We start from the raw sequence: 415,411 nt of genomic DNA, 5'->3' as shown, positions 1-415,411 counted from the left end.
AACTTCAATATGCTAATGTGCTGTACGTGGTGACCGCCAAGGGAAAGAAACACAGTACAGTGTTACCCAAACTTTTTTGCCTTCAGAATCCTATTAAGGGAGCATCTTGTAGGACCAGTGACCTAAGGAATAAAGAGGCTTTGGGAAATAGGATGCCCTAAATCTGTGCTTCTCTGCCTTGAATTGAAAACCTAAAACAGGTTCCTTCTTTCCCTCTTCTGCTGGAATAAAAGATCTACTTTGCTTCCACCCAAGTAGGCTAGAGACTCTTGCTCGAGTGCAAAGTACGTTTGCTGCGCTGTGAAGCTGTGTTCTGCCTTTACAGTCGACCTTCTCACAAAGCCGAGCTGATTGAAACAGAAGTGAGCTCTTGTCCATTACACCCTACCAAGATGCAAATATTTAGCTTGTTCAATTTGCAATTCTAACTCATGCAAATATGGTCTTTCCTAAGACAACTGAGATGGAGGACGCCAGACTCCTTCTGACCTAGCTCGTCTTCTGTTCCTAATTAATACTTTCAGATTTCTGCCTTCCATTTAACTGGGGGCCCTGGACATCCTCTTTCACTCAGTTTAGAGAGGAGAACCACTTAGCGTCAACCAAGCATTCATCTGGGTTGAAGCCAGTGGATTAAGCCAGGCGCCATGCTGAGGTCTGTGCTCTCCAGGGGTTGGGAGTTCATATTCGGAAATGTGGTCATAAATAGAACTCCCACTGGCTGGGGAGGTGCTTTGCAAAAGCGAATGTCTCTTCTGAACTCTTGCAAAAGTCTTCTTGTCATTTCACTTGCCTAAAATAAAGAGCCAAAGGCTGAGAATATTCGTCTGAACTGAAAGTCATGTCCCCGGGAGCTCCTAAAGGCTGGCAGCCACCTGGGGACTGCCTAAACGGAAGGGGGACAGCTGGTGTCCACCTGGGGACTGCCTAAACAGAAGGGGGCCTGGGCTTCACTGTGTGAAGCCCCTGGTGAGGACCTCCGTGGGAGAGGCCCGGTGCTGAGGGCCCCGAAGGCGCCATGGAGAGATGCTGACTTGTGCCCATTGGTTCTGGGGAGACGGCCTGGGGATCAGGGTTACCTCAAGATGACTAGGGGCGGGGGGAGGTTGTTTTCTTTCGTGGAAATAAAGACCAACCAAGCGAGGATAAGCAAAGGCTATTTATTCAGAGTTTGCTGTGGCGAGGAGTCAGCCACCATCACCTGTGTTTGGCAGAGACTCAGGGCAGAGAGAGGAGTGGGAAAGCTTCATGATGGAGAAAAGGGATGGGCTCAGGTGTGCCCTGAGGGAGGCTATGGGCACGAGAAGCTGGAGGCAGCCAATTAGAAACTTGGCATCCATGTGATTGTCTGGGGGTGCGTGTCGCTTTCTCTGTTTGGTCCTAAGTTGGAAGCAGGGACAAAGATTAGGGAAGCTGTCATTCATTAGTCAAGTCCTCGCCGTTTGGGGCCGATTGTTCCAGATGTTATTGTTTGGCTTCCTGGATTGTTCCAGACATGGTGGCCTGACTTCCTGTAACTCTGACTGCGAGTAGGCTGGCTTCCTAGGATGGTTCCTGTACATTGTAGGTCAGAGTTTTCATATATAGTCTGGCCATTGTCCACTTGTATATTCAATTGCTCAGTTTAAATAAGCAAATTTCCAATTTTCCTGAATATTATCATCATAAGAATGAACCTACGCCCAGTGAACAATGGGTTAATTGACATAATAAGAATATCTTACAATTGTGTGCTCTTAAATACACAAGAAGTTACAAATGCTGTCAAGTCAACGTGCATCTTGCCTCAGTGTCTAATTTGACCTTGCCAAAGTGGGAAGGGCATGCCGAATGATAGGCACATTCGGAGACAATCCTGAAGGGAAAACATTTTAGAAGCCACTAGAAGTAACATGAGAAAGATAATTACAAAATACTCTGTAGATCATATTCTAGGTACGATAACATTTTATCACAAACCTCATTTTCATTTTATTGCCTTGTTTGCCCCCAAGGAACACAGAAACAGTCCCTGCAGTGCTCGTGGTGAGTTCTCGAAATCTTCGAATTTTCCGTGCCAGAGTTGGAACAATGCTTCTCTTCACTAATAGAAATTAATTCAGGAAAAGCCTGCTCAGCCAGTCACAGGGCGTGCTGTTAGTTACCAGGTCACTTGCTTTTGAAATGTTTAAAGAGGGATTCGCCCACCTCTAGATAGTAAATACCATTCTGAGGAGGAAAATGGATTCTGAATCCCACTGCAGGGAGGGAGGGGAGGTGGCATAGCAGCTTAGAGAGAGCTTAGAGCACCTGAATGTTAGCGCCAGCGTGTTCTCAGAAATTCGCGGAGCATCTAATTCCCCACCGATCCAGTCACCATACCTGTGACTCTCTCTGTAGAAGGGATGGTAAGGATGACATATAAAGGGCGACGTTATCAGAGCTCTGACTTCTCAGTCTTCCCATTGCAGTAATTCAGCCCCGCCACGTCCTGCTGCTGGATTAACACGATCCTCTCCACCCCTGCCCGTGTGTGTTCTGTTGTTTGGGCATTGTCCCCTTCATGGTACCCTCTTTATGAGAACAATACTTTCAGCAAGGGTCGAATTCAGTGGCCTGCTGGTACATGCTGAACCAGCTGTCCAGAAACAAAGTCCTGAATGCATAAATATACAGACATAAGCGTTATAAATTATCACAAAATAAAGGCTGTGAAGCACACCATTACAAATAACGGAATATGCAATATTCTTTGTTACGACTCCAAATAGCCAATTGATTCTCACAGAATGCTATTGTTGATTTTTGCCAGACGCTTGGGTCCACAGCCAATCTATAGATGCAATTGACAAACGAGTATAATTCCAACATGAATGTTGATTGACATTTTCATTTACCTTTATGAACAAGACAATAGTGAAACGACCAAGACGTATGTTCAGTGAAATGTCAGAACTTTACTCGTACATTAATGACGTGAACAGTTTCTCTGCTGAGTTGGGTAATAGTTTTTGAATAATGGAAGAAAACTTCCTCAATTTTTTATGCTACTCACAATATAATGGCTACAGACATGATACACTCTTCAACTTAAACTGCATTGTTGACGTTATCTCCATCACTTTCTTAAGTCTAGAGCCTGGACTTAAGACAATAAACAAAACTAAATCAGCCCCCGATTGTTGGCTTTTGCTGAATTCCGTGGTGGAAATCTTCCCAAGAGAACCAATTTCAAGCCACCAACGTAGTGTCACCGAATGAGGAGTTGGAAAGTGATGTGCAGTGAGGAGCGATTGAATGTTCAGTGATGACTGAGTTTAGCAATCAGCTCTCGAGATGCCTGGAAATTTATCCATCAGCCGTCGTGAGCTAAGTACCGGCCAACTCCAGCACATCACTGGTTGCGTGTGTTGTTTTCGGAACACAGAAGAAGCCCAGCGTCAGACTGGGTGACACCATGGGGATGGTTTCATCCAGGGCAGCGATAGGCTTCACCCAGAGTTACTCAGCTGGTGGGTTCAGAACATAGAATTTTTATTGTTCTTCCATTAATTCAGCCAATATTTATGGAACATCTACTACATACCAGTCAGTAAGATGCCTGTTGAGCCAGGTGATCCCATGGGGAATCCAGCAGGCACAGCCCTCCCTCACGGGGTGCACGGTCCCCACTAGTTCCCTGTCTATCAGATTCTGCTGAATCCCTTCTATCCCAGGTCGACTCACGCTCTCCGATCAGGGCCTCATGTTCTGGAGCCCAGAGGAATGGCTTACAGTTGCGCCAGACAGCAAGGAGCCAGCCTTGACCGCTCCCTCTCCTTCCTTTTCCGTTGCAATTCACCACCAATCCTGTCCGTTTCTCCTCTTACCCGAGCTCTCAGGCCCTCCCACTGCTCTCCACTTCTGCTGCCTGGAGCAGGCACAAACCATCATCATCTCTCACCTTGACTTCTTCAGGAGCCTCCTAACTTCCTGCTCCCTCTTCCCCGAGTTGTCTCTCCACTCAGCAAACAGGGTGATTCTTTTTTAATAAAAACCCTGTGTTTATATCATTCCTCGCCTTAAAACCCTTAAACGGCAGTTGAGAACTGTCGTGAGAGGCATCACCTCTGGATCCAGCCTGCGTGGGTGTGTTGCTCACCAGCTCGTGACTTGGTACAAGATTATGTAGCAGCGCTGTGTCTGTTGCCCCATCTGCAGAATGAGGATGATGTAACACCCATTGAATAGGGCATTTTTGAGGATTAAATGATGAGCATTTATGAAGTGCTTGGAACACTGCTTCATCTTTATCATCATCATCATCATCATTATTAGGATAAAGACCAAACCCCTTACCTGCTCCTGGCTACTCTTCCAGCCTCAGCTATCAACACTTGCCCCACTGCTCTGTGTTCCCGAAACCCAGTCCCTCTCTGCAAGGTCCTCACCACACTGGCCCTTGCCCAAACTCATCTCACTGCCCGCCATGCCTCCCCTCACCCACCTTTAACTCAATTCATCCCCCAGAGCTCCTTCAAGATCACGTCTTCAGTGAAGCCTTCCCTCAACCCAGTCTAGATCAAGTCTTTTGTTACATTTCTTTGGAGCATGTGTTCCACTGGACTCACACATTCATTAGGATACGTATATAACAGTTCACGTGCCATATACACTGTGGGCTCCCTGAGAGTTCCCAGTGCCTTATGTAGTGCCTGTAATATGGTAGGTGCTCTGTATATATAAAATCTCTGCAATGAATAGGGCTTATCTAAGACCCATCTGAGAGCCCATTCATCACAGGCAATGCCTCATTCAGCCAAATTCCAGTATGAGTTAGAAAGTTTGGCTGTATGCCTGGATTTGACTAATGATGGCATTTGGCATCAACTCTTCACCCTATTACTCTCATTTCCCAAAACTTCCAAGGGCCCTGCTTAGCTTCTGCCAAGTGCTCAGCATGGATGGGAAAGAGCCAGGATGATATCAAGACTTTGGGGGCCTTGTCAACGTATTTGACCCTATAGAGTTGCTAGCTGTTGAGCAATCTCGACTTCCCAAGGCCATTCCTAGAGATTCCAGTGTGTAAGTAGTTATCACAAACACTCCTGAACACCCAGTGGATACAGGAGGTCATAGCAGCTGCTTCCGACGAGAGACTGAACTGGAGAGGGGGTCAGCTTCCCAAAGGAGAACTTGAAAACCATGGAAGTTCACCTTGCTAAGATCGAGCAACTCTTCCCTTGTGGGTGCCTGACATCGTGGCTGCAACATATTTTGTTGTGTGTTTTAAGTCCTTATCTATTAGAGAAACATACTAAAGTATTGAGGTGAAGTGTTATCTGGGATTTGCTTTAAACTCTCCCAACAAGAATGGCAAAATGTTGGGTGAGGGGTGATGGCTGTGTGGACAGGAAGTGAGTGAAGGGATTCATTAGACTAGAGTCTATTTTTGAGTGTGTGTGAAAATTTCCATAACCAAAGTTTTTAAATAGCCTCAAACTATATAAATCAAAAATTGATAAAATATAGGAATTCATTGGCCAATTCACCACTGTGGTGGGAGCTTACAACACACTTCTTTCAATTATAGATAGATCTAACAATCAAAAGCTTAATTTCATGGGAATAAACTTTGGCATTCAACAACTAGAGAATTCAAAATATTTGGAAACACACATGGACCATTTATAAAAATTGATCATATACTTAAAAAAAGCCATAAAGCAAGTATCAACAAAGTTCAAAGACTCTGTACCACATAGACTATGTTTTTGGAACACAATGCAATGAAGGTATAAATCAATAATAAAAAGACAAAACTCTAAATATTTGAAAGCTTGAAATGCATTCTGAATAACCCATAGGTCAAAGAAGAAGTGCCTGGTAATGAATGAAAACTTGTGAAATGCCATGAAAGCAGTACTTGGAGATAAATTTATAGCTGTAAATGCTTGTTTTTACCTGAAAATTAGTGAGCAAATCCACATCGTCAGACATTGGAAAAGTAACAGCAAAAAGGTTTTTTAAAAAAGGAAACAGATAAAGATAAGAACAGAATTTTATGAACATAAAATCCAAAAATATGTTTAAGAAGGTTTATGATGTCCAAATCAGTTCTTGGAGGGAGTGACGTCAGCATCATGGCAGAGTGAGCTCTTCCCTTAGCCTCTCCCTGATAAGACACAATGAAAAGGACATTCATAAGTCAACAGAGGACATTCACACAACACAGTAGACGTCTGAGAGACCCACGCAGCCACACGTCTCAAGGTGGGGGTGCTGGACCCCCCAGGAGGCAGTGGAAGGAGGTAAGCAGATCTCCTCTCCCTCCCACAGTGGCAGCAGGAGGTGACCTAGGGGGTGGGACCTCACAAGGCAGCTGGCGCACAACCCTGAGAGGAGAAGGGGGAAAAGGAAGCTGTCTGCAGGATCGCTTTTACTCTCAGAGCTGCCTCCCAGCCTGCAGGAACGTTCCACACTGAGGCAGCTAGGCAACTGTGGGGGCATTCCCACCAAACCAAGCTTCCCAGGCAGGCTGACAGGGAGTGCAGAGTGGCATTTATATACTCTAATAACAAACTAACATAAAGAGAGCTCAAGAATACAATCTCACTTACAATCACAATGAAGAGAATAGAATACCTAGAAGTAAATTTAACCAAGGAGGTGAAAGACCTATACACTGAAAACTATAAGACATTATTGAAAGAAATCAATGATGACATAAAGAAATGGAATGATATTCCATGCACATGGATTGGAAGAATAAACATAATTGAAATGTCCATACTACTAAAGCAATCTACAGATTCAAAGCAGTCAGAATCCCAATGACATCCTTCATGAAAATAGAACAAAGAATCCTAAAACTCATATGAGGCAGCAAAAGCCCTAAAAGCTAGAGCAATCCTGAGAAAAAGGAGCAAAGCTGGAGACATCACAATCCCTGACTTCAAAATATACTGCAAAGCTACAGTAATCAAAACAGCATGGTACTGGTACAAAAACAGACACACAGACCAATGGAACAGAATTGAAAGCCCAGAAATAAAACCACACATCTGTGGACAGCTAATCTTTGACAAAGGAGCCAAGAACATACAATGGAGAAAAGAAAGTCTCTTCAACAAAAGGTATTGGGAAATTGGACAGCCACATGCAAAAGAATGAAAGTGGACCATTGTCTTTGGGTATACATAAAAATTAACTCCAAATGGATTAAAGACTTGAAGGTAAGACGTGAAACCATAAAACTCTTAGAAGAAAATGCAGGCAAATATAGTCAAAGAGTACACTCTTTAACTCTTTGAATGGAAAGATGTGTTATATATACACAATGGAATCGATGTGTATATACCAATGGAATACTACTAAGCCATAAATGGAATACTACTAAGCCATAAAAAAAGACAAAAGTGTCCCATTTGCAACAACATGGATGGACCTTGAGGATATTATGTTAAGTGAAATAAGCCAGATAGAGAAAGACAAACACTGCATGATTTCACTCATCTGTGGAAGGTAAACTATCACATGGACGAAGAGAACAGATGATGGTTACCAGAGGGGAAGCAGGGTTGGGGGTGGACGCAAGGGGTAAAAGGGCACATCTATGTGGTAACTGACAAATAATAATGTACAACTGAAACTTCACAATGTTATAAACCATTATGACCTCAATAAAATAATTTAAAATTTTTTTCTTGGAAAAGATTGATGAATTTTACAAAATATCTGGCATGATGTATGAAGAAAAAATAGGATAAATCAATGGTATTGAAAATGAAAATTGGACATAACTTCAGATAGAGATTTTTAAAAGCTAAGAGAATAAGAATACTATGAACAATTATATGCCATTAGATTTGAAAACTTAGAAATGTAACCATTAGTAAAAAATCTTGCTACAAAAAAAATACCAAGCTGATTGTGGTAAGTGCCATCAACTCTCAGGTAACTTTTCCCTCCACTCTTATACAAACACTTCCAGAACATTTTCTTTAAACAAGAGCAAACACTTCTCCCCCACCGTGAGGCTGATACATTGATACCCAAACAAGACAAGGACCAAATCAAAAAGGAAAATTCCAGGCCATCTCTTTTAAGAAATGCCTGGCACATTTTCATTTCGTTTTTCTTTCTCCTTCCCTCTAAAAATTGGTATTTCAACAGACAAATTTCATAGCAGCCAACATTTAATCACTTAAGCGCAAATTTCCTTGTTTGGATTAACTCAGAAAAACTTAGGCAGACCAGTCTAACGCTTAAGATTAGTCTCAAGGTCCCGTTTATTTCGCCTACCTAAATTATTCTTGGTTTAGCATTTTTCACGCTATTCTTGGTTTCAAGCAAAAGGAGAAACAAGTTAAAACAAGTAAAAACAAGTTAAACTAACCAATTTTGGTTGTCAGTTACCCTCTGCTTCTATCCTGCCTGGACTGTCTGGATGGGCTAGCGTCCCTTCCCAGAGCAGGAGTGGCTTGGAGGGGACCTGGCTCAAGCGAGTGGAGTAAAATGCCTCTTAATTGAGTAAAAAGGGCATAACTGCTTTACGAGCCCAAATACCAACTCCCAGAACACTTCCTTGCCATTAGAAAGTGCCAGACCCATAAGTCTCAATAAATATTTGTTGAATAAATGCAGTACAAGGCAGATTTATTTCTTATTTATTCTCTCCTCTGGGGAAAATTAATTCATAAGTAAAGTCTGTATTTCTGAAAAATAGTTAGATAACACACATTTCTGGGGAGGAAAAAAATGCTTAGCTACGTTATATAGTAAGATACCTTGATGAACTCATAATTTAATAAAAACCAAAAAAAGAGAGGGAGAAGGGAAATTTAAACCTGTTAAATGAAAATGCTTCTTACTGTTTTCTAGGAATAATCTAGAAATCCATTTTCTATTGCATCAGAAACAAAAACCACAGGATGTTAAGCATTCTTGCTTAGAACGCCAGTGCACAATAATGTCAAATTAAACAGCTATACATTAACTAGTCTAAATTAAATGAAAAATCAGTCTTCAATTGCATGCCTAGAACTTTATGGATGAGAAGGTATCAAGGAGGCAGGTAAGCCCCAAGTACAAATGCTGTGGTTGACGTTATGAACTGACTCTCCATCCATAATGTCAAGATAAGTGGGTAGGAATGAACGGCTAAAATAAAATGTATGTCTGGAATTAAATTTTGATGTGTCACTGCCAGCAGAGATATAACACAAATGAATCAGTGAGCTAAGTTATGTATGACTTGGAGAACTGAGAAGAATGTTTTCTCCTGAGTCTTGTTTCCTGCCATGAAATAATTGGCCCCTCATTTATTGGCGTGAAATAGAGATTGGGCATAGAGCTAATCATCGGAAACAAGCCCATTCTATTAGGTTGATGTGAATGAAAGTCATTTTTGAGGGTCAAAATGACTGACTATTGGCAAATCTGCCTGGTTCAATATAATACACCCCTGAGCTATTGATCTGAATGTGAGCCATGTGGCATTGTGTGTGGCTTATCTGAAAGTGGCGTTTAGCTGTCTTCACATCTAGAAGAGCATTGAGCTGTGGACAGGGAGGCCCCAGCAGAAAGGAGCTGAAGAACCAGACAACACAGAGCACAATGTGACCAGAGCACAAACGACCACAAAAACCCAGTTAGTAATGGCTACAAAGGCCAAACACAGGGTTCAAAAGCCAAGATGTACAAAATAAGTAGAAGAGAAAGAAGCAAAAAGAGATCCAGGTGAAAGAAAACAAAAGGATTTTTTAAAAATGAACAGGAAGGAAGGGCAGATGGAGGCAGCCACAGAGGGTGGAGAGCCCCAGCCCCACCACAGTGATGAGAAGAAACAGCTGAGACGGACGCGAGAGGCCAACTCCAACAACTCTGGGGGCTGGGGCAAGTGGCGGACACATCCCTTACTGTCTTGATGCCACACTAATTGTCCAATTGCTCGTAGATATATGGGGACATTTGGTGACTATACAAGCTAAGCCTGCCCCCTTCAGTGGCCTCTGGGGGCAGGACATGTCTCACTGATGCCCTGTGGTAATAGCTGGGGGCTAAAATGAGGCTGAAGTGACCCAGACCAGGCAGAGGGCAGAGCTCTAGTTGGCCACATATGGCTTCCACTCCTCCTCTGGGGAAAGCAAAGGGCAGAAGCACAGGAACACTGCCAACCCTACAAGAGCAAATGGACCGCTCTCCAATCCTGGAAAATGGTGAGAACAGGAACACATCTCTCAATACATCGTCTACTATGACATTCCGTATCATAAAGATAAATAGTCAAGTCTTTTAGATTGTCTACCAAAGGCATAGATCCCTGCCTCACCATGGCAGAGGATGGCACTAGAGCACCAGGCCACGCTGCCTGACAGGGGTCTCCTAAGAGGATCGGAAGCACAGTTCTGTCTCTGTGGTGCAGCTCACAGATGCTGCCCACCTGCAGCATCCAAACCAAAGTCACCATCATCCCCAACAACTGACACTGCACGATCAGTCACCCAAGCCGGATAACAGAATCGCCCACGATATCTCCTCCTTTCCCACCCAGTTCCAGTCTTGTAAAGTCCACCTTCTAAATGTCTTCCACACCACTATCCACTGTGTTCCATCACCACTTCTTGCCTGGACCACTCTAACAGCCTCCTAACTCACCTCCTTGCCCCTGTTCTGCCCTCCTGCTCCCCAGAAACTTTCTTTCTCAAACTCATTTAATCCAGCCACTCTCTTGTCCGAGGTTCTAAAATGGCTCCCACTGCATTCAGGACAAAGCCCAAACTCCTTATCATGGTTTAGGCCCCCCATGGGTCCTCTGCCTACTTGACTACACTCATCTCTTGCCACTCTGTAACAGACCCTGCATCCACCCGTGCTGAATTATTGCTGATTTCTGAACACATTGCTCTCACATGAGCTGTGTCTGTACATACTCTTCCCTTCTTGGAATTTCTCCTCCCCTTATCCACTCAGTGAATTCTTCATTCCTGGTTTCTCAACACAGGCATCACCTCCTCTGTGAAGTCTGTCTAGATTCACATACCCTGGACTCACCTTCACTATAGACTTAGTCACGTCACTTGGATCCATTTACATGTGTCTCCTCCACCAGACTATGAATCCCTAGTGGGCTGGAACTGATTCTTACTGGATTTTGAATTTCTAGTACCTCATATTGTCTGGAACAAATGAGCACTTAATGTTTATCAAGATTAAAATGAAATTAAAGTGCTCAGTTCTGCCTCAATATTCAATTGAAAAATCAAGACTGATCTTTTATCCAATGTTATTTGTGCAGCTGCCCGTGGATTCCAATGAGTCGCCTGGGCGTTTCAATGTGAGAGATGGCGTTCGTGGTGATGGCTGATGAGAAACGATCAGCAAACCATGAAGTCAGGGAGCTTCACGTACTTTACATGATTCAGTTCTGAGCCCAGAATCTCCCTTGGCAAAGTGGTGATGTCAGAGTGTCTTGTTCTGCTGACTAACAACCATCTCAGCCGATGGCGCCCATGAATCAGTCTTTGAGCCTCAGCTGTAAAGAACAGATTGGCTAGAGAGCGCTTAAGTTAAACTTCAGTGGGAGGATATTTTTATTCCTCTCGATCTTTCTAAATTGTTCCTTACGAACAACCAGTCAAAGCATAGCTAGACGAAGGCTATTTTCTGTCATCTTTGCATGCTGTCAGTGAAAGATCATCTGGGGACCACACACTTACCTCGGAACGCTGCCCTTTCCTGCAACAAGGAAACCACAGAGCTCCTCTGAGAGCTACGAAAGTGATGGCAATTCCTTTACCACCTCCTTGCCCACCAGTGTCTCTCAGTGATTGGATCCCCAAACCAGAGAGCTCGTCCTTCTGCAAAACATGATTAGGTAAAACTTCCCTGAGGAGTTTGTCATCACAAAGCGCCATTGTTAATTTCATCATAAGACACATGGTGCCATTTTCCTGTTGCTTGTTGCTGAAACTGTGCTAAAATGAAATGTAACAGAAACTTTAGGGGAAACTTGGCTTTGCCAGAGGTGTCTGGTGATGGTGAAGAAGAATGTGAAGCCTGATGGGGCCTAGATATGCCTCGAGCGCTTTTCGGAAAGAGTGGAGTATTAGCAATATGTTAACCATCCTGCAGCGGGAGTCAGGGAGACGGGGTCTAATCGCAGCTCTGCCACCGACTGTGCTCTCGTATGAGCCACTTAATCCTGTTGGGCCTCAACTTCCTCATCCTGCAGTGTTGATCTTGTATTCTATTCGATGGCTTGTAAGCCTTTCTTCAAATGCTCCAGCACAGATTCATGAAAGGGGACAATAGCTCTACTGTGGCCCCAGTGCTGTCCTGGCTCAGCTAGCACCCTTCCCTCTGAGCTGAATCTACTCCTGGGGCTGGAAAAGGGGGCAGGATTTTATTCTTTTAAATCGTATGTACTCTCTACCATCAAGCAGCAAACCTCATGGGTCCACTGACACCGGAGGAACATTCTGTGAGCAGGGTATGCTGAATATTCTCTTTGGACCCCTCCCCAGATCCATGTGCGCCCCTTCTCTGTCTAGTTCTGTGTCCCAGGAGGCTGGCATCTATGAACTGCAACACCCAACTCCCTTGCTCCCTGGATTGCTGTCAGGTTTGGTCAATGGAAGGCACTGGCATGAGATTGGCAGGCCAGAGGGCATGAATACTGCTGTTGATGAATGCATATGCATGACTATCACTATCTGTTCCAACTGTAACAAGACTCTAGAACTTTTAGCCGCACTTGTCCTCAGTCATAGGGTATATCTTCAATGGATTGTGTGATGCTACATGAAATCAGGGAAATGGAACCATTTCTTAATGGAGCTACAATACGTCAATCTCCAAACACAACTGGTCTTTAATGGGGTGCCTCAGTAGAGGCTGTAACCTATGTTGGGTGAAAGTAAATTCACTGAAGTCAGACACATTTGGGATTAAATATCACTCCTGTTACTTGCTGTGGAATTAAGAGCAGATACTCAACGCCTCTAAGCTTCAATTATTTCAAAATGGCAGTAAGAGTAGTAGCCACTTGTGATGGTTAATTTTATGTGTCAACTTGACTGGCCACGGGGTATCCAGATTAAACACTATTTCTGGGTGAGTCTGTGAGAGTGTTTCTGGATGAGATTAGCATTTGAATCGGTGGACTCAGTAAAGTAGATTATCCTCCCCAGTGTGGGTGGGCATCATTTAATCCACTGAGGGCTTGAATAGGACAGAAGTTGGAGGAAGGAGGAATTTTCCCCTTTTTTCAGCCTCCCTGCTCAAGTTGGGGCATCTCATCTTCTCTGGACCTCAATTTAGCACTTAGACCATTGGCTTTCCTGGTTCTTAAGCTTTAGACACAGAGTGGAAGTATACCACCAGCTTTCTTGGTCTCCAGTTTGCAGAGCAGATCATGGGACTTCTCAGCCTCCTTAATCATGTAAGCCAATTCCTCATAATAAATCTCCTTATATGTTTATATATCCTATTGGTTCCTATTGGTTCTGTTTCTCTGGAGAACCTGACTAACACACCACCTCATAAAACTGTTGTGATTACTGAATAAAACAATATCATCTGTGCTCATTACAGTGCCTAGCACATAGTATGTGCTCAATAAAATAGGCCTATTATTGTGGTTATTGATAATAAAACTACCATTAATAATGCATCCAGGGAGTATCTCAGTTAATCGCCAGAAAACTTACTGTGCGATTTCTTTGAGGAGCTGAGAAAGAAGAGCACATTTGGCTGTTTGTAATTCAGCAATAATAAATTACACCAACCATATTCATTGCCCTTCCCATCTCATCTTCTAGTTAGATTTCCTTATGACCTTGCTTTACTTTATCCCTCTCAGAGGATGAAAATGATCTGAAGAGTATTTTTGATTAGAGGATTCTCTGCAAAGGCCCTTACACTCCCAGAAGGAGCACTGCCCTTTAAAGCTAATCAACAAAAATCAAGCCAGTGACCACAGGGAAGTCTGCACAGAACATAAATATGTGTCACTCTGAGGTCTCTTATGATCTCATATTTCAAAAGGACAGTGATGCAAAGGTTTAATTTTAAGTGGTATTTCTTCTCTTTTGCTACCAACATCTTTTAAAGATACATCAAAATTGTAAAGATTTACAAACTGTATATTCACTTCATTTTCATTTAGATGAACGAGGTATTTCATTTAGACAATGTGTACAAGTTGCTGGTCTCAAATATTTTTCAAAACCTCATTAACATGACTTTGATTTTTAATTGAACGTTGGGGCAGAAGTGGGGCACTTGAATTTTATTTTGATCTTAATAAACATTAAATCCTCATATGTCTCAGACAGTATTAGGTACTGAAAATTCAAAATTGAGTAAGAATCAGCCCCTGCCTTCCAGGAGTTCCTAGTCTAGTGGGAAAGACACATGTGTGATCAGATCCCAAGGATGTGGTTAAGTCTAGAAGTCTACCCTGTCAGTATGCTAGGATGTTTCCACCAGGTTTAACCAAATCAGAAAAGGAGCCCACTAGCTTTCTAAGGGTCTTTAAGGCAGCATTTATGTTTTATTGATGGTCTTATGATAACTCGTTAGTCTGCATCCCTGGCTGAGACCTATTGTCTCATGTCCCCAACCCAAACATGAGGCTTGAGTATTATTTAGGTGGAAAGAAAGCATGGACATACTCTTACAAGCCACCATGCTCACTCAGCTTCCTGGAGTGGCCTGGAGTTCACTGTAATCATATTAAAAGGTAGATATTAATAAAATGCCTAGCCAATTGACTTTCTGTATGCCTATAAACTAATTTTCATTGGTATTTGCATAAATCCTTTTAGTGTCTCCTATTCCTGGCTGGATGTCTGTTTGCAGATAAAGTTCAAGGAGTGTTATATTATTCAGCTAATTGGCAGTGTTTATTGAACACCTGCTTTGGGGCCCAAAGATGAAGGGGCAGCCTTGTTGGTAGAACAAGTGGTTACCTATTTTGTGTCACTTGAGAGGCATTAACAGGAAGCTCCCTCTGCTACAAAAAAGAGCCTCCTTTCCAATGCATTTTAAACCAGGAACATTGCCCTAAATTCCACCATTAGAGATTCATTATTTTGGTTTAGCAGGCATGTTCTTTAAATGTCAATTCCAGGTTGAAGCTGGTTGATAAGCACACAGGGTCCATTAACTCTCCTCTCTCTATGTTTGAAATTTTCCATGATAAACATTCTTTTTAATGTTTACACTCTTTTTGACCTAGTAACTTCCTTTCTGATCCTAAGGGTATAATCTGAAATTCAAAGATTTGTGCACGAAGATGTTTATTGCAGCATTATTTATAACAAAAGCACCAAAACAACTAAGCGGCCAAGAATAGGGGGACAATTAAGTGGATTATAGTCCTTCACTGAGCTAGCACACTATACAACATTAAAAACTATATTTAAGAAGGGTGTGTATAATGGTGTGTCACTTATATTCATAAGTGAAAAAGCAGGATCTCAAATAATTTAAATGATATGGTTCCAATCATGTAATATGTTAAGGATTGAGGGAAAACAGAGTTCTAGGAGATAACAGCAAGCCCTGGCTGTGACATTTGGAAAGTAATACGTATGCTGTTTCTATGCTAGATTATACAGAAAGATGCGCAAGGACCAGGGACGGAATGAATGAGGCCACTTAGACACACGCTGCCCTAGCTTGAGGGTGAGATGTATTTTTTTTGTTCTGTCTTATTCTTAAAAGAGAAATTGAATAAGTGGAGTGGCAAGTGAGAGTTGACCAGCCTGGTGACATCCATATTAATTATAAAGAGACTGGATAGGGGCGGTACTAATAATTATTTGAATGGAAATGACCAATTCTAAACCTGCCATGTCCTGGCTGTAGAGAAGATGGTTTCGGCTATCACGTTAGCAATGAGGGGCTGGGTATTAATGTTGGCATAGAGAGTTTCTCTAATAAACCAGTCAGTATGGTTTGAGTTTGTGCTTTTCCTAAGACATGGAGACATCCCAGCCAATCACTAAAGACACTTGGGCAGTAATTTAATGTATTACACGTATGACAAGAAAGATATTTTAAAATGTTAGCAGTTATCGCTCAGTTATAGAAGTAGGGATGATTTTCATTCTCTTGCCTAAGCTCCTTTGTGGTGTGTAAGTTTCTGTGATGCTTTCTCATCAGTAATCTCGGGGGTGGGGGGCAATATATGTAAATACCCCTGGGAGAGTCAGCCCATTAGTGAGCACTTACTATGGACCAGGCATTGTATTAAGAGCTCTCAGAATCCTCTGTACAAACCCATGAGGCAGCCAGCATGGTCAGCCCCATTTTAGACACAAAAGCAACTGAAATTTAGAGATATTAAGTATTTAGCATTAGCTCACATTACTAAAAAAGTGGTAGAGACACATCTTTCTGATTAAAACCTGTGCCCTTAGCCACGCCTGAACGAACATGCTTTCTTTCTCCCAGGTAGATAAGAGCATGACTGTAAGGTAATGGTCCTTTTGGTGGGTGAAAAACCAGAAGGGATAATTTGAGGGCATTCAGTCAATGTGTTAAGTACCTATCCGAGCTGGGCACCAGAATCACGTTATGAATAAGACATGGCCAAGATGAAGGTGGACTGTTGAACACACATCACTTTTGCTAAAACCCCCATAAAACAACAGTAAAGAGATTTTTTTAAAAATTCATAAACCCGGGGTGGGACCAAGATGGCAGAGTGAGTGGTCATCTTTGTCTCTCCCCTGTCGAATCCACAACTAATTGGACATTCACCGATTAGCAAAGGATATCCAGATAGCATATCAAGATGCCTAAGAGTCTCATGCTACTATATATCAGAAGGCAGACGGACTCCCCCCCGGGAGGAGGTGGAAATAGGTGAAAACTCTCCAACCCCCGACCCCCAACCCCCGGACAGCTTAGTTCCTGCAGGAGGCTCTCTTCCAGCGGACTCCCCCATAGCATCGCCACACACCAAGGGCGGGAGTGTGCACTCACCAGCGGAGTGATGGTGGAAACAGGTGACAACAGCCCTACCCAAGCCCCCTGCAATTACACCTAAGCCCAGGGGGAATCCCCAGGGTCCTGCACCCACCAGCAGGGAAGGCCTCTGCTCACCATTAGCAGGGAGGCCTCACCCAGAATCCAGAACAAAGGGAAGCTCCTGGTGGGCAGATTCCCTGGCATGGCACCAGACCGCAAGCTGCTGCTGGGCCCATGGTTTCTGGCACACGGGTCGGTGCAGGGGGCACCCGGACTTCCTGTGGAAGTGCTTGAGGACAGGGTTGGAGCTCCAGTGCCCGGCTCTGCAGCTCGGGGGGAGGCTCCAGGGTCCCGCACCCCCCCGGCAGGGAAAGCCTCTGCTCGCCATTAGCTGGGAGGCCCCGCCCAGAATCCAGAACAAAAGGAAGCTCCCAGCGGGTGGATTCCCCAGCACTGCACCAGACCGCCAGCTGCTGCTGGGCCCACGGTCTCCGGCACATGGGTTGGTGCAGGGGGTGCCCAGACTTCTCATGGACACACTTGGGTACTGGGTGGAGCTCCAACACCTGGATCTGCGGCCTGGGGGGATGCTCCAGGGTCCCGCACCGCCCCCCCCCCAGCAGGGAGGGCCTCTGCTCCCCATTGGCAGGGAGGCCCTGCCCAGCATTCGGAACACCTGGAAGCTCCCTAGAGCAGAATTCCCCACAAGTCAGCAGCTTACAAGCCACCGCCAGGCCCACGGATTCTGGCCGTGTCCCAGATGAGGCAAGGGGCTCCCAGAGATCCCGTGAGAGTGGAGTGGGGCAGAGTGGAGCTCCAGTGAAATGGCTATGTAGTCCAGGGGGAACTCCAGGTTCCTACAGCAGCCTCAGCGAAAGCCTCTGCACAGCACTAGTGGAGAGGTCCCGACTGGCAATCGCAAGGCGGGAAGGCCCTGGGGCAAAAGTAGCACAGCTAGGTGAGCTAACGACAGACTGCAGAAGATACCCATAGCTCTGCTGGGACCTATAGTGGACAAGTGTGATCTTGTGGGCTCTGTTAGGGACAAAGCGGCGATTATAGGTGATCCTGCTCCTGGCTACTTGGAAAGCCCACAACACCGCTGCAGACCACAAGGAGGGAGCGCGTCTAAGTGGGCTGAAACAGTAGGCACCAGCAGCCTGAGGCCCCCTTGCGATTGCCCCCACAACTGACGAGGGACCCCACAGGACCACTGTGACTACGAGGAGGGGTCCAGGTCCAGTCAGTAACAGCTGACAGGGTTCCTGGTTGGTGCAGTCTAAACAGCTGCCCCCCCACACACACCAGTCGCAACAAGTGGAAGCAGTGACTAAACGCTATCTCTATGCGGAAGCACAAATCCACTGCATCAAGCAGTATGAAAAAATATATTAAATCTCCAGAACAGAAGAAAAATAAGCACCCAGAAAACAATTCCAAAGACAATGAAATCTATAACCTAAATGATGATGATTTCAAAACTGCCATTATTAAAAAGCTCAACGAGTTAAAAGAGAATTCAGATAGACAACTCAATGAGTTCAGGAGCTATGTCACAAAAGAGCTTGACACTATAAAGAAGAACAATTAGAAATACTGGAGATGAAGAACACGATGGAGGAGATTAAGAAAAATCTGGACTCTCTGAACAGTAGGGTCGATAATATGGAGGACAGAATTAGCAATTTGGAGGATAGGAATATAGCAATGCTGCAGACAGAGGAGGAGAGAGAACTAAGACTGAAAAGAAATGAAGAAACTCTCCGAGAATTATCCGACTCAATTAGGAGATGCAATATAAGGATTATAGGTATACCAGAGGGAGAAGAGAAGGAGAAAGGGGCAGAAGGCCTGATCAAAGAAATAATAGCTGAGAACTTTCCAAACTTGGGAAGAGAGATGGAACTTCGTGTGACAGAAGCCAATAGATCTCCAAACTTTATTAACACAAGAAGACCAACCCCAAGGCATATAGTAGTGAAACTAGCAAAAGTCAACGACAAAGACAAAATACTAAGGGCAGCCAGGCAGAAGAAAATAACTTACAAAGGAAACCCCATAAGGCTATCAGCAGATTTCTCAGGAGAGACCTTACAGGCTAGAAGAGATTGGAATGAAATATTCAAAACTCTGAAGGACAAAAACCTGCAGCCAAGAATACTCTACCCAGTGAAAATATCCTTCAAATACGATGGAGAAATAAAAACTTTCCCAAATAAACAAAAGTTAAGAGAGTTCATCACCACAAAACCTCCTCTTCAAGAAATGCTCAGGAAGAACCTCATTCCTGAAAAATCAACAAAAGGAAAGGGGTTACAAAATCCAGAACAAAGGAGAAAAGCAGAAGGACAATAACACAAAGTAACAGCTCTCCATCAGGACAAAATGCAAAAGAACCGGAATACAAGTGATAAAATGGCAATGGTAGGCTCCCATGTTTCAATAATCACTCTAAATGTGAATGGATTGAACTCTCCAATCAAAAGGCACAGAGTGGCAGGATGGATCAAAGAACAAGATCCAACAATATGCTGCCTCCAGGAAACACACCTCAGCCCCAAAAACAAACACAGACTCAAAGTGAAGGGATGGAAGACAATACTCCAAGCTAATAATGAACAAAAGAAAGCAGGTGTTGCCATACTTATATCAGACAAAGTAGACTTCAAAGCAAAACAGATAAAGAAAGCCAAAGAGGGCCAGTATATAATGATAAAAGGGATGCTCCACCAAGATGACATAACACTTATAAATATATATGCTCCTAACACAGGAGCACCAAAATTCGTAAAGAAACTATTAACAAAACTAAAAGGAGACATCAACAGCAATATAATAATAGTAGGGGACCTAAACACCCCATTAACACCAATGGACGGATCATCCAGACAGAAAATCAACAAGGAAATTATAGAATTAAATGAAAAATTAAGTCAGATGGACCTAATAGATATATATAGGACACTTCATCCAAAAACAGCAGGTTACACATTCTTCTCAAGTGCACATGGAACATTCTCAAGGATATACCATATCTTGCGAAACAAAGCAAGCATCAATAAGTTCAAGAGGGTTGAAATAATATCAAGCATCTTTTCCGATCATAATGCTATGAAACTAGAAATCAACTAGAAGAATAAAGCTGGGAAAGGGCCAAAAATGTGGAGACTAAACAACATGCTACTGAACAAACAATGGATTATTGAAGAAATTAAAGAAGAAATCAAATATTATCTGGAGACAAATGAAAATGAAAACACACATTACCAAATGATTTGGGACGAAGCAAAGGCAGTCCTAAGAGGGCAATTCATTGCAATACAGGCTCACCTCAATAAGCAAGAAAAATCTTACATAAACAACCTCAAATGACACCTAACAGAATTAGAAAAAGAAGAACAAACAAAGCCCAAAGTCAGTAGAAGGAGGGAAATAATAAAAATTAGAGCAGAAATAAATGATATTGAAACAAAAAAGACAGTAGAAAGGATCAATGAAGCAAAGAGTTGGTTCTTCGAAAAAATTAACAAAATTGACAAACCCTTAGCCAGACTCACTAAAAAAAAAAGAGAGAAGTCTCAAATAAATAAAATTAGAAACGAGAGAGGAGAAATCACAACAGATACCAAAGAAATACAAAGGATCATAAGAGAATACTATGAAAAACTATATGCCAACAAATTGAACAACCTAGAAGAAATGGATAAATTCCTAGACTCATACAACCTACCGAAACTGAATCAGGAAGAAATAAAGAATCTGAATAGACCAATCACAAGTAAAGAAATAGAAACAGTAATCAAAAACCTCCCCAAAAATAAGAGTCCAGGACCAGACGGCTTCTCTGGAGAATTCTACCAAACATTCAAAGAAGACTTAATACCTATTCTCCTCAAGCTGTTCCAGAAAATAGAGGAAGATGGAGCACTCCCTAATACATTCTATGAAGCCAACATCACCCTGATCCCCAAACCTGACAAGGACAACACAAAGAAGGAAAACTACAGGCCAATATCACTGATGAACATAGATGCAAAAATCCTCAACAAAATTTTGGCAAACTGAATACAGCAATATATCAAAAAGACTATACACCATGATCAAGTGGGATTTATACCAGGGACACAGGGATGGTTCAACATCTGCAAGTCAATCAACGTGATTCACTACATTAACAAAACGAGAAAAAAAAACACATGATCATCTCAATAGATGCAGAGAAACCATTCAACAAGATCCAACATCCATTTATGATAAAAACCCTCAATAAAATAGGTATAGAAGGAAAGTACCTCAACATAATTAATAAAGGCCATATATGACAAACCCACAGCCAACATCATACTCAATGGACAAAAACTGAAACCCATCCCTCTCAGAACAGGAACAAGACAAGGGTGCCCACTTTCACCACTCTTATTCAACATAGTACTGGAGGTTTTGGCCAGAGCAATTCGGCAGGAAAAAGAAATAAAAGGAATCCAAATAGGCAACGAAGAAGTAAAACTCTTGCTGTTTGCAGACGACATGATCTTATATATAGAAAACCCCAAAGAATCCATAGAAAAACTATTAGAAACAGTCGACAACTACAGCAAAGTTGCAGGGTATAAAATCAACACACATAAATCAGTAGCATTTCTATATGCTAACAATGAACTAACAGAAAAAGATCTCAAGAACTCAATCCCATTCACAATCGCAACAAAAAGAATAAAATACCTTGGGATAAATTTAACCAAGGAAGTGAAAGATCTATACAACGAAAACTACAAGACCTTCTTGAAAGAAATTGACGACGACATAAAGAGATGGAAAGACATTCCATGCACATGGATTGGAAGAATAAACATAGTTAAAATGTCCATACTTCCTAAAGCAATCTACAGATTCAATGCTATCCCAATCAGAATTCCAATGTCATTCTTTACAGAAATTGAACAAAGAATCCTAAAATTCCTATGGGGCAACAAAAGACCCTGAATTGCTAAAGCAATCCTGAGAAAGAAGAACAAAGCTGGAGGCATCACAATCCCTGACGTCAAAACATACTACAAAGCTACAGTAATCAAAACAGCATGGTACTGGTACAAAAACAGATGCACAGATCAATGGAACAGAATTGAAAGCCCAGAAATAAAACCACACATCTATGGACAGCTAATCTTTGACAAAGGAGCTGAGGGCCTACAATGGAGGAAAGAAAGTCTCTTCAACAAATGGTGCTGGGAAAACTGGACAGCCACATGTAAAAGAATGAAAATCAACCATTCTTTTTCACCATTTACTAAAATAAACTCAAAATGGATCAAAGACCTAAAGATTAGGTCTGAAACAATAAGTCTTCTGGAAGAGAATATAGGCAGTACACTCTTTGACATCAGCTTCAAAAGAATCTTTTCGGACACCATAACCCCTCACATGAGGGAAACAATAGAAAGAATAAACAAATGGGACTTCATCAGACTAAAGAGCTTCTTCAAGGCAAGGGAAAACAGGATTGAAACAAAAAAACAGCCCACTAATTGGGAAAAAATATTCATAAGTTATTTATCTGACAAAGGGTTAATCTCCATAATATACAAAGAACTCACACAACTCAACAATAAAAAACCAAACAACCCAATTACAAAATGGGCAGGGGACATGAACAGACATTTCTCCAAAGAAGATACACGGATGGCCAATAGACACATGAAAAGATGCTTATCATCACTAATCATCAGGGAAATGCAAATCAAAACTACACTAAGCTATCACTTTACACCTGTTAGAGTGGCAAAAATATCCAAAACCAAGAGTGACAAATGTTGGAGAGGCTGTGGAGAAAAGGGACCCCTCATACACTGTTGGTGGGAATGCAAACTGGTGCAGCCACTATGGAAAACAGTATGGAGATTCCTCAAAAAGTTAAGAATAGAAATACCCTATGACCCAATACATATATATATTGAATAAACATATATACATGAATATATATATGAATATATATAATTTCCATAATCTATATACTTAAAATTGTGCACTTTATGTATGTTACACCTCAATTTAAAAAAAGAGGCTTGATTGAAAGTCTGAGAAGCAGTAAACTTTCCAAATCTTTTCCCATTCTGTGCAAGTAGACAAATTCCATTCCCTAACACTGGCAGGAAGCTAGAGGTTGATTCCCAGGGACTGTAAAATAGAGGGTATCTGGACTGGGACAACTGGCCACAATCATGGGCAGGGAAGCTGTGCTGAAAACAGGGTATAGAAGATCATCTTTGAAAATGGCCCCAAACCATCCCACTCCTCCCTCTGTGGGCATGATGCTACTGCCATCATGTTGAGTCTGTAGAATCTGGGCCGGGCCTATACTGCTTCAACCTATAGGATGCAGGAAGTGACATCCTGGGACTTCCAAGCACTGGCATTAAAAAGGCCTGTCAGCATTCACTATCTCCTTCTGAGAACCTACTGCCATGCTGTGAGGAAGCCCAAGCAGCTGCATGGAGAGGCCGACATGGAAGAGAGTTGGGCCCTTCTCCCAACAGTCCAGCTGACCTCCCAGCACCAAACTGCCAGTCATGTGAGTGAGCCATCATGGAACTGGATCGTCCTCTGGGTGAGCCATCCCAGCTGATGTCACAGAGAACAAACATAAGCTGTCCTTGCTAAGCCTAGCTCAAACTGCAGCATTGTGAGTAAATACATGATTGTCATTTTAAGCTGCTAAGTTTCACAGCACAGCAAGAGATAGTTGCTGTTCCTCAGCAAATCAGGAGTTCAGGAGTTCCTCAAGGAAGTAGCTCAGCCATATTACGTACAACAGAGCCCTCTTCCTACACACACTCACACACACACACACACACAAACACAGAGCTTTTGAACATTTTAGCGTTCCACTCTTAAATAGGAGCATTCAACCAAATCATAGGATAGATGATGAAAACTTCTAATATAAAAGATAGAGATGCAAACAAATGTAAAAAGCAACTTGGAGAAAATATTATAAAGGAAGAAAGAAACATTTCTTAACTATCATCAATATCCTCAGAGAGAAAGAGAGAGATGATATTGCTTTCATGAAACAAGAGCAGGATGTTCTCTAAGAAGGAACGTTCAGTGAACTAATCAAGGCTCTTGGAAACTAAAAGTCATCATAGTAGAAATGAAAATCTTAATAGAAAGATTGGAAGATAATGTTGAATAAAAGTAAATAGACAAAAAATGTGAAAACTAATAAAGAAATTAGAGAACCAGTTCAAGATGACCAACTTCCAACTAATAGAAGTTCAAGGAAGAAACAACAGACAAAACAGAGAGGAGGACATTATCCAGGAAACAAGTCAAGAAAACTTGTCCAAATTGAAATACTCAAATTGCCAGGGAAAAAAATCGTTCCTAAAGTCCAGTTGAATGGATAAGAACAATCCCACATAATCTTGAAATGTCATCACACCATGCACAAAATGAAGCTCCTACATGCTTCTAGAGAGGAAAAAATTGATCTATACAAAAAGGATCAGGATTTATAATGGCTTAAGACTTCTAAACAGCAACACTAGAATCTAAGAGACAATGGAGAGATGCCTTCAAAATTTAAAGGGAAAATTATTTCCAACCTAGAGTTCTCTTTCTAGCCACACTATCAAGAAAGTGTAAGGGTAAAAGAATTACATTTTCCTACATTTAACACCTCAAAAAACTTGCATCCCATGCACCCTTTCTCAGAAGGCTCCTAGAAGATGTGTTCCACCAATAAAGAGTGAGCTATGGGATCCAAACAGAACAGAAGGGAGAGAGTCCCCAAAATGATGGTGTGGAGATCGCTTAGATTTCTCAGGCAGCCATGCACCAGGCATCGGACAACCCATCCACAGCTGGTCAGAAGGCCAAGAGGAGCCTTTACAAAGATGAAACTGATAGAATGCATCATGTGCCTGAATATCTTAAGAGAGGAATTACACGATTGATGTGGGGCCTGAGGTTGAATGAATGATCAATACACAGAAAACTAAGCCATAAAAAAGACATTAATTCTACAGGAAATAAAATGTACAGAAAAGATCAAGTAATTATAGTATACTATATGGCTCGGCTGTGCATAACATTTACAGAGTCATTATACATGTATATGCATATGTGTACAAGTAACATTTTATCTAGCATTTCTAGCTCTTTGTGGTGAAAGAGGTAACAAAGTAGATTAGTACCTACAATGCTGGAGCCAGAAGACCTGCACTGTCCTCTAGAGGCTACTGTAGTTCAAAGGGAAAAAAAGTCTAGGCTGGAGAAGCTAGGGAAGGCTTCCCAGAGGACTTTTAAGTGTTCTGGGGTATCTTTGAGATTGGTTAACATTTTCCCTAACGATAAGCCCTCTGTAGCCAATTATAAAATATTTGAAATATGGCACAGGCTGGTCTCACAGTCTGTATCTTGTTTTAGAAAACAAATCTGTATTTGTGTTTTCTGAATGATCTCATCTTAGCATGTCTCTCTCTGCACTTTGTTTTGGGTGTAGCCAGTTCCAAGTGCCAATTTTTGTCCTCCTGAGATGAGTAGATACAAATGTGCACGTTAATGAATTAGTGCTAAAACCTAACTGCACAGTGGAGGATGAGCAGAAGTTATGGGAATATTTGCAAAGCCTGACAGGAGAGCTTGACTAGCGGACAAAAAGTTGCTTCAGAATGTAAAGGGAGGGAGGAAATAAAATATACCATAAAAATAAAGAGCAAGGCAGAGTGGGTGACATTAGAGCGTAGCTAAAACATGGGAATTCTGAGAATGTCTAAACGTGAGTGATCGTTAGACTCACCTGGGGAACTTAGAAAAAATACAGCTTTCTGGGACCCATATTCTATAATTTAGATTCAATAGTGTAAGTTGAGCTCCCAAAACGTATAATTTGTAAAAGGTTCCAGCATCGCATACAAGATCAGTCTTGCACGGAAACCTGACCTGGCTTTAGGTGGAAACGCACCGACATCACCCAGAACAACTGTTTCTGCACTTACTATCAGAAAAATTCACAAGAGGAGACGACACTATCTTTGGCTAAGTAGTCCCACGGAGGATGTGTTGATTTGTGAGTTTTTCTTTTGCACTCTAGTGATGAGCTTTGTAGAGGATGAGAAACTGCCTTGCCCGGAATTTCTTTCTTTCTTTCTTTTTGTGTGTGTATGTGGGAAGAGACATCTCATTCGGGCACATTCCTTTATCTTGAAAAAATAATATTTATTATGGTATAACCATAATGGGCTCTGTTTTAAATGTTTTTGCATTAGGCCAAGTGTAACCCTAAAAGGAAGGGGGGGGGGGGCAGGGGGCGGTTGGAGAAGCATCCAGGGAGCTGTCCGTGGTGCTGAACGAAGGAGCCGCCTCCAAGCCTTGGACCTTCCCAGCAAGAAGGGGCTCTCGGGTCCGTCCTGCATTTTCCTTTCTGCTGTCACCTCCAGTTTCTTCTCTTCCCCAGGACGAGCAGGATCGAGAGTGGCCCTTTATACTTTTTCCTGGGCAGCAGATGACCTTCTGTTGGATTCCCCCGCTCGTCTCCCTCTCCCTGGGCGGCCGCAGATGCGCCCGGCCCCTTCCCCCACTTAGGCCCCTTCGGCGGGGCGGGGCCAGGACCCCATCCCCCTTCTCGCGCCCTCCCCGGGCCAGCTTCCCGCATCCCCGCGTCGACGCGGCGGCGCCCTGAGCGCGCCCGCCGGCCCCACCTCCCTCCGCGCCCCCTCCCCAGCTCCCAGCCACCTGCTCCTCCTCCTCTCGGTCCCGCCCAGCGCGCCGGCAGCCCCCGATCGGGAGCCGGGAGGAGAGAGCGGGCGAAGGCAGCAGCACAAAGGGCGGAGCGGCGGAGCAGGGGACGCGGGCCCGGCTCCGGAGGGCGGCGGCGTCTGGCGCGGGCGGGCGGGCGCGGGCATGGACGCCGAGTACCCTGCCTTCGAGCCCCCGCTCTGCAGCGAGCTCAAGCACCTGTGCAAGCGGCTCCAGGAGGCGTACCGGGACCTGAAGGAGGACCTCACGCCTTTCAAAGATGACCGCTACTACAGGTAGGGCGGAGCGGGCCGCGCGGAGCGGGGCGCATATCCGGCCTTCAGCCGCCCCCCCCCCGTCCCGGACCCCCGCTGCGTTCCCCGGCGTGGCGGGCTCCCGCTCCTCGGCCGCCCCCTGTTCCTGGCGGGCGCGGAGGCTGGGGAGGGATGGGAAACGCGGAGAGGGTTGCAGATCCCCGGGTTCTGGCTGCGGCGCTCGCATCCTGGGGGTCAAGGGCAGATCGGGGAGCCGGGGTGAAGAGCTGTTTTCCATTGCCTAGAAACCTGAGCCGCGATTCTCAAATCCCGAGAAAGGGACCCATGGGCACGGTCCCTGCTTCGCTCCTCCCTCTTTCCCTTCTTTTGCTGTCATTCTCCCCGCCCTCCTCCTCCGCAAGCCTACCGCCACCGCGGTCTTGACTCAGGCCTCTCTGAGTCCCGGTTTGGGGAGACAATCAGTTCCCCCCAAGCGCCTGCTAGGAGGGTTCTCCTTGGCCTCTCCTCTGAGTTACTCAGGCCCCTGGGCTTTGGTGGAAATCTTTGAGGCTGGGGTGCTGCTGAGGGTTAAGGCAGGTGGCCTCAGGGCTGAGCGTGGCACCTTGGTGAAGATGCTGTGGGAAGCCATGTATCAGCACTCCCAAGGAGCTGTTGGTTTTGGCTTGTCTCTGTTCATCTCTGTCGCCCTCTCCTGTAGCCAAGGTGAGAGCAGTGGGGACCTCTGGGCACCTGCCACTTCCTCCCTGTGCTTTGCGGTTCTGAGAGGGAATTATGTCCGTTGCCCATGGCTGGACCTAGCTGATGTGTTGTGGTTTAAAGAAAGGACCCTGTCAGCAGCCAGAGACTGGAGCTGGATTGATTTTATTACCAACCAGCTCTGTGAGCCTGAGAAAGTTACCTGCTAACTCTGCACTTCACGCTCTCTCATCTGTAAAATGGGAAGCTTGGGCCAGAAGGTTTCTGAAAGTCGAGAACTCTCATAACCATTTACCCACTTCTAGGCTTAAGGATGGCAGGTGTATTGCGCGGCTATCTTTGAAGGGGTGGTAGTCATTTTTGTACAGCCCGCCCTGTGCTACGGGTCATATATGCATGGTCAGAAGAACATGTATCACATTTATCATCAAATCTTTTCAAAAGTCCAATGGCTTCTCAGGGGCTAATTAGCAGTATATTGCTGAACAATGTATTGGTCACAATTACTGAGTGGAAAAGCCCATTTAAAAAAAAAGTAATCCCAAGATGACATGATGTTGCTTTTGGAATAGCCTCACAATCTATTTAATGCAGCCCCCGGAAGACCTGACAGTATAGTAAAAAACAACCCACAGATAGTTTCAAATCATTATTTTTGGTATATATTCCAATCTCTTTTGCCACTAATTTCCCCCCTCACTCTCGTTGGTTTTTTTTTTCCCCTCCATATTTTGTTTTCTTGGGAATGTTTCTTTGGCAAAACAGCTAGTGAATAGGGAAATGGTCTTAATTCAGGCAGCAGAGAAGAGAGCAACGTCGCTGTTCTCTTAACCGCATCTGAGTAGCCACATCACTGGTTAATCCACAATTGGATTATCCTTTATTCACTCACCCATTTATTCAGCTTAATAGTTAACTGAGCATCTCCTATGTTGCTGCTGTTCTAGATGTTGAGGATACAGTGGTGAGCAAGACAGACAGGACCCCTGCTGTCATGGGGCTTGTAGGTAATAAATAAGTGGTTGCATAGTGCAATGGGTATTAGGATGATAATAAACTGACACGATAAAGAGTGGGGGGTGCTATTTCAGAGAAGGCGGTCAGGCAAGGCTCTTTGAGAAGGTGACATTTGACTGTGAACTGAAGAATGTGTTGCTCACTAGACAATGAGCTGGGGAGGAAAGTTCCGGAAGAGGAAGGTCAAGTGCAAAGTCCCAGAGGCTGTAAAGACATGGTGTGTTCAAGGAACAGACAGAAGACCAGCATGTTTGGAGCAAAGTGGTCAGAAAGATAGAGAAGGCCCAGTCATATAGGGCCTTGAAGGCCAGACTGAGGAATATGGATTTCATTAGAATTCCAACGTGAAGCCACTGGAGGGTTTTAAGTGGGGAAAGTAACATGAGCCCTTTGACGGCCTGTCCTACAGCAAGCATTTGAGTCTTTGCTGCAGGTGTAACTTCATCTGTTGAGCTGGATCCTGAAGACAAATTCACCACGGTTGGAAGGGGACAGTAATGAATTCTGTCCCCCTGCCACGAGAACAAGTTGACTGCAGAATGCTTTACAGTATTGTGTGTTGGCAGAGCAGTTAGGCTGAATCACAAAGACTATTTTAGAGTGAGGAGGTTTTAGGTCACTGAACTATCTTCCACTGTTCCATTGAATTTTCATATCAATGGGTTGTACCTTTACAAAACTAGGTGAAATACTCTTGGGTTTCGAAGTTGGGAAGCTGATAGTTACAGCTCCTGCATCTGCCTAGCTGGGAGATAAACTTGCTACTATAATTTGTGCTCCCACTCTTCTCACCATCTTCATTTCCTCATTAACGATTTCTGACTAAAAGGCACCAATCCTTTTTTCCATGGAGGACTGGGGACTCGCCTCTTGTTGCCGACAGTTTCCTCATAACAGGCCCAGCAAGGAGACAGCTGCTAATGCTCCATTTTCAAAAGATGGTTGGCCCTTCCGTTAGCTGGCATGGCTATTTGCATATTAGCCACGTAATTTGGCATCAATGAAAAACAGCAGCTATGTGATCAAAGGACTCAGTCATTTTCACAAAATGAGAGATGGCAGTTGTACTGCATAGTAGGAAAGGGGGAGCCAGCATGAGGTAAATGGAAAGCAGTAGGCTGGGCATTTGAAATCCTAGGTTCTTGTCCCAATGCTACCCTTTGCTAGCTGCCTTGCCTTGGGGAAATCATCAAATTTCACTGGTGATCAGTTTCCACATCAGAAAAATGAGGCAAGGATGTTGTGAGGCTCACATGCTTTATGAAGATAACGCTAAAGATGCTTTCCGATACAGATGCAGAAAAACCAAAGCAACCAGCCTAAACAGTAAGGTAATGGATTGAGTTGTTGATCCAGCAGCTTAATGATGTCATCAAGTTCTTTCTTTGTAACTGAGTAGCAACTAGCTGCTAATAATCATTTGGGCTGTTGCTTCTCATTCACATTCATGGGGAGAACTGGCTGGCTTTCTATAGCTCTGTCTAAAAGAGAAGGAATAACTTGAATTCCACAGCAAAACTCCTTGAATCTTCTCTATACCCCCACCAAAATGGAAACCATGAAGAAGACAGATGTGTGTTGGCAAGGACATGGAACTTTCATCCACTGCAGGTGGGAGGGTAAATTGGTGCAAACATTGTGAAAAGCTGTTTGGCAGTATCTACTAAAGTTGAACATACACATTCCATTTGGCCCAGCAATTCCTCTTCAGTATAAACCCTACAGAAATGTAGACATTGGTCCAGCAAAAGACAGGGACTAATGTGTTCATAGCAGTACAACTTGCAATACTCCTAAACTGGAAACCAGCCAAATACTCATCAACAGTAGAATGGATAAATTTGGCTTATTCCATAACAGAATATTACACAGCAATAAAACTAAACAACTACACACAACAATAAAATGAGTCTCACACACACACATAATGTGAACAAAAGAAGCCAGACACAAGGAGGCCATCCTTTTTGATTCCACTTATATACAAAAATATAAAATTGACAAGATGACTCTACACTGTTAGAAGTCAGGAGAGTGGTTCCCCTTGAGGGGACAGTGACTGGAAGGGGGCAGAAGAGGGTTTTCTGGGTATTGGTAATATTTTGCTTCTTGATTTGGGCTCTGGTTACACAGGTATATTCAGTTTGTAAACATTTATCAAGCTGTGCTCATGATGTGTACACTTCTCTGAGGATGTATTATGCTTCAATAGAAAGCTGAAAAGAAAACCAACTCCTGTGTCTCATTGATGAGACCCGGGCCCTTGCCCTTGTTTGAGCACAGACAGTCAAGAGGATGGAATTAGACTTGGGCAGCTCAGAGAGCCCCAGGAGCTGAGGGTGGAGCCAATTTCCCCTAAGCCATAGGTCTTCAAGGGAGGAGGGGTAAACAGCTGAACCAAATTGGGGTTCTGTTAGGAAGAAGATGTGGAGAATGGATGCCTGGTGGGCAATTAACTATGTCCGTGGCATAAATGGTAAAGAGCTAAAGAAATGTGAAGGACAACAGAAATGTTCTTTCAAAGCTCAGTTCTTGGAGAATTTGTGGTTGGCCATTTTGCTGATCCATCCTTTGTTTCTCGTGTTATTACTTTACCTCTGTAAAATATAGAAGCAATCAAGTTGGACTTGAGTTTTCTTGGCCAGTGAAGTGATGTCCAGGGGTGTCCTCATCCAAGAGCCTTCTGGAAGCAACATTTCAGCGCCTCAGTGAATTCATAGAGCCCTGGGGCTGGCCCTCAGTCTTGCTGGCTTACTTTAGCCAGCACATTGAGAGAAGAACCTTTGAGTGAAGTGAAGTCTTCACATTTACCAAGCTCTGGACTAATGGAGAGAGTCAGAATACCATTTTAGTTAATTGGCTGATGCAGACCCATGAGAACACAGATAATGGTGGGCCTGGCAGCAGAGCCAGGGGAATTAGGTTCTCAATGCTGGCCACACATCAGAATTACCTGGGGGAGCTTTTAAAAATACAGATGCCCAGGCCCCACCCTCAAGGATTCTGATTTAATTGGCCTGGGCTGATTCTCAGCCAGGATGGAGCACCCGTGAGGGGTGAGCAGAATGTTTCAGAGCATCATGCTGAGAGAGCCTGCTGCATCCATCTCCTCAATGGGATGGATATGCCATGGGCACAGAAGTATTGGAAGTCATTAGTCAAGGCTCCCTCCCCGCTACGCAAAGCTGAATGGCCACTGCAGTGGTCACCTTGGCTAGTTTTCCCTTTTCTACCCTTCTAGGCTGATTAACCTCCCTTTTGGGATTAATACATCTGTCATGTTATGGTCAGGTTTAAAGGTCTGAGAACCATTTTTTCTATTTAAGGCAAACGTGCATATCTCTACCATGACCCATCTGTACTAATTTTAATGTTACTGTGTCAAAGGGCTAATGTTTCTCTTTGTTTGCAAGTTATTAGAGACAATGTACTGTAACTACGGTTGTGTGTCACTTAACGATGGGGACACGTTCTGAGAAATGCGTTGTTAGGCGGTTTTGTCTTTGTGCCAACATCGTAGAGTATACTTACACAAACCTGGATGGTACAGCCTACTACACACCTAGGCTGTATGGTTCGCATCTTGTGGGACCACCATCGTATATGCGCTCCATCGTTGATCGAACCATCATTATGGGGCACATGACTGTATTGAGTACTAACATCTCTGTCTGTCTTTTGTTTCCTTTTTGGTGGGAGGAAACAATGCGTGTCCCTGATGAGACTGTGATTTTAGAACCAGCTTCTCTATCTCTTATCATTTCAAAGTTGGAAAAATAATTTTATTAAGCTTAAATGCTTGAGAATGTAGACTTAGGTACAAATCTGGCTCAGTAGGGGAGGCTGGTTTTCTACTGGGGGCAAGATAAAGGCTCCGGATGGGCCATGGACCAAGGGCCTGAGCAAACACATGTGTGAGGGTGATGGTGGATGCCAGGACAGGTCAGTTAACCCCAGATGGATCCACGTCTTCATACAATCTCCCAGAGCAGCCCCTCCGCCTCCTGACTCCTCAGTGCTCGCCTCTCCCATCCTCTGGGATCTTCCTCCATCAATTATCCCCCCTCGTTCTCATGTCTCAGTCTTTCCCTCGATTCAGACTTCTTCCCTTCTGCTTACAACTCTTTGTCCAAACTTCCCTCAGCCCAGCCTCCTTTGGGAGCGACCACATCATCTTCAACATATGTTGGTCTGGCTTCTTCCCCCACCACGTTGTCATTAAATGAGTTAAAGATGGTCCCTGCATAGGAGCTTCCGTATTGCCTACTTCTTATTAGCTCAAAGCCCACTGGCGCCAAACTCAAATTACTACACATCCAATTGCTTTAAATATAGCCCAACTAATTTTAGCCCGCTTTGCATACCCATGAAACTGCATCCAACACCTGCTAGCCATAGGTAAGACCAGCCCTGTGGCTATAAAGGACCCCAAACTGCTGCTGCTTTTGGGAGCTCTCTGTCCCAGAGACTCCCCACCTGCCTGCTGAGCCACATCGCCTGGACATGTAAGCCCCCTCTCCGGTTCGAGTTCCCTTGCCCACTTCCCCTTCTGGGTGGTGGCCCTGAACATGTCTCTGGAGGGTCTCCTGCTCTAGGCAACTCCCACCCCCCTGTATGCAAAAGCTTCTTGTGCAACACTGCCACCTCATGGTCCTGTCTTTTCTTTGCTCAGCCTCACAGCCCTCAAACTTGCCACACATGTCCTGGAGCCGCTCTTGCCCAGGTCACTGGCCACCTCTCAGCATCAAATCCAGTGGCCCCTTTCAGGCCCCTGCACTGAGTGATCCTGAAGGATTAGGCCCTGGAGCTGGGACTCTCTCCTGGAGCTCTTTGGCGCTCCTGGGGCTCCAGTGATGCTCTTCTCTCCGGTTCTCCTCCCACTTCCTCGTCCTCTACATGGTTTCAAAGCCTCTTAGGCAGAGTCTCTTCCTGTTTATTGTTTGAACTTAATTGGACCCTACATTTTCCCAAAGTCACAGTGCAGTGATGGACACCAGTACACATCCCTGGCAACAGTCCTTGGGAACACTGTTATTCAGTGCTTCAAACCACCTGCTGTGGGGGTTACACCTACTACGAATCACCCCTTATTTCCTCCATGCAGTATTGTGGTGTGAATTGAGAAAAGTTGTATCGTGTGAACCAGACACCGGCAGCTCTCATCGCCTGTCTGGCAGCCTTCCAGGTCCAAAGGAGATGGGGAGCATAGGTTCCCAGAGGCCGGAGGTCGAGTTGGATCTTTGTCACCCCTGAAACCCCCAGTTAGGGCATCAGGACCTGCCCCTTGTCTTTGCACAACTTGTGAGAATTCCTGTTCTTTTGTCCTTGGGATTGTGTCTTGATGTCAGCTCAGATGGAAGGACATTTGGGGGTGTTTCTCCATCAGCTATATGATCCACAAAATAGAATACTCCTGGGATTCAAAATTGAAGTCCCAGGCCAAATCTTTTAACCTCTGTTGTATTGGTCACTGTGAGGGGAAGACAGTGTGGCACCTGCTCTCGGCATCTCACCGCGAGTCAGAGGAAGATCCGAAGCTTGGGGAGGCTTCTGACATCCTTATCTGGCCCTGGAAGGACGTGGATGTTCTGTTTCTCTGCAGTGAGGCCCCGGGTGGGAATGGAGGTGTGCGTCATTTCCAAAAGACCGAGTCGCCTTCCTCTGCCTCTGCCTGTGAGCCGTCACTGGTGGGGTCTGAGTGTGCCTTCCGGTTTTCAGTGTTTCAATTTTTGTAGTTAAGGCTTGAGCTTTGTTTCTCTTTCCTTGGCCCTGGGCTGCCACAGGCATGTTCCAGAGGACGGCATGGTGACTTACAGAGGGTCTAAAGCAGGGGTTCTAGGGAGATTTCTTGACACAGGGCAAAGACCACATATTGAGTTATGAATGGCACTAAAGATGGGATCCATGGTTTATACAACATGAAGACTCATCTCTGCATTCTTTAGGTATGAGACTTATTTTGGGGGGATCATGGGATCTGAGAATACGCAAGGTAGAGGGTGTTTTCAATGTCTGTACTTTACAAGGAACCCCTATTTAGAATATATGAAGAAACATATATTCACCACCACCACCACATCGCAAAATATCCAAGAATGGGCAAAACATCAGAACAGAAAGTTTACAGATTAGGAAACCCAAAAGGCATATGAGGAGATGCTCCAGGAAACAGGGAAATGCTAATGAAAGCGTTAAAACTAAGAGACGAGATTGACAGTTCAGTAAACACTGCATTGGATGCTCTGCTTTTAAGCTTCACCAGGATTCTGGCTGATACCTGATGCAGGAAGGCCCAGGGCCGTGTCCCAGAGTGGGAATCGGTGACCCAGTGGCACCAACCTCCGTCTCTCCTCGGCCAGCCTTGGGTGATGCCCTCCCACCATCACATCAGCGCCATTTTGTTCCTCTCACTCTGGTGCTCTGCACCCTGATTATGGATTTCCAAACACACCGGGTACCTTTTCAGCTGTAGAGCTAAGACCCCCTTTTTTAAGTGTTGGACAAATGATTCCTTTCTAGAGTCCAGCTTTCCACCAGGTGCTTTGAGTACAATCCCAAGAGGCCTGGGAGAGGGCCAGTTTGCTGGGTGGCATGAGGCCTCACCCCTGTGTTGTGTACTTGTATGCACCATGTCACTTTCTTAGCTGGGACTTCTCTGCTCAACAGCTGTCTACTCTGTCCCCATCACTGAGGCATGATGAAGGCATAATTAGGCCAGGCTTGAAACAAACCTCCCCAGGGGAGTGGTAGCCTTCTTGGACCCACAACACCCACCAGACCCATTTCACGGTGCTTTGTTTCATTCATCATTTGTTGTTTCCAGGTGGCACAACTCTGTGCTTGCAGGACGTCCAAAATACCTTGAACTGGCTGCTGGCATCTGTATTGCATCTGGAATTCAAACAACAAAGGTGCTATACACTTATCAGAGCTCTTCTTGGTGGCTCACCCAAGCTTAATTATTTTTATGTGGACCTTAATGTGAGCAGAGCTGTGTCCCCCTCGGCAGAGTTGTTTAGTTCTCTTTTCTTCAAAGCTCTATCTTGCTCTGAATCAAGAGGAAAAGATAAAGATATTCATTTCCTGGAGAGCAGAGCGGGTATAAGCACCCCATCGATTCTCCAGGGCCCCGGTCGTCCCTGGGCTGCAGCAATGGCTCAGCTCTTGCAGCAGAAAGAGCATCATCTGCCAGATGAGGACAGGCCTCCGAGCTGGGGCAGGACGTCCGAAGCTTGAAGCGCGCCTCATCCCTGAAATATGCAAGCTGGGGATCCAGATGCGTTTCCTAGTGCCATCGCAACACAGTGCCACACACTGGGGGCTTCAACAACAGACATTTTTTCCCTCACAGTTCCGGAAACCAGCATTCTGAGATCAAGGTGTTGGCAGATTGGTTTCTTCTGAGGCTGTGAGGGAAGGGTCTGTTCCAGGCCTCTCTCTTAGCTTCTGGTGGCCTCAGATGTCCCTTGCCTTGTAGATGGCCATCCATCTTCTCCATCTCCCAGTGTGCCTACCACATCTCTCTCCCTCCCTGCCCAATGTTTCCTTGAGTGTGCGATTTAGGACACACTTAGAAAATCAGGATCAAACCCCTTGTTCTATACGTGCAAAGCCAAAGCAGAGGATTTCTTTAGCCCAGTGACCCACCCACCTGCAGCTGGACAGCCCCATCACGTGTCTGGAACTGGCCCCGTCTGCATTTATCCTAACTTGGCTGTTTACGGCAAACTGTGGCCCTAATTTGAGCAGCTTGGTTTGTTTTGTAGGAAGTGGCTTGGGTGGAGGCCTGGTTCCCGGGTGAAGCAGAGCTCTGAAGGTGACAGGCAGGCCCTGTGGTGAGCCATGTCCCCTTGTGCATTGCACACAGGATTAGGGGGACGTGGACAGGTGGGGGCGTTGTCCTGCCCGTTCTGTCTCCTAGAGGATGAGGGAACCAAATTGAACCTGGACAAAATGCCATAATGTGGAGACAGCTGTGCTCTTTCAATTCTTTTTAATACACTCACATGGCTGGGAAAGTGCCCTTCTGCTGTATTCATGGGGCAGTGCATCTAACAAATTACGTTCATGTTCAACCATCAAGCCTGGGAGCACTTGAAGTTGGGGTGATGTTCCCATGTGGAAATGTTTACCACTTTCCCCTGGGTTGTCTGTCTAGTATTTCTGACGTGTAACCCCATGCTCTGGGGGAAAGAGAGCCCTCAGTTTCGGATTCAGGCCAACAAAGATTACTTACAAGTCAATTTGGAAAGGGCAAGTGCCTACTGCCCAGTGGGGACTGATCTAGGAGCACCGGACCTGCCATTCTTCTAACGGCAGCCCATACTCAGCTTCCTGTGGGGCAAAATGCAAAATCAAACCCCATTCCTTCAGGTTGCAATAGGAATGATGACTTCGCTGTAGTTCTCATTGTTGAGAGCAATGTCAGGGACACTTAGGGGCATGAATTGTCACTTTATAGAGATATAGTATGATAGCACTTAGGACTATTGGTGGCAAGTATTAATTTCAGTCCAAAAAGAAGGAATTTATTCCAGAGATACAGGGATAATTTATAGAATCAAAGGGCAAAAATGCAACTGAACCTCAGGAAGGAGCTGGAACTGAATCAGCATAGATTCTGTGGGTCTATCTTTTTAACCTCTCTTACCATGTCCAAAACCACTGGTTATCAAATTTCCTGCACATTAGAATCCCTTTGGGGACCTTTAAAAGTGGCTGATGCCTAAGTCCTACTGAAGATTCGGATTTAACTGGTTGGGGTTCAGCCTGGGCAATGGGACTTCTTTAATTTCCCCAAGTGATTCTAACTTGAGCAAATTTTGGGACCTGTTGTCCTAAATTGAGCTGCTCCTCTGACCTTTTGTCTCAGCTTCCAGGGAGCCCTCAATCTTTGATCAACACCAATATTCTCTTCTTTGTGCTTATGCCACTCATTTGCAGGAGGAAATCACCACCAGGCAGGCGTTAATGGGAGTCACCAGATGAGATCAGGGACCTCAGCTGGGGCCTTAATGAAGTCCTAAAATCCTGCTAGGTTTTCCCAGGCTGCTCATTTCCCCAGTCTTTGCCATGATTTCAAACCTTCTCCACCTCTTTGTACTGGATCCAGTTGACAGGTCCCCCGAGATCCACTGGGCCCTGCCCATATCCACCCACCCCCACCCCCACTGTCACCTGGGCCTTGCTTCCCACCTGAACTGTCCTGGTGAAGGTTCACGTAGTTTCCAGACTCTGCTGCCTCTGCCCCACAGACCAGGGAGCCCCCCGTGCTGACTGATAAGGGCAGCTAGTTTGCCCCACACCCACTGGACTGGGGCCCGCAGGCCCGGGCTCCCCATGGCTGCTTGAAGGGGCCAGGGACCATAACCTGGATTTGCAGGTCAGACTCTGACCTGTGGGAGACAGACGGCAGCAGAGAGCCAACAGATGGTTTCCAGACACCCTCATTTCCCTCCGTCTCTCTGGAGCTATCCTGCAAGACTGAGCAAGCAGCTGTGTTGGTCGGGAAGCTGTGGGCAGCTTGCACGGCCTTGAATTTCCTCTTCTGAGTCCCTGCCACGCTTCATTCTCTCTCTTTCCTCTTTCCAAGATTGTACTTGCTCCCCATAAAGTTTACATGGAGACTTTCGCCTTAGGTTCTGTTTTTGAGGGACCCAAGCTCAGACAGTCTATAAACGTTAAGACAACTTTGCTCAGTTAACTCAGAGAAAAAATATGAGCCGGAGATAAGGTGACCAACAGTCCTGGTTTGCCTGGGATGCAGGGGTCCTGGGACATAGGACTTTCAGTACTAAATCTAGGAAAGTCTCAGGAAAACTGGACCAGCTGGTCACACTCACCAGAAGGCAGGAGTGTGCCCAACTTCTCCCTTCCAAATGATACACCCATGGTCCCCGCAGCCTCCTTCCCTGGCCTGCCATGGGAAGGCGCTCCCCCATTCTCTAAACGATGGGAGAACACACGGTATATTACCAGTCGTCTAACAAGGCCGGTTGTCATTCGTTCAATACACATGTGTTGGATGTCCTCTGGACCAGGCTGGGTGCCAGGCCCTGGAAAGCTGAGGACAAAGGCCAGCATAGTGAAATCAGAAGGGTGGTGGAGGAATGGTACTGCCGAAATGCTGGGAATAAAATGAAAGACATGTTTCCGTCTCATAAATTGGGACTGATGCTTAAAAACTCCTAAACTTCCACAGGCAGAGAAGGTGAAGGGTATCGGTATGCTGGGCACTAATTCCTGGTGAGTGGAAGCACCGCAGCCTGTGAGTAAGGGATGTGAGAGCCAGGGATGGGCACGGGCAGGGCGCTTCTGCTTCTACGCACTGGGCGTCGTTGCAGATACCAACAGGTACCAAGGAAAGAGAGGGTATTTGTTTTAATGGTGCTAAGAGGCTAGAATGAGATAATATACATAAACTCCTTACCATGGTAGTAAACTTAACAGTGATTCTGAAAGTTCTGTGAATAGTTATCTTACCCTTGGAGATGAAGAAAGGAGAGGAAGCAAATATTATGTTGCAAGCCCATGGCAGCTAGTCTCCAAAGATGGTACCCAAAGAACCATTCCTCCCAGGATTCAAGCTCTTTTCTTGTCCGTTGCCCATGGATCTGGGCTGGCTCCAGCTCTTTGTTTGCCAACGGAACGTGGTGGTAGTGATGGTAAATGACCCCTGAGCTAGGTCGTAAGAAGCCCTGCAGCTTCTGCTTTGGTGTCTTAGAGCAGCATTTTAGAAGAAACCAGCTACCACGTTTGAAGTCTGACTTCCCTGAGACCTATGAGGAAGCCCAAGCTAGCCATATGGAGAAGCCACATAGAGAAGACTGCCTGGCCAGCCCCCAGCTTTCTAGCCGTCCCAGCTCAGGCACCAGACATGCAAGTGAAGATGCTGTTTCGGATGTCCAGCAGTCAAGCCTTCAGATGACTGAAGCCCCAGAGGTCATCTCACTGCATTCACAAAGGAGACCCCCAGCAAGAAGTGCCCAACTGAGCTCAGTCAACACACAGAACCAGGAGAGATGATAAACTGTTGTTTCAAGCCATTGTAGTAGGTACCATCTAAAATGGCTCCCAACAATCCCCACCTCCTGGTATTCACACCCTTGCATGATCTCCACCCTGTCAGTGTTGGATGGACTGGTGGCTTGCTTCTAAAGAACAGAATAGAGCAAAAGTGAGGGGATGTTGCTTGTGACCTTGAATTATAATAGATCGTGACTTTCATCTTGCTCTCATGCTCTCTGGTTCTTCTCACTTGCTCACCAGATAAAGCAAAGCTACCATGTTGTAAGCTGTCCTATGGAGAGCCCCATGTGGCAAGGAACTGAGAGTAGCCTCTGGCCAACAGCCCATGAGGAACTGGATCCTGCCAACAGCCAAGTGCGTGAGCTTGGAGGCAGATCCTTGCCCAGTCGAGCCTTGAGATAACTTCAGCCCCAGCTGACACCTTGACTGCAGCCTATGAGACACTCTGAGCCAAAGGAGCCAGTTAACTGTGCTTGGATTCCCGACCCACAAAAACTGCAAGATAATAAATACTGTTGTTTCAAGTCACAAAATTCTGGGGTAAATTGTTATCTAGTAATAGATAACTAAAACAGCTACTATATGTTAGGGTAGTTTCTTATTCCACAATAAATAATGGGAACAAGCACAATGATAAGAAAGCAAAAACAACAGCCTCCTATTGTCAATAACTACTGAGCTGAGTTTCCTGGTATTGCTAAACTTGATAAGCAAGATGAAGCATTTGAATCAATAAGAGACCCTTGCTTCTAATGGTCTGTTCTTAGAAGGAAAGAAGACGGTGAGAAGTAAGCTCCCATGTTTGATGCAGCAAGTGGGCCAGAAGGCTTGTTGAAGGAAGGAAGGCCAGAGGCAAGTGAGCCTTCCTTCAAATGATGGGACGGGGAAGGCAGACAGTGAGAGAACTGAGCCACGGATGGGAGTACCTTAGTTCATGCTCTGCTTATTGGAGAGCGGAGGAGCCAGCTGAAGATGGGTGTCCAGGGGCTGTGAAAACCCAGGCCAAGGGATGTCACTAACGTCAACTGTCATCAACTGCAATCAGGCTTACGGGGAAGTCCAGACTGAGATTTTCCTGCCTTGGAACGAAGAACAGGCAATTAGAGTTGTTAGTACTGATTCCTCTATTCTCTGCACTGAATATATAAGTCAATTTTCCTTTTAAAGAAATCTTCTATTTAGGGGTGTTATGGATAGAATGTTTGCATCCTCCCCAAATTCATATGTTGGAGCCCTCACCTTCGGTGTGGCTGTATTGGGAGTAAAAAACTAACTAAGGTTAAAGGGGAGGAGATCACAAGAGTATAACTACAAAACGCGAGATGAATGTCAGTCATTAAATTAGGAAGGGAGTTTGAGTCCCTTGGAACAGACTGTTGACTTCCTAGGGTATCAAGACACTTGCAGACGAGCCTCTTGAGTTGTCGCTGTCAACTGTGAAACATAGTGGTGAGTGGGAGTCAGCAAACTACAGACTGGGGGACTTGACGTTGGTCCTGTTCTAGAAGGAAGTTGTTTAAAAGGATAGTTTGTTGGCCCTTAGAAAATGAAATGACTGTTAGGTATGAATAGGAGTTCTTCTAAGAATAGGTGGTGTCGGACCAATCTTATTTCTGACATCATGATCCTTTTTGAAACAAGGTTGGTTGCAAATATGTACACACTCACACACACATCAAATTTCCAATCCAATGGGATTACTGGGGAATGCTGTGGACATAGTATATCTGGATTTTAGAAGGCTTTTTAATAAGAACAAAGTTGATAAATGTGGGCTGAGTGCCTCTGAGGTTAGAGAGACTACAGCTGGCGGCCCATTTGCACCCGGCCTCTGCTGGTCACCATGTCCCTGTCACATTCCACAATGCTTGGGACATCAAATGGAAGAGCATGGGCTTGGGTTAGGTGGTCATGAGTTCTTACCAGTCATCCCTGAGAAAATCACTCAACCTCTTTAGGCCTCAGTTTCCTGTCTGTAAAATGAGGATTGCGACCATTGATGAGTCATCAAGTTGTTAAGAGAGTTCCTTGGCTCAGGCCTTAGACTTTGCAGATGCTCAGTAAATGCTAGTTATTCTCACTGGACGGCATGACCCTGAGCCCAGAGCCGAATAAGTGTCATGAGAGTGGAATACTGGGCCGAATGGGTCGATGCTGCCAAAATATGAACTCATTCTCAGGCTGGTGCAGCCCTCACCTGAAATGTGTTCCATTCTGAAAGAGGAAGCTTGCCAAACAGGAGCATGCTCTGAGGAGGGGAGCCGGGAGGGGGACTGGAGGAGTGTCACATGAGGGATGGCTGACGGACCAGACAAGCCTTCTCAGAGCCCCAGAATATGTGGGGTCCCTCTCCCTTCGTCACATACACGGTCACAGCACCTTCCATGTCCTTTTCCATCACAGTTGTAACTATGCCGTTATTCGGTTAGTATTTGTTTGCTGGCGGTGTCCCTCACTGGAAGGTCGGTCCCAGGAGGACAGGGACTTGTCCGCGTATTCACGTCATGTTTCCACAGTTGAGAAGAGCGCCTAGCGTGCACTGAACACTCAGTTAATGTTGGAAGAACAAATAAGTGAGAAAAAGTGATCTAAGAGACACTGGACAGCAGCCCAAGGGAGAAATTACCAGGAGGCAGTTTGGGCCTCAAAGATGTGAACTCTTTTTAAAACCTGGAGTCATAGGATAACAGCTAGGGCTCCGTGGGGGCGTCTCAGGAGAGGCCAGGCAGCTGGCACCTCCTCGGAGCAGGCATTTCTGCACCAGGTAAGCCCACTTCAGATCGGAGGTAAAAACTGGCTGCCTTGGGGCAAATGTAGCTGGCAAATGTGTTTTGTTTAGTCCTCTCGGAGTTTAAAATATTTTTCGAGTTAGTTTCCAGCATTTCAGAATCAGAATGTATCCCATAAAAAATCATATTTGACGTCAGACTCTTTCAAAGCGTTGAGTGGCAGCTGCCCATTTAGACGATGCACACTGTCTAGTCCACAGTACCCACCTGACCTACGTCCCTGTCACCCACCTGTGCCCGCAGGCACTGGGGCTTATGTTTCTTGTTCTTGTGGTCATGAAGAGCCCTTTGCCTCCAAGTGTCTACGGAAAGAATTCAAGAAATAATCTTTTGTTATCATTCCTTTAAGAGCTGCGGTTTAGGATGCAGAGTGCTAATGGAATTTCTTGTTGTAATTGTTTGGTATTCAGGCTGTTGCTTTGCCTGGCATCCTCGCTTCCTTCCCACTTCCCAACCTCCCGCTCCCCCTGGAGATCAGTCCAAACATCACGGCATTCTCTCTCCTACTCCCCCCAACCCCTCCCCAGGTGAGTTAGGCGCCCTTCCTCAGTGCCAGTGTAGCAATCTGTGCTGGTCACATTTGGTTTTGGTAACATATTTTGTAAGTTTGCTGAGGGCGGAAACTGTATCTTATTCATGTTAGTATCTTCCCCCCAATACCAAGCTTGTTGACAGCTTAGTGACGAATGAGGATACACTAGGAAGGAAGCTTGAGTCTTTTATTTTCCTCATTCATATTGACTTTAAACCCACAGCAGCGTGGGGAGAGGGGACCTTTTGACCAATGCTCCAAAGAGAATCTCGGAGACATCCAAACCGTGGCTCTCATCTGTTCTTGATTACAGAAATGTAGAACTGTGAGCCAAGGTCCTAAATCAAGAAAGCGCTTTTGGTCAGCTGATCCCTTCACGCTGTCTGGAAACAATTTCAACAGCCATGGGCCCCTGACATTTGCTCCTGTTGCAGCACCTTGGCAGACCCAGGAGGCACCATCAGTTACATCTTCAGCTCTGTGGGATGCTGGATGTGGGATCTATACCAGCATCCTCCCTGAGGGACAGTGCTTGTACCAAGGATGGAGAATCTGCACAGCATGGTAGCTGGAGTTTAGAAAAGGTTTGGGGGAGAAGCTACCAGAAAAAGCCAGGAAAGCTCTCCTGTCATCACTCAGCCGTGTCAGAGGTTTGCCCCGGCTTTTAACCTCTTTGAGGTCACAAACCTCTTTGGGAATATGGAAGGTTGTAGATCCTACCCCCAGAAAAATGCAGACACCCAGAGTGTCTTTCAGACAACTGCAGGGCATTCATGGACTCCCACGGTCCATTCTTATGCCCTGGTTAAGACACCCTGGAAGCAGGGGGGTGAATGAATTAATGTGCTGTCTCCTCAGCTAGGGACAAGGGGTAAAGAGTGTAGTCATTCATTCATTCATTCATTCATCCACTCTATTGTGAACCCTTGACTAAGCCCCAAGTTCAGGGCCGGCCTCTGTGCTCGCGGGGTGCAGGGGAGGTAGATGCGCTGCTGCGCCTCCTTCCACGGGGCCTGGCTGTGCGCTGTCTCCTGCTCCCAGATTGCCCGCACCGCACGCCCCGCCCCCGGCTGGTCGTCCCCATCCCCGGCCTGTCGTGGAGGGCGGGGGGGGGGGGGTCCCCTCACTTCGCTCTTGCACCGCCTTCCCCGGCCACGCACCTCCCACCTCCCCTGGGCGCGCCCCACTTTCACCCGGGCCGACAGTACCCCCAACTCGGGCCATGCGCCCCGTCCACTGTCCGCGCGCCACCCCCGTCGCCCATGCGCCCACACTCCGGCCCCTCCCCTGGCCACCTGACCCCCTTCCCCCCGGCCGCCTGTCCTCGCTTCACCCCTGCCGTGCGCCACCGCCTCGCCCGTGCGCTCCACCCCGGCCCCTCCTGCGGCCGCGGCCCGGCTTCCCCCGTCGCGCGCCCCCCGGCCGGGGCCCCTCGGGCCGCTTCCGCGCACGTGACGCGGCCGCGCGTGCTCGGACGAGGCCAGGGGCTCCGGCTGCGGCTCCGGCTCCGGCAGCGGCTCCGGCTGCGGCTCCGGCTGCGGCTGCGGCGGCTGCTGTGCGGCACCGGGCGGGCTCGGGGCGCAGGCCGGGCCGAGGGCCGGCCGCCGCGATGGAACCGTGAGTGCTGGCCCGGCGGGCGGGGCGGGGGTCCCCGGGCGCGTGGCCGGAGTCGGGAGCCCCCGGCGGGGGCCGGCCACGTGGAGCTCGGGGGCCGCGGGAGGAGCGCCGCCGGGGCTTCGTGGGGGCTCCTGGCGCAGGGCTCCGAGCCACCGGCTGGAGGGAGCAGCGGAGACGGGGTCGGGGTTCCGGGACCGGCCTCGGCCAGAGCGCGCCCGGGGAGGGCCCTTCGAGGCCGGCTCTGGCCCTGCTGCTTAGGGGAACCGAGTGACCCCCGTCCCTCCCCAGGGCAGCCTCATTGGGATGGCCTGTCCTTTCCGGAGCCTCCTCGCCGCCTTCCTTCTGGCGGCCCAGCCTCCCCTGGAAAGGCGGTGGCCCCTGCCCCGGGCGGTGGCCCTATTCATCAAAGCGCCCAGAGCGCCCCGCTCTGCGTTTTGCGAGGGGGCCCAGCTCCGGGGAAAGTGAGATGCTTTCCTAGGGCTTTTTGATGATGTTGGCACGTTGGGAGGCAGCCACAGCCTCTTCAGATCTCTGGGAGGCCCAGTTTATGAGTTACAATCTGCTGACTTTGGGCCCTTCTCCCTCTGTGAAGTTCAGGGGTTTTAATGAGGAAAAACCTGTCCAGGGCCCCATAGACGCTGTCCCTAAAGCTTGCTTTTGACGCAAGAGTGTCACCTGGGTGTCCTCCAGGGGCCATCCGGAAAAGAAGGAGAGAGAATTAGAAAGAAGTTTAGCTCTTGGGTTGCAGTCCCGGAGGAGTGCCTGGCGTCTCTGCTGCGTGGAGCAGCGGCTGTGACAGGTTTGGAGGGCAGGTTCCCACAATTGTAGGCAGCCTTACGACGGTACCGTGTGAGTGTCTCTGTGTCTTTGGGGTTTTAGAGGCAGAAAAGGTTTGCAGTGGACCTCTGCTGATTTCCCTGAGGACAGAGGGAAGTAAGGTCCGGAGGTGGTGCCTGAAAGCAAACACAAATGATGTGAGGAGAGTTTTTTCCTCCTTCCTCGGGAGGTTCTGGCTTTGGTTAATCACTTTAGTACAGCATAGAAAACCAGACTAGTGTAAAATGTCAGTCCGAGATCGATGTTTTAAAGGTCTTTCTTTTGATTAAACCCCAGGCAGAGATGGGTGAGCAGTTGCCTCTCACCCATCAAGTGACACGATTCCTTTGTGGTGTGTGTGAATAGCACCTTTGGAATACTTTGCGAAGGTGCCTTTTGGAGTTGTGCCAAGTTGTGACCCTGTAGCAGAGTGACAGTCAGCATGTTTTAGGAGTTTCCCCGTGTTGTCCCTTTGACTCAGACTAGAGAGGCAGAGTTTGAAGTTGGTGTGGGCGTGAGCCCGGACTTCAGTCCGGTCTCCTGCGGGAGTCCTGTGCTGCCTGTTACACGACGGGGAACTAGACCACGCGGGGGCTATTAACTAAAGGAGGATTTGCAAAACCACAGTTCGAATGAAGGATTTTAGTGGAGCATTCGAGTTTCTCCCGCTGCAGAGCTGTAGGCAGCACGGATGGTCTCCTGGAAGCGGGGCTGCAGGCTCTGCTGAGCAAGGGGCTGGGGTGGTGGGTTGTGGTGACCTGGACGTCAGCCCCCACATCGTCCAGCGTTCGGAATGGCACGGACCTAGAAATCGGAAAAAGTCTTTGGCAGCGTATAAAAATCCTACAAGAAAACAAGCCTGACTATCTAAAGTGTGTACAAGACTTAGGTGCCTGGTCAAAGTGCTCTTGTTGGCAGGTGTGAGAGAGGGTCTCACGGTGGGAAAGGTAAGAAGTGACAGGAGCAGGGAGAGACGCCAGGGAAAGAGTGGGGTGGGGAAGACTGGAAGAGAAGAGAGGGGTCTGGGGGAGCGGTGGCACTGGTTGGGGTGGGGGTCAGTGTGGGCTCTGTCGCCCTGCAGATCCTGGCCTTGTGACCTCACTGCTCACATGAGGCCCAGCCTCCTCTTTTTAAAAGGGCCATTTAAAAATTGCCATCAAAACCTGTCAGAGTATGGACTTCTCAGTTCTTAAAGCTTTATGCGTCAGTTTCCTGCTGACTCCATTCGTTTTCTGGTAATGCTGGGGAAGGGAGAGAAGCCAGGAGTTCGGGAGGAGAGGACGGTGCCGGGCGGGTCTCAGTCGCTAATGGGACTTCCTGTTTGAGCTGAGGGCTACCCCTGGTTGAGGGTGCCCAGGTTCCTTTGTTGCTTTGCTGTCACTGTAGCATTGCTCTGCAAACTTAAATCAGGTTGGCATTTTGTGTGTGTCTTGCTGGTTCACCCATCTTTTAAAGAGTGTATTTTACGTGTCAGTTTCCTCCAGGAGCATGTAAGTGTAGAAGTGTATTAGTTCGACTCCTCTTCTGCCAGCAGTGAAGGGGTGGCACCGACAAATTAACATAGTGGAGCCTTGCTATGGTGTCTGCGTCCTGGTCCTTGAGGGGACACCAGGCCCGGGTCAGTACCCTATTCCTGCAACCAGAGTCATTTAGGATTGTGTCTCTTAGAATTTTTTTTTTTCCTGAACCAAAATGATCTATGTACCAGGTACTGTTGTAAGTGCTTGATATGCGTCATTTCATGTAATCCTCACAGCCGCCCTCCCCATAGGGAAGTTTCTTTTATCGTTCCCATTTCACAGATGAGGGAACTGAGGTGCGGAGAAGTCAAGTGAGTTTCCCAAGGTCACAGCTTCTAAGTCGCACAGCTGAGACTGAAGCCCAGGTAGTCGGCTCCGGAGCCCACACTCCTGATGTACAGTAGTCCCCCCTTCTCCGGGGGGAATGCGTTCCAAGACCCCCAGGGGATGCCTGAAATCACAGACAGTACTGAGCCCTATGTATGCTATGTTTTTTCCTGTACGTAGATACCCAAGATAAAGTTTAATTTGTAGATCAGGCACAGTCAGAGATTAACAACAGTAACTAATAATAAAGTTGGCTTTGGGGCCTTTATTAAGTAAAGTAAGGGTTACGTGAGCACAAGCCCTGTGACACGGCGACACTTGATCTGATAACCGGGATGGCTGCTGAGTAACCGACGGGCTGGTAGGTGTCCAGCGTGGATCCTCTGGACAAAGGGCTGGAGCAGGACGGTGCAAGATTTCGTGACGCTGCTCAGAACAGCATGCAGTTTAAAACTTATGGGTTATTTCTGGAATTTTCCATGTAATATTTTCGGACCACAGTTGACCGTGGGTAACTGGAAGCGTGGAAAGTGAAACCTTGGGTAAGGGGGCACTACTGGGTACTCTGCTGCCTCTCAGTAGCAGCTGGCGATGATGGGCGCTTAGCACGGGCTTTCGTGTCACAACTCCCTTCACTGTCCCAGCAACCGTAGGTGGTGGGGTCCCTCAGTTTCCTGAATTTTACAGGAACCAGGGTCCCAAGAAGTAAAGTGTCTTGCCCCGGGTCAGCCTGCTGGTCAGGGCTGGAGGGGCCTTCCAGCCCAGACAGACAGCCTCCAGAGCCCCAGTTCATAACCACTGGGCTACACAGCCTGGAGCTGGGTGGGGGTGCTGCCTGAGCTGACCAGTGTGTGGCCTGCTTCCCTGTTCTGTTTGCCCTGGGAAGGGTGTTCGATGACCCAGCCAACACGGTCGTGGGGGTGAGTCACTGGGCTTGCGGCCTGGCGGGGATCCAGGTGAATTCATGGTTCTTTGAGGAGCTTAGAACATTGTTCATTAAAATGCGTTAGGAGCTTGTTGGGCTTTGAGTGCTTGCGCAGTGGCCTTTTTTTCTTTTTTTTTTTTTAAGGGAGATTGGTCCTGAGTTAACATCTGTGCCCATCTTCCTCTACGTATATGTGGGACGCCTGCCACAGCATGGCTTGATGGGCGGTGCCATGTCCACACCTGGGATCCGAACAGGTGAACCTCAGGCCGAGGAAGCGGAACATGAGAACTAAACTGCTGCTCCACCCAGCCGGCCCCTACACAGTGGCTTTTTTGAAGTGCTGAAGATAAATTATTTGTAATGTATTTAAGTTGGCTGATTGAAATGTCAGAGTTCTTCTGTTCTTCCCCTCAGAGTGTCTTCTCAAAACCCACTAAATGGTAGGTTATTTAAAAAGGAAAGATTTTGGTGAGGGGTTGAAGAGTGAGTGTGATGGGCCTCTTTTCCCCCCTGACCTTGTGGGTACAGATCCCACCTCCACCTCCTGCTGACCAGGACCTCAGAGTGTGTCCTGCCCCAGCCTCTGTTTTCCCCTGTGTGAAATGGGCTGATCGCCCCAGGCTCCTGGGGAGCCTCCTGGCCTGTACCAAGCAGGTGCTTAGGGAACGCGAAGTCCTCCTGCCCTGCTGTCAGTTGGGTTCTGAGCTGGAGTGGGAGATTGCACAGTGGGTCTTCAGAGATATTGGTGGATGTAAACTGAGATTCTTTTAAAAAGAAAAAGTACGGGCCAGCCCGGTGCCACAGCAGTTTAGTTTGCACGTTCTGCTTCGGTGGCCCAGGGTTCACTGGTTCGGATCCTGGGTCTGGACCTACACACCGCTTGTCAAGCCATGCTGTGGCAGACCTCCCACATATAAAGTAGAGGAAGATGGGCACAGATGTTAGCTCAGGGCCAGTCTTCCTCAGCAAAAAGAGGAGGATTGGCAGCAGATGTTAGCTTAGGGCTAATCTTCCTTAAAAAAAAAAAAGAAAGAAAAAGTAGAGGGAGAGAAAAACACAGCTATTACTCCTGAGAAGTACCTTGGTTGAGCTCGTCCTGCCTATTCACACTGTTCTGAGCACGTCCTTATTCGCTGATGCCCGTCCACAGTCCTGTGGGTGTTGTGCTGTGTCTGACTCCCAGATGAGGAGACAGACCCTGCGTGGTCCTTGGCTTGCCTGCCGTCGTCTGCCCAGGAAGTGGGGGAGCCGGGATCTGAACCTGCCCGACAGGCACCAGGCCGGTGCCCTGGCCACGGGAGAAGAGATGATTTTTATACAGCTTATGAGAAAAAGAAAGTCTCAGTGAAAATGTGAGAATGGACCGAGAGATTGAAGGTCCCTTTCCACTGCCCAGATTCTCATTTTTTCATTCGGAAGTGGGAAATCCGGGTATGAGTCGAACAAGGGGCAAAATTTGTAATTCTGGAATATTTTCTGTCTTGTCCACGTACTGTATTTGTGACTCCATGACACGAGATAAGTACATGTCAATAGAAACCCGTCGGTCTCCTGGACACCGTTGTCTCCTGCTCCACCGCGAGTGTGGGTATCCCTGGGGTCCTGGGAGGGGCAGAGGCTGTTGGTGCTGGGTTTTCTTCCATCTCTGCCCCATTGCTTAAAGACAGCGCCCCGAGGTGTTTTCTCGCCTTCCTTGCCTGCTCACATTTGTCCATTTCCTGGTCCTTCTGCTTCAGGCCCATGAGGAGTCAGGCACAGGGAGGGCGGCCTCCCCGCTTCTCCTTCCAGGGCTGTGTGAGGAACTCTTGTGAGGCCTGCGTGGAGGGAGAAGTGCTTAGTGGGAAAAGTGGTGTTGGCTCCAGTGGCCCTGGAGAGGAAGGGCATCCCGCTGAGGTATGTGGCCTGGACTGTGCCCACAGAAGGCACTTGCTGAGAGGACAAAGGCCAGAGCCACAGAAAACGTTAAAGGGCAATGGTGGGAGAAAAAGGTTAAATGTGCAGTTCAGTGGTCGAGAATTGATCATAGCAGGAAGATACGAGAACATGGAGGAAAGCAGAGTCAGACCAGGGAAGTGGGCGCAGGAATGGAAGGAGGCAGTAGTTCTTGTGCACCTGCCGTCGTAAGGCACAGAGGGGAGCGTGGAAATGTGTGAACAGTCGTCACCCGCGATGAGATCTGGAAACGGGCGTGTGCCTCCTGACCTGCAGTCGAGGAGACATTGCTTCCTCAGGGTGGTTGGGGTGGCTTCATGGGAGGCAGGCCCACAGCTGAGGACTACGGGAGGGCAAGGATGCAGTGACTCGGGGAGTAGGCAGGGCAGCGCCCAGTGACAGGGCTGCTTGGTGACTCTCACGTTCTGAAAGGACAGGTGCAGGTGGCTGAGCTAGGAGGCTTCCATGCCTGCGTGACTGGCTATCTTGAGTTTCATTTTTAATCTTGGTCTGTTTTGGGGGTATGTGTATTGATGGGAAGCATTTGATGCTAATAGAGTATCTCATGAGAAAGGACTTAAAGCACAAGAGTGTCCAGAAGACCAGGTCGGCATGTCCAGGGTTATTCGACGGCTCTGGGTGCCTGTGACCTAGATGGTTTCCGTCTCTCGGCTCTCTGTCCTGGGCTATTGGCGGTGTCCACCCTCTTAGGTGTGGTGTGGCTTCAGTCACTCGGGCAGTTATGTCCACTGAGGTCAGAGAGGGTTTTCTTCTCATCCATCTCTTCGTTAGGCAGGAAATCCTTTTCTAGCAGCGCCTGGCTGAGTTCCCTCAGGTTCTGCACCCTAGTTGGGAGGAAAGCTGGGAGGGCGAGGGTCTGGCATTTTCAGCCTCTGTTACAGGAGCCTGGTCTGGTGGGCAGGGGATCAGGGTGGGAGGGCGGCAGGAATGGCCCTGACAGACAGCACGTGTGCTTCTGTCCCACCCCCAAGAAAATCCCTTTGTCTCCCGTGGCTCCTGTGCCTTCTTTGGAGTGAAGTGGGGGTGATACTGGAACAGTTGTGTCAAAACAAACAAGCAAACACCCATCCACGTGTGACAGGCATGCCAGTGACAGCTGGTTGTGAAGTGTTTGGCTGTCACTCTGAGTGACAGGGAAGTCACTGGAGAGTTTTGAACTGAGAACGAATGCACTGGCTTTCATGGGAGTGGCTAGAGGGAGAGCAGAGCGTGGGATGCTGAGGGTGGAAGCTGGAGTAGGGAGGCTACTGCAGTCCAGGGAAAGAGGGCAGAGGCTCCATCGGAGAAGTGAGAAGGGTTGAGTCTCCATGTATATATATATTTCTTTTTAAAGCTTCAGTGTGTGGTTGTGTATCCTGGCTATTAGTTTAGTTCTCTATGTGAGCCACTGCCACAGTATGACAACTGACAGACACGTGGTGTGGTTCCACTACCGGGAAATGCACCGGGGCCGTGGTGGTGAGAGTGCCATATCTTAACCATGAGACCACGAGGGCTGGCTCTGGTCTCCATATATTTTGGAGGCCTTGTTGATGGATCCTATGTGGGGAGTGAGGAGAAGACAGATGTCAAAGGTGACTCCCCGGTTGTCGGCCTGAGAACCCAGAAGGTTGGGAAATGGTTATGAATATGCATAATGAAGGGAAGGCAGGGTTTATAGTGATTTGGATTATGGCTGCAATTTTTTGGGTTGGCTTTCCATTAAGGTGTTTTTAGTTTCTCTAGGAATTATTTCCGTGATATTTTAAATCACCCATGAAATAGAGATTAATTTAGAAGGGACCTGGAGAGTCCAAGGTGATGCTAAGGGAACAGTCTGTTCCATTGCATTTGAAAGGTCTTCCGAGGACCTGGGGGCTCCAACTGGGCCAGAATTTTAGAGTGTGTATTAGATGCCTGAGTGTGAAAAGATATATGGACCTGGAGAGAAGGCTGGTATATGGGTCCCATCAAGAAAAGAAAACAGGAGAGACACTCATTGTGAACTGGCAAGATGTTGTAGGAAGACATCTTGCCCTGGTTATTCAGAGAGATTTCATCAGCTGCTGTGCTTGACTTGGCCAGGGTGTATGGAGCAACGGGGAGCCCTTTCCTGCCCCCTACCATCTCACCACCAGCTTGAGGGAACCACATGAACACTTTTGAGATAACTGATGAAAGTCGAGCTGAGTAGGTGTTTTCTGAATGCCTCCCATGTGCCGAGCCTGGTGTCCATGCAGATAGATCGGTACCTTGTCTTTGGGCACTCAGCTGTGTAGTGCAGACCACATCCATTGTCGTGGTTTAAAAACATGGGCGGCGTGATGGAGAAGTGAGGGAAAGCTTCATGGAGGGGGTGGGACGTACAGGTGACCCTGAGTGCTGGGTCAGATTTAGATGGTTTGGTGGGGAGAAGAGAGAGCATTTCATATCAGGAGAGCAGTGCGGGAATGGGCTGGTGTGGGGTCTGGCTTGACTGTGTTGGGAAGCGTTACAGAATTTAAGCACTAGAGTCTGATGCTTGGGTTTGAATGCTGCGTCTGCCACTTAGTACCTTTGTGATCTGGGGCAAGTTATCTACTTTTCAAAGCCTGAGCTTTCTCGTCTGTGAGATGGGGGCACTAGTGGTACCTACCTCAGAAGGTAGTTGTGATGACTAAGGGAGGCAGTAACTCATGTAGGATATGTACAGGGTTGGATTTGGGGGGACCTTGAAAGCTGTAAAGGAGGAGTTTGAATTTGATCAAGTGGCTCTGGGGAGCCACATGGGCTTTCTGTGCAGGGGTAGCATGTTAAAAGTTCTGTACCACCCCCAGAGGAAGATGCGTCTGGAAGGCTGCTGCCTACTTGTGGTGGGAGTTACTGAGGGCTTGGACCGCGGGACTGGCGTTCTGAGATGAAGAGAAGTTAGGACGCAGGGCATCACCTCTTCCTGGCTGGCGGGATGGGTGGGATGCATGAGAGATGGGCGTCATTCATCAGTGATGACTTCATGGACGGGCATCATTCATCAATGATGACACCATTCATCAGTGACTCCAAGACTTCAGGATCGGGGCTGGAGAAAGGGTAGAGGCAGGAAGGGGGCAGTGAGAAGCAGTCTTTCATTTACGTTATTTTATTTTTTAATGGGTTCAATTTTAAACCTATCGACTGTAACGTGATGTGAAAGACATTCTAAGTGAAAATGTCTCGGGAGACCCTGTTTTGGAGGGAGTCAGGGCGGGCAAGAGGTTGGGGATGGTTCCTGGAGGCAGGAAGGACTGGTGAAAAGGAAGCAGGAGCTCCCCAGTATTGGAAAGCCTGTATAGTGTGGGGTCTTGAATCTGGCTGGAGAGCTGCCGGAGGAGGACGGGTGACAGTAGAGGGGCAGATGGGGGATGGGTTAAGGCCTCTGGGTCCGAGACCTCTCAGTGGCTGGCTGTGTATATTTTCTACTTCACAGTCTTGCCTCTGAGCCTTTACACAACTATTCCTCCTGTTGATGACCAAGGCTTTCTGCTCACCAAGACTTGCCCGGGCTTTGGTTAGTGTAGGTTCACTGAATTGTTAGAAACACGCTGGCATTTCAGCCAGGAGGTGAAATGGGAAGTAGGCAGAGAAATCACCGTGCGCCGGGTTCAGGGCGGGAAGCAGGCTGGGAGGCAGCTGGGAGTGTGAGGTGTGAAATCCCGAGCTCACCTCACGCCGTGGCCCGGACTCCTGGCTGCTGCCTCTTCCATGTCAAAGTTTTGTTGTTTTGATCAACAGTGTAGATGTGCGATTTGTCTGGAATAGGGTGATGTTCCTGAGGTTTCAGAAGTCTCTAGTTTGGCGGTGAACTGTTTCAGAGCTCTTAGACACTGAGAGCAGGACGAACCGTGGAGAGGAGGGCGGCATCACGTCTCTGTGCTGTCCCACGACCCATGACACCCTGTGGCTGGAGAGGGTCTGCGGACCAGACCTCCCAGAGCGAGGATGCTCAGAGAGGTTACCGTCTGCCAGGGGCCTCGAGACAGAGCGGAAGGGGGCTCCTTGCCCACCCTGTTCCTGCAGGCCCAGGTCCGCGAGGGTGGCCTTTTCTCAAGCAGGGGACTGAGTTTCCTTTCTCTGTGTCTTTTTCCCATCGAGGTGAGTGAGGCTTGATTGTTGAACTAGGAAATCTTCTAATAAATTGGATTTAGGTGGATGTTTTAAGGAAGGGGAAACAATGGATGTTATCACGCCCTCCGAGGAGAATTGGATGCTGCCCTGGGCGGGTTGTATGCTGCAGAAATTTGATCTTGTGCCGTCGTTCCCTTTCTTAAGTCTCTTTTTCAGTGTTCCTGCTCGCCTGCCAAATAACTGTGCTTTATAATAAACCATTGGTAATGTGTTTTACCAGTAATATGTTTTAAAAATCAAAATTTTAAGTATTCTTATTCTTATTCTGTTTTTCTTGCTTCCAAGAAGCACTTCTGTGCTCCTGCGTCTGCTGGGGAGCCCTTGGTGCCCCAGGCCCTCCATACCAGGCCCGCTCCTGGGGTGGGTGGCAGCAGAATGGGGCGCCGTGGATGACTTTGTGCAATGTTTTTAAGCAACTTCAGATTCACAGAAGAATGGCAAAGATGGTGCAGTGTTTCTGCGCAGCCTTGCCCAGCTTCCCCTCGTGTTCGCGTCTTGGAGCCACGGCCCGTTCGTCGGAGCTGAGAGGCAGCGTTGGTACAGTACTGTTAACTGCAGACTTTACTTGTGTTCCACAGCATCGAGGCGTTTGGCTTGTGTAATGTTTTTTCAGGGTGACAGTGCCCTGTGCAGCTGTGTAGAAATCTTCCCTTCTGCAGAGTGTATGAAACAGGGCATGCAAAACAGCCACATAACAGCCTCCACGCCTGGGGATCACAGAGGAGTGACCAAGGAGGCCTTGTCTTGTGCCAGCCCTGCCTTCCACAGGGCTTCCCCCAGGAGGGAGTCCCGGAGGTGGGTCCCTCAGCTCCTTCCTGCTTCCCAGAGTGTCCTTCCTGGGGAGGGGCAGCTACCACCAAGGGGCAGAGCTAGGACGTCTCAGGCAAGTGTCCTGCCATCTCTGAACCTCAGATTCCCCTTGTGCAGATCAAAGGTGTAGGGCTTCCTCCGTGAGGTAGTGTCTGGCTCTAATATTTTAAGGCTCTCAGGCCTCTTATACAATCTTTTGGGTCTAAAACCTGAGTTGGGATCAGGCCACTTGATCCACCAGCTCTCGCTTCTCACACACGGCAGGGTCCGTGGTTCAGCGGCTGGACTCGAGTCCCAGAGGAGAGGATGGAGGTGCTCGTTCCTTCCGCTCCTCGCTGGCCTGTCCTTCAGGGAGCACGGGCCTGGAGGTTCACCCACCGAGGGCCTGCCAGGTCCTGCTGGTGAGAGACAGCTGGGTATCAGCAAAGCCACGTCAGGGCCGCGGCGGCTGGGGGGCCCCACCCTTGCCCTGTGTGCGATAGCGCCAACTGCTTTCCTGCTCAGGAGCTGGAATCTTCCGCCGTGTAAGGGAGAGCTTGTGTGTGCACACATCCCGTGTGAGCTTCATACCACAGAGCAAATAACCTTTCCCTCTGTTTCTGGCTCGGAGCCTGTTTCTCCCCCTGGGTGTGTGTGTGTGTGTGTGTGAGTGTGTGAGTGAGTGTGTGTTGCCTCCTGTTCGTGAGGCATGAGAAATTCCTTCCTGCTATCTCAGCTGCCAGACCAGGAAATGTGAGGGGGATAAAAAGAACGTGGAAAGCAAAGCAAACCAAAACCCCCACTCGCTCTCATCTCTGGGTTTCTGGGTCTTTCTTCAGGTTGTAGGGTAGGGGTCAGCCACCGCGGGCTAACCTGGCCGGCCCCCTCTCTGTAGGAGGGTTGAACGTTTATGTTGTGTCTTGGACTGCTGACAGAGCAGCGTCGAGGATGTGTGACAGACTGTGTGGCCCGCAGGGCCTCAAACACGTATCATCTGGTCCTTTGTAGATCTGTCTTTTGTTTGCTGGCCTCTGAGGTGGGGAGTTGTGAAAGAGAAGTGATCTCGAGCCCGCTGCCGTTTTGTTCTGACCAGAGGAGAGAGTAGGGATGCCCAGGAGGGGCCCTGATGGGGGAGGGGAGGATGGATCCTTGAATGGGTTTTCAGATCGGTGTGAGGCACGGGAAACCGCGGGCAGCTTGCTTCGTTGCATCAAAACCTGACTCTGGGCTGGGCGTCACAATGACGGGGTGATGCAAGTGAGGGGTCTTAGACTGTGAGGGTCCCTGGACAGGAAAAATAAAACTGTGGGCTAGCGGGAAGAGTGGATAGAAGAATGTGATGCTGGTGGCACCTGGAGTTCGCAGGCTGGGCCTGATGGTGACAGCGAACAGTGAAAGCTGTGTGTGTGCGCATGTGAGTGGGGCAGCGTCCTCCATGCACCTGGGCTCTGCTCTGGCAGCTGGAGGTGGGATGTGTGTGGAGGGGGCCCGGCCACCACTGATGTGGTGTGCTGAAATGTGTCCTAAGGGGGCGTGGAAGCCACCACGTGCTTCCCGCCATCAGGAGAGGTTTCACTGGCCCTGTGCAGACCAGGGTGGCAGGGGCCCTCTCCACCAAGCGCTTGACCCAGAACATACCAGAATGTCATCCCCACCGCCGTGGTCACTGAGCCCATTGGGACTGTTTTGTCAGAATAGGTCCGCGTCGGAAACGAGGGCTGGCAGGTGGGGAGGGGTGGCCCAGTGTGGCCTGTGTGCGGTGGTGGTCTGGGGACCGAGCCCTCTGCCTGCCGGCCCCTCACCCACGGGCTTCTGCTCCGCAGGCTGGCGCCCATGCGGCTGTACACGCTCTCCAAGCGCCACTTCGTCCTCGTGTTCGTTGTCTTCTTCATCTGCTTTGGCCTGACCGTCTTCGTCGGGATCAGAGGTAAGGTGCAGTTTTTGATCATTTTATCGTTTACGGTGACCTTGGTGCAGCACTTCTCAGCCAGGCCCAGCCATACCCACTTGCTCTCACCTGCCAAGGGCCCCGTCGTGGAGGGTGAAGCCCCGCTTCTCTCTGAACCCACTGGGCGGAGGGGTCCCCCTGGTCCTGCCCCGCACGGCAGCTAGGGCCTGAGTTCAGCTTGACAGCACCAGGAAGCCTTATATTGGACATCAAATATTTCTGGAGAGTCTTCTGTGCACCAGGACCAAGCCTGGGTGCTGGGGAATCCAGACATGCTGGCTGATGGGGGAGACGGGCCATCTAAATGGTTCAGGTGCAGTGAAAGGTGGGGACGGTGTGAGATAGCCGTGAGCATGGGGCTGGGGTGGCCGCAGAGGAGCGGGGAGGCCGCCCTGGTGACGCCCGAGCTCTTGGCAGGAGGGAGCCTGCAGGTCAGCTTTTGCCCTGTCTTTGGGGCGCCAGGTGCCCTGCGGGTCCACAGCACGCAGTTCGAGGGGAAGAGCCATGCCATAACGATTTCAGCTTTGAAAATGCCTTTGAAATTGTCCAGTCCCACCCCCTTTCTCGCAGACAGAAAACTGAGAACCTGAGAAATGAGCTGTGTTTTTAAGAGTCCCAGAACCCCGTCTCTTCGGTCCTCTCCCAAGGGGCCAGAGACCAGGAACCTGACTTAGGCTGTTCCTTCTTTTCCTCGTAAAGACCTTTTTCAGTGAGGGTGGTTCCTGGTAGGTGTTTATTTAATAGAGGCACTTAACATTACCGTGCAAATGACAGTTAGGCTTAACCTGTCCCAGAGGCGTTTGTGCCTCAAAAGGCTAGTTTCTTAACCTACACTGAAACCTGGGTTGGTGAATGGACTGAGGAAGCTGGGGGAGAGTGCCGCTATTCGGGTGCTCTTTGCCTGATGATGGTGAAGATGAGATGGTGACAACAGCAACCGCAGCCAGCCTCTTCTCTTCCTTCCTCGGAAGTCACCAAGGAGTAACAGTTACGTTAATCACAGCACAAGACATCTCCATTATCTGACTTGATTTTTACAACTGTCCTTTAAGATTGGGGGTGGGGGGGTGGGGGGAATTAATAGGCTCATGGTCTCCAGTCCCAACAGGACCTTAGCCAACCCTTGTTTCTTTAAGCCACTGTCTGTCTCAAACGGCCATGATTACCTTCAGCCTTCTCCATCCTTGCAGAAATGAAAAGTGATGCACCAAGGCTGAGATCAGAAAAACAATGTCAGGATTCCCACATCCCTTTCCTTCTTCCCATAGAGTACTGGTGTTAGTCAGTTCTCCGGAGAAACAGACCAACAGGATGTGTGTATATATATATATGGAACTGAACCAATAGGATAGTAGGGAGGGATTGTAGGGAATTGGCTCACAATCCTCTTTATTGTAGGGAATTGGCTCACACAATTATGGAGGCTGAGAAGTCCCAGAGTCTGCATTCGGCAGCTGGAGACCCGGGAGAGCCCGTGGTGTAGTTCCAGGCCGAGTCCCAAGGCCTGAGAAGCAGCAGAGCTTGGGGTCTGAGTTCCAGTCTGAGTCCAGGTGTGAAGGCAGGAGAAAAGCCATGTTACAGCCCGAAGACGGGCAGGCAAATAGAGCAAATTCTCCCTTACTCAACCTTTTGACTGTCTTCAGGCCTTCAGCAAATTGGATGAGGCCCACCCGTGCCAGGGAGGGCAGTTTGCTTTCCTCCTCTGTCCGTTCAGTGTTCATCTTGTCCAGAAGCGCCCTTACACACGCTGGGAATAATATTGAATAATAGTGTTCAAATGTCTGGGCACCGTGTGGCCAGAGACTCACCACTCCATCCCCAGAAGAGGAGGTGGAGTCTTTGAGGGGTGTTTACTCTCCTCTTTGGTGTCCTATAATTTAAATACTATGATATAAAATTAACAATACTTAGGAACTGTGATATAAAGTCAATACATCTTATGTTACTTGATAAGGGAATAAGAGAAGGAAGAAAACAAAGATATTTGCTTAGAATGTATATTTATATGTATGTATGTACACACTCATGCAAACATATTCGTGACAAAATAAGGAAGAAATGCTCATGACAATTACAGTCCTCGTGTCTATAACTGGTCACATGGTCGTAGCTGGTACTTATAACTGCCTTCTTCCACTACCCATCCCATATTCCCTTCGCCTTTAGCAAGCACTTCAGCTGGTCGTGGTTCTTTACTGGGTGGGGTCACCCTAACCTTCATTCTTGAAGGATCTGAGCCATTCATAGTCCTGCCTGGATTGGGATGTAGTTTTGCATTGGCCGTAATCTCAGGACATGGAAATACTAAGAGAGACCCTAAAGGATCTCCTATAATCCAGACATGCTCTCCCTTGCTTCCACTGTGGGGTCGCACTCCAGTTTCCCCTGTAGTCAGGATCACTCACCCCAGCCAGCACAGTCACTCCCTGCTTTGCCGGTTGATTCAGAGGCATGAGGAGCCCAAGGTGGCCGGGCGACAGCCTTGACTTCCGGTTCAGTGGAATCATTGTTGTATCTCCTGGTGGAAGCATTCCTCCCTTTGGAACTAAGACTTCTAGGCCAGCAGAGCGTCAGGGCACGGGGGCAGGAAGCAATGTTTTGCTACTGGATCACTAGGGGTAGTAGTGTGGTGCCACTCCCATTTCCACCCTTGATTCCTGGATCCACGAATCCTGGCCGTGGGAGAAACAGCACCATACGTAGGACACTGATTCAAAGCACATACAGCTTCGTAGAAAACCCTGCCGCAGGCCTGCAAGGTGTTGCCACCTTCAAGAGGCCATTTCACATTCTGTCAACCAGCTGCTTCAGGATGATGGGGAACATGGTAAGAGCAGTGAATTCTGGGAACATGGGCCCATTGCAGCACTTCTTTTGCTATGAACTGAGTGCCTCGATCAGAAGCAATGCTGTGTGGACACCAAAAATCAGTATATAATCGCACATCTGGCTATTTCTCTTTCCAAGCCAGTGAACGACCAGGTGCACTGCTTCAAGTCCTGCCCAATTTGAGAGTTTCCTGTTACCATGACCTTCAGGGATGCCCCAGGCAGGGGCTGTAGTGCTGCGGCTGTCCGCTCCCGGGTGGTCAGCTCTTCCTCTGTCAGCTGATCATGGGGACTGCCCGTGAGGCCGTCGGTGCAGGCTGGGAGGAGAAGGTGTAGCAGGAGGGGGGACCGGGGGCATTTGGGCCACTTCTTCACGTGACTCACTTGTGCCTTCGGGCCTGCTGGGCCAGGCCCGCATCCACCACTTCCACTTGGTGATGGAGTGCTGCTGTGCACGCGCAGCTTTACGGCTTGATGGGTCAGGTGATGCCCAGGTTGTGATGGCAGCTCAGGTCACGTGGTAACTTGATGCCCAGGGTTAAGCGCTCCGTCTCTGAGGAGGCCCAGTAGGAGGCCAGAGCCGTTTCTCAAAAGGAGAGTAGTTATCTGTGGGGGGCAGGGCTTTGCTCCAGGATGCCAAGGGCCTGTGTTGCGATTCACCTGTGGGGCCCGGCAGAGGCTCCCAACAGCGTCCCTTTCTGCCCTGACACTTCGGGCACCAGTGGATCTGCTGGGTCCACGGCCCGCGTGACAGAGGAGCTCGCACGGCAGCCTGGTTCTGTCGTGGAGCCTCCTCTCGTCCTGGGCCCCACTCAGAACCAGCGGCTTTTTCGGTCTCTAGGTAAATGGGCCAGAGTATCACACCCAGATGAGGAATATGTTGCCTCCAGAATGCAAAGGGGCCCATTAGGCGTCATGCCTCTGTTTTGGTTGTAGGAAGGGTCAGATGCAACAACTCATCCTTCACCTTGGAGGGGATAGCACTACAGGGCCCACACCACTGGACCCCTAGAAATTTCACTGAGTTAGGAGGCCCCTAAATTTTAGTGAGATCTATTTCCTGCCCTCTCATGTGCAAATGTCTTACCAGTAAGTCTAGAGTAGTGGTGACTTCTGGCTCACTGGGTCCAGTCAGCATAATGTCGTCAGTGTCGTGGACTCGTGTGATCGCTTGTGGAAGGCAAAGGTGATCAAGAGCCCTGCGAGCTAAATCATGACACAGAACTGGAGAGGCGCTAGGCTCCTGAGGCGGGACAGTGAAGGCGTATTGCTGGCCTTGCCGGCTGAAAGCACACTGCTTCTGGTGGGCCTTATTGAGAAGGGTGGAGAAGAAGACATTTGCCAGATCGGCAGCTGCCCATCAGGTACTAGAGGCTGTGTGAATTTGCTCACGCGGTGAAACCTCATCTGGTCCAGCAGCTGCAGTTGGAGTCAACACTTACTTGGTTAAACTTATCATAATCCACTGTCATTCTCCAAGATGCGTCTGTCTTCTGCACAGGCCAAATAGGCGAGTTAAATGGGGATGTGGTGGGAATCTTTCATGTCCTTAATGTGACACTAATGTTGGCAGTCCCTCCAGGAATGCAGCATTGCTTTTGGTTTGCGATTTTCCTAGGTAGAAGCAGTTCTAGTGGCTTCTGCTTGACCTTTCCCACCATAACAGCCCTCACTCCACAAGTCAGGGAACCAATGTGGGGATTCTGTCAGCGACCGAGTATGCCTATTCCAGATATGTGTTCTGGAGCTGGGGAATTAATCATACGATGGATTCAGGGACCCACTAGGTTCACTGTGAGAAGGGCCCAAGCTAAAACTCCGTTGATCTCCTGACCTCCATAAGCCCCTATCTGACTGGTGGACCACAGTGATGCTTTGGGTCTCCTGAAATTAGTGTCACTTAGAGCCAGTGTCCAGTAGTCCCCGAAATGTCTGATTGTTTCCTTTCCTCACTGTATAGTTACGCTCATAAAAGGCCATAGGTCTCTTTGGGGAAGGCTGGGGGAATGATTAACAGTATAAATTTTTGGCAGTGTACCAGGGTGCTTTCTTACAGGGACCCCATGTCCCCTTCATTCGATGGGTTTTGGGTCTGTAAACTGGCTCACACCTAGAAACGGATCAAGAGGCTATGACTGTGTTTTTATGATTCAGGTTGGACTTTTGTTCACGTGACCTAGCACTCTTCTCTGTATACACATCAAGTGAGGATTAGTAGGCTTCCTGTGTATTTCACTTCTAGGAGCACCGTGATCGACTAGCCAGTGCCCTAGGTCTCATGTCACACTGTTCTGTTCCTCCTTTGACTTTGCTGTTCCTTTCGGTAACCACACCCACCTTGCCTTGGCGGTTGAGTGGGACCACTGGGCCTGCCATCCTGGGTTCCACTCACTCCCATTGCATTTTGGTTTCCCAATTCATTGACCACAGTTCCCACGGTAAGGTCTGGCCTACAAAGAGGGGCAACTGTAGAGCTCTTTAAAGATGCTGGGGCTCCCCTCACAAATTTATTTCTCAGAGTAGTAGTGAAGGTATGTCTTATGGGCTCTCCCAAAGGTCTTAAGTGACAAATCACCCCAACATCCCAATCTCCCTGGGCCTCTGCATCCCTTCCTCTACATTAAACCGAGGCAGGTGCAGCATTTCTGATGCACTCACGAGGGGCCACCTTTTGGTCCATGTTTTAGTCAACCCACCAGTCAAGCTGTTGGAATCCTTCCTAACTCCGCGAGCTACAACACTCAGTGCAGAATCTCTGCTTAGTGAGCCCATATCCATGGATTCGGCCTGATCCAACTTTATGTTCCTTCGACCATTATCCCACAGCCTTCGTCTCCATTCCCACACGTGCTCCCAGATTTCTTTCTGTGTAAATCAGAAACCTCAAGTGGTTCTTCAGGAGTGTAGTGTGCCCCCTCATGGGTCACACTGGGTACCTCCCCTCTAGGGGCCTGTGGGAACTTGAGTCTGGCTATAGTTCTGGAAGCAAAGAGCGGTGATGAAGGTGGGTCCTGAGCAGAATCAGCACTGTCTTGGATGGCAGCTGCCTCAGGGGGGGCCGTTGCTATTTGCTTAGGCAGCGCAGGGTTAATCCCTCAGACAGAGGTGGAGAGGCCTCCTCCAGAAGGAAGAGACAAGGGAAACTCATCAGAGTTTAGGGGCTCAGTGTCCCCAGCTTCGTCAGGATCTTCCCGCACATCCCCACCCCAACTTAAAGGACCCCGTTCTTTCCCACTCAGTGCCCTCACTCCACAGGGAGGCACTGTGCAGGCTGCAGGGTCAGCGTGCCTCATGATCCAGCCAGTTGCAGCTTGAGGTTCTGGTTTGATTTTCGGCAGCCCCGGCCCTGGGGCTGTCAGAGGTAAAGGTCTCCTTCAGGGCAAACATAGAAGCTTTCCCGCCATTTCTGGGCGCCTGAGCTGGGAATTCAAATTCCTGAGCTCATCCTTTTCTTTCACCGCTTTGTCAGTGACTTTAGGAGTAACCAGCCAACCTCATTATATTCGTTAGTTTTCCAAAAGTGTTCTAAAGTATCATAAACAGAGTCACTTAGCGCCTTGCTTCTGATAAATGGTTGGTAAGGAGTATCCAGTGGAGATGTTTTGCATATTTTCATGGCCTGTCAGTACTCTCCTTACTACAGGACATAAGAGTCATTAGCTTCTTTAAATCTAATCAGATTAGAGAGACAATTCCAGAAACCCCAGAACCAATTCAGAAAACTCATCCTTAACATTCTGTTCCTCTAGAACCACTCTTGGTGCCAGAATCTGTGTTAGTCAGGGGTCTCCAGAGGAACTGAACCAACAGGAGATACCTAGCTATATCTCTGTTTATCTCTCTCTATTTAGAGAGAGAGAGGTTTATTTATTATGAGGAACTGGCTCATGCGATGACAGAGGCTGAGAAGTCCCGTGCTCTGCATTTGGCAGCCCGGAGACACAAGAGCTGATGGTGTTAGGTCCAGTTAAGTCTGAAAACAGGCAAAGACTGATGTCCCAGTTTGAAGACAGAGAGGGAGCCCAGGCACCGGGCACAAATCCTCCCTCACTCAGCCTCGTTTGCTCTGGTCAGGCCTCCGATGATTTGGATGAGACTGACCCACTGTTTACTTCGTCTGCTGGTTGAGATGGTGATCTCGTCCCCCCTCACAGACACGCCCAGAATACCGGTCAACCAGGTATCTAGGCATCTGGGCCCAGGCAAGCTGACACATGAGATCACCCTCATGGATCCTTGGCTCCCGCTCACTGTAAGAATATTAGGATCTCAGAGTTAAGAGTTCCTTAGGGACCACTGGGTTCATCATCCTCATTTTGCAAATGAGAAAATTGAGATCCAGAAAGCCAAGTCAGCCGAGACTGGAGTGTAGATTTTTCTGGCTCCCAGTTCTTAATTCTTTCTGAGAAACCAGACTGCCTTGCTCCCTGGGATAAGAGAGCACTGAGATTGTGACTCTGTTTATAATAAGCCTCCCTGTGGGCACGAACCTCCTTCCGACTTGGAGACATCCCCCTCTCAGCGTTCACGAACGCAGCCCGAGCCGTGTTACCACCTTGGCTGGCGAGCATCCTCGTGTGTCTCCTCCTTAAACAGAGGATCGTTGGTGGCAGGCTGCGCCAGGTCCCTGAGGCAGCCCAGACGACTGACGTCACGAGCTGGGAGCGATAGGTTTTAGGACAAGTCCTGCTCCACGGTAGATTAAAATCAGAGTCACAGTATTTCCTTTGACTACTTCTTGTAAGAATTATGCTGTGAGAATCTATGAAGACTGTATATCTGTTATTTCAGGAAAAGCCTTGAGTATATGTTAGTATGTATTATGCTTCTTTCTCTCCCCTACTTAATAAATATTTTTGGAAGATTGGGTTAATTGGATGAATAGATGTGTCTTAATTTTGTAGCAGAAATCTTTATACTTTCCAGAATATATAGACAATGTCTGCATCATCAATGTTTTCTTTGATCCGTGCCCTGCAGAGGGAGCCCTTGCCGAGAGCAGAGGAGAGGTTTCTGCACACACAGACCCCATGGAAATTGTGTGCATTGTGTGGCAGTCATAGTGGGCTCCCCTCCGTTGGGAAGTCAGTAGAATGGATATTGTGTGTCTGTGTACGTTTGTATGTTTTACTGAAATACATAAAACTTCTAAAGACAGACAAGGAAAATAAGACCACCTCCATTAAATGTATGAGTCTTTCTTGGCATTTGAAAAAAAAGTGAATGAATTCATTATCAATATAGATAAAACCTGCTTTTTTCCTTCTCTGTTACACTTTAGGGCCCAAAGTGATCCAGACCTCTGCAGCTAATTTTTCACTAAGTAACAGCAAAACGGTAAGACTGGGTCTAAGTGGCGGCTGGTGGGGATCATAAACTTTCCGGTCACTAAGAAATGGTCCCGCTCAGAGGGTCTTGAGGTGGACTTCAGGCAAAGTGCATTTCTAACTCCACTGTCAGCCCTGGGCCTTGGGTTCTTGTTGCTAAAATGGGCTTCTCTGCTGTAATAAATACCTCGGTTCTGAGAAGGGATGGTGGGTTTAGCTCTTAGGAAGCGGCAATTCGTTTCCACACGGTGGTTATTTCGTCCTGATTCCTCACGTCTGCAAGTCTTATTAGATTCTAAGTTCTAACAGCAGTCGCTTAGGTATCTAACCCTTCTTGTTCTATTTGCCCAAGTGGACACGTGGTCTCCATGTCAGGTTTCTAACAGAAACAGTTCTTTCTAATCATTGTTTGGTATTACTTGCACGAACACGGTTTAAATGAAAAACGCTCTTTTCTTTTCTTTTTTTTTAATGTGCCTTGATTCTTCACCATCTTTAGAGAAAAAAAGATGCTTCCAATCAGAGCATTTTGGTATTCTTTAGTAAATACTAACTTGTGAGAGCCCAAACAATGAAACCCTTTTATTTTCCTGTGCATCAGACATAATGTCTTTATCTATAAACTGGACACAATTGTCCTACATTCTCATGAATGCACAACATGTGCAGTTTAAATCTGATTCTTTGGCCCCAAATATCTTGTCCTCGTCTCCATTCTCTTAGCTCTCTGCGAGTTTCTTCCCCTACCCCCTGTTTTCAAAAAGGCAAAGGGAGAAAAATCTCCTAAAACTTGCACCTTTTAATTCTTCTTTTCACTCTTTCCGGTTTGGAGGGGCCTCTGTTTAGCTTATTTGCCCATTTTCTTTGCATTTATTTATTTTCTTCAACTCTCGCACTGAGGCTCTGATTTGAAGAGGTGCGACCATCAGCTTTCCTGACCGTACTTCGGTTTTTAAAAATTTCTGTCTCTCAGGATGTAAGTCTTTTTTTGACACTGAAAATAGCAGCCGTCCCACAGAACTGACTTGCTTCCAAGAGATCATCCTCACTTCTGAAAGACTGTAGCTTGTCCCGACATCCTTCATTCCTGGGTGGCTTTGAGGCAAGTCTTGGGTCGCAGGAGTTCCATTGAGGCTGCAGAGTATTAAAGCACAGAACCACCCATTTACATTCAGAGACTATGCAGTCAAATAACGCTTTTCTTCGGAACTGTGGGTGAGCTCCTTAAACAACCTTCTCTGCTGTTGTCCCACTGCTGTTCCACACCCATGTTCTCTTTGTCAACAGACCCTGCAGAAGTATCATTGGCAACATGGTCCCCTCTAAATTTTTCTCGCCAGGGGTGTTAAGACTTTCCTAAAGCTGAAAATAGCAGATGCCAAACAGCGAAGTGTCTGGCGTATTGGTACTGAAGGATGGTTCTTGAGACACATTATCTTGTAAATATGAAAATATTTCCTTTCTTGGCCTTTATTATCTTATTAAATGTGTCATCTGTGCTTTTTTTTTTTTAAAGATTTTTTTTTTCCTTTTCCTCCCCAAAGCCCCCCGGTACATGGTTGTATATTTTTTAGTTATGGGTCCTTCTAGTTGTGGCATGTGGGACATCGCCTCAGCGTGGCCTGATGAGTGGTGCCATGTCCCCGCCCAGGATCCAAGCTAGTGAAACCCTGGGCCGCCAAAGCGGAGCGCACGAACTTGACCACTTGGCCACGGGGCCGGCCCCTCATCATATGTGCTTTTAATTTTTTCTCCAAGAGGATTTTTTTCTTGGTATTTAAGTATCTGTATTATCTGAAGGTCCAGGTGGTAGAAGCCGTCTGCTTAGAGGTTTTCATGAGAGACAGAAGTGAAAGTCCTTTCTTTTTCTGGAAGGCAGAATTTCACTTATGTCGTCAAAGGGAAAACTACATGTTGTTTCTATCGTAGCAATAATGTTCAAACCAAGTTTGCTAAATGTAAATTTGGTATGTTAAGGTGAGGTATTTGGTAGACTTGATGAAAATTACTCAACTTTTCTTTCTTTTGCCTCAGCTAAAGCCAATTCAGATACTTTCAAATCCACTGTCTACATATAATCAGCAGCTCTGGCTGACGTGCGTTGTTGAGTTGGAGCAATCAAAAGGTATGAAGCCTGACATCGTGGAATGATTTTTCTTTGTACCATGCACCGTATTTTAAAGGTTGAAAGAGGTTTAAAAATCTTTGAACAGTGCTCAAGGGTGATATACGAGAGTGTTCATTGTTCTTCATAATGGAACAAATGGAAGCCCCTTAAATGTCCTCCAGTGTCCTGCGGAGTAAGATACGATGCAGCCCTCAGGGAGTACTGGTCTGCCCTCAGGGAGTACCGGTCAGGCCTCAGGGAGTACCGGTCAGCCCTCAGGGAGTACCGGTCAGGCCTCAGGGAGCACCGGTCAGTGCTCAGGGAGTACCGGTCAGGCCTCAGGGAGTACCGGTCAGCGCTCAGGGAGTACCGGTCAGACCTCAGGGAGTACCGGTCAGCCCTCAGGGAGCACCGGTCAGCGCTCAGGGAGCACCGATCAGGCCTCAGGGAGCACCGGTCAGCCCTCAGGGAGTACCGATCAGCCCTCAGGGAGCACCGGTCAGCCCTCAGGGAGTACCGGTCAGCGCTCAGGGAGTACCGGTCAGCACTCAGGGAGCACCGGTCAGCACTCAGGGAGTACAACTCAGAACTCAGGGAGTACCAGTCAGTGCTCAGGGTGCATCGGTCAGCCCTCAGGGAGTACCGGTCAGGCCTCAGGGAGCACCGGTCAGTGGTCAGGGAGTACCGGTCAGGCCTCAGGGAGTACCGGTCAGCGCTCAGGGAGTACCGGTCAGCGCTCAGGGAGTACCAGTCAGCCCTCAGGGAGCACCGGTCAGCCCTCAGGGAGTACCGGTCAGTGCTCAGGGAGTACCTGTCAGTGCTCAGGGAGTACCGGTCAGGCCTCAGGGAGTACCTGTCAGCGCTCAGGGAGTACCGGTCAGGCCTCAGGGAGTACCGGTCAGCCCTCAGGGAGTACCGGTCAGGCCTCAGGGAGCACCGGTCAGTGCTCAGGGAGTACCGGTCAGCGCTCAGGGAGTACCGGTCAGACCTCAGGGAGTACCGGTCAGCCATCAGGGAGCACCGGTCAGCGCTCAGGGAGCACCGATCAGGCCTCAGGGAGCACCGGTCAGCCCTCAGGGAGCACCGATCAGCCCTCAGGGAGCACCGGTCAGCCCTCAGGGAGTACCGGTCAGCGCTCAGGGAGTACCGGTCAGCGCTCAGGGAGCACCGGTCAGCACTCAGGGAGCACCGATCAGGCCTCAGGGAGCACCGGTCAGCCCTCAGGGAGCACCGATCAGCCCTCAGGGAGCACCGGTCAGCCCTCAGGGAGTACCGGTCAGCGCTCAGGGAGTACCGGTCAGCACTCAGGGAGCACCGGTCAGCACTCAGGGAGTACCACTCAGAACTCAGGGAGTACCAGTCAGTGCTCAGGGTGCATCGGTCAGCCCTCAGGGAGTACCGGTCAGGCCTCAGGGAGCACCGGTCAGTGGTCAGGGAGTACCGGTCAGCGCTCAGGGAGCACCGATCAGGCCTCAGGGAGCACCGGTCAGCCCTCAGGGAGCACCGATCAGCCCTCAGGGAGCACCGGTCAGCCCTCAGGGAGTACCGGTCAGCGCTCAGGGAGTACCGGTCAGCACTCAGGGAGCACCGGTCAGCACTCAGGGAGTACCACTCAGAACTCAGGGAGTACCAGTCAGTGCTCAGGGTGCATCGGTCAGCCCTCAGGGAGTACCGGTCAGGCCTCAGGGAGCACCGGTCAGTGGTCAGGGAGTACCGGTCAGACCTCAGGGAGTACCGGTCAGCCCTCAGGGAGCACCGGTCAGCGCTCAGGGAGCACCGATCAGGCCTCAGGGAGCACGGGTCAGCCCTCAGGGAGTACCGATCAGCCCTCAGGGAGCACCGGTCAGCCCTCAGGGAGTACCGGTCAGCGCTCAGGGAGTACCGGTCAGCACTCAGGGAGCACTGGTCAGCGCTCAGGGAGTACCAGTCAGAACTCAGGGAGTACCAGTCAGTGCTCAGGGTGCATCGGTCAGCCCTCAGGGAGTACCGGTCAGGCCTCAGGGAGCACTGGTCAGCACTCAGCGTACCAGTCAGCACTCGGAGTACTGGTCAATGCTCAGCAAATACTGGTCAGCCCTCAGGGAGTACCGGTCAGGCCTCAGGGAGACCAGTCAGCCCTCAGGGAGTACCGGTCAGCACTCAGGGAGACCAGTCTGCCCTCAGGGAGTACCGGTCAGCACTCAGGGAGTACCAGTCAGGCCTCAGGGAGTACCAGTCAGCGCTCGGAGTACTGGTCCACCCTCGGCAAATACTGGTCAGCACTCAGCGAGTACTGGTCAGTGCTCAGTGAGTACTGCTCAGTGCTCAGCGAGTACTGGTCAGTGCCAGGCATCCTGGTCAGCTCAGTGGCTGCACAGTGTCTGCGCTGCAGCTGCAGCCTTTTCATTGGGGTTCTGGGAGAACATTAAGACCTGATGCCCTAAGGCAATGGTTCTGCTCCCCAAGGGCAGTTGACAATGTCTAGAAACATTGTAGCATTTTGATTGTCACAACTGGGGAGGGGGGGTGCTACCAGCATCTAGTGGGTGGAGGCCAGCGATACTGCTAAACACCCTACAAAGTGCAGGACAGACCCCTCAATGAGAATTATCTGGCCTCAAAACACCAGTGGTGCGAGGCTGAGATACCGAAAGCATACCCAGTTTACAGTGAGTCAGCTCTGTCCTCCAAAGATGGCACAGTGTGCACTGTCCCAGGGACAGTGGAGAAGGCAGGCTCTCACAGTGGGTTCTGTGTTCTGTGATTCCGATGAGGCACTTTGATCAAGAAAGAATTTGAAAAGATAACCCTATGACCACAGTAGGTTAAATGAAAAAAATGCGTATTACATAAATATTAACCCCTTTCCATAACATTTTTAAAAGCATAAATAAATTTGATATCACTGTGTATTTGTATGTCTAGAAAATGGTTTGGAAGGGCAGACACAAACACGTTAATTATGGCTCTTTCTAGGTGGTGGGATTATAAGTGTTTAATGCCATCTTTGTATTTTTTGTTCTTTAATTTTTTTAACAATGAGCATATAATCAGGAAAAAATACATATAATCAGAAAAAATAAGAAGTCTATTTGGTATAAAGTTAAATTAAAAATTTATGTAGGGAATTTAAAAATACAGTTTCGTTAACCATGAAGTATTTATCCTTTTGTGAAATGAAACTGATGGATCTGAAACATGGGTTTTTACACAGGCCACCCGAGGAATGGGAAGTAGAACCTCGTAGAAAGGCACGGCTTTGCTGGCAAATGTGAGGTTCTTAAATATGCTGAGGCTGGTGTGGTTGAAGACCCTCCCGGGCCGGCACAAAGCCAAGCAGGCACCTTTGTGGGTGTGGCATGCCTGACGTGGTCCGTGACGCTGAGTTTCTTTCTTTTATAGAAACATCTATTCAGACGCCCTTTCCCATGACTGTCAAAGTGGATGGTGTATCACCCGGCGGGACCACGAGGTTCATCCATAACAAAGTTCACAACCGGACGAGGACCCTCACGTGTGCAGGGGTGAGTGCGTTTGCGTGGTCCACGATTATTCAGCATGCTGCGCTGTTACAGGTTTGCTTTCTCGAGTAAACAAATTGAGTTGTACCAATGATGGCATGGAAAACTCACTTAACTTTACACACTGATGGCCTTGTAGATGCTTATAAACTTACACGTGTACATGCACACACACACGTACACGCTCACACGTGCACACATAATACACACACACACACCATGATACCTGTTCTCCTGTTCGTGTAACTTACTGCCTGGCATGTCCACAGATGACTGGTGATGGGCCCCTGTCACAGGAAGCTCTGCCACTGTTCCACGGTCATTCTCGATCGCTGGGGCTTGCTGCTGTTTGCATGCGTGTGACGAACACTCTGATCCGTTGGCGGGGGCTGAGACCCAGGCCCCTTGGGAAGACTGGCCTCCTCTTTTGAGTGTCTGCCTCAGGGTGCAGTGTGTGGCTGTGGGACAGGAAACCGGGGGGCCCAAAGTGGGAAAGGAGGCCTCCCTGTTGACTGTGTCGGCACTGTGTTCTGTCAGAATCCAAAGACTCAGACCCAGCCCCCTGCTCCAGCGAGGAGGTGGTGTCAGGACTCCATGGTGGCGTGGGGACCGTGGGGAGCATCAGAAAAGAGCATGCATTTGGTTATGGGATTAGAAAGTGGTTTCCTGCTAGACCTCACGCCGGGTCCTTTCCATACCACATCTCATTCAGTCCTCTCAGCCGGCCCAGGGAGCAGGAGCTGTTGTTAGAGCCTGTATAAACTGGAAGAAACTGAGGCTGAGAGAGGTCAGAACACCTGCCCGAGGTGACACTGGTAGTGAGCGAAGGGGCCAGGATTTCAGCCTGTGCTCTTTTATTCCTACATTTGTGGCCTTAATACCCACGCACACCACCTCATTAATAATAGTTAAATACTAGGCCTCTATCCTGGTGAGAAAGAGTTCAGATAAGGAAGGATGCCTGTTGAGTGGCAGGCCACTGGCTGTGGTCCCTCTCTGTTGATGGCTTCTAGAAGATTCTGAAAAGGGTCAGAACCATAGCCTGAAGGGGCCTGGGTTGTCGGAGAGGTGTGCTCACAGTGCCGTCTGCTCCCCCAGCTCAGCAGCGGCTCTGGCCTGCTGGGTCCGGCAGGTGGACCTGGCTGGGTAGTGCCTTAGGGAAGCACCAGGAGTAACCGGACTCTCGTTCTGCCTCCTCCCTTTATCACCTCTGTGAGCAGGGCTGGCCGGTTTCTGAAATGCCTTTTCCTCGTCCTTCAGGTGGGGGTTATGCCTCCCCTGCCTGTCTGCGGAAAGTGGCGAGGATCAAGTTGAGTACCGTACGTGAGAGCGTGCAGTGTTTGTGTGCACCACACCTGTGTACAGTAGGTCTCCATTACTGCTGCTGGATAAACCAGAGGGACGACAGGTGCAGGGGTCTGGAAGGACCACTGCCCAAGCAGCAGCCTCTCCTCCATCCCCAGGCAGACTGGGCCTGGAGTCCAGCCTCAGCAGTAGTTCAGCCCCTGGCATTGCTGTTTCTCGGACTGAGAGGTGATGCACAGGTCGTCAGTGACTTTATTCGAGGGGTGGTGTGACTGATCTTTCTGGTTTGCCTGGGACCAGGGGGTTTCCAGGACACGGGACTCTCCGTTTTAGAATGGGGAAAGACTCAGGCTGACTGGGACGGGTTGGTTGCCCCCCTGGAGCCTGTGCTGTGAGTAGAGCCAGACTGTCCAGAGGCTGCTCGTCTGCACTGGTGCTTCTTGGAAGCACCCGCCATGCTGCGCACCTTGGCAGTGGCCCTTCGCGCATCGCTGCGTTTTCTCTCCTCTTCTGCTGGTGGCCCTACGTCAGTTGACACTGTGTCACTTCCAGGGATTTCTCTCTTCTGTTCTCTCTCTGCTCAAGTCTTTCCCTAACCCCTCAAGGGACATCGCCCTGATGTAAATTTTTGTCTTACAGAGATACTGACCACCCTTTGATATTACCTTTTTTTTTGATGTAAAGAAAGCACATTGTCGCCATTAGGCAGCAAGGTTGCCTGCACCTTACAGGTGAGGAGGCTGTGGTCCCCTCTCTCAGTGATGTTCAGAGGGGCATCGTGACCAGTGTCAGAACTGTGGCTTGAACTTGGGATCCCCAAATCCTCAGGTGGTTTCACTGTGGGTTTTTTTAAACTTGAAGATATATACAGCCTGAGATACAGCTCTTTTGTTAATTAAAACATCCCTTAAAAATCCAGATTCTTAACCTGGAAGAAGTGCTTCTCTTTGCAGCACAAACCTATTTACTCATGTAAACCTGTTCCCTCCTGATCGTGCCAAGGCCTTAGCTGCCCCCCTCAACGTGTCACCCTATGACCCGACTATCGGAGACAAAAGAAGCATTTGGTTTGGTTGAGACCGAGGGCCCCACTCTTGCGTGCCCTGGGGGCAGGAGGCCACTACACATGAGGGAAGCTGATAGAGTGGAAGAGAAACCGCAGCTCAGCTGTGATAAAAATAGCAACTGGCTTGTGCTGCAGATGTGGGCGAGCCGGGCCTGTGGTCGTGGACAGCTCCCGTCCCCTCTGAGCCCATCGCTGTGGGCTTCAGTGCAGGCCCGGCAGTGCCAGGTGGCCAGAGGGTTTGAGAGATTTTGACTCCTACCTTCCTGTTGCCGCGCACACTTCCCACTTCCCTGCCTTCTTTCCTGTCCCGTAGGTGAGCAACGCCCTCCCCGCCCAGCGCCCTATCTTTTTAAGGCTTCTTGTGTAATACCCAGATTTGTTTTCCTCCCTGGCCTCAGGCATTCCTGCCTTGGGAAGCCTTTCATCAGTGGCAGGACTGACTCTGCCCTGCTCAGAGCCACACTTCTCCCAAGTACAGGGGGAGGGCGAGTGGTCTCTCTAGGGAATGACAGGCTAATAGGAGAGAAAGAAAATATGTAATTCACTCTGAATGTCATTACAGCAGTGGCAGGAGTGGGCCACTTAGCTTACATTCCCCCCATGCCCTCCCGTATTCGTGGAAATGTCAGGTGTGCATCGCATCGTTAACTTTTTATGCGGGTGATGTATTATTTGGAATCATCCAAAGCAGAAAGATTCTAATGATTGTAAATCGCATATTATTTGTTTCTAAAAATATCCATTTTTTCTAAGAACTGTTCTTTCTAAGAACTGTTTTTGGCCGACATCTGAATTTTTCTGGGCTTCTGGCGAGTTCCCTGGGGATGATCAATTCTGATCGTCTGTTGTTGAAATGTGTTCCTTCGTGGGTCACTTGGTGGGCGGGTGAGTCTTGCTTGCTTTAAAGACACGAATCTTCCTTGTGTGTTTGCAGAAATGTGCAGAAATTATCGTGGCTCACCTTGGCTACTTGAATTACACTCAGTATACAGTGACTGTGGGATTTGAACACCTGAACCTGCCCATCAAGGAGATGAACTTTATAGTAAGTATACCACCTGACCTCACATGTTTTCATGGCTCATTTGTTTAGCTCCCGTTCTTTTGTGGAAGGACCGAAATAAATCACAGCTTTGAAGTCTTGTCATTTTGGACAGTGGGAGATGTGTACAGTTTTTAAAAGCTGTAGGAAAAGCAGTTTCTTAAGTATGTGGGACCAAGAGAAGCTTAAAAAAACAGCAGGAAGTTGGTAGTTTAGTGGTGTGCTGAGATTGAGAACAGAGAGGGGAGAGTAGCCTTCAGGGGGAAGGTGATTAAGAAGTTACCAGGTGCACCCCTTCTCCAGTCCCTGCACGTGGTCTTTAGGCCCTGCCAGAACCTCTGGTGAGGGGTGGGCACCACTCTTCTGTGGCGAGCCCCCAGATGCACAGCTCTAATTCTTAGATTTTCCTGACTCGTGTCCAGCTGGAATCAGCCTCCTTGTTCCTTCCACTCATCGGGAGTCAGAATACTCAGCACAGTGACTAGGAATGTGGGTTTCAGACTGGACAGACAGAGGAGCTGGGTTCAGATCCTGGCGCCATCGTTTATAGTTTCACATTGTTGCTTCCGTTTCCTTATCATGAAATATCTCATAAAGCTATTAAATGAAGGTGCTAATGGGTCCCTTTTTCACAATAACACTTCATTGAGATATAATTCACATCCCATAAAAGAAACCTGCTAGTAGTCATTTCCCATTTCTCCCTCCCCCGCCCCAGGCCACCACTAATCTGCCTTCTCTTGCTATGGATTTGCCTATTATGGACATTTCCTATGAATGGCATCATACAGTATGTCATCTTTTGTGAATGACTTCTTTCACTGAGCATAGTGTTTTCTACATTCTTCTAGTCTGTTGTGGGTTTTGGTTCTTCCTTCCTTTTTTGCTGAATCATATTTCATTGGACGGGTGTACTACATTGTGTGTATCCATCCGTCAGCTGATGAGCATTCAGGTTGTTTCATTTTTCAGCTGTCGCGAATAATGCTGCTGAGAACATTTGTGCACAGGTTTTTATTTGCACCAGCGGGTACCCTTCACTAAGACATTATGGGGTGTAGACACTCTCTTGTGTGCCTCACATGCCCCGTCCCGTCCACTCACCTCTGTGGTGGCGCCTGCCGCCTCCCTTCTCCTGGGAGGCTCTGGTCGGCTGGAGCTGGGATCGTGCACAGTACCTGCTCATTGTCCGGCGCTCAACAACTGGCAGCTGTTGTTACATACATACTGTTTTTGCTTCATGTTCTGTCTCTAGACTCCCCAAAATGAGTTTTATTCTTTATCCACCTGATCACGCTACAGATGCTTGTAGATGGCTGTCTCCTCCCCTCCGAGGCTTTCCCTTTCCTTCACTCCCCTGGGGCTTTGCCTTCTGTACCCCTTGGCTCCAGGTTTCCTTCCCGCGGCTGCCCCAGTCAGCCTGGCCGAGGGGCGGGTGCTCCCCATGTGGAAGGTGCAGGTGGCCCTCCAGGCGTTGCTGGGGCCCAGACAGCTGCCTCCTCTGGAGCCTCATCACCCGTCGGCTTATGTTCCGCCAGCTGGTAAAGACCCCTTGGATTATTCTCCGAAACTGCCATGAAGTCTGGGCTTCTTCATTCTCTGCTTCTGGGGTTGGTTTCTAACAGTTCTCACACGTTGCTCAGACGTCACACTTCACTCTTGGGTTTCCCCTCGGTGGTTTTGGCTTCTTGCTCCAGCCTCTCTGGATCTTTTGAGCTTGAATCTGGATTCTGTTCTTTGTTGTGTGAGCGACTTCCTAGTGCTCTGTCCTCAGTAAATCTGATCAGCGTTCTGCCTGAGTCCTCAAGTTCGTGATACATAGTTTGAAGCCAGACGAGGTCTGAGACACGTGCCCTAGGTGAGGCGCACTTTGATCTCGTCCTGCGCTTACCATCTGCGCTTTAGACTTTGCTATTTCGGCATCAATAAGAAAGAAAAGAGTGCCACGTTTCTCAAACAAGGGACCTGCCCTTTCCGTTGTCTTTATCGGGAACACCGTCCCCTAGAACCCATTTGTCAAAGTTCTCAGCAGGTTTCCCTGTGGACTTTAACCTCACCCCGGCTCTGTTACAATAGTTTGGGTCACTGTTTTATTGGTTTTGATCATGGTTCTCTCCTTCCATCTTTGACAGCTGTTTACATTTCCTCTTAAACTTATTCCTAAATAATTTGGTGGGTATTTCAGATAAACTTGGTACATGTCACTCCGCCATTGTTAATGGAAGGCAGCTGCTGTGATGTGCTCTTACCGGAGGGCTCACCAAGGCAGTCACCATCAGAACAGCTCACCTCGAGTTATGCCAGTGGCTAGTTTCCCTTTGGGTGGCACTCTTCAACATCTGGAAAGCTAACACGTAAGACCCTTGGGATTTGCAAGGGATGTCACATAAGATTTTTCTACGTTTTTGGTACATTCTTATATTTATCCAGCAGAGTGCCTGGCAACAGTTAGGACTGTAATAAATATTTATTGGTTGAACTGAAGAATAACACCATAACTCTTCACAAGTTAAGAAATTCAGATGGCCAACAGACTTAAGAAATGATGTTCATCCTTGCTGTAAACCAAATAATTGGAGAATACAAGAAGGAGTTTTTTTTTTTTAAACCTACCACTCTGGCAAATAGGAAAAAACACCAACAAGAAAAATACCGTGTAGGGTTGGTGAAATGCAAGTTCTCTCCTCCAGGTTGATGGGGGTTCAAACTGATTGTTGTTGGCAGTTTGGGGGCAGTTTGGCAATGTATCAAAACCTCTATGTACATGTTCTTTTTGACCTAATAATTCTACTTCTAGGAATTTATTCTAAAGAAATAATTGGAAATGTACACAAAGGTTTATGTTCAAACATGTTCCTCATAGCAGGAAGTTGGGAGTGATCTATGTGTCAGCAGTAGAGTTCTAGTTAAATGAATAAATTAGTTCCTCTGTAGCTGTTAAAATAATAAACTGGTCACAAAATGGGATAGATAGCACAAACCACATACTGATTAAAAAAATGCATGAGTTAAAAGTGTTCACAAAAATTTTATATTATGGAAAACTGTCTGGAAGGCTATCTCTGGGTGGTGGGCTTAATGTTTAATTTCTTCTTTTTTTCCTCTATTTTTGATAATGAGCTTTTATTACCTTTATAATCAGACGAGAAAATTATTTTTAAAAAAACAGCTCCAGCTCCTAAGACAACTGATATTTGAGAGAGCAAGTCCAAGTCACACTCTAGCTGTTCACTCTGAGCAGCTCAGTTTTCGAAGAGCTATCTCAGAAAAATTACAATCTAATTTTATGTCTGCAGCTTGTATAAAGATGCAGTAAGAAATTAGAGAGCCTTATGCAAAGTGTTTCCATAGCTTTTATAAAATTGCTGTTGAAGACAGTATCAGTTACGTTGTGACCTCTGACCCTCCAAACAGAATTTCTTTTGACTATTTGTTATCATGCCTTTTGTTAAAGAATGAAAGCTATAAACTCATTATGTTTCTCTTTTGGTATTAGCTGCTAGAAATTTCAGAAATAAGTTGTAGGTTGAATTGTAGTAATTACTAACATCCTGGTATAGTTTTTTGGCATAATTATTTACCCTCTTTCTTTATAATTTTACCTTTTAAAAAACTTTAAAAAATTGTTTCTATCTTATCTGGCTTTTTGTTGTAAGCTACCTTCATTCCCTTTTGTAAACAAAGTGTAATGAATGAAATATGTCGTAACAGTATTTTAGTGTTACTGTAACACTCCCACCAGAATGGCTAAAATGGGAGACAGAAAAATGCCAAAGTCGGCAGGGATGTGGCACAACCAGAGCTCTGGCACCCGGCTGGTGAAAGTGTAAATTGGTGCAACACATATATTGATTGAAAGACCTGCATTTAAATGTTCGTGTCATGCAGCACAATTCTTAATAGCTGCAAACTGTAAACTCCCCATCGGCAGTAGAATGGATACACCGATTGTCGTTTGTTCCTATAGTGGAATGTTATGCAGCAATGAGAATGAACGATTACAGCTACATGCAACATTAGGGGTGACTTTCCCAAGCATAATGTTGAATGAAATAAGCGAAATACAAAATAGTACGTAGTGTAGGATTCCATTTATGTGAATTATAAAAACAGGCAAAACGAATCTGTGCTGTTCAGTCAGGATTCGTGTTGGTCTTGGGTAGGTTAGCGACTCAAGGGCACATCAAGGGAGGGGCTTCTGGGGTCAGAATACAGTTTACAGTATTGTGTTCAGTTTGTGACGATTCATTGAGCTGTATACCTGGGATATGTACACAATTTTTTGTAGGTATATTATCTTTCAGTAAAAACTTAACAGAATATGTAGTGTACTTTAAAAATCAGAGCTCATCGGGATGCTGGCTGTGTAACCACGTACATTTCTTTAGACAGTTCTTGCTGCTTTGACAGAATTTGACTGAGAGTTTCCATTCCTTTTGGTTAGCATTTCCTTGGAAATCTTTGGCGTTTGGAGTTTGAGTGCTGGGTTCTCTCGCCGTGTGTGCTGGTGCTCTGGGCTCTTCTGCAAGAGCTCGGGGCCACACGGTCACCTTCCCCTGGGCTCCACCGTTTCTCCCACTAGCCAGCTCCTCCTTGTCCATGAACATCAAGTTCAGGGTGAAAATTACCCCACTTGGTCCCCAACCTCCTGAGAAAGAATTGTCATGAGGACAGGCCCAGCGTGTTCCGATGGTCTGTTTTTAGCAGACCGTGTCTGTGCTTAGCAGACGTCTGCATAGCTGATGCTCCTTTTCCTGTCTCGGCCTGCGTGCAGGCTTTACGTTCTGTCTGGCGTTGTTGCTGATGCTACAACCGCTTAATTGGAGAAGTTCGGTTTCTCTCCTCTGGTCCTCAATCCCATATTCTATGAACATTTGGTTCATTGATTTATACTTACATGTATATCTTTTTGAAGTCACGTGCAAACTTTCCATCTCTTCCTCTTTTCTCAACTCTTATTCCTTGGATTGCATCTTGCCCACATCCCATTGCCATGGTCCAGTCAAGACTACAGGGCTTGTAGGTACTTAGGAGATATTGCTCATCTCCTATGTTTTTGAAAAAGTTTGTTTCATTGGCCATGCTCTGCGTTTGCCATGGGGCATAGACTTTAGACACCAGGCAGATTGCTTTCCTTCATTTTTCTGTCATTTTCTCCTGAGCTTTATGAGCACCTTCTGTACACATCACATCAGCTTCCTGTGTCCTCAGGGCCAATCTGGACATTTTTCTCTCTAATTAAATGCTCTTTAAGTAGATTCTTGAGTGACGCTCTCTAGCCAGCTCTTCATGTCTCATTTCCTCTTGTTTCTTCCTAAGCCGTGACCTTTCACTGGGGGCTGAGATTAAAACAACAGCCCATGTCCCAGAGTCCTTCAGTTTTCTCTGCAGTGGACACTTGGGGTTTCCCTGTGAACCGAGAGGACTGGCAGCAGGTGTGCGTTAAGAAGTCCTGACGGGCTTCCTGGATCGCACTTGATAACGTGGGTCTCATAGGACAAATTGCAATAGTGTATGTTAGGCTTTTTATCTCCAAATATTTCTGTGTAAGACCTTTCAATGTTTTTCAAGTCTTGGAAACCCAGGCTGTGAATCTGAGCGTGGGGCCCTAATTCCAGGCGTTGCCTGGGGTGGCACTGATCTGAGGACCCTGTACTCTGAAAAACCCCCACTTGTGTGTGTTCTTGTGGCTTCCCTATTCAGAGGACTCTCTGAGAGTGTCATCAAATATTTGTTCTCTGCCCCCAAGTTCGTCAGCTCCTGGAGGCAATTTTACTGATCCTATTTTTTTTAAGTTCTGTCGTCTCATGTCTGCACAGGATTAGACATATTTGCTTGCATGTAACCAAAGTTGGTGCTCAACAAATGTTGAATGGAGGAACTGGACCAAAAACCTGTAGATTCTAACTGGGGAGAAAAGATCGAGGGTATGAAATGAGCACTTGTTCCAAAGGTCAGTTCACGGTGTGGCAGGGTGAGCCAAGTCTCTGAAAGGACAAAGGCGGCTTTGTGACTCCAAGGAACCTTGACACAGAAGCCTGTAAACAGATTGATAGGTCTTAAGATTTCAAAGTAAATGTCTAGAGCCGGAGTGCTCCCTGGGATTTTACTCTAAGTTTCTTTTACTTTTTAATTTAAAATATGCATTTTGATGCTTAAAAATAAGTGCAAAAACAAAAACCCCTAATTCTGTAGAATTAGGTCCGTACAGTGGCTGCCACCTAATCATGGTGCCGGTGCAGGCACCGGCCAGCTATTTGATAGAATCCCTGTGACCTTTCTCCTCCTGGCCCTGGCATCATTGGATCCACGGTGACTGGAGGGCCACTGTCTGCAGTGGAGGGGCCAGGGCCCTGCTCTCTGAGCTTTGTGCGTCCTTCTTGGGCTTGCTCAGGGGAAGAAGAGAGACTTTTCAAGCCCTTGGCACAAAGGAACGCCAGGTGGAGCTGTGAGGCTGGTCTAGCCTCAGAGGACCACAAAGGTGATTCTTCTGAGCTGCTGCGAACAGCGGCAGCCCCCCAGAGAGACATCCTATGTGGAAATGGTTTCCTCGGATCAGGAAGGACAGGGGAAGGTGTGACAGGAGGAAAGTGAGGCTGGACGGCACGTGGCAGGTTCTGAGTGCCCACTGTGCGTCAGGTCAGCTCCTGCTCGGATCCAGTCCTGAAAGCCAGAACGTAGTATTACCTTTCTTCTCCTTCTCAACTCATCTTTCTGCATCTCTCTCCTTTTAGTTCATACTTTAGAACTGAAATGCATGTTTTAGGTTTAGCTATATTTGTTGAATAAAGCATTGTTTTCTAGGGCTAATTTATGAAGTGGGTGAGCTGCTTGTTTGCACAGCTCTGACAGAATCTTAAGGCAGAATCCTCCCTCCTTCAGGGGTGTCCATGGTTCTTTTTTTTCTTGAGTTGCAGTCCCTTAAGGGTAAAAAAATACATACTTCCTCCAGTGTTACTTTAAACATATTTTGTGAGTTTTTTCCTGATGGAAACACTTTTTTCTCTTCTTGATTATGCCTTAGAATCTGGTTTTTCAACTAAGGTATGTATTATACTTTTTTCTCTTTGAGTATTGTGTTCACGTCAATACCCCCCCAATCAGTGCTCATAATCTCTACCCTGATTATTTGTAAATGATGCAATTGTAAAATGTAAGCACTGTAGCAATAATCACAATAGTTGTATTGTGTTTTGGATTTATAAGTGCAGCTGCTCTTTACTGAACTCTTGCCATTTGCCAGACACTGTGCTAAATTTCTTATATGCATCATCTTATTTAAATGTCATGGTAATTCTCCAAAGTAGGTAAGAGTAACCCCATCTCATGGCAGAGAAATCCAAGGTTTAGTAAGATTAAGTAAGATGCCCAACTAGGAGATGGAAGGGCTGGCATTCGAACCTGAGTCTCTGACTTCAAAATTCATATGCCCTTGAGGCAGCCCTGATGGCCTAGTGGTTAGAGTTGGGCACACTCTGCTTCAGTGACCTGGGTTGGGTTCCCAGGTGCAGAACCACACCACCTGTCTGTCAGTAGCCATGCTGTGGCAGCAGCTCACATAGAAGAACTAGAAGGACTTAAAACTAGAATATACAAGCATGTACTGGGGCTTTGGGGAGGAAAAACAAAAATTCATATGCCCTTAATCACTAGGATCTCTACTTTCCTATTAATTTCGATTATTCATTGTTGGTTTTTGTTTGTTAGCTTTTTTGAAGTATAATTGACATACAGGGATGTGCATGGATTTAAAATATAAAATTTGATCCATTTTGACATGTGTATATACCTGGGAAACCATCCCCACAATCAAGGTAACAAGCATGCCCATCACCCCTAAAAGTTTCCTCATGCCCCTCCTCCTGGTACCTTCTCATCCCCAGGCCCCCACTGATCTGCTTTCATTACAGACTCCTTTGTATTTTTTAGAATTTTGTATAAATGCCATCATACAATATGTTTGAGTTCTTTCACTCAGCATAATTCTTTTGAGATTGATTGATGGTGTTGGGAGCATCAATAATTCATTCCTTTTTGTTGCTGAGTAATATTCCACTATGTGGATATAGCAGAAATTGTTTATCCCTTCACCTGTTGATGGACGTTTGGATTGTCTCCAGTTTAGGGCTGTCATAGAGAAAGGTGCTGTGAACATCTGTGTACACGTCTTTGTATAGACACGTGCTTATATTTTTCTCAGGTAAATACCTAGGAATGGGGTGGCTGGCTCATATGCTGGGGATGTGTTTAGCTGTTTCAGAAACTGACGGACTGTTTTCCAAGCTGGTGATACTGTTTTGCATTCCCATCAGCAGTGTCTGAGAGTTCCAGTTGCTCCACATTCTTGTCACCACTTGGTTGGTCAGTGTTTTTAATTTTGGCCACTCTGATAGAGGTGTGCTGGTATTGCATTGTGGTTTTAATTTGCAAAACTTTGGAAGTGTCTTCTGGCTGGCATTTTCTGACAAGAAATCTGCTCTCATCCTCATCTTTGTCTTCGGTAATTACGCTCCTCCCCTCCTACCCCCATTACCATCACTTTTAAGATTTTTCTCTTTTACTTATTTAAACAATTCAAGTATGGTGTGCCTTGTTCTCTTCTTTATATTTCTTGTGCTTAGCATTCATTTGAGCTTCTTGGATTTGCAAGTTTGTAGTTTTCATCAAATTTGGAAACATTTTGGCCATTATTTCTTCAAATATTCTTTCTCTCCTCCTGCCCCGTTCCCTCACAGAAATTCAAGGACTCCAAACACACGTCTGTTTGGCCACTGGACGTTGTGTCATAGCTTCCTGATGCTCGCTTGATTTTTCCCTCCGTTTCATTTTAGATCATTTCTATTGCTGTCTTCACGTTCCCTGATGTCTGCAACGTCTGCTCTGCTGTTGGTCATTTCCCAGCTCTCCACTTCATATATTCACTCTTTCCTCTGGCTTCTCCTTATCTGCTAGTTCCATCATCTGTGATGTCTGGGTCAGTTTCAGTTGATTAGTTTTTCCCTCATTATGATTCATATTTTCTTGCTTTTTTACGTGTCTGGTATCTTTGATTCAGTGCCAGGCGTTATTGGTTGTTAGATTCTGTGTTCTTATGAATGTTCTCGAGCTTTGTTCTGGGATGTTGTAGTTGCTTGGCCACAGAGTGATCTTTCCAGGCCTTGCTTTTAAACTTCGCTAGGTGGGACCAAAGTGGCATCGGGTCTACAGCAGATTTTTTCCCCCAGCTGAGTGAAAGCATTCAGAGTGCACTCTCCAATACCCCTTTGATGGTGCATTTTTTCTCTCTGCTGTGGGAGCAGGCACTGCTGCTGGCCCTCTGTGCGTGCCAGTGATCCTTTTAGGGATTTCCCCCCGGCCCTGGGTGCTTACTCACACGCATGCTCTGGTCAGCGTTCAGGTGAAGACAGGAGGGGTTGACGGTGGCAGGTGTCCAGAGCTCTCTCTGTACAGCTCTCAGTGCTCTGTCCTGTGAATCGTGGCCTGTGTACTGTTTCCCTGGACACTTGGCAGTTATGTTCACGTCTCAGGGAGACCACTGGGCTCAACTTGGGTTCCCCCCATGGCTTGGGGCAACCAGAGGAGGGTGCAGCTCTTTCCCATCAGCCAGAGATTCTTGTCTTTCATTGCCTCGTGTCCAGCATCTTAAACCGTATGTGTGTGTATGTATTTTTTTAATGTTTCGGGCAAGTAAGGTAAATCCCGTGTCTGCAACTCGGTCCGTTCTGAAGTGCATTTTTTAAGTGGCTCAGATGATTTTAATTCAATGCATTAAAGTGATAGGGCTCTTGGCCGAGTGCAGGGCAGTGTCCTGGGGTGTGTGGCCGAGGTTGGAAGGGCCGCCTTTTGCCTCCATCAGTACGTGGTGCCTGCATCCTCGGCTGTTGGGTATACACTTGATGTGAACGAAACTACCCAGCAGCATGAGAACTGACAACTGTAATTGTACTGTACTTTTTTGGTTTCAGATTAATATTTATATGTCTCACTTAATCTTTTTTTTAGAACATCCTACCTACTCACATTTTTGCATCTTTTAAAAATCTGTTTCTTCTAGTGGAAAGCATGGCTTCTTCTAATAAAGAGTTTGACAGTATTAATTTTTTTTGTATGAGACTTAAAAGCCAATTGCGCGTATCATGATTATAGAATAATTTATGTGCCAGATCCATCAGTAGTGGAACCCTATTTAAAACTGTTTTCAACTCTTGGTAATTAAGATTTTCAAAGTCTGTGTTCTTTAATATAAAAATAAAATATACTAAGTGCGAAAATTTTAGAACATGTAAGAAAATATAAGGAAAAAGAACATTTTAAATTATGTGTGGTCTTACATTTAGCGATAACTCTTATTAATAATCTGGTGTACTTCCTCTTAGATGCATTTTTGTTTCCAAATTGTTTTCCCGCTTTCCATTTTAGTGGAAGACTTATGACCCTGCATTTTCCCAGTTGGAAATTTGGTTCCGGTTTGTCTTCGTGGTGCTCACCTTCATTGTCACTGTGAGTACCATTCACCTGGCAGACCACGTGAGGACACTGACAAGGGCAAAGCTAGTTTATGAATCGTGGTTATCTACGTGCAAACCACATGGGAGATTTATCAGAACTCTGAGACGCTCCATCCAGTGGGCCACCCTGATATTACCAAATGTTGTGTGTGTCTGCTAGGATGCTTCCGTGCAAAAGGAAGCATGTGGTATGTTTCAGTAAGGACTTCCGTGGAGTGTGATACCGGTCACTGGCTGTTTAGTCACTTCTCATCAGTGTGCAACGACAAATGCCATTTATCCTGTGGAAGGGCTTCTGCCTTGTGCGAGCGGCCTTGAGTGCAAATAAAGCACATCCTCGGGTTTTTACGTTGGGACAGTCATGCCAGACCTCCCGTCTTTGGGTTTTTCAGGAGTAAGGCCAGAGATGAGTGGGTTTGGAGGAGCAGGCTTTTGGCTCATTTGGGATCCAAGTCCAGCGTCCACAGGGACACTGTGACTTTGGGGTACCCTTAGAGTACATGTGATCTCGCAGAGGCCCAGTCGGTGGAGTGGAAATTGATAAATTGTAGGGAGAGGCACTGTGCCTCCCTTAGTGACTTGCTGCCATCTGAAGGGTAGTATTCTGCCCACATCAGCTGCTGGCCTGTACTGATGCAGAGGGTGACATTTAGTACATAGGTCCACTCTCCACTCCAGTCCCCACCCAAGGAACACCTGGTGCTTCACAGACTAACCGTGTACAGGACACAGGCTCACGGGGGACGTGGGAGGAAAGTGCAGATGTGGTGACCTGGACCTGGTGCGGTGGAGGGCAGGACACGGCCCCTAGAATATGCAGGGTGCCCAGGGTTGTAGTCTCCGGCCACGCCCAGGGCTCCCCCGTGTGAACTTACTAAGGAGCAGCACCCCCGGAGGCGGTGGGAGGGGTGGGTGCTCTTTCCTTCTGTGGAGGGTTGATGGCCGTTACATTCCTTGTCCCCTCCTGCCCTGGTGGGAGCAGCTTGTGCCCTTCCTCTCCGTGGCCTCTTTGCGGCCATTTACCCTCTCATCTCAGTTGTCACTGAGGGTCTCAGGAGTCGGTTCAGCAAGGGCTTAACTCCGAGGTCTTGGCTGGCACCTAGACCATCGGTTGTGGAAGACGTCACACGATGCTAAGCCGGCTGTAAGCCAGGACGGTCACGGGGCTGCTCTGGTTTGCAGTGCCTGTTTGCACACTCCCTCCGGAAGTTTTCCATGAGAGACTGGGGCATCGAGCAGAAGTGGATGTCCATTCTTTTGCCTCTGCTGCTGCTTTACAACGGTAGGTGCCATTTTTATTTTGGAGCTTTCCCCTTTAAAATTTAAACCTGGAGGGCATCCTAGAGGTGGCCTGGCCTCACAAGAGCCCAGTGACCCCAAAGGAGCAGGTGGTAGCGCCCCTAGCTGCGGCGTGAGCGATGCTGCCCCAGGACGCAGTGGGGGCCCGGCAGCCTTCACAAATAAGTGAGTGACTAGTCGCTGTGGTAGTTAGAGGCTGGAAGGGCTCCAGGCACAGGCGTCTTGGAACTTGGCTGAAGGTGGCAAACGCTGCCGTCTGTTCCTCCCTCCTGCGCCAGAAAGCGTTTGCCTCCAGAGCGGCCGCGTGGATCCCCAGGCCCGCGGGGAGGAGCGGATGGCAGGAGCAGACGGCGCTCCATAGTGATCGCTGGAGCAATCTGTTCATGGGCTTTTAGGTTTTTTGAAAAACAAAACAGCCTTTAGTTCAGCACCTTCCCTTTGGCTCTGGCTGGGGAGAGAGTGACTGTGAGTTCTGCCCTCAGGCGGGGGCCGGTGCCCTTTGCTGGCCCCTGGCAGCCCGCCTCCATCAGGCTTTTCTGCCTTTCGTGTTCCAGATCCCTTCTTCCCCCTCTCCTTTCTGGTGAACAGCTGGCTCCCAGGGATGCTGGACGATCTCTTCCAATCTGTCTTCCTGTGTGCCCTGCTGCTCTTCTGGCTGTGTGTATACCACGGGATACGGGTCCAGGTGAGCCATCAGCTCCCAGCACTGCCGGACGGAGTCGGAGACTCAGTCCTCTCTTCCATACTCTGGTGGTGATCCTTACGATGAACTTGGCCTTGAGAACCTGTATTCAGCCTCAGAGTCAACAGAAGAATGCACGCTATGTAGAAAGGCTTTGAGTGTCTGTGATCCAGTGTGGTCTCTTAGGGGTTAATCATTTGCTAGAATTACTACCTTCTTTATTTCTTACCTTTTTTTTGCTTTTTAGGGAGAAAGGAAGTGTTTGACTTTCTATATGCCCAAATTCTTCATCGTTGGACTGTTGTGGCTGGCCTCTGTTACACTAGGAATATGGCAGACGTGAGTAATTTTATTGTGTATGGAACTTTGGTTGTGGAGAGCATTGACCAAGGGGCACAGATCCAGAGTGTGACTGTATTTTGTGAACTCATCCGGAAAGGAATCCGTCACCAGTGTTTCAAGACTTGGTCGTGTGACCTGAACTCAAGATTTGTGTTTGCTTGAGTGGCCTGTAGACGTATGCCTGATTCTTCTAGTCTAAGATGGAGAATGAAAAAGACCACGTTGTTTTAGATTCCTCATTTGGGGAGGTAAAGACTTCCTTTCTACAAATGATGCTCAGATCGCCTCCTGGCTCCCTACTGTCCACCAGATGTGTGGTTTCTCCGTGGTCTCGTGTCTGTAAACTTGCCCATCCTCACACCTGCCCCAAGGTTTATCGTTATTCTCATTTTGTCCTTGTATGAAATGGTAGCACCACGGAAGCCTAATGCAGTGACAGCCTGATTCCCCCGAATAGGATTTTCTGCAGAAACGAGTTCCATTTCAGGCGTATGATTTTGGCACCTGGCACATCTCATTTCATGGCCCAGTAATGACAGGACTTAGCTCTCATCTTCTCCACTTCCCTCTGCCTGCCTTCCTGTCATCTCAGCTCCCCAGTTTCACTTTAAAATGAACTTCATAGAAGTTTATATCTGCTGTTACTGCTTTCTCTGTGCACTGGTGTATTTCCTCGTGCCCATGCATGCAACTGAAATGGTACCCAGAAAACAGCTCTTAAAATCGCAAGGAAAATGGCATAGGGATTTTCATAATTAAAAATACTGCCTTCACAATGCTGTTGACTGGACAAAGAGTTAAGTTAGTAGCATTGTGTGTATTTTCAATGTGAAACTTAGGATTTCTCATAAATTCAGGATTACTTTTTAAAAATCCTTATTGTTGGTCATCAAGTAGTTTATAAGTTTTTTAAAAAGCCAAGTGAGAGAAAGTATCAAATACAAAGTGAACTTGTTATTAATCTCTGATTTTTGGTAACATCATGTTGTAGAGTCAATGAACTGCACGACCCAATGTACCAGTATCGAGTTGACACAGGAAATTTTCAGGTGAGGATTGTCAATGAAGCCGGAGGATTTTTTTTTAATGTTGTTTAAAAAAATTACTGAATTTTATAACTTGTGCTGTTGATATGAGCTTGCTGACTGGCTATTTGGGAAGGGCTATAGAAAGTTCATGGTTAGAAAATTTGGAAAAAATGTGTTTGAGTAGTATGAAAATTAAACTTTTAAAAACTATGTTGGCACTCCCAGTCCTTGGTTTATGGTTGACGGGCACAGAGGGTGTGTCAAATTTGAGAAACATTGTAGAACAATTAGGAAAACATTTTCATTCATTTTATTCTCTAAAGTAGCAGGGAGGTTTCCAGAGAGTGAATGGTGTGGCCAGGGCCATCTTCATGGGCTGTGAGCCCACAGCCACAGGGCCTGGAGGTTGGGGTGATGCTCTGCTGTTGCCATCCTGAAGTTCTTTGTACTTTTTTTTTTTTTTTTTTGGTGAGGAAGATTGGCCCTGAGCTAACATCTGTGCCAATCTTCCTCTTTTTGCTTGAGGAAGATTGTCACTGAGCTAACATCTGTGCCTGTCTTCCTCTACTTTGTATGTGGGACGCTGCCACAGTGTGGCTTGAGGAGTGGTGTGTAACTCCACACCCGGGATCCAAGCCTGCAAACCCCAGGCTGCTGAAGCAGAGGGCGTGAACTTAACCACTGTGTCACTAGGCTGGCTCCTCTTTGTACTTTTTGAACAAGGGGTCCAGCATTTTTATTTTACCCAGAGGCCCGCAAATGACAGTCAGTCCTGAGGGTGGCTTTCTCTTGAAAGGCTTTCCTGTGAGCTGATAAATCAGTGGTTCTCTGTGGGAATGGCCTCTGAGGAAGAGGGAAGTTTGGTGAATGATGATGTGTTGCAAAGAAGGTTAACTGGTGTTGACACTGTGTGAGCTCCTGTCTCCACCGAAGCCAGTAGAGGGGACCGCCAGCCTTTCCATTGCATTACTGATAAGTTTGAGGAGCTTTGAAGGTCACTGGATATGTGCCTGAAGAACGACATGCCATGACCTCTGTCCTCATAGAATGTATGACCTTGTGCGGGAGCAGAGGCTTAGAAAATAAAGACAGTGTCCCCGAGTGTGTGGTGTCCTGCCAGATGTGTCCTTACGGACAGCAGGCCCAAGCTACTGGGGGGAGGTGGGTCTCTATTTGCCTTTTGTCCTTTTTAATTGTCATTTAATTAGCCTTAATTAAGGCTAATTGAATTTATAAATAATAATGCTTTTTTATTTTACAAATAAACTTATAATGCTTCAGTAAGTTTTTGGGGGAGGGGCTGCACCTTGAGCCGAGAGGAATCAGGAGGAATTCTGGGCCAGCAAGAGAGACACTGTCCCAGAGTTGGGTGGGGACGGCCGCGAGGAGGAGGCGATCGGCGTCTGCCGGGCAGGGAGACCAATTCAGGGCAGACCCCCGGGCTGTGCTTGAGAAGGAAGTCTGGACGCCCTGGCAGGCCCCGGCCACGCTGTGTGAGGGGCAGGGCCAGTGAAGGAAGGGAGAGGAAGGACAGCTCCAACACCCTCCCCGGGCAGGGGCTGCAGACCCTGGTGACAGATGGCCTCTGAGCTACTGGGTGAGCATAACTCCCAGGCTTAGATAAAATAGTACAGATTCATGCTAATCTACCGTTATTGGAGCTTTGTCTAGTACAGTCCCCTCGTTTCACGTGAGGAAACTGAGGGGCGGCGAAGGGACCCCTGGGCCACACCGGGGAGCAGCAGAGCAGAACCTCAGGGCCAGTAGGGGGCTAGTGGGCAGGCTCCCCAGCCAGCCTCGGGGTGGGACCTGGTCCCGATGGCAGCCTCCTCCCTCCCTAGTCCTCTCTTCTTCATCTGCAAGATGGGGAGGATCGGGGAACCCTCCCTGAAGAATCGTTGTGAGGACCGAGTTAGGGATGTGGAGCTGGGCACAGCGCCAGCACCTGCCAGGACTTGGGCAAGGCGGCTGCCCTCTGTCCCCTTCCAGGCCGTCGGGGAAGCCAGCCGCTGGGGGCTCGGGAGTGGTCGCAGCCTCTGGGAAGAACAGACAGAGTCTGTTACTAAAGGAGACACTGGAAATCAGAGACTCTGAGGAAGCTGAGACCCACGAGTGATGCCGTGAAATCCCTTCCTTTTACAGAGGAGAAAATAAAGCCCAGACTAAAGTTAGGGTTCCCCGTTTCCTGACTGGCAGTCCTGGCTCCGTCCTTTGTCCCCAGAGGGGGATTCCGGCTCTGAGAGGAAAGGGCAGGGATGGGAAGATGGGATGGGGAAGGCGTGCTCCATGGAGGGGAGCCTAGAACTCTAGCGGAAGGTTCTAGTAGGAGAGGGCACATCGCTCATCCTGTGGAGCCTCGTCTCCGTCAGCCCGACTTCCCTGTCCTGCTTCTAACCTCGGAAGAAAGTTCTCGTTCCTCCTGTAACAAAATCACAGAGCGGTGTCATTTTAGACCTGACGCCTTCTAGATGATCCAGTTCAATCCCCGAATTCCACAGATAAGGAAATCGAGATCCAGGAGAGTTGACCTTGCCCGAGGGTGTCTCAGGATCCAGTCCTGGATTCTTCCTTTGACACGTGCCAGGGTCTTCTGAGGCAGGGCAGGGCGCCGAGCCCTCACCCCAGGAGATGGACGAGTAGTAGCCACTGCTGTTTATTGAGCGCCTGTGACTGTGCTGGGAGCTTTACACGTGTCGTGGAGGTGTTGGGGTCCTTGCTCATGTGACTCGGCAGAGTCCGAGCGGTGGGCGTGTTCCTGTTCTGTTTTGTAGAGTGACCCTCGGGGTCCTGGGTCTCTGTATAAATGTGTGGCTTTCCTGTGTACGGTGCCATTGGGAGGAGAAGCGGCACCGAGTGCCTGTTCTGACTCCAGCGCTGGTCTTATTTTGTTCCAGGGAATGAAGATTTTCTTCATGGTGGTGGCAGCTGTGTATATCTTATATCTGTTGTTCCTGATCGTGCGGGCCTGTTCAGAGCTGCGCCACATGCCTTACGTAGGTAAGCGCCACTTCCCAGACTGCCCGGTGCCTGGTGGGTCAGGGGGTGACGTCACCTGGCAGGAGGGGTGGCTGGAGTCCACCAGGCAAGTGGCCTGACCTGGAGGGGGAAGACCCAGAGAAGTGTCTTGTTCCCACAGGCTGGGGACCAGTGCCTGTGGTCCTGGGGACCCTCAGCAGGGCTGATGGGTAGTTCTGGGCCGTTTGGACAGTGCCTCAGGCCAGCACTGGAGAGAAGCTTGTGGACTGGAAGCCAGCCAGGGCCCCGGGGCCAGTGTGGCTGTTGGAACTGCCTGGATCCTTCCAGAATCGCACCTTGCGGAGGAGCCAGCTGGGGTGGTTTTCTGAGGCCTTGAGTCAGGACAAGTCACCTGATCTGTCACAACCAAATAATAATGGCCATGGCCTTGCTGGGGACCCTCCTGGGCTCTGGGGAGGTGGCGCGGCATTTCTCCTGGGCTTCAGGTGGACACAGGTTTAAAGTCCGGAGGGAAGAGAGTTTTTGTCGAGGGGGTTTTGCTTTATTTTTGTCTTTATGTTTAAGGTCTCTGAGATGATTAACAGGGGCATTCATTTCTTTTCCAGATCTCAGGTTAAAATTTTTGACTGCGTTGACTTTTGTAGTGCTTGTCATTAGGTAAGAAGACTTTGTTTCTTTTTTTAAAAATTACTTTACTGAGGTCATAATGGTTTATAACATGGTGTAATTTCAGGTGTACGTTATTTATCTTATTTGTCAGTTTCTGCATAGACTGCCTCGTGCTCACCCCCAGCAGTCTAGCTTTTATCCGTCACCATATACCTATGAGCCTCTTTACCCTTTCACCCTCCCCCCAGCCCCTTCCCCTCTGGTAAGCGCTAATCTGTTCTTTGTCCGTGTGCTTATCTTCCGCGTATGAGTGAGATCATGCAGTGCTTGTCTTTCTGTGTCTGGTTTCTTTCACTGAACATCATACCCTCAAGGGCCATCCATGTTGTTGCACGTTTTGTCTTTGTTTATGGCTGAGGAGGAAACTTCATTTCTCGAAAGAAGCAAAACTGTGACTTTTTATTTTACTTTCATGAGTATCTTTTCTCGCCTTTTACGGAGTGAATTTTAGGGTCCTTCCAGCCAAATACGTTCATGAGGGCTCTGAGGCAGGGCGGGGCCCTCGGTGTGTCCCTGGCGAGAGCACCCATCTTGTCGTGCGTGCCCCGAGGTGGGGAGCCTGGACTAATGCTCACCCCCCCCCCCCCCCCCCCAACCGGCGCTGGCTGAGCTGCCTGCCCGCTCTGTGTGCCGCGTAGGTGTGGCAGAGTCAGACGCTCAGAGAGTTAGGACCCTGTGCCATGCACCATGCTCCTGGTCCTCCCGATGCTCCCAGGACAGGACTGTGGGCAGGAGCTCCTTTTGTTTGAACTCAGTACGACAGACGTCATTGAGCAGCGCCCACTGGTGACTGGTGAGATCGGTGCCAGGCCAGAGGGGCAGGAGATGCTGTGCGCCGGCGAGGCCGTGCCCGAGGCCTCCCCCAGGCAGGCCAGGGCCATGCTGCGACAGCCACAGGCTCCAGGGCGGCCGGGGTGTGCTGGCCTGGTGATCACGGAGCGGAGCGTGCCCGGGAAGTTGTTTCTTTGAGTGAATTCCAGATAATTGTTTGGTTGTTGATGGTTTGTCTCTTTTTCCTAAAATCAAAATCCGGAGGGAAAAAAATTCTAGTTATCTGCACTTCTTTTTGGGTTGTTGAGATGGCAAGTAAATGGCTGTCAGCCTTCTTCCTTGGTGGGAGCCATACGGGGACTCTGAGTGGCTGGCTCTCCAAGTCTGCTGGGGGCTCCCAGCCTCGTGGAGTGGGAAGACCCCTCTCGGCAGCATCCAGGCCCAGCCACCACCCTCCAGGAGTCGCATGCATTACTTACCGGAGTGTGTGGCTCAGGTGGACCTGGAAGGGAGCCTGAGTTTATTCAGCAACTAAATTCACCTGAAAATAGCAGCACGTGTGTGTATGACCTAGTCTCTCTTCAGCGCTTGGCATCCAGGTTGTCTCTGTAACTTCTCTCACACTCCCTCACACACACTCTCACACCCACACACTCTCTCCCTCACACACACACACACACACACACACCCCCCTCACACATCCTCACCCTCACACTATCCCATCCACAGGTTGGGAGCCACTGTCTACCAGCAGTGACCTCTGTATGGTCTGTCTTGGAAGGTGTTATGCTTCTGTGATCTTTCTCTACTTACGTTTCAAGGGGATCGCTTATTTACCCGACAGCTATTTCCTGAGTGCCTGCACTGGTAAAGGGCAGACAGCTTCCTCCCCATGCTGGCATGTACATTCCAAGGGAGGATGCGGTGACCACAGTAAATAAATAGCCTAAGTGCCATAATGGAAATACAATAGATGTGACGATGGCAGGAGGGAAGTGGCCACTTTAGATGAGGCTGGGTAGGGGACATCTCTTTAAGGAGGTGATGTTTGTCCTGAGGCCTGAAGGAGGAGCCCTGAAAATACGTGGGGCTGGCCCCCCAGGCCGCGGGGACAGCAGATGACTGAAGAACAGGGACATGGCAGGAGGAGAGGGTGTGAGGGAGGCGGCCTCGGAGAGGTCAGGTCGGGCCCTCGGGCCACCGTGAGGAGTCGGGGCCGTATTCTCAGTGATGGGAGCCCCGTGTTTAAGCTGAGAGGGGATGGGATCTGACTTCCATCTGTCTGAATCAGTCAGCGGGCTGTGCTGGGAGAATGGAGCACAGGGAGGGGAGAGGAAGGCCGGGTGCCCATCGGAGGCCGTGGGCGGCTCGGGGAGCCGTGGTGGCTGTGGAGCGCGTGCTGTCAGAGGCCTCTGTTGTCCGATGTAGCAGCAGGCAGGTGTCTGAACAGGGGAGTCACGTGCCAAGGAGGGGAAATAGGATGGAGAAGCAGACTTTGCTCAGGGCAGTTGGTACCCTGCTGTAGGAGATGCTCCTGACAGCATGGACTCGGAGCGAGAGAGGGAGGAGCGGGTGCCGAGGGGGCACTGCAAGACCCCTGAGTGGAGACGGTGACGTGGTCGAGGTCAGTTACCAGATTCTGTCCCAGTAACTGGTCTTCCTGGATCTGAGACCAAAACCCCAGCAACGGGGGTTGTGTGTGTGCGAGCCTGCGTACAAGTTCCCATGCAGAAATAACAGTGACTAGGCTGTGTTAATGGGTGACTATAACAAGCTATAGGAAGCTAGTGCTATTTCTTGCTATATTTTTACATGTTGTTCTCCCCGTTCTTTTCCAGCATCGTCATCCTTTATTTAAGGTTCGGAGCACAAGTATTACAGGACAATTTTGTAGCTGAACTGTCAACTCACTACCAGAATTATATCCTTTCAACTGGAAGACGTCAGGCTTCAGGGAGGCCCTCTACAGGGAGTGGGGAGCGTTTTAGGTCTGTGAACATCAGGGAGGCAGGTCACCTCCTCATGGCCTGTGCTGCAGAGCCCCTGGGGGCCCCGCGCCTGTCTGCGGGGCTGTGCTCACACTGGCCCACCGCGGCCCTGGGAAGCGTCGTTCCTCTGTCGGCAGCGGCTCAGCCTCGTAGGTGAAGCAGTCCCCAAGGTCAGTTACAGGTGGATTCAGGCCCAGGGACCCAGCGTCTGCAGCTGCTCTCCAGCCCCCACCCCGCTCCTTTCTCCTCACTGGGAGGTGGGGACGGTCAAGGAATCCAGTTTCGGTTCCAGGTCCGGACCTCATGTGGGTCTGGGGTTGGCCGTTTCTCCCTGCAGAGCACTGTGGAGAGCCCGAGGCCCGATCGGAGGGTCCTCCCTCCCCCAGTGACGTCTCTTAGCGTCACCCAGATGCATCGAGCCGCAGTGTCCCCAGGGTTGTATGATCGGGGTGGTTGAAGCTGTGTCCCCAGGAGGGGCTCATACAGCAGCGGCACGTCCCTCCATCCCCGCGTGTGCCTGAGGCCGTGGGGCAGGCTGGTGCCTGCGGGTCAGCTCCTCTTTCAGACGCGTGATCGGACCGGGCTGTGCCTCCCGCTGCCCCTGTCAGTGATGGCACCCATCAGGGGACGCTTCGTGGTTAATCCTTCACATCTTGGCTTATTTCCTTGGGGCCTCTTACATCCTTAGAATTAATGCACTGTTTTTCAAATCTTTGTCACTGAATTTCCCACTAAGCTTTTATCACATTCTCAAAGGGGTCTGTAATCTGGAAAAGGTTAAGGACGACTGGTTTGAGTAGTGGTTCGAGTCCCTCATTTCATTCTTGATTTGCCCATATGTACGTGGCCTTCCAGCCCTTTGCGTGTAACTTGACACGTCAGGTCCTGCCACCTCCAGAGGTTTCCATGGAGAGAGTCCGGTTCACCTTATCATCACGGGTGACCTTGGGAGGTTATTGTAAGCTCTGGCTGTGGGCTTGCACTGGGCGTCCTATTGTCTTAGGATCCCCGAGGGACTAGCTGGTGGTTAGCAGTAGAAAGGACTAGTGGTGGTGAGAAGGGGTGGCCAGATTGAAAGCAGACACTGACTGGTAGGTCCAAATACATAGTGTTCCGGGATTGCTTATTTCCTTGACTGGTATCACCAGCTGAATTCTTATCTTTCTATGGCTTGTTGAACTTTTACCTCTACACTTTGGCCTTTGTGTATTCTCCATCGAGGAACGCCCTATATGGTAAGCCACCCTGGGGTCCGGGGTGCTGGCCAGATAGAAGTTCAGGACCCTCTCCCCGGGGTTCCCACTGGTGCTGGGCGCCATAATTCACAGTGCCTTCTCTTTAGCAGTGAGAGAAGAGGTCAGTTTACCTGGTGAGCTCTGAGTTTTGGTCAGAATACAGCACATGTTGTGTTGTTACAGCACAAGAGGAAAGAGTTTATCTTGTTAGGGGGTCCCAGCACAAGCATCATGCCCATCGGCCACGTGAAATTAAGTCTGTTGACTACTAGTGCCCTGACTATTCAAAAGAAAGCCAAATGTACAATCCTGCCCCCACAAAACCAAAACAAAACAGCCCCGTGGCACAGGGAATGCAGAGGAGGGCTTCTGGAACCTGGGTGGGGCATGGAGCATTTCAGGACCACCACCTGACTTGTTTGTTGCGCGAACTCTCCAGCACCTTCATGAACAGGGTCTCATCTGAGCTTCCCAGCAGCTTTAGGATAAAGTTACTCCCAGCCACAGGGGAAGACCCTTAGACGGAGGGGCTTGCTGCAGGCCCACGGACGGGAGGGAGCCAGCAGGCAGCCCCGGTGGCCTGGGCTGTTTTTCGGTCCTGCTCCCTGTGTGGACTCAGAAGAAAGGCCCTGGGCGACAGCTGCCACGTGCCTGCTCTTTCCTCCAGCTGCTCCCACTCCGTCTTCACAGCAGCCTGCGAAGTGGAGATGCTGCCCCTGGCTTGTAGATGAGAAAACGCTCAGCAGATGAAATACTTGTTCGGGTCACACAGATAATAAATGACGGAAGCTGTGATTAGAATCCAGCTCTTTCTGACTCCTGTCCTTGTTCTCGGACAGCATCCTGCCTCTCCAGGCTAATAACAGAAAAAATGCTTTTGCTGGTTTTCAGAGTCCCAGCTGAAAGACAATCCTGCGTTCTCCATGCTGAACGACTCCGACGATGACGTGATCTATGGGTAAGTCACTGGCCCTTCTGAAGGCTGTCCCATGGGGAGCATTCAGCCTGGTTTGGCATGTTTACTGAACAGGTTGTTTAGTCTTTCTAAAATTATTTTCAAGGTATTATAACATGTCTCTCACCTGGGAGTGTCCCATGAGGGCCTGGTGTTGTTCCCATTATTCCGGCTTAGGTTGGGTGGTATTCCTTTTGGCTGAACGCCCGCAGGGAGTGATCACAGGAAGAACAGTTCTGTCGGAATGATGCCGCTGCTGAGTGGGGGGATGAAGGAGCGGGCAGTATCTGCTGAGTGGGGGGATGAGGGAGCGGGCAGTATCAGTTGGCGATAGAGGCTGAGAGAGCAAAGCTATGAAGCGTGTTCTTGTTAGAAAGGCGTGAGCACGTGGAAGAGAAGAATAAATAAAGAGCCGTCACTAGCTGAGTGGTATCAGAGGTCTCTCTTGTAACAGGAGTGACTATGAAGAAATGCCCCTGCAGAACGGCCAGGCCATCCGGGCGCAGTACAAGGAGGGGTCTGAAAGCGACTGAGCCCCCGGCGGGTCAGCGAGACGTCGTCGGGGAGCCTGGCGGTCTCCTGCAGCCACCACTCCCTGGCCTTCCCTGGACCTGCCTGTGTTCAGACATGTCTTATAAGCGGAGATTTCCTGGTCCTTATTTGTTTACATATTTTTGAAAGGAAAACCAAAAGTGAGGACAAATTTAAACATCGGGCCCAATTTATTGTTAGAGTGGCTGCATTTATTTGAGAAGAGGTGCTGACAAAAAGTTCAGACAGCCAAATCCTTTTTCGAAGATTTCAGACAGGAGCGAGCTTGTTCTTAGTGGTGAGGAGGCAGTGACTCCTGTTTTTAGTAGAGAGAATTATGTACTTTAAAAAAAAAGTAATTTACTAACTCCAAGTTCATGGCAAGCCCTTAGGAATAAGGTCGGAAGCATGGGATCATTCCTCTTCTTTCTTCCTTGCCCCGTGGGACGGTTTTTTTGACCCTTTAAACTCAAAGGGAAGCCTGTCTGTGTGGCTGCCTCACGAGGGCAGTCCTTCCCCACTGAGTGGCCCCAGCTCTGGGTCACCGGGCATCTTAAGTGACTGTTGACTGTCGTGTGAAACATGTAAGTGATGGCTCATCAGGGAAATGACGGGTGGGCAGGCTCCAGCACGTCACTGCTGCCAACGCAGAGCTGGTGCGCTGGAGCTCCATCAGGTTCAGAAGAAAAGGGTAAGGTCATCGACGAGCTGCTGGCTCGAGGGAGAGGCCTTGCTGCCATAGTTTTCCAAGGGCCTGTGTGCGTGCATGTGAGCATGTGTGTGCACGTGTGTGTACAGACATGAAAATGACTGGATGCCCCTGTGGTTGGGGTGGGGAGGAGGGTATCCATCGCAATTCCAGTAAGTAGTAGTTTCTGCACCTCTGATAAGGATGACACCCTGTAGAGCTTTATTATTTTTTTAATAAAAGCTACACAAATGATTGATATAACATTATAGATTCTTTATTGCCAAAAAGCTTTTCAGTTTCACATTTGGAAACTAGATTTTAGATGGCTTGGGGAAGAACGCCGTTGAGTAGAAGGGGACGTGTTGGGAGTCGCCCCTGCCCTCTGTGTCGCACACAGTAGTCCGTGAGCAGATGACTTGCTCGTGGAAGAGGAAAGTTGTCTGGAGCTGCTCAGTCTGTGGCGTCCTCGAAGGCCCTGGAGAGTTTCCAGTTCGTTTTTGTTGAAGACAGAGTATAGAAAGAAGTCTGGCAGAGAGGTCTCCTCTGCTTTAACTTTGGTGTGCACGATAATGTCTTTCTTGAACAGTTACTGTATGGTCACTGTCGACGTGTCCTGATTTCTGCCATCTCGGCAGGTGCCGAGGTATAGGACCTGACTGTCCCAGTGTGCAAACAGCACCCACGTTTCTTCATCTATGCATTCACTCTCAAATGACCATTCATAGGTAAAAATTACCTTCCACTTTGGCTAGTGCTGGGACCTTCTAGAGGTTCACGAGACTATTCACTATGACTTCATATCTCTTTTTGATTTAAACTTTAATGATAACGTACCTTTAATATGAATTCCATTTATATTTGTTTTTAAAACCTTGTAAATATGAATGTTTGAATTAAAACAACTGTATTGTTGCAAGGGTAATTCAAGTTTACATGGTTTTTACATTTGTAATGGTGTGATTGCTTTTTTTTGATTCTATGTCCTCAGAAGTATTGAAACAAATTTTCTGTTACCAAATTTTCAACTTTTATTAAGACTAACTATAAGTAATTTTATGTAAATTGATTAAAACTTACTTGTGTTGATTAATGTATTCTAGTATGTGATACAGTTTACAAGTTTTAATCATTCTAATTGTCCATGGTTTGGAATGCTCTTATTTATCAGTAAATGTAAAATATTTGAGGCATTTAGTCATACACATTAGAACTTTTTAAACTTGCCTTTGTCCTCTAGTGTAATCATAAACTATGACTGCTATCTTCACTGATGCACCATGGCATCAAGGCAATGAAATGAAAAGTATGGGAGGATTTCTTTGCTTTTTGTAATTAAGTTGGAGATAAGTAAAACAATTACGTAAGTACCTACTTTAGGGGAAAATGTTTTTTTATTAAATCATGCATTTTCAGTTTCTCTTCTCTGGTGTATCGTATATATCAACTTATTACATACTCCATGTAAAATTTTGCTTAAAGTACATAGCATTTAGCATGTATCATATGTGTCATAGGTATTAGTTAAGACACTAAAGTCTGCGGGAAACTTTAGACAGTAGCAAGAAAATTGGTTTTTTTCTTCGAGGGTATTAAAGTTTTGCAAACTTAAATGATCAATTCAAAGGGCTGACTTTAGTTCTTCCGTGATAATGGCTTGAATAACATCATCTTGGACTAATTTTTATACTGGTCCAGTCTAGGGGAACCTGGAAGATGACCACAGGATTTCAGTTTCCCTAGGGAGAGCTTCATTATCCATGTGGATAATAGGTCTGCTTGATTTATTATTAAATCATTACGGCAGTGAACGGACGCAGTTTTCTCTCTCTTCGCCCCATTTGAGAGGCTGGAGAAGGGGAGACATGAACTATATTTAAGGTTTGTAAGGTTGTTCAATTACTGTACATAATTACAGATTGCAAGAAAAGCTTAGATTGTGTAAACCCAGCCCACTAAATGGGCAGGTTACAAGATGAATGTCACCAGCCTTGAGTATTTCATGAACTATTTACTGAAGGTACGGTTATGTTAAATAGGTTATAATGTGGTAACTTACTTTCACAGGGAAAAACACAGAAGCTCAGAGAAGGGATGATTCAAAGGGACATCTAGTGAAGACTAGGCTTAAAACACTAAAGTATATTTAGGTATTTTGAGGATTTGAGAAACTGGTTGCCTTAGAGGTTAGACTTTTGAAAAAAAAGATACAAATCTTTTCCCCAGGCCAAAGGGAAGTGGCTTTAGTCTGTGACATCTTATCCTGTTTATCTTGATTTGACTTTAGATAGCCTGGTAACTATAATACCATACTATGAAACAGAAGGATTTTCTGCTACTGAAAACTGCCTTTTACAAAACGCCTGTAAATATTTGTAAAATAAAACAACTCTAAGCTCAAAAGGAAAGCTGTACATATGTATTAGATCTTGGGGCTGTCAGTGAGCACAGTAATGTCGATGATAGAATGATCATCAATCAAAAGTGAATAAATGCTTATTTATGGCAAACTTACACTTTGGGAATGGCTTCATTCTGAGACTGCCTTTCTGGTACATGTCAATAAATATTTAATATTCCATCCTCCTATATATATCTGGATTTGCTTGCTCTCTGCGTGTGGTGTTATTCCAGCCATTCTAACACGAGTGCTTCAATAAAGGGCTTTAGGGACGAGCGCTGGCTTCTCATTTCAGCAGGTGGACACACAGGGGTCTCTTTATCACGGTGGCCTGGGGATGAGCACTGAGGACGAGGTCACCAGACCAGAGTTTGGGGCCCATATCTTCACTTACTTGGCTCTTGGATATGACTTTTAATCAGTCAGACAACCTCCAAACACATTTTCTGATTGATTGAGAAATAATTGTTATGAATACAAAATGAATGATGTGAAAGCAGCCTGTCAGCCCTAAAGTGCTAAAACTTCTTTTTGGTGATTGCTACTAAAAAACAGAGAATGTGGGAGTAGCTGTAGTGTTGCAGATTTGTGCCATGCGTGAGAGTTAGAGCTCTCTGGCTAACAGGAATATAAATCGGCTTGCCCACGTCCCACCCGCCAAGCTCTAGAAGAGGGAAACCTAAGACTGAAGGCTGGGTGCCCTTTCTGACTAGAAATCTAATCAGGACACAGCAAGCCAGCAGGATCCTGGTCCCATGAATGAAATTAGCAAATCACTGTACTGAAGAGGACCAAAGCCTTTTCCTTTTTCACAGTTTTATAGATTCCAAAGCTACTACCTAAATATGAAGAATTCATTTGTGACACTATTTAAGACCATCAAGAAAAACACAAACTTTAAGTTGGAATAATTTATTATTCTAACAAAAGTACAAAGTATGGAAAATTAGTGTGTTTGAATCATTTCAGAGTAGAGAAAGTTTCACACCAACAGATTTCAGTTTTTAGCACCTTTGAAAAGAAACATTCAGTTAAGACAAGTGGCGTGCAGGCCTGTGCCTGTGGTGGCTGAGTCCTCTGAGTAGGGTGTGTAGTTCGTACAACAGTGCGGCCACTCGGTTCTTCTCTGCATTTTGAGAGTGCCACAAAAAACACACTTAGAGAGAATGAGAAAGGTGTTCACTGAATTCATGGCTGGTGGTTAGAAGATGGAAGAGAAAAGCTGACAAAAGGAGATCACGGCTGGACGAGGTCAAATCGAGAGCCCGAAGGCGCTGACGATGCAGTACATGCTCTTGTTCTCCCACCGCACGGTGCAGCTGCCTGCGGGACGAGGGAGGCGGGCGGGCATTGGACATCAAGAAAGCAGGGGACCCGAGCTTCCCCTTTCTCCAACTAAGGCCAAAACACTCAAGTACTTGCCTGTTTATGGTACACAAATGAAGAAAGGTGGCAAGTCTTTTCCTATGAGTGTATTAAAAGGTGACTCAAATAAACATGCATTCAGACATGCAACATGCAAGCACAGAGTTCATAAAGGCTGCTCTGACTCATCCAGATCTCAGCAGGGCCTTGGGGGAAACACCCACGACCAGGCTCCACAAGACAACAGACACCTACCGTCAGTAGAGCTGTCCCAGAAGCAAGAACTCGCCGTGTGTAATCCCGCTCCATTCTTCTGCATAATTACACAGGTCACTGCGATTACAACAAACTTTTATTAGAGAAATCTACTTGGCAACACCAATTTCTTTCTGCCCACTTGTAGCATATGTATGAAGATCGTGTGGTTGACGTTCATACTACAAATGACAGGGGTAGACTGTCTGGTCCCACGACACTGACAAGCCCACACTTCCTTTCCTACACCGCACTTGTTCTAAAAGCAGCTGATCTGAAAGGCTGTGGAGTCTGTGCCATGCCTGCAGCTGGGCCAGCAGCCAAACAGGCCAGGTGGGCGGTCACCTCCACAGGTGACCCACTCCTCCTGGGAACTCTGACGTTAGGCACACACTGCCACACTCGCTCTCTCCTGCTCTGGACGGCCTCTGATCAGGAAAGCACCACCACCACCATATACAAGAACAGAAATCCATTACCAATGTATTTAAACGGTTTTCCCAGCTTGGTAAGTTGGCTCAAAGTCTGTTCCACCACATTTGTGGTCCACTGATTGACTTTGCTGTGCTGGTAGGCGTTGCCACCGATTGCACTTTCTATCGCCTAGAAAACAGAGCACATAGGGGTCACTGTAGGCAGACACACCCAGCACCGTCCAGGCAGCCCTGAAAGGCAATCACCCTGACAACTGCTGAATACAATTTATATGCACTGCAGGCTTATTTGTCTCCAGGACTCCTCCGCAAACGCACCTTTTGTTTCACAGTGTACATTTCATTCAAGTCAGTTTCATAGTGTTTTTAAAGATCCATAATCACATAGGCTCTGTCATATTTCTCAAACACTTTGCCTGGATGCAGTGTCCACTGTTGCTTTGAGTACCTGGAGATGAGCAACACACTTTTCTCCTGAGACTAGAAAATATTTCACTCTGCCTGCTCCTTTCTTCAAAGCAGAGTAGATGTGGGAATCTTTATCAGCCGTCTGTACAATGGACAATGTACAAAACTGTCCAGATAATCATGTATTCAAAAAATACTTCCTTTATCCAACACTGCCTGGGAATATGTTACCACTTAGTGCATTTCTCAGATAACTAAAGAACAACTCTGTATATTCCAAAATTTATTTAAGTTTGTGATGGATTTTTTTCTCTATTATAAAATTCCTGGTCCTCTCTTTCTGTGTGGTGTTCTGGGGAGGGTTCAGCTGTGTGCTCAAGGTTACTCAGGTCTGTAATGCTCCCTGCCCCTACTCTCGTTGAAGTTTATAGTCAGGACAGTCTCTTTTATGATTTTCTGGGCCTCTTATGCTGATGCAAGTGTGCCCGCTTCTAAACAGCTTTCTTCTTTACCTCTTTTTAACTTGCTGTGCTGGAAACCAGAAAACTGAGTTTTTATGACAGCTTTGATCTAAAATGAAAACATTCAGTGAAGGCCAACTTCTGTCCTCAGACATGCAGAGAAAACTAGTCCTGGGATCTGAGTTGTGCACCTTGGTGATAGATGGGTCTACCGCCTGAGGCTTACGCCCAGCGACCTTGCTTTTGAGGAACAAAGAGCTACCTACGGTCACACGCTGATTTCTGCCTGTAGACATTCCTTTTTATCCCAGGACTTAAGAGTTCACATTCAACACTTGTCATTTGGTATCCTGTTCCCTCTACCCATTATCACAGCTCGTTTGCATCCTCTGCCATGTCCTGCTCCCCTCCCCAGCTCAGGGCATAAAATGGGGCTGGTGGGGGAGGGTGGGGGAGGGGGACAGAAGCTCCCAGTTTACAGGGACCAGGGTATTACTAGATCTGGGGATTGTCAAAGAAGGGGGAGCTCCACTCAAGCTCGACCTCGAACTCCGGCAACTCTGCACACACACTCTGAAATTCACTGTTTTTCAGGGAGGGAGGAAAACCTCCTCCAATTTTGGACCCACCTAAATCTACTAGTACCCAGTACTTAAAATAGCTCGAGTGCAGAATTAACTTACTGCCAGGGGCAAAAACGCTGTCGAGGCTGGTGAGACAAGTGACAGTAACACCTCAACACCTGCCATGTCACTTCATGCCTCCATAGGGGCTGGAAATTCAATTGTCCTTGCTGCCTGGTAACCAAGTCAAAGGTAAGGCAGACAACTAGCAACGCTGAAGGGGCCTTTCTAACAAACCAACTCCACTTCTCCCAGCTCCAGCGTCATTCCCCACCTTCCTGCTCCCCACTGGTTCCATAGGAAACACTATATTTAGTAGAAAAACTGTGAGAAGCAAACTGTTATAGATCCTGCAAAGGAACCAGAAAATCCTGCCTGATGGTGAATGATGCATACGGTAGAACAAAGTCATTTTGCTTTTTGATGTTGTTCACAAAAATAGCTTGCGATTCTTCATCACTCTGGCATTAGTCAGTAATTTGCGTTTAACAATACTTTGCATTAGTGTCAATTCTAAGTGACATACATAACCTCAAATGGTAAAGATCATCTAGTGACTTCCTCCTAGCCAGTGGCTCCCCTTCCTGGGCCCCATCTCCCCGGGGAAGGGATGCTGACCAGGAACCCCCTTCTGGCCTCGCTCCGGCCCCAGCTCCCCCAGCCCTCTGCCTAGTCCAGTGACACCGCCCCCTTTCAGTCCCTCAAACACGCCCCCCACGCTCCCCCCACAGCCTGCGCACGTGATCCACGGCCTGGGACGGGTGCCCCCCATTTCGCTGAGTGAACCCTACTGCTCCTCATTCTCCAGATTCCAGCTCTGAAGGGGCCCTGCACTCGCTAGGTGGGCCGAAGCCCCCACAGCGCACACACTGGCATTGGCCACACGGAACGATTTGATGTCCGTCTGCCCCTGCCCCATACAGTAAACTCTTTGAGGGGCAGCCCCCTGCAGGCCCCCTCAATATATATTTTTTGAACAAATGAAGGACAAATATGCTTTTCTGTCTCCCATTCTCATCATCTAAGCGAGGTACCACAGTCAATAACGCTAAAGTGGGTAGTTTCGGAATGCAAGAAAAATGAAGAAAGGAGTAAGCCCCAACGGGAGCACCAGCTCTTGAGTAACCAGAAGTTGTTCAGTTTCTTTTATACTCACTCTTTCTTCATTAAACACTGGGATATTTATGTGTATACTATGAGTCTTTTATGCTAAAAGGTTATAGAATCGAGCTTTAGTAACATTCAATAATAATGCTAGTATAAAAAATTTGCTGATTTAAAATCTATAATTTACATAATATGGGAGTAATTCTTATCTAGATATTCACTGAAGTAAAACCTGTTATTTGAAATGCCCAAACACACAGGCTCAGTTGAAACAATTCCAAGACAGTATTTAAAACACATTATTTTCACTCATATAAGCCATTAACCAAACATTTAAAAAGTACTTCTCCTCTTACCTCTTTTACAATGTTGCTCACTTCATCTACCACAAAAGCCGTCTGTAAGGAAGAAAATCAGTTAAGTTCGATCGATTTCAAAGATCCATTTCCATGCGTTGATTAATGCAAATTTAGGTAATGATCCTAAATTTAATCGTGCCATGATCCAAAAGACTGACTTCACTTTAAACCAGAATTCCGTCTCTCAACCAGCTGCTAGGATCATTAACAAACACAGCAGCTTCATGCATTACTTGACTTTGGTGGAAATTAACCGACGCTTTCCCTGATGGAAACTGATGAGGAGGCTTGAAATTTTGTTTTGTTTTTTTACCACCATTAGTGGTAAAAGTTACAACGATTACACTATTTCCTGATAATTATTTTTCTTTCTCAATGCTGTCCTACTTCAGGACTACACAGCCAGCTGCTTGCACAACTGTCCACCAGGGAGTCAGGATGAGCTGGGGGTGGGCTGCCAGCCGTGACCTAGCGCCAGCAATTTATAAATGGTCTTTTTTTTCTTTCTACATATGGTACATTTGAATGGGTACAAGGTTCCGTCTGAGTCCTGGGAACAGTCCTTAGCTGTAGACATGACGCCCCGCCCCCCGTCAGTATGCATCCTGGAGGAATAAAGGCAGAGGGCCCTGCTCTGGGCAGCAAGTCCTCCCTGCGGGGCGGCTGACCACGGCAGCCCTGTTCTAGCGATGCGCCTTTCCTTCCAGGAGGATCCCGAGGCGACTGCCTGAAGCCCTCTCACTTGCTGTACGCAGAAGTCAGCCTTGGAGACGAAGCCAACTCACTTTGGTAACCAAAGTTTGCCTTATCTTCGAGAATAAATCATTCCTGGACTCCAGTGATCCTAAACCATACAGGAAAGTGCCTGTATAACTTTCCATGGGGTTAAAGAGAATAGGGTGAGGGCATTTGAATGGACTTTGAGTTGAAAGTAGAGAAGTTGTACAGAATCCATAGGGCAGTTCAACGTCTACAGAGAAGATGAACAAGGAGTTGAGAAGAGAGTTACAAAGGCCCCGGTATCTATATGAAGTCAGAGGATGTGCGGAAAAGGCTTGGTTCAGAGGCTGTCAGTAGGACTGGCAGGGACAATTCAGTAAATACCTAAGGCACACCTGCTAGAAAGAAGAGAGTCCTGGTGTCAAGCACTCAGGGCTTTATCTCCTATAGAATGCTGGCCACCACAGCCCTTCTCTTCACAGATGTGCACCAGAGATCTGGCATAAGGAAGTCACTGAGCCACCGCATTGGCGCGCACCAGAACTAGGACGCAGAGTATCACAATGCCAGGATTAAGGGCTTTCTCCTACACTGTCGTTTCCTTTTTTAAAGTTTTACTCAATATTCCTATAATACAAGCCATTTTCCAGTATCACATTAGTTAATAGTTTACAGGGAAAAGCTCCTGTCTACTTTCAATAGCTAAAAAGAAAATAGTTGACAGTGGCTGCTCCTGAACCATGTCTTCTCATAATTATTCACTTGGTTGCCACCAGCTTCCAAACACTAAAGATGATACTGCCATAGAAAGTGTCCGCTAGTTAGGAAATCAGATCAAAACTGAAACTATAGAATCGGTCCTTAAGCCTTAGATATTTTTCCTCAAAACATTCCTGCTTAAACAATTTCAAAAATTGCAAAGTAGCAAACCTTACAAAATTTATCTACAGTTTTTATTTTGGACAGACTGCAGAATACATAGGACTCAATCTATTTGAATTTCAACAAGAATAATTATTTAGCAAGAAATAAAAGGGCAACTATTCTTCTACAGTAGCAGCACCCACCCGCTGTAGTCCCTGAATGCCTGTTAGCTGGAAGGAAAGCCCCTCTAACAGCACACCGTTACAATGAACGTCTCCTGCTTGGCAAATCGTTATATGCTTTACCCTGCTTCTTCACTGTGGCAATAAGAGATTATTTTTTTCCCACACATATGAGCTGTCCTACTGGCACCTCAAACAAGCTGAAATGAAATATAAGTGATGGTGGCCACGGTGGACCGGCCTGGAGAACACGGTGCAGAGCGGAAGACAAAGGCGGAGTCTCCTCCTGTGCACGTCTACATCAAATCCGTGATGGACAGGACCTGAGAGAGGTGCCTGGAGGTGCGTGTCACGCGTGCATGTCACTCTGGGTTCCCGGGTTAAAACATCAGGCAGCAGACGCACGAGCGGCCTTGGGTCTTCCCCACCCCAGGACGCGGAGCATCTTTTCCGGGGTGGGGGTCTGCATCCCGGAAGAAAGGGGGCGGGGCCCGGGCGGGGCAGGGATGCTCCCGGCGCGGCCGCAGGAGGAGGACGTCCGGGCTGCGGAGCCCCACCCGGAGGACGACAGGACCACGCCCCGCCCGCGCCCCACCCCCTGGCAGGGACACGGAGCCCGGGGAGGCCAGGCCGGGGTCACCGCCGAGCGCTGGGCAGCCTGCGCCGGGCCCGGCCGCCGCCCTCGTCCAGACGCGGCCCGGGGGCCCACACACGCCCCTGGCTGCCGCCGTCCACCCGCGCCCGCGGCTTCCGGCCTCCACCCTCCCCAGCGCCGCGCCGGCCGTTACCTCCTCCCCAGCCTGGTAGTCTTCCATCTTTCCTCCTGCGCGTCGCCACCGCCTCCCTGAGCAGAGCGCACTGCGCAGGCGCGCTCGGGCCCCGCCCCGCGCCGGCCCCGCCCCCGGATCGCCCGGCCCCGCCCACCTCGAGGGCCCCGCCCCCCGGGTCGCCCCGCCCTTCCCTGGCGCGTTCGGGACCCGCCGGGGACTCAGAACTAACACCTCCTCCCGTCTTCCTGGAGGTGGCGGTTTCCGTGGTAGCCCGGTCGCTCCCTAAACCGCCGCAACGAAAACGAAGCACGTATACAAAGCCCAGTCCAGGAGGGGAAGTGTCGTCCGGGCCCCTCCCTCCAGCTTGTACTGTGTGCGTTAATTTGAGCACTCGGACGGGCTCGGACACCTGGTAACAAACTGTAAAGTGATTTCTGAACGTGATGGGCAGGGTGAGACTCGTTACAGTCCCCCTGCAGGTCTAGGCTGAGGAAACTAGCTCTCTGAACGAAACCTTCCTTTTGGGAGGTAAAATGAGAATTTTTCCTTTAGCACCGTTAAAAATAAACCATTTGGGGTGGAAAATTTTGTAAAATGCTGCACACTCCCCGGCTGCCTTACCAGAATGACCTACACTTAACGTGTCTTTATGAAAATAAGCAATGGCACTGGGCTCCGGTACCGCGCCTTCCAGGAAGGGCGGAGGTATGTGCACCTTCCCGCCTGGACTCTGAGGCTAAGGTCTTTGACTTTGGGGGCTGCTTCTTCTGGTTTGACCACACCCTTGAAGTCAGAGTGTCACTTCTTACCTCTCCAAAGCCCAGTTGCTAAAACCCACTTCCCAGCCCCTGAGAAGGGGCGACCACAAGCCCAGGGGCTTGGTCGAATTAGGCTGCTGAGCCCACATTCACTCCATCAGCAACCCTTGTTGTTTCTATTCTTCAGAGTCTAAGTTCCATCCAGGCCAAATCCATTTATTCACTGATGTATCTCCCGCCCCTTCAGTTGTCCCTGGCGCACAGTAGGCACACAATAAAAATGTATGAATGGATGAGTGATTTCCCCAGGCGTTAGTTCTGCCTCATACCCAGCTGCGGAGAATTGGGGCGTGGAGGAGGATGCAGTCGGAGGCAAGAGGGCTGGCGAGAGCAGTACGGAGCCGTGAAACCCCCAAGGCTGCTCTGCCCCGACGCCTGACCAGAGCAAGGAGCCCTGCTGCGTGGGGACTGCTTGCTCTCCCACACCTGGCCTCTGGTCCTTGGAGTCTGAATCTCATTTACCTTTGGAGTTTTGTTCCCTTCCTGTTGTCTGGCTTCAACTCACCCGTTCCAGCATTTCAGTCGTGCGCCTCAGTCCACATGGGATTCTGATCCTGACGTTTCTTATTTTGTTTTCCTGACATTCCTAGTTTCACCTGGGATCCCGTTTTAGGTGTCCTTCTACAACACATGACCCCGCCTGCCTGTGTCCAGGCTGTCAGTTGCACCACACTCCTGAGCCAAACAGGGGTCTTTTCACTCCCTTCTAATTTTCTTCTGCTGCTCTGGGGTGGACCTGCAGGCCCACTAGCTGAATCTCTTAAAATTATGTGCAAAGCGAGAGTAACCAGGTTCTAGGGCCAGCCCGGTGGTGTAGTGGGTAAGTTTGCACACTCTGCTTTGACAGCCTGGGGTTCACTGCTTCAGATCCTGGGCAGGGACCTAGCACCGCTCATCAAGCCATGCTGTGGCAGCATCCCACATAGAAGAACTAGGAGGACTTACAACTAGGATATACAACTATGAACTGGGGCTTTGGGGAGAGAAAAAAAAAAAGGAAGATAGGCAACAGATGTTAGCTCAGGGCCAATCTTCCTCACCAAAAATTTTAAAAAAAGAAAAAAGAGTAACTAAGTTCTGAGTGAACATCTGCAACTGAAGAGTATGAGGTTTGGGGCATCTTTTTAGTTTAAATTGTTCCATAGCCTTTCAGGAACTTCCTGATTCAAATGAGTGTCCTGAATGGCAGCTGGGATAGTGCATTAGTAACGTGTAGACCTGAAGTTGTATTGTAACTGAAATCACCTGCACATGCATAAACCAACAGAAAACATGTCAATGTGAATTTTTAAAAATTTTACATGACTTCAGCTTATGCAGATTGGGTTCCACTCTCCAGGGGTTTTTTTTTTTGCTTTTTTTTTTTTCGCTGAGGAAGATTTGTAACATCTGTTGCCAATCTTCCTCTTTTTGTATATAAGCTGCCACCACAGCATGGCTGCTGACAGCCAGACAAGAGGTGTAGGTCTGCACCCCGGAATTGAACCTGGCCCGATGAAGTGGAGCATGACAAAGTTAACCGCTTGGCCACTGGGGCTGGCTCGCCACTCTCCAGTTTTGACTATCCAAGAACATTCATTAAATGATCATGGTATATGGCTGGTATACGGCATATTGAAATGGTCCCAGAAATGGATAAATTGGCCTGTTTGTCTTCAGAATTATTTGGCCACTTACTCAACACACATACTTTGAGCCCTCTCTGTGCGTCAGCCTCTGAGCTGGAGTGGAGGCTACAAGGCTGACTTAAGATATGGTCTCCACGGAAAACTTTTAAAAACGAGTTTTCTGTGAATAGGAGGATTTGAATTCTCTAGGCTCATGTGATAGAGTGCTTGGAAAAATGCACTGATGTTGCACTGTATTCTGCCCAACTGATGGACACTCTGTGGGGCTGAGGCACTTAAAATCTCTGTGGCATTTGGCGGTTCACTAGCTGCCATTTCCGGCATCTCTGAGGTGCCAAGAATGAATGTCCATCAGAAGCACTGGAGTGTAAACACACAGACTCCGAGCGGCCCATAAATCTCTGGTATTCAGCCATACTTTAGAATAATGTTTAGTTTCTTCAGCAAGCCGGTGGAGTGAATCTTGGGTTTGTTTTTGAGTTTGGGGGTTAGCCATGTTGGCAGATGTTGTGTGCTTTCTTCCTTTGAGTCAAGTCTCTTAAACACACTCTTTAGAAATAGGAATTGGCACTGCCAACGCCTTCATTTAGCAAGTGTGGGCCTAAGAATCATAGCGCTGCTGCCTCAACAAATAATAGCGACAGCCACAGTTGGGTCTCACAGTGCTGTCCTTCGTGATGCCAATCCAGCCCTGGGATGTTTGATTTCTCCTTCCTTCCCCTGTGCCCGGGAGTGTGTTACTGAGATGCACCACAGAGTCATGCTAAGTCAATAATAACAATAATACAATGACGAAGATGGCAGTGCCAAAGCACTCAAGTCGGATGAATTTAGTGCGCAATGGAAAAGAAAATAGACTTGTAGCTGACACGTATCTAAAGTGAGGGCTCTATGCTGAGAAATCACACACTAATGAGATTAGCTAAGAAATTCCGGGGCCGTCCCATAGCAAGTGGTTAAGTTCGTGTGCTCTGCTTTGGCAGCCCAGGGTTTGCTGGTTCGGATCCTGGGTGTGGACCTAGCACCACTCATCAGGCCATGCTGTGGCAGCGTCCCACATAGAAGAAGCAGAGTGACCTACAACCAGGATATACGACTATGTACTGGGGCTTTGGAGAGAAAAGACAAAAAAAAAAAAAAAAAGAGGAAGATTGACAACAGATGTTAGCTCAGGGCCAATCTTCCTCACCAAAAAAAAAAAAAAAAAGCCTATGCTTAGGTTCACTGTCAGCAGGGAAGCGCGGGCACAGTTGGACTGAAATGCCTCTGTACCATCTGGAAGAAGCTGTTGCTCTGAGCCCCTTGGATCCCTCTTCCTCCCAATCCTGTCTACCCCCACCTCTTCCCCAGGACCCCATTCCCCAAATCCAACAATTAAAGGATAACTCATGGCACAGCAGGGGCCTCCAGCTGGCATTTCCTCTCACTGGTTGATTTTCACGCTCTAGTAGTTATTAAATAGTTTATCAGTTCTGTATATATGAGAAAAATACACACACCACATCAGTCAGTGTAGGCTAGGTTAGCTGCAGAAAGAAATGACCCTAGACCCTTGGTGGTTGATCACAACAAAGACGCATTTGTCACTCACACTACATGACCGCTAAGGGTCTGCCATGCTCTGCCCCATGTCTTCTCCACGCTGGGACCAGGCTGATGGAGCAGCCTCACTCTGGAATCATCGTGGGAGAGGGAGTGGCAGCCCAAGTGCTGGCTGGGGAGATGCTGCTGATAAGTGCTAGGCATCACCTCTGTGCACATTTCATCATCCAGAAACGGCCAGCCTGAGTTACGGGGCAGGGACACTTACAGGAGAGGAGTTCCAACCTGCCACACACAGAATTCTGAAGATTTCCCTTGGGGCAGGCCCGGTGGCACAGTGGTTAGGTGTGCACGTTCTGCTTCTCGGCAGTCTGGGGTTCGCCGGTTCAGATCCTGGGTGCGGACATGGCACCGCTTGGCAAAAGCCATGCCATGGTAGGCGTCCCATGCACAAAGTAGAGGAAGATGGGCATGGATGTTAGCTCAGGGCCAGTCTTCCTCAGCAAAAAAAAAAGAGGAGTATTGGCAGTAGTTAGCTCAGCATTAATCTTCCTCAAAAAAAAAAATTTCCCTTGGTGATTTACCATGTTCACACTCTGTTTGCCTAACGCCTGCCCATTCATCCTCTTGGCTGCTCCCCCACTTTCACAGCTACTCGGGCCTAATCCCTGTGTCAGGCCAGCCCTGTATCACTTCATTGTAGTTTCAGATGTCGTCTCATTTTTTCCGGCTTGATTTCAACCCCCAGATACGTTCTATCTTTGCCAACTCTTCTCTGCTGTCCACCGTAGCCTGAGGCCTTAGAAGGTGGTCTTCAAACTTCTTTAATTATGCCCTGCTGGCAGGAACAACTTTTGAGCATGTGTCCCAAAGGTATGTTTGTTTCAACTATGATATATTAAACTACAAATTCATTCATTAAACATTAAGTTTTAGCTTTTTTTTTTTTTTTTTTGAGGAAGATTGGCCCTGAGCTAACACCTGTTGCCAATCTTCTTTTTTTCTTTTCTCCCCAAAGCCCCAGTACATATTTGTGTATCCTAGTTGTGAGTCCTTCTACTTCTTCCATGTGGGTTGCCGCCACAGCATGGCTTGATGAGTGGTGCGTAGGTCTGTGCCCAGGATCCGAACTGGCAAACCCTCGGCAACTGAAGTGGTGTGTGCAAACCTAACCACTACACCACTGGGCTGGCCCCAAGTTTTAGCTTTTTAAAATAAATAGGAAAAGTTCTAAACTTTCTTAGCGTATCCTACTGATATGAGCTAAATAGTGTGCCTCTCAAAATCTGTATGTCAAAGTCCTAACCACCAGTACCTCAGAATGTGACCTTCTGTATTTGAAGATGGGGTCTTTAAAGAGAGAAGTTACAATGAGGTCATTAGGATGGGTGCTAATCCAATATGCCTGGTGTCCTTATGAGAAAAGGAGGTCAGGACACAGATGCCTACAGAGGGAGACCATGTGAGGACCCAGAAGATGACCATCCACAGGCCAAGGAGAGAGGCCTCCAGAAGCAACCAAGCCTGCCAACGCCTTGATCTTGAACTTCTAGACTTCAGAACTGTGAGAGAACAAGTTTCTGCTGTTTGAGCCCCCCAGTCTATGGTACTTGTTACAGTCGCCCCAGCAAAGCTATGTACCTACCCTGGACGTAATTATTCCAGGGTACCCTCATTCCGGAAAACTTCTCTTCCAACAGTCCTAAATGGGTTCACTCCATATCTTATGCTACACGATAGTAACACTACTGCTAAATAAATAGCAGTTAGGATTTATTAAGAATCTTCTCAGGCCAAGGGTCCTCGACCATGGTCACTATGGCAGTACCTGACATAGTAGATGCACAATAAACATTTGTGGATGAATTGAATAAACTGTGAACTAAGAGGGAAGCCTTGTGACCCTCACCAAGAAACAGGCTCAGAGAGGCCAAGTGGTTTGCTCAAGGTCGCTCAGCTCTGTCTCAGCCCAAAGCTTGCCCTCTTAAGGCACTCTTCCCTCTTGTCATTCTAACCCTTCATGGCCCAGCACCACCTCCTGCCCACCCCTGCTCCGCCCTGATGGAATTCACCATCTCAGGCTGTCATCCGCAGGCTGCCGAAGAGTGAGATTTCAGAGCTGAAGAGCCGAGGGATGATCAGAGGGAACCTGATTTACAGATGAGGAAACCAAGGCCCAGGAGTGTTCAGAGACATCTAGTGACTCCCAAGGCCACACAGCACACCTTATTCTTGGTCATCAGCTGACTTGCCTGAATCATATACTCTCAATTCGAGTTCACACTAGTTTGCCCTCAAGAGTGAGTCTGAGACCCTCAAAAGGGCCCATTAAGGTAATGAAAAAACAAGTCCACAGAGTGGGAGAAGATATCTGTAACATAAATATCTGAGAAAGAAATATATATATATCTCCTGAATATATAAAGAACTTCTACAAATCAGTAACAGAAAGACAGAAAAACCAATAGAAAAAGAGGCCAAAGACTTGAACAGGCCCCAAATCAAAGTAGACATCCAAATGACCAGTAAACATATAAAATGGTGCTCAAATCGCTCAGCTACACAAAACATGTGGGAAGTGAAAATTAAAACCATAACATGATACCACCACATACCCACCAGAATGGATAAAATGAGAAAGGTGGATAATGTCAAGTGTTGGTGAGGATGTAGAGCAACTGGAACTTGTTGCTGGTGGGAGTGTCAGTTAGTACCACCACTTTGGGAAACTGGCAGCATCTACTAATGTTGAATATACACCTGAACTATGATGTGGCAATTCTGCTCCTAGGGACGTAACGAACAGAAACAGATACAGATATTCACCCAAGAGACTGTACAAGAATGTTCGCAGCAACACTATGCATAATAGCAAAGATTATAAATACCACCAATGCCCATTGACAGTACAATAGATAGATAAATTTTTTATATATCCATACAATGAAATATACGCCTGCATGAACTAACTATAGCTACAGGCAATGGTATGGGTGAATCTCATGAACATGCTGAAAAAAAGAAGTCAGACACAAGAGAGTTAATATTGTAAAATTCCACTCACATAAAGGGCAAAAGCAGGAAAACTAATCCACGGTGTTAGAGGTCAGGATAATAATCACCTTTGGGGGAAGGTGGTGACTGGAAGGGCATAAGAGTAAGTGGAAGGGCATAAGAGTAACCGGAAGGGCTTCTAGGATGCTGTTAAAGTTCTGTTTCTTGATAGGGGTGGGCTCACTTTGAGAAAGTGTATCAAGCTGAGCCTGTGATTTGTACCGTATTCCAGATGTGTGCTACACGTCGATGAAATGTATCCAAAAGAAAGGCCAAGCACCCATCTTGTTATAAACTGGCTCTTGAGCAGCAGCTGTTCTTTGAGATGTAGCGCGTCATTTACGCTGGAGGTTACTGTGAAACCCCTTACGAGTGCGGAAATATTTGACTGCTTGCAGCCTCCAGTCCCTATGGGGGGTTTTCTTGGCAGGGGTGAAACATCTCAGGAACGTCAGCTTGGTCTTTCCCCCAGCTAAAAATGTAAACTGTTGGCATGCAAGAGCTCCCGGGTGTGGTTTTGGGGTGGCTTTGTTCCTGAGGTCCTTGTTGATGTGGGGGTAACCACAGAGGCGCTCAGGGCCAGCCCCGAGGGCGCGCTGCTTCAGCCCCATGCCCGACAGGAAGGAAAGAGAAATACGTCAGTTGTTCTAACGAGAAGAAAAATTGACTTCCTTCTCTCTAGCACAGTCTCCTGGGCTCTTCTCTTGAAGCTGATGCAAAGGTAAGCTGAGCTTCCAAGTCCAGCCCTTTGGGCAGGTTGTTTTTGGGGTGGGGTGGGTAGAGATGATAATTACTATAATTTTTCTTAAATTGATGACATTGAAAAGCTGGGAAACAAAAACAATGATAACTTAGGTAAAGGATGACATGTAATTTTATTGAATAGCATACATTTAAAAGGTAGGGGAATAGTGACTTAAAGGGAATGGAAGAAGTACTTTAGAGGTAATTAAAAAAACAAACCAAACCAAAAAACACTATCCAAAAGCTGTATCATGGGAATTTTTTTTAAAGGTGGTGTAGAGTGTTGTTTGCTTTCTTCTTTGAGTTATAAATTCTTATACATACAGTTTATTCCCGTTTGGCCCTGAATCTTGTTTTGATTACCCATAATCTCCAATTTGGAGGTGGAACATAAATATAATTCTAAAATAAAAAAATGAAGTTAGCTAGGGCCTAATTTAAATTTCTTTCCATTATGCTTCCTCCACCTCGAACAAATTTCTTGGCAAGAGGAGAGATTCTGAGAGGGAAATGCCCTGTAGATATTAGGGATCTTTTAAGAAGTTAGAATTGGTGTAGAAAGAGATTATTCAGCCAACACTGTGGGAAATTCTAACTTTTTAACTGTTCTGCCTAAACAAAGCATAAGTCTTCGGAGTTAGACCCAGATTAGAGTGTGACTTTAGGTCAGTTGCTTGATTGCTCCAGCCTCACTCTCTTCGCCTGTAGAATGGGTGCACTTCATTGTGTTGGCTGTTGTAATGAGGATTGAGATGATGCATGCAGAGTACTTAGACACTGACCCAGGGTAGGTGCTAAAGAAACAGTAGTGGTTGGGACAATAGTCTAACAACAATTGTGAGTAGTACCTATAACAATGGAATAATATGAATTCTCTTTTCTTCTAAGAAGAGCTCAGGTTTGAGCCACGAAAACCATGATTTCTATTTCAGCGCTTTACTCTGATTCTCCGATAGCGTTCTTTGGTTTTTTGGCAGCAGATGCCTACCAGAATGAGAAAGAATAAAGAGAGCCAGCAGTGAATCACAGTGACCTTTCAGAATGAAGTGTTTTTTCCACTTTCTCCTATCTCAGGCACCCTTCAAGTTTTCTAGATTTAAGCCACATACATGCAACTTCACATATAATAAAGGACAGAGTTTTGAGGGACCCACAGCTTATATAACTTTATAACTTCTTTAAGAAAATGAATACAAAACTAGGTACGCGGCCTTGGATGGGGCCGTGCAGGTGAGGGATGCCAAAGCTTGTGCTTCACTAGCTTCCTGGAAAACGCACCTCCAATTAAGTAACGAGAGAAAAGGAATCTATAAACGCACATCTCCATTTTGGTGTGAGACTCTGTGACAAACACATAGGCATGTCGTCTCACCTTAAAAAACGAAACCTGTCAGGTTTAGTCCTCGAGTCGGAGCCCCGTGGGGGTTGGAACTACGGAGACAGGAGCTGTTCTCTATCTATCTCCTTCCTTGGGTGGACCAGGGTTCTTGGTGGCTGGGACAGGCTTCCATAAAGAATGTACACAAGCAAAAGAAGGATGACATTTTCAAGGAACGCTTCAAGGTCAGTGAGTCACTCAGCTTTTCCCCTGTGTACTAGGCTGTGCAGCCTCTCAGGGAAATGGCTGTGGTAAAGCTTCACAGCAGCGAGGTTGCCTGCCCCGAAATGACCACTCTGTGAGCCGTGGCAAGGCTGCGGCTTCCAGCCTCTGAGAGCGTTCTGTAGTTTCCCTTGAAAGTCGGGGTAGCAATGAGGTCACGTTCACACGCACGCACGCAGCTGCAATTTGCCACATTTCACTCGGGTCTCATTTCCCCTCCATCGCAGAGAGGTGGTGAAGCTTCATTTCCTTTGATCTGAGGCCCCGCTGCTCAGAGACGATGGATAATTGGATGAAAGGAATAGGGAACTGCTGCCTGCAGATAAGGAGCGCTCCCTTTCCTGGCCTTCTTTTATCTTCTCGCCCTCAATTTGATATTCCTGGTACTTTTCCCCCTTGTCAGATCTAAAAGCCGAAGTCAAGCTTTGCTGTCAGGCTGAGGAAAGCGAGCAAGCGTTGTTTCAAAATTCCAGTACACGATCGGCTATTTGTTTCTCCTGGCAAAGTGGTCCCACATGTTTCTCCCCTGGGACGCCTTCCCCAACCCCCCCAGCCATTTCTGCTCTCTCCGTACGGAGTGAGTCGTGCCTTCCTCTGAGCATTCTGCTTCTCTGTAGATCTTTGGTTTTTATACTCATCGTACTGTGTTATCACTTATCTGTTCGCATGTCCGTTTTCTGGCTGGAATGTGAGCTTGAATGCAGAGATTGGCTCTGACTTATTTTAGATCCTCAATACGTGGCACGTGCTTGGCACACAGAAGGCCAATGAAATCAATGCCGTCAAGTGGATGCTCTAAATACCATAATCAAACTGTTTGTCTGGATGCCAAAGTTCCACTGGGATGCAGCATGACTAGATGCAGACAAAGTGGAAATACGTGGATTGAAGTGCTGTGCTGCGTTTAGGAGGGGACCCGCCGGTCTCTGCCCCTGCTGCCTGCGTCCCTAACAGTCCCAGATAAATGGCTTGGTTTTGGGGCTTTAGGGCCTTCCTGATGGAGAGTGCAGAGGAATACTTCTGAGTCCTGCTTGCTTTGTTCCAGCCATTGCTGCAGGGCTGTACCCAGATGATTCTGGAATTGGGGTTTGATCCCAGATTGTCTGACTCACAGGCTGATGCTGAGATGGTTCGGTGTGGAGTGCTTCTCTCAGTGGCCTTGGGAGACTTTTTGCTTCAGAGTGATGCTCTGGTATAGGTTTTATTTATTTTTTATTTTTATTTTTTTTGAGGAAGATTAGCCCTGAGCTAACTACTGCCAGCCCTCCTCTTTTTTTGCTGAGGATGACTGGCCCTGAGCTCACATCCGTGCCCATCTTCCTTTACTTTATATGTGGGATGCCTACCACAGCATGGTGTGCCAAGCAGTGCCATGTCCACATCCGGGATCCAAACTGGCAAACCCCGGGCTGCCAAGAAGTGGAACGTGCACACTTAACCGCTGCGCCACTGGGCCAGCCCCTGATTTATTTTTTAATGGTTGTATAAAATTAGGCTGGTAGGTGGAGCATTGGCAAACAGAAGCCGTCACTATTGCAAAGTTACACAAATGCAATAGAAAAAGGTGATAGGGGCTACACTCAGCTCCACGTGGGTGAGGACAGAGCCTGACTCCAGTGTCTGGACAAAAGGAACACAGTGTGAGAATTTGTGGAGTGAAAGAGAGAGAGAGTGACTAAATATCGTCCGAGAGAAATGGATCTGGGAGAGTTCACCATTCAAGCTCTGAGATGGTGAATTTCTGCATGAGGTCGTTCAAGAAAATACGTTTCAGTATGCTGCTCAGATCTGGAACTGACTCAGCTATTCCTGTGCTTTTCAGATTTCTGATACCGAAGCACGCCAAACGAGCGCTCGCTCGCTCCCCTGACTATCCTTCCTTCCGACTCTACTTGAATTAACGCTTCCTGCTTGGGCAAGAAAACCACATGTCACAATATTCGCTGGGTTTCTCAACTCAAGCCAAACATTCAGGACCTGCTTGCTGGGTGATGAGGGATGAGTGAAACACGATGTCACCCCTAAAAGGGACACTCGGATGCAAGACAAAATGGAGTCAGGGTCACAGGAGAGAAACGGACCAAGTAGAAAGGGGTCATAGATGACGGAGCCATAATTTTGATTGTAAATAAGGAGAAAGCTCCCGGATTAGGTAGCAATTAGTCTGGACCTTGAAAGATTAACAGTAATATTGATGCTCTACTACGACTAAGAATGATAATTAGTTTATTGATTGCTTATTATATGCTTGTCGTTCTGGTCTCAGTACCTTCTATGCGTCAACGCTTTTAACCCTCACAAAAGCTCTGGGAAGTAGGTGTGTAATTCTCTCCACTTTCTAGGCAGGAAGCTGAGTCCCAGAGGGGCTTAGGTAACTTGCCCTGCGTCTCGATAGCTAGGAAAGGGCAGAGCGGAGCTATTCACCCACAGTCAGGCTCCAATCCCTGTTCCTTGGCTGCTCCCTCAACTGCCTCTGAGTAAGTTAGATGTCGGTAGGCAGAAGGAAGAGCAGGAGGAGATCACGGAAAAGGAAAAGCAAGTGATGTGTTCAGGGAATAGTCTCGAATATGTTCAATATGGGAGTGTTGGAGCATTTTGTGGGAATTGAGAATGGAGACGTAGGAAGAGACCAGATCTGGGAGGGTCAGGAATGCTGTGTTCGTCCTGCTTTGGAATTTTAGGCGGTGGAGAACCTGGGCTCCCGTACTGAAGGCAGAATGACAGATTCCTGCCTCAGTATTGTTGCATATACTGTCCCTCAGCCTAGAGATGTCACCCTCCTCCTTCTTCCTGTTCCTTAGACCACCTCCTCTTTTCCCAGGCTCAGTGGAAGTCACTTCTGCTGTGAAGATTTTCCTGTCCTCTCCTGTCACTGGTCTTCCTCTTACCATCCATTGGGTAGTTTTAATACTGGTACAACTGCTCCCGTTGGTGCCCGCAGCCATTTGCGTGCAAGCTAACGGGTACGGCCAGCTCTGGATCCCATCAGCTGAGCCTGTTACCCACTTTGTGAGTGTTACAAGTGCCATTCTCTCACCTCACTCTGTCACCCCAGACAGTAACACATAGCATAGTGCAAGGAACATGCAAACTGATTTGAATAGATTTGATGTAACTCGTTTACAATCTCCATTTTCTACTCTAAGACGTCACAAAAATCCAAAGCATCCAAGAAAGAAGGTATATTTGTTTTATCCGTATTTTTAAGAATATGACAAATATTCCAGGGGCTGGCCCGGTGGCATAGTGATTAACTGCGCATGCTCTGCTTCAGCAGCCTGGGATTCACCTGTTTGGATCCCGGGCGCAGACCTACACACCGCTCATCAAGCCACACTGAGGCAGCGTCCCACATAGCAGAACTAGAAGGACCTACAACTAGCATATACAACTATGTACTGGGGCTTTGGGGAGAAAAAAAAAAGGAAGAGGAAGATTGGCAACAGATGTTAGCTCAGGGCCAATCTTCCTCCCAAAAAAAGAAAAAACAATTCCCTCATGATTTCTAATTTCCAGCTGGTAGATGGCCAGAAATGTAATCTGTCCAAGTGTACCCTATCTTGCTAATGCCACGGGGAGGATGGAATTATCTCTGACTTTCTTGGTATTTACCCTGGGCCTGTGCTGCTTATTAACTCACTCCATCTGCCTCCCTAGGAACCTCTATTGACTAGGAAGAAATTCACTAAAAAAAAAAAAAAATTTAAAAATAAGTAAATTGTCGCCATGGGTCTGGGGCACCTTGTCTTGGCTAAGTAGCCTATGAGCTAAGAATAGTTTGGTGAATGATTTTTGAGTGATTTGGAAGATGGAATACAGAGTGGACCCTCCCAGCTGTCAGTTGATAGCAAACTTGTAAGAATTTACATGCCGGCCTCCCAGGGATAAGGCACAGAAAGAGCTCCAGATTCTGTTCAAGAGGATCAAAAAGACGCGGCTGAAATAATTTATATGAAAAGAGGGACTCTGAGCCCTCAATTATAACCTGGAAATCAGGCTGGAAATTGCACATGCAAACAAACTCATAACCAAACGGAAGGCCCCAAATCAAAACCCACACAACTTAAAATAACAGCCAACCACTTCTCCAGTTCCCTCCCCCGTTCTCCTACAAATCCAATAACATGTTGAGAAATGAACAGGAGAATGACATAATTTAATTTGTAAGTGACCTTCGACATTATCGGATCCTCTAATTCAGTGGTTCTTAAACCCGTGAGACCCAAAGCTCACTCTTTATAGGAAATATTTTGTAGTTCACCTTTTACTATCTGGAGATAGAATTCATGTATAATATAACCTACCTTCACTAATAAGAATAATACAATGTCACTAGTGTGATAGAAGGAGAAACAAAGGGACAGTAAATTATAATAATATAATATGTACTCGTATGTGTAAACTACACTAGAAGCCACAGGGAGGTTGTCGGACGTTTGCATGAGTAGAGTCGTGTTGCACGTGACGTCTAAAATGCAGCCGCCACCAGCGTAGGGCATTAGTGATGCAAATACTACGAGCAAGATTGCCCTCAGTGACGCAGACTTCTGAAATGATCAACAATTCTTGCTAAAGTTCTAAATGAAACACAGCACAGCCTTCCTTCAATTTACACAATAGTTGCATTCTAGAAAACTCAGGAGGATACTAAAAGGCTGCAAGATGCACTTTGTGTTCATATGAGTTAAATTCTGTTATCGAATAATTACGATTTTTTTCCTAATTGAATTGTCTGGTGAGATAGTCAGCATTTATATGGGAACGCAAGATAATTCATTGTCACCGTGACAACCATAAACACACCCCACAAATTTCTAAAGATGAAAGTGTGGTGCTGCCCCACTGAAAATCCTGAATGAGCGCCAGTGAGATGCATCAACTGTGGCTCAAACGTGTGAAATGGGATGTCCAAACCGCTATGCCAGCTGGGACACTAGGAGGACACTGGAACCAAAGAGAAAACACCTTCCTAGGTTTTGATTCTATCTTGACATGAACAATCCTGGGGTGACACTCTAGGCGCACCACTTGCATCATTTCAAAAAGTCTCCCTTGTTTAGAGAAGATCAGGAAACAGAGATTCCAAGTTAAAGAAAAAAGTACATTTCGATCCAAGAATAGAAGGCTTTACTCGTAGTGGATATTAACCAAGTCTTTGAATGACCGAAGGTTTATAGAAGCTAGAATCAAAATCTCTGACAGTCGAGAATAAAAGCACAGTGGGATGGATGTTGAACGCCCATATCTCTAGTTTTCTAAGCTTTACCCCTGTGTCGACTTGGAATACCAGAAGGCACCATGTTTGGTCTATATTTGAAAGACGTTCAGTGAGTGATAATTTGTGGCTACATCCTTAGCTTTAATTTGAGATCAATATAATAAGGACGCATGAAGCCCAGTTCTGCACCTCTTGCCAAACCGCTGCTCAAATAATTGATCATCTTCTCAGTCTGTGCCCTCTCCACCTTGAGAATGTCCTTGTTTCCTTTCGGTTTATCGGAACGATATATGCCACCTCGAATTCTCGTTTGGTTTCCTTCCGTTTCGCTTCGCTTGGCTACTAGGCAGTCAGAAACACAGCTAACGCCCAAGTACAGTGACTGCTTCCCTGCGGGTTCCTGGTAGAATGACCTCCCGTTTTCCCTCTGGCTGCTGATGTCTCTCTGGCTTTAATTGTCCTCCCTGTGCTTTTACTGTAAGTGGCATCACATTCCTGTTAGACGCAGGACAGGGTGTAAGTTACGGTCAATCAAATCGTCACCCTAAGCACTGAAGCAGTGCCTGGCACTTGGAAAGTGCTCAATAAATATTTACCGAATGAATGGATGGGTGGATGGATCCAGAAACAACTGAATTTCACTTTTCTGTAACCAGGAGTGAATGGCCACTAGGGGGACGGTGAGCTCCCACTTATCTGGGAAAAGGGCACTCCGAGGCCCACAGGCATGGAATTGATAGAGCATAGCGGTGTTTTTAAATGACATTGAATCCTGTATTTCTGAAATGCGTAAGACCTAGCTACCTGAAGGAGAGAGCATTCGAGCGTTCCAGGATTCCCCCAGTACGTCCGCTTGGTGGTGTCATTTTCAGCCGAGGGCCACTCTGGTCCCAGTTAACCCAAGAGATGAAGACCAGAGCCAGAGAGTGGAGCCCGAAAGCCACGTGCAGAGAATGCTCAGTGCACAGATTGTGTGTTTTGAGCCACGTGCAAAAATGTTCATTTAAAATACTCGAGAATCAGACAAACCAGATAGTTATTGGCCCAGTAGCATAGTTAATAGATGAAAGGATTAGATTAGATTAGGAAGAAAAAGGAAAAAAAAGGAAGAACCGAGGGGCAACTTTAGAAGAAATAGGCTCATAACGTTGGTGGCTTGATGGCCAGTTTGTGCCTTACCACTTAGCACTTTGATTACACGCTGTTGCATATTGCTTTTCTCTTTTCCAGAGACGCAGAGGCTTGGGCGGCTAAGATGTGCTAGTTCCATCTGTTCATCCGGAAACTGCAGACGGACGAGGGAGGAGGCTTCGCCCCTGGTGGCGCAGTGAGTTACCAGCTGCGCTGGGCTAGAGCCCCAAGTCCTTGTCAACTTTGTCATTTTCCCACCATCTATATGGGAAGCCTTTTGAGAGCAGGCACTTATGAGCACTGCACCAAGGACTAGAGGCCAAGAGCGTCCGTCCCCTTTCAGCTCTGAGTTTTCCTGCTTCTCATGCAACCTCCGCAACTTAGATGAGCAAATTATTTGTACTTGATCTTACAATAGAGAAACTGACAAATATAGAATCTTGTATGCCAGGGGTCCTTCACCTGTAGGTCCATGAACTCGGATGTGAACAAAATGACCTATTATCATTAATCTCTAACTAAAATTTAGCATCTCCTTCAATTATGAATACAGACATCAAACCATAGTAGAACCAGCAGGACTTGTGACTGTTACCAAGAGAAATCACAGATATTTTCAGGCCACGTTGTATGTTACAGACATCCCAAAATATTGTTTATAAGCATCACCACTTTGAAATTATGGTAGTCATTAGACCACTGCTACGTTTATTATTTCATGCATCAGTGAACACATCTATTACTATATTATAATGTAGAAATATCTCAGTATAATCGATTTCCTTTGTAACCCAATGTATTTTGTTTTATGCATTTGAATATGGAGGCTTCACCAGACTGCTAAAGATTAAGAAAAACAGGTTAAGAATCTCTGCTTAAAGAGAAGAATCCTTTAAGATTCTATTAACCTCTCATTCACTAATTTGCCATGGATCAGAAATTAATATAATGTGAATTTCTGCTGAAGCCCAACAAAGGGAGTTTAACTTCTAAAGCGTTGAAAGTGGGTCCTATTACTGAGGGATTCGTGTAGATTTGATAACAAAATGGCATTATAGAAAGTATATTGATTCCATTTTCTGCATTTCATTGATATACATCTCTCCAGCGGATTATCGGTTCAATGCCGTCTTCTTAGTTGGGGGGAGGAATAGATGGACGGTGATGTGTGTCAACATCGCTGATGGAAAAAGAACGTAGCAGAATGTACGCAGAACCTTTCAACTGGCGTTAAACAGAAACAAGACCCCATGCGTAAGGCAGCCCATGGAAACAGTTAAAACCCAGAAATAATGGATAGACTGAGTTGTGGTCCCTTCAGACATTGCTAATTGATTAAAATTTTTCTGGGTTTTGAAATTCATTTAAAAAATAATAGCTAACAGTTGAGAACATCATTTTTCTAATATATTTTCAACAATGATGATGTCCATTAAACAGATCTTTCTATCTCTCTAATCACTGGAGATAGAGAATCCATATCAGAAAAACCCAAGTTCAGAGACACAAGAAAGCCAATTTAACAAAACTTAAAATATTACATTATCACCATGGCAGAAAATGCAGAGTTCTGTCTGTGTAGAACATTTGGTCTTTTCTGAAGTGATAGAGAGATACACAGGCCAGGAAACATGATGCTGTATTTGCTGTCTTTCCTATAGGTATTGAACTGGCTGGGCTTTCGGTTATCATTACTGCTGGCCTGAAAACATTGGAAGGGGAAGGTTAGCTTCTAGAAGTCATTGATACGCTTCTTGTTGCTATTTGTAAGTTCCCTCAGACAGGGATTACTTCTGCTTTGCAGAAATTATCTGCTTGGAGCCACGCATGACTTATAACAATCTCTGGCCAAACCTCAGAACAAAGATATGCTTTCATCTTAGACGGATGTCAGAGGCTGCGACAGGACCCTGTGGAAAGGCTCCCCAGGGGGCGTGAGGCACTGGGAGCGACAACTCCAAGAAGAGGGACAGCCTCTTGGGGCTTTCTTCTCCCGGGAGTGTGACACAGTTAAAAAGGAAAAAAAGAGCCACCAGCAGAACAGTTGCCACTGAAATCGGAGAGGGAGCTCTGTCGAGAACGAGGGGTTGCTGCTGGCCTCTCTGAGCTCATCCACAGGACGGGAGCGCTGGGTCATGGAGTAAAACTTCAGCTTGGGTCTAAGAGAAGAAAGAGGACATGGCCCAAGAAGTCAATCTGAATTCCCTCCAGGAGGTAGAGCGCGAGGAGATTCTCCAGGTCCTGTACCGAGACCAGGCGGTTCAAAACATCGAGGAGGAGAGGATACGGTATGTTGCTATCAAATGGGTGGAATTCTTTGGGTTTTTGGCTGCTTCTGCTCGGCACCTGCTGCTGCTTGGCGTGTTGCTACTTGTATACTTATTGCTGCTTGCCTTGCTTCTCAGCTTCTTGTCTGACAAGAGTCCCCGTGAAGGGCTGGAGATGACCGTTGCTGTCTAACTAAACTTTGAAGATGATGAGGGAAACGGAAGGCTGCTTTCGTTATTCATTTAAAATAATGCCTTTTTGTGATAAGTTTGCTGTCTGTCTGTCTGCATGTCCATTTGCCTACTTTGTGGGAATAATTCCAAGGCAGCTTTTCAAGCTTCCAATATACCCCTCAAGGAAAGACCTCCAGCTAAGGGTTTTCCTAAATTATTTTTGGTGGTAACTAAAGGCACAAAGAAAGCAGCTTAGAAACAGCAGATCTGCTGGAATCCATTCCTGTCTTTTTCTTGGCCTGCTTTTTTTCCCCAGTCGGCTTTGAGGAAAGGGGAACACAGACTATGAACCGGCTCAGCCTGTTCCTTGGTCGATTTGTCAACAGGGAGCTTCTTTCCTTGTCTGTCTCTGAGCTGCACAGGCTGCTTGACATTAGTTAAGACTGAATAAGGCGGTGCTGGACTGTATCAAACAGTGTCCGCTGTTAGCTGTCAAGATCCGTCTTCAGGGGCTGGCCTGGTGGAGCAGCAGTTAAATTCACATGTCCTGCTTTGGCGGTCTGGCGTCCGCTGGTTTGGATCCCGGGTATGGACATGGCACCACTTGGCAAGCCATACTGTGGTAGGCATCCCACATATAAAATAGAGGAAGATGGGCACGGATGTGAGCTCAGGGCCAGTCTACCTCAGCAAAAAGAGGAGGATTGGCAGCAGATGTTAGCTCATGGCTAATCTTCCTCAAAAAAAAAAAAAAAAAAGATCCGTCTTTAAATATGGTGATGCTGTGTTTATCGATGTGAGGTCTAGAAAAAAAGTAAACGGAATAGGCTTTTTGATTTTGTTTTGTTTTTGATGGTAGCACTCTTTCAGAGTCTGCCAAGAAAAATACAAGTATGAAATAAAATTTTGGACAACCAAATGCTTGAGCAATGAGAGAACTTTTCTGGTTAACTGGAAGGCACAGTTCTATCCTCCCCTATTATCTATCCCTTTTTTATCCTCCCGTCATCCCAAAGCTCTCTAAATGTCCTTATACTTTCTTCCATTAAAAAATATAATTCACTGAACAAAATTAAATTTTCTCTGATAATTAAGGATCTTTCAGTGATTTAGAAACATCACTTTGAATATTAACAAAGTGACATGGCTACTGTGGGAAGGAACTTTCGTTCCAAAGGGTACTGATTCTAGGGCAATCCTGAAAGCTGGACGTAAGCAAGTTTCTTGGGATTGACCCCTCTCTTCTAAAAGTAGGCAACAGAGACATTTCATAAAAGAGTGTTCACCTTTTTGGGATCCAATGCAATGTCACTTTGTACTAGGGCTATTGTCTGGGGGAAAATAGAGACTGGAAGTGTACTGACCAACCATAAAAAACAGTAGCAAAAGCATAGCATCAGTTAACTAATTGTACCGGGTAACTTACGACAACAGCAGGTGTGTATGCTGTATGTCTACAGACCTTTCCATGCCTTGCATATTAGAATTGATGCCATTTTCTGTGTTTTTTCCTCTTCTCTCACCATTCCTGCTTACCTTTATAACACCTTTTGGGCAGAAAGGGATGAACCTGGAAAAGATCAGCAGTGAACTCCTCTGTGCCAGGCATAATGTTTATGTTTGGCCATTTAATCCTCATAGCAACCCTGGGAGGTAAGGTTTTCTCATCTCTGTTTCACAGTCGAGGAAACCTCTGAGCCTCTGCTCCGAGAGGTTGAGTAAGATCCCTGCTTCACACAGCCATGTTGGAAACTGGGGGTGTTGGATGCCAAAGCCCCTTCTCTCTTGCCATACGGGGTACTGTTGAGGCCCTTGCCGTGTGGGAGTATGTCCGGTATCTGTCCTTCTGTTCGGCCATATCTTATCATTTGACTCTCTGGGTCACAGGAAACTGAAGACGCACCTTCAGCGTCTCCGGTGGAAGGGCGCGAAGAGCGTGAGCCAGGAGTACAAACAGAAGTCCTGTGCCCGCTGCCAGCGGATGCTGGGGTTCCTGCTGAACCGGGGGGCAGTGTGCCACGGCTGCAGCCACCGCGTGTGCTCTGAGTGCCGAGTGTTCCTGAGGAGGACCCACGCCTGGAAGTGCACCGTGTGCTTCGAGGACAGGTGAGGATCCCAGGGGTCCCTTCTCTCCACGGACTCAGGCATCTGACACAGGCCAAGACGAACAGTTGATACAAAGAGCCATCACTCCTCGAATTCAATCAGCAAATGTTTACAGAGTGCCTGATATGGAGCTGCTTTTCCAGACGTGGAAATTATTGTCATTTAAAACGAAAGTTTATTACATAAAACAGTTTTTTCCTTAATTTGTAAAACTTTGTTTGCAGTGGCTAAGGTTAGGTTAACCCAGGAGTTAAGATGCACTGGGATTTCTTAACTAGGTGTCTTAGTTTTCTTAGACCTGAAGTTATCTCTTTTAGACAAAGTGGAGTGGATTTTAACACAGAGAATATTCGAGTGATCCTATGCAGCTTTCAATGAGGCCTTTTTCAAGAAGGCAAGCTGATCTATATAGGTATTTGAATAAAGAAATGGGTACACTTTCTATTGGTGATAGCCTGAAACTACATGTATTTTAATCTTTTGGTCTTGTAAGGTTTAAAAAATTTTTTAACACGGAACTGGTATTTTTGAACTACCCACTTTGAAAATGATAAAGAACGTATTTGGCTTGGACTCCTGCTGTCCAAAGCAAGAATGGGCTGGTCACCGATTCCTTGAAAACACAAGGGAGAGGCTTTCTGTTTGTTAGGGGAGAGGGTGCACAAGGACATCGCGGAACTTACGAGAAGGGAGGAACGTTTGTCTGGTGCAACGCTAGGAGAGCAATCAGAGACTTTGAGGTTTGAAAACAACCTCTAAATATTGCTGCAGATGTGTGAGGGCCCCGGGACAAAGCTTGCGAGGGGCGCTTATACAGCGTGGCTGTGGCGGCTGGGTTTCCTCTCCCCTAAATGGCGCTGATTGTGTTTGTTGGGCACCCTGACCTAATCTCCTTGAATTTCCTGTCCCTTGCAAGGCCTGATGTATTTCAATCACTCATCCAAAGTAAGTGAAGTTGTCTAACCAGATTTCTTTGCTCCTGCACTGCATACCTCTCATTTCCATAAAAGCACGCCAAGTCACACCAACTTGTATCAGTTACCTCTGTGCATCTCAGATTTCTTTGGTTTGTTGATGCCAATGCCCTCCAGGCTGTTCTTAGCTTGAGAGGCAAAGATAAAGAATTACTTTTAACCCTCGCTGGCCACACCTGTGCTCAGGCAGGTCTGAGCTCTTCAGAAAGTAAGTAGGAATTCCGAATAATTTCTAGAAAGGTCTTAAGACCTTCTTCTCCTGTTTCAATCAACCGTATATATTTGAAGGCTAACGATAAACATTGTTTAGTAAGCTATGAAATTCTTCAGCGTTTTTTCTTCTTCTAATAGTTAACTATAAGCTAAAAATCAAAACAGTGGGGCGGGGCTGAGGCGATGCCACAGGACGTTGGCCCTGTTGAAATCCCCACCCTGCAGAGCATCATGCACTGGGTATTGTAACGTTAGCCTCTAAGCACACCAAGTGTGATTTCTAAAACCCCAGCTTCCTTATTTTGAAATAAGGATGTTTTTCAAAATACCTGCGATAATTGCATTACTCTGAGTGAATTAACACAGGAAGTCATATGGGGAAAGCGCTAAATAATTTATAACACATCCCTTCCCCTCTCCTTTCTCTTTGCTTCTCTTTTTTGCAGCCCTCTGTTCCCTCTCTGGTTGTGTCCACCCTGGGCTGCAATCCGATTTTAGGGCCAAAACACGGATAAGGCTTGGTCAAACTTGAGAATACGTGACAGTCATAACAGAACTGGGACCTGGGAAGGATTTTTGACTTCCATCATTTTCCTCTCCCTGCTTCTTCCTCAGCTTGAGACTCATTCCTTAAGAAGTGAATCCATTGTGGGAACAGGAGGGAAATAGATTTTTAAAATCAAGAAAGGGAAAGTTCGGGGCCAGCCCAGAGGCACAGTGGTTAAGTGTGCATGTTCCGCTTCGGCGGCCCAGAGTTCACCGGGTCGGATCCCAGGTGGGGACACGGCACTGCCTGGCAAGCCATGCTGTGGTGGGTGTCCCACATATAAAGTAGAGGAAGATGGGCACAGATGTTAGCTCAGGGCCAGTCTTCCTCAGCAGAAAGAGGAGGATTGGCAGCAGATGTGAGCTCAGGGCTAATCTTCCTCAAAAAAAAGGAAAAAGAAAGGAAAAGTTCTAGGAGGCAATTAAAAAAAAAAAGCAAAACCAATTTATAGAGTGCAGTAGTTGGGGCAAAAGGCCTGTGGAATGTGCTGGCCTTGGGCTCCTGTTGGGGTTCTAGGAGATATCTGAGGTTTCTGCCTTCAGGGCAAGTTTTCTCTTAGAGAATTACTGAGAGCTGAGCTCAGAGGAGGGCGAGGCGAGTGAGGGCTGAGCTGGTGCAAAGTGACTTTCCAGAGCATCATTCATGATTGGAACATTTCTAGAAAAGGGTCAGGATTGGAGAGGAAGATGGACATTGTCAGGGAGACGGAACAGCTAGGGGTTGAGCTGGACCACTTGCCATGTGTGAAGTGCCAGGCCAAGCCTTTCTTTACACCTAGTGTCTTATTTAAACCTTAAAACAGTCCTATGGGGCAGCTAGTACTATTATCTTCAGTTTACATGTGAAGAAACAGAGGCTTAGAGACATCAGATAGTTAGCCCAAGGCCATGTGGTCAGTAAGACTAGAACTCCCTTCTCCTGAATCCCATCCCTTCTTGATCCCTACCTTCTTCTGCCTGCTGGGAGACTCGCCCAGGAGGAGAGAGTCTTAAAAGCCACTTGGAGAAGTTTAGATCTGGGACAGTAGGAAATGGGGTGTGAGCGTATGCGCTTGGCCAGAGGAAAGTCATACAAAAGTGAGCCAGTGCTCTGCAGGGCAGACTCAGGACGGGAAAGATGAAGATGAAGGAGCCATGGGCAAGTCCTTGTGAACGAGGCGTGGAGTGGTGAGGCTGCTGGCAACAGAGATGGAGACCGTGAGCGACGGCTCATCTAAGGGATGATGATGAAGCGGGATGACAGAGAGGGAAACGTGAAAAATGGTTCTGAGGACTGGCAAAATGGATAGCTTTTTATGCTTTCCTGCTCGGAGGGCATCAGAAAAACAAAAAGAAACAGCATAAAGGAGAAGCAGAGAATAGAAAGAACTGAGAAAGCAAAGACAAGTTGGAAAGGACTCAGAAGAAGAAAGTTGGTTGAAAGTTGCTTCCAGTCATGAGGGCCCTGTGTCGTCCTTAGCAGGAAGCTTCAGGAGAAGATGATTTGGGAGAAGAAGTAAAGAAGAGAGAGTCAGGTGCATAAACTCATCTTTGCTCCTTTGGTTGGTATTTTCCCCCTTTGAAACTTATTAACAATTTCTGCAGTGAAATGGCACAAGGTAAAAACTATGTTGAAATATCAAGGAGACTAAGCTTCATATTTGCTTGTTTGTTTCAGCTTCATTAAAAAAAATTAAGATTTAACTTGATGACTTAGGTTTGCATTGATTTTGTTTCCCCTTCAAAATTATTGACAATGCATTAACATCAAATTCCACCCAGGAGAAACCTGCTCACCTGCCTGAAGTTGATTGCTGAGGAATTACACTTGCTCGAGACTTTTTTTTCCTTCAAGTTGTGATCTTTTGTTCTTGCTTCGTAATTGGCTATGACCATAAGAAATCATTTATTCTTCAGCTTCAGATAGTCGTGGGCATGCTTTTCTCTGTTTCATTAGGAAGGTTTTGTTGTTTATAAAATAATTAGAACAGAGATTTTCGGTGTGGGGTTTCAAGCTGTGGCAGGTGGCACTGTTGATTTCAGGGTAATTTCCGGGACTGTTCGAATTTCTCTGATGTACTAAGCCGGATGCTAATGGAGAGAAAGTTAAGTGTGTTCAGTTCCAAATTGATACAGACTTTGGTACTTACTATCATATTCTTAGTTCTCAGGTTGGGATTTGAATTATTACTGCATAGCAGTAATGATTAATATAAGGTTTTGGAATTTATCAAAGGGAATTTTTGTTGTTGTTCAAATACCTTTCAGATTAGGACCTAGCTGTAAAGATGTCGTTACAGGATGATGTGTTGTATTTTCCGCATGTGTGAAATCATTTTTATTAAAAATCAAGGGACATTTCAAAAGAAATTCTATAGCAATTATGTTTCCTGCTTAAAACAAAACTTCCAGAGTTTGGAAAATGTAATCTTTTGAATTTCAGACTGATATTCCCAGTATTTTCAAAATCTCATGGTTTGACAAAATACTGAATTACCACTTTATATCCACAAACACAAATAACTAATGTATGAGAATGGAATAATCTGCAGTCATTATTGTAAATACTCCTACTCTCCAGGTGGGTAAATAGTCTAACTCTATGAAAGATTGAAAGGAAATTGAATGCCAGGAATGGTGCAGGAGAGTTGGCCAAAGAAGGACTTTAGCTTGGTGCCAAGGTTAGAATAACATTTCTCTACTGCCTGTTTCTGTTTCAAAACTTGATTTCTTTTTTTTTCTAATCTGATTTTTAACGTTGCTGACAGAAACTACATCCATGTGTTGCACATGAAACAAGTGTATATGGACAAGTTAAATACGTTGAGTAAAATATTTCACAGTCGTACATTTACAAATTTTCAAGAGATTAGCCACTACGACTAATTTTACAAGAGAAAAGTCTTTTGTTCTCTGAAATACAAATTTTTCTTCTTAGATCTGAATTGGAAATGGCATCTGTTTTAGTTCTCAAAATACCGCTTAGCTGTTTCATACCGTGTATGTACACTGCTTCCATAGCAATGCGATCGATGATTATCGTATATTGGATCAGGATGTTCTTTTTATCCATTGGCCAAATGGGAGTAATGATTATTTAATATTCTTTGAAGCCTTCTGTTACCAAAACATATACAGTCATGTGTCATTTAATGACGGGGATACGTGCTGAGAAATGCGTCATTAGGTGATTTTGTCATTGTGCAAACATTGTAGAGTGTACTTAGACAAACCTTGATGGTATAGCCCACTACACACCTAGGCTCCATGGTACTAATCTTATGGGACCACCATCATATAGGCAGTGTGTGGTTGACCGAAACATTGTTATGCAGTGCATGGCTATAGTAAAAAATGGAAAATTATGGGACATTTTTGGAAAAAGTTTGTTTTTGAAAAGTTTATTTCACGCTTATTAAAGGGAAAGCTTTCACAATAGTCTGGGTAGCATCTCCTTTGTCGCAGTTGAAATTTCTTCTGTGATCAGCACTTGATTAGCCATGGCAGGTCTCAATCCTAAAACGTTTATGAGATGGGTAAGCTTTCTGTAGCATTGAGTCTTTTGTTCATACTCGAAGCTGTCGCCTCATTCAGTTCTGCTGAAACCTGTCTCCCACCCTACGAGGGAGGGCAGCACCGGGGGCCAGTTTTCCCAGGCTGGCACTCTATGTGGTGGTGAAGAGCTGCCTTGGTTTACATGATGGGCCAGAGTGTAGGCTGGAGTTAAGGTGTTCACAGACGTAGGGATGCTGGACAGGCTCATAGTTCCCTTTAAGTCATGTTTTCATAAGAATTTCTACAGTAACACACTCGTGTCCATAGACTGAAGGGGATTCCAATGCCAAAGAGAAGTCATGTGTGGATTTCATGATTTTGGGTGATTCAACTCTTATACTGTTCTATTAATGCAGATATTTAAGAATCAGCATTAATAAGCCTTCCTTTTCGTTGAAAGAAAGCTTCCTGTGGGTTTCTGCCTCATGGTAAAGCTGATCTCAGTCTGGTCTCCTCTGAAATCCCTTGTAGCTTTGGGATGCTTTGGTGGTAATGGGATTAGATTTTGTGATATCCGTCTTAGATTCATGATTAATGGGATTTAAAAAAAATTAACAATGCTGCTTCTTTAAAAGGAAAAGAGAATAAGTCTGCCTAATTCTGCTATGTACTTTGCTACCCATATGAATAGTACTTTTATAACTATTGGAATAAAGTCAACAGATAAGAAACTGGTTAGCCCTTCTCCCTTTTAAAATTGTAAAAACTTGCTAACAAAGTGGTGAAACTTGCCTTGAACACAGGCCTCAGAGCCTAGCCTAGTTTTTGCCGGGTCTGAAATGATTACTTTGTGTTTAATTTGAAAAGAGTTCTCCGGTTCCATAATCTAGGGGTGATAAACGTATTACCTTTATGCTAGGGAAAAAGACAGTAAAATGTGCACAACATCCTTTGTAACATATAATCTTATGTGTTAAAGGCATCTGAGTTAATTTTGAGTTCTCTTTAGGAACCACAAGTATTTAAAATTTGAATCTTATTATAAATGCTGACACACCCTAAAAGCTAGCGTATTGCAAAACCTTCTGCTATTTGAATTAAGAAAAGGAAAACATTAATGTTGGTTTTGATAACAACCTTGTAGCTTTCAAACTGTACTTCAGATATTCAAACAATAAGCCAGTGTTCACAGCAATGCTATTCACAATAGTTGCAAGGTGGTCCATCAGCAGATGAACGGATAAACAAAATGCGATATATGGTACATAGGTGGTCTGTACTGTGGAATATTATTCAGCCATAAAAAAGAATGAAGTTCTACGGGTAGCCTAGTGGTTGGGTTCGGCATGCTCTGCTTTGGCGGCCTGGGTTCAGTTCCTGGGTGCAGACCTACACTACTTGGCAGTGGCCATGCTGTGGTGGTGACCAACATATAAAATAGAGGAAGATCGGCACAGATGTTGGCTCAGGGTGAATCTTTCTCAGCAATAAATAAATAAATAAATAAATTCTAATACATGCTAAAACATGGATGAAGCTTGCAAATATTTTGCTAAGTGAAATAAGCCAGACACAGACGGAAAAATATTTATGAGTCCACTTACATGAGGTACCTAGAATAGGCAAATTCATAGAGACAGAAATGTTTTGTAAATAATTGTATTCATTTAGCCAGTCATTTTGAAATATCTATATTCTCATAAATTATTACTTTTTTATGTTTTATAATATCTCCTTCAAGAATTATTTTTGTCACTTGCATATCTTCATAATTATATGAACAATTATTAAACCAACTCTAAATTTTAACCAGTTCAAGTGCTTATTGCCAATCTTTCGAGACCATGATTTCCCAATTTGCAAGTTTTAAATTTTGATTCATTTTCCCCTCAACTGAAATCCCTCTTCAAGGATTTTTTCCCCCGGGAGAGCACGTGGTGGCTTATGTTCTAAGCCATTGCCTATTTGAGGATGCCTTCAGTGCCTTCCCTTGTTAGTAATGACTTCACTGTTTCTAAAATCTTGGGTTCCAGCCTTTTAACCTCAAAGTTCAGTAAATGTGTTCTCACTGTCTTTTGGAATTTAATATAACAGAGACATCTGAAGCTCGCTTTTCTTTAAATTTCTTTCTTGATTATCTGGTTTTTATGTATTAGAAACATTGTTTTTTCTGTATCCTTGTAATTAAAAAGAGTTTCTAGTACATGTCTGGGTATGAGTTTCTCCACATTGATTTTTATGGAATAAAGAAAATTCCTTTGAGCTGTCTATCCCTTGGATTTGCTTGTTTTTTTACAAAACTTTTTAAAATTGTGGTAAAATACACATAACACAAAATTTACCATCTGAGCCATTTTTAAGTGTACAGCTTAGTGGCATTAAGTACATTCACATTGCTGTGCAATCGTCACCACCGTCCATCTCCAGAGCTCTTTTCATCGTGTAAAACTGAAACTCTGTACTCAATAAACAATAACTCCCCATTCCTGTCTCTCTCAGGCCCCTGGCACCCGCCCTTCTACTTTCTGTCTCTATGAATTTGACTACTCTAGGTACCTCATATAAGTGGAATCATATGGTATGTGTCTTTTTGTGACTGGCTTATTTCACTCAGCATAATGTCCTCAAGGTTCATCCACACTCCAGCATATTGGAGAATTTCCTTCCTCTTTAAGGCTGCATAATGTTCCGCAGTATGTTTATATCACATTTTGTTCATCCATTCTTCTGTCAATGAACCCTTAGGTTGCTTCTACTTTTTGGCTATTGTGAATAAAGCAGCTGTGAACATGGGTGTACATCTCTTTGACACCCTACTTTCAATTCTTTTGGGTAATACCCAGAAGTGGAATTGCTAGATCATATATTATTTCCTTTTTTTTTTTTAAGGGTATGCTTTTTGGCGAGGAAGATTTGCCCTGAGCTAACATCTGATGCCAATCTTCCTCTTTTTTTTTTTTGTTTCCCCAGAGCCCCCATACGTGGTTGTATATCCTAGTTGTGGGTCCTTCTAGTTCTTCTATGTGGGATGCTGCCACAGCATGGCTTGATGGAGCAGTGTGTAGGTCCACACCCAGGATCTGAACCAGAGAACCCTGGGCTGCTGAAGCAGAGCATGTGAACTTAACCACATGGCCACGGGGCCAGCCCCCATATGGTATTTCTATGTTTGATTTTTTTGAGAACTGCCATGTTGTTTCCCATAGCAGCTGTGCCATTTTACAACCCCACCAACAGTACACAAGTGTTCCAGTTTCTCCACATCTTCGTTGACACTTGTTATTTTCTGCTTTTTTGGTAGCAGCCATCCTAATGGGTGTGAGGGTGGAGTTTCCTTGTTTTTTGACTTGGTAACGTTTTCTTCAGTCAGGTCTGATTGTTCTGATTATTCTTTATGCCACTTGCTCTGGCTTCTTAGAGAAGAACTTTTAATACATAGATTGGCCCCTTTCTCTATTCTCCCTCTGTATTATCTTCTCCTTCAACATTTAGTATCTTTTTCTTCTTCATTCATGTTCTGGGAAAGCATCTCTACTGAGTCAGCATCACTGATTCGACTTTCCAGACTCTCCATTCTGCTCTTTCCTGTTGGTAAGGCAGTTCATTCTGCTTTTGCATTGTTAGTTTCTTAAATCTTCCTTCATTCTAGTCTGTTGTCTCTTCACGTCAGCCTGGTTTTTCCTTATGACTTTCTGTTTCCTTTTCACAGAGGCGAGTCTTAAATGCCTTTGAAGACTAGGTGCTTCTGGAACTTTCCCCAGCTCCCCCAGTGAGGCACATGTTTCTCTGGTCCACAGGACTCTCCTGCCTGTGGCATTGTCTGCGAGGCTCTTGGCTGCCTCTGCAGACATCGAGGTTGAGGGTTGGCCAACAGAGAGCAGATGCTCCATGTTGTCTGCCCTTCTCATTGCCCCTTCGCTAGTGGTGGACCTCTTGTTAGATCTAAGGGCAGACAGGGAGATGCATAGCATCTCACTTGATTTTTACTGTCCAGGCCTTAACAAGTACAGCTGCCTGGCAGCCATAGAATTTTTCTTACTTTTGTTGACTAGCTATCTGATGTAACAAACCAGGAATCACGTACTCATGCCCAATGGGCTGCAGGCAGCCCCCAAGCCTTGTTTTCGGGGCCTGCAAAAAGTCTAATATTTATCATTTTAATGCCTTAAAAGGGAGCATGAGTTCTCCAGTGCACCACAATGCCCACCCCTCCCTATTGTCTCACACCCAGCCCACTTTCCTCATTTACAGTTTCTGCTTGGTGCCTGAGTTTGTGACCCCCGCCCTGCACATTTAGAAGGCATGACCCGCACTAGACCTCAGTGTACACTGCCACAGGGCTCTACCTGTGTCAGATCCCACCTTCGATTCTTAGCTCCCTGCAGAAGTGGGAATATTCATTTGTTTGCCAACCCACACATATTCACCAGCCCCACCACGCCCCTCAGTTGTGCTTGGGGCTGTGGACACAGCACCGAGTATGACAGAGGGAACCCGTCTTCTCTTTGAGGTCAAATAACGGAGAGTTATTAATGTTTTGCAAGAAGTGGTGGTAGCAGCTTGATAAAATCCTGTCTTTATCTTCATCTTGATTGTCTGACTCCTCTCCTGGTTACTTAGAATTTAATCACGACGATCAGTCTTTTTTCCTGTAAGAACGTTGAAATCAGATCAACGGAGCTGGTATAAAAAACTCACTATTTGCTTTGTAACTAAAACCCAGCTTAGCTACAAGATTATTTGATGTAAAAAAATGTTCAACTGTGTGCATGCATGGGACTGTTTTGGCTGGGGATTACCAAGTGGTCAGACGAGCCGGCTCAAAGAAGTCAGGTTGATCTCAGTTTTACAATATTTGGCTTCTTCATTTGGAGTTTTTGCAGCTTGTTTGTCTGTCTGATAAGCTACCAAGGCTCTCACAGGCTTCCTTGCCATCATGGCGTTGGTTGGAGAGCAAATCTGTGTGGAAGATGTGCATCTTTAGGCATTCGGAGAATCTGACTCTGCAGACCCATTTTCCACCTCTTGTCTGTTGAATGGTGGAAATATATTGAGCAGCTCTAGGAACATCGTGCTGACTTTTCTTGGTGCATAAGGCCTGGATGTGACAGTTTAGCCACCTGCAGATGCAATTAATTTGAATGCAAAGCAAAAATGCATTCCAACAGGGCTGTTTGAGTCCTTGCTTGTTGACAGTAATAAGGTCAAGCTATCTTTCTATTAGGGTCCTCCATTCATCGTATTATTGGACATTTGTATGCTAGAATTTGTAAAGTGCTTTTCAACAGTTATTTCTCATTTGCTAATGAAATGACAGCATTAGCAGAGTTCAAGGTTATGAAAATGGATACCGGAACCTCCAGAAGTTTATTAAGGGCCATCTATGCACCCTGTGCTTGGCGTTTATAATTATACTGATCCTCACGCAGAGTTAGTGGGAGGTCAGACACCAAACTCAGGTCTCCTGACTCTGCATCTTCTGCTCTCTCCACCACCCTTGGCTTTTGCTTTTCAAGATGTATTTATCGATTAATTGAAAAGGTTTTGAAGAAGCAAGTCATGATTTTCTATCTGAGAAATGTAAAAGCATTGACCTATTGCTGAGCTCAGAAAATGTTCCAAGAAGCTTTCATTGCCAAATTCTGATTTAGTCATCCGGGCAGAAATAATAAATGCTTCCTTTGGTTACTGTGAGTCAGGCTACCCTGTGTTGGCCATAAAAAGGGCAGAGACACTGCAGGTGAGGCCGCTGCAAGATCTGCTCACCTCTGTCTTAGACAATAAGAGTGATAAATGGTCCTCTTTGTAAAACTTGGGGTTGATGTACACAGCCAGCCCTTATGAATAGCATTAGGGGGCCCATCCCGGGGCGCAGCGGTTAAGTGTGCATGTTCTGCTTCAGCGGCCTGGGGTTTGCCGGTGCGGTTCCTGGGTGTGGACATGGCACCACTTGTCAAGCCATGCTGTGGTAGGCGTCCCACATATAAAGTAGAGGAAGATGGGCATGGACGTTAGCTCAGGGCCAGTCTTCCTCAGCAAAAAGAGGAGGATTGGCAGTAGATGTTAGCTCAGGGCTAATCTTCCTCAAAAAAAAAACTATTAAAAAAAAAAGTATTACATTGCTGTGCATCAGGGAAATGCAAATCAAAACTACACTAAGATATCACCTTACACCCATTAGAATGACAAAAATAACTAAAACAAATAGTAACAAATGTTGGAGAGGTTGTGGAGAAAAAGGAACCCTCATACACTGCTGGTGGGAATGCAAAGTGGTGCAGCCACTATGGAAAACAGTATGGAGATTCCTCAAAAAATTAAAAATAGAACTACCATACGATCCAGCTATCCCACTACTGGGTATCTATCCAAAGAACCTGAAATCAGCAATTCCAAAAGTCCCATGCACCTCCATGTTCATTGCAGCATTATTTACAATCGCCAAGACATGGAAGCAACCTACGTGCCCATCAACAGATGATTGGATAAAGAAAATGACGTATATATATATACAATGGAATACTACTCAGACATAAAAAAGAACAAAATTGTCCCATTTGCAACAACATGGATGGACCTTGAGGGAATTATGATAAGTGAAATAAACCAGACAGAGAAGGACAATCTCTATATGACTCCACTCATATGAGGAATTTAAACATGTGGACAAAGAGAACAGATTAGTGGCTACCAGGGGAAAGGTGGGGTAGGGGGTGGGTACAAAGGGTGAAATGGTGCACCTACAACATGACTGACCGACAATAACATACAACTGAAATTTCACAAGATTGTAACCTATCATTAACTCAATAAAAAAAAATAAATAAAAAACATATTAGAGAATGATTGCTTATGAAATGGCTGATTCTGTACGAAATACTTATGGATAGCCAGCTCAAATCTAGTTTTCCAAGGAAAAAGCCTCAAATGCAAGAAGTGCTGGTCGGCATATGGTTTAGGACTGTGGTATTTTTATCCTTCCATTCTTTAATCACGGATAAGCCCAAGAGACCTGCGACTTTGTGTCCAAACCTGTCTGTGCTAAATAAGCTCCTGCTTGAACGTCACAAGTACTGTGGTCCCCTTATCTGCAGGGGATGTGTTCCAGGACCCCCGGTGGATGCCTGAACCCCAAAGGGTACCAAACTCTATATATCCTGTTTTTTCCTACGCGTACATACCTATAATAAAGTTTAATTCATAAACTAGTCACAGTGAGGTTAACAACGATAACTAATAATAAAGTCTGCTTTGGGGCCATTCTTAAGTAAAATAAGGGTTACCAGAACACGAGCACTGGGACACCGCAGTGGTTGATCTGATAACCAAGAGAGCTGCTAAGTGACTGATGAGTGGGCAGTGTCTACAGCGTGGATCCGCTGGACCAAAGGATGAGCGACATCCTCGGCGGAAGGAAGCGGGATGGTGCGTGATTTCATCACGGTACTCAGAACAGCGTGCAACTCAAAACTTATGAATTGCTTATTTCTGGAATTTTCCATTTGATATTTTTGTCTGTGGTTGACCTTGTGTGACAAACTGTAAAGTGAAACCTTGGATAAAGGGGGACTACTGTAATCACTTGGGATTTAATTAGATGATTCCATGGTTACTGTAGACGGCTGGCGCTAGGTGACTAGTATTTTAATTTATCTCCTTCTTGTGTGGGTTCTGAAACCGGGGCTCGTGGAGGCCTTGTCATAGAATGTCGATTTACACAGGCTTTTTCACCTTCCTCTCCTCCCTCCCCTTGGCTGGTTTTCATTTTCCGTGGATGTGTCGCTGTGTGTGTGTTTGCTTCCCGGTGGTGGCCTGTGCCGGGCTAGCTCAGCTGACCGTGGAGAGGGTCGTGGTTTGATTCGCTGCTGAATCGGCTCTGATCTCTTTTCCAGTCTGAGGGCTTGGCCATCCCCAGTTCCTGTCTCATATATGAATGCTTTTGGTCACAAGAGTAACAGCTGGTGAGGGCGAGAGAGTGGATTAACTGAGACGGTCACCACCACCAGAAAAACCCCCAGGAAGCGAATTTCCTTTACTGATGGAGGCCTTCTTGTTTCCACGTTTGATTTTGCTCTTGTACTCTCCTCATCTAATGGTCACACCTTGTCCTGCTTGTAAGGATGGAGGAGGCATCCTGAGAAACAGACAAGTTGGCAGGTGTCGCACTTCAAAGGAGAGCGAGTTCTCAACCCCGCTGTGACTCTCTCCACGTTTCCCCTGGTCTTTGCTCCTCGGCTCGCCTTCAAGCGCCCGAGGGGAAAACTGCTGAGATGCTGACGTTGTGCTCCTTGAAGTGTGCCATTCTGTAGGTTAGATCTTTGAGTTGCTGATTTCATGGACGCAAACTTTTGCCTGTCTCTCTAGACACATATCACAGTTGAACATGTTATGTACTTTTGGCTCTGAATGGTAGTGACTGATTATCAAAACTCTGTTATCAGAATTTACAAATGCTCTGTGTATGTTTTACTTGTTCTAGTCCCTAAGCCTTGGGAATAATCATTCACATACTAATCAGAGAATATAATAGTTTCTAACTGGGGGAAGAAGTGGGCTGATGTCTTCTGACAACTACTAGAACTCCATACAAAAAGACAGGATATTTCTGTAAAAAACAAGTGGATTGGCACATATTTGTGAATTTGTTTACATTAACAGCATTTGGAAGCACTAAGTAAAAAAGTCCATTTGAGTTGGTGTATAGCCTAAAATAACCTCCTGGGGAACTTCTTTGGGTAATTTTTCTTTTTTTTTTTTAAAGATTGGCCCTGAGCTAACATCTGTTGCCAATCTTTTCTTTCTTCTTCTTCTTCTTCGCCCTGAAGCCCCAAGTGCATAGTTGTATCTTCTAATTGTAGATCCTTCTAATTCTGCTATGTGGGATGCCACCTCAGCCTGGCTTGATGAGCGGTACTGGGTCTACACCCAGGATCTGAACTTGTGAACCCCAGGCTGCCGAAGTGGAGTGCTCAAACTTAACTGCTATGCCACCAGGCCAGCACCTAGCACCAGCTTTTGAGAGAAGAAAAGGCTATATTGTGAGTCAACCAGCAAGGAGACAGGAGGCGAGGCAAGGCTCTCAAATCTCTCTCCCCAGTCCAGGTTTGGGGTAGAATGTAAGGGATTAGGGAGGGCAGACTGGGATGAGGACAAGTTTCAGTGGGCAGGACTCCAACTAGATCATTTATGGTAAGGGTTAGAAAGGGGCTTCAACGCTGGATCTTCCTGGACGACCGACCCCTCACTTTCGGAAAGGGTCTTTTGAGTTCTGGTCATGCCCTACTCCTTTTGGCTCCATGCGGGCGGGGAATCTTTGGTTGCAGGTGATATTTCAGGTCAAGATTTTCTGCTCTGCGCCTGCTCCAGCTACACGACTTGCAGTTTTGGCTCGCTGCCCCTGAAGAACCACTTCAACATTCTGTTCTTAATAAGATGGGGTCAGTTTAAACTGGTCCTGTGGTTACAAGACCAGCTGGCCAAGAAGAGGTCCTTTCCTCTGTCTCTCAAGTGGTCCACTCGGACCAGGTCCCCAGATTTCCGCAAGCACATTGATCCCATAGCCCCGACTTCATCTCCTCCCGGGAACTTCCCAGGCGAATCTTCTCTGTCGGCTCTTGGTAAACGCTGTGGTTAACACCGACTAACCTTAACCTAACCTGAGGGTGATCTCCTGCTTAGCCAAATAGATGGCATTGAATTTTTTGTCCATTCTCCTTCATGCCGTTGCTTCCCACCATAAACATGATAGATGGATCATTTTGATGGCAATTTTGTTTCTCCTTGTATATTTATTCAGAAAACATTAAGCACTTCATGTGTATTGGGCACACGCATGTGTTAATGTGTATACAGTACATGTACATGTTACATATTGGGTAAAATTTACCCAATCAGAGACTCCTGTTTTGCTGCTAACTAGTCAAATCACTTCACCTCTATGGGAGATCTGTAAGGTTAGTGGTTGGGCCAGAAATTTGCACTCTGAATTTCCTTGCAAAACGATTATTTTGTGATGTTATCTACCTAACTCTCCTGAGCCAAATACAGCGCCATCCACATCTCGGTCTGAGGCTTCCTTTCTGCTTGTTTTTCAGAAACATGAAAATAAAAACTGGAGAGTGGTTCTTTGAGGAACGAGCCAAGAAATTTCCAACTGAAGGTAAATGATCTTAAATTTTTTGCTAAAGTAAAATAATATATTCCCAGTTTAAAAACAGTTGGTGTTAAGACTTCTGTATATAACAACTGTGCAGGGTGTGGCAGACAGGCCTGTGTCTGCCATCCTCCCGTTCCACTCATTTACACTTTCCTGCCTCTGCCCCTCCACGCAAGCCGTTCACAATCTTAGCTTGTGGTACCTCCTTCTCTACACCCAACTCTTTTTTTTTTTTTTAAGATATTATTTTTCCTTTTTCTCCCCAAGGCACCCCCCCCGCCATACATAGTTGTATATTTTTAGTTGTGGGTCCTTCCAGTTGTGGCATGTGAGACGCCGCCTCAGCATGGCCTGATGAGCGGGGCCATGTCTGCACCCAGGATCTGAACTGGCGAAACCCTGGGCCGCCGAAGCAGAGCACGTGAACTTAACCACTCGGCCATGGGGCCGGCCCCCTCCACACGCATTTCTACCTGCTGAACTCTGCCGGTTGGCCTGGAAGTTTCCCTGACATCCTGTTTCTGGGAGCGAAGTTTCCCTCCCTCAAAACACCAGCAGCTCTGTTTTGTACGTCTCTTCCAGAATTGTCGAAAGTGCCTTCTATTATATGATCGTTTCTGCCCTCCTCTTTCCACAAGCAGCAACGGGGCTTTTAAAGTCTTGTTAGTCCCTTACAGCACCAAGCACAAAACCTCGCTTATGATCCTTATCAAAATGATCGAACGGAGCACTGAAGACCACAGCGTGTGAACAGCACTAGAGTTTAGCGGATGTTGATGATTATGACGTGAGCGCATGTCGTGATCATATGAATGGAGGTGTGTATTTGGCCCCTGTACCATGAAGGTCTTAGGCAGTATCTGCAAAGTTGATGTGACAGTAATCGGTAGCCAGGACTTGAAAGGAGTGAACTGAGTGTGCTTTGGGTACAAAAGTGCCGTGTCAGAGGATGTGAGCTGTACAGACAAGAGAACACCTTATCAGACAAGGGCACACATGTGTCATCAAAATAAAGTGGAGGCAGCATGCTCTGAGCTTCCCATCTGTCCGTAGCTGTAGCGTGGGTGGCACCCTGCTCTGTGATGTGTGACAGTGAGGACTGCACGCCAGGAAGCCTAGACTGACCCAGAGGGAATAGAGTGGCTGGAAACTTTTTTTTTTTTGGAAAAAGTGATGGTTTGAGGTAAAGAAATAAGCTATTCGGCCTCGACCAAAAATGTGTTGACAAGTAAAGGAAGCCATTGTTTTGAGGGTTGTCACGCAGCTTTTATAAAAGGCACTGTCAACGGAGGTCCTTGTTGGGTCAGCCTTAGATTCTCCACTGGATTATTTTCCTGACCCTCTTACTCAAGAAAAAGTGATATTTCTGCTGAGTTTATTAGAAATCTGGAGGGAAATGGAATACTAATGGGAGTGCTCAAGCAGAATAATGCAGCCAGTGTACGTGACTTCATCTGGGCCTGCGTTTCGCAACACTCTGTTCATTATCGCCCTCTCTCCTGTCCCCAAACAGCCTTGTTAACATTTTTTTCCTAAATACTACCCATCCATGAAAGCTTAATATCCCAGATACATTGCGTATGCCTTTTGGAGCATGCCACAAACTATTGTAAAATCTATGATTTTTTCATCCTCCAAGTACCAGCTTTGGGGGCTATCATCCCCACTTAGTGTGTACTCTAGGTAAGCAGGGCAGCACGGGGTCTTTCTCTAAGTTTTATTACTTTATTTAGTTTCTTTCTTTTTTCTTTTGAGGAAGATTAGCCCTAAGCCAATCCTCCTCTTTTTGCTGAGGAAGACAGGCCCTGAGCTCACATCCATGCCCATCTTCCTCTACTTTATATGTGGGATGCCTGCCACAGCATGGTGTGCCAAGTGGTGCCGTGTTCGCACCTGGGATCCAAACCGACGAACCCTGGGCCACTGAAGCAGAATGTGCGCACTTAACTGCTGCTCCACCGGGCTAGCCCCATTTATTTCGTTTCTTGAAAATGCTTTTTCCTTGGGGGCCTGGGGTCTTTGTCGGGTGGTAGATCAGCGTCTCATTTTTTCACTTCTGTTCCTAGTTGATAAACAATAAGACTGTAGGGGGTGAAATTTCTGTTCTTTCTCAACACCACCTCCATGAAGGCATCTCCTGGAGTTGTTTCTATACATTGCTGGAAGTTTTAGCATTATTATTTCAGTTAGGGAAATTAATTCGCAGGCCCGAACACACATGTGCGTGTGCACGCGTGTGTGTGCACAAGCACACGCATTCCCATCTCGTCGTCTTTTCCTTCTTCCTCTTCTGAGTAGATAAAGCAGGTTATCACAGTGGCCTGCTTGAGCTGGATGGAGTAGGAAAGAAATGACACTGACCTCCTGGGTTTCTCTTTCTTGTCTGTGACTTTCCCCAAAAATGAAAACATCAGTAAGAAAAAAGAAATTAGAAAGTGAAAGTGAGTCAGCCTCAGCATAATTCATTCTTTTCTCTTGCCGTTTCTCTCAAGGCATAAAACAAATAAACGAAAGAAAAAGAAAACAAATTCCTTCCTTCTCTGTGATGCTTCCTCAAATGCTGAGGGGTCTCATTTTCTTATTGTCCGATTTCAGTCCAGTCAGGCTCAAAAAGCATGCAGAGATCGAGAAAAATGCCAGGTTGGGGTGGGGGTGAGGTTACAGGTAGTCTTGTGGCTGGACCACAGGTGGAGTGAAGGTTGGTAGGCAAGTCAGGAAAGGTGAACAAGGGTCAGATGATGAAGGTTTATCTGGACGAGTGGGATCCCCAAGTCACTTGTGTCTGTGCCCCTAACGAGAACCTGGCACAATCATTGATGAGTTGAATTGAGTTCATGTGCTGTATCAGCTCAGGGCCAGTTAGGAAAACAAACCACGTGGAGATTTCAACAAAGGGAATTTAATTTAGGGAACTGGTTAAATGGGTATTATTGGGGGACCGAAAAGGCAAAAAGGGGACCCTGAGGGGACATAGGTGGTAGTGACTACAGGAAGCAGACACCTCCCAGGGCCACCCCGGGCCTGCTGTGTGCGTGCCAGCAGGACCAGCAGGCGAGCAGGAAGAGGCAAGACCCTCCCCTGGCGCCTGACTCCTGGTCTCTCTCTAGCACCCCCGGCTGGGCCCTAATAGGGAGCCAGCTGCAACCTGGGCTCTCTGATGTGTTTGAGAAAAATTGTGATTCTGCGTATTATCTAGGGTTTTTGTTGTAACGGTGTGAACGTGGTACTTTCCAGCCTTCTACATACTAAGTAGAAGCTAGAAAAATGAGATGGTGGTTTAAACCGTGAAAGGGCATGAGTTGGCTCAAATCTATATCTCCTTCTATGGATTAGTTATGTATTACTGGATAACAAATTCCCCGAAAACTTAGTGGGTTAAAGCAATTAACAAAATTATTTTATATGTTTTCTATCGTCAACTGGAGGCCTGCCTGGGGCTGACGGATCTGTTTTCTTGGGGGCTCACACGCACCTGCCTGGCCAGTCAGTGCTGCTGTTGACAATAGGCCTGAGTTCCTCCACACCTGGACCCCTCCCCAGGGCTGCTTGAGTGTCCTCACAACATGGTGGCTGGCTGTCCCCAGGGCATGTGATCCAAGAGAGACAAAGGCAGAGGCTTGCAATACTTTTTTATGTTAAAAACACTTTTTATTCTGGTAAAATATACATGACATAAAATTCACCATTTTAGCAATTCTTTTTCTTTGCTGAGGAAGATTCGCCCTGAGCTAACATCCATACCAATCTTCCTCTTTTTTTTTAGTGGAGTGTGCCCAACTTAACCACTAGGCCACCAGGGCTGGCCCCATTTTAGCCATTTTTAAGTGTACAGTTCAACAGCATTAAGTACATCCACATGGTTGTGCAACCATCGCCATCATCCATCTCCAGAATTTTTTCGTCATCCCACAATCGCCCCTTCCCTCCCCTCCTCAAAGGCCCTAGTAACTTTCTTTCTACTTTCTGTCTCTATCAATATCTTTTATGGCCTAGCTTCAGAAGTCGCACCCTGCCACTTCTGCTATATCCTACGGTCACACAAGTCAGCTCTGTTCAGGGTGGGAGGGACCACACACATGGACGTGAACATCGGGAGGCAAGCATCACTGGGGACCATCAGGAGGCTGGCTACCACGTCCTGTCTTCCTTCTCCAACCCACAAACCGGAGCATCATGCCTGCCTCCTCTCTCTTCCTCATGCCCCCAGCCAGTCAGTCCGCAAATCCTGACATTGCTGCCTCCCCAGTCTCTTGAATCTTCCGCTTGCCCTTCCCTGCCCCATCCAGTGCAGCAGTTCCCGGCTGGTCCTCATCACTCCACCTGCCTCCCCCGTATTCCATCCTCCATTCATGAAAAGGGAGACTTCTTTCCTCTTTTAAAATAATTTATTTATTTTCTGATGATAGAAGTAACGCATACTCATTGCAGAATATTTGGGAAACACAGGACAGTATACAGAAGGCAATAAAAATCCCATCACTTGTCAAACGTACTGTTCATTACACACATGCATATTTCCGGTCTTCCTTCTAGATGATGCTGTGCATATGTGTGTGTGCATACAAACATCAATTTTTTAAACATATTTGTGATCAGACTAGGTATAGGTTTTTACCTAACTTTTAAAATTCAACTTAGCACAAACATTTCCTTATGCTATTAAGATTTTTTCCAGCATATATTGACAACTGCATAAAATATGTCAGATGGATGCACTACTGTTTACACATCCTGTTCCCTCTTGTCAGGGTGAGTATCATTGTGTTCAAGTTTGCATATTACAGATAACTCTATGATGAACATCCTGCACGGGTATCTTGGCATCTCTGTTGATTTCCTTTGGATAGATTCTTAGAAGAAGAATGACTGGTTGATGAGTGAATACTTGAAAGCCTTTGATTTGTTTTGCCAAATTACCCTCTGGGATATGTGTGCTCATCTACATGACCCTGGCAGGGTAGGCGGGTCACCCTCTTGCCACACTCTGGCCCCCATTAAGTCCTGTCACTTGAAACATGGTTTCAAATTATATTACCGATTTTGCTCTGAATGTAAAAGTAATATATATTCATTTAAAAATTGAAAAATAAAGAAAAGCCTAACAAGTAATGTTGAAAATACAGTGACCTCACCCTGAGAACTATTGTTAACATTTCAGTGTATATCTTTTTTGTTCTTTGGTGAATATATGTGTCTCTGTGAGTGTACATGTATACATGTGTATGTGTATGTATGTGAATATATACATATGCATACATATTCATGACCCTGTTCTGCATATGGAATACTTACACAGACACATATATACACACACATGTAACTATATATACACACACATTTTAAAAAGTATTTAGATTAAACCATAAGAAATTGATGTTTTTAGGTAAAAAAGTGATTGAATAGAGGTAATTTTATGTGAGTCAAACTAATACGTTTACACAATTGGGATAACATTGTATATATGGTTTTAAACTGATATTCTTTCACATAATAATTTACAAAGAACGTATTTCCATATCCTTAAACATCATTGCCTATATGATGTCTAATAACTGCATCTCATTCTGTCACTGGAACGTGACATCATTTATTTAACCAAATCTCTGTGTTGTATAGTTGGGGAACTTCTAGTTTTGCTGTTACATTTTCGGGAATTTATAGTTTTATTAAAATAAATAAAAGTTCAATGAACATCCTTGTAGATACATCTTGGGCCCATCTCTGAATGTTTCTAGAAACGGAAGGACAAGATGAAAGATTAGGTACATTGCCTCCAGAAAGGATGTGCCCTCCTCACCAGGAGGAATTATCCTTAAAAACAAACAAACAAAACAACTTTGTCAGTTTGGTAAAACCACATTGGTATCCAAAATGATTTCTTGTTTTAATCTGAATTCGTCTAATTACTAATGAGATTGCATTTTTTCCACCTTTTGACCGTCTGTGGATGTTCTCCATAGGTTAAGGTTGTTAGCCATGTTATTTACACACATATCTTTACTTTTTTTGACATCCAGACTTTTTTCTTACTTGTGGTCAAATTTACCTTTTCCTGTATAATTTCTTTCTTTGCTCCTTATGCTTAGAAACTCCTTCCTTATCCTACAATTGCTTAGAAATCCACATTTTTCTTCTCGTTTTTATGGTTTTATTTACTTTTAATTCCACAATATATCAGGCTGCCTGATATAATTTCATTTTTTTCTCCCAATCACCAATCTTCCCACACCATCAGTTCCATTACTGGTCCCTCTCCCATTGGTTTGTAACCCAGAACCCTTGATTGACACAGCCTCGGGGCACCGCTCACCTTGTCCCCCAGCCCTGGGCTCCAGGGGCTTGGCCCACAGAGGTCCCACATGAATGCTGCTCCCTTCACCTGCAACTCTTGGCAGATCTGTCCTAACCAGATTTTAAATTGAGGGTAGGAGCTGTGAGTAAATGAATGAGTAAGTGAATGAAGGATGTAAGGATCTAGCTGTTGGGAGATGTAGCAGTGTCGGTTGTCAGTGCCCAGCGTGGAGTAAGCACCTAAAAATGAAAATTTATAGTCTTTTCATTTTTGGCATCCAGAAACCTAGGCTAAATTTAATGTCCAGTCAAAGGAATTCCAGGAATCGTTCTGCCCTCTGTCATCAATTTTCTTTTTATCGCTTTTACTTATCTCTATTTTAATGGTCCTATTGGATACGTGCTATTTAAGATAAATACTCCCCAAATTTCCTTGAAAGCAGACAAGATATCAGTAATAATCCAATGAAGAATAATAGATATCAATTGTGACAGTTCGTTCTGCTAATTTTCCAACCATTGGAAAGACTTAAAAATAAGAAAAATGAACCCCAAGTCTTCCTTTTGCAGGAAGATGGTACAAAAAGTATTTTAAATATTTTGCTTTCTTTAAAAGTTTTTTTTTTTTTTCTGGGACTGGCCCAGTCGTGCAGCAGTTAAATTTACACCTTCCACTTCAATGGCTCCAGGTTCACGGGTTTGGCTCCTGGGTGTGGACCTGTGCACTGCTTGTCAAGTCATGCTGTGGCAGGTGTCCCATGTACAAAGTAGAGGAAGATGGGCACGGATGTTAGCCCAGGGCCAGTCTTCCTCAGCAAAAAGAGGAGGATTGGCAACAAATGTTAGCTCAGGGCTAATCTTCCTCCAAAAAGAAAAAAAGGTTTTTTTTTCTGATTACATGCTGGCTTTTTTTTAATCTAAGATTTTATAATTCAACATTTAGTTTTGTTGTCTTAAAATATTTCCTCATATGCCATAGTTGGGGCTCCTCTGTGGTGCATCAGATGATCGCACAGACCTTCAGAGAGTGTCTTTGGAGAGCTCCCCAGCCGTTCTGGCATTGTCGCCTCCCGCCCCTCCACCCTCAGCTATTGCACAGTCTCTGCACAGGGGTTTTTCCTGTGTCTTCTAAGACCCCTGCTCGAGAATCAGCTGTGAACTATTTCAAATTCAACATTCCTGATTCAGTGGGACCAGGGTGGGCCCAAGAGTGTATATTTAAGTCCCCAAATAATTCTTTTTGTGCACTTTAAGTTTGAGAGCCACTGGTGAAGCAGCAAATTTAATAAACCGTTATGATGGAAATTTTCTACATCACTAATAACTAGAAAACTGAAACTGAAAACTGATTTTCACTTACTCTTTTGGCATCTGCTAAGCATATAAAGATACTGCCCTCTTCTGGCTCCTTATTGTAAATCCATATATTTTACTCCCCCCGCCCCCCCAGCTGTAGCGTTTTATTGCTTGGTATTAAAGCTTAAAAGCAGAAAGATGGCAGTACTAATACTTTTAATACTAATACTTTTTTGTGTGTGTGAGGAAGATTAGCTCTGAGCTAACATCTGCTGCCAATCCTCCTCTTTCTGCTGAGGAAGACTGGCCCTGGGCTAACATCCGTGCCCATCTTCCTCTATTTTATGTGGGATGCCTCCACAACATGGCTTGTTAAGTGGAGTGTAGGTCCACGCCGGGGATCCGCACTAGCAAACCCTGGGCTGTGGAAATGGAACGTGCAAACTCAACCGCTATGCCACCAGGCTGGCCCTAATACTAATACTTTTTTAAGTTTAAAAATGGTTAAATGTAATATATAAACAATCGGCTGTGATTGTTACTCTATTGTTAGTAACTGGGGAAATAAAATAATTTAAGAAGGCAGCACCGTACCACAGCCTCTGATAATGGTCTCAATGATCCATTATATATATATATAAGGACAATACGATGTCTAATAATTATGAAGTAAAAAAACTTTTATCACCCCCTCCCACTAGTAAATGTAATTTAGTTCTTCCCGTGACTTTTTCAGAGTTTTATTCTGTAGTCCCTCTGATGACAGGGCTATCAGGACACCATCCGCCTGGCTGCGTGGGCTTGAAAGACTCAGGCTCATGAACTAAAAGAAGTAGATACCCAGTAAGGATGTAGGGACTTGATCGCCTCTCTGGTTATGGCTCAGTAAAGACCTCCCACCCCCAATTCATGAGTCTACAAGGAGGGTGCAGTAAAGCTTTCTGTCAGTTACAAATCAGTAACGCTTTCTGTAAGTTACAAATCGAGTGCCTAGTGCTTGCTTTTGTGACAGAGCATCCTTATGAAATCACGTTTATTTCCCACATATAAAATTTTTGTATATGCTTTTGTCTTATTTTAAAGAAAATATGGCATTTCACTCTGCTGAATATTTTCTCCTCGCTACTCTCCTTGAAAGGAAAGACAAAGTGAACACAAACCTGCAGAAGGGAGTGTGCACCCTGGAAGTGATTTCCCAGCTTGTTGCGTCCCTAAGAGATTTTTAGACGGGTCTGTTCCACCTGGTTAGAACAGAGACTGTCAAGTCAGAGCTTAGGATTAATGCAGTGAAGGAGTACCTTGACCTTCAAAGCGTTTGTTTCCCTCTTGTGTTTCTAGGTAACACTCTTCCAGAGGCAGATTCTTGAGTTTTGTCATCTTTGATCTCGTGATGCCTTTGGCTTTGTTCACAGTGGCAACTCAAAAATTGAATTGCTTAGACTGGCCAAGGTGCTTTGAAGACACCAATTCAACCCAGATTTATAGTTTTTGTATCTCAACTCTCTCACCAAGAGATTGGGGGTTCCCTGAGGCCTTCTGAGCTCCAGAGTCCCTACCAGAACCATTTCTTATCTCCACCTCTCCACCGCCTTCCGTGCCCTGTCCACCACCCTTTGATGATGAGGCTGTCTTAGGCAGCCTACATCTTTGGCCCTGGATTGTCATGGCTACCTCACTATCCACTTGCTTCTTTTGGGTTTTGAGCCATTGCTTTTGGCATAGTGGGGAACCACGATTAAGTAGGCTAGATATGAGGATAGTCAATATTTTATTTCACCTCACACTCCCTCCTCCATTGGGGGTTCGCCAACTATTTAGCATGCAGGACAAATATGGCCCACCACCTGTTTTTGTAAATAAAGCTTTATTGGAACACAATCATGCTCACTGGTGTCTGTGGCCACTTTTGCAATACAGTGGTTGAGTACATAGCTGCAACAGAGATTGTACGGCTGACAAAGTCTAAAATTCTCTGCCTGACTTTTTGCTGACCTCTGCTCTAGATGATCAGCAGATCAAATACAACAATGTTTTGATGATCATCATTGTTTTTCCTACTTAAATGAACAGATCGAGGAACCAAGGGGAAATCATTGAACCGAATAGGATTTCGAATTGAGAATTCGTATGTTTAGACCAAAGTACCGATTAGGGCAGTTTCCAGGGATATCTTGACAATTGGATGTTAAACCAGCTCTTTATACGAATACATTTTTTAAAAGACCAGACACATGTATTCTTAAATCAAATAAGAAATCATTTTGAGTTTGAGAACTCCATGTTCATCTTATCGCTGTGTGGTAAAATATACATAATATAAATTTACCATTATAACCATTTTTAAGTGTACAGTCCAGTAGTTTTAAGAATATTCACACTGGTCTACAACCATCGCCGCCATCCATCTCCAGAACTTTTTCATCTTCCGAAACGGAAACTCTAGACCCATTAAAAAACAGCTCCCCGTTCCCCCACCCCATCCTCTGACAGCCATCGTTCTACTTTCTGTCTCCATAATTTTGAGTCCTCTAGGTAGGTACCTCATACAAATGGAATCGTAATATATTTGTCCTTTGGTGTCTTTCTTGTTTCAATTAGCATGCCTTCAAGTTTCCTCCAGGTCGTAGCATGTGTCAGAATTTCATTCCATTTTTAATACTGAGTGATATTCCGTTGTATATATATATACACCACATTTTGTTTATTCATTCGTTATAAATGGACATTTGGCTTGCTTCCACCTTTTGGCTATTGTAAATAATACCACTCATATGAACATCAACGTGCACATATCTAAGTTCCTACTTTCAATTCTTTTGTGTTTATACCTAGAAGTGGAATTGCGTGATCAAATGGCAATTCTCTGTTGAAACTTTTCAGGAATTACCATGCCATTTTTCCATAGAAGTTGCCTCATGTTGCGTTCCAACCAGCAATTCACAAGGGTTCCAATTTCTTCACATTCATGCTAGCACTTGCTGTTTTCTGTTTTTTTGATAACAGCCATCCTAATGGGCATGAAGTGATATCTCATTGTGGGTTTTTTTTCAGTCATTCAGTCAGTATTTATTGGCTGTCTACAAGCCTGACATTTACTCACTTCTGGGTATGGATTTTTTGTTTGATGATTTGATACACGTACATTTTGTGAAATGTTTACCACAGTAAGGTTTGTTAACACATCCTTCCCCTCACGTAATTACCATTTTGTTGTGGTTATGGTGAGAGCTTCACGCTCTACTCAGAGCAACTTTCAAGTATACAATACAGTCTCGTTGACTCTGGTCGCCATGGTGACTATACATTAGATCCCCAGAGCTCATTCATCTTATAACTCAAAGTGTGTGCCCTTTGACCAGCATCTCCTCCTTTCCCCCACCCCTTAGTCCCTGGCAACCACCTCATTCTACTCTCTGATTCTATGAGTTTGATGTTTTTAGATTCCACATATAAATGTTGTCATACAGTATTTGTCTTTCTCTGGCTAACTTATTTCGCTTAGCCTAATGCCTTCAGGATCCATCCATGTTGTTGCAAATGGCAGGATTTCCTTCTTTTTATGGCTGACTAATATTCCATTGTATAGATCTACCATATTTTCCTTATTCATTCATCTGTCAATGGACACTTGGGTTGTTTCCATGTCTTGGCTACTGTGAATAATGCTGCAATGAACACAGAAGTGCAGATGTCTCTTTGAGATAGTAATTTCACCTCCTTTAGATGTGAAAGGAGCCTCCCTGGGATGGCTGGATCATATGGTAGTTCTATTTTCAATTTTTTGAGGAACCTCCATACTGTTTTCCATGTGGCCATGTCATTGTGGCTTTGATTTGCATTTTCCTAATGACTAATGGTGTCAAACATCTTTTCATCTGCTTATTGGCCATTTGTATATCTTCTTTGGAGAAATATCTATTCAAGTCCTTTGCCCGTTTTTGAATTGAGTTATTTTGCTTGTTTCTTGAAAAAGAAGAGGAGAGCTCTAAGACTCATACTTCCTGATTTCAAAACTTACTACAAAGCTATAGTAATCCAAACAGTGTGTCACTGGCACAAGGATGGACATTTGGACCCATGGATGAGAATAGAGAGCCCAGAAAAAATCTTGTGCATATATGGTTAGATGATTTTTGACAAGGGTACCAATGTCATTCAATGGGGAAAGGACAGTCTTTTCAATAAAAGGTGCTGGGAAAACTGGATATCCAATGTGAAAGAAAGAAGTTGCCTCCTTACCTAACACCATTTACAAAAATTAACTCAAAAGGAACCAAAGACCCAAAAATAAGACCTAAAACTATAAAACTCTTAGAAGAAAACATAGGAGGGAAGGTGACATTGGCTTTGACAATGATTTCTTAGATATGACACCAAAGGCACAGGCAGCAAAAGAAAAAATGGGCAAATTGGACTTCGTCAAAATGAAAAACTTCAGCGCATCAAAGGACACTATCAGCAGAGTAAAAAGGCAACCCACAGAAGGGGAGAAAATATTTGCAAATCACATATCTGATAAGGGATTAATACGCAGAATCTTTAGGATAGATAACTCCTAAAACCCATATTGAATTTTTAGAGAAAATCTAAGGATGCTGATAAGCAGTTTATACACTGTTGTCCTAGGTCCTCCACAAACCTGGGCCAGTTACCGTCAACTTCAAGTGGAAGAGCCCCATTGAGCTCTTGACAATGATTATTAACATGGAAATCATCCAGACTTTCTGCTGATAGAATATAGAGAGCTTAATTAAGGGGAAAATTTATTTTCCTCTCTTGCAGCTAAGCAGAAGAGTGATGTCTAGTGGCAGAGGGACACTGGATGAGAGATGCTTCCTGCCAACAAGATTATAAATCTACCATTATTAATTTTTGTTCTCCTGGAAGGCACTGGTTGCTGACTCATAGCCACGCACTATATCTTCTTTTGTGTTGGGTTAGGGTCTTGGCCCCCGTATATCTAAGCTCAAAACTTCTCTAAGGACTAAAATATACCTAAACTGGCTCTGGAATCCAGCTCTGAAACCATTTATGACAGGATATCATGATTCTTTACATGCTGAGGGATTTTTAGATCAAATATTTTCAAGTTTTTTCCCTTTTGCCTATGTGAGCCAAAGATGGGTTTAAAACTTTATTGTTCTAAAACACACTGTAATTGTCCAACACTCCCTCCAACCTTTTCTAGCATTTCACCACTCAAGATCCAGGGTGGGCCAACCCTCAGGACTGTCTCATACAGTTGTGCAGGTTGGGCACTACACCAAGGAGCCACATCTAAGAGAGTACTGTTATTATATCTAAGAGGTACTGCTCAATTCTGACATCCTACATTTGTGTGTTTGTTGTGATGATTTTTCTGGAAGATGCAGCAAAATGTGTTGACCTAACAAAATCCATATGTTATGACCAACTCCTAAGGGTGGACAAAAGCATCTTGAGGAAGGCGCACATTTGCAGAGTTCCCAGGGGGGTCTCCGTGCGGGTGGTCCTTCCTGTTCTTTCCTTTGGGTCACCCCGGAACTCCAGGGGTTGGTTTCCTACAGAGGATGCTGCTCCCACTCCATGGGCACCAGCAGAGAGGTGGCTGTGGGCCAGGCCAGCTTTCTGCTCCACAGCTGGATCCACAGCTGGCTATATGGGTGTGGGTGACTTTTCTAACCGAGGGCTGCTGTGGGGCCTCACAGGGGAGGAGGGGAAGTTAACGATGGAGTCTTGGAAGAAGACCCACCCACATGGATCCTACAGTTCAGGTCGTGAGGCCCCTCAGCCGCCTATGACGACACGTCTGGCTGGTTGACCGACTTGCACTGGGGCGTGAATATATAATGACTTGCCACAGACATGCTTGTACCAATTGCAGGAGCAGTTTCTGATCTAGAAACCACAGCTCCGTTCTGTAGTTCGGGTGGATCCTTACAGCTCTTTAAGCTCCTGCTTATGACCAGACGTTGTGCCCCTCTCATTCTTATCTCCGTAAAGTGCTGTGTGTATTACACACAATTAACATGGATGAGTGGATGAAATTACATGTAAGCCCAGTGTGAAAGAACGATGAGCTTGTTTTCTTACATATTTGGCCGTGCGGCTCCAGTGAGGTAACGCCTATCGTATTGTTGAAATTGTGTTGATTGCTATTGTTGTGCTATTTATAAACACCACCTCTGCGTGGCAAGCCCTCTGCTGGGTGCACCGAGATGCACGAGACGAGGCTGTGTCCTCAAAGGGTTCACCATCTAGTGGGAGAGACAGACACGTGTGCAGAGGATGACAGAGTAGTCAGAGGAGTGTTAATGAAGTGCGCATGGCAACTACGAAGAGACAGGTACAAAATTCCCGAGAATGAGCTCCTAGAAGGGCTTTGAAGGCGTGTGACCAAGGAGCATGGAAGGAACAGAATCTACTGGGCGTGGGGCGTCTGGGGAGTTCAGTTTGACGAGGACCTACGAATGGGATGAGGGTGGAGAAGGTGACACTGGAGAGGAAGGTAGGGACCAAACCACAAAGGACCCCGTAGGAGTTTCCCCCAGCTGCTGTGACAAAGTCCTGCGATCTGGGTGGCTTCACCCAGCAGAAACGTATGTCCATTCTGGAGGCTGGAAGTCCAAAATCAAGGTGTCGGAGGGGCCACACTTCCTCTGCCAGCTCTAGGGGAGGACCCCTCTCCCCGCTTCCAGTTTCTGCTGATTCTCAGCAATCCTGGGTGTTGCTGGGCTTGTAGACACATCACTGCCATCTCTGCCCCTATTCTCACGTGGTCGTCTTCTCATCGTCTGCCCTCTGTGCAGGTCTGCCTCTGGGTCCAAATTCTCCCTTTTTCATAAGGACACCAGTCAGAGAGGATTAGGACCCACCCTGACGACCTCGCCTTAACTTGATCCGCAAAGACTCTATCTCCACGGAAGGTCACACCCCCAGGTGCCAGGGGTTGGGAGTCCAACACATCCTTCCAGGAGAGGCGTGGAGGCAGTTTCATCTGCATCCACATAGGCTGCGAGTTCCAAGCAGGGAGGGAGGGCCAGGCCCTGTGCTGGCTGGAGGGTGGGTTGGACGGGGGAGTGGAGGCGGGGCTGGGAGAGCAGCCAGGAGAGCTGAGTGCAGGCAGGGGGATGGAGGGGTGAGGGGCTGTCGCACGCTAACTGCCCACCCTCTCTCCCCACGGCCCTCACATGCCTCCAACAGACACACACAGGCCTTGTTTCTGGAAAATTTAAGCAGGATAAGATACATGTGACAAATACAAAAAAAAAACATGTAAAATTAAGAAATCTTACAGTTTTCAGGAACTTGGTCATTGGTGTGTATGTGGTCGTTTTTCCTCCTTGCTTTTAACAATGACTATTTTCAAACCTGAGCAAAAGCAGAAAGAACGGTACCTGCCTCCCGCCACATGCCTGTCACCCATCCGTTACCCCATTTTCTCTTTTCCCCGGTCCTGCCCTGCCTCATTTGTGCGTGACTTTGTAGCAAGTCGTGGTGCAAAAGCCAGCTTTGTCATGGGTAAACTTTGTGACTTGGGGCCCATTATGCAATGTCCCTGAGCCTCGGTTTTCCTTTATAAAATTGGGGTGACAACCCAGTACAGTCAGCCCCTAATAAATGTCAGCTGTGCCTCCGGAATGCACCCTGGAAGCCGAAGATAGGGACCTCTGACCCACAGCTGCTCCCCCGTAAAGCCACTTGCCTAGCGATGCTGCCAGAGCAGAGAGGCAGGGCCCCACTTCCAAGCAGCCTGCCTCTCGGGAGACCTCAGGAGACATCGTGCTATGAGCAGTTTCTTGTGGGATTTACGTGAATTTTTTTTTTTTTAAAGATTTTATTTTTTCCTTTTTCTCCCCAAAGCCCCCCGGTACATAGTTGTGTATTCTTCGTTGTGGGTTCCTCTAGTTGTGGCATGTGGGACGCTGCCTCAGCGTGGTCTGATGAGCAGTGCCATGTCCGCGCCCAGGATTTGAACCGACGAAACACTGGGCCGCCTGCAGCGGAGCGCGCGAACTTAACCACTCGGCCACGGGGCCAGCCCCTTACGTGAATTTTTTTAATGAATTTTTTAAATATGTTAACGAAAAGTAAATAGTGCCTTTTAAGGAAGACTCTGGTAAGAAACAACTGAGGGATAGGAGAGAAGAAGAAGTAACATGGACATGAACAGCGTATGGGCAGAGCTGCTCGGACTTCAGTGCTCAGGTGGCGGATCTGCAGGGCTGGGGTTGGGCCTGGGATTCTGCTTTGCTGTCAAGCTCCCAGTTGGTGCTGCTGCTGCTCGTCACTGCCCACCCCTGGAGTAGCAAGGACATGAAGTCAACTAGGACCCAGGGGCCAAACCTGTCACTCTGCCTGTTTTTGTATGTTCAGTTGAGCTAGGAATGGATTTTACTCTCTCTCTCTCTCTCTTTTTTTTGGTGAGGAAGATTGGCCACGAGCTAACATCTGTTGCCAATCCTCCTCTTTTTGCTTGGGGAAGATTGGCCCTGAGCTAACATCTGTTGCCGATCTTCCTCTGTTTTGTATGTGGGATGCTGCCACAGCATGGCTTGATGAGTGGTGCATAGGTCCACACCTGGGATTGGAACCCGCGAACCACGGGCCACCTAAGTGGAGCACGCAAACTTAACCACTACACCCCCAGGAGGCCAAATTTTACCTTTTTAAGTGGTCAAAAAGTCAAAAGAATAATACTCGTGACATAAAATGTATATGAAATTCAAATTTCCATGTCTATCAACTTTTCTGGGCACAAGGACACGCCCACCCTTTAGTGCTGTCTGTGCCTGCTGTCGCAAGGGCAGAGCTGGGTACTCGGGACAGAGACCCAATGGACCTAGAACGCTTACTGTTTGGCCCTGACAGAAAGGCTTGGTCGACCCCGTACAGCGGCCAGCCAGCGTCAGTGTTGCGACAGCCGGCAGGGGGCAGCAGAGAGCCGTGTGCGGGCCAGGGCTTCCCGGGACCTCAGGACGGGTATTTAGAGATGTGAAACGTGACCCACGGGGACTAAGCTGAGCTTTTAGGATGGAGATATGGGGCCTGAGGTAGAAATGCCTGGGCAGTTAGCACGAGGAGATGGGGTGGGGGTCAGGGGGAGGAAGGAGACAACGCCCAGGGTAAGGAGCTGTTGCTGGAGCAGACAGGTCTAGACCCACAGGTCATGGGAAAACCGGCAGGAAAGGTGGGCCCAGGTGGGGTGTGGAGGCCCAGAGATGCCAAGTGGGGCTTGGACTTAAGGCGAAGGCAATAGGGAGTCACTGAAGGCTTTAGGCAGTGGAGTGATAGCATCGCATTTGTGGGGAGGGACTGTAACTCTGGTGGCTGTGCCTGGGGGACATTGTTGCAAGGATCCAGGGGCAAGGTGATGAGGGGCAGAAGACGGCGGGGCAGTGGGGAAGGGGTGGAAGGTGAGAGTCAGCTGTGAAACAGCCCACAAGAAGGCTTGGAATGCACGGTCCCTTGGGGTCTGCGTTTCCGCCCAGGACTGCTGGATAAACAGTGTCGTATTTTTCTTTCTCTTTCCGCTGTTTTTCTCTGCTTTCGCGAGGGCCATGATGCAGTGAGGGTGGTTCTCTTTTTGCTCCCGGCCTTACCCCCGTTTTTTCTGGTGCCTCCTGCAGATGTAGGATTTCACCACCAGGAGCTGGTTCTACCAGTCTTTGGGCGAGGCCTTTCTGTTCTGTCTTAGAGATTAGTATTTCTCAGTGGGGGAAAGGAAGGGCTTGCAGACTCCTTTTAGAATCGGGTGAACTCCAGAAAAATGCACGGGGGCAGGTAGGCTCAGAAGTGGAGCTGTCATTCCAGGGCTCCAGCTCCCTGAGGCCAGTGCCAGTGAAGGAACCCACCCTGGGGCTGCACTGCTCAGGGTCAGTGAGGGGTCAGCTGCTTCTGGCTTTAAGGTTTGGGGCTTGCTATCAGAGCCCTTTGCCCCCCACCCCGCCAAGCCTCCCTGTGCATCCTGATCTTCTTACTCTCTGCGCCTTCCTCCCGTCTTACGCAGATGATGCAAATGCGTAGGAGTTTCTCTGCAAAGAACACACAAGACAGGAGCTAGTGGGTCCTCCTAGGATGGCAGGTCTGTGGTTCTTGCTGCCTGATGGGCAGCGTGGGGCCCTCTGGGGAACTTCCCTGAGCAGAAGAGTGGCCTTCCAGCCTCTGGGCTGGGCGGGCTGGGTGGGCTGACCCCTCCCTATGCACTGGGCCAGGAAACACTGTGTTCACAGAACTCTGAATGCGTAAATTTCTATTTTGAGATCTTGATGTATCATAAAATCCCCTTTCTGGAAACAAAAAGAGTACTATCTCAGACGCAGTCTTATTTAGGGAATTATTAGCTTCTCTAACGAGAAATAAGTAGATTACATTTTTTTAAAGATTAATTTAATCTCCATAACAAGGAACATTTAAAAGAATATAGTCATTTAATTGTGAAATGCTTCCAAAGGAACAAATGGAAGCTTGAAAACTTGAACTATTGTTCAAGTTATCCAGATTTAAAAAATCTAATCCAACATCGACTTTTAATAAAAACAGCCCTTCCCAGCAATTATGTCTTTTACTGTGTGTCTGTGTGTTTAACAATAGCTTTAGTGGAATATAATTTATGGAACATAAAATTCACCTGTTTTAAATGTACAATTTAATGATTTTGAGTAAATTTACAGACTTGGGCAACCATCACCACAATCTACCTTGAGCACGTTTCTAGCCCCCCAAAATGGTCTCTTTCTTTTTAACTGCAAGAAATATTAGAAAAATAATAATTTTAATTTATTATTTCCTGTATTTGCATCATCTAAGTTATATTCTTACTAATAAGTGACCTTTATTGATATCTCTTCCAGGAAAACACGAGACAGCTGGAGCAAAGCTCTTGCAATCTTATCAGAAACTGAGGTGAGCATTGAGAAAGGACAGGCCGTCCTGGGCCCTCTGGCACTGGTGCACAGAGGACATGCTGAAAGAACTTATAGATTGCTGACATTCAGATGTCACCACTTTGGAATGTCACTTTTTTTTTAATGATAAAGTGCCTGCAAAAGATTCAAACAGAGATGTTTCCTGATTCTTATGAAAAGCCTTCTAGGAGCTAGCATATTATTTTCTCACTAAATGTTTTATTTGTTTCTTTTTTTTTTTTTTTGGTCAGGAAGATTGGCCCTGAGCTAACATCTGTGCCAGTCTTTCTCTATTTTGTATGTGGGACACCACCACAGCATGGGTTGATGAGCATTGTGTAGGTCCATGCCTAGGACCCAAACCTGCAAACCCCGGGCTGCCAAAGCAGAGCGCATGAACTTAACCACTATGCCACCAGGCCGGCCCCTGTTTTGTTTCTAAAATTCTCCTGAAATATTGTTAGGAAGCTAAATATTCTTTTTGAGGGCACGTTAAAGGAAATTCTAAACCAAGCATTTGCTTTTATGAATCAGCCATCCCTCCAACGTCTTGCTCAAGAGCCTGACACCTTACAGACATTGTGGATTAAACATTGGTGGAATTGACTAACGGCTTGAGAGATGTTAACTTCTTGTCACAAAATTCTAAACACCAGCAGTCTCGAAGCTGGCAATAATTTACACACCTGATTACACTGAATTTATTCAAGTGTTATGGAAAGCTCCCCTCTAGCAGCTATTTTTTTGGCCCTTGATGAGATTTTTCCAATCTCAGGATTTTTTCATTTTTTACGCCCTCATTTTTTCCCGCTTCTTTTAGTGTGAACTTCTAATTCCTCTCATGGTCGATTTTTACATCTGCAACAATTTTGGGCACTTCTGCTAGCGTGGTTTCCACTGAGAGGACACGCAAGCCCATAAGCCACACACGTGTGGAGTCTGAGTTCCAGAGCAGGCAGACGGCAAAGCTGGGTTCCGAGCCCCCCAGCTATTTTAGGACACATGGATGGAGCGCGATGCGCAGACATTAGACCCTGTGACGCTTGTTTCCCACATTCAGATACTGGGAAATAATGCCCTGCACAAAGGAGCAGATCCAAACAGGGCTGCTGGACTTTCTGCTAAAAAGTGAGGAGCTAAAAATAAAAAGCAGAGAACTTGAATTACAGGACAATGACGAATCTCACGTATTTGTAAGATGTGTATTTAATATTTATGTGGTTCATAACCTATTTCCTTTTCCTGTATTTTTCCTCGCAGTAAAATTTCTGTGGTTCCTCCTACCCCGCCTCCTCTCAGCGAAAGCTGGTGCAGTGGCAGCCCTGGCAAGGTAATGTGTCTGTTCTCTGTGCGTCCCTAGGGAAGGCGAAATGGGAGAGAGAGAGAGAGAGGAAGAAGGGGACCTGAGTGGTTGTGCCAGGAACCTCATGGCAAAGGGGTCCAGCTGTGGCTTGAGCGGGTCATGAATTGAGGCAGGGAATGCCGGCCCGACTGCTGGGCCCTGTCCAGTGTCTGTGCCGCCACCATGCTTTGGGGGCCATAGGACCATCCGTATTGTCAACCGACTCACCTTCTGTCTGCACCCCGTGTCCTCACCTGCACCCGCATCCTCATCTCTTTACTCCCGTCATTCATTGAGTCTCTTCCCTAACTGTGCGCTGTGCCCTTGAATGGGGTCTGGCTGGGCTGCAGTGTGTCTGGGGGCAGGTTGATTCACAGGTGTGTGAGAGTAGGGGTGCCTGTGGAAATGTGTGTGTGTATCTTTTGAGTGTTTGTAGGTGCTCATGGAAAGTAGACCAGGGCCAGGTCCAAAGAAATTAGCCAGGTGATCTTGGGATAGTTACCCGGCTTTCCACCTGAGAGATGGAAATAATTATGTTCCCCTGGCTTGCCTCCCATGGCTGGTGTGAGCAATTGATGAAATAATGTCTATGCTGGTACTTGGAAACTATAAAGTACCATGAAAACAATGCCCTTAATTATTTTCATTATTATTATTCTGTGAATGAAAGGAGTAACCATATCTGTACATAGGAGAATGTACGCATCTGCTGGTGAGAGGGAGAAAATATATACGTTCTTTTTCCAATTTCCAATTGAAATTGGAGTGACCATCTACTTCCTTCTTGAGATTTTAAATTCTCCAAAGTTATTCGAGCACTGTTGTGCTCAAGACATATTTAGTGGATGGATGGATAGATGGATAGATGAATGGATGGATGGACGGATGGACAGGTGGATGGACGGATGGAAAGATAGAAGGACAGATGGAAGGATGGATGGATGGACGGAAGGACAGAAGGACGGATGGACTGATGGACAGATGGAAGGATGGATGGAAGGATGGATGGATGGATGGTAGGATGGATGATGGGTGGATGGAAGTATGGATGGATGGATGGAAGGATGGACAGATGGATGGGTGGAAGGATGGATGGATGGATGGATGGAAGGATGGATGGATGGATGGATGGATGAGACTTGCAGAGGGAAGTGATCTCATTTTTGTTACTTTATCTTCCTTCTGCTTTGGAAGGCGGAAGTAATCTTTGGCTCCAGGCCAGTCACCTGTGCCTGGTACCACCATCAGCCCCTGTGTCACAGGCATCCTGCCTGTGTTGGCATCCCCTCCATATTGAGTTGGGATGGGTTGTAAGAGAAAGGCGATTAAAGAAGCAAGAATTTACTTGGGTGCCATCCTTGAGCCAGGAAATGTCAGTCATTATTTCTAAGAGGTAGTTATCTTGTCAACATCACTTTGATGATGCCCCTGTCTTTAATGCAGTGTCAGAACTCAGAGGAGAAAAGCTGAGCAAAGAGGACCCCTGCCTCTTGAAAGGATGGTGCCCTCCCCTAGACATGCATGCACACACACCAGCTGTACCCCGAGTGCTCATGCCCAGATGCACACATCCCCACACGCCTGCACACACCGGCCAGTGTTGGGGTTGGTCCTGGAGGCTGCTGGGGCAGACACAGGTCATCAGACATAACTCTCATTGTCTTTCCTTCTGTCTCTGTTTTAGTTACAAGAACTTGGTCAGTTTAAAGGATTTAATAAGTCCATGGAAAATTTGTTTCTGTCTGTTACCACCCACATGAAAAGTAAGTGGATGCTTCTCCATGTGTTCTTGCCCCACTGCTTGGGCCAGCCCAGCCCACTGGCCAAGGCCTGGCTGATGACCTCTGTCTGTGGTTCCTGGGAAAAGCCACAGCCCCCTGCCCTTCTCCCGTCTCCCCACAGAGCAGGGCTCTGGCTCCCTGGGGAAAGAGGAGACCCCTGACCTGCCGTAGCTCAGCACCGGGGGGGAAAGGAGCTGGATGCAGACCTCCGGCTAGCACTGGCACCCATCGCAGCCTCTCCCAAGGAGCAACAAAGAAAGCAGAATGGTCTGATTCCAATGACTCAAAAACCAGAACCTTTGATACGATTCCAGTGAACCGAAAATCAGAACCTTTCAGGCAGGGTGGGGCCCAATATCTGTCATTTGTATAGAATGACTTGTCCACTCTCCTTTTCTCCTCGGTGAATTTATTTTCCTGGATTAGCAGAATGCGTGCAATTTGCACATGCAAGGAACCCAGAACTGCCGCTGCTTAGAATCTTGTCTCCTTCAACGTTCTTTCTGCTCAGATATTTTTTCCTCTTTATCTTAAAATGCGAGTCCTAGAGAATAGCCCCATGGCAGGCCTCCTGAGGTGCCCAGAGCGACCCAGGTCCTTAGTGGGCTGGGGTGTCTTGGGCATCCGTTCTGTTCCGCTGTGCTTGTTTCATTCCTCATCCATTCCGCAGCCCTCGTTCTGCAGGTACGGGTGGACAGTCTCCGTGCTGTACCTTGCCTCTGAGACAATCTCAGTACTCGATCTTAATTAGTCCTCTGTATTCCCCATGAGCCCCGTCTAAGCTGTCCCGTGACGACAGTGGAAATCAAAGCACTGCTTTTCAGATAAGCAGAGAAGTGACGTCTCATGCGACAGTCTTCCCTCCTCTGCTTCCGAAGTGGGGAGCAGCCAAATTTCATGGCCTCTTTGCTCATAAAGCTTGGAGGTTGAAAACCACCCCTGTCGCTACCCCAGGCTCTTGGAAGATGTCACGCTGCGTCCACATCAGCCTCGGACACGGTTTCCAGTAGTGCTACCCACGCCCTGAGCAGCTGGCTCTTTCCCGCTGATGCTTCTTATGGGAACTTCTCGGCATCTTTTTCTAGATTCACAGCCTCTACCCAAATTCGTGTGCCTTCTGTGAATTCCCTCCCACCACTGCCACTCTGGAATCACTCCTTGGAGTTAACTCCGACCTTGGCATCCCTCAGTCAGGCTCCCAGAGAGGCAGGACGCACGTTTCATCTTGTCCCACCTCCCACTCGCCCTCCCACATGCACTGGGACCCATGCACGGGTATACTTGGGCGTGCTTAGCCCCATCGCCTCCCTGTACGTACTCACACATTTGAGATTTGTCAGTTTACTACCTGAGTATTAGGACCATGACATCATAATAGAGCCCCAGACCCGGGTGGACAGCCAGAGCCGATCCTTGCAGGGGACTTCACGAGCAGAGCAGCACCCCCTCTCGGCCACCGATGTTGACTGAAACCCCCTAACCTGTGTCCCCCCATATCTCTGTGCTAAAGAGAGTGTCGAGGCCCATTTTTGAGAGAGACAAGGCTCTCCTGGGAAAAGCCAGGCATTTGGGGAGGACAAGACCATCTTTGAGGTGGTTCCCTCACTCCTGTGTGGGGGTTGCTTCCTTCTTGCTTCCTCATCTTTATTGTAGACCATGGTTAGCCTGAAAAACAAAAAACGTTAAAGTCATCTTTTCAGGGTTTGCTTACTAAAATAGTTGTAAGCATACCCCAGATCTTGCTTTCACCACCAGAAATGGGGTTTAGTTATAAAATCTTTGTAAAGAACCCTACAGTGCTGGCTGCTTTGTTAGGCTTGTCTGTGTTGGACAACCACGCGTTCATGACATGTGGCCCAGAATGCAGAGTGACCGGGGTCAGGTCTCCCGGCTGACGGTGGCTGCCCACCTACAGAGGCATGTGGCTGCACAGTCACCTTTTAGGAATCCAGCTCTTCTGCCCTGTGCTCAGCGCAGGGTGCCCCGAGTCTAGCCCGCAGTGTCTGGGGCCTCTCCGGGGGCGTCCCTGCTCCCCCACACCCCAGAGCTCGGCGCTGGGCACGCTACCTCCCTCCTCTATGGTCTTGCCCTCGTGGGACCATGGGCTCCTCCTCGTGTGGTCGCACGAATCCTGGAGCCGGGCTCCCTCGAGCCCCGCAAATCTGTGCCCCGCCACCTGTCATCCCTTGTATTTCTTTTCTAGAGCTCTCCAAGTCCCAGAATGACATGACTTCTGACAAGCAACTCCTAGCCACGGGGCCCAGGCAGTGCACGGGCCAGTCGGAGAGAAGGAGCCAGTCTGACACTGCCATCAACGTCACCATCAGGGTATTCCCCGAGGCCACCAGGCCACCACAAGATCACCTTCCAGCCCATTCTCGCTATAGATTTATTTTTCCTTTTATTTTGTAGCAAAACATTAAGCAGTCTGAAAGCGTGATTTGAAGCCCCTTTATATGGGGAGGCCAAAGGAAGGTCAAAATTCAAGGTCGATTTGGAAAACGGTTCAGAATAGGGAAAGGTTTCAGCCTAATTGCGAGCCCCTGGGACTTCCACGTGTCCACAGGAGCTCCAGCTGGCTTCAAGGCCACAGCAAAGGCAGAGGGCTTGCCTGCAGGGCCAAGACATGCCAGGTTATTCCTGGGGTCTGCGAATACCCTTGCTGAGAGTCGAGGGGCCTTTCCACTTCCTATTTCCAACTTCTCACTTCTGATAACCTCTGCTGGCACTCCGTCCTGGTCTCTGCTGGGAGCTGCTGAAGACACAAATACAGCATGGTGACGGGCAGTCCTGAGGGAGGTTCTCTCCAGGTCTCGGAGCCGTGAGAGCGACCTCACCTCATTGAGGCTTTTAGGGAAATCGTTCCTCTGGCTTTCTAGCGGGATTGAGCCAGCCTGAAGCAGAGGCACTGGGTGTGAGAGAAAGCCGACTTTTGGATCAGAAAACCTGGGTTCTAGCCCAGCTGGGGTGACTTGGCTATGACAGGTGCCACCACCTGGCTGTTTCCAGGGTTGATATGACTGCTTTAGTTGGCTGGACAGGACAGGTGCCCCGTCTCTACCATGGTGGGCTCTATTTGAGATGTCCCCAGACACACTATGCTTTAGCCTCACTCTCCTGCTGGGACTTCCAAAACACCCTCTCAAGATTTCAAATCCTGCCTCCATCCGCTGCCCGCCACCTTGGGCACGTCACATGAACTCCCTGAGCATCAGTGTGCCCCCCGTGAAATGAAGGTGATAATACGTGTTCTGCCCATAGCACAGGCTTCTTGTAAAGATCCCCTGACATAATATAGTATCTAAATTGCTGTTTAAGTTATCTAAATCGCCAGCGTTTCTTATTATGTGCCAGACTCTGTACTAAAAGCTTTACTTGGACTATTTCCTTTTATCCTCACATCATCCCGTGAAGTAGGTATTACATTTGGCCCTATTTTACATTTAGGGAAACTGAGGCTTAGAGGGATTAAGTCACATGCCCCTGGTGACATAACCAGAAAGTGGTGGGCAGTCTCAGCTTGGAGGGTGAACGCTGGAGCTGCGATTCTCAGCTTTAGGATATATGTGAGTCACCTGGGATGCTGTCGCAATGCAGACTCCGAACCAGTACCTCTGGGGCAAGCATGAGATGCAGAATCTTGGATATGTTTCTAAGGAGCTCATGGGTGAGCAGGTGAGGTGATGCTGCTGGCCCTCGGACCTCACTTTAGGAGCAAGGTGTCTAGAGAAGTGAAATGTATTTGGAAGGTCTTTGAAACCCTAAAGCGCAAACAAGAGTTCGTTCCCTCGGCTCCCCAGGGTCCACAGCAACACCATCCCAACCACCATCCCTGAGTCAAGAGATGGAGGAAAGGGTTACTATCTCTTTAGAAAATGATATGTTCCAGGAATGATGGCAGCTTTTGTTACATACTTTGTCACATTTAATTCTCATAAAAATCCAGAGAAGATATTGTTACTCCCACGCTAAAGATCTAGAACCTGTGTTTTCGTGAGAGGTTAACCAACTTGTCCAACGTCACATATGCAAGGCGGAGCTAGGGGCAGAACCTAAGTTTCTATCATTCTAAATTCTAAACTCTTACCCTCTTCATCATATGCCCCACATAAGAAGGATAAATAAAAGCCACTGAAGAAAGAGGGTTCAGGATGGGGGTTCTGAAAGCTCAAATAATTCTCTTCCTCGCCTGGGTGGGCTGAAGCCACTCTGATGCTAGCACTGGCTAAGAGTTGACAGAGTACCAGGCACTGTTCTTGGTGTAAAGCCCTGAGAGGCATTTAACTTTTTCATCCTCAAAACGCCCTGTGAGGTCTATACTATTACTGTCCCCATTAAAGATGACACTGGGGCAAAGAGACGACCAAGGAGTAATGTGGTCAAAAGTGGCAGGGCCGGGTGGAGCCTGCTTCAGAGACCTCACCTGTAACACCTGCTAGGAGAGGTGGCAGCGAAGTTAGAGACTGGCACATTTCCCACTCTGATGTCACGTGCCCTGTGATGGGGCAGCTCAAGTATCCACAGGCTTAGCTTTCGGCATATGGAAGCTGACATAACGTGGCATCCGTGGCACTCACCCTCCCCTGCTGCGTGTGCATGTGGAATGAGCCTGCTGGGCAGTTGCAAGGTTGTCTGATGGGACCGGGGAGCTCAAGGGTAGAAGCGAGGAGGAGCAGGGGAGGCCGTGGCTAGAGCGTCCCCATCGTGTAGACACTCCATTACCTGTGTGTCCACTTCACTGCCATGCTCTTGGCCAGACAGGCTTACAACTTTTGCAGGTGTTCTCTCTCCCCACCTCACTGGAAGATATGGCTGTTTTAAGGAGAATTTAGCCAAATGTTCATAAAGTTCTTAGCAATCGTGGCATGATCTATAAAGGCTAAATAACGATTGGGTTGAAATATGGAGTACGTCTTTAAATAGGACGTTTATCAGACTGCAATTACACATGCCTTAGCTGGTGAGCTCACAAAAATCACACATTTTGTGGGGAGCATCTTGCCAACATTAAGCACACAAGGTGGTGCCCTTTGGAAGTAGGAGATGTGGTGACCACTTTGCAGGTGGCAACACTGAGGCACAGAATTATCGGATACTTTTCTTAAAGCCACATGGTGACTCCGGGGTGTTAACTGGGAAAAGAGCTCCAGATGTCTTCCATGTCACTTCTCCATTAAGTTTGAGCTTCATGTTCTGAAAATCCTTCTGCAAAGACCCTCCCTTAAGCAGCTGGGTTAGGATTCTTCAAGAAGTGAGTTCTTCTTCCTTCTCCTTTGAGATTTCGCGTGCACCCCAGTGGGATTTTGTTTCACATCTCTTTAATGTGTGGTTGATCCATATGGGCCATAAAGACACACTCCTGTTATCCAGGAAGGAGGCATACAAAGTGGTTAGGAGGGGCCCTCTCTGAGGAGAGAGATCGAGGACAGAGCTGGAGAAGAAGGCCTTATATCATTCTGTACCCCTTTGTATGATGTCAAGGTTGCCATGTAGCCTAAGATCTAAAGAGACAGCCCACCCCAGGGCGTGGTGCTCCCTGCCCATCTTCTCTTTCCCCACCTGCTGGCCACACCTCAGAGTCTGAGCAGCAAGAGAAGGGAGGCAGCAGCGTTGGGTTTCAACTGTTAAAACACTTGGTCCTCAGATTTAAGGGCAGTTGATCCTGCCAATGGTCCCAGGAGAGGTGGTCTACTCGTCAGCTGAGATTCAACATGGCTCAGAGCATGTGTTATTGGCCAAGCCCAGCCTGGGTATTTTCCTGATACCCGAGTGAATGTTTCTGTTAAAAAGCAACCCTCAGAGGCAGTCTCAGAGGCAGCCACAGTTGCTCTTCCTTCCCTTATCTAAGATCAGAAAAATCCCAAACGCACATATTGCGTGGGTCGAGAGTCCATAATTTGATCAAGTCAAATCTGATGTTTGTTGATCTTCCAGCATATAACATTAAACTTAATACTCTTTGCAGAGTAGGTTTCATTTGGGGCAATCATTTTTTTCCGTAATCTGGCCCAAACTAGATAGTTATTGAAATACGTTAAAAATCACAGGGAAAAAAATGCCTTCTGTTTGCATCTTGATGCCCTTTAATAGGACACTGAATCTGACAAAATCATTCAAGTCCTTCTGAATTTACTGGAGAAGAGTGGGACACCAGATTTCAAGTTGGATTCCTTAGTCAATCAAAATAGGCATATTTTTTAGAAGAGTATCGACTTATCAAATAATTTCAAAATATTTATATTTGTGTTTAAGCTTCATTAAAGGTTTTCCAGGATCCTGATGCATTTAGAAGCACGGTGGCCCCTAGAGTAGGAATTTGACCTGCCATGTGATCGCTACTAAAAAGATAGTTCTTTGTTCCTTTTTGGAACTTTCCATCATCAGTTTTTTTGTGATTCAAAAACTATGTTCCTTTAAAGAAGACTGAATTAAATGGTTGTATATTGAGCACCTAGGAGGTACAAAGCTTTATATTAATATTTAGCTCCACTTTATTCTTTCTATCTGGGCCTGACTACTTATCAATTTCCTTATATGCTGTTACCAGTGGAATCTTCCATGTTCCCCAAAGCCTCTCCCCAACACGCTCAGAAGAAGGAGGGTTTGCGGGAGGAGAACCCTCTGACGTCTTCCTCCCACTTGAGTTTCTCTGGCTTCTTAGTCATCCTTTCCTCCTGCTTTAGAAATGGACGTTCCTTCCCAAGGCGGTGCCCTCCACTGGGCGTTGGCTCTCCTTTCTCTTTGCCCTCCTCCGGGACCTTGTTCCATCATCTTGCAGTTTTCCCCCTCTTTGACCATTTCTCCTCAACCTACAAATATGTCCCAATCTTCCTCATCTTAAAAAATAAAAACAGCTTCTGAAGGATTCCCCATCAAGCTGCCCTTCCATTTCTTCATCACGGCCAAAATTCACGGAAATGTCGTCAGCTCTCGCTGCCAGTGCTCTTGTCCTCACCCTTGCCCTCCCTCTGTGCGCTCCTAACTTCCTTGCAGCCTGCAATCCCCCCGTTACCAGTGTGCAGCCCCCAGGGACCCCCTGATGGATGAGCCAGGTGGCTGATTTGCAAGTCATCCTCTTCAATCATTTTGTCGAATTCTTGACCAGAATTCTATTCTTCTCTTTAATTAAAAGGAATGACTTTTATTGCTTTTCTGTATAACAAAACCTATGCCTACTCACTGATGAAAATTTAGAAAACACAGACTCTGGGGACAGCCACTTTGACTATGCACATACACTCATTTTACAAAAGTGTCACCCACTCTTATAATTTGTTTTTTTAAGAAAATCTGGGATTGGCCCCGTGGTAGAGTGGTTAAGTTCACACACTCTGCTTTGGCAGCCTGGGGTTCGCCGGTTTGGATCCTGGATGCGGACCTATACACCGCTCATCAAGGAATGCTGTGGCAGCATCCCACATAGAGGAATTAGAATGACGTATACCTGGGATATGCAACTATGTACTGGGGCTTTGGGGAGGAAAAAAACAAAAAAGAGGAAGATTGGCAACTGAAGTTAGTGCAGGGCCAGTCTTCCACTCTAAAAAAACAAAAAAAAGAAAAAAAGAAAAAAAAAGAAGATCTAACATTATGTTTTAATTCTTTCCATGTCAATAAATATACATTGCCACTTTTAACAGCTACTTTTTAGGGCTTTTAATTCACGCTGCCAAATTGCCCTCCTCTGAAGGCACTCAGAAGGAGAGTAGCCCACTTTCCGGCACTCCAGCCAGCACTAGAGTTTATACTTTTTATTTTAACATTTGTTAATTTGATAGGCAATTTTGAAAAATTGCATTTCTTTAATTTCAGGCGAGCCTTTTCTCATACATTTTTCTCCTCTTCAAACACCCTTCATTCCTGAAATCCTCATCTTGGATCTCCAGCTCCTCCAGCCTCTGTATCCTCCCCTGTGCCCACCCTTTAGTGTCCCCCGAGCCACCTGGTCCCTGGACAACCTCACTCATCACTGTGTGTGCATGTTCTCGTGTCACGTCTCTGTCTAGCCTCTTGAGTCTCTGAGGTGGCACTGGTCTCTAGCAGGTCTGGGAACAAGCTCCGTACTTGACCGTCATGACAGCCCCTCCACCTGGGGTGCCTTACGTTGGGTCTTTCCCCAGCCAGCCTTCAACACCCCTCTCAGGTCACACTCCCACTGAAGGTCATCCCAGATGCCCCTTTCCGCTTAAACCCTCCCTCTCCTCTTTCCCGTTGACTTGGCTCGTGGCTCCATTTTAATGGCGTGTCTATTACCTGCCCGCTAGTGAGTGCCTGGAGAACAGATTTTGTATCTTCTCCTCCTTCCGCTTCTCTCTCTCCTTCTCTCCTCCTCCTCTTCCTTAGGACTTAGAGTGGTGGACTGAATATAGTGTTGCTTAGAAATGTCTGGTGGAATTGAGTTGACATTCTGGGGACTGAGCATAAACAGTAATTTCGAGGTAATCATTTCTTTCATTTGTTCTCTAACATTCTCACTTATGAAAATTATGAAATTATGACTATGGTGCATCTGTTATATTTCTAAGTTCTGCTTCCAACTCAGCATCAAAACCTAAAGTCTCAATTGAGAAACTTTGTATTTTTAGCTAATAAGAGGTTTTCCCAGCTTGCCCATGGTGTTTATTGCTCTACACTAGCACTGTCCAATAGAACCTTCCAGCCACTGCCACATGTGGCTACTGAGCACTTGAAATGTGTCTAGTGCAACTGAGGAACTGAATTTATTAATTTTATTTGATTTTAATTAATTGGAATTTAAATAGCCATATGTGGCTAGTGGCTACCATATTGGAAAGCTGTATATATTCAAAAAGGTCTACAACTTTTTAACAAAGTATTTTTGTAAAATTTAGAGACGTATTTTGATTTTTCCCCTTTTTATGAGCATATTGGAGCTGAAACTGCCTAACAGGCTGAATACTGTATTTCATGTGATTAAATGCCAGGATCATTATGAAGGCTAAAATGTGGACTTCAATTTCTTTACGACTTATACTAATCCTTAACTAACCCACTCATCACCGTTCATAAATATCCCAGGGCTTGAGGATTTGTGCCTCGGGGCCCCATGGGTGTGTGTGTATGCATTTATCCAAACGGAAGTGCGCCCTCTTAGCACCAAAGTTTGCATATTGGTGGCATCGGGTAATAGATGCGAGCTGTGCTTGCTGAAGTCACCACAGTTGGGGTGCAGCCTGTATTATTAACTCTGTGTTTCTTTTTTCAGAAGGTCAGCGCCCCAGATATTCTGATACCTCTCGATCAAGAGAGTCCCAGACGCTTTACTAGCCCTGTTTTGAAGCAAGAGGATCTCTTATTCAGTCCAACGCCCGACACTTTATTCTCAGGAGGCTTGAGACACGTGAGTCTCATTTAATACCCTTGATGCATGACCAGGGGTTGTTATCGTGATGTCCAGTTGGATTGGTAGGCTAGGATAGGAGTGAAGTGTGGTTTGGGGGATAAACTGGAGCACGACACTAGAGTGTGGAGGTGATATTTTACTTAAGTTGGGAGCTGGGTAAAACCTTGCTACACTTTGATGGTGGTTTCTCTTTTTTACAACATCTCATTGTGAACATTTTCATACCTACAGGGCGTAATTAATAATGAATAATGGTGGCTTTGGATGAGCAGCTTTTAATTTTGATGAAGTCTCATTTATCAAATTTTTCTTTTATGGTTATTTTTCTGTCTACTCACAAGCCATGAAGGTCTTCTCCTGTGTTTTCTTCTAGAAGCTTTATAAAAGTTTAGCTTTTATAGGTAGGTCTATGCTCCAACTCATTAATTTTTGTGAATGGTGCAAAATAGAGGTTGAGGTTCATTTTTTTCCCATATGGATACACAGTTATTCCAGCGCCATTTGTAAAAAAGACTGATTTTCCCATTGACTTTGGTGTCTTTGTTGAAAGTCAAATGACCATGTAAGTCTGATTTTTGTTTTTTGGAGATTCTCTATTCTGCTCCGCTGGTCTCTTTGTCCCTCTTTACGCCGAGACCACACCGTCTTGGTAACTGCAGCTTTGTCGGAAGCCTTGAATTTGGGTAGTTTAAGTCCTCCAACTTAGCTCTCTTTTTCAAGATGTCTTTGTGATGTTTTAAATGCGGTCTCTGGTTATAGGCAGACATTTTTATTCATTCATTCATTTATTCAAAAACATTAAATGAATACTTTATGCCTAAATTTGTGATATATGGTATAATAGCACCTTGGATGAGGGGTCATGAGACCTCAATTGCAGTCATAGCTCTTTAACTAATTAAATGATCTTGAACAATCACAAAAATCTCTCCAAACTTCGGAGTCCTCATCAAGGAAACATCAGTTGTTCCTTTTATTTCTGAATTGCTTTGAGAATCAAATAAATGCACACATTCTGCGGTGTAATATAGTGGGTTAAGAACTCAGCTTCTAGAAGCCAACTTCTTGGGTCACGTTTGCCTCCTTTAGTGGCAAGGAGTATGACCTAGGACAAGTCCTTTAACCTCTCTGTGCCTTGGGGTGATTGTGTTTTTATGGAAAATAGTGCTTACTTCAGAAAATGATAGACTTTCCCCTCCTTTACGTGAATACCCAGTGGAACATTCAGAAGTCATGGCAGAAGCAGGCCAGATCCGTGCATTGAAGGATAGCGAATACCCTTGACTCAATCTGCTAAATGCTAGCAGCTCCCAGCCCAGCCCTTCGCGGGCCCTGTGGGTGGTCCTGCTTCCATCAAAACCACTGCTGTACACCCTCACTACCCAGAATGTGGGGCCCAGGAGCATTAGCATCTTCTGGGAGCTTGTCAGACCTGCAGAATCTCTGGCCCCATCGCAGACCTATTGGGTCAGAATCTGCAATTTAACAAGATCCACAGGAGATTCATACGCACGGTGAGGTTTGAGAAACCCTGATGGAGCCCTGGCAGTTTCACACTTGAGTAAAGTAGGTCACCTCTTAAGAATTTTTTAATAGTCTAGGGCTGTGCTGTCCAATATAGTAGTCATCAGTTGCATGTGGCTATTGAGCACTTGAAATATGGCTAGTCTGAATTGAGATATCCTGTGAGTGTAAAATACACACGGGATTTTGAAGACTTAAATATGAAAAAAATGTAAAATGCCTCATTAATGATTTTTATATTGATATAGGTCAAAATGATGGTGTTTTGGATATATTACATTAATAAAATACACTATTAAAATTAATTTCACCTATTTCTTTTTTTCTAATGTGGCTACCAGAGAATTCTAAATGACGTATTTCGCTCCAGTTCTATCTCTGTTGGACAGCACTGGTCTGAATGCTATGATTGTGCATTAAATAGCACCTGGAGTTCTCTGGAACCATATCCAAAACGTTGTATCATGTGCCTCTGTGCCCTTTGCTGGGAAGAAAGCTCATGTTTTCATCCAGTTCTCAAACGGGTCTGTGCGTGCACATGGGTCAAGGACCAGAATTCGGCTCTCAAATGCAAATCAGTTCACACAAGTCCTCTTGTGGACCCTGCCACCCCCCTGTTGAGTGCACCCACCTGCTCCGGGTCACACAGATGGTTGAGGCAGAACCAGACGGAATTTCCGACTGCCGAGGCCCTGGCCCTCTGCTTCTCGGATGCCCTAAGGTTGTGAGAGTCTGGGGATGGCCCTGCCAGGATATCTCAGAGGGCTTGTGTTGGAGGACGGCTCAGCATCTTTCTTTACAAGTAGGTGTTGTTTATACTTGAGGATGGTTCAGGACGGTGAAAGCACTGAGGAAACACTTTCCTGAGGGCAAGGTAAGCAACGGTGGCTCCAGAACATTCTCTCCTAGGATTGAACCCTGTCCTAGGTATGAGACAGGGAGAGCAGAGGGGTGGCCTCTGGGAGGCTTTTCCAAGACTCTTCTGGAAGCTTTGCCTCTTCCCAGGTGACAGAAGGACTCCAAGGATGCCAACCAACTTGAGCCTTTATTAGGCTGGCCCAGGAGGATGGGGCTAAACCTTCGGGATTGCTCAAGGGGCGGTTTTCCCTGAACCACCCAGGGTCCCGCTAGACTGGACTCTAAGCTCCTTTGAGGGCCAAAGTCATGTCGTTGTATGACCAGAAACCAACATGTAGGCAGGGACACGGGCTGGGAGCCACCCCACAATGGTCCACGGGGCCCTATACCACCTGTGCTGCCCCCAGGCTGCTATCACTTTCCCTCTTGCTCTCTCTCCAGAACCACACTGGGCAGACTCAGGCCCGCCTTGGGGTGTTTCTGCGGCTGTTGCCTCTCCCAGGCACCAAGCTCATTCACTCCCTTGCTTCATGTCTTTCCTCCAAGGTCACCTTCTCAGGGAGATTGGCCCCTGTTCTGCACTCCCATCGCCCTTACCTGCCCTGTGCTTATCCGTAGTCATATCACCTTCTGTAGCTATATAATCGGCTTATCTGTTGTTTATTGTCTGTTGTAATTTTCAAGTGCCCAGGGCAGTGCCTGATACTTAAATGGCACTCAATAAATATTTGTGGAATGATTGGCTTAATCCTTATCATAACTATGTTTATTGAAAACCTACTATGTGCCAGCTCCTGAGCTAGGCGCTTCACCTCTCAATCGTACTTTCAACGATAATGTCCTGTGGATGCTATTATCCCATTTCACAAATGGGAAACCTGAGGTTCACAGAGGTGAGGTGACTTGCTAAGGTCATAGGGTAACTGCAGAACTGGTCCAATGCTCGGGGCCACGTGAGTCAAGCCCAGGCTTTTTGTACTATCCCACGGTACTTGTTAAACTCTTAAACTGAGTTGTCTTCCTGACCCCAGCCCTGGTCCAGATTCGCTCACTTGGGGCTGATCCACCTAGAAGCTGACCTTTACGAGTTCGGGGGGATGAGGCTGGGGTAAGGGGATGCTGTGGGTGTGTTCATCTTACCCAGACCCTCTTTCTTAGGATTGTTCCTCCAAACCCCAGTGCAAATTCACCAGGGCTGTCCATTGTTCCTTCTTCTAAGGTCTCTGATTTATGCCCTTAACCTTTATCATCATGAGATTGAATTATTATGCGTTTAATCCTAACCTGTTCCCTTTAGATTGAAGCACTGTTCGTTTGAGAAAACTAAACTCCCACAAAACAAATAACTGATTATGCTTCTTGCCCAAGGATGTTGCCAACCCCGGAGAGATGTTGACAGTCCCCCAGAAATGGGAAGTTGGGGCTAGAAAAAGCTTATGAAATCTCTATTTGTTACCAAAGGAGAACGATAAATGGGCAATTAACAGGGGAAATACTCAACCTCCCCCGGTAGTTAAATCAGTGCAAAATTAGAGCAAGCACTATTTTAGGACGATTTTAGCAAATTTTTGAAATGATACAGCTCAGTGTTGGCAAGGTGTGGAGCAGCGGGCATTCCCGTAAACTGCTGGGGTGACCTGGAGGGCAATTAGCAATATAGATCAAAAGCCTTTAAAATGCGTGTTCTCTTTAGTCCAATGTAAGTTACAGGAAATAGTCTTTAAGAATGATCGTGAATGTTGCTCAAAATGTCTGTAACATAGATGTCCAGGCACCATCATTGTTGTTTTAATTTTTAAAATTTGGAAATGACTGAAATGTCCAAAATAAGGTTAAATAAATTATAGTACATTTATTCAGGGGACTACTTTGCAGCTATTAAAAAATAATGTGGGGGCCAGCCCAGTGGTATATCAGTTAAGTTCCCACGTTCTGCTTTGGCGGCCCGGGGTCTGCCGGTTTGGATCCTGGGTGCAGACATGGCACTGCTCATCAAGCCATGTGGTGGCAGGCGTCCCACATATAAAGTAGAGGAAGGTGGGCATGGATGTTAGCTCAGGGCCAGCCTTCCTCTGCAAAAAGAGGAGGATTGGCAGCAGATGTTAGCTCAGGGCTGATCTTCCTCAAAAAAAGAAAAAACAAAAATGTGGTTGGGGCTAGCCCAGTGGCATATTGGTGAGTTTGTGCACTCTGCTTTGGTGGCCTAGGGTTCACAGGTTCAGATCCTGGGTGCGGATCCAGCACTGCTCGTCCAGCCATGCTGTGGCAGCATCCCACATAAAATAGAGGAAGATTGGCACAGATGTTAGCTCAGCCACAATCTTCCTCACACACACACACACACACACAAACAACAAAAAAATGTGGCCGAAGAATATTAATGGCATAGAAAATATGTTATTGATAAATGAAAATATAAGGTTACAAAACAGTATTAGCTCATGTTTATAAAAATAAAGTGATTATATTATAGACATTGCAAAACAGCTGGAAGGATTATACCAAAATGTTGATGCTGCATTGTGGGATTATAGTTTTTTTTGGCTCATGTGTGTTTCCGGTATTTTCTCTATAAGCGTGTAATGTTTTGTGAGAAGAAAAAAGTCCAATTTGTTAGAAATAAAAAAAAAAAAAAGAAAACTCCAGTCATCAGAGGGAGTTAGAATGTGGTGGAGCGCAGACCTCCTCGGTTAACTCCCAAGCACTTCCATGGGAGAAAAAAGTCCTATCAGAGTTCTTGTCTGAGTTTCAATTTTGTTTATACTTCTGTTTTAAAAAAAAAAAAAAAAAAAGCTAATGGGCTGGCCCTGTGGCTGAATGGTTGAGTTCACGCGCTCCGCTGCAGGCGGCCCAGTGTTTCGTTGGTTCGAATCCTGGGTGCTGACATGGCACCACTCATCAAACCACACTGAGGCAGCATCCCACATGCCACAACTAGAAGAACCCACAACGAAGAGTATACAACTATGTACTGGGGGGCTTTGGGGAGAAAAAGGAAAAAAATAAAATCTTAAAAAAAAAAGCTGAGAAGGAATATATTTATATCAATGTTTTCTTGTAGTTTACATTTTCTCTCCCAGTGAAGACGTTGTGATTGGCAGAAGAGACCACATGAATTACATATTCAAGCTTCTTCAACAGGGATGGGCAGGAGGGTGGCATAAGTTTGAGGGAGAGCAGGTTTTTAACCATCAAAGGAAAAATTCAACTCCCCAGTTGTTTCCTTTAAACATAAGTTTAGGACATTGTCATGGTGTTTGGGTCACTTGTAAGTAGGGACTGGCTCAAAATGTTTGCCCTGTTCATCACACACAACTCACTGAGGTTTTCCTTCTGTATTTCAGAATTCCTCTGGCTGAAGTGATATATATATTTTTTGGGGGTGTGTGGTAGGTTAGCACTGAGCTAACAGCTGTGGCCAATCTTTTTTTGCTTGAGGAAGATTGTCACTGAGCTAACAGCTGTGCCAATCTTCCTCTGTTTTTTGTATGTGGGACGCCACCACAGCATGGCTTGATGAATGGTATATGGGTCCACACCTGGGATCCAAACCTGTGAGCCCCAGGCCACCAAAGCAGAGTGCACGAAATTACCCGCTATGTCATTGGGCCAGCCCCTGCACTGATATTTTTAAAGAGTGTTGTGTTTAGCTGATGTCTACCCATATTTATGTATTTTGATTCAAAAACAGTGAAAAAAAGGAAGTAAATGTATGGCCTGTTCATCTAATGGAATACTGTTGGGAGTGACAATGAACGAACTAAAACTACACCTGACCGCATAGAGGAATTTAAAAAATCGTAATATCAAGAGAAATTAAGTTATAGGAGAATATATACACAGTGTGATTCTAATTTTGTAAATTCCAAAATCAGGCAAAACTAACCAATATATTGTTTGGGGGATATATACTAATTAATAAAACCATAAAGGAAAACAAGGATGACTAACAGAAAAATTTGAAACAGCGTTTACTCAGGGACAGGAATAGAGGGGCCTGGATAAGGGAAGGGCCCCTGGGCGCTTCTGAGGTCCCAGTTTTGTTATTTTACTTGAGTGGTGGGTACACGGATGTTCATCTTATAATTATTATTTAATCATATTTATCCATTACATGTACTTTTTAGTATATTATAATTTCACAATAAAAAAGGAAAGAAAGGAGAAAGGAAAGAAAAACAAAGGAAATGATTTGCTCGCCCCATTGGGTGGCATCTTCAAAAGGTTAATAAACTTGCTGTGTAAGGCGTAGTTCTCAGTCTGTTTAGACGCGTTGACTCGGTGAGGCTCATATCAATCCTACGAATGGATCTCCATTCTACAGGTGAGGAAACCAGGCTACGGAGGGTAAGAAAATTGCTCAAGATCCCACTGGTGGCCACTTAGTGTCGGGGCCCGGAGCTGCTAGGCTGGCTCCATCGCCCCCAGCTGGACCACTGCGCTAGGAGGCTCTGGGGGTAGCTCTCAGTGATCAGGATTTCTTTCTTTATTTTTACTATAGCTGTGGTTTCAGTCGGCTCGTTGCTTTCTGCCTTTGTAAAATAAAAGGGCATCCGGCCTCGCTTGCAGTTAGAGTAGATAAGCTGTGACCTTTCGAGAAGGTCGCCGAAGGCTCCCTGCCTGCCTTAAGTAGGTAGGTCTCCCTTGCTTGGGTTGATTTTTCTTTCACACGCAGACAGCACCCATGGCTCTACCAAAGTCGGGCTGAGTTCTCAGCTGCTCTTCTGGGCCAGGACCTCTTGGTGGACTCCACACGCTGCTCAAAGTTTCGACCTGCTTGAAGATTCTGGTCTGGCTACAGGGAAAACAGAACCAGAAAACCCTCCCAGGGCGATGGTGATGGAGTCATAGTTATCTCAGAAGGAATATGCTTGACCAGGGGACCTGCTCTGCTGTCCTCTCATTCCCTGAGGCTGTCCTTTCCCCTGGCTAAGCAGGCACAGCAGGTGGATTACTCAGAGACGCCACCATCAGTGGATGGCCCGAGGCATTAGGAGCCCAGGTCCACTTCCAGCCCTACTTCTGTTTGCTCTGCAATTTTTGGGTGGGTCTCAACCTATCTTGACCTCCAATTATTTACTTACAAAATGAAGGAAGAGTGACTATAGTGTTTCCTGGATGGTTTCTAATTCTGGGCATCAGGCTGGATGAACCGGGTGTAACCTTCTCTGTCCTTGCACCTGAACAGCTGTGCACACAGTAGGGCAGACCTAATGCCCAGTATGAGTGTATGGGGATTAGGTCTGCCCTATTGTGTCACCAACTCCAGATGTGCCCCTGCCGTGCCAGCAGTCCTGATCCTGATGTGTTTGTTTCTCTGGGGAGCTCAGAGTCCTGCTTTCCGCAACAACCACACACCACACCTTCTCCAGTCTTTCCAATCCTCTTCAAAATTCTCCCCTACTCTTCCTCCTCATTCTCAACAAATAAACCTCCCTTCCTACTTTACAAAAAAAGTAGAACCAGCTTGGAATTCTCTAATCCTCCTAATACCAAAATTAACCTCCCAGAGTCTGCACCCAACCTACCCGCCTTTCCCCACCCAACTAGAAGCCAGTCGCCCCGGCCATGCTTTGGATTCCATCCTCTCCTGCCTTTATTGTTTCCTCCATTGAAGGTAACATATCTTTTTTTCCTCTGCCTTTAAGATTTTTCTTTTTGATTTTCAGTAATTTTATTATGGTAGTCCTACATGCAGTTTTATTTTTAAATAATTTTGCTCTGGAATCTGTGATTAAGTGACTTAACGAAAGTTATGCAAGTTTAGGACGACCACCTGAATCTTCTCACTGGATTCTTTTGCTCCTTCAGGCACGAGGCAGCGCATCCTGCCGTAACATTTACATAGAGAACTTTTAAAATCAGAATATTTCAAGTGCTTTCTTTATTCACTTCATAAATATTTATGGAGGATGTACCAGGGGCCGGGCCCTGAGTTGGGTGCTGGAGATGAAATTGAGGGCAGACACATGTAGCATCCCTGCCCCCACAGAGTCCCCACTCGAACCGGGGAGGCGGATGTTATCTTCCTTCAGAGAGAATTTTCTTTTGCTCCCAGCAGACAGCTAGCGTGGAGGCAAACAGTCTTCACCCATCTGGAACTGAGATCTTTCAAAGCTACGTTTCAGTCTTTGCGAGGACTGGTTCATTTCCAGTTGACTCCTACTCCTAGGAAGAAAGCCTTTGAGGGGTCCCAACTGGAAGGTTGAAGCTTCACCGAGCCCTTCTCTGTGGTGGGCTTGAACTCCCATTTTTTCTGTCTAGTAAGAAGAAACTGCTAAAGCATTTTTAAGCTTCCCAGCCTCTCAGTGACAGCTTCCACTTCAGCAAACACCTCGAGAGGACAAGCAGCATCTCGTGGCAGGCACTCTCATTCCAGCGATTGCTCTTTTCTCTGGGCTTAGCGACTCAAGTTCTGCGTGCCTTCCTAGCCTTGGATGCTAGTTTTTGTCGCCCAACCCTGTTAGATTGCTGAAAAGCTTGCTCAGCTTCTGAACCTCATTGCTGTTGTGTTTGGCTTGACTTCTCAGTCGTCCAGCTCTGTGCTGCGTGCATATATGAACAAATGCCCAGAGGGAAATGCTGCTCACCTCACTGTGCTTCTCTTCTCTTCAGTATCTCGGACCCTTGGGTCCTGGCTGTCTCGGTAGCTCTATGCTGCCTTGAAACAGTTTGCTGTTTAATTCAGTTTTTTATTTGTTCTTGGCAGAGGAGTTGGTGTAATACGATTTAGTCTGAAGTGAAGTCCCACAGTGAATGTCAGTTTAATTATGAGAATTTTTCCTTTTTTTGTGGAAGATTAGCCCTGAGCTAACAGCTGCTGCCAATCCTCCTCTTTTTGCTGAGGAAGATTGGCCCTGAGCTAACATCCGTGCCAATCTTTCTCCACTTTATATGTGGGACGCCTGCCACAGCATGGCTTGATGAGCGGTGCCATATCCACACCCGGGATCCGAACCGGTGAACCCTGGGCCACCGAAGCAGAACGTGCGCACTTAACCACTGCGCAACCGGGTTGGCCGCTAATTATGAGCACTTTTTAGCACCTTCCTACATCCACCTCATTCCTCCTTCAAGCGGCTCACGCCATTTGCCAAGCTTCCCTATGCATTGTCTTCTATCTTTGCTCTTTTGTAACTCGCTTATTCATGCTGTCTCACCCCTCCATGCCTTTTTGAGTGTGAAAATTTTTTAAATGGTTTTCCATTCTAACCCTTGTGTGGGTGTTGACAGATGACATTTTTCAGAGCCGGTGACTGGGTGTGGTGGCGTTGGTTGTGTTCCTGGCATTAGTTAATTCAGGTCCGAGTCCCTCTGATGAGTTGTTGGTGCTGTTTTGTTTTTCTCTCTCTCCAGTGAGACGGAAAACCCCAGGCTTTCTTCTTAGTTTCTTTTCAGGATGCTTTCCAGCGTGGAGGAACTTGTTAGGAATTAGAAGTGGAAATCACTTAGGGTTCCCTATTTCTGTAGAGTCAGCGTTGAGATTGGTTGCATGCAAATGGGGGCAGACATTTAAGCAAATTTAACAGTGATAAGGCAGTCTGTTCTGTGTTTCGGGCACAGGCATTCTATGCTACTCGTCAACATCACCTAAGCTTAGAGCGCCCATCTACGTGCCCTGACTTGTGATGGCGGTTTTGTTTTTCATCCTAGGTCCCCATAAAAATTTAAAGACATTTGATCGTTGTCTTTGGCTGCGTATTTTACCCACTTTATTCCGTTTGCTCCTCGCCGTAACCCCGTGAGGCCAGTGTTCATTCTTCCATTTAGACTTTGACGCAGTGAACGAGTAGCAGAACCAGCATTTGAATGCAGCTTTATCTGATTCTCGGTCACAGGCACATAGCCCCACACTCTGCTGCTTTCCACGTGGCTGGTCCTGCCATGGATACCATCTGCCCTCCGAGAGCTATCTTTGCAGAATTGCACAAGAGACAGTCCACTTCATTCCAAGTGATTTGTGTTAAAGAACGAGATTGTGTAACCTTTATTACTAAGCAAAGCCCGTATCTGGTCAAGACAGGACCTTCTGAAGATTTCCCCATCTCCTTAGGGCAGAATATGTGGCAACTTATTTTGGGAAAGTACAAACTGGTGCATTATTAACTGAATGTGAGTCAGGATGCATGCTCTGTGTGAATTTTTGATTTATTTGATGTCTTGAAACCGTAACTGCAAAAAAATGGATTAACTATGAAGTAATTTATTCCATCTGTCATTCTTGATTTCAGGGAAGTTTAATTAGCATTAACAGCACTTGTACAGAGATGGGCAATTTTGATAAAGCCAATGTCACTGGAGAAATAGAATTTGCCATTCGTTATTGCTTCAAGACCCACTCTTTAGAAATATGCATCAAGGCCTGTAAGAACCTTGCCTATGGAGAAGAGAAGAAGAAAAAGTGCAATCCGTAAGTTTCTTTCTCTAAGTTTTGACATAAGATGATAGACTCATTGATTTTAAAGTTTATATGGAAAAGTGAAAGTCCAAGAATAACCAAGACAATTGTAAAAAAAGAACAAAACTAAAGGGACTTATATCAAGAATTATTCTAAAGCTGTAGTGATTCAAACAATGTGTAATTGATACAAGAATAGACAAGTAGGTCAACAGAACAGAATCGAAGTCCAGACACAGACCTTAGCATGCATGGGAACTTACATGATCAAGAGGCTATTAGTAATCAGTGTGGAAATATCAACTTCAATCAGTGGTGTTGGAAAATTTGACTTTCCATATAGGAAAAATAAAATTAAAATCCTGTGTCACACAATCTAGGGAGATTAAAATTTTTTTTTTCAGTTGATAGATACGAAGTGGTATCTCCTCATTATTTTAACATGCCTTTCCCTGATTACTAAAAAGATGAACAACTTTATTTATTTATTTTTTTTGAGGAAGATTAGCCCTGAGCTAACACCCATGCCCATCTTCCTCTACTGTGTACGTGGGACGCCTACCACAGCATGGCTTGCCAAGCAGTGCCATGTCCGCACCTGGGATCCGAACCAGCAACCCCCGGGCAGCTGATGTGGAACATGCGAACTTAACTGTTGCACTTGGGCTGGCTCCTGAGCAACTTTTTTTAAAAAATAATTTTTTTACTTTTTTTTTTTTTTTGGTAAGGAAGATTGGCCCTGAGCTAACATCTGTTGCCAATCTTCCTCTTTTTTATTTTCTCTCCCCAAAGCCCTAGTACATAGTTGTATATCCTAGTTGTACATCCTTCTAGTTCTTCTATGTGGGGCGGAGCCTCCGCACGGCTTGATGAGCAGTGCCAGGTCTGCCCAGGATCTGAATCGGTGAACCCTGGGCTGCCAAAGCAGAGTGTGAGAACTTAAGCACTATGTCACCGGGCCAGCCCCAAGATGAGCAACTTTTTATAGGGTGTCAGCCACTTAGGTTCCCCTTCTGTGAACTTCCTAGTCATAGCGTTTGCCCATTTTTGTACTGAATTTTTGTCATTGTCTTACTTATTTACAGGAGTTTGGTTTTTAAATCCGTTTTTAATACAATTCATCATTATTTATATGTATTCTATAGATCTTCTCCTGGCTGTTGCTTGCTTTCTAGCGTTGTTTATGATGACTTTTCTTGTACAGAAGTTGATAATGTCAAATTTATTAACCTTCTGCTTTAAAATGTCCGCTTTTTGAGCCTGTAGAAGAATTCCACCTGAAGGTTGTAGATATATTCTCCTCTATTTTCTTCTATTAGAGTTTTTTCACACTTAGGTCCTTTCACATTAGAACTGGAATTGATTTTTTGTGCCTGGTTTAAGGTAAGGACCACATTTTTCCCTCTCCCTGCTGAGAAAACTTTTAGCACACTGTTTTAATTACCAGCTGAGGAAAAAGAATGAATTGTTGGTCCAGTCAGACCCTCCTCTGCTCTGAAACCTTCAGTAGCTCCTCAGCACCAGACAAGTTCCGGCGTTGCTGTGGCTCTTATGGTTCTCTGTAACAGGGTCCCTCCTGTCTTTCCAGTCTTAACTTCGATTGCCCTACCTGTACCATACGCTCCAGGGAAACTGGAAATTGGAATAGCTATTGTTCAAAACTATCCCCTGACTTTTTCCAAATACAGTCATGTGTCGCTTAATGATGGGGATACCTTCTGAGAAATGCGTTGTTAGGCAATTTTGTCCTTGTGCGAACATCACAGAATGTACTTACACAAACCTAGATGGTACAGCCTACTACACGCCTAGGCTCGATGGCACTAATCTTATGGGACCCCCGTCATATATGGGGTCCATCATTGACCAGAATGTCGTCATGCGGCACATGACTCTGTGAGGCTTTTCTCGTGTTTGTGTTGAACCACTTTCCTTACTCTACTCCCACGATAGAAATCCCAATCCCGTCCATTCTTCAGACTCATCTCCATTCCCATCAGAAACGTTTATTCAAGCCTTGACCTTCCAAGCACGTTACCTCTGCTATAATTCTCAATAGGACTATAGTGATGTGGTTGAGAGTATGGACATGGGACCCCTGGCTCCACTGTTAACATGGTTTGATCTTGGGCAAGTTACTCAACTTCTCGTGTCTTAGTTTCCTCACTGTAACACGGGGGTGATAATGGCAGCTACTTCAAAGGATTGTTGTGGTGTTTCCCTGCATTAGCCCATGTGGAGCCTTCAGAACAGTGTCTAGAACATCGTAAACCTTCGACAAATATTGCTCTTCAGCAAGTGAGGTGGGAAGTGCACAGAGAAGGTAGGCCTAAAGATCCATATAGAGATCCCCTGGAGGCTTTGGCCAAATACTAACCTGCTCACATGCAGGACAAGATTTCATGAGGTCTGTCAAGGGACAGCCACTGGGGGGTGAGAGTTGAACAAAAAATCCGGGAGTTACACCCGGCTGGGAAAGACTGGTATTCTGACCATCCAGAGTGGAGACTTTGCTGGATACCCGGGGCATTCACTGGACTCTGAAAAAGACATACCTTAATAGTAAGGCTTCTCTAGTCCTGGGTAAAGGCTACTGCAACCCATCCTAACTAGGCAAAATCAAGCCTTGATAGGATCAAACTGAGTCGCCAGGAAGTGAAATGCTTGCTAGAACAAAACTCAACCCTTTCCAAAGGAAAAACATAGTCCAGTGAGGATTCTGGAAGATGGCAGAGTTGGAAGCATCAGGAATCCATCTCCACATGTAGACAATGATTGCATTGGCAAACTCTATCTGGTGTAACTATTTTGGAACTCTGGCGTCTTTTTTTTTTTTTTTTTGCTGAGGAAGATTAGCCCTGAGCTAACATCCATGCCAGTCTTTCTCTATTTCGTGTGTGGGTCACCACCACAACATGGCTGCTGATGAGTAGTGTAGGTCTGTACCCAGGAGCCAAACCCACACTGCCGAAGCAGAGCGCACCAAACTTAACCACTAAGCCATGGGGCTGGCACCTCTGGAGTCTTTCGAAGGCTTGCAACTTCCAGGGGAAGGCTTGCATGGTATACTGGGGTTACTATCAGTCAATTTCAGCTCCTAGCACAGTCGCAGTGCCCGTCCCCCACCCCAACTCTTTGGCACGCATTCCTGGAGCAGCTTGCACATGGCTTGTAGGAGCCAGGGTGGGAAAAAGGATCCTGTCCTCCAAATACGAGGGGTCTCTTCTCTGATTGCTGCTTCTTATCACAGAGGTGCAGACAAGGAGGCAGCCACTGTTGTTGCATCTCTCCCTATTATTGCACCCCTCTTCCCCACTGGCTGAAGTGATTTTCAAAAGATTTAAAGGGCCAGTGCCCTTATTTGTCTTCTCTCTTCATTTTTCTTTTTCCCTTCTTGGGAGCCAGATACTAAAGACTAGGACATTAAAAAGTAACTGCGTATACAAGGAAAATTAGAAAGTGACCATGCATGCCCAGGTACAGGGTCAGAAAGGATCTGGAAAGACCTTAAGTTTACACCTCATGCTGATCCTTGGCACAGGGACTGTCTGCAATAATAAATTTAAAAATAAGAATAAGAAACAATAACAAAAAGCAGCAAACCCTGGGGAAGGGAGAGAATCTGTTTTCCAGGGTCAACACATTATTAGAGACAAGTGTCCAGTGTTCAACAAAAAAATCATAAGGCATGTAAGGAAACAGGGAAGTCTGGCCCATTCAAAGGGAAAAATAAATCAACAGAAATTGTCCCTGAGAAAGATCCAGGCGCAGGTTTACTAGACAAGGACTTTAAAACAACAGTCTTAAAGATGCTCAAAGAACTAGAGGAAGTGTGGAGAAAGTCAAGAAAACGATGTACGAACAAAATGGGAATATCAATAAAGAGATCAAAAACCTAAAGAAAAAGCAAAAGGAAATTCTGGAGCTGAAAACTGCAATAAGTGAAATGAAAAATTCACTACAGGGATTCAAAGGCAGATATGAGCAGGTGGAATAAAGAATCAGGGAACTTGAAGACACAACAATGGAAATCACTGAGCGTGAGAAACAGAAAGAAAAAAGATCAAAGAAGAGTGAACAGAACCTCAGAGACCTGTGGGACACCATCAAGCGGACCAACATACGCATCGTGGAAGTCTCAGAAGGAGAAGAGAGAGAGCAAGGGGCAGAGAGAATATTTGAAGAAATAAAAGCTGATAACTTTCCAAATTTGATGAAAGACATGAATATAAATGTCAAAGAAGCCCACTGAACTCCAAGTGAGATAAACTCAAGAAGACCTGCACTGAGACACATTATAAACAAGCTTTTGAAAGCCAAAGACAAAGAGAGAATCTTGAAAGCAGCAACAGAGAAGAGAATTGTCACATACAATGAATCCTCAATAAGATGATCAGTAGATGTCTCATCAGAAACTGCAGAAGGCGGTGGGTCCGTATATTCACAGTACTAAAAGAAAAACCTGTCAACTAAGAATTCTACATCCAGCAAAACTGTTCTTCGAAGGCAAGAGAGAAATTAAGACATTCTCAAATAAACAAAAGCTCAGGGAGTTGGTTACCACTAGACGGTAGATTAGTGGTAGACTCGACTTAGTCCTGCAAGAAATGCTTAAGGGACCTCCTGCAGGGTGAAGTGAAAGGTTACCAGACAGTAGCTCAAAGATGTATGAAGAAATAAAGCTCTCAGTAAAGGTAAGTACACAGGCAATTATAAAAGCTAGTATTATTGTAACAATGATATGTAATCCACTTTTTGTTTTCTACGTGATGTCAGTGCAAATAATCAATAACCTACCTGCAGATAAGAAAAATATTTAAGGAGCTAATGTTGGGGACCAGCCTGGAAGTATTCTCTTCCCCAGGGAAGAAAGTACTCTGGTGAAGTGTGGTTTACAGCATGGTTAGATACCGTTTCAGAACAAAGAACATACATCAGGCATGACAGGAATAGAATTTTTTTCCCAAAGTCACAAGGAGATGTTCTGGCGCACATCCACAGCAGGTCAACTTGACCTTGGTTCTCTGGCAAGGAAAGCTTGTCTTCAAAGAAGTATTGGTATTGGCATCAAGGAAAGGGAGACATCCATCCCTATCTTTAAAGAGGGCATTCTTTGCTTTGGGAAAATGTTTGAAGCAGACGTACAATGCATATTCAGTGGGCCATAAATCCGACTGCTCTGGGAAAAACAAGTTTTAGGCCGAATCAGATTTAAACCAGAATGGCTTCCCCATATGCCTCAATGTGTGAAAACTTCTTATTATTCTTATTATCTTCATCAATGACTTAAGAGACTAATGCATTAAAAAAATTACTAGTTTCTTCTTATTATTGTGACTTTTGTTTGTAACTCCACACTTTGTCTTTGACATAATTTAAGAGATTAACGCATCTTAAAAATTATTGTTTGTGTTTTTGGTCACCCAATGTATAAAGATGTAATTTTGTGACATCAACAATGTAAAGAGGTGAAGACGGAGCTGTTTGTATGTTATTGAAGTTAAGATGGTATAAATTCAAAGTGGAGTGTTATGACTTTAGGATATTAAATGTAATCCCCTTGGTAACCACAGAGAAGACAGCTATAGAATATACACAAAAGGAAATGAGAAAGGAATTTAACATTTCATCACAAAAAAATCAACTAACCAGGAAAGAATCCATCATTGCAGGAAATGAGAGACGCAAAAGCTCTTCTAAGGCATAGAAACAAATAGCAAGTCAAGTCTCTCCTTATCAGTAATTATTTTAAATGTAAATGGTTTAGACTCTCCAACCAAAAGACAGAAATTGGCAGAATGGATAAAAACGTAGGTCCCAACTACATGCCAACTACAAGAGACTTGCTTTAGACCCAAAGACACAAATTGAAGATATTCCATGCAAATGGGAACCAAAAGAGAGCAGGGATGGCTATCCTAATATCAGACAAAATAGACTTTAAATCAAAAAAGGCTATAAAAGATAAGGCAGGACATGATGTATTAATACAAGGTTCAATACAGCAAGATGATATAACAGTGATAAATGTCTATGCACCTAATAACAGGCCATCAAGACAGATAAAGCAAAAACTGACCTAATGGAAGGGAGAAATAGATAATTCTACAGTAGCAGGTGGAGATGTCAGTACCCCACTCTCAATCATGGGTAGAACAACCAGACAGAAAATAAGTAAGGAAACAGGGACTTTACCCAATAAACCAGCTAGATACATGGGCGTGTATTTTATTATTATATAGCTGTAAGCTATATAGGTATATTTTATGTATCCTGTTTATATGTGTGAGATCTTATGACGATCAACAATTTAAGAGTAAATGAACGGTGAGGAATTGGTGACAGTGAGCCTTGAGTACCTTTTCCAAGAAGTTTGACTAAAAGGGAAGAAGAGGCCTGAGACTGGGGCTCCAGGTGGGACCCCGATCAAGAGAGGGCTGCTGTTCTATTTTGCTTTGGGAAAGTTGAGCCTGTTTCCAGCCTGTGGTCATCTGGTCTGGGCAAGCAGGGTCATTGCCATGAATAAAGCTGCCAGGGGAGCCAGAAGGGCAGTCAGTATCGAGACCTGAGTGGAGGGAGGGGCCTAGAAGAGGATTTCAGGGGGTGGGCGGAGTACAAGTGGAGAGATGGTCTCTGTCGTGCTTCCTCTACCAGCTGCGGCCTCCAGACTCAGCGGAGGTATTTCCTGCTGGTCCTCGGTGACGGAAGCTGGTCCTCAGCATCAGGAGGCCAGGCTTTAAGGCCCCACAAGGGAAAAGCAAAGTGTGAGGCATGCCCTTTCCATTTCCACTTTTTGTTTTTTTTGCAGGTTGAGGGGAAGTGATAGGTGGAGGGAGGACAAGCTGGCACATGGCCTCTATATCCAGGCAGCTTAGAGCACCTGCCACCCACGGAGCCCCGAGACCCTCTGGTTCCACGGTCGTCCCCAAATGGCAGGTGATGAGTGATGTGGATTCCAGGAGTAAGGCATGGGGACAGCAGGGGAGCTTCATGCCCCCAGGAACGTTCCAGAGGATTACAGCTAAAGACTGTGTAGCCCAGAAGCTGTGTAGCCAGCACTGTCATTGTTCCCTCGCGGTGGTGGCCACTAAGCCCTTTCCATCAACCCCATATTCAGCGGGGAGCAGGATAAAGAAAATGCTGATGCGCAATTCCCCTCCTGAACCTCTGCCCGCCCCCCGCTGAGCTTTCACCTCGCCCTCTGTGTTTGGCCACCAGGTACGTTAAGACCTATCTGCTGCCGGACAGATCCTCACAGGGAAAACGCAAGACTGGAGTCCAAAGGAACACGGTGGACCCGACCTTTCAGGAGACCGTGAAGGTACTTGCTGGACAAATATTCATGTGCTGAGTCCCCCCATCCCAGGCTGAGCACAAGGGACCGGAGTCCAGCCGATGTTTCTTCCAAACTCTTGAGTCAGTTAAATATAAGTGCAGACACCTATACATTTCTGCGGGCTCTGTCAATCAGTGGCAAGTTCGTAGAAAATAAATCTCAGCCTTTGTCCAGGAAAAGTGCCGTGTTGGCTGGACGGGAGAATAGCTCTTCATTAATCATTTCCAAGGAAATGGTGAAAAAGAACCTGGCTGCCTCTCAATTTCTAAAACGGGTTTGTCCTGTTGACTTTTTATGGCGATCGGAGAGGGATCCCAAGCACATTAACCTACTGAGTTACTATCTTCACCAGGGTGCTCCTTTATCATAACAGCTGGCAAATCCAGGTTTCTTCCTACTTTATGAAAAACACAGTCATTTTATGAAAAACAATTTTATAGAGGAATTGCTTGGGTTTTCACTTTCTTTGGTGCTAGGAAATATCATTAGAGACAGGGAGGGAGTGCCTCACGCTCGGGTTGAGAGGGGAGAGTCGGAATGATGTCTGGTGTGTGCAGATAGCTAGGAAGAACAGTCCAGATGGTGGAGATGCATCCAGTCAAGGCTGGGCAGCCTAAGGATCCCATGTTTCAAGACTGCAAAAGGAGAGGGCTTTGCCTTCCTTGACGAGAGGGACCTTCCTGAACTCCCAGCCAGAGGCCATCCGGGCAGCTGTCACAAGAGTCCCATTCATGAAATAATAAAAGCCATTGTTTTCTGCGCCCCTGCTGTGGCCAAGAGTTCATATACTCCCGACCCAAATATTAGAATCTTCATTTACCAATGGGGAAACGGAGTATAGAAGTATCGCTCTAATCTACCACAGACTACCAGCTCTTCACAAAATTTATGTTCATGGGAATCCCCAAGGGATTTTTTTTTTTTTTGAGGAAGATTAGCCGTGAACTAACTGCTGCCAATCCTCCTCTTTTTGCTGAGGAAGACTAGCCCTGAGCTAACATCCATGCCCATCTTCCTCTACTTTATATGTGGGACACCTACCACAGCATGGCTTTTGCCAAGCGGTGCCATGTCCACACCCAGGATCTGAACCAGCGAACCCTGGGCCGCTGAGAAGTGAAACGTGCGAACTTAACCGCTGCGCCGCTGGGCCGGACCCAGGGATATTTTTTAAAAAGTAGATTGTGATTCAGCAGGTGTGGGCGGGGCCTGAGGTGCTGCTGGTCTGAGACCAGGCCAGTATCCGGTCACTACAGCCTAGACTTCAGATGGTTCTGCTCACGTACCTGCTCAAAGAATTCTGGAAAGCTGTGTACCCCTCACACATTTTAAGTGGATATCTAAAATTCGTCATCCTAAGTTTAATTGAGGTATTCTGTGCTAAACAGAGGTGAACCAATATTTCACATTTTATGAAATAAGACAAAGATGAGGATTGACTATAGTTTAGATAAATATTTAATTATACAGTTTGATTTTTAAAGTTTTAACTACCTTCTTTAAAATGCACTTAGAATCTCAAAGAAATCACTTGAAATCTTTATCCATGGATTTTTATCCAACATATTGTGAATATTTTGGTTATCCTGGAAAACTGTCCAGATAGATTGAAAAGAATCCATGTCCCTAATCTATTTTTAAATTCAGAATATCCCCACACAGGCCGAGCCTTATCCTTCATAGAAATGTGTCTAAGACAGAAAAGATGGGAAGATGGAGAGGCTGAGCCATCATCAAGAGATTGGCAGAAACCAGTATTTCCCGTTACCCCTTTGTTTAGCGCAAGGGCAGGGCTGTGCAACCTGGGGCAGGCACCAGAGCGGGGTTCGGGCTGTGGAAACTGTCTTCTGCCATCTGAGAGAAGGGCCTGTGAAAGGTGAGGATCTAGATATTGAGCCTCCAAGCTTTCTAAGCGGAGCACCCCTTGGTGCGCAAGCCGGGTGTGCTGGTACCCCACTTGAAGACCACTCTATGGGGCCGATGGGAGCTAAGAGTTCAATAACTTGTGCTTTTGCTCATTATTGAGAAAAGCCAATGATAGGGTCAGAAGGAGGCTCTGAGAGGCTGAGGTGGGTCGGCCAGCTCTCTTGGAAAGCCTGGCTCAGTCCCCTTACCTGCGAGAAGGGTGCTGGGTCAGGCTCACAGGGGGCTCTGCCCTGCAGTCTCCCTGGGGGCAGGAGCCCACCATGGGCTGGGGGATGGGAGGGGAGGCTCTCTCATCCTCCTGGGGCTGCTGAGATCTCCGAGTAGGGACATGAAAGGAGTGCCTCTGCAGGACCCCCAAGCCCCAGCTCGGGCCGGCTCGTCCTCCACATGCCTTGTCCCTCAGGGTGAATGCCGGCCCTAAAAGCTCACGCTTTGCAAGTTTTAAAAATAGAATTCTTGTTTTCTGTATTTTTGGACAACCCTGGCGGGGGCAGTGACAGCCACATGCAAATTCAGATGTTCAGTAGCACAGGTCTCGGCTGGATTTCCAGAGCACCTTGCGCTGGACAAAGACTTTCATCCTTGTCTTGGGGAGAGAACCTGACCGTGGGAGGGGGGCTCGGTGGCTGCCCAGGCTTTTCCCCAGACCAAGCGCTGGGCCCTTGCAGAGTGGGGGAAGTCTGTGCTTAAGAAGGGAGAGGCCCCTCACTCCGAGCAGCCTGGCCCACTCTCAACACACCAGGACCCTGGCTGCGCCTTGTGGAAGGGAGGCCCCTGTGGCCCCGGAGCTGTGGCCCTGGGAGCCCAGCTGACTGTCTCTGTTCTGCCTCTGCAGTACCAGGTGGAGTCCGCCCAGCTGGTGACCCGGCGGCTGCAGGTCTCAGTGTGGCACCTGGGGATGCTCGCCCGGAGGGTGTTTCTTGGAGAGGTGATCATTCCTCTGGCCACGTGGGACTTTGAAGACAGCGCCACGCAGTCGTTCCGCTGGTATCAGCTCCGGGCCAAGGTAACGTCTGGTTTGGGACTGAGCAGTCCCCACCCCCGCACCATGGGGACTTTCAGAGGCATCCAAGAAGAGAAAACCTACCCGGGAAGCCTTGGACCCAACACGGATCACGCACTTGTCTGGCTGTGATCTTAAATAGGAACTTCCTGGGGAGACGAGGCTCCACGTCGGGCCCTCCTGGTGGGGTCAGGCTGAGCGGTTTTTACCTGCTCAGGTTTGTACTCGAATAGTCCAGCTCTCAGTGTAGCCCAAATTCCAGCGTGGATCCACTTGCTTCAGGGTCCCTTGGCCTCAGCCGGGTGACAGCTGCTGCCAGCCAAAGTCCATGACCTGTAGGGGTCAGGCTGCTGGGCAGCTGGGACCACGCCTCAGTCATGCGGCTACAATGCATTGTTTCTAGTTTCCCACCCCAGGCACTCCCCAAACAGTGATAGCTGACAGTGATTGGGCCAAATGCTCTGGGCAGGCAGAGGCCGCCCTGACCATTGGGATTTCCTGTCCCTGCTCTGACCCGGCGGCCTACCTCAGGGCGGGGGTCGGCTAGGCCGGGAGAGGAGAAGCTGGTTGATTTAGGGTCTGCTCACAAGCCTTGCAGGTGAGAGGAGGGGCTGGGGAGAAAGGTTAACTTCTCTTGGGATGAGAAAAAGTGGGCTCCATCATCTACGAAATGACAACAGGACATGCCAATCCCGGCGGTGGAAGTCTGGCAGTGAGGCCCCGTCTCCACCAGGCCTGGCCCAGGTCCCACGTGCCGTTCTGCCTCTTTCCTGTCTGAAGCCAGGGGTGCTCTGATTCACGATGCCTCTGCATGCAAACGTGTCTGGTTTCCGGCCACTACAGGGTCAGGCCGAGGGTCCTCAGCCTGGGAGATGCCCAGTCCCACCTCTCCTGTCCCACCTCTCCCGTGGTCATCTCTGTGTGGTCTCCACAGCCCCTGTGTCACCATCCTGGTGACCTGTGCCTTCTCTTCTCAGCGCCTCAGTCCATCTGCAGACCCCTACTTAGGAATATCCACTTGGAATGCTTTCTGCTATCCAAGTTCTGCCAGAGGCTTTACTTAATCCCACCTCCTCCGTGAAGGCTTCCCTGATTTGCCGGGGAGTTGGGGACAAAGAAGTGACCGACTCACCCAGACCGGAGAGCCACTCCTGGGCTGGGGGCACAGAGCCTGAGACGCTGCTGTCTCCAGTGCCTGCGTTAATCCCTGGCATGGAAGGGTAGCTTGACTCTTTACCAACCTGGATGGACTTGGTTGGGGCTTAATTTTACTGGAGTTTTCAAACTCAGGTTGTTCGCAGGTTCTCTTAGGACCATCCCATGGGAAAGCGCCAGGGCCTTTGAGCCCCTCTGCCTCCACAGCCCATCTGCCTCGGGTGGGCTGTGTTTGCCTGGGTGGCTGAGCTGGGGGTGGTGAGGAAGGGAGTAAAGAATCACCATGAATGGAAGACCAGTCCTGCACGGGCATGTCCACTCCACCTCCGGGCTCTCCCAGGCCTGCAGAGGCTTTGCCAGGGCGTGGAGGTGGGAAGGGATATTTATGGACAGAGCTGAGGCAATCAGAGGAACCCAGAAGGTTCTGGGGGCTGGGGAAGCCTGCTTCTGAGTTCTGCCTCTTGCCCCCAGACAGAGAAATACGAAGACGTTGTTCCTCCAAATAACGGAGAACTTGCAGTCCGGGCCAAGCTGGTCCTCCCCGCAGGGCCCACACAGCTCCAGAGGCCTCACGAAGGTAGGTGGCTTCCAGCCCCATGAATGTTTGTCTGTCCCTGTGTCACCACCCCCAAAGCCTGGAGCAGCAGGTGGGCTGAGAGGTGGGACAATATTTTCCAGCATTTCCTCTGCCGCCCGCTGAGCCTGCACACTGCACTCTCATCAAGAGCTGTGAAGTGCGGCCTGGGGAAGGGTTCTCTGGAGTCCACGCTTGGAAGGGAACTGAATGGCGCCGAACGGGACCAGCCCTTTGATGCCCCCTTTAAAAGGCTGTTAGGACACCAACCCTGGGGCTTTCCTCCCAAGGGGCTGCTCAGATGGGCCCCCTGGTGAAAACAGGCCTGCTGTGGCCCCTCTTGAAGAATCACGCCCTGCATTACCGTTGGGAGTCTGGCTCCTGGAGAACCGAGAGTAGGTCTCAGGGCTGCAGGGCCCACAAGTGAATAACTTCCTGCTCCCGAGTCACGTGAGCAGCTGCTGCCCAGCAAGAGAACAGATCAAGGACAGGTCCTCGAGGAGCTTACAGGAGATTTGACCAACTTAGATAACACGGGGCGTATGGAAATAAGGATGGAGAGCGCGCAATCCCACCATGTCATTTACTGATTTCTTATTGATTGGGAGGGGAAATTCTGCTGCCGGAGCCCCCAGGGCCACCAGCAGAGCAGCAGCATCTGTGGGCATCACCAACCTCCTACAACAGATGTCTCGGGGCCCCCACTTTCCCCAAAATCACTGGCTACAACTAGACCAAAACCTCTGCATCCTTCCTCTCCTTGGGTCCCTCTGCAGCATCTGTGTGTAGGATTTTAGCATCCTTCCATGTTGCCATCATGCTGACCGTTCAGTGGAACAGCATGTGAGCAGGGCCAGCAGAACCTTCCATGACAGGCGTGCTCCTCTTCCTGTCTGCTCCCTCGGGGCCCGAGGGTCCTAACACATCCTTTCATTGAGCTGTCACTTTTGGGGTGGCGGAATTGCGTGCCAACATGTGGTAGGGTTGACAGTAAATGCTGGCTTTCCTTCCAGGGACAGGCGACCACCCATCACCTAATGGTCAACTCTGTTTGGTAGTGCTGGGAGCCAAGAATTTACCTGTGCGGTCAGACGGTACCTTAAACTCATTTGTTAAGGGGTAGGTATTCGATTTAATCAAATATTACTTATACTGTTACTTATACTGTTCCGTAAGGGAACAGCAAAAAGTATGTCATTTTAAATTCGCCTTATTTTAGCCTTCCTATGAAAAGTCAGCAGAAGGTGTGTTAAAGACTCTGATTTCCAAGACCTTATGGGATTTGGACATGTCGAGGCTAGATTTGGAACACAACCTTTTAACCTGAAACCCAAATCTTATCAGTAAATCAGCATTTACCGACATGGCACGGCACAGAAAAGGTAGTGTTTAGTAAATATTCTCTTAGCTTAACATCTCCTCTGGGATTAACAGTAAGATGGGTGACTCTGCATAGTTCACTCTAATTCATTACAAGTGTGTCAGTGTTTCCAAAAGTAAAGCAAACACATTAATTATTATACAGCATTGCGAAACCCCCAGTCAGTGACAATGGAAAAATGATGGCTTACTGTGTTAAGATAGAACTGAGTTCATGTTCCCACTGTCACGTATCTGCATGGCCTCAGGCAAGTTACCCGGCCCTTCTGAATTTATTCTCCTGAGGAGAACAGGGTTAAAAAGAGATAACCTGTGTGTGCAGAGTCCTGGGTAGTGGGTCTAATGAGCCATGCTGTCACTCGCTGGACGCAAACAAGAGGGAGATTAAGGCAAAGGGCCGTGTGGCCTCAGGATCCCAAATTACCCTCAGTTCCTGGTTTAGCTCTTTCCTTGGCACGGATGGTCTCTCTGATGAGCCAGTCCCGGGAGGGCAAGGGGGCCGTGTGGAGGGCGGTATGACACGGTTTGTGTCGTTTTCCCCTCTGCAGCTGTCTCACTCTGCCAGAACAACAGAAACTGACACTCAAGTCCCCCGTCCTGAAGAAGCAAGCCTGTCCCCAGTGGAAACACTCCTTTGTTTTCAAGGATGTAAGCCCCTCTCAGCTGAGGCAAGCGAGCCTCGAATTAACCGTCTGGGACCAGGCCATCTTTGGTGTGAACGACCGCTTGCTGGGAGGAGCCAGGCTCGGGGCCAGTAAGTCTGTCAATTTTTATTGGGCCCAAGACACAAGGTTTATCCTTAGTGACTGTCTTGCGTGGATACCATTAAAAGGAAAATAATGCTGCCCTGATGGCGGGTGCTCTCATGGCTCTGAAATTGCCTAACCCGCCATAAATGGAGATTACCATAAAGTCTCGTTCTGACTCTATAACTGACGGATAATACAGCAAAGTATTTCAGCAATTTAAATCAGATTTAGACCTGCTCAAGAAACAAAAATTACAGGCCTCAAAATCGGCTGGGTACACTGTCTGCTTTTGTTTCTGGTGTTAGTCATAAAAGGATTATTTTCTTAAAGGAAAATACCTTCTTAACCCAAAGAAATGGCAACGCAGAAAGTATTTCATTAAGAGTGGGACAAAAGGGTGACGCTTTTCAGTCTTGCTCAACAGGGGTGCTCCTGGTTTGTGGGGGGCAGTCCTTTGTTCGGGAGGGCCTGCACACCCTGGCCCTGCCCGCTGGTTGCCAGCAATATGCTCCCCAACACTGTGACAAGCTGAACACCTGCACATGTGTCTCCAAGGCCTCCAACCGAGGATAAACAAGACTCACCATGAAATTACAATTTGTTTTAAAAGGAACACTGTCCAAAGCACACCCCGTTCCTCTAAGGAACTCCTTCCCATGAACAAACCTGGTCCCTGGTCAGAGACACCCCGACCTGTCCACGGCCATGGTCATGTATTAAGACGGGCGACTCCCTTCTCAAAAAACCAACCCACCAAGCCCGTTCTCTCCTGGAGGAAACTGAACAGCTTCAGGCTTTTGAGGCCTCACAGGCCCTGGGAGAAATTCCTGAGTGTGTTCTCTTGGGGGTGAGGGTCTCTCTCTTACTCACCAGTGGATGACATTTTAATATGGTCTTATGCTGAAGTGAAAACTTCCTTTATACCTTTCTTGCCGGTCCTCATTTTTAAAAAGCTCAGGAGAGGGATGGGAAAGTGGTGTGGGGACCCACTGTTGCTAATTTGTCATTTCACTCACGTCACAGAGGAAGATCCAGCTGGCGGTGCTGACGCATGCTCACAGTCAAAGCTTCAATGGCAGAAAGTTCTTTCCAGCCCCAATTTATGGACAGACATGACACTCATCCTGCACTGACGCGGAGGTTCCAGTTTGCAGTGGGTGTTTCAAGGGCTGCGTGCCTGAAGGTGGGCTGAAGGACTGGGTGTGGACGCACGGCTGGAAAAGGCCCTCTGCACTGTAAACACTGTCCATCTAGTTGTCATGTAGCTAAAACGTTCTTCTTTATCCCTCTGTGTATAGTTAAGTTAAACAGAGCAATTATTATGTTATATAAGTAAGACTCAGGTTGGTTACCTGTGCTTTGAGAGATGTGGAAAATGGCCAGATTTCAATAAACGTTCAAGTTACTTGTCTCCCAGTGCTTATAAAATGGTGAAAATTACATTGCACAGTATGTGCATTTCAGAGAGAAAAAAGGAGCCTGGCTGACTATTTGATCCCTCCCACTCTGCTGTGGAAAACTGTTTCTAGAAGCAGGTCAGCCAACCCTGTGGAGTGCTGTGAGGACTGGCATTGCGGGCTGGTAGGCGCTAAGGTCCTGGAGGGCCACCTGGCCCCACAAAGCATCGCTGACAGGTGACAGGGCTGCACGGACAGTCGAGGCGAGAAGGGCCCTCCCTCCCGCCCAGACACATGCGCATAGACATCCAGTGGGGCATCTTGCCTTACACATCGTTTATTTCTTAAGTCTGCGGCACAGGGTTCCTCTGCACAGGACGACCTGACCAAAGAGGAAAAGGACAAAACAGAACACGAGAAGGAAGGATATGAATGAGCAGGACCGGCGGTGTGTGAGAACTGACATTTTAACGGCTTTTCAAGGATGTGGGAGCGAATGGAAATAGGTCCGGACAGGTTCTTCTTGCGGAAACAAGAGCCGATACCCAGGTCGCAAGAGTCCCTTCATGGCTGGAGTCTGAATTATCAACATAGTGTGTGTGTGTTTTTCAAACAAGAAGCTCTGATAGAAAACTGGAATGTGCATAGCCAATTACACGCACAAAGAACATGGAAAGTACAAAAAGGCATTTTTACAGAGGTGATTCTACCAGTTAATCAGCTTCGTTCCTGCCCTCACGTCACACCAGATCAAGTGCCGTGGTTACATGGTTTTTCATATGCAATTCTTTTATTATTCTGTAAAAGGTAACAAAATATACAGAACGAAACTTTCCCTTTTTTAAACTAAAGTTACAAACCCATTTTATCACTTACATATAAATACTATGCTCTATAGCTGATCATTCATTAGATGTATAAGTCCAACAACATAGCCCTCTAACTGTTAGGCAAAAAAAACAAAATAAGAGAAGTTTATCCAAGAGTGTCCTCCTCCTGGATCGTTTATCCTGGACAGTCCCAGGATTCTGTCAACTGCACTGAAGGAAGAAGGAAATCATTGTGTGTGTGCACATGTATGTTAAGAGAGCATCAGACTCAGTTTTCAAAATAATTTTCACCCCTCAAAATACATAAATACACAAAGATGGATCCTTCATAGAAATCAAGAACAAATCAATCAATTGGAGCTAATTTCAAATCCAGAAAAAAGTATGGCACAGAATATAAGCCACGATGTGGTTTTAATTATACTGAATCTCGTATCATACATGCCGGCATGGAGTTTGTTATCCACACTTGACAGGCATCTTTCCTTAATCCAATCAGTCCTGCTCTGAGCAGAAAATAGAAAGTGATCCAATAATAATAACAATATTAATAAAAATCAGGCCTGTTTGGCACTATGATACAACTGGGAAAAACAACCCAGGGAAGCTTCCTCTGGTCCCAGCCCCAGAACGTTCCCATGGAAATAACTACTCTCTTTTTAAAGGAACTGGAATACGACGAGGGGTCTAGATTTGGAGAGCTACAAAGACACGTTTTAGCGCCCGACAGTGACCCTGCGCAGAGCCCCGGCGCGAGGCTCGGCTGCCCACAGTCCAGGCGGGGCCCTCACAGGGCCTCGAACTCGTCGATCCTCTGCTTGGTGTTGCCCTGCCGGATCTGCCGCAGCGTCTTGTACTTGTCTCGGCCCTGCCTCATGTTCTCGTTGTGGATGATGTCATTGTGGGTCCTCTTGTTCTCGTCTCTGGCCTGGGACAGCTCACTGGTCAGAGTCTGCAACATTAAGAAGCACCAGTGAGACGTGACCCCTTCCACCAGTGTCACAGCGACCCTTTGGCGAGGCTGGGAGACGCAGACCCCTCCCCTCCCTAGGAAAAGTGGGTGCTGGTGGGATGGCTCATGCCGGTGCCTGTCTAAAGCCCGCTCGCTCCGGCTAGAAGCCAAGGAAGCCAGAGACCTAAGGAGGGGATGTGCCCACCACCCTCGACCCCCGGCACGCCCTCACCATCAGCTGCCGCTGCACACGCTCGTTCTTCTCGGCCTCGGTGATGCGCTTCTCCTCGTTGCGGTCGCCCAGGATGCCCTCGCTGGAGAGCTCAGCGCTGTAGCCCAAGTACTCGGTGCCCTCCTCCTGCGGGTTCTCCCGGACGTGGTAGCTCACCGGCTCGTACACAGGGGGCGGCGGGGGCGGGGGCGCAGTCATCACCAGGTGCAGCTCCTCCTTGGTCTTCACCAGGTCATCCTGCGCCTCTTTGGCCTTTGAAAGCAAATCAAGACAGGTGAGAACTCCTCACACAGAGCCTCGTGCTTGGGCCATTTTCTGAAGAACCACCTTCTCTTTCAGAAGGAGGCCCATTCTCCCTGCGGAGAGAATAAGGATTCTGCACCCTCTCCCGCCTGTCCTGGTGGCTGATGCACGTGGCCTGAAGCCGCAGGGAGGGGGACATGGACTACAGTCCATCAGAAGTGTCCCTGTGCAGGGTCTGGCTCCAGACCCTCTGAGTAGTTACCAGTTGTGTCCACAGCACGAAGAGAGAAACTGAGGCCAGGGGCTCGACATTTCTAAGTACCGTAACTTCTTTTTTTCTGTCTATAATTCTACTGTCCGCTCACAGACTTGTGAAAAACAACCCTTACTCAAGGAACAGAAACCCTCCAGCCGCTGGAGAGCACAGCTAACGTGCCAGTGTGCAGTCTATTCTTCCTCGTGCGGCCGCTGCTCATCGAGCTCCTCGCCGCCTGCCGGCTCTGTGCTCAGCACTTTCTTAGCCGTCACCCCTAATCCTTCCGGCAACTTCTCAGGAGGACACACGCAATCCTGCCCACCTCATCGCCACCCTGACCCTGCAGATGAGCTTAGTTTGCACCTGTTTTGTAACCAGTTTTATCACTTAATACCTTATAATGGGTACTTTCTCCAAAACCCTAAGAAGACTGAAGTTTTCGCATGCAACTCAGGCTGGGGGCGGGGATGGAAGTGAAGATAATGAAGGGGAGGCACCAGGTGTCTCCAAAAGGGGTCAGTGCAGATGGGGAAGCATGGAAAAGGACAGGCCAGGGTGGGGAGAGCCGCCCACAGCTGGGCCGAGGTCTGTACTCTGAACTACACCCCGAGTGCCTCAGGGACCACGCTCTCCTGCTGGGTGTCAAGGCTCACAGATGAACCTCTCTGAGCAACCTTACAAGTTGGGTATTACTCCCAATCTGCAACAAGGCAACTGGGGCTCAGAGAGGTGAGACCACCTGCCCTGGTTACACGGCAAATTGAGTGGCAGAGCCCAGACCCTTGTGCCAGCCTAGAGCTCTCCATGTTCCAGATCTTTCCTCGGTGCCATGTGGCGTCTGCCAGGAGTCAGAAGGGACATGACGGCTTGCTTCAGGCACAGCCACACGTTGCTGGGGGCACCCACATAATCCGATTTACAGCTGGTTCCTGATGGGGCTGAACAGTCCGGGGTGGCCAGGGCTGGCTGGGTGGGTATGAACAGTCCGGGGTGGCCAGGGCTGGCTGGGTGGGTATGAACAGTCCGGGGTGGCCAGGGCTGGCTGGGTGGGTATGAACAAGGGGCTCTTTGTTCCCACTAATCCAACAACGTATTGCTGGCGCACAAGGGCAAGCCCATTCCCATGGGGATTTCTGCTTAAGTACAACTGGTGTCGGCAGAGGATTGCAAAACGTCCCCGAGGCTTTCGATGCGACCTGCCAGCCTGGCCCAGGCCCGCCCCCGCCCACCAGGGAAGGGCCCACGCACGAGGACTCAGCCGTGGCCTCACCCTGTGCTGCCACTCCTCCACCTCGCTCTCTTTGCGCCTCCTCGCCTCTTCCAGGAGGGCGATCTTGGCGGTGTACTCGGCGAGCTCCGCAGCCTGGCGAAGGAGCGCAAAGCCACAGTTATTTCTGGGATCCTTTCAACAGGGTCCACTTGTGAATGAACGTCACGTGTTTCAGTGAGCGGCCTCCCTCGTAACACGGCCACATCCCTCCCTCCTCTCTGGCCAGCAGTATCCATCGCCGCCCGCCGTGTCTGCCAGAGCACGCCTCGCCCCGACTGCCACGTCCACCTCCCCACCAGCCACTTTACACCCTCAAGTGGATCATTTTACAGCCCCAGATCCAAATTAGGAGGAGGCAGGTGTCACTTTTTCGATGCCCAGAGGCAGCCACTCCATAATTCAGCATCGTGAAACTCGGGGACTCCTACCAGCTGCTCCTGGCTCTTCATCTGGTCCACCGCCTGCCTCTCCAGCTCCTCCTTGGCGCGCAGCGCGGCCACACGGTCGGCCTCCAGCCGCTCGGCCTCCTCTTGTGCCCGCTTGCGCTCTTCCTCCAGCTGCAGGGCCCTCTGAATCTGGTCCGAGAGCTCTGAAGGGAGCACAGAACCAGGGCTGCTCGCAGGCTCGGGGACCTCGAGTCCTGCCCGAAACCCCCAGCCAGGTGGATCGGATGGGATCACAGACAGGACTCAGACCAAAAGCTGCAAAGCCTGGAGCCAGTTAGGGGCTGACGGGCCTCTTCTTCCAATGACACCAAAAGGAAAGCAGTCTACTGTGCATCCCTACTGTTTCGATGACATGTCCTCACGATGGTTAGACTGCTGTACAGAGCTGTGAAATAGCCAGCCTGGGCCCGGCTCGCACACCCTGGGACTGCTCTCCTGGGACACTCAGAAACTGCGCTATTCGCCCCACCTTCTAGTTTGTAAGGTGGGGGCAACGGAGCACGCCCCGGGCACTCACTAGATGTGACCTTGGGCAAATTATTCCACCTACTAAACCTTAATGTCCTCATCAGGGAAATGGGGATAACTCAGTACCTCTCTCATAGGACTGAGGGAAAATTTAAAAAGATAACGAATGTGAAGCATTCAGCACAGAACTAGCACAGGTGTTAATAAAGTACAGAACTATTTCATAATCCACATAACCGGTGCTATCCTCTCTCTCTACAAGTCTCTGTTTCGGGTGATGTGTTACACTGAGATGCACATTCTTAGATTTCCTTCCTGGTTGTGTGTGTGTCTGACCGTCTGTCTGTCCCTCCACAGACCGACGTCTGCCCGAGGAGAGCGCAGACCCACCTTTCTCCGCCTTCTTGGTCTTCTCTTCGTAGTCCTGCAGCCTGAGCATCAGCTCCTCCTTCTCCCGCAACATCTGCTCTTTCTCTCTCTCCACGGTTTCTCTCCTTTTCTTCTCAGTTTCCAGTTGCTGCCTGTTTGGGGGGTAGAAGCGGCGCAGGAATGTTTAGACTCTGGCAGGCAAGCGTGGTGTCAACACGCTTCAACAGTCAGTCAACCGAGCAAGACGCCCTGGCCGCCACCAGCCCAGAGGCCAGCATGTCACCAGCCCTGGCAGCTGCGTCCGGGTCACCTTGAGTCCCCAGCACCTAGTCCAGGCCTCGGGCCTGTATCTGCAGGCAGAACGAAGGGCCACAGGCCTGTCCTCTGGATGCTCTGGACTAAGGAGGTGACAGCCCTGACCCCACCTCCTTGTCCCAGGTTCTGCCACTGCCCAGGCCACAGCAAGGCAGCTGCCATGGCTTCTGAAGACCCTCATGCATTTACTAGGTTACATTCCACTGGCTCTTCCTACGGGGAACAGCTCAGGCGCTCCGAGGCCACCTGACGGGCCCCGCGTCCCGCGGGAGGGCTGGCCTGGGACGTGAGCCGGGGAGAACGTGCCCACGCGCTCACCGCTCCAGCTGCTTCTGGTGCTTCTCCTCCCGGGCCTGCGCCTTCATCTGCTGCACCTCGATGGTGTCGGGCTTCCTGCGGCGCATGTACAGCTCGTGGTTGCCCATGCACAGCTGCAGGATCCGCTTGTTGATGCGCAGGCGGGGCGCGTAGAACACGAAGTCCTGCGGGACAGAACACGGGACTGTGACTTGCGGACGCCCTGGTCTGGCCTTCTTCCTCCAAACCCGGCTTCACAATGTTCTAGACATCTTTTCTAAAAGGACAAGCGGTGGGGCTGGCCCCGTGGCCGAGTGGTTAAGTTCGCGCGCTCCGCTGCGGGCGGCCCAGTGTTTCGTTGGTTCGAATCCTGGGCGCGGACATGGCACTGCTCATCAGACCACACTGAGGCAGCGTCCCACATGCCACAACTAGAAGGACCCACAATGAAGAATATACAACTATGTACCGGGGGGCTTTGGGGAAATAAAGGAAAAAAATAAAATCTTAAAAAAAAAATAAATGAATAAAAATAAAAAAAAAATAAAAGGACAAGCGGAGCAAAGAGTAGGGGGCCAGAAAGGGGCTTCAAGGTAAAGCTGCTGACCCCAAAGGACAACAAGATGCCAGACACGCAAGTCCTCGGTGCCATGGACGCGAATTCTCTGGGATAAGCAGAGGGAGGGTGTGGGGTCGGCACGCGTGTGGTTGTGCACATGTGTGCCTGTGTACATGCAAACTGCAACCCCACGGCTGGATGTAAAGCTTCTCCAAGGCGAGGGACTTAGGCTCTTGGGAACCAGGACCCCCGAGTCCCAGCCAGCCTGGCCTTCAGGTTACCATCCTTTCTCTGTCCTCGCCAGCCCCACCCCCACTGTCCCCGATTCTTGCCTGGGCCACCACAACCTCTCCTATTGAACTTCCTGCCTCCTCTGCCTGGGCCTCCACCTCTCACACTGCTCCCAGCACGTGGATCCGGTTACTGCCGGACCTTCCACACCACCTGTTCACTCCAGGACAAGGTACAAGTGCCCTGGCCTGGCACATGTGAAGCCCTCCAGCTCTGGCCCTGACCCCCACCTTGTTCACCCCCACTGAGCTCTTTCATTCCTGTGAGCATCTCCTCCAACAGCCCCTCCTACTTGGAATACGTCCCTTCCCCTATATCCAAGGACACTGGCACGCCTACAAGAGGACGTTAAGGCACCATCTCCCATCTTCTTGTGACCTCTCCTCCTCCTGTGACTACCCAGCCCTTTCTCTGTGCCCGCCGCACTCAATGGAGACGCTGGCACTTTGCTGACATGTTTGGGTCTCTCTCTCTGACTAGATGATCGGCTGCTTTGAGAACAGGGCCATGTCCGTTCATGAACCAAACCAGTATCTACTGGTGCTTGATCCACACCTGCCAGGTGACTGACGTTTACACAGTGCTGCCAGATTCGAGCCCTGTGACCTTGAGCCAGTGACTTCATCACTTCAGTCTTGGGGTCTTCAACTATACGACGGGATGAGAGAAATCTAATGGGACTGTTATGAGGATTAAATCAGATAATGTTTCTAAGGACTTAGAATAGCTTCCGGCACAATAAAAGCTGGCTGGCACACAAATGCTCACTCGGACCGCTGGCTGCCTTACAAGACCGCTAGCGGAGATACCCAGAAAGGAGAACAGACTCGCAGCATCCAACAACTTTATGACTAGAGACTGAGAAGTTTGGGACACAGAGGGCAAACGATCTTGTTTCCTGGCTCCCTGCTACCGCTGTGATGAATGCAGGTGACAGAAGGGGGAATGTGCCTTAGAAACTCCTGCTAAAAGTGATCTTAAAATGCCCGTCTGCTGCTTCTTCCGTTTTTCCTTTCTCTTCTCAACCACGGGACCCTTAGCATCCAGATTCCGACCATCAGAACAGGGAAAGGGTGGCTGAAACAAAGTCACAGAGCCACCTGTTCCACAGCGACTTCTGGAACCTAAAGGAACGTGCTGGGTGAGCTCAACATGCCCGAGAGAGATCTACGTAGCTTCTCGATCTTCTCATCTGTTCCAGAAATGCTGGGGAGAGAGTAATGCCAAGCCCGAGAGCCCGAGGACTTCCTGGGTGGGGCTCTCCTTGGGGTTTCACACACTTGTTATTAAGTCATTGGGTTTCCCAGGGGAGGTGTCTGTGGGGCTGGGAGAAACAGGTATTTTTATTACCCACCTATCTCTTATTACACAAGAGAAAACCACAGTGTGTTATGTGCACAGGCAAACTACCCAAATAGATCTTGACTGTGGCTCCTGAGTATTTGCAAAGAAACTCTGATTAGCACCAATCCCCCTTCAGGAAAACGTCAAGGACAGGAACGGCAGGCACCGTCCCCTCCTGGGGTCCCATCGCCCGGAGCCAGTGGGAGCATCCAGCACGTCCCCCTCTTCTCGGGGAGGCCGAGGAAATCCCTCAGGCTGCCTTTGAAGGAGGCCAGTTTCCGACTCCAAGTTAAAAATAAAAACCAAAAACTAATATTTATTTAAAGATTTCCAAATGCAAGTCCCCAGCCCACGCCTCCTAATGCGACACCACAACACGGACGAGAGCAAAGGCAGGCTTTCTAAACTCTGGCAGAGAACGGACGTCCTGAAAACTGAAACTGGGCACAAGGAAAGTTCCAGGAAATAAATCCAAGACCCTAAGAATACAGGAGGGGAAAAGGAGGTGGAAAAGCAAGCTTTAAAGTTGTCAAGGAGCTGAGAACGGGAACGAAGGAGCTGAGCACTGAGCTGGTCAAAGTCAAAGGCAAGTTTTCATTTCTTCAACGAAGGAGCTGAGCACTGAGCTGGTCAAAGTCAAAGGCAAGTTTTCATTTCTTCAACATCTCAAAAGCGGTTGGAGAGGGAGGCGCCTGAGAGGCTCCTGCCTCTTCCCGGAGGCCGAAGGAACAAAAGGCCCTCTGCTCACAGGGGAGACAGCTTGTCTCGGCCCCCCACGGGGCTACTTGCCTGGTGAGTTGTATTAAATGCGAGTTTAATTGGAAATGACTGTGCAACTACCATGAAGCAGGAGTCGAGAGGCTGCAACAGCAGGAAATGTTTTCAGTGAAGAAGAAAATACTTTCACAGAGTCAAGACCTCTGGTTTCCACTTAGGCGAGACGAAGCCATACGTGGGGAGCAGCAGCTGCACAATAACGCCACACGCTGTTCCCCGTGGGTTAACCACTGCCCAGCGGTGCCCAAGCCCAAGAGGGCTCCCGGCACCGAGGCCTGGACCACAGCCCATGTTTGCCTCTCGAAGCCCAACACTGTAACTAAGGAACGAAAAGTACAGGGGACACAGAGTCCTTCCCAACCTATAATTTTGGCAAAATTCAGAACAGGCTCCAAGGGGGAGAAGAGAATTTTCTCAAGTGGCATTTTTTTTTAAAGAACCAGATTTCTCATTAGAAAACAAACTGCTCAAACATTCTACCACACTACAGTATATGTCTTAAATTTTCTGGGCAAACAATAGCTGAAAGTTTAAATGTTAGCAGAATAAATAGGAAAACCAAAAAGAATTTCCGTAATGCACCAGTCTTGGCAGCTATGAGCGAACAACCTATATTCTTCAAATTCCAGGATATGAAGACGAGTTTCTAGCTAAGCCTCCCAGGATGACTGCCCACCAGTCGTCTTTGTGAGGGGACGTCTCCCACATCAGCACCAATGTGAAGGTGCCTGCGCAAAGATCACTTGGGAAGGCCGGGGGCAGTCAGAGAAAAGCAGAGGCGTATGTCTGTCCAGGAGGAGCAGGTGAGGTGCAGATGAACTGGGGGGGGACCTGCAATGCTCTGGATGTAGGTCTGACGTCTCCTAACATTGCTAAGTTGCAAGGAAGACTCTGAAAGTCAAATTCTGGCCCTTGAGGACTGTAGCAGACATTGTCCGTACTCCAGCCGGGTACCAGGGAGATGCTGCCATGAGCCCCCACACTCCTGGTACCCCACCTGGGGGCAGGCTGGTTTCCCACATGAGCATGACGGACATTTCACAAGCCCAGAAATGGAACATCTGGTGAAATGCTTATCATTTGGCAAAAATCGATGACTCAGAACTGCCCTTTTCTTCATAAGGATTGAAGACCCATTTGAAAACTTAGGTGACAGAGCCAGCTATCTTTTGATGAACGCCTGGGCTCCACCATAATCTCCCACCGCTATGGTCAGTCGCATGGCCCGGGGGTCCTGACCCTCAGTGTAACCTACTGGCAATTCCTTCCCCCTACCACACAGGTAATTCCGAGTATCCCCAGCGCCCTGTCACACCGACAGAGAGATTTGTTCTCCTGAAAATGCATTCGGCTGTGAAGAAGAAACAGCGACCCCTGTGTAGCATCCACATGAACTTACAGGCGCCTTCTTGTCGATGGGCTTAATGACAAATTTTTTGTCATTGAAAGAGATGTTCCTGATTTCACTCCACGGGAAGCCAATCTTTGGGGTCAACCTGAGGTTAAAAGAAGAAGTGGCATGGTTAGATGTGTGCCTGGATTGGCTAAAAGAGGTTTGCAAATCTATTCCTTTTTTCTTAGTTCCATTTTAAAAAGTGTAAAGCTAGCATAGGAAGCATAATATAAAATGTATGTCATTAGCAAACAGTTCCTACCTGCCCTAAGCTCAGTCAGGTGGCTGCAAGGTTCATGCTCCAGGAAACCCCGATACGTTCCCATTTACTACTATTAGTCTTTCTCGGTTTTGGGCAACTCACTGCGTCCAGTCACCCTGGCTTCTAACCTTGAGGTCAACTTTTTTAGAGTGATTTCCATAATGGATATATACTTACTATTAATTTTTTAATTGAAGTCACATGGGTTTATGACATTATATAAAATTCAGGTGTACATCATTATATTTCGACTTCTGCACAGACTACACTGTGTTCACCACCAAAAGTCTACTTGCCATCTGTCACACTGTACACCGTGCCCTTCACCCCTCTTGCCCTTCCCCGGGCTCTTCTCCTCTGGTAACGACCAATCTGTTTTGAGGTCAACGTTGATTCCTAACCAGGCACATCCTTTCATCCATTGTTTGAAATCTCCCACAGCCATTTTTTGCAATCCACTCCCACAATACCACCCCACCCCTAACTCTCGCGTGCCCCTCTGCTTGTGTGAGTAATGTCCCTTTCAGTCCATCCATTCCACTCTTCAAAAATGCCAACACCTCCTCCCAGTTTCTACCAGAAACCCACAGTCCTTAACTTAGCACCCAAGAGCCTTCTAATCCAGCCCCAGCTTCCTGGTTCAACCCATCCTTTCCACACAGGTTTCACCTACCGCGCCTTGCCTGGGGCTTCCTCCCTCCCCATCCCAGGACCTGCCTGGGACAGGCCAGCTCACTCTCCCTCCTTCAACAGTCTTTCCCCCTCAACCTGCAGTCTCTTCTGCTACAAAATGATTCTCTTCGTGTTACTTAAATTATTGTACTACTATTTAGCTCTTTGAGAACGAGGCAGGTGAGCTTTCTGAGGGCAAAGATCGCATCTTATGTTTTCTGGACAGGCTACACTCAGAGCGGCTGCGCACTGTGGAAACGGCAAAGGGCTGGGGATGGATTCTGTCCTTCAGGTTCTCACCTTAGTGACGCTCGTTCTCCTGGCTGGCCAGACACCTTCCCATGTCATTCCCCCCACCTTCTAAGACAGCACTCTGACAACACGCCCTTAGCGAAGCCCCCAATATTCTCCTTCTTAATCACCGCTAGTCTACCACTGCTGCAACGCTGGCTTTTTAATTAGCATTCCCCGGAAAGTTCATATGATTTTCAAGACCACATTTTCTATTTACCTCATGTCGCTCTGTTCCTTCATCTCCTCCACCCTGTTCTTTCAATGCATTTTACCACGGATACCATTCTAGAAGTTAACGACAGATCCTCAAACCACCATTCAAAGATACTGCCATCCAAAATAGTCCTTTCCCGCAAGCCATAAAAACTTTCAATTTAGAAAATAGCAGGGTTGGGAGGACTCTATTGCCTAGCAACATGTCTAAATAAAAACGGACGGGCAATGTAGGCCTTGCTATGACACCATAGGCCAGGCCAAGGCAGTGAGGGTGGCCTCTGAAGGCCAAGAGAGGCCCAACAGATGGCTCTCCTGGGACAGTGGTCATGGCACACATGGGGGAACGACGTCAGGGCACTGGCCTGTGATGATGAGTGTCAAATCTTTTTGGTGTACATCCTTTTTAACAGCTCTGTCCTATAGGATCGTCAATGACCACTGTAACACCTCTGGCCAACATGCTTACAGCACTTGAACATGCAGGGAGTTCGTTGTGTTATTTTATCTTCATATGTGGGTTACAGAATTTTTAAAGAGGTAATTTTGTGTACAGGTCTCTGAGCAGTAGAAAGGAGCTCAGGATATCAGCTGGTCCGGCCACCGATATCAACCTACGTCCTTACCAGGGAGGCTGTTAAGAGTGACACTGGGTAGGCATTCATTGTTTCAGAGTACTTTCCTCCAAAACACAAGGGCAATATGCTGGGAGCAACAGAGGAGCAAAGAACCAAGTGACCGTGGTCAACTCTCAGCCATATGGCCAACACTGCGGGCCAGATTTCCGACTCCCAAACTCCAGAGGCAAGGTTCTATTCTCTGCCTACTGGCTGACAGCTCTGATCCTGGAAAACTTGGACCTTTAGGCTGGACAGGCATCTTTCTTTCAAGAGTTGGGCACTGTGTCACACAGCCCTCTGCTCTCTGGCATGTCTGAGAAGTTTGTCTTTTTAAGACCCTGAAATCTTATCTAACAATTCACAGCCATTTATGAGTACGACTGCAGGGTCAAAAGATGAGGACTAATCGTCAACATTTCTGACTCACTTCCCGGTTAAACCACCCCCTTTAATTCTTGACCGTAGCTAGAAAGTTAAAATCTACAAGGATTTCTTTCTCTTTTTCTTTTTAAGGGTTCACATATAGGACATGAACAGAGAAGGCTCCACAGGGAAAATTTCTCAAGGATTTATATCCTAAGCCTGTCCTTGCTTAGGCCAGACATTTAAAAAAAATGTGTGATTCCCAAATAACAGGGACCAGATCTCTTTGGAGAAATAGCTGCCTCCAGGGTGGGAGCAGGGTAAGTCCAAGACGATCCTGGAACGTCTTCAGGTACCAAAAGGAAAGAAGTCCTCAGAAAACAATGGGACCATGTATCAAAAGGGCACAGGAACCAACTTGAAAGGGCTCCTAAAGGCAAATCTCTAACAATTTTATTATTTATTATTATTTTTGAGCAACAAAATAATAATAGTAATAAATTATATCCCAGAGAATAAAACAAAGATCCATGAGTCCACATTAATCTAAATAACTGAACAAATAAATGGAGGAGAGAAATTGGCTCCTTACAGTAGAATTCCAATTAAGACATGTAAAAGGAATGACTTTAAAAAAAAAAATCACCATTTCTCAAATACCACAACAATAACAGTTTCATGCAAGATGTATCAATGGATGCTAGAATTAATAGATGGAAGGATGCTAAGAAATAAGAAATTCACAAGGTTTCAGAGTGTTTCCCTGAAAAACTCTTATCAATTACAAAGGGAAGGATAGTAACTTTGCAGAGGTGAAGCCGGGCAACACCACCTTGCCCAGAGATTGGAGTTAACACCATCCATAACAAGAGATTCTGACACCATGTGTCCCTGCACGAGAGGCCTTGGACGGTGCCATAGCACTTCTGAGGGATTCTTGCCGAAAGTGCAAAACTCGAATTTTATCAAGAGAAAACATCACACAGATCCAAGGTGAGGGACTTCCAAAGAGTCAATGGCCAGGACTCCTCGAAAGTCATGACAAAGACAGCCTGAGGAACTGTCCCAGACAGAAGGAAACTGGAGAAGCATGACAAATGCATGGAGGTGTGATTTCAGGCAGGACCCTGGGCCAGAAACAGGACATTAGTGGGACAACTGATTAAAATGGGAATACGGTCTAGAGATTGTCAAGAGTATCATATCAACGTTAACTTCCTAATAATTGGACTATGGTTATGGATGATGTTAGCATTTGGGGAAGCTGGGTGAAGGGCATATGGGAATTCTTCTATTTACTATTTTTGGAAGCTTTTAAAAGTCTGAAATGATTTCAAAATGAAAAAACAAATGGTTAAAAAATTTTAACACAGGGCCAGCTCCCGTGGCCTGGTGGTTAAAGTTGAGTACATTCCACTTAGGTGGCCTGAGTTTGTTCCCGGGCGTGGACCCACACCACTTGTCTGTCAGCAGCCATGCTGTGGTGGTGGCCCACAGAGAACAAGAGGAAGATTGGCAGCAAATGTTAGCTTGGGGCAAATTTTGCTCAGCAAAACAAAACAAAACAAGACAAAACAAAATTCTAATTCAAAATATGCCACTGAGGGTGATGATGACGTTCTACATCTTGATAGGAGCTTGGATTTCCAGGCATAGGTGTTTGTCTAAACTCAGCAACTGAACACTTAAGAATTGTGCATTTCATTATATTTAAATTTTACATCAAAAGCAAAACAAAACAAAACAGACTGAGCTCTAGTAAATAATACGTGTTTTGGGGAAAGTATACAGATGCCTGCAAATTACTTTGCGATGTGTCTGAAAAAGAGAGGGCCAGAGGGTCCCATGAGGTGTGCACGGGGAGAGACGCGACAAAGGAGTGAAACGCTCATGGCAGAACCTTGGCTGTAGGCACACGGGCGTTCACTGCAAAATGCTTTCCATTTTGCAGTTTGTTCGGAATTTTTCATTAAAAAAGTTTAGAAAAGGTCTGGGCTGGCGGATGGGCTGGAGATCACCATGTGCCACACAGACAGGAAGAAGAGCTGAGTCATCACCCCAGGCAGTGATGGGCAGTGATAACTCGGCTGGAAAAGCTCTGCCTACTTCTACAATGGAACAAAACACTCATTGGCTGATCGGGCTCTGCCCTCCCTACAGGGGAGGAGGGGCCTGTCCAGGGGGCACTCCGGCCTCTCTGCGGGGCAGGCCCACAGGGGACTCTCCCCACACTTGCCTTCTCAACCACCCACTGCTGAGCCATTCTGAAAAGGCTCCCCGGCTTCTCCTCGGCCCCTCTAACATGCCCGAACATGTCACAGGCCAAACTCGCCTCTCGGCTGGAGTCCCTGCCACAGCAAACTTCTGGAAGAGACCAGGTCATTCGGAAAATTCTGCCTGTTCCACATTCCAGTTAGGGTTCCAAAGACCAGAGAAGAGAGGATGGTCTGACACATGCGATCCCAGCATATCTTGTAAAACAAAACTCACACCCATTAGTAGAAGTGCTTTTTGCTCTCCTCTCTCATCCAGCGAAGCCACTGACAACAGGGCACAAAGATGGAAGACTGACCAAAATTTCAGAAACTGGAAATAATTTATTTAGATGGCTGGTTGACTGTAATATGCTCGAAACATCCTTTCTACAAGTGAATAAAATGGAACCGTAAGTCAGAGAACATCTGATTTACAACCGTGAGGGATTTAAGGGGAAGGACACTTGGCTCTTGTTTTGGCCTCCAACTCGTCTCTTTCCAGCGTCCTCTCTGTCCCTAAGAGGGTGCGTGGAGTTGCCTGGCAGGAGCTGCATCAGAAACTCCTCCCACAGAAGCACCTACGAGAGGCGAGCCCTGGAGGGATGGCACGGAGGGGAAACCTGCTTTCAAAGGACCAAAGAGCTCGGGAACAGGATCAGGTTCCTCTCATTTCTGTATTGCTTTGGTCTGCGGATGCCAGGGGAATTATAACACCGCTAATCTGAACTTTCTCTGTTCCCAAGCTGAAAATGCCTTTCAGAGAGGGGGTCTGCCATTTCCTCCCTTTCTCTACTCCCCTCCCCTTTGGAGCTAAGGGTTTACAGAAAGCAACAGAAAAGAAATGCTTTCAGTCCTAGATGCTCCCACTTAATGGTCACGTACAAAATGAAAAAGGGCCCTTAAGAGACACTTCCCATTTGGAGCACATTTAATACTCCAAAGGATAAATATTTTGGTAAAATAAAGAGGTATTTGTTTATTTGCAGGGTGTGCTAAGCCTCTGACCACTTGACTTACATACTCAATACTGTATAGCCGCTCTCTCACTTGAACAAGGCTCCAAGAACATCCAAGACTCCACTGTCAGGGCCACAGCTGAGGGCAGTACATCAACAGGTGACAAGAGTTGTCACAGCATCCTTCAGACTCGAGCCACGGTCGCTGGCTTATCCTGGTCACCAGGTTATCAATATTTGTTTAAAAGGAGAAGAACTTCGGCCTACTGACAGATGTAATGTTAGGGTAAGTGTTTTTTTATCATTGAAAAGAGGGGTGCTTCAGGAACGGGAAGAAGAGAGGCAAGAAGTGCCCCCCTTTTTGGGGAGAAGACCCCTTTGAGAGGATTGTCAGTTTCACTGCTAAATTGGGGACAGGAGAAGGAGAGCAGAAACAGGACTGAAGGAGCCACGAAGCTCAAACTCTTACTTGGAAAAACCCGAACATTTACATGGACTGGGGGTAGGTACAAGCCGACAGGGGTGAGTTCCTGCCTACGGCTGTATCTGCAGCTCGAAAAACCTGTTTGGACAGCCTGGCTGTGGCTACATTACAAAATCTGGTCATTCAAGAAATGAGCTCAAAGACAGAGGCAGGTCCCCACACCCATTCCCATGAGGCCGCTGTGTCCTCTCACTTCGTGGGCTGCCCCTCGGCACGGCTGGGCCAGCCAGCCACCATCCCCCAGCCCAGGGGCCTCCCGAGTCCCCCTTCCTCCCCACACTGTTCACGGTTCTCTGCAACACTGGATCTAGCACACTTGCGGAAGGAGCAAACCAAGAGTCCTCAGTAATTCACTTCTAGGTTCTCGGAAGAGTTCCTGTGATTCTCATGCGTGCATCGTCATTTGTGTAACCAGAGTCATCCCCGACTAGCAGCATGCCTTCTGGGAGAGAGGGACCCCTCCTCGGGGGCTCCTAACCAAGCGTGACTCCATCCTATTCAGGCACGAAGCAGAGGGCTGGGGATGTCTGAGCCGCGTCCCTGCCCCGCCCACAGGAAACGTATCTGTACTGGTTTCTGGCAAGAGTACACATGGCTCGGATTATAGACAGACGCTTTATGTGATACCATTTGTCAAAAGCAATGCCACGCCCCTCGTGAATGCCAGAGAGGGGGTTTCTGGGGAATCTGGATGTGGGTGCTGAAAGCATTAACATCTGAGAACAGGTAAGATGGGTGAGGTGCAAGCAGGAAATGTGGGAGGAGTTGTCGCTCGCAGAAACGGGGTAGAACTGTGGAAAACATGCCCTCACTGAATTTTATTTTCTTATTTTTATATCTAAAATTTTTTTTTCCTTCGCTGAATTTTAGAATGATTTTTTTCTGTGTATCTAGATCCTTGGCAGAAAGATGCAGTGTTTGTCACCAGGGGGATGGGCAAAGGAAGCCAGTGGGAGTGGGGAGCCCGGCCGGCTTGATCGCGCCTCTGCATTGCAGACCACACCCGACACACTACGGAATGTGCGGCAGCTGGAGATCTCCCGCAGGTTCAGAGGATTTTGCTAAACTGTCTGTACGTAAGGGCTATTGTTTACAGAATCCTAAGGTCTCTGACAGCACTGTAAATATTCTTGGTTGGATTAGCACTGACCTCGAGCCGCCCAGCACTGCCAGGCTGCCTGGGTGGCAGCTACGGGTGTGCTGGTGCCCAGAGGCGGCTGGCGGGGGCCTCAGTGGAAGGTGAGGGGGATGCCTTCCTGCAGCTCCCCTTCTGCCCTCTTTTCACAGGCTCCAGAGTCTGTGAGGTCAGAGACCCTCTCGGTCACCCAGCTGGGCCCCTCAGCACAGGCGACACGTGCTAACGAACGGGCTACAGTGACAGGACAGAACTAACGCACACCTCTGAAAACTCTCCAAGATGGCCACGTCACAGTCGAAAAGCCCTTGAAGATTCACACACAGGGCCAGTAAGTTGCTAGAAAAATACTTCAGCAGTAACCCACATGCATAATTGCCATTTTCTCCACTGTTTCCAGACCTGAGACCCTACCCACTGAAAATAATAAAGTTCAACTCACTTATCATCTTTCTCATAAATATTCAGTCCAAGGGCATCGACTCCAAGCCAAAGGTCTGTTCCTTTCTTATTTTTTATCTCAAAATAGTTGATTCCATACATTTCCAGGTCCTGGGCAATCTTCAGATACTCCAGCATAGCATTATCTCTGGTTGAGGGAATAAAGATTGGCATCATCATTAGCACGCTACATTCTGACCAGGACCACTGCCAGAATCTTGAACGTAAGGCAGATCACACAGGACGGGCACACAGCTACGTGCTGTCCCTCTGCTGGCCATCCACGCCTGAGCCCTGAGTGGGCCCCGGGCTGACCTCTGACACATTCTACACACTCGGAAAGAACTGAACTGACTCACACTGGTTTCTCTGGATGCAGAAGAGTTTCCTTTTAAATTTTATTATGAGGCACAAGCTTCCTTTCTCTTGCCCACACGGTGCTTCAGGGACTCCCACAGTTCCCTGCACCATGTCAGCGCTTAGGCTTGAGTTATTTCCCTCCAGAGAAGACGCTGGGGTCAGCCAGGAAACGAAGACAGCGTCTCTGAGGCCCCAGTGCAAACGCACTTCTGAGGCTGAGGCAGTGCACAGGATCGCTGCCGACGCCCGAGAGGAGGATCCTAGGACAGCAGAGAATCTGGCAATGTCTTCCACGTAACAGCCACCTGTCACAGCATGTCCCTCCTTCATGCCTCGCTTGTGCTACTGAGCAAGTGTTTCTCACTTGGGATCAATTTCTTTCCATTTACACACTTTTGAAGGCAACCACCTTCCAGACAATGAACAAACCAGCTTCTCTGAGACAGAGAGCAGGCTTTAGGGCCTGAAGGCGTAAATGAAACTGCTTCTTGCCCCAGGCAAGAACACCTGGCTTTGTTTAAGGAAAAAAACCTCACTTGCAGCTCTGTGCACTGCTCCACCAGACGCTGGGACGGGAGCCTGGTCCAGAGGCTCCTGAAGCTGACCACCCTGAGGACCCTAACTGGGGTCACTTACAAAGAAGACAAGAGAACGGGCTGGAGCGGCCAGCCCAGCACTCACTTGAGCATCCCGCGGTGCTCCGCGTGCCACACCTGGATTCGGTCCTCCCACTGGTCCCGGGTCAGCTTGTGCTGGTCCATGACTCTGGAGTGGAAAGGAAGAGGGCACAGGACTGTCACCCCAAAGGACCATGAGAGGTGAGCAACAGGCCACTGCCCATCCTCACACAAACCGGGACTTTTCTTTCAAATAAAATCACCACAAAGAAGAGCATTTGTTTCTACTTCCTAATGTGCGGGTTTTCTATTTATTTATTTATTTATTTATCTATCTATCTTTGGGAAGACTAGCCCTGAGCTAACATCTGCTGCCAGTCCTCCTCTTTTTGCTGAGGAAGACTGGCCCTGAGCTGACATCCATGCCCATCTTCCTCTGCTTTATATGTGGGACGCCTACCACAACATGGCTTGCCAAGCAGTGCCATGTCCCCACCTGGGATCTGAACCAGCGAACCCCGGGCCGCTGAGAAGCAGAACGTGTGAACTTATCCGCTGTGCCACCGGGCCGGCCCCCGAGTTTTCTATTTATGATAATTAACAATCTGGAAGATTTAGAGTCAGGACTGGGACAAACCCAGGCCTGCTGGAAAAAACTTTAAAAAGGTATTTTACTTTAAGAGGTCTCTTCTTCCAAAGGCGGCAATTTATGTGACCATTAGGGAATAAAAACAGATTTAACAGAGGCCAAATGATTACAACCAGGGAGAGCTAAGTGCTTTGATTATGTTATAGGACAGGGGCTCTTCAGTTCCCGTGAGGAGGAACGGTCCCCTCCCTGCCATGTTTCTTCGTCACAGACCCTGTTCAGGTGGACCACGTAGGGGAGACGGTGTGCTGGGCGAAGGCTGGAGCACGTGATGCAAACACACAGATTAGGAAAGGACCAGAGCCCCAGCTCAGGGAGCACTGCCCTTTGCCAAAGTCCTTGTGCTTCTGACCGCTTCTTCTGACACACCACCTGCGCCTTTCGAGGATGCCAACCACTGCCCTCACCCAGGCCTGGCCGCCTCCTGCTCACCTTTGGGGGATCAGCCGCTCAGAGCCTAGGTACCCAGACTTGTGCGTTTCTTTGTTATAGTCTCCAAACTTGGCCTGCACAGCGTAGGAGCCGAGGAGCACGGCGGTCTCAGGGGGGCAGTAAATCTCATCGCTGAGAATGCCGTCCTTCACTTGCAGGAAGAAAAGCTTCTGCGTGATGTCCTGGATGAGCTCCTCGGACACATCCTCGGGGTAGAACTTGGCCCTGAACTTGAATTGGAGCGGATTCTCCTTTCTGACCTCCTGGGCGGACACCTGGACAACAGAAGCCAAACTCTCATGACAAGTTCGGAAGACGAAGACCTGCCTTCCCAAACAGGTTTCTAACCACTCACTCAAAGGGTCCGTTTTCAGAAGAGAATGTTTATTCTGAAAGTCACCTTTTTAGCGTGTGAGATAAAAAAAGGCCAAAGTCCTATTACCCTCCCACACTCAGCTGAAGTCTGGCAACAGCCAGTTACTGGCCACCAAGCCCACAAGCTCTGGTTTTCGAGGATGATGCTGGCAATTCCAGAGAACTCGAATTTGGGGACAATCTGCCCTAATGACCTGTGAACCCAGCACCTGTCCACGTGGCCAGTCCAGCCCTCGACCACAGATCATAATTTTAATGATTCCTCATGTTCCCCCCCTTTCACATCCCCAACTACCATCCTGACTTGTTAAGAGTAACATAAGAGGAAAGCAGGGATTTAGGAAAATGGACATTTTCAAATTGTTTGCAGAAAACGCAGAGCTTACTGCTTTTCTTTATAACTGTTAATGGAATTATCCAGTCTTTGGAGTTGGAAGATAATCTATCACAGGTTCAAACAAAGCAATAACAGGTTCTTACCAAACAGTGGATGATTCATGGTTTATGAGATTAACAATCTCATTGAAAAAAAAAATACCTAAGGTCAACCAAAAGCTAAGCAATTAATCATCATATGCTCCAATGAGTGAGCAGTAAGGAGAAATGCCAGGATCTGATTTCCAACCAATATCCCCCTTTACTGGAAACCTGCAACCTTTTCGTGTATAAAAACTCTTACACAAATAAAAAGGAACAAAAAACAAAAGACAGAGTGAGGTGCTCCAGTTTCAACGTCAACGGAGCAGACCAACACCCAATTAATAGCCTGTAAATAGTTAACTCTAACTTACCTTTTTATCAAGTTTCAACCAGGTAGGAAATCCTTTATTATCCACATACTGGAGGCCAAAGTACCACACTTCCCGAAGGCCGATAGTCTTAACCACCTGTGAGAAAGACAGAGAGAGGGGAGGGCTGGAGCGGCCCCAGAAACTCGGAGGGGCAGCTGCTCTGGAAGCAGCCACGGTCATGTGGTTCAGCCGACTTGCCAAGGGAGCCAGGCGCCAGCTGCTCGGCCACACCAGCCATGCCTCACCCACACTGTCTCAGGGAACTTGTTCCCAACAGAGGCTCTTACCCCAAAGCCATGAATGATTTACTTTTAATATAAACTTGAGCAGATTCAGGGTTAGCTCTAAATCTTCTAAAATCTTAAGATCTGATAAAACTTCATTCCTGCTCCTTGGTCCCCCATTCTGCTTTCCTGAGTCAAGACAACCAGGTGAGTTGTAGAGAGCACGCAAGAATCGGGCATTCCCCAGGTATACCGGTGAAAGTGTGTGTCACAGGTGTGCAGTCACCTGTCAGGTGTGTCTGCATGGAAAGGGGTGGAAGGTTACCAATGTGAAGCCAAGGGACACCCGGGCGTCTCCTGGCTGCCTGTCCTGGTGTCTTGGCGTCTCAGCCGGCTGGCCCAGGACTCTGTTTGACTAGGAACAGAGACACGGCAGTCCCCGGAAAGGCAGGAGGCAGGTGATGGCAAACTTCCAGGGAAGGGAGAGGAGCGGGGTGCTAGGCCTCACACATGCCAAGGGTCGACTTGTGTTCCTCCAACCTCCAGAAATTTGAAATTCTGATACAGTACTGTAGACTTCAACCCTAGGTCATTGTGAGGATTTCATATTCTAAAATTCCCACAGTACTGGGAAAAAAGTCTCCAGTGGTCCATTACAGGGAGAGCCCACAGCTGGTTATGCCTGTGTCTTGGAGACAGAAATGCATCTCGCTGTGGACACTTGTCAAACATCATCAACTGGGTCCTGGTGCTTTGCTATATAGTTTTAAATCCCACGATATATGTTAAACTTCTTTAAAAAAGGTTACCATTCTTTGAATACATGGCTTCCATCATATTTAAAGAGAAAGAGGACTCAACAGACTAGAAATGACAAATGAGGGAACTGGAGTACTTGCTTAAAATAAAATCTGAAATTCCAAACAAACTCCTGCTCTGGGCCTATTTCCTCGTCGGTGGGGACCAGATGCTGGATAGACCTCGAGGAGTCTGTTTATTACAGGCCAAGGACTAATCTGTTCACCTGCTCCCTCCACTCACCCCAAAAAAGGCGGGGGGGGGGGGTGGACTATAACCAAAACCCTTCACCATGGGTGACATGAAAGACATTTTTACTTTTACACAGTGCTTTACTCCCAAGTCTTTTGGGGAACCCCGTGTCTTGTTTTTATGGTAGCTAAGTGCAGAGAAGGCTAAATTTGAGGACCAGGTTTTTATACCTGATCTCACAAACCTCTATCTCATCACTTGCACATAAACCCTGCCTTGCCTGCCTCTTTGGGGTGTTTCAAGGTTGCAGAAGAAAACCCCACAACATCAGCAATCACTGTCTCTCCAGTCTAGTCTCTCTGCCTCATCCACGCTGCCTGGATCTGGGTCTAACCAGTTTGAAATGATTTCTTGTACACTTGACATCCCTTCCCCATCCCCGTCAGACCCTCAGGGATTTTCAGGGCCACAGCTCAGACTCCTCTTCTCCATCTGCTACAGTGCGGCCAGCACCCTTGACAGATCACAGACCCTGGAACCACGCCGTGGATCTAAGCCAGGACCCTTGCTCTCTCGGTGAAAGCCTGTCCCTGGGTGGCCTCATCTGCCTCGTGGCTTTACATGCGAATCTTCCATCTATTTCCAGGATGACTGTCCTCAACGTTTCGAAGTCCTACCTCCTCTGCCCCTACGGCTTCTCCAAAACATGACAGAATCGAACATTAGCCTTCCTTCTCCAGTCCATTCTAAAAACCAACTGGTAAATCCTCCCAACAAGGGCAAGCCAACACTCCTAGAGAAACGCCCCTCACTACTCCCAACAATGTCCTTAGCTTAACCCAAAGCTGATACACGGCACGGGAGTGGGATCTGAACGTGTGTGGGGTCTATTCCTTTATTTCTGCCTCAGCAGAGTTTTCAATGGCAGGTTTTGGGAAAGGAAAAGGCAGTGGTTTGTCCACTCGATCTCAAGCAATAGCTGGAAAATACTCTTTGAGGCCGGAAACAAAGGGCACCCAGAGTCACCCCCATAGTCATGCCTCAGGGACCCCTTTCTTGCCACTCGGCCCCATCAGGACACCCGCCTCACCGTGGCGCCTGGGCTCTGCAATGCCCTCCGCCGAGTCAGAGCCCTGGACTAGAATCTAGTCACAGAGAACCTGGAAGATGCAGGTAAGGGAAGCTAACTGACTGACACATCAGAACTTTGTAAGGACCCTAACGAGAGCGGCTATCTCTGCTTTAACAAATTTGCCTGAGCACAGCCCAGCATCATTGACAGACAAGGACTCTGGTGTGACTGAGGGCCATGCTGGCCACAGGCGGAGCTAACACTTGCACCTGTGCCTCCTGCCTGGTCCGTGTGCCAAGCACTGTGCCACATGGCACTCAGCTGGCTCCACTTCACTTACTTTAGGACTGTCTTTGAGGAGAAACCTTTCGATGTTTACCCTAAGTCCAGCCCCAGCCAGAGCAGGAAATGTCTTTATCCTTATTGGGTGAGGAAGAGCCAGGGAGCCCTGAGGAGTCGTTCGCACCTGCCCCTGAATTAGCACCTCCACCTGCCCCTGAATTAGCACCTCCACCTGGCGTCCATGCGCCTCTCACCAGTGTGGGCTTGTGGGGCTGCTCAAGCCCAGCGCCCGGGGGAACTAACCTACTAGGTGCTCACTTCCCGGGATGAGAGGGAGATCTGATCAAGCACTGGGGGGGTCACCCATAGCTTCTGGATTTGCTAAAATTCTACATCCCAGCTTTCCCAATCAGCACCCACTCCCATTTCTGAATTTCGTGCCAGGATGCAGAATGCTACCAGGGGGCCCCGCAGGAAGGCAGGCAACGGTTCAAGCGACTTGTAAACTCAGATCCGGTCCAGCTGCCCTCCTGGATCCTCGGCCCCAGAGCAGACTTTACTCAGCCCTGAAAAGTGGATCTCACTCTCTTGAAGGCTCGGAGCTGTTCTGTGGGAGTTACCACAGCCTTCATGGTGGCTCGTTGTTCTTACTAAAATGCTCTGCGTTCACCCTCAGGTTTCAAGAAGAAACACACTGGACTGTGGATGTGCTCCATGTCACCTGGCTCAAGGGAAGAGTGTCTGCGGCCACTTGAGTGAGGTCATGGATGCTGCAGCGGGCGGAAGAGCCCGGGAGGGGCTGATGCTGGAAACTGTGGCCTGCTCAGTTCCAGTCGGGCCCTCAGGCAGTCTGACCCAAGGCACCCTGGCCTGCAGACCAGCCGGCTATTGGCAAGAAAACAGCCAGGGGGACCATGAAGACCCAGGGTGGAAGAGAGGGCAGCCGGAGCTTCTGGGTGTGGCACTGTGCTGAGGAAGATGTCACAGCACCCCCTGAACTTCCTCTCAGAGGGCTGTGGACAGGGACCAGCCCTGGAGTGTTTACAGCAGTGTGAATCCCCGGGTAGGAGGGGAAAAGGGTCTGCTCCACACAGAGAAGCCAGCAGCAAACCAAGGAACGTGCTTAGCAAACCCAATTATTTGAACGTTACAAAAACAATTTTCTGAATGGGAATTCTCTCCCTTGAGTTCACAGACAGCAACCTGATCAAACAGCTGTTTTCCCGTCGTGTTTGGCTGGATGGCGAATTCCAGCTCCGCATCCATGGTGGTGACCCGGACATTGATCTAGAAAAGAGAACACAACAAATTACCCTTAACTGAGTGCTCTTTTCTCTTAATTGTCTCCTGAGCCTTCCACGTGAACTCAAAGCCACTTAGCAATATGGCAAGTGTGTTCCTCTTCAACATCCATTTTCATGCTAGTCACCACACGCACACACACACGCACGCACCCCCAGTTGATTATGAGACAGCAGATGAGACTCACATGCGCACACAGTTTGGATTCAAATGTATGCCCTCTCTGCTTTCATACAGCACATTCACACTTAGGTCTAAGCTGTTTTTCTACAAAAATACTTTGATAACTGTTGACGTATTTTCCCATACACCCGCCCACTCTGACCCTTACAACAGCTAAGTGAGGCACCAGTGGGGGCAGCGAGCCTCCTCTGAGAATTCAGACCAAGGCAGTGAGTGAAAGAGAGAGAAGGACCCATATGCCAGAACGTTCACAGCAACATGAGAAACCATCTAAATGGTGGAGAGAGAAATGGTTAAAAGACTACAGATGCATCAAAGAGGATAGAATATTATGTGGTCATTTGAAAGGGTAACGAGGAAGACAGTAGAAACATGGAAAATTGCTTCAACAATTAAAAATGACAGGAAAAATGGTGTGCATCCTCTCAATGCAAATATGTGAGATCTAGCTAGACAAAGGATGAAAGTAAAATGCAAAAATGGAAGTATTATTAGGATGGCGAGACCACAGGAAATTGAGGTGGTGGTGATGGGAGGGCCTTAAAATGGTCTCGAATGTTGCCACATAGTTGTTTGTTCAAAAAAAATGTATTTCAAGGTAGTTTTCAAATTTATCACTTGAGAAAACCCAGATCTACTAGCCTAGGAAAAACAGACAAATCTACTTTATGTCACTGTCCCAAAGGAAAAGACCACAGCCGCACAGCAACTAGACGGCTTAACATAAGAAATGCTTGCTTCTCACCATTTTTCAGGCGAAATATACAGATAGCTGGATAGACCCACATCCTGAATTCTTCTAACCCCAACATAAATGTGATGAAGACAGATGAGCTGCTCTGACAGTCGGCTGACCGACGTCTCGGTCTCCCACACGACACACTTCTAGCACCCAGCACACTGGTTGTTACTCCAGGAGCAAAACTAGTCTCTGCAAATCATTTTCTTCCTAACATTCAAGACTGTGATAACGGACAGAGACTCTGAGACACACCCAGCATGTCTTGAAGGTTCTCTGACCACGATTACTAGCAGAGAAGTGCGCCTTCATTTTCCAGTCTTAAAAAAACTTTCCCCTCCAATCTCAGGCCTACAAATCAAAGGACTGAAGTTTACTGAGAAGCAAGATTAGGCATATTTTAAATTCTTCGATTATATTAAAATATAAAAACCTAGTAAGTTTCTTTCTCCTAAATTATTTATAAATAATTTATTTTAAAAAAATCACAAAAGAGCTGTTATGAAGCATACAATAAAGCAGATATCTCTCTTAATGAGAGAGGCAGCCCCAGAGTCGAACATTTCAGAACAAACATAGCTCCAAATTACACACTCAAAAGCCCACGATGACGTATCACACTCAAAACTAAAGGGGGAGGCGGAGGGGCTGACAAATGTAGGGCCTCAGATAAGGCTTTTTTTTTCTTTTTTCTTTACTGATTCAGAAACTGAACCACCCAGTAATTTGTCCTGAATGCTACCAGCCTGGTGAAGACCAAGAGGAAAGAGCAGAGTCCACGCACAGGAGACTTCAGACTCAACTCTGAATCTTGATCACTTCTCAATTTGACAACAGCAAGAAAATGTCACCTCCTGAAACCAAAGCTATTCACATCAGAAGGTGACCATCGCACCATTATTAGCCATTCTGCAAACTGATTAACGGGAATTCAGAAAAAATGACTTGAAGATTCTAAATCAGGTATATATTTGACTCAAAGTTCACAGAACTCTTTGAAAAAGCAAATAACCAGTAAAATGAATACTTTTACTGAGGTTGGATGTAAGAAGCCAGCAGAACGTAAGTGAACTTCTTAAAAAAATTAAGCATATTGAGAAGCTCTGTATAAACTACACCTGCCGTGACAAGGACCTAATTGGAGCATCAGTAGCTCCAACAGAAGCCACTTTGCCAAGTTTGAGCTGGTCTGCTCTTTCCACAGACTTCTTTCCTCGTGCTCCAGCACCCTGGGTGGTCATGAGTCTGGTATATAACCTTAAACAAAGATGGCAGCCTAAGGATCAGGTTAAGTTCCTCTGGCACTGCAGTAACAAATAAAATCAGGACAAGCAACAGGAAGCAAACAGCCTTTTCCTCCCTTGTTGGGTGCGCCGGCCCCAGCCAAAGGAGTACCTCACAGTTCTGATTTGGCGATGCACCACAAATTTTATCTTCAGAACCCCCCCTAAAATTATAAAGTCAATTTTAATCAATATATGTGTATACTTGTATACAGTGCATGGTCTACTGTCTTTTTTCTGATATTATTTGTCAAATATACAATATATTATTCTCGAAACTGAATTTTTTACAATCCTTTTTTTTTTCTTTTGAGGAAGATTGGCCCTGAACTAACACCTGTGCCCATCTTCCTCTACTTTATATATGGGATGCCTGCCACAGCATGGCTTGATGAGCAGTGGGTAGGTCCATGTCTGGGATCTGAACCGGTGAACTCTGGGCCGCCAAAGCGGAGTGTATGAACTTAACTGCTATGCCACTGGGCTAGCCCCAACAATCCTTTTTTTTCGTTCAATCTTTATATATTTCTACTTTTATAGTCTTATTTGTTCAATGTATATAGAGTCATCTCATTCCATGGAAAATAACTTGTCTTTGCATCTCATTTTCCACATTTGCTTTAAAGTCTCTATCATTTATATATGTTTGTATTATTTCTGCACCTCTAGGGTTCCTCAGTGATTTTCTAGGCCAAGAAGCTCGACTGCATGATTCTGGTCAAATATTAAACATGTTTTGCTGTAGAGGATCTGTTTGGTACCAGACTTGATCCCAGAAAACTGACATTGTTTAACTTTTAAATATCCTTATCTTAGTACTTTCTGGCCTTATTTCCAAGGTAATTTTAGTCAACAGATGTATATACCATATACAGTGCATGCTCTACAATCTTGATATCGAGGTTGAGATGGGAGAACCCAAGAAATCTAAATGACCCATGAGTGAACAGTATGTTAACGATCAATGGCTGAGCCGCTGTGCCTCCACGGGTGTGTATGTTACTGGAGTGGTCAACACCCTACTAGTGTTTCTTCCCGGGGGTGCTCCTGGCATTCCGGGCAGCACGTTCATTCCGCAGAATGTTTCGCATCCCCGGGCCCGCCCACTACACACAGCTGTCCCCAGTCACTGGGGCATCTCAAAGTGCTCCCGCACGCACACATTTCCAAAGGCTCTGGGGAAAAGGGGCCGCTCCCACCCAGATTAAGGAGCACAGCACAGCACTGACTTAATCAACAGTGAGGAGTAGTTCCATATTTAGAAAGTCTACTAAGATTGTTTTCAATTGTACAGATCTTTAATAACGTGCCGAAACACAGCACAAACTTTTATCACAGTTTAAAAGGAAACAATTACTCAGACGACAGGACCATTTATATACATATTTTGGTCCACTTATCCAGGGGCTTTAAAAGAAATCAGGCCTTGGCAATTAAAGAAACACATCTAAATCCCAAATTTCCTTTCCATTATCTGTGTTTTACATTTCCCACGGTGAGCAATTGTTTTTACTGAACTCAATGTACTTGGATGAAAGCCGGCACTCGTATTTGCAATGGTGCCACAGAAATAAAGTGGGGTTGCGTGGGTATGCCCGATAAACATGGGGATGGTCCCACAAAAAGCGGGGGGGCCATAGGCTTAAACATAACACCACACGAACCCAGACCACGTGCAAAGACTGGAGAAAAGAGCGCACACTTGGCAATTTTTATGGTCTTGGTACGTCCCCCTGGGTCACATGCTTTTATCAGAGGCAATATTTGCTGAAGACAGCAAAGCCACCCAGGAATGTGGGATACAGATGTGTACAGAGAACGTGAGTTAGTCATTTAAGTCCACCCCCAAAAAGGCAGTGCTCATGTCAGGCTTGCCAAATACTAAAAACCTTTCTAATATCTTTTGTTTGGAGGGGGCGGTGGTGATTAAAGTTTAATTTTGCTTGTGCACCCCCCGCCCCATACATACGCACAAAGAACCATGTGGTTGATGATGTAGATGATAATTTAATAATTCATGTCTCCCCTCCAAATGCTACTCCAGTGAAAGCTAAGACACAAAGCCACATTTAGAGTTCTTAAATGTCAGAACACATAAGGAACCGGACATAATCATACTCTACTATTTATAGCGGGAATTCATAAATAAGTGTAGATATGGGAGTGAAGTTAGCACTCTACAGATGAAAACCAGTGAGGTCCTTCCACAGCTACATATCATGTTAGTATGTTATACTAACTAACATACTATGTTAGAATAAGATGACATCTTAGACACAAGGCAGAAAAACTTGGTATTGAAGATGCCTGAACCCCTCAAGGGAAATGAGGCTCTCATGTATATTTTTCACACTGACTGGTTACTCAGCAGAAAAATCTTCTTTTTTGCCCCAGATAGCAGCCTAGCTTAGCAGGTGAGTTGTGTTTTCATTTCAGGAGACCTAAGTTTCTGATCTATTACAAGAATATCAGTATACGCAAGAGACAGAGGCCAAAAAACAAAAATAGGAACGAACGTAGTTTTACTTCTAAAACAAGAACAAAACTGGCTAGTAAAACGTCTTAAATTTAAGCAACACGTGCACTTTTTTCACGAATAACGATCAGAGTTTCACAGGTATTTGCACCAGACACCTCGACTATATGATGCATATATTATTTAATATCAGGATTCAACACTTAAACCTAACTATGCCTTAATGAAGATAATGAAAACCTGATTGTAATACTCTCTCTCCTCCCTCTGCTTAACAATCTGTTCTTTAAAAAATTCCATTTGCTGTTCTTCCTATGGGTTAGCTCAGCTCAAACTACCATACTACATGCTGCTGAACACAATAGCCGTATTCTTCTGTTCCTGGCCCACCCCAGCTAGTGGGTACCCTGCATGCCTTCCGGGCTCACTCACTCTACAAACACCAACCAGATGCCTACTGGGTGCAGTGACGCCACGTGGGGTGGGGGGAGCCAGGCGCCCCTGCCCTTGAGCTGCTTATGACTTCTCCATAGCGATGGACCTCAGACAGCTGTCACACAGAGTAGTCCTTCCCAAACCAGACGAACCATTTGAATCCCGGGAGCGGCTTTTCAAACACGAGTTTCTGGGCCGCAGCCCAAGAACCGGAATTTTTTTTAAAGCCACTCAAGTGATTTTGAGGATCAGCCAAATTCACAGATCACCGGAAGGGTGGTGGCCCACAGCATGGCAGCCGGGAAGCCTGGGTCCGGGACCTCGCGCTGTGGCCTCCTGAGGACCTCAGGCAGATGGCTCCCCGCCGCTGGACCTCAGCCCCCTTATCTGCAAAAAGAGGGTTTGGACTAGATGATCGGAGGCCCTTCCCAGCTCTGAAATGCTGGTCTAAAGTCCAAAGGCACAAGGTGAGACGTGGGGAGCGTGATAAGAGCCAGAGTCACAAGAAATCCTGCAAGACAGACTCCTTCAGGGACGTGGGCAGACGGAATGGAAGATTCGGAGAAAACGGCAAAACCATTACGAGCTGGCCAGGAGAGGGTTTCCACGGACAAGTGAAAAGCTCACACCTGTTTTCACATTTCCAGGAGGGGGAACGGAACTCTCCAGCCAGACACACGGGAGTACAGGTTTCATTGTTCCAATGCAACTGACATCTCTTCTTCCAACAAAAAGGAGAATTCAAGGTGTTAAACTCTGATCTGTTTTTATAAAAAACAGACTCAGTTTAACAATTCACCCTATTAAAACAAAATAAATCCACTGTCCCCTTTGGTCATTCCCTAAAGCAGCTGAGGAATCCTGAACAGACAGACCTGCCAGCAGGGCTGTTGACAGGACCCACCTTGCTGGCCCAGGCGGCCCGGCCACCGTCGCCCTGGTGGGCCCACGGTCTGAAGAAGGCCACTTCCCTGCTCCTTTGGAAACAACTTTTATCTGTCAGGGATCTTCCAACTCTAACATTCTACAACTTAAAAATCATCTGAGTGGCTTCTGACACCATCCACATCAGCGGCTGTGTATTTCTCACCAAATTATCTGAATTTAGAGGGGGGGCATATTTTGAAGTAATATAAATTAAGGTTCTCTGTTTCTTTTTTTCTTTCTCTCACTGAAAGGCTTTCAGCATCTTTGCTGTGTTAATGCAAATTGTGAAACCCCAGGATGGCGCCAGACTGTTCTGCCCATCCAGCTTTCTCCCTGGGACATCCCAAAGGACTAGTGTTTTTCAGAATACACTTTGGAAAAGATGATTTTTGAGTCTTCTTAGATTAATTCGATCAAAATGGCATCTAAAATGCCTTCTAAGAGTCTGAGAGATGTGAAAAATATTGAGTTGCCTATGAAATACTGTTACTGTACTTCTAACCCACGTACGATTGCTGAATTTTTAGCTGTCAAATGATCTCCCTTTTTCCTCATTTTAGTAAATAAATCTAGTTAGGCAATTTTTCCTTCGGGAAGTGTTCATTTCCTCCTGAAATACTTTAAACTTGGTTTAAGATTACTTCTCCAATCACAGCTTTTACAGAATCAATTCAAGCTGCCTTAAAGACCAAGATGCGAGGGAAAAGTCTAAGACTAGTTCCTCCACAAAGCTCACAGAAAGCAACCGTTGATACCCCCCTAGACAAAGCCACCAGGTTTAATTTTCCTAGCCAGAACGCTACAGGGGGAACAAAAGCTGGCCGTGATTTTCCTACATGCTCAAGAATCGGGAAAATCATTTAAAATAGGGAAATTCAAATGGTAACATCTGAATGTTTGAATTTCGGGTAGTAGATTCAGCGACAACAGATTAATCCCTGTATTATCACACCTGCATTTACTCAGAATGAGTCTGAGAACAGCGACCCACGCAGCACCAAGACATTAAGAGTGTGACCTTTCACAGGCACCGAGAATGTCAGCGCTGTTTTCCAACATTCCAGCCCTCTTGCGAAGGTGCCACTCCAGCAACTTCTAACAACCTTCAAATATTTGGATAAGACCTTTCAAATACCTCGAAACGCTCTCACAGGAAGTAGGCACAGTTAACTTTCTCCCACAGATGGGGGAAGACAAGCAGAGGCGTATGACAAGGAGAAGTTCGCACAACTGACAATACATGAATTAGGAAAGCCTTTTCAGAAGCTATTTGGGTTCACCTAATTAAATAATTAGAGACAATGCTGTATTGTGATTTTCACATTGAGTCACTATGTGCTTTTTTTAATAACAGTTTTGTTGAAATTTATATACCACGAAATTACCCATTTAAAATGTGCTATTCAGTGATTTTTAGCATACTCACAGAGTTATGCAACCAACACCACTATCTAATTTTAGAACATTTCATCACCCCAAAAAGAAACCCCATGCCCATTAGCAGTCATTCTCCAACACTCCTCGCCCCAGCCCTGGCAACCACGACTCTTACTTTCTGTTTCCATAGACTTCCCTATTCTGGACATTTCTTATAAACAGAATCACATAACATGTGGTCTTTTGTGACTTGCTCCCATCACTTAGCATAACGTTTTCCAGACTCATCCATGTCGTAGCATGGGGCAGTGCTTCACTCCTTTTTTATTGCCGAATAATCTTCCGCTGTCTGGATCTAACACTTTTGTCCACCCATTCACCAGCTGATGGACCTCGTGGTGGAGCATCTTACTTATTACTTGCTGTGTCGCTTTAGTGATTGTAAATATGAAACAGGTGGAAAACAATGTCATCGAACTAGATTATCTATGGTCAATTTGGTATTCAAATTGATAAGACTAGAAAAATTTTAGGGGGAAACAAAGATGGAAGACAATGAATGTTTACAAACTAAAAGTCAATTTAAGTTTACTGTTTTCACTTATGTTGCAGTAAATGAAAATATTCTATGTTCTCAGGAGGAAGGTGCCAGCTGCCAAGCAAACTGATGAGAACACAGCAGAAAACAGAGCCCTGTACTCCCACGCTCACACTCTGCTGCAGCCAGCAGTAATTTTAGCCGCCGAGAATTCTGGCCGACTCCTTTGCTCTACAGACAGGCCACAGCCCTGGGGAGCTGCCCCACCACGGAGTAGAGGTGTGAGCCCAGGCTGATGGGGTTCTGCCAAGCAAATCATGTTCTTCCCCTAAATTTTAAGCAGAGACCGAGTCATCTGTTCCACATTTAACTCCGATGGTACTGAGCACGCCACAGGTAGCACTCAATTTAAGTACCAAAAAAAATCTTCTTTAACTGAAGACTACTTTTATATTTGAGACTTTTCTTGGATTAACACAGACCCCTTCAGAGCCCTGGCTACTGCTGGAAACAGGGCAATACCAAACATGTTTTCTGCCGTCTGGTGTCCCTTAGCAATTGCTCAGGAAATACGGCCAGTCACACCTTACATGCTGTGCCCTGGGACTTCCATGCTCCTAAGGGGGTGGTTCTCAAACTGGAACATGCCAGAGAATTACCTGGAGAGCTTGTTGAAACAGTTTCCTGGGCCACAGGCCCAGAGACTGACTCAGGAGGTTGGGATGGGCCCATAAATCTACAGCTCTACCCAGCTTGTGGGTGAGGCCACACCCGGCCAGCCCCTGCTCTCAGTGAAAGAGGCGAGCATCCTGAACGTGCAGAAGGCCACAACTCCTTTAGGCAAGATGCATGTATCTACTGCTGGCTTTCATACTCCACCATGTGGAAACCTCTTTCCTCAATTTTTGTTCACCAGTCCTGGAGTACAGTTACAGACCTAAACTTGCAGAGACAGGTTTTTCTTAATGAAACTCCATTATCTCGACACACGGAACCCTATTTTAGTCTCTCTGGATTCTGATCTCCTTGTCTTTGAGAAAGATAAAAATCGGTCCCTATGAACAATACTCCAACTCAGTAAATCACAGCATTGGCTCCGACACGCAGGGGTCATTTTTCACAAATGCTGGCTAACAAATAACCAAGCTCCGTAAAACATTACCAGTAACTTAGCGAACCTTAATCAGCTTAGTGTTAGAAATGCAGACAAAGCCCCAAAGGCAAAGGGGTGTTTTGTTTTTAGCTCTTCTCCCTCCTTGTCACTTTTTAGGGTGTCCCAGTAATGGTTACTATTTAAAAGATAACTTTGTTTCTAAATACAGTCATGTGCTGCACAATGTTCTGGCGGATGGTGGACCACACACAGTGGTGGTCCCATAGGATTAGCATCATAGAGCATGCGTGTGCGGTAGGCTGTACCATCTAGGTTTGTGTACGTGCACTCTATGATGTTCACACAATGACGAAATTGCCTAATGACGCATTTCTCAGAACGCATCCCCGTTAAGTGATGCATGACTGTTACAGAAAATGAGTGTCTGCCTCAGTTAAATGTGCAGTACTGCTGCCAGTAACACAGTTTATACAAACAGTCAAATTTTATAAAAGCAGTTGCCACTGAAAATCCAATCACCGTATTTTGCAATGTTATAGTTTCTAATAAGCATATAATCAGAAGTGTCCAACTTTTATTCAAGAAAGGCAGCCCAGACATGGACAGAGAGGCCAAAATAAAAACCAGTATGTTGCTTTGGGAAGGTTATTTATCAAAATATCAGCACAGGGCCAGCCCCGGTGGCCTAGAGGTTAAGTTCAGCGTGCTCTGCTTCAGCGGCCGAGGTTCAGATCCCCAGTGTGGACCCACAACGCTCATCTGTTAGCGGCCATGTTGTGGTGGTGGCCCACAAAAAAAAAAACAGAAAAAAGGGGAAGAATTGAAATGGACGTTAGCTCAGGGTGAATGTTCCTCAGGGGAAAAAAAGCAAATCAAAACATTATTGTAGAGAGAGGAGACAAGTAAAATAGAAATGTGATCCTTAAAACAGTTTTTCATTAAATGTGCCACAATAACTTGATACCATACCGGCAAAGACATCGACACCACCTGTCAGTCAAGAGTTGGGAGGGAGTGGCCCCTCTCTAAAGGGGTCCCACCAAGAGTAGCAGCAACAGGTCACCACATGCCTGAAGGCAAGCTGGCCTCAAAGTGAGAAATCCCAGGGACAAGCGTGTAAGCTCTGGCTCTTAACAGACCTCTTGAGGTTTACTGACCTTTAGAGAAGGTGGAAATAACAGTACAAACACATCTTACTAATAAAATAACCATACGGCAAACCTGGATTAACACTTTTAATATTGTTATTCCTTTCTTTCAAGCTCCTCTGTATCTTAAGTTTAAACTATATGCAATTACATCATTTTATATTGTCTTCTCTTTCAAGGTGAGAGACAGAGAATGAAGGTGAAGAAACTGGCGTGATGGTTAGGCTTAGGAACATTTTCAGATGCCAAAGAACACTGGTCATCTAGGCCTGCAAATCTTATAAAAAGCCTGTGGAACTAATTATAACAAAAATTGCAGACAATTCAGTAAAAATTCCACGCATCATCATTTTGTCTGTAGCAGAACAAACCGACCAAGACAGATGGGTAGGACAGACACAAAATTCATATTCTGATAAAGTTTTCATAGGATTATACAATACTAGGATAATAGTCTAGTCTTTTATTGCCTAGTAATAGGGACAACAAAATCATCAAGTGTTAGAGCTGACAAGAGTCCACTCCAGACAACTCCTATAGAGGCCAAAGTGCTGGCCCACTGTTCTCAGATGCTTCTAGGACTTTCCGAGGAATCACGGATGGGCGGTCCCGCTATTCCTCGGAATATGAAGTACTGAGAACAACTGGGTGATGCTGGTGCTGACTGCTCTCTGGTCTCCTGGTACCCACCATGGAGCTCCAGACATTCCATCCTTGTGAGGGTGGTCATGCCCCCAGCAGGAAAATTCAAGCTGGGCTACATGCAGATGGATGCTGACTGTCAATAGAATGACTTTCAATTCCCTTATATCTATCAAGAAACTAAATTAATCTTCCACAATCGAGTGCCTCTGGCTAGGTCATTATCTTCTGGATTGAAATAATCCTGTCCTCCCCTCCCATCCCTTCTGATGGAGGTGGAGAATGGAGGTCATTGGTTGGTGTTTGCCCAGGTGCTGACTACCAGGGAAAGGCAAGGTTGTAAGGACAGAGTTCGAAGTCAAACTAGCCAACTTAACTCTACTATAAATCAAGAAGTGGATTAGTTCAGGTTCAGCACAAACCCCTTTATTTAGTTTTAGGAAACATAAGCTAACTTGGAGGAGTGGGGGTGTTCGTGCCAGGCCCCTGCCTCTGAGCGCCACAGAATCATGACACCACAGGGTGGGCACCGACCTCATTTGACAGAGAATTTGACGTCACTTTAAGGAATTTTGAGGGTCACAAAGTTAGTCATGAAAATTAACACTACATAGCCCTCACCTCCTTTTCTAAGATGCTCTCCTCCATCCGCCATAGGCTAAGCTTGCAACGTAAGAGCTAAATTCTTAATACGCAGTAAAGGGCAGAATATTAACATTGAGAGCTGGGTCTTAGAATTTCCAAGTAACTTTAATGTTGTGGGTATCTACATTGTCACATTTTATACCATATTTCTCTGGCATATACATGTATATGTTATGAGTAGAAAACTGAAACAGTGACCAGGTGTCCCTCTTTTGTAGGGTGACTCTGAGGGGGTACTGCTTGGTGAGAGGTATACAGTTATTCTAGTCTGACCACCTTCTTTCAAAGGCTGAGGAAACAGGCCCAGGGAGGTTGATACAACTTTCTCAACCTCTGGTAACCAGCCCCTAAAAATATTTATATCTGTACTGCTCTTAAATGTTATTCCTCAAACTGTACCTTTCAATAAAAGTCAATGCTTTTAAACTTTTGAAAAGTTTGTATTCCCAAATTCCAGGGTGATAATTATGTAGAAACAGATATATAAATGACGGAAGCACCCGGATCAACTAATGTCCATCCCATAATTTCAAGAACATGTCATGAAATCCCAAGTCTTTCTCAACTGCTCCTTTTGCCTCTGAAAATAAGCCACTTCCTGCCCCCAGACCCACTTCCTGCTTAACACAGAAAGCGGACAAGCCAGTCCTGTTTGTACTGATTATAACCAGAGAAAAATCATGATCTGAGAGCTAGAAGGGAACTTTCTGAGCAGTCAAACTAAATAGAGAGCCAGTTGCCTCACTATAAACAGTTGGGACCAGCTTGTGCCAAGCCCTCCCCACTGACTACAGACCGTACAGCTTCCGGAAAGAGGGATCCGAGGCAGTAAGAAACTGCTTCCAGATGTCTGAGCATCCTCCCTTTTACCCAAGTTCCAAGTCTGTGGTGCAGAGAAATGCTGGGGGGCATTTTATGAAAAATATTCCTGCTACCTGTCAGCTGCCCATTTTTAAGATCCTTTTGTGAGTAGGAACTGACTTCTCCTACACTGGGAATGACATACACTATGTGTGTAAATTTAATATGGGAACTAAAGTAGAACGCTTAGACATCACTTTACATAGGAAAAGGGAAAGAGAACCAAAGAATGCTACTTTCTGCAAAGAAACCATTCCTTTCCAGAAACACAAATAATCTACATATCCTTCTCTCTCATCCCAAGGCAGGCAAGAGAAACGATCTGTCAAGGTCACTTTCTCTTTATCTAATAAACTTGTGAAGTCTTGATTCTGTGACAGGTGATTTGAGTTTTACTAAATGTGTCATACATACTTCAGCACCAATTTAGTTCACTGAAAAGTGAAGTTAATTATATGCACAAACTTAGGATGCCATAAAAACCAAAAAAGGGCCAAGACGGCCATCACATGCTACAGTGGTTTTTAATTCTAGGCTCATAAAACAGAGGAAATTAAAGACCCCATAGACTAAATTTCACTACCCACCTGGAATGCACTATTTCCTCTGTAAATTTAGAAGTCTGAGTTTTTCCCTTCTAATCTGGTAGGGGGAAAAGCCTACGAAAGAATGAAAATGTCAAAACAACATAATTCCTTTGCTAACTTACTGTTTTAAGGAAGGACATAAAACTAAACCATACTTAAATCTTCTGCCATTTCTGACACAAATCTTTGCCCCTAGTTAAGATCACACATGCAGTAATACTTTGCAGTGTTAAAGAACATTTCTCCTATAAGCAGCTTAGACAAGATGTATTTCAACTTGCCCAAAGGTCTTTACTTTAGAAAATAGAGAGTAAGACCCCAATAGCTGTTTCTAATGCAAACTAAATCAGTAAACTTACAAAATTTGCTTGAAAAAGCAAACTTCAACAAAACGTTATGCTTTAAACTACTCCGTGTTTCTGAAATTATACTAAGTTAAAAAAAAAGTAGCTCTTCAATTTATACTTTGTAACAATCAAGTGTGTTGCATCTGGAGTGGGGTTATAATTATGTCCATAATGACAGGATGGGAGCAAGAAGACCAGGTGTGCACTTCACCGTCCTATCACTCAGCCAACTCCTGCAGCTCGTGGTCTGCTGTCTCTCCTTCAGGTCCCACCTCCGCCCACCCGTCCGCAGCCCCAGTGCAGACTGCACACGGATCTCTTAAAATGGGTGCATGAAATGCCACTCAGTGAGGCCCCACACTTCATTATGCTCACTTCCAACTTGCAGCTTTGAGAAAGCTGCTATTGAGACAATGACCTATCTCCATTCGGGTCACAGCACCCTCCTCCTCCTCCACCAAAAAAAAAACAACAACAACAGTCGTGGGAATACAGAGTAATAGTGGAACTGGCTGGGAACAAACAGTTCTATGTGTTTCCAAGTAAACTGCAGTCCTGACTCGAGATCTTTAATAAAACACGTGTGTGGAGGGGGAGATGGCCCAAGGAGGGTTCATGAGGCACTCCTCTGATCAGAACACAAACGGTCTCCCAGAGAGCCGTGGTTCCACTCCAGGAATCCACGGAGAACTGCTTGCCAGGAGCCACGGGTGGGCAGGACCCCCCGAGCAAGGGTCTCAGCTCTCGTGCCCAGGACTCCAGGTCCCAGGGGAAGCAGACGGCCCTTCCCACCTTCCTTCTCACAGACTCAAGCATCTGGTGATTTGGAAAAGTGACAGTGTCCTTCCCTTTCACCCCTATAACACGCTTTTGAAAAATAAACTCTTTATTTTGGAAGATTTGAAACATTCACAAAAGTAGAAAGAGCAGTAGAATGAACCCCCAGGTACTTTTCACCAGCTCTGACATCATTTACGTTCTAGCACTCGTAATTCATCTACTCTTTCCACCGCTTAAAAAAAATTTTTTTATTGCTGGCATATTTTAAGGCCATCATATATCATTTCACTTGTAAAAACTTCAGCATGCAGCCCTAATGGCCTTTAAATATATATATATTCACATACACACACACGCCATACCACTTATTATCATTTCTAACATAACTAAAAACTGCTCCTTAATATTTAAAATTCAGTCAATATTCAATTTTTCCCCATCACCTCGAAAGCACTTTTTTTCCCCCCAAAGATTTTGTTTTTCCTTTTTCTCCTAAAGCCCCCTGGTACATAGTTGTGTATTTTTAGTTGCGGGTCCTTCTACTTGTGGTATATAGGATGCCACCTCAGCATGGCTTGATGAGCGGTGCCATGTCTGCGCCCGGGATCCGAACCGGTGGAACACTGGGCCACCAAAGCACAGCGTGGGAACTTAACCACTCGACCACGGGGCCAGCCCTCGAAAACATCTTTTTACAGCTGATTTGTTTAAATCCTGTAAGGCACTTTGCAGCCTTGTCATCACACTCTATTTCCAAACTGCCCCGTGTGGCCAGCTTCTTAATAAACATCAAGTCTTCCCCACCTTCTCTCACCGGCCTAGCGCCACCTAAGAGTGTCATCCAAAGGGCAATGGATTATGTAAGCAGATACTTGAACGAGGAGAAGCAACGTCCCTAATTATTTAAACGAGGCAATGAAACACTTTAACAAGGATACTATACTAACATACATATTTTCATAAATAGAGGTGGTTCCAATCTAATACATATGTTCTAAGCTTTTACCAAGTGATTTGTGGTTCAATTTCCTCTTTAAAAACACAAGGAACAGGGCTGGATATGGTTCTAAAACGTCTTTTACAAGAAACCTACAGATGCAGTAATGGTGCAGTAACATTACTCAAAAGGAACAAATTCCCGTGAATCTCAGTGCCTGAGAAACGATGGGAGAATCTAAGCGGGGATGGCAAGTGGGGACGTGTTTCCCACCAAATCTATTTGAAAACAAGCTCTTGGAAAAATATCACCTTGGCTCATTGTCCAACACAAGAGTGATTTATGAAAAAGCAAAAAATAAACAGAACATGTCACATTCTGCCCATTCATAAGTCACTCTGCCCAATGGCTTTAACTCTTCACCCAATGGAGTCAAGGACAGGGAAGTACCTTAGCCTCTTGGTGGAGCCCGGATAAAACGGATAGCAGCCCTCCTCACTCCCTGGCATCCTATTAGCTGCCGGAAAGCAGTATTTCCCCCTTTTTGTTCACCGATGTAACCCCAGGACTAAACACTCAGCACACAGTAGGTACTCTATTTTCTGAACGAACAAATGAATTTTATGGCGGGATGTGGGCAGTGGTCATCGTGGTAACAAAAGGACAGAAAATAAGGAAAAAGTCTACTGAGTCAGAAAAAAAAAGAATGCCCATCATGAGACGTGAAAGCTTGTAATCAGATTAGAATTTCCTAGTTACAAGTGGAGTTCTACATTGACTCTGTCTGCTGTGGTGCCAGCAGGAGCTTCCAGGGGCTGTCCCGCCTCCAGGGTGGTCCTGGGGATCCTGTTTCCCCACGGGGAGGTGGAGCAGCTCGCCCACGATCACCCACTGAGGTGGGGGTGTGTGTACCCACTTGGTCCTCCTCCTGTTTATCTGCCACTAAAACAAGAATTTCAAGTTTGCTCTAGAAGCAGATAACGATGCTTTTTTTCCTCCAAACCACTTTGCCCCCGGCTTTGTGGCCAGGAAAGACAGAACCTAAAGAAACAAGTATCTAACATGGTTCTAAGTAGAAAGAAGTTCCATGGAGTAAAATAAAGCGGGTGGACGGTTAGGGGGCGCTATTTTGGATCTGTTGTTAGTGCTGTCGAATGGATTGCGACTCCTGGCACCCCTGTGTCCAGCAGAGCGGAACCCTGCCCAGTCTTTCTGCACCATCCTCTCCCCTTCCTGTGCTGCACCAGACAAGGCTCTCCTGCTTTTCACAGGGTTTTCATGGCCAGTTTTTGGGGAGTGGGTGGCCAGGTCCTCCTTCCTAGTCTATCTTAGTCTGGAAGCTCCACTGGAACTTGTCCCCCATGGGTGACCCTGCTGGCAATTGAAATCCCAGTGGCATAGCTTTCAGCATCAGAGCAACACACAGCTGCCACAGTGTGACAACCGAGAGACGGGAGAAGAGACTCCCTCATCAGGACAAGAACCTGGCTGCGGTGGTGAGGGCGCAAATTTTAACCCCCAGACCCCCAGGGCTGGCTCTATTTTAGATAGAGTGGTCTCACTCACTCAGGGATTGAACCATAAAAACCATCTACAGTCAGAAATTCATACACAGATGACAGGAGGTCAAAGTTCATTCTAAAAGATCAGTGGTAAAAAAGCAACCCGTTTATGTAACATTCTCTTTCCAACTCAAATATCAGGTACAAATTGCTTTCTTTTAGCATATGCCAGAAATCTGTCATTCTATAATGGCTTGCGAGTGTGACACGAGATACTACCACTCTCTCTATAGAAACAAAGACCCACCAGAACAGCAGCCGTGTTTAAAATATTACCTCAGTGCCAGCCACGCCTTCTCCTTGTGACACACAAAACAAGTCCCTGCTCAGAGCCTGCGACGCGCTTCATCCTGGCTAACGAAACCGATTCTTTGTTCTTTGAATTTTTTAAAAATTGGAACCACTGTGGTGGATCTGCTTCTAAATACTATTAGCTTAGTCATAAAATATATACAAGGTTATAAAAAATGCTTGACAATCATTATTTTTATCCCAAAGCAGGGGCTGGCAAATTTTTTTGTAAAGGGCCAGACAGTAAATATTTTAGGCTTTGCGGGCCATATTTGGTGTCTGTTGCATAAAACTGCTCTTGTTCTTTTTAAACAACCCTTTTAAAATGTAAAAACCATTCCTAGCTCGTGGGCCACACAAAAATAGGCCACAAGCAGATGTGGCCTTTCCCTACCTCCTCCTAAAGTAAAAACAATTATTCACAATATCTGAAATGACAATTTTTTGGTACAGTTTTAAACTGATCTTCTCTCAGGCAAAAATAGAAAATTGGTGTGTTTTGCTGTTGGAGCTCCTATGCATCCTTCAACACCCACCTGAAGCATCTCACTAGCTGGGAGGCCTTCCTGGATCTCTCCAGGGCACATTTAATCTTCTGTTTGTCACTCTACTACCACACTTTCTATACTTCACTTCAATTCTTTGTTTAAGTATCTGATTCCCCTAGTAGACTGAGAATCCTTCAAGTCAAAAACCTATCTTGCTTATTTTTACAGTCCCAGCATCTAGCACATAATGGCATCTAACAGGACTTCAGTAAACGAGGAAGGAACCCACATGGCCTACGAGGGAATTCTGACAACTAGACGACACAGAAGACAAAAAGGAGATAGAATGTTCCCTTTTACTCAATAGCCTGAACATTTCTTGTTGTTCTTTCCCATCAAAGATGTACTGACAAACTTTACCTGGCTTATAGCAACTCGCAAACTAAAACCCTTAGTTTTAGCTACAGGTTACACTGAAAAGTTTGTAAAACATATTTCCAGGGAAAAAAGCACACAAGAAATACATAAAGCTTACAGCACTGAAGAGAAATAGTTTGGATCCCACAGACACAAGCTTTGTCTTAGTTTATTTTACGAAACATTCTTTTCATTTAAAAACTTTTTGCTGCCATTTCACAGATGACAAAATTGAGGTTCCCAGAAGCCAGATGGTTTGCGGAAGGACAAAGGAAGTGGCAAATGTATTATGAAACTGCTCTGTTTACGGCTCTTTGCATTTTTATTTATTTGGAAAAATAATAAACATTAACTATATATCAAGCATTCTATTTTAGTCACAAGTCTCTCAGTCACCGATAGCACAATGCTTTTCTTTTTCTTTAAAAAAAACTATTTACGGAAGTGTGGAATAAGATCTTTACTCTTTATGTCAACAGGCATGGAGGGTAAGTATGTTAAGAAGGAAAATAATGCAACACTCTGGTCTCTTCAATAAATACTCCGTATTTAATTAGTAGTAGCAAACACATTTAGTGCTTTAAATTAAAAACTAATTGGAACAACTGGGGAATCCCAAGTGAAGTTACTTCTGAAATGAAATAAAATATAAAGCATATAACTCAAAACGCAATCCCTGATTTTGAAAACAGACTGAATTTCATTGCTTCACATTAGAGAGTTGAAATGTCAAAATACTAAGAAAGCAGGCTCACTGAATCATCCCCCAAAATCTCAAAATTGTCAAAGATACACAAGAGTTTAAGCCTGTTAAAAAAGAATTAAAGAATTATGATAATTCACTAGGAATAGTGATACTATTTTCTTTTCCCAAACTATAAGTACTAATAAAATTACTCCAAATTTTATTAGAAATCACAATATTATTGTTTAGGACAGTAACGAACAAGAGAGCCCAGTGTGGAAGGACAGAGACACAAAAGAGAAGTGGGATCTCCTTCTTCCCTACCATTTAACAGAAAATGTCTACCCTCTTTCTCCCCTTTAAAAAACAAAGAGAAGAGGAGGATTGGCAGCAGATGATAGCTCAGGGCTAATCTTCCTCAAAAAAAAAAAAAAAAAACCCCAAAAAACAAAGACAGCCAAAATTTGAGAGACCACTTGGTCACTGCCAAATTAAGCTCTGAACTGGACTCCTTGCAGAGAGAAGCTCAAATCAGAGCGCTTCTATCGTGCATCTTCGAGGGTCTTGTCTTTCTGGAGTCTGGTCCCCGTGCAGCTATCTGATTTTTCCCACCCCAGCCACATTCCAAATACCAGTGATGGCACCCACGGCGTTTAAGCTGCAACGTGAAGAAGGCAGCTGTGTTTCCACCCCCGACCCGCGGAAGCATTCGTCTGAACGGCCGCTCTGGAATCCCACGAGGCTTCGATGCTCCCTGAACACAGCACAGTCTCTGCTCACACACAGCCACCAGTATCAACCCCACCAAGAGGGCCTCACTGCATTGCTGGGGTCTAAGCAAAAGGATTATATAAAAACTGCTCTTTTCCTATGAAACTGGCGGTTCCCAAACACTGGGGTACGAGAGAATCGTCTGGAGAGCTTACCTAAAGCACATCCCCTAAGATGGGGAGTCAGCAGCACTGAGTCCTGAGGGACCCAGGAATCTTTAAATCTCCAGATAATTATGTACACCAAAGTTTGAGAACACGGCCCTACATGAACCCTACCTTTTAACTTTATGCGTGTACAGCATGTACATACACTCAGGAGAAACATAACCAGCTGCTGGATTACTTTTAGTTTATGTGGATTTAAAAATACTGTAAGAAGTCTGGTATCTGTACGTATTTGAGGGGGCAGCAGCTATGATAACGAAAGAAGCCAAGCACTTCCTTCATCCATCACAGTTGCAAATGTATTAACAGGTACCAACCAAACTCTCAAGCTGCCCTCCCACACCTGGGCCTTTTCCAGACTCCTTATCTCAGTGAATGGCACCACCATCCATCCAGTTATGCAAGCCAGACACCACAAGTCAGCCTCGACATCGCCCTCTGCCCTCACACACCCATCCATCACCAAGCCCTATCAACTGTACCTCCCAAAGACACCCTCTTCTCTCCATTTGCACCACCTTGGTCCAAGCTATCATCATCTCTTACCTGGGCGACTCCAACAGTCTACCATCTCCATTGCCTCCTACTGATTCTCATCCTGCAGCTGCAGTGACCTTTCAAGAGGCAAATCTGATCAGGTCACCTCCTTCCGGTGGAAACTCTTCAGTGCTGCCCCCTGAGTTAAGCTCAGAAATGTCCGAGTATGGCCTATAAGGCTCTGCAGAGCTGGCCCCTGTTTTCCTCTCTAGTCATACTGGTCTTCTTCTGGAGCCCTTAACTCATCCTACTCTCCCCTACCACAGGGCCTTTGCACAAGTTGTTCCCTCTGCCTAGTATGTTCTTTGCCTCCCTCCTTCACCTAGGGAACACCCCTTCATTCTTTACACCACTCAACAGTCATCACCCCCGCAGGCGTGCACTTCTGACCTCCCTCTTTTGCACTCCCCCCAACCAGCACCATCACCCACATGTCATTATATACACTCAAGTCATTCTGTGATTACTGTCTGCCTCACCAGACTGGAAATCCATGATGACAGGGACTATTTCTGTGCCTGCTCATCGTGGTAGCCTCAACATCGAGCACAGTAACGGAGCAACGTCTGCTGGACTAATGGATGAATGTACAAATGGATCCATTGTGCCTCACAGTGTGATCATGACAAATGACTAATCCTAGCCAGCACTTCTCACCACCACATGGGAAAATCTTAGACCTAATTCCCCATCTGCCCATGGGGAAGGAGGGGTACACAGAAAATAGATCCCATGTGTCCTCCTCAACTCGGGGGGCGGGGATGGAAAATGTACCAGCATATTCAGTAAATTCTGCCCCTATTAAAATATTTAGTGGGAAAGGCGATGCATTCCCAGAGAGGCAAAGTTATCTCAGAAATTATCTTAGAATGTGGGCACAGGGCAGAATTTTGAACACACGTTCAGAGTCTTCCTATTGAAGGGAATATCTTTTATTCTAGAAACTTCCATAGCGACGCTTTAGCAACGAATGGCTAAGGCATCGGCTGGTGCCACTTAGAGGCAGTTCAGCTCTAAACTTCCCAGAAAACAGCTTGAAGAGAGCCAGGCCTTGAAGGCAACACCCGATGCATTCCTGAGCTGGCCAGCCCTGGTTTTTCTTTCTAACGCCCCACGCCTCCTTTCTATCCCAATGAAGAGAGCAAGTGTGGGGGGAGAGAGGAGGCAGGCACTCCAGTCACCCTCCGCTGAGCCGTGGGCACAAGGCCTGCTTCCTGAGCCAGCTCCCGGAGCACAAACCCCCACCCACGCCTCTCCCAGAGGACAGGGACCCACAAGGCCACGGAGACCAGCCGAACAGAGGGCGTGGTGCCTTCTGGATCTCAAATCATCCTGCTTGGAAGTCTCCCAGTCACACATGAGTAGAGCCCCAACGCAGCTGTGGGAAAAGCAAAACCAGACAATGGGCCACAGCAGTCCCTGAGGCCCGGGAGGATCAAATCCACCCACAGGCCTCCAGCAAGAGGCAGCTGGAGCGTTACTTCTCCCATTTCCCCATCAGGTTTTGTTCTTCATTGTGGCGCCTCCTGCCCTGTTTGATGGCGCTCAGTGAGTTTTCCAGCTCCTCTTTCGGCATTTGCGGGCGTCTGGGCTCGGGTCCCAGGCTATAAGCTCCTGGAGGACAAGACCTGTCTCACCTACCTGTGGGGTTCCCGGTGCCTTGCGCTCGGAGCTTGCACGACACCTGCTTGCTGAATGAGTGAACAATGTTTTCAACAAGTGGTCAGCTGAGAAAGCGGTATGAAGAGAAAAGGCAGCAAATAACTATTATTTCATTGAAACCGTTTTACGAATAAAGTCACCCACTGACTCACTTTAGACAAATCACTCAAAACTACTTTGCCCGCCCAATGCGAGGGATCAGGTAGAAGGACCAAACTGCAACTCTTCAGATGTATCACCTTCACAGGTAAGTGTTTGCCCATAATCCTGTTGTTAAAAATGAAATCACACGAAACCACTCAACAAAATTCTTAGCGTGGCCTTGAACAATAAGAACCAATAACTCTGTGTTTAAAGGACACATCTGTCGGAAGCTTCAGCTGTAAGGTCTACTGAAGCAGCAAAAAACATCAGTAACAAGAACCAGATACTCTGTAACCGCCTTAGAAGTACCATACGCAAATGTGTGCAGACCGCTAAGCCCTTCTCAGTGACCTGTGGGGTGGCCCTAATATAATTCTCAAGAAAGGCTTTAGTATATTTCTTTTACAAGGCAAAAATCTCCAACACCCTCCCCCACCACGAAGGGGAAAGGTAGGAACTTTCCATGGCACACACCTGCAGCTCACCTAAAAGGAGACCTCACAACACGGTTTGGAAATGCTAACTGTAGATATTATATAAAATATATAGTCTTCCCAAATGTTCCTCTGGTCATTGGAAACCTAACATAGAAGGTGATAGCTGCTACTACCTTTCTTAATAGTATCTTCACTTTGTCAGAACATTTTCTAAGTTTTTGATCCACCATAAAAGACCTTTAAAGCCAAATGAAACTAAAACACACTTGCTCTAAGAAACAGAAAGAGAGACTTACTCAAGGAAGGAAATTCTGACACATGCTACAACATGGATGACACTTGAGGACATCATGCTAAATGAAATGAGCCGTCACAAGAGGAAGCATACTGTGTGATTCCACTTATATGAGGTACCTAGAGTAGTCAAACTCATAGAGACAGAAAGTACAGGGCCAGCACGGTGGCGCAGTGGTTAAGTTCGCATGTTCTGCTTCGGTGGCCCAAGGTTCTCCGGTTCGGATCCCAGGTGTAGACATGGCACCGCTTGGCAAGCCATGCAATGGCAGGCATCCCATATATAAAGAAGAGGAAGATGGGCACGGATGTGAGCTCAGGGCCAGTCTTCCTCAGCAAAAAGAGGAGGATTGGCAGCAGATGTTAGCTCAGAGCTAATCTTCCTCAAAAAAAAAAAAAAAACCCAAAAGAAAGTAGAAGGGTGTGTGCCCGGGGCTGGGGAGGAGGAGAACAGGGAGTTAGCGTTTCATGGGGACTGAGTTTCAGTTTGGGTAAGTTCTGGAGATGGATGCTGTGATGGGTGCAGAACAATGTGAATGTACTGAATGCCCCTGAACTGTACACTTACGAATGGTTAAGAAGGCAAATTGTATGTTATGCATATTTTACTACAATAAAACAAAAAAAGAAATGAGAAAAAGAATAAAAGAAATTACAGTTCATCATGAGAAATAAGTAGTGACTGCAAACTGGTTTCCTAACTTTTTTCTCAGTGCTATCTTAGAATCTGAACTCTGCATCTTTTCTTTTCGTGAAATGAAGAAAACCACACCAGGAAATGGCAGCCAATCTCTTGACCACTCTGCATCGTCCTGCTTAGGGCTGTGCCCCGAGTAAGGGGAGGTATTTGGGTCAGTTTTAGATCACAGGCATTGTAAAGCCTGGATGTCATGCGCCACTTGCAAGTTGGAAATGAAAAGAATTAATTGTGTGCAGGAAAAAAAATTTTCTGCATCATGAATGAATCACCTTGAGGATCTAAGTTAGGCAAAAACTATACCTGCTTCTGAATCTTTTAGTATATTAACAGAATAATTGATCTAATCTAACAGTAAAATAAGACTTCACTAATAAAAACCTTTCAGAAAATCTGACATTTAATGGTAGAAAAGGCACATAAAGCATCGACTACGGGACCAATCTGTTTGAAAAACTAGATAGAAGTGCCACACAAATCTTTTATTGCAATTTCTAATGAATCCACGTATTTTCTACACTGTGCTTCAAAACTCGATTAAAGTTTAAATTCTCTTTCTAATGTCTAGTCAGCAGTTTACCTGTGTTAAAAGCAGGCAGAACAGATACAACTTCCTAAGAAACGTGGGTCACAAAGAACCTGTCTGGGTCCCATAACTTAAATGACAGCCACAACACCCCAGGCCTGGCCAGCAATCTAACCGAGAATGCAACAAAATCAGATTGAAAGGGACAGAGGTGCGGGCAGAGCGGCACAGACATCAGCTGATGTTTATGCTATTTACCAGGAGGGCCCGACCAGAGAGGGGCCTCCTTATCACCCCGCAGGGCTGCCCGCCTTCATGTGCAATTCAAGTCCATTAGTACACTCTCTCAGATAGGAATCCTGCTGCCACCAGCGAATTCCCGGGCGAAGAGCGCAGCTCCACAGGCTGCCCCGGGGTACAATGGCCTGGAACGAAGCTACGCGCCAGAAAGACCGCGTCTCCTCTGCCAGATGTCCTCTAGAGCGCCAGAGGAAGATCTGGGGTGCCTCTGGCTCCGGACACTTGAAGGCACTCCGAGTTGGTGTGCGCCCTCGGACGCCACCTGACTCTCCCGCGATTTAGACAACTTTTCAAGAAACTTCCAAGTTGCATTAGAATGCACTTTTGAAACAGACCGAAGCAGTGTAAAAGGGGATTCTGATTTTTACAGAAGACCATAACTACGGGAGGGGCGGGGCTCGCAAAGAAAAAGACTGCAGAGTGAAAAGCATCAAAACCGTGTCTTCTTCAGGAGTTCCACAGAAGGACCAACAAATCACAAAGAGGGGAGACAACTCCCTGCTCCCGCCCTCTTAGCCGTCTGCAAAACCCTGCCCCCACACCTCGCCCAGGTAACTCCCACTGGAAGCGGAGCCCGAAGCCTCCGAGCCAGCCCGGAAGCTGGGTTGCTTACTGGTTTCGGCATTTTCGGTTCCTGCTGGGTTTTCCTCACTCCCCTGGAAACACTACTCTCCAGCAGCGGCTGAGACGGTTCTCGGGACCTGAAGGCACAGGAAGCCCTTCAGAGCGCGCAGCAGCCTCCTCCCGCGCCGCCGCGCCCCGACACTCGGCGCCCGCCCCGCGCCGCCGCTTAAGAACCGGCCGGGCGGGCGCCGGGATGAGTCACCGCCCAACCTGCAATTACGCGGGCCGGGCGGGCCGGGCGGGCGGGCCCGGGGGGGCCGACGGGGAGGGGGCGGGGACTGGGAGGGGAGGGGAGGGGAGGGGAGGGGTTGGGGGCGCGGGGAGGGGAGGGGGAGGGAGGGGGAGGGAGGGGGTGGGGGCGCGGGGAGGGGGATGGGGACCGGGAGGGGAGGGGGCGGGGGCGCGGGGACCCGGCGGGGAGGGGGATGGGGACCGACAGGGGAGGGGAGGGCGAAGGGGCACGGGGACTCGACGGGGAGGGGGCGGGACCCGGTGCGAAGCGGGAGGGGGCCGGCGGGGAAGGGGACAGGGAGGTAAGGGGGAGGGGACGCGGGGACCCGGCTGGGAGGGGGCGGGACCCGGTGCGAAGCGGGAGGGGGCGCGGGGACCTGGAGGGGAGGGGGCGCGGGGACGGGGCTGGTGGGGAGGGGGCAGGACCCGCTGAGGAGGGGTAGGGGGCGGGGGAGACCCGGCAGGGAGGGGGCAAGACCCAGTATGGAGGGGAGGGGGCGTGGGGACCCGGTGGGGAGGGGGCCGGTGGGGAGGGACCCGGTGCGGAGGGGGAGGGGGCGGGAACCAGGCGGGGAGAGGGCGCGAGGACCCGGCGGGGAGGGGAGCACGCGGGTCGGGGTGCAGGGCCTGGGTGGGGGACCTGGGCGGCGGGAAGGGAGCCTGGTGGGCGGGCCCGGCGAGAAGGGTGCGGGGCTGGGGGGCGCGGAGCCCGGCGGGAGGGGTCGGAGGACCGGGGCGCCGGGGCGGGGGTCCCCCGAGGTAATTTTCGGGGCTTCCAGGAAGCCAGCCGGGAGCCCAGCAAACAGCAAGTTTCACTTTGTGAAGCAACCGTTTGCCCCAAGGCTGAAACCGCAACCGTCAAGCCTTTGAGAAACACTTTTAAAAAACTGTCCCCGCCCGGGAGGGGCCGAGGACTGCCCGGCCGGGCGAGGCTGGGGGGCGCGGGCGGGGGGCGCGTGCACGCAGCCCAGGCTCTGCTGGCACTTTGGAACGGGGACATGAGGGGACAGAATGGAGAGAGAAAGGTCGCGGAGCAGCGGGGGCGGCCACACTCGGCAGGTTCGGCTTCACCTGCCGTTTCTTTGGGCCGAGCGGGAGAGCCGTGCGCGGAGGGCTAGGCGGGGACCCCACCAGCCGGAGACACCGGGACCCTGAACCCCTCGGGGACCACCGGTCTGGGGCTTGCGCGCGGGCTGCCCCTCCGCCAGGCCGGCCCCGCCACACCTGTCGTCGAGTCCCAGCCACTGTCCCCTCCGCGCGGCGCGAAGCCCCTGGCCCGGCCCGGCCCCTCCGCCCGCCAACCCCGGCCACGCGCCGGGCTCACCGGCGGCGCCTGCAGAGAACGGCTGCTCTCCCCGCTGTCGGCGTGTCCGCGCAGTGCGCCCGCCGCCCGCGCTCCCGAGAGTCCCTGGTTGGGCGGGGTCCCGGGGCCGCGCCCCTACCCGCCCCGCCCGACCCGCGAGGTGCGCCTGGCGCGCAAAATGGCTGCAGCCGCCGCCCGCGCCCGGGGCGCCCTCCGCCTCCCCCGCGCCCCCCCGAGCGCCCCCGAGGGCCTTGGAGACCCGGGCGGGGGCGCCCTCCGCCCCCCACCCGCCCCGCAGTCCCTCTCCATCGCGACGATCTTTCCCTCCCCTCTGCCTGTCCCCTTGCCCTTGGAGAACTTTGCCGAATTTGGTTCCACTCCTGATTGCAGATGTAAGATGTGAGATTATTCGCTCCACAGGGGACAGAGGGAAAACAAGAAAATGTAAATAAACCTGGAGGAGCAGGCGGCCGCAGGGGAGGTGCTGGGCCGTTTTGGGGTGAGGCTGCCTGCGTGGTCTGGGCATTGGGATGTCCTTGCGCCGGGATCGAGGCGGGTTCTGAGAACCCGGGGCCTGGGGCGGCCGTCCCTGGCCTCTGTGCCTCGTTGCATGGGGCCGGCCGGCCTTCGCGTTCGGATTCGGCCGAGAAGGACACAAGCCTAGAAGACGCTCCATCGCCGAACACTCTGGTTAAAGGACACATCTGTGGCATCCTTTGACTTGACTAGCACAGAGCTCTAGCAAAAGTCGCCGTAGGGAGAAATTCTAGGAATTATTTTTAAATTTTTTGCAAATGGCTCTCAAGAAGAATTTTTAAAAACACATAGGCCTTGATGGCCGGTAGCATTTGTCGCGCAGTGATTACGAGAGCCAGCTCAAGAGTAGTGGTTCTCGAAGCGTGCTTCCCAGACTAGCAGTGTGAGCATCACCTGGGAACTGGCAGAAATGGAAATTCACAGGGCCTGCTCCCAAGCCTAGGAGTCAGAGTCTGTAGGGCTGGGGCCCAGCAGTCTGTCTGCAAACCCTCCAGGGGATTGGGATGTAGGCTAAGGGTTGAGACCACAGCTTCTCCGGAATTCCTTTCTTGGGCTCGCCACTAACTCCGTGTGTGAGTTAAGCGCGTTATTAACTCCTTTGTGCGTTGGTTTTCACATCTGGCAAACTGTGGCACTTATTTCCTAGGGTTGTTATGAAGATTCGAGGAATTAACACGTGTAAGATGCCTAGAGCACAGCCTGACACGCAGTACACACTCAAATCTATCCTGGTGCGGAGAGTAACGAGTGGCTTTGGGCAAAGCACCAAACTCTCCAGGACTCAGTTTCCCAATTTGTAGCCTGGGGGTACTAGTAGCACCCCCTACATGGGCTTGTACACATTAAATGAGATAATGCATGCAAAGTGCTTAGCACAGGCTGTGCCTGCCACTAATGCCTAGTCTGTCTTGGGGGTAGACTGCTTCTGGAGATCCCTTGTCAGCCAGCACCTGTGACCCTCTCGCAGCGGCAGATCCAGGGCATTTCAGGGGTCCAGGCAAGAAGGGAGGCTTTTCCTGAGATGTCCTGTATCCAGGCAAGTCTGTTCCCTCTGACTTTCCTTTTTATTACAATGAAGATGTAAAGTTAACTTCAGTAGGAAGGAAACTATGAAAGATATTTAAATAAGCTACAGGGATAATGGTTCAGGTGGGACAGGTTACCCCCAGCCTGCTCTCTCCCCCCTTATCACTGCCTGCAGCCTTCTTAGCCATTTCTGGTCCCCCACTCTGCTGATAGGGTGTGCCTCTAAGAAATCTTTTATCGCACCCAGTTGATGGTATATTGTCTTCCAAACTGGATGTTTGAAATAGCAGTGGCCCAGAGACCTTCTGGAGCATTTCTGAACTTTCCCCTTCAGGGGAATGGAGAAAATGAGCTGGCCGGGGACAGGGTGGTAAAGTGAAAGGACCTCGAGTTTCAGAAGCGAGCAGAGCTAAGTCTGGATTCTGCTTCATCTGAGCTCCCACCTCTCCATCTGTAGACTGGAGATGATAATATCTGGTGTTCTTGTGTTAGAATAGCATCAAGTCATATTTTGCATATGCCTTCCTCAGTTATCTGACATTTCTGTAAGCATTACATATTATATTTAATGCTACTGTACAGGGTCCCCCCACTCCCCCAAAAACCTTTCCACTGGGGGCCGCCCCGACCAAGTGGTTAAGTTCACAGGCTCCACTTCGGCACCCCGGGGTTTCACTGGTTCGGAGGGATCCTGGGCGGGGACGTGGCACCGCTCATCAGGCCACGCTGAGGCAGCGTCCCACATGCCACAACTAGAAGGACTCACAACTTGAAAAAATACACAACTATGTACCAGGGGGCTTTGGGTAGAAAAAGGAAAAATAAAATCTTTACAAAAAATAAAAAAGAACCTTTATACTGTATTTTAGGAGTGTTTTCAGGGGTTTTTCCAAGGGTAATTTATTTTTACCTAACTTTAGAACTTAAACTTTTCTCCAGCCCTCCTCACCCCCAACACACACACAGGGGACTGAAGGCCAGGGAATCTCTGCAAATTGCTTAGGACAGTGGTACTGAAACCTTGGTGTGCCTTAGAATCACTCATGGAGCCACCTCTTGGAATCATGGGTCTATAAGTCTCAGATGCACCCTGGGATCTGCATCTTCAGCAAGTCCCTGGGTGAGTCTGACACGCACCCAAATCTGAGAACCGCTAACTCAGGGTGTGGCAGGATCCTGACAAATATTCCTTAGCTTGCCTCTCCCTTTACCCCTTTTGTGTGAAGTTCTTCCCATGCTGTAGTTTTGCTCACATTTGATAATCAACGCCGTGGAAGGAAGTGAGGAAACCTGGAGCTGAATGTCTTGGATACCATTCCCTACTCTTGTTTAGACTGGCTATTGACCTTGAACGACTTGCTCCTCATTTCAGGGTTTCAGTTTTTCCGCTACAGGAGGGAAACCCTATGGCGACCATGAGCCTGGCACAAGGCTGTTGGGAAATTGCTTGGGGTTCTTCAGGTGAGGTTACACTAAGGTGAGGCCAGGCAGCCCTCACCGTACCCTTAGACACGGCGTCAAGGACAAGGGCAGTCACACAGAACATCCACATCCCCTGATTGCAGGCTTCCTATCAGATCAGCTTGGAGCCTGTCTCCGCCCTGGTGCCAGGTTAATCTCCACCAATAAATAAGAGTTCACAAAGAGTAGGACAAGCTCTGGCCTCAGCCACTTCAAAAGAGCAGTCAATAGGCCATAGGGAAATATATAGAATATTCTTGGCAAAACAAGACTTTAGCTTATTTTTCAGGACTCAGTAACCTTGGGTAGAAATTCAGGACAGTGGCCATATGGAGGACTGGGAGAATGATACCTCCACGGAGGCCTCGTTGGCGGTAGGAATGTTTTATTAAGCTGAGTGGTGGCCGCAGTGCCCTTTCTAGCGTCCTTTGTACCTTTTTGTGGGTCTGAAATATTTTATAATAAATATGCTAGATGTAACATTGAGTAGGCTTTTCACTGGCGGAGATGATCGTTTAAAGAGAACTAAGCATTTTGTGTCATAAAGTCCCATGAACTCAATATGCAAATCCCTGGTATGATTTAATGTTCCTTCCTGACCTCTGGAGGGGTGACGGGTCCTTGCTGTGGGTGACAGAGCACAGGAATGAATAAGGACTCACACAGCCTGACAAGCAGCCACTCTGCCTTGTGTCCAAAATTAACTTTTAAGGGTCTTCAAGGGACAACATCATAGAAGGAGCCGTTTGGTACGATTTTGATGGTACAGCTTATATAATTTGGGTCCACTGGGAAGAATTCTAGCCACTAGGTGTTGTATTTTCATTGTTTCCTTGGCTTATTTGATAATTTGCATAAATAGCTATAATACTTTTTGTGTGATACAGTACTCCTGACCACAGAACTTCTTTGACCAATAAACTCCCAAATACCACAGTTTCTTTTATTACCATTTTCTTATTCCTGGTCATTTTATGAGTTTTTTTGAACAAATTTTTGGCCAGCTTAAAAATACATGATATGGTGAGGTAGTGGATGGGACCTTAAACATCATCTCTTCTCGTGCCCTCATTTTACAGAGGAAACAGCCCCACAGAGATTAAATTAGTTGTCCTCACTCCTGCACCCAAATTTATCTTGTCAAGATGGCGGAGACCTCCATCTTGCTAAATGCGGAGGCCCAATTTCTCTGCCTCATCTTACCCTTCTCCTAAGCAGCCTTGGACACACTCCCTGGGAACATTCTGTTCTTAGAGGTTCTGTTTTCTCCTCTCTCCCCGAATCCTGCTTCCTCCTCCGAGAGCCTGGCTCTCCTCTCCGGTTCCTCCGCCCCCAACCTCTCAGGCTTAGCTCAGAGCTCATTCCTGGGCCCTTATCTGTGTACACTCTCTTCCTGGGTCATCTCATCTGATCCTAAGGCTTAAATAACATCTCCAGCCCTGACCTCTCTCTTGAGCAACAAGTCGTACTTGGTGTCTCCAGGATTCTTGATGTTTCGAAAACGGCTTCTCTCCCAGCCTTCCTCTTCTCAGCACACAGCACCACCATTTACCCTGTTGCTTGGCCTCAAACCTAGGAGTCAACCTGAATTCCCCACTTTCCCCTGACTCCATCCTCCATCCCTTGTGTGTCCAATCCAGCAGACCTACCAGGCCGGGTTCAGAATATATCAGCTTGTGTCTGCCCCACCCCCATCCCGCCCGCAGGTTTTAGCTTTTGTCCTGTGCCTCAGGGCTCTCATACTGGATCTTTCCTCTGCCGGAATGCGCTTCCCCGCTGTCTGCCAGCCTGGGCTTTTCTAGTCTTCTGGGCCTTTGCCCAAACCCCACCTCCTCTGAGAGCACTTCAGCCTCCCCAGGTGAAGTGTTTCCTCCCAGGTCACTCCCTGCCGTGTCACCTGATTTACTGTGGTCTGACACTTAGCACTCTCTGCTCTAGTCTTGCTGTTTGTGACTTTATTTTCCATCTCCCCCACAAGAAGTGAAGCTCCTGTCTGTCTCGTTCACTGCTGTGCCCTCAGCAGCTAGAACAGTGCCTGGCGCCCTGGTACATGTTCAATAAATATTTGTTGAATAAATGAATGAATGAACACTGCTAGTTAGGACTCAAGCCAGTGTACAGTACTCAGGTTAGTTTTCTCTCCAATATACCAGACTGCTGCATGCTGGATTGCTAACCAGGGAAACACTTTACCTGCCTAGATCCCAACTGTCCAAAACACCATCGAAAACCAGGTGATGGTGAAAAGAATATATTAAAAAAATTCATCTCTGTAGATTCTTCCTGGGTTTCTTTTATTATTATTTTTATTTATTTTTTTGAGGAAGATTAGCCCTGAACTTCTGCTGCCAAGCCTCCTCTTTTTGCTCAGGAAGACTGGCCCTGAGCTAACATCCCTGCCCATCTTCCTCTACTTTATATGTGGGACGCCTACCACAGCATGGCTTGCAAAGGGGTGCCATGTCCGCACCCGGGATCCGAACCAGTGAACCCGGAGCCGCTGAAGTGGAACGTGTGAACTTAACTGCTGCACCCCCACCCCCACCCCCGGGCTGGCCCCCTGGGTTTCTTTTAAAGTTTACTAATTCCAGTTTTCACTGGGATTCTAACAGGCTTGATTAGCTTTTTTCCAGGCACAGCAGGTTAGGAGGGAGGGAGCAAGGTACAAGCAGACACCGTGACAGCAGTGAGAGGCAATGCTTGACAGCAAAGAGGCTGAAAAATTACACAGAACAGACAATAACTCAAAGTACAGCCAACTGGAGTCACGTAGCCTGGACAGACAGCTCTGGGTTGCTCGGGAGCCCAGAGGGCACGAAGTAGAAGCCAGGCCGTTGATCCATGTTCATAATGATCATTTTCTCAGGAAAGTTCAGAAAACATGCTATTTTGTAACTTTTAAAAATTATAAAATGTTTGAAACCTTCAGAAAAGAATTCAATAGACAGCTATGTACCCACTGTCCAGATTTAACAAATAGTAATATTTTATCACATTATCTTCAGATTTTGTTTAAAGGAAAAAAAAAAAGAAGAGAAAGAAAGCAGTAAAGCGCACCTACCCCCAGCCTCCCAGCAGCCCTCCTCCTGGAGTTCCTGTCTCCCCACTGTGTGGTTTAATGTTTTATATGAAAAAAGATCCATTTATGTGAAACAACCTGTCTCCCAAGTAAATTAGATTTATTCATTAGGTGTTTGGTTGCAGAACATAAACAGTAAACATTTAAAAATCATCATAAATTTCTTTTTCTTTCATCTTTTTCTTTTTGAATGGTCAAAAGCTAACAATAAAGCAAGCAGTTCGTGCGCCGGAAATGCCCAGCGTGACACAAGGGTTTTAGCATCCGTTTGGATTGCCGTTGACTCAAAAACTGTGAGCTCCTTGAAGGTGAGGCTAGCGTCTGCTTCTCGGTGTCTCGAGTTCCTAGGACACAGCCTTGCACATAATGGGAGTTCAGTAAATATTTATGGGACCGAATAGAACACAGAGCCCTGTGTGCTCTCTGTTGTGACTACGATATTTCACTGAGCTTTAGATGTCTGGATCCTAAAGATCTGACATGTAAACTGGAGAACCGGCGCCTAACAATTTATTTTAAAAAGCCGTTTGCGAATCGGGCAGACAAATTTCTGTGGCAGGTGATGAATGTTGGCTGACCCGGCTGGATCTTACCAAGTAGCAGAAGGACTCACTCCAGAATGTACTCAGCTTTATAACATCTTGAGCAATGCTTTAGGCTGAAACATGGACCACATACTTCACTCAACAAATATTTATTGTCCTCCAACTCCTTGTCAAGCAATGAGCTGTATTGGGGAGCAAGACAGATGAAACCCCTAAAGTTTACACTTCATAAAACTTGGCCTTTGGCTGTTGGGGGTTTACAAGATTTCCCATGAATTTCCGTGAAATCGGCATTGTCACTTCGCCAATCTGCAATGCCAAGCCACCTCTTTAGACTGGGTCCTCAAGTGACCCCCAACAATTTGATCGGGAATGCATGGATGGCTGGGTGGTGGAGTCCAAAGACCACTGTAAGATCTGGAGCTGGTCCCGACTCCGCCATTAACCATGACTGTCGGCACATGCCTGCAGCCCGCGCTGGCAGACACAGAGCTAGCGGCAGCCGGCAGTTTTGTCCTAGGAGGGAAGCAGCCAGACTGAAGGACAGTGGTCAGTGAAGAGGCAGGACAGTCTGGCTGCCTCTCAGCTTCTGCCACTGGCTGTTGCCATGCTGGAATGTGGGCCCTGTCCTGCCACACATCTAACTTTCAAGAAAAGCTTGAAATCCAGATTTTACTGTGAAATCTCCCACTTCTTAAACGCTAGCAATGAGTTACAAAAATTTTCAAAACACCCTGCAAACCAGACAAAACACGTCTGCAGGCTGGGTGTGTACATCCACTGCCAGGTGCTGTGTTTATTTAGAGGTGCTTGATTATGCGTCGTACACATGGGATCAACCTGGTGCCATGTGACACCCCACTCAGTTCTCAAGTGCTGTCACAGCCGGCATGACCTTGCTGGCAGGGGCTGCTCTCCACGTGTCTGGATGTGGTGGAAAACACACAGGCTGGCCCCAGGCCTTGCCACACCATCTTTCCATTCTGTGCATACATGAAGTCAGTCCTTCTGGTCATGCTTTCCATTTTGGGAATTGTCACAGTTGGTAACTCAATGTCTTAGACTTAAGGGATGTTTGAGGAAGGGGTCCCCTCGTTTGTGGTGGACACTACACCCTGAGTGATTGGCCACAGCTTGTCCTTCCCAGCAGGCCCTCTCCGTGCTGATGCCCTGGCGCCATCCCAAGCTGTCTGCACAGCCCCTCTTCTGCCCTTTCTTCCTCACGCATGCTCACTCAATGAGAAAGAGTGGCTTCCAGTTTCTGCACATTTCCTTGCCAGCACAGTTGTGTTTTGCATCTAGACTGGCAATGTCCCACCATCTCAGTCAATGGCCAATTCTGACTGCTCATTGCTGTTGCCAAAACCCCCCTCTGAGGGTCCACAGAGACGACCTGGAAGACTGCGCGGGTAGAGGGCACAGAGTCACCGTCATTCCAGGCAGCTTTCTTCCAAAGGCACCTGGCCATCTTAGAGCACCTTTCTCGTCCTGGGCCCACCTACAGCAAGTGTGGGCCATCAGGCATGCATTTCCTGAGACTCGCTTTCATTTCGTAAGTACTTTTAAGAAAGAAAAAGCAAAGCAGCCCATCCACAATCAAAAGGCTATTTGAAGTCCCAGAGTGGAGTGACGCAGGGTTGTCATCCTCTGTTTCCTAGACATTAGGACGAGGGCTAACTAGCAGGTGGGGATGAAACATAGGAATGCTGACAAACTGGGTTCCGTGATTCTCCCGGAGCTCAGAACTCTGGTGTCACCTGTTCTCTTCCCTTTGTCTCAAGATCCGGCCATAGCTTTCTAGAACTCGCAACTGAGAAGATCCCATAACTAAGGAAGACTTTGCTTCCACGTGGAAGACAGGCTATTTCCTTCCCTCTGAGGGAGCTCCATGAGGGTAACACGCCAGGCGCCCGCGTCCCCTCAATGGAGAAGGCCTCACATGATCTGACCAATGCTTTTGGAAGGAGGACCCAGTCACATGCAGTCTGGCCCTTTCTCTCTCTTTCTCTGGGGAGCCAGCCTGCGGACAAAGAGGACTGCTCTGCCCCTGCAAGCCGTCTGTGTTGTAGGGCCTGGCCCCATCCTGGAGACCCTCTGGGGCAGGGCTGCCTCCTGCAAGGTGGCACATTCGGTTTAATTCTGGGATGCAGTTTTAGGACGTCCACAGATCTAGGCCACAATACCCAGTAGTGGCTTTGTCAGCAATAAAGCTTTCAGGTTTTTTTCTCAGTTGTTTCAGAACTGGGATGGGGAAGAAAAGCATTATTTACTAGGCTCCATGAAACTGCAACAAATGCCTCTAATCTCTCTGCCCCAGGCTGTTCCATGCAAGCTGAAGAGAAGGATCATCCTTCAAGTGTCATTTTGGTGCCATAAATTTCCTGCTCTTGTCCTCTGAGTGCCTCCTGAAACAAACGAAAACTTCCTTTTATTAAGGATTTCAAGGTGCTCTCAGCCAGGAAAGCTTTTTATCTCTGTTGTTGATTCCTGCAATATCTGAGAGAGGCTGGCCTTTGCTCTAGCCAGGCAGGTCCTCTGTTACCCTTCACTCCCATTGCTCCCGCCGCCCCTAGAAACACTTCCATTCTCTCCTGGCTTCTCTCATTTTCTCAATCAGGAATATCCGTCTTCAGCAACTATGTCTTCCTCCTCTTTTAAAACACTGCTCAGGAATCAAGCTTCCCCTGCGTGATGAATGGACTCTATTCTCTCTGAGTACTGCACCAACTCGCAACACATTTGAGACCAGACTTACTGGGTCCAGATATTTACGTTATGGTTAGTTACATCAAAGAGAGACTTTCGTTAGTAAAAGTGTTTTAATTTAAGGCAGGAACTTGGTTATGGCTCCTTGAAGACATTTGCCCTTATTCCCTGGTGTCTGCCTCAGTGTCTGACACGGAGCAGGGCTCAATCAACATCTTTATTCCATCAATGTGGTTGAATCAACCAGAATGTTCTCCTTTGTGACTCTGCATAGCACTGAGAGTTCTTAGCAAATGGTAGCAATGGAGAGAGAGCAATGGATGACTCACTGAACATTTATCCCAGAGAACTTTCACAGAAGATTCTACCTGTTAACATTGAATCCAGCTCTTTATGTTGTAATCACTCCTTTTTATTCCCATTTTCTGTTTCCTCATCATCCTAAGGTGATGAATGTGTATCTCTTTGTTTATAGGTATTTTCTGCAAAATGCGTATTGTTTTACATACGCGTACTTTAAATTTGTATAAATGCTATAAGGTTGTGTATCTCCTGATTCTTTTCTCCCCCCCTCAGCGCTGCTTTTATCATCCACCCCTGTTGCTGCACGTTCATCTAATTGCTTCCTCCTCTCACCTGCACAATCCTCTGTATGTGTATCTAACACGTGTCGCCTGCGTTCCCTCCCAGGATAGATAATCCAGTTACCTCCACAGATGCCGTGAATATTGCATACAGGTCCCTATGGACCCAAGGATTTCACTGGGATGTATAACCGTGAGTGAAATTGTTGCATCCCAGGAAGGTGGCCCCAGAACTTGTCACCCAAAAAAGGACAATTCATAGAATGAAAGGGGCTACTATTAATAATTACACCAGGACAAGAGGCATAAACTGGACTGTCCTGGGCAAACTGAGATGTGCAGTGACCCTAGTCAAAGGGGCTGAGTAGGCATAAATGGAGTAAGGAGTACCAGAATGGCTCCCACACCTGCATCCCCCAGCAGGGCATGGGGGTCCCATATCTCCACATCCCGCCACGCTGGATTGGTGCCATGGCAGTAACTACAAAATACCTCATTATTGTTTTAATCTGCATTCCTCTGATCACTAACATGTCTGAGTATCACTACTATGCTTTTTCGTGGTCCTCTACTATGCTTCCTAGTGGTTAAGATCTGGCATTCTCACTGCCGCAGCCCACGGTTTGCGTCCCTGTCGGGGAACCACATCACCCGTCTGTCGGTTGTCATACTGTGGCAGCTGTGTGTTGCTGTGATGCTGAACACTATGCCACCGAGATTTCAAACACCAGCAGGGTCACCCGTGGTGGACAGGTTTAAGCAGAGCTTCCAGGCTAAGGCAGACTAGGAAGAAGGACCTGGCCACCCACTTCTGAAAAATTGGCCATGAAAACCCTATGAACAGCAGCGGAGCATTGTCTATGTAGCCCCAGAAGGCGAGAGGATGGCGCAGAGAGACCAGGCAGCGTTCAGCTCTGCTGTGCACATTCTCCTCATTTTCTTCCATTAACTTTTTAGTTTTACCGTCCACATGTAGGTCTTTAATCCCCCTGGGAATGTAGTCCGCTCTTCCGTGGAATTAAGTAGGATGCAGTTTTATTTTTCCTCATACAGAGAGGCATGCGTGTCACGATCCATCCTCTTCCCATTGATTTGTTATGTCACTTTTATCATGTATGAAGTTCCCATGCGTACCTGGGACTGTCATCCAGTCCTCTGTTCAGCTCCGTTGGTCTGTGCTTTCTTGTCGCTTACTTGCTTGTTGCTATTGCTTTGTCGCAAGCATATCTTAATATCTGAAAGGGCAAATTTCCCCTCATTATTCCTCTTTTTTTCAACATGGATCTTTGTGAGATCCCTTTATAAACAAACGTGTGGATAACGGGCAGAGGAGCCTAGCCCTGTCTACATCCCGTCACTCTGGGAGTGGTACAAGAATCCCTGCTTCCTTTCCAAGGCCTCTGCCAGGCAGGCCACAGGTCAGGTTCCCCCTGAAGGCACTCAGTGCCTGCTTGGCACTCACCCTCGTTATAAATGTCTGAATCATTCTCAGTTCCTTCCCACCCACATCCTCTGGTCTAATCCTTGACAACTCCACAACATCCATCTCTTCTTTGCCAGCCCGATTCCCACAGCTATTTTCCCAACCTCCACAGCTCTTTCCTCCCCCAGCTAGAGCCACTCAGTCCACATTGGCCCTCCGCTAGCCCCAAGGGCCAGTGTAGACCCAATACCTTGGGCTTTGGCCCCACACTGTGCATCAGGGTAGTCTAGCTGGCTTTGGGCTTCTGCCTCTTGTTCTTATGTTGCTCCCCAGATCTGGCCATTCATGTAATTGGTCTCTGTTTTCTCAACCATTTGTTACCCATCCTATGCAGAGCTGGTCCTGATTATTAGAGTATTATTTTATTTCCTGAGCCTGCCTGCCTGCCAGGTAACCCCCTTCTCCAGGTGTCCCAGACCCTTGAGAACCTGAGTGAGGCCTTATTCTTTGGATTCCTCCTCCAAGGAATTAGAATCTGGGAGGAGGGTCCTACCACCCGTTAACCATGTCCTGGATGCAGGTCACTACAAACTTTAAAAATCACCTGTTCCACACTCAGGCTTCCCAGTGACTCTGAGAGGTGGATGTTGATACCTCCACGCCATGGGGGAGGAAGCTGAGGCTCAGAAGTGAAGTCACTTCCCCAAGGCTCACGGCCAGAAGGCAGCAGAGCCAGGATTGAAGCCAGACTGCTGAACCCCAAAGTCCGCACTCTCCCCTCTGCATCACAGAGCCCCAGGCCCCACCTCACGCCCCTGTCCTGCTGCTGTCTGTATTTGAAACGGGACGAGATGCTCTGTCCTGGACCACCCCAATAATCTCCCCATAGTGGCCCTTTTGTCTGTTCATTTAACCAACAAATATTCCTTAAGCCACCAGGTTTGTCCTACGTTGTTAGGGTAGCCCCGGGAAACATACGCCAGGCAGAAAGAAGAGTGTCATAACAGAGGTATACAGCAAATGTTATAGGAATTTGTTGGTTATAGAGGAAAACAGACTGGGGAGGCCTGGAAAAGGAAAAAGGAGAGCCTGCTGCCTCTGCACTCAGTCTGAAAGAAGTGGGCTTCGGGAGTGAAGGGGGCGGTGAGAGGGCTGGAGAGCGCATGGTTCCTCCCAGACACAGCTTCCACATGATGCATTTTTCAATTGGGCATTGATGCAGCAGCCGGAGCAACGGCTTGGATCATGTCACCATCCCACTCGCATACCTTTAGGTGGGCTCCAGCTCAGGGCAGGGTCTGCTGGAGCGGCCAGGAAGAGCTGGGACTTGGAACCAGGCCGTCTATGGGGCCAGAGAAGCTGGGCCGGCAGGGCAGAGGTACGGCCAGGCGGGCTAGCATCCAGGAGGCTCGGGGGGCAGTGATCACAGGTGGGATGGTGCAGGTGTGGTAGGCGCCGGCCAGACTCAGGGAAGGTCCAGGGCCTAGACTCCAGGGCAGAGGAAGGACTCTAGTCCTGTGAGGGGACCAGGAAATGAATGGAGGGCCCTGCCCCAGAAGACCCAGCCACTAGGCCCAGCAACATAATGGAGATTGGGGAGCAGGGCTGCACACCCAGGCAGAAAGGGGGGGATCATGGTGAGCATAGTGTGGCGTCCAGCAGAGGAGTTCTTGCTTCAGCGAAAGGTGGCACCTGGGCCGAGAGAAGACAATTTGGGCTGCTCAAAATTGGAGGAGGGGTTGCTGGGCAACATTGGGGGTGAGCACAGTCTGTAAACCGCTGCCCACTGGCTGCCAACCCCAGCATCACGCCACTTGTCTCTCCCCACCGCTCCTGCTTCACTCGCCAGGACTTCTCCCTCTCCAGGCGCATCCCAGACGCTCCTGAGAATGAACCTTCCACCGCCCAGGTGGGCTCTCCAGCCCTCTCACCCCACCTCTTCACTCTCGAAGTCCACTTCTCCTTTCAGACTAAGTACAGAGGCAGCAAGCTCTCTTTTTCCTTTTTCAGGCCTCCCCAGTCTGTTTTCCTCTATAACAGACAAATTCCTATAACATTTGCTGTATACCTCTGTTACAACACTCTTCTTTTCGCCTGGTGTATGTTTCCTGGGGCTGTCCTAACAAAGTAGGACAAATCTGGTGGCTTCAAACAACAGAAACGTATTGTCTCCCAGCTCTGGAGGCCAGAAGGCTGAATGAAGGTGTCAGCAGGGCCATGCTCCCATAGAAACCTGTAGGGTAGGATCCTTGCCTGCCTCTTCCAGCTTCTGCTAGCCCGAGGCGTTCCTTGGCTTGTGGCCGCATCACTCCAGTCTCTGCCTTGTCCTCACATGTTCACCTTCTCTCTCTGTCTCTTTTCTTCTTACAAGAGCACCAGTCATATTGGGTTAAGGGTTCACCCTACTTTGATCTGTCCTCGTCTGACCTTAACTAATTATATCTGCAATGACTCGATTTCCAAACAAGGACATATTCTGAGTCCTGGGGATTAGGACTTCAACATATCTTTTTGGGGACACAATTCAACCGATCAAGCCTGGTAGGAGAGTGAGTCATATATAGGCAAATATCCTTCACAAAACCCCAAGCTCCTTGCCTACAGCTGGGCGTTTTTGGAGTGAAACAGACCTGGGTTTGTCACTCACCCTCTTGCAGAAACCTGAGCAAGATCCTTAAGCCATTTGTCTTTCCTCTTCTGTATAATAACCTCAATACTTAGAGTTATTGTGATATTTTTTAGAGTCAGTTCACACACATAGCAAGTGCCCAGAAAATTGCAATTATTATTATGCATATTGTATGTTGAACAGAGCAGATGCTCAATAAATAGATTATAGTCACCACTTCCTCTGGTAAATATTTACTAAACTGGCCGGACTGCAGAGTACCTGAACTGAGGAGCTTTTCCAAAGGGAGGAAGAAGCAGTGGCCAACAAGCCCTGGAGACTCTGTGCCATCCGCTGGCATCGTGGGAATTGCTGAGGTGACGATGTGGCAGTTGCTCATCCCTGCTAAGATGGCAGGGAGATCTGGCTCTTATCCTTACAGCACACAATCCTGGCTGGCTCTGTGGGAATGGGAAGGTGGAGCAGGCAGGGACTAACACCCTGTTCTTTGTTCTCTAGGCTGAGTGTGTGTGCGTGTGTGTGTGTGTGTGTGTGTATGCACTGGGGAAGGGCCTGGGAGACAGGTGCCCAGGGAATGAAGCATCTTTCTGAAAGGACATATTCAGGCTGGAATGAAAGACAGCAACCAGAGCGTGACCTCCAGCTTTGGGGACCTTTCTGACATCTGTGAAGATCAGGTTCTCCTCCAGAAAGAGGGTGGGGAGTGGCCACAGCAAAGGAAATGGACTTAGGGACCTGGGTCCGAAACAGAACTCTACCTTGGGGTAGCTGGGGCGACCTCAGTGCCTGAAGTTTTCTCTTCTCTCAAGTAGGGCTGATAAAACCTGCCTCATCAAATAGGAACATGATTCAAATGCCAGCTGTTAATATTTATGTCCTGTTGTTGCCAACCCTTGAAGATACATTTCCAGAAAACATCAAAGTTTACAGGGCCCTGTTGTAGCTTTGCTTTGTTTTGATCTTCATTTTTATAACAAGAAGTGAAAAATTCATTAATTACTATGAGAAATAAGAGAACATGTCTAGGACTCAACGTCCATCTGCAGTTTGTCCAGAATCAAACTGGGCATTGCTTATCCTCTCTATATTTCATGAACACCCAAAATTGCGTGCTTCTGTTCCAGGGGTTTCCTTTTATTAGAACAAATTCTGAGCCGGCATACGGCCTCCTTAGACTTTACACAAGACAAACACTTCCACCGTGGAAATTAATCGCCAACTCCTTGAAGTTTATAGGGAAGTTGTTTCAAGGAGATATACCAAAGTGGGATGCAGATTTTTAGGAAAGAATATAATGACGGAATTTCCTCCAGAAACCACATGTTTAAGAGTCAGGCATCATTGCACCAGGCAACATTCGTGGTGAGCAACCCTCAGACAAACTGCAAAACACGGAAAGTTTTATTATTCAATTTACATCTTCCAGCATGGCTGGTGAGTACAAGGATGAGATGCACATGGATAACCAGAACACAGCACAGATCAAGAGGGACTTCTGTGAAAGGTACAAAGTGTGATGAGGTCAAAGAATAGAGAGCTCACATCCTTTGGGGCGATAAAAAGAGTACCTGATGTCCTTTTTTTAATGTGGGAGAGATCAGGGCCGGATAAAGAGAAGGGAGTGAGCTGCAGTAAGCAGGTGATCCAGAGTAAAAGAGCAAGCTCCGACTAGTATGGCCTGGATCCTAATTCATGTGTTGATTGCCGCTTTCAAGTTTCCATTCTAGTTCTGTATTTATTCATGGCATTTGCGCATTTGCATTTATCCAGGTACGGCAACTTTGCAATACAGGGCATGCAATTATCTTGTCTGGTGAACTAGGCAGTCTTCACAGAATGATGTGGAAGTGCTGAATTCTAAGTTCAGAAACCTAGATGATTATTAGCAAAAGCTGCCCAATAATTTCACTAATAACCCATATGACGAATGCAGAGACCATTGGAGAGCATTTAATTTGCAGTAGAAAGTACCTAAAATTTCATCTGTAGCTTGGATGGCAGCCAGGAAATGGATACCACTGTTGGCAGACCCCCACACCTGTTAAATTCGTGACGCCACAGTGATATTTCATGTTAACATGACATCTCTTCTTTAGAAAACTATTTCAATATATTTTCAGCATCAAACCTCTGTGTCTGTTTCTTATAACTTTGTGGTCTGAAATAAACTAAAAAATAACTCAAACTGTTTAATTCCTCATTACCTGCATAACGCAGTTGCTTTAGTCTTCGAGAAAGTCAAGTTTTCCATTTGAGTTCCACAAGGTGCATTCGATGAGGGACTGTCCAGCCTGGGATCTTTCTAGGAAGTGATGTCATAAAGCTCCTTTACAGAAAATCTCCAGAGTTCCAGGACCTCTGCTTCCTGAAACAGGACATAGCACCACAGAGGACCACGCCAGGCATGGTCCAGCCAAGTACTCGCTATAAATGGATCTTGGATGGGGTGCTGGGCTGTGTGATCAAGAAGAGAAATGGGCTAAGGAGAAAACAACTTATTTGAGACCCTTAGTTATTATGTCTTTTTAAGACATGAAGATTGGGATTTATCTCTACCAAGTTCAGAGACTAGGTGCGAGTGAACTCAAGTTCTGGAAGAAATCCATCAAGAGACTGAAAGCCCCTTAAAATGATTCAAGCTTAAAGGAAAATGTCATAATTATTAAAAAAAAGAAAAAAGAAAGATAAGAGCAATAAGAAAGAACAAAAAAACCCCCCTGAGATTAGTGGTCTTGAGTACTGCCCAGTTGAAATATATGTGTATGTGTACATACACACTCTCTCTCTTGAAATTAATGACTTGTACAGCGTAACAAAAGCATATGAAAATATAAAAATATACAGCTTTCTGGTAAAGGTAAATACATAGACAAATATAGAATCCTGTCATGCTATAATGATGGTGCATAAGTCACTTTTAATTCTGGTGTAGAATTTAAAAGTTAAAAGCATAAAAAATAACTACAGAGAACTATGTTAATGGATACACAATATAAAAAGATACGATTTGTGACATCAATAACTAAATTGGGGAGGAGATAAAAAAAGAGTAGAATTTAAAAGTTTTTTTCAATTATTTTATTGAGGTCAAAATGGTTTATAACATTGCGTAATTTCAAGTGTACATTATTATGTATCAGATTCTGTGTAGATTGCATCATGCTCACCTCCAATAGTCTGATTTTTATCAGTCACCATATACATGTGCCCCTTTACCCCTTGCGCCCATCTTCCAACCCCCCTCCCCTCTGGTAACCACTTGTCTGTTCTCTTTATCCATGTGTTTGTTTGTCTTCCACATATGAATGAAATCATGCAGTGTTTGTCTTTGTCTGTCTTATCTTGATTAACTTAATACCCTCAAGGTCCATCCATGTTGGTGCAGATGAGACGATTTTGTCTTTTTTTAATGGCTGAGTAGTATTCCATTGCATATATACCACATCTTCTTTATCCATTCATCAGTCAATGGGCACTTGGGTTGCTCACATGTCTTGGGTATTGTGAATAATGCTGCAATGAACATAAGGGTGCATAAGTCTCTTGGATAAATACCCAGTAGTGGGATAGCCAGATTGTATGGTATTTCTATTTTTAATATTTTGAGAAAGCTAGAAGAATAGAGTTTATGTATGTGATTAAAATCAAGTTGTTATCAGTTTAAAATATATGGTTACAGTGATAAGATATTTTATGTAATCCCCTTGATAATCACAAAGAAAATGTCTATTGAAGATACGCAAAAGAAAATGAGAAAGGAATCAAACATGCCACTTCAAAAAAATCAACAAAACACAAAAGAAGCCATCAATAGAGGAAAGGAGGGGCAAAATAACTGAAAAACACCCAGAAAACAATTAACAAATGACAATAGTAAGTCCTTTCTTGTCAGTAATTAAATGCGAATGGGTTAAACTCTAATCGAAAGACATAGAGTGGCTGAGTGGATAAAAGACAAGCTCAACTTTATGCTGTCCACAAGAGACTCACGTGAGCTCTAGAGACACACACAGGCTGAAAGTGAAAGGATGGAAAAAAGTATTCCATATAAAGGGTAACCAAACGAGAGCAGGGGGGCTATGTCTATATCAGACAAAATAGACTTTAAGACAAAAATTGTCACAAAAGGCAAAGGACATTATATAAGGATAAAAAGGTCAATTCACTAGAAAGATATAGCAATTATAAATATACATGCACCTAATATCAGAGCACCCAAATATATGAAGCAAACAGAATTTCTGACAGAATTGAAGGGAGAAATAAACAGTAACACAATAACAGCAGGAGATTTCAATACCCCACTTTCAATAACAGGTAAAACATACAGACAGAAAATCAATAAGGAAACACAGGGCTTGAACAACATTATTGATCAATTGGATCTAACAGACAGATACAGAACACTCCACTCAACAGAAGTAGAATATACGCTCTTCTCAAGCATACAAGGAACATTTTCCAGCATATCACATTTAGGCCACAAAACAAATCTTAACAAATTTAAGAAGATTGAAGTCATACCAGGTATCTTTCTTTGACCACAATAAAATGAAACTAGAAATCAATAGCAAAAGGAAAACTGAAAAAGTCACAAATACATGGAAATTAAGTAACACATTTTTTATTTTTGATTATTTTTTTGGTGAGGAAGACTGGCCCTGAGCTAACATCTGTTGCCAATCTTCCTCTATCTTGTCTAAATGTTTTGATTTTGGGACCAGCCTCATGGCCAAGTGGTTAAGTTTGTGCATTCCACTTCAGTGGCCCAGGGTTTCACCAGTTCAGATCCTGGGTGTGGACATGGCACCGCTCATCAGGCCATGCTGAGGCAGCATCCCACATAGCACAACCAGAGGCACTGACAACTAGAATATACAACGATGTACTGGGGGGCTTTGCGGAGAAGAAGAAGAAGGAAAAAAAATGAAGATGGCCAACAGATGTTAGCTCAGGTGCCAATCTTTAAATGTTTTGTTTTTTTAAAAAATAATACATTTTTGAACAACCAGTGGGTCAAAGAAGAAATCACAAGGGAAATTAGAAAGTATCTTGATACAAATGAAAATGGAAACACAACATACCAAACTGATGAGATGCAGCAAACGCAAAACTAAGACGGAAGTTTATTGCAGTAAATGCCTATGTTAAAAAAACAAGAAAGATGTCAAATCAACAACCTAACTTTACACTTCAAGGAACTAAAAAAGAAGAACAAACTAAACCCAAAGTTAGCAAAAAGAAGAAAATAACAAAGGTTAGCAGAAATAAAAATAGAGAATAGAAAAAAAAATTAATGAAACCAAGAGATGGTTTTTTGAAGAGGTAAACACAATTCAAAAAACTTTAGACTAATTAAGAAGAAAGAGAGAAATTCAAATAACAAAAATCATAAATGAAAATGGAGACATTATAACTGATGCCACAAAAGAAAAAGGTCATTAGAGACTATTACAATCATTATGATCATTAGAGACTACATGCCAACAAATTAGATAGCCTAAAAGAAATAGATAAATTCCTAAACATGCAACAAGAATGAATCATGAAGAAATAAAAGATCTGAACAGATCTATAACTAGTAAGGAGATTGAATCAGTAATCAAAACAATCCCAAGAAAGAAAAGACCAGGAACAAATGGCTTCATCGGAAAATTCTACCTAATATTTAAAGAAGAGTTAATACCAATCTTCTTCAAACTTTTCCAAAAAATTGAAAAGGAGGGGGTGCTTTCAAACTGATTTTATGAGGCCAGCATTACCCTGAAATCCAAAACTCTACAAAGATACTACAAGCAAAGAAAACTGCAAACCAATATCCCTGATGAATAGTGATAAAAAATCCTCAAAAAAACCCTATCAAACCAAATTCAACAGCATATTAAAAGGATTATACATCATGACCAAGTGAGATTTATTTCTGGAATGCAAGGATAGTTCAACATAACAAAATCAATTAATGTAATATACCACATTAATAGAATGAGAAAAAAAAACCCCACATGATCATCTCAATTGACGCAGAAAAAAATTTGACAAAATTCAACAAACTATGAATAGAATGAAATTACCTCAACATAATAAAGACCGTACAAGAAGCCCACAACCAACAGCCTATGCAACAGTGACAAACTGAAAGTTTTCCCAATAAGATCAAGAGCAAGGCAAGGATGACTACTCTTGTCACTTGTGCTCAATACAGTACTGGAAGTTCTAGCCAGAGCAGTTTGGTAAGAAAAAGAAATAAAAGACATGCAAATTGGAAATGAAGGAGTAAAATTCTCTCTATTCACAGATGACATGATCTTATATGTGGAAAATCCTAGAAATTCCACAAAAAAACCATGTTAGAACTCATAAACAACTTCAATAAAGTTGCAAGATACAAAATCAACATGCAAAACTCAGTTTTATTTCTACACCAACAATGAACAATCTGAAAGGGAAGTTAAGAAAAAATTCCATTTACAATAGCATCAAAAAAGAATAAAATATGTAGGAAGAAAAAAAGAATAAAATACTTAGGAATAAACTTAACCAAGGAGGTGAAAGACTTGTACACTAAAACATTGCTAAAAGAAATTAAACAAGACACAAACAAATGGAAAGACATGGCGCGCTGGTGGACCAGCAGACTAAATATTGTGAAAATTCCCATACTATCCAAAACAATCTACAGATTCAATGCAATCCTTATCAAAATCCCAATGGCACTTTTTGCATAAATAGAAAAACACATCCTAAAATTCATATGGAACCTCGAAGGACCCTGAGTAACCAAGACAATCTTGAGAAAGAAAAACAAAGCTGGAGGCCTCACACTTCCTGAGTTCAGAACATATTACAAAACTACAGTAATCAAAACGGTATGTCACTGGCATAAAGATAGACACGTAGACCAATGGTGTATAATAGAGAGCCCAGAAATAAACCTGTGTGTTTATGATCAAATGATCTTCTAAGGATACACAGTGGGAAAAGGAAAGTCTTTTCAACAAATGGTGTTGGGGAAACTGGATATCCACACGAAAAAGAATGAAGTTAGACCCTTAGCTTACACCATATAGTTTCCTAACAAATTAACTCATCAAAGACCTAAACATAGGGCCTTGAAACTACAAAACTCTTAGAGGAAAACATAGAGGAATGCTTGATGACGTTGAATTTGGCAATGATTTCTTGGCTATGACACCAAAAGCAAAAATAGACAAATGGGACTGTATCAAACTTAAAAACTTCTGTGCAGCAAAGAACAGTCAACAGATAAAAAGGCAACCTACGGAATGGGAGACAGCATCTGCAAACCGTGTATAGTCATGTGTCTCTTAACGAGGGGGATATGTTCTGAGAAAGGCATTGTTTGGCGATTTCATCATCATCTGAACATCATAGAGAGTACTTACACAAACCTAGATGGTATAGTCTGCTACATACCTAGGCTATATGGTACTAATCTTGTGGGACCACCATCATATACGCAGTCCATTGTTGACTGAAACGTCGTTATGCAGCACATGACTGTATTTGATAAGGGGTTAATATCCAGAATATATAAAGAACTCCTATAATTCAACAACAACGAAAATGAACAATTTGATTCAAAAATGGGCAAAAGACTTGAATAGACATTTCTCTAAAGAAGACATACGAATGGACAACATGCATATGAAAAGATGCTCAACATCACTAATCATCAGGAGAGTGCAAATCAAAACTGCGATGAGATATCACCTCACACCTATTAGGATGGCCTCTATCAAAAAGCAAAACAAAACAAAACAAAAAACAGAAAATAACAAGTGTTGGTGAGGATGTAGAGAAACTGGAACCTTTGTGCACTGTTGGTGGGAATGTAAAATGGTGCAGCCACTATGGAAAACAGTATAGTGGTTCCTCAAAAAATTAAAAACATAATTATTAAATGATCCAGTAATCCCACTTCAATGTATACATCTAAAAGAATTGAGGGGCCGGCCTCATGGCCGAGTGGTTAAGTTCATGTACTCTGCTTTGGCGGCCCAGAGTTTTGGCGGTTCAGATCCTGGGTGCGGACATGGCACCACTCATCAGGCCATGCTGAGGTGGCGTCCCATATGCCACAACTAGAAGGACCTACAATTAAAACATACAACTATGTCCTGGGGGGATTTGGGGAGAAAAAAAGATTGGCAACAGTTGTTAGCTCAGGTGCCAATCCTATAAAAAAAATTAAAAAATAAAAGAATTGAAAACAGGACATTGAAGAGATATTTTCATACTAACTTTCATTGCAGCATTATCCACAATAGCCAAGAGGTGGAAGGAACCTAAATGTCCACCAGCAGATGAATGGATAAAGAACATGTGGTATATACATAGAATGGAATATTATTCAGCCTTAAAAAAAGAAGGAAATTCTGTCATATGCTACAACATGGTGAACCTTGAGGACATTATATGCTAAGCAAAATAAGCCAGTCACAAAAAAGACAAATGCATATAAATGATTCCACTTAGTCAAGCTTAGTCAGTCTTAGAAACAGAAAGTAGAACGGTGGTTGCGGGGGGCCGGGGGGAGAGAGGAGATAGGGGTGTTGTTGTTCAATGAGTATAGAGTTTCAGTTTTGCAAGATGAAAAGTTCTAGAGACTTGTTGCACAGTAATGTGATATAGTTAACACTGCTGTACCGTACTCTTAAAAACGGTCAAGATGATAAATTTTACATTATGTGTTTTTTAACTATGTTTCAAAACATCTCAAAAAATAAGAAATTTGTAAAATTATTGCCTAATATTAATGGTTATATTTCTTGTCCTTGTCTATTTTTTCTCTGTCATTAAGTGCAAATATGAGAGTATATAATTCTGTCCTGTGTTTGGAGAAAGTTAACTGTCCACAAACCTAGAAAGGAATCGTGTAACTTATAAATGTTGATAATTTCGGAACACACTTAAGATACTCAATCTGCCTTAAAGAGAACCAGGAAGTATGAATTGAAAGTAAGCAAGCCTTTTAATAGCACTTATCTCACTGTTACTTGCCATAAGACCTTGAACAGTTCTTGCTGGTGTCAACTACTATTCATTCATTAAAAAATCATTTGCTGAGTGCCAGCTAAATGCTAGGCATTGTCCAAAGCAGAGAATCAAGAGGGAAGAGGTCGCCATAATCAAATAATCGTGTTCCCGTCTTTCATGGAATTTACAATCTAATAGGGAATAGTAAAACAAAAAAAAAAAAGGACAAAACAGTACAATCAGAGGTCTTGGATCCACAAAGTGCTAGTTGAGCCTATCACGGACATTTCTTGATTTCAGTTACCCAATATTATTTCTCTCTGCTTCCAGTAGCAAAACCAATACTTGCCTTGGAGATCTGTTCACTCCTCATTCTTGGTCCACGGGATCTGGTGAGCTGGCTCAAACCATAGCTCTAAGTTCAGCATGTGACCCAGACATGGCCACTGCGAAGGTGGAATCTCCCTGTCCACAGCGATTGGTTTCAACAGTGATCCGCAGTCCCTCCAGTGGGACTTGATTCTGGGTTATTTATTTTGTTTTTTTAACTCTTGGGAGACTAAGAAGTGGACTTCCAACTCTTAGGATGTCAGCTTGGCCTAGCTGAAAATTAAGTAAAAGGGAAGAAAACACAACCGAGAGAAGCAAGAGAGGTTGGGTCCAATGACATTGTTTGAGCTCCTGAACCCAGTGTGGCCAACCCCCCTGAATCTTTCAGTTAAGTGATCTAAGAAATTCCCTTTTCTCTCCTCTGCCTGTTTGAGTTGGGTTTTTTTCACTCACAGCCAAGAAATCCTGAGTGGTACAAGGCCTTTACAATTCAGCCAATTATAGGTCATTGTGACTGATCTTAACTTGATGTAAATTTGGGCTATCGTACAACCACTGAAACATCAGGACATACAGGGCATTTTTGTAACCTTCTTTTTAAACTCTAAACTGTGAGATGTAAGTAATACATCCTATAGGATGCATATCAGTGCTTTTATAACCAAAAAAAATTGACGTTATTGAAAGAAGACAGTTTAGACATGTACATTAGTAATTTTAAAAGAATTATATTTTGTCAATACTTCCTCCATTACTAGGGTATTTGAAGAATAAAAGTAAGCCAATCCTTTAAAAAATATTCTAGACCTTGAACTTGCCACTCCAACAATAAAAACAAACCTAAGTTTGCGTGGTACTTCGAACGTGTTTGCATCCTTTACACATACTGTTTCAACGTGTGTATGGTCCAAACCCTAGATCCTCTGTGACGTGCTGGAGATTTCACCTTGATTATTTTTTCATCTCAGCAAACAAGCTTCCTAATTTACAACTGGGCTCAGATTTCAGTTAATTTGAATTCTCTAGGTAAACAATGACTGAGCAGTAGGAGAAACTTTTTACAGAGGGTACGACTCATTGAGCATTGCTTATATATTACGTAGAATTTCCAAGAATTTTCTAGACTATTATCTGGAATTTTCTCAGAGGGCTATGCTGACTTTTACAGCATATCTTTCATCTCACTCACTTGTGAGAACAGGCCTTCATTCCTAGTCTTTTCATACGTGGAAAGTTGTGCAAAGGTAGCTTTAAGAATTAAACCTGGGGGTTGGCCCAGTGGGGTAATGTTCAAGTTCATGTGCTCTGCTTTGGTGGCCCGGGGTTTGTGGGTTTCGATCCCGGATGGGAATGTATACACTGCTCATCAAGCCATATGCTGTGGTGGCATCCCATAGACAAAATGGAGGAAGACTGGCGCAGATGTTAGCTCAGGGCCAATCTTCCTCACGAAAAAAAGAATTAAACCTGACAAAAGTGCAATAAGTATCTACACATGTAGCTTCAGTTTTATAACACGTGAATCATATTAAGCCACTGAGCTACACTTAGATACCTGAAAAATAATGGGAGAATTGGGCCTGAGTCATTTTCCCCCGCAGATGGTAAAAATGAAGTCTAGAGTCCATGTTGATGTTGTCAGGCCTTAGGGACCCCTGCTCCCTTGGACCTCGTGGAAATGAAAGACCAAGACCTAGATTCTCTTTCAATGACTTCTTCCTTTCTGCTAAGTGTAGCAAATGAGTTTTGATCCTGGGGCTAAATTTTTTAAGTCATCCTCCCGCAGATTTTATTAATAATCAAGTCCACCATCAAATCTGGAAGAATACATTCCAGTGTAATAGTGTTTCGGTTGTTATCTCACTTGGCCGAGGGTAACAGAACGTCAGACAGACTGGCTTAGCCTCACCAGGGTTCCTTTTGGTTTCTTTTCTGCATGCGAGAAGTCTGTGGGTAGATGGTTCTAGTGGGTGAGGGCAGCCCACAGGGCCATCAGGACCCTGGGCTGCTTCTAGCCTGTTATTTAGCAATCCTCTGCGTGTGGCTTTTGTCTCCAGGCTCATAGCCAGGTGGTTGCAAGATGAATGCTCTGCCTTTAGCATCATATCTGTGTTCAGGACAGGAGTTGAGGAAGGGGAGAAGGGCAAAGGGCACATGCCTGGTGAATCTGTCCCTTTGTAAAGAGTTTTCCCAGAAGCTCGACCCAGAAAATTCGGATCCTTCTCATTGGCCTGAAATTGCTCCCAATTCCTTGTCTTCCTCCACACATGCATACCAGCTGCTAGAAGGTATAAATTAGCAGAAAACAAATATTCTAAATCTTTCCAGATTGACAAGTCCATATGGAGCTCCTCTCATAACTGTATGGAATCATTGAGTAACTCCCAAGCTGAGAAAAGTTTGATGTCATACAAAAGGAACTCAGAATATGTTGCTTCTGGTTCGATTAGAAAAGAGAAGGTTTCTACACAGCAGATCTTGGGCATACTCTTGTCTCTGTGTCTTTGCAGTTGCTGTGTCCCCTGCGTGGGAGGGTCTTCCTGCGATACTGAAAGGCCCTCACTTCCTTCGGATCTCTGCTTAAATGTCACTTCCTCAGAGAGCTCTCCTTGCTCACCCTACTGAAAATATCACCTCTCATCAGCTCTGACCTCTTCCTCTGCTTTAGTTTCTTCATAGCACTTAATGCCCCCGGGCATTGAGTATAAGGATATTGGTTTGTATGTTTATGGTCTGTTTCCCTTGCTAGAATGTCAACTCCATGAAGGCAGCACTTTGCCTGCTGCGTTCTCTGCTGTTTCCCCAGGGTCTAGAACAGTGCCTGGCCCACAGAGGGCACTCAGTAAAGATTAGTTGAACGAGTGAATGAATGACCATTTGGTTATCATATAACTCTCTCGATATGATTGGCTAAAGAGACATTGCTGGGGTCCAAGGAAACAGCAACCTAGGGGGCAAAAGAGACGTCATCTCCCCACAGGTCACCTGCATAGCCATCTCTACTCTCAGAATGGGGTGTCTTCTGTTAACTAATTACATAGCCAGAAACTCTATTTTCTATAAATTATAAATGCAGATACTTTGTAATAGCTTTACTTGCTAATATTCTCAGAACTTAATTGGACCTGACAGATTAAAAAATATATCAAAATGTTTCTGAGAATAGACTCATCTGAACAGTTTTACCCAATGGGGTCAGAATAGAAACAGCAAGTTATATTGTGCTTGTAGGTAAAAGAACATTTGCAATGAATTGGGTTAACATTTTTATTTACTATCCCAATTTCCATGCTGTTTAGATAGCTGCACGATATATACCCCAAACCTAATTGAAAGATTGGACCTATATTTTAGGATTCTGATTTTCCCATTCATTCCAAATTCTTAAGTATCTAGAGAGGGAATTAGTTATTTTTGTATTTTTAAGAAAGCCAGAAATCAAGGATATGCTGAGAAGTCAGGTGATTTAGGGAATATTAATTTGTCTCCCTGAGGGAACTCAGTGCTAAAAGACCAACCATAAAGTGAAAAAATAATCGTACACCGGGGGAAGACATTGGCAGACAGAGGAAGGACGAGGAGTACAAAGAAATGACAAGAAGAGAGGAAGTGATTTTCTCATGAAAGCTGACAAAATAAGAAAACATGTTAGCTTACTTTTTCTAAAAAGTAAGGAAGAATGACGACCAAATTATTGTTCTGCTAACGGGCAAACGGTGTAATTAAGTCTTGTCTTATTCAGCATATTTTCTTCCCCAGTTGTGATACTTATTAAAATGTGGAGCGCTGGGGTGGTTGTGTAAGTCCTGTATTTTCCATTTGCCCTGTGAAGTTGATAGCATGCTGTACATTCCTCTGGTAGCACTTATCTTGCTGGCCTGCAATATTTGTTTACATTTTATGTATCCTGGGATAGATCACCAACGCCTCCAGGGCTGGGCCTCTGGACTCATAATCCCTCTTTGCACCAGCACCAGCCAATAAACACTTGGTAGATCAGTTATGGACCAGATGAACCTTTGCCCTACAGTCCTTCACACTTATTCAGTATTCAACTAATTTAAATTAAATTCGGAAGGCCTAGAAAATCCTTAGTCTAGCAATGAGATCTAGTAACTTGTCACTAGTCAACGGGTGTCTGACTGTTTAAAAAAAGGATTAGAATTACTTAAAAATTCTCTAAACATGTATGAAAGATTTTGTAGTGAATAGGATGTTAAGTAAATATCCAGGGAATATATTCAACGTGTGGTAGGAGGAAATTAATTTTCACAGATAAGAAGAGCTTCTTAACAATAAACAACTGTGCAGAAAGCTTGTTTCCACAATAAGACTCAAATCTGTATTGACTTGGCCCAGATTCACTAATTCTTTACTATTTTTCAAATACTATATAGCTTGCTTTCCAAATTGGAAATTCTGGGGGTCAGTATTGACCCATTCAGTCATTGATTCATTTAACCAATATTTATTGAACCCCAACTCTGTCTTCAAACACCGAGGATGTTATAGTGAACCGATATAGACATGCCTTCACAGAGTTGAGTTATCAAATAAATGAAAATCTCAACTGTGATAAGGAGATAGATGTACACAGGGCTAGAGTTATGAGGGAGATTTGCCCTAAGTTGGGTGCCCAAGGAAAACTCTCCAGAGAAATGGTGAATAAACAAGATGTGAAGGGAGGTAGATCGACCAGGTCAAGCGAGAAGGGGAGAGGGACTCAGGCAGAAAGGACAGCCAGCTAAGGTTCTTGCGGAGGGAGTAAGGCCAGTGTGGGTGAAGCAGGAGACCACGCCAGGACGTTCACCATTTTAGCGAGTTAAGCTCCTCTCTGGAAATTGGGAAGTCACTGAAATGCTTTCAGTCAGAGAGGGGTGGGGTGGATTGAGCTGTAGCAAGAACTGATTTGCATCTCCCAAAGACTCTGATTGTGTGTGGAGGAAGGATTGGGGGGTGGCTAGACTGGATGGGGTGTTGGGCGACTGGGGCAGTAGGCAAGACATTCGAGGGAGCCCTAACTTTCTCTCCACCCCACAGAGAATGACTCCTTCTTGGCAAAAGTCAGGGTTTTGCCACCCAATTAAAATAAAAGCTGAAAATGTATTTCCTGACTAACGGGGAAATGGAATACCAGTCACATTGAACCCAAATGACTTTTTAATGTAACTGTTCCCCCTAAAAGCCTACAAGCTTCTCAAGGAGAGGAAATGTACATTATTCATCATTGTATCTTCAGGCCTGGGGCACCATAGACACCGATTAAATGATTTTGTCAAGTAGATGAAGGAAGCGTGGTGTATCAGTGTCTTAGGGCTGCCGTAACAGGCTATCCCAGGCTTAAACAACACAAATTTATTTTCTCACAATTCGGGAGGATAGAAGTCTTAGATCAAGGTGTCAGCAGGTTTGGTTCCTTCTAAGTGCTTAGCGAAGGGTCTGTTCCAGGCCTCCCCCTGGGCTCGTAGATGCATCTTTACATTGTCTTCTTTATGTGTGTTTCTGGTCTAAACCTCCCCCATTTGTGACACCTGTCATATCAGATTAGAGCCCACCCTAATGACCTTTAAACTTGATTACCTCTATAAGGACCCTATCTCCAAATAAGGTCACATTCTGAGGTACTAGGGGTTAGGTCGCCAACATATGAATTTTGGGGAAACGCAGTTCAACCCTGAACACACGAGGCGGTGCCTTTTGGTAGCTGGTCAGTGTGAGAGGATTCCGCGCAGCAAAGCAGCTTTTGCTTGTTCCATTTAACAGTGCCAGCTGCCTCCTGTGCCAAGCCCCGGAAAGCAGCATTCAGAATGACTAGGGCAGAGGATAGAGAATTCCTTTCCCTGGTCTCTTCAAAGCTTCTCTCATTTCCCTGAAAAAGCCCAATCCAAGTAGATAGATTTTCCAAACTGTTACGGTTGAACTGCATCTGTCCCCTCACCCTCAAATTCATATGCAGAAGTGCTAACTCCTAGTACCTGAGAATGTGACTGCATGGCGAGAGGACCCTTAAAGAGGCAATTAAGTTAAAATGAGGTCATTATGGTGGGCCCTAATCCAGGATGACGGGCATCCTTAGAAGAAGAGCAAATTTGGATACAGATATAAATAGAAGGAAGACACAGAGAGACAGCAGCCACCCTCAAGTCAGGGAGAGAAGCTCAGAAGAAACCAACCCTATCAGTACCTTGATCTCAGGCTTCTAGACTCAGAATGGTGAGAAAATAAATTTCTGCTATTTAAGCCCCCAGTCTATGGTATTTTGTTATAGCATTCCCAGCAAACTAATACACAAACCAAGCTGGCCAATACTCCTATGCTTAAAACCCAGTTTTACTTGATAATTCCATACCGTGGTCCATATCTTATCAATAACAAGCAATGCAATGTTCCCTGAGCACTGGTCTTATGTGTGGGGCACTGTGCTAGAGTGTTATCAATCTTATCTTATTTAATTCGTACAAACCTCTAGATGTAAAGACTGTTATGATCTTAATTTTTATGGAAAAGAAACCCGAGAGTGAGATGTGATGTAACTTGCCTGAGGTCATCTGGTAGGAAAGGTACAGAGTCAGGGGTCTCCAAGGCTGTGCCCTTAGCCTCTGAGCCCCTCTGTGCTGGCCAGCCTGAGGGCTGTTCTGGAAGGTGGGGCTTCACTTCACTGTGGGGTTCAGAGACACAGCTAACACACCTGGATGTTTAGGTGATGATGAAATTAACCTACCCTTCACAACTACTTTCCCGCAGCAACAAGAAAACAAACAACTTGATTTAAAAATAGCTGAAATCTTAACAGACATCTCACCAAAGAAGATATACAGATGGCAAGTAAGCATATGAAAAGATGTTCCACATGATACGTCTTTAGGAAAATGCAAATTAAAATACCAATGAGATACCAGCGAATGCCTATTAGAATGGTCAAAAGCCAAAACACTTCCAACATCAAATGCTGGCAAGGATGTGGAACAAGGAGAACGCTCATTCATTGGTGGAGGGGATGCGAAATGGAACAGCCACTCTGGAGGCGTCTTATAAAACTAAACACACTCTTATCGTACGATCCAGAAACCACACTCCTTGGTATTTACCTAAAGAAGTTAAAAACTTATGTCTACACAAAAACTGGCACATGGATGTTTACAGATGCCAAAGCTTGGAAGCAACCACGATGTCCTTCAGTAGGTGAGTGGATAAATAAACTGTGGGACATCCAGACAATGGACTATTATTCAGTGCTAAAAAGAAATGAGCTATCAAGCCATGAAAAGACATGGAGGAGACTTAAACGTATATTACTGCGTGAAAGAAGCCAATCTGAAAAGCCTACATACTGAATGATCCCAACTATATGACATTCTGGAAAAGGCAAAACTATGGAGACAGTAAAAAGCTCAGTGGTTTCCAGGGACAGGGAGGAGACACATGAACAGGTGGAGCACGGAAGATTTTCAGGGCCTTGAAATATGATACATAATGATGGATACATGTCACTAGTCATTTGCCCAAACCATAAAATGGTCAGCAGCAGGAGTAAACCCCTGATGTCAACTATGGACTTTGGGTGATGGCATCAGTGTGGATTCATCAGTTGTAACAAAGATTCCACTCTGATGGGGGATGTTGATAATGGGAGAGGCTGTGCATGTGAGGGACAGGGCTATAAGGGAAATGTCTGCACCTTTACTTGAATTTTCCTGTGAACCTAAAAATGCTAAAAAATAATTTTTTTAAAAAAAAAAACCAAGCTACTTTCTCAGTCTCTTGGGCCAGCTTGTGATGCCAGATTCTTCTTAATTCTTGCGGAAGTCATCAGCCCTCCATTAGCAGGATTAAGATTGTACCAACATTTCAGAGCCCAGATTAAATATTTTTGCCTTTGCTATTATTACAAGTCATTGGACTCCTATCAAAACTGATCTTAAGCAGAGAAAAGAAGATTGGGAGACAAATGACAAAATCATCAAATCAAAATGAAAAATCATCAAATCACAAAGAAACTGGGGGAATATGTCCTTAATGATGGAAGCTGAATGTGTCTGTATTGATGCCACAGTGACACGCCTGTTTATTTGCACAAGAGAACATTTACGAACATTTAGATGGAGCAAACCCAGAGAAGAGTATATAGACCTCTCCTCCTCGTCAGGCCTTCAGCTAGCATTAGGGGTTTCAGCCCTTGGAATGCTGACAAGAAAAACATAGTGTAAATGTCTGTTTCAAAAAGAGCAATGAACGAGGTGGAATAACATGTTTAATCATGTGGATTATTAAGCTTTTCTTGAACGTACAACTGCCTACATCGCTAGAGATGAAAGAGTTATTGCTGTTTTTTACATCTAATTGTTAAACTACTGAAATTTGCATCTTCTTATAATCAGTGCCCCTGTGACGGCTGAAGCATAGACTGAGAAACAAGTAATCCTCTAGATGAGCTCGCCCCCTGTACCATCTTCTCTAATCAGCAGTTTCTGCCTCCCATGAACACCCTTGCCACCCACTCACAAACATTTGGGATGTTGTGGAAAAAGAAGGCAAGTGGAATTACCCCATACTTGGAAGGGTTAAGCACTGAGTCAACCTAAAGCAAATGGCACACCCAGTTTGAGGTCCAAGAGGGTGAAGTAATTTATCTGAGTCATATCACTGAATACACTCTGTTCTATAGAACGTCGGTTAGCAACTCACTTCCAAACATTGTGTCCAATGGTTCTGTTATACATAACATTTGAAAGTGGGATGAGCTGCTTATTTTGACTTAGCATTAGGCGATGAAATGAATCTGGCATTGAAACCGACTCGGGTTTTCACCGACGGATTTAGAGCCTGAAAAGAAGTGCTGTGTTGCAGGATCCCATTTCCACACCAGGCATGAAAACCAGAAGAGAGAACCATCCCGGGGCCCGTGGCTAAGGGGCAAAACAGTGACTCTCTTGAGAAATTTTCAGTGTAGGAAAAAAAACAAAGGAAAGAAAAGGAACTCAGCCCAGTGGCCCTCTTGTTTTATTGTGTCGTGGCTTTTTCACAGGCTCTGACTCTATGATGAAATTCTTAGCAATTGGCAGGATTTTGTGCTGATTGGTGTTTTAAACTAGAACCGAAAACCCAGTTATCCCAACCACAGACTCTTTTAAAAGAACCCTGTGTTTGTAAGTCGGGCAGGCGGAATGATCAGGCAAGAGGGTGTGGCTGTGTGTCGATGGCTGGGAGAAAGGTGTGATGAGTTGCTGTTTTGTTGCTAGGCAATAGGTTTTATGTGACACAATTCCTTTCTTCTAAGAACCAAAATGCTCCTTTTGTTTCATGAAAGCAATGCATTTTCTTGGTACAAGAAGTACACATGTAGTTTACACTAATTCATGATATTATAGTGAAGTGTTTATGAAAGGGAATGCTATTGTATTTGAATTCTTTTGTTTGCTTTCCATTGCCACCTGAGCAATCTTTCACTTAAGTAGGCATGGCTCTTTCCTTTTCTCTGCTCGTTACCAATGTTTGGCTGTCTGGCTGCGGTGTGTGTGATTGCGATTCTCTTCAAGGCTCTAAACTCCCCCAGTTGAGTAGTAAATGTGCCTCTGAGCTTCTCAACAGAGAACACGTCTAGACTCAGAAACGTTATTGGACTGGATTTTCCAATTTCAAACTAGTTAGTTAATCCCGATGTGATTGCGTCATGGTATCTTCTATATTTCTTCTTTTATTGATTTGATCCCGATATGGTGTATGTGTGTTGTGTACTGAGTATAGTCTCCCCAGGATAGGGCCCTAGATCTCTTGTATCCTTAGAGCCTTAATAGCATCTAACATAGAACTTGGCATGCAGTAGATGCTTAATAAACGCTTATTGAATAAATGAATGAATGGATGCACAAAGATTAATATAGTTTTGCATTTTCCAATTACCTAGGTTTTTAAATAAATTCAAGTTTGGCTCTGAAAATACTCAAGTAGCGATTGGTATTACAGGTGTAGTCATGTGCCGAATAGTGATATTTCAGTCAACGATGGACCACATCTTACTTGGTGGTCCTGTAAGATTAGCACAATAGAGCCTAGGCGTGTAGTAGCCTGCACCGTCTAGGTTTGTATAAGCACACTGTGATGTTTGCACAATGACAAAATTGCTTAACAACACTTTTCTTAGAATGTACCCTCATGATTGTATGGTAAAAAGAGACAGAAATCCAAACACACTTAATTTAGAGATGTCCTTCCTCCATAAAACCATATGCTTGACAGAGAAATAGCAATCGAAAACTCTCAAGCATAGATTCAGAACGCCGACATTCTTTTAATTCTAGGAGACCATTGAGTTCATTCTAAAAATGGGAAGTACGTAAGCTGGAGAAGCAGCCCATAGGGTTAGTATTTCTTCCTAAGGGAATGCGTTCTCCTAAAGCAGAGTTAGGGCTTTGCTACCACACTACAACATAATCCGAAATTGCATCCTTGACAAGAGAAAGTGATGCGCTGTTGGTTTTTCTTTTCTTTGTGATAATGTAGAAAAATCTTTGGATGAACACAGTCTCTTGGTTTTCAGAAGGTTGAAATGCTTCCCCTCGTCCGCCCCTGCTACCTGGTAGGACATTGATTTTTGTTCCCAAAGAACGATGGTTAATATTCCTTGAGTGCTTATTATATGCCAGCTACTGCCTTAAGCTCTTTACGCGAATGAATTCCTTTAACCCTCACAACAATCCTATGGGGCGAACGCTGTTATTGTCCGTTTTACAGAGGAAGAAACTGAGGCACAGAGAGGTTAAGTAACTTGCCTGAGGACTCTGCATCTAGTATGTGGCAGAACTGAGTTTGGAACCAAGACAGGCTGGTTCTAGATTCCACTCTCCTAACACTCCCATGACACCATCTCTGAAACAGGAAAAGGGAAAAGGAAGTCCTAACACACGAACCGTCACCACACCAGGTGTGGACTCTCCCCGCAGCTTCTGCCTTCCACATCTGCACTCTCCTTGGCCTTGGGCTAGGCTGGGGCTGGTGGCTCACTTGCGCCAAGGTTCAAGGGTCTTGTAAATGTGAGTGAATGCCAGTGCTGCCTCAGCCCCAGACCTCCTCCGTCCTTAAGCTGCGCTGAGCCAGGCCTCCCTGGGCTTGACTGGAGGCTCACCCCTCCACACCTGCACCCTGAATGCCAGGCACTGGCCTTTGTGGGGAGCCAGGTCAGACCAATACCATCCACCAAGAGCAGGTGCACTCCCCGCAAGGGCAAGCCTGGGGCTGCACCCAAGGAGACGTGCTGATGTTCACTACAGAGAGAACATTCTGGTGCTCTGGCCCTGCCAAAGGCTGCCAGCACACAGACTGCCCTCTCCTCCAAGGGAGGGAGGTGAGGGGCAGTCACACACCACACACACCCACCCGCCCACACACACATAGGTTTGCCCTCCCACAACTCTCCTTTATCAGCAAACACTTCTAAAGGTACAGCTCATACCTGCATTCCAAAGACCACACAAATCACTTCCCTCCCTACCGAAAGGCCCTTACCCCCAGAATGAATCATAGCAACTGCTGAAGAGCAGCCAGCGGTGGGCCCCACCCTTCCCACAGGAAGTGAGAAAGAGTAAATACAGAGCTTTTCTCGGAGGGCTGGTGCACATGTTAAGCAGGTGACTTTTAAAAGACAGAGCTGTTTAAGAGGTGGTGACAATTCTGGAGAAGCACAATGAGGCAGGGGAGGTGGCAGTAGCCTGGGGGAGGCCCCAGGATTCCTATAAACTCTTTTATGAACAGGGCACTGAAATTCCAGAGACTGCAGGAGGTGGCTCCCTCTTCATTCAGTGCTGCTGTGCCTTCAAGAATGCACCGAGGACTGGGGCAATGGGACACCTGAGATGTGGGGTCAGAGAGGCAGCCCTAGGAGAGAATTCCAGAGCTGGGGCTGGGTTCTCTTAGGTTTAAAAAAATCAAAGTGTCGTTTCTTCCAGAAACTTCCTGGCAGGGCCCTAAAAGCCCCTGTGCAAACAGGTGCTTGTTTCTGCACCTTCAGGACCCAAACCAAGGCCAGGGGGAGGTGGGGACTGAGAGGCCACTGGAGTCCTGGGAATAATACTGATGGTCAGAGTGCCATTCAACAGGGCTTATGATGTGATCACTCTGGGGGCAAGGACACCGAATTGCCAGTATTACGAGTATGCTCTTCAGACAGTCTCCAGCGATCGGGGCAAACCAGCATTCCTTTATAACCCCTCCAAAGAGATACAGGGAACACTTAACAAACAGCTCTAGACCCATACAAAACCGGTGATAAGTGAAGAAGACGCAGATGACAGAGAGCCCACGTGCATCGGAGTCACCTGGGGTCTTGTTAAAACGTGGATTTCGGGTAGGGTCTGAGATTCCTCATTTCTCCCTCTCCATGCCAACGCTGCTGGTCCATGGATCACACCTCAAGTATTGGGGATAGGACAGAACACTTGGCGGGGCTTGGTCAGGGGACCCTGCTAGAGTCAGGGGAGGCTTCCTGGGGTGGGGTGGGGGGGTGGGGTTGAGATGGGGCCTGGTGGTCAGATTGGATGGGGAGGAGAGTAAAGATACCCCAGATCCACCTTGTAAGGCAGTGGGTGATGAATCCCCCTGGTGTCTGGCAGCTGGCCACCGTTCAAGGACCAGGATCAGCTGACCAGGTGCCCTTGGGGGAGTTGAAGGGCTGGAGAGGTTGGGAGCTTGGAATCTGGACTCTGCCATTTAGTAGCTGGGACACTAGGCAGGTCTGAAAATAACGGCAAATCCATAAGAATATGTGAGGATGAAATCAGATGGTCTATAAAGGGCTTAGTGTAGGGCCTGACACAGCATAAGTGGCCAGTAAACAGAATACTTGTTGATATTATTATTATTATTATTATTATTATTATTATTAATACCTGAAGCGAATGAGCACTGAGTCCCCTTATAATTCTGAGCCCTGGGCCAACATATTCCAAAACAGGTGGCTCCTGGTTGAGGCACAAGCTCCCTTCTCCCCATCTGTGGCCCTCAGGGTGCAGGGCAGCCAGTGATGCTGGGGTGGAAAGGAGAACTGACGGCCTTGACAAGAGGGCAGAGGGACCTTATTCCCAGGGCCTAGGAAAGACTGAGATGTCCCTGCCTCTGGGCATAAACAGGGGGAAGGATTCAGGGTACTCAGGGCTAACTTATTGGTGGAAAATTTACTTAAAAATATCCTAAGGGGACTGGCCCGGTGGCACAACGGTTAGGTTTGCACGTTCTGCTTTGGCAGCCCGGGGTTCACTGGTTTGGATCCCCCGTGCGGACACGGCACCGCTTGGCAAGCCATGCTGTGGCAGGCATCCCATATATAAAGAAGAGGAAGATGGGCATGGATGTTAGCTCAGGGCCAGTCTTCCTCAGCAAAAAGAGGAGGATTGGCAACAGATGTTAGCTCAGGGATAATCTTCCTCAAAAAAAAAAATATCCTAAGGGCCAGCACCATGGTGTATGGTTAAGTTCGGCGTGTTCTGCTTTGGCAGCCTAGATTTGCGGGTTCAGATCGCGGGTGTGGACCTACACCACTCATCAACGATGCAGTGATCCACATATAAAGTGGCGGAAGATTGGCACAGATGTTAGCTCAGGGCTAAATCTTCCTCAGCAGAAAAAAAAAAAAAAATCTAAACAAGCCCGTCATGACAACGAAATGTCACTGCATGGCAGACTCCCTCTATCTTAGCCACAGTGTACCAGGACGTGTTCTAACCCGATTAGAATCTGTGCAAACAGATTCAAGATGGGATTTACTAGTGTGAGGCTTTCTGATGTTGGGTCTCCCAAGGGCTCGCTAAGCCACACGCACAGCCTCCACAACAGCCAAGAGCTGTGCTGAATATAGTCATTCAGGCACTTTCAGCAGAGGGTGTGGAGTTCACCTTTCTCAGACATTTCTCCGTGAGAGATAAACCGAGAGAGACACGGCAGGTGTCATGCAATGCCAAGCTCCAGCTAGGCCGGTCTCTGGAAGAGCAACTGGGAATGTTGATGAAATGGGCAGAATCGAAACAGCAATGATTTATTTTCCAAAGTCTCTGGCATTTCTTAATCCTTATTTTTCTTCTCCTCCCCTTCTCTTTAACAGGGCAGGGCAAATCTTAAGGCCAATTGGCAGTGTTTCTCATTTTCCTCAAATGGATTTCTACAGGAAGCGATGAAGTTTTTACATGGCCGTTGTTTGTGCATCAATGCTACTCCTGTTCTTAGTCTGCTCTTTCAAGGATTTAGCCAACATGCAAAAGATGTTTCCCAATTTTAGAGGTAAAGAGACTCAAGGACACATGTCATCACTAAGCTGTGTGTCCCCTCTCCTCCTTGGCACTGGCTGGAGAGCCCCATCACCTATGGCCTGTTCTCCTTACCCCAACTTGCCCCGCCCTCCTGAGGAGTGCCACTTCAGAGAGCCCCCCACCCTATCCCAGGAGGCCCCTACAGTGACCTCTGGCTGACCCAAGTTTACCAATCAGGAGCCCCGCCCACCCACAGACTTCGTCTTCCCAGGTCTCCGTCCAAATGACAATTAAGTCATCTCAGTCTCGTTTACTGGAGGGAGGGGCCTCCCAGGGGCCCCCCACCCTCTCCCTGGGTCATACAGTGGTCCTCCTTTATCTGCGAGTGATGACTTCCAAGAGCCTCAGTGGATGCCAACCCCATAAATACTGTGTTTTTTCTCATACATACATACCTATGATAAAGTTTAATATATAAATGAGGCACAGTAAGAGGTTAACAACAATAACTGATAATAAAATAGAACAATTATAACCATATACTGTAATAAAAGTTACCATAGATCTTAGCAACCTCAGCATATGGTTTTTTTCTTTCCTTATTAAGTCGAGAACTTTCACCTTTTCACTTAAAATGAGCCTCTTATGGTGTGTCTTTGGCATATCCAAATTGCCAGCATTACTACTCTTGTGCTTTGGGGCCATTCTTAAGTAAAATAACGGTGACTTGAACACAAGCACTATGATACCACGACAGTCAATTTGATAACTGAGCCAGCTACTAAGTGACTAATGGGTGGGTGGCATCTACAGCCTGGATCCGCTGGACAAAGAAATGATTCACGTCTGGAGTGGGACAGAGCGGGATGGCGAAAGAGTTCATCACTCTACTCAGAACAGCACACAATTTAAAACTTATCAATTGTTTATTTCTAGAATTTTCCGTTTAATATTTTCACACTGCAGTCAACCACGGTAACTGAAACCTGGGAAAGCAAGACCATGGATGAGGCAGACTACTGTAGAGTGTGTGCATTTTAGCAGCTGGATTCATTGGTTCACTTAGCCAATAACCTGGCAGAGGATAAGCAGTCAGTAAATAAAATACTTGTTGATGTTATTATTATTAATAGCTGAAGCTTATTGAAACAATTGAGCGCCAACCATATGCCATGTGCAGTGCAAGGATATTGGGTCTACAGAGATGTGAAGATGTGGTCCCTGCCTCTGGCTGTTTCCAGGCCATTGAGGATGCTGAACAACAAATATGTTACTAAACTGAAGGTGATGAACGTAGAAGGGAGAACAACGTGCACCATGCCCCAGAAGCACGCGAGGGAATGGTTTACTCTCCCTCTGAGAGGTGCAGAAGACCTCACAGAGGAGGTGACATTTGAGCTGTGCTATGGTCTGAAGATGTCCCCCCAAAATTCATATGGTGAAATCCTAACCCCCAAAGATGGTGTTACTGAACCAGGTTCATCTTGCTCTCCACACGATTATGCCAACCACCGAGATGACAAGTTTCAAAGAGAAATGATTTAATCACAAGGCGGCCAAGCGAGGAGGCGGGAGAATCAATCTCAGATCCGCCGCCTTGACAATGGGAACTCAGGGATATTTATGGGATAAGGGGGCGGGGCGGTCAGAGGTGTGGGAATAGATGATTGGAGGTGAGGAGAAGTGAGGCCATTGATGATCGGCACAAGTGCAGTCAAGCTTCATCCCTCTTCATAGGAGGCATGTTCACAAAATGGCGGTGTTACCATGACCTGAGGGTGGAGTTTTTAGTTCCTTGACGTCAAATAGGTCACTTGTCGAGACAGCATTGGTGGAAGTTCAGTTGATGGGTTGGTGATTTCAACTGGCCTGAACTGGACAAGGGGTTGACTCAGTGCCTGAAAAAGTCAAGTACACCATATGCATGGTGACCCAAGCCTCAGAGATGTGATCTATAGGGTGGGTTTTAGTCATGCATTGTCTAACTGCTTTTGCAAACAAACAACTGAATAGTCAAAGCAAGTTGGCCCCCTGGTCTCAATTATGGTATTAGGAGGCGGGGCCTTGGGGAGGTGCTTCGGTCGTGAGGATAGAGCCCTCATGAATGGGATTAGTGCCCTATAAAAGAGGCTGCAGAGAGCTCCCTCACCCCTTCCGCCACACGAGGAGACAGCGAGAAGGTGCCTGCTGTGATCTACAAAGAGGGTGTTCACCAGAATACAACCATGCTGTCGCCTTGACCTTGGACTTCCAGCTTCCAGAGCTGTAAGAAATAAACTTCTGTCATTTGTAAGCCACATAGTTTGTGGTATTTTGTTATAGCAGCCCAAAAGGACTAAGACAGGCTGTGTCTTCAGGGCTGAGTAGAACTTTGTCAGAGGGAAAAGAGGGGAAAAGACCACTCAGGCAACGAGAGAAGGATGGGAAGGCAAAGAGGTGGGTGTGAAAGGATACGGCCTCTTTGGGGAGAGGAGAAGTCCAGTTTGGCTGGAGTGGAGGAGGGAAAGGGGCTGAAGGGTGGCAAGGCTGGAAAGGAACAAGGGAGGTGGCTTGTGAGGGGCCTGTGTGCATCCAAGAAGTCAGAACCTTGTCCTGTGGGCAGTAAGGAGCTAAATAGGAGAGTGACCTATTGAAGAGCGTGGTACTCTAATGAAGGGCCCCTGGGACTTGATAGGAGGTGTGGGGGTGTTGTGGAGGACCAGGAGAAGAAGCTGAGGGGTTCCCTGGTGGGGAAGATGTGTAGTATCTACTGCAGTACCACACACCCCAGACACTTCATAGATTTCGTTATGTAGGTGATGCTCTCTACATGGTATGTGCGTTATGTGCTGTCATGTCAGTTCTGACTCCTGACGACCTGACGAATGAGTGCTGCCCACAATGTCCTGTCCTCAACAGCCCTACTCAGCTCCTCTAGACTCATGCCGATGGCTTCCTTTATGGAGTCAATCCATCTCATATTTGGTCTTCCTCTTTTCCTGCTGCCTTCTACTTTTCACAGCCTATTGTCTTCCCCAAAGACGCGGGAGAGATGAGGAAAGTATTGTAGTCAGTGGCTACTAGGCATAACAACCTTGTAACATTCTCCAGAGTGGCTAGACAAATTGCACTGTAAAGTCCACAGTTGTCCTCTACGGCCTTATTATATGATCTCTGTATGTAGGACCGCCCCAAAATAAATGGGTTTGCCTGGGTAACAGACCCATTAGAACTCTGGTGTTCCGTTGAACATGCTCTCTTTCAAAAGCAGGTACAGTCATTCTGTTCATACCAAGAGGGTGCCTAAAGGGATAGCCCAAATAAAGGCTTAGGTTTATCTTGGGAGAAAAGTCCTAGAAGAATCTTAATTCACACAGATTTAAAAGACACCATCACAGAGGAAGGTACTGGACTTCTTGACTCTCGAGAGCAAGGTGGATGTGTCTGATTTGTGTAGAGTCAGACGTTGATTCTCTGAAAAGAAAATGCGGCTTGAGCTTCAGGGCCCTCCACTTACACGGCCCTCTTCCAAGTCCTGTGCCAATTTTTAAATTCGTAATTTTTTTTCATAGCGGGGCATGAATAAAATCTGGATCTGCCCCTGGGTATATCTGCAATCTGAAGACGACATTAATCTAGAGCAGTAAGTAATTAGGGCCTTGGCAATATTTAAGCATTTAATCAACACGGCTCCTAACAGTAAGGATGTTTCAACAGAAAGAATGAGTGGTTTGTGTTCACTCTGTAGCAGATTCTGACTTCCACAGACACTTGATCTCAAAAGGAAATTTTTCCTGCCAGGCTCAGCTTTTCAGAAGCCCTTTTTTCAGTGGGGCGGAGACTGGCTCAGCAAGGACAACTGGACACAACACGTCGTACCTAGTGGGTGCCTACTACACGTTTAATGAATGAATGGTAGCAATTGTGGTAAAAACTTATTAGCCTCAGCAGACTTAAAGTCCTGGGGTTTTTGTGTGTTTTTTAAAAATAATTTCAAAAGTACAGAAATGTTGCAAGAAAAATTCAAAGAACTTTTGAGTTCCTGAACAATTTGAGAGTAAGTTGCAGGCCTGATTTCCCCTTCCTCCTAAGAACTTTAGTGTATATGGCGTACAAACAAGCACGGTCTTCTACAAAACATAATGTAACTGTCAAGACCAGGAAATCAACACTGGAACATCACAACCGCTATCAACTCCCTTCCAGCTTCACCAATTGTCCAAATAATGTTCTTTATAGCCATATGATCCAACCCAGGATTAGGTACTGCGTTTAGCTGTCAAGTTTCTTTAATCTCCTTCCATCTGGGATGGTTGTTCTGTCTTTCCTTGTCTCTCAAAACATTGACATTTTGAAGATTACAGACCAGTTAATTTGTAGAGGTTTCCTCAATTTGAGTGTGTCTGAGGTTTTCTCATAATTAGATTCAGGTTAGGCATTTTTGGTAGGAATTTCACAGAAGTGCACTGCATCCTCTCAGGTGGCCCATGATTTTATTTGTCCCCTTATTGATGATATTAAATTATTTTTTTGACAGCTCCTGCGTCAGGTTTATTTGTCCAAATAGCACAGGGGGACATCAGCCTCATGCAGACGGCAGCTCAGGAAGCCACAGCTCCTCTTTCCTCACACTAGCACAGGGAGGCCTCTACTCCAGGTCCTTCATGGGGCCCAGGCACCTTTAGGGGACGTGAGCTGGAGCCAGAACTGGAGCTGGAGCTGGAGCTGGAGCCTGCTTTGAGAAGCTTTGCCCTTTGGCCAGCAGAACCCGAGACCGTTGGTGCTGCGCGCACAAGTGTGCTTCCTGAATTTGGGGAGGGCAATGTTGGCAAGTTAACTGAACAGGCATCTGACACTCTTTGGAATCTTGGGTTTGACCTCCTTGGGTTTTACAAGGACCTTAATGGCCTCAGCATGCACACTTATGACCTTGGCATTGGTGGCCTCTGTCTTCTTCAGACCTGTCCCGTGCTTCCTGGCAAATTCACGTTCCTCGTGAATTTGGGGTCTACCCCATTAAGAGATTCATATCTTTATAGTTTCTTGATGCCATTTCCGTGCCATTTTGGGACTGCTTATGCATGGTGTAGTTTTCGGACTTGGCATGTCTGTACTGTACCCACCAATGATGTTAACTTTGATCACTTGATTCAGGTAGGATCTGTCAGATTTTTCCATTATTAACTTACTCATTTTCTCTTTGTTTTTACAAAAGACTTATTGGAGGGGCTGGCCCGGGGCATAGTAATTAAGTTCGCACACTCCACTTTGGTGGCCTGGGGTTTGCAGGTTCAGATCGTGGGTGTGGACCTACACACTGCTCATCAAGCCATGCCGTGGCAGGCATCCCACATATAAAGCAGAGGAAGATTGATGGGAGATGTTAGCTCAGGGCTAATCTTCCTCACCAAAAATAAATAAATAAATAAAAATAAGGACTTATTGGAGACTATGCAAATATCTCATTCCTCATCAAACTTTCATTCACTTGGTTTAACATCCATTCAAGTTTCTTGCTTAAATTAATTATTACTATGATGGTTACCAGAAAGAGATTTTCTAATTCTATCATTCCATCTACATTTATTGGTTGGCATGCTACTATAAGTTTGAGCTGTCTCTTCTTTCTTTCTTTCTATCTATCCATCTATCTATCTATTTCAGTATTGATTCATGGTTTCCTATTTTATTCAACAGGTTTATAATCTCTTACTAAAGTTATATATTTTGATGCTTGAGTTGTCCCAGATTTGGCTAATGGGTGCCCATTCAAGTTAGCCTCTGTGTCTTTTTGACTTATCTTTAACATACTTTGAGCACTTCCTTACTTTCTGTGCCAACAAGATGTTCCAGGTTCATCTTATATTTGCCCTGACTCAGCCTTGGAATTAGGGAGCTCCTGTTGCTTTTAGTGGAGAATGTGTTTTAGAAACTAAATTTTGGTGCTAAGTGTGCTCATTGCTATTGGAGTCTCACTGCTTTAGCCTCTCTCAATAGTCAGAAGTAGAAAATATATTTATATATACACACACGTGTATGTTGAAAACCATCAGTATATATCACTAGCTCCAATTCCAATGCAAAAATACTCAGTTCATTCTAGCGTCTCCCCTTTCCATATTTGTAACTCCTCTTTTCAACAGTGAGAAACCTGACTCCATTCTCCTCAACATATTTACTTATTTGCCCAATCACTTTGTATAAAACCGGTCTCCTGACTCTGCTGGGCCACTGCCCTGCTCAGCACACCTTTGTGTGAGCCACTGATCCCAAGGACTTTGAAACTGAATTATTAAGGAAGGAAGGCCTTGCTTTGTTTTTAGAAGGGGGATATGATGATTGTATATACCTTATATCTGTGGATCAGCAACGTGGATCAGCTTAAGAAGGTGCCTTCAGAAATTCTGATTTTACATCTTTCACTTTTCACTGACAAACTTTATCTACAGGGAGGAAGTAGGACTTCCTAAAACCCCAAGCCCCTGGGTTCCCAAGACTATCAGGTCTTACTAGTTTAGATATGCATTAAAGAGAAGTTTCTTATACTTTATACAGTATTTTTAAGTGTTTTGTAGTGAGAGCGTTTTCTTTTTTGTTGTTTTTTAAAGATTGGCACCTGAGCTAACAACTGTTGCCAATCTTCTTTTTTTTTTTTCTTTTCTGCTTTATCTTCCCAACCCCCCTCCCCCCATACATAGTTGTATATCCTAGTTGCAGGTCCTTCTAGCTGTGGGATGGGCTGCCTCAACGTGGCCTGATGAGCGGTGCCATGTCTGTGCCCAGGATCCGAACCCTGGGCCGCCGCAGTGGAGTGTGTGAACTTAACCACTCGGCCACACAGCCAGCCCCGTGAGAGTGTTTTCAAATTAGATTGTCCACCTTACTACCAGAAATTTCGGTCCTGAGCACCCAGTTTGAAAATATCTTGAGTAATTATTCTGAAAGGTACACTTCTACCGGCAAGTGAGTTGTTATGTGGCCAGGTCTAGAATGCCACTGACCCGCCCCCCTTGGAAACTTCCTGGAGAATGCCTGGGAAACCTCTAGACAACAGCCAGACAACAGGACTTTTCGAGGTCTGCCCACCTTGACAACCTATTCCTAGTGATGTGAACCAGCTCCTTCCTAAAAGGATTCTCATGCACCTGAAGAAGCTGCCCTATCTATCATCTGTCCATCTATCTACCTCTATCTATCTATCTATCTATCCATCCATCTATCTATCACTTCTCTTTAGTCAAGAGTCCCGTGGCAATCACCACGATGTTTCAGCCATTGCTCTCCGTCATCTGAAGTGAGCTTCAGAGAAGGGACTTGTGGCCAAGGACTACGCTACGTGAATGTATCTAATGATTGCTCACTTTAGCCAGAGAAGGGTTTATCTTGCATTCCAGGCATTTTTAGGATTCCTGCTGTAAAGTGCTACTGTCATGAACCATCTTGCCCAGATCCACCCGAGGGGGTATAATTTCTGAGTTTTGCCATCAGCCGAATAATCAAGATTCCCCAACGCAAGGCACGGTGAATGGCCAGGAACATTTCTATATTTCCTTCTGATGGATTTGGAGTTACACAGTCTTTGGACAGAACTATTCTTGTAGAATAAGTATCTAGCACCATTCCGAGCTCAGAGGGACCTCTGAACGGATCTTCAGCTGTTCAGTCCACAGTGTGCATTGCTTGTGCTCTGCTCATACTTTCGGCAGGAACACGCAGCCTTCGTCTTACCAATGTGTTTCTGTTAGAATGTGCCTCTTGAGTGACTGTGGCATTCTGTAATCCAGACTCGACGGCTGGGGCCACGAGTGAGCCATTACAGATTCCCAAGTAGGTGCCAGCTGAGAGCCTCATCATGTGTCGCACAGTAAGGCGAGCAATGTCAGTAAGAAATCCTCAAACTTCCAGTTTTAGACTAAAGGTAAGTCTAAATATATTATAATACTGTATGTATTAAATGTGGTAACTATCCCGCAGGCTTCTAGAAGCATTTGTTTACTATCAGAGAACAATGACTGATGATGTCTGGCAAAATAACTTCCCTAAAAACTCCACAAGTTCACCCGCAGTTCAGTGCTGGGTAAAGCAGAGACAGCAAGATGCCTTACCATGGCAAGTATTAGGAGTAACACAACCTCTCAGGAGAACCGTACCCCAGATGCCAGTCCTCCATTTTTCTTCCTTTTGTGAAACACAGGGAAGCCCGTCTGCAGACTCCAGGAAGTGGCTTTTCTGACATCCTCTTAACTTCCTTTAGGCTTTACACTACCTGCAGGATTCTGGTAGGTTGCTTTAGCTTGGCTCTCAGGCTGTTGTGTTCTGATTGCCTTTATCTCCCAACACCCTCACATCCTGAGCCCCCGTGCTGGAAGTTGCCTACAGTCTCCACGGCCTTCTCCATCTCTTTGCCCTTGTACACATACTTACATTCCTCCGTTATAGCAACTACTTCTCAGCTGCATTATTCGCTTATTCATCTCTCAACCCTTCTAGACTGCAAGCCAGTCGTAGCAGGCCCCATGACCTATTCATATTTATTTGTATGTTTGGGCTATAGAAAGAGATCAAGAATTATTCGTTGAATGAATGAATGCATGCACGCTTTAAAGGGGCAGTTTAAAATGTAGATTGTCATCGGCTCAGGTTCCAGGGTGGTGGCTGTGTTTACTTGCTTAGCAATAGTAGAGAGCACGTTCATTACCTGCTACTGTTTGGTTTCTCAGTTTCGTCAACAGAAGATGTTGTACTGGGGCAAGAGTAAACAGTCAGGGGACAGGCAGGTTTTCAAAAGCAGCCCTTTATTGGAGCAAAAATAATCTGGGGCAATCAGATCCTAAATCACTCTTGCTGGCAATGAAATGAGTTAAAAGAACGAATCAAAACCATTATATTGAACCACATTGGCAGCCAGCATCTTTACATTACATGCTCAGTTCAAACTACTATTTTTGTAGCTAACAAGTTATCAGTTATTTGCAATAACTGATCTTGTATATTGTTATATATTAATTTCTCATATCATACTATATATAATTTAATTTCTCATCCCTAAAATACAAATTCTATTAAAGACTGCTAAGTCTAAAAGCAGAGGTTAATGTGGTCTAAAAAAGTGGGCTTGTCTAATTTCTTTTCTATTGAATTGGCTGCTCATTTGACTGAATCAAATAACCCAAACAGGTAACTGGGTGTCAAGTAAATGTTGCCTAAGACACGTGCTTTTGAAGTAGGAAAAAACAGCTCCGCTTAAATTCAAACCATTTAGTTAAACTTAACGCTTCGCAAGTTTCTGGAAACTCAGTTCACTTAAAACACATTCGCATGTGTAGTGGTTTGCAAAGTTTGCATTTTTATTAGTAATATCCACTGCTATATTTATTAGTAATATCCACTGTGCAACATACACACACACACACAGCACATTTTATGACTTTATACTTGAAAAGAGGACATAAAAGTCTCCCTTTGACTGACTAGCAGTGATGAAAACAATCTATTAATTGATTATGCAAGATCAGTTAACAAAATGAACGGCTTGAAAACGGAACAACATTCTCTAAATTATATTTTAAAAGAAACAGCTTTAATTTTTGTTAATGCCTAGACCTGTTCTTACCTTTTTGTGTTTGTTTTCTTTTTTTTTGTCTTGCCGGACCAAATCATTTTTATTAAGAATTAAGGTCAGAGGAGGATCTTGCGAGTAAGAAGGAACAGGTTATTATTACCATAAAAGTACAACCTATTTTCCTAAGGCCTATTTGTGAACCAGGCTATTTTGCTGAAATGTTTTCAGAAAGCTCTATTAAACTATAACCGATGTCTCATACCTAACAGGTTTTCAGTAACTGTTTGTTAAATGAATGACAGACACAATTAAAGCTGAAGCTGACATTTGAAAATGATGTTGATAAAGTTTCAGTTAGGACGTTTAAAGTTATGGATGGTAATAAACGGTCTTAAGGTAAATTACTCCCTATGAAATTCAGTACAATCAATGTAGCTTTGTAAAAGGACCAGTAAACGTATAATCATCACAGCTATGTGCTTTTCTTCTTTAAAGATTTTATTTTATTTTTTTCCTTTTTCTCCCAAATCCCCCCAGTACATAGTTGTATATTTTAGTTCTGGGTCCTTCTAGTTGAGGCATGTGGGATGCCGCCTCAGCATGGCTTGGTGAGTGGTGCCATGTCCTCGCCCAGGATTCGAACCGGTGAAACCCTGGGCCACCAAAGGAGAGTGCGCAAACTTAACCACTTGACCACGGGGCCGGCCCCTATGTGCTTTTCTTCTTAAACAGTCAGGGGAAGGTGCAAGAAAGCAAACACATTTTTTTGATATATATGTACATCACAAACTAACCCAGGAACTTCATATATCTCACTTAATCCTTGCAGCAAAGTAGGTTACAGATAAGGAAAATGAGGTTCAGAGAAATCTAGAAACTCACACAGCAGAGAGGGAGGGTGGTAGGCTGGAGATTAAAGAGAGGGAGATGATAGGTCTATCTGGCTCCAAGGCAGTCCCCACTACACTGTCTATTGTATCTGGAACTTCCATCAGGTGGTTCTGTGGGGCAAAGTGTAGAAAAATGTTTGAAAGTCATTCTTATGACTAGCTTCTTTCCTGGTTCCTAACCAACCAAGTGGATCTAAGTGAGGCCACTTTGTAAACAGTCCAGTCTCCATATCAACGAGAGCAGCAGAATTCAAAGTCTTTTCAAAAACTTTGTCCTGCAGGCTTAATATGGTCTGTGGTGTCGGGGAAATGGAGATCGTTAAGACTCCTGGCACCACTATTTTCTCCCAGTAGCAAGCCTTTTCTGAAGCCAGCAGCAGGAAAAACATCTTCCTGAGAATTTATAACATTTACTGACTGATCTCCACTCCTTTTGTACCAGCCTAAGGCTGAATTTCCAATTAGACAAGGAGAAAACAACCTCTAGAGCTTCGTAGTTAAGGTCACAAATATCAGAGTCAGCCCATCTTGGGTATGAATCCCGGCATTGCCATCAGACTAACATGTGACCAGTCAAGTTATTCAATCTGTGACCATTGGTTTCTTTTTCTGTAATATGGGTATAAGAATGCTATCTAACTCATGGGGATTTTGTAAGGATTAAATGAAACTCTTCATAAGCATTTACAAAGCCTGCTGTTTTGAAAGTACTTAATGAATGATAGCTTTTACTGATGTGGCTCACGTCCAATAGTTAATAAGTTATGTTCTCTCCACATCCAACTGCAAATAATGTTCAAGGCTGTGAGCTCAGCAAATCTCAGAGGCCTTTATGGGCTTTGCAACCAGACGTGTTATCTGTGATTCTAAGGAGGAAACAAAACTCCATTAACAGAACTCTTTCCAAGCTAAGCTCCCACCCACGGGGAGTGATGTCTTCAAATGGTCCTTTCTGCCTATCATTTTAAGTATTAAGATTTCGGTGAATCACACTTGGCATTTATTCGGTAACTTTCACCAAAGAAGCTCAAAACTAGCTTGTCACCAGAAGAAACGGAAGAACCCTGAGACTCCGAGAAGTAATGCCTCCTGATTGACGGACAGCCTAGAACACAGAGCAGGCCGGACGCGGCTCTGATCACGTTATGGCAATGCGGTGGAAATGAGATCCCTCTGAGATGTCTAAGGAGCGTTTTGTCCCTCTGGCTTCAGAGAGGGGTAGATGACAGCACTGAGGGAAGAGGCAAAGGGAGGCCCGGCGACAGTCGGACAAGCACAGAGAAGGCCTCAGAGGGCTGGTTTAGCAAAGGGCGAGGTAAGGATGGCAGAAAGACAGGTCTACAGAAGGGGGTGACAGCGCTTCTACAGGAAACGACACTCGAGCAGCTCGCAGCCGGCATCCGGTGAGGTTCGCGCTGTTTCCACCATGTGGCTTTTAAGCAGCATAATGCCATCTGGCAACTCCCTCCCAGAAGCCTGAGTCAGCTCGGTTCTGAGAAGCCCTTTCGGCCACACAGGCTCTTTCAATAAAATATGACCCAAGCGACGATTGCGAGGTGGCATGGAGGACGCCTCGAGACGCTCGGGGCCAGGAGACACCAGCACAAGAACCCCTCCCCGCTGCGGTCCCGCCCAGTTCCCCCTCTGGGCGCCCGGAAGCGCCCCTCCCCCGGATCTCGGCCTCGCCCCGCGGCGCGCGAGCGTGTCGTCACCCGCGGCCGGCCAATCAGAGCGCGCGACCAAAATAGCCCCTTATAAATGCGTGCGCGCGGGCGCCCCTGGCGTAGAGCCGCGCGCTGGGGCGGGGTTGCGCGCGCAGGTGAGCAGGGTGGAGCGGGGCGGGACCTCGCGCACCTGCTTCCGCCTGCCGGCGGCCGGGGGGCGGGGGCGGCAGCGGCTGCTCCAAAGCGCTCGCGGAAGCTGGGGTTCTGTGTGAGTAAGGGCGCCGCGGCTGGGCTCCGGTTCAACCAGAGTCATCGCTACCCTCCTCCTAAGTGGCTTCCTCTTCCGCGAGAAGCGCCGACCGCAGCCTGCGGCTGGCGGAATCAAAGGGCGCGCTCAAAGAGCAGGCCGCAGCCGAGTTTCCATGGCGACTTCTGTGCCGCTGGAACTACAGTTCATTTAGCCGGCGATAAGCCCTGGAGGAAGTCTAAGATGAATGGGCACGTGTCTCCCCTCTGGGAGCAGGCTCCCGATTGTGGGTGGGAGACAGCCGGGTCCACGCCCAGCAGAGGCCGATGGGGATAAGATAGACGTCCTTCCCTGGAGGAAGAGATCAGTGCAGGATGGAAGGCATTTCTCGGGGTCACCTTCTGGGAGGAGGCCACTCTTGAGCTAGCAGGTGGAAAAACAAAGGCTTTGGCGTCGTACACACCTGGGTTCCAGCCTCTGGAACACTGAACACGTCAGCAGGCCTTGGAGTGTTCCCATCTTTAAGATGCAGATGACAGTACATGCCCGATAACATATTTTTGAGGAGTGCCCATGATTATGCTCATTGTCCCTCATTTCCCTCCCTCCCATTCTCTCCTGCATTTTCTTTCATTTGTCCTTCACTGTTTTATGTTTATTCTTTTATTTATTTTTTGGTGAGAAAGATTCGCCCTAAGCTGTCGTCTGTGCCAGTCTTCCTCTCTTTTGTGTGTGGGACGCTGCCACAGCTTGGCTTGATGAGTGATGTGTAGGTGGGCGTGGGAACTGGCAAACCCCAAAAGTGGAAGGCACACAGGAACTTAACCACCATATCACCAGACCGGCCCCTATTACTTCTTTTCTAGTTGAGGTGTAACTTGCATGTAGTCAACTACACAGACCTTAAGAGGATGGCTGGGTGGACTTTCGTGTATGTATACACACGCGATTAGCCCCCAGATGAAGATATAGAATATTTCCATCACCGCAGGTTTCCACCTGCTTCTTCCCAGTCAATACTTGTCACCCCAGAGGTAACCACTATTCTGACCTCTATTGCTGTATGTTAATTTTGCCTATTCTTAAACTTCACGTAGTTGCAATCAAGCAGTGTGCTTTTTTCTGTCTGGTTTCTTTCATCCAACATGATGTCTGTAAGATTCAGCCATGGTATTACATATATCAGTAGTTTATTTATTGCTGGGTAGTATTCTATTGCATGAATATACTACAATTAATTTATCCATTCTACCATTGGTGGACCTTTTGGTGGTTTTCAGTTTTTGGCTGTTATGAATGAAGCTGCTGTGAACATCCATAGGATCTTTTGGTGAATAAATGCATTCCATTTAGTTGGGTATACACCTACGAGTGAAATTTTTGTATCATAGGATACCTGTGTGTTTAGTTTTAATAGACAGTGCCTAGCAGTTTCCCGAAAAGGTTAAATCAATTTATGAAAGTTAGTTACTTCACATCCTTGCCAACAGTTGGCATTAACAGTCTTTTTAATTCTTGGTGAATACATAGCAGTATTCTCTTGTGGTTTTCATTTGTATTTCACTAATGAATAATGATATTGAACCTTTTCATATTATTAGCCATTTGAGTATCTTTTTGTGTTTGTGTGTGAAACAATTATTCAAGTCTTCCATTTTTTTTTTTTTTTACTGGGCTCATCAGTCTTTCCTATGGTTTCTAGGAATGCTTTTTATTTTCTGGACACGAGTCTTTTGCTAGGCATATGTATCAGAAGTATATTCTGCCAGTCTGTGCCTTGCCCATTCAGTTTCTTATGATGTCTTTGTTTTATTTTGTTTTTAAAATAAACATACAGGGCTGGCCTGGTGGCACAATGGTTGAGATTGCACGTTCTGCTTTGGTGGCCTGGGGTTCACCAGTTTGGATCCCGGGTGTGGACATGGCACTGCTTGTCAAGCTATGTTGTGGCAGATGTCCCACATATAAAGTAGAGGAAGATGGGCATGGATGTTAGCTCAGGGCCAGTCTTCCTCAGTAAAAAGAGGAGGATTGGCAGCAGATGTTAGCTCAGGGCTAATCTTCCTCAAAAAAAAAAAAAATACAATGACATCAAGTTTTAAAAATTTAAAGTTCTCTGAGATTTGACACATGTATAAACAGTGTAATAACCACTGTGATCAGGATCCAGAACAGTTCCATCACCCCCAAAAAACTCCCCTGTGCTGCCCCTTTGTAATCATATCCTGAGCCAGCCCTGTGGCCTAGTGGTTAAAGTTTGGCGCTCTCACTGCTTTGATGGCCCAGATTCGCTTCCCGGTCTCACAACCATGCCACCCATCTGTCAGTTGCCATGCTGTGGCAGCAGCTCACACAGAGAAACTAGAAGGACTTACAACTAGGATATGCAAACATGCACTGGGGCTTTGGAGAGGGGAAAAAAAAAAAGGAAGACTGGCAACAGATGTTAACTCAGGGCAACTCCTTCCCTGCAAAAAAAAAAAAAAAAAGGATATTAAACTAATTAGGCTTATTTGATATGCTAAATTGCATGGGCGACATAAAAAAAAAAGAGTAATCATATCCTTCCCCCATCTGTAACCTCTCAGAACCACTAATCTATTCATTACCGCTGTAGTTTTCCCTTTTCTAGAATGTTATATAAATGAATCATATAGTGGCTGGCCTCAGAGTCTGGCTTCTTTCACTCCGCATAATGCCTGTGAGATTCATCCATGTAGCTGCACGTATCAATAGCCACTCCTTTTTATCCCTCAGTAGTTTTCCATTGTATAGATGTACTACTCGTTTATTCACTTGTTAAAGGAAACTTGGGTCGTTTCCACTTTCTGACAGACTGGCACTGCAGTAAACATTGTGAACAGGTCTTTGTGTAAACATATGTTTTCATTTCTCCAGATTAAATAACCAGGAGGGGGTTGCTGGGTCGTTTGGCAAGTGTGTGTTTAACTGTATACAAATCTGCTAGACTGTTTCCCAGGGAGGACCATTTTGTGTTCCTATCAGCAGTGTGTGAGTTAAGATGCTCTTTGTCCTCGCCAGCACTTGTTATTATCACTGTTTTTATTTCAGTGCTTCTAATAGGTGACGGTGGTATCCCATTGAGGTTTTAATTTGCATTTTCCTAATGGCTAGTGATGTCGAGCACCATTTTATGCACTTATTTGCCGTACATTTATTCTCATTGGTGAAAGACTTGTTCAAGCCTTTTGCCCATTAAAAAAAAAATCAGGTTGTTTTCTTACTGCTGAATTTTGAGAGTTCTTTATGTATCTGGATACAAGTTCTTTATTAAAAGGACTATCTTTCTGCCATTGAATTGACTTTGCACCTTTGTGAAAAATCAGTTGGCCGTATTGTGTGCTTGTTACCCATCTGTTCCTGCATGTATGCTTTTTCCTGGTAGCCCTTAACTTATTAATCATAGTTATTTTATTCCCTGTCTGATAATTCCAAACTCTGTGTCATATCTGAGTCAGGTTCTGATGCTTGCTCTGTCTCTTCAGACTGTATTTTTTCTGCCTTTTGTCTTGTAATTTTTTGTTGAAAGCTGGATGTGATGTATCAGGTAATAGGAACTGGGGTGATTAGGTTTTTAGTATGAAGTTTTACATTAATGGGGCCAGGAGTCAGCCTGTGTTTAATGTTTGCTGTAGCTGGAGGTCCAAAGGCTTCCTCTAGTTTCTGTGTTTTTTTCCTTAATGGTTTCCTGTTGTGTCTGGGTTTCCCTAAGAATTCCTTCTCAAGCAGAGTCTGTGTTTTGCAGCTAGCTCTCTCAGTTGTAATGTGCTGTTACGACCTACTGGAGCCCTGCTGATGTAAGATGTGAGAGAAGAAAGGTGTTCTCTAACCCTGTGATTGAATCTCAGTTTTTCAGTGGGCCTGAGTCCTTGGGCTGTGACCTTCAGAGCCAGTTCTGAGCCCTTTTTTTTTTCTTCCCTTACCTGAGACAGGAAGCCCAGAGGGGGCTGGAGTGGGCTAATTGCCATTCCTCCAAGTGAGACAAGAGTCTGGGAAAGTAGTTTCCCCTAGAAGGCAGGCCTGGGCTGTGGAGACCTCTCTGGGTGTTTTTCAGAATAGTTACTTTTCCCCTTCACCTGCTGAAACCATGGTGAGGCTCCTGGAGATAAACCCAGGAAAGTGTGGGACCCCTCTAAGACTGGGCCCCCAGGAGAGCTGAGACCAGAAGTTCTGCTGATGAATTTTTAAGTTTGGAGGTTTTCCAGCTATTTTTCTCTTATCGGTTTCTGCTTTCCGTTGTGGTGATAGAACATACTTTGTGGATTTCAGTTCTTTTAAATTTATCAAGTTTTGTTTTATGATCCTGGATATTGGTGGATATTTTGATGAATGTTCCTGGGAAGAATGTATCAGGTGAAATATTCTACAAATATCAATCAGGGTAGTTGAGTCAGGTTTTTCAGTTCTGTATCCTTGCTGATTTTCTGTCTTTCTCTTGCTTACTGAGAGAGGAGTGGTGAACTCTCTACCTATAATTGTGGATGTGTCCATTTCTCCTTTAAGTTTTACCATTTTTTGCTGCATGTATTTTGAAGCTCTGTTGTCAGGTGCATAGACATTTAGAAAGGCTGTGTTATCTTGGGGACCCTTTTATCATTTGAAGGACAGTGAAGGGTCTGAAGTTTTACCCTAGTTGCAAGCTAACAAGTTAGCCTGCCACATTTTCATGGATGCTGGCAGAAGACATAGGCTCCTGGGTCAGTGACACAGGACTTTATTAACTACAAGAGCAGTAGCCACAGTGTCAGCATTTGCGCCAGTTTCTTGAGCCCCATTTCCCACAGGATGCACATGCAGAGGATTACATCACCCCAGAGGATCTCTGAGATTGGGGAACCCAAATCTTTAATAACGGGCAGCAAACCTTCCCGACCTTTGCTCCAAAGGGAGACACTATTGTTCTTATACTAGACTGCAGGCAAAGCAGCCTGTTGCTCCAGAGGGAAGCGCTTGCTTTTTCCAATGCTGTTGACTATACAAACATCCTTGAAAAGAGAGTCCAGATCCAAGACAGTCGTTGCCACTGCTCACAAGATGTTCAGAAATGTGAGAGCCTTTGGAGAACCATCTTTGAACAATGATGTCCCTCTTTATCCCTGGTAATTTTTCTTGCTCTGAACTCTACTTTGGTCTGATATTAACCTGGCTATGTCAGCTTTATCTTGGTCAGTTTGCATGACATGTCTGTTTCCATCCTTTTATTGTTAACCCACTTACATTCTTATATTTAAGATGGGTTGTGTGTTTGTGTGTGTGCCTTTCGTTTTGTAGATGGCATATGATTTGGTCTTGTTTTATTATCCACTCTGAAAATCTTTTATCTTTTAATTGGTGTGTTGAGCAAACTATGCCTGTGGGTCAAATCTGGCCAGCTGTGTATTTTTTTAAATAAAGTTTTATTGAAACACAGCCATGCCCACTCGTTTATGTCTTTTCTATGGCTACTTTTCCCTACAAAACCAGAATTGAGTAGTTGCAACAGAGACCAGATGACTGAGAAATCCCCAGATATTTATTGTCTGGCACTTTATTGAAAAAATTTGCTGAATCCTGGTTTAGATCATTTACATTTAATGTAGTTATTGATATATCTGGATTTAGGTTATTTTTTATTTTATTATTTCATTTCTGTTTGTTCCCTCTGTTTTACATTCATTTTCTCTTTTCTGCTTTGTTTTCAATTATTTATTTTTTAGTATTTCATTTTAATGTTCTATTGTGTTTTTAAATTATATCTCTGTACATATTTTTAGTGGTTGCTCCAAGGATTATAATAATGTGCATACTTAACATTTCACAGTCTAATTAGAACTAATATTTTATCACTTCAAGTGAAATGTAGAGATGTTACCACCATGTCGATCCCTTTACTTTTCCTCCTTTATGTTGGAATATCTGTTTACTTAGATATTCTTTAGTTTCTCTAAGAAATGTCTTACAGTTACAAGCATAGAGATTAGGTACCTTTTGTTGTTAGATTTATTCCTAGGTATTTGTATTTTTGATGCTATTATAAGTGGTAGCTACGTTTTTTCATTTTCAAATTTTTTGTTGTTGATATATGGAAATATGATTGATTTTTGTATATTGACCTTATGGCCAGTGACTTTGGTGAATTTGTTAATTCTGATAACTTGTTTATTTTTTCTATGTTTATAATCATGCCATCTGCAAATACAGTTTTACTCCTCCCTGTCTCGTCTTTGTAGCTTTCATTTTGTTTTCTTGCCTTACTGCAGTGTCAGGGCCTCCAGGACAATGGTGAATAGAGGTGGTGATGGTGGACACTCCTCAAAGGACGTGGAAGGATGAGGGGGCTTCCTCTCCACTGTGTTCTCTTCAATTCAGTACTGATTTTGTTTGGCATGCTCTAACGTGGGCCCTTGGAGGGACTGAGGGTACCTTGCTTATTTCTAAAGACATAATGCAGTCTTTTATAGGCTTCAGAGGCCAGAGGTATATAGATGCCCCTAAAATATATATGCCTTTGTTCAGATTAGAAGCAGACACTACTTTGGTCAGACCACTAAAAAAAGATGCTCTTTTCTCTGGACTGGTGTAGACCTGGCCATGACTCAGGGTTTGGTGAGCTGAGCATGAGCTGGATTTCAGCCTCTGTCCCCTTGGCTGGGCCTTTGTGCAGTGCACACATTGTACTCTGTTTGGAGAGGAAGTCAGGCCAGAGGACTGGAGAACACCATCAACCTGCCATGGGGAGGTGGGTCCCAGCTCATCAGTGTCAGCACTGGGAGCGGGGGTGGGGGGGGGCATCTTTTAATGCTTCTCAGGGTTTCTGGCTCCAAATCACTGACCTAAATCTCTGATATGCAACTGACATTAAATACCATACATTGCTTGTGAAATAATTTCAAATTCTGATAATTATGAGAGAAGAGTAGAGGATTATCATCACTCCTGTCTTGTGCTTCTTTGGTGTCCTCTTGCCTTCATCACTGTTACTTCCCACCTGCCTGTTTCTCCTAATTAGATCATACATCCATCAGCTTGGTCCATGTGAGAAGAATTTGAATGTACAGGGTCAGCTGCATGCGTAGAAGGCCACAGAGGCAGCAAGCTAGGTTTGGAGAATTAATCGGAGTTCTCAATTCCCTCGAGTATGGCCCATTAACCCTCTTCTGCTCTTATCTGATGCAATCCACCTGGGGACATGCATTCCCTCCTGTTTTTTGTTAAGGGTGTTTAAGAACTTTCTGTTATAAAATTACCTTGGAAGGAAAAACACATTAAGTGATTACCAGCTCTTAACACCATTCTGGGACTTCATTAACACATTATTGTGTATTTATCACTTAGCTTTCTGATGACCCAGCATACTTAAGTTTTGTTGGTGAGAGCAAGTGGAGAGGTATGAAGAACAAGAAACACTGCCAGGGAAGTTTCTTCATCTACAAAATGAAATTGTGTATACGAAATTTTCTTTTCCAACTCCAACATCCAGGATTCCCCGCGTTATCTGCAGAATAGTGGGAGGAAGGTAGGTGAGAAGCTAAGCAGGGATGTAACCTGATACTGTAGGGGTCCACCCACCACACCCTGGGCTCAGGAAAGGGAGGCCGTCCCATCTACAGTGCTCTCCTTCCCACAGGTCCCAGACATTCCACCCCCAGCCCAGTGGGACTTTTCTAGTCTATCTAAAGCCATGGCAGAGTGAGCCGGCATGGGGGAGAGGTGTTAATGTTGATGGCGGTGCCTGTCATGAGACATTGAAGACTCTCCCATTACCCTGGGCCAAGTGCCAGCCCTGCATCTGCGCATCATTTTTACAACTGTTGACTCTATCTTCTCTTGCAACGGGCTATGAGCTTCTTGAGCAGACGCTCTCTCTTGCCCATCTTTTCCATCTCTAGCTCTTTGCACGGGGACTGCCACATAGTAAGTGCTCAGCTGATGTTCAGTGAGTGAACGAATGGGAAGGGGCAGTGAATCAACATTCCCCAGGTTTATACATCAGCACCAACTTCCATTCGTCCCTCATTTGAACCCCTCATGTCCAACTAGGCACTAAAATCCAATGATTCTTATTTCGCAATGTCTGTTTTCCTGGTTGCCTCCTTAAGTCCTTTCTCTCCTGGGGAGTAGCATACAGCCTAGCTTCCTCATCACCAACTCTCCCTTCCTTATCCATCCTGTGCAGATCCGTCCATCTTCCTAAAGTACATTTTCAGCTTATCACTGGGCTGCTCAGAGCATTTGACTCCCTCTCACTTACAAGATATAATCCAAATTAATCAGCTCACTCTTTCATATCCTCCCATCCCATCCAGCCTGTCAATAAATGTATCTTGAGCGTCTATGTACACTCTGGGGAAAAAGAGCTCCACCTACATTCTCTGCTCTGGCCAGATGAGTTTCGTCATTTTCCTGCCTCTGAGCCCTTGCAGACTGTCTCCCTGCCTGTCCCAACTGCTTGCATCTTTCCAGAATTTAGTAAGCCCACCTCCCCCAGAGATGCCCCTTGGGCATCCCAGGCCACCTCAGACTGTCTCTTCAGTAGCACTTGTTCACCAGTCTGAGTGTAGAATGGGGTTGAATCAATGCTGACATGATTTTAAATTGTGTCAGCGACCCCCGGCCATTCCAAGCAGGAACAAGTAAGAGCAGTGACTGGAGTGGGAAGTGGAGTTGGGTCAGGGTCTTAGAGCAGCAGAATAGGGTGCAGCTCGTGTGGACTGATGTTAAAGGTGTTACGCAGGCTTCCCAGCCTACCAGTAACACATCTGTGCACCAGTTGATCCTTTCTGCAGAAATCTACAACCAGAGAATCTCACCTTAGATTCTGAGCCTCCTAAGGGCTCTGAGCTCTAAGTGCTTTTAAACTCAATCTGAAAGAGTCTACAGAGCCTTTCCTGGGAACAAGTGTTGAAAGGGAGGAGGAGCATGGAAAGCCCAGGCCCTGGTGGCCTGAGGTAACCCCCTCCCTCCTGCGCGGCCCTGTGCCCAGGATCCACCTTGTGTGTAGTGCTGGAGAGAATCCAGCGCATGCTGCCTAGATGTGTGCCAGGGCACATTCCCTTTCTTGGCTGCCTCTTTCATAATTTGTTATCAAGAAAAAAGATTCCCAACAAAATCATGTTTATTGCACAATCCTAAAGGTGATAAATTACCCAAGATGATCATAGACCAGGGTGGGTTGACCCAAGATCACCTAAGACCAGGGTGAATTGACCTAAGATCAAAAGTGAACAGGACCTGCTGGGAACTGGTGGGTATTGTGTACTTTCTACTATGGCGTGTAGTTTAAGTACTGTAAAGTACAAACAAAACACCCTCTTGCTCTTATTGCAAAATAATACACATTTGTTGTAAAAATAAAAAATGTAGAAACTACAGACAAGCAAAAAATAAAAATCATCCCTAACTCTATCATATTTGAGTGTGTGTTATTGTCTTTTATGTTCCTCCCGCCCTCCTTCCCTTCCTTCCTTTTCTTTCTTTCCTTCCTCCCATCCTTCCTTCCCTCCTTCCGTTCCTCTCCTCCTTCCTTTATACTTTTGCAATGGGAGATATTTAACTACTGTCTCTGCTTAGGAATTCCTTGAACTAGGTGCTTTCAGTATCTGTGCTCCCCACCTCTTACCTCCATTCCCCTCCTCTCCTTGGGCATATCCTTCTCTGCCTTTTTCATGCCCTAGGATGATTCAAGATGAGGTCATCCACATGGGTAGGGACAGAGACCAAGCCAAGGCTCAGTGTAAAGATGGACATTGCCGATGACCTCAGGAAAGCCCTCACTGGACTCTAAAGGCAGGGCAGCTGGGACAGCCCTGGGCTCCGCTCAGGCAGGAATGTGGACTGGAAGAAGCTGGAGACCCCTGAGTGTTAGCTCTGCTGCCACTCAGATGACTCCTTTGTCCTACGCTCTCCAGACAGCCAACACATGACCGACCATCTGCTCCAGTATGATGGTAGTGGTGTTTGGGGGCAGAAAGATTTTAGTTTTTATGAGATTTAACATGCAGACAATAAAGTACATGAACAACACTCATCTTAAGTTCCTAGCTCAATAAAGTTTTACATTTGTGGGCACCTGTGTGACTACATCCAAGCTCAAGATATAAAACGTTTCCAGCACCCTAGAAGTTTTGCTTGTGTTCCTTCCCAGTGAATATTCATTCTTCCTCCTCCTATACATGTAAAGGTAAACACCATTTTGGTTTATTTCAACATGTAGTTTTTTATGTCTGGCTTCTTCAAAATAATGTCCGTGAGATTCATCCGTATTCTTTGTTAATATTTTGACAATATTATCAACCTCTTATTTGACCAAAAATAAAATCTTCTTGTGTACATTGTTTATAACTGATCTTTTCATTCAATATGTTGGCAAGTTTCTCTTGTCATTAGCATTCTACTACAGGTTTTTAAAAGTCTGGATAATGTTCTATATTATGTATGTGCCATAATGTATTTGACCAGACCTTAGTTGTTGAACATGAGATCATTTTCTTTTTTAAAAAATACAGGGGCTATCCCAGTGGCGCAGCGGTTAAGTGCACACCTTCTGCTTCTCAGCGGCCCGGTGTTTGCCGGTTCGGATCCTGGGTGCAGACATGGCACTGATCGGCAAAAGCCATGCTGTGGTAGGCGTCCCACGTATAAAGTAGAGGAAGATGGGCATGGATGTTAGCTCAGGGCCAGTCTTCCTCAGCAAAAGGAGGAGGACTGGCAGTGGTTAGCTCAGGGCTAATCTTCCTCAAAAAAAAAAAAAAATTCATTGAACATTCTTGTAAATAAATCTTTGTGCACATCCGTAATTATTCCTTTAGGATAAACTCTTGGAAGGAGAATCACCAGGTCAAAGGTCATACACGTTCTTAAAGCTTGGTTTTACAGAAAGGTTGTACTAATTTTATATCATCAGCAACAGTGAATGAGCGTCTGTTCCCTTAAATCTTTACCATTACTGGGTATTATATTTTGAATATTTGCCAATGTAATAGATGAAATGTATCTGAAAAAATAATAAAAAATGTTTAAAAGGTATCATTTTAATTTGCATTTCTTCAATTACAAATATGGTCAAATCCTTTTACATATCTTTATTCCTCACTTTTGTTTAGACTGCTGATGTCTGTGTCAGGTAGGACTCAGTTGTAGGTAACAGAAACCACTCCTATTTTAGGGAGAAAGCTTTGACAAAGGGAATTTGCTTCTCACAAAATCTCTGCAAGAGCTGGCAGAGGGGGACGTGCTGGGCTTCCAAGAATGACTCTGAGAACAGCAGCGGCGCTGGCGCCCAGGAGCCTGCTGCTCTTGCTGCAGTCGGCTTCACTCTAGACGTTGGGCAACTGCTGCCACAGCTGTTGACCCTTGAGCTGAGCCAGATCTGCCAGAGCTTCACCAGCAAAAACTGATGCCCTGTGCCCCGCTGCCAAGACACACCATGCTGTTAACTAGACTAGAACCTCTGCTAATCCTACCACCGGAACAAACAACTACACCGTGAAAACAACCCAAATACAAATACCTAGAAATGCCAGGTTAAATGTAACAAACATCCTTTTAAATACTCACTTGAGGTCAGAAGGTCAAGGAAATTCCCAGAGGTCACAAGTGGAAAGAGAGCTGGAAATTGGAGTTGTCAGCAAATGCTGAAGTTACCGCCATGCTGGGGGTATTTGCCAATCTGGTAATCTACATGCTTGGATAGCCCTGTGGGCTCCGTAGACCATGCTCTGGAGAGACACCTGCAAGTTAGGGAGGTGAAACTGAGAACTCCGCCTGGTTCCAAGGCCCTCAAAGGGCTGCATCCTCTGGGAAAGAATGGACTGAATAAAAGGAAAAAAAAAAAAATTGGACCTTTAACAAAGAAAAATAACAAGAAAATTTGTCTTTGCTCATGCTCTGAGTGGGGTAAAATGGCTTGCAAGCGTTTGTAACTACATATCTCTACTTGCGTGGTTTTGGAGTTTGAGGTTTGAATCTATAGTGAGTGATCCGAGAAGTTAATTTTATGATCCTGAGTTGGCATCAATTCTGGACACCGGACCGAAGCAATGCAGATCTTTCTGGAGGGACATAGTCTCAACCTCGGCCTCATAGGATTCCCGCAGATAAACCCCAGCTGAACTTAAGCTCTCATTCCAAAATTTAAAAACACGTGAAGAAACAAGTCCCCATAAATTAGAGTTAGCAAAAACTCCTAAGAAGTTAAGATACTGGGTTTATCAAATGCAGAATATAAAATAAATATGCCTAAAATATTTGGTTAAATTTAAAAATATACAGAAGAAAGGAATAAGAGAGATTATGTAATATAATCATATAATATGCATACAAAAAGTGCCAAATTAAACGTATATAGCCTGATGAATTTTCACAGTCTGAACACATCTGTGTAACCAACACCCATAATAAGAAACAGAACATTACCAGTACCCCAAATGGCACCACTCGTCAGGCCATGCTGAGGCGGCGTCCCACATGCCACAACTAGAAGGACCCACAACTAAGAATATACAACTATGTATCGGGGGGCTTTGTGGAGAAAAAGGAAAAAATAAAATCTTTTTAAAAAAAAAAGTGAGCAATTACTACCAACAGATCCTCATATAAAGATCTTCTAAAGGAAATAATTCATATAGAAGGAAAATAATTCCAGAAGGAAGTTCAGAAATGCAATAAGGAAAACTGAGCAAAGGAATGGGTAAATGTATGTGAAAATGTTCACCAACCTAAATCTAATAATAATAATAATAATAATAATAATATCTGATTTGGGGGTTAAAAAACAAAATTAAAATCCTGGATCACAAAAACATGTAAGATGGGAAAGGGAAAATTACAGTTAAAATATTTTAAGGTCTTCATATTTTTAGGAAGAATAGTAAAGATAATTATTAATTTTATACTTTGTTAATTATGAATGTTAAAAATCAAAGGCTAACCACTAAAAGAATAGAATTAGTGCAGTATTTCTTGAAGTGTGCTCCCTGGACCAGCATTATTAGCATTATCGGGGAATTTTTTAGAAATGCAAATTCTTGGGCTCTATTCCAGAAATCTAAATCAGAAACTCTGCCAATCTGTTTTTTTCTTTTTTTCTTTTTTTTTTGAGGAAGATTAGCCCTGAGCTAACTGCTGCCAATCCTCTTTTTGCTGAGGAAGATTAGCCCTGAGCTAACATCTGCTGCCAGTCCTCCTCCTTTTGCTGAGGAAGACTGGCCCTGAGCTAACATCCATGCCCATCTTCCTCTACTTTATGTGTGGGATGCCGACCACAGCTTGGCTTGCCAAGCAGTGCCATGTCCACACCCGGGATCCGAACCAGCAAACCCCCGGCCGCCAAAGCAGAACGTGCACACTTAACCGTGTGCCACCGGGCCGGCCCCTGCCAATCTGTGTTTTAACAAGCTCTGCAGGTGTTTCTGACGCCACTAAAATTTGAGAATCACAGAATTAAAGTATGTACATTTGAACTCAAAGGGAGGAAAAACAACTAAATAAAACCTTTCAATCAATCAATAAGACAAAGAAAGAGAAAAAAGTAGAAGCACAGAATAAGCAGGGTAAAAGGACAAAATAGGAAATAATTCCAAATACATCAACAACAATAATAGTGAATGTTGATCGACAGCACTTGCCCCTTAAGACAGATTTTCAGATTCATTTTTAACACATCTACCTGTATGCCGTCTACAAGAGACAACAAAAAGTTGAAAGTAAAAGAACGACAAAATAAATACCAGGCAAATAGGAAGACACACTTTCATAAAGATATCCATTCTCTCCAAATTGATCTATAAATTCAATTCCAACTCAAATCTAATCAAAGTCCCAACCAGGGTTTTCTTGGGTCTTGACAAGCTGATTTTACATTTCTGTAGAAAAGCAAAGAGCCAGAGTAACTAGGTTTGAAGAAGCACGACGTCTGGGATTATTCTACTAGGTATAACTATTTGTTATAAAGGCCTAATAATGCAGAGTGGTATTGGTGAAGACACGGACAAATAGATGAATGGTTTAGAGTGAAAAGCACAGAAAAATGCGCATGCATACATGGAAATTTGATAAACATCAGAGGGCATGGAAAATCAGAGAGGACAGAATGGTGTCCAGACAATTGGTTATTCAGATGGGAAAAAATCAGACTGAATCTTCACACTATAAACACAAATCAGTTCCAGGGTGGACTAAAGAGCTAAATAGCAAAGATAAAGCTTTAAGAAGAAAATAGTTATGAACTCGGAAAGATTTCTTACGAGTCACAAAAAGCATAAATAACAAGAGAAAGACTGATAATTTCACTCATAGTAAATTTAAAAACTTTGCATCAAAAGATGAGATTAAAGAGTAAAAAGATAAGCCGTTGACTCTGAGAAGGTATGTGCAACATATTTTACCCACAGGTAAATTAACCTTGAGGTTGCAGGAAGGTTAATATAGAAAATATATGAAGATCTAAGATTAATAGAAAAGACACACAACCTCATAGGAAGACAGGCACTTCACTGAAGGAGAAAACTAAATGGTAAATTAACATTAAAACAATTACTAGTAAAAGGAGCCAAGGGCATACAATGGAGAAAAGAAAGTGTTTTCAACAAATGGTGCTGGGAAAACTGGAAAGCCACATGTAAAAGAATGAAAATTGACCATTCTTTCTCACCATTCACCAAAATAAACTCAAAATGGATCAAAGACCTAAAGGTGAGACCTGAAACCATAAGGCTTCTAGAAGAAAATGTAGGCAGTACACTCTTTGACATCAGTATTAAAAGGATCTTTTCGGACACCATGTCTTCTCAGAGAAGGGAAACAATAGAAAGAATAAACAAATGGGACTTCATCAGACTAAAGAGCTTCTTCAAGGCAAATGAAAACAGGATTGAAACAAAAAAACAACCCACTAACTGGGAAAAAATATTTTCAAGTCATATATCTGACAAAGGCTTAATATCCATAATATATAAAGAACTCACACAACTCAACAACAAAAAAATCAAACAACCCGATTAAAAAATGGGCTGGAGACATGAACAGACATTTCTACAAAGAAGATATACAGATGGCCAATAGGCACACGAAAAGATGTTCATCATTGCTGATCATCAGGGAAATGCAAATCAAAACTACACTAAGATATCACCTTACACCCATTAGAATGACAAAAATATCTAAAACTAATAGTAACAAATGTTGGAGAGGTTGTGGAGAAAAAGGAACCCTCATATACTGCTGGTGGGAATGCAAACTGGTGCAGCCACTATGGAAAACAGTATGGAGATTCCTCAAAAAATTAAAAATAGAACTACCACACGACCCAGCTATCCCACTACTGGGTATCTACCCAAAGAGCTTGAAGTCAGAAATTCCAAAAGTCCCATGCACCCCAATGTTCATTGCAGCATTATTTACAATAGCCAAGACATGGAAGCAACCTAAGTGCCCATCAACAGATGAATGGATAAAGAAGATGTGGTACATATATACAATGGAATACTACTCAGCTGTAAAACAGAACAAAATCGTCCCATTTGCAACAACATGGATGGACCTTGAGGGAATTATGTTAAGTGAAATAAGCCAATTAGAGAAGGACAATCTCTGTATGACTCCACTCATATGAGGAATTTAAAAATGTAGACAAGAGAACAGATTAGTGGCTACCAGGGGAAACTGGGGGTGGAGGGGTGGGCACAAAGGGAGAAGTGGTGCACCTACAACACGACTGACAAACAATAATGTACTACTGAAATTTCACAAGATTGTAACCTATCACTAATTCAATAAAAAAATAATAATAATTAAAAAAATTACTAGTAATCAGGAAAATGAACATTAAAACCACAATGAAACATTTCGCACCCTTCAGATTGGTGAAAATTCAAAATCTAATGCTACCAACTATTGGTATGAATATGAAGCCGTTTGCACCATTGAGAGTGTAAGTTGGTACCCACTTGGTAGAACAATTTGGAAATATACATATGGTAAGATCCAGTAATCCTTTAGGTGTGTACTCTGGACACACCACCCTTGCACATGACAAGGAGACATGTATAGGAATACCTTAAGTATCATTCTTTTATAGTGGAATGGAAACAAATGTCCATGATCAGGAGAATGGGTAAATAGATTGTTGGCTATTCATATAAAGGAATACTAAATCGCAATGAAAATGAACAAACTTGAGTATGGTGGTCAACATGGATAGATCACACAAGGTTGAGTGGGAAATGTGAAGTGCAGAAGTATACATATGGTATACCAGTACTGATCTTAAAGTGGGGCCCCTGTGCTGGGTCCCCCTGTCTAGGAGTTCCTGTACTTCAGAGCACCTTTCTTGAAATTGCCTGCCTCCCCCTCCAGTGCCTGGGACCAGCTGGGGCTGGCTGCTGTCTGGGCAGTGTGTTCTGAACTTGGACAGACACCTGGATGGACCTGCTCTCCCTCCAGCCCCCTGCATAGCACGTTAGGTTGACCAGAAGCCCTGAGAAGCTCTGGCCTGTGCCTTCATGTGCCAAGCCTAGTTTCCAGAAAAGATTGTGAACTGTCAGCTCCTGCTGGCTGCTATGGTTTTCCTTTCATGGCATAGAATAGGACTGGGCTGCCAGTATGGTGCTGACACAGTATTTTGGGCAACAGAGACTCCACAAAAAAATACTCGCCTAGGAACCAACCCATACACCTTTGGGCAGCCCTGCAGTCTTACATTCATATGAAGCTTTAAATGTACATAATAATACCTAAATAGAGTTTAGTAATTGTGGGAGACTGGAATTGGCCACCCCAAGATGCGTCTATTTGGCATGAAGATTATTTTGGGCTGGTTCCTTTTAAGAAACTGCAGACAGGGGAGAAGCTCTGAAGAGTAGAAGTTACAGCTTGTAAGAGACATTTCCATTTGTAAGGGAAATCATCTGTAAAGGTGTCTCCCCCTCTGTACCAGGAAGAGGGGGATGACCTTATCTCTAGAAACTCTTATCAATGCGGAAGGCAAGGACTTAAATCTGCATAATAATCTAATCATGTTTACTGTGCTTTTCTGGTAATCTCACCTGACTCCCCCACCACCAACATCCTCCTTTGTCTTTAGCTAAAGATGATATTTAAGGTAACAGCTCAGCTATTTTGGTGAGTTGCTCAGTTTTCCTGGGTTTCGCCCATGTATACATGTTATAAAGCTGTGTTTGATTTTCTCCTGTTATTCTGTCTCAGGTCAATTTCTTTCTTTCTTTTCTTTTTTTTTTTTTTTTAAGGAAGATTAGCCCTGAGCTAACATCCGCCACCAATCCTCCTCTTTTTTCTGAGGAAGACTGACCCTTAGCCCATCTTCCTCTACTTTATATGTGGGACACCTGCCACAGTGTGGCTTGACAAGTGGTGCATAGGTCCGCACCCAGGATCCAAACTGAAAGCCCTGGGCCGGTGAAGTGGAACATAGGAACTTAACCACTGCGCCACCAGGCGAGCCCCATCGTGTCAATTTAATTCGCAGCCCAGCCAGAAGAACCTAGAGACTGTAGAGGATTGGTCTTCCTCCCCTACATAATATATGCACAGTTAGTAGAAGAGGTCCATGGAAATGAGGACACTCAATTCAAAGATAGGAGTTGCTTCTTGAAGGGAGGGAAGGGAATTAGATTAGGGTTAGGGCCACCCTGGGAACTATTCGTGAAATGTTTTATTTCTTAAACTGAGAGGTGGGGAATAACAGGTGTTGATTGTATTACTTTTTATGCCTTTGAGTATGTTTGAAATATTTATTTTTTAAAAAAAATGAAGAAAGAAAAGAAAAGCCATTTGAGGCCCCCCTGCCTTTGTCGGGCCTCGCGGGTGGGGTGGCTGAACTGCTCTGGTCCCTGGGACAGCCACCCTGTTGGATCTTTACCTTCTCCCCTGAGAAGATGCCCCTCCTCTGCCTGTTGCCTCCGTCTCAGCAGTCGAGTGTGTAAACAGATCCTTGTGTGGCTCATCAGTGCTCTTGTTAGTCCCTTCCCCAGCAAATACTTGTTAAACACTTAAATCTTCCAAATGGAAAAAAAAAAAAAATTCCACGGTAAAGCTAAGTGTGAAAGTCATCCAAAATTCTGAGTCTTGGGCAAGACTGTTGAAAAATCGTTCCCCACTGAAACTTAATGGACTACGTTCAATCACAGGGAACTTCCACTGCTTTGATACGGATCTTAAATATTTAGATGTAGGTAGTAATCATGTGACGATCCTTTCCAGTCTCCTGTGAAATCTCTGGAGATAAATAAACCACACTGGGAAATGGTCCCCTTGCTCAGTTCCCTTCTGGAAGTGACGCCTCCCTGTATTGTAAACATCTTCTCCTCTGTGTGGTTTCAGTTCCAAGCCAAACCAGTTGGGCCGCATGCTTTCCTACCTTTCCACAGACTGATCCCGAATCTACTCGCCAGGTCTTTAAAATTCATTTGATTCTTTCTTTACTTAAAGGCCTCTTTCTTTTGAAAGCCTTTGAGTGAATCATGAAATTAACATCTAAAAAGGTTTAGCAGCAACGGAGCCCAGGAAGGCTGGGGGGCGTTTGACCCACCACTCCAGAGCTGTGCGTCGGGAGAGCAGTTTGCCTAGGGAAGGGGGTTTCGAGCATGAAAAGCAGCGGCCACGGAGACGTGGAGGTACCCAGGCTGGGCGGCAGTAGCACCCCCGGCCTGTGCCCCAAACGCCCGCCTCCTCCTCTCGGTCCGCAACTTTCCCCGACGATTCTCACGGACAGCTGATTAGAGAACAACCTCCCTCCTTTGTGTTCAATCCTTTCTCCAGCTCAATGCTCAGAAAACGTTTAAGAAAAAGAATGAAGGAAGCCTATTTTAAGCTACTTTCACTTCCCTAAATTTTTGATTGCTTCAGTTAGGTGTAAAATACCTTTGAATTTTCATTTTCAATTCTATTTCACCCTTGTTCCGTAAAATGTGAGACTGTAGACATTTTCTTTTTACTGAAAAAGAAAAGATTGGCTTTAGGACTCACTTTCAAAGTGTTTGATTGATTCGAGCTTCGTTTAGTATTCAAGAACACTGCTGGCAGGTTTTCCACTTTTTTTTTGTTTTTGTCCTAGATTTTTCTTTTTTTTTTCTCTTTTTTTTTTTTTTTTCTGCTTTATCTCTCCAACTCCCCTCCCTCCCGCCCCCAGTACATAGTTGTATATCTTAGTTGCAGGTCCTTCTAGTTGTGGATCATGGGATGCCGCCTCAACGTGGCCTGATGAGCAGTGCCATGTCTGCACCCAGGATCCAAACCCTGGGCCGCTGCAGAGCGCGCGAACTTAACCACTCGGCCACGGAGCCGGCCCCTATCCTAGATTTTTCTTTACCTCTTTTGTCTCCTATATCTTTCTAGCTCTGTGGACTTCTTTGAGGAGAAGAGGGCTATGAGGATTGAAGAAAGAAAGAGAATCTCCTCTCCACTGATATGTCATTATCATGACTTCTGATTGAATTTCTTGCTAAAAATTGAACATATAGATAGTCTATATATATATAGAATTTCTTGCTGTTTTCCCCCCAGGAAAAATCTGAGCATGTCTCTACCCTTAGAAATTCGGGTAGCCCGACGGTGGGGGAAAAAGAGAATAAATCACGTTTCTCCTTTCCCTGACTTTCTTATGTATCCTGGTCTCTATAAGACTAATGCCCCAAATTGCAGCTTGCTTTGGAAGTGCAGGAGCTGGACAGAGAGGAGCTAGCCTCTTGTGAGGGCTCTCGAAAGCAAATTGCTGTCCATCTTTGTGTGCGCATTTTGTTAATAACGGCTGCTTTCTAAAGACAAACAAACACACTTCAGGTCAAGGGTCTGGGAGCTGGGATTTGTAAACGTGAAAGATGTTTCAAAGGCAAAAACGCATCGCTCACACGGTGCATTTGTGGAGAATGTCCTCAGTGGACGGACGGAAGCCTTTAGAAGCAATGCAGAGAGCTGGTTACTGCAGTTAGTGGAACATCAGCGAACCTGATGATGGTCACAGGACATTCTTTGTTCATGTGTAGGGTTGCCACACGTGGCTGACCAGATTAGACTTGCAAATGTACTTCCAACACATTGGTGACCCGGAAGGCGACCTCAGATGTATGATCCGGGTAGGTGTTATTCTGGCAATGCAGTTGATGCTCAGGAGAAGGGGGCAGAGTTGGAATGGGATGGTCCAAGCCACGGAGAGCCTGCTGCATGTTGTGGGCTGGTGACCTTTGGACTGGGCTCCTGGTGCCTTTCAACTCTCCTCTATTTGGCCTAATGGTGAAATTACATGTTGAAGGGGTTTGTTAACGTTGATCTTTATTCCACAGACCAGCTTCTCGGAAAAGGTGTCTCTGCCCTCCCCATCTATACTTCCTCATCATCCATTCCTTCCTCATCACCCTGCAGTGTGGCTTCTGCCCTCTCTGCTCCACTGAAAGTTCTCCTCCTCCACTGCCGTCCTTGTGGCTGGTTCCAAGGCCTTCTCCAGCCAGAGCCTTCAGCAGGTTTGTGCGTCTGCTCACTCCCTTCTTTCAACTCTGTTCCTTGGCTGTGGGAACACACTCACTTGGAGCTTTTCTTTTTGTCTCTCTGGCTTCTAATTTTTCCATCTCCTTTGTCCTTTCGTCAAGGGTTGGCATTCCCAGACTCCCGGGCTCCAGAGTCACATCGCGTGGGTTCATATCCCAGCTCTCCATTCACTACTGTTGAAACCTGGGACAAGTCGCATAACTTGTCTTCTAACCTCAGGTCCCTTCCTGTGAGATGGGACTGTGGGGGATCAGAATTGGCCACCCCAAAATGTGTCTCTTTGGCATGAGGACTATTTTGGGCTGATTACTTTTAAAAACTGCAGACATGAGAGAAACTCTGAAAAGTAGAAGTTACCCTTTGTAAGAGGCATTTACGTTTGTAAGGGAAATCTCCATCTGTAAAGGTGTCTCCCTCTCTGTACCAGGAAGAAGGGGGATGACCTCATCTCTAGAAACTCTTATCAGTGCAGAAGGCAAGGACTTAAATCTGCATAATAACCTTACTCTTGTTTACTGTGCTTTTCCCATCACTGACTCCCCCACCGCCAACATCCTCCTTTGTCTTCAGCTGAGGATGGTATTTAAGGTGAGAGCTTCCACCATTTTGGTGAGTTGCTCAGTTTTCCTGGGTCTCTCCCATGTATACCTGCTATAAAGCTTTGTTTAATTTTCTCCTGTGATTCTCATGTGAGTTTAATTTGTAGCCTGGCCAGAAGGACCCAGAATGGGTAGAGGAAATGTCTTCCTCCCCTACAGGATCATATAGCACCTTCTTCATTTTGGAGAAGATTAAAGAAGACAATACTTACAAAATGCCTTACACAAGTCTTTTATGGAGTAGGAACGTAATAAACGCTAGTGTTATTGTTATTTCTTTCTTATTCTACCCGCTCCTCCATCCATTACAAACAATGCCTTAACCACCTCCCTGCTCTGAGAGGTTGACCTCCAGCCTAGCCCTTCCTCCTGACTCCCACCATAGCCTGCTGCATGCCGCCAGCACCCTGAAGCTTCCCGAGCAGGTCTGTGAACATTGATGGAGATTCAACACTGTTCAATCAAAGGAACAATGCAGGTCATGGTCCTGTCCTTTGCTCCCTGTACAGAGGCGCTGGGGTGAGCTCTCATGCTGGGTGTGCATCTGGTGCCCACAAAAGGGGACCTGTTCCTATTTCAGCTTTCCCTCGAAGTTCAGATACATTGGAAAACTCCCTTCCTAGTACCTTTAGGACTGCATCATTCTGGTTAAGGGAACGCGATGGATGTTGGGAGGTTCCCCAACCACCTTTGAATTGCATGCATTCTCATCTTTTCCTGTAACGTGTGATACAACTGTTACCAGCCACAAACAGGTTCTTTTACCTCCCACACAAGAGAAAGACCAAAATAAAAACGGGAACTCCCACCTCCTCATCTGGCTGCCTTTCAACAAAACTCTTTCCTTGCCTCTTTCCTCAAAGGAAAGAAGGTAGGGGATTTTCTTTGAGGTTTTAGGTAGAGGAGGGGGAGCCTGTGGCCTTGCTGGGTGGCGCTTTCCCACCAACCTGCGTTTGGCCTTGTGAGGCTGCTTTCAGGAAGGGACATGGCCGGGTAAGGGAAGCCGCAGGTGAGTGTCCTTGGTTGTCTGCTGCCATGGTGGATGGTGGATTCTGGTGCCAGGAAGCTGAGGAGTTGGGGTCTGGAAAGTTTCATCTTCTTGATATTCTCTGGACATCAGTTTCCCTGTAATAAGACTTCAGGGGCCGACCCTGTGGCCAAGTGGTTAAGTTTGCACGATCTGCTTCAGCGTCCCAGGGTTTGCTGGTTTGGTTCTTGGGCGCAGACCTACACACTACTCGTCAAGCCATGCTGTGGTGGCATCCCACAGAGAAGAACCAGAATGACCTATAGCTAGGATCTACAACTATGTACTGGGGCTTTGGGGAGGAAAAAAGAAAAAGAGGAAGACGATTGGCAACAGATGTTAGCTCAGGGCCAATCTTCCTCACCAAAAAGCATAAAACAAAAACAAAAACAAAAAAACCCAGAAAACCAAACTTCAAAGGACCCCTAACTAGCCAAAATGTTAGCCTGAGGCCACCTGGGCTCTAAGAATTTGTAACATCTATTTTCCCTGTGAAGTTCACGGATACAAAGGTTTAAAAAAAGGCTATTTACATATGAATGTAACTTAGAGAAGCAGGGGAAGGGGCCCAGTGCTTTTGGTTTTAACCACGTACAATGCTGGGTTTAATGTAGGGGAACTGATGTCAGGGCCGGCATCACAACCTCCTACCTTCAGTTCTTGGGCTGTGATATAACACCTGTGCTGGTTGCGTGCCCTTGGTGGACAGAGGCAGAGCCCATCTCCTGTCCCCTGTCCCTTCAAGGCTAGGTCTCTTCTTTCTGCTGTTAGGATGGACCATTAATGCTGTAGGTCACGTGTAGCGCTGCCTGTACAAACCCACACCCTGCTGTTCTTGGCGTTTGCCCTACTTTTCACATTCTCGTCCTTGAATCGCGGGAGAAAGGGCAGGTGTTCCGCGGACATCGCCAGCTGGTGACAGTCATTCTGGTCTTCCAGGGAGACAGCTGGCTATGAGGACAGGAGGCGTGTGACAGGATTCTCTCCCTGCCCGAACTCTAGTCACGCTCCTCTGAGCTCTTTTTCGCTAGGCCTTGCCCTTGGGCATGACCTTAAGTCAGCTTAGCCAGAATCCCCCACCCTCAACCTCCGATCACCTTCGTTTCTGACCAGGTCCCTCCCCCCCAGGCCCCCAGGTGACTGATATTTGATCCCCGACCTGCCTTCAGCAAGCATCCTGTGAGGTGGGTTTAGCTGGAATCTCCCTCCCCCGTGAGGTTTCCTCCTAGTGATTTTGCATCCGCTGGCCCCACCCTGCATCTTGATTCCCACTCTTCTTCCTTGTGTCTGGAGTGGAACCCAGTCTCTCTCCCCTACTGCAAAACCTCATCGCGGTGAGCCCCGCGCCTGTTGCAACTTCTCCTGGATAGAGTCCGCCTTACCATTTCAACAAGTATCCGAATGATTTTTTCTTTAACACGTGGATGGATTGGTTGCTGTGTGCCAAGTGTAAGTGGAAAGCGTGTGGTTGCTGGTGTTCAGCTTCTCCTGTGCCTTGCCATCAGAGAGGAGTTATATGTACAGGTAAATGACAGGGTAAGCTATTGAAATGTTAGGTTTTGACTTGTTCTTTGAGAAATCCGAAAGAATGAAAAGGTAACTGTTCTTTTTCTCATTTCCAGAAAGGCAGCCAAAGCTTTATGTCCTAAGGCCCAGATCAAGGACTGCAAAATTCAATTCTCACAGCAGGAAACGTAAGTCCATGATGTGGCCCTAGTGCAAAATTAGGGAGTAGTGGAGACTGCGGCAAAGAGGAGAACGCATGTCCCCTCTGTCATCAGCTCTAACCGGCTATGCCATATGGGAATGAGGGCCTGGCGTTGTCAGAGCACCTGATTTTTTTTTTTTTAAGATTTTATTTTTTTCCTTTTTCTCCCCAAAGCCCCCCCCCCCCCCGGTACATAGTTGTATATTCTTCGTTGCGGGTCCTTCTAGTTGTGGCATGTGGGACGCTGCCTCAGCGTGGTTTGATGAGCAGTGCCGTGTCCGTGCCCAGGATTCGAACCAACGAAACACTGGGCCGCCTGCAGCAGAGCGCGTGAACTTAATCACTCGGCCACGGGGCCAGCCCCCAGAGCACCTGATTTTTAAATAGAAGATAGGAAGCTTGGTTTTTATGTGAAAATTCTAGACTTTTTAAAGTGTTGCAAGTAATAAAAACAAAGTTGTCGCCAAAACAACTCAGAATTTGGCCTTCAGGTGTCAGTTTGTAATATCTGGGCTAGAGTCTTGTTACCTTTCTGGTTGGGGGAGGGCAGTTATGAGGCCAAAATGGCCCCCACGCTCCATCCACCACCACAGAGAGGGAGGAGGCTGCTGTTTAGACAGAAAGAGGGGAGTGGTGCAATCTGGAGAGGGAGAGGACGTTGGAGTTTAGGCCTTGGGGGTTTCCATGGCGTTGAGGTGCAGATCTGTGCCCTGGGCACCCGCAATGTTTTGGTGGGGAGTTGTGTGCCCTCGGGGAGTAGCCAGCCCAGCCCGGAAGCCGTGGCTTGAATCTTCAATGCTGAAGCTCAGCTGGGGAGAAGTGTGCAAGCCACCTGCATGAGGACCACGTGGGTCACGGTCCGCAGGTCCTTTCCCTGGTTCTCTGGACTGCTGAGGCCCAGGAGGTCCTGTGGCAGCCCGGGGGGCTCATAGAAAGAGCAATTCCCAAAGCATGGCTCAGCCCAGATTTTCTGCCAGGTTGGTGGCTCAGGGCCAAGCCACATGTAATTGATTTAGAAAATAAAGAGATGCAAATGTATGCTGGGTATCTTTGCACGTCAGTACGTACGTGCGTGTTTAATATCTCCTGGGTGAGACCCAGTTTGGAAGCCCGAGAGTATGAAGATGTGGATGCCTTGGAGTCAAGGTTTTCCTATGCAGAGGTTTTCTCTTCCTCTTAAACTACCTGTAATTGTTATAGATCCTAGGGATTTGAGTTCCACATCGCTTCCTCCACTTGAGGCAGAATTAAGGAATCTGTGCAGGCGCCTCGTTTTCCTGGACACGCGTGTTGCTGACTGACTTACCCTCTAATATCTGAGCCACCAAGTGTTTATTGCTCTGTCATTTTCTGCTTCCTCTTCCCATGACTTAATCTCTCCTTAAGAACTTCGGATGTTTAAAGTGGACTTTAGCGATGTTTTCACACCACCTCTTTCGTTATCTGGAATTTAGAACTTTGGAAGGCGAGTTTGTTTTGTTATAGGGTTTTTATTCTTCTTAACCTCCTCTGCACACTCGGAACCTTTCATGACGGAAATAAATTTGCCATAACCTGTGGCCGTAATAAATGCTTCACACACGGTTCTCAAAACAGGCTGTTTATATGGAGAATAAACAAAGCCCAGGACACTGCGTCCCGCCCGGGAAACGAAAGGCACATTTCCCATCAGAAGGCAGATCCCTCATTTGCAAAGGCTGCCTGCGTGGTTCTTGAATGATAATTCCAGCTGTTTGAACGCAGGGCCCTGGAAAGCTTCATTGGAAAGAAATTCTCGGGCGTAGCCTCTTAGCGGTTGGGTTTGCTCTCCTCAGATGTAGCAATTAAATAAAGGCCAAGAACGCTTCACTTTTCTTCAATTCTGAGTTTCCAAGGTTGCATCAGTGTGCTCGTGTTTGCTGCTGCATCTTAGTAATCCATCAGGCCAGGACGGGAGATCGTGTTAAAGTGAGCCCTTGGCACTTCCATTCGGCCTTCCTTTCTTGATCGCTTCCTGGTAGCCTTGACTTTTCAGCTCAATTTATAACTTATTTGACATAAAATATTGTCAGCGAGTCTAATGGAAAATTCCGCTAAAGGAGGAAACACCATCTCCAATATGGAACGGTTAGCTATTAATTGAAGCTGGCGCCTGCCCTTAGAACTCCTTTCTTCAATAATGCTTGCAACAGATCAAGGTTAGCGTCGTATGCCCAGTGGAGGCTGCTTCTCCAGGCATTTTGGGGACAACCTGGCCTCTTTCTCAACACCTGTATTGAGTGTCATCCAAGTGAATTGCTTTTTTCTCCTTCCCGTGTATTTTTTATAGGGTTTTACCTCTTTTTGTTTTTTAAAGATTGGTGCCTGAGCTAACAACTGTTGCCAATCTTCTTTTTTTTTTTTTCCTGGTTTTTCTCCTCAAATCCCCCCAGTACATAGTTGCATGTTTTTTTTTACTTGTGGGTTCTTCTAGTTGTGGCATGTGGGATGCCGCCTCAGCATGGCCTGATGAGCGGTGCCATGTCCGTGCCCAGGATCCAAACCAGGGAAACCCTGGGCCGCCGAAGCAGAGCGCTGGAACTCAACCACTTGGCCACGGCGTGCTGCCGGCCCCAGGGTTTTACCTCTTAGAGGTCCAAGCGTCGGGCTGGCTACTGAATCCAGAGGTGATGGCCTAACGTCCCAAGTCCCTCGCACAGACCACAGGGGTGGCCCTAGGACTCCAGGCGGGGACCTGGCAGTGACGTGTCTCACCAAGATGTCACCTGGGACTCCCACCATGTGAGTGAGAAATGGGAGGGAGGTGTGACATGATGGGGAGGGAGTCAGAGAGGACGACTCCCCAAAACGAAGGGTTTCTGTTTTGAAATTCCTCTGTTAGGAACTGGTTCCTTTGGCTCCGCTTCCTCTCTTTGGAAGTTTGTGTGTGTGTTTTTAAACAATTTTTTCTTTTTCTTTCGTTTTTAAGGAAGATTAGCCCTGAGCTAATATCTGCCGCCAATCCTCCTCTTTTTGCTGAGGAAGACTGGCCCTGAGCTAACATCCGTGCCTATCTTCCTCTACTTTATGTGTGGGACGCCTGCCACAGCATGGCTTGCCAAGTGGTGCCATTTCTGCATCCAGGATCTGAACCTGTGAACCCCGGGCCGCTGAAGCGGAACGTGCGAACTTAGCCACTGCACCACCGGGCTGGCCCCTAAACAATTTTTTCTTTCTTTAAAAGTGTTACATGTTAATTGCGAAAAAATTAAAAATTCATAGAGGCAATAAACTGCTAAGATAAGTAATAAAGTATATACCTAGAATTAATATTTGTACCTGAGGTCAAAAAGTATGGCGAGAGAGAGAAAGAAAGAGCAAAGGAGAGAGGAGAGTTTTATTCTTTTATTCATTTTTAAAAAATGGTACCATACAATACACACATCTTCACTACTTTGAAAAAATTTATCTTATAATGAACACTTTTCTTTTTCAACAAATATCAATCTAGGGGCTGGCCCCATGGTGTAGTGGTTGGGTTTGCACACTCCCGTTTGGTGGCCCAGGTTAATGGGTTCAGATCCAGGGCGTGGACCTACACTGCTCGTCATCTATACTATGGCAGTTAGCCACGTACAGAATAGATTGGCACAGATGTTAGCTCATGGTGAATCTTCCGCAAGCAAAACAAGAGGAAGATTAGCACAGATATTAGCTCAAGGCGAATCCTCCTCAGCAAAAAAAACCAAAAAACAACAACAAAAAACCTATATCATCATTATTTGGGTCTATCAAAATGTAAAATGTATTTAAATAAAGAAGTTGTCTAGAGAGTTCCCAGCTTTATGTTTGGGCAAATATCTTTTTATATAGCCTTATATAAGTGTTATAAGGTCTAGATACAATCTTTTTCTACTGCCTTACTTATTTCTTTTATTTCTTTAGAATATGCTGAGTGTTCTTGGAGGGTCGAACACCAAACCCATGTACTCGAAGATCTGGTCACCGCTGATGGCCTTTTCCGCAGCCCATGTGGGCTACAACCAGACCAGGGCCTCCGTGCTAATGGGGTCAGTACGTGGGACGCCACCCCCACCCCCGACCCCCGCCCAACACTCACTGGTGAGAGGCCTGTGTGCTTTTGTGTCTGTCCCTCTGTGTCCTGTTTAAGGCAGCCCTTGGTTTCAAGCAGAGTTTCCTGTGTAGGAGTGTCGGGCCTGGGCAGGATGAGGCGCCCTCATTCAGTGATTACACTGGGCGAGACGGAGGACAGATTGGTTCTGGAGGACACGGTTCCTGCCCCATGGGATCGTTATCTGAGAAGTGGCCGTAGAACCAAAATGGAATTTAACAAAACACAGAGAACTTCAGTTCCTCCAACAGAACTTGACACTAGGGGGGCCACAGCCTGGGGCAGCAACGGCCCGAAAAGGGGCCGGGGAAAACTTCTGACCTCATGGAGATTAAATATTTGACCCAAAGTGACCTGTTCAGTGAGGGTTTCTCTGGGAGAATCCTTGGTCATATTTTTGCTTTAATTAAGACAGGATTATAGCTTGGTGCATGCATTTGACTCATCTACAGCACTGGACTTCCGTAGAAAGGGCGGTAATTTTTGCAAGTTATAGACTTGCATCCTGCTGACCCTTTGGGGCGCTGAAGGGGTGAAGCCATTAGGATGATTACTTAGGACAGTAGATAGCCCACCTGGTCCATATTGCTAAAAGAATTCAATTTCACCTAATAATTATACACAATCTCAATGAATTGAAGGGATCCAGAAAACACTAAAAAACACAGCTTATCTTGTACTTAGTAAAATCAGCAGACTTTCCTAAGTGCTTTCTGCCTATTGACTGACTTAGTCCTCATACAAACCCTGGGAAGAAGCTGCTGTCAGTAAGCCTACGTGGCTCTGGGGGACGCGGGCACCCAGAGGCCCACGAGCACGCGGCTCCTAAGGGGCACAGCTGGTCCGACTGCTCCACTGCTTCTCTTTGTAGAGCCTGTTCATGGTCATTAATTCACCAAAGTCACACTAAAGCCCCATGTTTTCAAAATTTGCAACCCCTCTGCATCACAAAAAAAACGGGGCTGGTCAGAAGGTAACGGCTCTTACTCAGACTCCAAGAATGAACTTCTCATCCTGAATTTATTCATTTATTCAATAAGTATACAATGGGTATGTATCATGTGCCAGGCACTGTTCTAGACACTTGAAATATGTTGGTATTCATAATAGATATGTGGACAACGCATAGTCGCTACTCAAAACGCAAAGATTCCTGCCCTCTGGAGCTGACATCTTGCAGGGTAATTTACCTGCGAGCTGAAAGAAGGAAGCACAAGGGGAAATGGCTCAGACTAGCAGGTAAGAGGCCACTATGTAAGAAACAAGAGCCTTAGTGGGGGCCTGTCCAGGGCAGACCCCCGCGTAATTGCAGTGGAGAAGATGCGCTTCCGTCCCTCCGCCAAACTCTCTTTAACTGTCATTTGATTCCAGCAGATCTGTTTTCCAGTCTCCCAGGGGGCCACGCTGTCTTCCTGAGTTACTTCCACTCCTGATCTTAGCCCCAGACACTGTCCATCCATCCCTCCATCCATCCAGTGAACTTCTTCACTCACTCTTGCAAGAACCTTTTATTAAGTTCCGACTTGGTGCCAGGTGCTGTCCTGGGTTCTAGAAACATACGGGTGAACAGGACAGCCCGTGGCCCTCAGTGAGCTGGCTGCAGGACACTCAGATGGCAACACGGTGCGTGTAGGAAGCAGAGAAGAACGTGTGATGACATATTCTGTACTCGGATTTAAAGATAGAAATTGAACAAATGCTGAGAAACACCTTTAAAAAGAACGTCCTTCCAGAATTGCTTCTGGTTCCTCCAAGTCTCCTCCCTTCAGACAGCAGGATTTTGAGAGCATCCAGCTGCCCCCTGGCTGTTTCACAGAACGGTGAGGATGGTCTCAGACTGAGAACCTCTCCTTAGATGGTTCAGAGACACATCTACAAGCGCAGGCAGAAGGTTTGTTGTTGTCGTTGCCCAAATCCGTGTTCAGAATGGGTGGGCTGGCCACCATCTCTAACCTGCTGTTCTCCATCTCACCCCAGTCGCTTCACTTCCTCCTGCCCTCTCCCCTCCCCCTCCCCTCCCCCAGGGCAAAGCGTGGCCAGGGCGTCTGGGCTGTGAGCCTACGTGTTACTTAGAAGCTGTATTCCTGCCTGGGGAAAGAAGGACTCTGCAGTTTGCCCACCACACGTCCATAAGGAGATTCATCTCAGGTCAGAGAGGTTAAAACAAATGGACAGACAACCCTCTTCTAATTCTGCCTTTCCCCTCGGAAACACGTGGGCGTGGTTGGCTCTGACTGCCAGGGTCCGGATCAGTGCTGGCAATAGCTTTACAGCTGGTATGATTCCTCTTTTATTGCGGTAGACCATTAAACAGCTGTATCAGACTGCCCATTTGAATCATGAACTGATTCTTTCTGTGGGGCCCCTGGTTAGTGTGGGTGATTGGTCACGCAGAATCAAGAAAGGGCATTTTCAAGCGAACTTTGCCAGCCATTTCTTGATAAGAATCTCATAAAGCAAGATCTCACATTTTTGTGACACACACACACGCACACACACTTTCTTTTCTCTTCAGGATATAAAGAGATTTTAGAAGAAATAATAGCTCAGTTTCAGAGGGAACCAGAGAAATTCATATCTGGGCTTGAGGACCAGATGGTTTGTCTCTTGCCAGAGAACGCTTTTCTTCACGTGGGGCCCCAGGCTGCTGGCTCTTGTTCTTGCTGCAGCGGAGAGCGTGGATGAGTGCCATGACATCCTTGACGTCAGCCGTAGGGTACCGCATGTCTCTCACCTCACATCTTAGATTTAGGAATTCCTCCCACACCAGAGAGAGAGAAGTTATCATTCCCATCTTGACTGACTCATTTAACAGGAATGAGAAGCTCATGCCTCAAGCAAGGACTGGACCATGAGGCCATAGTCCATCAGCTGGTCAACAGATCGATGAATCGAGGTGCAGGCATATAATGGAATAGTGCTTGCCAATAAAAGAATGAACCATTGTACCTGCAACAACATGGATGAATCCCAAGATGATTAGACGGAGTAAAAGGAGCCAGACAAAAAAGAGTATATAACGTATGATTCAATTTCTATAAAACTTCAGAAAATGCAAACAGAAAGCAGATCAGTGGTTGCCTGGGAATGGGGAGGGGGGTGCATGTAAATTACAAAGGGACGTGAGAAAACCTTTGAGGGTGAGGGTTGTGTTCATTATCTTGATTGTGGCGATGACTGCACAGGCACATACCTATATCCAAACTCATCAAATTGTATACTTTAAATATGTGCTGTTTATTGTGTGTCAATTATACCTCAATAAAGATGAGTAAGCAAAAAAATATCTAAACTAGGGTAATCTGCAATAAGTTTTCATGAGATAGGAAATGACTATGAAAATCTTTTGTACCACATAGATGCTCACTAGTTCTCACAGGAAGGTCTTTAAGAAGAGTTACGGAAATTTAAGATGAATTACACAATTTTCTTATGTAAAAGGATAGTGTTCCAAATTTGCTGTTTTCTGACATGGCAAGTTGTTCTCAGAGATAAAATTCCTGGTGGCTGTTTTTGAAAACCAAACCAAAACAAAACAAAACAAAAACTATAATCTGGTCCCTCATGGTTAAAGGAGATATTTTAACATTGGGTATGTCACTAGTTGCTTTTTAAATGAAACATTATATCTAATTTAAAAGCATTTAAAAAACAGATGTCTGGAACTATTTCTATCATTATGTGATTTTGTTACTGAAAATGATGTGTATCACTTTTCAAAATTTTCACATATCCCCACTTCAAAAGTTGGAAACAGAAATTTCTAACCTGCTTAAAATGTTCCAAATTAAATTTTCAGCCTTTCAAACCACTTATTAAAATTATAAAAATGGGAGCCACCCCTGATGGCCTAGTGGTTAAGTTCAGCGTGCTCTGCTTTGGCAGCCCGGGTTTGGTTCCTGAGCACAGAACCACACCACTCTCCTGTCAGTAGCCATGCCATGGTGGCAGCTCACGTAGAAGAACCAAAAGAATTTACAAGTATACAGAACTACGTACTGGGGCTTATGTGCTCTGGTTTGGCAGCCTGGGGTTTGCGGGTTTGGATCCCAGCCACAGACCTACACACCACTCATCAAGCTGTGCCGTGGCAGCATCCCACATACAAAATAGAGAAAGATTTGTACACGTTAGCTCAGGACCAATCTTCCCCACCAAAAAAAAAAAAAAAAAAAAAGGGAACGTCTTTTGATTAGTTTGCAAGAACAACTGATGGGTATCAGAGATGATTTAAATTTGCCAGCTGACTTTCAACAAAACACTTTTCTGTAATTGGCAAATGAGATTGATAAATGGGTATTGTAGCTTAATAAATACAGTTAATGATATTTTTTCTTCCATTTGGCTCTACTTATCTTTGTGAGACACCCTTTTTGGGTAAAGGCAGGCATCAAAACCAAGTGATACGGGCCAGCCCTGTGGCATAGTGGTTAAGTTTGGTGTGCTGCATTTTGGTAGCCTGGGTTCATGGGTTCAGATCCCAGGTGCAGACCTAACTATTCATCAGCCATGTGGTGGTGGCATCCCACATATAAAGTGGAGGAAGATTGTCACAGATGTTAGCTCAGGGCTAATCTTCCTCAGCAAAAAAAAAAAAAAAAAAGTGATGAAATAAAATGAACTTAAAATCAGACCTTCAACTTGCTGTATCATAAAGTATTAAATCAATATTTTAAAAAGTTATGCAATATTTTAAATCATACTGCTCTCTAAAATATGATTAGAATTATATACAATATTAATATTCTTAATGAAGATAAAACATTTTTAATGTTAATAAATAAAATAAAATAAAACATTATTTTAGAAAACCCACTAATAGGGATGCAAGATAAAAAATGTGGTGACCTCTACTCTAGCATTGTTTCTGAAGATGCTCTCATTCTCCAGACACTTCCCCCCACCCCCTGGCTGCTACCCTCCTCCCACAACTGGTGACTAGGATTCATGGGAATTGGCCTGGCTTACTGCTTGAACCCAGTTTTCTTCTAAAGATAGTTGTGTGGTTTCAAGTAGAAAAATTCAATGTTCTATCTTGATTCTATTGGAACAGTCTCAGGTCTAAAGAATCTCCAAAGCAGTCAGCAATCACAGGCTGATGTTGTGTTAGAACACGTGGTTACGCTATAGGTTAAAAAAAAAATGACCTTCAAAAACAGTAACACTCATGATGACTGCAAATTATTAATCAAGTCAATGTGGATGAGGAAGCATAGGTCCCAGAAGCAGCTGACCAAGCAAGGATCGTTACAGAGGATAGTACTCTATCTGGCCTTGTGCTATCAAAGAAGCTATCAGAACCCTCTTCATGGGAGGGTCCAAGAAGTCAGAGTGATTGAGGGGATTATTTTGCATCAAATAGGAACAAGAAGCCTAAAATTTATGCAAGTGAGAAGGCAGAGTAGAAACACTGTGATGTGCTTTAGACAGCTTCTCAATCTTAGCTGCAGCTTCAGGTTACCCGGAGAGCTTGTAAAAAATACCCTGGGGCACTAGTATTAAAAAAAATCCTCAGGGTACTCCAGTGGGCACCCATGGTTGGGAACCACTGTTTTAGAACTATAATCATCATTGCATCTGCTTGACTTCCACTTCTGGCCATTGTAGAGAAACTGGCACTACACTTGTCCTTCTACTGAAAACACCTATAAAAACAGACAGACTATGAGTCAACTGTTTGAGTCATTGAAGAACAGGCAGTGTAGGACTGTGCTCTTGAGATATGGGAAACACGCAAGATGAATCCTGCGATGACCCTGGCTTTCTGCCTGCTGCTGCACAGGAAGGTGGAACCCAAGCTAAGCAGTGATGTTACTGAGATGTGGAGGCAGAGATTGGGGTTTTGGGCTTCTGAAGCAGTTGAAGTTTACAGAACAGGGTACTAGAGAAGAAGGGAGGTATGCAAGACCCTGGAGACAGAAGTATGTGTGGGGATTCACTGTGTGAATCCTCAACCAAGGACTAGGCTGTGTTTATACAAGGAAAGATTCTGCAAGGCCTGGGAGAGATTGCCTGCAGTGGAGCTGAGAGAAGAATAGTAATAGTAGGAGTTGTACATTATGGGAGGTGGTGGAGTTCTGACCTGGCCTGAATAGAGAGACCTTGCTGAACACCTTGGCCATTCAAGTGAGACCGAGAAAGGCTATGGCTAGGGAGTAAGGAGTAAGCCACAGAGTAAGGGTGATACCTCAGGACCAAGGTGAAAACCAAAATAGATTCCTTCCTAACAAAAAATAATACTAGCCTGTCCTGACCAAAAAGATAGAGTAGTTTAAATGCCTGCCAGAATAAAACTCAACATCTTATAAAGCTAAATGACATAATCCAAACTCTCTACAAGGTATCATTCACAATGTACACCATACAGTAAAAAATCAGTAGATATGTGAAGAAGCAGAAAAATATGACCCATGATGAAGAAAAAAAAACCAGTCAATAAAAGCAGATGTAGATGTTGACACTGGACATTGACATTGGATGTTGCAGACAGGGACTTCGAGCAGTTAATATAAAAATATCCAAAGACTTAAAGGAAAAGATGGCCCTAATGAATGAACATAAAAGGAATCTCAGCCACAAAATGGAACCATAAAAAAGAACAGAATGGAAGTCATAGCACTAAAAGATACAACAGATTAAGTGAAAATTCACTACTTAACGGAGACTGCCGAAGGAAGGGCTAGTAAATATGAAAATAGATCGATAGAAATGATCAAATCTGAAGAACAAACAGAAAAAAGATTTAAGAAAAATGACCTGTAGGGCAATTTCAAGTAGCCTGAAATACAAGTACTTCAGTATAAGTACAGTACAAGTACAAGCGTCACTTAATGATGGGGCTAAGTTCTAAGAAATGCATCATTAGGCAATTTTGTCATTGTGTGAACATCACAGAGTGTACTTACCAAAATCCAGATGGGACAGCCTACTACACACCTAGGCTCTATGATACTAATCTTATGGGACCACCATCATATATGTGGTCCGTTGTTGACCGAAACATCATTATGTGGCTCAGGACTATAATTAGAATGCCCTGGAAGAGGAGAGAGAAAATCACAGAAAAGTTATTCAAAGAAATAATGATCCCAATCCTCCAGATTTGATGATAAACATCTATCTACAGATCCAGGAAGCTCAGGGAACCCAAAACAGGATAAAAAAAAAGAAAACCACACCTAGGTTTGTCATAGTCAAACTGTTGAAAACCAGAGATAAATTTAAAAGAAGCCAGAGAAAAAAGATCTATTATGCACAGGGAAATAACACAAATGATGGTTGACTTCTCCTGAAGTCACTAGATAGTGGGTTTTACATGAAAGAAAAAAACCTGTTAACCCAGAATCTCATATCCAGTGAAAACACTCTTCAAAAATGAAAGTGGAATAAAAAAGGGCATTTTCAGAAAAATGAAAGATGAGATAATTTGTCACCACAGACCTGCACTATGAGAAATTCTGGAAGGCATTCAGTTCTCTAGGCTGAAGGAAAAGATATCAGATGAAAACTCAGATCTACAGGGAGGAATGGAAACTTCTGGAAATAGTAAGTATGTAGGTCAATATAAAACAGTCTAAATTTTTTGCTTCCCTTAATCATGGAGAAAAAACTGAGTGTTTACAGCAGTGGTCAGCAAACTTCTCCTTAAAAGTCCAGATAGTCAGTATTTTAGGCTTGCAGGCCACACAGCCTCTAACACAACTACTCAACTCTGCCATTGTAGCAAGAAAGCAGCTATAGATAACACATAAAATTTATTTACAAAAATGAGGGCTGTTCATGCGCCATAGTCTGCTGACCTCCAGTTAAAGCAAAAATAGTAGCATTGTGCTGTGGGGTATACATATGTAAGTGTAAAATATATATGACAATAATAGCACTTCCTGTGGGGAAGGAAATGGAATTTTATTCTCAGAATGTTCTTAGATTTTATGTGAAGTGACAATATTAACTCTAAGTGGACTGTGATAAGGTGAGCATACATCTTGTAATCTCAGAGTAACTGCTAAATAAAGAGATACAGCTAAAAAGACAAGAAAGGAATTAAAATGGAATACTGAAAACCATTGTTTATTTATTTTTTAAAGATTGGCACCTGAACTAACGTCTGTTGCCAATCTTCTTTTTCTTCTTCTTCTTCCTCTTCGCCCCAAAGTCCCCCAGTACATAATTGTATATTCTAGCTGTAGATCCTTCTGGTTGTGCTATGTGGGACTCTGACTCAACATGGCCTAATGAGTGGTGCCATGTCCACGCCCAGGATTTGAACTGGCGAAACCCCGAGACACGGAAGTGGAGCGTGCGAACTTAACCACTAGGCCACAGGGCCAGCCCCAAATGTTTGATTAACCCAAAAGAAAGCAGGAAAGGAGGAACAGAGAAACAAAAACCAGATGGCATAGCAACTAGGAAACAAATAGGAGGATGATAGACTTAAATCCAATCATATCAATATTTACGTAGACTTATATCCAACTACACAATAATTACATTAAATTCAGATGGATTAAAAACTTCGGTTAAAATCTACAGATTGTCAGAATGGTAAAAAGGAAGACAACTAGATGCTGTATATGAGACATACTTTAAATAGAAAGAGACAGGTTGAAAGTAAAAGGACAAAAAAGTTATACTATACAATCAGTAAGTGTAAGAAAGCTTGTGTGATTAGATTAATATCACATGAAGGAGACTTCAAGACAAGGAGTATTACCAAAGAAAAAGATGGAAATTTTATAATGATGAAGGATCAATTAATCAAAGGAGACCTAGCAATCCTAAATGTGTGTATGCCTAACGAAAACGTTTCAAAATGTACGAAGCAAAAACTGACAAAACTGGAGACAAATGGAAAAATCCATAGTTGTAACTGGAGATTTCTAACACCTGTCTTTCAGTAATTGATTGAACAAGTAGACAATCAGTATGTTATAGATTTGCCCAACACCATCAACATTCTTGACCTGACTGGTACTTATAGAACACAGCGTCCAACGGGGGCAGAATCACAGTTGTCAACATCAGCAGCTTCAGCAGCAACAGAGAAGGAACATAACCAGTCAAATCCAGCTTTTCTGATGATGACAACCACCCAGGAAGATGCTAAAGTTCTTGAGCGCCACCCCACATCCACTAAATCAGAATCACCTGGGGAGCTGTGTGGTTCACAAGCAGCAGGATAATTCTATGGAGAAGTTAGGAAAGTGCTGGAACTCTTTACTGAGGAGCGCGGCCCACCTATGGTTGTTCTGGAAAACAAGAGAGGTAGTGTTTTCTCAGTGTGACAATTTTTTTTTTTTTGAGGAAGATTAGCCCTGAGCTAACTGCTGCCAATCCTCCTCTTTTTGCTGAGGAAGACTGGCCCTGAGCTAACATCTGTGCCCATCTTCCTCTACTTTATATGTGGGATGCCTACCACAGCATGGCTTGCCAAGTAGTGCCATGTCCACACCCGGGATGTGAACCGGCAAACCCCAGGCCACCAAAGCGGAACGTGTGAACTTAACCACTGCACCACCGGGCTGGCCCCCAGTGTGACAAATTTTTAAATATTCTGTTAAGACAAATGGTATTTGCTTTATTTTTTAAGTTTCAGAACTTGGTGTGGCTGAATTAGGCAGAGGATTGATGGCACAGATTTTATTTAGTGGGTAGGGATATACAAATTGATAATCATTTAGCCATAATTTATGAAAATCCACTATGCTACAATTAATACATTTTGGATAGAATGTTCTCATTCGTGCTTCTTATCCAATGAATACAGCCAAGCATTTTAACATTGTGTAAACTCTTCCTTTTGTCAGAAGTGGAGAGAGGCACACAGCATTATGATTTGTGACCAGCTGAACAACATAACAAGGGCTATATCTTCCTGTTGTTATTTATATGAAGTGTAGAAGCCAGACTATTGTCACTAAGAAACAATTCCTTTACAAATATAATCAGATTGTGTTAACACGCAAACAATGAAAGTGCGACCAGTATGGGAGAATACGTTTGAGCTAGGTCAAGAGCACTCTTTCAACTCTCCAAAGGGGATTAGCAGACCATTTCTGTTTGAAAAGATAATGGCAAGAGGTAGAGAGATGACCGTTAAATGACTATATAAACTATTATTACAATCAACCATGATATCGCTCACCTCCAGTAATTCCTGCATTCATTGCATTTCATGTTTCTTAGCTTTGGAGTAATCTGCTTGTATTTGCTAAGGTTGTTTGGGTTTCAAGTATCAGAACCCAGCTCTGTAAATATTCTGAGTGAAAAGGGAATTTATTGGAAGGAAGCTAGGGGATTTCAGGGAATTTGAACAAGTGCACCTTGAAAAGGGCAGAACCAAGGAGGCTCCAGGGACCTGAGCAACTGGGGGCCCTCACTTTAGTGCACTGCCTTTAACGTCACTTATAGTAGCAGTGGCCAGTCTGTTTCTTTCTGTCTCTCTCTTCAATATTCCTGCTCGTTGTGTGGGAGTGTATGACATGTCTACTTTGGGCCACTTGTCTTCTTATGGACCAGTCAGCAAGGTGGGCGGGCACGCAATCACCCAGTGGTAACATGGTTGTTGGGGGTGCCCCATCTCTGCTTCCTGCTTAAGCCCCCAAGTAGGCTCAGATGGCAGGAGGAGGGACACACGGATGGAAACTGTCCACGTCTACAAACCATTCTTACTCTTTTCTGCCTTGACACCTGGGAGGCATTCTGTCCTATGGACAATATTCTTTATTAAGGAGTGGGTAATGCTGACGTGCCATTGAAGTAAACCAATATTAAGTCATGCCTCTGCTCAAAATCTTGCAATAACTCTGCATTTCACCTACGGGAAAGCCAATGGAGACCTTTAAATAACTCAAGGCTGAACATGATTCCCTCCTGTTACCTCTCTGACCACCTCCCTTCCTAGTCCTCTCACTCCCTCCATTTCAGTCTCACCAGCCTTGCTAGTCCTTGAATGCCAAATTCTCTACTTGATATAGGTCTGTTCAGATTTTTAAAGTTCTTCTTGGATTTTGGTAAGTTGTATCTTTCAAGGAATTTGTTCATTCCACTTAATTTGTTAAATTTGTTCACATAAATTCTTCATAAAGTTCCCTTATTTTACCTGTAAGCTGTTCATTAATATTCTTCCTTGATTATTGTTTTAATGATGTCCTCTCTTTTTTTTTCTTGTTATATCTTCTTTTTTCTTGACCAGAGCAGCTACAGATCTATCAATTTTATTTTTCTTTTTAAAGAACCAACTTTCGGTTTTATTGACTTTTCTCTTTTCCGTCTCCTGTTATTTTTCTGTTTTTCATTCGTTTCGGCTCTGATCTTTATTATTTCCTTTCTTTTACTCTGAATTTAATTTGTTCCTCTTTTTCTAGTTTCTTAAGGTAGAAGCTTAGTTGATTTTAGGCCTTTCTTTTTCTGTTATAAACATTTAGAGCTATGAATGTTCCTATAAGCCTTAGGTAGAGTGTGCGAATTTTGACATGCCGTGTTTTCATTTTAGTTTAGTTCAAGATATTTTCTGAGTTCCCTTGTGATTTATTCTTTGATCCATGGATTATATAAAAGTGTCATTTAATTTGTACAGTTTGATTCAGTTAGCTTAAATATTTTAAAACTTTTGTTGAGAAACTTCAAGTGTGTAGGAGAGTTGCAAGAACAACACAGAGAATAAACATTCACCTACTTTTGCTACTAACATTTTATCACTTATTTCTCTCCCTCTCCATAATATTGTTAGTATTGCTTTTGTTTCATCCATATTATTAGCAGATTTGAGAATACGTTGCTGACATTGTAAACTTTTACCCCTAATTACTTCAGCATGTGTCGTTAGAGCAAAGACTTTCTCTTATATAGCTACAACACAATTAATCAAATTCAAGAAATCTAATATTGATAGACTTTTATCTAAAATACAATCTAGGGGCTGGCCCAGTGGTGCAGTGGTTACGTTTGCACATTCCACTTCGGCTGCCTGGTGTTCACTGGTTTAGATCCCGGGTGCGCAGATGGCACTGCTTGGCAAGCCATGCTGTGGCAGGCGTCCCACATATAAAGTAGAGGAAGATGGGCATGGATGTTAGCTCAGGGCTAATCTTCCTCAAAAAAAAGTTAAAAAAAATACAATACAATCTATATTCAAATTTCACCAATTTTCCCATTGATGTCCTTTGGTTGCAATCTTTTATATTTTTCCCTTATCCTAGATCCATCCAAGGTCACATCTTACATTTAGTTGTCACATCTCTTCAGTTTTCTTTTATTTGAAACATTCCTCAGCCATTCTCTGTTTTCATAACATTGAGAGTTTCATAACATGGTCAGTTGTTTTATAGAAGTTTTCTCAATTTGGGTTTGTTTGATTAGAATCAGGTTATGCCTCTTTGGCAGAAATATTGTCTAACTAACTGATGTTGTATCCTTCTTGGTGCATCACTAAGGAGGCACATGATATCAGACAGTCTCATTTTGAATGACGTTTATGTTGGTCACACAGCTAAAGTGGAATTTGCCAGATCTCCCCTATGCCCTGGTTATTTTTGAAGGAGTGCCAGATGTGACATACAAAACTTTTAGTGCTAATTTGGGGCTCTGCACGATGTTCTCCTCCTCCTGAGAAGATTTCCTTTTGCTTTTGGCAGACAGCTGGGCTAGGAACAGATTACCTGATGTTTGTCAGAGATTGAGATGGTTCATAGCTGGGCTCCAGTATTGTTAGAGCTGGTCTATTTTTGGTTCACTCTTAGGGGTCCCAACCCAAAACCTAGGGTGTTTACAGGGGCCCTTCCTCCTGGGTAGACCCAGAAGTCCAGTTTTACTCCCCCAGCTTTAGAAATGATCAAAAGCTCTGCTTAGCTTCTTCACCTCGTCAGCTACTACTTTTGCTTTCTGAATTGACAATTGCCTCGAGGAGAGAAGTGGCCCCAGATGTTGGGCTTATTTCTCTTGGCTTCCCACCTTTTCCATGTTTCAGCTCTGAAGATATTCACTGCCTTGAGAGATCTCTGATACCTTCAAACCGACATTTGTTATATTCTGTCCAGGTTTTCTAATTGTTCTTGGCAATAGTGTTGATCCAAAAATAACTCAGTTTTGCCAGAAGGGTAACCTTAACGATTATTTTTTAATGATTATCGATCTCACCTAAATTGTTTATTTAGAGTAAGTTAGGCTGCGTGGGAAATCCAAGGTAAGTTTACCTTATATGACAAATGCAATTAGAAAAGAAATAGTGCGTACAAAAACAGTGAAAATTGACATATATATATATACATATATACGTGGAACCTGAGCTTCTGAAACTAAAAATCCAAGTGAAATCTTTTCCAGGGGCAGCAAGCTCATTTTATCTGACTACTACCATGAGTTGATAAATGTGTGTACATCGATGGTTTTGTCTGCATCCTGGAATCACATTGAAGAGTGTGGACTGTTCATTTACTTCTCTCAAAAGCAGAAAGCCCACAGTGACTTCGGTATCAGATAAGAGTATCGTCTTCTTCTAGAACTTTAGCAGCCAGGAGAGAAAAAAATACTCGAATAGTTTTGTGTGTTCTTTTAGAAATATAGTGTCTCCCCAGTATAGAGGGCATAAAAGTTTAATTTGTATGTTTAATAAAGCTGTTGAGTTTTCCAGGAAACTCTTGGTTTAAAATACTTTATTTTATCATCTGATCAGTCAGCGGAGAATGTGGTCATGGAATGTACGTAATCCTTTTTTTAGTTTTCCTTCATCTGTTATAGCTGATTGCGGTCAATAATATTTTGCGTTAATAATTCAGAATAACAAAATGAAATGTCCCATTAAGTGTTCAGAGTCCTCCAGTGCTCCCCTTGCGTCGTTCCCCAAGAATGTCCACTGCTGCTAATGACAGCAGAACAACCAGGGCTGGGTGTGTTCAAACGCCAAGTCTAAAGAACGGACTGAAAACCTCGTTTATATTTTTGCAATTTACTTTTGGTTTCAGTTAAGAATGCTAGACCAACAACTTTCTCTACCAAGATCTACTGACTATTTTTATTCAGTACCGGAATCAGTAAGAACTCAAACTTTTTTTTTTATGGTACATTTACAAAATTGCTATAAAACGAAGTCACAGATTAGACTGTCTTTTTGGTAAATCAGTAAAACTGATTCTATTATTTTTTAATCTGTAGAGACTCACGTATTTCTCAGAGCATTATGGCGTAATTTCTGAGACTCTGGTCGCAGAGAGTGAAATGGCCTGGCGGAGGCTCAGTTCTCCGTGCTCCCTCCATCTCAGTGCACCAGGACGCCTTGGCTGGCTTCCGAGGTCCTCTGTCTGTGTTCTCTGTGAGGAAGCGGGTAACTTACACTGGTTCTTTTGTTAATCTTTCTCTGTAGATGGAATTGAATTCCATTGAATAAACCGTCTGCAGCCTCTTTCTCAGAATCCCAGAGGCTCTGAAAAGGGGTTCTGGGTTGAGCTCCCTCCAGGGTCAGCCTGACGGCTTTGCCTCCAGACACGCTGCAGTGGCCTGCTGCAGCCTCGGGTCTGGACGAGCTAACGAGCTGACTTAATTTTCCTGCTCCCCGAGAGTGTTTGGTGCCATCTGAAGTAAGACTCAGAATATTTTAGCAGGTGGTTCACAGTGTCTCTCAACGTTGATTCTTCAATCAGTAAACTAATGGAAGCTGATGCAAGAACACTGGTGAAATATAATGCCTCCTGCTAGGCTCAGGGGAGAAGCAGGTTTGTGGGTAAAGCAACCAATATGCACAATATTTCTAACACCCCAAAGAACGTGGCTCCTCAACCTCCTTATGTACTAAACAGTACCATGCTTCAAAGAACAGATCTTCCTTCCTAAGCGTAGTTATTTGTAAAGGCTAGTTTTAGATACTTAGATATTTAAATTAGATAGTAGAACTTGAATTTTACAAAAAGTCTTTCCACTTTTTGCCTCCAGATGGACACACTTTCAAGATTACTACCAAATTAAAGCTCTACCGTTGTTAATTCGGTTCTCAGTGCTGGATATTGACGAAATCCCCGTCAGTGCTCCCAATTATGGTGTTGTGCAGTCCCTGAGTATATGTTGTTTTGCAGGAAAACAAGCTGAAATTGGAGGTACGACTTCCAGGTCCAGGAGTCTAAGCTCTGGAAAGGCAGAGACCCTGTCTGTCTTGTTCATCCTTGTATCTCAAAAGCCTAGGAGCCGGATAAATATTCGCCGAAGGAGTGAACGAGGAGAGAAGAGGAATTTATTAGTGGTCTCTGACAAATTCCGAACAGATCACAGAGGCACAAATGGCTTTTATTAAGACTTACCTCCTCCCTTTCTTCTCCCAGACAGTAATTTAAAATGTATACTCATTTTTGCTTAATTTGGAAGTGCTCAAAGGATAGAAGTTATCTCTGAAAGTGCTATACTCTGCACTGAGTATGTCTTGGTACTTGTGAAATAATTTTAAAGGAACATGATACAAGGGTTTTAGTCAATAATCTAAATGTCGGGATTGTCAGACCATTCTGTACATATTTGTGGCTTTTTCACCCTGTCATTCCTTACAATTTGTGGAGCATTATCAACTTAGTATCTCATTAACTACCTTTTATTAAAATTACATTTTCAACCAAAGCAAGATGTTGGACATAAAAAGCATTGTAGGCATGATGTATATTTTTTATCACACAAAAAAAACCTGATCAATTAAAACAGATAACTCTTATTTAAACTTGAAGCTTTAATATTTCATTGATTTTTATTATTAATACTTTTTGTTAACATTGCAATAGTTGCTTTGGCCAATATTACCTGAAAATAAACCCATGACTGTATTCTTAAAATCTAGCTAGCTCCTGAATTTCTGAATAAAAAGACATATTGTTTTTATATAATTTTGGAAAATTGTTTTTTACCATTCTCCAAAGTAAATAAGATCTATTTGGTTGTAGTCATTTTAATTATAGACAATTTTAATTATATATAAGTCTTTTCCCCAAGGGGCACAGACTCTCATCCATGCCTCTAACTGAATACTTTGTGTAGCAGATGGCTGGAGAAGGTGGATGGGGTTAGTGGTAACCATATTCCCTGGAGTATCTGTATGTGGTCCATTCCCCCTCCAACCTCTGTTCTCTGGCGGTTGAGAGGTTGGCAGAGATTGCTGAGGTCTGATAGCAGCTCCTAATTCACTGGGCCCAGTTCCACTTTTTTTGCAACATTGGGAAGTATATTCTGGGTCAAATGAGAATAAGAAACCACCCTTTTTATGAAAGAACCCAGAGAAGAAATAATGCTCAGAGGTTCTCAACTGTGTGTAGGGGGCTGTACATTCCACTAACTAGGGCAGCTTTAAAAAAATGATGCCCAGGCCCCACCCCAGACTAGCGGAATCACAATTTGTATTCTCTGAAAAAAGGATTGTTCAAAAAGGTACCTTTGGGTGTATGTCATAACGATGGTAACGGGGCTGATGGAGTTTACTCATGTGGGAGGGCAGGATTTTATTTATTTGCTTCCAGGAGACGCAAAAGTCAGGGCAGTGACTTTATCTGTTTGTTCACCATTGTGGTCCCACCACAAGAACAGAACCTGATACACAGTAGGTGCTAAATGAATATTTGTTGAGTAAATAAATGACAAAGTATAAAGATGGAACTCTGTTCTCTCCCCATGGCGTAGATGTCCCCTCCAGGTTCTTTCTTCAAACGTGCAGGAGATTCTCCCTACCCATGCTCCTAACAAACTGTCCTCCGACTGACAGGCCGTATTACCGAATGCCATCTTTTTATGTTGGTTTTTCTTGACTTTGGAAGGTGTAGATAGTGGTTTATGTTTTTTTTCTGACCCACAAATGAAAATAACAACGTTAAAAAAAGGTTTTATGAATAATCTACAAATTGAATGGAAAAATCAACCACAAAATAGAAATCTTTACATTTTCGTTTATCTCTTCTTCCCCCATCCAAACAATGAACAGATGATTCAAAAGGTTGTGGTCAAAATCTTCTTGATGCAAAGGATAAAAGAATGATCTTGGATAAAGTAGGTCTCCTGTGAAGATACATATACACAATGTATAAAAATCACATTTAACATAGGGCAGTGATCTCATGGAAGAAATCTGGAACACTGACCAAACAACGTGAGTTTCCGTGGGATCCGCTTTGCAGGTACAGGAAGAATGATCTGGCCAAGGGTGTCCAATGGGAACATGTCAGCTGACACGCCCCGATAGGAAGGAATGCGTGATGCTATCTTTAAGAACTTATATGAACATTATTATTATTATTATTTTTAATTTTTATTGAGTCAATGATAGGTTACAATCTTGTGAAATTTCAGTTGTACATTATCGTTTGTCAGTTGTGTTGTAGGTGCACCACTTCACCCTTTGTGCCCACCCCGCATCCCATCTTTCCCCTGGTAGCCACTAATCTGTTCTCTTTGTCTACATTTTTAAATTCCTCATATGAGTGGAGTCATACAGAGATTGTCCTTCTCTAATTGGCTTATTTCACTTAACATAATTCCCTCAAGGTCCATCCATGTTGTTGCAAATGGGACGATTTTGTTCTGTTTAACGGCTGAGTAGTATTCCATCTTACACGAACACTATTAATTACCAATACTTTATACCTGAATAATGTTGAAGCAGTTATGATACTGTAATCTCTAGATTAACTAAAATTATTTTATTACTTATAATAGGTATGCCATATAAACATATTTCTCTTGCCTGTGATTTTGTTAGGAATAATTCTAGCAGGTACTACACAAGAAGTGAAAGTATTAGAAATAACAAATTTGTGTATTTATGAGTTCTTTGTATACTTTGTCCCTAAGGGGCTATAGATAGCTTTATTAACCAAAATTTTCCTAAATAGAGGAAATAAGATTTTTTTTTAAAATGGCCTTCTTAGAAGTAGATGAGCCATTTCGGGGATATTTTGTTGCCTATATTAATTAAGAATGGGAACCTGAACCTTAAGAAAATTTTAAATGACAAATTTTCATTAGAATTAGGGGTATTCTTGTTTATTTCTAAATGCCTCTAGGAAAAATCCAAGCGGAGCAATTTATCGGACACTACTCAAAAGAAAAAGGAGCCGCACGTTACACATGTGTCAAACAGACCGTTCCCTCCTGACATTCTGGGAAGATGACACTGTTCCAGTGTCATGGAAACTGTTCTTCCATTTTCTTTCTTATGTGGAACCAGCTCTTTACGGAATTAGAGCCTGCGTGAAATATGTGAATGGAGACACTTTATTTTAAAGATTTCATTTTTCCTTTTTCTCCCCAAAGCCCCTCAGTACATAGTTATGTATTTTTAGTTGTGGGTCCTTCTAGTTGTGGCATGTGGGACACTGCCTCGGTGTGGCCTGACGAGCGATGCCATGTCCGCGCCCAGGATCCAAACTGGTGAAACCCTGGGCCACCGAAGCAGAGCGCGTGAACTTAACCACTAGGCCACGGGGCTGGCCTGAGACACTTTATTTTAAAGTGATGCGCACTTTCTGAGGCTCTGCATGGTCTAAGGATGAGCAGAGAAGTAGCTCCAGGGTTAATCTGACATCCCAGCTGCTGTCGGATCCTCTTTATGCAGGGGCAGGTCTCTTGGAAATTAGCATCTAACATCATTTCTGGAAGCAGGCTTCCTATTTCCTCGTTCACTCAGATGGGATGGTGGTGCTGTCCCTGCAGTCTAGGGGGGTGCAGGGAGAGTTCTGGAGCCAGCCTGCTGGGTGTGAATCCTGGCCCAACCTCTGCATGTTTCGTGACTTTGGGACAAATTCGTTAGCCTCACTGGTCTCAGTTCCCTGTGTATAAGGGGGATGATGACGGTGCTCACTGTGTCTGGGCACTTGGGAGGCTGCGATGCCATACTGAGCATGGCTCTACGTCTCCACTTAGCTGTGTCTCTCCACCTGTGGCAAAGCCTCACGTGCTGTTGGCTTTGCATTTCTCTGGGCGCTTGACACCCTGGCGTGTCTGTTACAGACGTCTATGACTGCTGCAGACGGGAGCCTTGTCACATTTGGCTCTGTGGCTGGAGTCCGGCTGCTCTGCCCGTCCCAGCCCCGCCAAGAAGCTTGCTGGGAGGATGTGCAGGAGGCTCGCGGCAGATAGCATTTGCATGGACTTAAAAAGTGAGCATTTGAGGGAGGGTCACAGAGGGAAATGGCGGAGGATTTTCGACACCATCCTGTACGTCCATCACTGACTGTGAGAAGTAAACGACAGGGAGCACGATACCATCATTCACAGCGGCCAGAAATTCGGAAGCTTTTAATAGATCGTCTAGCCAAGGCTCTCATTTGCGAAATGAAGGAAGAGAAGTGAGAGAATTGAAGGGATGTCCCCTTCCGCTGCCACCGAGCTGGGGTTAGGACAAGAGCCCAGCGCTCCTGGCTGGGCCTCACACCGCTGTGTTTATCCAACAATTTATTGAGCACCCGCTGTGTGCAAGGCTGTGGGACAGCACAGTGAGCAATCATTGACATGGGGCTTACATCCGGTGTTTTCTACACTATAATGGGTCAAGTTCTTGCATAATACTTGAACTTGGAAGGAGAAAAGGCATCATGTGAATCTGGACAAATATGAAAAGTAAAACAAATGCCAACACCCAAGGGCTCTAAGCCACACATGCGCAAAATTCCCCTGGAGCGGACTTGATAGTGACAATCACTATGGCTCGGATAACAACACGACAGTAGGCATGTCAATTACTAGTGTCAACCAGTCAATTATTAGCATATGTCTGAGGCTCTGCATGGTCTAAGGATGAGCAGAGAAGTAGCTCCAGGGTTAATCTGACATCCCAGCTGCTGTCAGATCCTCTTTATGCAGGGGCAGGTCTCTTGGAAATTAGCATCTAACATCATTTCTGGAAGCAGGCTTCCAGAGCATATGTCTGTTTTTTGGTACGTGCTTTTGTTTTGAGATATCTATGCAAGTAATCCCTGAAATCTGGGAATGTTGACAATTTCCTCTTCTGACTTTAAAAGTCTCTCTCCCCCTAACAATGTTTATTGAGTGTATTAATTTCTTATTGCTCCTGTAACAAGTTACCGCAAACTTAGCGACTTTGGAACAATACAAATTTATATATCTTATAGTTCTGGAGGTCAGATGGCCAAAATTCATCTCATTTGGCTAAAATCAAGGTGTCATCCGGGCCACGTTCCTTCCAGAGGCTCTAGGGGAGAATGTCTGCCCTTCCTTTTTCCAGCTTCTAGAGGCTGCCCACACTCCTTGGCTTGTGGCTCCCTAACACCACAACCTCTGCTCCCATTGTCACATCACCTTCTCCGACTCTGGCCCTTCTGCTTCTCTCTTACGAGGACCCATGTGATCACTTTGGGCCCGGCTAGAGAATCCAGGATAACCTCCCCATCACAAGACCCTCAGCTTAATCACATCTCACACTCCCCTTTACCACAAAAGGTACCATCTTTACACGTCCTGGGAATTAGGAGGTGGACATCTTTGGGGAACTGTTATTCAGTCTACTGCTTGGAGCATTTCTCTTTTGTGGGGGAGATGTGGTCATAAAATTCTAGTAGCCACTATGTCCCAAGTGACGAAACACAGCACTATGTTAAATAAATCATAGAAAGAGCTGCTGACAACTTTTTGCAGGAACCAATTAGTCAGGTTTTGATATTCATTTTAGAGAATCTGATATTCTTTTAACATTCTATTATGATCGAATATTATTTTTTGGTCCAAAAATGTGAAAAATTCAGGTATGGTTTTCTTATATGAAGTTTATGTATATCTGGAGACTGTATAAAATTTGATTTTTACAAGTTTAATTAATTTTAAATTATGATGAAAGGCTCCTTAAAGGAATCCTGCAATGATTTCTTAAAAAATAAATCCGAACTTCTACTCTACTATCCTATTTCTTCAGTTTTCCTCCAATTTTTCTGACCAAGTTGTCTGCTCCCTTCACCGTCTCCTCTTCCTTCCTCCTGTTCTTTAACTGCATTCTACAATTGACCTGCGAATTTCTCTCTTCTTTCAATCTCCGGGGTCTCATTCATTTTTTTCATTTTCAGTTCTCACCTCTTTGGGATGGTGCCCCCAAACCAGTCCAGTTTCTCTGGCCCAAACTCTTCTTGGTCACCCCAGTAGCTTTTTTGCACGCCTCCACCAGGATGTTTGTCAACACAAACTGAACAGGTTCCAAACCACAGCCGCCACGTTGTCTCCCTGCAAACCAGCAGCTCCTCTGGCTGCTCTGCTTCTGTCACGAGCACCGCCATTCTTCTAGTCTTCCGTCTCTCCTTAGAGGCATGTGAGGTTCCCAAGGCTGTTCCTGTGTCTCTTGACACTTGAGTGGGAGCTTCCTGAGGGCATGGCTCCAGTCTGTTTCCATCGTGCTGTAACCTCAGTGTTTAGAACAGTAGTGCCCAGCAGGTAGCCAGCAAGGGGTGTATATTTATTGACTGTCAGCTCCATTTGTTGGTGACTATCTTTGCTTTGGCAAATGGATTTTTAAGAATCAATTACAGAAGATAATAATAACCAATATTTGTGGAGCATTTTTGAAACTACAAAGCCATTTGACACTTGTCTATTTTATTTCTCACAAAAACCTCGTGATGAGGAAGTATATATTATTAAATCTCCATTTTAGAAATGTGAAAACAGACTCGGTGAGCAATTAACTAGTTCAATTCTTTGCCTGACTTTGACTTTATCTTCTCTTAACTTCTTGCAGACTTTGCTGTGGCTGTAAGCTCTCGACTTTGCCTCTCTTGACTGTCCCTTACTTTCGACTTCTACCCTCTCAATGCCTTCCTGTCTCTTGTCTAGACAAGTAGAATAGTGTACTAATTAACCTTCCTGTTTCCATCCTTACCGAAAATCTATTTTAAAGTTCTGCTAGAATTATCTTCAAAAAATTGAGATCTGATGTCATTCCCTTCTTAAAAACTACTATTGCTCTCTCCTTCACCTCCAGAAGATTTTGTCCTTGCCCAGACATGCTAACACAGAAGGCAGAATGAAACAGTTTCTACAATCTGGAGGGAAGAGCAAAGGAAAAATAATTTGGTATACACGATTTTCAATTAGCTTTCATGGAGTAGGTAGTATCATTTCAATATCTTTGGAAAGTACCAGGTTATTTGTCTGCATAATTGTTTTTAAAAAGGCACACTTCAAATGGCATTCTTTGCTATGTGTATAGAGGTATTGACGTAGCAATACAAATACGTCTATCCGTAAGATACAGTTAACTCAGTTCTGGTGTGTCTAGTTAAAGGACTAGTTCTTATTCAGTATGGTTCTTATATGAAAAATTTACCATCCGCCAGGCACACTCCATGTGCTAGATGGTCTTGGAGCCAGCCTGCTAAACAACATTGCCTGATTCCTAGACCTTGTGGAAATAAAACCCTAATGTTTATTACTTCCATGTCTGAAGTTATACGAGTTCCAGAGCAGCAGGCTAGCAGTAGGCCAGTGTTATAACGTGGCTTGATGCAATGTCAGCACTGACGCTGAGTTCTCATGATGTTACTGACAAGGCCAGCATGGTGGTGGCCTGTCCTGCACCCCCACTGAACTCCTCTGAGTGTCCCTAATGTGATTCTCTAGGTCAGCTGGCAAGGGACTTAAGCTTTATGGGGGGGGAGGGGCTTTTTAGTTTTACTACTTTGTATTTCAAAACTCCATTTTCATTTGCTGATAGATTTTTAAAAACAAGATACCTAGACGAGCTCTTTGAACATAAATCACGAGAACGCTCTCAACGAAGTTGATTCTTCAGCACTGTGCAAAATGCTATGGATTCCTATCATTCGGGGGAGATTTTGAACTTCTAAGGGCTCTTCCTAAAAGGAATCAGAAGAAAAGATGTGAAGTCACTACTTATATTCTCTCCTGATTACAGTATCTTCCCTTGCAATCAGGGATCTGCTGAGAGCCGGCTGGCTGCCAAAGTGCCGAAATTTACCATGGCAAGATGGCAACCTGGTCACGTGGCTGTTTAGAAACTCAATGCTCTACAAATGTTTGCGTTCTCTCTGTGTTTTGTTTAAAGAAAGATAAACAATTGTGAAACAAAAGAAACTATGCAGGGTGGCAGTGTCTGCAAAGTTGACCTTCATAGCATTTAATGAAGCACGTTTTTCTCCTCCGCGGTGTAGTGGACTGTGGAGCAAGCTGGACTTCCAAGGGGGCAGGCAGAACACAGCGTTTCTCCTCCCCCACTGGCTCGTTCCCCCCCGCTCTGTGCGCTTGTTTCTGCTTGCTTCTTGGATGAAATCTTGGGCAGATTCTATAGCTTTTCCGGCCACTCTTCAGGCACTTAAACCCCCAGTCTAATAATTAAGTGTGTCTAATGCACTGCAACAGTCAAAACTCCAGACCCTCATCCGACTGGAAGCTCCTCTTTTGTGACTCAACCAGCTTCCGGTTTGGGGTCTGCAGGGGAGTGGCAGAGGGCTCTTCCTCTTTTCTCCCCGTCTCCCCAGTTTCTGTGAGGGCCTGTTTCTGGCCCCTTGGAGGCCAGGCGTGCAGCTGTGGTCTGCCATCAGGGCCCTCTGGAGGGCAGGTGTGAGGCCCTGGCTCTGTGTCTCAGAGAGAGCTTTGGGGAGGTCCTCAAAGAGCCCATGAGGGAGCTGGCTGCCACCCCTTTGAAGCCACACACTGATGACAGGAGGTGTGCTCTGATATGAGCGCCCGGGGCTGCTTTCAGGGCTGGTGGGAGAAGTACTCGATGCCGTGCCCCTGCCAGCCACCTGGTGCACCAGCTGGCTGCGCAAGAGCTGGCCCTTTGGCCTGCGAGATGCCCCAAGTCACCAGGCTGCTGGTCGTGGGGTCGGTGGGAATATGGAAATGGTAGGACCTGCCCTAGAACGTCCTCAGGGGAGTCTGAATGCTCCTGTCACTTAGGACATGGTCTATAAATCCATTCTTTATGATTTGGTGATATTTCTTTCAAGTTTGCAATAAACCCTTTGACGGCAATGAACTCCAACTCCAGGGAGGTCAAACTCCCTTGTGGTCCCCTGGGAGCTTCTTTCCTGCCTAAACACTGCACAGCACTTCACTAACTCCCAAACGAGCCCCGGACTAGAGCCCTGCCCTCCCACTAGCCTCAGAGGGCTGGACGGCAGCTCCCCGGGCCTCACGTGGGCACCTTCCTCTGAGGCAGCTGTCCCACCCCTATGTTCTCAGCCTTGTGGCCTGGCCCCAACCTCTGAGGACGGAGTCCTCTTTACCATTCTGCTGCATGACTGTATGATTGAGAACGAAGAAATGAAACCCAGCAGCCGTTTATAAGTTTACCTTTATAGTGCTGAATAAGTTAGTTTTATCCAACACGGCCACTAAGAAAAATGAGGCACTGGGTAACTTCATCGATAAACTTACTTTTGAAAAAAAGGTTTCTAGGTGATGTTAGTAACAGCATCTGAAATAATGTATATTACTGATTCATGTTATCAAAACAAGTGGCCGAATACTAGAAATGCAGGAAAAACCGAAGTCATGGGAAAGGCATGAAAACTAGGTTGACACAAAAATGTTACTCGCTATATGAAAAAACCAACAAGGTGTGGGTTGTCTGGGCACCGTTGTTCATTAACTAGATATGTGACGTATGAGTTGAAGTGAGTTATAAGCATAGGTACCTGCCAATCAAGGGTTCAGAAAAATACGGAAAACAATTAAATGAAATGAGCCTGATGTAATAGCTGTGTTAAAGTTTAATAAGCCAGACTGATGTCGGCTGATCCATCCTCAGTTTATTCATGCAGTGGACGTTTGTCGATGCCTACAACGTGGATACTAGGAATTCAAATGCAAAGGCAAAGCACATCTTGGTCCTCAAGTTTACGGACTAGTGGTAGAAAGTGGCCAGTTAACAGTGATAACACCGTATGACGGGGGCTCAAACTGAGGTCAGACCAACTGCCAGTAATGACCTTTGGCCCTGGAGCTGAGCAGGCCATGCTCATCTTGCCAGAATGACAAGGGTTGCCATTGGAGCTGCTTGAGGGCAGTGCTGCAGACCATGGTGAGCCTGTTCTCATGGCATCACATGCCCAGCCTCGGGGAGGATGGCTGCTGACCGACTCATCCCTGTGACTGTAAATGGCACTGTCCAGACAGCCTTCCTGTGACCCCAGTGTGAGTGATCAACCTTCTTGCAGTGGTAGAAAATTCGGGTGGAATATGGGAGACACCACAATTTCTCAAGTGGCTTCATTCTTGGCTGGGGGTAATTGAGTTGACAACAATGATATCAGTTTGTTAGCTATGCTTGACTAAAGGGCCAGTGAGACGTCCCAAGCCATAGAGATCCAGCACATTGGCCTGCCTCCTTGGCCAGGGTGGTTCCAGATAACAGGGTCACTCCTGACTTCCTGCTGGCCAGCCAAGGGCACGCCTGTCTGCCCACTGGCCAACACATTGTGTTGAATATGGGTCAACACGTGGTGAGGTAGACAAATCACTTCCCCCATACAAGAACGAGAAGGATGGTTGTTTATGATGCCCCAATGAACACCTTGGACAGGACTGGCTACACTAATTTGTGGGCCCAGTGCAAAATGAAAATGTAGGGCCCTTCAGCAGAGCATTATAAATCAAACTTGGAGCCCCTCTAAGCACTGGGTCCTGCGTGGCTGCACAGGTCCCACACCCGTGAAGCTGGCTCCGACCTTGCAACCTCGTTTCTTGGCTGTATCTGGATCCTATGGCCTCTGGGGTCTGTTTTGCTGTGCCTCTTTAGAGCTCTGTCAAAGACTTGCCTCTGAGTCCTTGTGATTGAAATGGGATGAGATGCTGATGGAACAAGGAATGAGGCACCCTTTGAATTTAGGGAGGTGAACTGAGAAGTCAAGGTCAACTTGTCCAGGACTCATCCTCGCAGACTGGCCTTCCAGGGATGGAGTTGGCCTCCTGTGGAACAGGACCACTGGGATCTACAGTCTGCTCTATGGAAACCAGCTACAGCTGAGTGCTTAAGGCAGTGCACTCAGTCCTGACAGAATGCTGAGTGGCAGGTCAGGGCTGGAAGTCATGGATCTGCCACGTTGTGTAGCTGCAACTACAAGGCTTGGGTACCAGACCCTGATCATGCCAGGGAAGAGCCTGGTTCTTACCCTATTATGCAGCTGATGCAGATGCATGTAATAATGCAGGGTTGGGGTTCCTCTCCTGGAGTCTAATGTCAGCTCTGCTCAGTCCCTGTGAACCACCCCAGACTGCGATGGGGAACGGGGAAACTCTGCCCTGTTACTACTCCTGTCTCTAATTCTTCCTCCCACAGTTACTATTCGGGGCTGGTATGTGTGCTGCCAGAATGCTAGAGGCCTAAGGAAAGGTTTATAAAGTGGGGACACTTAGTATTTAAGGATGAGAAGTTTGCTAAGCAGGCAAATGGGGTGTGTGTGTGTGTGTGTGTGTGTGTGGCAGTGGGTGGGGGAGGATTATAGGCAACAGGGATGACTGGCAATAAAACTCAGGAAACTATTAGTAATTCAATTTGGTAAGAACAAAGAGTGCATGTGGAAGAGTCATGGGAAATGAGCCTAGTAAGTTAGGAAGGGGCCAGACCATAGCAGGCCTTTATGTCCTATTAAGCAGTTTGGACTTTCTACTTTGTGCATAATGGTAAGACAGTGAAGGATTTTCAGGGAGAGAGTGACACAATCAGATTTAAAGTTTTGATGGATTGCTAGAGCAGAGGTGAGAGGACAGTAAGACTGGAGGCAGGCAGTTGACACGGTGTAGTGCAAAATGGGTAGAGAGGAAACCCTGTTGTGTTGAATGACAGCATGTGGGATTATGCCACAGAGACCCTGAGGCCACAAGATGGTGGAGCCACAGACAGAAGCAGCCTGGATATCTGACTTATTTTTTGAAAGGGAGCTGCTCAGGAAAATCACCCTCCCAGGAATGTCTAAACTGGGTTTTGCAGACGAGTAATATGAAATTTTATTGTGTTTAAGCTATTGAAATTTTTGGATTTATTTTATAAAGTAATTTTTCAGCTTTTAGCCTATTCTGATGTATAGAGGTAAGGAAATCAATGGTAGGTGCTACCATTAATTCAATATAGTGAAGACAGAAAGGAACAGATTCAGAAGATGATGATGAATTTGGTTTAACTATGTATTGAATTTAAGAAGCCGATGGGATAGCAAAATGGAACTTGTAGATTCTCCGTGAGTCTCTCCGTGAGTTTCTGCACATCTTGAGAGCTAGGCACTGATTGCCCTTGGCTTCAGACTATCTTTTCAGGGATGTTTGTGTAGCAAACCACCTTTGAAGAAAACTTGAACAACTTTTGAAGAAAAAAACAGTCTCCCTCTGGAGCAAAGAGCAGGCATGCTTACTGCTTCTAAAGAGATTTGAGTTCTCTAAGCTCAGCGTTAGAGGCAACCCACTGCATGTGCGAGTTTCATCTGGCCTTCTTCATTTTGCCTTGTGGGAACTAGGGCTCCGGAACCAGCACAAAAAATGCTGATATTCTGGGTACTACTGTTGCTGTGAGTAATACACCTCCCTTTATCTCTGACCCAGGAGTCTTGTGTCTTTACCAGCATCCATGAAACTCTGGCAGCCTAACTTGATAACTTGGAAGTAGATAAAACCTCAGATTCTTCACAGTTCTGGACAGAGCTGTCCAGAGATGGTAAGAAATACAGATTTGGACTGAGGCCTCGTCAGAGTGTAGGTGGATGAAGTTATGGACACTGATGAGATTTCTTAGGGTTGGGAAGTAGTTATGCTACGTGCAAGATGAGAAAGAAGAGAACTTTGAAGAACATTAAACTGTTAAGAAAGAGAGGGAAAGGAAGAACACAAAAACACACCAAGAAGGAGAGATCTGAGAAATAAGAACTTCAGCTTCAGACAGGAGAGGTTAGGAATATTAATTACCATGGCAGTCAATAAGATAAGCCCTCTGGATTTGAAACTTGAGAAGTCACTGGAGACTTTAGCATGACCGGTTTCAGGGGAGCGATGAAGACAAACTTCAGACTGCCATGGAGAGAAAAGCCAGTGGCAGGTGACAATGGGAGGACATGTGTAGTCCGTGTTTCAAGAAGTGGGTGTAAAGGAAAGGAGCGAGGATTACAATTAGTGAGGTCTCTAGGGTTTCGAAAAGTGCTTCTAATGATACACACACACACACACACACACGTGCATATGGCTATACTTTATCCTTGTCTCCAAGGGTTTCCAATCTGGCTCTACTTTACTTTTCTAAATCAATTTCATGCCAATTTCCAACATGAAATGTTAGTATAAGTCTAATAGGTTTACCAACTCCATACTCCCTCCCCAAACATTTTGCTTATTCCCACCTTAATGCCAATACAAACCCTGCTCATTGTTTAAGGCCCTACTAAAATCTGCAAGAGCTTCCCAGTGCAGTCCACATCAACCTCTCCTCCCACGAACACTGCGGGCTCTCGTTTGCATCTCTCTTCTGGCACTTCATGAGGTATTCCTGGGTGTGTCTCAGGTCGTAGAGTCCAAACAGATTGGTTCATCCAGAGGCGGCTGAGAGCCTGGGCTTGAGGATCAGACAGACCTGGAATCAGGTGCCGGCCCTGCTCTGCACAAACAGGGCAGCCACAGACAAGTCACCTGAGTTCTCACAGGCTCAGTTCCCTCTAATGTACAAGGGGGACTCTTATCTTACAGGATTATTGCGATAACTAAATTGGTGCATGCAAAAGGCTTGATATGGTGCCCTGCATATAGTAAGTATGCAATTTTGTCCACATTGGCACTCATACATATTTGCCCAGTAAACATTTTATTTTCAGTTTTCGAGGACAATTTTTGCTTTAAACGTCTTATAAAGAATTTAAAAGGGGAAAAAGAAGAAGAAAATCATCTTTTTCATGTTACCCTTTGTTACTCTATTATTTTTTGAGGATTCAACTTTCTCTTCTTTTTTTTTTTAAAGATTGGCACCTGAGCTAACAACTGTTGCCAATCTTCTTCCCCCCTTTTTTTTTTTCCTTCTTGTCCTCCCCAAAGCCCCCCAGTACACAGTTGTATATTCTAGTTGTGAGTGCCTCTGGTTGTGCTATGGGGGACACTGCCTCAGCACGGCTTCATGAGTGGTGCCATATCCGTGCCTGGGATCGGAACCTTCGAAACCCTGGGCTGCTGAAGCAGAGCGTGGGAACTTAATCACTCAGCCACGGGGCCGGCCCCCTAACTTTCTAGCTGGCATCATTTCCCCTCCGCCTGAAGAATTTCCTTTAGCATTTCTTGAAATGTAGGTTTCTTGGTGATGAGTTCTCCTCGTCTTCTTCGATCTGAAAATATCTTTATTTCACCTTCATTCTTGAAGGATATAGAATTCCAGGTTGTTTCTTTCTTTTCTCCTTTAAGGATGTTGGTCCTTTCTCTCTTGCCTGGTGAGTTTCTGATGTGAACTCATTTGTTAATTAAATCGTTGTTCCCCAGGATGTAATGTGTCATTTCCCTCTTACTACTTTAAAGATTTGCTATTTATTTTTGGCTTTCAACAGCTTGACTATGATGTGTCCTGGTGTGAGATTTTTCCTGTGTATTCTGCTTGGTGTTCATTGACCGTCTTAGATTTTTCAGTTTTTTCTGCTCTTCACACTGAATAATTTTTATTGATCTCTCTGCAAGTATACTCTTTCCTTGGTCATCTCCAATAATTTTAAAAATTCAGATATTGTATGTTTCAGTTCTAGAATTTCATTTGGCTTTTTCTTTAACCATTTCTATTTCTCTCCTGAGATTTCTCATTTTTGCCTCATTGAAAGCGTATTTTATTTTACGTCACTGACGAGAGTTCTGACAGCTGTTTAAAATTATTGTCTGCTAGTCCCAGTATCTGGAACACCCTGGCATTGGACTCAGTTGATTTTCTTTTCTCTTGAGAATGTTTTCCACTTTCTTCGTTCTTTATATGATGGGTAGTTTTTTATTGTATCCTGGACATGAGGAATGTTAAATTGGGGAAATTCTGGATTCTGTTATTTTTCTCCCATGATCATTTCTTTTGCTAAAGCAGGCAGTTATCTTGTCTGTGCTTAATTGCAAACTCTATTTTTTTGGGCGGCAGCTCCAGCCTCAGTTCAGATATTTCGTCTTTAGATGCACTGCTGAGAACCACATACGTGGTTCAGGGGTCACTCAGGAATGTGGGTAGACATATTTGGTGAAACGCTCTCTTGTTCTTTCCCTTCCAAGATTTGTCCACTCTCTTCAGTGGCCATGATTCTCTAGTTTTGGGTTTATCTGGCCAAAGAGACTGCTGCTTTCAATTAGCACCCCTTCCAAGACCACGCACTCTGCATGGACTATATTCAACCCCGCGATAGAAGCCATGAAAACAGGGAACTTACTTTTTCCAGCGCCCCTCCTCTGAGCTTGTCCTCTCCACCAGATTCTGACTGCTCTGTTCACTCTCCAGGTCACTGCGGTAGTTGTTTTTTGTATTATGTGCAAGGTTTATGGTTGTTTTCCGTGGGGAGCCCTGAGTCAGGTCTTATTCTGTCATTAATAAAGATGGAAATTCCTATCTATCTTGTAGCATAAAAGATGATTTCTTACAAGAAAGCAAAAATATAACTTATCCAAATTCCACTGACAATCCTTCTGGAAAGCAGTTAATGTCAGTATGTATTGAGAGCCTAAAATTCTTCGATGACTAACCGTAGGACATGGTTAAGTAATAATTGTACTTTAGGTACTGTACACCTATCTGTAAAGAATGCTGAATAATGTGGGAAAATGCAAAACAGATTAAATGATAAAAGCGGAAAATAAAACTATATTTAACATGATCCCAATCTGGTGGATTTATAAACACATGTTCACATAAAAAAGGACTGGAAGGAAATATAACAGGTGACAAGACATTAACTTTCAATGGTGAGATTATAAGTGATCTTTTTTCTTTTTAATGATTTTTAATAACTTCCAAATATTGTCAATGCAATAAAAATAATGAAATAAAAAACAAAAAAAATTATTTTTAGGTCTAGTGATCTTAAAAGTGATATGCTAGAAAGTAGATTTTCCACCCCTCCACTCACCCCCAAAGGAAAGAATTTTTCCTAGCTTCATTTTATGACAGAAATTATTAGTGTATGCAGCCTACTCAAGAGATGACGGAGGGTTAGACAAATATTCTTACATTTTTGGATTCCGTAGACCCATAACTTTTCAAAAACAAGTTTAAGAATGGACGAGTAGAGGGGAGAGTCCCAAACAATTACTCTTTATTGCCTTCATTTCAATCTCTTACATCAGCCCCTTCCCAAATATAATCTCAGAATAAAGGAATGTTCTTTAAATGGGAAAAACTTACAGCATTGTCTTTACTTTTCTATTTTTTGCCATGATTGATGAAGAGTTTTTGTAGACTGAATTAAATTTTGAGATCTATGAGATTAGGCAGGTTCTCAAGTCTCTTTCTGTACTGACCAAAAAATTCAGCTCATTTAGGGCCTGGAATCCAGACATGATCAATGTCCTGTCATAAACCATTAACTTTATTTGCTTGCTGAATTTTGGTGGCCCCTAAAATTCTTTCAACTTGAAATGCAGAAATTCTGCTGGTAAACTCACAGCAAACTCATAGTGGAATGGGTTAGAAACCACCATATGGGGCGAGGGAGGGATTTGTAACGAAGTTGGTATTCTATCCCCGTCACCTCTCGTACTTCAAACTTTAACGTGTTTGTCTTTATTCTTTTGGAATTTTAACAATACTATTCTGATAGTTGGAATTTTCTAGTGGCTTTATAAATTTCCTAAAGGATGATCTAGTCATATTCCTTGAGGCAGGAAAGAATATTTGCAAAAAACAGTTCTACCTGAAGAACGTTTAAAAGGAGGTTTGCTGTTTATTTTTTCCATGAATATTTTGTTGTTTTAAAGAGAACTTATTAGTTATTGGTTACTTATTAGGTGGTGGAAATCTGCTCTTTTGAAGTCATTTTATGGCACTCTTTAGCCAGAGTTTAAATGTTTTAAGGAGCAGTAACTCAAAAGACTGAGAATATGATGCTCTCTCTTTGAGAGATAGCAAAACTAGTTTCTCTATAGGAAGCTTCAATTACTGAATATTGGACTAACATATTTTGGGCAGAAAAATAGCGTAACATTTCATCTTTCCAGGAAGACTGAAAGATGAATTACTGAATAGCAAAGTTGTGCAGTTGTCTGACCTCCTTTAAATTATTTTTTCTATAAAGCATTACATATCAAGAGTCTTAAATGAAATGCACTGAACATAATTTCACTAGTTTTTTGATGATTCAAGGTCATCTTTATAGACATCAGCTTTTTTTGTGACAGCCTCATAGAAACATAATTTACACATAATAAAATTCACCCTTTGAATGTGTACGATTCAGTGGGTTTTAGTATATTCACAGAATTGTGCAACTATTACCACTATTTAATTTTAGAACATTTTCATTCCTCAAAAAATTAAATCTGTATGCATTAGCAGGCATTCCCTACTATGCACTCCACAGCCTCTGGCAACCACTAATTTACTTTCTGTCTCAGGATTTGCCTATTCTGGACATTTCATATAAACAGAATGATACAACGTAATCTTTACGACTGGCTTCTTTCACGTAGTATAATGAGTTTTCAAGGTTCATCCACGTTACAGCATATATTACTTTATTCTTTTTAGTGCCAAATAGCATTGCATTGTTTGGATATACTACATTTTGTTTGTCCATTCATCAGTTGGTGGATAGATTGTTTCCACTTTTGGCTTTTATGAATAATGCTGCTATGGACATTCATGTACAAGTTTTTGTGTGGACAGGTTTTCATCTCTCCTGGGTATACAGTTAGGAGTGGAATTGTGGGATCATATGTAACTTTGTTTAACAGTTTAAGACACTGCCAAACCGTTTTCCAAAGTGGCTGTACCATTTTACAATCCCGTCAGCACTGGGCGAGATTTCCAGTTGCTCCTCATCCTCGCCAACTCTTGCTATTGTCTGTCTTTTTGACTTTAGCCTACTTCGTGGGTATGAAGTAGTATAATAATGTGATTTCGATTTGAATTGCCTTGATGACTAATGATATTGAGCACTTTTCACGTGCTTATTGGCCATTTTCTTAAATTCTTTGGAGAAGTGTCTGTTCAAATCCTTTGCCCATTTTTAAAATTGGTTTGTCGTTTTATTGTTGAGTTGTAAAATTCTTTGTATCTTCTGGATGTAAGTCTCTTATTAGATATATGGTTTGAAAATATTTTCTCCCATTCTGTGGTTTGTCTTTTCATTTTCTTTTTTTTTTTTTAAAGATTTTATTTTTTTCCTTTTTCTCCACAAAGCCCCCCAGTACATAGTTGTATATTCTTCGTTGTGGGTTCTTCTAGTTGTGGCATGTGGGATGCTGCCTCAGCGTGGTTTGATGAGCAGTGCCATGTCCACACCCAGGATTCAAACTAACGAAACACTGGGCCGCCTGCAGCGGAGCGCGCGAACTTAACCACTCAACCACAGGGCCAGCCCCTGTCTTTTCATTTTCTTGATGGTGTCCTTTGAAGCACTAACATTCTAAATTTTGATGAAATCCAATTTATCTAATTTTTTTCTTTTGTCATTCGTGGTTTTGATGTCACACGTAAGAAACCATTTTCTAACTGTGGTCACACAGTTCTCCTACGTTTTCTTCTGAGAGCTTTAAAGTTTTAGCTCTTGCGTTTAGGTCTATGACCTAAATCCAAATGAGTTCATCCGTTTGGAGGTAATTTTTGTCTATGGTGTGAAGTAGGGGTCCAACTTGAGTTCTTACATGGAAGCCAGTTGTCCCAGCACCATTTATTGAAAAGATGACTCTTTCCCCATTGAATGGTCTCGAATACTTGTCAAAAACCAATTGACCATAGATGTGGGGGTTTATTTCTAGACTGTCAATTCTACTCCACTCATCTATACGTCTATTCTTATTCCATACCACACTGTTTCGATTACTATGGCTTTGTAGTAAGTTTTGAAATTGGGAAGTAGGAGTCCTACAGCTTTGTTTTTCTTTTTCAAGATTCTTTAGCTTTTTGGGTTCTCCTGCAATTCCATATGAATTGTAGGACTGGCTTTTCCAGTTCTGCAAAGAAGACTGTTGAGATTTTGATTGGTATTGCTTTGAATTTCTAGATTACTTTGGGGAGTATGGCCATCTTTCATATTAAGTCTTCCAACAGGAACATGCAGTCTTTCTATTTATTTAGGTCTTTAATTTCTTTCATCAGAGTTTTGTAGTTTTCAGTTCGTAAATTTTGCACCCCTTTGGTTAAATTTATACTTAAGTATTTTATTCCTTTTGATGCTATTATAAATAGAATTGTTTTTTTAAAATTTCCTTTTAGATTGTTCATTGCTAGTATAGAGAAATAGAATTGACTTTTGTGTACTATTGATCTTGGAACCTACAAACTTGCTGGACTCATTTATTAGTTCTAATAGTCTTTTTGTAGATTCTTTAAATTCCTTCTTTATTTAGATTGTAGATTCCTTCTTTATACAAGACTATGTCTTCTGCAATTAGAGATAGTTTTACCTTTCCTTTCCAATGTGGATGCTGGGTGACTTATTTCTTTTTCTTGCCTAACTGCCATGGCTAGAACTTCCAATACAATGTTGAATAGAAGTGGCAAGAGTAGACAACTTTGTCTTGTTCCTGATTGTAGGGGGATCACATTAATTATGAAGTTAGCTGTGGCGTTTTCCTAATTGCCTTTTATAGGGCTGAGGAAGTTCCCTTCCATTCCTAGTATTGTTGGCAGTTTTAGTTATGAAAGTGTATTGAATCTTGTCAAATGCTGTTTCTGCATCTATTGAGATGATCATGTGGTTTTGTTCTTTATTTTATTAATATGGTGTGTTACATTGATTAATTTTCAGATTTCACGACCTTGCATCCCTGGGATAAATCTCACTTGGTCATGATATATAATCCTTTTTATATATTGCTGGATTCAGTTTGCTAGTATTTTGTTGAAGGACTTTTGCATCTATGCTTTTAAGGGACATTGGTCTGTAGTTTTTTTTTTTTTTTTCTGATGTCTTCGGTTTGGTATCAAGGTAAACTAGCTTCATACAAGGAGTTGGAAGGTGTTCCCTCTTCTTCTACATTTTGAAGAGTTCGTGAAGGATTAGTATCAATTTTTCTTTAAATGCTTGTTAGAATTCACCTGTGAAGCCATCTGGGTCTAGGGTTTCCTTTGTGAGAAGTTTTCAAAATTAATAATTCAATCTCTTTGTTTGGTATAGGTCTATTCAGGTTTTCCATTTCTTCTGGAGTCAATTTCGGTAATTTGTGTCTTTCTAGGAATTTGTCAATTTAACCTAGGTTATTTAATTTATTGGCACACAGTTGTTCATAATATTTCTGTAATAATCCTTTTTATTACTGTAAAGTTCATAGTGATATCCTCTCTTTCATTCCTAATTTTAGTAATTTGGGTCTTTTTTCTTGTTTTCTTGGTCAGTCTAAGAGTTTGTCAAATTTGTTTTATCTTTGCAAAAAACCAACGTGTGGCTTTATTGATTCTATTGTTTTTCTATTCTCTTTTCCATTTCTTTCTTCTCTAACCTTTATTATTTTCTTCTTTCTGCTTGCTTTAGGTTTATTTCACTCTTGATCTTCTAGTTTCTTAAGGTAGAAGGTTAGGTTATGATTTAAGATCTTTCTTCTTTTTAAATATAGGTGTATCCCATAAGTTTTGGTACTTATTTTTGTTTCCATTCATCTCAAATTACTTAAATTTTTTTTTTTATTTTCATTTTTCAGAAGAATTTTTTCTTCTTCTCCATTTTATTTTTTTATTTTTACTTTTTGTTTTTATAGCAGTAACATTGGATTATAACATTATATAACTTTCAGATGTACATCATAATATATTTCGAATTCTGTATAGATTACATCATGTTCACCACTCAAAGACTAATTAATTATAATCCATTACCACACGGGTACCTAATCACCTCTTTTGCCCTGCTCCCTCCCCTCTTCCCCTACGGTAACCACCAATCCAATCTCTGTTGCTATGTGTTTGTTTGTCCTTGTTTTTATCTTCTACTTATGAGTGAGGTCCTATGGTATTTGACTTTCTCCCTCTGATTTATTTTGCTTAGGATAATACCCCCAAGCTCTATCCATGTTGTCACAAATGGCTGGATTTCATCATCAAATTACTTTCTAATACGTGATTTCTTCTTTGACCTATTTATTTAGGAGCATGTTTAATTTCCAAATATTTGTGAACTCCCCGAATTTCCTTGTTATTGATTTCTAATTTAAATGTATTGTGGTGGGAGAACATACTTTGTGTGATTTTAAAATTTTAAACTTATTAAGGCTTGTTTAATATCACCCCCCCTGTAGAATGTCCCACGTACACTTGAGAAGAACGTGTATTCTGCTGCTGGGTGGAGTGTTCTGTAGATGTCTGAGGCTGGTTAGTTGATAACGTAGTTCACATCTTCTGTTTTTTTGTTGATCTTCTGCCTAGTTGTTCTAATCTTCTGCTTAGCTGTTCTATTCATTATTGAAAGTGGGGTTTTGAAGTCTTCAACTATTGTTTTTGAATTGTCTGTTTCTCCCTTTAGTTCTGTCAGTTTTAGTTTCCTGTATGTGGGGGGCTCTGTTGTTAAGTTCATGGGTGTTTATGTGTTCCTGATGAGTGATCCTTTTATCATCATAAAATATACTTCTTTACCTCTTGTAACGATTTCTGTCTTAAAGTCCATTTCGTCTGATATTAGTATAGCCACTCCAGCTTTCTTTTGGTTACTGTTTGCATGTCATAATTTTTTCTACCCTTTTATTTTCAACCCATTTATGTCTTTAACTCTAAATTATCTCTTGTAAATAGTATAGTTGGATTACGGTTTTTTTAAAATCCGCTTTGCCAATTTTGGCCTTTTGATTGTAGTGTTTAAACCATTTAATTTTGATGAAATTATTTATCAGTATTTTCATGTGCCAGTTCACTATTGGTTTTTTACATGTTTTATGTCTTTTTGTGCCTTTATTCTTCCATTACTGCTTTTTTCACACTGAATGGATATCTTTTAATGTACAACTTTAATTTCTTCTCTTACTATTTTAAAGTTATTTTCTTAGTGGTTGTTCTGGGGGTTAACATCTTTTTCTTTGGTAAGGAAGATTAGCCCTGAGCTAACATCTGCTGCCAATCCTCCTCTTTTTTTTTTGCTGAGGAAGACTGGCCCTGAGCTAATATCCATGCCCATCTTCCTCTACTTTATATGTGGGACGCCTACCACAGCATGGCTTGCCAAGCAGTGCCACGTGCACACCCGGGATCCAAACCAGTGAACCCCGGGTCACCAAAGCAGAGCGTGAGCACTTAGCCACTGCACCACCGGTTCAGCCCCTCACTGTTGTTTTAATTTGCATTTCCCTGATGACATATGATGTGGAACATCCTTACATATGCTTACTTGCCATCTGTATATCTTCTTTGGTGAGGTGTCTGTTAAGGTCTTTGGCCCATTTTTTTAATCGGGTTGTTTCTTATTGTTGAGTTTTAAGATTTCCTTGTATATTTTGGATAACATCAGACATGTCTTTTGCAAATATTTTCTCCCAGCCTATGGCTTGTTTTTCCATTCTCTTGACAGTGTCTTTTGCAGAGCAGAAATATTTAATTTTAATGAAGTCCAGCTTATCATTCTTTCTCTCATGGACTGCACCTTTGGTGTTGTATTAACAAGTCATCGCCAAACCCAAGGTCAGCTAGATTTTCTCCAATGATATAGTAAAGTTTTATTGTTTTCATTTTACACTTAGGCCTGTGATCCATTTTGAGTTAATTTTTGTGAAGGGTATAAGGTCTGTGTCTAGATTCATTTTTTTGCATGTGGATGTCCAGCACCATTTGCTGAAAAGGCTATCCTTTCTCCATTGTACTCCCTTTGCTCTTTGTCAGGATCAGTTGACTCTACTTATGTGGCTTTATTTCTGGGCTCTCTATTCTGCTCCATTGAGCTGTTTGTCTATTTTGTTGCTGATACCACACCATCTTGATTTCCATAGCTTTATAGTAAGTCTTGAAGTTGGGTAATGCAACTTTGTTCTCATCCTTCAATATTGTGTTGGCTGTCCTGGGTCATTTGCTTCCCCATATAAACTTTAGAATGAGTTTGTTGATATCCACAAACTAATTTGCTGGGATTTTGATTGGGGATTGCATTGAATCTATAGATCAAGTTGGGAAGAACTGACATCTTGATAATATTGCGTCTTCCTATCCATAAACGTGGAACATCTCTCCATTTAATTTAGTTCTTTGATTTTATTCATCAGAATCTTGTCGTTTTCTCCATATAGATCTTGTACATATTTTGGTAGATTTATACCTAAGTGTTTAATTTTGGGGGGTGCTAATGTAAATGGTATTGTATTTTTAATTTCAAATTCCACTTGTTAATTGCTGGTATATAAGTAAGTGATTGACTTTTGCATATTAACCTTGTATCCTGCCAACTTGCTATAAACAGTTATTAGTTCTGGGAGTTTTTTTGGTCAGTTCTTTCAGATTTTCTACATAGACAATCATGTCATCTGCAAATAAAAACAGTTTTATTTCTTCTTTCCCAATCTGTATACTTTTTATTTCCTTTTCTTGCCTAATTGCATTAGCTAGGACTTCCAGTATGATGTTGAAAAGGAATGGTGAAAGGGGACATCCTTGCTTTGGACCTGATCTTACTGGTAAAGCTTCTAGTTCCTCACCATTAATTTTATCACCATGATGTTAGTTGAAGGCTTTTTTGTAGATATTCTTTATTAAGTTGAGGAAATCCCCTCTATACCTAATTTACTAGGAGGGATTTTCTTTTTAATCACAAATGGGTGTTAAACTTTGTCAAATGCTTTTCCTGCTTCTATTGATATGATGGTGTGATTTTTTTTTTCATCTATTGATGTGATGGATACATTAATTGACTTTCAAATGTTAAACGAGCCTTGCATATCTGGGATAAATCCCACTCAGTCATGATTTTTATACATCGTTGGGTTCAATTTGCTAATATTTTGTTGTAGAGTTTTGTAACTATGTTCATGAGAGATAATAGTCTGTAGTCTTCTTTTCTTGTAATGTCCATGTCTGATTTTGGTATTAGGGTAATGTTGGTCTCATAGAATGAGGTAGGAAGTATTCCCTCTATTTCTATCATCTGAAAGAAATTGTAGAGAACTGGTATAATTTCTTCATTAAGTGTTCAGTAGAATTTACCAGTGAACCCATCTGGGCCTGGTGTTTTGTTTTGAAAGGTTATTAATTATTGATTCAATTTCTTTGATAGATATAGGTCTATTCAGACTGTTTCCTCCTTCATTTTTAGGAATAGTTTTGATGGATATAGAATTCTTGAATGGCAGCTTTTTCTTTTAGCACTTTGAATATATCATCCCATTGCCTTCTGGCCTCTATGGTGTCTGATGAGAAGTGAGCCATTAATCTTACTGAAGAGTCCTTGTACATGATGAATTATTTTTGTCTTGGTGCTCTCAAGATACTCTGTCTCTCTTGACAATTTGACTATGATGTGTAGTTGTGGATCTCTTAGCTTTATCTTACATGGAGTTCATTGAGCTTCTTAATAAATATTAACATTTTTCATCAAATTGGGGACGTTTTCAGCCATGGTTTCTTCAGGTGTTCTTTCTGCCCCTTTCTCTTTTTCTTCTCCTTCTGGAATTCCCATTATGTGTCTGCTGGTATACTTATGGTGTCCCACATATCTCTGAGACTCTGTTTGTTTTTCTTGATTCCTTTTTCTTTCTGATTCTCAGAGTGGATAATCTCAATTGAGCTGACTTCAATTTCATGGATTCTTTCTTCTATCACCTCAAATCTGCTGTTGAGGCCCTGTAGTAAAGTTTTCATTTCAGTTGTACTTTTCGATACCAGAATTTCTATTTGGTTCTTTTTTTTCTCTCTCTTGATATTCACTATCAAGATATCATTCTCATACTTTAATTCTTTAGACATGGTTTCCTTTAGTTTTTGAATATACTTATAACAGCTGATTAATGTATTTGTTTAGTCTCGTTAAGTTCAAAAGCTGGACTTTCTCAAGAACCATTTCTCTTGACTGCTTTTTTTCTTCTGCATGGGCCATACCTTCCTATTTTTTGCATGTCTTGTGTCTTTTTGGTTGAAGTCTGGACATTTTAAAGAATTAAAATGTAACTCTGGACATCAGGTTCTTGCTGCACTCCTCCAACCTGGATTTTTGTTACTGTTTGTCTCTTTAATGGCCTTCCTGAACGAATTCTGTAAAGTCTATCTTCTTTGTTGTGTGCTGCCACTGAAGTCTCTGCTCAGTTAGCTTAGTGGTCAGCTAATGATTTGAGATTTCCTTAAATGTCTTGAACCAACAAGTCTTTCGCCCTTTGCCGAGAGGCCCTTTGGGTGCTATGTCCACAGTTTACAGTGCTGACGTAGCTTTCAAGTCCTGCTTGTGCAGATCCTCAAGGCCAGAGACGAGAAATGAGGGCCTTCTCAGGCCTTTCCTGGGTACGCACACAGCCCTATGAAGCATCCTACATGCACATTCCCAGGAACACGTTGAAACTTTTCAAAGCCCGCCATGGACATCTCATCCCCCAGATTTCCCTTTCAAGTTTTCTGGCCATCCTTCTGTGGGATCCCGCTGGTATTTCTGCCTCAGGCAGTTGTGGTGGTAAGCAGTTGCTGCTGATTTGTTTTTTCTTTTTCACAAATGCCTTAGTGTCACGACTTTCCTCACTGAGCAAACTCTGAGTCAGGTCAAAGAAAGATAAGCCCTGTAAATGGACTTTTCCAGGGAACTGCTGGACAGGTCATGTAGCGACAATTTGCTGGGGACGTGGCTTTTTGGGGAGCTGCAAGCCTGTTTTGCTTCTTCCAGTGGCTGCGAGGCTGCTGGTTTTCTCAGTCCCTGTGGTTCTGAGTCTGTTGGTTTCAAGGCATCAAGGTATCATGGAGCTAGGAAGAATGAGATGGGAACAGGGCAACCTAAAACACCGAAAAACTTACTGTTCTTACTGAGATTCAGCCATTTTCCTTGAATAAATGCTCTTCATTATTGCAAGCCTTCGGTTAATTTCCAGAGTTCTAAAAATGTTGATTTTTGACAATTTTTGCCTGTGTTCTCATTGCTTTTATGGAGAAGCAAATTTTCAGAGGTCCTTAGTCCACCATTCCAGAAATGCTTCCTCCATAAACATTAATTTCTGTACTGTGCTGTAATAGAATGATGTATTCAGGACCTTCTGGGGAATATTCCAGTTTGTCCCCAGATAGCTGTGCTTTTTGACTTATCTATTTTTCCTGCCTTTTCTCTAATAAATACTTGCCTATGGGTCTTCTCATGATGGTCCTTCTCTCCTTGTTAATGTGCTACTTCTAATACACTGTGAGGTTAATAATCAAATAGCCAAATTGGTTAGCAGCATTACAATAGGTTTGTATGGTCCACTCAGTGTGTGGACTTTGCGACCGCTCAGAAGTCATTTTGGCTTTTTCTCTTCTTTGTTCTAAACTGAGGTTTCTAGATATCTGAATTCAGATGAAGTGAGGTGGCGATAGCCAAATCATGGGAGATAATAGTCCCACGATACTCCTTGAGGAGCCAGAGTACATCTATAGTAGTGTACCCAATCCTGGGAAACACGTTTTAAGATTACTGACCAAATATGAGTCTCAAGGGAACAGTAACCAGGATGGAGAGTGAGGAAGTTCTGAAACTATGCCATATGAGGAATAACTGGGAAGAGTGGTGATACTGCACTGGGAGAAGGAAAAACTTAGAAAAAAGGAAAAACTTATTGGAGCATAGGATAGGACTGATACAGTAACAAAATTATTCTGTCTCCCCCCACCATAACGATGCCAAGTGGCATGATCATGACCAAAGAGCAGAGGTTAAAATGGGACAGATTTTGACTCAGTGTAAAAGAAATTTCTAATAATGGGAACTGTCCAACAATGTAACTGACTAAGCATTTACCACAGCCTGGGCCTGGGGAGACAAAACTAAGACAGAAGCTACTCTAGAGCAGCTCAGAAAGTGAAAGCCCGTCCTTAAAGTCATTAAACAAAGACTAAATGAGCAACCATTAGGGATAACTGTGCTGGATAGTGGACCAGAGACCACGACAGCTAAGGTCCATTCTAACACCACATTTTAAGGGTCTCAGACACAGGCTGGAGTAGACTGGCACCCCTACAGAGCTGGCAGACAACTTTAGGGCAAGATAAAATATTCAGTGTGAGTCTGGAGTCCCCAAGGAGTACAATATATTTTTGAACTCTGTCTACCAAAGTCTTTTTACGGTCATTAAATTATGCATGAAATTAGAGGCCAGTTAACTTTAGGGTTTTACTGACACCTAGTGGTAAATATGGACATCAGTATAATCTAAAATGTTAGAAGACAATATACACAATTATGATCACAAAAATATTTAATATTTATAAAAATTATAAATGCATATAGTGATAAAAATTTATTGTTTTGAATTCTATTTTCAAAAAGGATTTAAAATTGTTTAAATGTTATCTTCAAGCTATTTTTATCTTGAAATTTCAAACTCTTCAATTTCTTGATTGATTGTATTTATAATCAAACCTATAATGCCATTACTGTATCTTTTTTTTTTTTTTTAAAGATTTTATTTTTTCCTTTTTCTCCCCAAAGCCCCCCGGTACAGAGTTGTATATTCTTCATTGTGGGTCCTTCTAGTTGTGGCATGTGGGATGCTGCCTCAGTGTGGTTTGATGAGCAGTGCCATGTCCACGCCCAGGATTTGAACCAACGAAACACTGGGCTGCCTGCAGCGGAGCGCACGGACTTAACCACTCAGCCAGGGGGCCAGCCCCCATTACTGTATCTTTTAACTCATATATTTCAGTTATGCTATTTTCATGGTTTATGAAAAACAGAAAAATAACATCTAACTATCAATTTATTAAATTTCAATTTGTAACTTGATATCATTAAAACACAAAGGTAAATGTGCTCTGATTCAAAGGGAGAATTATAGACACCAATCTAAAACCATTAATGGTACTTTTTCATGATAGTGACACCCTGTCTGAAACATTCTTGCTCACTGAGAATGAGCCTGGAGAAGGCTGGTTTTGGTTAAACCTAGGAACCACGACTAAGAAAAAACAGGTGCTGATTGGCCTATGGGGAAACTAAACCCATGCCTGGGCCCCTTCAGAATGCCTTTATGCTAAATAAAATAAGTGAGATAAATGGCTATGGCTATTGAGCTATACAATATTTATAAAAATTTTCTGTGATTCACTTAAAAACAGAAGAGAAAAGGAGAATGCATCAAATTTTCCATAGTAAGTAAAACATATGAAAATTAAGATTATAGATAAAAATTTAGCTGATGTGGTTGATATGTTTTAACAACATGATAGGAAAATAAAACTTTTCTAGGATAGAAGAAATGGGTACTCTTAACATTTTGATAGTTATGGTACCATAACATTTTGATACGAATGCAAAATGCCACTTCTCCCATCCCTATTCTGACTTTTAAAGGAATCGGAATCTCCAAATGCTTCTTCCTTCTGCAGGTCCTCCCCCCTCCCATGAATTTTAAAATAAAACACAGAGTGATAAGCCAGTTCTTTTTCCTACTTAAAGGCAAACCACCTTATGCGTGGGACAGACCATTCCTTGCAGGTGAGGACTCGAGTGCAGGCAGTCTGGCTCGTGTCTGTACTTCCTGTCACCACCCTCTGCTGCCCTGAGTGACTTCCCGGGTTGTGCCAATAGCCCCCAGCCCAACACGAGCCAGGAGGGCTTCACCACCATGACGCCGGCGCTAGAGAAAACGACTTCCACTTTTCTGATCTATTTTAGTGACATGAGAATTTATGTCAGAGATGGCAATCTATAAATTTATCATCCATTTTATTACTATTTAGCTTGTGCTAACTTAGTGTTAGTTGAAATAACAGAAAGGAATAGAACTCCTAGGAAGAGTATTAGCAAAACTGGGCAAAATCAATGCAAATTTGAATATTTGTATGCATCTAACCCATTTACAAAGTTGCTTACAGTAACAAAAAATCTTCTAGACACACGGAAGCTAAGCATATTGCCTTATGACTTACCATAAAATCCTTTATATGCTTAAAGAAATTCTTCATAAACTTTAAGAAAATTTTAAGTTTCCGTGCAATGTTTTTTCTCCAGATAACATATAACCCGTTTCTCTAAGTTTTCTCACAGGGACAACACCTAACTCTCAATTGTTTTTGTTTCTCTCTAGGATGGAATGGGATGGGAGTAAAGCTTAACCAATTTCAGCGTGGGCTCTATAGTTTCCATTTATTTTAATACATTGAATTAATTTATGGAATTACAGAGCACAGGTGGGGATGTTTAGCGTGTAACAGGATTGAATTATTGTAAAGGAGGGTCAGAATGGAAGGCAAGCGACCTCAAATCCATTTTGGAAGAATACTTAAAATTGCAGGTATTTGAAAAGCACTAATAATAATGATCTACAACAACCCCAGTTAAAAAAGTTTTTGGTTTTCTTGCCAAAATTAGTAACATAAATTTTAGGATGATCATAAAAACTTTAACTACATAAGTTTAACTAGGATGGAACAAACCCAGCAATGGAAACAGGTGTGATTCTAATTTTTAAAATGCTGTTGATGCAATAATTTATTTAAAGTTATTCTTTGTACCTCGTAAGAGCTCAACGTTGTTCAGAAGAAAGTGCAGTGGATTAGAAGTAAGAAGGTCTGGGTTCCAGCTGTCGTCCCATTCCTTACGAGGCTTATCGCCTATGGGAAACCACTTAGAATCCCTGGGCTGTGCTGCCTCGTTTGCACCCCGACTTTGCTCAACGCCACCGCTAGGCTGTATCTGCAGCCTCCCACAGGATGCCCGACACACAGCAGGCCCCCAGTGTTTGCGGGCTGATCCAACTGACGACTGATTGAAAACGAGAATAAAAGCACCACCGCGCGTACTTCAGAAGGGTTGCAATGAGGTTAAAATGATATAGTGATAAAATACGTAGGAAAATGGTTTGAGAACCATATGATGCCATCTAGACATACAGTCCAGTTCTTTGTACAAATAGAGAAAGATGTTCTTTCTCCATTTTTAAAATGCAGATATATTTTTGATACTTAACTTAAAAAGAAATTAAAGTAAATGTGTTAATAACTGCAAGTTATTTCAAATCACCACAGCTTATATATCTATAAATATTCTGAGAAAAATAGGCTATATCTACCTGAAGCCTCAGACTTCAGTGATTCTTTAAGATTAACATGATTAGAGATAAAATATCTGTGATTTTCAATAGTGCAGGTAAAATCTCCAAACAAGTTCAGATTAAAAAATCAAAGGTGCTGGGGTCAGCCCCGTGGCTGAGTGGTTGAGTTAGTGCGCTCCGCTTCAGTGACCTGGGGTTTTACCGGTTCAGATCCTGGGCATGGACCTAGCACTGCTCATCAGGCCATGCTGAGGTGGAGTCCCACACAGCACAACCAGAAGGACCTGCAACTAGAATAGACAACTATGTACGTGGGAGCTTTGGGGAGAAGAAGAAGAAAGAAAAAAGAAAAAGATCGAATGTGAATTCCCTATATATAACACAATCATATTACGTAATATCTTACCTTATTTTAAAAAGATAAGAGATTTACATGAACTAATGTTGAAAAGTCTAAGATACATTGTTAGGTGAAAAATGCAAACAACACATTTATATTTATATAAAAAAGATCAACCCATATATTTCTAGGTGTTCAAATACGTATGTATGTGAGTATTTCGAGAAAGGCCTAGAAGGTACACACCTAACTGATAACAGCCGTTATCTCTGAGGAGGGGAAGGGAACTGCATGAGGGCAAGGAGGGACTTTAGAGTTATTGGCATTGCCTGAAATTGCTTGACAGTAGGAATCTGAAAAAAATAGACGAGAGCGTATTATTAATTCCTGGAATCCCTCGAGCCTTACCCGAACATTGAAGCTGAAAGGGTAACTATCTGTTCAATTTTATACAAATAAGGGTATGTTTCTTGGTCTTGCCCAGGAGGCAACACTATAGCTTCCAGTAACAACATTTAGGCATCCTTTCGTAGAGTAAGTTAAATGATTTTCCTATTGAGAAGAAAAGCTCGATGGCTGACAGCACTGATATTTAACATTAAACATCACACTTACTAAAAAAGGAACTAACCCACAAAATTAGAAAGATTAAGGAAAAATATCTTTGTTAGTTATATATACTGATAATGGGAAGCTCGGAATTAAGCATAATTCTCATTAGAGTTAATATAGCTTCTAGATGTTACTATTAAATAAATGAATTAAGCATTTGTTTCCTTTTTTATTAGTTTTATTATTCCAACATATTTGATTTGCCCAGACCATTATACAAAAAGACATGTTGACTAAATACAACATAATTTCCATCATCTGAGGGGACTCACGCATCATTACCTGATTGCTTGTGATGCTGACCCGCGGCTGATTGGTTTCGCGGCTCCCCTCTATTGTGACGGTTCTTCCTTCCCTGAGGACTTCCTCATTTCTCTTTGTTCATCCTCTTCTTCCTCCAGAAGCCTCCTCTCTTGGGATGACAGTTTCTCCAAATACCTTCCGTCAAGTGGTGGTAGGGACTCTCTGTCTGGAGGTGGCCCCTGTGACTGTGATGTGCTTTGTCCCTGGATTTCGGGACCCACCAGCGGATCCCTCACTGCTGCAGGACCACTGAGCCTGTCCCCGGGTCTGAACGACAGGCGCTCGTCCTCCTTGTGCTCATACATCATCAGTCTCTTATCAACCACCTCGCGAATCAACACTGAAAAATTACATGTACAGAAATCACTGTGATGTTTTCATGTCTCAGTAGTTACAATGCTGATGTATAGATGAGGACAAGGCATATAACATTTACCAGGCCTCATCCATTCCCAGTAGCATAACATTTTATATAGAGTTAGTACACTTAACTTCTATGCCACTTAATGTATGGAATATGAATTATATTCAATGCCTGTTTTAACAGAATATCATTTATAAAGTAAAGACAGAAGACTAATTTTGATCAAATTATAGAAGAATATAGAAACAATACTGAGGGTAAAAATTTGCACCTTTGTTAATATAATTGATATACTGAAAATCGAAGAAAAGTAAAATTAAAATCTTTTTCCTATTTATTCTTTCTACTGGAAAATTTCAGAGATAACTTTTAAATAAAAGAACTTACTGTCAAGCACTGCTCTTCCCACCATGCTGTATTCCATGGTTTTATCAACTTCATTCATTAGCCATGGAAGGAATCCTATCTCAATATCTGTCATAAAGAAAGTTCATTTCATTAAGTGATTTTTATGAATCATTATATATAGGGAGAATCTGTGCTTTTCCCCTAATGTTAGATTCATCAACATTGTCTTCTTAACACAAAATGTTAAACAGACTCATACAGCATTACTTTTGCCATATTCTTCATACACGTTCGGTCCATTTCCTTTCTATTGCAGTAGAAACAGTATTTTCAAAATGCTGACGCTTCCTTGAAGTCAAAGCCTTCAGAGCTGACTTTATAGGTGCAATCTGATCAAGGAGACGGATCAAGGAGGCAGGGAGTGGGGGTGGATCTGGAGCTGAACTCCAATTGAAATGCAATGCGAATCCGGGATTGAGCAATAGAATGCCCCCACCTGAAGCTGGGGTCTAACAGCTGATCAAGACTCTGAGGATAGAGGTCAGAGGACATCTGAGAAGGCCATCGAGAAATGGGTCAGAAACTAGGTGTTGCCATTAGTGATAAATTTGTTCAAACTAAAATGGGAATCTACGGTGCAAGCACTGAAAAAATATGGTCCATTACAATATACGTTTTAATGTTTGAGAATGGCTTTTCCTGGCAGGCAGGCACCTAATTGTTATTTTTGAATGGGGTGACAATAGAGTGTGAAAGAATATTACATTCACTACTAAAAACAACTTTTATCTGAGGCATGAATCTCATTTGCAAGCTTTTAAATGGTCTATAACTGACTTTTTCAGCAATTCATGAGAGAGAAAAGATTCCCAGCCTCTGTGACTAACAGCAAGAGGCCTTGCTAGCCCCCAGGAAGGCGGCGAGGCAGCATGGACAGAGCTCTGGACCTGGAGTCTGAGGCCTAAATGCCTCCCTGTCTGAGTGCTGGTGAGCAAGGCATTTAACCTCTCTGAGCTTCAGTTTCCACTTTTGAAGAATGGGAATTAATGTGCCCTATCCACCTCAGGGGGTTCTTGGGAGGGTCAAATGGTAGCATGTATGGAAAACACTACATCCACTGGAAAGTACAATATAAATGTAAACGAACAATATTTGTTTGTACTCTGACCTCTGTTTATTGAATTGAATACGTAAACAGTGAAAATTAATATTACTAACATCTGCCCCAAAATACTATCAGGCATTTGGAATGGGGCCTGTATACAAAGCACGGTGGATTTAACTACTTTTGCACCCGCAGAAGGAGGGTGGCAGTGAGGACACAGCAACCCATACCCTTCACCTGGCCAGGCCAGCTAAGGAGAGGTGGCTCTGAGGGGCTCCTAACAGCTGGCTAACAGGTACGAGTTCTAGACACGCAGAGACCAGGTCCCTGCCTCTTTTTTCTCTCTAACACCTAACATGGTGCCTAGAATAGTGTAAACACCTAATTAAATGAATAAATGACCTCAATAGCGGCCCCCCAAAGGGCTTTTGACTAGAATTGGAAGTCAGCTGAGAAAAAGTTACGAACTATTTATATATACAAGCACAAGTGCTTTCCAGCCCGTAAACCTTTCATATATATGTGATGACATTTAACTCCTAAAAAATTGTCATTTTACACCTAAGGAAACGGAAGGTCAAAAAGCAAGTTAATGAGGAAGCTGGGACCCAAACTCAAGTTTTTGACATCAAGTCCCTATTTCTTCCTACTATTCAATGTTGCTTCTTAATCAAGACAAAGTAACGTCCTAAAATCAAGATCTTTACAATTCACTTCTTCCTAGTAACAGTACTTACTTAAAACAACTATGACTGACTTTTTTATTTGCTTTAGAGATGGAAAGAGTCTAATTCAAAAGAAAAATGGGCATGTGATAAATATGATACTTGTGATAAATGTGGACCATTAAGAGGATGCTTATTGTAACAGAGTTGAGCTAATACAACCCTCCACCAACCTCTTTGAACGGGATCATAGAAGTAGCCACCATCCCTGAGGCTGTCAAACACAGAAGGGAGGAGGTCGGCCAGGTAACGCTGTGCAAACACCTGCGCCGCGATCTTCTGCGCAGTCTCGTTATGCTTATGGACCACTTCCCACTGCTGCTGCTTCCGCCGCTCCTGCCCAGAGAAAGACGCCAGCGCCGGTGGTTACTTAGCCGCTCCGTCCTCCCCAGATACTGAATCCAGTGAGTGGAAGAATTTCGACTTAGATTTGCATCAAAAAAATGGACTGCAAGGTACCTATTAAAGGTTCATATTTTTCATCGAGACTTTAATGAATTTCAACAGCTAGTAGGTACTGACCTCATAAAAGAGATGGAGCTTAAAGTAAAAGTCATCTCCTGAAAGTAAAACATTTCAAGGAAAATAATTTCAATATATACGTGCTTGACTATATGGATGATATCAAAGGATAATAATAGTTACTTATATTTTTAATGAGTATTATCATAAAGTATTGCTGATACGAAAATTATAGTGCTTAGACATCTTCAATTAAAGAACTTGGGCCAATGAATTACCTCATTTGTAATGATTCTTTGAATTCATAAAGTTCTGAAAATTATAAAACCTCTCTTTTCTTGTTGCTTCTTGTAGAGCACATATCTGTAATGCTAAAGAACTGTCTTCTCCCGTAGAGAAGTGGGAGCATTAATATATTTTCTAATTAAGTCTGTTTTCAAAGTTTTAAGCAAATACAAATCTAGATGATTTGTATTCTTCATTTTTCATAATATATTTGCTAATAGTAAATAAATAAATAAGTATTCCTTGATAAAGATTTCACTGATTATTTCAGCAAAGCTAATTTTGTCATTGTTCATTTTATATTTGTAAACAAATAGTCGTGCATTTGCACAATCTTTACCATAAGCCCTATGCTCTTTACACAATTAATTAGTCATTTTGGAGGGAAATTGAAAGGCCATTTGATTAGGTATTGAGTAGAATATACCAACAACTAAGCTATTCTGTGCAGTAAGTTGGACTCTTTGGGAAGTTAACTCTTTTACGTATTCAAGCACTCCTTTATAATTTCTTCATTCAGTGTACAACATAGGGTGACAGTTATTGCCAGACTCAGAAGGACCCTAAAGATTCCTGAGCCTACTGTTTCCTAACTGGAGGTTATTGGCAAATTTTAAAAACTGGATTCTAAAACTTTTATTAAAGGTTCTAAAAACCTATAATCTAAAAAATATTCTCTAATGACCCAGGTAGTTCTGGTATATCCCTAAGGGTGTAGAGAAGGACCTGGCCACTGAGAAAAAGACTCAAAAGTCTATCTAGACCCTCTGCTTCTTATCCCCCATCTATCCCCAACACACTCCACTTTTTCTTTCCACCTCTTCTGCTACTGACTTATGGCAAATTGATGTATTTCTTTCTCTAAGACTCTTGATATTTAAGAAGGCCTTTCAGTTGGGACATATGCAATTTACTGCATTTAGGAACTTTCGGGAACTCTATTTAGGTACATTTATATATGTTCAAATGTAAAAAAAAGTAATTCAGTCCATGAAAGATGTATGATCTAGAGAACAGGAGAGACCCTAACAACAAATACTATAGGTCTTTTCTAACATGTTTCCAAAGATCTTTAGCTCTATGACATAACACATGTAAATTTGAGCATAATCTGTTAAATAAGCAAAAGACTGTCTAAGAAAGAAAAACAGAACTCTATACTTTTTCCTCTTGGTGGCGTCTCTCTTGCTCTTCAAGTCTCTGAACTTCAGCCAGCTCAACGTTGCGTAACTCTTCATATGCATACTGACTGGCCTGCAGGTTAGCCAGCTCCTCCTCCTCCATTACTTCCAGAAGAGACTGCTCAATGGTCTTTCCCACCAACACTTCTAACATTGGTTTAACTTCAAGATCAAAGTCAAAGAGCTTGAACACACAAAACAAAGCAAATTTAAAACTTTAATCACGAACCAAATGCTCAATGAAAAAATAGCCAGAAGAGCAGCAATAACAAGACACTATTCATTGTCTTCTGGGTGCCAGACACTGTGTGGGTGCTGGATTTATGTTCCCAATCCTCAAAATCGCCCTGCAAGGCACACAGAATAGCATTTTGTTTACAGGCAAAAATTGGTTAAGTCAAAGTTATTAAAAAGACCCAGGCATCATCAAAATGAACCCTGATACTTAACAACTTTAAGATCAAACTCTGAAACCCAAGAAATATCCTTGTTTTTCCTATTCTCTGCCTTTTCTGCTCGATTTTTACTGTTTGTTTTTGATAAAGAACTAAGGAACAAGAACAATGGGTATTCTGGTGATTCATCTCCAGGATTTAGAGGCAAACATGTTCTTCTATGTAGCTGATGAAGACTTATTTCCCAGTTCCAACGATGCTTCTTTCAAGTTCCTTCAAGTTTTAAATCTCATTTAAGTTATTATGCACATACGCATTGACTTTTCTTCAATTTCATAAACTGGCCTATCTATGCATTCCACATTGATAGGAAAATGTAGTTATTTTAGGATTTTTTTTTTAACAGAGAGATTATCTTCATAAAAGTTATATAATCTACAAGCAACTAATAGTGGAATCTTTTATACTAGAGATCCTATTTTTCCTTATTTGCTACAAATCTACCTTATATTCATACATTAAGCAAGTATGCAAACACACAAAAATAAAATCTGTGAATATTCTAAGAACATTTCTAATGATGTTCATTTCTGATCAGCAAAGAGGAGAAATCAGAGAATGGAATTTGAAAACATTTCTGGGTACATCAGGATAAAACTACTATTACAGAAAAATTTGGAAAGAAATCCAGTAACTAGAATCTTTCTGATTGTGGTTTGTACTTACGTTAAGCTTTTAACTAAACAATCTATTTATAAAGAAGATAGAGGGAAGTCCAAATAATGTACTATACCTCTCCTTCTAGTATTTGGGTGGCCACATCTTTGCCGGTTTTGGCAGGAATAAAGAGTGGTGTTGGTGGTCTGTCCAAAAATGCATCTGTTTGGCATTCCATATCAACTTCTATGGTGCGGTCAGCAATTTCTTCAAGGTATAATTCTAAGAGAACACCATATACATTGATTTGAAACTCTGGTCTATTTCAAGCATATATGTGTATTTGAAACTTCGACTCCTTCAAAATAGAATGAACACGCACAAATGTGAGCTCAGGTCACATACTGAACTAAGTGCTTTTATATATTTGGAAGACCACAGAGTCAGTCAGGCTAGAGCATTTGTTGAATGTCAAGAAAGCACTGAGCGTTGTATATGAAAATGGAACTAGAGGAGAACATGAAATCACAGATGTATATAAGATTCAAAGCATAACAGGGCATAGAAAGTTAATAATCCATCTGCATAAGTGAGTCCTAAGATAGTAAACGGATAAAGATTTGAAAATTCTGGATATTTAAAATAATTATGCACCATGTCACTATGTTATTTGATGTTCCCTCTAGCCTTTAGATTATAAACAGATATACGAAAACAAATTTCATCTTAGGAATAATTTATATGAAGCAAGGGCAATGTGGTATCATGCAAAGAACATGAGAAGTGGAGTCAGATGTGGACTTAGCCAAGTTACACCCTGTTCGGGCCTCAGTTTCTTCACCTGTAAAAGGGATCATAATTATCTGTCACATGGAGTCTTTGTAATAATAAAGGCGATACGCAGGTAAAGGACCTGGTGTAGTCTGAGATATAGGAAATACTCAACCAAAGGTGGCTGCTATTGTATCACGTGATATTCTGATGGCATAAATAAACACTAAAGTTTAGCTCTCACAGAATTATAACTATATTGGCTAATCACAGACATATGCTCTAGACTTGGCCTCAAGGTAGGGGAAAAAGCGTGGCATGCTTCTCTGCCATTGACCCTTAGTACTCAGAAATAACTCTGATGGATCCACTCACCATCTTGGCAGCGTGCAAAGTGGATCTCGAGTAGTGACATCAGTCCAAGGAAAACCCCAAGTATTGTCTGATTATCGAGATCCTGTCAACCACACAGCTAGACCCTCCAGGTCCAGGTAAGCCTCTGTAGCTGAGGACAGGTAGGAAAAGCCTGGCACTGGCCTGTGGTGGGAGAGCCTGTGTGGCCCTGGGGAACATGCAAAGTGAGAGGAGAACCAAAGCAGAGAACAGAAGAGGCCGTGCTGAGAGAGGAGGACTCAGATCTGAATGGGCCCACTCCTCTTAAAAGACACACAAAATGCCCAAACAGAACTACACTGCTCTTCTGCCCTGCAATTCCAACAGCGACTCACGCTGGGCTACGAAAGGAAAAAGTGAGAAAAAATCTCCGTTTGAGAATAGAGTATGTGAAAAGGGCTGAGCGTGAATGAATTTGGTCATAAATACTGTTTAAAAAAACCCCACCTCATAGTTCCAGGCATACCCAATATAATAATAATATATAGTCTATGAATTTGTTGGGAAGTCCTGGGTAGAGTAACAGATATGTAAATAATACAAAGGCCCAATAAAAATGAACCGACTTAGGAAAGTGAGCAAACCAGGGAGCTGCCACGGCATGGTCACGTACCTGTCTGCACGTCCACGTGCTGCCTGCCTTCCACGGGTTCGGGCGTGTGTGGTCGGAGCTGTTCTTGGGCTCGTTTTCTGGCAAGAGCCCTCCTCTTAGCCTGGTGCTGTCTCTGAATCTCTAGAGGATCAGGCTGCCCAGACTAAGGGTGACAGAAAAGGCTTCTAAAATTCAGAAAATATTTCTCACAGCATGCAGAACTACCACTCCGAAAGTGATTCCCGGAGAGTCTAAAAGCGTCTGTCATACAAGGCTTCCTGATTATCAGTGACTTGAAGAAAATTCCATTTGAACTTAGACAATTATAAAGATGTCTGACAAAGCAGAAAAGTAACTTCAACGTCTGGCTAACTGGAAGGAACGGGTGCAGAATCCTATCTAGGACCTTGTCCTTCCTGATCCCAGCATTTTCACCATGAATTCCTCTGGTGCCTAGTAACCCAGCAGACTGACGTAACCATCCAGTAACAATAAATTTTAATGTGTAGTTAAGAAAGTGCAAAGCACTATGATTTTTAAAAATCTGAATTTCACTCAGACGGAATTTCCTTAAAAAATACATTAACTCACAAGGAAAACCACCTCAGTCCAAATGAAGTCTGTCCAAGTGCACAAGATGATAGCTAAGAGATTAAAAATATAACTATTCACAGTAGTTCTGCAACATCTGGAGGTCCTCGATTTCATATCTGTATCTCCCTTCGTGGTCATTCTCTATAGCTAACCTGTCTTATATCAAGGTAAATACGAAAAGGAAGGGAAAATATAAAAGCACTTTGCATGAAAAAAATTATAATATTTAAAACTAGATTTCTAAAAACACTTTAACTGAAATGACAATGTAATAACATTAAAGTTTTTCAAAAAGAAAACTACCTATAATCCCATATCCTAATACAATGGCTACTGTCATTTAAATACACAGTATTTTATCAGTCTTTGGGTGGGGAACATGATGTAATCTAGACAGAAATTGAAATATAATGATGTACACATGAAATTTATATAACATTATAAACCAGTAACCTCAATAAAAAAATAAGAATAACTCTTTTTAACAAGTGAAAAAAACCCCCAAAAATAAATGCAGTTTTTTTTGAAGTTGTGATGGTACCATACATTTTATAGTTTTTCTAACTTAACACTGTCTATCATAAACTTTCCCCATATTTGCACTAAATGGTGGAAAGAAGAGCATTGGCTCCAAAGCTCAAATTCCAACTCTTCAATTTATTAATCACTAAGATTAGTAAAGCTTGGACTACTAACCTAAGTTTGCAGATATTCAGCTTTCTTGTCTGGACAGTGGGAATACTAACAACACCTACCTCAGGTTTTGATTGTAAGGAACAGGTCAGAGGATAATGTAACAAGCCTAACACAATCTCTGACACAGAATAGCTCTTCTGCTACATAGTTATCATAGAGAAAGAATCGCCTATAACTCACTCCATTTTCTAATACAAGTACTATTGTCATTTTGGGATCATTTAGTGAAGGCTTTTTTTCTTTGTGTATATATTCTACATTATTATAAATATCATCCTTGATTTATTTCCATTTTCTTTTTCTTCTGAGGAAGATTAGCCCTGAGCTAACTTCTATGCCAATCTGCCTCTATTTTTTTGTATGTGGGTTGCCACCACAGCATGGCTGATGGATGGTGTAGGTCTGGCACCCGGGATCCAAACTTGCAAACCCTGGGCCACCTATGTGGAGCAGTGTGCCAAACTTAACCATTATGCCACGGCCCGGCCCCTCCATTTTCTCAGTGTAACAGAATTACAAATGTCAGCTCTTGAAAGATTTGGAGTAATGTGAATGCAACAAGTTCATTTTAGAAATGGATTGCCCAACTTAACTGTTTCAGGGTCTAGTTAAAAAACGCATTGCCCAACTTAACTGTTTCAGGGTCTAGTTAAAAATCTATTTTTCAGAAAGTTTATTTTGAAATAATTCATAATAGGTTGCAAAAATAGTAGATAGAGTCCTGTTGTACCCCTCAGGAAGCTTCTTCCAATGGTGACATTTTATATAATTGTGGCACAATATCAAAATCAGGAAATGAACACTGGCAAAATATGATATGACAGTGATCTGTAACAGATGTTACTCAGTTTTCACAATTTTACGTGCATTGATTTGTGTTTGTATCTGTGTATATAGTTCTACATGATTTTACCCCATATACAGATTCGTGTAACCACCACTATGATCAAGGTAAGACCTGTTTCATCACAACAAAGGAGCTCCCTGGGTATTCCTTTCTATTTCTCCCAAGTCTCACCTTCATCCCTGTCCCCTGGCAACCACTAATCTGTTCTCCATCTGGATAGTTTTGTCTTTTCGAGAATGTTACATACAAGGAATACGATAGTACGTAACCTTTTGAGATTGGCTTTTTTCAGTAAGTATAATGCCCTTGAAGTCCATCCAGGTTGTTACATGTATCAATAGTTCATTCTTTTTTGTTCCTGAGCAGTTCTTAATTGTGTGGATGTACCAGGTTTGTTTAACCACTTACCTATTGAAAGACACTTAGGATGTGTTTTCAGTTTTTGGCTGTCATGATAAAGCTGCTATGAATGTTCACTTGTGTGCAGGTTTATATGTGAATATAAGTTCCCATTTCTCTGGGATAAATGTCTACAAGTACAATTGTGGAATTGAATGGTAAGTGCTAGTTAGTTTTGATAACACTGAACAATTTTCTAGGGTGGCTGTACCATTTTACATTTCTATCAGCAAAATACGAGAGTTCCAGTTGCTCCATATCCTCACAAGCATTTGCTGTTATCACTATTTAAAAATTTTAGCTTTTCTAACAGGTGCATAGTTATATCATTGTGGTTTTAGTATGTATTTCCCTAATGGCTAATCATGTTGATTTTTTTTTTTAATGTGCTTATTTGCCATCCCTTTCTTTTCTTTGGTGAAATATTTGCTCATGTTTTTTAACCATTTTTTCTTTTTCTTTTTTTTTGGTGAGGGAGATTGGCCCTGAGCTAACATCTGTGCCAATCTTTTTTGATTTTGTATGTGGGACGCCTCCACAGCATGGCTTGATGAGCAGTGTGTAGGTCCACACCCAGGATCTGAACCTGTAAACCCCAGTCTGCCAAAACGGAGCATGCAAACTTAACCGCTATGCCACCGGGCTGACCCTTGACCATTTTCTAACTGGACTTTTTTCTTCTGAGTTTTAAGAGTTCTTTATATATTCCAAATATAAGACGTTTGTTGGATACGTGGTTTGCAAATATTTTCTTCTGGTCTTAGCTTGTCTTTTTGTCCTTTTATAAGGGTTTTTCACACCACAAAAGTTTTAAGTTTTGAAGTCCACTTGATCATGTTTTCTTCTCTGGATCAACTCTCTGATTAGCCCTAGATTCTGAAGGTTTTCTCCTAAAAGTTTATAGCTTTACATTTCATATTTAAACCCATGATCCATTTGAACTAATTTTTGTATATGGTGTAAGGTTTAGGTCATGGTTCATTCAATTTTTTTGTCTATGGATGTCCAATCGCTCCAGCACCATTTGTTGAAAATACTGTCTCTCCTTCATTGACCTGCTTTTGTCCCTTTGTCAAAAATTAGTTGGGTGTATTTGTGTTGGTTTATTTCCGAGTTCTCTATTTTGTTCCATTGGTCCATGTATCTATACCTCCACCAGTATCACCCCGTCTTGACACAATTACTAACATCATACATAGTAAGTCTTAACGTTGGGTATAGCAATTCCTCTCACTTTATTCTTCTCTTTCAAAGTGGCTTTAGCTATTTTATTCTTTTGCCTTTCCATGTAAATTTTAGAATAAGCTTGTCTAGATCTACATAAACTTGCTGGAATTTTGGTAGGAATTGTGCTATACTTATAGGTCAACTTGGGGAAAATTAACATCTTTACTATGGTGAGTCTCCCAATCCATGCACATGGTATGTCTCCCCATTTCTTTAGAGGGTCTTTGATTTCTTCCTTTTTAAAAATAGCCATCATATAATTTAAAAAATCAATTTATTTAAACAAAAACAAAAACAGTTCATCCCTTTCTCCCACTCCTCATCCTCTGCCTCTGGCAACTACCACTTTGTTCCCTGTATCTATGAACTTGCTTTTTTTTTTTTACTATATATTTTTTGATTACACATCGAAAAGAGATCATATGGCATTTGTCTTTATCTGTCTGACTTATTTTACTTAGCATAACTCACTCAGGGTCCATCCATCTTGTTGCAAATAGCAAGACTTCTTTCTTTTTAGTAGCTGAATAATATTCCATGTATATATACACACCACAATTTCTTTATCCATCCATCCATTGATGGACCCTTAGATTGTTTCCATATTTTGCCTATTGTAAATAATGCTGCAATGAACATGGGAGTGCATACATCTTTTTAAATTAGTGTTTTCATTTTCTTTGGATAAATATCCAGATGTGGAATTGCTGGATCATATGGTATTTCTAATTTTAATTTTTTTAGGAACCTCCATACTGTTTTCCATAGTGGCTGCACCAATTTACATTCCCATCAACAATGCACAAGGGTTCCCTTTTCTCCACAACCTCGCCAACACTTGTTATTCCTTGTCTTTTTGATAATCGCCATTGTAACAGGTGTGAGGTGATATCTTATTATGGTTTAGATTTGCATTCCCTGATGACTAAAGATGTAGAACATCTTTTCATGTACCTGTTGGTCATCTGTATGTCTTCTTTGGAAAAATATCTATTCAGATCTTCTGTGCATTTTTTAATTGAATTATTTGTTTTCTGCAATTGAGTTGCATGAGTTCTCTCTATATTTTGGCTATTAGCCTCTTATCAGATACACGATTTGCAAATATTTTCTCCCATTCAGCAGGCTATCTTTTCATTTTGTTGATGGTTTCCCTTGCTGTGCAGAGTCTTTGACTTCCTTTATCAGCATTTTGTAATTTTTATCTTACAGATCTTGTGTATGTTTTGTTAGATTTATACCTAGGTACTCCAGTCTTTTGGGAATGATTGTAGACAGTATGGTGTTTTAAATTTTGTTTTCCACATGTTCCTTTTTAGTACACAGAAATATGACTGGTCTTAGTGTGTTGATCTTGCATCCTGCGACGGTGTTCAACTCACTAGAGTTCTAGTACTTTTTGGTAGATTCACTGACATTTTCTATGTAGATAATTTTGTCACAGAAAACGCCGAAACACACGCCTACAGCCAGTGTGCGCTGCTACTGCCACAGAAAATGCCAAAACACACGCCTACAGCAAACAATTGAGCTGTGGTTTCCAAATGCAGGCTCCTGAACTGGCTGTACCAGAATTGCCTAGAGAAGTTTATTAATAATGCGTATTCCCGTGTCCAACCCTTGGATGTTCCCATGCAGTAGATCCAGGGTACGGCTGAAGCATATATATTTTTAATGAGTCTTCCAGGTGGTTTCTACCTACACTGCTTCAGAATGTCTACTATTCCATACAGCACCACGTGGGGTTAGGCACTCATCTGTCATATGGTGTTTACAGGTTATCTTAACTGTATTTCATTTCTGCACCAAGAAATCATCACTCTTAATATCATGCCACCTGTTACTCATCTCTGCATCCTAGGTACCCAGGACAGGACCTAAAACTCAATAAAGAGCTGTTGAATGAATTAAAGAAAAGAAGCATAATTCAGAATTTTTGACTAAATAATGATAATAGTATTAGAGTATGAGATAATTTAAACAAACCTAAATATATTAGACCAGTGCTACTCAAAGTGTGGTCCTCAGACTAGTGCTGTCTATAAATTGTTTGAACTGGTCTGTAACAATTTAATTATGGAAATTGACAGTAAAAGTTTAGAAACTTCTAGAGCAGTTTTCCAGAGTTCTGCTAATCTAATAAAAAATTAGGGCTTGTATTTTTTTAATTATTATTTTTAATTGTGGCCAAATACACATAAAATTTACCATCTTAACCATTTTTAAATGCACAGTTCAGTGGCATTAAGTACATTCACACTGTTACATGACCATCACTGCCATCCATCTCCAGAAGTTTTTTCCTCTTGCAAAACTGAAACTCTGTCTCCATTAAATAATAACTGCCTATTCTCCTATCCCCTAGCCCCTGGCAGCTACAGTTAGGCTTGTATTTGGATGTCTTTTTTTTTCATTTCATTTTTCTTGTAATCTATCTTGATTTCATTTTATAAATGTTTTAGTATGCAACAGATTAGAAATTAAGACAAACCAACCAACTGGTCCTTCACCACAGGTACCGTGAAAGCTCTGTTAGACCATTCAGATGACACTTACCAGCGGGGCCATTTGCAGAGCGTAAGTGTTGCCTCGGATCACCCTTCTGTCGTACATTATGTTTCCGTAACGAATAGGTTCTTCGGCTCTGTAAGACAGCAAATTCTAAATAACTACGATCTAAGAGTGTTGGTATCTATGAAGCCAACTCATTTTTAATAGGATTTAGGCTAAGATGAAAGAATTTTAAGAAAACAGATTTTTGTTTTAGCACAGTCCATAATATAAGGAGCCAAAGGGCTCCCATTTATGGAAGGCTTATTACATGCCAGGCCTTTCACATATATTATTTTATTTATTGCTCACAATAAGCTTCAAGTTGAGAACTATGATTCCCATTTCACAGAAGAGGAAGTAAGACTCAGAAAGGAACGTGCCCCAGGTCACCTGGCTAGTAAGTGGCAGAGCTGGATTTTGGCTGTAAATCTGTTTATGAAGGATTTTGGCTGTTGAAAAGGGGCCTGCCCTAAGGGACGGACAAAAGTTTGATTCAAGGATTGAAAAGTTACATTAATAGGATCAGGCTTAAAAAATAAAATCAGTCAAATTTCTCATTGTTCCTTAACCTCAAAGATATTTTTAAACGATACTGTCTCAAATGTTAAGAAAATTTTAATTTGGGGAATAAGCATGATCAATAGTGAAAAATACACAGTTGATATTTCCATTCTAAGTTCTTTCATTGCTATCCTATTCATGGCTATGAAACCAAACATCGACCTATGCCAATAACAGTACTCTAACAGAAATGATTTTCAGAGGGGTAGTAAGTTGCTTATTTATCATATATTGAAATCGCTATTGGATAACCTGATCTCATATTACTTAAAACCCAGAGATGGAGCACTGCTCATCTTTCTTGACCTCGGGGCAGTGTTCAGCTCAGCTGGTCGCTCCTTCACTGAAGCTCTCTAGGCCTCTGTGACACTAGCGTATTGTTCTGATTGTTTTCCTGCGACTTCTCTGACTGCTATTCTCAGCCTCCTCCCGTGCTGGAGCATTTCCTCAGGGCGCAGCCTTCTCTTGTCCTTAGTTGACTTCATCCAATCTCAAGGCTTCACTTATGATCCACATACTTAAAATTCCCAATTTTATTTTATCTTTAGCTCAGAACTCTCTTCTGAGCTCCAGGCATGTAAGTCCGATTGATATGCTCAATGACATCTCACTAAGATGTCTGAACGGCAACCTCAGAATTGAACGATCATTCTCCCTCTCCAACTTGTTCCTTAGTGTTCTCTATTCATTAATGGTACCACTAGCCACCCAAGTGCCTTCGTCTAGAAGCCTGGGAGTCATTCATGACTCCTGCCTCTTCCCCAATCCCTAGAGCCAGCAAGTCCTACTGATGCCACCCCCTAAATCTTTGCCACATCCACCCATGGCTCACGGCCGCCACTGTCTTCTACCTGGACCACTGTGAAAGTCCCTTGACTGTCTGGAACAACACCTCTCCCTCAGTGTGTTCTATATGTTGTAGCCAGTGATCTGTTAGAATGGAAAAATCTGTTTGCTCGATTAAAGTCTCCTAGTGCTAATTAAACGAATAATGATGAAAAGTTTTGGTTTTGTTTTTATACTATCAAAATCCAAAAAGAAAAAAAAATCTCTAACACCTTTTGCTGGTGAGGATGGGGGGAAAAGATATGTTTAAACACTCTTGGAGGAAAGGTATGTCGTTCCATTTGTTTGTATTAAAAGTACACAGGCCCTCGCCCTGGGAGTCCCACCCTGGGAATCTGCCTTATAGAAGTGAAAAGGCCAGTACAGGAGGCTGTTTACTGAAAGTTCCTTCTTTGTGGTAAAAACGGAAGCAAACTGAATATCTACCAATAGTGGAAAATTTTAATAAATTATGGTACACCCATACCAGAGGATATCACACTGCTATTAAAAATAACTGGAGGAGGGGCGGGCCTGGCAGTACAGCGGTTAAGTTTGCATGCTCCACTTTGGCGACCCGGGGTTCGCCAGTTCGGCTCCCAGGCTCAGACCTACGCACCACTCCTCAAGCCATGCTGTGACAGGTGTCCCACATATAAAGAAGAGGAAGATGGGCACAGATATTAGCTTAGGGACAATCTTCCTCAGCAAAAAGAGGATTGGCAGCAGATGTTAGCTCAGGGCTAATCTTCCTCAAAATAAATAAATAAGTAAATAAAATAATTGGAGGAATTTCCACAAAGTATTAAGTGAGAAAAGCAAGATGTTGAGAATTGTATATAATGCATTACCATTCTTATGAAGTAGACAAAGCCCTTGCATGTGTGTATATATTCACACATCTGTGCATAAACATGGGAGCGTGGACAACAGCACAGAAGCATTCTTGTGAGGTCGTTAACATGGTTTACCTGAGGGTAGGAGAGAGGTGTGTGAGGGAAGGGGGTGGGACTAAGGCTGCACTAAGAATGTCCCCAAGTGTGAATGATGTGAGTCCATTTATATAAAATTAAATATGCATGTGTAAGCATACATAAAGAAATTAGAGGAAAAAAAGGAACTAGAGCTTGTAAAATAGGGGGGAAAAGCCAAATGCAGATGAATCTGTGTAGTACAATTCTATTTGGGAAATAAACATCTCATATATATGTACATATGCCCATATACGTATGTGCATGCAAGGAGGTACAGAAGAATGATTAAGACTGCTCAATTTGGTGCAACAGGGAAGTTGGGGGTAGAGGTAGGTGGGAGAGAATTAACTTTGCATTTATTCGTCCTTATTTTGTATTTTTCATTTGCTTTGACAAGCAGACAGTAGTTTTGTAAATTGAAAACCACCAATAAGGATAATTTTAAACTGAAAAAATCAAATACATACACATACATTCCTTCTAATGGCTTGGATCAACGGATTACTGCAATACACCAATGAACTAATTCTACGAAAAAAGAAACCTTCCTAATGAAGCACCACTGATTCTTACTTCCTCTGTTGTTGATTTCATACTGATGATTTGTAACCAACCACTTAGAGGTACCAGCAAGTGTTTTTGAAAGGAGTCCCTTTTTTAAATTATTCCTTTCCTAATATATATAATCCCCCTTCAAATTTAAATTTCCTATTTTGGTTCTCTTAAAGTGACAGACATTTCTGATAGGAAAAAGTCTTGTCAGAATCAGATAATTATGAATTTAGACTCAGTGTCTGAAATAACCATCAAGAGTTACATTGTTGATGTTCAATCATTAATTCAACAATTTGTATCGAGTGCCTACTACGTGTCAGGCATGGTCCTAGGTGGACAAAACACACAAAGGTTCCTGCTTCCCTGGGGCCCGCATTCTTGGGAAGTTCTGCTAATTCCTAAATCTGTGGCTTATGGAAAGAACTTCACGAGAACCATGACATTTACGGTCCTTTCTAAATATGGATATTTCAATATTTGCAAATACTCATTAAAGTAAAAATGCAATTTGGGGTCCAGCATGGAAGGATAACCTGATGCCTGACCAAGGAGAACCCATTCCTGGTGTGGAAAGAGCTGTACTTGGCTCCCATTCTGGACATGCTATTGTGTGTGATACCTCTGTACTTGTTTCCTCATTTGCATAAAAGAGTCATAAAACCAACTTCACAGCACTGCGGACTAAGTAAGAAAATGTATGCGAATGCCCCTAGTAAGGTGCTCGGCACAGAGCTGCCCAACAGTAAACATGAGTTGGCTCAAACTTCGTGAAATAAGCCAGTTCCACGTACGTGCAATCAACCATACCAACAACTCAAGATCACTAAGGTTAACGAAGGGAGGCCACCCATGCCCCTTCTTGCTTCATTCCTCCAGAGCCCGGGAGAGTTCTCTGGGGAAGAAATTTCACCTCGGCGGCGTGTAGAGGAGGGAAAGCAGCACAGGCAGGTTTTGCCTGGGGATGGGGGGGCAAGATCCCGTGGCCCGGGCATGGGGGGCAAGGGGAGACCACGGGGCGCTGGTCTGCTCACTCACGGCTGCAGCAGGCTGTCTCGGTAACGGCGGCGCTGGCAGGGCGGGGGCCGCGGCCGGCTGGTGTAGGTGTAGGTGTAGGTGCCCATGGCCGGAGAGGTGCGGTCCGTCCACGTGGGGGCCACGCCCGGGGTCGCGCTGCCTCGCCTTCGATGGAGCTTGGCTTTGAAGCAGGTGGGCGCTAAGGCGTCGTGGGAGCGGGGGAGGTGCGCGTAGTGCCAAGGGCAGCGACTCTGCGACGCGAGGAGAGGCGGCAAGGAGGGAGGCGGGCGGGACGCGAGGTTGCCAGGACGGGAGGTGGGAGCTAGGCTATGCTCCCTGCGGGCCGCACAGAGCCCGCCGGCGACGCCGGTGCCGGTTGCCCAGCAACCCCGACTTCCGCCCGGGGGCGTAGCCTCTGGGCAGTTCCGGCGGGGGGAGTTCGCGGGAAATCCAGCGCGCAGGGGCACTTCCGGCTCTTGACTCCACCCACCCGCGCCTCTCATGCCGTTGCGCCTGCGCGTTGGCAGCTCCCCGTCCAGGGACGCCGGCATGGCGGCCTCGGTGGAAGGCCCAGCAGGGCGTGGCGGGGTTCTCCGGCCGCACTGTGGAGCGTGGCTTTGCGGGGTTGGTGTGGGGGCCATCCTCCCAGGCCCACGTGCTCCCGCTCTTCAGGGGCGTCCTGCGCTGTTTCTCCTGCCGCCGCGCCGCTGCCCCGGGCTGCCCGCCTCTGATCGCTCACCTCTGGCCCCCGGGCTCCCAGCTCTGTTACGTGCAGGGCCGGGCAGGGGCTCCCTGGGGTCTCCCGGCGCCGCCACCTCTTCCGCCCCGGCGCGCTCGGCGGCCTAGTCTGCATTTCCCGCCTGCCTTGTGTGCAAAGCTCTGTTTCCTGACCTCAGAGGACCCTGGGGCGCACGGAGCGACAAGGACTGCCCCACAGACAGCTCATTTGGGGAGAGGGGTGGGCCGTTTAGTTGAATCTTTATTCTGGACCCCCTAGACCTTAATCTGTCAGGCCGCAGGCTCTGAAGAATGAAGCATCATGGGGCGCTCAGACACTCCCCCCCCATTTGGTTTTGTTATTAGCAATGTAAAAAATTTTGTAGTTTGTGGGCGTGAAGTGTGTGTATCCCTGTGTCATTAATTATTTGCATTTGGATTTTCATTTTCTCTTTCAATTCAGATAAGTGGTGTCTGGATTTGAATCCAGGTGCTGCCGTCTGCTCGCCCCATAACCTCTGGCGAATTAATGCTTTTGTGCTTATTTTCCTAATCTGCAAAATGAAGGTAGTAAGATTTATGTCTTAGGGTTTGTCATGAGGCTGAAAAGCATTAACAAATGTAAAATACCTTGAATCTGTCTGATAGATGATAACCCGTTAGATTAAGATCTAGACCCCTTCTGTGCATTGAATCTTGTGGCCTAAAGCGGGCATAGGCATTGTATAAAGAACACTAAATACAGATGTACGGTCAGTGCTAGAGGTGAAAACACTGCGGGAAGGGTTTAGGTCTGATCACTTAATATTGAGGTAATTTATGAAAGGGCTAGAGGAGAAAGTGACATTTAAATTGTGTTTGATGTGTGAAAGTGTTTTGACTGGGGAGGATCTTGGAGGAGGTGCATTCAGAATGGCTTGATCAAATTCTCAAAAACCCAAGGTGTTTTGAGCCTTGGGGATGTCTAACTGGGTAGAATGTATATTTAGATAATTATAAGAGCTAAGGAGAAAAATAAAGCAAGGAAGAAGGGTAGGAAGTGTCGGAGGTCCGAGGGGGACAGAGGAATTTTAGATTGGTCAGGAAGGCTTCACTGAGAAGGTGACATTTGTAAAGCCCTGAGCAAGTGGAGCAAGGAAGCTTGAGACTAACATTCCAGGAAGTGGTGGGAGCAGAGTACTAAGGCAGGTACAAACCAGGTGTGTTCAAGGATCAGAGTAAGGGGGCTAGGGTGAGTGGAGCCGAGTGAACAAAGAGGAGAGCGTTAGGAAATGAAGTCAGGGGTAATGAGTTCAGATCACTGTGCCTTGTAGGTAAGTGTAAAGACTTGCTTTTTCTTTCTTCTTCTTCTTCTTTTTTTTTTTTTTTTTTTGGTGAGGAAGATTGTCCCCGAGCTAATATCGGTGCCAGTTTTCCTCTATTTTGTATGTGGGATGCTGCCACAGCATGGCTTGATGAGTGGTGTGTAGGTCCACAGCCAGGATGGGAACCCACATACCCCAGATTGCTAAAGCAGAGCACATGAACTTAACCACTATGCCACTGGGCAGCCCCAAAACTAACTTTTACTCTGAGATTAAAAGGCCCTGAGGGAGGGCTGGCCTGGTGGTGCAGTGGTTAAGTTCGCATGTTCTGCTTTGGTGGCCTAAGGTTCACAGATTTGGATCCTGGGCGTGGACCTACACATGGCTCATCAAGCCATGCTGTAGCAGCATCCCACATAGAAGAACTGGAAGGACCTACAACTATGTACTGGGGCTTTGGGGAGAAAAAAAAAAAGGAAGATTGGCAACAGGTGTTAGCTCAGGGCCAATCTTCCTCACCAAAAGAAAAAAGAAAAAGCTCCTGAGGGTTTTGAATAGAAGCTTAACATAATTTTATTTTTTAAAAAACATTTCTATTCTGGTTGGGTTGAGAATAGACTGAGGTGGGCACAGGCAGGAGCAGAGAGACCAAATAGAAGGCTCTTACTTGGTAAGTTTGGCTGAGAGTTGCTTGGATCAGGAATCAGGCAGTGGAGGGGTGAGAGGGATCAGAGAGATGATCGTGGGTCTATTTTGAAGGTAGAAACGGATTAGAAGTGGGGCACTAGAGAAAGAAAGGAGTCAAAGATCACTCTAAGGTTTTTGATTAAATGTTGGACATTGTGTAGGAAAACTACAGAGGGGCTCTGGCTGGTGTTCTCTTTCTCCGGAGGATTAATTTGATTCTGGCTGGCATTAGAGTGGGAGCAGATGACCTGTAATCAAGGATTCAGACTTTGGGAGGGCTGATTGCTTTCTGGCTTGCCCTTATTCCAGAGCATAGGCCTTTAAGAATCTCAACAGAGGGGCCGGCCCGGTGGAGCGGTGGTTAAGTGCGCACGTTCCGCTTCGGCAGCCCCGCGTTTGCTGGTTAGGATCCTGGGTGTGGACATGGCACCTCTTGGCAAGTAAAGTAGAGGAAGATGGGCACAGATGTGAGCTCAGGGCCAGTCTTCCTCAGCAAAAAGAGGAGGGTTGGTGGCAGATGTTAGCTCAGGGCTAATGTTCCTCAAAAAAAAAAAAAATCTCAACAGAAATTCTGGGGTGTTTAACAGGTCCCCATCTTTGGGGAACCTTGAACTCCAATTTTTGCATTCCCAGCTCTGTGAGACGTTGAAAGGACTACTCAGCCTTTTAGTCCCTTAGCAGCTGCTTGGTTTCTTGATTTCTAGTGCTCTTGCCACTTAGAATTCAGCAAGTGCCTTAAGGATAAAAGCCAAGCAAATTGTCAGGGTTACTTCTCTGGGATCCCCCGTTATCTCAGGCTTTGTCCGTTCAAGTCCAGTCTGCAGTTCTCAACTCTAATTTTGTCTCCCTGGATCTGAAAGACTCCTGACACCTCTAGGTCACTGCTTTCCGCTTGCCCCTAAATGCCCAGCTCAGAAACTAGGCAAATGCCCCAGGAGAAGAAGCACTGGAGAAGTACTGTATCACTGTGTATTTTCCTTCTCCCTGGGATCCCAATTCCTCATGTCCCAACTGGTTTGGTTGCTCTCCATTGCCTTCAAATAGCTTGTGTGGTTTTTGTTTTGTTTTGTTTTTATTTTTCTTTTCAGCTTTTGTAGTTATTCTTGAGGGAAGGTTGGTCTGATTCAAGCTGCTCAGTCAAAGCTAGAAGCTATGCCAAGAATGGAGTTTCCACTTACTGATATAGGGACCACTAGGGAGGAGCGGGTTTTGGGGGGAGCATTAGAGCTCAGTTTGGGGCGCATTAAGCTTGAGAGGCACGTTAGTCATCCAAGTGGAGATGCTGAGTAGATAGCTGGATATGGGAGTTGAGGGTTTCAGGGGATTGGCTCAAGGTAGAGATAGCAATTTTTGAGTCAACAGCATATAGATGGTATTTAAAGCCATGAGACTTGATGAGGTTATCGAGGGAGTGTAGACAGAAGAGAGATGAGCCCTTGAGCATAATATTTATAGGTTGGAAAGATGAAGAATAACCAGTGAAGGAGACTGAAGAAGAATGATCAGAGAGATGGAAGAAAATGCATAAAGTCTGGTCCCTGGGAGTCAAGTGATGAAAGTGTTTCAAGGCAAAGGGATTAATCAACAGTGTCTAATACTATTCATGGGTCAAGCAAGATGTGACCATTGGATCTAGCAACATTGGATCATTGGTGATCTAGAAAAGGACACCTTCAGTGGAGTTATGGAGGAGAAAGATCAGCTATAATGGATTCAGAAGAGAACGGAAGGAGAGAAATTTGTGACTCAAGGAGGTTTGCTGCAAAGGAAAAGAAAGAAAGAGGGTGGTGGCTAGAGGGAAGTTGGGTCAAGAGAAGGTTTTATATTTTTGAATGGGAGAATTGACTGTATGTGTATGTGTTTATAGGAGTGATTCAGTAGACAGAGAGCGAAGAATTGATGGAATGATCTAGACAAGAAAGAATGGGCTCTTGTGCACAAGTAGAGGGGTTGGCCTTGCCTAGAAGCATGGACAGGTTGTCCATAGTAACAGGAGAAAAGGTAGCTATATGACTACAGATGCAGGCAGATTGATAATAATTTTTAAATTCCTTAGTAACTACTGGTTGTTTCTGATATAGCAGACACTATGCTAAGCACCTTACATGTGTGATTTCATTTAGTTCTTCCCGTGACCCTGTAAAGTCAGTTCTTAGATTCTTTCTGTTTAACTTGCAAAGGAACTGAAGCTTAGAGTTAATGTAATTTACCAAAGACATGCAGCAAGGAAGATTTAAATCCTTGTCTGTCTGATTCTAGAAACTCTGCATTAAAGAACCAGCCTGTGGTGCTCATTATCTTCCCACCCCGAAACCTCTTTTTGCTGTGTTTCTCTCATTCTCCATATCACAAAGAATCACCAAGTCCTGCCCATTTTGCCTCCTAAATGTTTCTTGATTCTGAGTCCTCTTCTTTGCATCCTTGCTGTTCTTACCAGTCTCTGACCTGATCCACACAGCGTAAGTTGGATTTTCTGTGCAACCACAGAATGGTCTAACTGAACTGCACCTCTGACCCTGCTGGTTCCCTTCTCAAATATTTCTACAACCACTTTGCCCTTAAACACGCTATAAGCCCTTCACTCTATGGTTACTGCTTATTTTTCTTGTCTCAAATCTTGTTAGTTTCTCCTTGTACTTTTTTCCCCAGCAAAGCCATACCCTTACAGTCTTACTGCACAAACTATGGTGTTTTCTACCTCCGTGTCTATGATTTGTGCTTTCCCCTTATCAGAAATATTTCTAAGCTTAGGTGAGAGATTGCAAGAGAGAACTTAGGACAGTTTATTACTCAACAAACATCAGGCACTTTCCTTGTACCAGGCACTATTGTAGGAGCTAGGGAGAGAGGGAGTGTTCATCCTAGCGGAGGGGGGAGATAATAGGCAGATAAGAAAGAAAGAAGAAAATTTCAGGGAATGATAAAAACTAAGATGAAAACAAAGCAGAGTATTCTGATAGGGAGTGACTGAGCAGGCTGCTTTCGATCCGGTCATGGAAAAGGCCTGAGAAGATAGTACTTAACTTGAGACGTGTGTGATGTAAGGAGGAACCAACCACAGCAGGTACTGGGGGAGCGCAGCACAGGCAGAGGGGAGGAGCTAGTGCCCTTTGCCAAAGGCAGGGGCAAGGTCATCATGTTTAAGCAAAGGAAGGAAGGAAGGCCAGTGTGACTAGGACATGGAGAGCAAGAGGGAGTGGTTGGAGGTGAATTTTTAGAGGTAGCTAGGAGTCAAATCATGTAGGGCCTTGTAGGATGGAGAGGAGTTTGGATTATGGGGAGTCATTCAAGGGTTTTAAGACTGGGGGGTGATTTGATCTGAGATATCTTTACAAAGATCACCAATTCTTTTTTTTTTTTTTAAGGTATGCTTTTTTTGGTGAGGAAGATTGGCCCTGAGCTAACATCTGTTGCCAATCTTCCTCTTTTTTTTCCTCCCCAAATCCCCAGTGCACAGTTGTATAAGTCCTTCTAGTTCCTCTATGTGGGATGCTGCCACAGTGTGGCTTGCTGAGTGGTGTATAAGTCCGTGCCCAGGATCCAAACCGGCGAACCCCAGGCCGCTGAAGCAGAGTGCATGAACTTAACAACTACACCACTGGGCTGGCCCCAGATCATTAATTCTTATGTGCAGAATGGACTGTAGGAAGTGAAGAGTAAGAAACTAGTCAGGAAGCTGTTATAGGTTAGATGATGTGGCTTGAGTTTGGTGATAATAGGGACAATGGAGAGAAGGGGTGCATTTGGGATATTTTGGAGAATGAATTTCGATCACTAACTGATTGATTAGATGGAGGGGGAGGACTGAAGGGATAAAGGATGACCGCTAAGTTTGTGACTTGAACAAAATGACCTGATAACTGTGTCGTTTACTGAGACGCAGTCAACTGAGTAGAAGGAGGGGGAAGTCGAGAGTTCTGTTTTGAGCACGCTAATTTCGAGATGCTATTGGACATGGAATGAATGTGCCAAGTTGGAGGTGAGTGTCGAGTCTGGAGCTCAGTGGAAAGGTTGGGGCTGGTGATATAAATGTGGTACTCATGAGCATTTAGAAGGCTTGAAAGACTTGAAAGATCAATGGGAAACAGTGTGGTCTTGTTGAAACCAAGGGTTTCAGGAGCCGTGGGGCCAACCTGGTCAAATATTACGAGAAGTTAAGTAAGATGAGAACTGAGAAGGAACCATCAGGTTTACCAACATGGAAGTCATCTGTGAACTTGACAATAATAGCAGTTTCTGTGGCGTGGTGGGGACTGAAGCCCAAGTAGGTTAATTCGAGGAGAGATCTAGTTATGAGAAGTAGTCTATAACCATAGATTATTCTTTGCAGAAGTTTTGCTGTTGTCTTAACTACTTAGCGAAGTGCATAAGGCCTTTCAACAAGACTCTCAACTAAAAATGGGTGGTAGTAGCACGTGAATTAATAAGTTTCTGCCACAAGGTGTCACTAATTCCTTATTAGCTTTTAGTATGTAAACTAATGGCAGCACAAGTATACTTTGCATGAAGAAAATGCTATTTTCTTCATCACACATTCAAAATAATATGTGATCCAAAAAAATCACAGATTCAAAATAGACCAATTAGAAGGTAGTCATTTACATTGCGGAAAGGTTTCCTTTCAAGAACCAACCTCCCTAGAATATTTTACATACGCGCATAGATCTAAATGGACACATTTTGTACTAGGCTGGGAATCAGCAGACCAAAATTCTGTATTCAGAGCCCTGGAGTTGAAGCAAGAAGACTTGCTTCAACTCCATTTTTGCAGTTACTAACTGTGTGACCTCACGCAAACATCTAAATGATTCTTTGTCTCGTTGCTTCTTTGTCCTTTGTTGTTATTTTTTAAAAAAAAACAAACAGAGATAGTTGCTACTTTACTTGTCTCACTCAATTATTTTTACGTAACAAAAGAGATAATGTGTATCACAGTGTTTAGAAGATTGTGAAGTGCTCTGTAAATACAAGGTTTAAAATAATTTTTAGAGCCAGCCCTGATGGCCTAGTGGTTAACGTTTGGCACGCTCTGCTTCGGTGGCCCCAGGGTTCTGTTCCAGGTCGCGGAACCACACCACTGGTCTGTCAGTAGCCATGCTCTGGCAGCAGCTCGCAGAGAGGAACCAGAAGAACTTACAACTATACACAACTATGTACCGGGGCTTCGAGGGGAGAAACAAGGAGGACGATTGGTGACAGATGTTAGTGAAGGGTGACTCTTACCCCTGCAAAATAAATAACTAAATAAATAAACTCCCAATTTTTATAAAAATTCTTTATGCCCATTTTATAGCAATATGATATTACATTAAGCAGTTTAAGTATTAGTGAAGACTGTTCGTTGCAAGTGGTAGAAACCCAGTCTGAACTTGCTTGGGAAGCAGAAAAGGTTTTGAAGTGGGTGAGGGTAGTTCATGTGATTTCAGGGATGGTGGCAATGCCAGGATGGCAGAGGGGGGCTTCAGGCGTTGCTGGAATCAGGGGTCTGAATGATGGCAAAGTGTGTTCACCTCCTTCTTTTCTCTTTGCTTCTGTCTGGTGTCTTTATTCTCTTTGGCTCCAACTTCCTTCCTCCACTTAGTAGGGAACATTTTGATGTTATGAAGGTTGTAGGACATCCACATGACAACGTCCTGTAGGGTGAGCAGGTGGGAAGCCAGAGCTGGAGAAGTAAATGCTGTAGAGTTACATTGATTTTGGTGAAGAGAATATGAATTTTGAATTTATGTAAGCCATTGTCCATTAATACTACTCTTCAAATTTTGAAAAGTAAAACCCAAATGTTCTGAAACAGCCTAATATCCTTGGGTCTGCATGTGCTTATCTTTTTAAATTAGACAGGATTGCGTTATCATCCTTTTCTTCAATAAATTGATATTATAAAGGGTTAAGATAAAGGGATAGATGTACCTAATTTAAAGAAATGAAAGATTAAATAAAAATGGAAATTCACCATAAAAAAGATAGGTATAATTTTTTTTTACAGAAGGAGTCTTCATTTAAAACATTTCACAATAGTATTCTTTTAAAAGCCATTCTGATCTGGAATATATGTTAATTTTAAACCTATCTTTACATAATTCTCCAGGAACATATTTATCACAATATTATGAGGTGTACTGGCTAGTTATATATGATATATTTAACTTCTTTTAAATCCCAACAAGTATGCTAATTGCTTTTAACAAAAAACTTAAATGTAACCACTACTGAATTTTTTTTTTCTGCATATGCATTGATCAATCACAGGTCACTTTGGTTGTCAATGAGATTTTATCTGAAAAGAAATTCTCCTGACCTGAATTCCCTTAGCAGGAAGCAGAAGCAAGTTTTTATAAACTTTCTTATGTTGAATGAATGGAGTCTCTCTTCCCAGCCCTGAGATTATCTTGAAATCCTGGAGATGGAGACCCTGAGGGTTAACTTGCCTGCCTGCCCACAAGGAAACATCTCGAAAGCAGAGACCATTCCCTTTCCTGGGAGGCTGGTGTCTCCCTCCTCTCCATACAGCTTCCCTGGCATCTAGAAACACTGATAACATTGGTAGAACTGTGCTTTGTTGCATATATGCCTCAACTGTTTGTGAATATTCTAAAGTATTTAGGTCTCTTCAATAAAAAACTCTAATACAAGATATAGGACATGACTAGGGCTTGTAAAGTGTGTTCAAGTATACTTCCTGAAATTATCTAATAATGTCCCTGTCCTTGACATTTGTTTAAAAAGGACAGAGTTGGAGACTCCTGGTTTAAAATGGCATTGACTGAAGTGGGAATTTCTTCCAAGTTCTGACTACATACTCATGGCAGCTGGGTCAGGGTCTGTCCCCTTTCTGTCTAGAAAAGCACAGTAGATGTAAACAAGGGGAGAGAGAAACAAGAGTTATGCAGAGCAGTCTGTGTTCTGGCTTGAGAAGGAGATTTAAAATGCACCCAGGTAGACAAAGAATTAGGCCAGGGGCAGTTACGAGGCTGTGTTTGTTGGCAAATACCAGGTCTGGATCTATTTCCCTTATTTGAGTATGAGGGAGAGAGAAGGGGAGCAGGGGGAGGAAGAGGAGAAACATGATGTCTATGAACAAATGCTGTCAAACAGGAGAAAGGGAACATGCATTTGAATAGTCAGCGGAAGACAGATGTCTAGAAGTGAGACTGTTCGTCAACCCTAAAAACACACACCAGCCATGAATTAGAGCAGAAAGCCACAAGGAGAAGAATTCTTGAGAGTAAACAAGACAATTAGATGTGATTGAAACGGGGTGATATTCTAGACAAAAAATACTTCCTGAGTGTCAGGAATTGTGCTAGGGGCTGAGAATAGAATGATAAATAAAATTACCATGATTCTTGCCCTCGAAAGTCTAGTGGGGTGCCAGACAGGGGAGCAGACACTCACAATCCAGTGTGATATGTGTGACAGTAAGGTGGGGCAGGGTACACTAGGAGCCCAAGGACCCCTAACCCATATTGTGGAGTCATGGCATCCTCCCTGTGTGAAAGGATTCTGAGACCCAGACTGGATGAAATTGTAAGAGTTTGCCCATGGAGTGAGGGGGGAAAGTGTTCTGGAGGGAAAAATACTGTGTGTGAAGCCCTAGAGGTGAGAGAATGCCTAGAACTTTGAAGAATTGAGAGCTCAATGTGTCTGAATCTGAGAATGGGGAAGGGCGTATCAAGGAATAAGTGATTAAAAGGAGATTAAGAATTCAGTTACAGAATTCAAATCCACATTCTGGGAAAGTTGTGGAATGAACCCTCCTGCGAAATGTTCCCAGAATCTAGAAGGAAGGATTAAAAATACTGTCCCAGCATGGGAGATGATAGATACCTAGGAGTGGGGATAGCAATTCAACCTAAGACTCATGTTCCTATGGGGAAATAGAAGTCACAACTAAAGACTTAATTTAACAAGTGTTTCCTGAGTTGAAAAAGTACTTGAATACACCACATTCCAATAAAAACTAATGGCAACATTTTTGTATAACGAGGATATAGAAACAGATCTTATTTATGAGCATTCAGGCAAAAAGGAGCAAGTTACTATGCAAGCATAAGAATCTCACTGGCCTTAGGCTTTCCTGCAACACCCAAGATCAGAAGATAATTAGGGGCTGGCCCCCTGGCATAGCAGTTAAGTTCCCACGCTCTGCTTCAGCTGCCCAGGGTCCGCTGGTTTGGAGCCTGGGCATGGACCTACACACCACTGAGCAAGCCCTGCTGTGGTGGCGTCCCACATAGAAGAACTAGAATGACTTACTACTAGGATATACAACCATGTACTGGGGCTTTGGGGAGAAAAAAATTAAAAAGAGGAAGATTGGCAACAGATGTTAGCTCAGTGCCAATCTTCCTCACCAAAAAGCATACCTTTAAAAAAAGAAGACAGTTAAACTAAATCTAATAGAGTTTTCAGGGGAAAATGTTGGGAACAACCTCATACCCAGCTAAGACTGTTGTCTTTCAAGGCAATAGCAAATACTTCCAGATTTGCAAAGTCTAGCACCATAGACCATCCTGTGCCTCATTAAAAATATTCGAAGACTTCTGCTACCCGAAAGAGCAGCCACGATGAAAAATTTGGTAACGAGGAAATTATGATCTACAAGGACTTATAAGACCAACGTTATTCACTTTGGATCAAAATGCAGGCATTTGATTTGCCTTTGTGTGTTCTGGTCAGTTCTCCAGCCTGGGGGTGAAGCTTGGCCTGCAGAACTTCCCTGAGCTGTTTCTCTTGAGGCTACTTGCATGTTCCAGAAAATGTATTTTCTCCACCACGTGTTTTACCTCATGTTTCAGAAGAAATATCCCTTTAAACTTAAAACTGCTTTGGGTCCAGCGTCTGTTAATACTGGCTGTTTACCTGCTTGAGATTCAATGACCAGAAGACCTAAACACTCCCGCTTACTCAGAGCAAGAGCTGAATAGTGCAGCAAATTGATCATTTTCGTCTCCAAGAGCCTCACATATTTTCCACATCTTTAAAACTCTGATGTTTGCCTGATTTGTGGTGCTTTTAACTGGGCAACTAGTAAACCGTGTATTAGCAGCCATTGAGTCCTTAAGCTTCACTTTGTCTCGTCTTCCACCTGGGACATGTGAATGTCCTTGCGTTTCCTATGGTGGGATCAGCGTATCCGTTCCGTACGCAGGATGCTCACGTTTAGAGATGTTGCTTCTCCATTTTTCTATCTGTCAAAGAAAATCTCAGAATCAGATAAACGATTTATCATTTCCTTTTGATCTAAGAAGTTAGTGACTCAATTCAGTGAGAGAGAGGTTCTTAAAGGCACAGAAGAAAAGACGAAGAATCATAACATTTCTAGTTACTATTGCTGTGTAGCTAGCTCCCCCAGAAATGGTGGCTTAGACAATAACCATTTTCTTCTGCTCCCAGGTTCTGTGGGTCAGGAGTTGGAACAGGGTGCAGTGGCGATGGTTTGTGTGCTCCCTGAGGCCTGGGGCTCAAACTGGGGATGACTCAAACTGGGGATGACTTGATAGCTAGGGGCTTGAAACGTCTGGAAGCCCTTCCACTCCCCTGTCTGGTGCCTGGGCTGTGATGACTTGAATACTAGGACCACTGAGCGGAGCAGTTGCCAACTTGTCCAGACTGAGGGAAGGGGCCATAGACCCCACTTTCAATGGGAAGAGTGTCAAAGGATTTGTGGCCGTATTTTAAAAAGCTACCTAATAATAAGTTGCTAACATTAGTTTTCTTTGGCTCATGGATTTGGGGATGATGTTATGGGTTGAATTGTGTTCCCTCCTTCCATCCATGTGTTGAAGTCCTAACCCTCAGTATCTCAAAATGTGACCTTGTTTGGAAATACTGTCTTTGCAGATGTAATTAGTTAAATTAGAATGAAGTCATACTGGAGTGGGGTGGCTGTCTAACCCAATATGATTGGTGTCCTATTAAGAAGGGGAAATTTGGAAACAGACCTCACCCCCCCCCCCCCGCCCCCCCACACACAGGGAGAACGCCTATGAAGGTAAAGACAGAGATCACTGTGATGCTTCTGGAAGCCAAAGGATGCCCAAGACTGCCAGCAAACCACCAGAAGCTAGGAGAGAGGCCTGAAACAGATTCTCCCTCACAGCCTCAGAAGGAACCAACCTGGCTAACACTGTGGTCTTGGACTTCTAGCCTTCACAATTATGAGACAATAAACTCCTGGTGTTTTGGGAATGCTTTTATGTTCCGTTTAACATGGAAATAGACCAAAATCTTACTATGGTTGTGCCTAGGTAATGAGACTCTGGGTGACTTTTTTAACAATTCCTTCTACTTATCTATACTTAAGATGTTTTCTGTAGTGAATTTGTGGGTTACTTTATCATGATAGGGAACAAAGACTGTAGGAAGTGGTCACTGAAAGTAGAGAGTAAGAGCTTCAGGGAGCGGGTCCTGGGTCCTGCTCTGCTGCATGGTGACTCTGAGCCTGCTTCCTAATCTGAACGTGGGAGGAATATTTCTCAGTGTTACTGTGAGAAATAAGTGAATGAATATACGCAAACCACCTAACCCGGTGCCTGAGGTCTGTCCCCTAATAAAGAGCATTCCCCCTCCGCCCTCCACAATTTATTTGAGTCTCCATGGCTGTCATTATGGAGAGTGGGTGGAAGACTGAAGTAATGTATGAGTTCACCGACGAATTTCACTGATTTTAGTGGGAGACTAAGGGGATAAAAATCTAGGGAGCCCAGAGGTGGCTTTTGTTATGAAGCAAAGGCAACTCCAGTGAAGGGCTGCTCACTGACCCTGGTCCCTCCTGAGACTTCAGGAGGGGTCAAGGTAAAACATGAGTTCACGTGGTCATGTGGCTTTGTAAAATTTGCAAAAGATAGCAGTTAGTTAAGACTCCTGTCTCTTTCTGCTCTGATCCCTGCCCCCCTCCCCACGCCCACCATCCCCTTCCCCACTCGGATTTCCTTGGAGTGGCCATGGGGGTTTTTGGACTGGACTTAGAGAAAGTTGACTTACAAATATTTTTAGTTTGGGTTCACTGAGATTTATTTATGTGGTTTGCCATCACTTCTTTGAATAGGTAAGCTGTTAATAGCTGTCCTGGGGAGGAAGGGCTCCTAGAGATGGTCCCACTGACCGCTGTGCCTACTCACCCAGCTTTCAACTCATAGAACACGTACAAGAACGCTTTTTATGGAGCCTAACACTCAAAGTATGTGGGTAGTGGAGGAGAAACAAGATTTGAAGTGTGTGGAGCCAAAGGTAGTCAGTGGAAAATTTTTCCAGATTTTACAGCCCTTATATGAAAGAAACTTGTTAGAGATTTCACCAGATTTGACGACAATCTTAAAAATTCACATGACATTACCAATAATGAATTGAGAAGCTGAAATAAATTATTCTAAACTATTAGTATTAGAGAACCCCAAATTTTAATCAAGTAAGCTGAAAAAATTAACTTTTATTCTCTCTATAGAAAATATTACAAAATCTTTCTTAACAGGAAGAAGTGATTAAAAAGTGTACGCAGCCAAAAACTATAGAAAAGGAAGCATGAATGAAATGTGTCAGAAGATTAATAAAAATATTGTGTAATTTTGAATGGGGAATTTGTTGTCAAACCACAGCTTCAGTAAATTTATAATTTATTTAATGTCAGCTTCATTAAATTTATAATTTGTGAGTTTCTCATTCTATATAAATATTTGTGTTCATTCTTAAATCTGTATTTCTATTTTTGCATTCTTTTTCTTTTGGAGGACCTCCAAAATTATATAAGCATCAGGCCCCCAAAAACTTGAATCTGACTTGAAGCAGCCCAAGTTTCAACTCAGTCCTTTTTCGAAGTTGTTATTTGAATCTGATGCTAATATTTAGAATTGTAGCTTCTGTTTTTCCATTTCCTACAGAAGGTCTCAGAATCAGAGGCATCTTTACCAATCATTTCCTTTTGATCCTAAAGGTCTCAGCGGCTCTCTCTAGTAAGAGTCTGAGGATGCGAGCTGTTTACCTATTCTGAGCACAGCCGTGACTCAGAATGTGAGAGAATGGCGCTCAGCTTCCTAGGAGGTTTCAGTATAAAAACGTGCTGTGCTTTTGAATGAAAAGTAAAATTTAAAGCCAGTGGATGGAAACTTCTTGTAAGAAGATACAAAAACCCCCTAACTCTTCCGATTCCTAAAAATGAGTTATTTTTGTCAAAGGATCTGAGACCTGCAGACATTTTTGGAAATGAATTTGGCAAATTGTGGTAATGTGCGTGAGTCTATGACTTCATTCCTTGGGGCAGCCCCTCAACTGCCCTTGTTCTACACACACTGTGTTTGGGTGTCTTAACGTTTAAAAACACAGGAAAAATAGATTTGGGTAATAAGATTACTTTCACATATATGTGGTTTTAATTTAAAGCCAGGAGTTTCTTTTCTTTTATCTCTGATCAAAGATAAGCTTCACCCATGTTGATGGAACTACTCTGTGGTTTTAGAAATATGTCGTCTGTGAAATATAAAAGATTTATTACAGAAAGCACATAAAACGAGTATCCAGCCTGGAATATTTGCTCCTTCTCCCCCTTTCTGGGATGGAGAAAAAGAGCGTGTCTGGGGCCGCCCAGTGGCACAGCGGTTAAGTTTGCACGTTCTGCTTCGGAGGCCCAGGGTTCGCTGGTTCGGATCCTGGGTGCGGACATAGCACGGCTTGGCAAGCCATGCTGTGGCAGGCATCCCACATATAAAGTAGAGGAATGTGGGCATGGATGTTAGCTCAGGACCAGTCTTCCTCAGGAAAAAGAGGAGGATTGGCAGCAATATTAGCTCAGGGCTGATCTTCCTAAAAAAAGAAAAAAACACCTCCAAACAAACAAACAAACAAAAAGAGTGTGTCTTCAGAATAGGATAGATCTTTGTTTAAATGCCAACTTCATCTCTCATTAGCTGTGTGACCTTGGGAAAGTTTCTTAATTTTCTCATCTATAAAAACACGGATATTAATTATTAATCTATAAGAACATGGATATTAATTAAATGAGATAGTGGTAAATCTTTTAAGAAACTCCCCATCTTGTTATAATACTTGGCACCAAGAAGGAGCCAAGTTTGAAGTAGAAGAAAGATAATGCCTTACATCTCCTCCCAAGGAGTTTGGGATCTAGAATATAGCATAAAAGAAGGATCAAAGGGAAAGGATTAAATCATGGAGCCTTTGAGGTTGACGAATATTGACGGAAGTGGTAGAAAGATGAGTGACTGTCATTTGCAGAAATTCTATATGAGAAAGTCTTATATAAAGCTGAGGTATAAGCAGATGAATGATGTGTAGGGAACCACTGTCAGATTTTCCTGATCGGGTTATGGGGTACATGTTCCTTTGTTTGTTCTTTCGTTAACTCAACAAACACATAAGGAATTTTAAGCATGTCAGGAGGTTTTTTTAGGACGAGGGAATACAAAGAGAAATGTGACCCACTTTTGCCCTCAAAGAAGTTATAAGTCTGCTAGGGGGAGAGAAATGTGAAAAACGTAAGGATATTAAAATATGGGACACAGAAGAGAAAGGATCAGTTTTACGTAAGAGAGGAGGTGGTCTCAGTGCGTGCTTCACGGAAGAGGTCAGGTGTCTTCATGGAGCAGAGGTGGGGGAGTGGGGACTGTGTAGCTGGTCCAGGTAGGGGAGCTGGAATGAAGAAAGGCACAGGTGTGCTCAGCTTTGCCTGCATGTGGGAGCCACAGGTAGGGTAAGGGCATGTGGTGCAGGGGGCACCTGGAATGGTGAACTGGAGAAGTAGGTGGGGTCAGGTGATGGAGGGCCTGGCCTGCCATGCTTCCGAGGCAAGGCTGTGGGGGGCCACATCCGGGAGCGATGACAGTGGCTATGGGGGGGACTCCAGGAGCAGATACACATCTTCTAGTGGGCCAGGCAACAGGGTGGGATTTGAAGGGCTTGGTAAACACGATGAAGTGGGGTTGGAACGTGAGGCTTCCAATTGTTGTATGCTGTCTAAATTGCAGGGGGAAGACAATCAAGGCCAGGATATTAAATAAGAAGACATACGCTAAACCTGGGCGTTTGATGATATGATCTTGGACCAGTAGATTGTAGTTTAAAATTTGCCTTTCTATTTTCTAACTCTTTAATCTCCAGGAGTGGCTGGAAATTTTGAAAAATTACTATCTCCACCATGGGGATGGATAGTCAGATGCCACTGTCCACAAACTAGACTTGAAAGCTGACTAGACTTGTTTAAAGACTGATGTAACAGGAGGAATTTCACACATGCAAATGAACACCTGTAAAAATTCTTGGCAAGAACTGCTAGATTTAGCAATACCAGTTTAGCAGTTTGAGAGGGGATCTCCTTTGGGGCTAAATGCCCAGTTTTACAGACTGTTTTGCTACTTGGACCTACTGTAAAGTTTGTTGAATAGACAAACAATCCCCATCTTTAAAGGAGTTATTGAACTTTTTCTATAATTAAAAATCCTTAAAGGAATGAATTTAGATTTACACATCTCAATGTGTGTTGAGGCCTGTGGATGTTTGCCATCCCTTAAAACTTTAGATTTAGACAGCTAAGTCTTGCCATGTGAAGTTTTTCTTAGGAAGTAAGTGCATACAATTCAAGTGTCATCCCACCTACGAATTGGCCAGAAACCAAACTACATGTTTTCTCATTTCCAATCACGATGAAAACCTCACCACTTTTTGCTACAGATTCACAGATAAAAATAATTTGGGTCAGGGGCCAGCCCCGTGGCATAGTGGTTAAGTCTGGTGCACTCTGCTTTGGCAGCCCAGGTTCGCAGGTTTGGATCCTGGGCGTGGACCTACACCACTCATCAAGCCATATTGTGGCAGTGACCCACATACAAGCTAGAGGAAGATTGGCACAGATGTTAGCTCAGGGCTAATCTTCCTCAAGCAAAAAAAGAAGAGGAAGATTGGCAATGGAAGTTAGCTCAGAGTAAATCTTCCTCAAGCAAAAAAAAAAAAAAGGAAGATTAGCAATGGATGTTAGCTCAGAGTAAATCTTCCTCACCAAAAAAATGAATAAATAAATTGGGGTCATGAATGAAATGACCAGATGGCTTCCCTGTCACCCTATAGTGAGGGCCCCCCCCTTGACATGTTTCTGGTTCCTTAAGGCTTTAATATGTTTTCGTTAACATTTGTTTGGGCCATATTTGCATCTTTGGAAATCGGTCAGTTTCTATGTATATCTAAATGCCTCCTTAAACTTAACAGCACTCTTAACATGCCAAAAGAATTTTCCAAGATGTGATCACATTTTATCCTTTTAATAAAGCTTCAGGGGACCAGGGGCACCAGTCCATGGCTGAGAGCTCTTTACTGGGTGTTGCATATACAGTGTTGAAAGAGATACATTCCCAGGGTACAATGGAGAAAGCTCCCAATGGACCAACCCTCCCACAAGTTGCAACTATAAATTCTGGACAAACTCCAAAAAACAACTATCTAAGGGACCTGGAGAGTGAACGACAGCAGGAAGAGTGGAGTTGAATCTTGGGGGAGGGTGTGAGTTTCTGGTATTCAACCAGGAGGAGGGGGATGGGGAAGGGGCGAGAGAGAGAGAGGAGGAGGTTGAGGTTCCTGGCACGGAGCTCCTGAGACCCTCGTAATGTCCTGGGTGATAGGAGTGTCTTTTGTTCTAATGAGGCGACTCCGGGTGGGCTCCTCGGTGGCTCCTGGGTGAGGGCTGGTCATGGGAAAGACCGAGCCGTGATGAGAAGCTTGGGATTTTCAGCTCTGACCTCCCTTCTCTTGAGAAGGGAAAGGGGCTGGAAATGGAGTTAATGACCAACGATGCCCACGTGATGAAGCCCCCCTAAACATCCCAATAGTATGGGGTTCAGGGAGCTTCAGGTGGTGAAGACACCATGTGCTGGGAGGGTAACACATCCCAGCTCCACACGGACAGAATCCCCTGCACTGGGGACCCTCCCAGACCTCGCCCTGTGTATCCCTTCATCTGGCTGTTCATGGGTCCTTCATTACATCCTTTAACATACTGGTCAACGTAAGTAAGTGTTTCCCTGAGTTCTGTGAGCTGTTCTAGCAAATGATCGAATCCAATGGGGAGAGGTCCTGGGAACCCCCAATTTGTAGCCAAGCCAGACAGAATTGGGGTAACCTGGGGACCTACCACTTGTGATTGGCATCTGAAATGCAGAAGGGGAGCAGTCTCATGGGACTGAACCCTTAATCTGTGGGATCTGACACTATCTCCAGGTAGACAGTGTCAGAACTGAATGAAAATGTAGGACATCCCGGGGCCGGCCGGTGGCGTAGTGGTTAAGTTTGTGCGCTCTGCTTCAGTGGCCCAGGGTTCACCAGTTCAGATCCTGGGCATGGACCTATGCACCACTCATCAAGCCATGCTGAGGCGGCATCCCACATAGCAGAACTAGAAGGACTTAGAACTAGAATGTACAACTATGCACTGGGGCGTTGGGGAGAAAAAGAAAGAGGAAGATTAGCAACAGATGTTAGCCCAGGGCCAATCTTTCTCACCAAAAAGCATACCTAAAAAAACCCCCAAAACAAATGTAGGACATCCAGCTGGTGCTTGTCATGGAGAAAAACCCCCAAACATCTGGTGTCAGAAGCTCTCTGAGTGCAGTAGGCGGATGAGAGTAAAGGAGAAACACAAGAGGAAGATTGGGTTTTTCTTAAACAGCAGCTAATCTGATTGTTTATGTCAAAAATTCTGAGAATCTACAAAACAACTAGAAGTAGTAAGTGAATATGGAAGGTCATAGTGTATAAGGGTAAAATTTTAAAAAATCAATTCTATTGTTATATTTTAGCAGCAAACAATCGTGAGATGACACTTAAAAACAATTCCATTTATAATGAGTCCAAAAATCAAAATATTTAGGAATAAATTTAATAACAGATGTACACTGAAAACCAGACATGGCTAAGAAAAGTTCTAAAAGGCATACGGGGTGAAAAGATATAATATCTTCATAGATTGGAAGATTCAATAATTTTAAGATATCAAATCTTAAATACATCTTCCTAAATTGATCTACACATTCAATTCAATCCCAATCAAAATTCCTGGAAATTTACATACGGATGTTAAAATTTATATGGATGCAAAGGACTTGGAATAGCCCAAATAATTTTCAAAAAGAAGAACAAAGTTGCACAACTTACACTACTTAATTTCAAAACTTATTATAAAGTTACAATAATCTAGACAGTGTACTATAAACAAAAGGATGAGTATATTGATAGATCAATCAAACAGAATGGAGAGCCCAAAAATAGGTCTAGACATGTACAATCAATTGATCTTTGATAAAGACACCAGGGAAATTTAACGGGGGAAGGAAAGTCTTTACATTTATTTGAAAGTTGCCAAGAGAGTAGATCTTAAAAGTTCTCGTCACGAGAAGAAAAGTTTTTGTAAATATGTTTGGTGATGGATGTTAACTAGAATTATTGTGGTGATCATTTTACAATATATACAAATATTGAATCATTATGTTATGCACTTGAAACTAATATAATGTTATATGTCAATTGTATATCAATAAAAAAGAAGAAGTGGTCTTTTCCATATGGAAAAAAATGTAAATTGATTCTTACCTCATATCACACACAGAAATTAAATTGTAATGGGTCATAAACCTAAACGTAAAATCTCAAACTGTAAAATTTCTAGCAGAAAACAGAGGAAAAAGTTTTTGTGACACTGAGTGGGGAAAAGATGTGTTAAACAGAAGATGAAAATCACAAAGAAAAGAAACATTAGAATGAACTTCATCAAAATAAAAAGCATTTGCTCTCCAAAAGATATAGATAAGAAAGCAAAAACAAAAAGACACACCACAGATTGGGAGAAAACAATTGCAAAACACGTATACTTAAAAGAAAGACAACTCAATTTTTAAAAAATGGGCATAAGATTGGATATTTTACAAATGGTCAGTAAACACATGAAAAGATGCTCAACATCACTAGTCAATGGAAAATGCAAATTAAAACCAGAGTGAGATAGTACCACATACCCTCTAGAATGGATTAAAAGACAAAACAAACAAGAAAATTTGACAATATCAAATATTATCAACATGTTCCATTTTTTGATGGTGGTAGTTTTTCCATGAGTATATATGCTGGGCAAAATTCATCAAAATGTATATGTATATATATTTTTTTGGTGAGGGAGATTGGCCCTAAGCTTCCTTTTTTTCCTTTTTTCTCCCTAAAGCCCCCGTACATAGTTGTGTATCCTAGTTGTAAGTCATTCTAGCTCTTCTATGTGGGATGCCACCACAGGATGGCTTGAGGAGTGGTGTGTTGGTCCACGCCCAGGATCCAAACCCAGCGAACCCTGGGCCCCTGAAGTGGAGCACTGGAACTTAACCACTCAGCCACTGGGCCAGCCCCAAAGTGTACATTTTTAATGGATGCAGTTTATTGTATGTAAATTTTACCTCAATGAAGTTGATTTAAAAAAGTAAGCCAATGGAAGAATGACATTGTTTGTTATCCTGATGAAGAACCAAAGATATGAAGATGCTTAGGTACTTGCTAAACATGACGTTCAGGTAGTGAGTGTTGCTAGGGTCACACTTTTGTTCTCAACCCAGACTACTGTCTCTTCCAGTGCGATCATGCTGCCTTCCATAGAAAGCAGGAATGAAGGAGAGGAAGACCTAAGAAGAGAAAGAAGTGGCCTGAGAATTTACTTCTCGTAATCCCGACCCTTGTCTTGTCCCAACCAGTGAGGTCAAAACACTTCCCCACAGTACAAAAGATGTCCTGCTGTTAACTGAGAAATTTTTTAGTCTTTTAAAATAGATTCCTCATTTTCCTTTCTCTTCCCTAATTATAAGAGAGTCAGTTTGAATTATATAGACATATGTCGAAATAGTTCAGGCAACTTACGCTGTATACCGTTGAGGGATGTGAGTAAAGGAATTTGGACACATGGCTTCCTGTTGGTTTCTGAGACCATGAGTGAAGGTTCTCTGAAAATTACTTAAATTATGTAGATAGATTAAAAGTACGTAAAGAATTTAGGGAGAATCAGAAAATGCCGAGAATGTGTTGACATCTTTTAGAATTAATATGTAGATTTGTCAACATTTCTTTTCAGCTTATTATTTTAAATACTTTTATTTCCTATATATTTTACATTTA

General features: G+C 45.0%; 5 protein-coding genes and 3 long non-coding RNA genes across 24 annotated transcripts; 2 read left to right on the top strand and 6 right to left on the bottom strand.

The window, feature by feature from the left end:
- The first annotated feature begins 26,653 nt into the window (after positions 1–26,653).
- Positions 26,654–100,472, top strand: TMEM181 (transmembrane protein 181). Of its 3 annotated transcripts, XM_005608106.4 has the most exons (18): positions 44,529–44,633; positions 48,366–48,664; positions 56,912–57,015; positions 65,146–65,201; positions 67,226–67,316; positions 70,680–70,801; positions 74,104–74,214; positions 84,631–84,711; positions 85,902–86,001; positions 86,573–86,703; positions 86,948–87,039; positions 88,034–88,091; positions 90,965–91,067; positions 91,652–91,703; positions 94,325–94,407; positions 95,620–95,709; positions 96,601–96,667; positions 97,119–100,472. In XM_005608106.4, the coding sequence occupies exons 2-18, from the start codon at positions 48,585–48,587 to the stop codon at positions 97,195–97,197; spliced, it is 1,500 nt and encodes a 499-aa protein (XP_005608163.1). In that variant the 5' UTR covers positions 44,529–44,633; positions 48,366–48,584; the 3' UTR covers positions 97,198–100,472. The 3 variants fall into 3 exon arrangements, with proteins under 3 accessions (XP_001914707.1, XP_070112399.1, XP_005608163.1); XM_001914672.5 differs by lacking the exons at positions 44,529–44,633; positions 48,366–48,664 and adding an exon at positions 26,654–26,975; XM_070256298.1 differs by lacking the exon at positions 48,366–48,664 and having other exon boundaries at positions 44,478–44,633.
- Positions 100,473–101,180: 708 nt separating this feature from the next.
- DYNLT1 (dynein light chain Tctex-type 1) lies at positions 101,181–107,966 on the bottom strand. 2 transcript variants are annotated; one of them, XM_023633112.2, is made up of 5 exons: positions 107,851–107,965; positions 105,294–105,335; positions 102,384–102,507; positions 101,905–101,982; positions 101,181–101,607 (listed from the first exon to the last, which is right to left on the bottom strand). In XM_023633112.2, exons 1-5 carry the CDS (start codon positions 107,875–107,877, stop codon positions 101,537–101,539), a joined length of 342 nt encoding a protein of 113 aa, XP_023488880.1. In that variant the 5' UTR covers positions 107,878–107,965; the 3' UTR covers positions 101,181–101,536. The 2 variants fall into 2 exon arrangements, with proteins under 2 accessions (XP_023488880.1, XP_023488881.1); XM_023633113.2 differs by lacking the exon at positions 101,181–101,607 and having other exon boundaries at positions 101,907–101,962; positions 107,851–107,966.
- Positions 107,967–115,524: 7,558 nt separating this feature from the next.
- On the top strand, positions 115,525–201,716 carry SYTL3 (synaptotagmin like 3). 13 transcript variants are annotated; one of them, XM_070256293.1, is made up of 20 exons: positions 115,551–115,595; positions 119,041–119,206; positions 120,040–120,227; positions 123,667–123,763; positions 125,229–125,291; positions 125,372–125,855; positions 127,896–128,114; positions 143,416–143,480; positions 161,897–161,948; positions 163,211–163,280; positions 164,977–165,055; positions 167,277–167,401; positions 174,300–174,434; positions 185,051–185,229; positions 192,436–192,538; positions 195,315–195,485; positions 197,109–197,214; positions 198,225–198,330; positions 199,140–199,345; positions 200,364–200,751. In XM_070256293.1, exons 6-20 carry the CDS (start codon positions 125,746–125,748, stop codon positions 200,471–200,473), a joined length of 1,836 nt encoding a protein of 611 aa, XP_070112394.1. In that variant the 5' UTR covers positions 115,551–115,595; positions 119,041–119,206; positions 120,040–120,227; positions 123,667–123,763; positions 125,229–125,291; positions 125,372–125,745; the 3' UTR covers positions 200,474–200,751. The 13 variants fall into 13 exon arrangements, with proteins under 13 accessions (XP_005608170.2, XP_023488659.2, XP_023488663.1 ...); XM_070256294.1 differs by lacking the exon at positions 120,040–120,227; XM_005608109.4 differs by lacking the exons at positions 119,041–119,206; positions 120,040–120,227 and having other exon boundaries at positions 115,537–115,595.
- EZR (ezrin) lies at positions 201,059–251,926 on the bottom strand. 2 transcript variants are annotated; one of them, XM_023632897.2, is made up of 14 exons: positions 251,745–251,926; positions 250,179–250,266; positions 225,470–225,553; positions 221,699–221,794; positions 220,533–220,807; positions 219,516–219,599; positions 218,476–218,622; positions 210,786–210,882; positions 206,437–206,600; positions 205,825–205,955; positions 204,949–205,109; positions 204,521–204,613; positions 202,752–203,003; positions 201,059–202,519 (listed from the first exon to the last, which is right to left on the bottom strand). In XM_023632897.2, exons 2-14 carry the CDS (start codon positions 250,188–250,190, stop codon positions 202,355–202,357), a joined length of 1,761 nt encoding a protein of 586 aa, XP_023488665.1. In that variant the 5' UTR covers positions 250,191–250,266; positions 251,745–251,926; the 3' UTR covers positions 201,059–202,354. The 2 variants fall into 2 exon arrangements, with proteins under 2 accessions (XP_023488665.1, XP_070112398.1); XM_070256297.1 differs by having other exon boundaries at positions 251,645–251,814.
- Positions 251,927–261,498: 9,572 nt separating this feature from the next.
- Positions 261,499–268,024, bottom strand: LOC138921631 (uncharacterized). Its single transcript, XR_011434374.1, has 2 exons — positions 267,918–268,024; positions 261,499–262,896 (listed from the first exon to the last, which is right to left on the bottom strand). It is a non-coding gene; the product is annotated as an uncharacterized lncRNA (long non-coding RNA).
- Positions 268,025–308,560: 40,536 nt separating this feature from the next.
- LOC138921704 (uncharacterized) lies at positions 308,561–320,367 on the bottom strand. The gene is made up of 3 exons (XR_011434510.1): positions 319,492–320,367; positions 313,173–313,345; positions 308,561–312,609 (listed from the first exon to the last, which is right to left on the bottom strand). It is a non-coding gene; the product is annotated as an uncharacterized lncRNA (long non-coding RNA).
- Positions 320,368–330,537: 10,170 nt separating this feature from the next.
- LOC138921703 (uncharacterized) lies at positions 330,538–343,836 on the bottom strand. The gene is made up of 4 exons (XR_011434509.1): positions 343,696–343,836; positions 338,684–338,784; positions 336,442–336,572; positions 330,538–332,485 (listed from the first exon to the last, which is right to left on the bottom strand). It is a non-coding gene; the product is annotated as an uncharacterized lncRNA (long non-coding RNA).
- Positions 343,837–375,890: 32,054 nt separating this feature from the next.
- RSPH3 (radial spoke head 3) lies at positions 375,891–394,649 on the bottom strand. The gene is made up of 8 exons (XM_001491976.6): positions 393,582–394,649; positions 389,635–389,722; positions 383,337–383,478; positions 381,696–381,841; positions 380,488–380,691; positions 378,753–378,915; positions 376,789–376,875; positions 375,891–376,377 (listed from the first exon to the last, which is right to left on the bottom strand). Exons 1-8 carry the CDS (start codon positions 394,199–394,201, stop codon positions 376,067–376,069), a joined length of 1,761 nt encoding a protein of 586 aa, XP_001492026.3. The 5' UTR covers positions 394,202–394,649; the 3' UTR covers positions 375,891–376,066.
- Between the last annotated feature and the right edge of the window lie 20,762 nt (positions 394,650–415,411).

The sequence above is a fragment of the Equus caballus genome, chromosome 31 (assembly GCF_041296265.1).
Source record: "Equus caballus isolate H_3958 breed thoroughbred chromosome 31, TB-T2T, whole genome shotgun sequence".
NCBI lineage: Eukaryota > Metazoa > Chordata > Mammalia > Perissodactyla > Equidae > Equus > Equus caballus.
The sequence above is the reverse complement of the archived record's forward strand: the minus strand, read 5'-3'. Positions and strand labels throughout refer to the sequence as shown.

Bases quoted from the DNA above. Each gene is read 5' to 3' on its own strand.
- TMEM181 (XM_001914672.5), top strand. From the start codon at position 26,845: ATGGACGCCGAGTACCCTGCCTTCGAGCCCCCGCTCTGCAGCGAGCTC. The intron at 84,712-85,901 runs GTGAGTACCATT...TCTGGTTTGCAG, and splicing joins TGCTCACCTTCATTGTCACT to TGCCTGTTTGCACACTCCCT. The intron at 94,408-95,619 runs ATATCCTTTCAA...GACTGGTATCAC, and splicing joins GTCAACTCACTACCAGAATT to CAGCTGAATTCTTATCTTTC.
- DYNLT1 (XM_023633112.2), bottom strand. From the start codon at position 107,877: ATGGAAGACTACCAGGCTGGGGAGGAG. The intron at 105,336-107,850 runs GTAACGGCCGGC...TCTTCCTTACAG, and splicing joins ACTACCAGGCTGGGGAGGAG to ACGGCTTTTGTGGTAGATGA. The intron at 101,983-102,383 runs GTAATGGATTTC...TTGTAATCGCAG, and splicing joins AAAACCGTTTAAATACATTG to TGACCTGTGTAATTATGCAG.
- EZR (XM_023632897.2), bottom strand. The intron at 220,808-221,698 runs GTAAGTTAGAGT...TCTGTTGTCCAG, and splicing joins GGTTGAAACTTGATAAAAAG to GTGTCCGCCCAGGAGGTCAG. The intron at 202,520-202,751 runs GTGAGGGCGTGC...TTAATGTTGCAG, and splicing joins GTGTGCAGCGGCAGCTGATG to ACTCTGACCAGTGAGCTGTC.
- RSPH3 (XM_001491976.6), bottom strand. From the start codon at position 394,201: ATGGCCCCCACACCAACCCCGCAAAGCCACGCTCCACAGTGCGGCCGG. The intron at 389,723-393,581 runs GTGAGTGAGCAG...GCTGTCTTACAG, and splicing joins CGAGACAGCCTGCTGCAGCC to AGCCGAAGAACCTATTCGTT. The intron at 376,876-378,752 runs GTTGGTGGAGGG...TCTTTATGACAG, and splicing joins CTATGATCCCGTTCAAAGAG to ATATTGAGATAGGATTCCTT.
- SYTL3 (XM_005608113.4), top strand. From the start codon at position 125,746: ATGGCCCAAGAAGTCAATCTGAATTCCCTCCAGGAGGTAGAGCGCGAG. The intron at 128,115-143,415 runs GTGAGGATCCCA...CTTGTTTTTCAG, and splicing joins ACCGTGTGCTTCGAGGACAG to AAACATGAAAATAAAAACTG. The intron at 143,481-161,896 runs GTAAATGATCTT...TATCTCTTCCAG, and splicing joins CAAGAAATTTCCAACTGAAG to GAAAACACGAGACAGCTGGA.